The following is a 536,745-nucleotide window of genomic DNA, read 5'->3' on the forward strand; positions in this document are numbered from 1 at the left end:
GCTTTCCAGTGGTTTTTAATGCAAAATTGCAGTTAATTAATTAAAAAAAAGGGATTTTTCAAAAATCGTACATGTGGCGCCATCTCTCCGGCGAACAGGGTGAACTACACGCATCTGAGACACCTCATTGGTTAGTTCTCCTTTTCGCCACCAGACGGCGCTGCAACCGCGACCGTGGCGCCAACTAGTGGCAGAAAATGGTACTAACGAAGGACGTGTTTCAAAAGCTTGTAGTTCACCCCGTTCGCCGGAGAGATGGCGCCACTAGTTCAATTTCCATAAAAAGGTTAATTTTATTGATTAATATGATATTTATTATAAAAACACTTATTACATGCTAATAAAAACAATGAAAGTGTAAGGAAAATTAATAAATCGGTTCGTCGAAAAATATTTTAATAGAAGTTCATAGAGGCTGGTAAAAAAACAATCGATAAAAAAACACGCAGACAGGGGAAATTGTTATTTTAGAAACAGTCTTGTTTTAATTGTACAAGTACGTAAAATCCATGAGATGCATGTAAAAGGTGTAGCACTTCTGTGATGCATAAACGTGTGATGCAGGTTTCAGTTTCTTCGATAGCGTTCGATACCCTGCGACGCGAGACGTATCGTTCCAATATTTGTACAGTCACTGACGCGTTTATCGACACGTATTTTTTTTCTGCTTCCGTTTCCTTCACGTTTATCGTGCATTGAACATGTTCAGAACGGATCGGAGATTTAGCCGTAACCATTCTGACGACGGTTCCTACTTCTGTAACGTTCCCGTACGTTTTCTATGGGCACCATCCATTCATCAGATCAGAGAACTTTGTTTCTCATACGACCTAAACCTTCTATCTCTGTTTCCAATACGTCACCGCGCTGAAACAACAAATGTGACCCCCTCTCGTTATATTGCCCTAGATCTGTTATATATAAAGGCTTATATCTACTGAATAATACCTGTAAAAATTCAGGAGGCTTGCGGGTAAATCCAACGCCTGCCGGTGTACCTGTTAGAATCACGTCTCCCGGCAACAGGGTCATAAATCTGCAAATCGCGATTTCACATAATCAGACCAACAGTTTACATCTTTACGACTTCGTAAAGGTACTTAACGTCCACGTACTGTGAGATGTAGGCCACGATTTCATGCGGTTTAAAAATCAGTTCCTTAGTGTTTCCATCTTGTTTGATGTTGCCATTTACCCAGGTCTTCACGGCCAGGTTATTAATGTCGGACACGGCTTCTTTGGTGACAACGGCAGGTCCTAATGGACAGAACGTGTCCATCGCCTTACCGATCAGAAACTGACCACCGTTTCTTTTCGACTTTTGCCAATCGCGCGCCGTGATGTCCTGTGCTATTGTGTAACCAAAGATATAAGCCTCTCCTTCGTCCTTGTTCAGGCCTTTGCACTTTTTACCGATTACTACCGCTAACTCGGCCTCCCAGTCGACTTTCTGAATAACACAAATGAAATGAAATTAGTGGTCAGATTGGTCAACGGTCAAGAACGTCTTGGTCGGTAAAACAGATTCGAACACGCTCATTCATCGGTCCAGCGACACGTTCGATTTCTTTCTTTTCTTAGATTACATACATTTCTATAATTAGTTCAAAAGTGCGTTAACGTTACATAATCAAGGAGACTAGAAATAAACGGTCACGGCTACGAAGAGCGGCTGCGCTTGTACCGACCAATGTACCCTACATCGTTCTTGAACTTACGTCGGAAATCGAGGGAAGCATGATGTTGTCACGCGGGCCAATAATGTTGCTCGGAAATTTACTGAACACTACAGGAGTCTCTGGTGGTGACACACCTTGCTCCTTGCAGTGGCCGATGTAATTTAAACCGATACAGGCTAGCTTATCCATCCGCGTCACTGGCGCCAAAAAGTTGACTTCCGCCTCGGGTATTACGCTTCGTCCTTCAGCCACTATTCTGCAAACGTTTATTCATATTAAAATTATTTCAACACTATACATAAAGCATCTGTGACAGAATTGAGCGATATTTGAACAATTTTCAGCACTTTTTAATCGAATACAAATTTGGGACCGTATCTTCAATTTTGTATTAGATCATTTTTTGTCAGAAGAATAAAAAGATTTGCTAGGTTTAATGTTTAGAAACTTATTCATCGTTTGAATGATATGTGAGATATCATTACCGTTTAGGTCAACTCGATCTTCCAAACAAAGAGATAGTGTACCTTAATGTTTAAATAACATGTCGCTCAACTCTATCTATGTTTTATCAATAAATTCCACTCTTTGATCGTTACGTTTCTACACGTGCGACAGTCACGTGGAAATGATCAAACATTGGTTAGTGAAGGAACAGGTAAAACTATAATCCACATACGACGACACAGTCACACAAATATGTCAATTATATCCGATTGAAAGGCCTCTGTTTGCCAAGAATCGATTGCGTGTTATAAAAGATGATGGACATGTAAGTCGGAACAGTTTGAACTTGGATAAATCGATGGCCTTCGCGGCTCACCATTTTTACAGTGGAATTATCAGTATCGTAATAGCGAATTTTATGGCAAACTATTTCCAAGGACAATCATGTCCTCGTGACGAACGCAATGTCCGTGATCGTGGAATTATGTAACTTCAACGCAAAGCACATTCTCATCGTGTGCACGTAGCTCGCATATTTTCGGGCAAATTAAAATAACAAATGTAAAATACTTCATCGAAAAAAACATCTTGATAATGCTCTAGTAAACAGATACTATTCTAGCGATAAATAATAATCTAGTAAATAGTTTTCTCTTGGAAATTTAACACAGGGGAGTTAATTAGCTCTCAGAACATATTCACACATCTTTGGCACGAACCTCTCTACAAGGGTCTGCAGGTCGACATCATCATCTTCCCTGAGGAAAGAAAACGATGTAAGATGAAGTCGGGAATGATTTAATTTCTTACGTGCCTATCTAAGCGATTAGTCTTATTTATCGTTTATCTATTCTACTGCACTCTACTTATCATGCGTTTGCAATTTTCCCAGTCATCAATCACTCCCTCTCCGAACGTCACACAACAACAATTCTCGCCAATAAGTTGTATCTTTTTATCTATTTCGCAACATTTAATTTTTTCTGCTTTCACCGTCATATTTACAAGATTCGGTCAATAAATGACCATAATGCGATAACTCGTGATAACAGAGGCTTCTGGTATCCGCTCGTAATCCGTGTCCGTGAGATCTGTTCTTTACCTTTTAGCTTTTTTCAGCATATCGTCACCACCCTCGAGGAACTTTTTCAGAGTGTTAGGAATCCGTGAGTCCACCGCGGATACCGCGATCACGTCGCCACCCTGCACCAGCTGTACCCCAAGATGTTGCGGACCGCCATTTTTACCGGTGAATTGTACGAACCTGTAAATAAAAAATAAATTAAGTTAGTTATTCAATAAAATATACTGACATTCTCTAAATAATTATTTCTGCAATATATGAAAATTTTCTGTTTCTGCAATATATGGAGAAAAATTTCAACGTTACATTCAAGTCCCAGCGTTATACGATTTGTATGTCTGAGTCAGGATTAACCCAGTTCGTAAGGTAATGATTCATTGAATTCAACAATTACCTAACAATCGTTCTTTTTTTTATAAGCGATAAGTCGAAATGCCAGCGACTTGACCCCGTTCTCTAAAAATAGAACACTTTTATCGAATATCAATTTTCGTCATTGCAATTACTGATGATTGCGGAGGGGAGTTTTGATTTCTAACGAAAATATATTTTCTATGTTACATATTGTCAGGCAGATATTTTATAATATTAACAGAAATTGTACTAGTATTTGTAATATAATAAATAAATTTACATATTTATTTTATTAACAAACGCCTAATTTCGTTAAACATCTCAAAATAAATTTTGAATTCCCGCGGGTCTGATTAACAACCGATAAATATTTCGAGGTTCATAATCGACTCATTAACGACACGATGATTCGCATATAACGAGCCTCGTTAATTCCACATAAAGACAATGTATGACTGCATTAAGGTGCATACTCTAAAAGTAGCACGTATGCATAAAACATGTGAAAGTTCGAAGACAAAAAACATTGAAATCCTGTCTTTCCTTTAGATTCAATCAGGAAACTATTGCCTCGAGTAAATCGATCTCCGAGAAACTATTAATGGAAAATCTTAAACTTGTAAATTGCTCGTACGATTGCCAACGTTTAATTTTATTTCTCATAAGTACTTGAAGCTTATGTTAGAGAAAGTACTTTTATTATTGTTTTTACGATCATTGATATTGTTGTCTGTACGGCCAGGTTTTCGTGGAAGCAATGATTAATTCACCTTGCCTTCGACAAGAAAAAGAAAATAAATCTCAAGGTTCGAGCCTGCTTGTTCAACAGTGTAGTTTATCCTTTTTCATGAATCGAATTGGAAATGGAAAAGATTGTTGCAAAAGTCGAATAAATCTGCTGTTTATTTGTATACATCGTGAAGTACATTTTATTTGACACTAGTTCATGCACAAAAAACCTAAACAAAGTCCTTTTATATTCTCTCTTGATATTTCGATCGCAGTACACCTGTCTGTCCTAATTTTAATTAGTGCAGTATCGCCTGGCGCTTATCGGCTTCAATCAACAATATTAATTCTACGGCTTACAAGCTTGATAAAGTAAAAAAACAGTAAAGATATGTTGTTAAACGAGGGAACATAAAATGTATTAATTTCTTTATTCATATGTTTATTATATAATAAATAAATTTGACAACGTTTGTTATACGAAAAAACATCTTTACGTTAATTAACGTCCCTTCGAGCGATATGTTAGAAGGCAGCTATGTTCAGCTCGAACAGTTTCGTTAGCGTGTAAATTCAGACCTGTCCAGTGTCGATGATATAACTACGTTTCATCAAATCTCTCGAATTCGATTAATCGTTAATCAATTATAATCTTGTTCATTCAGAGTTACAAATCGATTTATTCAATTTACCGGTGAATGACAATCTAACCGCGAATACTGATTGCCAATCAATATCAATGTGTTCATCGACACATGAAAACGCATCCGCACTTAATTTCGCATATGCAATGTCGATTCGTACTTCAATCGATATAAACTATCAAATACGATTTAATTCCAGCATAAATTCTCGAATATTTGCATCTGCTTAATACGTCTTTCATTTAAATCGGTGCATACCTTATTTGTGTCATTAAAAGGAAAGAACATATACAATCATGTATATTAACACTGTAAGATATGTTTTGATCAAACACGACAAATCCTAAATAAAAAAGAAAGAATTGAACACAAAAGGCCAATCAAATTATTCGCGCGAAATTTGACTATTCCAAAATACATTCAAAAAAGTGACTTGCTAATTGTTCTTGAAGTGTTATTAACTTTGGCTAGAAAGTTCCACTCACCTCATGTCGAGTGCACTGCTCACTGAAAAATTTCTGCCGCGTATACCGGTTGCAAAATGCGTGTGATTCTTTTCTGCACACGAGTTTCTTAGTGCAAAGCAGGTTCTGCTAAGCAGTCGCACTCTACCGCGGTAAGGCATTTTTTCGTCGATAAAACGTCTGTCGTCGAGATAAGGACGTGGATAATGTTATTAACCGCTTCTCAAGTGGGGACAAAGGTGGAGGGTGTTCCCGGCAAATGATCAAAATGCACTGTTCGCTACGAAGGACGAACTACGACTGAACACGTTACGCCACTTTAACGTTGTCGAACGGTAGTGGGGGAAACCACGTGATCTCGATAAAAAATAATTCTGCTTTGAAAACAGTCGGTAACAAAGTTTGGAAACTTTAAATAAAATGTATATGTGATCGCCATGAGTAAAATTTTCGAATTTGAAAACGTGTGCAATAAGTTTTATTTTCAAGGGAAGTATTTAATTTATTGAAGTATTGACAGAAAACTGGTCATACACATATTCTATTCTGACAGTAAGTTCACGGTAGTGGGCGTTTTCTGGTGAAGGGGAATTCCTCGCGTGTATGATAAGGCGTATAGGGATCATCTACATAAAAATGTGGCCTTTTCCAAAATTTCGTTACCATCTTATCTAACATGTAAGATTGAGTTGCATTACAGAATACATGTGAGAGTCTCCTCCTTAATTGTTTGTCACTTTTCCTCCAATTTCCACTGTTACGGCCAGCTATAGTTCTTATCCATATACCCCTGATAGAAGATAAAATATATTATAGAATGTAGTACACATCACTGCCATATTAAATGCTTACCAATTTAATCTGTAGAATCTGTCGGTTACAGTGGATACAGTTTTCCTTTTACCTTTGTTTCTAGAAAACTTTATGACTGTTCTTACCGAAGTTTTAACAGGTGTCAACGTCGGAGGAACAACACATCCTACATGTGTTTGACTACAAATTTTAATTGGATTATAAACGATGTTTTATGCTGGTATAGCATTATATAATACATTGCACAATGTATTTAAAATAGTATGTATACCCAAGTATTGCTTTCTGTTTAATGTCCGCGACATTGTTCCACTTATTTATAGAGGATAAAGCACCGAAGTATCTTTGTTGCGCATTTTCGGCAGCAGGAAGTTGTTTAAAAAGTGTGGGATTTTTCAAACTGGCATTGGTACATGCAGCGATGCCTGTAAACAAAAAATATTAAATACATCGATGTTGAATAAAATACAGATCTAAATAAATGTCTAAATATGTAATGAGATGTAAAACTGATTTATTAAATTCGATCTTTTTTATACAGTTTCGATTAGCGCGCTTTCAGTCACAGTTCCATATCGTTCCTTCTGTCACAGAAAATAGTTCAAATCGTTGCGCGAACATAACCTATAATTTTTTAACTTGTGGCTACTGCCGCGTAACGATTTAGTGAAACAGAACGATTGATAGTTCAAAATGAAGCCAATAAAGTGTTATTCAATTTAACGAAGTCAAACGTTAGTGCAACAACGAAGAAATTTATGATACATACCCCGAATCGCGGTACTAACAATACGCAACATTCTTCTTTTCCCGTAGTTCCGTCGGTAACCAGCTGTTTTGTGCCGTCGTTCCCTTTTTCCTTTGGCTGCCTGACCGGCCACCCGAAAGATGTTCCGAATTGGATTAAAATTTCCGTGCAACGGTCTAACTAGGGTACGTAAAGTAAGTAAAAAACAAACGGTTATATTTGTGAGGACCGAGTGTTTTGTCGCTAAATGAATTTGACGAGAAATAACAAAGAGATTTTTGGACGTAACCGTGTCACTATGTGCCACTAGACGTTGTCGTCGAGACGTCTCTCCCTTAATAATATTTAACGTTTCGTTGCTATTTTATTATTCTGGCGAGATATGAGCCACGACTTATGTGAGAAATTGTGGTTATGTCATAACGACGATGTTTTCGCAAGTTGTCAGTGAATATTCCTGTGAGCAAGACCAAGGTTGCCCGCCTCGTGTGACAAGATGGCTTAAATTTAGGAGCTTACATAATTCCAGACGGTTTCACTGCCACCGTTGTCGTTACAGGTCAAAAAACATGGATCCTCCAGACTCTATTTGACAACTAGGTGTTATGAGACACGTGCACGAGTTAAATGTGAGCCCGAATGGAGGTGAGCGGGCGAATTTTGTTTTGTTTTCAGGATTGTCAAACTTGTCATTATTTAAGTTGTTTCTAAAGAAAAAGAAACTTTTACCCATTACTTTTATTTATACCTGATGATATTTGTTTCAACAAGTAATAATTGTGTTATAATTTCGAGAGTTAAGTTTTGGTCAGGTTATGTTTGTCATAAGTACATTATTTGGTTCAGACTTAAACTTGTTCACATATTTCGCCTTTGTTAACATTGTTTTATTTTAAAATATTGTTATAATCGGTATTTTAAATAGTTTAATAAATTCTATAAAAATAGACTATGATATATGTTCAATTGTGTAATTTTGATTACTATTTTGAGTACTCTATTGATTGATAGGATTTAGAATATCTTATATAAGCCTAACTACATGTTTTAGGTTGTTCAAGGATGTGAAACTTACATCCAGATATTCTGGACATAGATACTCAACTGATTCCACAAAAAGGTATTAAACATTTAAATCCTAGTACAATGTTCTGCCATGTTACATAACAAAATTATATACATGCTGTATCACTATATGTACAAAGATATCTCAACAAGTGAAGCAAATATTTAGAAATATTTATGTTAATCACTTGTTACTAATTTTTGTTCTCAAAGTGAAAAGGGTCAAGGCTCAAAGACACTCTTAGCCTTGACTGCTGTGGCAATAGGTGCATCAGGAATATTGCTGTATGCAAAACACAATCCAGTATTTCGTGCCAATCTTGAAGGATATATACCAGGTGTAGATAAAACGATTCAGATCATCTTTCAGGAGGAATCATCCTATTTTGAGTTTATACAAACATTCTTTGAAACGCTTAAACAAACGTAAGTTCAAACCTATTAAGCCAGCATTTAAATACATAATTGTTACACGAATTGATCACTTTTATTTCTAGAATACTAAGTGCAGTTCTTGGAGATAAAGCAGATAAAGTATCAGGTCAGAAAAAATTAGATTGCACTAAACCTGAAGATTATATACGTGAGCTCCCTTACTAATCTGTAAACATTCCTTACTGTTCATTTTTCCCTTTAGCTAGTAGGAAAAAATAATTTTCATTGTATAAATAGACAATGTAATTAAAACCATGTTTATTTTGCTTACTAACATTTAACAATCACGTGTGTACCGTAGCACCAAAGCCAGCTTTTGTTCCTCTGGTTGACAAGCAGGAACCACCTAATAATGAACCTTATGCCGAAATAAGGTTAAGTAAAGAGAAGGGAGAAGCAATTGAAGTTGGTATGCTTTTTTTTTTGTAGCATAGTCTATAATTTTGTATAATATATTCTTTGTTTAATAACTACATAGCTGAACATATGTGATTTTTTTTAGTGGCTGAGAAACCTTCACCTCCTGTTAAGGATGTACCTGAAGAGTTAATGCCAGCAAATCTGGTGGAACTAGAAACATCGTCCGGTGTAACTGCATCTAAAGCCATAGCAGCTTATCAGAAAGCATCATGCGCTATTCAAGATTATAATCAAGATGTAATTAAGGTTGTAGAAAGTGCTAGTACCACTGCTAATACCGCTCTCTGGAACAGGTACTTGTACATAACGTATATTTTTTGCTATCCGTTTACAATTTCACGTATCTAATAAAACGCTTATTAATTACAGACTGAAGGAAGCAACAGAAAAGAGAGCAGCAGCCGTTAAAGAAGCAGAAGAGCATGCTACCCAAGCTTTAAATTCGCTCAAGAAAATGTACAATTTAATCGACGATCCTAAATTCGACGCGCCGTCACATATGAAAACAGCTGCCAGAAGAAACATCAAAAAGATCCTAGACGACGTTGACGAAGCGAAAAAGAAGTACGAGGCGGAGGTCGAAAGCGGTAACATCACCGAACGTTACTGGAAACAGGTTAAAACAGCTCGTGAAAACCTGAACGAGGAATTACAAATCCTGTTCCCCGAAATCAACATTCATAATAAAAAACTGGCCATTGACGAGAACTCCTTTGATCTGTTCGTCCTACACATGTACAATAAAGTAAACAACCTCCAAAAGGAACTAGAGAAACTACGGGTAAATATTGTTATGCGTTTCCGTATAATGTAAACAAGGCCACGTAATGAGGTGTACGTATTTATATTTGTTTGTTTATTTGATCGTAGACCGTGCACGAGAACAGACTGAGAGCAGCGCTCAGGTCGTCCGGTGATGTGGCGAGTCAGGAACAGTTGGACAAGCTGGTGTGTCTGGAGCTGGAGAAGGAGAAGCTGATCCTTCAAGACGAATTCAACAAAAAGGTAGGAGACTTCGCTATATCCGTCATACGGTCTCTGGTCAGCAATATCGCGGTCGCGCTAATTCGTTTAACACATGCATATGTATGTAAATGAAACAAAGCGAAACCTTGCGAGCAAGGGAAAAAGATTGGAATCACGAGCGTAATCCGTTTCAGAATTGTGTGACGAACTTTTTCGAGAAAGATAAATGTAATATCCTAATAACACTTTTAGAAAGGTTCACCTTCGGAACTCGTAAAGTTCAAATTAATATCAAGGATTAAATCGATATCTTGTCTGATAAAAGCAAACATTGGAGCCGGGGATGGTGTGTGCACAAGTGCAGGTTACACTTTCATGGTACGAATAGAATTTGAAATTGGAAAAGCCTCGTGTACACCGTCACAAAGGCATTATGTGTGTCTACACATGGGGTGTGGCGTATCCCATATGTATGTACGTGTACATACCTATATCCATTTGGCACAACCAAGAGAGAGAGAAAGAGGGAGGAATGTAGAAAAGGTAGGGAGACGATCCTGCCACCCTTCGGGCTTTTTATCTATTTCCATTTGGCTCGTTGCCAATATTTCGCCGGTGCAAGGCAATATTATCTCTTTAGACTAGCCTTGCGGTATATCCGGCGTGTACGCGTCTAGTCACACCGAGAGATATCCTCGCTCAGGAATCACTATGACTTACTGTCGTCATAGTTGTCTGATTCCACTCGTCTTTTGCCCTCAATTCCATTGGAGTCGCGGCCATATCTACAGTCACTCCGAAACAAATTCGGAACTGTCCTGATTTCTGCCCTCTCAAGTATTTTGTCCAAGTCTGGACATTTTCTGATTTACGATACCTTTTTCTTTTCATACCAAATCAAATATACATATATCGAAATTTATTGCAAACGACTTTATGAATCCCGAAAATGAAGAATTTTGGAAATAACAGGTGGAGCACGTTTCGCATTTACATCGACCAATTAAAGACGCGATTGCCACGAAGTAATGGAATAATTTCCAACGTGAGATACGAGAATTTAATTTATCGATAGAAATTACGGGATGAAAATATTTGAGAATGATAATTCGGGGGTGTACGTGTTCGGAATCGCGTTTAATTGTACAATATGTTCCACGTGGATCGATGAAAATTTCATCGAATCGTTGAACTATGCCTGACAAACTCGCGAACGATCCAAGAACTTTCAACCCCATCGTTTTCGAGTTTTATGTCCCGATGATGGCTTTAACGGTGAACCGATGCAAAAGTCGTAAAAAAGCTTGTGAAATCGTAAAACAGGTGCGGTAGTATAGAAATCATCGCTGAATAGCTCGGTGTCACTGCGTATAGCTTTACGAGATTTCGGAATTCCGACTTTTATTTGTCGTAATGTCGCGTTCTGGAAAATCTTTTGAATCAGAAAAATGAGAGGGTTGGTTTTAACGGCGAATTTTTTTCGGAAAATTGCATTCAGTGAAAAGTGGGCGTTAAATCGTTACTTAATTCAAGGATCAGCGAAGATGAGTTGCCTCATTAATATTTAAGAATGTCTCTCCATAAAGTTTATTAATTATCCTATTATAAGAGCATTTTATCTTGCGACGTTTCTTCGCTCCTTTTTGCGGTGAACCTGAATTGGACACTTCCTATTTAAATAACGAATAAGAGAAATTAAATCTGAAGTTCTAATTTAACTTCGAGATTTAGAAACTGACTTCTAGGAAATTGTTGCATTTCGTGACTTCGCAGAATCTCGTAGTGTCACGCAACAAATCACCGTTTGCAAAATGGCATCCCCGTTCACAGGAGTTGCACCTTTGAGAATTTTGATAAGATTCTGGTTGAGGATGAAATTGCCATTGTCCAGTTTCTCTCTCGACGATAAATCACGAGTGCATCCTTGAGAAAGGAGGATTCAGAATTTCGAATCACAGCTCGGAAGAGTGTTTTGCATTCTTTCACGCGACCTGGGTCAAAAACATCCCTCTCTATGAATTAAACATTCGCCAGCTTCGGATTTCGACGTTGTTCTCGTTTTCAAACGGAATCCTTGCATGTTGCATTGACAATAGTCTCTCATTTTTTAAATTTCCGCTGACGCGTGATATATCGCATCATGCATACGTATATCGCGCTTTCGTGTACATTCGCTTATATATACATTCTTTACAAAATGATTCTTCGAACAATCAGTCAATTAAGTTCATCCATTGTTTGGATCCATCAATTTCTATTAATATTCTGATGGAATCTGTTTTTCCTCGAATTTAATTCGACGGCCATTTTGTAAGAGTTTATACAATTATTTTCGTATGCTTTTAAGCTTCAGTTGGACAAAGTGTTTAGGTAAACATTTTCGTAAAGTTTTAAGCTTCGATTCGATACATGACAAATGCCATTTTGAGATACTTTTATGTCATGAAACTGTGTCAGAGTCTATACGTGCCAAAACTGAACTGCAATTTACGAGCAGCGATTTTTTACTAAAAATATCGATGAAACCTTTAGATAGACTTTTTCATAAAGCTTCGATTCGATGTGTGACATTTTGAGATACTTTTATGTCACAAAACTGTCATACGTTTCGAAATCGATTGTTTGTCGTGATTTGCAAGCAGCCATCTTGCACTAAGAATATCGATGAAACGCGGACATTTTCATGAAACTCGAGTAAGTGGCATTTTATGTCACAAAACTAGATTTTTCCAAAAACATACAACCTCGAGAGTGTACTCGAAAGCAAAGTTATTTTAGTTTAAATATAAATTTATTACGAGTCTTAATGAACGCCAAAAAACAGCGCGTCGTAAATCCAAATTAAAATGGAAATTGTGGGAATACGCGGAGCACACGCGTGAAAAATTGCTTTTCTGGAAGGGCAAAAAAATCTTGAACGTCGGTCGGAGGGTTGAAGCCCGTATATCCGGTTCGCAGGACGGAAACGTCGGACCTCGGTGAAAATATTGGCCGACGCAGCGTCGTCTGATCGGCGAAAACGTTGGTGTCCGTAAATCGAGGAATTCCCACGTTGCCGGCAGATGTAATCGAACGTTTTCGATCTTCTCCCCCGCGAGGGAAGCGTACGAACGAGAGATATCGATTCCCTGTGCCTTCTGGTCCCATTACGGGCCATCCGGACTTTATGGCCGACGCGTGGAATAATTTAAGAGTCGCATCGTGTTACCGCTGTCTCCGATAAAAATTTTTACCGCTAAACGCGATTTCAATTCGAACTTTGTCTTCTGCTTTCTTTTAATCTACGAACCCTTACGATCGTTTTAGCTGTCCGAGGTAAGCTTCACTTTGTTGCGCCCTCTTGAATTATGCCGCCCTTGCTGCCCATTGTTTCTTTGGGATACTTGGTTTATCCTTTGTTCTTCTTGTTTTAACAGGACTTGGTATTACTTTTTTTCGGGAGACAAACTTTATTGATCTTTCATTTTTTTAGTTAGATACAATAGTTAGGTACGATATTATATTTGGTAAAGTATTATTAGACGGTATTTGGTATTTTTTAAATGAATTTTATTAGGAGTTGAATTCATTTTTGATAAAGTATGTTGAAGATTCAGGTCTGTTATAAGCTCTACGGAATGAACGCGATTATCGCAGAGATTAGATCTAAATCGGAGCACTCGAGAAAGCGCGGAAACTGCGAGTAACTCGGAACTATCCAGCTTTCTAATTAGAGTTTATAGTTTTTCGCGCTGGGACTACGAAGATGAGCTAAATTAAAAGCGATAGCTGAGAACTTTCGGTCGAATTCCTCTGTTTCGTATAGTTGTGAAATTAACCCATTTACGGATACAGCGAAAATGGCTGCGTATCGGTACATCGTTTAATTGCTATTATTTCACGCGACTTGGGAACTTTGGCTGGAGTTTGGGAAATTGGGGAATTGGACAATTGGCAGTTTAGGGTGTTGCGAATTTGGGGAATTGGCGTTTGCGAATTTAGGGATATGGAAATTTAGGGGTTTGGGTATTTAGGGGTTTGGAAATTTAGGGATTTGGGAGTTTGGGTGTTTGGAAATTTAGGGATTTGGAAGTTTGGGTGTTTGGGAATTTAGGGATTTGGAAATTTAGAGATTTGAAAGTTAGGGTGTTTGGAAATTTAGGGGTTTGGGAATTTAGGGATTTGGAAATTTAGAGATTTGAAAGTTAGGGTGTTTGGAAATTTAGGGATTGGGGAATTTAGGGATTTGGGAATTTAGGGGTTTGGGTATTTAGGGGTTTGGGTATTTAGGGATTTGGGAATTTAGGGATTTGGGAATTTAGGAATTTGAGAATTTAGGGATTTGGAAGTTTGGGATTTGGGACTTTAAGAATTTGAGGATTTAGGTATTTGGGGATGTAGGGATTTGGGGATGTAGAAATTGGGGGATGTAGGGATTTGGAACTGTAAGGATTGGAGAAATGTGGGGATTTGGAAATTTAGAATTTAGAAAACTAGTAAGTTTGGGAAATCGGACCTTGAGAAATTTGATTATCTGCACATTTGATAACTCTCAAATTCCAAAATTCAATCTACAACCCCAACAATTAAAAAATTCCAAAATCCTGCAATTATAATGACCACACCATACGATCACCTGCGTCAATTTCTAAATCAGTAAAAAAACAGTAATCCCTGTTGATCCCAGAACAACACTTATCAACAACGTACCGTAAAAAAGACAAACAAGCGAAAAAGGGTGCAAAAAAAAGAGTGAAAAGCGTCGTTCGAACAATCGAGCTCTATCCAGCGTAACGGAGAAGCTCTCTCGATTCCGGCTGGAATTTCATCGAGGAATTCTACTAATCCGGCGCGTCGAGTTATCGCGACAGATGGTCACGGACACCAGGCTTCGACGGTTTTTGATTTTTCAAAACGGATTAGAGAACGATGCGCCGGATTATCATCGTTCGTCCGCGTTCGTCTGGTGGATTGTTTTCGGTGCGCGTTCGAAAACGAGCTTTGTTCGCGCCGTTCTATTATTTCTTTTTTACCCTATGTCGCATCGCACGCGACCACTCGTTCGTTTAATCTAACTTCACGTGGCACACTGTCAAAAATTATCTTCTCATTTTCTTTTTAGTATTATTTCATTTTTTGTGTGGAATTTGGTCGGGGAATTTTTATTAGGAATTAGGATTTTTATTTTATTAGGAATTTTTGATAGGGAGACTTGTGGCAATCTTAGATATCTACGTTTCTGAATTTACAGATTTGCAAATCTTGAAATTTCTGTTTCTGCAGACCTGTAGATCTTTACATTCCTAGATTCTTAAACCTCCAGACCCTTGGAGTCTTAGATCCCTACATTTCCATATCTTCTATTCTATTCCAAAACCAAAGTCTTAGATTCTTAGACCTCCAGATCCTCAGACTCTAACAGTCCCACATTTCTACATCCTCCATTCTATTCTACATCCAAAGGTCTTAGATTCTCAGACCTCCAGATCCTCAGACTCCAACAGTCCCTATTTCTACACCTTCCATTCTATTCTACATCCCAAGATGCTAGCAAAATACCAAAAATTCTTCCCCAATTACCCACTTAAAAGAATAAATCTCAGTTTCGCAATATAGTAAATTTGGAAGTGTATCGCAGATCTAAATAGCATCGATCGCGCGTTAATTGACGGCAAACCACTTGTTCGATCGGTGGAAAGCGTCGGATATCCTCTTAACGATAGCTTATCGCCGCCTTAATGGAAAATCCAGGATAACCTGGTCCACGGGCGTACGAGATCCCGTTGGATTTGCCGGTGCTACTCCATTCGCGATGTTCGCGAACGTGTTCTCTCTTGCACCTACGACCGTAGCTTGTCAAGTTAGCCAGCTGTTAATTATTGACACGACGGTTCACAGGCGACACAGAGACGATTTAACACGCCACGACGAGCTCGTCAGCCCGACGGAACACCATTCGCAGCCGTACACAACCTACAGACGTATGCAAAGCACTTTGCTCGAGGAAGGAGAAAGCTTCGGATTAGAGGTTCTACCTGGGTCACTTGCCAATAAGGCCGTCTTGAGAGGGGATAATTAATCAAAGTCTCGTTAAGCTAATGTTCCGGACAGGTGACCCGAGTCTTTCGGTTTTATTCGAAACAAGTACTTGTGATCTTCCGGTTGTACACTCAGAGGCAGTTCTGACGACTAAGACCTTTCTGAAGAAAAGTTTGATGAATTCTTTTCAAGTTATTTCTTTATTATTTCAAGTACTGGGTGAGGCACTTAACTACCTGTACTTGTCGCCTCTTAAAAAGCTAGTAACATCAAGTGAACAACTCTTTGATATCAATCAATTTTACCTGACATATTCTCTTATCAGCAATAGCTAAGTCATTCTGGTGCTGTACACGACACTACAGATTCAGCTAAAAAATACTGACTAATTATGGCTAACTCATGATAGCTTCTTGATCACACGATCTTTTTGTTACTGAAAACAGTCTACGACAATAAATTAAGAAGAACCTCATCGATTCTACAAGTCACTGCTGACAGTCGAATTCCCTTTACCTAAAGTAACCTACAGAAATCAATGTCCATTTAAAGCTAAATCGTTAAAGTCGTCGCAAGAACCCATTTCTCTTTTTGCGACGACATGGACGAGATTCTGGATGATTGATTTCTGGCGACACGGAAAGTCTTCTTACGGTCTCTCTTTTTTCGATCATTTGTTCATTCCATTAGGAAAGAATTACGTCCCTAATAGCGCAATCTTGAATCACCTTATCGAAAGTCGTGAATTTAAGAATAAGTTTAATCTGGCATCATCAGGGTATTTCGTAGCAGAGTGTTTCTCGTATTCCCCTGACTGAGTTTAATAATTCTGATCCTGTTGAAAGCGTCCTCTTCTCGTGTCTTATAAACTCGACGCGGGGAAATAAGGTGTAGCCCAATCTTCAGCGACGGTGGAACAAAGGGGGCGACCGACAGAATTTCTCTTTACACGTAGATATTTTTCCCCGTTGTTTGTTTCGTCGAAAAACTTGAAGCAGTTGTTTTGTGCTTGTTTACGCTCTCGTTGCCGAAAAGCGTGTCTTGAAATGTAAAGGGTGGTTTCCTCCACTGTCACCCTTTGTCCCACATCTCTACACTTCTTGAAGCTTGTTGAATTTTTACGCCGATTTTTTTCTACTTCCAAGTTTTTCATCTCTTCTACCTTCAGAACCCTATGCGTTCGTATCTAAAAAATTATGACTTGTTAGATGTGTAAACGATTTTCTAGATATGTAGACTGTAATCCTTGATTTTATGATCTATAGGTTATAGGTTAGGTTTATGAACACAGGCATAGGTTTATGAACTTTTGTATTCCAGTCTTAATTAACCCCTTCCCATACTTTGACGAGTTTCACATGTGACGCACTTACAGCTCAAATGTGATAAACCATACTCAAACTTTGAAGATTCTTCAACTTGAAATTTAGGTCCAACTACAAGTTGCATTAAGGATCCTTGAATATAAAATACAACATTTTAATTTTCCTTGTTCGTTTTAATGTTGTAGCCCTGAATAGTGAGTCTTGACTGACGCATCTGTTAAATAAATCGCACGGGAAGGGGTTAAAAATAGAACTTACAAATATCTTCGATGAGGTGTTACTGATTGTTCTGATGCTTTTTGTTGCAGTTGCTGGAAGAGCAGAAGAAGTTCGACGACGAAATGCGACGACAACTGAAGCTGCAAGAACAGGTGCACACGGACCACGTGCAAGAGATACTGACATTGAAGGAACAAGAAGCCGAGAGGCAGCTGAAGCAAGCCCTTAGCGAGCAGTCCGAACAGGACGCGATGCTGCACAAAGCGCAGCTGGCTGCGGTCGTAGGCAGGTTACAGGGCCTGGAAACTGCGCTGAACGGTAAGTACAATAGAAGATTCCAAACATTTACTTTTGCCACTGCGGATGTACAAAAATATGATTACCTCGTAATTCATATTTTTGGTAGGGGTTGTAATTTCTAAGGTAGATCTTAAATCTACGTAATTTGCGATACTCGCCGTCCCTGGCAATTAAAGTACTTCGTCGTTTCAACTCAAAGAGTAATTTCCCGTTTGCCCGGTGCCCGGCTATTTTCTCCTCGCCACAAATCTCCGAGCACACCGCGCGATGGCGCCGCTAGTAAATGTCCGGGAAAGGGGTCTCTTTGTCCTGAAACGCACGAACGAACACGCGAGACACTGGGCCAGCTCTTCTTCCTTTGTCGCCATACTCCATTATTTCCAACGTTGTCTCTTAATTACACGGCAAAAACCTCGCGCCCTAAGTATCCCGTTCTCTGCTCTGTCTTCTGGGACCAGTTGTTCCCGACTCCGCGTTTTCAGCCGTACAATCTCTTCTATGATCCTCTCTCTCAACGAGAAGTTTAGATCGGATCGGATTAAACGGAGTTTGTTACCTCTTTCGAGAAGATGGGTCTCAAGACGCCGAGAAATTAACGGACGTACGATCATTAAATTTAATCTCGATTAAATTTTCAGCCATCAGTTTCATCCCTTAGCAATTGCCCCACGTTCTCTCTAATGCATTCTTTCCACTCTAATTAATGTGTAAAAGGAGTCTCTGACAAACTGGATAAACGGTTTCGTAGGTAAAGCACGCAACGTTAACGAAGTTCGGAGTGGCAGTTTCGGAAAGATTTCGCTTATTGCCGTTATAACTTTCCGAGGAAAGAAACAGAGCATGGAAATGTTGCCGTGGTCGTACGTGACCGAACTAAAGCACGCTCGGTTAATATTCTCGTATCGTGGCCTTCTTCGAGACTTCCTATCGGAAATCGTGTAATATTTTTTCCTGTTCAGGATATCCGAACTTCCAGATCTACGAAGTTACGTTGGATGGAATTAAGTTAACCATCGTTTACCTTCATTTATCTTACTCTACCACAGAATAATTTAATATAACTTTTTAAAAATCTTGTGAAAGTTTGACCTTCAGGAGGTGACGGTCAAATTACCATCAGTGTACCTCCATTTTGTCTTAAAAACATATCTACACTTATCTGAAAGCTATTTTAATGTACTCACGTGTATTCATAATTGATTAACCATATTATAAGTGTGGTAATTTTTAAAAACAATACTAGTGATAGATAAAGAGAGCTTACGTTTAAAAATACATCCAATAAATTGTCTTGTGCATCAAAAGGGAAGAAAAAATGGTGGAAGCAGTGCGACGAACGAAATTTTCTAAATGAGTCGGTGTAGCAGGCGTGCACAACGACAAAAACACCGGCAATAAATCCGTGGCCGGTATAATGGCGCTGTTCCGGGGTAGTTTCGTCCGAGAGTGAGGGGTTGATAGTTCCCTGGACAGTTCGAGAGTGATAAAGAGACGGAGACAGGTGGAATGAGAAATTGCAAAGGGTACGGGGTGGCTCGTGTCGTGGTTTTACAAGCTCAGCAACGAACTAACATATGCAGCATGGGCCGCAATTATAACTTCCACCATTCGTCTCTTTGGTGGGGTGTTATTAGGGGTTGCTACACTCTCCGGGCGTTTAGGAATCGTTGAACAACTGAGTCTGTTTTAATTTTTTATTTTTATCGAGATGGACCTTCTTGAAATTAGTTTACTTTATTTCTTTAGAATTTTCAATTATATTCTACGTGTTCTAAGCACGAATATTTAAATAGTAATAAATTCTACATTTCTCTCGATAGAAGTTCGGAATCGTTGAACAACGCAGTCTACTTTAATTTTTTATTTTTATCCAAATCGAGATGGGACCTTCTTGAAATTAGTTTATTTTATTTCTTTAGAATTTTCAATTATGTTCTACGTGTTCTAAGCACTAATATTCAAATAGTAATAAATTTTACATTTCTTTCGATAGAAGTTCGGAGTCGTATAACAACGCAGTCTACTTTAATTTTTTATTTTTATCCAAATCGAGATGGGACCTTCGCTCGCTAGTGAAGGTTTATTTTATTTCTTCAGAATTTCAAATGATGTTCCACATGTTCTAAGCACGATTCAAATCGTAGTAAATTTCCCGATAGAAGTTTTTGCGATATTGATACATCTGTATTCGGTGTCTGTTCAAATTTATGGCCATGTCGAACGCGTAGTTTAAATTTAACATCTTCGATCCCAGGGTATCAGCTGTGGCTTCATCCTCCCTGTGATATGTGTCAAATTACACAACTGGGTAAAGTATTAACATCCCATATAAATTGTGTTTTCTCGATCGTGGGAGATGCAATACGACGTGTCACAAAATTAGAATATTTGCACAGTCATCAAGCTGTCGTCGTTTTTATCCGAGGATGTTTTTCTTCTATTTTTCTCATGGTCCCTCGATTCTGTATTCTTTTATTCGTTTCATTTTTCGAAAGGGGATCATGGAAATCGCGTGACGGAATTTTTACGGCCGTTTGGCTAAATCCGTAGCGAGGAGGATAATGGCCCCCCGTCCGGGAACGATGGAAAATCAAAAAGTACCAGGCAGGCCGCAGGCAAAATTGATTGGCCCGTATCGACGTAGATTGTCGTACTCCGCCTTTATGACGTTCCCGCGAGAACCGGAGTGACGTTTATTGCTTGCAAAAATGTTTTCACCACCCTCCTTTTTGCACGCGTCTCTCAACGTTCACCCTGTGAAAGATCCGCTATCAATACTCATCGTGCCTTCCTTCGTGATCTTCACAAAATTATAAAATTTATGTTAATACATGTATAAAATATCCGACAATAGGTTTACTATCCTAAATTTGGAATATTCTCCTTAATAAAATATGTCCGTGATCATGAAAGGTCGAGAGGAACGATCTCTGCAAATTTTCCTCGCACGTTTGTATGACAAAGTGTGTTTTAAACGTCAGCACCGTTTCTCTAGGTTGTCGCCTTAATTTGTCAGGGAAAATTGTAATCACTATCAAGAACGGTACAAATACCTGAAGCTTCATGCACTCGGAACACGGGTTCTACATGCTAACGTATACTAATTAATTACATTCATTATAGCTATTAGCGACGCTCTCGCGCAGCGACGCTTCAAACGATCTAACGGACGACGTGTTCGGGATCCTTGATTCGAGGCTTTCCAGGATGTAATGGGACAGGAAATTAAACGGATCTTGTCTTCCTCACGGCACACTTTATTTCGATTTATCACGTTCCAAATGAAATATTAAGTGTTGCATATTAAACGCCTGGTTTCGCCACCGAGACAGTCCGACACAGTTTCGGAGCGTAAAAGTGTCACTAAATTATACATCAATTTAATGTCCGAGGAAAAATACCGCATAAACGTTTTATGGATGTTCTTAAAATGGCTGACTGCCAGTAAACAATGACCAGTCCATTGTGATTTGATGACATAAAAGTAGCTGAAAATGGCTGTTAGTATATCAATTTAAAGCTTAGAGTTCAGAGTATAAAACTGCATGATCGTTTTATCGGTACTGTTAAAAATCGATATTTATCGTATTTGTTCAAGAGACAGGTTCATCTTATTTGTTCATCTTGTTGGTTCAACGAAGAAGCAGTACCTTAAGAATATCGACGAAACGATTATGTCATTTTATTCAAACCTTAAGCTTGATATCGATGTATCATAACTGTGCGACACTTTTATGTCATCACACGATTACAAGTGTTTCGAATCTAGTATGACTTTATCTAGCTTAAAGAAAAAGTTTATGAAATAATTCCCTATAAAATTATCACGAACCCAAAAATTTCTGATCCCAACAGTCGCAATTCCTTGCTCTCTCGCGCCGATTAATTACGCGAGTAATTAAGCGGCTCGTGTCCAGAAATTACGGCCATTATTCGGTTTGTCAATTAGCGTTCGACGGTGCACCACCCTCTCCAGACTCGATGACACCTGGGAAAACCGCACGCAGTTTTTCGATCCTTGCAAAAAAGCGCTCCGCGTATTTGCGGTTCGCGCCATTGTGGCGAACAAAAATCGACCATAACGCATCGGATCGCTCGGCTATCGATAATGGCTTTTAAAATTGCGCGATGGTAATCGCGTTGAGTAGATTCAGGTGTAAAATTCACCTTTTGTTACCGGTCCATGATACAGAGATTAATTTTGATAAATTGTCTGAATTGGCTGCTGCCGAATTGAATAGGTACATAGCTGTATGCACTCTATAAATTTCTGACGCGTATTTGTTGCAGCATATTAGGTTATTTGAGGGTCATGTGTGAGCCAGCATTTCATATCATTGCATAAACGCATAGATTCATTTGAGACGTTCTAACCATACTTCTTATAGTCTTATTCATTTAACAAGCTTTATACTATAAATTTCTGACGTGTATTTGTTGCAGTATGTTAGGTTATTTGAGGGTCATGTGTGACTCATAGCCAGTAATTCATATCACTGCATAAACGCATAGAATCATCTGGGACGTCCTAACCATACTTCCTACAGTCTTACTCATTTAACTAGCTCTCTACTATAAATTTCTGACGTGTATTTGTTGCAGCATATTAGGTTATTTGAGGGTCATATGTGACCAGCTCATAACCAGCATTTCATATCACTGCATAAACGCATAGAATCATCTCAGACATCCTAACCATACTTCCTACAGTATTATTCATCTGCTTATTTATCCCGCCTGCACTCTGGTCCTGCACTGACCATCTCCGTTACTTCAAAATCTCTTTATACATATCCCTTGACTTCAGCTCCCTCTGAAGTTCATACGAGCTACGATTAAAAATCTCTTTCCTGTTAAAGGACGTTGTCTATTGCTTCAACCTGAATGTAGGTGAAGGTGAAAGCATCAGGCTAAGCATCCATCCGAAAACATTCTGCGTAATCCGAAAAACTTTCTTCTAGATTAAACCCGAAATGCGCATACGTGAATATATGCGACGTATCTCGTCCCATGTCATTCTACGTACGAGCAATTGCATACACGAATGATCGCGAGACAATGAGCCAGCAAGTATTGTAGCGCAACGTGGAAAACGGTGACACAGAAACGAATTTCACCGGGCGAATATAATAGAATTTCTATTTCGCGAAACGGTTCACGGAGCGAGTCGTATAAAACGGTGATTGTTAACGGTACAACAGAAACGATGCTGGTGGTGAAGTTCACGTACGCACCGGGTTGATAATTAATTACCAGGGCAAATACGAGATTCATCGCATCGCTTTATTGTTAGGGGCGTTAATTAATCGTAACGAGGTACGATGGTAGGGGCAAGTTGAACAGAAGGGACGAAAACGATACGGTGAAAATGGTACATCGTAATAAATCTCCGTGACACGTCGACACGTTTTTGTTACTCCGTCCGCGTAATTGTTCGACGCGGACCAAGAAAAAATAAAGAAAGAACCGAGGAGTTGGTCCAGTTAACACCATAAGGCTCGGATCGTTAATGGGTTTTCAGTCGTGGCCTTCTTCTTTGCTGGTCACTTTAATTACTCCTTTAATCGTTCGCCGGTCGTTTATGTGCGGATCACTGTATCCTCGTTTCCGCTTGAACGAACCTTTTGACTTCGATCAGCTCCTCTTTCGAAAATTTCAACACCGCTCTTTAAGGATTCCTCCAAATCTTTTCTTATTCTACGTTTGATAAAACTCAGACGCTTCGTCACTCCATATTTCAATTTTCCTCAATCTATAAATCACACTTGCAGATCATCAATCCCTCAATTTGAAAATTGATAGTTTAAAAAGTCTTAAGATGTCTGCAAGATGTAAACGACCGACGTAAATCACTGTAGCGAAAAATATGCACGAACTTAGAAATATTCTTTCTAATATAACCAATCGCAACCGTATTTTTTCAGTATACAAGCAGGAGTCTTCTCGCGGTGAGTAACAGTACAGCATCAATCGTTTCACTCTTTCTCGTGCTCTTTCTTCTGTCCGATTCTTCTTTTTTTAATGTTTATCCAGCTGTTCTGTAAACCGTACACGAATAGCAAGCACTGTTTATCGTTGTCCCTGTTTACCAGTCGTTTTTCGCCCGTTCTCGCGGCTGCGTGACCCTGTTCCGTGAACGTTCGCATTGACGAGCGTAACGATGCGGTCTCGACGCATGACAAAAACGGGGGGATCGCGAGCGGGCCGAAACGCAAATCGATTTCACCTCTCGATACACGACTCGCGACTCTTTTTCGAGTCAACGAAACGGCAAATCCCCAATGGGACAGCACCACGGCCGCGTAAACCGAACCGAAAACAGCATTTTATTCGACCAGGCTACCCCGACTGCCGGATATAATTGTTTTACCGTACCTACGTGCTGGGAACCAATAAAACGTTCCTGATACTCGTCCACCGTTTGCACAACCATTTACAAGCATTTTGCAAACTTTTTACTCGCTTCCGACTCTTCACCCTTTGATGGTGCTTATGTGGATTTACTTGCTTTTTGTTGTTCTTTCGACACTCAAGATTTGGGAATTTGGAAAGTGGGGTGGGGAGATTTGAGAGTTGGAATTTTAGGGTTGGGGAGTTGGGAGTTGGGAATTTAGGAGCTTGGAAATTTTAGGGTTGGGGGTTTAGGAATTTTGGGATTTGAGAATTGGAGATTTAGGGATTTGGAAACTTGAGAATTTAGGGGTGTGGGAGTTGGGGAATGTAGGGATTTGGAAATTTGAGAATTTGGGAACGTGGGAGTTAGGGAATGTGGGGATTTGGAGACTTGAGAATTTGGGGGTGTGGGAGTTAGGGAATGTGGGGATTTGGAAATTTGAGAATTTGGGGGTGTGGGAATTGGGGAATGTTGGGATTCGGAAACTTGAGAATTTGGGGACGTGGGAATTGGGGAATGTAGAGATTTGGAAATTTGAGAATTTGGGGGTGTGGGAGTTGGGGAATGTAGGGATTTGGAGACTTGAGAAATCGGGGGTGTGGGAGTTGGGGAATGTAGGGATTCGGAAACTTGAGAATTTGGGGGCGTGGGAATTGGGGAATGTTGGGATTTGGAAATTTAGAAATTTGGGGGCGTGGGAATTGGGGGACGTAGGGATTTGGAAATTTAGAAATTTGGGGCGTGAGAATTAGGGGATGTGGGAATTTGGAAATTTAGAAATTTGGGGGCGTGGGAATTGGGGAATGTAGAGATTTGGAAATTTGAGAATTTGGGGGTGTGGGAGTTGGGGAATGTAGGGATTCGGAAACTTGAGAATTTGGGGGCGTGGGAATTGGGGAATGTTGGGATTTGGAAATTTGAGAATTTGGGGGTGTGAGAATTAGGAAATATGAGGAATTTGGAAATATAGGAATTGTACGTAGGAACATCTCTATTTGAGAACTAAGGGCATACGAATTTGAGAGTTTCAAAACTGTGGCTTTTAATATTTCAAAATATTAGTATTTGAATATACTAATTCAGAAATTTGAGAATTGAAAATTTATCAACCTAAAAATATACCAATTTGTACATTCACAACTTCACACCTAATACAAGAAAATACGTCATACTCTTCCCAAAATCCTCGCCTCCCAAATCCACCTCTGTAATCTACAACTTCGCACCCAGATATGAAGTACCATAAAGAAGTATGTCAGCTTCCAAAATCTTCCCTCATCCCTAAATCCACCTTTGTACACCCCTACACTCAGGCATGTAGTAGCCCCAAAAATATGTCAGCCTCCAAAATCTTCCCCCATCTCCTAAATCCACCTTGTTCATATTAAGCCAATTTAATCCGTAATCGATGTTTAATTAGAGACCCGACAAACACGCTAGTAGTGCAATTTGTAATTGATGAACTGCAAATCGACTATCCTCGGCAAGGTGTTTCCCCGGTCAAGCCCTGTCGTTAATGTCGGCCACAAGAAAAACGAGATCCATCTGGATCAAGTGCTCTCGCCCCGGTGATTTATTATACGCGTCAATCCGGATAACTTCCTCTCCCCGGTTCAAGTAACCCCGTTCGCAAAGTGCCACCCACTGGGCGGCCCAGCGGGCATCCTCCTCTGGATGTCGACGGTTTCCCGCGTGGTTCGACGATCGAATCTCGAACCGATAGAAAACGCTTCATCGATCTCTGCAACGTTTGATCGCCGGCTACTTCAACGCTGAGCTCCTTTCGTACGGTTCTATTTCACTTCTCCCGAATTTTCTCTGCAATGGGGGTTAATGGTATCGGAGCGAATCAGTTTTACTGGTCAAGGGATTTTTATTTATGACCCCTGTGCATTTTGTATGAGGATGTTTGATAAAGGGTGTTTCGTAAAGGAGGTGTTGGATATTGACTTTGTAAAGGAAGGGAGATTTGGAGAGGTGGGGGATTGATAGGGGGATGGAACTTTTATTTTTTAATTAAGCTTGAAATTTTCGGTGGTGAGTTTGGGGATTTTAGAATTTGAGAATTGGGGGGTTGGAATTTGGGGGCGTGGGAATTGGGGAATGTAGGGATTTGGAAATTTGGGAATTTGGGAGCGTGGGAATTGGGGGATGTAGGGATTTGGAAATTTAGAAATTTGGGGGCGTGGGAATTGGGGGATGTAGGGATTTGGAAATTTAGAAATTTGGGGGCGTGGGAATTGGGGAATGTAGGGATCTGGAACTTTAGAAATTTGGGGGCGTGGGGATTGGGGAATGTAGGGATTTTGAAACTTGAGAATTTGGGGGTGTGGAAATTGGAGAATGTAGAGATTTGGAAATTTGAGAATTAGGGGGTGTGAGAATTGGGGAATGTAGAGATTTGGAAATTTAGAAATTTGAGGGCGTGGGAGTTGGGGAATGTAGGGATTTGGAAATTTGAGAATTTGGGGGTGTGGGAATTAGGGAACGTAGGGATTTGGAAATTTAGAAATTTGGGGGCGTGGGAATTGGGGAATGTAGGGATTTGGAAACTTGAGAATTAGGGGGTGTGGGAATTGGGGAATGTAGAGATTTGGAAACTTGAGAATTTGGGGGCGTGGGAATTGGGGAACATAGGGATTTGGAAACTTGAGAATTTGGGGGTGTGGGAATTAAGGAACGTAGGGATTTGGAAACTTGAGAATTTGGGGGTGTGGAAATTGGGGAATGTAGACATTTAAAAATTTGAGAATTAGGGGGTTGTAATTTCAGGAGATTTAGGAATTTGGAAATTTGAGAATTAGGGGTTGTCTGATTTGTAAACTTGATAACCAAATAAAATTTCTCTGTCCACTTCCACAATTTTGAAACCTTCCATGATACCTTAAAATTTAGAAACCTATGAATTCACAAATTTTCACTACATTTTCATGACCCAGCTTCGAGTATATGCTAGTATCTTTTTCAACATAATTTCAAAATCAGCTGTTCGATTTGTAAGAGTGTTGTCCAGAAACTGGGACGAGATGTAACTGCCTTTTTTCTTTCCGTTCGAAGGTAGTATAAGAAATTGGTCGAAGAAGTTAAACGTGCTTCAAGTCGACGCTTAAGGCGGGTGTCCAACTTTTTCTCGACTCGCAGCTGTTCCTCTTTTTTCTTCCTCTATCCTTTACACGATAAATCCGATATTCTCATTATTCGCAGTCGGGCTTACAGCATTCGAGCATTTCTTCGTTACCTCTTTTATGTACTTTTTCCTACAAAGAAAAACTCTGTAATCTTTATTCAGGTATCGCGGCCAATGTTTATTCACAGCAATACTCCTCTAACTTCGTTAAACACGTTTCAGTGGAAAAACTTTGATGGCACTTTGCAATTTACGGGAACAAAACCATTTAATGATTTCTTTTTCTATTACACTCTTTGAGAGAAGTTCAAATGAATTTAGACACTGCAATTTAAATCGATGCACAAAATAATGCTCATCTTCGTTGAAGTTAATGTACATCTCAAATTAATGATTTTAATTATTGTTCCAAATTAAAACAATCTTATAGATGATTTTTTTAAATGTACATCTTTAATTAACAATTTTAAAAATGTTTATGTGAGATGAGATTTCATATGAGAAAAGAACATGAAGCTTTTTTAACACTTTGCAATTTATGTCGATGCACAAAACAATATCGTAGATGATTTTTTTTTAATGTACATCTTAAATTAACAATTTTAAAAATGTTTACATGAGACAAGTTTTCATATGAGAAAAGAATATGAAAATATTTTGACATTTTGCAATTTAAGTTGATACATAAAATCATCTCCTGATTGATTTTTATTGAACATCCATCTGAAATGAATAATTTAAACAATTTTCACATACGTGTAAGATGTGACTGTTTTAAAGATATGCCTCAACACACCTTCATAAAGCACCAGTATTTTATTTTGTACATCTCAAATGAATAATTTTAACAATTTTTTTATAGGACAAGATTTCATATGAGAAAAGAACATGAAGATTGTTTAACACTTTGCAATTTAAGTTGATAAACAAAATCATCTCCTGACTGATTTTTATTGAATGTCCCTTTCAAATGAATAACTTTATCAATTTCTATATACGTCTAAAAATGTCATTATTTTTAAGATTTTTTTTTAAGACCTGACTCAAGTTTCATGAATAAGTATTTTATCTAGCACACATACAAATGATTTAACTCAATCACGTATGCCCAAATCACTTTATCTGACAGTTCAAACAGTACCCGAAGCGACTGATTATGCCGAATCAGACTCCGCAAGATGAATCGCGAAAGTATCCTCGATAACGAAATCTCCCCGCGAAATAAAAGCGAAAAGAGAGAGATCGGGTGTTTCTTCAGGGCGTTTGTCAAAGTGGTATTCGAGGCACTCGACGTGCCGCAGCTATTGTGTGTCGAGAGACGAACGGCCTCTAAGTTCGCGAACTTACCCTGTTACTCGGGTTATTTATTTCTCTTCGATTCTTGCCTACCCTTTCTCTGATTTATTCGTTCAACTATTTTTCTAGACGGTTCGTACAGAAATTATTAGCACCGGTTACCAATAATCGTGAAACCGTTTTGTATCACCGCTTTTTCATGGACGAAATGTTTACTTGAATGTTTTTTTCATTTACTTGAATGTTTTTTACTTGTTAATTCATTATGGACGTTCTTTTGTGTTACAGCGCGTTTGGAAGAAGAGAAGGCGGCGTCGAACGCACAGATTCTTTGGTCGGCTTGTCAGGCGCTGGCACGAGCTATTAAAAATGCGCCGGTTGGAGCGAACGTGGAGGAAGTTATCAGACCACTGGAGCCGGAAATCAAAGCCGTCACTAAAGCTGCACGTAAGCCATTTAATATCGGAAAAATTAATAGCGGATATTATCTTGTTCTCAGATCTGTTATTAGCTGTTTACCATTTGGAAATGTGAGAAGTGGGGTTTGGATTTGGACATTTTCGGATGCGGGATTTAGGAATTTGGGATTTTTAGTATTGGGGGTTTAGAAATTTGGGAATTCTAGAATTGGGGGGTTAGGCACTTTAGGATTTGAGAATTGGGGACGTAGATATTTGGAAATTTGAAAATTGGGGTTTTGGGATTTGGAAATTTGGGATTTAGGGATTTAGGGATTTGGGAATTTGGGAATTTGGGGATTTGGGAATTTGGGGATTTAGGGGTGTGGAAATTGGGGAATGTAGAGGTTTGGAAATTTGGGAATTTGGGAGTGTGAGAATTGGGGAACGTAGGGATTTGGAAATTTGAGAATTAGGGGGTGTGGGAATTGGGGAACGTAGGGATTCGGAAATTTGGGAATTTGGGGGTGTGGGAATTAGGGAACGTAGGGATTTGGAAATTTGGGAATTAGGGGGTGTGGGAATTGGGGAACGTAGGGATTTGGAAATTTGGGAATTTGGGGGTGTGGGAATTGGGGAACGTAGGGATTTGGAAATTTGGGAATTTGGGGGTGTGGGAATTGGGGAACGTAGGGATTTGGAAATTTGGGAATTTGGGGGTGTGGGAATTGGGGAACGTAGGGATTTGGAAATTTAGGGGTTTGGGAATTTGGGGGATTTGAGAATTTAGGGGTTTGGGAATTTAGGGATTTGGTAATTTGACTGATTGGGAAATTTAGAGATTGGTGAATTTAGGAATTTGGAAACTTCAGTTCTAATATAAAGCATGGTACCATAAATCATCGAATATCCTTCATCCCTAATATTATCCACGTTCATCTTAATTCCTCAAATTTCCGTGGGCTTTAAATCCCATCTTTCTTGATCCCTCGAAATTGTCCGCAGAATTTCTTCCGTTCGAATCTGAATCGAACATCCTCCCGAATAATCCCGCATATCTCGATTAATTCCTGTTCCCCGTGAGCGGCGAGTCTCATAATTTTTGCCGACGATTTATGCACGGAAGGACGCGCTATTATGAGAATACGCATTGCACATAAATGAATAAATTTCGGGGCTCGGGAGAGAGTTGAAAGCGGTTCGAAGTTTTCGTGGCCATTTATCAACGTTTCGTAGCCAAACGTTTTGCAAAATTGCAAAGTAATGTATTCCCGGCCGAAGTAACGGCATCTGGTGTAATGCAGTTTGTTACGGGTGGTGGGGGTCGAGAGGTGTTGCTGGATGTTAATCAATTTTCAGGCCGGAAATTTCGGTTCGTAAAATTCACCGATAATTCCACGCTCTTTCAACAGCTGTACCTGTTAATTGAGGGAATAAACTTGATTTGTTAAGCTGTTTAATTTCTACCCTTTTCCGTGAGCGACTGGGTTATTAATTTCTTGTCAGATTTTAAAAGATGTACTTCAAATGTGACAAACCTTACTAGAATTTTTAATTTGAGGTTTGAGTTCAATATTTACATAGTCAATAGTTAGTGCTGACATTTGACAAATAAATTAAGGGTTTAATATTTGTTAAGTACATATTTTTAGAGTAACATACACTGTAAGCTTGAAATATATTTCTTGAAGTGTAAATGCAAGTTCGCTGGATTTGAATATTACAAGCTGTAATACGATCATTGTCTAAATATTAACGATGCTGTTTCAGCCAAGGAGGACCCACTGGTGCTGGCAGCCATCGGAGGCATTCCCGAGGAGGCTGCAAAGAGGGGTGTGTTCCCCGAGGACATCCTCCGTGCCAGGTTCCTCAAGGTAACCTTACTACTTTCTGGACGAACTCAATTACTTCAACTACTACAAATTACCCCATTCATTAACAGCATCCAGTATAATTTTCTCTTTTTATTCAAACCCCATAAAGTTGTCTATATTTTACAATGTTGAAAGACGGGAAGTTTTTATACCCCTGTTTGTCCGATAAAATTGAATTCGAGCTCCGGTAGTAAATTTCTTTTCATTACAAGAAATCTTGGGGATGAAAGATAAAGCTAGACGGTTTTTTGAACGACGGCGATGAAATTTACGAGGTGGAAATGTTTTCAGGTGGAAGAGGTGGCGAGACGATTGGCCCTGGTGCCCGAGGAGGGTGCAGCGTTGCCTATCTATTTCCTTAGCTATCTTCAGAGCTTCTTGATGATCAAGAACGCCAGCCCCATTCCTCAGAGCGAGATCGAGGACAACCCCATCGACGTCGACTCCCTCAACACCTACGACATTCTTCACCGAGCCAGGTAACTCTTTTCGATCACTTTCAAGGTTACTTCAAGGCTACCTTAATAGTCTGCAGTTTTAAAAACTATTTAAAGACAATTTTTTATTTTGAATAAATCTTTGTCGAGTACGTAAGAAGAGTCTGAACATAGTGTTTTTATGTACATCAGGATTTTTGCTTTAGTGTTACAAATGAGCAACTGACTTTTCCTTAAATGGTTTCTAAAAGGTACCTCCTTACTTGAGGACATACCTGAGGAACAACGACTGACTTTTCCTTAAATGGTTTCTAAAAGATACCTCCTTACTTGAAGACATACCTGAGGAACAACAACTGACTTTTCTTTAATTGATTTTCAAAAGAAACTTCCTTACTTGAGGACATACTTGAGGAACAACAACTGACTTTTCTTTAATTGATTTTCAAAAGAAACTTCCTTACTTGAAGACATACTTGAAGAACAACAACTGACTTTTCTTTAATTGATTTTCAAAAGAAACTTCCTTACTTGAGTGCATATCTGAGGAACAGCAACTGACTTTGCCTAAACTTTATATCCAAAAGAAACCTCCTCACTTGAGGACATTCTTGAGGAATAACAACTGACTTTTCCTTAACTTGATGTCCAAAAGAAACCTCCTCTTTTGAAGACATATCTGAGGCACAGCAACTGACTTTTCCTTAACTTGATGTCCAAAAGAAACCTCCTCACTTGAGGAAATATCTGAGAAACAACAACTGACTTCCAAAAGAAACCCCCTTACTTAAAGACATACGTGACCCAAGTCAGAGTGGTTCCACCTAAACCTATGCCCTAAGAAGTTTCTTCCCTAAGAAGTCAAAAAACCTACCTCTTAGGCACTAAAAAAATAGTAGATCTCTTGTAGAACCTTATAGACCTCTTACATTAAAAGGAACAAATTTTTGATCTTAATTAAAAAATCACAAAGGTCGTATCTTGTAAGACAGTCAGAAGAAACCGAGATATCTTGTCGCTCGTTTCTGCCGCGTTTATCTGGGCGTCATAACATTTACAAAGTTTCCCGGGCATTGGCAAGTTAAACATTATCTCGAGAAGAGAAACGTTGCGCCACCATACTGCGTATCGTTGCTGTGGCCTCCCTAATTTAACCCCCGTGTACGTGCGGTTAATGTTGCGACACGGTGTGACGCTGCAGCAAACGAGCCTTAATGCTGATACCGCAACGAAACCGTGCCTGTGAAAAAGATAACGTTATTCCGACGGTTCAACGAACAATATTTTACTCGTGCCGCGTACAAAAGCATACTCGAACGGAAATTACATACACGTTGCACAGGCATATTTATTTCTCGTTAATTTTACACCGTAAACAGGATGTCTTTTGCGAAACGCGAGGGTGAATGTAAAGGTCGAAGCCTTTTGTTACAGAGTTGTAAACTTGTTGAACTTGTATTAAATATCACGATGTCGTAATGTCACCGAGGTTATCTATAGGTCAAACATTACTAAAGGGTAGTTTTCTCTGTACGAATATTTTTCTGAAAATTAACAAATCTCGTAAAAAGGTGTGGTTGATTTGGGAGTCATCGAGTCTCCGGCACTTTTCTTCAGAAAGGTGCAAAGGGCCGAACAAAGGGTGGAACGTGTCGCCAAACAAAGAACCCAACGACAATATCGTGATCGAACGGTAAGACGAACAACGAGCGATGCAAAATCGCAGGGACGACCGGAAAATTAATTTCCTTGTTCGCAGGGCTGCGTCTCTTTCTCGGCGTGGAAAACACCGTTTCGCCAGCTAATTAGCAACCACGCGTTTCCATCAACATTTTCCGATTCGCGACCCGGTTTTACGAGCAGCGGTGCCCGTAAACGGCCTGAAACGACGCTCGTATAATCGTGTCCTAACGTTCTGCAGTCATTAATAAGAGAAAACTACCCCTATAATCCGTTTTCGCGACGAACATCCTCCAACTTATCGAACGCTTAACTCTCGTCGGGCTGCGATTTCGTGGCTGTGAAAATGGACCCATTTTTATGGCGGTCAACCGGGGCTGGATGATTAAGCTCTTTAGAAATGCTGTTCTATTCGGATTTTATTTCTTTTCTCCAAGTTTTATGTTAACTTTGATTTATTTTTTAATTTGCTATTGTTTTAAAGTATTATTTGTCTCAAACGTGGACGTTTTATTTCTTTCGCATTTGAATTTTCAGTGCCACTATTATTTTATTAAACTTAATTTTAATTTTCTTTAGTGGTAAAGTTTGATGAAGCCATTGTTAAGCGTTCACAATTTTCTGTTTACTCGAAGATGTGATACTGTCAGATCTTTACTGCAAGTATAACCTTGCGCATTGTCAGACCTCTGCTGTAAGTAGTATAACCAAGCGCATTGTCAGACAGGCCCTACTGCAAGTAGTACAACCAAGCGCATCGTCAGACTTTCTACTGCAAGTAGTACAACCATGCGTATGACCACCCACTTTAATTACACTCTCATACAGAGTGTCCCCAAGAAATAAATTAGACAAAAAAGCGGATAATAATCGCGAGAAATTTATTAGCAACCTCTATTTATAAATCTTTCTTTCTCCGCAATGAACTCACGCGTTCCCGGAATAATTTCGCTGAAATTAATCGTTTGCGCGTTCTCGTATTTTTCAGACGATTGTCGAGCGTGAAAAATTCTCTTAAACGGGTTAACATGAACAAGGATTATCCTCAGAGAATATAAAAATATCAGTGGAAATCAGTTTAGCGAGAGAATTCAGTCGTCCTCGAGTAATCGCAGTAATTTTAACAAAAGCTTTCGCCTCTGCAAAATTTATTCGTGTTCTCACATATTTTCCGAAATTGATCACTTCGATCCTTTCATTGTCTCTCAATCGGTTATTCGAAGCAAATTTTTTAATCTTGAAAAATTGACTTTCAATCGAAGCGACAAAAATTATTTGTATTTAACATTTTTAATCATAAATTTCTTTAAACCTTATTCGCTCAGTTCATTGCTGAATCGTGACGGTAAAATGTTGCTAATATTACAGTTGTTCGAAGAATAATTTCAAACTACAAAATAATTTAAACCCCGTAAGCTCATAATTTAAAAGGAATTTAATTTAAAAATGTCACTCCACGCGTTCTGAACAAACTCGTAACAATAATCTAAATTAATCTGCAACAATAATGTGCACTTAAAAAAAGGAAATAGAAAGAGACTGCAAGTACATGGTTTAATTAGTTTCTCACCTTGGTACCTAGAATTCCTGCCACTGCAGTGTGCCCCATGCAAATTTGTATCCTCAAACGACGAGAACCGTGTTTGCCCGGCCATTTCTCTCTCTCTGTACTTATTTTTCGTTTTTTTTTTCATTCAGCCTCATACGTACTTGTTAAGTTAGTAAGTCCAACGCGAATTCGCGCAGTTCTTTTTGTCCTTTTTTTTCCGCCGTTTTTTTTTTCGTTTATTCCCCGGTGCACGATACCCGCAACCCCCGTATCCATGATATGCATATTTGCGGCCGCGTTTTATCCGTCCACTTCTTTATGCATGCCGTATTTTTTCGGTGCAATACGCGCCCCGTAAATCCGGTGCTCTGTTAAATCGCCGTATTTCAGGAACCGGATGTACCCGCATTTTTAATATTTCCCCATACGCGATTTTACCCGAGCGAATTTAATTCACCCCCCGACGATATATTTTGTTCGCATAAAAATATTTTACTAATTTCTGCTGAATTCAATAAGCAGAGTATAAGGATAGAATGAAATTATCAGGAATGTTTTGGTAAATGGCACCGTAAATCAAGCTTGCTGGTAATGTCTTGTATTTAGGGTCATAATGGAGATGTCGATGAAGCCAATTAAGAAGAATCGCGGAGCAGTTTAATGGGCTTCTACCCGACATAACGCCCCCTTAATAATTATAATGGCCGTTTAACGATCTCGAAACTTGCCGATAATGCCGGGCGCTTTCTCGAGCGAAAGAAAATATCGCTGCCTCGATCGATCGACGGAAATTGTACTTTCATCTCGGTGTCTCGTTAAAAATCAAAATACCGTGGTTCGACGAAAAATTGGTGATGGTGACTTTGTGCGGAATGAAAGGCGAGATTTGGAGAGGGGAGACTTGATAGGGGATGAAATTTTTATTTTTTAATTTTGTACTCTTGAAAATTTTGGTGATGGGTTTGGGGGTTTGGGAATTTTAGAATTTGAGAAGTGGGGGTTTTGGGATTTGGGAGTTTGAGAATTGGGGGGTTGGCATTTGGGAATATTGGAATTGGAGGGTTGGGGATTTGGGAAAATTAGAATTGGGGGGGTTTGGGATTTGGAAATTTGGGAATTGGAGGGTTGGGATTTGGGAAAATTGAGAATTGGGGGTTTTGGGACTTGGGAATATTGGAATTGGGGGTTAAGGAATTTTGGAATTTTGGAATTGGGGATTTTGGGATTTGGGAATATTGGAATTGGGGGTTTAGGAATTTGGGAATTTTGGAATTGGGGGTTTAGGAATTTGGGAATATGGAAATTGGGGATTTTGGGATTTGGGAATTTTGGAATTGGGGATTTTGGGATTTGGGAATATTGGAATTGGGGGTTTAGGAATTTGGGAATTTTGGAATTGGGGGTTTAGGAATTTGGGAATATGGAAATTGGGGATTTTGGGATTTGGGAATTTTGGAATTGGGGGTTTGGGAATTTGGGAATATTGGAATTGGGGATTTTGGGATTTGGAAATTTGGGAATTGGAGGGTTGGGATTTGGGAATATTGGAATTGGGGGTTTGGAAATTTGGAAACTTGAGAATTAAGGGTTGTGGGATTTGGAAAATTGAGAATTGGGGGTTTTGGGATTTGGGAAGATTGGAATTGGGGGTTTGGAAATTTGGAAACTTGAGAATTAGGGGTTGTGGGATTTGGAAAATTGAGAATTGGGGGTTTTGGAATTTGGGAACATTAGAATTGGGGGTTCAGGAATTTGGAAACATGAGAATTAGGGGTTTCTGAAATTTAGGAATATTAGAATTGGAGGTCTAGGAATTCAGAAATTCAAGAATTGGGGTTCTTGAGATTTGGAAATATCAGAATGTTGATTTACTAATTCGGAAATTTAGGAATTGAAAATGTTCGAATTTAGAAATGTCACTATTGCGTTTACGAATTTTAGGATTTGAAAAGTGGTGAGTTTGAAATTTCAGTATTTGCGAATTGCGCACCTTAGAAATTTGTAAATCTTAAAAATCAAGCTACCGTGAATCGATAAAAAATCACTCAGAAATTCGATTAGCCCGATATTTCATGGCGTACGTCTTCAGCAGCAGTTTTCTTGTCACGACTCACTCTTCGGCCCTCGTTGACCCTATAAATTATCCTCATGGGTCTCCCTCGCAACGGCTACAGCAATATCTTAGTTCCAACGGCAGAAACGAAAACACCTGCCGTAATATCCGTCGCGTGCACTCTGACAAAGAACAAAGTCGTTTACCTCCACGGTTCTTCTTATCCCTCGGCGACGAAAAAAATCACCCTGTCGAGAGCATCCCCCGTCGAGTATCTTCCGTAAGCGATTTCGTTTTAAAGCCCTTGTTTATCGCCACCTCGTTCTATTCAAACTCCGCTGGATTAGCGTTAAATTGGTTCGTTCATTATGTAGCAGGTTGATCATATTCGACCCCAATGTGTTTGCTTTAGCTCGTTTGCTTTTCACTCTTGCGTCACCGTCGTCATTCCGGATAGTTTCGCTTGAAAATCCATTTTACTTTTTGCATTTTGCATTTTGGTTCCCTTACGGGCTATTTAGATGACGTATTGTTTCATTTATGCGCTTCTCCCTTCATCGCTCGAACGTTTTTGCATTTTTTAGGTCTAATAATTTTTACAGATTGCAATTTTTTATCTAGAATTATTTATTTGTGTCTGATTAGTTATGCAGGCTTTATGCATGTATCAAGTTTCGAACGGTTTCGTTCCGTTTGAGAGGTTTTTGTAGGCAGTGGTCTGCGTAAGTAGTGCAAGCCAGTGTGTGGTCAGACGTCCGTGCAGTTACTGGTTATACTACTTAAACTCGAGCGGAAACGTGCACAGTATTTGCACGCAAAAAATTAAACACAAGTGTCCCATTTTTGAGTCTTTTTATATTCAAATATTTTGTTAATCCTCCAGTTATGAAAGTTTAAAATCAACCTCGTAAATGTGAAACATGTTCCAGTTATAAAAATGTTATTACACTTGATGTATTCAAATAATGATACACTATCTTTAAATCTTCAACGTAACGATGCTTTAAATAACAATTAGAAGAGAGTGGAAATTAATTTGAACCTAAAAAACGTTAATTCGTAAAAGAAAGGGTGTAGTTTGCGCCGGTTAATTTCACCGGGGTTATTAGAAAATAATTGATACGCTATAAGTAAAGGTAAATCGCGTGCATTTAGAAGGAATGAACCGTCCAAGTTTCATCAAACACAGCCGAGGCGAGAGGATGGTTACCGTGGAATCCCAATTGAATTTCGTGTGCAATTTTACCACGGGAACTTCTTCGATCCCATTATACTTTCAAGGGAATATTTGAACTATCGTCAGGGCGATTTTAATTTCGCTTCCAGGATCGTTTCGTGCGCTACCAGTCGAGAATCTACTCCGGGCTAATTAGCTGGTCAAGTTCGAGCTTTCGCTGCTTCGATCGAAGATAGTCATTTTGAGACTTTCAATTACCGTCTTTCGTTTTAACGAGAATTTCTAATTTACAGGTTATCTATTTTCTTGACAACCGAACGCGTCGATCTTTACCATCAACTTCATGTTTTTAAACTGCAATAATTATCTACATTTTTTAATTGCAATTATTATTTATATTTTTAGACTGCAAGGATTATTTAAATTTTTAGAATGTTACAATTTTATAAATTTTTACATTGCAACACTTTTGTATATTTTTAAATTGTGGCAATTTTATAAATTTTTAAATTGCAACATTTTTATAAATTTTTAAATTGCGACAATTTTATAAATTTTTAAATTACAACAATTTTATAAATATTTTTAAATTGTAGCAATTTTATAAATTTTTAAATTGCAGCAATTTTATATATATTTTTAAATTGTAGCAATTTTATAAATTTTTAAATTGCAACAAATTTGTATATATTTTTAAATTGTAACATTTTTATACATTTTTAATCTGCAACAATTTTATATATATTTTTAAATTGCAACATTTTTATAAATTTTTAAATTGCAACAAATTTGTATATATTTTTAAATTGTAACATTTTTATAAATTTTTAAATTGCAACAATTTTATATATATTTTTAAATTGTAACATTTTTATAAAATTTTAAATTACAACAATTTTATATATATTTTTAAATTGTAACATTTTTATAAATTTTTAAATTGCAACAATTTTATATATATTTTTAAATTGTAGCAATTTTATAAATTTTTAAATTGCAACAATTTTATATATATTTTTAAATTGCAGCAATTTTAGAAATGTTTAAATTGCAACAATTTTATAAATTTCAAAACAGCAACAATTATTAGAGTGTTTAAAAAAGAAACATAAAAAACCTCACAGCCCCCAACATTTTTCCAAGCGTAATAAAAATGAGAAAACGATAATGTTGCAATATAACCAAGTATCAAATTGAATTTCTCGATTCGTTTTAATCTAAATAAAAAGAGCGTCCGAACGTTTATATAACGAATCGAACGAGTTGGAAAAACGTTTTATGAAGAGGAACCCTTGGTGAAATAGTAGGGTTTGAACGGAAGTAGTCGTCGATAAAAAGGGATCTCGTAAGCGATGTTCTTCGTCAAATATTAAACCTTAATATCGAAGGAGAGCTTCCGGTCGTCACGTAGTCGACTCGCACTTGCCGGTGCCTGCAAACCGCACTGCGCTTCCGGTTAAAAAATTCACGTTTCTTCTTGGCTTATGCATCCCCTATCTTCCGTGTGTTGCCGGAAAAACTTCCCTTGCCCGGAAATGAATGTTTTACGCGATGACTGGCTTGCCGGATACGTGTGTATATGTTTTATCAGCCGTTTTGGATTATCTCTGCAATCTCTGTGTTTCTTCCTAATTTTCTTATTATTTTTTATTAGACTATTCTGGTTATATTAGGTACATTTTTAATTTTATGATAGTTGACATTTTTATGCATTTAAAATTTTAATTTGTTGAATTTGTAGAAGGTAAATTTTAGGTTTTTAAAAATTAGGCTTTTTTCTAATTTTCTTATTATTTTTTATTAGACTGTTCTGGTTATATTAGGTGCATTTTTTATTTTAAGACAGTTGACATTTTTACTTGTTTAAAATTTTAATTTGTCAAATTTGTAAAAGGTAAATTTCAGGTTTTTAAAAATTAGGCTTTTTTCTAATTTTCTTATTATTTTTTATTAGGCTATTCTGGTTATATTAGGTACATTTTGTGGTTCAAGACAGTCGACATTTTTACTTATTTAAAATTTTAATTTGTCAAATTTGTAAAAGGTAAATTTTAGGTTTTTAAGAATTAGGTTTTTTCCTAATTTTCTTATTATTTTTTATTAGGCAATTTTGGTTATATTAGGTACATTTTCTGTTTCAAGACAGTCGACATTTTTACTTATTTAAAATTTTAATTTGTTAAATTTGTAAAATGTAAATAAACATGTTTAAATATTTTTAAGTATGCAAAGGTTTATTTTAATTTTTGTACGAATACATAAATGTAGAACAACCGTAAAGTTCACCCATTTCTTCATCGTATTTAATTATAATTTTACTACAATTAGTTTCAATTTCAAAATGTACCACATATTAGTAATATTTCTGTATAGACATGTTTTCCATCTTTGACTACAAGGGTCATTTTGTTCAATGTAAGATCAGATTCTTACCAAAAACTTTTGTTTACCTCACATACAATATAATTCCCCGAGAAGAATCTCTGGCTTAATTAAGTCGTTAATTCGTGGAATCTAATTACGAGATTGCACGTTCCTACCTCCGGGATTTTGATTCGTTCTCGTTTATTTTCCCGGAGTCCCGGTACACTGGCATATTCAATATAAAAAGAGAAAAGAAGGAACCTCTCTTTTGTATCCCTCGTAGAATTGAAACTTCTCGAAACGAACGCTGCTTCCTTTGATCCGTGCCAACTTTCGGAGAATTTGCAAATTTTTGCTGATGCTATGCGTTTTCCAAATGTTCCGTATATATATAGTAGAACCAATAAAATGTTTATCTGCTCGTGAACAACCCGTTCTCTAATTGCCCGTTCATTCGTGGTTTCAATTAATAACTCATTCGTTAACGGTTCGTTATCGGTCTGTTTACTATTGGTTTATTCACTAATGTTCAATAATGGCCTGTTCAGTAACTCATTCGTTAATGGTTCGTTATCGACCTGTTCAGTATTAGCTTATTAATATCCCACTCGCTAATGGCCTGTTCAATAACCTATTCTTTAATATATCTCTCTTTACTGTCTATTAATAACTTATTGCTCTTAAAGATACTTATTAACGACTTGCTATTGACCCTTTGTTTAATGTCCCACTCTATAACGGCCTGTTCAGTATTGGCCTATTAATGTCCCACTAGCTAATGACCTGTTCAATAGCCTGTTCTTTAATGTATCTCTCTTTACTGTCTATTAATGACTTATTGCTCTTAAAGATACTTATTAACGACTTGCTATTGATCCATTGTTTAATGTCCCGCTCGATATCAGCCTGTTTAGTATTAGCTTATTAATGTCTCACTAGCTAATGTCCTGTTCAATAACCTGTTCTTTAATGTTTTGCTCTCTACTGTCTCTTAATAACTTATTGCTCTTAAAGATACTTATTAACGACTTGCTATTGACCCATTGTTTAATGTCCCACTCTATAACAGCCTGTTCAGTATTGGCCTATTAATGTCCCACTCGCTAATGACCTGTTCAATAACCTATTCTTTAATGTGTCTCTCTCTACTGTCTATTAATAACTTATTGCTATTGAAGATACTTATTAACGACTTGCTATTGACCCATTGTTTAATGTCCCACTCTATAACAGCCTGTTCAGTATTGGCCTATTAATGTCCCACTCGCTAATGACCTGTTCAATAACCTGTTCTTTAATGTATCTCTCTTTACTGTCTATTAATGACTTACTGCTATTAAAGATACATATTAAGAACTTGCTATCGGCCCATTCTTTAATGTCCCGTTCAATAACCGCCTGTCAGAGAAAATTAATCTTCCCTACAGTTATCACTCATGTTTCCGCATCTCGACGTATTTATTAATCAAAAAAGAGATAATCCATCACGAATTTCAGACACCTCGATTGAAATAACCACGATCATTAATTCCCAAGGTAGAAAAAAGGGATTCATTTTTATTTAACGATGCTCACCAACAAGACAGTCGACTTTCGGAGATATCCAACCCCATCTTCGCCACCCTTCGAACCAATTAATCGATACCGTCGAGAACTTCGTCGAGAGCGATCGACGACACGGCCGTTACATTAACCCTCGACCTGGAAATCGGCCGGAGGTTCGATGAAAAAGTTTCCACCTCGCTCAGGAACCGCTCCGAGCGGACCACCCCTTCTAAAGGGGTGCGTTTTCAGGCGAATCGTGCGCCGGATGTCGCTAACCGTTCTTGAAACCGGTACGAACACGGAGTTACCGTGCTTGTGTTGGAAAATGGAACGGGACCACCCTCTGTCCAGAAACTACCGAACAAAAGTGGCCGAATACGTGCAGACTCTCTGTTTCCGCTTCCTTTGAATTGCCTCTCGATTATCGCCTGGATATCCCTGTTGTTGACTTCGCTCTTTTGCGTCCACTCGAAATTAGTTACAAGCTTGCTATTCTTTCTTTATTGCATTTTTTTTTTATTCATTAGGAATTTGTTAGTAGAACCTATGCTTATTTCTCAGATTATGAAATGTTTTTATTCATTATTCACTTTTATTCTAATTTATTTTCATTATTCAAATTAAATTTATTTGAGCATATGTATACATTGACAATGTACGAGGCATACAAATATTGTGTTCTAGAATTTGGTGAATGAAGAACTTAAACTATATGCAAATTCATAATTGTTGAACCAACAAGTCTTTAACTTAGAAATTTAGCAAGTTAGAGATTCAATAATCAGGAAAATTGTAAATGTGGAAATGAAGAGAGGTTTGAAATTTTTCAAAATTAATGTTCCAGGTATTGGCTGGATAGGGGCAACTTCAAGATGACCCTCCGCTACATGAACCTCTTAAAGGGCGCGCCAAAATCGGTGGCCAAGGATTGGATGAACGAGACGAGGATTCTTCTGGAGACCCAACAAGCCGTCGACACCTTATTGGCTTACGCAGGTGCAATAGGTTTGGTGTTCCTCGGTGCCGGAGACTCGAAGGTCAGTCGAAACAATTAGAAGAAATTTTTACCATAGACTTCGACCTCGTCTCTGACCAAAAACGAAAAGACAGACGTTATTTAGGGGGACTTTGTTTAAGTGATTCCGTGAAACTTCGTTCGACGCGCTCATACTTGCGGCCCGATAATTTATAGTACAAATTGTGAATTACACGCCTAGGATTTTAGTTATATCCCTCTTGAATGGAGTAGGTACCGTGCGAACACATGCGTGTTTCCTCCAATTTTTCAATCTGTTTTATTTTTCGAAAGTTCGAACGATGTAACCGGAACCTAATTGCAAATAAAAAGAGGAAAACAATGTTTATTTCTCGGTTCATTTACCATTGATCCTGGAATTCGATAATTTATCCTGTTTGGTTTGGGTTGAAAGGAGGCAGGGTACACTCTCGTTATATGGACACGTATGGCCTTTTATAGAGATGGTTCTTTATAAATTTCTGTGTATCGTGATTGAGGAGAAAGTATGCTCCATATTCTTAAATTTTAGCGTTTGTAAATTAGTTTGAATATGAAGTTTTTTAATTTTCAACTTTTTAGATTTCTCCTTTCTAGAAATTAAATTTGTTCATTTTCAAGTTTGTACAATTCTAGGTCCTCATTTTTCTAAATTACAAAATATATTTATGTAATATGTCTACGTACTTGAATGCGTTAATAAAAAATTGTATGTCAAGTCTAAGTTTCAAAATTGTTAACCGAGCGACTAAAGGCGGTCACTTATCTGTCCTCCACCGTACCAGGCGTCCATATACCCGCAGTCTACCTTGTCGCGTTCAAATTTAATTTTTCCAGCGTTAACAGCCGGCTCTCCGTTTGCTTGCAGTAAAACGAATAAACACAAAAAAAAGTCAAACGCGAAACACGGTTGTTAGCCGAGAAAAAAACGAGAAACCGACAATCGCCACCAGCCTCGTCTCAGAATCCTCTCCCTTCTGAGAATCCTCGACGAGCGGAGAAAAAGAAAGACATATTAAACAAACAATTGAAAAGATAGCCACTTTTGGGAACGTTGCATTCGTTGTTCGAAGTGTTCCAGCCCGTCTGGTCTCGCGAAAGCGAAGCGTCCGCGGCGTCGCGTGAGACTAACGCGAGCGCAGCGAAGAGCCATCGCGCGGATTCGCGCGATCGTAAGACAACGAAGACGGACGGGAACGTTCTCTTACGAGAGCATTCGACGAACAACGCGCGGAATTTTCAACTGGTGGATAGACGGGGAAGAGACGAAGAACCACGCGGACAGATTCGAGATTTATTTGCGGCTGAACGGGGGTTGCGGAGAGAACATTTTTTTGGTTTGTAACATACCGCAGGTATCGACTTAACCCTGATCACGTTATTGTATAATAATTACTGTATAATTTGTCGAGGAAGCTACTCGATATTACGGTTTATTTAAGGTGAACCCTTAGCATCTAGGGTGAGCGCTTTAGCATCTATGTTCTTAGAAATCTCTGCGTGACTCTTTGATACATTATTTTTAGACTCTTCGAAAATACAGATAGAGATTTTTATTTGGATTTTTAGAATATGGTGTATACGATTTTTAGTAGTTAAATAAATTTGCTTGAAAAGTACGGTGGAATATTTTGCGAAGTGCGAATGAATGTGTAGAAATGAGAAAATTTATTTGTGTTATGTAAATCACACCCTCGTGTGATTTGATTTGTTGACCTCTTGCGATGATTTAAAATAATCGGAAATTCTTTGATAAAACGTGTTTAACGTTTTTATAGAATTAGAATATTTGTTAGAATTTGTGTATAACGGAGATAATTTGTAGCGATAAAACGATGAGTCAGAAGGGTTAAGAGAATTGATATCGCATAGTTTGCAATTCAAATCGAAAAGGTGCGCCAAGGGAAATCGAAAGAGCCATCAGCGTTAAAATTAATTGAAAAATAACACAAGAGCCGCGAATTTCGAACGAACGCAGCGAAAACGAGACTTTCCGCAAACTTTTCCCGGTGAAAAATAAAAAGAAAAGCCTGGATTCGCGAGCCAGCATATCATCCGTTTTATTTTGCGTTCGTGCCAGTTAATCCTGGATTTGCCGCACGAAGGCGTCGCCATCTGGGCCCGTGTGTGACCCCGTTTCTAACGAAAAAACCAAGAGCTTTTAAAAAGGTCTCCACTAAATCCCACCTGAACTATTCCCAACATTGTCGCAATCTTTTGCTTCGTTCCTGAAGGCTGTACGATTATTTGTGTCTTGATGATTATTCCAAATTTTAGGTGTGTTCACTTTTGCAATTGAGAATGATTTTTGTCGCAGCGACTGTTATGGTGAGGATTGGTTTAGTTTTTGAAGATTGGAAATTGGGAATTGGGAATTTTAGAGGTGGGGTGATTTTGAGATTTTGGGGTGACTTTTGGGTTTTCAAGGTTTGAAATTAATTAATAAGTGGGTTCCTGTGTTACGAATTCTTTGATTTTTAGATTTATGTGCATAAATTCCATGCCCCCAAATTTCTCAATTTCCAAATCCCTACATTCCCCAATTCCCACGCCTCCAAATTTCTAAATTTCCAAATCCCCACATCCCCCAATTCCCACGCTTCCAAAATTCTAAATTTCCAAATCCCCACATTCCCCAATTCCCACGCTCCCAAATTTCTAAATTTCCAAATCCCCACATCCCCCAATTCCCACGCTTCCAAATTTCTAAATTTCCAGATCCCTACATCCTCCAATTCCCACGCTCCCAAATTTCTAAATTTCCAAATCCCCACATCCCCCAATTCCCACGCTCCCAAATTTCTAAATTTCCAAATCCTTACATTCCCCAATTCCCACGCCCCCAAATTTCTAAATTTCCAAATCCCTACATTCCCCAATTTCCACGCCCCCAAATTTCTATATTTCCAAATCCCTACATTCCCCAATTCCCACGCCCCCAAATTTCTAAATTTCCAAATCCCCACATCCTCCAATTCCCACGCTCCCAAATTTCTAAATTTCCAGATTCCTACATTCCCCAATTCCCACGCCCCCAAATTTCTAAATTTCCAAATCCCCACATCCCCCAATTCCCACGCCCCCAAATTTCTAAATTTCCAAATCCCTACATTCCCCAATTCCCACGCCCCCAATTTTCTAAATTTCCAAATCCCTACGTCCCCCAATTCCCACTCCCCCAAATTCTCAAATTTCCAAATCCCCACATCCCCCAATTTCCACGCCCCCAAATTCTCAAATTTCCAAATCCCTACATCCCCCAATTCTCAAACCCCCAAATTCCCAAATTTCCAAATCCCTACATTCCCTATGTCTCACACCCCCAAATTTGTCAACCCTCAAATTTACCAACCCCCAAATTTCCCCACCCCCGACTCTCCACCTCCCAACTTCAAAAATTCCAAACACCCCAATTTTCAAATTTCCAACCTTCAAGACTTCCAGTCGCTCAACTATAAATTATATCTAGTCGTCCCTTTGAGCAACCCCTCGAATATCAATACCTGCGATCAACAAGAAACAGATTAAAACGTTCCGATAAAAAAGCGTTTCATCGATGCCGTCTGAACAAAACTGTTGTTATTTCTCGACTGAATTACACTGTGTACGTTGATAAATATTAACGGACCCTTAACACGGAACATCGATAACATTTCTATTCTACAAAGCTACCCAGTGGCACATAAACGATAAAACAGAAAATGAAAAAAAAAAATTTACGCTGGTATTTATTCCTCGAAAGGTTTCGTGTTAAGGGTTGCATGAAAATGGCGCTGATATTAGGTGCTGTAAATAGTATGTTCATCTTTGTAGTACTGTTTCGAATTAAATCGAAGCCTCGATCGAAGAATGACGATATTCTTGGTACGAGTAATAAATGAATTTCTTTGTTGCTTACCGACTAAGAGCCATTTTTTATTTCTACCCTTTCAAAATCTTTTCATACTCCAATCCCTTTTTTATTCTTTTTTATTTATTTGTTTTTTGGAGACACGATGGAGAAGATGGGGAAGGTTCATAGCGGAGATGGAGGCAAGTATTTTTTATAATTCATTATTTTATTGTTATTGGCATTTGTGATTTTACAGAATTGTGAATTGTAGTTTTATAAAATTAGGAATTGTGGTATTTCAATATTATGAAGTTGCAAAGTAGCAAAGTTATTAAATTACAAAGTTGCAAAGTGACAAGGTTGCACACTTGCAAAATTACAAAGTTACAGAGTGTCAAAGTTATCAAGTTGCAAAGTTACAAAGTTGCAAAGTTACACAATTACAAAGTTGCACACTTGCAAAATTACAAAGTTACAGAGTGTCAAAGTTATCAAGTTGCAAAGTTGCAAAGTTACAAAATTACAAAGTTGCACTCTTGCAAGATTACAAAGTTACAGAGTTGCAAAGGTACAAACTTGCAAAGTTATTAAGATGCAAAGTTATCAAGTTGCAAAGTTACAAAATTATAAGGTTGCAAAGTTACAAAATTGCAAAGTTGTAAAGTTACAAAGTTAAAAAATTACAAAATTAGAAAATTACAAAATTAAAAATTGCAAAATTACGAAACCACAAAATTAAAAATTGCAAACAAGATATCATAGTAAAATTCGAGTCACCTGACAAAAAACTAAACTTTGAACTATTCCACTAGCAATTTTACAAAACTACATTTTACCCTCTACCAGTAAAAACTTCCCCAACTAAAAATAGTAGAAACACCTCTCAAAAATGCTTCCAAAAAACATCTCTCCAAGCTAAATATCTCTCCAACAATATAAGAATCCTTTTATATACCGTAAGTAAAAATCCTCTTCTCTCCCCGATCGATAAACTTGTTAAATTATCGGTGGACGTAAAAAGGAAGAATTATCTCGTATTCCAGCAAAAAGGGTAAGATAGCGTTTAAACAAGCGAAGAGCTCGTACGGAATCTCGTTTGAGGGTAAAAACGAGCGATCGAACGAGCCAATCCAACGTCATATTCGGCGAACGAGGGGGTTGGAAACCGGCCGTGACCACGGTGATTTAAAATCAATTTGCTAGCCACGTGTTTACGGTAATGGCCGTGCTTGTAACGACCGTGGTTCAATGCGGATTTCAACGGTGCACCGTTACGATCTCAGCCGTTTCAATCTCGCGGGAAAGCCTCTTTTCCATTCGAAACAATTTCCACCTCGTCTTTTTACGCCTATTTACTCTGGGTTGTTTTACTGGGTTACGGGGTTGGAAATTTAACAATTTGGGGGTGGTTATTTAGGATTTGGGTAATTTGGGATTTGGGAAATTTGGAGATTTGGGAGATTTAGGGAATTATGGAGATTTGAGGATTTGGGAGATTTGGATATTTGGGAAATTTGGAGATTTGAGAGATTTAGGGAATTATGGAGATTTGAGGATTTGGGAGATTTGGGGATTTGAGAAATTTGGAGATTTGGGGGATTTGGGAAATTTGGGGATTTGAGAAATTTGGAGATTTAGGAGATTTAGGGAATTATGGAGATTTGAGGATTTGGGAAATTTGGGGATTTAAGAAATTTAGAGATTTGGGAGATTTAGGGAATTATGGAGATTTGAGGATTTGGGTAATTTGGGAAATTTGGGGATTTGGGAGATTTGGGAGATTTAGGGAATTATGGAGATTTGAGGATTTGGGTAATTTGGGGATTTGGGAAATTTGGAGATTTGGGAGATTTAAGGATTTGGGAGATTTGGGGATTTGGGAGATTTAAGGGTTTGGGTGATTTGAGAGATTTGAGAATTTGGGTAATTTGGGGATTTTGAAGTATTGGAGCTTGAAAATTGGGAAGTTAGAGATTTAGGAAATTTAAGAAGTTAGGGATTTAGAAATTTGGGGCTTGGGAATTTGGGAAGTTAGGGATTTCAAGAATTTGAGAAGTTGGTAATTTAAAAATTTGGGGGCTTGGGAATTTGGGGATTTAACAAATTTGAGACTTTGAGAATTTGGAAATTTTGGAATTTCAGTAACGTGAGAACTTAGGAATTTATAGAGTTTGACGATTTCAGAGTTTAGCATAAAAACACCCCTTGAAGCATTCAATTTCCCCAGCCTCCTTCCAGCACAGGAGGATGAACGCTCCAGAATTGATCGATCGACCTACCTAACATTCCACAAGACATAACTACAGTCCCCAACTATAATTATCCTTCACTGCATCAATAGAAATTCACATCTACTCAAAATTATCCTTAGCCTTTGATTCGTTCGACCCCGACGCCTCGTGTCAAGGAAACAGTACGAAAAACATAGGAGCAGAGTTTTGTAGAGGCTGATATTAATGGGGTGCGTTCGTTTGATGGATACACCAATCTGGATGTCCGAATAGCGAGGATTTTATTTCGTTCTCGAACTGAAACTCCACGGGGATTCGAGACTCGTGAATTTGAGAGATGATTATTTCTCCCTTGCGTGATTTACGAATTTGTTTAACGCGATCGATGCTTCGAGTCTGGAGGTTCTAGGATGCTTCTGGGAAAACTTACCGTTTGCAACTTTGCAGATATCTCATAGCGATGCTGAAATTTATTTGAATATTTATTGCTGTGATATGTGAAATGATGTTTAAGATTGGTGATCTTGTTTGCTGTTGTAGATGTCTGTATCGATTCAATAAATTTTTGTGAATATTTACTGTGAAGTTACTTTAACATTTTGAGGGACATTTATTATAGCAATGTATTAAATGATGTTTATATTCAATAATCTTATTTGCTGTTGTAGATGTTTATATCAATGCAATAAATTTTTATGAACATTTACTTTCAAGTTACTTTAACATTTTGAGGAACATTCATTACTGCAATATATCAAATGATGTTTATATTCAATAATCTTATTTGCTGTTGTAGATGTATGTATCGATTCAATAAATTTTTGTGAACATTTACTTTCAAGTTACTTTAACATTTTGAGGAACATTCATTACTGCAATATATCAAATGATGTTTATATGCAATAATCGTATTTGCTGTTGTAGATGTCTGTATCGATTCAATAAATTTGTATGAACATTTACTTTCAAGTTACTTTAACATTTTGAGGAACATTTATTACTGCAATATAACAAATGATGTTTATATTCAATAATCTTATTTGCTGTTGTAGATGTTTATATCAATGCAATAAATTTTTATGAACATTTACTTTCAAGTTACTTTAACATTTTGAGTAACATTCATTACTGCAATATATCAAATGATGTTTATATTCAATAATCTTATCTGCTGTTGTAAATGTCTATATCAATGCAATAAATTTTTATAAACATTTACTTTCAAGTTACTTTAACATTTTGAGTAACATTTATTATAGCAATGTATCAAATCACGATGTATAAGATGAATAATTTTATTTGCTATTAAACACGTTCATATCAGTGCTAAAAATATTTATGAACATTTACTTTGAGTAACATTTATCATAGTAAAATAATAAATATTTAAGATGATGTTTAAGATCAAATTACTAAAATGCATCACTCAATTACTACACCTGTACACAGCAATTTTATGAAGTTATTAAATTAGGGGGATAAGGGTAGTTTTAACAATCGCATCTATCTTCAAGAATTACATAGTGCAGCTAATATAACAAGTCAAGGTAACAGCTTCAAGGTACCAATTACTAAAAACGTACTTCACAATCCATCTTAACATTGCTGCTGATTAACCCTCTTGTCCCATCGATCCACCGCTACATTGTACCCTCAACAGCTCTATTGTCAAATGTAATGAAATTCTTACGACAAATGTGAATTGTTTCCTTCAAAATTACCCTTATAACATTACCCTTACAAAAAGATATTTATAAACGTCCTTAAATATAATTTAAACCAAGAGTGCACATAGAGTAGTCAGATATCAACCCCCTTTAAAAACTCTCGAAATAAAATAACTGCGAAATAACTAAATAACTAAAATAACTTGCGAAATAAAATATATTAGAAAGTCTAATAAAAAAAATGTAAAAAGTCGTAATAAATACAGCAGTAGAAAGAGTTTTCACGTCACGAAGAAGTGGTCCGTTCGTCGATCACAGCCCTTAAGTCCAACCGAGCGGCGCGAACGGGCACGCAGTTCTCATCGCGTTATTAGCATATTTATTGCACGTCAGTTCGCGGCTGGATCCGTCGCGAAATCGTCGTTGACCCGTGACGAAAGTGGCCGTTCAAGGAAGACAATGACGTAATTATTGGCCGACCCATCGGACCCGTCGCCACCGATCGAACGGACCAGCTTTTCCGCTCCAATTTCGAACCCGGAGATAATGAAATTATTCTTGGCACTGCTGGACATTGCCAAACGGACCTATATCTCCCTGGATGATCTACAGAAATATTCAAAATTTTCTTCTTTCGAAATCTGGCAATTTGGTGAAGAAGGTAAAGGGGTGCAAGGGGTGAAGAGAAAGGAAAGGACTGAAGAGGGTGAAATTGGTGAAGAGGGTAGGTTTGAAAACGTAGGGTGGATGGGGGTTGTGTTATCTTTTTTTACGTCTTCAAAATTTCATTAATTTTGATGTATATTAATTTTATTAGTTGTCACTGAGGTCTATATTTATTTTTTAAATTTTGATGCTTTGTGACTTGTTAATTTTTATTATTGTCGAGGAGTGATTCAACATTTTATGTCGAAGGGTGATTTTTTTATAGATATTATACGTTGTATAATTTTTACGATATTATACATTGTATTATTTATTAAACAGTATTGTATTGATTTTTTGTTTTAACATATTCTATGACTAGTCAATTTTTATTTCTATCGAGGAGTGGTGAACATTTTATGTCGAAGGGTGATTTTTTTATAGATATTTTTTACGATATACGTTCATTGTATTATTTATTAAACAGTATTGTATTCATTTTTTGTTTTAACATATTCTATGACTAGCCAATTTCTATTTCTATCGAGTGATTGAACATTTATGTCGAACGGTGTTTTTTATATTCACGAAGTTGTGCATAAACTGTTATTTTATTTATTAACTAATATTGTATTGGCTCTTCTTGTTTTAACATACTCTGTGACACGTAAATTTTTATTTTTATTAAGGGATGGATTGAACATTTCATGTCAAAGGGGTTTTTACAGTCACAATGTTATACGTTCATTGTATCATTTATTAACGAACAGTGTATCGAGTTTTTTAACAAACTCCGATTTGCAAATTGAAATTTTTGTTACCAATAAATTCTATCGAACATTGAAGGGTGAGGTATACACAGAGGTTATTTATTCACGAGTTTCGATTTTATTATACTCGGTTTAAATTTATGGAGAAGCAGATTTCACCACCGATAAAATATAATTGATATTAGTGGGAGATTGTTTTAAATTGTTACGAATGTACTTTCGAAATAACTTTTTATTTGTGATATATAAGGATTAGAGAGGAAGGTAATTAATCGACAATATGTTTGATTAAATAATTTATTTATTACTTTTCGTTTGAACATATTTGCTGTTGATCCATGTTGAAGGGTTGTTCATTGTTGACGACACTTATTAAAGAATCGGTACGCTCTGTGAGATCGTATATGACAACAGAGCGTACAAATTCTAAAATAAATAACGTAACACTGCTAAATTCCTGTGGGCCTTCTTCTTCGGATGCATTTCCTTTCACTTATAATTTAATGTTCCAATAAAATTGTGTACTGAACAGGAATATAGAAACATGTCCCTACATATAAATATAAAAAATTGACAACCGTGTTAAATGAAGCTCTACATGTTCCTATAATTTGTGTTAAATTAACCTTCACTTATAATCTAATATTTTCAATAAAATTGTGTACTGAACAGCAACAGTGAAACATAGAAACATGTCCCTACATGAGAATATAAAAAATTGACAACTGTGTTAAATTAACCGACACATGTTCCACTTATGATCTAACATTTCAATCAAATTGTGTACTGAACCGAAACAGTGGAACATAGAAACATGTCCCTGCGTATAAATATAAAAATATTGACAGCTGTGTTAAATAAACCTCTACATGTTTCACTTACAGTCTACCTTTTGAACAAAATTGTGTACTGAACCGTAGAACACTGAAGCATAGAAACACCACAATGTCCCTATCTATAAATATAAAAATTGGCAACTGTGTTAAATTAACTTTCACATGTTCCACTTATGATGTACCCTTTCACTAAAATCCCATACAGAGGTAAAACACCGAAACATAGAAACATCACAAGCTTCCTACATGAGAATATAAAAATATTGACAACAGTGTTAAATTAACTTCCACATGTCAAACTTACAATATACCCTTTCACTAAAATTCCATACTGAAAATTCTATACAGAGGTAAAACACCGAAACATAGAAACATCACAGTGTCCCTATCTATAAATATAAAAAATTGACAACTGTGTTAAATTAACCTTCACATGTTCCACTTACAGTCCACCCTTTCACTAAAATCCCATACTGAAAATCCCATACAGAGGTAAAACACCGAAACATAGAAACCTCAGAACCTCCCTACACGAGAATATAAAAATATTGACAACAGTATTAAATTAACCTCCACACGTTCCACTTAAAATCTACCCTTTCACTAAAATCCCATACTGAAAATCCCATACAGAGGTAAAACACCGAAACATAGAAACACCACAACCTCCCTACACGAGAATATAAAAATATTGACAACAGTGTTAAATTAACTTCCACACGTTCCACTTAAAATCTACCCTTTCACTAAAATCCCATACTGAAAATCCCATACAGAGGTAAAACACCGAAACATAGAAACACCACAACCTCCCTACACGAGAATATAAAAATATCAACAACAGTATTAAATTAACCTCCACACGTTCCACTTACAATTTACCCTTTCACTAAAATCCCATACTGAAAATCCCATACAGAGGTAAAACACCGAAACATAGAAACACCACAACCTCCCTACACGAGAATATAAAAATATCAACAACAGTATTAAATTAACCTCCACTCCTCTCATAATCCATCTGAACAAAATCGTGTAACCAGAAATGTGGTCTCGTGGGACTCGCAACTGGAAATTTCAACCACCGGATAATGGTCCGGTGGAAACTCGAGAAGACATGTGGTCTGTTGATCTTCTGGTATGTTTCTTGCAGAGAAAGAGGAATCATGCGAAACGTACAGCTGTTCGCGTGGGCAACGATTTAGCTCGTTCGTGTCAGGTTACGGCTCAACCGATGACCACTGGCTCGCCATGGGCTGCCTGATAATTGCCACTCGAACACCGCTACGTGATTAATCGAGAACACTCCAGAGATTGATGGTTCTCGATTGTTTCATCGGATACTATTTATGAATTCTTCATTCCGCGAATATGGACGTTTATGCGCGATAAATTATTCTGAACGAATATTAATGATGAGGTTACTCAACAATTTATTAATAATATAATTCATTGAATTTTACTGAGCTGCTTCTAAAATTATTTTTGTTAAATGTTTATTCAAGAGACTACCTGCTGTATTTGCATAAATCTTGTCGTTATTCAAATGTGACTTTTAGTCAAATTTTTAATATTCTTCAATGTGAAGTTTATGTTCAATGATCGCTGAATATGAAATACTCATAATGTTTATATATAAATATTTTTTTTTAATAATGTCACTATGAACAGTTCTGTCTTAACTGACAAATTTTAGGACAAGTCTAATAAATTTTTATAAATGAATTTTTTATTCTCCAACAATTTCTGCAAATTGATGAAAAGAAGTATACAGGAGAGTCTGATCTCCAGGTTACTCTTCTATGAAATATTAATGATGAGGTTACTCAAAAATTTATTAATAATATAATTCATTGAATTTGACGGCTGCTTCTAAAATTATTTTTACTAAATGCTTATTCAAGTGACTACCTGCTGTATTTTAATAAATCTTGTCGTTATTCAAATGTGACTTTTAGTCAAATTTTTAATATTCTTCAATGTGAAGTTTATGTTCAATGATCACTGAATATAAAATATTCACAATGTTTATATATAAATATTGTAGCTGTGAATTTTTTTAATATTGTAGCTATGTATTGTAGCTTCTGTCGCAACTGACAAATTTTAGAACAAATCTAATAAATTTTTATAAATAAATTTCTTTTCCCCAACAATTTCTGCAAATTGATGAAAAGAAGTATACAGAAGAGTCTGATCTCCAGATTACTCTTCTATGAAATATTTATAAATTCATCGAATAAACTCTCGTATGAAGGAGTTACTTGTAAAACAAAATGGTTGTTCGACTATCCATGAGTCTGCCTGTCTAACTCTATGAAATATTTATAAATTATTTGTAAACATTTTTTGTAGAAGAGTATGCAAGCTGTCACTCGCAAGAAAAATGCGAAATAATTTGTATCGAAACCCGTTATGGCGAAATGATGCGTTCCGGTCACGTCGCGCGATTATTTAGGATCGTCGTAAATTGCATTTTTCAAGAAATGAAACAGGCACGCTGATTGATCGCGCCTACACGATATTCCACCTCGATTTATATCAAGCTTCTGTCGCTCGTATTTCTGCACTTTCGCGAATTAATATTTGCCGATGTATCATTATTACCCTCGCTTTCTCGCGGAAGAAATATGTGCGAACGCGCGGAGCCGCTTTTTATTTGCCGTTAATGGTTCTTTATGTTTTTTACTCGCGACGAAAGCGCGATTTCATGAAGCGACGATGTAGAGAGAATTGAATCGGGGGTCGAAGTGTTGCTTTGAAAGGGAGTAAGAAGATAAATGGACGTTCGGAGAAAAACTGAAGAATGGAGGACAAAAATGCCACCTTTTTCCTCGCAAAGTGGCTTACAGTCAACTGTAATATTCTTGCGTGACCACTAAGTGATGAATCTACTTTCTGCTTCTGCGATATCAATCTAATGAAACCGGTTTCTTGTTCTTGCTGTTAAAGATTTAACACGGAGACTGTCAGAAGTCGGAACAATTTAAGTTCCAGGTTTTAACAAAATTTTATCTCCGTACTTTTGCAGAAAGTCGTATATGACTCAAAAAGATATTTTCTTAAGATAAATAATAGTTGAACATACACGTTAGTTACTGCTTCAATATTTACTTTAGATTGAATTTTAAAAAAGTGCATTTATATTGCAATAAAATTATATAAGCGCAATAAAATTTACTGCCAGTAATTCTAATTTAAACACCGAATATTTATGTAATTTCACTTTTCATCGATTTCAATTTCCACTAAATTTGCACAGATTTTAAGAGTAACAGTAAGATTTATTTATCGCGTGTATCATTTTGTTGCGGAGAGCGGATAATAAATATTAATGAAAGGGCAGCGTTGTGAAAGAGAAAACATCTCTGAAAAGCAGTCTCTGGAGTGTCTGCCCACTGAAAGCCGCATCTCTCCTTTTTCGTTTCAAATTTTTCATACGATTCCTACACGCATGAGAGTACACCACTTTCGGCCCTTATAAGTTTAATAATTACACTGAATTATAAATATTCCATTTTTGAGTGTCTGACCGTACTTTCCGTTTCGTTCGTGTTAAAATGTAACGCAGATAAAATTAAAATGTATCGAATCTGCTATTTTAAAGTGCCTCTGTAAAAATATTTATGTGACTATTCATAGACAGTTTTTTTCTCGTTAAAATTTGTCACAAAATTTTCGTTAAATGTATAAAATTGAAGAACATACAACTGAAGCTTCTTCTAATTATAACACCTTACAGTAGAACACTGCAGAAAATACGACTATAAATAAATGAAAAAAAAAATTGACAATAAGTGTTATTGCACAGTCAAATTTGCTCAGCAGCCTCCAATTAATTTTCACCCCTCGTTTTAACGCGAGTAGTAAATATTCTCCGCGGACCGCTGAATCTACTTTCTAAAGTTTCACACAAAATTGCAGCACAACTGCGATTATTTCAATGACGAAGTTGAGCAGTATTCCGGCCATTAAAACCTACCGCGTTCTTTAATTTCGCGGCCGTTAAAATTCATGGTACGAATTGGCCCGTAAAAATACAAGGCTGCAAGATAAACAGTTTTTAAGGCTTATTTGATATCCGGTGAATAAATATTCATGAGCCGTGAAAGGTGTAAAGAAAGCACCTCGCAAGATTTACTGTTTCGTTCGTTGAGAAGAATATTTCGTGAAAATAGAAAATAGAGAATTAGTGGTTGCGCTAATAAAAAAGAAAAATTTGGAACTATTCGAGCCACGTTCCTGTCAAAATTTCGAACACGTCCGCCAGAAATCTCGCCCCGAGAGATTCTTCATCGATTTGAGATTAAATTAATTACAAACGTGTTTGAACGATGATATTCTGTTGTACAGTGTTTCGTAAATTCTGTTGACATGAATACACATTTTCTAACTTGTCACGATATGAAGAGTTCGTATTACGGTCTTTATTATTGCGTCTGTGTGTGTTCTAATATAAATGTACAACTCGTCATACATATATGATTCTGCTTATGACTAAATAATACAATATAGTATAATATAATATATCGTAATATAATATATGTATATATAATATATAATCGTTAATATATATATTTTTGTCGCTCGGTCCTCTTGGCTTAATAAATTTATTGAACCTGGATTCTTGATCGGTGTCTCAATTTTGCTCGTTTTTCTTTTCAGAACCTGCTAACAATTTATGTATAATTATATTTATATCTCTCTTGTAATTCTATGCATTCACCCCCTTTCGACCCTTAGCTCGCTCGAAGATTCGACAAATCACCGTCGCTCTTGCATCGAACTCACTCGAACATAACCTCACATTTCGTATAGCAATTGCATTACATTTTTAGGAGAATTATAAAGTGGGAAGAAATCGATTTACATGAAGATTGGGAGTATTGCTTTAGGGAAGAATCTGGAGATCTAAAATTTCTAAGGATGTTACAATTCTTTTATTTAGAAAATCAAGCAGACAATTTTCATCTCTCCTCGCTAATTTCCTTCTCTTAATTTCATTTTCGTTTACCTCTTCGTTAACCTTTCAAATAGTTCATCTCGATACTTCCAAAAATTGAAAGAAAAAAGGAATTTAAAAAACGAAGGACTCTGTTCCACTCGACGACAGCTCGACGGTGTCGAAGTTCACCTTTTATTCCTCCCTTTTCCTCTTGGAAGTATGCCTGCTCGATCGTTTCATCCGATTTTCCTCTTTTCATCGGCATTCTCGCTACGTGCTTTCGTTCATTCATCGGAATTCTCTCGCACTCGATCGCTCTAACGAGTTCGTAAGAAGAGGAGAACTAAGTCTAGAAAAACACGGCTGAACGATTTTGCCCCTCGATTTCGGATTTTTAGCGTGGACGAATTCACCCTCTCGTTGGAAGTGTGGAGAATTGTTAACCTGTGGTTATTTTCCTGAATTTTTCAATACAGAATAAAATAATTAACGTTCGTGGAATTTTCAAAGAGAAATGAATATCGACAGCGGTATTGTCCGCAATACCGATAAACAGCTTAATCGAATTGCTCGCTAATTGACAACAGCTAACGAAAATAAATCGCGAAATAGAGGGAATTTGTTCGAAATCATTCATCATTTAACGCGGACAAAAATTTTATTCGCAACGAAAGGGTGAATAATGAAATTTTTTGCGTCCTCGAAACGAATCATTCGAGGGATTAAACCAGTGATTCAAGGATTCTCTACGTTTTCAGATTGTCAGATTTTCAAATCATTCGGAAATTTTCGAAGTGACGTCACTGGGTTACCCTGCAGTTCTCGAAGTAACTTGCAAAACTTCGCGAGGTCTTCCGAATTTGTAAATTGAAGCTTTATGCACGTTAGAGGTATAAAACAGGGACAACATGGCGGAGGGTAAAATGGAGGTTTTACGACACGCCTCGTAAAGGCTTGAATTATCATATAAAACGATAAATGTTTCGCTTTTTATCTGCTGCTTGAACCAATTTTACCGTAAACTGTTTCTAATACTTTCAAGCTAAATTTTTTATAGACGAACGTGCATTCCAACCGCCGCCATTTTGTTTTCGTACGCACGTCGAAGACAGTTCTTTCTATAAATTCGTGTAAACCGTTCAATACAATTCGTGTATCTCTATCCTGTTTCAAAGATTATTGAACTGTTTGTAATACTTTCAAGCTGCATTGTTTATAGACGAACGTGCATTCTAACCCAACCGCCGCCATTTTGTTTTCGTACGCACGTCGAAGACAGTTCGTTCTATAAATTCGTGTAAACCGTTCAACACAATTCGTGTATCTCTATCCTGTTTCAAAGATTATTGAACTATTTGTAATACTTTCAAGCTGAATTGTTTATATACGAACGTGCATTCTAACCCAACCGCCGCCATTTTGTTTTCGTACGCACGTTAGACAGTTCGTTCTATAAATGTAAACGTATTTCTATCCCGTTTCAAAGATTATTGAAGTTACGTCCGAAGACCTGCAGGGTGGTTTCATCCCTCGAGTATGTTAACAAAAGGTTAGGTCGCAGAAAGCGAAGCAGGCACATGCAATAGAAAGCTCACTCGCTCGCACACACGGACACAATTGTCGAGATCAGTGCAGGAAGAAAAAATAGGCGTTATCGTTTAGACTTGTTTTCGAACTTCTTTAATGTACCTATATATATATATTTATATATCGAAATTAGTGCTCGAAGCGAATGTAAAATGTTACGCTGTTCTACTATCCAAATCTCTTCCTCATATTTTTGTTCGTGTTAACGAGTCGAACACGAAGCTGGAAGCTTTATATTTCGTTTCGGAGCTTTCGAACGATGTCGGATTTTATTATCGAGTGATGTCCCTCGTTGAACATAGTAATAACCCTTACGTGCTAAGGAAGTCGCCTAGAATTATCGGTGGTATATTATATTTATATATATATATATGTAGTTAAGGTGTCGTCCAAAAAGTGTTTCTTCTTTTCTTCAACGTGTGCGTCCTCTGTTAGAACGTCAATATCGCTTTGGTTTCATTTGTTCTTTAAGTACATAGTATCGACAGAAAATGTTTCGAGACAGAGTCGGTTTCGAAATTTCCCGATTTGCAATTAGAGGCAGGATTATCGAGAACCCGGGGACGATTCGACCCGTCCCTATTTTCTCACTTTCAGTTATAAAAATACATGGATAAAGTGTAAACGAAGACAGTTCTCGATAATTCTGACCCGTTTCTTCCGATAACTTCGTTGAATTCGATTTATATAGCTCTCGTTCTTCAATTTTGAGGTTATGACTCGACGAGGTTATGCTTCGAATTTCTACATGCAAGATGTTTAAAGATTTGCAATTATTGATATGTCAACGAAGATTTAATTATCGTAGGAACATGCGAGAAGATGCTAGATGATCTTTCAGAGTGAAGTCTAAACGATTTTTCCAAACGTCGTTTCACCTTGTTTAAATTTCATTTTAGGTACTTTGCTGCGTCACATTTTAACGAGTTCTTCATTTTTCTTTTAGATACCATCAGTGACAAATTTTATATGTAGATTTTCTGACCTGAATTTAAAAAAACATTACTGTGGGTCCCACTACACATTCTTTATGCAGATATCACCTAGTGACCTAATTTTTTCTTTCGAGTATCATCCGACGCAAAATTTTTATACGGGTTTTATAGATTTTTATGTGTAAACACTTTGAAAATAGTTTCGGACTATTGTGACAAGTATCGTTGATGTCAGTTTCTTGTGCAGGCTTCATAAAACATTTCAAAGTGAATTTTTGTTTGAGGTACCGTAATGAACACTTCAAATTGAATTTTTTATTCCAGGTACCATAATGAACATCTCAAATTGAATTTTTTATTCCAGGTACCATAATGAACACTTCAAATTGAATTCTTTATTCCAGGTACCATAATGAACATCTCAATTTGAATTTTCATTTCAGGTACCATAATGAATAATTCAACTTGAATTTTCATTTCAGGTACCATAGTGAACACTTCAACTTGAATTTTCATTTCAATTACCACAATGAATAGTTCAACTTGAATTTTCATTTGAGATACCACAATGAATAGTTCAACTTGAATTTTCATTTGAGATACCACAATGAATAGTTCAACTTGAATTTTCATTTCAATTACCACAATGAATAGTTCAACTTGAATTTTCGTTTCAGGTACCATAGTGAACACTTCAACTTGAATTTTCATTTCAATTACCACAATGAATAGTTCAACTTGAATTTTCATTTCAGGTACCATAGTGAACACTTCAACTTGAATTTTCATTTCAATTACCACAATGAATAGTTCAACTTGAATTTTCATTTGAGATACCACAATGAATAGTTCAACTTGAATTTTCATTTCAATTACCACAATGAACACTTCAACTTGAATATTCATTTCAAGTACCACAATGAATAGTTCAACTTGAATTTTTCATTTCATGCATCATAATGAACACTTCAACTTGAATTTTCATTTCAATTACCATAATGAAAAGTTCAACTTAAATTTTCATTTCAGATACCACAATGAATAGTTCAACTTGAATTTTCATTTCAGATACCACAATGAATAGTTCAATTTGAATTTTCATTTCAATTACCACAATGAATAGTTCAACTTGAATTTTCATTTCAGGTACCATAATGAACACTTCAACTTGAATTTTCATTTCAGGTACCATAATGAACACTTCAACTTGAATTTTTCATTTCATGCATCATAATGAACACTTCAATTCGAATTTTCATTTCAGGTACCATAATGAACACTCCAACTTGATTTTTTCATTTCAGGTACCACAATGAACACTTCAACTTGAATTTTCATTTCAGGTACCATAGTAAAAATCGCAACTTGAACTTGAAAATTCAGGTCACTTAAAATGAATTTCATTTGCAGTAACATCAAAAAGTTTTGAACTCTCCATTCAATTTTCTACCCTTGTACCTAAAATGTCCATCAGCCATAAAGTTTTTTGAAGAAACCGAAAGGATTCGTTGATTACAGGAAACGACTCGGCGAGCATTTTCCAAATCGTTCTTTTCCTCGTTCGTCGAAAAATCGTCGCGAATTAATTGCACCGTCGGATTAATCATGCGTCCTGCAATTAGAGAGCACCCCTCGAATCAACGAATCGAACTGTAATTTTTTTCGTCGAACCTCCGTGATTCACCGTGAATCTGTCTCGAAGCATTCGTTCAACAATAACAACGAGACGTTGATCGATTAGTCGACGTCCAGAGACGGGAAACAGATTAAGGTTATCTTTTTCTTTCTTTTTTCTTTTTTATTAATAGTACGCTAGAATCTCGAGCTAACTTTTAGATAAAATCATCTGTTGCCTAATCTCAGAAGAACAGGTATGTATATAATTCGCTAGAATTCTCTCTCGCTACCGTTCGTTTTATTTATTTCTTTTCTGCTCTCGTGAATAGATTTTAAGATTATCTCGTCCTACGTTGTGATTCGCATTGTTGGCTTAACGGCTAGGATGAATTTTCATTTCTCGCTACTGTTTAGGAATTTCAGACGCTGGTTAGCCTGAGAGGATAACGATGCCACGAATCGTTCGGTTTTTCGTATTCGGAACGGTCTGAGTTTAGGATCCTTGTATGATTTCACTGCATTCTTATTTAAATACTGTTAATTAGAACTCGGGAACTTCAGAAAGAAAAATTTCAATTTTCCATATTTTATGGTGGCTAGATTTTTCAACCCTCTGTGATTGCAGTGAAGTATTCATATTCCAATTTTATATTTCGCATCAATATTGCACATAATATTCCAGCTTTAATACACACAAAGTTATTTTATATGAACATTGCAATCGTAAATAAATAATTTTCTCTCTGCATATATTGAAGAAAGGCAAGACTGAAGAATTATAAACATAGATTTAAACAATTTACATAAATTATTTTCAATATCATTATTTTAATATCAGACCAAAGATTGAAGTATTAATACTTCATAAATAATCCATATGATGAATAGAATACACCCTTTAAATATTTCACTAAATATCTGGCTTCACAAGAAGAAGTAGAAAATAAATTTGAAAGAAGACTAATAAAAGGAAGACCGCAACAATTGACACGAATCTCCATATAATTGACTGACAATGTATAATTGACTACGTTGAAAAAAGAGGGCAATTTGTGTAAAATTCCTCGGTGATGAGAAGAATATCCTTCTTATGGAAATATCCTTGCGAGCGCGTCGGTCGATTTTTCGTGAGAAGACAAAATGGCGGTGTAAGCGGTGCGCAACTCGCAGTCCCCTCAAGCCAACCAATAAGACGCATATTCTCACGCGTGCGTTCGTTAATTACAATTATTAAGGCTACTTCAAGCGGTTACAATACGTTAATAATTATCGACAAACTTCATTTTTTTTCGCTCGATTCGCTCTATCATCGTTACTCTACTATAATTTTTAGTATGTATATCGATGATGCTTCCAGTGTAGTGTCGTAATTAGTAGTGGTAATAATAGTAATTAGTAGCAATATAGTAATAATAATAATAATAATAATAGTAATAGTAATAATAATAATAGTAATAATAATAATAACGTTTATCATTATTATCCTCACTGTTCCTTGTTAAACTGTTGTCTGTATGTAGTAGGTTACATAATAGATCTGCGCGGGTTCCATCGATCTTTTTCTCCTTTCATACCTCCTTTCTTTTCTCGATATTCTATCTCTCTCTCCGGCTGCATTTTTGCGAACAAACAGTGTAAGATTCAGAGAGATGTTGCACACGAACCACGAACGATCCAAGCAACGAGGGGAACTTTGTATCGTTTTCTCCTTTGCTCTTTCGGGATTGAAATTTTTCTGGTCCGATTTTGTTTTATCGTGGTTTCCTCGTCGTTCTGACCGATGTTGCTTCCTGGCCGATGTTGGTTAATACCGCTTTTTTTGTTTGATATGATTGTTCGATTCGAATGGACGGCGAGCTTTACGGACAGAATTTAAATAACAGATTCTTTACCTTTGCGATGTAGGTTAATGGAGAAGTTCAAAGTGTGCAGAAAATTTGAATGAAAATTGAATTGAATTAATGAAATCTGACAAAGGAAAATGAAAAATTCAGATGTCAAATTATTAAAGGCAATTTTTAAAGTAAATGTTTAAAGGCAAATTTTAAAAATGTTTCCTCGAAAAAATGTGAAATCATCGCACCCTTACGTGCAAACGACAAGTATGGGGTCAAAGAGTGAAAGTTCTCGAATAAATTGTATTCGAGGACGCTGAAGTGGCGAGTGTCACCGACGGACAGAAAGCTGACTGGAAGAAATTGGTGAAAAGAAATCGATCCGCGGTGTAAGCTCCCCATGAAAAATTATTCCTTCGTTGAGTAATGGAGCGTATCGACAACCCTAAAAACGGTGGTCACAGAGAGAAATGACTTTTATACATCTTCCAATATTGGAATTGGGTTTCCAATCTATTGTTATTAATTTCAGTACTTTATTGTATCGAACAAACTCTGATTTCAAATTTCGAGCAAAAAGGAAATTAGAAATTTGTATGACACTCGTTCAAAAATTTGCAAGTTGAAAATTCTAGACAATACAGTAGTTACATGTCAATTGAATTATTAAAAATTAAAAGCTCATGAGAAAGTTCTTCATGTTCGATTCAAGGATTTCACGAAGTCCCCATAAAATTCAAAGCCCTGGAGATTAAAATTCAAGACTGCCATGAGGTTAAAATTCAAGAACTCATAGAATATCAAAGATAATTTCACGGAACAGAAAATGAAACACAAAACTGCCGTCCATCGAGAAACGTGAGAGAAGGAAAGACGAGATGTAGAAAAGGTGAATGGAAATCGGTTCTGTCGATACATGAGCGACAACTATCGACCAGTCAGCATCCAGTCAGCAACAAGGTGGCCAGATTGAATGGTATAGCGCGCGATGCAACGTTCCTCCGACCTTGTTCGCGTTAGATGGATCCCGGTGCTTCCGTTTGCGGTTCCTCGTCGCTTCTAGCGACGTATTAGCCACGAAGTGTTCGTCCGACCACCAGCAGGACCATCGACGCAGCTACGATCACGATGGAGCTGCTGGACGCGAACGACGGGGCCGAATTGCAGCCATCTTGCTGACAACAGTACGTCCTCGTGCTCCAGGCCTCTGCAACAAACAGTCAGCCATTTTCCATTTTCTAAACTGGACATTTAGATGAGGGTAAGATAGCGAGATAGTAAGATAATCGTGATTGCTGCTGTGCATTTATGAGGATGCATGTATGGATCTGTTTTGAAGGATTTGTTGGAGGAAGCTTAATAGGAGAGAACAGTTAAATGTCTATACTATTGCAATTTTTAATGTGTAGAATGTTTGAGGTATTGTGGAGACATTTATATTGTAAATAGTTTGTAGTGTGTGGCTGACCAATGACATTTTACTACTTGTCTGACTAGCAACCTTATTCTACTGGTTTGACTAGGGAACATATTCTACTTGTCTGACTAGCAGTCTTATTTTACTTGTCTGACTAGTGGTCCTATTCTACTTGTCTGACTAGCTGTAATATTCTACTTGTCTGAGTGGCAGTCCTCTTCTACTTGTCTGACTAGTTGTCCTATTCTACTTGTCTTACTAACTGTCCTCTTCTACTTGTCTGACTAGTGGTCCTATTCTACTTGTCTGACTGGCAGTCCTCTTCTACTTGTCTTACTAGCTGTCCTATTCTACTTGTCTGACTGGTAGTCCTCTTCTACTTGTCTGACTAGCTGTTCTATTCTACTTGCCTGACTAGCTGTCCTCTTCTACTTGTCTTACTAGTAACCATATTCTACTTGTCTGGTCAGGTACTAAATTTTAATTGCTCAACCATTAGCGACGTACTACTTGTCTGATTATTAGTCATTTACAACTTGTCTGACCAACAGTGATGTACTACTTGTCTGTCTAATAATGATACATTATTTGTTTGATCAACAATGTCATACAGTTTGTCTGACCAAAAGCGTCATACTACTTGTCTGACTAAAAACGTCATACTACTTGTCTGATCAAAAACGTCATACTACTTGTCCGATCAAAAGCGTCATACTACTTGTCTGACCAAAAGCGTCATACTACTTGTCTGACTAAAAACGTCATACTACTTGTCTGATCAAAAACGTCATACTACTTGTCTGACCAAAAGCGTCATACTACTTGTCTGACTAAAAACGTCATACTACTTGTCTGATCAAAAACGTCATACTACCTGTCTTACCAAGAGCATCATACTACTTGTCTGACCAAAAATGATGCACTACTTGTCTGTCTAAAAACGACATACTACCTGTCTGACCAGTGGCATATACTACTTGTCTGACCAGAAGCGACATACTATCCCTTGAAATACCTGCTGCAAATTAAAATGAAATGTAAACGGTGAAGCGTGCAGACTAAAGAGATTAATCCGTGGTGTATCCAGGATAACAGAGAGTAAACGAAGAGAATGCGTTGCGGGGTGGAATGAAAAATTTCAGCGAAGAGTCTCACCCTTACGAGCTGGCATTTCCCAGAAACTCAGCCCAGTTTCCGGCTCGTTTTAAGGGAAATATTGCTTCCTAAACCGAGTTCTCCGAGCAGAACGCATCGGTGGCGCAATAACCATGGCGAAAGATCGATCCTCGGCTCGTTAAAGATGAAAAATCCAGCCTCGTTTATATCTGGTCGAAACACGAGGAAGCGGCGCAGGAAATTCGGTTGCAACGAAGAGAAGTAACCAGGCTTAAGGAACGCGACCGGGGGTGGAAAATGAACTGGGATGAGATGGTTGAGAAACGAGTTTCACGGTGAAGAATTTCTTATTGTAAACCGAAACGAGTATGAGACGTTGCGGAAAGTTATTCGATTCTTGTCTTACTCGAGTTTCGTGTAATGAACTTTACCTTTAACTTCCTCGACGTTTACATTTCATTTCCGGTTCGAAGAAAATTGCGTTTAATTTATCGACGCTTTTACGCTCGACCTCGTAAAACAAAGGTATTACCAAGAATTCGTAGAAATTGCCCCGTAAAAGATATGGAATTCGAAGTTATCGGTGGTGGCCGAGAAAACACTGAAACTCGTGGAAAATGAATTTTTCGAACGGGCAAATAAATGTTGCGGAAATAGAAGTCCGAGGAGGAAATTTGACACGTCGACTGGCAACATGTACGCTCCATTACGGGTTCAGAGGATTACAAAAGTTCCCCAGGATTTTCAGTTCGACAGCACAAGTAGAAAGTTTCACTCCCTTAATCGCATTACGCGAGTCAGCTGACGTTTTTCCGGCTGGTTTTCCGCGGAGCCTCCTCATTTACGGGAAATCTTCGAGTCAACAGGCTCTTCAACTACATCTTGTCGATCTCGAAAGAACAGTTCTGCCCGAGGCTCGATTTTAATGGGGAAATTCAGGGTAATGGCCGAATCGTTTAATACTTCACGACTGACTTTTTATATTGATTACTACTTTATGTGGTGGAGTAATTCTTGATGCACTTCAGAAGATTCGAGGAGAGGAAGGATCTTTTAATTGTCTGCTAAATGGTATATTATGGCTGACTAATTATTGGGTTTATACTACTGACTTGGGGGAGGTGATATGAGTGGGCGATTATTAAGGATATGTTGCGTTATTGACGATTAGATGCATGCGAAAATTTGGCTGCAATTTGGTTGAGCATGTACTACTGGTCTGATCAGCAGGAATATTCTACTTGTCTGACTATGAACCACATATTACTTGTCTGAGTATGAACCACATACTACTTGTCTGACTATGAACTACATTCTACTTGTCTGACTATGAGCCACATACTACTTGTCTTATTATGAACCACATACTACTTGTCTGATTATGAACCACATACTACTTGTCTGACTATGAACCACATATTACTTGTCTGACTATGAACCACATACTACTTGTCTTATTATGAACCACATACTACTTGTCTTACTATGAACCACATACTACTTGTCTTATTATGAACCACATACTACTTGTCTGACTATGAACCACATACTACTTGTCTGACTATGAAACACATACTACTTGTCTGACTATGAAACACATACTACTTGTCTGACTATGAACCACATACTACTTGTCTGACTATGAACCACATACTACTTGTCTGACTATGAAACACATACTACTTGTCTTACTATGAACAACATACTACTTGTCTGACTATGAACCACATACTACTTGTCTGACTATGAGCCACATACTACTTGTCTGACTATGAACCACATACTACTTGTCTGACTATGAACCACATACTACTTGTCTGACTATGAACCACATACTACTTGTCTGACTATGAACCACATACTACTTGTCCGAGCATTATCCACATATTTACATGTGTGCTCAACAGCCACATATTAGTTGTCTATTCATCAGCCACATACTAGTTGCTTGATCATTAGCCACATATTTACATGTCTTAATATCTAGCATATATTTAAATGTTTGCTTAACAGCCACATATTAGTTGTCAGTTCATCAGCTACATACTACATGTTTGATTTTGAGCCACATATTTATATGTCTGATTATCAGCCACATATTTACATGTCTTAATATCAAGCATATATTTAAATGTTCGCTTAACAGCCACATATTAATTGTCTGTTCATCAGCTACATACTACATGTTTGATTATGAGCCACATATTTATATGTCTGAATATTATCCACATATTTACTTGTTTGCCTAACAGCCACATATTACTTGAGTCTCCTTCAGCTACATACTACATCTCTGATTATCAGCCACATATTCACATGTCTTAATATCAAGCATATATTTAAATGTTCGCTTAACAGCCACATATTAATTGTCTGTTCATCAGCTACATACTACATGTTTGATTTTGAGCCACATATTTACTTGTTTGTCCAACAGCCACATAGTACTTGAGTCTCTTTTAGCTACATACTGCATGTCTGATTATCAGCCACATACTACTTGTTTGATCATTAGCCTCATACTACTTGTCTGACTACCAGATCCATGTCTTACTTGTTCCTATTTTGCTCGAACTTAATACTTGAAGTATTTAAAACGAGAGTCATAAGAGACTAAGTACCCGAAGATTAAACTTCCGATGAAATTTCCTATGAAATCCGTGGGGGTCTAGGTTTGATCGGAAAGCTGTCACCAACAAATTGAGTCATAACTTCTGAAGAATATACCGTGGGCAAATGTCTGTAAGGCGGGAGTAAGAAGTTTCCTATAAAAGTTCGTCAGGAGAATGGAGGCCGACTGACAGGTCAGACATCCGCGGGGTAAAAATCACGGGTCGTTTCGTTGTTGGATGCTCCAATTTCAGGGCGATGCAGCTGCACACGAAGAGGAGCAATTCCAGCGCGGTTCGTGCGGTAAACCACGCGTACGCGAATCGACGTGCTCGCGCGTGCAACTCGGATTTCAAAGCGGGTAGAAGCGGATCGACATCTTTGAAGCGGCTACCGACCAACCATCCGCGGACCTACTTTACGATTTTCCAAAGGACTTTTCAACTGCTTTCGATTCTTTTCTCTTCGACACTGGGATGCTCGAAATAGTTGGTGAACTCGCAGGAGGTACTTCTCTTCGACGGAGTTTTATAAGCCATTGAAACGTGCTCCGCGTTACGTTTTCTGACTCGATCTTTGATGGAAGAAGATCCTAATTCTTATATCCTTCTTCATTTTTCGCTTTCAGTAGCTTCGCGATTGAACTGGTTATCGGGAATTAAGACCGTCGAAAGTTTTCCTGAACAGAATTTCTATGTCCATTGTAATATCCCGCGCTTTCAAACAGACTATAAGAGCGTTCCGTAGAATGGAACAATATTTTTATTCGATGTAAAAGCTTCACCGCAGCGGCGAAGTCTCTTATATAACGGGAAGAAACTGTTCGTTGTCAGTTCGGCTCCATTTGTAGCATTGACGCGCGAAAATATCTGACACCGAGAGCTTGTTGAAACAAATAACAAGCCGTATACCCGTTTAAAGGAAAATGGATGAGCAAGTTTAAAGCGGCTCTCTGGCACGGAACACGGACACGTTGTCATATTAGGAAGATAAATTCCGGCCGCAATTACATACGGAACGATAATGCAGAATGAAATTGTTCTGTCGCGTTCAACAGCCCTGAGGGAGTTATTTTCGTTCGCGAAAAGCCGTTTCAAAGAACAACTTTTAACGAGAGATTAATTGCTACCGTGAGAGACGAGTGCCTTTCACCGACAATTTATTCCAACTCGCGAGCATTAGCCCATTGTAATCCGATTAAAATCGTTCCTGCGACACTGATGCTCTTCAATATTACCTGTCGTTCATTAACTTCGTACTGAACGCGATAGTCCTGCATTCGAAATGCCTTTTCCGGCGATATATTATGTATGATTCGATCGAACGTATCCCGTGGCGGTACGGCACATTGCAAATAATGGTTGGGAATGTGCATATGTGATGCGGAGGGTGTGGTATGAGTGGCGATACAGGGTGTGGAATGTGTTATGAGTGGCGATATAACGAGAGGGAAAGAGTACGCGTAGGTATGGTGGAGGACTGTGGATGTCCACTGTGCGTGGAGATGCAACGCGTGGAGAGTACTACTCATGGCAATATAACGCGACGAAACTACGCGTGGTGATATAACGCGTGGGAAGTACTACGCGTGGCGATATGACGCGTGGTGAGATGGTGCGTGAGAATTACTACGCGTGAGTAACACTATGCGTGGCAATATAACGCATGGAAAATACTACGCCTGCGAATTACCACGCGTGGCAATATAACGCGTGGGATTTACCGCGCGTGGCAATATAACGCGTGGGATTTACCGCGCGTGGCAATATAACGCGTGGAGAATACCACGCGTAGGAATTACCACGCGTGGCAATATAACGCGTGGGATTTACCGCGCGTGGCAATATAACGCGTGGAGAATACCACGCGTAGGAATTACCACGCGTGGCAATATAACGCGAGGACAGTACTACGCGTGGTGATATGACGCGTGGGAATTACTACGCGTAGAAATATAACGCGTGGGAATTACTACGCGTAGAAATATAATGCGTCGGAATTACAACGCGTGGTAAGATGGCGCGTGAGAATTACAACGCGTGGTAAGATGGCGCGTGAGAATTACTACGCGTGGAAAATACTACGCGTGGCAATATAACGCGAGGAAAGTACTACGCGTAGTGATATGACGCGTGGGAATTACTACGCGTAGCAATATAACGCGTGGGAATTACTACGCGTAGTAAGATGGCGCGTGAGAATTACTATGCGTGGAAAATACTACGCGTGGCAATATAACGCGAGGAAAGTACTACGCATGGTGTTATGACGCGTGGAAATTACTACGCGTGGCGATATAACGCGTGGGAATTACTACGCATAGCGAGATGGCGCGTGAGAATTACTACGCGTGGAAAATACTACGCGCGGCAATATAACGCGAGGAAAGTACTATGCGCGCAGAATACTATATGTGGCGATACAACACATGCAAAATACTACACATACCGCTACAAAACGTAACAAATACTACAAGTGGTGATACAATACGCAACTATAATTATATGGCAATATAACGCGAGGCCATATAAGTGAGACAAATAGTGAGATTACAAAGTAAATTTTCAATGACTATTTTGAAAGAATTATATTGATTTTCCTGCATTAAGCTTGCAAATAGCGTAAAATAAAACTCACCCTTTTCGACGCACGTCGGGACACAGTCTCGCACCGTCGAGCCCTCGCTGACGTATTTCTGCGAAACAAGAAGAGCAAAAACTGTTAGCGCCACGCAGCAAACAGAGAATTTTATTACGCGGAACACAATCACCGTAGGTATCATTCGCATGGAGGAAAATTTACATAAAACAACGAAGTCCCGTTTGATGGCGAGCGTCCAACCCCAAGAGAAACGCAAAAACGGGTAATAAAATTCGCAATAACGCTAAACACCGTGCAGAATAAATAAACGTGTGCAAATGAGGGTCGATAAATCGTTGTGGTATCGTCATTTAAACCGGGATCGAACAATTAACCCGCATTCCTGGAACAATAGTTGTTCTCGCAGTCGAAAGTAATCCAATAGTTTTCATTTTTTGGCGAAGTTGTTTTTTTTCTCGAGGAAAGGCGCGATTGAAAATTATCGGACGCGAAAGTCGCTTGATTCACCGGCGGATCTAAACGACCGATCGTCACGCGAAATTCGCGTTAACACCGATAAAAATGGTCGAGTCAAATAAAGATCTACGTTTCGTGGGGAAAGCAATAACAAAACTTGCTGATCGCCGAGTATCGTGACAGCTGTGTTGCAACTGGAAGACTTTTTCAAGGTTCAGAAAACTTCTTGTTTTTGAAGCGTGAATCTTATGCAATTTTTACTGGATACGTTTTCTTTGCAATTAAATTGTTCCCTAAATTTGATACGTGAGAATTACTACGCGTGAATAACACTACGCGTGGCAATATAACGCGTGGGAATTACTACGCGTGGGAATTGCCACAATTGGCAATATAACGCGTAGGAATTATTACGCATAGCGAGATGGCGCGTGCGAATTACTACGCGTGGCAAAATAACGCGTGGAAAGTACTACGCGTGAGAATTACCACGCGTGGCAATATAACGCGTGGGAATTACCACGCGTGGTAATATAACGCGTGGGAATTACTACGCATGGCGATATAACGCGTGGAAAATACTACGCGTGGGAATTACCACGTGTGGCGATATAACGCGTGGAAAATCCTACGCGTGGGAATTACTACGCATGGCGATATAACGCGTGGAAAATACTATGCGTGGGAATTACCACGCGTGGAAAATACCACGCGTGGCGATATAACGCGTGGAGAATACTACGCGTGGGAATTACCACGCGTGGCGATATAACGCATGGAAAATCCTACGCGTGGGAATTACTACGCGTGGCGATATAACGCGTGGAAAATACTATGCGTGGGAATTACCACGCGTGGCAATATAATGCGTGGTAAATACCACGCGTGGCGATATAACGCGTGGAAAATACTATGCGTGGGAATTACCACGCGTGGCAATATAATGCGTGGAAAATACCACGCGTGGCGATATAACGCGTGGAAAATACTACGCGTGGGAATTACCACGCGTGGCGATGTAACGCGTGGGAATTATTACGCGTGGCAATATAACGCGTGGGAATTACTACGCACATAGATAATAGAGATTTTTAGATAAAAGAGAGTACGAGAAGTTTTACTTGTTTGCTGTGTCGAGAAATATTGAGATGTTAGGTATAAATTAGTTTGTTTAGTCGCAGGTTTGGTTAACTCTTTTTACTAATTATTCGTTCAGAGAATTTTGGAGGCCGTAGCAATTTCGCCCACCGAATTACGAGTGAATCGAAGCGAAATAAGATTCGCAAGCACTTGACGAGGTATTTGCTTTGCATTATCGGGAGCTGTTGGCGTCGTCTGTTTGCGTAAACTCGATTGATTTTCAACCGCGTCGCGACGCTAAACAATATTTGACGACAAACATTGTTCTTCCCTGGTGTGCACGGTAAACCAGTCATTTCTCGAAAATCTTTATCTGGACCATCTTACGACTATCCAATTTAAAAACATTATAAAATATACGACTTACATATTCCATTTTACGTTCACTAACCGTAAGAAGAACCAGGAGTACCAAAATACTTTCCGAGAAATTCAGAAGTACCCACCAAAATTTGAAAGACCCTAACAAGGTTTAAAAACCGTGATCTCCCAAAGTCCTGAAGTTTACAGGTCCGCAAGAAGGAAAAATTGCGAGATTCCAGGCGGAAAGGGTATCAAGAGAAAACAGAGAGATGCACGAAGGGCGGAAGCGGGGACAGGAAGAGTTTAATATGTACGGGAGCATCGGAGGAGTTGGAGGGTTTAATATGTACGACGTCCTCGGGGCGTTATAATCGTTGGGTATCGATCACTGGCCGCCTATGACGCAGTCTGCTCCGAGGGACTTCGAATTCGTCCAATCAGAGAACACAGGACGACCGAATGATGACCTCGTCCTTCCTAATCACCCTTTGACTTCGGCTCTGCCTTCTAACGTGGCGACGCGATCGATTCGCGATTATCGGCAGAAACGTCGAACCTCGATGAAGGAGAACAAAATTGGAAAAAATTCCAGCTGCTTTTTTTTTACTCCTGTCTCTTCTTATTCAATGGGATACTCGATACTCTTTATTCGCCAAAGATATTTATTAATAATTATAGCTGGGTGGACTTAGGGTCTACCAGTAGATAGAATAATTCAAATTATATGGAATGTTTAATATATTTAATATTGTAGAGCACTTTGGGAATTTAATAGAATTTAATTTTTGTGTAGGTGACTTGGAAATATTCTTTTATATAGAATAATGTGGTTGGTGGTCAGACAAGTAGTATGGGCTTACTGGTAAGACAAGTAGTATGTGCTTACTGGCCAGACAAGTAGTATGTACTTATTGGTAAGACAAGTAGTATGTGCTTATTGGTCAAACAAGTAGTATGGGCTTACTGGTAAGACAAGTAGTATATGTTTACTAATAAGACAAGTAGTGTGTACATAGTGATAAGACAAGTAGTATGTACTTACTGGTAAGACAAGTAGTATGTGCTTACTAGTCAAACAAGTAGTACGTTCTTACTGATCAGACAAGTAGTATATGCCTACTGGTAAGACAAGTAGTACATACTTAGTGATCATACAAGTAGTACATACTTAGTGATAAGACAAGTAGTACATACCTAGTGATCAGACAAGTAGTATGTGCTTACTGGTAAGACAAGTAGTATGTGCTTACTGGTAAGACAAGTAGTATGTGCTTACTAGTCAGACAAGTAGTACATGCTTAGTGATCAGACAAGTAGTATGTGCTTACTGGTCAGACAAGTAGTGATTGCCTTTTATTTTTGTACCTGGTCCTCCATGTTCAATAAATAATATCAGCAACATCATATTTTTAATTAAATGAAACAAGTAGCATAAAAGTGTTTCAAGTATAACCTTGCACGTGACATGAAATTGTTAAAAGGTACATGAAAATGGAAACCGAGAATACTTCTTTTTGGGCTCCATGTTCCACGCTTGATACCTTGACTGATTCCGAGATAGTTGAAATTTAAAATACAGAGATGGGTTTCATGCGAGATAGAAGTGGTAGCTAGTTTTCTAGCTGATACGAATTCACCTGGTGCAGGTGGAAAATGATATTTATGATATCTACTTTAAACGTGGTGTTTTGGATCTCTTGTTCAGTATTATACTGTGATTCTACGTCTAGAATGGTAGATAAAATGTGGAATAAAATTGAGAAAACTTGTAGTGGTGAAAAGAGTGTATTGTAATATTAGTGGAAGTAAAGTTATTAAAGTAAAGTAATAACAAAATTATTCGAAGAAATTAGAAATTTTATAACGTCACACATTTTCGTAGAATTTTCTAATTAGAACTGTATGTCGCAAAAATTTCGAAAGAAGCCCTCAAGAGAAACAGTCAGATATTTCACAAATTATTCGCAAAAGAATTAACTCCAGCGTTATTCATTTCATGGTAAAAACGTTGTAATTACGTAAACCGAGTTATTTAAAATAATTATGGTGTGTGTCTTCTCGGTTTATCCCACTGAAATTTGCTCGTTTTTCAGGCGTGTTTGAAAGAAACGCCGCTACGTTCACGAGTAATCACAGGAAAGTAGGATATACTCGCGCTTTGCAGCAATTTATGACACCTTTAATCCTATTCACGCACGTAAGCCAGCCTTTTTTACTCTCTTCAGGAATCCCCATTGAGTTTAAGCCGGATATTCCGAACGAAACGGGACGCGATACTCGTTTATATCCTTCCTGAACGTGACATGAATCAAACATGGCCATTTTGTTCCACTAACCTATCCATCCATCAATTATAACCTTTTACATCAACTAACAAAGATCCCCGTTTTTCAGTTTACGCCCCAAAGGTGCAACAGTTTGATTTCAAAAATTTCGCCCAAAAATAGAATCTACATTTAAGAATATATATTATTTATTCTGCAGTTATAAATAATTAATCACAGATACATTTCATGTATATGTTTTTTTGAGGCAGACTGATGTACAAGGTTTGTCACACAAGTAAGTGACTGGTAGTAAGACAAGCTTTACGTGCTCAGTGGTCAGACAAGTAGTAAGGGACCAATAGTCAGACAAGTAGTACGAACTTACTAGTCAGACAAGTAGTACGAGCTTACTAGTCAGAAAAGTAGTACGTACTTATTGATAAGACAAGTAGTTTGTGCTTACTGGTCAGACAAGTAGTATGTACTTAGTGAGCAGACAAGTAGTATGTGCTTACTGGTCAGACAAGTAGTACAAGCTTACTAGTCAGACAAGTAGTACGAACTTACTATTCAGACAAGTAGTACGTACTTATTGATCAGACAAGTAGTATGTACTTACTGGTCAGACAAGTAGTATGTACTCACTAGTAAGACAAGTAGTATGTGCTTACTAGTCGGACAAGTAGTACAAACTTACTAGTCAGACAAGTAGTACGTACTTATTGATCAGACAAGTAGTATGTACTTACTGGTCAGACAAGTAGTATGTACTTACTGGTCAGACAAGTAGTATGTGCTTACTAGTCAGACAAGTAGTACGTACTTATGGATAAGACAAGTAGTATGTGCTCACTAGTCAGACAAGTAGTATATGTTTATTAGTCAGACAAGTAGTATATGTTTATTAGTCAGACAAGTAGTATGTGCTTAGTGGTCAGACAAGTAGTATGACAATTAATAAAAGACAATTATTAAAAGCTTTGTGACCAGACAAATAACTAATGCAACAGTTCATTCCAAAGTATATTATCGCCAAATCACATCATTTATCACATTTCAACTGTAACGTGCGTCACGAAGGAGTGTCACGAGTGGCTATTCTGCGACAAAGTTTCAATTTCTCCAACAAAATATAAAGAGTGCGAATTACCTCAGGACCTGCGAAGAACAAAAGGAAGAAGGAAATAGAAGTTTCCGAGATTGCCCAGTTCGGCCGAAAATTCGCTAATTTCGAAGCAGAGAGGCGAGGGCAGAGAGGAAACGGAATCTCGGTTCGCTCGACTGGCGAGATAGCGCCGAGTTAGTTTCACTGGCCCGACAAACACGGCCAATATCAATTTCCGTGTTTCCACAGAAAATATTGAGACTTCTAGTTTCCATGTTATCCACTCTCGACGACTTCTAATCCGTTTCTTCTATTCGTTCTCCGTGAAATCACGCGTTAACCCTTCTCGATCAATTTCTTAATCTGATTGCATCGGACTTAGAAGTTTGGATTAAATTTCAATCAAAAGGAGATGCACTTCTTAATCGTCCATCACTGGATATATATGAATGAAGAGGTTCTTGAGGTATTTTGTCTTTTAGCTTGTGAAGAAAATTTAAAACAGCTTGTGTTGTAGTGACGAATGTAGGCAATCTTCATGCTCCAAAAATTCGTTCTCATTTTACTGCTTCACGAAGGCTTAACAGAAATGATGGGACACTTGTCAAAGTCATTGCTACAATCGTCCTGTCAGACATTCGGCAGATAAAAATTCCAAAATAAATCTTGTCGTGCCATGAACGATACAGATAGCCAAGTATCAAAAATACACCCCATATTTTCTCCTACTCCATTATGAATTTATTTGCAGTTCAAAAAAGCAGCAACAAACATTAACATTGAAATACAAAGAAATTTGCTAAAAGAGTGCTCGCGTTAAGTCGACTCCGGATCTTGAGCGGTGAAACAATAGAGGCAGCGACGAATTTACATGGAAATCGACTCTGGGCGCTGCTTAATTCCTCGCGAAGCCTTTCGAAGCTTGCCTCCGCCACGTTCATTTGTCTTCATTATTCTCTCATTATCACGTTCCGCTTTCGACCACTTTTCACACGCGCGCGATTTTGAATCTCTCCAAGTACCGACCGCGATTTGGAAAAGCAACCGGGATATTAATTCGAACGGATTACCTTCGGTTCAGAATTACAATATAAAACAGAGAGAAATTGGCTAAAACGGCTGGGTTGTTACGGCTGGCCCGTGCCAAGAGATTCTTTCGGACGATTCTGTCTCGAACTTTACCAAATGGAAACCGTTTTTTAAGTGATTAAGAAGAGGAATTGAAACGGACGTGATCTTTTAGTGCCCTGAGTTATTGTAATTACTTAGAAATTGCTTTACGAGATGGGACTCCAAACTTGGAGAATGATTTGTGCAAATGTGGGAGGTAACTGTTGCTGATGTGGGATTTTGAAGATGTGGATGGATATCCATGTGGATGTCTGAGTGGAGATGTTGGATTTTGAAGATGTGGAAAGACTTAACTATAATGGTTTAACGTCGAATATACCGACATATAATATAATACAAATTTGGGAATAAAGAAGACAGTAATTTTGGAACTAAATAATCTAGAACATGGCAGCATATAAATTTCGAAATTTCAGCAAAGTCTGAAATATGGAATGGCACGGACCTAATCCTCGGCCCTGACCACGATTTAAAATCGATGCAAATCGATCGTATGCTCTCGGCCAGCGAGATTGAATCACTGTTTGCGCATTCGACGAGATTGAATATTTAGATTTCACGGATTTTCAGGTGGATCCGCGTTCGAGTGGACGGGAATTCGATTCCTCTACGGAGAGTATCTACTAAAAAGAAACAAGGATAAAATGATAATCGAATCTATTTTTTACGATCTTGGAAAATCACCTTTACAACTTTACTGAGACTTTCAATTTAACCCAGAAATGATATACATCATAAAGTTATTCGTTTGGCGAATTTGATCCTAGGGCGCGTGAGAATTACTACGCGTGGCAATATAACGCGTGGAAAATACTACGTATAGAAATTACCGAGCGTGGCAATATAACGCGTGGAGAATACCACGCGTGGCGATATAACGCGTGGAAAATATTACGCGTGGAAATTATCGCGCGTGACAATATAACGCGTGGAGAATACCACGCGTAGCGATATAACGCGTGGAAAATACTGCGCGTAGAAATTACCACGCGTGGCGATATAACGCGTGGAAAATACTACGCGTGGAAATTATCGCGCGTGGCAATATAACGCGTGGAGAATACCACGCGTGGGAATTACCACGCGTGGCGATATAACGCGTGGAAAATCCTACGCGTGGGAATTACCACGCGTGGCGATATAACGCGTGGAAAATACTACGCGTGGAAATTATCGCGCGTGGCAATATAACGCGTGGAGAATACCACGCGTGGGAATTACCACGCGTGGCGATATAACGCGTGGAAAATCCTACGCGTGGGAATTACCACGCGTGGCGATATAACGCGTGGAAATTACCGCGCGTGGCAATATAACGCGTGGAGAATACCACGCGTGGCGATATAACGCGTGGAAAATCCTACGCGTGGGAATTACCACGCGTGGGAATTACCACGCGTGGCGATATAACGCGTGTAAAATACTACGCATGGGATTCACCACGTATGGCAATATAACGCGTGTAAACTACTACGCGTGGAAATTACTACGCGTGGCAATATAACGCGTGGAAAGTACTACGAAATGATAGAAATGATATACATCATAAAGTTATTCGTTTGGCGAGTTTGATCCTAGGGAATCGAAAGCATTTGTCAACGAATCGAGATATCGGGCAAAAACTCCAGCAACGTTTCTCCGGGCTGTTATTTCCAATTCGAACGAAATTACTCCAATTTCCTGTAATAAAGCGTAGAAAATACAAGATCGAGAAGGGCGAAAAAGAGGAAAAAGGATAGCCGTTCTCGAGTTTCGATGTGCTTTCAGGCCCGAGCGGAATTCGAGATGCGAGTATCGATACCTGAGAACGGCACCTCGATAGGTGCTCTCTATCGTCGCCGTTGGCGATGTTCGCAGTTTCTTAAGTGCTTTACGAGCGTTCAAAGGACGGCCTGACTCGGAACCGGAAATTGCCAGCTGCCTGTCAATCGAAACTCCGAACCCCAAAAAACAACCGGCAAAGAAACGTTATTGCATAGCTCGATTTACCGCCATTTTAAGCATCTCAGAAACAGACTACTAATTTTCCAAAAGTCTTCAGGAAAGAAACCATCGCAAACGAGATAAAAAATGAAGTCCTAAATCGCGGCACCAATCAAGAAATACGAAACCACTTTGGAAAAGGGAAAAGGAATCTGTGGAAAATGGACGATTATGTATTTGCCGAAACAAACAGAAGAGTCGCACGCTTCGCCAGCAAATTTCAGCAGCGTTCCGCTTCTTAGGACTTAATCTGCTTAACTCGAGTCTGGCTGAACGAGGATGCGACTAACAATGAGGACACTGGAGGAAAGAAAGAGGACGAGAATAAAGGTACTAGAAAACCGGCCGTGGTAAAAAATACGCTCAGGAAGGATTCGCCGAATATGCCCGTTGTCAACTTGCTAATTGGATTAATTCGATCGCTTAATAAAATTAAAAGTCCGAACTTCGATCAAAAGTTTATTTAAACAGATCTCTCTTACACGGAACGCGAAGTAGAAAACAAATTCCGTACGACGCGAATTCAATTACAGTTTCGAAATAAATACGTAGCCGGTTTTTAAATGTGGGCCGTCCGGACGACGAATTAACTCGTTCCGTCGATTAAACGAGTTAATCGCTGACTATTCTGCACGGAACTACGGCTCCGAGTCGACTTTCACCGATCAACGTACGCGCGCGGAACGAGGTCGATCGAACAGGTTGATCTCGATGGTTGCTCTTTTGAAAACGAAACGATCGAATTTTTTGGAGTGGAATCGAAACACCGGGCAAATCCGCGCGACGTAATCGCTCGCCTCGGCGAAAAGAAGCGTACAATGGAAACGGGCAAATTTGAATTTATATTGGACCCGTGACGGTTCGTGGTTCTCGCGGTACTTCATTCCGCGATATTCCCGTATACATTACATGCATATTCATGTCGGCGTGGTTTGTTGGAAAAACATGATAGCCGAAACGCGAGCTTTAAGGTCCTTCAAAGAAACTTTCCTCGGGAAACAATTTTTCGAAATCGTTTGTATAATTCTGCTCTTAACTACCGAGGACTTTGGGCTGTTGGGAATTCAGCAGTGTGCAAATTTTGGGGCTTGGGTTTATCAGGGTTTGAGATCTTGAAATGTTGCGACGTTAATATCGTGTATAATCAGACAAGTAATAGAATGATTAAATAAGTTGTGGAATAATATATGGTTAGATAAGTAGAGAGGAGATGTTGTAGTCAGACAAGTGAATACAGTACCATTATGGTCAGACAAGTAGATATAATGTCGTACATGATCAGAGAAATAATGAAATGATCAAGCAAGTTGTAGAACAATACATGGTCAGGCGAGTAGAGGGGAGATGTTGTGGTCAGACAAGTGAATACAGTACTATTATGGTCAGACAAGTAGATATAATGTCGTACATGATCAGACAAGTAATGAAATGATCAAGCAAGTTGTATAACAATACATGGTCAGGCGAGTAGAGAGGAGATGTTGTGGTCAGACAAGTGAATACAGTACTATTATGGTCAGACAAGTAGATATAATTTCGTACATGATCAGACAAGTAATAAAATGATCAAGCAAGTTGTATAACAATACATGGTCAGGCGAGTAGAGAGGAGATGTTGTGGTCAGACAAGTGAATACAGTACTATTATGGTCAGACAAGTAGATATAATGACGTACATGATCAGACAAGTAATGAAATGATCAAGCAAGTTGTATAACAATACATGGTCAGGCGAGTAGAGAGGAGATGTTGTGGTTAGACAAGTAGATATAGCACCATTATTGTCAGACAAGTAGATATAACGTCGTTCGTGGTCAGACAAGTAGATGCAGTTATCATATGTGGTCAGACAAGTAGATACAGTGACGTGTCTAGTCAGACAAGTAGATGTAGCACCATTATGGTCAGACAAGTAGATATAACGTCGTTCGTGGTCAGACAAGTAGATGCAGTTATCATATGTGGTCAGACAAGTAGATACAGTGACGTGTCTAGTCAGACAAGTAGATGTAGCACCATTATGGTCAGACAAGTAGATATAACGTCGTTCGTGGTCAGACAAGTAGATACAGTTACCATATGTGGTCAGACAAGTAGATGCAGTATCATATGTAGTCAGACAAGTAGATACAGTAACGTGTCTAGTCAGACAAGTAGATGCAGTATCATATGTAGTCAGACAAGTAGATACAGTTACCACATGTAGTCAGACAAGTAGATACAGCATCCTATCTAGTCAGACAAGTAGAACTATTTGACTTGGGATTAAAGGAAATTGCAGAGATGGAAATTTGAGGACATAGGAAGTCGCAGACATACAAACTAGGTCCTATAGAAATTTAGGGATATGAGAATTTGAATACACGAAAATTTGGGGACGTAGAAGCTTACGACCTCAACACAGAAATCTCTAAGTGGAAATTTCGGTATCAAGTTAATTGGTAATTAGTAGGCTTAGAAATGCAGAACACAGCAATTTCGTAACTCAGCACATCTGTGTAGTAAACTAACAATAAGAGGCCGATGTATTAAACATGAAAGCAAGCGATGAATAAATTCTGTTGAAGAGGCCACACACGCCCTCGACACCGCCTTATCGAGGCAAGAAACAGTATACGAACAAGAACGCGTATCTCACCCACGTCTGCAAGCCATTATGCCGTAAACGCGGATGATAAGCGCCGGCTAAGTTACCTTCTAAAGCGGTTTAATGGACTCCTCGATATTTTCTAGCGGCTGTCTTGGCGACGTTTAAACGCGTCGCAGGAAAGCAGCCAACCCACGGGACTAAACAATTAGCGGAATGGCAACAGCTGCTTGGAGGAATTTATTTTCGCGAGAGAACTGCGTGTTGGATTGCGGAATAAATTCCCTGAAGAAAAGCTTCTTCGTTGCATTCTGCAGGAGATACGTTGCTGAAATGTGTCTCTTTAAAAGAAAAATTTATTGTCGAGGAGCGTAATGGGTATACGACGCTGTTGTACACATGACGTTAACGAACGAGTAGGCATATGTGGATAAATAAGCAACAGATAATATCGTATATGATCAGACAAGCAATAGAATGATTTTGTACACACGATGTTAACTAACGAGTAGGCATATGTGGATAAATAAGCAACATATAATGTCATACATGATCAGACAAGTAATAGAATGATTTTATACACACGATATTAACGAACGAGTAGGCATATGTGGATAAATAAGCAACAGATAATGTCGTACATGATCAGACAAGTAATTAAATGATCAAGTAAGTTGCAGAACAATATATGATCAAGCGAGTAGAGAGGAGATATTGTGGTCAGACAAGTAGATATAGTACCATTATGGTCAGACAAGTAGATATAATGTTATTCGTGGTCAGACAAGTAGATACAGTTACCATGTGTGGTCAGACAAGTAGATACAGTAACGTGTCTAGTCAGACAAGTAGATATAACGTTGTTCGTGGTCAGACAAGTAGATACAGTTGTCATATGTGGTCAGACAAGTAGATATAGTAACGTGTGTTTAGTCAGACAAGTAGATATAACGTTGTTCGTGGTAAGACAAGTAGATACAGTTGTCATATATGGTCAGACAAGTAGATATAGTAACGTGTGTTTAGTCAGACAAGTAGATATAACGTTGTTCGTGGTAAGACAAGTAGATACAGTTGTCATGTGTGGTCAGACAAGTAGATACAGTAACGTGTGTTTAGTCAGACAAGTAGATATAACGTTTTTCGTGGTCAGACAAGTAGATTCAGTTGTCATATGTGGTCAGACAAGTAGATACAGTAACGTGTGTTTAGTCAGACAAGTAGATATAACGTTGTACGTGGTCAGACAAGTAGATACAGTTGTCATATGTGGTCAGACGAGTAGATATAGTAACATGTGTTTAGTCAGACAAGTAGATATAACGTTGTTCGTGGTCAGACAAGTAGATACAGTTGTCATATGTGGTCAGACAAGTAGATACAGTAACGTGTCTAGTCAGACAAGTAGATATAGTACCATTGTGGTTAGACGAGTAGATATGACGTTGTGCGTGGTCAGACGAGTAGATACAGTTGTCATATGTGGTCAGACAAGTAGATACAGCTACCATGTGTGGTCAGACAAGTAAACACAGTAACGTGTCTAGTCAGACAAGTAGATACAGTACCATGTGTAGTCAGACAAGTAGATATAGCATCCCATCTAGTCAGACAAGTAGAAACAGTGTCATGTCTTGTCAAAGAAGTGAATACAGTAACCAATGTCATCAAACAAATAGAGTAACCACACATGATCAGACGAATAAAATGAAGGTAGCATATGCGGTCAGACAAGTAGCGTATGACATGAAATGCTCAGAACTAGATTTGAATAAAATATTCCGTATGATCAGACAAGTAGAACGATCCACAAACGAGAAAATCTTGCATCTATATTTTGGTTGGGTAAAACAGATCAGGTCGCGGTTCAAAGGAACCGTTCATATATCCCGAGCAGCGAGTCGCTACTTTATTTTCATCCCGAAACTGAGGCTCGCAGTAGAATCGGAATGTTACCTCGTTGTTTCCCAAAGCTGGATGATATAAAGAGGAGAAGCGGTGGGCGTGAAGCGGAAACGCGATCACAAAAGACGTCGATCATCGAGCCGAAGGAACATGAACGAGTATTCGCGATCAAAAAGAGGAACGACGCTTGGCAAAGGGAAGCGAGGGGCACAGTTTTATCTGGCACGTAAAGGAGCCGACTCGGGAAGGGCGGATTTTTATCGATGTCTGACGAATTCCGATCCGGATGCACCCTCAAATACAAGATCATGAGATTGAAGCGTTTACGATCGCGAACATCGTGGTAACGGAATATGAGGATTCATCAGATTCTTGGTAGCTCGGATTTTTCCAAGAATTTGCATTTTATTAAATCCGACCGACAGTTTGGCTACGACGCGTGTTACACGCGGCGACATCGAATGCCCTTCGCGAGTCTGAAATTTCTGAATGGACCGTGATAAATTGATTATACGATAATTATCACGAGGGTCGGTAATCGCAGGGAGATCCAAATGCGAGGCTCTAATAAATTGCGGTGGAAGCATTTGTCGGGCGAGCAAAGGAACGCAAGGAATGCGCGATTGGCTAATTACTTCTCCATGAAACGTGACCTCAAAACCCCGCAAATGGCCGCGGTTTGTTACCAGATAAATTTCGTCCAGGAACTTTAAATAAGACCCGCGAGCCGATGCGGTTCCGATATAATTTGTAGTTTAAAGGCTGGTCATTCGATTTCGCGGTGAACCGAAGTTAATGAGGAAATTCGTCGGTGAATATAATTAATATGTTCAAAGGCCAAATATCCAGAGGGTGCACGCGACTGATTTCGCCCTAATAACTCGGTAAATATTGATTCTATTGCTAAGTGATTCGTTCGATATTGCCATGTTCAAGTTCCTGTATGTTCAAGGAACTTACATTTCTTGTTGCAATTACTATCTTCTATCTTTACATTTGATAAACAATTTTCAGCTGCAAAAATAATTCATAGGTAGTTGTAGATTTTTTAAGATGTGGCTAATGGTCGGAGTAGGTTCAGGTTGGTGGTCAGACAAGTAGATAATGCTTATTGCAAGACAAGTAGTAAGTGAACAGTAGTCAGACAAGTAGATAGTGCCGTTTGTAAGACAAGTAGTAAAAGACTAGTAGTCAGACAAGTGCTATATGTTTAGTGGTCAGACAAGTAGATAATGCTTATTGCAAGACAAGTAGTAAGTGAACAGTAGTCAGACAAGTAGATAGTGCCGTTTGTAAGACAAGTAGTAAAAGACTAGTAGTCAGACAAGTAGATAATGCTTATTGCAAAACAAGTGGTAAGTAAACAGTAGTCAGACAAGCAGATAGTGCCGTTTGTAAGACAAGTAGTAAAAGACTAGTAGTCAGACAAGTGCTATATGTTTAGTGGTCAGGCAAGTAGATTATGCTTATTGCAAGACAAATAGTAAAAGACTAATAGTCAGACAAGTAGTACAAGCTTAATGGTCAGACAAGTAAATAGTGTCGTTTGTCAGACAAGTAGTAAATAACTAGTGCTAAGACAAATGCTATATGTTTACTGGTAAGACAAGTAGTAGTAAATGACTAATAGTCAGACAAGTAGTATGTGCTTACAGGTCAGACAAGTAATATGAACTTTGTCCTGAAACAAGTAGTGAATGTAAAAAATCAGACGAGTATTAAATGACTAGTAGTTCATTCTCATGATCTTGAAAGTCTTATAAGAGTCTTGTTTAATAAATTTCTTAAGTTACTAGTAACTGACAATGCATTGTAATTTTTCACGTAAACGTATAGTTTAGATAAGTGATAAATTGCCACCTTTTGAATGTGGAAACTATCAAGATGCGAAGGGTTTCGATCGACGTATAACAGATATACATTGACAGTAGTAAAGGTAGTCACTAGTCAGACATCTGAACAGTAGCTAATGACTGACAGTGGCAGACAGCAGCAACAGCTTGTCGATAGTTCTAACACCCGTTGATCAATCGACTATCGCATGCAAGCTCGTGTCTGATCACTTAAGGGAAATGGACAAATTTCAGCGAAGTCAGACAACCAATAGCTGTCGACGATACGTCGATTGACGTTAATGTACCTGTTATAGTGGAACGATAGGAAAAATGAACGGTGCTATCAAATTTAAGGGTTGTGTCTAGTATGTACATGGATAGAATCAACGTATTTATTGTACATTAATACGAGAATATTGACAGTATTAAAATATTGAAATGGTTCAATTTATCAGAAAAACAAATTGCAGATGTCCAGACTCGCTTTTATTACATTGGATAAAATTTTTATCCAATATATTAGATGTGATACGATTAAAATACGAAAACTCCAGTCACGTAGTTCGATATCTAAAAAGCACCGCTTCAACCCTGAAAGCGACTCAGGAGACCCGGTAACCGCCGTAATCTGGAAAAAAAATCCGGCCGAGAAATCCCCGCCTCGAAACCCTGAAGGAATCCCCGAGCAAACAGAGATGAAACGAACAACCCTTGTCATTCCGAACGATATTTCCCGTTCACAGAGGCCCCGTCAAACCCCATCCACGTATCCTGGAATCACGTGCGTTTCGTCATTCGATCCTCGGCTTCGGTGTTTGCGTTTCCTCCACCCTCGTGTTTCCACGAGACGATGTTCGAATGCGTATCCCGACGAGGTCGGGATTTCCTCTCGAGCTTGCACGCGCTTTAACTAGCAAACAGGAATCCTGGCTACCGCACAATGCAGCCACTTCATCGTGTACGTCCAAGTATTTGAAGGAACAGGGGTTGCGCGAGGGATGAGCAGCCCCGTTTGACGAGACACCCTCGCCACGGAAACTTTGATTTCGATTAAACTTCCTCAAGAGGCTCCGACGCGTAGCTAATAGTTGTGAACTCTTCTTCGATACTTGCTTTTGGAGGTGGAGTGTGGAGGGTTGCTGAAGTAGTATGTTGCAATATAGCGTGGGGAGTGTAACGCGTGGGGGATGAGGTGGATAGAAATTATGGGATGATGACAAGATGCGTGGAGTGTACTATGCGTTGGGTGTGTGGTGTTCTGGGAAACCGAAGCGTTGAGGACTCAACGTGTCAAGAACTCAACGCGTCGAAAATTCAACGCGTCGAGAGTCAATGCACCGAGAGTTCAACGCATCGACACCATAACGCACTGAGAACTCAACGCACCGAGAACTCGACGCACTGAGAGCTCAACGCATCGACACCATAACGCACTGAGAACTCAACGCACCGAGAACTCGACGCATCGACACCATAACGCACTGAGAACTCAACGCGTCGAGAACTCAACGCATCGACACCATAACGCGCTGAGATCTCAAAGCGCCAAGAACTCAACGCGCTAAGAATTCAACGCCTCGAGATCTCAAAGCGCCGAGAACTCAACGCGTCGAGAATGCAATGCTTTGAGAGCTCAACGCGCCGGGAACTCAACGCGTGGAGACATCAACGCTTTGAGAATTCGGTGCGTCGGGAACTCAACGCTTTGAGAACTCAACACGTCGGGAACTCAACGCTTTGACAATTCGACGCTCCAAGAACTCAACGCTTCGAGATCTCAAAGCGCCGAGAACTCAACGCTTTGAGAACTCGACACGTCGGGAACTCAGCGCTTTAAGAATTCCACGCGCCAGGAACTCAACGCTTCGAAAATTCACCGCGCCATGAACTCAGCGCTTCGAGAACTCAACGCGCCAAGGACTCAACGCTTCGAGAACTCAACGCTCCGAGAACTCAACGCGTCGGTAACTCAGCGCTACGAGAACTTAACGCGTCAAAGTCCCACCGCACCGCGAATTCAACGCATCAGGAACTCCGCGTGTCGAAATCATGCCACGTACAAAATGCAATGGTCCGAGACAACGCGTAAAAGTGGCAGCACATATAAAATGCAACGCATGAAAGATACAACATGCCGAGAGCATAACCCATCGAGAGCGCCACGCATAGCAATTTAACGAGTGGTCATATAGCGAGTTAGCGATGGCAACCTTGACCCAACGAAGCGTAACGAAGTGCAATTTGATCGCGTTGAAAATAACTATCGATTAATGACGGCCTCCTTAAGCAGTTCACAAACGAAGAGCTTTCGACATTTCACGAAAATCGCGAGGTCGTCATACGAGGCGATAATGTTTTCGCGTTTATTCTCGGAAGTCTTCGGATGTAAGTTTTACGAAAGCAAGGATATTTCCTAGTCGATTTCTTGAGGGAGCTTGGCGTGATTCAAGGAAATTTCAATTTGTCCGGAATTTTCTTGCACACGGGAAAAGTGCTATTTAACTTGCGAAACTGTTTGCGAACAGTTTGGCGCCTTCGCGAGGCTGCATTCGTAGAAACAACCGAACGAAATCGCGCTCTCTCTGGGACGCGTCGAATTTGCGAAACGGGTTCACGAAATTCTGGGTGTCCAGATATTTCTTTCTCCCCCGTCAATTACGATGCGCGAAATTGTCTTTTTGCGGTGGGCGAAAAAAATCGAAACGTATAAATAACGAGAGGCTGGCCACGTTTTGCGACATCAAAGCAGAACGGGAACGGTCGCGGTGGAAAAATTACACGGTCCCTTGGATTTTCGAAACGACCCGATCAAAGTGGCGTGAATTGTTGCAATAATAAAACGAAAGGGTGACTGGGAACGGTATTATTCATGGCGCATCGTCGAATGCGTTCCGAATAAAAGACGCACGGTCAAAGTAATATTTAGAAAATCGATAGAAAATTCGACAAACGAGGAATTAATTCTATTTCTAATTAAATTCTCGCTGTAAATCATACGCCGGCTATCCGTCATTGCGAATTAATACAAATTCGATAATTACAGTTCCGATATGCGGTTCGTTTAATTTCCAATTTACCTAACCTAGTTGACAGCCATCGAACAGGAGGTAAAAGGAGAAGCCATCCAAGAGAGTTCCAAAAGCGGCGAGAAGCGTTAAAGGGTGGCGGAATTTTCGTCGCTGGAAAAAGGGAACGTCGGCCAAGCCGGAGACGAGGGACAAAGGCATTTAAAATTTCAAGCACCGATAAAATTCCGCTCCGACATGAAAGTAATTTCTGCTTTCTGTCGTCCGCCGGCAAAAGACGCAAAGAAGACGCGTAAACGACTGACGGCCAACTCGGGGATGATTTACACGTCATGCAGTCACTCGAATCAGCCTGAGTGCCTTCATCAGAAACTGAAATCCCGTGTGACACGCTCTAAAACGGTTTTGCCAGCAGAGACGAGATAATGCTACCTATGAAATTGTCGTGGGTAAACGTTGATGACGTCTGAAATATTAGATTTTATGGGACAGTTACTTTTTTAATTTCCTGCTTTTAATGGGTCTCTTGTTGACGCTGAATTGCTTCTCGGAGTCAAAATGTAGGCAAGTAGGACATCAGTGATTTAAGTGGTTCAAGGGGAATGTTGACTTCTCAGACAAGTAGTATGAACAGTGTGTGGTCAGACGTGTAGAACGAGCACTGTATGTAGTTATAAGTGGTGCAAACTCTTAGACTCGTAGATGAGATTGGATTGGTAGATGCAGAATTGTATGTTCAATAAGTAGGATGAATGAAGTTTGTGGTCAGACAAGTGGAATAAGTAACTCATATGGTCAGACAAGTAGAATAAGAGGCTCATGTAGTCAGACAAGTAGTATGAGTTCTTATGTATGGTCAGACAAGTAGAATGAGTTTTTCTATAGTGTAAGACAAGTAGAATAAGTCCTTCTAAATGGTCAGACAAGTAGAATGAGATCTTCTGTATGGTCAGACAAGTAGAATAAGTTCTTGAATATGGTCAGACAAGTAGAATGAGATCTTCTGTATGGTCAGACAAGTAGAATGAGTTCTTCTATATGGTCAGACAAGTAGAATAAGTTTCTCTATATGGTTAGACAAGTAGAATGAGTTCTTCAATATGGTCAGACAAGTAGAATGAGTATCCTATGTGGTAAGACAAGTAGAATGAATATCCTATGTGGTCAGACAAGTAGAACAAGTTCCTCTGTATGGTCAGACAGGTAGAATGAGTTCTTCAATATGGTCAGACAAGTAGAATGACTACCCTATGTGGTCAGACAAGTAGAATAACTGGCACATGTAGTCAGACAAGTAGAATAAGTGGCTCGTATGATCAACCCATTAAAATGAGTGCACACTAAGTAATGAAAAGTGCAAAATAAATTAAATATTTCTTTCAAAATTGATATCGAAGCACCCTAAAATGTCACAGACAATCTAATTTACAAAAAAAATACGCAAATTAAAATGTCGAACAGTGTGATGCTTTAAATCATCTGAAAAACACTAAATTATCCAAATCCGCGGTTTTCTCTAAGCAGAATAACTTCTCGGCATCAGAATACAAGTAGGTATATCGACTACCCGAAGTAGCTTAGTCTGGATAAATCGGATTATATCGGCGATGATACACCGTGTTTCCGACTATCCTCGCAAAACCTTCCAACGAGATTGCTGTATCTCTTCGATACAAGAATTTTCGCACGGGTGTCCGGGTAATCGATCACCAGGGTGCCGGATAATCGACTGTACAACGTGAACGATAACGAAACCTTTAGTAATTCATCTTGAAATTTATTAAAAAATTTTGAACAGTCTCTAAGGAGGTATCTACACTTTGGTATAAAAATGTTTCACGGTTTTTGTTAGTGGCAGAACAAAATGGAAACAACATGCGAACGATCTATATGTGAACGATGTTTCCGCAGAAAGTAAACAGGTTTTCCTGTAAAAAATACTGGTGACGAAAGATGGAAAATGTAGGAAGCAGCTATGAAACCCTTTGTATAGCTGCGGATTCCCAGGCGTATCTGTATCAACCCCTCCAAGAACCAACCTCCGCGTTCTTGCGACGCGAAAACAACCGAAACACGACACCCAAGAAGGTTCTGCGGTTGCTACGTCGTTCGATGAGAACTTAAGGAAATTCGAGTAGAAGAAACTTCCTCGCACTCCCGCATCTTATGCGGGTTCCCGACAACACCCACAATCGATGTCTTTTCGCGTGCATATCTGCGGTAGCAATTTGCTGCAACTGGAAATTTGAGAATTTAGAAATTTAGGAACGGGGGTGCGATAAATGCAAATCGGACAATTTTGAAAATTTGGAGAATTGGAAATTTGAGAGGTGGGGGATGTAGAAATATGGGGGTTTGGGGATTAGGAAATGTGGGAATTGGGGAATGTAGGGATTTGGAAATTTAGAAATTTGGGGGCGTGGGAATTGGGAAATGTAGGGATTTGGAAATTTGGGAATTTTGGGGCGTGGGAATTGAGGGATATGGGGATTTGGAAATTTAGGAATTTGGGGGCGTGGGAATTTGGGAACATAGGGATTTGGAAATTTGGGAATTTGGGGGCGTGGGAATTGGGGGATGTAGGGATTTGGAAATTTGGGAATTTGGGGGCGTGGAAATTGGGGGGAGTAGGGATTTGGAAATTTGGGAATTTGGGGGCGTGGAAATTGGAGAATGTAGGGATTTGGAAATTTGGAAATTTGGAGGCGTGAGAATTGGAGGATGTGGGGATTTGGAAATTTGAGAATTTGGGAGCGTGGGAATTGGAGAATGTAGGGATTTGGAAATTTGAGAATTTGGGAGCGTGGGAATTGGAGAATGTAGGGATTTGGAAATTTGAGAATTTGGGCGCGTGGGAATTGGGGGATGTAGGGATTTGGAAATTTGGGAACTTGGGGGCGTGGAAATTGGGGGGAGTAGGGATTTGGAAATTTGGGAATTTGGGGGCGTGGAAATTGGGGGGAGTAGGGATTTGGAAATTTGGGAATTTGGGGTCGTGGGAATTGGGGGATGTGGGAATTTGGAAATTTAGAAATTTGGGGGCGTGGGAATTTGGGGGATGTAGGGATTTGGAAATTTGAGAATTTGGAAGCGTGGGAATTGGGGAATATAGAAATTTGCAAGCGTTCGAATTTGGAAATATAGAACCTTGAAAATCTCAAAATCTGTAAAACTGAAAATTCCAATAATTCAGAAATTTTGAAGCTTAAAAAATTCAGACACTTGTAACATCCAAAACTTGCAACTTTAAGAACCCTAAAATGTGAAGACTAAAAGTTAGCAAGAATGTAGTTCGTCAGAGACGAACGCATTAACACGGACCGTGACCATCTCGTCCAGATATTCAGCATTCACAAAGGCATTCCTGAACATCTTCTAAAATCCGTTTGAAAACGTCAAAAACGGTTCACAGTGGAACAAAGCTGTCGGTAATCTCGAACACGCGAGGATTTCGACAAAGGAAGAAACGAAGAAACAATACGTTCCAGAGAAACGCGATAAGGATCAAGGAGAAGCGACACGGAGACGGTTATTTCCTTTCCTTTCGCCTTTTTGTGTGTTCGCAAGTGGGAGCAGGCGGTGGGTATCGCACGACCGAAATGTTTTATGCATTAAAACACGGGAAATGGAACGTGGAAAAAATCTGCAGCCGGAAAATCGTGAGAGGCTGCCTGTCGCTTTGATATCGTTTTTCCTCCCCGCTTCTCCGTTCTTTTCCTCTTTTCCTTTCAGTCGACTGTCAACGACCAACTTTTCCATCGATTTTCTCTATTTTCTTCCTTGTTTATCTTCCTGTGTGTATCGTTGATCAACGTAAATCGTATTTTATAGCAAACTTTATACGATTCGTATTTCTGTAATTTTATATTTTCGTGATTTTAGTGAAGTCTCTGTAATTAGATACTAGTTTCAGATGCAAATATCTATTGACCTGAATATGTTGCTCCAGTTGTCTCAGATTCCATCGTGAAATTCCTACATTCTCAAATTTCGATGTTCCCAAATTTCCACGTCCCCAAATTCCTACACCCCCGAATTCCCACGTCCCCAAAATCCAACGTTCCCAAATCCCCACGTCCCCAAATTCCCACGTTCCCAAATTCCCACGTCCCCGAATTCCCACGTCCCCAAATTCCCACGTCCCCGAATTCCCACGTTCCCGAATTCCCACGTCCCCGAATTCCCACGTTCTCGAATTCCCACGTCCCCAAATTCCCACGTCTCCAAATTCCCATGTCCCCAAATTCCAACGTCCCCAAATTCCCACGTCCCCAAATTCCCACGTCCCTAAAATTCCACGTCCCCAAATACCTACATCCCCAAATCACAGTATCCCAAAATTCCCACATCCCCAAATTCTCACTCCCCCATTTCGCAAATCTCCAAATTTCGATATCCACAAATTCCCACATCCCCAATTCTATATCTTGAAATTCCTCCCCACCTCCCTCCACCCTCCAATCATTTCCAAATATCTCCCATGTACCCCCGAAATTCCTACCCCTCCCAGCTCTCGAAATTACGATCGTTTCTATAAAAAAAGTGTTCAATCAAGGTTCCAATAAAATTGCGCCTGTAATACGGTATTGTCCTGTCAGGTCGAATATTGGAAGAGAGGTAATCGATTGTCAACGTGTCAATTTATAGGATGATCTTTTATCTATTTCCACGTGTCCTTGTGTGTATATCAGAAAACACGTGTACCACTTTTAATCAACGCGTTCGATTGCTTTCTTCGGCGATGCAGCTGTTGTGGTGGCACCGCAATCTCCGCCCCTATCGAACCCTAAATCAAACTAGCTCGTTTCGCTGTTATTTGCAACGGGGTTGTCGGTGAGGGAATTTCTCTGGATAGAAATTCGGATGATTTATAGGTCGTTCGATATCGAGGTAATCGCGAAAGAAAACACGAGCTTCCGAGACGTTGGACGCTTTCCGAAGACCCAGTTAAATAAACAAAAAAAATCTCGATGCAAGAATATGTGTTGCTTCGAGTACGAGCCACGTTGCATTCTCTTGATCCTTCCTCTTTCTTCTGCATCGAAACTTGGCTGACTTTGCTCGATGGTGACAGTCGAATCTATTGCTGTCGCGTGCCAAATGATCGATTTCGCCCGATAAAAGTATCGAGAAATGCCACTCGCGACTTTTATGAATATTGCAGTCGATATTCGATACGAAACTGATGGGAGTTGAAGCTAATGTTGGTCCTTTTTTGAAATCATCGAACGTGTGAAAAGTACTATGAAATATCTTGTGGAATATGGATTTTAAGCTTAGAGTGTCGCTGTTTAAACATTTCGTTGATGTTTCTAATACTAGAAGTCTACAAAATGCCTGACTGTCAGCTCCAGTAAATGATTTCGGAACGTAAACTAATTTCATCGCATAAAGTATTACAAAGTGACAATCATAGCACGTTAATATAAAGATTAAAATATACAGAAAAACTATTCGTTCACATTCCATGTATTTTCTTAACACACACTATTACATAAAGAAATAAATTTTAGAAACATTATAAGTTTAATATTCGTGAAGGTTTCATAGCTACCTAAACACAAAATGTCTGCGTAAACATAAAATGGCCGATCTTATTTCTCCCAGATCAGTCTCTAATTTTTTATATAGACGATTTTAATTGTCCGCCGATAAATCGAGGCGAAGAAAAGCGATCGAGCAAGGAGATAATGAAATAGCTGTCCGTGCAAGGTTCCCGTTCTCTGCGATACTTTTATGCGGAATAAAACGCGACCCGTGAACTCACGAAGCATCGTAGGAGCATTCTGAAAGCCCGGTACAATGCTTCTTTATCGTCCCTTTGCTCCGCGATACGTTTCATGCGACTTTGTGAAATCGTCGATACACGATTCAACCCTCCGTCTCTTCCTTTTTTCATTCGCGACAGACGCGATCTCTTTGCTACGCTCCATGAATCGCGACCGACAAAAATATCGCGATATTGCTCTGAGGAGTGTTAAGTATCTAAATTCCCTTCTTTAACGTCTACGATGGTTCTTCTTTTATTCCACAATTTTTTGTCGTAATTCGTTAATTTTTGGTGGTGTGGAAAATGGGAGAGTGGGAATTTTGGGATATTGTGATCTGGGGATGTAGGAAGTTGGGGACGTGGGAATTCGGGGACGTGGGAACTCGGGGACGTGGGAATTCGGGGACGTGGGAATTCGGGGACGTGGGAATTCGGGGACGTGGGAATTCGGGGATGTGGGAATTCGGGGATGTGAGAATTCGGAAACGTGGGAATTCGGGGACGTGGGAATTCGGGAACGTGGGAATTAGGGGACGTGGGAATTCGGGGACGTGGGAATTCGGGGATGTGGGAATTCGGGGATGTGAGAATTCGGAAACGTGGGAATTCGGGGACGTGGGAATTCGGGAACGTGGGAATTAGGGGACGTGGGAATTCGGGGACGTGGGAATTCGGGGATGTGGGAATTCGGAGATGTGGGAATTCGGAAACGTGGGAATTTGGGAACGTGGGAATTCGGGGACGTGGGAATTCGGGGACGTGGGAATTCGGGGATGTGGGAATTCGGGAACGTGGGAATTCGGGGACGTGGGAATTCGGGAACGTGGGAATTTGGGGACGTGGGAATTTGGGGACGTGGGAATTTGGGGACGTGGGAATTCGGGGACGTGGGAATTCGGGAACGTGGGATTTTGGGGACGTAGGAATTCGGGGACGTGGGAATTCGGAGACGTGGGAATTCGGGGATGTGGGTTCTTGGGAACGTAGAAATTTGAGAATGTAAAAACTTCGAAATGTAGAAATTTGAAAATGTAAAAATTTGGAAACGCAGAAATTTAGAGTTATAATTAAACCCACCAGAAATACCAGTAGTAAAATATGACTAGCATCCACGTCACTCAATTCGTAATTTGATCAGAATTTCGGAGAATCTTCTGGCAAGCCGATTGGCCGTTGAATTCCTACCTCCGTCATCCGTCTAATCCTAATTACCGACAGAAATTAATTACACTGTTCGGTAGCAACGTTTCGCGTGCCAACACTTGCTTTCATCCAATTATATTCGACTCCGAAAGGAGAGGAGAACGGGAAGATCGTAACTATGGAATAGCGGTTTTGATCCACGGCGAAGAAACTCCAGCTACTCGATGGTGTAATTCCACGCGTTGTCGATTCGATTACTGATCCGATTTACTGCGATCTTTTCTCGAGAAACGTTGCCTCTTCGCTTAAGTGGATTAAACTTGAAATGCATCTGACGATAAAATTCGAACTTCGTTTCCGTTAAACATAAACGTGTCGATTCTTTAGAGAAGTTTAAAATAGAAGAATTTAGGGTTGTGAATTCTCCATTCACTCATTACACTTATCATGTAATTTATAGTAGTCTGACAATAACTATCTTACAAAAAAAATTATAGTACAAGTAATAGCAAGAGTATAAATAAATATTTTACACAATATTTAATTGAATATTATTCTTCAACTACATTTTTCTTTAATTTATTATCACATTTTCTACACACCTTCATTTTTCATTTATAAAATATTTCTCTTTTATTGTAAAATTGCAGATACTGTAGGGTGCTCTAAGTTACCGTTCCCATTTGATATTCCCCTCCTAAATTTTGAGGAAATCCTCGAAACTAACTGGTCCATTTGCCGTTCCTTTCATCGTGAAAGCGTAAAAAATGTACGGTCGCATCAAACATGTAAACACATAACGTCTCATAACTGCAGCCATCTGTTTCCGCAGGGTATTGTCACTGTATATTTATGGGATACGAGTATGCACCATATGTCCCGGAAGACGGAGAAACGTTTATGCTACCTCATCTTTTACTCCAACGAAATCCTACCTTTTTACTTCGCCATTATACGTTTTCAAACATTTATCTTATTCATTTGCATATATCGCTTAACCCACTTGCTATCGATTTAAAATGTGTGAAGAATTAAAACTTTCTTTTACCATAAAAAGATTTCTCCATTGAACAATTATAGCAGCTATAATAACGAATTTTATTAAAACTATTATATAAGTTATCCTATTAATCCTATTAAAACTGCAAGAACTTCAGGCATAGAATTTAACGAGAAACCCGTAATTAATATACTATAAGATATTCTATAACGCAGTCTAAAAGGCCACATATCACGAGATCCTCCGCGAATCAGCGCAAGAACAGAGGCTGAAGCGAAGCGGAAGCCGTTATTTTCATCGTATTATTGCTATTATCGCAGCCGTACGGAATCGTTTCCATAAAAGGGGCGGTTCGTTTTTGTACCCCGGTTGAATCGGGTTTAACGAACCGTGGAGAAAGCGGCCCGCTGAAAAGAGGTAATTATTTGAGCGGCAAAACATTCGAGTTACGATCGAATCCGTATTAAAATACATTCAGAGCCACGGCGGAACGAAGTCGAAACGATTTCCTCGCGAGTGGCCCTTGTTTACCAGCTGGACGTCGATTAAAGCTCGATTCAAGCCCGAACGGTCGTTTATCGACTCGTCGCCGACCGGAAACGACGAAAATTGCGAGGCTCGTTAACGAATCGACATTAATTCGCGGTGTGCGCTTGAAACGCTTGTTTGAAAAATGAGAAAAGGGCGGTTGTGTGGATTGGGATTGAGGTATGTGGAGTTAAATTGAGCGCGGTCGAAGAAAAGTTGAGGTATATTTGGTTTATTGAGGGTAGGACGTGTTAGATATAATTAGGTGCTGTTAGATCAAAGTTTGGGGCAGTTAAGTGGAGTTAAAATGAAGTTAGACGGACATTAAGTTGAGTTAAAGGGAAATTGGGTATAGTACAGTTGAGTCTAGTCGAAACTAGAATGATTTAAGTTGAATTACACTCAGTCAAGTCGAGTCAAGTTGAGTCAAGTTCAGTCAAGTAAAGAGTTGAGATGATACAAATTGACCAAAATAGAAATAAACCCTATCAAGTTGATTTAAGTTGAGTCAAGTCGAGTCAAATCAAAATTGAGATGATTCAAATTGACCAAAGTAGAAATAAACCCTGTCAAGTCGAGTCAAGTTGAGTCAAATTGAGTCAAGTCAAAATTGAGATGATTCAAATTGACCAAAGTAGAAATAAACCCTATAAAGTTGATTCAAGTTGAGTCAAGTTAAGTCAAGTCAAAATTGAGATGATTCAAATTGACCAAAGTAGAATTAAACCCTGTCAAGTTGATTCAAGTTGAGTCAAGTTAAGTCAAGTCAAAATTGAGATGATTCGAATTGACCAAAGTAGAACTAAACCCTGTCAAGTCGAGTCAAGTTGAGTCAAATTGAGTCAAGTCAAAATTGAGATGATTCAAATTGACCAAAGTAGAAATAAACCCTATAAAGTTGATTCAAGTTGAGTCAAATTAAGTCAAGTCGAGTCAAGTCAAAATTCAGATGATTCAAATTGACCAAAGTAGAATTAAACCCTGTCAAGTCGAGTCAAATGAAAATTGAGATGATTCAAGTTGACCAAAGTGAGATTAAACCCAGTCCAATCTAAACAGCAACCAAAATCAAATTCCACAAAATAAAACAAAGAAAAATTGAATTAAATCAAACTAAAAATAAAGTACACTCAAGTGAAATTATTTAAAATGAAAGACTCACTAGAGAAAAGAAATTTAATCCCTCTCCTAGAATATGAATCATTCTATAAATGAATTAAATTTGATAGCGAAGGAGAACTGAGTAGAAACAAAAGGGTGATATAAATTTAAATGACAGAAAGGCTATCACAGTCGTTATAATAAATTTGTAAGGCCGATAAATCGCAAGCTGGGAGCTGCAGAGGCTTCTGTGACCCATGAAGGAATCGACAGCGACTTGAGAACGAGATTCCATCTTCCATAGACCTGCACAATTCATTCCAGAGATTCCTATCCCCTGTGAATACTCGAATACCGGTACAACGTGGCAGCCAGATTTCGAGATAGTCGATTGATACCAATAAAGAGCAGATTCGATCGCTGGAAATCGGCTTGGTTATCGACGATCTCTCCATTCCGTTCGTCAGATTCCAGTCAGAAAGAATATTCTCTCCTACTGACCTAATCGACATACCGTGCGTTTCTGCATTCACAACGAGTCCTCGATCAAAAATTGAAGCATGCATTTACAAATAAAGAGGTCCAACTTGATTCAAGAAGTAATGAATGTAAAATGCTAGAAGTAAAAAATTATCAATGTCTGAACCACTGTGATAATTATGTATCTTTGCAATTGTGTATCTTTGTAATGAGAACAAGCATAAAGGATAAGAAACTTTAAAAATGGAAAGGAGAAGATTAAACGCGAAAACAGTTGATTATCTCCGAGTCCCTGTTCACTTGGTCCAGATAGGATGACCACAATATTGTTAATGCACCGTCCTCTACGTAGCCTTCAAATTAGTGCCAAGAGGTTGAATCTGGCGGGTATTAATTAACATTTTGCTACTCCAATATCGAGCTGTCGAGCGTGTACATTTGAGGATTCCCGCGGGATCGGTGCGACGGTGTCGTTGCACGAATGCGAGCAACTGCTCAGGAATGTAATTGTAGGCATGCCTCTTTGATGCGTCTTTGAATTATGCCGAACTGGTTCACCTTTAATTCAAGAATATCAAAATATGAGACTGATACTCAAATAAGTACAATGTAACTGTTAATCAGACAAGTAGTATGAGACTGCCAGTCAGACAAGTAGAATGTAGCTGTTAATCAGACAAGTAGTATGGGACTGCTAGTCAGACAAGTAGAATGTGACTGTTAGTCAAACAAGTAGAATGTAACTGTTAATAGGACAAGTAGTATGGGACTGCTAGTCAGACAAGTAGTATGTGACTCTAAATCAGACAAGTAGTATGTGACTCTAAATCAGACAAGTAGTATGAGACTGCCAGTCAGACAAGTAGAATGTAGCTGTTAATCAGACAAGTAGTATGGGACTGCTAGTTAGACAAGTAGAATGTGACTGTTAGTCAAACAAGTAGAATGTAACTGTTAATAAGACAAGTAATATGAGGCTGGTAGTCAGACAAGTAGTATGTGACTGTTACTAAGACAAGTAGAATGTAACTGTTAATCAGACAAGTAGTATGTAACTGTTAATAAGACAAGTAGTATGTGACTCTAAATCAGACAAGTAGTATGAGGCTGGTAGTCAGACAAGTAATCTGTGGCTGTTAGTAAGACAAGTAGTGTGGGACTGCTAGTAAGACAAGTAGTATGTAACTGTTAATCAGACAAGTAGTATATGACTGTTAGTCAGACAAGTAGTATGTGACTCTTAATAAGACAGGTAGAATGTGACTGTTAGCCAGACAAGTAGTATGTGACTCTTAATCAGATAAGTAGAATGTAACTGTTAGTCAGACAAGTAGTATATGACTGCTAGTAGAATGAGTACAAACAATTGAATCATAAATAAATAGCACATGACTGGGAATAAAATAAGTGACACATTCTCAAACCAGTAGTATATAGCTGATGGTCAGACTAGTGATATGTAATTGTCAGACAAGTAGTGTGTGGTGAATTACTAGACAAGTAGTATATAGTGAATGGTCAGACAAGTAGTATTTGAATAGTCACACAAGTGATGAATGACAAGTGTCTGCTGAGTGATTAGACAAATAGCATGCGGTGCAAGGTCAAATAAGTAGAATATGGTTAATGGTCAGACTAGAGTGAATGGTTAGATAAGTAGATTACGATGAATAGCCAGACAAGTAGATTATGATGAATGGTCAGACAAGTAGAATACAGTGAATAGTCAGACAAGTGCTTGGTAAGGGATTGGTCACGTAAGTAGTATATATCGTCAATGGTCAGACAAGTAGATACAGTCAATCATAGAAAAAGAAACTGATAGAACAGTAGTTAAATAGATAAACTACGAAATTTGCAAGTGACGAGTTTAATTAAGTGAACAGTTTATAAAGTATACCATATGAAATTTTCATACGAATAACGAGAATAATTCGATCGAATGAAAATGAAAGAAGCTTTATGGAAGTTTCATTGGACAATTATTGGAGCAGAACGAAGCAGGCGTATGCCAGAACGAAGCTACCCCACCGATCGACAATGCCACCGAATCGATCTCAATTTTCGCATTGATGTCTATTCTCCCGTAACCAATGGTGTCCCATAAATATTCCAGATGGTCAGACTCAATTGAATCACGGCCGGAGTCGATGAAACCGGAATCCACCGGGCTCGAAATATTTCAAGAAGCATCTCGATACCATCGATCCCTCGCTTCTCCGCAAACTGATCACGCTTCATCGAATTATTCATGGGCAGAAAAAGATACGGCGAAGAGACCAACTAGAAATTCCGAGAAATCCTACAACTCCCGTTGTCCTTTGTTCGATGCATTTATCTTTCTTTTTCTTGTTTCACGAACATTGTACTTCTCCACGTTTCTTTCTTCGCTAAATTAATTTCGAAATTTATTGAAAAAATACAAGATAAATCTGCAAGCGTATTTATTTAATTTTAGAGGGTTTTTAGTTTGGCGAAACTCTTTTATGATTTTGTTATAAATGGAGGCTAGAATAAATGGGCGAATTGAAATTGAAATGATGTGGAGGGATGGGTGGGGAGACAACGACTGGAGATTACAATGCCTGTAAATAAGATGCGTGGTAAAATCAGATCGGTGGGAAATACAGAGTGGCAAAAGTATAACACGTGGAAAGTGCAAAGCGTAAAGAGTATAACCGGAATTACAGTGCGTGGAAATTACCTATCCTAGCGATACAACGTATGGGATGCAACATGTTGAAATTACCACGCGTAGAAAATAGAATGCGTAGGAAATAGAATGCGTAGGAAATAAAATGCGTGGAAATAACGCGTGTTACATAAAAATATCCTCCCCTCCAAACTAAAGAAACAAGAAGGGACAATTCTGCTGATCAACAGAATCCAGAATGCAGAATAACATAATCAAATATTTTGGCAACGAAAAGGAATAATTGAGTCGATCTTCGCTACAAGAGCTTTTAGCCTGATGAAAATTAAGACGCATGACTCTGTTTTCGTAGCTGGTCAACAGAGATACTTGACGAAATTCTTGAACAGTTAATAATAGAAAAGTAGAAAATTGGACGTTGCAAAAGGTATATATGACTCAGCTTCCTGCGGCGAAAGGAAAATTTAATAAAAGGTAGAAACGATACATTGATAACATAAAAAGCCCGATGATCGCGTGGGATAGCTTTCAGACTAATGAAAATGAACCTTAAATATGATTCCGATGTTTGTCCGTTCTCTGGACTCTATTTTTAGCCAAGATATATTTTTGGCTGTTCTTGGAATTTCTTTTACCAAGTGATGTTAATTTTTGTTAATGAAAGGAGGGTTTTAGGGACTTTGTTTTCAATTCACCGAGTTTCCAAGGTTTTCTTGCGAGATTTGCTTTTAGAGGAATCTTTGGAGATACTTTTTTGGAAGGCTTTTTGGTATCGACACTGATTCTATCGTTAATTTATTGCACTTGGAATTTGGGGAGATTTATAGGACTTGAGTGAAGGAGTGTCATCGTTCATGGAATTGGTAATTATTCAGCGACCTTTGTTACGATCTTGGAATTTTTTAATTTCTATATTTCAAGGATTGCGAATTTCAAGATTTCCAATTCAAGGTTTTCCAAATTTCAAGGTTTGCAATTCAAGGTTTTCCAAATTTCAAGATTTCCAATTCAAGGTTTTCCAAAGTCTTCCAATTTGCAAATTTCCAAGCTCATAAGTTTCAAAATTTTTACGTCTCAAAAATTCCAATCTCACAAATTTTCAAATTTCTAAAATTCCAAGTAAGCAAGCTCCTATATTTGCAAGTTCAGTTTCCTACCCTCCAAAGTTTCAAAACTTCCATATTTTCAAATTCTTGAAATTTCAATTTTCCAAATGTCCTCCTTTCCAAAACTAACAATCTCCATCTCTTTAACACTAAAACTACCAAACCGGTCAAAAGGCTCCACAAGTTTCTTATTATAAAGTATACATTTTGTTAAAGAACATGCCTTGAAATCAATATTAATTTTCAACGAGATAAAGAATAAATGTGTGTACAATTTTATGTTTTGTCGTTTGTTTATTCATTTTTCAAATTCATTTTTAACTTCTAAGTTAGATACACACATTATATTACATATATTATATGTCGATAAATATGTCGATAAATGCGTGTACTATTTTATGTTTTGTCGTTTGTTTATTCATTTTTCAAATTCATTTTTAACTTCTAAGTTAGATACACACATTATATTACATGTATTATATGTCGATAAAGATGTCGATAAATGCGTGTACTATTTTATGTTTTGTCGTTTGTTTATTCATTTTTCAAATTCATTTTTAACTTCTAAGTTAGATACACACATTATATTACATGTATTATATGTCGATAAAGATGTCGACAAATGCGTGTACTATTTTATGTTTTGTCGTTTGTTTATTCATTTTTCAAATTCATTTTTAACTTCTAAGTTAGATACACACATTATATTGCATGTATTATATGTCGATAAAGATGTCGATAAATGCGTGTACAATTTTATGTTTTGTCGTTTGTGTATTTATTTTTCAAATTCATTTTTAACTTCTAAGTATACATGTCGGTAGGTTCAGTGTTAAATATTAAACTCGAAATACGAGAAACAGGGAAGCTATTAAATTTAAATATTGAAATCCGCATCGCAGCAAATTCCGCGAGCGTATATTCGATTTGCAAGGTCCATTATAGCAGCGTTCCGTAAGAAACAGGCGAATGAAAAATCTGCAGGCAGCTTAGGAAGAAATCCAGGGTCGTAACTGTTTGAAATATTCATGGGGTCGGGTGACCGGAAGTACCGGAAGGATTCAACGATTCCGACGTCTCGAAATTCCAGCCACGACGGGAATTCGTTATTTCGCGAATGTTCTATGTCTACGGGAACATACGAGATCCACTTACGATGCACCACTCGGCCGACGATGGACATTCCTTCAGATGCATGTGAGCGGTGTAATTGATGCATGGCGTAATACTGCCTACTCCCTCGTTGTACTGTCCGCATTTGTAACATCTGATACCGTGTGCCAGCCCTGCAACAAACCGCAAACGAACGTAAACAACGGTAGGCTGAATGTTTCATCGAGTGACCGCCATTTTGTTCCGCGTCTTCCCGCCATTTTATTGGACTACGCCATGACGGTACATTGCGTTAACTAATTCAGCGTTACATTATATTATTATATTTTATCTTGTACTAGGTTGTATTACATTGTTTATTAAACAGGTGAATTTTATGGGAAGTCTTTATATAGCTACTTGTGTAAATAATTATTTTTGTTATACATGGTGTGTGTGCATGAGAATGTGTGTATTGTTACTTCAAGTTTAATACATCAATACTTGTGATCTTGTGTACAGGTGTTCTATTTAATATTTTTATTATATTCAATAACAAGTGTGAATATATAAAAATGTTCATTTTGCAATATTTTTATGACATTCTATAATAAGTGTGTTTATATAAAAATGTTCATGTTTCAATATTTTTATGACATGCAATAATAAGTGTGTTTATATAAAAATGTTTATTTTTCAATATTTTCATGAAATTCAATAATAAGTGTGTTTATATAAAAATGTTCATATTTCAATATTTTTATTATATTCAATAACAAGTGTGTTTATATAAAAATGTTCATTTTTCAATATTTTCATAAAATTCAATAATAAGTGTGTTTATATAAAAATGTTCATATTTCAATATTTTTATTATATTCAATAACAAGTGTGTTTATATAAAAATGTTCATTCTTCAATATTTTCATGACATTCAATAATAAGTGTGTTTATATAAAAATGTTCATTTTTCAATATTTTCATGACATTCAACAATATGTGTGCATATATAAAAATGTTCATTTTTCAATATTTTAATTATATTCAACAATATGTGTGCATACATAAAAATGTTCATATCACAACTCCAGCTCAAATTCAAGCATTTTATTTCAATACTTAAGACATATTTTCTAAGTGACGTGTTTCTATGTCTAGACTATGATATCTGTCTTTCATAAACATATCAAGCTTCCCAGGTAAATAAGAAGGTTCTTCCGAAAGCATCTGGAAGGTTTCGTAGTAGTGTGAAAGGAGGCCGATGGTTGCTTCGATTCGAAAGTGTCTTTGCGACTATACCGCGAGGTTCAAAGCTCGTTGAAAAGTTCGCGGCTCTCCAACCTCAAAGCTGCACGCGTCTCTAATTTCTACTTTCGCAAGCAATTTTCCACGAAGTCGAACGCGTGGCACGTTTCGAGCCGTCGAGCTGAAAAAGGTATAATACACTCGATTTATCGAAGTGTAACGCGTTCGCCGCTTCTTTTATTACCGCGGTGGCCTCCTTCCGCTCTTATGGTAATTAGGAGAGAACACCGTTCGTTCATTAATTCACGTGGAAACGCGCGCGTGAAATTCTTCGCAAAGCCGCTGCTCCGAGTACTTCGCTGACGAACCTCCGGCAAACTTTCTGCTTGCGAAACGTTATTTCAATCAAGAAGTTAATTATATCAGGGCCGGTGCATGTGAAATGTCGGATTACTAAAATAAGAAGTCATGATTGAGAAACTGTTGCGAACTACCGTTTATCTTGCATCAATTACTAGTTTTAATTTTGGTAAATATTATAGGAGTACAAGTAGTGTCTTGGAAGAAAAGTAGATCGACCTGACAAGTATTAGAGAGGCAGGTGGACGAATAGTGCTTGGACAAGTTGATCAGACACGTTAATGGTCAGACAAGTAGATTGAGACATTAATTGGAGAAGTAGTATGAGACTGATGATCAGACAAGTAAATATGAGACATTATTTGGAGAAGTAGAATGAGACTGATAGTCAGACAAGTAGATTGAGACATTAATTGGAGAAGCAGAATGAGGCTCATGGTCAGACAAGTAGATTGAGACATTAGTTGGAGAAGCATAACGAGACTCATGGTCAGACAAGTAGATTGAGACATTAGTTGGAGAAGTAGTATGAGATTGATAGTCAGACAAGTAGATTGAGACATTAGTTGGAGAAGCAGAATGAGACTCATGGTCAGACAAGTAGATTGAGACACTAGTTGGAGAAGCATAACGAGACTCATGGTCAGACAAGTAGATTGAGACATTAATTGGAGAAGCAGAACGAGACTCATGATCAGACAAGTAGATCGAGACATTAGTTGGAAAAGCATAACGAGACTCATGGTCAGACAAGTAGATTGAGACATTAGTTAGAGAAGCATAACGAGACTCATGGTCAGACAAGTAGATAGAGACATTAGTTGGAGAAGCCTAACGAGACTCATGGTCAGACAAGTAGATTGAGACACTAGTTAGAGAAGCATAACGAGACTCATGGTCAGACAAGTAGATAGAGACGCTAGACAGCCAAGTAGTATAAGATCAGATGAGGTCAGACGAGTAGTATGAGGTCAGACAAGTGGAGTACAGTTACTTGTAAGAAAAGTACATACTGTCAAAGACTAAACCATACAGCTGACAGTGAAATGAGTAGCAATATCAAATGCAAAAGACAGTTAAAGTAAATTTTTGAACAAGTAGTATGAGACTACTGGTCAGACAAGTAAATAACCTCGACAGAAATAACAGAAACCATTACTACAGCCCTGGTATATTATTTTCCAGGAAGATTTAAGTTGGCAATCGGTAACAAGAAATTATTAGATCACTCGTAGAACCAGCTCCTAAATAACAGTTAAAACCAAGCAGAACGATGCATTACTGGGATAAAGAACAATACGAATGTCCTTCCAGCAAATATACATTCTTAAATTGTGCAGCGCATTTCCTGTGACAGGAAAACGGGGAATAAAGAATAACATCGAGAATAAATGGGGGAGAATCCAGCGCAATTTCTGTGCCATTACATCGAACAAAGAAACAAACCGCGCTTTCTTCGAAGAAACAACAAACTTTAAACTAATCCCGCAAACGCTCGCCAGTCCAGACACACGTTCGACAAGTGAAACTTCTCCGTTGTGGATGCGTCTTACTTCATCGAAAGAAAACGATACACTAACACACGCCAGCTGTGGAACAACAGAAGCGAACCCGATTTCCTGACAACGGTTCCGGGGAAACAAAGTTTCTCCCTATCGCGGTGCTCGATATTCGAGGATTTTAGGAAACGGAAACTGGAGCTTTGTCGAGATACGACAGATATATCAGTATGCGATCCCGCTTTTACAACTTTGGGAAAATATTTTGGGATTCGGGACAGAAGGTTCATACGTCGTGTGCTTCCTATCTACTGGAAGTCTCTTGGTAATTAACGCGTTAATTTTCACTGCGGAGCTCGCTGTGAGATAACAATTATAGTTAACCGAATTTGCGAATTTCGACGATGGAGTTTCGGACGCGAGTTTGGGTCCAAACTTGTTGTTAGAGGTTCAATGTTGCGGGCGTAAGTGTTTGGTAATTTGATGATTTGCAGTACAGAAATTTGGGCTTGCAAATATCTGTAAACACAGGTATTTAAAGACAGACACTTACGAGTATAAAAATTGGAAGACGCAAAAATTTGACAAAATACAAATTCAAGAATGAACCTTCACTAAATTAAATTTGAAGAATAAATTGCATAGACCAGTTAATAAAATTTCTATAACAAATACTGAATGAAGCTATCGAGATTCGCAATTGTTTCCATAGTCATAGGCAAAGGAAGGTTATTATTGAAATTTGTTGTAAAAGGGGCCGAAGGATATCGCGAGTCACTTAATAGAAATTACATACTATAATAGCAGACAGTGTCAAACTGTTAATGAACGATAGTTCCGCTTGGAAATCCACGGGCGTAATTGCGGTGTTTCGAGGGAGCCCCGACTAGTCATTGTCTCCAACTACTTGCTCCCAAGTTCAAATGAAGTATTGATTACCCTGCCGGAGTTATGCGTCTGACTAGTTGAATACTTTGATGGAGTTACCTTAGTAATTAGTCACTCTGCTATTTGCCATTGATTTCCATCGAAATAATATCGCTTTTAAACGACTCGTTGTTCGCCTTTAAGCGTCCGATTATGCGCTGACATGTACTACTTTTTCGGTGCGTTGAGTTCTCTACGCGTAATATTTTCGGCGCGTTGAGCTTTCGATCCGTTAAGTTCACTACGCGTGGTATCTTTGACGCGTTAAGTTCCCCACGCGTGGTATTTTCGGCGCGTTGAGTTCTCCACGCGTGGTGTCCCCGACGCGTTGAGTTCTCCACGCGTGGTATTTTCGATGCGTTGAGTTCTCCACGCGTGGGATCTTCGACGCGTTAAGTTCTCCACGCGTGGTATTTTCGGCGCGTTGAGTTCTCTACGCGTGGGATCTTCGACGCGTTGAGTCCTCCACGCGTAGTATCCTCGACGCGTTGAGTTCTCTACGCGTAGTATTTTCGATGCGTTGAGTTCTCCACGCGTGGGATCTTCGACGCGTTAAGTTCTCCACGCGTGGTATTTTCGGCGCGTTGAGTTCTCCGCGCGTGGGATCTTCGACGCGCTGAGTTCTCCACGCGTAGTATCCTCGACGCGTTGAGTTCTCTACGCGTAGTATTTTCGATGCGTTGAGTTCTCCACGCGTGGGATCTTCGACGCGTTGAGTTCTCCACGCGTAGTATCCTCGACGCGTTGAGTTCTCTACGCGTAGTATTTTCGATGCGTTGAGTTCTCTACGCGTGGTGTTTTCAACGCGTTGAGTTCTCCACGCGTGGTATTTTCGGTGCGTTGAGTTCTCCACCAATTGTTCGACGTCAAGGAAATCAATTCATTAATCCATGATGCTTCTAATTTAGTTACTGAACGTTGCAATAACTCTTCAAGTTAAAGTTTGTTTCAATATTTATCAGTTCGGTGTTCAAACTAACACGAACTTTCGAGTAGCTTTTCCACGATTATTTCGAATGTATCTTGACTAGTTCTAATCACACTTCAGAAAAATTTGAGAAACATTCGTCTCGTGTCAGGAATGAAAAGTACAATTTAAGAAACACTTTGCAGAGAACTTAGCAGCGAAGGAAATAAAAATTCGCGACACACAAAGAGTGCGTTTTCGAAGCAACGTATAATCACAAGTTCCATCGGGGCGACAAAAATTTACGACGACAGAGAATGAACGAGAGAGCCGCTTCATCGGAGTTATAGTCGAAAATACGCGGAAAGGAGAGAGCGGAAAAAACGAGAGGAAAAAATGAACGAGGAGTAAATCAAACGGCGAAGGGTGAGAGAGAAAGGCGACAAGATATACTGGTCCGTCCTCTGGAAATTTACAAGCAATATTTTCCTGACTGGCGAGAACTAGTAGCTGGGAAATTTTTGCCCTTGTATTTTACCAACACCGTAAAAAGCTTGTTCAACTTTCTGCTTTTTTAACGTTTTTGTGGGATGTACCTGTCTGGTCAGCGTGAAATATTCTACCCGTTTATCTTGGCCAGGGATCACCTGCCAATTATTAAAGTGCTCTTGAAACCGATGTTTCTTGATCAAATCAGATTTATGGGGTTACTGGCTGAAATTGAACCTTGGTCCGCACATTAGGGATCGTGATTTGCAGCTTTCATTTTTGTGTCAAGTGCTGTGGGGTGAGGGTGGAGGGTGCGGAGAATATAGTGCGTCGAAAACATCTCACGTAGAATATACGAGTCAAGAATATTATGTAGGGTGAATATCATGTGTGAGAGATACGGCGTTGATAACGGTGCTTTGAGAGTACGGGGCGTGGAGAATTTGATGTGTCGAAAATAGCATACGTGGAGAATTCAAGGCGTCGGGAACTCAGCGCACTGAAATCTCACAGCGACGAAAATACCACGCGTGGAGAACGCAATGCGTCGAAAATTTAATGCGTCGAGAACTCAACGCGATGAAGGTACCATGCGTAGGGAACTCAACGCGTCGAGAATTCAACGCGCCGAAAATACCACGCATAGAGAACTCAACGCGTCGGATATACCACGCGTGGAGAACTCAACGCTCCGAAAATACCACGCGTAGAAAATTCTACACTCCGGAGATACCACGCATAGAGAACTCAACGCGTGGAGAACTCAATGCTCCGAAGATACCACGCATAGAGAACTCAGCGCGTCGGATATACCACGCGTGGAGAACTCAACGCTCTGAAAATACCACGCGTGGAGAATTCTACACTCCGAAAATACCACGCGTAGAGAACTCAACGCGTGGAAAACTCAATGCTCCGAAGATACCACGCATAGAGAACTCAATGCGTGGAGAACTCAACGCGTGGAGAACTCAACGCGCCGAGAATACCATGCGTAGAGAACTCACCGCGTGGAGAACTCAACGCGTGGAGAACTCAACGTGCCGAGAATACCACGCGTAGAGAACTCACCGCGTGGAGAACTCAACGCGCCCAAAATACCACGCGTAAAGAACTCAATGCACCGAATATACCACGTGTAGAGAACTCAATGCACCGAATATACCACGCGTAGAAAACTCAACGCATCGAGAACACAACGCACCAAAAATTGCAATCGTGGAGAACTGAACGCGTTAAGAACTCAGCTCTCCAAGACTACCACGCATATAAAACATGTATACTCATAATTCCTCATTATAGTTCATCTCAAAACCTAAAATTATATTCCCCAATCAAACAGCCAGCATCACAATCAGAATCCGACAAAAGAATGGCGAATGAGTTCCTGTTCCCTCGCCAACCATTGGCAGCTTCGCAATTCCAATTCTCCTCAACAAACAAACCTTATCGGTCGTTGAATGAAGTTTTCCAGACGGCCAAATAATCGCGCGAGTTCTTTCAACCAGCCTATTTATGCTTCTCCCAAAAACGTACAATAGACCGACGGAAGGATCTGATCCGAGAAGTTCGGCAATCGCGAACTCTTCGAAAATACTTGATCACGGAGATGGAACTGTATAATTTGACCGGTTGCGAAATTCACGATCCTCTTAACTCGTCATCAAAGTCCTCTTAGCCTCTCTGGTGTATCTCTGATAATGCTGGAATAATATTGCCAGATCCGTTCCAGTAGCATGGAAATTACGGAGCTTGATAAACGAAGATAATCACGTTTTGATTCGTTCGAGCTATCTGTGTCACCGGGTGCTCCGATTATTTCGCTTGTCCGTTCCATTTTCGTGGAACATTATTTCTACGAACAGACGATCCATTTTCAAACCTTCGTGATACAATATTTCTGGACATGTTCTAATAAAACGAGTACTTTTTCATTAACCTTCCTTGATTATTCTATAATTGCAATGGGGAGTTTAAAGGAATTTTCAAACGACCTCGCTCGTAAAATATACATCTGCTGTTAATACTAAAACTATAATTTTTTGGGTTATCTATTATACTGCGCATGTTTAATGCGTTTACTCTGATGTTCAAGGTCAAAATCATTACTCAATTATTACATACTCAATACATACTCAATTTTTTAATTTGTAGAAATTAAAGAAGACTAGTGGACATAATATAGTATATTATTATATATTCATATTACGTTAACAATTGTATAATTAATAAAAATATTCCTTTGTCAAAGTAATGTGTTTGATTCACTTGTTTTTGAGACATGATCCACCATTTTTATACAGACGGGTGTAACTTCCGAAACATTTAATAGTCACAGTGTTTCGCTGTTGAGATTTAAATAGAATGCATAATTTTCGTCCCTCCCAGACAGCAAACAGATACGATGTCATAAATTCAACAGTCTCCGAAGGGCAGTGCGGAAACTAGTTTCTAACAGTTCTTGGAAACCGATGCGTCTGTTACAGGATTCTAGGCTTCCAAGAAACTTTGTATCGAGGCCAAAGTTTCCTTTGCCGCACATTCGACAGGGGACCATTGCATCCTTGTACCTGGACGAAAGGGTTGAATCAAAGTGATAAAGCGAAACACCCTTCCAATATAGTCCCTCAATTCCGTCTAACTGATGACATGCAAATAACTGTAAACTCTTTTATGAACATATTTTAGACAAAATATTTACTACGGATATTTTCTTTAATTTTAATTATTGCCACATGTGTGATATACATATGTGTATATATGTATAGCAATGTACACATGTGTAGGTATTGATTTATAATATTCATAGTGAATATATTATTTGATGTAGGATAATGAAAATTAAATATGAGATGTGTACTATACATGTGTGAATACATGTGTGACAATGTACACATGTGCATGTATTGTTTCATATAGAATATTCACAGTGAATATATTATTTGATGTAGGATAATGAAAATTAAATATGAGATGTGTACTATACATATGTGTATACATGTGTGACAATGTACACATATGAATATATTGTTTCATATAGAATATTCACAGTGAATATGTGATCTGATATGGAATAATGAAAATTAAATACTAGATGTGTACTATACATATGTGTATACATGTGTGACAATGTACACATATGTATGTATTGTTTCATATAGAATATTCACAGTGAATATATTATTTGATGTAGGATAATGAAATTTAAATATGTGATGTGTATTATACATATGTGTATACATGCATGACAATGTACACATATGTATGTATTGTTTCATATAGAATATTTACAGTGAATATATTATTTGATGTAGGATAATGAAAATTAAATATGAGATATGTACTATACATGTGTGTATACATGTGTGACAATGTACACATATGTATGTATTGTTTCATATAGAATATTCACAGTGAATATGTGATCTGATATGGAATAATGAAAATTAAATACTAGATGTGTACTATACATATGTGTATACATGTATGACAATGTACACATATGAATGTATTATTTCATATAGAATTTTCAAAGTGAATATATTATCTGATATGGAATAATGAAAATTAAATACTAGATGTGTACTATACATATGTGTATACATGTATGACAATGTACACATATGTATGCATTGTTTCATATAGAATTTTCACAATACATCATCTCATATGGAATAACGAAAATTAAATACAAAATGTCTCAAAAAAGTGTACTCATTTTTTACCAACTTAAACATTTTTTAAAAAATGGCTAACTTACAGGATTAACCCATAACTCATCCTATTCTAACTATGACAATAATTCTAAATGTCAATACATATGTCACTAAATATGTTGTACTAAGTTAAAATATAATTGGTCTCAATGTGTTTGTCGCCAAGAACACATGTGATCCTACGCCCTTAAATCGAACAACATCGGATCGAGTTTCGAGTTGCATTCGATACTTGACTGCGCAGACAAGATCGATCCTGATATCATACGCGGTCGTGAGAGGCACGCAACGTTTGCTCGGAAACTTTGTTCACACAACGAACAGTTTGCGAGTAATTTGAGGTTAGCAAGTTAGACGACAACGGGCTTACGCGAGAGAAATAGGTGGTGGATGGTAAACGTGACAACGAGACCTCCGGCGAACATAGTAGCGTTCTTGTTTCGCGCGAACTCGTCCAGGGTTCGAATCTCCGGGGGTTTCATCCTAATTCTCGACCTAGTTTTCTTCAATTTCTTCCGAGAATCTCGGGGAAACTAAACATAAGTACTGGCGAGAGAATCGCTATTCTGTAACGGAGTTCCCTATTCACTCGATCTTGTAACTGTCTACGATTTGTCAACGAAATGAAAGATTACTTCGTGTGTTCTGCTCGTTGTTTGGAAAGTGGATTGTTTAGATATTTTATGAGCTGAGGACTCATAGGTCTGAGGATATAGGAATTTTGAAATATAAGGACTTGGGAAACAAGTAGATTTTTGTGTGTGGATATATGTAGATTTTTGTATGTAGACATATGTGGATGTAGGTGTCTGTACATATAAAGACACCTACATCCACATATGATCTACAGATGTAGCTGAGGATATTCTAGGAATATAGTACTCTAAAGATACACCACTTAATACACAAATATAAAGATCTAAAGAGATCTAATATCATAAGAGTCCCTACAAATTTCCCTACCTACCTTTGTACCAAAAATTAATTAATGAAAGGTCACTGTGATCACCGAATCATCGACCCGTTCACAAGTAAACTTCCCGCCAACAAAGCAGGTATGAAACATGGTTTACAGCGACGTTCCCGAGGGTTCAGATTCTAATGAAGCCAAACCGACGATGCTTCTTCATTAGAGGAAAGTTTGACACGTCGCGGCTGGAATTCCCTGTATGGCAAGTCCGAAGAGTTTCGACAGCCACACGAATTCCGGAATGCGTACACTCCGAAGAATTTCTGTTGCATCGCCAAAAAGGAAGCTTCCCAACCATCTTCGGTTCACAAGATTCTGCAGTTCTCGGCTTGTGGTGAATTATGGCGTTGGAATAAACTGGTTTTCTGTAACTTGTAATGGCTGATGTTTTTATGTGGAGTATGTGGAATATGTTGGACTGTTGTTATTGGAGTATTCATAGTAGATCAAGGATGATATTTGGGGATTGTTAATAGAGAACTAATATTAGGACGTCGATCTCGATGTCGAGCAATATTGATATATTGGTAGAGAGTTTACTATTTGGATATTGATAAGACATTGATAGCCAGATGCTGTTGGGTCATAGGAGCTACTCATGTTTAAACATCAGTACAGTTTAATCAATATCAGAATTAATCTTGATCTAAACATTTTCTTCCTCAACGTCCGAATAAAATATGGACATAATTATCAGTAAGAAAAAAGAGCACGAACTATCGGATAATAAAAGAGTTTTTAATCTCGTGTCCAGGGATGTTTACTGTTTCTTGTAAGTTTTCCCGTAGTAACCATAAGTAAATCTCCCCGATGCCGACGCGACAAATTTCTTCTCAATTCCAGCGGAGAAAAGAAGCTCGCAGATGCCGGCTTGATTCGCCGCAATTCGCAAAGTTCCCGGTGTCGAAAGACTTCGCTAACTTCCAAATAACTTGCGGGAAATAACGGACCGAGTTGCGGCGCAACTTTGCCGGCTGACTCGACGAAAAAATAAAGGAACGTCAGGCGAGCTCGTAAATGCAAGAAACCCATTACTCTTCAGACACTCGAACCTCTTCGAAGAAACTGTTTTTCGGCTCGAATCTATTCTAAACGAGATTCCGCATGAATTTCGATAGCACCGAAATTTCTCTTCGCTTTTATTTCAATTTTATGGTTTTCGTTCTGGTAGTTTGTTGCACACCGAAAGTCTCACACGATTTCATGACAGAAAAGTTTCGTGAAATACAGTTTACGATGTATCAATTTAAAGCTGGAAGTTGGACGAAAACAACCGCGTATGAGCCCCGCTGGTATTCTCAAAACAAAATGGCTGACGATCTGTTACAGCACACTGCGACTAATTCTTCATTTATAAAAGTAGAATGAAATTTCATGACAGAAAAGTGTCGCCAAATGGCACTTATGATACATGGATTTAAAGGTTGAAGTCCAAGGAAAATAACCACATATGAGCCCCATTAATGTTCTCAAAACAAAATGGCTGCCGATCAGTAGTAACAAACACTGACTAATTCTTCATCTGTAAAGTTCTAACAAAATTTCATGACAGAAAAGTGTCGCCAAATAGCACTTATGATACATAGATTTAAAGGTTGAAGTCCAAGGAAAATAACCACATATGAGCCCCATTAATGTTCTCAAAACAAAATGGCTGCCGATCAGTAGTAACAAACACTGACTAATTCTTCATCTGTAAAGTTCTAACAAAATTTCATGACAGAAAAGTGTCGCCAAATAGCACTTATGATACATGGATTTAAAGGTTGAAGTCCAAGGAAAATAACCACATATGAGCCCCATTAATATTTGTAAAACAAAATGGCTGACGATCAGTTATAACAAACAGTCACTAATTCTTCATCTATAAAAGTCTAACAAAATTTCATGACAGAAAAGTATCATCAAACAGCACTTATGATACATCAATTTAAAGCTTGAAGTCCCACAAAAATAACCATATATGTCCCCCATTAATATTCTCAACACAAAATGGCGGACGATCATTTATAGTAAACAGCGACTAGTACTCGATCGAAGAAAGTCTAACAAAATTTCATGACAGAAAAGTATCACCAAACAGCGCTTATGATACATCAATTTAAAGCTTAGAACCTAGGAAAAATAACCACGTACAAGCTCTATTAGTATCATTAACGCAAACTAATTAATTGCCAATAGAAACCGATTTCAAAAAGCAGACAGTGTAACAAGACAGAAAGGCATCGTATGGTACGCAACATGAATTTGTAGCTGAAAGTTTGTTGCAAATGGCTGAATGCATTCCCATTGATACACTCGATACAAAATGGTCGATCGTTGAATCGCTTCGGCGCTTTCAATCGAGCGCTTTACGAGAGCTTGCTTTGTAAATTGCTTTCGATTACCGAATATTAATTTCGGCGGTTCGCAGTTTGTCCAAACGTTGAATCGTGAAATGTAGTATTTAGAGTTGCCAGGCGTAGCAACTTTACGAGACGAGGCAGTTTATAATTCGAGAAGGGTATCGCTCGTCGAACTACTTAAAGCTTCGCGTCGCGTTCCAATGTCGGAAGTTTTAATTGTAATCGGCGCGCGATCGATCGACACTTACCTAACAAGTTAGCAGATTGCTAGAACCGTTGTGCTCGAATTAAAACTTTGTGTATCGAATTCAAAGATTTCATTTTTAATTAAACGCATTCCTTTAAGAGACAACAAAGTGGAAAGGTCTCATGAAATTTCTTTTAAGACACTTTGATCTGATTAAACTACCAGATTAATAGAAAAATAGTTAACAACTGTACAGGAAATTTATTGAATAACGAAATGTATCGAATAAGTTTGACAAGAAGAATTAACCGGTATCTGACAGACGCATCCTCAGGGTGGACACCTAACCGAGCAATGTGTTTCACCGAACAAGCAGATAAATCGAGCTAACTGACCGTGAAATCAAGCCCTAAAGCAACCAAGCTTCATTTCGCGACGTGCTCGCAGCGGTTCCGCGATCGAGCCACACTCGTGCATCAGCGGCTCGGATCCGCGACTAAACTGATCGACCCGTCGCTGTAGCAACCCTCGAAATTGCCTGACTCGTCGGGATTAATTCGTTGTTGACTTTGGAACCGAGCGTAGCCCGTTGCATAAGCCTGCTCTTCACTTTTCCATGAATTTCCACCGAGATTCAGCCAAGAAGATTGTCAACATCGATTCACAACATTTCCTGTATCTCTCTCTATTTTCGACGTATCTTGGGACGTGGATATTGTGGTGTTATCATCGGTATTAGGCTATTGGTGCTGTGGTATTGATACGGAGGTATTAGCTTTCAATGTTACCTGTGTTAGACATTCATGTCGCTAATAAGCTTATACCCGGAGTTCCAGTAGCAACCATTTAACAACTCTGTCAGTGAGAATTTTATTAAATTACAATTTTTATTCATCAAACTCTTTGAAGCTCTCGAAGATTGCTCTTGACGAGTGGATGTTCAGTCTTGAAGATTTTCGAGGACAGCTTGAAATTATAGTCGAGACTTAGCAGTGTATCTCTTCATGTTGCAAGAATACCTATAGTTTATTAGTTATGTCAAAAATCCATCGATAAAAAATTACGGTAACCTGGTTCGAGTGACGGAAACAAAGGAGATTCTTTCTAAAACTCCAGAGTCCAAATCGACCTCGATTTCCAGGCAGGTTAAATAGAAAGGAGTCGTTGCAGCATTCCTGATCGGTGCAACAACAGCGGCAACAATAACGAGCAAGAACAATAACGAAAAGTCAGGGGAGCCGAAAAGGAGCACCTTTTTTCCGCTTTGACGAAGTTCAACGCGTTACTCTCCCCTCTTTGTCCCAGGTAGCGAAAAGCGCGATATTAATAACCGACTATTGAAACGTGCCCGGCAACCGGCATCGCGAATGGCGGATGAAAGCGCCCGGGGGGTGAGAGGAGGGCACTTTAGGGTGGCAGCAACCCCCGAGGAACGATACCGAAGTGGCAACCGGCCGTGTTCCCGTGTCCAGAGATTCAGATTAGTCACGAAGCTGCCGTGGGCAGACTTCTTGTTCTTCTTCTGACCCCTTCAGCCGCTCTTCACCTACGAGGCCCGCATTCTGCCTCGAGGATCCTCGAGAACCGAGTGCCTCGATGCTTAGCCAGCTAATTACCTATCTGCCTGGAAGACGTCGCCATTCGAACGTTCGCGCCTACCGACCCGCCCGTTTCGTACATCTGGATGATCAGAGGAAATGGAAAAGAGGAAAAACGAACGGGATGAAAGTGGACGATACTTGACACCGTTCCGCGCGACAACTTGACTTTGCTCGACTCGATTGCGTCACGGATCGACTATCGACGCTGCCGACCTCCAGTCTTATCCCCTTCGTCACATTTCTTGCTCATTCAAGGTTCCGAGGCTCGTTTGTAATTGAATCTCTTCGAGGGGATACTTTTTTCTCCTCCACTTTCAAAAGTTTAGCTCGAAAAACTTACTAGGGCTAACTAAATTGTATCTTCAAGGTGAAAAACTTACTAGAGCTAACTAAATTGTGTCTTCAAGGTGAAAAGCTTACTAGAGGTAACTAAATTGTATTTTCAAGGAGAAAAACTTACTAGAGCTAACTAAATTGTATTTTCAAGGTGAAAAGCTTACTAGAGCTAACTAAATTGTGTCTTCAAGGTGAAAAACTTACTAGAGCTAACTAAATTGTGTCTTCAAGGAGAAAAACTTACTAGAGCTAACTAAATTGTATTTTCAAGGTGAAAAGCTTACTAGAGCTAACTAAATTGTGTCTTCAAGGAGAAAAACTTACTAGAGCTAACTAAATTGTGTCTTCAAGGTGAAAAGCTTACTAGAGCTAACTAAATTGTGTCTTCAAGGTGAAAAACTTATTAGAGCTAACTAAATTGTATCTTCAAGGTGAAAAACTTACTAGAGCTAACTAAATTGTGTCTTCAAGGTGAAAAACTTATTAGAGCTAACTAAATTGTATCTTCAAGGTGAAAAACTTACTAGAGCTAACTAAATTGTGTCTTCAAGGTGAAAAACTTACTAGAGCTAACTAAATTGTGTCTTCAAGGTGAAAAGCTTACTAGAGCTAACTAAATTGTGTCTTCAAGGTGAAAAACTTACTAGAGCTAACTAAATTGTGTCTTCAAGGTGAAAAGCTTACTAGAGCTAACTAAATTGTATCTTCAAGGTGAAAAACTTACTAGAGCTAACTAAATTGTGTCTTCAAGGTGAAACTGTTATATCCAAGATCATGCGTCATGATTTGCTATCGACAGATTATCTCCTTCAAATTAGAAGATAATATTCACGATGACAGTGATAATCTAGATACCAGATGATTATCTCTAACGATAGAAGATGCTATTCGCGAATATTGCGCCGGCAATTTAACGCGCATTATTCTCCCTTATCTAATCTACGACCCTCTACTTATCAACCTAACTGCCTGCAAGATGCCGGCTGACCATACACGGACCGTATCTACTGCCACCCTTGGCGCTATCCCATCTGCAGGCCGTGTTCTTCCCTGCATGCTGTCTGACCACATTCATCCCTTACCTACTGCCATGACAAGCTGCTTCCAGATTATCCCCTTCGATTTTCAATAACCATCAAACAGAATCTTGGAACGGAACTTTATTGCTGCGTGCCAATCCACTCTCGAGGGAGCTCCTCGTGATCATATAATTTCTGGCATATTCATTTATGGCTGCGACTGTCGAATATCCATACGTTTTCCTACATGCATGCATTTAAATATGTACATGTGTATGTACGTATGTATATGTCTGTGTGTATGAACTTACTGATATGTATATGTGTATGTATGTATGTGTGTACATATATATGGACGTACTTGTATGTACATATGTATGTATGTATGTATGTATGTATATATGTGTGTGCATATGTATGGACGGACTTGTACGTACATATGTATGTATGTATGTATGTATATATGTGTGTACATATGTATGTATGTATGTATGTATATATGTGTGTACATATGTATGTATGTATGTATGTATATATGTGTGTACATATGTATGGACGTACTTGTATGTACATATGTGTGAACGTACTTATATGTATGTATGTATGTGTGTACATATGTATGGACGTACTTGAATGTATGTACATATGTGTGAACGTACATATATGTATGTATGTGTGTACATATGTATGGACGTACTTGAATGTATGTATGTATGTGTGTACGTACTTGTATGTATGTATGTGCATGAATATGTACATATGAATGAACATACGTATACCAGATGTCAGAATTCCTAAGTCAAAATTGTTGAAGATTGATCTGAATCGAACCGATTGAAACGACAAGATATTTAATTGATTCAAACTGAGAATCGAGTCGAATTGCCTCGAGTCCCGCGGAGTTAAATCGAATCGAATCGCATCGACTCGAATCGGATTGAAATTGCACAGAAGCGTACGGAGGTAAATCGCACTAATCGAAGAAATATGAAATAAGAAAAAAAGTTTGACCCACCCGGCTCGATGAAAGCTATCGTACAAAAACGCGACCGCTGCGAAGATCGTCCGAAAAGTGAAAAAAAAGGAGCGAAGGAACAAGCAGCGTCAGAGAGAAAAATAAAAAATGTCAGTACTTGGGCAGTCCCCGTTTTCCCGGGCCGATTAAGCCGATGGAAATTCCGCTGGAAGCGTGTTCATCCGGAACGAACAACTTTTTCGAGTCCCCCGGCCGGGTCTGGCAAACAAAAACATCGTTAGGACGCCGTGGAAGGAGGGTCGAGCATAGAACGAGGGGTGTAGAGGGTGGCGACTCGAAAGAGGGTGGAGGCTTTGGCCGAGCCGAAGTGCAGGATTTCGAAGCGGAGGGTCGAGGCCTCGGCTGGGGTTGGGCAAACTGACCCAGATAGGTGAATAGTGAATGCACCCTCTGCGCACCGGGGACGCTCGGTGGCTCTGGTTTGCAGAAAATACCGTGCCATCCCCTTCTCTCTGTGTCCTTCCCTTGCTCGACGCTTCCTACCCCTCCGCGCGACCGGACAATGCGATTTCGAAATATGAATCGGCTTGCTGAGCCGAGCGTAAGCACGCCGACCGTGTTTACGACCCTTCCTCGCTGAAATGTCCGAGCGCCGGAATTAGACGTCGGGGGTGCTCGAGGATCATCGGCGAAAACACGCGAAAATTGCACAGGGGTCGATCGTTAACCCCTATTCAATTCCGACGCGATTCTTCGTGTTTTTACGAATACGGAAAATAATCGTTTGCCGATAATATCGATTGCCAGACGAATTACTTCCATTCGACTCGATTCGGCACGATTCAATTAACCGTCCCTTGACTCTATGGGTACCATAAGTTTTTTATAGGATGCATGTTTCTTCGAAGATGAGAACGAGGGTATTCGATTATCCTAACGACTCTCTTTCTCGATGGAATTTCCAGCTTAGCGGCTGAAAGAAGAGTACACCGCGTAAAAGTTCTACAGCGACGCGCCGGTGTTTTACGCGACAAGATTTTCTCTCCGCGATTTTATGGAGACTTTTGTTCCTAGTCGAGGGTTTTACGATCGAGACGTAAAAAAAAGAGAACCAGCTGTTCTTCGCACGGGAACACGAGGAAATGAATTTCCGCGATGCCGTGGCGAAGCTTAATTGTACCAGGGCGCCTTTAATTTCTTGCCAGCGAGATGCATTTAATTTCGACGATTGAGAAATGGGGAACGCGAAAAATACTCCAAAGCCCTCGTTATTTTCTTCGTTATACACTGTTTCAGATATGCTGGTCAGATTATGTTACAGTCCATTGTGGATTTTTCTTTGTCGAAGGTCTATTTCACGATGATTACACGTGAAAGCGTGCTGTGTCTTCTTCAAATTGACGTTCAACTGACGATAAAATATGAAGCATAATGAAACAAAATTATATGGAATGAAATTATTAAATCAAGTGTACAATAAAATTATTTTAATCCCTTAACGTACAAGTTTGTTGCAATTGGGTCATTTGTAGCTGGCCAATTATTGTTGTTGTCAGCGATCCTTTGTTATAACAGATTAAAATTGAACCCAAAAATTGTAGTGAAAATACGAGTCTTTATTGCACGACTGTAATGTGATATTGTAGGACAAGGGGTTAAATAAACGTTGAATAAAATATTAAATACCTCATGCAATTATAAGTGAATTTATTTAACGTTGCTACTCACCCTCTTGCAAATATAACTGCATCCTTCAAATAATTAAAAAGGTAACTAATAATTACAAGATAAATATTGGAAGAAGAAAAGAAAGAAACAATTTGCCCAACGAGGCAAAATAATCGTTGACCCCATCGATCGACCACCCCTTGACCATTAAACAACCCTTCGATTGCAACCCCGAAAGGATCGAATGGCATCTCGCGCTGCGAACAGCATCCCCTAAAGCGAATACGAACGCGAATCAAAGAGTGAAGGAACGCTCTCGGGGGTGTAAGAGGGGGTGTAAAATTGAGCGGTTGATTCGCAGCCAACGAAAAATCCAACGGCAGCCAGCCGATCTAGCAATTCCTGTCGTACACCCCGTTCTTTTTTCGCTCTTTTGTAACGCCTCGATGTTTCTCAGTGCGTGAAAGAAGGGTTGCTCGGGCAGAGAAGGGCGGTTTCCATTTCCATCGTCGAAGAGATTCGTGGAAAATAGCGGAGAGGCGGATAAAGAAGACAGGTTAGAGGGGCGAAGAGAAAGGGTAGAGACGGACAGATTAGCTCTTTACCATGGTACGATTTAATCTCTGCTCGCCGCAGGCCTCTCGAAACCACCCTCTGCGACCCCTTGCCTCGGCCATCTTCTTCGGCGACCCTCGAATTTACGACCTCGATTATTTTTATTTGCGGAACGTGTGCGATCGAAATCTATCAAACTTGGAGGCAAGGGAACTTTATTCGATTATACTTTGTAATTTGATGTGTCGTTACAAATAGAATGTTTGACACTTTTACAAATTATGCAGTGTACGCGTGGTGGATTCGATGCGTGGTGTATTCGACACATGGTGGATTCGACGCGTGGTGTATTCGACGCGTAGTGGATTCGACGCGTGGTGGCTTCGACGCATGGTAAATTCGACGCGTGATAAAATCGACGCGTGGTGGATTCGACGCGTGGTGGATTCGACGCATGGTAAATTCGACGCGTGGTGGATTTAACGCGTGGTGGATTCGACGCGTGGTGGATTCGACGCGTGGTGGATTTGACGCGTGGTAAATTCGACGCGTCGTAAGTTCGACGCGTGGTAAATTCGACGCGTGGTGGATTCGACGCGTGGTAAATTCGACGCGTGGTAAATTCGACGCGTGATAAATTCGACGCGTGGTAAATTCGACGTGTGGTGAATTCGGCGCGTGGTAAATTCGACGTGTGGTGGATTCGGCGCGTGGTAAATTCGACGCGTAGTAAATTCGACACATGGTGGATTCGACGCGTGGTAAATTCGACGCGTGGTAAATTCCACGCATGTCAAATTCAACCTATAACACACGATATAACACACAAGTTTCAGTAAAGTGCTAAGCCAGTTAAGAAATCGAATTCATTTCTTGCTCGACTGCGAAACACAATTACATACGTTTACTTTCCACAATGCATTTTTCATTGTCGAAAATTAGTAGGTGGCGAACTCGGAACAGAGTAGACCGAAGAAAATAAGGTACCTTAATTTCCCTCGAGTGTACCAACTTACAAGGTTCTCCTTTTTTCTTTGCCAGCATTCATAGCTGACCAACGGCTTTTACTTTGTGCAAACAACACTTTCGGTAATTAGTTTATACCCTTGACTCGGTTTGGTAGTTTATTAACTGCGAACTGCTTTCAGCTTTGCACTCTGAGAACTTGGTTATCGTAATTCGTTGATAAATTCTCCTTTCACGTCTCTTGTTATATGACTGTCTTAACGATTGCAATCTTAATATAATTTCCATTTCATAATCGTTAACAATATTTCTGTTTTACAGTGTGATTGTTGTCTTGATTTTGTAGCGTGAGTAATTAACTAATGATTCGAAGAAAGGAGCAAATCTTTTCTTGAAATCGTCCATCTTCGAAAGCCTTTCTAACTCATCTTCCTTCAGAAAAAGAATGACTTTTGACCCTTAAACGAGTCGTCGTTACACAAAAGCTCACGCTTCGAAACTTTTCATCAAACCGAGACGAAGAACCGTTCGATAACGACCTTTCTCTCCTTAATTAATTAACCTCTCTAATTTAACCGCGAACTGCTCTCAACTTTCCTTCTACGCGTGTCAGGTTTTATTGTTCCTCTATGATTCATCCTTTCTTATTCACAATCATATTTATATTAATCCATTACAATTTTATTTGTACACATTTTCATTCCATTACGTTCATATATTTTTTATTCCATCACAATTACGTTTACGGTTTATTCAATCGCAAGTATATTTATCTGCCTTACAATCTTGAAAATGGAAGACCAATATTCCAACGCCTTCGACGACACGTAAAAATGTGTAGTACCAAAACCTACAACCCAAAGAACATTAAATTCTTTGGAGGGTGTGCCACTGCAGCTGGCAATATCCTGAGTTTCGATCCTTTCTGGCAATAAAAGAAAATAGATTCCCTGGGGATGATAACCTGCTGTAACACCTGCTACTGAGCACGATCACCCAAGTACCGTTACAAATATAACCAAACTTTTTCCTTCTACTATTATACATTTAGCTCCCGAGAAAATTGTTATTGACTTTCATTTCTCCAATGAAATTTCTTTTCGAGGGCTCAGATGATTTTATTTTGAGAGCTTTTTTGTGCTACGTGCTGAATTATTATTCTGGAAATTTAGGGGGTTGAGTTGGGGATTTGGGGATGGGGAGACTTAGCAATTTGGGGATTTGGGAATTTGGGGATATAGGGATTTGGACGTGTGGGAGTTTCGGGGTGAAGGAATTTTGGAATTTAGGAATTTGACAATGTGGGGATTTGGGGGTTTAGAAATTTAGGGATGTGGTAATTTAGCAATTTGGGGATTTGGGAGTTTTGGAATTTGGGGATATAGGGATTTGGACGTGTAAGAGTTTCGGAGTGTAGGAATTTTGGAATTTGACAATGTGGAAATTTGGGGGTTTAGAAATTTGGGAATGTGGGAACTTGGGAATATAAGGATTTAGGGATGCAGGGACTCGAAGATGTAGAAATTAGGTGATGCAAGGAGTTAGGAATCCAAAGATTTGTAGCATCAGTGTTACAAATCTACAGATCTACAAATATACGAGCTACAAATCTGTATATCTACAAATATATAAATTTGTATACTAGCACATCAAAAATTTCTTTCAGTAGTTCACGTATCAACACAAACAAGCAAACTTGAAGCCTTTAATCATTTGCAAATTCATCAAAATTAAATTGCACCTTGCAACAAGAACCTCCAACACCAAAATTCAACAGCTAACGAAAAACTCCAAAGAGCAGTTAAACCGGAGAATTTCTGAATTCCCGCAAGTATATCCAGGATTTCGGCAAAGTCGCACGCCAGGCTTGGTTCCCTGGCTCGTTTATCTTTGCACTTTACGGATTGCCAGTCGACTGCAATCCAGGAAGATCAGCCGGGCAAAAAGAAAGGGTAGCAGACGGTCTGTCAACTTCTCCAGTCATTTTTCATTAACCCTCCTCCGTTGGCGAGTAGTCGCTTTCGCCGCGCATGCAACCCTCGGATTTCCGCTCGACGGACCACGGTACAGCTCTCGTGGAAACTTCGCGAGGAAACCTGGAATGCGAGTCGATTCGAACGATTCTCCGTGACTGTCGCCATTTTTTCGCCGGACTATATCCCCGGAAATTTCTGCGTTCCAGTTCGAATCTAAGACGCTGCCGGTTTAATGAGGAAAACGTGTCGCTGTGTTGGAGAAATCGACACGTAAACGTTTCTTCTTCGTCCTGCGACTTTGTCCCATATTTCTTCTTGCAAATGCGTCTTTTAATCTTCACGTTTTGTATATCCTGCTCCAAATGTAATGGTACACTTTTAAAAATTCATAAACATGGTACGAGGAAGCATAAGTTACAGAATTTAGGATAACTTGTTTGGAATTTTTTTGGATTGATGGGTACATTATTTATGATTTATTACTTCATTTTCAATCACACGCGTCGAATCCATCACACATTGAATCTGTCACGTGTCGAATACACCACGCGTCGAATCCACCACGCGTCGAATACACCACGCGTCGAATCTACCACGCACCGAATTTACTACGCGTTGAATTTACCACGCGTCAAGTCCACCACGCGCCGAATTTACCACGCGTCGAATACACCACGCATCGAATTTAGCACGCGTCGAATCCACCACGCGGCGAATTTACCACGCGTTGAATCCACCACGCATCGAATCCACTACGCGTCGAGTCTACCACGCACCGAATTTTCCACGCGTCGAATACACCACGCATCGAATTTACCACGCGTCGAATCCACCACGCGTCGAATCCACCACGCGTCGAATCCACCACGCGTCGAATTTACCACGCATCGAATCCACCACGCGTCGAATCTACCACGCACCGAATTTTCCACGCGTCGAATCTACCACGCACCGAATTTTCCACGCGTCGAATACACCACGCATCGAATTTACCACGCGTCGAATCCACCACGCGTCGAATTTACCACGCGTTGAATCCTCCACGCGTCGAATCCACCACGCGTCGAATATACCACGCACCGAATTTACCACGCGTCGAATACACCACGCGTCGAATCCACCACGCGTCGAATATACCACGCACCGAATTTACCACGCGTCGAATACACCACGCGTCGAATCCACCACGCGTCGAATATACCACGCACCGAATTTATCACTCATCGAATCCACCACGCGTCGAATCCACCACGCACCGAATTTACCACGCATCGAATCCACCACGCACCGAATTTACCACGCATCGAATTCACCACGCGTCGAATCCACCACGCGTCGAATTTACCACGCGTCGAATTTACTACGCATTGAATTTACCACATGTCGAATTCACCACGCGTTATACTCATAACACATTACATTCGCCACTCACCACATGTTTCGTACGCTGTTCCGCACGTATTACGGTTATCGGTACATTTCCCATGTGTATTCAGCACGCACCGCACCGCGTTACATAACCGCGCGTTATATCGCCCGTTTTCCTTTCAGCGGCATAGAAGTTTGAATAAACGAGAAATCGAACTCTCGCAATAAAGTTAGTTCCCGTACATGAACTTCGAATGTCCCTATGGAAAGAAGATAGCTTTCGAGTATCGGATGCGAAGGAACTGCTTGGCAAAAAACGTCAAAAACACTCTTCGGCATCGTCTCACCCTTGTACCGTCAATGTAGGGGTTGGGAGAAATTGCCCATCTCTTTTATGAGATCTCCTGTTCCCCATCGAGCTCGTAACATGAATAAATATTACTTTCAGCCGGAGTTTCTGTTTTAAAAAAGTCCGCTTTTTTGAATAGTCGAGATACGTACGGAATTCTGCATAGCTTGATAGCTGTTATCATTGCCGGCAAGAAAATGGAAACACGTACACGCGCGAGATAATATCGTTGTTATGTTTTGCTCCTGGAAATTCCATTACATTGTTTTTCTGCTGACATAGTATTTTTAAATATTACATTCTCTGGTACACGTCGGTTCTGCCAACTACCGTACTCTCCGGAGTTAATTATTAAATAGGCAAATAGAAATAAAAGCTTTACCGAGGTTTGACGAGGGGATTCAAATATTAGTGTGCTCTTTTTTGGTTGAACCAAAACTGTATTATCACAGACATCATATAATTTATCGTACAATTTTAATGGAAAACATTTTACATATAAATAATTTTGTTAATAAAAATTTGTCAAATGAAGAGAAGGTAAATATTATGACAACTCTCTATAACATTTATTTATAACAAAATTACTACCTGAAAGAGTATTAAGTCTTTATGTCATCACTCAAGGTATTTAATAATGCATAGCTATAAACAGCGACATCGAACCGAGCATATAATGTGTAAAATACAATGCATAATACATTATATATGAAATGTTATCGGTCCATAAAGTTAGAAAAGAATTAAAATGAGAATTTTAATAGAAAATCGAAAAATGATTCAATTTCAATCCCAATCTCGGCAACAACGCGAACCCCGAATCTCGAAGATTCCATTCTTCGATGCCGTTGATGTGTGCCGGTACACGTGTGTGCAACCGCATAGCATCGTGCTACCGCAATGACCACTATGCAGGGGTGCTATGTGACCCCATGCTACCGAAAGCCGGGGATACACTCGCGTCGCGACGCTCACCCTCCTATCCGTTCGCATGGTCAGGTGGAATTCGTCGGGGCACATGTGACCTCGTGCTAAATATTTTATATCTACTTATGCCTTCACTCTGTGCTTCCTACATTCTCACGCAATTTTACGGTAAAAGCTGTATAAAATATTGAGGTCATTCGTTGCAAGAAAGGACGTATACTTTTATCTTCGGGGTCATTTGGCTTCTTGAGGATGGCTTGGAAGATGAAAATATTGAGTTGGAGATTTTTATAGTTTTTTGAGTACAAAATTACTTGGGCTTCAAATTCGTTCATTTGTAAATTTTTTGGAGTTTGAAATGGTTGAGTATGAAAATTGGGAAATTTGCAAGTTTAAAGATTTGATAGCTTAGAGATTGAAGTCAACAAATTTCTAAATGTTCAAATTTCTACATCCTCAAAATACCTACATTTTCAAATTGAAATATTCTCAAGTTCCTATATTCGCAAATTACTACATTCTCAAATTTCAACATTCTCAAATCCTTGCATCCCTCAATTAGCATTCTCAAATTGGAACGTTCTCAAGACCCAACATTCCCAAATCCCTATAACTCCACATCCATACATCCCTAAATCCTCACATCTCCAAATTCCTCACATCCCCAAATCTCTACGTCCCCAAATTCCCACGTCCCCAAATTCCCACGTTTCCAAATCCCCACGTCCCCAAATTCCCACGCCCCCAAATTCCCACGTCCCCAAATTCCCACGCCCCCAAATTCCCACGTCCCCAAATTCCCACGTCCCCAAATTCCCACGTCCCCAAATTCCCACGTCCCCAAATTCCCACGTTTCCAAATTCCCACGCCCCCAATTTCCCACGTCCCCAAATTCCCACGTCCCCAAATTCCCACGTTTCCAAATTCCCACGCCCCCAAATTCCCACGTCCCCAAATTCCCACGCCCCCAAATTCCCATGTCCCCAAATTCCCACGCCCCCAAATTCCCACGTCCCCAAAATCCCACGTCCCCGAAATCCTCACGCCCCCAAATCCTCACATCCCCAAATCTCTACGTTCCCAAATTCCCACGTCCCCAAATTCCCACGTCCCCAAATTCCCACGTCCCCAAATTCCCACGTTCCCAAAATCCCACGCCCCCAAATTCCCACATTCCCAAAATACCACGTCCCCGAAATCCTCACATCCCCAAATCCTCACATCCCCAAATTCTCACATCCCCTACTCCTCACACCCCCAAATCCTCACGTCCCCAAATCCCCACATTCCCAACCTCATTCCAAAGTCCCCCAAATCGCACAAACCTTGAAACCCCAAATCCAAAACCCCAAAACCTCCAAACAAGAAATTTTCCCTTAACCCTATTAAATCCCGCAACACAAAAGACGCGATTAGTAGATCGTCGCGTTCGATGATGAAACGTTATCGCCGCACAATGAGGATCGAATGTAGCAAAGAGAAGAGGCGTAATGGGTCGTTTACAAGGGTCTTCCTCGCACGGGGGTTCGCTTACAAACGATAGCCGCTTGGAGTCTCGTCATTAAACAGAAAATGTATCCACGCTAGTGTAGGTGTCATTCGTGACAGGCATTCAGCATTGTTCGTCGTCTAGCGTCAACAATACGACGTCTCCGACGAGGGACGTCGTTGGTCGTCCGTGAACGTAGTCCCGTTTGCGCGTCTACAACCGCCTATTCTACCTACCAAGTAACTTCTGCCGAGACAGCCTGATACATGGCCACTTGTTCGCCGCTGGAACAATGAGGCCAAGAATGTCAATGGCTTCTTCCATTGTCAGAACTCGGATATTGTACCGAGCACTGTCACTCCGACACTTTTGTTATCGTTTCGACTGTCGTGCCTCAGATTAAATTCTTCGCTGTTACCGGCGACTTTCTGACAGCGTAAACTCATTGTTGCGATGGGGCTTATGGACGGGGCTGGGGTCGGTGCTCCTTTCGTTCGCTGGGGATGCCATTTTTAAAGTTCTGGTATTTCTATTTATAGGGACGATGCGAGTTATTTTATCGTCGTGTTCGTTGTTACTAATTTTCACTGTTAGTATGTTAGTATGTTCACTGTTAGTATGTTAGTATATTCACTGTTTTGGTGAATTCAGTAGGTCGAACTGTCTATTTGGTAAAATTTCACTTAGTCAAATTAATGATACCTTAAGTTAAATTGATGATGTGGTTCGTAATAAAACACGGTAATTTTTTATAGGTTCGATCTAGGTTAAAATTCATATGCGTCTGACACGGTAGAGATATTGTTAATAATCCTTGAAAGCGTGTAAGTTTCTTTCGCATTCGGTTGCTGTTCGCCAATCATGGATTCATTAATCTCCCATCTTCTTTCAGTACCGCTGAAAGTACCATGCCCATCGATCATTTCTTCGACAATGGGGAACCGGCTAATCATAAATCTTTTGTTCAACGTTTTGCTGATTCTAAACTCGTTAATCTTCACTTCGTCGATCGACGTTTCAGTAGCATGCACTTTGTATCTTTTCTTTCGGAGCGTACGTTCGTGGGAATTTACGGGGCCGAGGCACGATACGTTCAGGTCGAATGCCTCGAACGATTATTTCGGAATTTGGGAATTGGATTTGGCTGTTTGGGAATTTGGGGATTTAGGGATTTAGGGGTTTAGGAATTTAGGGAATTGGGAGTTTAGGGATTTGGGGATGTAGGGTTTGGGGGATGTGGGGTTTGGGGGAAGTGGGGTTTGGGGGAAGTGGGGTTTGGGGGATGTGGGATTTGGGGGGAGTGGGGTTTGGGGGATGTGAGGATTTGGGGGTGTGAGAATTTGGGGATGTGAGAATTTGGGGATGTGAGAATTTGGGGATGTGAGGATTTGGGGACGTGGGAATTTGGGAACGTGGGAATTTGGAGACGTGGGAATTTGGGGACGTGGGAATTTGGGGACGTGGGAATTTGGAGATGTGGGAATTTGGGGACGTGGAATTTGGGGACGTGGGATTTTGGGGACGTGGGAATTTGGGGACGTGGGATTTTGGGGACGTGGGAATTTGGGGACGTGGGGATTTGGGGACGTGGGAATTTGGGAACGTGGAATTTTGGGGACGTAGGAATTTGGGGACGTGGGAATTGGAGACGTGGGAATTTGGGGACGTGGAATTCTAGGGACGTGGGAATTTGGGGATGTGGAATTTTAGGGACGTGGGAATTTGGGGACCTGGGATTTAGGGGACGTGAGATTTTGGGAACGTGGGATATTGGGGATGTGGAGATCTGGAGATGTAGAGATTTGGGGGTGTAAAAATTTCAGAATTTGCCCAACTTCAAAATTTCTGCAATTTCAAAATACATCGAATTTGAGAATCTACGAATTTATGACTCTAACCCTTGTGTCCTCGACATAGTTCTCTAAATTTAATACCTTCTAACTATTAAGTAAAAACTGTCCCAATAACAAATTAACCATATAGCACCTTACATAGTACCTCCATCAATATCCCCTCTATCAGCCCCAATATAGTAACAAATCCTTACTTATCAATATCAGTATCCTACAGAGTATCAATATCCTACTACAGCATCAAATCCTACATACTACTCCTTGCTCTATCAATATCATAAGCCCTGTTACGAACGCTAAGGCCAGGAAGATTAATAACACGAGACTTGATAGATTCGGAAGCGTCAAAATCATAGTAAATCGATTATCCACGCAAGCATTCGCAAGGATGAGAACGGAATCGAGGAATTCTGCTCGGTTGCACGATTCCTTAACTTGAATCGACGTACTGCAATTGACATCCTCGCTTCCTCGGCCCTGAAGCAGACACCTTCGTAGGAATGTCAAGAGCCTATGAACCTTCTGAAACTTCGGCACGAACTTGCTGGACACCAAACATCTCTCGGATCGATAAACGACCCGTGGAATCATTGTTCAAACTTTCTCTTACTTGCTAAATAACTTTCGTTTACTTCGAGAACAAATATCTTACTAAATAGATATCCCACGTCCCCAAAATCTCACGTTCCCAACTTCCCACGTCCCCGAATTCCCGCGTCCCCAAATTCCCATGTCCCCAAAATTCCACGTCCCCAAATTCCCACGTCCCCAAAATCTCACGTCCCCAAATTCCCACGTCCCCGAAATCTCACGTCCCCAAATTCCCACGTCCCCAAAATTCCACGTTCCCAAAATTCCACGTCCCCAAATTCCCATGTCCCCAAATTCCCACGTCCCCAAAATCCCACGTCCCCGAAATCTCACGTCCCCAAATTCCCACGTCCCCAAAATTCCACGTTCCCAAAATTCCACGTCCCCAAATTCCCATGTCCCCAAATTCCCACGTCCCCAAAATCCCACGTCCCCAAATTCCCACGTCCCCGAATTCCCACGTCCCCAAATTCCCACGTCCCCGAAATCTCACGTCCCCAAATTCCCACGTCCCCAAAATTCCACGTCCCCAAAATTCCACATCCCCAAATTCCCATGTCCCCAAATTCCCACGTCCCCAAAATCTCACGTCCCCAAATTCCCACGTCCCCGAATTCCCACGTCCCCAAATTCCCACGTCCCCGAAATCTCACGTCCCCAAATTCCCACATTCCCAAAATCCCACGTCCCTGAAATCCTCACATCCCCAAATCCTCACATCCCCAAATCCTCACATCTCCAAATCCTCACATCCCCAAATCCTCGCATCCCCAAATCCTCACATCTCCAAATTTCTACATCCCCAAATTCCCACGTCCCCAAATTCCCACGTCCCCGAATTCCCACGTCCCCAAATTCCCACGTCCCCGAAATCTCACGTCCCCAAATTCCCACGTCCCCAAATTCCCACGTCCCCGAATTCCCACGTCCCCAAATTCCCACGTCCCCAAAATTCCACGTCCCCAAAATTCCACGTCCCCAAATTCCCATGTCCCCAAATTCCCACGTCCCCAAAATCTCACGTCCCCAAATTCCCACGTCCCCGAAATCTCTCGTCCCCAAATTCCTTCAGCTGCAAATTCTTCCTGTTAGGTACATAGATAAACTTTTAATTTATTAATCGCTTCTTGACGTGAAAATGTCATTCTTGAATGAAATATCTTTTATATAATAATCTGTCTTAATAATAATGAATATCTAACACAAGAATTACACTAATATCTTTCGTATAATAATCTGATATAATATTTATGTAAAAAGACCAAGTTCTACTGTAACTACTTCTATTTATTTACGTATTGTATAAATGTACCTAGAAATTTGATAAATTGCAGAAGTTGAAGCTGATCGAAAATAGTGCAATGCCGAGTAAAACGTGAACACGAAACTGTACGCAGAAAGAAGACGTTATCTCGCTTTGTGTAGGGTGAAGAAGAGGCAGTGTTGTAGAGATTTACGCGTCACTCTCAGAGCGCAGGAAGACCCTTAAATTCGAGAAACAAGAGAGCCAAGAGAATTGTTCTAATCTTCGTTGGACCTATTCGCGCGTTAACGTCTGCGCCAGGTGTGCACTCGAAACAAATTTCGCGAGAACGTCAGCTTGCGTACAGCGAATAAAAATTGGAATTCAATGTAGAAAGTTTAGTTAGTGAACTGCGTACATAACGTCGTAGAAAATTGCAGGGAAAATGATAGGGGAAAAGCCCGAATAAAATAACAAGGTAAAGGAGACTTTTTCTGTTGGGAAACTACTAATTTCAGAATTTTATTCGAGAAACAAGGGAACGTAGAGGTCGTGCGAGAAGTTTGCAACTTTTCCACCCGTGGCAAAATAACGGTTCCAGAAGGAAATCAAAGGGTTCAACGATTAATGAAACGGCTGGGGAGAAAATTGATTATCGGAATACGATGTTTGCAGCGATCTAAATTCACGAGACGGTAGAAGATAGTCTCGTGTTAATTTGAATGGGGATCCACTCGAGCCAGTATTTTATCGGGTGTCAAGACCAAGAACATCGGCTACAGTGAATCGTACTACGACAAATGTCTAACTATAATTATCCTCGGTCGCTTGTATTTGTAGCCGGCTAATTCAGACTCGTTCCCGTATTCAAAGAGGGTAGCTCGCACAAAAGGAGGAAACGAGATAAGAAAAGAAGTCACGTTGCTTTCTTCTACAGGGACCATTCTTCATTTTTCTACCTGCACTCCATTGTTTTCCATACCAAAGGAATCAACTTTAAATAACCGTGCTTGGAAAATGTTTTTCCTCTTACGTTTCTTTCACACATTTTCAATGAGTCATCGACTCCTAAGTAATACTTGACTCATGTTTTATACAACTATGTTTAACTCGATCTACTTGTCTGACCACCAGAATTTCATACCGCGACCTTCCGATAAAGCAAACTTATCTGACCACTTAACGATCGCACAGCTTCTGTTTCACGACCTGGCAACTTCACGGTACTAATCTGACTACCTAACAACCTAAACTACTTGTCTGATCGCCTAACGACTGCGACGTTCTACCCACCTGAGACTACGTCTGACCACGACGAGAATCTAGCACTGTTGGTTTAACTATTCAATAGTCAGTTATCAGCAGCGGAGGGATTTAAATAAACACCACGATTCCACATTTAGCTTTACACGACCGCATTCGACCTAGTCATCCGTTCGCTATTTTCCAGCATTTTACGACGCGTACTCGAAACGTTCGGGGGCAAACGTTACGAGCTCGGGGTCGAATCCTCACGGGCCATCATATTTTTACGCAGTTGTCGACGCGATGCTCCATTTGGTGGGCTTCTCGTAAAACGGTAGATCACGAAACAGAGTCGTATCAGGGTTGATGGCTGGAGACGTCAAAAGAGCCGACCCTGTACAACCTTTCGAATTATTAACTGTGGCATCGTTTCTACAGCCTCGTAATTATCAGGCCAGAATGCTCAGGGTCGTTTGGTGGTCTGGTAACACGCCGGAACCCCGCTCCGGTTCCATCGAAATCCCGTCGGGATCGTTTCTGGGCTGTTGATGTTTTTGTTTCGTGGCCACTATCAACAACAGCCAGTGGTGGGTGGCAGAAATAGTTGGGGCGGAGACAGAAGAGCCGCAGGGGGTTGGTTGGCACACGGGTGGAAAAGCGAAATGCCGGATTAGCTGGCCGAAAAGGAAAAGGACGGAGAAGGGTTGAAAACTCGACGAGGGTGGTCGGTCGGACGGACCGGGGGTTGGGGGCAGGCGGAATTGGCCTTTTGAAGAGTCTTGCGAGCAGCTAGTTTTGCTCTTGACACTCGCTGAAATATTAGAGTGCGAGCACGTCCGATTCAGATTAGCAGGCCTGTCTGACTTCTGCGTTTCTGGAATTTAAAGCCGCGAACCCGTGATGCCGCTACCTCGGGGACAGATACCCTTTGACGTCTTTTTCGGCACGGTCTTCTCTCGTTTCGGCTTCTTCCGTCTCTTCTTGTTCCGTTTTCGAGTATACCGCGCTCAGGGACTACGAGTGCGCCACTTCTCTAGAGTACTTGCATGTTTCTAATTGACGTATCCACGACTTTACGTCTTATGTATTCAAAATAATTTACTGAACAAAGAGGAAGGGTTGAATTATTTGTTTGTTCCTTATTCGTATTTTATTCGTCTGACTACCTGAGAGTCGTGTTCTACTTGTCTGACTAGCTGAGAGGCATATTTTACTTGTCTGATTAGTTGAGAGTCATATTCTACCTGTCTGACAAACTGAGCGTCGTGTTCTACTTGTCTAGTTAGTTGACATTCATATTCTACTTGTCTGACTAGCTGAGAGTTATGTCCTATTTGTCTGGCTAGCTGTGATATAAAATTCTACTTATCTGACTAGTTCAGATTCATATTCTACTCGTTTAACAACCTGAGAGTCATATTCTACTTGTCTGACTAGCTGAGAGTCATTCCCTACTTGTCTGACTAGTTGAGATTCATATTCTACTCGTTTAACAACCTGAGAGTCATTATGTACTTGTCTGACTAGCTGAGAGTCATATTCTACTTGTCTGACTAGCTGACAGTCATATTCTACTTGTCTGACTGGTTGAGATTCATAATCTACTTGTCTGACTAGTTCATATTCATAATCTACTTGTCTGACTAGTTGGGATTCATATTCTACTCGTCTGACAACCTGAGAGTCATTATCTACTTGTCTGACTAGTTCAGATCCATATCTACAAGTCTGACAACCTAAGAGTCATTATCTACTTGTCTGACTACCTGAAATCCATAATCTACTTGTACTATATAAGATACACATTCCCCTTGTCTGACCACGAGCTATACATTACATCTCTGATCACCAGAATATCATAACCTTGTATAATTACTTGAGATCCTATTCCACTTGTCTGACACCCCGAAAATCGTGTTCTACCTATCTAACTAGCTGAGATCCATAACCTGCTTGTACGACTAGATGATATGCATATTCCCCTTGTCTGGTCAGTTGTACATTATCTACTTGTCTGATCTGCAGTAAACTTGCACGATAACTAGAAATATTCTACTTGTCTGACTACCAGACATTTCAATAATTAATATAAAATTAACGATAAGGTTTTTCCAGTCGCGTAATTTTTATCAGAGTTTTCATTAAATTCCAAGTCGCGAGTTGTCGTAGATAAAAGAGATTTTTAACTGCAATTCAGGATGGATTGAAGCGAACGAGCAAACGGTCATAAAAAGAAGCCTCAAAGAAAAGACTGGGAAAGCAATTAATTACCATGATTACACTGCATACAGTTGTAAAACCGGGAAGGGTAAGAAATGTCGCTTTCTTTTCTCCTCAAACAACCCTTAAACGTCCGGTATTTCCGTGGAATTTCTTTTCTTTCTGTTCCAGAACAAACTCGGCGAAATCTTGAAACTACGAAAACGGCAAACCAATTATAAAATAATTGCACGAAAACGTGGTCACGTTTTGAATATCGCAACGAGGAGAATCATAGCACGCACGGTGACGAGAAATGTCGAGTTTCTTTCGAGTCGATCGATCAGATTTGCTGTCGTTTGTGTCTCGCCGAGGCGATCGCGCGTACAAACTCGTAAATATTGAAGATTTTCAGGAGCCGCGAGAAGCGAAAGAGGAATTTCACAGCCGAAAAGGGTAGCATTCCTGGAGATCTCGTCTCGAGGCTTTTCCAGCGTTGTGAAAAGGGCTGTGGGCGGCCGGGGGTGGTTGCATTGTTAAGCAAACTACCGGCACTCGAGCACCGTGTATTACGTGCTCAAACGCTCGAGAAAAAAGTGTGTAAACCCTTTTGAGAAATGGAGCAACGAGCCTGAGACAGAGGTTAGAGGGCGTTAAGATCCGTGTCGCTACCTCTTACCCTCGGTGCCACCCTTTCTCCACCTCGTTCTACTTAACCTTCCAACTGACGTTCACCCCCCTTTAACGAATCTTTCAAATGCGTTTCTTGATCAACTTCTATGGTTTCCTCTTTCGCTAGGGTTGCCAGCGAAAATCAAAGGCTTTGAAGCTTAAACGTCGTCTTGAGGTATCTCTTTGTCCCATAGTTTCAATTACCGTGCCTTAAAGACCGAAGATTTGTTACATGGAAACTTCGAAGGGACTCTGAAGAGAATTTCAATAGCGGACGATGGCATTAAAGAATTAATAACGTGGAAATTTTCTGTTATACCTATCTGCGACCGCACCGTAAACTGAAATACAGTCTGACCCACCTAGAAATAAAACATCCGCTTTACACACGAAGAACTCGAAATCTCTGTACGGAAATAATATCCGCTTTATACTCTCGAAACGCAGGTATGAAAATGTCGTGAATATACAATGAATCCATAAATATATCGTAAAGCGCGGAGAACATGGCCATAATACCCCGTAAGTTTTACGTTATATCCACTTCATCCTTAATGTCAGCTTGAATTTCAATGCTTAAACGCTCGTAAGGATGCATTTGCTGTATAAAAACTTGTAAATCACGGCGAATGTACGGAGAAACTACAAATATGTCATAATACCGAATGACGTCGTTACACTGTTGTATAAAATTACAAACCGTGTGATAATACAAAGTTTGATGATATAACGTATGCAGGAAGAGTCCACTACCCCTAGGTCCAACAATATTATTCAGTGGTAGCATAACTTTAGATTAAACAGAAATAACATGCAGAGATAATAGAACGTTAGAGCGTAAGAAAAGCGTAAAAAATACGACGAATACACCATAAAAAAGAAGGGAACATTAGCGACAAGGGAAAGCCTGTGATTCATCGAACAACAATGTCATCCAGTAGGGTAATGCAATGAGAGTCCACTACCCCTCGGTCCAACAATATTATTCAGTGATAGCATAACTTTAGATTAGACAGAAATAACATGTAGAGATAATAGAGAACTTTAGAGGGTATGCATAAAAAATACGACGAATACACCATAAAAAAGGAGGGAACATTAGCGACAAGGGAAACCCTGTGATTCGTCGAACAACAACAATGCCTTCGTTCCATTCTTGAAATAAGTGAGGAGACACCAGAACCCGGTAGCCCGGGGCTGATTATTTTTTCACGGGGTCGGTCGCGACAGTAGCCACGTGGACGTGGACGTTCGCAACAATACCGGGATCAAGGGGCAGGTTAATTAACGGGTCGTCTGGTTGGCGGGAAAGGGGCGGAAGAGGGGCTGCAGGACGACACAAAGGGAGAGAGGCGTAACCCTCGCGCGGAGTTTCAAGCTCGACGAAAGAAGCCAAGATGAGGAAAAAGGGAGACGTCATCGGGCGAGCTGAAATGCCCCTCGGGCATTTTTCGTTGCTGTCACGTTCTAAGGAATGGAATACGTGATAGCCGACCCCTTTCTGAAAAAGAAACCTGAACCCTTGATATTCTTGCAGTCAAGGGTGGCGGAGGACTCTGGTGGCTAACGATTGTCTCGAATAACTTTAACGGCCCAGAAACTGTACGGTTTGACAATAACTAAGATTAAACATTTCCTTTTTGTATGTTACACGTTTATAACAATAGAAAAAGCAGAATTTATTTATTTTATAACTTGCAACTCGTACTGTTCATTTAACGTACTACTTGTCTGACCAGACGGTCCTATACTACTTGTCTGATCAGACAGTCTCATACTACTTGTCTGCCCAAACGGTCTCATACTACTTGTCTGACCAGTCGGTCTTATACTACTTGTCTGACCAGACGTTCTCATACTACTTGTCTGATCAGACAGTCTCATACTACTTGTCTGATCAGGCAGTCTTATACTACTTGTCTGACCAGAAGGTCTCATACTACTTGTCTGACCAGACGTTCTTATACTACTTGCCTGATCAGGCAGTCTCATACTACTTGTCTGATCAGACAGTCTTATACTACTTGTCTTACCAGAAGGTCTCATACTACTTGTCTGACCAGACGTTCTTATACTACTTGCCTGATCAGGCAGTTTCATACTACTTGTCTGATCAGACAGTCTCATACTACTTGTCTTACCAGAAGGTCTCATACTACTTGTCTGACCAGAAGGTCTCATACTACTTGTCTTACCAGACGGTTTCATACTACTTGTCTGACCAGACAGTCTCATACTACTTGTCTGGCCAGACGTTCTTATACTACTTACTTGAACAGTGAACCTTAACCACTTATACAGTGACCTCATTCCTGTCTTACCAATTAGTCTTTCACTTGATCAGACAATGAACCCTACTTGTCTGACTGGCAGACTTATCCACGTAATCTTAAAATCTAACCACTTGTCTGATGCCACTACAGCAGTCTTATACTACTTATCTGATCACTTGAAACAGCGAATACTATTACGAATACAGCCCCTATAAATTTAAGAGTTAATAGTGACTGCAGTAATTAAACGAGCTTCAAATTGTCCGATCATGGATTGGAAAGATGAGACGCATCTTTCCCCACCTTTTCCATCCCCGTTTTCTTCGAGTTCGCGCGAAGTAATCGTCAAAGAGATTCACGACGCGGCCGCGAACTTTCTCGACCGTAGTCCATTAAGTTACGCTCGTTTCACGGCTGAAAAACTTCGAATCTGGTGCAAGGAAAGTGCCAGTTTTTCACCCCGGCTCACCCCTCCGTGCTCCCTCTAACAGAGGTGAAACCTTATCCGGGAGCGACGAGTTTTATTAGTTATCGAAGTTCCCATTGTCTCCGATTTCCTGGCAACTGCCAGGCACCGATTAATCAGCTTGGTTCGATGCTCTCGAACTTTCGGAAGCTACTTTTCAACTAAAATCAACAACCGGAGCATCGGTAAGATGCTTACTCTATCCGATTAAAGATAACGTTTGATATTGTTGGTATTCTCGTAGCATACCGAGTGGGCGAAAAGGGCAAAAGATCGTTGAAATGGTAGGCGAAACGAGAAGGAGTGTGGATCGGTTTCGAGAAAAGTTTCCTCGTGAAACCGAAGACAGGATTTACGGTAGCTGGTGGCTTCGATACGGATCACGGAAGGAAATCCAAATTGTCGAGAGGGAGGAAAGGTGGCGAGGGGGATAGATGGAAAGGATTAAAGGCCAGCTCGGCCGTTTAATTTCCGTCCTGACAAAACACCCGGGTCTGGGATCTGAAGAGGAGACCGCGGAATCGTTAATGAAGCCTTCCATTCGCGTATAACTAAAGTCCGGCCTTTTGAATTGCAGATTCCTTTGCCCGGGACCCGGGATAAATCGTAGTTATCCGGAAACGGAAGGGAAAAGTGTGTTGTATAGATGCGATCGGATAAGAGGAGGAAAGACGATTTAACTGGTTGTTCGAAAACTCCGGTGTACATACGTCAAACGGGACCCTTCCGAACCTTTGCCGCATATCGTGCTTGGAAGTGCGGTAAACGTATCTTTATACGGATGCTCGGCCACTTATTCTGCCTTCGGTGATCATTTAGAGTGATCACATTTCATTTATTTTATTGTCTATGTTACGCTACTTGTCTGATTATTTGACTTCTTCTACTAGTCTTGTACAACCTGGCTTGTTCTACTTGTCTGACTACCTGACTGCCTCATACTACTAGTCAGACAATCTTACTGTCTTATTCTACTTGTCTGACTACCTGATCCACTCATTGTACTTGTCTGGCCACCTGAGTGTCTTGTTCTACTTGTCTGACCAACTGACTGCCTCATAATACTAGTCAGACAATTTGACTGTCTTATTCTACTTGGCTGACTACCTGATTCACTCATTGTACTTGTCTGACCACCTGAGTGTCTTGTTCTACTTGTCTGACCACCTGACTGCCTCATACTACTAGTCAGATAATCTTACTGTCTTATTCTACTTGTCTTACTACCTGATCCACTTATTGTACTTGTCTGACCACCTGAGTGTCTCTTACTATTAGTCAGACAAGCTGACTGTCTTATTCTACTTGTCTGTCAACCTGAGTGTCTTGCTCTACTTGTCTGACCACCTGACTGTCTCTTACTATTAGTCAGACAAGCTGACTGTCTTATTCTACTTGTCTGACAACCTGAGTGTCTTGCTCTACTTGTCTGACCACCTGACTGTCTCTTATTATTAGTCAGACAGGCTGACTGCCTTATTCTACTTGTCTGACTACCTGATCCACTCATTGTACTTGTCTGGCCACCTGAGTGTCCTGCTCTACTTGTCTGACCACCTGACTGTCTCTTATTATTAGTCAGACAAGCTGACTGTCTTATTCTACTTGTCTGACAACCTGAGTGTCTTGCTCTACTTGTCTGACCACCTGACTGTCTCTTACTATTAGTCAGACAAGCTGACTGTCTTATTCTACTTGTCTGACTACCTGATCCACTCATTGTACTTGTCTGGCCACCTGAGTGTCTTTCTCTACTTGTCTGACCATCTGACTGTCTCTTACTATTAGTCAGACAAGCTGACTGTCTTATTCTACTTGTCTTATTCTACACCACCTGAATGTCTCATTCTACTTGTCTGACCACCTGTCTTGATCTACTAGTCTGACCACCTGATCAAATACAAAATCTAGAGAGGTGTACGCGGCTATCTCGAAAGTTGAAGGTTGATCGTGGGTTCCCACGGTTTCCTGTAATTTCGCAGATGGAAAAGAAGGGAGTTACTTGTCGGAAAATGGAAGTGTGCCGTGCAGTAATGATTTTCTCTGTCTCGCGATACGATATCAATGGCGAGGCGTAGCAACGGCGAAAGGAGAGTGAAAAAATTATGCCGCTGGTTTGAGAGGCTGTGAAACGAACTGAAAGCGTCCCTCTCTGGGTGGCCGCGGTACAAAGACTCTAATGATGTGAGCTTGTAAGCGCACCCACGCAAACCAACTGGAAATCACCCTTCGTTCTGCCTCGCGCGGTATGCTGGGCTCGTTAGAACTGGACGGCCACGGTGACCGCTTTCTACTCGAAAAAGGAACGATGAGAAAAAAGTGCACGACAAAATCGTTGCTGAGGATGAAATTGCGAGACACGGCTTCGCTAGATGAACAATATCGTGGAGAAATACCGAAACTGGAGTTCGTCAGCTGCCGTTGTTTACCCGGCAAATGTGGGTAATTAACCCAGGAGTGGACAGACGGGATTTCATGAAGTCCTCTTTAATCTTGCGATGAGAAATCGCTCTACAGGATAAGTAAATTCTGTCGTATAGTTATTAAAGTATAAATTATTTAAAATATAATAAACCGAAATGGTGTAGCCGTCAAGGCGCGCTCCGAAAATGACGAGTAATTTGTTGGATTTGACACCGCGGTTCAGCTTGAAAAATCGCGATATAATGGTCGGACGCGGTGCTCAAGATCCCTCCGTAAATCTTTCATCTTCCAGGACACGTAATTTAAAAAAACTGTTAGCTAAGTTATTATTAAGTGTTCGTATGCAATCTCGAATTAATAGCCTGTCTGCGTTATCCTTGGGGTCGCAATAACCCAGTGCAAAATTAATGACGACGACGACGACGGAACCGCTCTGAATATTTCTAGAACCGGTCTGACGGTAAATCAACGAAGTTATTTATAAAGGAAACGCGTCTTCCATTCCGGCTGGCTGAACTTGACGCGTGTTTTAATGACAAGCCCCTGTACGGGACCCAAATAATTCATTCCCCTTATCGCCGTATTAGAAAGCACGGAACCTCGGCGTCCTTTTTCGGCCACCTCCGATAAAAACGACACGTTAATATAATATACATCGATAACAGATAGTAATGACGTCAACCGACCGACCTACATTCCGAGTTTCGTAAGAATATTACAGGAGGGGTGAAACTTCAACCCCCGCCGTATACGGGTGTGTCTTAACCATAGTTAAATTGTTCAAAACTAGGAAATGTTTTGGGCGTTTTGGGAATTTAGCTTTCTGGATTTTTGGATTTCATTTGTATAAATTTTTCAATACTTGTGTACTCAAGTTTCTTGGATCCCTAAACACTGAAATTATTTTCTAGAGTTTCTGTGTCGGAAACTTCTAAATTTTTCAGTGCTTATGGCTCCAAAATTCCAAAGTCTCAAAGTCGTAAGTATTTAGATAGCTACCTTTGCAAGTACGAAAGTTTCCAAATTTCCAGAGCTTCAAATTCCTACATCCCCAAATCTCTAATCTTCCTAATTCCGAACCCTGAATTTCTACGTCCCCGAATTTCCAAAGATTTTAACTCCTAGGCTCCTAAATTTCCACGCCCCCAAATTTCCAAGGATCCCAACTCCTAGACCCCCAAATTTCCACGCTCCCAAATCTCCCAGGATCCTAACTCCCAACCCTCAAATTCCCACGCTCCCAAATCTCCAAGGATCCCAACTCCCAACCCCCAAATTTCCACGTCTCTAAATCTCCAAGCATCCTAACTCCCAACCCCCAAATTCCCACGCTCCGAAATCTCGAAGGATCCCAACTCCCAACCGCCAAATTTCCACGTCCCCAAATTTCCAAGGATCCCAACTCCTAGACCCCCAAATTTCCACGCCCCCAAATTTCCAAGGATCCCAACTCCGAAACCCCCAAATTTCCACGTCCCCAGATCTCCAAGGATCCTAACTCCTACACCCCCAAATTTCCACGTCCCCAAATCTCCAAGGATCCCGACTCCTACACCCCCAAATTTCCACGTCTCCCAAATTTCCAAGGATCCCAACTCCCAACCCCCGAATTTCCACGTCTCCAAATCCCCAAGTATCCCAACTTCCAACCCCCAAATTTCCACGCCCCCCAATTTCCAAGGATCCCAACTCCCAACCCCCGAATTTCCACGTCCCCAGATCTCCAAGGATCCCAACTCCTACACCCCCAAATTCCCACGCTCCCAAATTTCCAAGGATCCCAACTCCCAACCCCCGAATTTCCACGTCTCCAAATCCCCAAGTATCCCAACTTCCAACCCCCAAATTTCCACGTTTCTAAATCTCCAAGCATCCTAACTCCCAACCCCCAAATTCCCACGCTCCGAAATCTCGAAAGATCCCAACTCTCAACCCCCAAATTTCCACGTCCCCAAATCTCCAAGGATCCTACCTCCCAACCCCCAAATTTCCAAGTCCCCAAATCTCCAAACGTCCAAACACCCAATCCCCCAAATTCCCCCGTCCCGAAGTTCCATATTCCGCGAGCAAGAAATGCGGAAACGCGCGACATTGAGAATCGAGATCTTCGGCAGAGCAATCTTTGTTGGAAACTGGGTGATCGAAAGGGGTTCGGAAGGTGAAGAAATTTTCCGTCTCCGGTGTTGGACGTCCATTATTTCGCGTTTCAACCCCCGGAGGACGTCGGCTTCCGACAGGACGACGAGGAGGCGCCGCGCCGTCGGTCTCGTGACGGAAAATAGGACAACGACTGACAAGAAAAAGATTATGCCGCGAGTATCTGAAAATTTCGCCCGGAAGTTTTATCAAGTTTTCGACGCGAACGAACGGCCGTCGAGAGGCACGCGACAGCCCATGGATGAAGGTTTTTTTCTTCCTTGGACCCTAGTTTCCCATCCTTCCCGGTGATCAATTATCGTCGACGGGCATCGAGCAGCCTCCCGGAACTTTCAAACTTTCGAACTTGAAAAAAGAAACCTCGTTTCTGGGTTAATAACGTTATTCCATCGTGCGTGTTGATCGTTCTTCATGCTTGTTTAACGACGCTCTTGATCCTGAGAAATCGTGTCTGCCGGATCAACGTCTTTTTCGTTTCTTGCTCTACTCTTTACTTTATACTTCAATTTTTTTATTTATCTTCGGTGTGGTACAAAGATGCTTCATTTCAGTACTGACAATACCCGTGAGAATGTTATTATACATACACAATTATTAAACAATCGATGGCATGGATTTTTTAAGAGTACGTCTGATCAATTATTGACCTGTACTACTTAAACTATATATATCTTAGGATATCTTTTGATTTTCTTTCAACTCTGGACACTCAGAAATTATAGGATACATTAAATGCTTAGTGTAAGTACTCTGAAATGGTCAGAATTTAAATGAAGCTCATTAGTAAGGACATGTCTGATCATAGACTGAGATATACTACTTAAGTATCCAGTCTAGAGTACCCAGCCTATTGTACAGTATATTTTGAATTAGTATTCCATTGCAGTCTATTTATAAGCTATTTTAAAACAATCAGAATACCAATTCAATTGTTTTGTGAACCTGACTGATGAATGATTGACCCGTTCTACTTAGAACGTCATCAACGTGTTCTCCGCTCGAGTTTACATACTAAAAGGAATTGTTCACTGAACTCAGATACTATTTCAGAGGAATTAGAGATGTCTAACAGCACATTGTCACGTTCTACTTGCTTCAAACGTTCGAGATTCTTAACCAAACAGATTAATTGCAAAACAAGTGTCTGCACACGGAAGAGTCATACGCATTCGTCCCTTCCCGAATTCTTAAAGTTCAACCAATTAAAACAAGAACGTAGTGTAATTTTAACCAACAAATTGCTCTCGATTCTGTTAACGATGCGGCAAGTAGTAATTAATGGAAATAACGAAACCACTTTTCGGTTTCGGTCAGGTTGACATGTTCGTTTTATGCACATTTCTTCGACTGCAAATTTATTTTCAAGTATTTAACCATCCATGAAGAGCCACTGAACACGTCGGCCATTTGTTTCAATGTTTGCACGCTGTTATGTGGCCCCGTTTTCGACAATCGCTAATATTTCAATATTTTCGCTATACAAATACTGTTCAGATTCAAACGTTCGTTATTCGCTGCGTTGTTAGTTCTCGTTATTAGTCGCTAATTATTCGATGACACGAAATTCGGTACAAACTTGACTTTAATTATACGCTTCAAAATTTAGCGGATATCACAAAATTCGTCGATGAAACAAAGTGCGCTAATTGTCAAGAGAAATTTAATCGAAGACTTTGGCAGAAAATCTTGAAGACCATTGTTTTGAACTCCCGTAAAATCTTCGAAGGGTGAAAACAAATTTGTCACCGGCTTTGAAAACTTTCCAAATTTAATTTACGTGTTTTCTTCGGTCAAGAGAACGACGTTGAATCATAGGTCTTTGATCGCCTAATTTAACATAAATCTGTATTCGGATCAGCTCACCCTTCGCTGTAATAAAGCGACCATAACGGACGTCGTTTGCAAGCTCTGCTACAATAAAGCTCTGATTACTCGAAGGGTTCCTCGCTGAATAACTGCCGTATCAGTGGGACGTTTGACCATAATTTCGTGTTATTTATCACTGCACCCTTCATGTTTATCGATCATTGGTAATATCAAATATAATTCAAAAGCTTCTTCATTGTTATTGCATATTTCTGTGCTATAATTGTGTCTAATAAATTTTTATTTCGTCTATGTCATTCGTATATTTATATAATTTTTATTACGTCTATTCCATGTATATTAATCTTATATTTATATAATTCTTGTTACGTCTATTTTATGTATATTAATTTTATATCCACATAATTCTTGTCACGTCTATATAATTTTTATCTACATATTCCTGTTATACCAGCGACTTTAATTATGCACTTTCTAATAAAACAGAACTGATTAAAACAGAGGGCAGGTTCTCACATTCTCACGTATTGATATAATGATTGACTAGAACTACTTAAAATTGCGAACTATCGAATATGTTATATCTATATAATTCTTGTTACGTCTATTTCATGTATATTAATCTTATATGCACACAATTCTTGTCTCGTCTATATAATTTTTATCTACGTATTCCTGTTACACCAGCGTCTTTAATTATGTACTTTCTAATAAAACAGAACTGATTAAAACAGAGGGCAGGTTCTCAAAATAGGTTAACAAGGGAGATTCTGTAACATTAAATTGATGGACGAGCTTACAAATGAGGCTTCAAGCGAATCTCGAAGGATACTCGAGTCTTTTCTCTTCATTATATCAATCTCTTCCAACATCGTCCGTCTTATCGTGATCTGGGTATCCGGGATCTATCTCCGGGAGGATTAGAATCTTCTAATCGTTTAATCCAGCGAATCTGACGGCTGTTCAAGAATCTCAGTTTACGATGGATTACCTCGATTCGCAATAAAACGTGTCGCTATTAATTTCCGCCTGTTGCGATCCCCGAACAACCGTAAAACGTTTATTACCGCGACAAGATGGTGAGTGTAATATAACCTATATTGCGATTTAATCGCTCTTGGTTAACTGAAACTCTATGTCGTTACGTTGCAAATAATTGCGAGGGAAATGATTGACTCGAACTACTTAAAATTGCAAGGCGCTGAATAAACTTCCTGACAGTTTTGGAAGAAATTTTATTCTGAGGTGTTGGAATGAACCTTGAGAAATGTAGGTATATTTTCAGGTATTCATATAATAATTGACTAGAACTACTTAAAATTGCAAGGCATCGAATAAACTCCCTGACAGGAATTTTGGAAGAAATTTTATTCTGAGGTGTTGGAATAAGTCTTGAGAAATGTAGGTATATTTTCAGGTATTCATATAATGATTGACTAGAACTACTTAAAATTGCAAGGCATCGAATAAACTCCCTGACAGGAATTTTGGAAGAAATTTTATTCTGAGGTATTGGAATGAACCTTGAGAAATGTAGGTATATTTTGAGGTATTCATATAATGATTGACTAGAACTACTTAAAATTGCAAGGCATCGAATAAACTCCCTGACAGGAATTTTGGAAGAAATTTTATTCTGAAGTGTTGGAATAAACCTTGAGAAATGTAGATACATTCTTACGTGTTCATATAATGATTGACTAAAACTACTTAAAATTGCAAACTATCAAATAAACTATCTAAGAAATTTTGAAAGAAATTATTATCCTGAAGTGCTGGAATAAACCTTGAAAAATGTAGATACATTCTCACGTATTCATATAATGATTGACTAGAACTACTTAGAATTGCAAACTATCAAATAAACTCTCTGAGAAATTTCAAAAGAAATTATTATCCTGTGGTGTTGGAATAAATCTTGAAAAATATAGATACATTCTCACGTATTCATACTGCATTCTCAACGTATCACACGTTATACTCCACACTATATTCCTAAATCCGACAAAGAACCTAACTCTTAGCTCCAAAAAAATGTCTCCTCCCAGAAATGTTCATTTAAAAAAAAACATTAAATAGAGCAAATCTGTGACTAAAAACAAATCCAAGAAGCACATACGGGCAGTAAATCCGAGATGCTAAAGAACCTGATCCAGAAAAATTAGACGGATTAGCCGCGACACCGTGAAATGCAACGTAAAGCCTGACGAATCGAAGCCGAAGCGAAACGTATCGCCATCGTTCTCGATGTGCTTCAGGTACAGCCTAAACGTGGTACGAAGTGGGTCGTTTTTGAAAGATTGAACTTTTCCGTTCGTTCTTTCCACACTTTTCCTTGTAAAGCTTTTAAGCCTGCCACGAGCTGTCGATACGTTTTCGCTGCAAGATCGAAAGAACCTGATCGCGACAGGGAACAGTTTTTCGACTACGACACTGTCCAGATTTCCGTGATTTTACCGGTGTAAAATTTGCATTTTACTCGGTTACAGAGTAGAAAATTTCAGGGAATATTCAGCACATTGTTTCGGGATAAAATTCTCAAAAGTGGGTCGATAATTTGATTTACCAGTGTAAATTCCTTGCTGAAAATTCCTGGATACAGAAATAATCTCCCGGGGAAATTCCGCTAAAATTCTATGGTATTTCTCTGTACCATCCTTCCTAAAATGATCAAATCCACGATTTCGCGACTTTTCGAAATTCGTATCCGACTTTTTACCAGGCAGAAAGCTGGAGAGCTGAAAAGTTCCAGGTCTGGTAATTTCGACGAACCGTGCGCGATATCCTCATCCAATTACCGCAAATCTACCGTTTCCTTGATGCCGCTGAATGAGATCCAAGGATACTCGACGTTTCCCGGAGAGCTCGCGATAGAAAAATTTCACCTAAGCATCGAAATTCTTGCAAGCGCACGAAACTATACGGTTTCGACTTGTAAAGGACCGCTGAAACTCTTTCGAAGCAATTGTGCATGCGAGTTGCTTTGTAACGCGAAGAAAAGTACTGTCATTTCGTGTCGAACCTTTGGACGAAGACGCTTAATGCTGCTACCGCTTCCGGTGCATTCTGCTTGCGGTATTTAGAGAAGATCATTCGAGCTTTTATCCTTTCTGCGTTTTAGAGTCTTACGAGGAAGTAGGTGCAATTTGATGGGGAAGACTTAGGGCTCCTCAAGAATAGAAGATACTTCGCAGATTCCTGAAGAATTTTTAGAGAAGGTACTTCTGGGGTTTTTTATGAACTTAGAGGGCTATGTTTAACTTCTTAGGTTCTCTGTGAACTTAGAGGGCTATGTTTAACTTCTTAGGTTCTGTATGAACTCAGAGGGCTATGTTTAACTTCTTAGGTTCTGTATGAACTTACAGGGCTATGTTTAATTTCTTAGATTCTGTATGAACTTAGAGGGCTATGTTTAACTTCTTAGGTTGTCTATGAACTTAGAAGGCTATGTTTAACTTCTTAGGTTCTGTATGAACTTACAGGGCTATGTTTAATTTCTTAGGTTCTGTATGAACTTACAGGGCTATGTTTAATTTCTTAGGTTCTGTATGAACTTAGAGGGCTATGTTTAACTTCTTAGGTTCTGTATGAACTTAGAGGGCTATGTTTAACTTCTTAGGTTGTCTATGAACTTAGAGGGCTATGTTTAACTTCTTAGGTTCTGTATGAACTTACAGGGCTATGTTTAATTTCTTAGGTTCTGTATGAACTTACAGGGCTATGTTTAACTTCTTAGGTTCTGTATGAACTCAGAGGGCTATGTTTAACTTCTTAGGTTCTGTATGAACTCAGAGGGCTATGTTTAACTTTTTAGGTTTTCTATAAACTTAAAGGGCTATGTTTAACTTCTTAGGTTTTCTATAAACTTACAGGGCTATGTTTAACTTGAGAAGTAAGTAGAAAGACACTAGGTAAATCTTGTAAGGAACCAGTGAAGATGTTCAGACAATTCTGAGGAGACTTTGAGAAAACCATAAAGGAGTTATATGTGGTATCAAGAGAATTTTTAGAAAGATCATACAAAATGTATTGAAGCAACGAAGGAACCAATGAAGATCTTCAGGCAATTCTGAGGAGACTCTGAGAAAATCATGCTAGAGTCATGTAGAATCAACAGAAAATTTAGAAAGATCATAGAAAATCTATTGAAGAAATGAAGAAACCAATGAAGATCTTCAAGCAACTCTGAGGAGACTCTGAGAAAATCATACAGGAGTCATATATAGAATCAATTAAAAATTTAAAAAGATCATAGAAAATCCATTGCACAAATGAAGGAACTAATTCAGACCCTCAAGCAACTCAGCAAACTCTAAAAAAATCATACATTCGTATATAAAATCAGAAGAAAGCCTAGAAAAATCCTAAGAACAGTCCACAAAGATGAACCAAGTAAACAATGCATATCTTAACTACCACTTCATACATTATAGAATGAATCAATGTTTTGTTCGCGATAAACGAAACAATAGTAAAATCCTTTTGACCATAACCGCTCGGACACACCCCGAATTAACCGTGTTCTAATCAAAGACTAATTGGAAACGAGGTTTGTAGCCGTAACGATCGACGCCGATAAGTTTGGCAGCGCTCAGCAGCCAGTCGCTAATCATCAAAGTCATGAAATTATAATTCACGGTGAAATCCGTATCTATCGGTGTGTATATCACCGGCTCGTCGATGGAAGGTCCAAACAGCCGCATAATCGAGCTGGACATCGAATTGGCGGCGTGTGTGCGCTGCATGCATTCGTCTATACAACGTCCGCGTGTTTCGTGCGTTCCGTGCTCTCCCGTTTGCTGGCCATTGTTCGCTTCCAGTTGTTCGCGATGATAACGCGCGCCCGCGCCAACGCCCGCCGATAATCTTCACGAATGTGCCTATTATTTCGTTCGAATTCCCCCATCGTGTTATCGGACGTCCCGCTAAAAACCGACTGAAATATGCAGGAAAATCCGCGTTCCTGACACTAAATTTTTAGGACCGTATGGACTGTGTTTAGCGACCGTGTGATATATTTATTTTTTAATTGTTAACTTTGTAATATTAACTTTGTAATGTAGTGACTGTAGGTTTTTAAGGAGTCTAAGGGTTCTAACTGTAGTTAGTGAAACATGTCAGGAAGTCTTTGGAACTGACTTTTTACGGTGGCTTTAACATGTCGAGGTATGGCGCCATCTTGATGAGTATTATTTAGACCACCGACTCTACGCTGTACTATTTAACTAATGTTGATTTCCTTTCGCTTTGCAACACCACAAATAATTTGCAACACAACAATATTCAGAGCCTCATACATTAATTTGAAATTATCGAAAGCTCGAATAAAAAGAATCGCGTAGATAAAGAATTGAATTACTTCGAAGAATTGAATAACTCTAAATCGATGATAAACAGCGAACGTTGGTAATACGATAAATATTTCGAAAAAAAGTTTGAAGAGGAATCGATGGAAGAGTGACAAGAAGCATCCTGCGCGATTTACTCGAGCCCTCTCATCACGAAGAGTCCACAGTCGACGAACGCACACACGTGTTCCCATTAAACTGAACACACGCTATTAAAAATGAAGACTGCGGACGGTGGACCGCATGTTTCAAGTTCCTTTTCTTGGAACAGCAGGCTTGAGAGCGCTCGAGAAAGCTCGCGATCCGCACCTCTCTTGCTCCCATTATATTTTTATGACACCACCAACACCAACATTGCGTTGCTTTAATGAAACGATTTCGCGTGTCACGAAATCTGTAACCCTAAACCTACTTCTGCTTGATCGATTTACAATGAAGTTACACTTCAAATGCAACAAATGAAAATTACATTCGTAGATAAATAAAAAAGATGCTCTTAGAACAGTTACCAGTGTAACCACAGTCTGTAATTAATTCAATTTTAATCCAATTTTCTGATACATTAACCTGTGTGCTCAAGTTATTCAAATATTCAGCTCCAGATTTTCCAGCCATTTTCCCTCAGCATAAAATGGTGAAATAATTCGGAGAAAGCTCGCGTTACTTAAGGTTGGAATTCCGGGATAGTTCCATCGTGCTTCCTTTGCGAACTCAACGGAAGTTTAACGCCGGTCACTATTTTCAGCGCGAGCTATCTCTCTTTTCTGCTAATAAGGATTCTTTCTTAACCGCGGAAATTCGCCAAAGCACTTTGTAACATCAACCCCTTGACTGAGATTTATTTAGGTGATAATCACAGCGATATTAAAACAGAGTGTTATATCAATTAATCCATGCAAATAATTAGACTTCAAACTGAAAATTCTAGTAAAATTAATCACATGCGACGTACTCGTACTTCGAAATAATAAAATTTTCCACGATTATCACAGATAAAAATTTCCTTCTTTCTTAAACAAATTACGCTCTCAAATTCTAATTACAGTATCGCTATAATTAAACAAAAAAACTGCTAAAAATAATTAAAGAATAAAAGCGTGCCAAAGTCCTGAAACAGTGCACGAAGAGTAAAAGCTGACTCCTGGCGTAAAAATGATTGACGACGCATCGGTTTCCAAAAATCTCGACCGCTGTTTCCGGAAAAAACAATCTGCAGCTCGGCAAACAACGGCGGTGGAGACAGGACGCACGAATAACAGAAGGATCGACTTTAACACTTTGAACGCGGGGATCTGGGTCAACGAAGATCGACGATCTTTCACGGCTACCTCGAGAACGATTCTCGTGGATTTTTTCCCTTTTTCAGAAGCATGCTGCCACCCCGGCTCGACCTTTCATCGAAATTAACCACGTCGAAAGCTCGCCAGGAAAGGGATGTATCGAACCGCCTGCTCGACTCTATGCATATCTTCGTGCCGTTCTATTGACGTCGCGACACGGCCTTAAAAATATTATATCTTCGAGATCTATACATATTTTCTGACTGGCTATGGGTCAGGGATGACCTCTCGTGTCAGGATGTCGATGATGTGGAGATTGATGGGTGGAGGTTTGATATGGAGGGAGGATGAAGGTGTGTTGTGGATTTGGAGTTATTGGGGTTCTTTGGGGATTTGAGAATTTTGAGGGAAATTAGAATTTGGGGGTGCGGGGATTTGGGGGTGTGAGGATTTGGGGGTGTGAAGATTTGGGGGTGTGGAGATTTGGGGATGTGAGGATTTGGGGACGTGGAATTTTGGGGACGTGGAATTTTGGGGACGTGGAATTTTGGGGACGTAGGAATTTGGGGACGTGGAAATTTGGGGACGTGGGATTCTGGAGACGAGGGATTTTGGGGCGTAAAAATTTGGGGACGTGGAATTTTGGGGACGTGGGATTTTGGGGACGTGGGAATGTGGGGACGTGGGATTTTGGGGACGTGGGAATTTGGGGACGTGGGATTTTGGGGACGTGGGAATTTGGGGACGTGGAAATTTGGGGACGTGGGATTTTGGGGACGTGGGAATTTGGGGACGTGGGATTTTGGGGACGTGGGAATTTGGGGACGTGGAAATTTGGGGACGTGGGATTTTGGGGACGTGGGAATTTGGGGACGTGGGATTTTGGGGACGTGGGAATTTGGGAACGTGGAAATTTGGGGACGTGGAATTTTGGGGACGTGGGAATTTGGGGGTGTGGGAATTTGGAAATGTGAGGATTTGGAGATGTGGGATTTTGGGGGTGTGGGAATTTGGGGGTGCAGAAATTTAGAAGTTTAGGGATTCGGTTACATAGGGATTCGGAAGAGTAGAAATTTGGGAGGGTAAGAATTCGGTGACATAGGGATTCGTAAAATACCGACTTGGAAAAAATAATAATTCGGTAATATACAATTCCTCAACACACAAATCCAAAAATATAAAAATCCAGAACTTCCGAAAATATAGTAACACATACACCTAGCGATTCAAGTCTATACAGCTTTACGGATAAAAGGAATTAGGTTGCAGCACAATTCTTTCTCAAGAATACTTGCCAATCCCCTTCGATACATTTCATAAAATATGCGATCAAAGTGTTAATATAAATTTATGAGACATATATAAGAGCTCCACGACGTATCCATAATAGGATTACAAAAATAGACCGAGAACTATGTTCAAAGGAACGAAAAGTTCATCGTCAACCTGAAGATCTGAAATCCACCTTCGGTGGAAGCTATCGATAACCATTCAGCTCGGAAACTCCATAAAACTGCGGACTGTATTCAATGGAACCAATAGTTCATAGTTGAAATGAAAATTTCAAAAGAATTCCTTCGAAAAGTTATCGATCGCTGGTGAATTTATTGCGGTATGTATTTGGACGCAATAAATTATGTCGGCGAGGTTAATCGTAGGCGGTGTGCTAACTTACTTATCGATTTGTAAGATTCGTGAAGAATTCTTCTTGGATAGGATTATTTTTCTTATATTTTTATGTTTCTAGTCTTGAATTTTCTACACCCCCAAATCCCTATTTCCCCGAATTCCAATAGTCCCAAATTTCTACTCCCCCGCATCTCCACATCACCGAATCCCAAAACGCTCAAATTTCTGCACCCCCAAATCCATACCTCACCGAATCCCAAAAGTCCCAAATTTCTACGCCCCCAAATCCCCACATCCCCAAATTCCAAAAGTCCCAAATTTCCACACCCCCAACTCCCACCTCACCGAATCCAGAAACTCCCAAATTTCTACGCCCCCAAATCCCTATTTCCCCGAATCCTAAAACTTCCAAATTTCTACGCCCCCAAATCCCCACATCCCCAAATTCCAAAACTCCCAAATTTCCAAACCCCCAATTCCCACCTCACCGAATCCCAAAACTCCCAAATTTCTACGCTCCCAAATCCCTATTTCCCCGAATCCCAAAACTCCCAAATTTCCACACCCCCAAATCCCTACCTCCCCGAATCCCCAAACTCCCAAATTTCCACACCCCCAAATCCCTATCTCTCCGAATTCCAAAACTCCCAAATTTCCACACCCCCAAATCCCACACCACCGAATCCCCAAACTCCCCAATTTCCACACCCCCAAATCCCTACCTCCCCGAATCCCCAAACTCCCAAATTTCCACTCTCCCAAATCCCCACATCACCGTACCCAAAATTCTCAATTTCCTACCTCTCCAAATCCCCAAATCCCCGCATCAGAAATTCAAAATAAAGCAAAGAAGAGAATGACAAATCGCGGCAAAAGCTATCGACAACGAGCGAACCGTGTATAAGAACGATGGTATCAGCGCGTCTAATGGTAGCGATTTCCATGAACGTGTCCGACGAAGCCAAAGACGATGATGGTAATAAAGTGATAAAGGTCTACGACGATGCAGCTGGTATATTTATGACGTCGTATCCGCTTTATTACCTCTTTGAATAGAGAAGTTCCTGGCCTGAAGTGTTGGCCTGTGCCCGGGGGGAGATCATAGTTCACGTCGTGGGGGGTGCAGCGACTTCATATTCATCCTCTTATTAGATGCACACCGGGATGTGCAGGATAAAGGGTGTGTGCGTGCGCGCGAGGGAGAGAGAAAAAAAACTCGATGCCTTTCAAGAGTCTCCATTACCTGATTGCCTGGCTACGTGGAAAGGGAAACGTCAGCGTTAAAGCGTCGCATTGTGCGGGGTCAGTTCACAAAGATCTTGAACAAGGAGACCACTTTCGAAGTACCGCGGGTTTCACGGGAAAATGACGACCGTTCTCTGCTGAGGAAGCGGGAATCTGGACATCTCGAGAGATGAGAGACATGCTGGTTAATGGCTGAACACTGCCTGCGAGATTATTGATAACTACTTCTCCGGAGACTGCTATGTTACACTGATAAGGAGTTGGAGATCTTGTTTATTAATAAGTCTTGTTATGCTGGGATGAGGTTGATAAGGATTCATCTTCTCTAAATGAATGTATTCATCTGGATTATTAAAAGTACACAGGGTATAAGATTATTTATAACGAATTTGTGAAGTAATTTATATAAGCTCTTTGGGATGTACAATGTTAATATTCGTTAAGTCAAGCAGAGTGTAAGATCATTTTGTAAATCAATGAGTCTGGACACTTTCCTAGATGAATATTACTGAAGGTACAGGGTGTAAGATTATTTACAACGAATCTATAAATTAATTAACCTGAACACTTATTGGAAATGTAATATTATTATTGATGGTAAACAAGACAATAAAATTATTGATTATTTCTAAAGTAATAAATCTGAACATTTTCCTAGATGAATATTACTGAAGATACAGGGTGTAAGATTATTTACAACGAATCTATAAATTAATTAACCTGAACACTTATTGGAAATGTAATATTATTATTGATGGTAAACAAGACAATAAAATTATTGATTATTTCTAAAGTAATAAATCTGAACATTTTCCTAGATGAATATTACTGAAGATACAGGGTGTAAGATTATTTACAACGAATCTATAAATTAATTAACCTGAACACTTATTGGAAATGTAATATTATTATTGATGGTAAACAAGACAATAAAATTATTGATTATTTCTAAAGTAATAAATCTGAACATTTTCCTAGATGAATATTACTGAAGATACAGGGTGTAAGATTATTTACAACGAATCTGTAAATTAATTAACCTAAATACTTATTGCGACTGAAACATTATTATTGATGGTTAAACAACACAATAAAATTATTGATCATTTTTAAACTATTGAATTTGAACACTTTCCTAGATGAATGTCACTGAAGGTACAGAGTGTAAGATTAATTATAATGAATTTGTGAATTAATTAACCTAAATACTTATTGCGACTGAAACATTATTATTGATGATTAAACAACACAATAAAATTATTGATCATTTTTAAACTATTGAATTTGAACACTTTCCTAAATGAAAATTCCTGAAGATGCAGGGTGTAAGATTAATTATAATGAATCTGTGAATTAATTAACCTAAATACTTATTGCGACTGAAACATTATTATTGATGATTAAACAACACAATAAAATTATTGATCATTTTTAAACTATTGAATTTGAACACTTTCCTAAATGAAAATTCCTGAAGATGCAGGGTGTAAGATTAATTATAATGAATTTGTGAGTTAATTAACCTGAGCACATTGCTATATGTACAGTTATTATTAATGATTAAATAAGGCAGATGTTATTGATCATAATGAAGCTAGAAGTTTGAGACGCATGACATAATGAAGGGGTTAATGAAAGAGAATGCGGAAGAACATAAGGGTGAAGGGTGTAAGATTATCGATAGGTTAGAAAATCATTAATCTAGAGAATCGACGTGGTTAATGAAAGCCTGTAAGATTATTAATAATCATATTGCAAATCAATAACATTGTAATGACAATGTAAAAGGGTGTCGCCGATGAAATCAATAAATCTGAAAAGGTAGATGTAGGCTGAACGAAAAGATGTATAAAATTATCGATAATCTATTTGTAAAATATTATAGAAGAAAATTTGTAAAATTTATTAATGTCATTTGAAGCAATTGTGGATCACGTAAATATGATCGACGTAGATGTTTAGCGATGTTGTAGCGATTTTTCGCGTCTGCCATCAAGAATTTCGCAATTTCGCAGAAACGTAGCCTCGTTGGTGTCTCCCAGTTTCGCCCACCCACCTCCCGATTTCGCAATGTGGGACAGCCGAAAATTCAGTTAGACCCGCCCCTATCCGCTCGCTACGCGACTAATTCGATTAGGCCGTAAACTTCAACTTGGAAATAATGCTATTCATTAGGGGAGCGAACTCGACTCGTAGCGTTTCTCGGACCGTCGTGGTCGACTTTCCGGACATTATCGCCCCTGTCGATTACGAAAATCCCAGTCCATGAAACAAGTTTAACACCATTAAAAAAAAAGGAGAGAAAATTAACTGCACCAAAGTGTGAACACCGTAATTATTATTAAAATAACGTAAGGTTTTTAACTCGATTTATCGAGGTGTGGGTAGAGGTGTTTTAGAGGCGAATCTAATTGAGGATAATTCTCGGTTGAAAATCAAATTATCCAGTCGACAAGGAATCAATCGATGCACGGTATTTAACAATAATGATAGCCTGATCGAAACGGTTAATGGACCGTAATGGATTATGGAGGATTTAATCGAATATCACGGTTGAAAGTGTTAGGTACCTGATGCGTATTGTCAGTCAGTGTAACAAGTAGCTTTGAATACTGATAATTCTGCTAATTAGCGGAAGATGATCGACGATATTCTATCTGTTAGTGATCCTCAACCTGAGAATCTCAACACTTAGAGTTCTATCGGCTGCAGTAAATACACCACGGAATAAAAATCTCATATCCCTTTGAAACCCCACCCTCAACCTAATAATCAACTCCTTCAAATTCTATAACATCCTTACCCTAACCTAACCTAGCCCTTATAGGTGACAGACTAAAATTTCGAATCCTCCTTTTCGAGAAGATTAAAATCATAAAACCCTCTTAGACTACAGCCAAAAATTTTGGACCAAACCTTGCAATTTTGCAAACCAACACCCTCAACCTAATAACCCTTTCAAATTCTATAACATCCTTAACCTAACCTAACCCTTATAGGTGACAGACTAAAATTTCAAATCCTCCTTTTCGAGAAGATTAAAATCATAAAACCCTCTTAGACTACAGCCAAAAATTTTGGACCAAACCTTGCAATTTTGCAAACCAACACCCTCAACCTAGTAACCCTTTCAAATTCTATAACATCCTTAACCTAACCTAACCCTTATAGGTGACAGACTAAAATTTCAAATCCTCCTTTTCGAGAAGATTAAAATCATAAAACCCTCTTAGACTACAGCCAAAAATTTTGGACCAAACCTTGCAATTTTGCAAACCAACACCCTCAACCTAGTAACCCTTTCAAATTCTATAACATCCTTAACCTAACCTAACCCTTATGGTGACACACTAAAATTTCAAAACGTCCTTCTCGAGAAAATTAAAACCATAAAACCCTTTTAAACTACAGCCTAAAATTTTGGACCAAACCTTGCAATTTCGCAAACCAAAGAGAAACGTAGTGTAATTAAAATGAAGTGGTATAAAAATTGGAAAGAATTTTCTTGGATAAATTTGAAGTTCTTGAATTCGAGTAACCAAGATACCGTGTTTAACGACGATGCTTCACCGTCGAGAATAATTCACGGACTTCGATGGATTTTGCAGAGTTATCAAACACGGAAGGAACGGTGCATATTTAACCGGTTCGATTTCCGTTCAATATTTACTCTGCATGTCACTAGCGGCTATCAAAATATTGGTCGTCACGTTTTGGCAAACGATCCTTCGATTGTTTTAAACAGCACGTCGAACAATGACCATTCGTGTTCGACTAACAGTTAAGAATACATAAGGTTTCGTGTCCCTTTTGAACATCGGATATCATCTAATCTGAATCTCGTAAAAAGAAACATTCTAATGGGAGAAAATTGCACGTTTGATGCTGCATTATTAAAATGGCTTCTGATGCTCGGTATCAAACTCGTTGCATCATTCATCTCGGTTCAATTTTTAATATAAAAAAGTTAGACTGGAATTTTTTAAATAAGGTAGTTAAACCTTTTATCGATCAAGGAATATTTGAAAGTTGGACAAGTGCAGAGATGAGAAGATGGCTCGCGGAAATATCATGACCCCCCTTTTAATATATGACTATTAATATTGCGGGGACGTTTTAATTGCAAATATCCCATTGCGAGCCAAACGAAGTGGAAATTTGGAAAATGGGGCACTGCGAATTTCTAACTTGGGAATTGAATAGTTGGAAATTTTAGCATTTGCGTGTTTGGAAATTAGGGGAATTGAAAGCATGGAAATTTGGAAATTAGGAGTTGGAAATTAAGTATTTAGAAAATTGGGAATTTAGGAATTTTAGGGTGTGGGAATTTGGGTGTGTAGGAACTTGCAAATTTAGGAATTTGGAAATGTAGGAACTTACAAATTTAGGAATTTGGGTGTGTAGGAACTTGCAAATTTAGGAATTTTAGAGTGTGGGAATTTGGGTGTGTAGGAACTTGCAAATTTAGGAATTTGGAAATGTAGGAACTTACAAATTTAGGAATTTGGGTGTGCAGGAACTTGCAAATTTAGGAATTTGTGAATGTAGGAATTTAGAATTTGAGGAATTGAGGACTTGAAGAATTTAGGGCTTTGAAAATTTAGAAATTCAGGAATTTGGGAAATTAGATATTTAGGAGTGTGGGAATTTAAGAATTAGAAAATAAGAAAACTTCGAAACTTACAAAATTAAAGATGTAGTAACTCAAAAATTGAGAAATTAAATTTACAAAAAAAAAAAATGAGAACCCTAAAAGCTTGCAAATTCGCAAATCTGAAAATCTGTGAGTTTCACAAGATACATGAGATCCCCACACCTGGCACTATAAGGGCAAGTCCATATTTCGTGGGGTACCATCCCGGTCCCCAGTTATGGCACCGTTTATCACACGGTACCAGCCCGAATATAAAAAACCCTTAACGGGGTCACCTTTAAAACTCTGCACCGTTAAAAGCCGTCTTGCACAACTTGCCATCTCTGCACACTAAACACACTCAAGCTCGTAAGAAACATTTTGCAAACTGCCACTCACCGATGCAGAGGAAGAGTGCCGCGAAGAAAATCGGCGGGAAAAGCCTCGAGGAGGAAAACATTCTGTCGACCGGTACCTGGCTGGTACTGCGAGAAGAAGTCCGTCAAGACGAGATACTTCCGGTAGCCAGGAGCCGCCCAGAGGGGCGGGACAAAACGGAGCCCCTCCGAAACGAAAAAACAGAAAGAAAAAAGGCACTTGGTGCACCGACTTTCGAAATTCTCCTCGATCTTCGTTGCGATCACGCAGATTCTCGGTTTAACGATCACGATTCGACCGAGAGATCCAGGAACAATCTTCGTGTTTCTTCTAGTTTTTTATTTGCGAATTGTTTGTAGTGTTCGCACGAGTTTACGTAGTTTGTCGGTGAAAATTTCGACGATTTAGTGCGAGGGTGCACGAGTTCGATCGCGAGCGACGTTTGATTGCGGGGCTACGAAAAGGCGCGTCCTCACGCGTACGTCTGGTGCGGCGACGCCGTCGGACTGACTTTCTACGTTACCTGCAGCAGTGGCGACGCGGCGTCGCGCGGCGTCGAGCGGCACAGCGCGTCGTCGCGCGCGCTTATCGCCCGCACCTGTGTTAACCCCGTGATTTTCGACCATGTGTGCGTGCACTCCCGCGACCAAATTCCCTCTGATACCCTTTCGCTACTATCCTTCCGCCGATCGTCGCATCTCCGGCTTTCCTCTAATCAGAAAACCGACTGCAACGAAGAGTGTTCCAATTCTTCGCGTTTAGTGCTTATAGTATCGCTTTCTCATTTACGTAAAAATTTCACGTCAGAAATAGTGTTCTTCGCAAAGTTCAAATAGTGCTGTTAACGCGTAAGCAAGACTGTGATAATTTGTATAATATCGTGATATGCAAGGTATTGTGATATGCAAGGTATCGTGATGTATATGTAAGGTATAGTTTACTGTGATACATTCTACACACCGTTTCCATAAGCTATTTAGAGCTAAAATGTGCACTGTATTTTTTGTTAAACTTGTTAATCGGAGAGTTAAATTTGGTAATGTCGATAATCCAATAAGCGCTCTAATTTTAACGCTGTGACCGCCCACGGTCTCTTACAACAGAGCAGCGCAAATACGCAATATTTAGCACCGATTTTGTAACGCATTATCGAATGAAGTTTTTTAATTATCATTTTATCGGTTTCCAGCAGAGATTTCCCCGTGTATCGGCTTTGCGCAGCCGCGGATAGAGCGTCCTTTGTTCCCGTATCAGCACAGGAATTCCAATGGAATTATTGTGAAGCTTGTAAAAACAACGAACCGTTCTAGAAGTTGTTGATTAAAAAAATCAGCGACATCGACCGTGTTATCACGTGACCTTTCGGCCTCTTTGAGATATTTATTAAATTTTATAACGTCCGTTAACTCGGTATTAATAATAATTCTGTTGAGAAATTAACCCTTTGCAGTCGAAGATATTTGACTGTTTACAAACAGCAACTTTAAAATTTAGTTAAAAAGTTAAATGAATTTTCTTGAGGTTATTAATAATTTCCACTGTTGTTTGTTTCACTATGTTTATACATCACATGTGTCATATAGAATCAGATAAAAAATGCTTATTTAAAATTATCGTATTAAATATAATTTTTACTGTGAGTCACCTCTCGAGCGCAAAGGGTTGAATGAATTTTCTTGAGGTTATTATTTCTTTACTAATAATTTCCACTGTTGTTTGTTTCACTATGTTTATACATCACATGTGTCATATAGAATCAGTTAAAAAATGCTTATTCAAAATTGTCGTATTAAATATAATTTTTACTGTGAGACCTCTCGAGCGCAAAGGGTTGAATGAATTTTCTTGAGGTTATTATTTCTTTACTAATAATTTCCACTGTTGTTTGTTTCACTATGTTCATACATCACACATGTCATGTTATAGAATCAGATAAAAAATGCTTATTTAAAATTATCGTATTAAATATAATAGTAACTGTGAGTCACCTCTCGAGCGCAAAGGATTAACAGCTCCAAATAAATAAACTAGTAAAAAAGCAATGACTTGTAACAAAAAAATGAAGTTTAAAACAATGGATTTTCGGTGAAAGAGCAAAATTCGATAATTTATCCTCTTCAATGCACAACAGTTAGAAATGGATTTAATTTTCCTGTTCGCGTTTACATATCGAGTTGCATCGCCGTTATTGCAGTGCGCATTCACGGTGCAGTTATCGGTATGCATGGTGTGCATACACTATGCGCGACTATGCATTATACGCAGACAACATTGTGTCGTCCGGTATCAATCATGGGATTTCCTGCATGTGAACGTGGTCACAGATTTCTGTGTTCGATGCATATCGAATTTCGATCGATTTCTGTAACACCCCTTTTTTATGAGAAGCATAACTAATCGTCAATTGCAATTAACGCTTGACAACGATTGATTTATACGCTTTACGACTATTTAACATTCCGTTACGTTTTAAACCTGACACGTTATTGCTCGTACATGAAATTGATGGAACAACTCTTGTTAAATTAAATTTATAATCATTTAACTGTGAATAACAATCTGAATCGTGACTTTTTTCATTTTCTTCCTACATTTGTTTAATACTGCCTACAATAAGGTTCTGTTCCAATGTTAGAAATTTCTGGACACGTAATAACGATAATTTTACTTTATTATCTAACAGGAAAGTATTTATCATGTTATCGTTGAATAAATTCAAGTCCAACAGGAAAACATTTGCAGTCGAGATTATTTACATATCAGTTAATTATAAAATAATTTAGATATCTTCCTTATGTATCAAGTATCCATAGAACATAAACAAATTCTATATATAATAACATCAACGTGATAAACTCTCAACACATATAACACAATGTTCAATTTCTTACTAACAACACTTATAGCTATCTACATTGACCTCCATCAAGATGAAGAATTAACGTGTGTACAAATTTATGTTTAGTCATTTGCTTATTTATTTTTTGACCTCATTTTATACGCTGGTAGGTTTAGTGTTAAAAAATAGTTAAATAAAAATGACGAGGTTGAACCCATCATGAACTTCTCTGGTTTTATTGTATCGCTCGTAAATGATTCACGTAGGGGTAAGTATCGAGCCAGTCAATCAGAAATCGAGGAGCTCGTTAACGATGAACGATCGAACGTATTTAATGAAAGTTCACTTTTCTCGCAGCGGGCTAATTAACGGATCAGTTCGGCCGCCATGAATATTCCAGCGAACGAGAAATATTTTTGCACCGCGCCGGTGACGAAACCTCGGTCAATGTTTGCGAACGGACTATTTGATCAAGCAAATTCGTCGAATTCGGCCCGCCAATGTAATTAATTCGCGGCAAGACGAAGGACCCGTCTGTGTTTCGGCCGCAAAAATTCGTCGGTTTCTCGCTTGCTCGAGCAAACGTATGTGCGAGCAGAAATTCAATTGGCACAAAGCCCTTTGTGGAACGACAGCGTCTTTGTTTCGCCATTTTTCGTGACACTTCCTTGCGCGATAATTTGACAACTAACCCTTTGTCTGTCTGCTCTCAGAGCGAAGGACATTATTAATCTTACGTTGTATTCATTCGTGTATCAATTTATATATTCATTCATGTATCAATACGGTTCTTCTGTCAATTGGAAACAAAAATATCTCTTACTCGCCATGCAAGAAACTGCTCGTTCAACGCAACTTAATTCCGACCAGTACACTCATGTCTAAATTTAATACAACCGCAAGAAGCTAATAATAACTGTATGACCTACAATCTCTATTGCGTTCTACAGCCAGCAACAGAAATTATAAATTAAGTCCCAAATATTATTGTATCAACTCGCTATTATAACTGCGCTGTTACATGTATTATTACTGCTCGCAACACTGTTACATCAATAACCTTATCGTCGTTTCACTATAAATACTGTACGCGATAATTCATGCAATAAATATTTTTTCGAGAGAACATATAAGTTGAAACGTAAGTTAACAGGGCAATTTCGCGTGGAAAGGATGTATGTATTTTGCAAGGGGAGTTCGTGTTCTCCTGAAATAAACAACGGTACGCATTATTAAAGAATCGCAGCTGTGCATTACGGGATGCAGTCACGAGATCCCTGGCAAAAAGAAGCAGTATTCGAGCGATATCTTTTTCCGATCGAAGGTTTCGAACGTTAACGACACGGTGAAACGCGAACGATGGCGCACAGATGTCGCAGACTTTTGTTAAAAATTAATACCGTTACCTATGACTTGTTGGAAACGTTTTAATTGTCGTTTACAATTGAAACATTATATTAATCTATGCACTGATATCGTGGCTAGTCAAAATATAGTATCCTTCCTGAAGGAATACATTATCGACTATTATACCTATCTACATTCACACAGAATCATTAATGGATTACGCTCATTAGCATTAAATCATTCTGCTTGGCGCTTTGACTGTGGACCATCTGGACGCCAGAGGCGTAATGTATATGGTTTGCGTTACAATAGTAATTGCTAGCTTCAAACATTCTACACTTTCAAAGCATCGCCTTCACGATTCATACATTTATTGATTCAACGATCATACAATGATCGTAATTTTGAACTACTGCGATAAAAATGCGTGTAAGACAATTAGCAGGCCATTCGGCGCGATTCAAAGGAATTTAACGAGTACAGAATCGTCCAGGCGAGAAATCAGGGGTAAGTTGGTCGTGAAGGAAGGGGGTGTTGCCAGAGGTTCGGTCAGCTCTGAAAGAACCTTCCCTCTCCTGTTTGCCAGGGATTTTTCTCTCGATCCAACGATAGAGGGAGGAGGGGTCAGCGCCGCTTCCTTTCGGCTTTTTTTAACGCGATCCAATTCCGTTCTTTTAATTGGAAGCAGATATAAGTCGGCGGCCATGTGGGTCAGAACGGAGGGGTTAAATAAAGGAGAGAATAGGAGCTCGCGATAAGTTCACCGACAGAAAGGGACGAGGGCTGTTGCTGTTTGTTGGAATGCTGCGAGGCATTTCGCCGTAGAATTCTATAGGAGCCTCTCAAAGTAGCATCGAGTGTGCCGTTGCATTCACGATCCCCTTCTTTTCTCGCTTCCTTCCCTCCAATCGATCATCCCCCTCGACTATGTCTCGTTTCTTCTATTACCTTTCTTTCCATCCCTCGTGTAGACACCGGCTTCTACCGTGAAACAAGTATGTTCGAAACATTCGAGACGATCAGATTCAAGACCGTCGAGCTTCTTTATTTAAGAACTTCGGATTAAGTAAACTGAAAGTTACCAGACTTTCTTTTTACCTTTCTATGAAAACCTTTGTACATTAATCATGCCGAGAAGTTTGGACAGCAGAAGCACACGAATGAACTTCTACGGAAATTGACTAACAAGCCCAGGTATATTGCAACGTTGACACCAAGATGCAATTACCGAACGCACACCGACAATCGTAATGTTTAGATTGCTACGGAAAGGCTAATGTGTCTACGCGCAAACAGACACTGGACCCTGTTTGCTAGACAATTTAGGACATGGACTCAAGGAAGAGAGCCTCGAGTGTGCTTTCTGTTCGGATGCGCTCTGTTTAGAGTGCTTTGTCTCGCTTTCGAGGTGCACTATTTCAAAACAAATGAAAATAGTGCGAGTAATTACTAATTGTACATAACGTTTATCCTCCTTCTTACCCAAAAAGTTCTTTAAGATTTTCCTAGTCTTTACAGTACTCTTCAGTTTTAGTAACTTTCTAGAATTTTTATGAGATCAGAATTTCTGTGATTTTCTGACGATCATACTAGGGACGGTGATCGAAGCACTTGCGAGAAACGATCACAGAAGAAATTGAATTTATCGACGCGATGTGCATAGTTTGCGAGAGGAGGCGCTTCAGTATGACCCAAGCCGGTAAATTACCGATTGTACCATCTACTCAGTTCCATATTTAACCGTAAGATATCGCTGGCACTCTCTTCTGAAAGCGCGAAATTATACGAAATTGTAGAAATATAAAAATAACTCCAGCACAATACTTTCGTGTAATTAATTATTTAACGATACAATTGTCAGTATTATTGATGTACTAATTAAAATATAACTTCGCAAATACGATATGAATTGTTGAGGTGGTAACACTGCCTGGAGAATTATCCAGAAACGCCACCCGGAGGAAGGAGAAGTTTCGCGTTGCAATATCGACACAAAGGTGTATTGTGTATCACAATTATTGACGGTATTATCAGGTATTATAGTGTACGTTCACTGTACAATGTGATTGTACACGCTCGTGTATTTCGTATTGTCTATCGTTTGGTGTCGCGTCATTGTATTTTCGAAAATAAAAATGGAGCATGTAGGAAAGATTACCATAGTATGGGGTCGACAGAAGATCGAAATCCCAGACGTAGATCTTGGTGATACTGTGCGAGGTCTGAAAGAACGAATACACAAGGAAACTGGGATACTTCCGGAACGTCAGAAGCTTCTGAACGTCAAAACCAAAGGTTATGTTTTGAACTGTTCTCACGGTCCTTCACCCTTTATTGTCTTTTTTAGTATAATGTAGATACTTAACTTGTTACCAATGTACATTAAAATTATCTTTGAACAACTATCTCGTTTTTAATTTACTACCAATGATATTTTGAAATCTGTTTATTTAGGAGACTAGTCAGACTTACTGTTAGATTTAATTAAAGTTCCTAAAGTGTCTATAGTATCTTTCTTTCCACCAGACAAAGCATCTCAAGATGAGGAGATCTTACGAAACTTGGGTATGAAACCCGGCTTTAAGCTCATGTTGATGGGTTCTCGCGAGGAGGATATTGCCGAAGCTCGTCATGCACCGAAGAATATGCCTGATGTGATTAATGATTTCAAGGTCGAAGAGGAAGAGATAGAAATTGAGAATGTGAAAATCTGTATGTTTCAAATTCAATGTAGAATCAATTTTTACAAGTTTGTAGAGTTGAATCCGTTCAGAGAAGGAAAGAAATTATTGGTACTCGACATAGACTATACAATCTTTGATAACAAGTCAACAGCAGAAACTGGTGCAGAATTAATGCGGCCTTTCCTTCACCAGTTTCTGACATGGGCTTATCTTTACTATGACATAGTGATTTGGTCTGCAACCAGTATGAAATGGATCAATGAAAAGATGAAGGTACTCGGGGTTTCTAATAACCAACATTATAAAATAGCTTGTCACCTTGATTCAAATGCTATGATCAATGTTCACACGTCAAAATATGGTACAATCATGGCAAAACCTCTTGCCGTCATATGGGGAAAATATAAGCAGTTCTCTGCTAAGAACACTATAATGTTTGATGACATTAGGAGAAACTTCATTATGAATCCACAATCAGGACTGAAAATAAAGCCATTCCGGCATGCACACATTACTAGAAGAAAAGACAGGGAGCTAGTGAGATTGTCTCATTATTTGACACTGATAGCTAAAGTTGATGACTTTGAAACTTTAAATCACAGAAAATGGCAAGAATATATCATTGAGAAGACTAAAGAGGAGAAGAGAAATTTTGAAGAAAATGAAGGAAGGAGCAAGTAAATCTTTTTCCACTGTGTTAAATATTTGTTAAATTTTATCACTTCTTTCCACTTCGTATAAGGATAAGTCTAAACTTCATCATCAATTATCATAAATATAATGCAAGGATCTAAATTCTATATAAAGAAGAACTTGTAAAAAGAGGATACATCTCTCAAATATTCTTCCATGAATGATAACTATAATATTAATAATAATGTTAACTAATCATTATTCGCATATTTTCACACGCTTCTTTGTATTTATGATGTACTTATCAGTTATATTGTGAAACATATATAAAGTATGTAATCACAAATTATCGAAATAAAACCTTATGTATTTCAAGTAATGAAATGTTTGTTTTTCATTCACTTTTCATTTCGTTAATTTTGTAAAAATTTGTAAATTTCCGAATCCTGATTTTATCTCCCACCCGATACCGAATGAATTCTTTTCGTATTCGAGCCACAGCTCGAGTACTCGACATATGAAATTATCCGTAAATCCTAAGATAAAGATATGAAAATGATTAGTTATGTAAATATAATTCATTTTGTATTTATCCGATCGCCATCTATACTTTGATCGAAAGTAGGTATAGTCAGCGAAATTCAGTTCATTGTTAGCCTCACGTACGAGCAAAATGGCGAGGTGTCCGTCATAGGTGGACGAACGTCGGAAGAGTTGACGTTACTCATGCTGCGTAGAAATCATTGTTTCTCGGAAAAATTAAAAGCATGGAATTGTTCCGTACTGACACTCATTTCATTTTCGTGAAAGAAAGGCATAGCCTGTGGTGTGACAAGTTTACAGGAGAATTTTCTGCTAAATCGGGTGGGTATACACAGGAACGTTTAACAAAAGTGCATACAAAGTTCTGTCAAACATAACACTGTGCAATTCTTTGTTTCTTATTCTGATATCTAAACTTGTTAACTTGCTGTGGATCACAATTTAGGAAACGTCATGTTACTTTATTTCATAAATCCGTTTTTTTTTTGGTAACATTTAATATGTCAGAATTATTATATTAACTCGTAATTAAATTAATGTTGTTAAAATAATGACAAGCCGAGGGAATACCTTTAATGGTAGTCGCCCGTATATAGTTTCACAATAGATATAGTTCATGAATTATGTAAATATGTGAAAGTTATTTTTCAGCTGATAGAATCAAAGAAAACATAATATGGTTTAAGATTTTATAAAAGATTTACATGATGGAAATTGTTTCATAGATTGGGAATGGGCTTCACCAAAAGATTTAGAATGTCTTGGAATATTTTATGGAATAGTTGGAAAAATAGAACAGCCTTCTGTTCTGGAACCACGCTTAATGTTGATCAAAGAGATTTCACCAGCTGGAGAACTATATGGAGGTCACATTGTATATAAGATCAAATCTATAGCATTTTTGCATTTTGGCACAGAAAATAATGATATTGGACTTCTGCCATGTAAGAAACATCAAAATTTGCCAAAGAAAAAAAGTCAAGGTGGTTTGTTCGATGTACCACAGAAAGCAGCCTTTGCTAAAACATGGGGAACCATTAAAAGTGCAACAAACACTATAAAGAACACGACTCAACAAGCAGCTGCCCTTGCAACATCTCAGGTATATCACTTTAATTTAACACAAATGACAAAGGATACAATCAAACTATTAATCAAAATATTTATAGGTAAAATCTACGGTATCTAAAAGAAACATTGTTAAAGACAAGGAGAGATTTGAAAGGAGAATTTTGGAAGAATTGAACAAAATTTTTACAGAAACTGATTCCTTTTATTTCTGTCAAACCGGTGACATTACTAATAGTTTACAGAGACTTTGCATTGCAGAGTCACAACAGAATGAAGAAGAATTGAATAGACCACTTTGGCAAAGAGTGGATGACAGGTTTTTTTGGAACAAGCACATGTTACAAGATATAATAAATCTAAAAGTTAGGATCTTCCTCAATTATATTTATTTATATTGTAACATACGTGTTGTTTAGAAAGCATTTTATTTCTGTAGACAGACAAAGCAACTTGTTGGATATTGCCAGTAATTCAGGGATATGTGCAAATAGAAAAATGCAAGGTAGAAGTAGGTATTGATGAACAACCTCAACATGAAACCTTTAACTTAGCAATTATATCTAGAAGAAGTAGGTTTCGTGCAGGCACGAGGTAACTACTTATTTATATTTACTTTTCTATTCTATTTACGTGGAAACAAAACACTTTCTTTTATTGTTATAAAGATATAAACGTCGTGGTGTCGATGACGAAGGAAAATGCGCAAACTATGTCGAAACAGAACAACTAGTTTGGTATCATGATCACCAAGTATCTTTCGTACAAGTAAGAGGTAGTGTACCTGTGTATTGGTCTCAACCTGGCTATAAATATAAGCCGCCACCACGTATCGATAAAGGTAATTAAACAAAGATATTTTCATTAAAATTCGTTGTATCGATAATATTTTGTAATATTTTAGACGAAGCAGAAACGCAGGTAGCGTTTGAAAAGCACTTTCACGAAGAACTCGATTTATATGGCCCAATCTGTATTGTGAATCTCGTAGAGCAAACAGGCAAAGAGAAGATCATTTGGGAAGCTTATAGTAATCATGTTCTTAATTACGATCATCCTGACATAACGTATACGAGTTTTGATTTCCACGAGTATTGGTAAGCATCTGGGGAAGGTTTGAAATACTTTGAATGTTGAATTGTTGCTAAATGTTCTTTTCTATCTAACACAGTCGAGGAATGCATTTTGAAAATGTGTCTATTCTGGTCAATGCATTAGCTACAGTATTGACAGAGATGAAGTATTGTTGGCGCGATAAGCAAGGCACAATTTGCATGCAGAAGGGAGTGTTTCGGGTGAATTGCATAGATTGTTTAGATAGAACGAACGTGGTGCAAACCGCTTTGGGTAAAGCCGTGATGGAAATGCAGTTTTCGAAGCTAGGTCTAATACCACCAGACGGAACGTTACCGACGAACATCAGACAAACGTTTCAATTGCTTTGGGCCAATAATGGCGACATTATCAGTAAACAGTATGCTGGTACAAACGCTCTGAAGGTTCGTACTTTGTACCAACTCGATAATTTTACGAATAACCTTGCGAGCAATTTTAATTGAAACCCTAGGAACTTCTGTCATACTGGTTTCTTATTGATTATAGGGAGATTATACAAGAACGGGGGAAAGAAAATTTACTGGGTTAATGAAAGATGGCATGAATTCTGCGAACAGGTACAATTGGACAGCAATTAAAATACTGTGTCCTACGTTGTCATAGAACACTATTCTCATTCACTTATCCCACACGATACGTCATTTTAGATTTATTAATCATTATTCGGACCACTTCACGAATACACGTTCTGTGGACATTGTAATTATTTATTTTAAAAACAATTCACAATCACTACTTGAATAATTATATGTCTGTACGTGCATAAATCCTTGACACTATCCTTTCATTTTCCCATAGATATTTTCAACAACACTTTCTGGATGACATACGTCAAGCGGCAATAGATGCCATGCTAGGGAAACCTATCGATGTTAATCAACTGAATACCGATTGGTCACAATATTTGCGCATCCTAGATTATTGCTGCCTTGAGTTGATTCCCGCGAAACCACCAAATATAGAGCTTCAACTTGCTACTTATCCTGACTTTCTTTGTGCCAGTGCTATGTATAATTTAGCAAGGTTCGTTCTTGGTTGCGTCCTTAAAAGATTCAACTCGACGAAATACGAATAAAGTTATTGTTTATTTATGTATTAAATAAACAGCAGGATAACAGAACTACGACTTCACTTATTATAACGAATCCGATTTTGCTTTGCACGAACAAATTTCGGTTGCATGATAGGCGCTTGACTTACAGTTTGATTTTAATCCTGAAAACCCCAATTTCTCTTACCCTTCTATCTTTGTTACCACTACTACTTCGTTTTCTCTTTTTATTACATCGTTTATAATTTTCACGCAGATATTCAGAAGTTTTTTATTTCTTTTTACAGATATTATTTAAATCGTTTCAAGGATGTTTATAGACAAGCCACGATCGATATGATGTTAGGAAATTCTGTAAGCGAGGAAGTGTTTCAAGAGCGTACCGAGGAGGAAGACAATGCTGCCACTGCGATTCATGTGAAACTGCTAATAGAAGATTGCAAGAAACTACTTATACCAGATCCAGAAATCATTCTAGGCAGTTGGGGTCTTATCGATGCTGATCCTGTGTACGTCACATGTTCTAATTTTTAATAATGAAAATAGTTTCTTTTTCTGATTAAATATTTTTCAACAGAACTGGCGATCCAACGGAAACAGAAATGGATACTATTTTAATATTGACACGAGACAGTTACTATGTTGCCGACTATGATGATCAGATTGATAAAGTGACAAACTACCAAAGAGTTCCACTGGAAGATATTATATTAATCGAATTTGGCCAGCCTGAAAGTTCAATCTCTCTCTTTAAGAATAAGCATTTCTATTGCATTAGAATAAATTATAAGATGGCCAATGAGTATGGCTACTTCCACATGTTCCGCAGTACAAATCTTCGGTTTTTTAATAACATGGCCGTTGTCGTGAAAACCGAAGAAGAAAGTATAGGTATGATTATAAGTTTTGTGCAACCTTGACTTTTGGAATCTGACGTATCATTATATGTTGCAGAATCGTTAAAAGCAATCTGTGAAGCTATTTCAGTAGCAACGGAAATAGCGGGTTTACCAAAGATTACTGTAGCAATGAACGTCACGTTGGACAGACGAAAGAGTAAGTTAGTCAACAGTAGAGGATCTACTGGTCTTCTGGATATATCATCATTTCCAGAATTGACCAGAAACGTTTCAGAAACACAGTTATTAGCCCTTAAAAGTGCAGGTAAAAAACTTTTATCAGCATCAAGTTTCATTTTCAAATCCAAACGAGTAATCTACAAAATGCCATGATTGCAGGAACGAAAGCTTTAAGCAACATGTCAGAGCAATTTAGCAAATTAAATAAGTTAAGTCATAGCTTTAGTGCCAGGAAGCCGATAGATTTAGCTAGAAGCATCGGGAGGAAGACTGACGCTCCGTCGAAACCTACATTTACCGTTGGCAATAGGGATATATCTGGCAATGTACAAGGGAAACATCACAGTAGCAGTAGCAGTAGCGACGATGAAGATACAAAGATTCCACCTGTTCCTTTAGAAAAGCCAGACAACTTCAGACATGATAAGAATCTAATGGAAGCGTACACTCCATCTATTGGTATCATAATGGGTGTAAAAAATGCAGACGTAGTAGAAAACGACAAGAACAACGAATCTCATAATTTATCGATAAGACCGAATAAATTGTCTGAGCAGAGCTCCATCGGAGAAGCATTGGCAGTTCCACAGTCTGGCTCTGGAACAAGCACTCTAAGTGCTTCTCCGCAAAGGACCGTAGCAACTACGCCGGAAATAAATGTAACTGAGCCCTTAATGGAAGACAATGAGAGGTTGGTTCCACCAACGTCGTTGAATCTCTCCAAAAATATTAGTCACTCAACGGGAGAAGTCGATAGCAAATTAATACTCAGCAACATAAATAGCAACATGCTGCAGACAGATAGCAGGATTCAAGATAAGAAGAGATCAACATCTGAACAAGATCTAACTCTGAATATTACATCCTCTCAGAGCGAATCTGCTTTGAAGTCGATAAAAACAAACATTACTAATGTTACAAGTCCAGTGGCAGCTACTGCCAAAGATATTCTATCGCCTTTCTCGAAATTCGCTAAAGGAATGCAAAATTTAGGAGCAAACTTGGATCCTAGAAAGTTGAAGTCAGGGCAGGTGGGACTGCTGAAGAATCTTTCAGATCATCACATGGAACAACGTCAAAAGTTACAAGAGAGATGGGGTTCGTGTCAATCTAAGCTAATTGCTTTATAAAGTTTTTGAGAATAGTTTACAATCTATGTGTCTGATAGAGTGAACGTAATACACAGCAGAAGCCAAACGATTACAACACGAGTGCATTAGATAGCATAATAGAAATGAGGATACATTTTTCTGAGTGAACTTTACATTTAGCATTTCCTGAGCATAGTGTCGTAAGAGAATCATGTTTTTATTGTAATCTCAGTGCACACGTCTAACACATTTTATTCTTTTGAACTTGAATTACTGCCAACTTGCTAAAATATTGTGCAAAGAGAGAGTTGTTAACTTTACGAGATCCTTTCGATACGTTCATATTGAAAATTACTTCTCAAAAGTACAATGTGGTCAATATTCAATCTACAGAAATCTATTGGTGTATCTATTTACAAATTTTCTATTATTCTATATTGATGGGAAACGATTTGCTCTTGACGCCTAAACGAACTGTCTATTCGTAAAATGCTTTTGGCGTATTTATACAAAAGTTTTCATCGCGACAGCCTTTGTATGGACTTTACGAAACCAGAATCCTAGAAATGCATTTAGATGCTAGAAATCGGAATTGTGACTTTACCAAAATGCGTATGCTTGTACGATGAAATTTAAATCCAGCATTCTTTGAAAGCTCCAGTACTTGCTGCATAATGATATTTTCCTGCTCTTACACATAATTTTATTTACATGTAATATAAGTTATACTTTTCATTTTGTATAAATATTTAGACCCATGTGTATTTGTATATTTATAAATATGACCCATTAGCTGAAAATCTATTTATGCAGCAAGTTCAATCGAAGAAGCTTCGTAGTCAATTATGTATATATGAGAAATGATTTTAAATGTAGTTTAACGAATAATATGAACTGACGCGAAAGTATAGGCAAGATGAGTTACGACAAAAAGGAGCGTTGGTTTTTAGATAGGTGTACGACACAGAGACTAGTACTGATAATTATGTATTAGTAAATTGGGGAGTGAAGAAATAGCAACCGAATCATTAGAACTACTATAACATGGAAACTGATATAAGTTTGAGAGTTATTTTGGATATATGTACAACACAAACGTGCTTCGTTCAAAATGTTATATTCCTTTTCATATAGAATTCCAATTGAAACATACAAGTGATTCCAAAAAAAGAAACAAAAAAATCACAGTATTCGTACATATACATAGTTGCAGTATTATGTATATTATAGTTAACTGAATATTTAAAAAGAAATGCATCATAAAAGGTACACATTGTTATTTAATATGCTATATAACGATTTAGACCAAACGATATGAGTTATGACATTATATAGATAGTTAAACTCTTGTATATATTGGTGATTTAAATTTAATTATAGTACTTTAAATATTTCATAGTTGCACAGACATGTGGTAGAATTATTACAAATAAGGTTTCTAGTGAATGTTTTTTCCCAATTGCAAATGGATAGTCTGTGATATAATCTAGCAGAATAAACACAGCCTGAAGTAACAGAAAAAAAGTAAAAATAAAATTAAATGGTGTGTTGGTTCTGTAGATCATTTAGGAATGCTTTAAAGTATACAGAAGACAGCATTGTTTTTACTGCTTTAGTAAAATTTATTGTAAGAGATTTATGTTTGTTCGTTCATCTTAGGTAAATCAGCTTATTTTTTTAATGTAACTCTAACTACTTATGAAATATTTATTTATTGATACAGTATTATAACTATTATTAAAAAAAAATGGAATCTATATTTTTGTTCCTTTTTTCATATTTAAGACATTGTATGGTCCAATTAAAGTTGAACACTCGAATATTATGACGTATATATATTGTCTGTATTTTTACAATAGCACATTATAAACAATCATGACAAACAACGCACGAAGATGTTTAATAGCCTGTAGAGGCTTAAATTGCCTTATATATTAGCAGTTACATTTTTGAAAACATATGTATACATGTGATAAAGCAAGCAACATAGCAATTGTAGTAAAAGAAAGTTATAATAAAATGCAATGAATTAAAATTAATGCATTCCTTTCTTGCCTGAATGAAATTCAACAAAACGAGGGAAAATGAGAAAGCTAGTAACATCTTAGTATGTTATTTGCTATTATGAATAAAAACATGTTTATTACTCACATAAACGCAGCGATACGTGAAACAGCAGTGGCTCTGCAGTTCTTCTATTAATTTAGACACAAGAACGAATCAATTATAACAATTAATTAGCACTACGGACACATTCGACGCGCACCGGTAACTCTCGAATACTATTCAAATTCGTTTCGATAATGCCACGCTTAGAGCAGTATCGATTGTTGCAAATGGCGGTTGATTTGAAAATTAAATTCTATCGACATTCAAACGAATTTATATTGATAGCTGAATTATACGGAATATTTGTCTAAATTTGAATCAACCTGAATAAATCTGGGAATTCTCAAATTTCTAAATTGCTAAATTTTTCAATCGCAAAATTTTAAAACGACGCATGCGCATTACCAATGTAGAATTCATATGCGCAAGATGTACAATAATTTGGCGCTTCATGAGCACCATCTAACACGTGAAGCGACATATAAACATTTCACACGTGATGTGTGAGGTGTTTAGTTTCGCAAATTAATAGATAATCAAATGGAAAATAGTAAACCTTAATAAAGTTTATAAATAACAAATGATAACGTAGCTAATTAGAGTATATTTTATTTGCTATTTAACATGGAGTGTTTTTGGTCTGATCCTAGCACACATCCTCAGTGTCCACATGGTAATTTCTTATATTGTTGTTTAACAATACAAGAAATATGTTTAATATCCAATTTTTTTAGGGCCGACTTTATTATTTGGTAAATATGAAAATGGTGAATTGAAAAAGTTTTATGTGTGCTCAGCATGCCGTGAAAGAAAAGATTGCACATTTTATTTAAAAGAAGGGGACCAATTGCAAAACCAGGAAAAAATTAAATGGGAGCAAAAAAGAAAACAGTATGCTTCTCAATATCATCACAGGTCATTATATATACGCTTTAATGAAGTAATAGCTGCACCGTCAGAAAGAAGGTGTTATTGTTATACCTGTGAATTGTTAATATGTAAGAGTGAAGAAGACAAACATAAAGATCATGAAATAAAGGAAGGTCTTACAGACTATGAAATGAAGCATCCTACAGAAATTTTAAAACCTTTAACAAACTCTAGACAAGAAGCTCAATATTTTTTCACAAAGAAATCGACAGAGGATATTGTAAATATACTTGTAAAGCTTGATGCAAAGCAAGTTCTATGTATTTGTTCACCAAAAATCCATGAATATATTTTAGAAAAATATGAGGATAGAATATCTTCTCTTTTATTAGATTTTGATGGAAGATTTGTAAGTTTATCCTCTTAACACATGTTTTAAATTCTGACAAGCTGTTAAATCTTATGTTTTAATTTACAGCACAACTTTTTTGGACCATTAAGTTACTGTTGGTATAATTTATTGAACAACCATTTTTTTGATAAAAATGCTAATTATGTTTTCAAAGATTTTATTATGCAAAATGGAGGAAAGGACACATATGTAGTATGTGATCCACCATTTGGTAGTAGGGTAGAACCAATATCATGGACTCTGAAAAGGATATCTGACCTCCACAAAAAATGGAATAACATAGAAAATGAAACTGATTGCTTAAAAATTATGTTCATATTTCCATACTACATGGAATCCATTATGAAACAAAAGAGTAATCCAGTGGATCTATCTGGTGGTTTAAAAGATTTGCAAATGTCAGATTACAAAGTATCTTATGAGAATCATCCTTTATTTGTAACAAGTTCTAAAGCCTCAAAGAAATCATCACCTATCAGACTTTTTACAAATGTGCCATTGCATTTAATAGAACTTCCTGAATCAGATGGATACAAATATTGTAAGAAATGTAAAAAGTGGGTTGCCCAAGAAAACAAACATTGTAAGAAATGTAAAGAATGTACTTCCAAAAACGGTTTGACATACGAACATTGTAATAAATGCAAACGGTGCGTAAAACCGTCTTGGAAACATTGTGAAACTTGTGAAAGATGTGCTGCAGTGAAGCACGCATGTGGTCAGAAACCAAAAGTTACAGGGAAATGTTTTAAATGTGGCCAATTGGGTATATAGTTTTTATAATGTGGTAATAATTACAATGTAATAACGGGTATAATACATTTTAATATTTTCAGGGCATGTTGCAAACGACTGTGATACCAACCAAGATGATTCAGTAGATGAAAAGAAAACTAAAAAAATTCGAAAACGTAAAGCCAATAGTGAAAAAGATGTAGTGGGTAACAAAAAGAAGAGAAAACTAAATTCAAATAAACATGATGCAAAAGGAAAGAAACTACTTGACAAAACATTGGAAAGTCAAGGAAAAAATAACGAAAGAAAAAAGAAAAAGACCACCCCAGAACTTAAAGTAAAAACTGTACAGAAATCTAAGCTGTCAAAAATACATAAAAAGAAGAAATTAAACGCTCAATCAAACGGGATTATGAATGTAAAGAAAAAAATAAAGAAATGACCTAATTTTATTAATTGAAAATAAACATTGCCATCAAATATTTTCATAGCGTAACTTTTTTATCGATGTAAGATATACGTTTACGAGTATTTGAAGTTGTCAGTCGTGTTCTAACCATACCTGACAGTTCCACATTGGGTTACGCCAAAAGATGGCTGCTCCCATTACGCGTTTTTCTTGGAACGTTTTGAAAAAAAGTCAGTTACAGTATAAACAATTATTAACACTTTCGTACGCGACTCAATCTGGGAAATACAAGCACTCGTCTTCACAGGAGAAGAGATTTCAAATTTTGGATAATACTGTTAGAAATGTTTTACTCTGTACCGTATTCTTTACCGGTTGTGGTTATATTTTGTACAAATGGCAAACGGATTATCCAAACCGATTTAGCAATTGGATGAGATCCATATTTACGATACACGCAAAATCGCTTAACTTTGATGGTAACAATAATCGTATGAAGTATAATTTCATAGCTGATGTAGTAGAGACTACAGCTCCTTCAGTAGTACACATTGAAATTCAGAATAATAAAACGTAAGTGCAAATATCATTAGAATAAACATTAATGACAACATACATTCAAGCAATCAATAATGAGGAAATAGGTATGATTTTATCACAGGGTTACCATCGAGAATAGCATCTGGATCTGGTTTTATTGTTAGATCCGATGGCTTAATATTAACAAATGCTCATGTTGTAACTAATAAACCTAATACAACAGTTAAGGTAATTCTGAACTTAATATTTTACATATTTATCTTGAAAATATTCTTTCAATAATTCTTATATGATTTTTTATAGGTTCGGCTTCATGATGGAACTACATATGTTGGCACAGTGGAGGATATGGATATGCACTGTGACCTTGCAAGTGTACGAATTAAACAGGTTTGCAATATATTGCATTTAATTATTTTTTCTATTTGTATGTTTCTATTAATCATGACTTGTTTCCACAGACTAATCTACCAGTAATGAAACTTGGTAGTTCACAAGATCTTAGACCAGGGGAATTTGTAGTTGCTATTGGATCTCCATTAACTTTAACCAATACAATAACTAGTGGAGTAATAAGTAGCGTGAACAGAGATAGTAAAGAACTAGGTCTTTATCACAAACAGTTAGGTTATATTCAAACAGATGCTACAGTAACTGTTAGTATTTTATGGTTCTATTAAATTAATTACCTTGAACATATTTTTGTTAATTATTGTTACTTTTTAGGATGGTAGTTCAGGTGGTCCATTAGTTAATTTGAATGGTGAGGCAATTGGTGTCAATGTAATGAAAGTGACATCTGGTATCTCTTTTGCAATACCTATAGATTATGCTAAAGATTTCTTAAAGAGAGCGGAAGCGCGTAGAAGCAAGTCAGGTAATATAATAAAAAATTAAACCTTGCACAATATAAAAACCGTAAAATAACATAAATATTATATTAGGTACAAAGAACATTGTAGAAGAACATAAGACAAAATACATAGGAGTGACATTGCTCACTCTAACGCCCGATCTCATTTACGCATTACAAAAGAAATCGCGAGGAATGCCAGACATCAATCACGGAGTTCTTATTTATAAAGTAATCGCAGGATCACCGGCGCACTTGTACGTTTTATAAATCTAATACTATCGTTATTATCAATCAAATAACCAAATATATATATATTTCAGAGGTGGTTTACAACCCGGTGACGTCGTAACGTATGTGAATGATGAACCAGTGATGACTTCCGCCAGCATCTACAAGGCAATAGAAACGACTAAAATCCTAAGAATGACAGTTATTAGAGGATTCCAAGTGTTGTATTTGAAAATCGAGCCAGAAGAAACATAAATCATGACACTACATAATGTTTCTAACTATTGACATTGAAAATTAAATTAAAGTGTACACACAATATTTGGTATCACGTTAATGTATCAAATGTCCTCGCGTTCGAACAACTTATCAACAAAAATCCTACGTTATCTGACAAGATTTATTTGGATCGCGGGACTTATCGAAGGGCTGATTATTCTGTTAGCTTTTACTCTCGCTCCTTCTCTGGCGCGAAAACTAATGTCAGACAGGGTTCTTGTTACGATAGGGAGCGAAGTTCTCGTGACGCGGTGCATACGTGTGCGTGCGTGTGTACGTCGGGTGTGGTCCATCGGCTCGACTCACGACTGCATTATGTTTATGTTGTTTACGACACGAGGCGACCTCCGCAAATATGTGGCCGGATCTCAGGGAGCGTGGGTGTGGTTCACGAGGCTTCCAGTATTCCATCTTTTTTTCAAAAACGTTTTACTGTCCGTAAACCCGTGCATCTTGCTCGAGTCCTGGTCCACGTTTACACCGGCTCGGCGAGCTGTATGTTGCACGAATACAAGCGCTTTGACATTAACAACCGCAACAATGAGAATAAAAAGTTCATCTGCGCGTCCCGTTAAGTAGGAGTTAACTCTACCCGAAACGTTCATTGTAAAAATTTGTCGGCATAAATGCATGGTGTAAAGATTACGGCGGTATGAACGTACCTTTAGAAATCTTTTCGAGAGGACGTGCCTCGTCGTTCCACCTTGAGATCCATGAAATAAGTCGATTTGACGATCCTCTTTGTAGGCACTTCGGACAAAAAGCTTTGGAGATAACATGCACCAATGATAAATTGTAATTAATTTAACAAGGAGAGATTTATTAGGTTGAGAGATTAACTTAAATGTTCGAACATTATTTGACGACATAAAAGTATAAAATAGCGCATATAACATATCAGTTTGAAGATTAAAGTACAAATTGATTTTGTTGTTCCAATAAAGGAGGAACTATTTTCTGTTTATACTATCAAATCGTATAAAACGTATGACAAGTATAAAAATTCAATTTCTATGCGATAAATTGAAAATTCTTCTTACGATAAATGTAGTTTGACAAGCGACTCAAATCATTGCAAAAAGGGAGAAGTGGATAGCGAAACGAGCAATGTTCAGGGTGCAATTAATTTAGAAGATGCATGGAATATACGCATTCGTTACGCGTCGTTCCACGGCTCTTCCAACGATTATTGCCCATACATTGTCCCAGCTTTTGCCTCCTTGTTGTTCCTTTATCGCGGAGGAACGTCTATTGCCTCTGATTATCCACGCTTTTGGCGTGTACGCTCGCCTACGAGGGAACGTTGTCACTTCCTACGTGCGTGGTTAGCCACGCTCGGTAGCCGGAGAACAAACGGGCATCAAGGTGATCGGCCACAGCGATATCTACGAACGAGAAAGACCCAGGATCGCCTACGCGGAGTTACACGTTAACTTCTCACCGGTCACAAGCGAGGAATCCCCTTAAGGAATAGGAACGTGCTTCTTATAATGGATTTACCGAGAACCCCGTGCTCCGATTATTAGAAAATGTACAATATTTATAAATAAAAAAATTTATCAACGTCAAAACAATTCGCACGTTGTCCACATTTTTGCAAACCTTCTTTCTGATAAATTGAAATTCTTCTAGGTATACGACACTCTCAATCTAAAATTCCACAAGGTTGTCGGTCGAAGGAGCACAGAAACCGCGCCGGGATCCTCCGTGTCCAGAAGACAGTGACAAATTATAATTCCTGCGGAAAGTGAGCAGGATTAAGTTCAGCATGCGACACGCGGCAGTACAATCACTTTTGTTCGATGATTTTTACCAGAAACATGTTCGCGCCCTGGCGACCGCGTCCGGGTCAGTCGCGTCAAGGTCGAGGAGAATCGGAGTTGATTTTGTCGCGGGAAAAGGGCGGATTCCACGGCTGTTCGCGGTCGAGAGGTAAAAAAGCTGCGGCAGGCGAATAATTTCGCTTATACCGGCGATGCGTTCGATCAAGGTCGGTCGAATTGTTGGCGCGTAAGGCTACGACGAAACGCAATCACGTCGTTCATTGTATCAAGGGATCTTGCGGTGAGCAGCAAAAAAAGAAGCCTGCGGTCTTGCCGTTAATAAACGAGAACCTTGATGAACTAATGACGTTAATTACGATTGTGCATAGTCAGATTATATTTCAATTCTTCGACTGTTATTTGCGTTCCATGATAATTAATGCGGTACAAGGCCACGTTGTAAGCGTCTTATATTAATCAATGTAGTACAAGGACGCTTCGTGTGCGTGTGACGTTAATTGATGCAACATGAAGACGCACCCTATGCGTCCGCCTGCATAATAGTAGCGTAATTAAATGTTATTAAAAAACAAAGGTCCATTAAGTACGAATATCGTTAATCATCGGTAACCGCAACATTATTTCAGCGACTTCCATACAACGTAGTCATTAAAGTGCCGAGGCGCAAAGTACCAAGTGTGTATATCTTGCGGCTACCTCGAACCCCATCCTCGAAAGGTATTCGTGGTCCATTACAGAAAACGCGTATCTAGTTCCAGCGTTCACGTGACGCGGTGAAAAACGAGAAAACGGAGAAACCGGCAAATAAAACGATCCCGGCGAAGAAACCAGCCACGCGAAGGGCGTGGCAACGACGATTCTTCGCGGATCCCGGATCCAGGATCGAGGGATCCCGTCTACGAGTATTCGGTCAACGTATCAGCTTGTCCTTCGACGATTCTGCTGGTTCCTGGTTCGAAGACACCGGTCGCTGGCTCGCTCGTCCCCTCCGCCATGTATATAAGTCAAAACGGGATCGGAAGCAAGGTGCACAGGCCGAACAGTCCTTCGACGAGCAAGGAGGTTCGAGCGGGAACACACACTTATCGTACGATGCAGTCTATGGTAAGTTCGATTCTCTTCGAGTAATACCCTTTATTCACCGCCAGGGAAAAATCTACGAGGGTAAAGGGTCGATCGTTTCGAGATTCTCGGTGCCGTTTCATCATTTCTAGCTGGAGGGCGAGCTTTCCCTTTTACGACGCGTTGTTTATTCGGAATTCTTCCGTCTTTTTCGTGCAGGGAATATTTCTTTATCCATGAGCTGATATTGCATTGTACGTTAGGATGATAAGTTCACACGCGGAGGGTTGATAGAACGTGTGACAATCTAATACGTAGGAATTCGGGTTGCAATTTTGTGTTCGATGTCAACAAATGGAGATCTAACGCACAGCAATTTAAGCACGATAAATTCGTAAGAGCCTCAGTTTCCAAAACCACGTTCGTGTACCGAAATTCGCTGAAAGCCTGTTCGGAACGAAATCAATTCAGAGCACTTGGACAACGATCACCTCCGTGAGAAGTGCATTGGAAAAACTGTCCATGCAGAGATTCGATCGGATTCGAATCGCGTCTTGAAAGTCAAACGAACGCCGGCTGAATACCGGCTCGAAATCAATGCCGAGGAGAACAGAGGGAGTCTTTTCAGTCTCTTCTCGATCGCTTCTGTGTATCTCTTGTGGCCGTTGTAGCTGCCCGTTCGTCTCTTATTGGCTCGTAAAGAGTGCTGGATCCCGGAGCCTCATGCAAGTATAAAACGTCGGGTCCTCCTTAAGCGACGGGAATACCCGCTGCCATAAAATTCGACGATTCGTGGCTGTACTTGGCATCCTTGAAGTTCCAACTGTCAATCCTGAAAGGATTCTCAATTTCTTGACGCCTCTTCGAGGATTATTCTGCGGACGAGCACCCCACACGATTTATCCCGACTTCGGGTTTCATGAAAATTCCTCGACGTCTCACGGGAATGATCGTCCCTTTTTTTCAGATTCCATTCTTCATGGCTTTGAGCCTGGTTTCGGCCACCCGGCTGAGTCTGCTACCCTACGCCTACTTGTCGGCGCCTTTCCCGGTGACCCACCACTTCCAGGACACGAGGACAGGCGTGCACGCGTACAGTTACGCTGGAGGTCCCTCGGCCAAGGAGGAAATCAAGGACGCCGATGGGGTTCTTCGAGGATCCTACAGCTACGTGGACGCGAACGGTATCCTGCAATCTGTCTTCTACATCGCGGACGAGAACGGTTTCCGAGTGGCGGCCACGAACTTGCCCACGGACGACAACCTGGAACCCGCAGAGAGTCACATCCTGCTGGCCAGAAGCGCGGATTCGGAAAAGTCGAGCCGCAAGAAGCGTAGCGCCGAGGAGTCTCCTCAGAATCCAGATCAGAAAGATGTCAAGGACAACAGCGATCAGGGATCAAGCTCGGAGCCCCAGCAGCTGTCGATCCCTTCGAATCAGCAGAACGAATCGCAGGACAAAATCGAAAAGGAATACGGGGTCGTTATCATCAATCCGGGTGATCAACCCAGCGATACCCCTCTGGAGACCAAACCAGCCAAGCCTCAGTTCGTTTCAGTTCCCAACCTATTTGAAAGTCTGCTTTCCGACCACGAGAACCGCAACGAGCTGTACAAGCAGTTGGGCATAGAGGGCTCGAAGCCGAAGAACGCGGTCAAAATCGACCCTGAACCGATCACCGTCGTTCCGTCGTCTGTGGCGGTTCCGCTGACCTCTCCAGTTATCGCCAAGACAGGTGTCCCGCTTTTGTCCGTAATCGCGAACGAGCCTCTTCCGGTCATCGCGACTCAACTAGGACCCTCGGTTGCTACGTCCTTCTCCAACCAAGCTGTTACTCAAATTCATGGACCGTCCAGGGCAGCCATAGCAGCCAACTTCGTCGCTAAACCTGTCGCTACAAGCAAAGACGCACCAGCCGAGTCTACAATCGCCAGAGAGGTCCTTCCAGTGGTACCACTTACCAAGGCTGCCACGTCGACGGTCACCACGACCATTTCGAGTCACGGTGTCAGTCAGATTCATGGGAACTCCAGGATCGAGCCAGCTCTACTAGTCAAAGCCACACCGATCGCGCAGCTGCACACTCTGGTTAATCTGCCGATTTATCTGCGTTAAATTCATGCTTTCTGGACAGGCTATTACGGGAAACGGACTGATGGGACGGGCGGAGAAGAGGAAGTGGCTATGATTGGGGACGATGGTCTATCCGGTTCTTTTGGATCATCCGTCACCTGGACAAGCGAGAGTGTCGACGGCTCAGGATGGATTCGTCGATAGCTTGCTGATTCATTGATTTCATGTTTCAATCGCTTAATGACCTTTTGTTAAATTATTGCGCTCGATAATAAAACCATTTCGTGTTTATAGGACTTGTGTTTGCTATCCTTTACTTAGTTATATTAATGATAGAAATATTGTACGAAAGGTAGATTCGTTAATGCAAAGTTTAACCTTGGAAAAATGATCAAAGCGTTGTAATAGGACCATGTAATCAACGTCTAACGCCGCCCGTTTATTAGTCCAATATTGTCCACCCACGCATCCCAGTTCTTAGGAAGAAATTTAACGCCTCAATTAATAAGAAACGGAATAAGCTATATCCTGGATGTAACGACTCGAATAAAAAGCGTATAATCTCGCAGCTTCCCGAACGCACTTTTGCCTATAAACTCTGAAAGAGATTCCGCTCGTTTGCATAGTTCGCTAGCGAGTTCTCTTCGCTATTATTATCGAGCCGTGCGCCAAGAAAGCTCGTAGCAGAGGAACAGCTATTTTCTTGCCTCGTCCGAGGTCGTCGACTCGCTAGAAAATGAAGGGAATTTGAAAAAACCCTGCAAAATTATTGCCCGTTCTTAGAGTATCTTATTCGTCGGACGAGACGTTTCGTTTCGCTCGTTTTCGGCGTATCGAAGCAGGAAGAGAGTAGGTTCGATCGAAACGAACGTTTGTCGCGACTCCAACTGTGGGAAAGGGCGCTGAAACCCTTGACCTTGAACGCTATTCAGAACCCCATTATGCGGAATATATTGCGGCATTAAAACGGCCCATGCGTCCTATCGGTACGGCGGATTAGTCTTCGGCCATCTTCCGGCGTTCGGGCTGATCCGCGATGAACTCTCAGGGTTACTGCTCGTGAATTCTTCCTTGACCTCTGATTGATCACTGATAAATCTCGCTTCTTTTTACTGGGAAAGAATGAATAATTTATGGCAAAGTTTTGAATTACGAGACAGATCGATGGCTGACGGATTATCATGTGTTAGATCACCGTGCGATGTATTAGATTGACAGATGACGTATTAATACGCGTTCAATTGCTACACGAATTACTGGTCGATCAATTACTAGGTGTTGCATTATCACACATTAAACACATTGAATTACTACGAGTTCAGATTCAATACAGTCTGATTGCATATATTCATAATGATGATACAAATTTTTTTAAAATAATAGAAAATTAGCAAGAAGTTAAATTTACTGGGTAATCGAAAAATAATAATTGCCTGAGTGAAGATTTATTCTCTCCGATTTCTTTTTCTCGCAATTTCTTGGCCGTGGTAAATCACGATTACCCTTCCCGTTATCGAGTCATGGCTCCGTCTGGCCTCGTAACATATGCAACCGTTTTATCAGACGAATCGTCGTTCCTTTCCGCCTCGCTGTATCGTTCACGGCCCCGTAAACTAACAGTAACCGAAGGCGGAGAAAAATCCGCTCGGGACACGCGAGCCAACCTTCTCAATGCCGCTTTCTCCTCGAATCCATTATGCCTCTGCGTATCATAGAATTATGAGTTTTCTGTAAAATCGAGCGACGTCGCGATCGTATCAGAGGGACAGCGAGCGGCCTTCTGCCGAAGCGGGAACCCGCGTGAAAGAAAAAGGTCGAAGAATCCGGATCACCTTCTAGCGCGATCAAGTGCACGGCCAGGGTGAAGGAACTCGTGCCAGATGAGCGGCAAGATTAAAAGCGATCCAACGTATATCGAGAACGTATCTCTTAATACGTGTCCAAGATTCTACGAGCGCCGGTAAAGATCTCCCTGCATTTGGAATCTCGTGGGTGTAGATGACGAAGCGGTAGATGCGAATCGTTGAAAATTCCGTTTGCAAAATTTTACGTGATGTCTTCATGTTGGAGCCTTTACCGTCTTCTGATCCGACGTCTCGAGATATGCAATTAAAAATTTGGTTCATGACTTCCGGGGTGGGTGATGAGTCTGCGCAGGCGCTTCGGAAGTTCAATACGGAATTTTTTACCACGTGTCGGATCACCACGCGTTTAATTACCACGCGTGGAATTACGATGCGTCGAATTACCACGTGTCGGATCACTACGCGTTTAATTACCACGCGTGGAATTACGATGCGTCGAATTACCACGCGTGGAATTACGATGCGTTGAATTACCACGTGTCGGAGCACCACGCATGGAATTACGATGCGTCGAATTACCACGCGTGGAATTACGATGCGTTGAATTACCACGTGTCGGACCACCACGCGTTTAATTACCACGCGTGGAATTACGATGCGTTAAATTACCACGCGTGGAATTACGATGCGTTAAATTACCACGTGTCGGATCACCACGCGTTTAATTACCACGCGTGGAATTACGATGCGTGGAATTACGATGCGTGGAATTACCATGTGTCGGACCACCACGCGTGGAATTACGATGCGTTGAATTAGCACGTGTCGGACCACCACGCGTTTAATTACCACGCGTGGAATTACGATGCGTTGAATTACCATGCGTGGAATTACGATGCGTTGAATTATCATGCGTGGAATTACGATGCGTTGAATTACCACGCGTGGAATTACGATGCGTTGAATTACCATGCGTGGAATTACGATGCGTTGAATTACCACGCGTGGAATTACGATGCGTTGAATTACCACGCGTGGAATTACGATGCGTTGAATTACCACGTGTCGGATAACCACGCGTTGAATTACCATGCGTGGAATTACGATGCGTTGAATTACCACGCGTGGAATTAACCATTGCTCGGAAACGAGACGTCAGATCGCGAAACGACGAAGAAACTTTCGATTCATTTTGGAGTAAAGAATATTTTTTGTGGTACGACATGTTAATCATGATATGATAGCTCTAATAATTTTCTGGTATAGTTATATGATAGAGTATATTCGCAGATTACCATATCAAACTTCGATACGTAATAAGTTATGAATTGCTCCAAGTTCCATAAATATCACGTATTAGCACTATCGTTTGGATAAGAGATTTTATAATAGCCAGGTGAAAGATAAACCAGCTTCTATTTTCGTAACGGGATAGCCTGAAGTAGGAAGCTGAACCTGGCCCTCCGTTCTTCCAATTAATCCATTATCGTGAATGAAAATTAGTTTTAGAGTTGTGTTCGGGGCTGATAACGCCCACGCAATCTGTGGCTAGCGCTGCGTGAACCGTTTCGTCGATCACTCTTCGTCCAAGTACTTTATTATCGTTTGAAAGTGATCCGAAACAGGCTAACGATCACTTTTATCATACTACTTCAAAATTAATTAATTTTCGATCAACTTTGAAGATTCACCTTAATAATAGATTTTTAGAATCACAAACTTCGCCTGTGATAGACAAACTTTCTTCAAATTTTTCTCCCAACTAAAAGTTTGACGCTCTCGATAATTGAACTCTGAAGTTTCTGATGAAATATGTTAATCATACGGTGGATATAAAAATGTGGGGTAAAAACAAAGTAGCCAGACAATCGGCGAATGGAATACTTAACACTGTAATCACAGATCGAACATAGGTTCTTCCTTGTAGTACACGGCTCGAACAATCGTGATCCACGATCGTGTACGAGCGCAGAGTCGTGGATTCGCGCTGTTTATCGTACTTCAAGTTAGATGGCATGAAAGCCAATTAGAGTGGTACTTCGTCGAACTGATCATCCGATGAACGATGAGGTCATCGGGTCCCATCTCAATTGTTCAACATTGATTGCTAATTATTTAACAGTAAATTTTTTTTATGGTTCTACTTTGCTATTTGCAAGGAAGTGCATCCCGATACACAGTAGCTCACGTAGTTAATTACGACACGATCGTTGAACGCAAGTTTAATTATCACAAGTTTGATTATGTAGAAAATTAGTCAAGGAATTACAACGCGTGGAGTTACCGAGTTCTACCGGTAGAATTCCAACGCGTTGAATTATTATACCTGGAATTGCGCGGAATTACGGAAGGTTCAGCTGTCACGCGTAGAATTACGACGCATTGAATTTCTACGAGTAGAATTACGACGCGTGGAATTACGACGCGTGGGATTATGGCGCGTTGAGTTACCGCATGGAATTTCTACGAGCAGAATTACGACGTATCGAGTTACACGAGTAGAATTATGACGCGTGGTATTGCGGCGCGTTGAGTCACGCGTAAAATTACGAGTAAAATTACAAGACGTTAAGCGTGGAATTACGGTGCGTTAAATTACCACACGTGGAATTACTGATTGGTCAATTACTATAACACTGAATTACGTACATTGGATCACCACGCGTTGAAACATTGTGCGTGGAATTACGATGCGTTGAATTACCACGTGTCGGACCTCCACGCGTTTAATTACCACGCGTGGAATTACGATGCGTTGAATTACCACGTGTCGGACCACCACGCGTTTAATTACCACGCGTGGAATTACGATGCGTTGAATTACCACGTGTCGGATAACCACGCGTTGAATTACCATGCGTGGAATTACGATGCGTTGAATTACCACGCGTGGAATTACGATGCGTTGAATTACCACGCGTGGAATTTCCATGCGTCGAATTACCACGCGTGGAATTACTACGCGTCGAGTTACCACGCGTTTAATTACCACGCGTGGAATTACGATGCGTTGAATTACCACGCGTGGAATTACTACGCGTCGAGTTACCACGCGTTTAATTACCACGCGTGGAATTACGATGCGTTGAATTACCATGCGTGGAATTCCAATGCGTTGAATTACCACGCGTGGAATTCCGATGCGTTGAATTACCACATTTCGGACCACCACGCGTTTAGTTACCACGCGTGGAATTACGATGCGTTGAATTACCACGTGTCAGACCACCACGCGTTTAATTACCACGCGTGGAATTACGATGCGTTGAATTACTACGTGTCGGACCACCACTCGTTTAATTACCACGTGTCGGACCACCACGCGTTTAATTACCACGCGTGAAATTACTGCTCGTTCAATTACTATGACGTTGAATTACGTGCATTGAATTACCACACGTTGAAACATAGTGCGTGGAATTACGATGCGTTGAATTACCACGTGTCGGACCACCACGCGTTTAATTACCACCCGTTGATTTACTTCTCATTGGAATCCCATTCATTAAATTTCCACTCGTTACACACTGAATCACATCCATTCATAATACTATCAATAGCCACTTATATTAATATATCAGACTAACAACCTTATCTATCAATCTCCCACCTCACACACAAGTGAATTACCATAAATAAAAGTAAACTGTCCCTCCATTCCGACAATTTACCAGATCCTCGAAAAAATTGGACTGTTCGCAATTCCTCGGGGAGCAACGAACAGGAATAGTATTATTCGTCTGAAAGGATCCACGAAACAGGGTAGCTCCTTTTACGGAGTCACGAACATTTCTTGCCTCTCATCCCTTAACAGCATCGATCGCGATTCAGTAGGGTGGACCCATTGAATACAAATCGATCAGAGGCTCGTTTCGTGTACTACATACGTGATATATATGTATATATACATCGGTGTCGCATATTCGCGTCACAAAAGCTGGGACGCGAGATGAAAAAGCGGGTGATTTACGGACGAGCTCGGAACACTCGTCGAGGAGATGTTTTTCGTTCCGCTTCCTCGTCGATGATTTACGATTATTTCGAATAATACTCCATAAATTCGGACGTTCATGCTGGATAAGCGCGGGAAAATCTGTTCCATCGAGAATTTACGCGGAATCGATATCGCCGTCGATCGTCACAAGCGGTTCCATATTGGTCTGTCGATAACTTCTTTTTTTCAGGACAGCTGAGTGAAGTCCCTGACAAACACTCACTTTTATTAATTACTATGGATTCAATATCCTCTGCTATGAACTGGGGATTCAAGACTGCTATTCGATCAGTATTTCTTCAAATATTTCCTTGATATTTTAATTAAATGTGATGACCATTTTTATTAATCGATGATGAATATTTTTTGTAAATAATTAGTGTAAATCTTTTTATAAATTCTTATTTAATTTATTGTTGCACGACTTTTTTTATCATGAGGGTAAACCTCATTGTTGGATATAAAATACAATGATAAATAAAAAAGTTATTGCAATTTTAATATACCTCGAACTGATTTTCTAATCCGGTGTCTCTTTTTATTTATTTGACTGCTCGTTATGTACGTAGCTTTTTACGAGGCTGCCCATAATTTTCGCGAATTTTTCTTCGAGAATTGATTGCCATCGATGCTGCATACAGTTCCGAACAAAAGTTCGAGACATTCTTATGCTCGATATTTATTACCTCGTGACAATTACATAATAAAACGACTCACATAATAATTTATTTTAACATAATAATAAAGGAGTAAAATACATACTTAATGAATGCGATATAAAACTGATGAGTTGCATAAAACTCAAACATTTCTGTTAGTTCAAAAAAAATATTCAAATGGTTCTCTGAATTTTAGCTCCGCTTTTAAATTGCTCATCTATCGAGAATGGAAGAGCTCCAAAGGTTTTTGCTCCGCAATGTATCGACGTTTGCTCGAGTAATCAGGCGCAAAACATTCGTATTCCCATCAAGAACAAGAGGAAGAAAGGGAACGAGCGAAAGAACGAGAGGCAAGAAGAAAAAATATCGCTAGAACGCATGCAGCCCTGTCCAGGATCATTTCCAAAGGAAAGTTTTACGAGCGGAACGCGCACCGCCATGCAATAAAGACGTCCTGGCGACCCTTGCAAGCTCGTAATTTCGAAAGCCGCTTAGAATGGCAAGGAACACGATTACTTTGGAACCCTTTCCCTAATTGAGATCTCGCTACCAAAAGTATTGCTAACCAGAATCGATCATCGCTCTCTCAGTACTCGACAATCATTACAAAAATATTCAGTGCAAGTTTTGGTGATCGCAAAATTTTTATCGAAACTCTCTCCGTTACTTGCACAATTTTTATGTTTGTAATGAATTAAAATGTGCATGCCCTAAAGATAATTTGAAAATTTCAGATTAACTAGTAATTTCAGTATATGAATTTAAATTAATTTTTATTTAAATTAAAGTTCTGTAATAATGCACACCGAGGCACCCTCAGCAATTAGTTGCTTCACGTGTGATGTATACACATACATTGTATATGTGTGGCGGCGAAAGGGTTAACTGAACGACGTAACAAGTTCATCAATTCCATCAGTATTACTCACTGAGCTGCGGCGACGAAGCGACGCAACAAGTCGCTGACAAGGATTTTTCGCCAAGTTAAACACAGCCACGTGGGCGGCCATGTTGCGTTGGTTTTGACATTGTCATTAAACGCGATTCTTTAATGTCAAAACGCAGTCGTTCTCGGCATACTCACATCTGCATACGAACGTCGTTTATTCATTTTCTTCGATAGACTGAATTTTGTATTCATTGAGAAATAGAAATTTCGTTTGGAATATCTGTCTACAATATTTATTATTTGAAAATACTTGTAGTAAGAAATATTTAGTAATAAAAGGGAGAGAATCTAAAAACAGAAAGGTCCAAGGCTTCTTCAAATTAACGACACGATTCCCCACGGTCTCGTAGAAGACAAGCGGAGTTCAAAAGGTGACACCCTTCGAGATGGCATCGAGTCGAAAACGAAGAGTCGACAGCATCCCCCAGTGACTGTGGAATGTGTGAGAGATCGACGCCTCGTACCGTGGCCAATAAACGTTGATTTATCGGCTTGGAAATCGAACTGGAGGTGATTTGTGATCCTGGACCGCGCACCATGAGCACCATGAGCCTGGTCGCGGTGCACCATAGGGCTCCGTAGGGCCCCTGATACCGGCCACCTTGGTGGGGGCGCATCGTGAGCGTATATAACGTATCCACGGGGTCCTATATAAGAGGATGCCTACCAGAGCTCACACTCTCATAACCGTTAGCTCAGTCTCAGTGGAATTATCCGGTAAACGACCAAAGTTACAAGTTCTACGGGGTTTGTGTCGCAGCTAACATGATACACGTGAGTGCCATTTTATTTTTCTTTCAGAATTATCGCGTCTTTTTCCGTGTTAATTATTTTAATATTACACTACAATATAAAACACCGTACTTTAATATTTTACACTTAATTCTGATCGCAAAACATGCACAGGGTAATTCTAATCACTTTAGAATCTTGCACAGAATTTCCTGCTCGCCGTCGAAGGCGTGAAATCGACTGTAAACAATTTTCAAGGCTCGTTTCGTAGACTAAACTTCGAAAATGAGTTTACAAGGGGATGAGAATTTGTAATTTTAAAGTAGTTTATGAGACGCGTACGAACCGATGCATCCGACGTTAGGGGTGCAGCAGCGAGGCGCAAATAAGGGAAGTTTAATCCGACCTCGTCACGGTTGTCATCTAATTTCCAAGTTTTACGAAGCATCTAGTAGGATGCATTCCCAATTAGTACACGGGAATCGGTCCCTCGATTCGCTCAACTTTTAAACACCTCGCTCTTCTGTCTATTCTGTCTCCTGACATTAATCGTTTCTCCTGTTTCTATGCTATCACGTTGCTCTTCTGCTATTTTGAGAATTGCAGCAAGTAATTTTAGATGTTCATTATTAACAAGCTGTTCCATTTAAGTTATATTTAATGACAGGTATTTTCTTCAAATATTTGACTTCGGAATACACATATTTGCTATATGTAGTCATTTTATAATTTCTATAATTTTAAATTCTATTCGCTGGTATTGATCCGAGGATTAGACTCCCAATTTCTTAATCATCGATGTTCGCGCAAATTTGCAAGGAACGAGGGTGAATTTTCGAGGCACTGAGAAAACAGGGGTCGTAAAAGGTAGCGATAAATTTGGAGGAGGCTTTCAAGCGTGTTCCATGAGCTTCCCGTCGTTTTCGCAGAGAATAATCCGCGAAATAATCATCCAAAACCCGCAAGTTCGGGATGGGGTTGAAAGTTGGTCGTCGGCCGGAAGTTTCTCACGAGAGACGCTTTATTAATGCTTCCTGGGAACGCTTAGCTTCCCAGAAATACTTGGCCGTAAGTTTTCTTCTGTAACACGCTGTAGCGTCGTACCAACTACCTAACTGTCGATAATTGAATCGCTAGCGGATAATCATTCGGTGTTTATCCAACATGTTATCGTTATATTGAACGATGCGTTGTAAACTCTTTACTGTACTATTTCTTGAGAGCTAATTTTTATTTATATTTTTGTTAACTTTGCTATCGATGTACTGTGAGTTAAGAACTGATTATTTCAGGTGATATTGATCGGCATCTTTCTCGAGCAAAGCCTCGCAGCACCCATAGCGAACGTTTGGCTGAGTCCCATAGGATCCTTGACGCCATTGAGGCAATTTCATATACAGGATGGCGCCGGGGGATACCATTATTCATTCACGGGGCCCCATCACGCCAAATCGGAATCCAGCTTGAACGGAATTACACAGGGTGGTGAGTGATCGTAATTGACCTCTGAATGTTCCTCGATTCTTCAACGTCGTCCCGATGATTAATCACCGTTCCCTTTCAACCCTTCCAAGGCAAATTTTTTATCTTTCTACGTCTTAAAATCGATCGTGCAATTCTTAAATCCAAATCGCGCAGACCGGTTTATTATTAGCTCGGTCCAAACGCGTCGACGTTTCATTTCATTCGCGGATAAACGAAATATCGGAATAACGATAGACAGGTTCATTCGCAAGCGACGTTTCTATCCGATGACTCGTGAATGGCACACATACCTTTCTTGAATGTTTCGAGACACTCGCCCACATCCGCGAACGACCATTTTAGAAACGATGATCGATGTGATGCAACCTGACGCCCCTGCAGCGGATCCATCTTCGCCGTCCGCTTAAATAATACATTTTTATCTTGTCCTTTACACCTCCGTCGAAATAACCCCATCATCCATTTTACCACGCGATTCATCGTTTTTAACTCCGTTCTTTCGCAGGCTATTCTTACATCGACGCGAACGGGGTCTTGCAAACGGTTACCTACACGGCGGACGATGAAAATGGCTTCAGAGTGAGCGCCAGTAATCTTCCTCAACCGCCGAAAAACGATCTTCAAGCGGTTCAAGACACGCCGGAAGTCGCTGCGGCTAAGAAGAACGAGTTAGAGGAGCTTCAGAAGTCGCAGCTCAGAGATCACTCGAATTATCAATCGAACATTCTGTCTTACAAGATACTGCCCTCGTATTTTAGCGTTTCTCAGCTGGGGAATGAGAACGAGAAGAATTTGGCTGTTCGAGAAATCGCGGTAAGATTTGCAATTTTAGTATTTCGAAATCTTCGGAAAGCTTGAACGTAGGAATTTTGAAACTTTGACGTTTGTTTACTTCATAATTACAGCTAGATATTTTCGAAGTAACGCAACTATTTGTTCATTAACGAGTTTAAAGAGCAAAGTTAACAAAATGCATTTTTGTCTATCTTCGATAAATCCTCCAGAGTATAAAGTTCCAACATGTTCCTTCGAGCGTTGTCCGCAAATGAAATTCAACTTTATTAACGCGCGACCATTTGCAGGAAACAACATTCGCGTTAATATATGCGGAATCGGTTCGACGAGCGGTTTCCGGCGGTGTCCGCAGATTCGTATTTACCGTTGCGCGCATACACATTTTATTAACGTTGAATGCGAGTTTCGGAAACTTGTTCAATACGGAGTTTCGGAGCGGAAAGCTTGATATGTCGAATTTTCATTGCATGAAAATGTTCTAACAAATAATTATAATTAAAATCCGACAGACAACGAAGAACCCGTTCCTCCTGCCAGCGTCCGAGGCCGACAGGATCAAAGTACCGAAACCCGACAACAATCTCTTAAAAGCATCGGCAAAAAATCCATCGCCTCCGCAAAGGAAAAACGAGATTATCCAAGAAGGGACTTTACAATCAGGGAAACTGGTGACGTTGAACGGCCTTCAGAGTCCTGTAGCTGTCCCTAGTTCTTACGTGCTTCCGGTTCTACCGTACAGACTGCTTCACAGCGCCCTTCACCACACTCAAGACTCCCTGGGCCAATACGATTACACGTATGCAGGTGATTCCAGCGCGAAAACTGAATCCAGGTCTTTGGACGGGACCACGAGAGGAGCTTACAGTTACATCGACCCCAACGGCATTTTGCAGCAGGTCCATTACGTGGCGGACCACAACGGCTTCAGGGTTTTGGCCACCAATTTGCCGGAAGCTAAATAAAGACACCGTCGGTGTCGCTCGACGAGCTTCTTTCGAGAACCGCAATTCGACGGGAATTTGTACTCGATTCAGAGGATTTGTCCGAATTGAAATTTTACTTTTAGAGAAAGTTCACTCGATGATTACGTAAATTCTTTTTTACTGGATACGGGGAATATTTCGTTTGGATATTTAAGTGATTAGTTTTAATGATACTCGTGTATGATTTAGTGGAAATAGGTTATCTTGTCAAGATGTGAGAAGTAACTATGAAGGTAACATTTTAATGCTTGTTTTATACCGAATTTTAAATCAAACAACTGTAAGTCTAAACACTGTACTTCTGTACCGATTTCTCTGTATCGAATTTATTAAAATTTCCTCGATCGACGTTACAAATTATTACAAAATGTAGGATTGTAATATAGAGACAAAAGAATAATACGAGAAGAAAGAAATCTCTAAAAATATCTTTGAAACCGATTAAAGTAGCTAAATTCGAAAACGTGCTATTAGAGGAGCATTTAACACTGAGAGCTATCAATTTGTATCCAAGATGAAATTGCGGAAACGAAGATTTTCATCGTGGCAGCCCGCTGCAGAATCGAAGATGAATGCAAAGGTACACGAGGCAAAGGTAAACTTTCCTCGTTCGTTTCCTGATGATTGGAAGTCGACTTTCTTTCTTTTTTTTTCTCTCAACTTCTCCCATAGAACGTACGTGATCAAAGAATCCTAATAATTTCCGATCTATCGCGAACCCGTTTCTTACCGTTGGGTGCTCTAAGGGGTGCAGGGTAATCAAACTTTCCGAATGCTTTTCGAGTTCGTTCCATCGCGGTTTTATGCATATTCGTGGACGCAGAACGAACTTAATTCGTATTCGTATCTCGTTACTGGCTAATTGTAAGATTTACGTCTGAATAAATTATTCTTTGCGTGTCACTTGCATTTTTATTTCTTATATTTCAGGTAATTTAATTGTCCTGTTATAAGGAGCAATTAATTATAAAGAACAGTTAATTCGTATATAACAATAATTCATATTATTGTTAATTTTAGTTGCGAAGATATCGAGTGTTAATTTTGTGTCGAAGTTTCATGAGGGAATAAAAATATTTTATTAAAAATTGAAGCTTCAATCGATTAGCAATATTCTGCAACTAAGAAACTGCAGATAAATGATTCATATATAACAATAATTCATATTATTGTTACTTTTAGTTGCTAAGATATCGAGTGTTAATTTTATGTCGAAGTTTCATGAGGGAATAAAAATATTTTATTAAAAATTAAAGCTTCAATGGATTAGCAATATTCTGCAACTAAAAAACTGCAGATAAATAAATACATTAAAATCTCTCCCAAATTTGCGAATAAATACGCGAGTATTAAATCGAAAACGATCGATAATGAAGCTGCAAATGAATACATCAAAGTACCAAATTGCAGGAGCTTCGATTGACTAAAAAAAAGCGAGCTTTAATTAACGACGGTTGTGAAACGCATCAAAAGCTTACGAACGAAAGAGAGTATTTTAAATTGTTCATAAATTAAAATAAAAAAAAATTGAACGAATGCAGGCAATTATAGAAGTAATATTCTTAGCAGGGCTTCGCGAAATCCTCTTCACGAGATTTCCTTTTCAAGTTCGTTAATTTACTTAACAGTCGAATTGACTGGCCTTTTCGGAGTATCATCCACGTGATTTCGAGCTCTCGAAAGGTAGCTTTGAGGTCGAGTCTGAAAAATTTAATGGAACGAAAGGGGACTCGAAACGTTTGCACCGAATTAAACGAACAATTTCCTTTGATTTGGGACTGTGGGTGCAACAACCGTTAATTAATTAAATTGTTATATCGAGTTTGAAACCTTCGATGCGCTTGAAAAAGGACGAAGTATGAGGAATATTTAAAAAATTCATGGGAGCATTGTTAGGGGCTTTTTTTATTTAGTTATGAAGTTTATGATATTCAATGTTGTGGAGTTTACACTACAATGCACAGTGAAGTAGAAAGTTAGAGAAATTTTGGAAAATGAAGAGAAGTTACAGTGTATCAAATAAACTCGTGACCATACGTATGGCAGTTATGTAATTGTACCTAGTTTTAGAGGGGATCAATAAATTACGATGTTCAATCTAATACTGCGCACTCGTAACTCTTTCCCACCTGTTATTCAACTACCTATGTTTCGAGGTTTGTATTGAATTACAGAAACATTGTGTAATGAACAAGTAAACACTCTGATATTAAATGTTGCAGTCAGATTTTACTCCTCTTTCTACTCTTTTTGTATTGAATTACAGAAGCATCGTGTAATGAACAAGTCTCATATCAAATATCTTGCATTTCATACAAATTCCTGAAATCTCAAGATCGTTCGTTGCTGAAGTTTGAGAAAAATGTACTCGAACCACAGAGGCAAAACCGGCTGGGTAACAGAGAGTCAGATTTTACTCTTCTTTCTACTCTTTTTGTATTGAATCACAGAAGCATCGTGTAATGAACAAGTCTCATATCAAATATCTTGTATTTCGTACAAATTCATGAAATCTCAAGATCGTTCGTTGCTGAAGTTTGAGAAAAATTTCCTCGAGCCACAGAGGCAAAACCGGCTGCGTAACAGAGACTCAGATTTTACTCTTCTTTCTACTCTTTTTGTATTGAATAACAGAAGCATCGTGTAATGAACAAGTCTCATATCAAATATCTTGCATTTCATACAAATTCTTGAAATCTCAAGATCGTTCGTTGCTGAAGTTTGAGAAAAATTTCCTCGAGCCACAGAGGCAAAACCGGCTGGGTAACAGAGAGTCAGATTTTACTCTTCTTTCTACTCTTTTTGTATTGAATCACAGAAGCATCGTGTAATGAACAAGTCTCATATCAAATATCTTGCATTTCGTACAAATTCATGAAATCTCAAGATCGTTCGTTGCTGAAATTTGAGAAAAATTGACTCGAGTCAAAACCGTCTGAGACCTTGACACCTGCAGCTAAAAATTAGTATCAGTCCATAATTATTAACAACGATACTGTAGACAGCTGGCTGTGGTATTCTGTTCTAACAACGGTTCCTCAACATTGTATGATAAACAAGTAAATACTAGTCGATATTAAATATTGCAGTCAGATTTTACTCCTCTTTCCACTCTTTTTGTATTGAATTACAGAAGCATCGTGTAATGAACAAGTCTCATATCAAATATCTTGCATTTCGTACAAATTCCTGAAATCTCAAGATCGTTCGTCGCTGAGATTTAAGAAAAGTTCACTCGAGTCAAAACCGTCTGAGACCTTGACCTGCAGCTAAAAATTAGTATCAGTCCATAATTAGCAACAATGATACTGTAGACAACTGGTGGTACTATGTTCTAACAACGGTTCCTCAACTTGTAGGTAACCGCATTACACGGTTAATTAATATACGTTGAATATTAATCAGCCCCGCCACAAATCAAACGGTAGCTACAAGCGATTACCCGAGCTGCATAAAACGATGCGTTGAAATCGGATCACCGACTCGTGTTAGTCATACGAAGTCGTATTGAACCGCGGGGTCATCGTGTAGGTAGCGACGTCGAAGAGATAAGAGAGTAATCGCGATAAGAAGGTCACGTGGCGGAAGAGAGACGTCGCTTCGCGTGTCCAAGGATTTCATCTCTGACGAAGTTCATCGATAGACGCAGTTTAGACCGCGATCTCCGTGCAACCTGGTGCTGCTGATTTTTCGAGGACCAATCTGGCGAGCGAAGGTGTCGATAATTGAGCCCGCGGTTTACGACGTCAACAGGAAATGGCGGTGTCGTCGCCGGATGACGAGCCGGCGCGTGATCAACATGCCAATAAACTTCCGCAATACGCTTTCGTTCTTCTGGGTAAGGTTTTCTTAACCCCTTCGTCATTTTCTCGTTTGTTTTTTCGTTCGGGGCTGACCGTGTTCGTAATTGAAAGTAAACAGCCAATCTTCGCGCGGCTATTATTGTTGCCTATTAAATTTCGCGTAAACACGGCCGCAACATTAACGATACTGCGATAACAGTCGGATGCTGAACGATGTAATATCGATTCGTAAGATATTGTTTATTTAAAGGCTGTGGGAGAAGGAGGAATATTTGCAATTATTAACTGCACGAATTTTCAATTTTTTAAACTTAGCAGTAATTTTTAAATTTTTGACTTTGTAATTTCGGGAGATCCTAATTTTCCCAAGTCCTTAATTTCAAGTTTTTAAATTTCCTGCGAACTTACTACGGGTCGTAGAAATAGGCCTTTAGGAATTTGGAAGTGTCACAGTAAAATTTGAAAATTTGTAAATTTAGGAATTCGGAGAGTTGGAAATTGGGGGTTCCTGAAATGGAACAGTTAGAAACTAAAAAAGTACCGAACTCGTAAATTTAGGAATATTTCGAGAATTCCTATATGTAAAAATCTGAACGTTCAGAAACTTGTGAATTTAGAATCACCGTCAGATTTTTAATTAATTAGTTAATCGCCCGATAACCCACATCCAGCGCAATCAAAATATGTTTGTACGAATAAAAAACATACCACGATTTATGGAACGCTATCGTTCGTGACGTAAATAGCTACATATAAATACAAAATTAAATTCGTCGATATCAAGAGACTAATGACATTTGATAATATAATTACATAAGAGGCGTCCAAAATATAATCTTAAATGTCAGACTTCGGAACAGCCTGATATTTTGTACTAACGTAATTTAATTAATTTTGTCTTCGCAATTTAACCGGGAAGAAATTTTTGTACATACGAAAAAAGTTCCTTCAGCCCCGTAAAACCTTGAGAATTTCAGTATGTCATTCCATCGCATCCATGAAGATATTTCCGTGTTGCATACGATGAACCTCAGCCACGTTGGCCAACTTCTCGACGGGTACCTGTTTCGCCTGGATCTCGCCAGCGATCTTCATGTACGGCATCTATGACACTACGATCATCAGTGGTCAAGATATTTCCTGGCTGTGTAGCTTGGTATCTCTTGGAGCGGCGTTGAGTTGCTTTCCGGCGGGAATAATGGCGGATAAGATCGGTCGGAAGACAAGCATCAAAATTGTCAGTCTACTTTTACTGGCGTGTTGGTTGATTATCGGTTTGGTATACAGCAAAGTATGGTAAGCATATTCTACCAGATAGTTATGCTCTTGTCTGCTCTTTAGGACTCAGAGTTTGGAACTTTGGGATTTGGAGATTTTAGGGATCTTAGCTGAGTTTGTGAAGTTGGGATTTTTGGAGGGTTGAGAATTTGAAAGATTGGGAAGGTTTTGTGAGTTTGGGAGCTTAGGGTCTGAAATCTTGTGAGTTGGGAATTTTAAGAGTTTGCAAGCTTGTGAGTTTGGAATACTAAGAATTTGCAAGCTTGTGAGTTTGGAATTCTAAGAGTTTTCAAGCTTGTGAGTTTGGAATTCTAAGAGTTTTCAAGCTTGTGAGTTTGGAATTCTAAGAGTTTGCAAGCTTGTGAGTTTGGAATACTAAGAGTTTGCAACCTTGAGAGTTTGGAATTCTAAGAGTTTTCAAGCTTGTGAGTTTGGAATTCTAAGAGTTTTCAAGCTTGTGAGTTTGGAATTCTAAGAGTTTGCAACCTTGAGAGTTTGGAATCCTAAGAGTTTGCAACCTTGCAACCTTTGCAACCTTGTGAGTTTGGAATCCTAAGAGTTTGTAACCTTGTGAGTTTGGAATCCTAAGAGCTTGCAACCTTGAGAGTTTGGAATTCTAAGAGTTTCCAACCTTGTGAGTTTGGAATCCTAAGAGTTTGCAACCTTGAGAGTTTGGAATCCTAAGAGTTTGCAACCTTGAGAGTTTGGAATTCTAAGAGTTTTCAAGTTTGTGAGTTTGGAATTCTAAGAGTTTGCAACCTTGAGAGTTTGGAATCCTAAGAGTTTGCAACCTTGCAACCTTTGCAACCTTGTGAGTTTGGAATCCTAAGAGTTTGCAACCTTGTGAGTTTGGAATCCTAAGAGCTTGCAACCTTGAGAGTTTGGAATTCTAAGAGTTTCCAACCTTGTGAGTTTGGAATCCTAAGAGTTTACAACCTTGTGAGTTTGGAATCCTAAGAGTTTCCAACCTTGAGAGTTTGGAATCCTAAGAGTTTACAACCTTGTGAGTTTGGAATCCTAAGAGTTTGCAACCTTGTGAGTTTAGAATCCTAAGAGTTTGCAACCTTATGAGTTTGGAAACCTAACAGTTTGGAATCCTAAGAGTTTTCAACCTTGACAGTTTAGACTCTCGTGAGTTTAAGACCCTATGAATTAACAACCTAGAGAGTTTTGTAACTCTAAGACTTTGAGTCTGAAGTCACAAAAATTTAAGACCTATTCAAACTTAGTTTACAACCTTACCCTTTTTCAAAGATACCAAAAGAGAATCGCAGTCTTTGAACCTTGAGAATCACAGTCTTACCTCTTCAACATCCTCTAACATCCCCTCCCCATATAAATCCTCACGAAACCAAACAAGTCCAAAGTCCCAAACAAAAAGCCCCAGAATAATTAATCAAACTTAATCAAGCAGTTAATCAAATTAACGTTGCGGCTCTTTCAAGGATATACCTAGCCCGTATCACGATCGGCATCGTCTGCGGCGCGTACTCGATCATAATTCCAATTTACTTGACCGAAATCGTGGACAAGGAATTGAAAGAATCGCTGAGCATGATTTGTCAGCTGCAGTTCTATCTTGGAATCTTGTACGCCTACTTCACGGGTAAAGGCTGTCTCCGTCTAGAAATAGGAATCTTTAAAGAGGATCTAACAAGCTTCGCATTCACAGGATTCAGCTACGATCTGCTCACGATGGCTCTATTGTGCGCGGTGCCAACCACGGTGCTCTCGGTCGCTTCTTTCGTCATGCCGGAATCACCTGTCTGGTTGACGACGCAAAATCGTCAGGAAGAAGCTGACGAAGTGATGAGGAGTCTGAAGAGGAATCAAACGGAGGATACTGACAGGACGAACCAACAGACAGGTTATCTCTCGGTGTTCAAGGCGCACACCAAGGCGACCATCATTGCGTTCAGTGAGTTCATTTTTTGTTATAGGGGTGTTCGAGGAATTTTGTATTTAAGATCGAGACATCTTCAGACATAAGAGATTGCTTCTGTTAACCCTTTGTACTATAGTTACTTGATTTGTCAGGTTAGATACCAGTAAACACAGATATAATATTAAAACAGCCTTACATTAATTACATTAGAAGTGTATCAATTTAATATTTGTTGACCATGCAAATTATTCAAATTCAAAATTTAATCCCTTGTAATATATCTGCTTAATTTGTCAGGTCAGTTAGCAGTAAACACTGCTACAATATTAAAACAGCCTTACATTAATTACACTAGAAGTGTATCAGTTTAATATTTGTTGACCATGCAAATTATTCAAATTCAAAATTTAATCCCTTGTAATATATCTGCTTAATTTGTTAGGTCAGTTAGCAATAAACACTGCTACAAGATTAAAACAACCTCACATCAATTGCACTAGAAGTGTATCAATTTAATATTGTTTGTTGACCATGCAAATTATTCAAATTCAAAATTTAATCCCTTGTAGAATATCTGCTTAATTTGTCAGGTCAGTTAGCAGTAAACACTGCTACAAGATTAAAACAACCTCACATCAATTGCACTAGAAGTGTATCAATTTAATATTGTTTGTTGACCATGCAAATTATTCAAATTCAAAATTTAATCCCTTGTAATATATCTGCTTAATTAGTCAGGTCAGTTAGCAATAAACACTGCTACAAGATTAAAACAACCTCACATCAATTGCACTAGAAGTGTATCAATTTAATATTATGTGTTGATCATGCAAATTATAATTAGACTCCAAATTCAAACCCCAAGTAAAATTGATCACAAAGTACAAGTACGTCAAAATAGTGCAAGGGGTTACTGATCAAGTATGTCTGACGATCATGTATGAATTGTCTGCGAAAACTCACTGTCTTGCAGCGTTGGTGTCTATTCAGCAAATGTCAGGAATGCCCATCTTCATAATCTATGCATCCGTGATATTGGATCGTCTAGGTTTTCCCATGAATCCGATGATTTCTTCTGTTATCATGGGATTCGTACTAGTGATGGCCACATATTGTTATCCCCCCGTTCTCAAAACTATGAACATGAAATTGCTGTTGTTTCTCAGTCTGACGGTCATGTCTATCTGCCTATTTACTTTGTCCGGTTACTTCCGTCTCGCGGTAAGTTATACATTGTCTTTATTTATCTCGAACGAAAAGTCTTGTGAATTGATCGGTTAAACATGTCACTGTATATCAAACAACATAGCTTGATTGAAAGCTAATCTTTGTATTCTACCTAGCTGATCATACTTCAGCATAAGTACGTACATAAGTACGAAATTCGTTATCAGGCGATACAGGTAAAAAGAGTCCTTTTACAAAATAAATTAGGTTAATTTTTTTTCCAGAATTCGTTCGACGTATCCGTCTACAGCTGCGTACCCTTCTTATGCATAATCTTCTTCATGATCGCCTTCGTGATCGGCTGTGAACCGGTATCGTGGATTCTGATCGACAAAATTTTTACCAGCGACGTGAAGAGAGTGGCGATCACCGGAAGCGTGATTTGCAATTGGATATCTTCGTTCATGACGACGAAATCATTCCAGGATGTAGTGGTATTGATGGGATTTTCAACGGTGTTCGCTATTTACGGTGTATCTACCTTGATGGGCACCGCGTTCATCGCTCGAATGATACCGGAAACGGAAGGGAAGACCGAGGAGGAGGTGCAGATGGATCTACGAGGGAGGAACCCGGAGGGTTCTGAAATTCCAACGTGCTGTTAAACTGAAAACAAGGAAACTAAAGTGACGAGTGACGATAGAAACATTGCTGTGTTACCTATTTTGTTAATAAAATTCGAAAACGATACTTCGTTTAACTAAAATCGGGAGAATCAAGGAAACGACCGAGAGTTTTAACGATCATGAATTTATTCGCATATTTATTTCCATTCGTTCCGTTACGTACGTAGACGATATATCACATAATACAATGAAATCGATTTCCATTCAGTCCCTCTGTCCTCCATTTTCGACGATGCACGCGGAGTCGTTCGCGTTCGTAGAAAAATCCCGGCAAAATTTTGTTCGTTAATTAGCATCGATATAACAACGCTTACATACGACGTTGTTCCCGTAGGATGTCCTCGAAACAGCCTATGGGAACGCCACGTCGTCGATGTAATTATCACAAATAACCAACGAGGAACAATTGTAAAAAATCTACGGAAACAATGATCAGGCGAACGCCAGAAGAGGCCAGAGGGATCATCGTTATAGAACGGCGTCAACAGTGTAATACTTATTGTAGATGATAACCAGCTGCTTAACATAGCCTTGTGTACACATATATATCGATACGTACACGTATAATATTGCAGTGGCTGGCGTTAACGTTTCGACACTGTTATATTTAAGTAGTTGCAGCATATCCACTTACAATCGGGTTACCTTCGCTCTTGACCCAAGTTTCGCGTAAACTTTCTCAAAGAAGGCTTATTTTGGCTAGGAGCGTAATTCTGGGAAAAATTGGGGAGACTAGAGAGGACTAGTGTGAGCTTAGAACTGACGCTTATAATCTAACGGGAGTTTAAGGATAGGGAGTGTAGGACCTAGGAAAGGCATAAGGGTATGGGAGTCCATGGAGAATTTAGGACTTAAGAAAATTTTAGAGCTAGAGAAGACAAAGGTAATTAGAGTACAAAGGGTGCTTACTGCCTACTAGGGAAGTCTAGCACTTAAAGAAAATTGGACCTAAGGGAACTTAAAGAGAGGGAGTTCTATAGGAACCTAAAACCTATAGACAAAATGTTTAGCACATAGGAAACCTTAAACTTTAAGACCCCAAGGAGAACTTAGACAATATAGAACCTCTACAATTAAATCCTCCTGAGAACTAAACATACACAAGACCACATGAGGATGAATTAACAATTGAGCAACAACCCAACCCGATCATAAACGAACACGAAAAAATGAGTATCGTCACGTTACCACCAGCCCCAGTACTTAATGGATCTTCATTACGATTTTGTGCTCGACATTGTGCGCTCGCCCAGCATCATGACTCGCTATAATTCGTTCTCTAAAAGTCTGTACTCAGTCGATTATGTCCATGGCATAGCATGGTGGACGTTCATAAAACAAAACACAGGTAAATTCACGTTCGAACCGTCCTCGCAGTTCGTGGCTGTAGGAAGTACAGTTCTCGCGAAAGCGATACACTGGTAACGAAGGTAAGACACCGAAGAAGCTCGAATAAACACGTGCGAAGCGGTTCGGCTCCTCTGACGGGGCACGTGGACGATGTTGGCCAAGGTGGGAACGTGCTCGATTTCGCGGCACGAGTCCCAGGATCCGGCAGCAGCGTTCAGAAGGACTGAATCCTCACTTTCGAGGTGGCCGAATCGAAGGTGACGCGCTGTGCGCCACACCTGGCACGCTACAGTCATCTCGATTCGCTTTGCGAGTGCACCGTCGGCTCCGAGTTCGGGTCGGGGTCGGAGTCGTCTATCGATACACCCTGTTGCGGCACGCGGATCGAGTAGCTGGGGCTCCGGTCGTTTCTGTAATGGACAAAGCCACATTTGCGACGGGTGGTATTGGATCGGTTAACATTCACGTATTCGTTATTTGAACTCGGTATCTGGATTCGGTCTGTGGATAGCTGGACGTGTGGATTTATAGTTCGCTTCGAATTTAAGTCAGATAGCAAGGGGACAATTTTGATTTGAAAGTATTTAGAAGGGTGAGTTAGAATGCGAGTTACTTGCCATGTGCCAATACTGATTTCATACAGTTGTAGATTGGTAATTTTGACTTCGAGTCACTTGAGAAGTATCAAATTCCGATTTGACACATTAAGTCACATAAGAATTGTTGTATTTCAGTCATTTAGAGTTAGGTCAGAGTATTATCAGCGATTTGACGAAGAGTATCAGCGTCGATATCAAGAACCTCAATTAAATTCCAGTGCAACTCACCTCGTGGTTAATTGGCTGCCATCGCTCCCGCGCCTCAAAGTGTTAGCCCGTCGTTTGCAGAAGCATTTGCAAATGATCCTCTTGAACGCGAACCGGAAATCCTTGCTAAACAACGCGTAGATACACGGGTTGATCGCGGAGTTACAGTAACCTAACCAGAAGAGTACGCTGAAGACGGTGGAGTTGATGCAGTTAGGGCAAAACGCGCGCACTAGGTACATCGTGAAGAACGGCAGCCAACAGAGAATGAAGCCTCCCACGATGATACCTAACGTTTTGGCTGCCTTTGTTTCCATGCGAAATCTTTTCACCTGCAATATTCAATTCCTATGATCACTTAGCTATTATAACATCTCAAACATTATTCAGAATTATTAAACATTATTTATTTGCTAAATGTATAGGGATCTGTACATGCTGCGCTGAATGTTCAAATTCAGGCGTAAAGAATTCGACGCGTAGAGAATTCCACGCGTAGAGAATTCGATGCGTAGAGAATTCAACGTGTGAGGAATACAACGCGTGGAGAATTCGACGCGTAGGGAATTCCACGCGTAGAGAATTCGACGCATAGAGAATTCCATGCGTGGAGAGTTCGACGCGTAGGGAATTCCACGCGTAGAGAATTCGACGCATAGAGAATTCCATGCGTGGAGAGTTCGACGCGTAGGGAATTCCACGCGTAGAGAATTCGACGCATAGAGAATTCCACGCGTGGAGAATTCGACGCGTAGGGAATTTGACATGTAGGGAATTCCACGCGTAGAGAATTCGACGCGTAGAAAATTCAACGTGTGAGGAATATAACGCGTGGAGAATTCGACGCGTAGGGAATTCCACGCGTAGAGAATTCGACGCGTAGAGAATTCCACGCGTGGAGAATTCGATGCATAGAGAATTCCACGCGTGGAGAGTTCGACGCGTAGGGAATTCCATGCGTAGAGAATTCGACGCATAGAGAATTCCACGCGTGGAGAGTACGACGCGTAGGGAATTCGATACGTGAGAAATTCGACGCGTAGGTAATTCGATACGTAGGGAATACAACGCGTGGTGAATTCGACGCGTAGGAAATTCGATACGTAGGAAATTCGACGCGTAGATAATTCGATACGTAGGGAATACAACGCGTATAAAATTCGACGCGTAGGGAATTCCACGCGTAGAACGTAAGTAAATTATGAATCTGTACAGACATTTGGGAATATTTGATGTTATTTGCGAAGTATCTGAGCCGTAATCAAAGTAAGAAAATAAAGCGGAGAATGACTGCTTAGGGAGATGTTAAAAATTGCATCGACATTACCTGAGCCTTAATGTTCCGTTTGCCCATTTTCATGACCCTGGGTTTCTCCTCGGGGCCGGGGGCGAGTTCGCGCAGAGACACATCGTCCCCAGTCATTTGACTCTCGCAACTGCTCCGTCTGCTCGGTCTCCTGGTGCTGCCGACCCTATTGATATCGCTCACCTGTCACGAAGGTCGACTTTAACGACACCGTTCACCGCGTTTCCTCGCCGACGTGTTCACCCGCTCGCCTTGTCGTCGCTTTACGACCCTCGTAAACCCGTTGCTCCTCCTCGCCGTCGTAAACTCCAATCCGTGGATAACGTTTACTCGTCTCGATCGCGACCTCTCGACACTGCTCGGAATTATCGGGAGAATTCCAAAAAATGCCTCGATAAACCATCTTTACTTGTTTCTATTTCGTTCGAGGTTCTTACAAACATTCTAATTTTATTGTAAAGGAAAACCAACTCGAACCGATCTTTTAATTTCAACCTCTTAATTTTGTCCTCCAGATTTTTCTCGGATTGTATTTTATACCGAGTCTGGTTTCAGATTTGTTTGCGTTCAGAAGAGGTTTATTCACGGCGAGAAGGAAATTTATTTACGGTTCTCAATTTTATTATAAATTCGACGACACGTGAGCGCCGGTTCGCCACGAGGGAATCAAAGAGTCCAACGGTTATTCGAGCAAACACTGGCACAAGTTCCGAGGCATCCGTGCCTCTGATGCATATTTATGGAGCCCTATAAACGTTTCGAGTTCCTCACCGGTCATTTACATTTCAGAAAACTTCGCGAAAAAGGCGAGCGAGCTTCGGCTATCGTTTTAATACGAACAAACATTTCACCCCTATAAAATTAAACAGAAAAGAATCACGAAAGAAAATATACCTTGAGATGAGTGCTCCTCGGTGTCGGACACAATTGACTATGCGTCTGTCCGTTGCTGTAATGCACCGAAGTCTGCGAACATCTGGAGGGTGTTCTCTCGAGGGTGTTGCACTTGGTATTCAATGTCTCCGTGCTGGGATACGAGACCGAGATTTTTACTTTCTCTCTTTTCATCGAACTACGGCTATTCGACTCGGGGCTCCTCGGACTGCCGTTGTTGCTGCCGTTGTGAACGCTTCCTCGACCTCGATGGATCCTCAGAGTCAATCTTTGTTCGTCGAATCTGAAAATTCGACGACTTTCTCGAGCACCGTAGCTGCGTTTTACGAATCATTTGGGAAGAAAATTTCTGTACATGCATTCTAACTTAATCGCATCGGTAAGTATGAGAAGGATTCAAAATGGAGGAAACCTTTGGTTTCGGGTATGTAGGTTAATTACCATGTGATAACATAGGGCTAATTACTATACGCGAATATATAGGCCATGTAATTGTTATGTATGGCTGTTATTGCATTGGCTAATTAGTTGCGAAAATGTACGTTTATGTACACTGCAGGGTAAATAATTAATTAGGGCCCGAGGGCTTGGAGATGGAGAGATATCAGTAGAGATATTGAAATTTATTAAAATATATGGAGATGTATTTGCAAATGTATTTGCAAATGTATCTGAAAATATATCTGAAAATGTATTTGAAAATGTATTTGAAAATGTATTTGAAAATGTATATGAAAATGTATCTGAAAATGTACTTGAAAATGTATCTGAAAATGTATCTGAAAATGTATCTGAAAATGTACTTGAAAATGTATTTGAAAATGTATTTGAAAATGTACTTGAAAATGTATCTGAAAATGTATATGAAAATGTATTTGAAAATGTATCTGAAAATATATTTGGAAATGTATCTGAAAATGTACTTGAAAATGTATCTGAAAATGTATTTGAAAATGTATTTGAAAATGTACTTGAAAATGTATCTGAAAATGTATATGAAAATGTATTTGAAAATGTATATGAAAATGTATTTGAAAATGTATCTGAAAGTGTATCTCAAAATGTATTTGAAAATGTATTTGAAAATGTACTTGAAAATGTATTTGAAAATGTATTTAGAAAGGTAACTCACAGTCATTATATTTAATACAACAATTTTAAACAAGCATAAAGATAGTGAAGCAAACAATAGTGGCAATTATTAGTAAAGAAATAATAACCTCAAGAAAATTCATTTAACTTTTTTACTAAGCTTTAAAGTTGCTGCTTGTAAACAGTCAAATTATCTTCGAGTGCAAAGGGTTAAAAATATGAGGATGTAGCAATTTGTGCTTTTCGAAACTTGCAGTACCATGAACCTCAAGTAGCAACATTAAGTATCTTACAATACTATAAACTTTTAAAATCTGAAACCAATAATATTACAAAATTTTCAAATTCCAAACTGTAAATCCCACAACATGAAACCCCAAAAATTTGAAAATCCCAATAACCCTAATTCTCCGAAACCCGAAAAGCCAAAGTGCTAAATTTGGAAGCGTTCATGCAAAGAGAAAGGAAGGCAGCGATGAAGGCAGATAATCGTGAAGAAGAGTGATCGCTTAGCGAAGAACAAATGTAAGACTCGTAAGGGAGGTGCGATGAGCGTTGTTTCCAGATCGAGCAGAATTGAAAAGCTGCAGGAGAATAATGGTAACTCGCGGAGTGGTTTTCTTTCAGCTTCGATCGTGCAAGAGGTCTGCCTTTACCTGGAGCCGAGCACTTTCGAGCCCTTTGTCGTGCGGAAACCCTGATTAATGGCCTTCGTAGTGGAGACGGCCGCGTTGTAGATCCTCCAGTAGAAAAACAGCATGACCAGCATCGGTACATAGAAAGACCCCAGGGCACTGGAACCGAGAGACAACGGTAACCAGTTTTTCGTTTCAATCGCCTCGATCATAACCAACGTTCTTTTTCTTGCTGGCTCTCTTTAATAGGGACAACCTGTTCACGCCTTTTCCTTCGCTTTGCTAAGCGGTTTAAACGAGGTACCTTCGAATTGCTTCATTGTATGCAATTCTAAAATTTCTATGATACATCTTTCTTGAGAACACGTTCAAAAATTGCCAGTATTATAATATACGTTTCTAAAGAACCTGAAGACTTTCAAGATCTTTTAGCAATTTTAAAATCAAGACAGTCTAAAAACTGTAGAATGTAAAGTACATTAAATATCTCGCAGCACAGTGATTGTTCGACAGCAAAATAAAAAGGAAAATGAGTATAATTGAATAATATAGAAGTATCACGAGCAAAGAGAAACTGATAACCGTCAGCGTTGAGCGATCGTAAATTTGTCGGACACAGACGATGGAATACATTAACCAGTCTACTTGTCGGTTTGATTTAGGTGCAGCGCGTCGTGCATAGACCGTCGGTGGATTGATGCATGCACCGATCGCGATAACACGGTAAGAATAGACGGGATGCTTGGCAGAAATTCAGATCCCGCTCTTGACATCCTAATAATTCCCGTTTCCGCTCTGGATGCGCCCAATTCGGCTATGCGAGCAATCTCGTTCTCTCGCTCCGTTTCGACCACGCACACCGCCCTCCTACCCCCCATCGAAAAACTTCCTTTTCATTCTGATCATTCTCGAAACCGGCCACGCAGAAAATGGAGAATATTCCAATTTTTTCTGCCCGATACGGGTCTCGTTAGATTCGCGAGGGTTTTGGATATTTCTAATACGATAGTTTTACTGTAGTGAATTTTTCATTTTGCGGAGTTTAATTGGGAGAGCTATTTGTTCAGTTCAGCTGGGTAAGCTTGATAATTACAATTTCGAGGAGGTAGACTTCCTATCACTGAGTTATATTTACTGTTTGAAGAATTCAAACTTGTCAATAACTATCAGAAATTTTTTTAAATTTCTGACAAACTTCTCTGTTTGAACTTGTATTTTCTAATCTGACTATTTTCTCCTCAGTAAAAATAACATTCTAAAATATTAAAAATATTGCAACTTCAAAAGTGAAGTGTCTCTCCAAAATTTGTTTCTCCAAAACAATTCCAGCCACAAAATCTTCCAAATAAAATTTCATAAAACATGAATAGCACACAGGTTTGATTAACAACTTAATGTCTTACCTGTAAACGACGTAACCAGCGTCATTGGTCAGTTCGCAGATCCAAGGACACGGTTTGACAGGAACAAGAATGGTGGTAGTGTTGAACGGGCCATTCTGAGCGAACGTCGCGTTGTAGGTGGCCTGGGACTGCATAATAAACGCGTAAAAAAGTAGCAACACCCAGTATAACGAGGGCGAAAATGGTCGAGCTGCTAGTTACCCGTTTGTCTTTCCAGCCGACCAGGGGTGGGAAGCAGATGACGAAGCTGAGGATCCACACTGTGGCGACCAGCAGCCTGGCTCTTCTCGGTGACATGATCTAAATTTCAAACGGAATTCTTATGCGAAACTTACAACCTACAGCTAGGAATCAATATTTATAGCATTTACAATTCTAACGAAACGGTGCGGAATCGTTGACTATGATACTTCAGGAAACCTTGAGTGTACTTTGGAATGCTTGGGTTGAAAGATTTTACTTGTGGTTAGATACTTGTGTAGATACTTGTGTTAAAGATTAGGTGATCGATTTTAATAAACTTTAGGATATAATTTAATTTTATGATCAAATTGCAACAGACATTTTGAGCTTAATATTTATATTATTCATTGAAATACCAGAAGTCTATTTGATCGATTTAGTGAAACAAACTATGAAAGTGTTAAAATACCGAGTCTAACAATAAGTATCGTATGTCACTCATTATTCGAAAGAGCCCTATCTACATTAGCTAACGAAAACAAGAACTTCCAAAGAGTTATTAAATTATACAAGTATCGAGACTAAAATAGAATCCAATAAAAAAACTAAAACGTGAACCGAATTTTCAATCGATCGATAAAATTGTTTGATTAAAGAGTCCGTGGGTATTCGACGAGAAGAAAGAGAGAAGCCGTTAAGAGACAAATGGCTCGATCGACCATTTCGAAGCGTACAGCTGTTCCTCGAAATCGAATAATCGGTAAATGGTACTTGCCTGAGGATAACTGACTGGTCTGGTCACCGCCAAGTATCTATCCAGGCTGATGGCGCATAAATTCAATATCGATGCTGTGCACATCCACACGTCCACGGCCAGCCATATGGAGCACCATAGATCACCGAATATCCAGACCTTGCAAGAGTAAATATCATATGGTTCCATTAGTCGTTCGAAGTCGATTGCACGATCTGAACAGTAACGAACAAGTTTCGGTTTTGTAATTGGGGTGGAAGGTTGGGTGTATAGAGAATGAAATGCGTGGGGAATTCGACGTGTAGGGAATGGGACGCGTGGGGAATTCGATGTGTGAGGAATACAACGCGTGGAGAATTCGACGCGTAGAGAATTCGACGCGTAGAGAATTCGACGCGTGGAGAATTGGACGCGTAGGGAATTTGACGCGTAGGGAATTTCACGCGTAGAGAATTCGACGTGTGAGGAATACAACGCGTGGAGAATTCGACGCGTAGAGAATTCCACGCGTAGAGAATTCGACGCGTAGAGAATTCCTCGCGTGGAGAGTTCGACGCGTAGGGAATTCCACGCGTAGAAAATTCGACGCATAGAGAATTCCACGCGTGGCGAGTTTGACGCGTAGGGAATTCCACGCGTAGAGAATTCGACGCGTAGAGAAATCCACGCGTGGAGAGTTCGACGCGTAGGGAATTCCACGCGTAGAAAATTCGACGTATAGAGAATTCCACGCGTAGAGAATTCCACGCGTGGAGAGTTCGACGCGTAGGTAATTCCACGCGTAGAGAATTCGACGCGTAGAGAATTCCACGCGTGGAGAGTTCGACGCGTAGGGAATTCCACGCGTAGAGAATTCGACGCGTAGAGAATTCCACGCGTGGAGAGTTCGACGCGTAGGGAATTCCACGCGTAGAAAATTCGACGCGTAGAGAATTCCACGCGTGGAGAGTTCGACGCGTAGGGAATTCCACGCGTAGAGAATTCGACGCGTAGAGAATTCCACGCGTAGAGAATTCCACGCGTAGAGAAATCCACGCGTAGAGAATTCCACGCGTAGGAAATTTGACGCGTAGGTAATTCGATACGTAGGGAATGCAACGCGTGGTGAATTCGACGCGTAGGAAATTCGATACATAGGGAATACAACGCATGGTGAATTCGACGCGTAGGTAATTCGATACGTAGGGAATGCAACGCGTGGTGAATTCGACGCGTAGGAAATTCGATACGTAGAGAATAAAGCGCGTGGTGAATTCGACGCGTAGGAAATTCGATACATAGGAAATACAACGCCTGGAGAATTCCACACGGCGACCCAACACACACAGATCACTCCTAACAAAATTGTTACAAATACCTCTTAATTATTGATCATAGAAATGTCTGTACCTCTCCTACAAAATTAATAATACAGTAATAGTGCAAGATTACTTGAAATGTCAGTCTATCTCGCTGAAGATAAATTGTACCAAATGATTCTATGGTTTTCCCATTATCCTCTCGACGAACGTGTTATACTGTTACGTCGGAATCCCCAGTTTCAACGGTATACATGTATCTTTTACACGATACAATACCTTCATTCATCCCCATTCAACGTTCCAATCTCCTCGTCTTCCCGGCGTCGAAGCCAATATTGTACCGAGATCCGTTTGCCTCGTGTTCGTAAAGCGTGTTTTTGAAATTCATACGTTTTCGTCGTCGAACGACTTATTTCAGATTTGCTCGCACGAGACTAACATTTCGATTCGGTTCGACGGTGAACGAAACACAAAGGTAAATTGAAAACGTTTTATAAACTACATTTTCTTCGTTTTATAAACCACAATTCTTTCAGATATAAACTATCAATTATTCCTAAGTTTAAGAAAGTCAATCATATTTTATTTACAGAGTTTCAAATCTTCGAGAACTGAAATACTGAAATATTTAACAAAATTTCTGACTATTAAAATATTCGTGTACTGAATTTTTAATGATGTAGGGAAATGCTCGAGTTGAAAATCCGATAAATTAAAAATCGAAACTTTTACAACGTCACGGGACACGTTATAACGCAAAGTCGATTACGGAATAATGAAATTGCGAAGGGTAAGTTACCGGACGCATTACTCTAAGGGGAGAATGCATCGCGAGACGGAGTCGCAGGGTTGCAATTCCTGGGCAGGGTGTTGTGCACGTAATGGAATGCAGCCTGATCGCGAGTGGGCGCAGCAGGTGCAACAGAGATTGCAACTAACTGCACGCGCTCCGAATCGCGTGTACACGGTGGTCGGTGCAACCACCTGTTTCGAATTACCCTCGACTCCTGTGGCTTCGTCGTTGTTCGATTCGATTAATCAACCACTGTTGCAGACCCTGACGGCGTTGCCCACCTAATAATGCTACCTCTCTCGATTGTTATTAATACTGTACCTCTTCACTCGCTAACTGCCATATCTCAATTTTTAGTTCTTCAAGAAAAAATTTGAAGAATTTGAAATATAAAGAATTTGAAGATTTTAATGTTTGCAAGCTTAGAAATTTGGAGTCTTAAAATATACTGGAGGAACTGTAGTTTGAAAATTAAATGAATTGAAAAATTAAAAATTAAAAATTAAATGAATTGCAAAATTAAAAATTTGAACGTCTGAAAATATTTCATTGCTGTAAAAATTAATTGCTCTTAAATTTCAAATGTGTATCTTAAGCAAGAGAAGTTTTAATCAAAAATTGTTACCTTAGAGTAACTTTAGGAGACTTGAGAGTGGTTTCTTACTACATTTATTTAATCAGAAAATAGGAAGAAAGATATTATTGTTTCAATATTCCACTACGTGCTCTTTTTCTATTTTTCCTCATCCTTGAGCTGCTTTGCAGCTTTAAGAGAGTATTCAGGATATCATTGCTAATCCTCTTCCCTTTTCTGCGATGCAACTTTTCCCATTCTTTCGTTTTATCGCAATTTAAACCTCCACGCGTAGAGAGTTCGACGCGTAGAGAATTCGACGCGTAAGGAATTCGACGCGTAGAGAATTCCACGCATAGGGAATACAACGCGTAGAGAATGCGACGCGTAGGGAATTTGACGCGCAGGGAATTCCACGCGTAGAGAATTCGACGGGAAGAGAATTTGACGTGTGAGGAATACAACGCGTGAAGTATTCGACGCGTAGAGAATTCCACGCGTAGAGAATTCGACGCATAGAGAATTCTACGCGTGGAGAGTTCGACACGTAGGAAATTCCACGCGTAGAGAATTCGACGCGTAGAGAAATCCACGCGTAGAGAGTTCGACGCGTAGAGAATTCCACGCGTAGAGAATTCGACGCGTAGAGAATTCCACTAGTGGAGAGTTGGACGCGTAGAGAATTTGACGCGTAGGGAATTCCACGCGTAGAGAATTCGACGCATAGAGAATTCGACGTGTGAGGAATACAACGTGTGGAGAATTCGACACGTAGGGAAATCCATGCGTAGAGAATTCGACGCGTAGAGAAATCCACGCGTGGAGAGTTCGACGCGTAGAGAATTTCACGCGTAGGAAATTCGACGCGTAGGTAATTCGATACGTAAGAAATACAACGCGTGGTGAATTCGACGCGTAGGAAATTCGATCTGTAGGAAATTCGACGCGTAGGTAATTCGATACGTAGGGAATACAACGCGTGGTGAATTCGACGCGTAGGTAATTCGATACGTAGGAAATACAACGCGTGGTGAATTCGACGCGTAAGAAATTCGATACATAAGGAATACAACGCGTGGAGAATTCAACGTGTCATCCTTAACCATCTTCCATCCTCTTCCTTGCGAAGAATAAATAAAATCCTCCGCAAAAAATTAACGATTCAGCAGGTGTGATAATCTGCACCCTTTCCCGGTTCGATTCTCACCCCTTTTCTCGCGAGAACGTTCATCTTTCGAGGCGTGCAGCCGGAAAGGAAGAAACGAAGGGCGAAGCCGGCAAACTGTTGCGCTCGACCCACCCCCTTTTCGTCGACGAACCGTATTCCCGCAGTTATTTCGTGTGCACCCTTTTTGCCGCGAATTCTTCGGTGCACGATGGGTGAGCCTGGTTAAATATATCCGACCGAGTTCAAATAATTGTCCCGAGATATTTTTTGCCCCATCACCCTTTGGAACAATACTGGGACTCTTTTCAGCCGAATAAAAATCGAAAATAAACTGAGATTTCATCGAAAACGCATGTTCTCCATTTTTAATTCGTGTAACCCTTGTTCAAGAACTTCGCGATGAATTTTTCATTCGTGTTGTATGTACGCTGCGAAAGTCAACCTCTGGCGGTGAATTTTTAATGGAATCTCCTACGGAAAATTGCCTCCACTACGAACTTAACAATGACGTTTCTATAATAAATATTCCAAATGTCCGCAATTTTATACTCATTACATTAACATCTTTAATTATATTAAATATGATCAACATTTAATTTCATACTCATGAATGTCCAGAGAGTATTGTGTGTCTTTTCGGAACATTTTCTGTATGAAGATATTAATTTCTCTGTATCAGCAGCGAATCTGTATTACAAAGGACCTATCAAGAAGAAGATACCTCATTCTATTTAGAAAGTAAAGCAACCCCTAAAAATAACCTGCACAGCAAATAGTCCTTCCGTAGTAAACAACTGAAATCGATATTCCAGTAGCACATTATTTGGCCAGACTTGAATCTGATCCAACTATCAATCGAAATAGAGAAAAGGACTTACCTTGAAGACTTCCCACATGGCACTGAACGGCAGCACCGCAACTCCGACCATCAAATCGGCCAGCGCCAGACTAACTATGAACATATTCGTGACGTTCTTCAGTTTGCTGGTGTAATGGACGGCCAGTATCACCAGTACGTTGCCCAACACCACCATCACGTTCACGATCGCCAGGATGATCAAGGTAACCAGTATACCCGGTCCGGACCACTCGACGCGCTCGTACAAAGCAGCGCATGCGGTGGCGTTCAGTTCTCGCATTTTAGTTGGCAAGATCCTGCCGCGTGTCCTTGCGATCCTCACCTAGCTCGATGCACTTCCGGTTCAACGACGGCCTGAAAGGCGATCGAACGATTGAACAGGGAATCATCTCCGTCGCCATCTTCGATCGAGCCACCTGTGATCATCGGATACTTTTCAACCGTGTCATCCTTCGCTCACCGAATGCGCTTATTTCACCCTCTGCACTTTCGATGACTAATTTATTCGGGGATTTAACTGTTCATCTTTACAGAATTCTTCAGGTTAATCTTGCTGGTAATTCTTGGCAGATCTGAGCCTTTCAGGGTTCAATTATTCACTGTCTTTAAGTTCGTTTTTGTATTAGTTCTAATTTTATTCTAATTTTCAGTGGTCAGGCTGTTTTTAATTTGAAAACTCGGTTCATCTTCGATCGTGTGCTTTCTTTGTCCAAGTATCTTGCTATTAACTTTGAGTGGATTTAGTTGATTTTTATTTTAGCTGGTCTACAAATTTTTTTCAAGTCGAGAATGTCAAATGGTCCTCACTAAAATTTCACTTTGACTCACAGGTAACCAAGTCGTTTTTATCTAAGTTCAGTTACAATCTCATAGTGTTTCATTTATAATTATCTTGATCCTGAATCGTTGAATCTGTCATTCGATTACATAGGACAATTTCATTTTAACTCCCAACAGGTGAACTTTCCTTGAGATCTACGTTATATCGCTTTGTAACAAGAAACGTTACAGTTGTCTTTTCTTCGTAGTTTCATTTATTGTACCACTCGATCATGTACCAATACGATCGAAGTCTTTGAGTCTGCTTTGTCCACTTTTTAGGATGCACCGTCCGTCCGCTTTTGTGCACCGATTTTCTTGCGAGTCTCCCGAGAAGTTCCTTGTGAAACTCGTTAAACGGATAAAGCTGCTGCCACCCTCATGATCGATCAATTTAATTAGCGAGCTTTTTACTAGAATTCTGGAACTGGAAAGATCCTAGGATAAACCTGTCTCAAACACGGAACGCACATTTCGCAACCGCAGAGTTCAGACTTTACACTTCTTTCTTCACCGAATCGATCAGCACAAGCTTTGATCGAGGCTAATTATTCACGACTCCGTATTACGCGAGAAAGAGTATCAACTTCACCCTCGAATTGAAATTCTATTTAAACCGCGTCCCAACTTTTCGAGCACACCCCAATTATTTCACCGGCTCTTCCGGTCGACCCTTTCTTCTAATTCGAGTTCCCGTCCCAAATCGACTTGTCCTCGCGTCGACAGGATTCCGCCCGGTCTATTTCCAACCGTCAGCCCCTCGATTCTTCCTCTTTTATCCCTTTAGACGTCCGTTTCCGGTTCATCCCCTGTCCAGCCTCGTTCATCTCGTATCGTCCACCAACGTTCCCATTTCCGTATCACGATTTCACTGCATCGAGGAAATCGTCCTGACACGCTGACGCGGCGAGTTCGAGACCCATCTCACCCCCTTTCGACCCCCATCGACCTCTCAGATCTTCGATATCCCTCAGTCTTTCCCTCGATAGTCTATTTCTTAAATCGTTATAATTGATTCTATCCTCCGAGTCGTTTAATTTATGAGAGTAGAGGAAAAATCTCTCAAGTCTTATGACTCGATCTCTCGAAGAATGTCAACCGTTCTAAATTTATATCGGTAAATCTTCCCTTGGTTACTAGACTTAATACGAAGAAAGCTTCTGATAAGCTCGAAATATGATTGTTCCTAACGTTCAACTTCAATTTCCAGCATTCTTAAAGGATTCTTCGAGTTTCCTTTGTCTTAACCTTGAAGTAACCAGTGAACTTCAACAGACAACAAAGTTTCACCCTCTTTACTTCAATCTTCGATTGTTCGAGTTGTCGCGCAACTTTGCAGGGGACTTTATTCTTGGAACGCTGACTGAAGAGCTCTCGACAATCTTCTTTCCCCGACACCCCCTGAATCTCGAATTCCTTTCTATTTTGTTTACAAATCAAATTGTCGGCGAAATTGTAAAGCGGCGAGAGAGTTTGTTCGAGTCAAAATGTTTGTATCGAGGTCTCTCGATGCCAACTTCCCGACGACTCCCATTGGACGCTCCCTGGGGATCGATACCGAACTTTACAATCACCTTCCACGTTTTCGGCGCTCGATTACGACGTTTCACAGCCACGGTTTATCCTGGCACGACTAAATGATCTTTCGACACTTGGCGCGATGCGTGTACCTCAACAGTCTGAAGCGGGTCTCCTCGATCCGCTTCGCTCGCATTATTTCCACGACACTCGAGAGTCTTCTGGGACTATTTCCACCGGCTGCCACGTTTCAACCAAATTGCTGCCTGTAACGAAAAATTGTTACAATCAAATGTTGCTTTTGTATTCTGTACAAGTTGCAAGAGAACCAATTCAAGATCCAATTTGAACTACAAACACTCGGTGTTATTCAAGAAACTTTTCACGTTGAGAATGCTAAAACTTTTACATCGATCTTTTCAATTGAAATTTAACTCTTTGTTGTTGGAGAAGTTTTTAGTGATGGTAGATGACTAGCTGGTACATGGTAGATCATGGAAGATGATGGTAGATGGTGGTAGATAATTCTGGATGATGATAGATGATGGCCCACTATGTTCACATATTCCCCATTTAACTATTATATCAACAAGACTAATTGTTATATTGCACAGAGACAGTGAGTCTTCATGTACAAAGGATTAAATCATTAGTACACTTATGCTATCTACCTACAGCAACGCACATGAAGTTACAAAAAGTCATATAGCTATTAAACTATAATGTCAAGCTACGTGAAATGATAAGATATTGAAGCTAACTCTAGAAATTCCTATATGTTAGCTATTAAACTATAACGTCAAGCTACGTGAAATAATAAGATATTGAAGCTAACTCCAGAAATTACTACACGAAAAGCGAGTTTCATCGCAGAATTTATCGTGAACGAACCGCGTTCGAAAAATCACGTGGGCGATCCCCGTCGTTTCCTAGCGGTCGATTAATAAAAAAGGAGAAAGAGAAACTAGCGACGGAAAAGACAAAAGACGAAACATCTGGTTGGCTTAATTCGGAAAAGGCAGCCTCGCGTGAATTCGCATTTCAGCAATCCTTGCTATCCTGTGGCTCAACCCATTCTCCATCCCCCCCGTTTTCGCTGGCTGCGTGAACGAAATCATCTTTCGGCCGTGATACACGGCGGACTGGTCTTCAAACATTTCGTTCGAATTGCACCGCGTTTCTATGCGCTTTTCGCTACGACGAAATCACCGGGGAACGTGGTTCACGCTGGAATAGAAACGCTGTCGCTTTGGAGTTCGCTCAGGCTTTTATTAAGCGCGATTCAAAGTACTCGGGCTATGACGAATTTTATTTTTATCCCCTTTTCTATACTTCATCGAGGGCTCGGTAACTGTCCGAAACTACCTATTCGATGTTTCCTATTTTGACAAACATTTTTATAACACGTAATTTTTCTCGTTTCACATGTTCTGCAGTGTGTACTGTAATAAATTCATTTTTAGAAAATTCATTCTGGTCTTTTTCCTTTGAAATGCATTTTTCGATTGGTGCATTGTAAACAACAAACATCTACAATTTATTACTTCTTCATATGTTTCAATATTTATGGAATTAATCATGTGTAATGTTAAGGAGACATGTTCCATGTAAACTTCTTGCACTATGATTTATCAGGACAGAACTAATTACAGCAATATTAAAACTGACAAAGAAAGTTGAAATATTATGTCAGTTTAGTACATGTTATACAATTATTGATCATGGAAATTATAATTGAACTTGATCTCCAAATTGAAGCATATTAAAAATTCAAGTAAAATTGATCACAGCTGAAGTACGAGTACGTCACGAGTCAGACTTGAAGAAGTCTGACTGCAAAGAGTTAAATCAACATGTGCTTTGATCATAAATTTTGCCTACATTAAATACATTTTATATATATGCATTATAATGTACCATTTCAAACATCCTTCCATTTTTATTCAAAGTAACCTTAAATCTTCCATAATCATATATTATATTGCTTACAGATCATGTTTAATACCACGTTGAATAGCCTTATATTTAATCTGGCTCCTAAAGTAAAATTATTCGTACGTTTAAATTAGTCAAAGCACGTCAGAATTAACAAGCAATTTCCTAATAAAAAGGGATGAAAATGAAGGTTCCGCATGGTCGAAGGTATTTGTTCCCGTCCGCGCGAAACAAAAGCTGCAAATCCGTGGTCAGGCCAAAGGACAGTGCACGTCGAGAATATTTCGTCGAAGCATTTTCATTCGTCGAGAACAATGGATGGGAAAAGCCGTTTCGTCGGCTCGTCTCTGTCGAAATATGTAAACGGTTGCAGAGGCTCGCGAACGGGTTGGATGGTTCTCCACGACGCACACCGACACAACGACAAAAGGCTTTTGCCGAGTTCGCGGCACCGTGAAACCGTTCCTCCTCTATTAATTAGCTTTTCCTCGCGCGTAAACGTGTGTGGAAGAGCTTTCAACGAATTGTTTCCGCGCATCCCTCAACAGAGACCTTATTAACAGAGACGGGCAAGTTTCGGTTAAATTAAATGTCGACATAATACCGCTGACATTTCGTTAAGCCGCGGAGCGCAAGGAGTATTGCGTTTTCCCCGGGATTTCTAACAGAAATAGGAAGCTTCGTTTTTCCCGTATACGTTTCCTTTCATCTCCCGCGATTTCGTATTCAACCACTCGAAGCTTATTTTATTTTTACAGCTTCTGTGCAAAAGTGTATGTTCAAAATTTTATGTTTGTGAATCACAGTCGATGAAACTCTGAGTATCAACCCCTTCTTTCGAGCTGTGTTATACGACGTCGCTAGAGATATAAGACAGTAACCACTCGAAGAAGCTTGAATTTATTTTATTTTTACCGAGCTTTTTACAGTTTTTATACAAAAGTGTATGTTCAAAGTTTCATGTTTGTGAATCACAGTCGATGAAACTCTGAGTACCAACCCCTTCTTTCGAGCTGTGTTATACAACGTCCTTAGAGATATAAGACAGTACAACCACTCGGAGAAGCTTAAACTTATTTTATTTTTACCAAGCATTTTACAGTTTTTATACAAAAGTGTATGTTCAAAACTTCATGTGTGTGAATCACACGTAACAGTCCATGAAATTCCGAATATCGAACCTTTCTTTCGAGCAGTGTTATATAACATCGCTAGAGATCTAAGACAGTATCCAACCACTCGAAGAAGCTTAAGCTTATTTTATTTTCTTCCAAGCTACAGCTTCTGTACAAAAGTATGTTCAATATTTCTTGTTTGTAAATTACACGTAATAGTCGATGAAACTCGGAGTATCGACCCCTTCGAGCTGTGTTACACGACGTCGCTAGAGACAGGTTCGATTCAAAACCGAGGTGCCGGAGGAAAAAGATGGAGAGGCTTTCAGAGCGTCTCGATGAAAGCGCATTTTCGTGTAGCAAAGATTTACTGTGCCGAAGAAACTTTCAGCCCAGCGAATAAACGTCTGCGTCATTTTAAGAAACACGATGTTTCAGCGGTAATTGCCGTCTCGTGAAATATCGAAACTTCTAATAAACATTTTCTGCATACATCAAATGGCTGAACGAAGAATTATATTTATTAGCGAGGTCATGTTTTAAAGATTGTAATTTATGAAAGAGATCTGTAATAATTTTGCTGCTATTTCGCACGTCGTGCAATTTGACATTCTGGTAAAAAGATCGATGATCGTAAAACGCGTAGTTTATTCTCGGAGAAGCATGAAAGCATCGAACGGCCTCGTATCTCCGCGATGAAAAGGCATCCTGACCAACGATTTCGATGCTGTCGACACGCGACAGGAAGCAAGGGGATGAAAATGCCGGTGGCAGGGTTTATAATACAACCGCGACGACTCGCTCATCTCGTATGCATGTGGAGAAGCCTTGCAAGAGGCTCCGTCTTTTGTGCAAAATATAGCCTGGTACACGTGTACAGCGACGAACAGGAATTGCAACCCCTCTTCGCGATGTTCACCACGCTGCGCTGCCTCTGTTTGATATTCTAAGATATCATGAATCTTAAAGCGTCTTCTTTCACTGTTTACACTCGGATCTTTACGCTTTTCCTCGTTGATTTAACGTCACCGAATCGACGATTTACTTCTACCGACACGAACCGTTCATCTTAAGACTTTATAAATCAATAATACGTCATCGAACGAAAATCCCTTTCTTTAAAATTTATATTCTTCTGCCCAGGTAATTTTGTTCTGAAAGAAAGTTTATGTTCTATTATTTCGGTTGATTTATCTTTCTAGCTGAACTCGATTCTGATGAGATATGTTCACTGGGTTATTTAAGCTTTGAAGTTAGGGGGTCGTAAGGACCCTATTTTACGTAGATTAATTCTGTGTGGAAATTTTGAGCAAAAAAGAGTACCATGTTGAAAAAATATTTTGTTATAACTTTGAAAGTAAGATAAAAATGCTTTCGAGCAGTATTTTCTAATTTATTACATTAGTCTTGGAAGAAATAAATTTGTTTCTTTACTAAGTTTTAGTAGAACATCCACTTGATGAACTGACAAAATTAACCCCAAGTATTTCGAATAAATATATCCTTTCTCTTTCCATAAAGACATGTACGTCTGACCATACGTAGACCACTCCACTAGTAAAGTACTGCTACTAATGTAAAGTATAACAGCTAACTTCACGTTCCAAAATTGACCTTTCCAGAAATTAAAAGCCCTCAGAAAACTCAGTAAAAGCTGCATAACTTTCGCAAGCTGTGAACTTTCGCCATATTTCCACGTCTGACCACGCAAGACCTATTCCACTTAATCTCCCTCGTTATCTGTCTAATATCGGGCTGATTCAGATTTGTAAGCAGATAATTCACAGGGTCTTGTAGTTATAGCACTTATTTATGCGATACAGTGATATCGACTTTCTCGTAAATTGAACTACATCTCGCTTATTAGAATACAAATTACTTGTTTTGTAACGTCGAGTTACACCGCCGACGTAAATTACAAACAGAATATTCTGCTCCCCGGTGTTTTATAAAGCTAAAAAAACGCAATATTCCTTGGGACGAAGGAACAATTTCGCTGTCTGTATATTTCTTTCGAAATTATTCGAGAGTTTTAATTAAACACGAAATAGTTGTCAAAAGGGAAAGATCGATGGATTACGTCGTTCAAGATTTATACCGTGATCCTCGGTAATTCGCGGTCGATCGAATCTCGATCGCACCACGAGCAAGGCTTCGGTTTTGTTGAAATTTCGAACAAATGCCTTTCGATCGCTACAAATTGGACGCAAGAGGATTAAGCTGGTAAAACCGATCATACAAAATAACGTCCTTTGTAAACGCGTTTCCACAGAGCCTCGGTATTCCTCTCTTTCAAACAGGGCGTAGTCATAAATTTTATTTCCATCCCCCTAAACGATGCTATCAAACGTTGGAAATTTTCGTGTATTCCCAAATCTCGAAATTTCATGATCGAATCAGAATTGTGAATAATTTCTGTTACCAGAAATGTAATTAGTATTTTCAACAAAAGAATCTCCAAGAAGAAAGGACAGTAAGGATTTAGATATTTATAGCGAACGACATCTTTACAAGGTCCTTATTATAGCACGGCGGATAATTGAAAGATATTATTCATTTCTCCGATTTCATTCCTTTCTTTCGTGATTAATTCACGGGCTGACGAGTTCGGTCTGACGTAAAATACTAAGCGAGGGAAAAAATGTGATGAAGTCCGTATATAATACATTAATTAATATCGCTCCTTTTTAATCCACGAAAGACTGAATTATCACCGTAAGTACCTAATCACTCATCGCTACGAAGTAACTAATTAACTCTTCCGCTAATACGAATCAATTCGTGAAGGCAAATACTTCGAGCAATTATACTCGCATATTTTTGCTATTACGAGGTCACGGTTAAAAGGAAGAACCACCGAAAATTCCGTTCGAAGCCCACGATTCATCGATTCGGTAAACACCGGCTGTTTGTTCTGACACGTCATTAGCGGAGCTTCTTCGTTTTGAGCGGACGGATCGGGTAATCGTTATCTCGATCAAATCGTGGAAAATAACTCTCCGATATAACATCTCGTGTCGGCAGCTTCCTTAACTCTACATTCGATCAATTCGGGGTCATAATTTTCGACCTTGAGACCTCATCACCGATTTATGAACACCTTTGCACTATTTTGACGAGTCTGACGTACGTGGTCAGCTTTGCTCCAATGAATGTGCTTTAATTTTAAGATTATTTGCGTAGTTAACGATTGGGTAATTCAACACAGATGTTATATATTAACTTTCTTTTTGTGTTGTAAATGAGCTGTGATTAGTTACTTGTGAATGACCTGACAAATCATAGTGCACTTTACTTGAATTTTTAATATGCTTCAATTTAGAGCTCAAGTCTAATTATAATTTGCACAGCCAAGGATTACATAGTAACAAATTGACATGACAATTTAACATTCTTTCCTTGTTTTAATATTGAAATGATTAGTTCTTAGTGCAAGGATTAAATTCAATATCTAATCCTCAAACTATTAAATGCACATCGAGTTCCTAAATCATCAAAATTTAAAATTTGTGTGTCCACAAAAAACCAACAACTAACTACAAGTACTAATTTCAAATAATTTTAAGTTCTTGATAATACAAATTCCCTAAACGTTCTGTGAACGTCCGCTTACCGGACGCAAAATATCTCGCCTGCTGAAAACAAGTGAGTATCGAATTCGATATCAAAGGAACGACTCGTTGAAACGGAAGAACAATTTCACCGCAGCGTAGCCGGAGTTTATCGTCGATAATTGACACGTTCGATAGGTGCGTGCACTTTCGATTCGAGTAAATATTCCCCGATCGAAGCCGCCAAAGTCTCGGTGATCGATCAGCCGCTATAATACGCGCGACTAGCGAATATGGAAAAAAACGTTCGCTCCGAGATTTATGGCCAGTTGATTCGTACTCGGTCTTACGTTTTGTTTACCCGCACCGCAAAACCGACCCTCTCCGTGTTACGCGGTAAACATTTTATCGAGTATGGAAAATTCTACGATTCACGTCCATTGCAAACAGAACAGTTATGTGACCAGACTGGTCACACAAGTACTCTGATTCTGGACTCAAACGTAAAACTGAAGTAGGACGAGGTTATCAATTTTGAAGACGTTTTGGAGACATTTTGGATAATATTGTAATATTTGTTAGATAATTTTTAGGCGACTTTTAGTTCATTCTAGGAAGGTTTAGAATATCTTGAACTTTTTGTCCTGAAATTTTGTGACGCACTCGTGACGCACATGTGACACGCATAATGGACACATGACGTATATGTGACGCACACATGACACACATATGATGAACGCATGATGGATACATGTCGCAGACATGACGCACATATGACGCACACATGACTGATACATGTCGCATACGTGACATACACATGATGCACATGTGACGCACACAGGACGGACACATGTCCCATAAGTGACGCACATATGACGCACATATAATGCACACATGAGGGACACAACGTATACGTGACGCACACATGACGCACATGTGATACACACATGACAGACACATGACGCATATGTGACGCACTTGTGACGCACACATGACGGACACATGATGGATACATGTTGCACATATGACGTATATATGACGCACACATGACGGACACATGTCACATTCGTGACGCACACATGACGCACACATGACGCACATGTGATGCACATGTTATGCAGACATGACAGACATATGACGTACACATGACACACACATGACGCACATGTGATGCACATATTATGCACACATGACAGACATATGACATACACATGACGCACATGTGACGCACACTATAGTTCATACATAGTGCGTCAGGATGAACCAGGCTTGAATTTTTATCACAATTAAATTTTGCGTAAAGTTCTGATTATAATCAAGGTTCATTGAAAGCAACACGTGTTTAGTTTTTAAACTTTATTAATTTTCACATGGCAGCAATAATTATGTATTCGAGCATGACTGCGTAGGAGATTGCAGGTTAAAGTTAAATAATAACGAGGCAATTTTGCGACAATAATTACGAGACAACCGAGAGACAATTTTGAACAACAAGAAATTTCGAGACAGCAACTTAATCATCGGTTTCCGAATGTCGAAAGTTCCGGAGCGTTTCGATGAAACTTCGACAAGGTTGTCGAGCAATCGTTTACGATGCCGTTGAAAACGAGAACAGAAGGGAAGAGATCGCGCGAAAACTTGAACACTTTTCCAGTGTTTTAAAAGGGGAAAGGTAAGTTTTATCTTCGGGAGTGGATTAAGAGCCATCGAGGCCTGGTCTTTCGCACGGGATTACGCACGATAGAGCTTGTTTGCTCAAAATTTCTCTCCGTTTATCATTCCCGACGAAAATTTCCTCTGTTCGGCGTTATTTAATTGAAACTCCGCGAACAATTTGCGGAGGTTGGCGATTCGAACAGCTGGGGATAAAGTAGTACACCCGGGGGAAAAGTTGCGTAATTTTTTAAGTGCATTCTCCGGTGCTGAATTTTTCACAGTCGCGACTGATGTTATCGTTAAACTTGTATCTCGCCTTTCGGAGGATATAATCTCCGGTATAAGAAATCAATGTACTAGTTGTTAATAAAACAAGAATTCTTAGTTTGATGCTTTTGAACATCACATTATAACAATATATGAGGACGACATTACATATCATTTAAAAATATGAAGACGACATTGTAGATTAAAAAATGACCAACGTAAACTAACCTAACCTAACGTTTGAACTCCTCAACGTCAGAATTGTTAATAAAACAAGAATTCTTAATTTGATATTTCTGAACAGCACATTATAACAATATATGAGGACGACATCACATATCATTTTTTACATATCATTTAAAAGTATGAAGACGACATTGTAGATTAAAAAATGACTGGCGTAAATTAACCTAACATAACGTTTGAACTCCGCAACGTCAGAATTGTTAATAAAACAAGAATTCTTAATTTGATATTTCTGAACATCACATTATAACAATATATGAGGACGACATTACATATCATTTAAAAATATGAAAACGACATTAAGGATTAAAAAATAATTAACGTAAATTAAACTAACATAACGTTTGAACTCCTCAACATCAGAATTGTTAATAAAACAAGAATTCTTAATTTGATATTTCTGAACATCACATTATAACAATATATGAGGACGACATCACATATCATTTTTTACATACATTTAAAAGTATGAAGACGACATTGTGGATTAAAAAATGACCAACGTAAACTAACCTAACCTAACGTGTGAACTCCTCAAAATCAGAATTGTTAATAAACCAAAAATTCCTAATTTGATATTTTTAAACATCGCCAGAATATAACAAACCCACATATCACTTACAAGTATGAAAACGGCTTTGTAAATCTAAAAATGACTAACGTATATTAACCTAACCTAACGTTTGAACCTAACCTGCCCTGTCAGCGTCACAAAACGTATTGTATAAATCTTTGTAACAACGATGACGTTGAGGATGTTCGACGCGTTAAAAAAGCAAGTCCACGCGATTATATTTCGCAACGCAAAAATGTTCGTAAAAGATGACACGTTGTTTCGCGATTAATCGTCGCGATTCAGCGAGATGGTGGACGGAAGTGTCGACGATGGCTCGTTTCCAGGAAAATCAGTGCGCACGGTCGTTCACTTATTTACAGAACGATCGTAAAATACCGAGGGAACTGCTGGCCGAAGCTGCTGCGAACGGAACCAGGAGACGTTCGCGATAAATGTTGCAATTTCTTCAACGCCGGATGATGTTCCTCTATTATTACCAACTTCCTCTGCATCTGGATTCCCGATCGATTTTAATAGAAATAAGATAAGTGCACGAGCTATTAAACCTGCATTTTTAACTGCCATTTTCTTCTATACAAATTTTATGTTTACAAAAATTCAACACTGATGACGCTTTCATTTTTGCCGACATTTTGCGAGAATGTATATTATTATATTATATGAATAGTTAAATAGTTTCTTCACAAATATCACTCATACTCTCATAACTCATTTATCAATCAACCTAACCTGCAAGTTAAATAGTTAAATAGTTTTTTCACAAATATCACCCATACTCTCATAACTAATTTATCAATTAACCTAACCCACAAGTTAAATAGTTAAATAGTTTTTTCACAAATATCACCCATACTCTCATAACTAATTTATCAATTAACCTAACCTACAAGTTAAATAGTTAAATAGTTTCTTCACAAATATCACCCATACTCTCATAACTCTTTTATCAATTAACCCAACCTACAAGTTAAATAGTTAAATAGTTTCTTCACAAATATCACCCATACTCTCATAACTCATTTATCAATTAACCCAACCTACAAGTTAAATAGTTCCTTCACAAATATCACTCATACTCTCATAACTCATTTATCAATCAACCTAACCTACAAATTGCGTGTTCTATGCAGTTGCGTCCTGTACAAATATTTCTACAAAATGAAAACAACTGAAGAAAGTTTTAATGTTACGTGCATTACGCATTCAGCGATGATTAATTAATAATTAACCCAATATGAATATTAATAACTTTCGAACAATTCTAACTAAAATTGCAGTGAAAATACGAGTGCAGTTTATTCGAAGTGCGTCACGAGTGTGTTATAGCAGCACAAAGGGTAGAACCTCGTACTGGTAATGAAAGAATGAAAAGAAAGAGGATCGAACACATAAAATCGTTCCAACGTGTTAATTGTTGGTCATTTCTAAATACTCGAGAACAGGTGTTCCGCGTTCTCAACTGGATGAAACTTTTTCGACTGGAAGTCGAAGTCGAGTTGAACGGGTTCGCGAAGCAGTTTTTCCTCTCGAAGCTGCTTAATTTAACTTCGAGCGAGCGAAGAGGCGGAGATGGAGAGGGCGGAGAGGCTGTTTCTTAGCTACGAATCAAGCTGCAATTAAACGAGGACACGGAAGGAAGCTTATCAATTTTCAAAGGTGATTCGAAATTACCCTTTTGCTTCTGCTAAACATTTTTCAGCTACGTCTTAACTTAATATTTGCTACGGCTCTTCTTCTTGAGAGCTCTTCGGAACCTCCGTTTTCGTCCGAGGAAATTGTGGAATTAAAACTACAAATCATAATTTCGTGCTGGGGGGGGATATTGGGGTTTGCGGAAGTGGGGCAATTTGGGAATTTTGGGATTCGGGAGATGGGAAGTGGGGAAATGGGGAGTTTGAGGAATTGGGGGTTGGAGAGTTTGGGGATTTTGGAATTTGGGAATTTGAGAAGGTGGGAATTTGAGAAATTGGGGATTGGAGAGTTTGGGGATTTTGGAATTTGGCAATTTGAGAAATTGGGAATTTGAGAAATTGGGGACTTGGGAGTTTGGGGACTTGAGAATTTGGGAATTTGAGAGTTTGGGAACTCGAGAATTTGGGAATTTGAGAAGTTGGAAATTTGAGAATTTGGGAACTCGAGAATTTGGTAATTTGAGAAATTGGGAACTTGAGAGTTTGGGGACTTGAGAATTTGGGAATTTGAGAATTTGGGAATTCGAGAAGGTGGGAATTTGAGAAGTTGGAAATTTGAGAATTTGGGAACTCGAGAATTTGGTAATTTGAGAAATTGGGAACTTGAGAGTTTGGGGACTTGAGAATTTGGGAATTTGAGAATTTGGGAATTTGAGAAGGTGGGAATTTGAGAGTTTGGGAACTCGAGAATTTGGGAATTTGAGAAGTTGGAAATTTGAGAATTTGGGAACTCGAGAATTTGGTAATTTGAGAATTTGGGAACTTGAGAATTTGGAAATTTGAGAATTTGGGAACTCGAGAATTTGGGAACTTGAGAATTTGGAAATTTGAGAAACTGCGAATTTGAGAATTTAGGACTTTGAGAATTTGGAAATTTGAGAATTCAGAAACTCGAGAATTAACCAACCAAAAAATTTGAAGCTCCAAGAATTACAAAAATAAAAATTTGATCACCGTCAGAATTCCACCTACTTCCACCCCATCTCTCCAAACAATACCATCAAAATAAAATAAATTGCAAATTACCATCTCAAAAAGGTCCTCAACTGCACTCTTCATCTACTCGCAAAGTGCACGGTAATTATTTTTGCTGTCACAAGTATTCTACAGCATACATAAATGATTTTATTCAGTTGGTTTGAATCTCTGTCTGACCACGCACGTACCTATTCTACTTGAACCTCGAGGTGACCTTATTTCACTTATTCAACCGTGTTCATTCTACCTGTCTCATTATTGTTTCACCAGTACGAGCCACGTTCCATTTCTCTGACTACAATCTGGTCAAGAACGATCTTGTTCCACTTGTCTGGTCACTGTTTAACGGAAAACAGACCCGGACTAATTGTCTGACAGTTAACTGGCTAAGAACGTACTGCAATCGTCTGATCACCTTTAAACGAGCACTGTCTGACCAACTACAGACTTCTTATCTAACGTTTAATGTGGAATTTAATAACGTTTAGTGTATTATTTCTTTAGGCTATTTTTGAGTGCATTGCAATTTTCAAGAATTATTTTACTGAATTATAATTTGGTAATTATAATTTGAGAAATTGGGAACTTGAGAGTTTGGGGACTTGAGAATTTGGGAATTTGAGAAATTAGGGACTTGGGAGTTTGGGGACTTGGGAGTTTGGGGACTTGGGAGTTTGGGGACTTGGGAGTTTGGGGACTTGGGAGTTTGGGGACTTGGGAGTTTGGGGACTTGAGAATTTGGGAATTTGAGAATTTGGGAACTCGAGAATTTGGTAATTTGAGAAATTGGGGACTTCGGAGTTTGGGGACTTGAGAAGTTGGGAATTTGAGAATTTGGGAATTTGAGAATTTGGGAACTCGAGAATTTGGTAATTTGAGAAATTGGGGACTTCGGAGTTTGGGGACTTGAGAAGTTGGTAATTTGAGAAGGTGGGAATTTGAGAATTTGGGAACTCGAGAATTTGGTAATTTGAGAAGTTGGAAATTTGAGAATTTGGGAACTCGAGAATTTGGTAATTTGAGAAATTGGGAACTTGAGAGTGTGGGGATTTGAGAATTTAGGAATTTGAGAAGGTGAAAATTTGAGAATTTGGGAACTCCAAAATTTTTATACAGAATTATAATTTGATTTTCATTATGGTTTCATTCTGGTGTATTGTCTCTGGTTTCAATTTTAAGTTACGAAGGAATAATTGTTTCAACAATATATTTCATTAAGAAATTATTTTGTTGTGCACTCAGTTTCTTGATTTTATGAACAGGTTTGTAGGGAAGCTATCGCAGAGAAAAGAAGCTAAATTACAGATCAATAGGAAATGGTCAAACAGCATCGATTATGACGCACGATTTCACGTCGATAGCCATCGAATTTGTAATCAGTACGCTACACAACGAACATTAATTATCGCGAGTGGTAATTACAGACGGTGTAATTATTATTCCCGATGAACGATGTCATCAACGTATGAGGTCGTGCTACGCGTTGATCACCCTATCCTTGAGATTTTCGAACTTCAGAAATTATTTTTTCCAATTTAAAAATTCACTCAAACATTTCAACTATCTTTTTTAGGATTTTCACAAATTAAAAATTTTTTCCACTGACATTTTTAGGATTTTTACAAATTAAAAATTTCTTCGACTGACATTTTTACAAATTAAAAATTCCTTCGACTGACATTTTTAGGATTTTTACAAATTAAAAATTCCTTCGACTGACATTTTTAGGATTTTTACAAATTAAAAATTTCTTCGACCGACATTTTTAGGATTTTTACAAATTAAAAATTTTTTCCACTGACATTTGTAAGATTTCTACAAATTAAAAATTCCTTCGACCGACATTTTTAGGATTTTTACAAATTAACAATTTCTTCGATTGTCTTTTTCAGGATTTTTACAAATTAAAAATTGTATACACAGTAAGAAACGAGTAAATAGAATTGTAAATGGTTTACAGTGATCCATAATACAAGCAATATAAAAAGCGACAAGAAGTAAAAAGCATCGAACATCCCGAAGCACCCTTTCTTTATAAATTTTTCCCCGCTATTATTCCTCACCCACGCGCAAAGGGATTTTCATCCCCCTTGTCCTTTCCCGTCGACACCAGGAATAACATCCCCTAATTACCCAGCATTCGCCCACACAAACCTAGACTCGTTTATTATCCTAAAACTGTTCGCTACTTCATCGATGAAAGGAAAAGCAAATGAGAGATACAGGGGTATCAGAGGGGTGGAAATCATTGAATTATTCAACGAGCAAAGTATACCATGTAAACACTGCTACAGATTGTACTATAATCTCTTTCATATTAATTTGTACTATGTTACATAATATCTAAACTTTAAATATCTTTGTCGATATCAATTCTTCAAGGGTAAAATTTTTCTGAATAATTTTTTTATATCAGCTGCTAATAACAGAATTTTATTTTTGTTTTTCAACTTGTCTTTATCAAAGCAATTTTATACAGAAATACATTTAATGTTCTAAATATCTTTGTAGATATTAATTGTTCAAGGGTAAGATTTTTCTGAATAATTTTTTTATATCAGCTGCTAATAACAGAATTTTATTTTTGTTTTTCAACTTGTCTTTATTAAAGCAATTTTATACAGAAATACATTTAATGTTCTAAATATCTTTGACAATATTAATTGTTCAAGGGTAAGATTTTTCTGAATAATTTTTTTATATTAGTTGTTAGTAACAGAATTTTATTTTTGTTTTTCAACTTGTCTTTATTAAAACAATTTTATACAGAAATACATTTAATGTTCTAAATATCTTTGTACTATTAATTGTTTAAGGGTAAGATTTTTCTGAATAATTTTTTTATATTAGTTGTTAGTAACAGAATTTTATTTTTGTTTTTCAACTTGTCTTTATCAAAGCAATTTTATGCAGAAATACATTTAATGTTCTAAATATCTTTGTATATATTAATTGTTCAAGAGTAAGATTTTTCTGAATAATTTTTTTATATTAGTTGTTAGTAACAGAATTTTATTTTTGCATTTCAACTTGTCTTTATCAAAGCAATTTTATACAGAAATGCATTCAATGTTCTAAATATCTTTGTACTATTAATTGTTCAAGGGTAAGATTTTTTTGAATAATTTTTTTATATCAGCTGTTAGTAACAGAATTTTATTTTTTCATTCGAACCTGTCTCTATGAAGGCAGTTTTATACCGAAATACATTTACCGTTCAATTACTATAATCAACGTATGACACGTGGCTAATAAAGCTTCTGATTCACAGTATTTAACTTCCCAACTCAAGTATATTAATTAATACATAAAGAATATGATATTTAACTTATCTTTCGCGTGTGTATAATTACAAAACTTTCCACGTTACCTATAAATAATATCAACGATCGCAGCGCGATCAAACAAAATATCATCGCGAAAAGGGGGTTAATTCTTTTCTATTTTTCCGGCAAAGAGTTAAAGATCGAGCAGCAGTCGTAATTATAGATTCGCAGTCTCGAAATGGCGGCTGATATCGCACTCTCGTGGAGCAACACGCGCGATCAAACTCCCCCGATAAAGTCAGAGGAAATAATAATAATAACACTAATAATAACAAGAACGAGAGGCAGATCGAGCGAACGTTAACGGCCGTGAATCACGCGGCAATGGCGAATCGTCTTCGAGCACGATGCAATTAAGCCGTAATTAGGTACAACACCTAACATCGATTGCTTTTTATCTCTGACAAATTCGAGGGCGCGCTTTCTTTCATTATGCACGCGGTTTAGATGCTTTAGGTACTCCAACATTAGATGAACAAATATTCGAGCATTAAAATTAAACTTAGGGTTAATTTTTTCCAAGTGCAAAGTTTGTATATTTCTGAACTTCAAACTTTCGATCGTTTTCTGCAGAGGTTCTGTAATTTTTGGAATTCGAAAATCGGACCCTGGGATTTTTAGAAATTTTCTAGTTTTATCATTTGGAGCTTCAAACTTTCGATTATTTTCTGCAAAGGTCTTCTGTAATTTTAGGAATTCGAAAATCGGACCCTGGGATTTTTAGAAATTTTCTAGTTTGATCATTTGGAACTTCAAACCTTCGATCATTTTCTGTAGAGACCCTCTGCAATTTTAGGAATTTGAAAATTAGACCCTTGGGAGTTCTAGAAATTTTCTAGTTTGATCATTTGGAACTTCAAAATTATTTTTGACTGCTTTTGGTATCTTCAGCACTGCACATTCAAGAACTGCTCCTCCATGTTCCTTGACATGTTGCACTCTAACCTTTCTTTTTACCGAATTCTAACCTCCCTTTTTACCGAATTCCAACCTCTCTTTCCACCGTACCCTAACCTCTCTTTCCACCACATTCTAACCTCTCTTTCTATTCAAACAAGTGGCGAATTTATCAACGCGAAGACAATTGAAATACACTGCCCGAATTAACGTTCTATAAACGCATTCGTTTGACAGATGATAATGGAAAAGCGAGAACTGCTTTTTAAAATGGCGCGACAGGTAAACAGCGAACGTTAATTAAGATATATAGATGTTGCGGTATTAGTTCGTTGTAGAAATATACTTTTCACGATAACAATTAATCTTGCTTAAGGTGTTGATACAGGCTCGACACTTTTGTCCTTTTTGTTTTAATAAGCAAAGGAGGACGAGTAAACGATTCTACGTCGTTTCGCATTAATTTTCTCGCGAGAAAGGGAGCTTAATAACTAATTAAAAGTTAGGCTAAAACTTGTGTTCCCAGTCAGAAAGTTACACCTGTTTGCTCGATGAAAAAGGATGCTCGAAAGTGAATTAACTGGAATTAATGATCATGGCGTCGAAAGATGAAGGGTTCCGAGAACGGACTTCAAATTACAATTGCTGATTTACAAATTTACGAATATTCAAGCTTCTTCCAGATAATTCAATTGTCAAGTTGCACTTTTTCCGTAAGTTGAAGATCTTGGGATTTCACCATTTTTTGTGACGTTCTTTATTTTCATGATGAAAACAAACGTGTCAGATTTTCTGCGCTGCAGGTCTTTCAAACTCATTTGCCTAATCTCGGAGTAGGCGTCAATGCTGAAATTCACACTTATTTTGATTGTCAGATTATTTGACGTGTGTCACGTGTTGATACGTCGGTCTTTTTGACCGTCACGCCTACTAAGGACATTTCTTTTGGCGAACGTGTATGGTCAAGTAAAAACTGCGGTCAATATGTTTCGATGGAAGTCTGGAGAAAATAACCTTCTAAGGTATAATACTTGAGACAATAGTCTGAGGTATTTATGCAAATGAGTACCAATCTGTTCTTAGACCAATCGGACCTTAGAAATAATTTCATACTTGTACACTAAGTCATCTGACTCACCACCTTTTGACTCATAAAAATACTAGCTAACCCCAGATAGGTATATCTGGTAACTGATATAAGTGGTAACTTATACCTCAAGTTTAATGTTCACCTACACAAACCAAAACCGAACTATAAAAATAAATACCGAATACGTAAGCCAGCTTATGCAACGATGCTTTACCCCAACGAAGACTGAACATCCATTTTACCAGAATTTCGAAGCGTTTCATAATTTTCAAGCTTCTTCCATAATTTCAAATAACTGTTCCATAAATCCAGCGTTCAATCGACGTAATTAAAGCGGAATAAACGTCAAACCTGCATCGCACATTTGCAAGAAACCGATACACATCCCGTAAGGATCCCGGTGAAAGGGAGCAGAAAATCCGCAGCACGGTTCGCGCGGGAAAATCTCGAGCACCTTCACTATCGATCTCGATTCTTACTCGATCTCCGGCGTGAGCGGAACATCCTTTCGTTCATCCTTCTCCCGGGGGGTAGAATGCGCGGACTCAGCGAGGGTCGAAAGGCATTTCTCGGTTAGGTTTCGCGGTTAGCACCTGTTCGCACAGAGACACGATCGCGACGATTCCCGGAGCGTTTCGGGAGGTGCGGATCGCTCCTGGACGCTTGGCGTTTGAGAGCGCACTGAGGATCCGGGCGCACCGTGGCATTGCAGCCGCATGCGCGTCTCCGCCACCGGAATTCGCATCTCCCTCTCCTTCCGGCTTCCTTCGAGCCGCTCAAAACGCTTCTTTCTTCCTACTGTCTCTTCCCCTCGCTTTTTCATCCCCCACTTTTATTTTACACCGCTTCTTACTCTTTATTTGAATATGCTCGGGGGTGCACCGTCGTGTTTGGATTAGGTTTACGAGGGTGGGCATCTGCTTTTTCAAATAACACGCCATTCCTATTATCTCCTGCATAAATTTTTAGAGTTTACGTTCTTTCTTCGATTGTACCTGTGTTTCGCAATGTTTCAAAATATGTCAATGTGGAGGATTCAATACCAAACTGTGAGGGTGGTTCATATCAAACTGTGCACTTTCTTGTCTAGCTGATGTGATACTTGACTCCTTAAATTTTCTAGTTATTCGTTCACAAAATTGAAGGACAGGTCTGGTCAAATATAGGGAGCGTCACGAGTGCGTCACGACATTGTAAGGGGTTAATTATGGCTGGAGGGTGCTTCAATACAGGTCATATCAAATTTCTGTACACTTTCTTGTCTAGCTGATGTGGTACTGGGTTTAACTCCTCAAATTTTCTAGTTATTCGTTCACAAAATTGAAGGACAGGTCTGGTCAAATGTAGGAAGCCTCACGAGTGCGTCAGCAGTGCGTCACGACATTGTAAGGGGTTAATTGTGAGTAGAAGGGTGCTTCAATACAGTTCATATAAAATTTCTGTACACTTTCTTGTCTAGCTGATGTGATACTTAACTCCTTAAATTTTCTAGTTATTCATTCACAAAATTGAAGGACAGGTTGGGTCAAATGTAGGAAGCCTCACGAGTGCGTCAGCAGTGCGTCATGATATTGTAAGGGGTTAATAAAATTTCTTTCACAGTTACTCCAAGAATATGTATCTCTAAAGGCGTGGTAGAACTGTACACACATTTTCAACGCATTTCAGCAACCCTTCACAAGACTTCTTTTGCAGTAAATCCAAGAACATGTATGTCTGAAGGTGTGGTGGAATCGTGCACATGTTTTCAGTGCTTTTTAGGAAGCTTCACAAGAAGACTACATAAATTATTGACATAAGAATTGTAAATATATTTTCAACCTATTTTAGCATGCTTTCATATGATTCCTTTTGCAGTTAGTTCAAGAACATATATGTTTAAAAGTGTGTAGAATTGTGCATATATTTTCAATGCTTTTTAAAAAGCTTCAAAAGAGTCCTACATAAATTTTTGACATAACAACTGTACACATATTCTCAGTCTGTTTTAGCTGACTCTTACAAGACTTCTTTTGCAATTAATTTAAGAACACATATGTTTAAAAATGTCGTAGAATTATGAACATATTTTTAATGTATTTTAGAAAGCTTCACAAGAAGACTACATAAATTATTGACATAAGAATTGTACATATATTTTCAACCTATTTTAGCAAGCTTTTATATAATTCCTTTTGCAGTTAGTTCAAGAACATGTATGTTTAAAAGTGTTGTAGAGTTATGTACGTATTTTGAATTTGTTTTAGCAGACTCTTACAAGACTTCTTTTGCAGTAAATTCAAAAACACGTATGTTTAAAGGTGTTGTAGAATTATGTACGTATTTTGAATTTGTTTTAGCAGACTCTTACAAGACTTCTTTTGCAGTAAATTCAAGAACATGTACGTTTAAAAATGTTGTAGAATGATGTACGTATTTTGAAATTGTTTTAGCAGACTCGTACAAAACTTCTTTTGCAGTAAATTCAATAACATGTACGTTTAAAAATGTTGTAGAATAATGTACGTATTTTGAATTTGTTTTAAGGAGCCTCACAAGCAATTTTTAATTTGTCAAACCATTACGAAGGAGTCTACCGTCTCTGAACTTGACAGATCTTCAAATCCAGTTAGCACTTTCATAACTCGGCAAGCCATAACGAGCAATTGAAATCATAGCGAAAGGTTTCATCGCGATCAAGGTTCACCTTTCGTTATTTATTTTCCCGAGTGCATCGATTTTCCGACCTTTCCCTCTCTACCAATCATTGTCATCGTTTCCCTCCAGCGTTTCGCCTCGTATCTTCGTCTCGCTCCTTTCAATCCCCTAATTCAACTGTTCCCTCCGGTTCTCTGTTTCTCTCAGTCTTCCACCCCCGTTTAGAATTTCCCGCAAAGTCCCGTGTTGCAACTCCCCCGCGTTCGCGTCCCACGCGCTCTTACACGCTCGCCGGAGCTCGACGGTTCTTGCTAGTTCTATATGTCGCTATACTACGCGAAATATCAGTACGGTTACACCCCCTGCCCCGAAATTCGTAAACAAACGCCCCAGCTTCGAAAATACGGTGATTTATTAGCTATCAAACGGATCATTCTCGTATGGCTAAATCCTGCTATTTCTGGTAAATATCACAGCGTTATGGATTGGATTAATTGTTTGAATATGTGGATAAAGGGTGGTTCTATGGTTGTCATTTTAAAAAAGCTTATTATATCTACATATTATATATCCTGCATTGTACGCTATTATTATACCTTACAGTGAGATGTCACTCGTGATGCACGTAAGGATCATGTAACCTAAGAATACATAACCTAACTTCTTAACTTTCAGTGGTCTTTTTAACTTTCTTCAGTGGTCTTCAAGTTTCAGGAATAAGGATGTAGCTGTTCAGAAAATTGTAGGTTAAGAGTTAATTTTCTGTAGATACATTTAAATAATTCATACTTGTACTCGAACGATGAAACCCTTAATTCTATGAGTACCTATCGTGATACAGTAAACACACAATGCTCTGTAGTATTCTAGACATAGATTAGAATACTGAGTGTTTCAGGTGCTTCGCTTTAAGTGGCGAATACCGAGCGTTGAATACTCGTCATATTAAATTCTCGACATAATGATATTTGATTGAATACTCGGCACGTCAGGTGCCTAACATGTTGAATACCCAACGCATCAAATATATAACACGTTGAGTACTCGACGCGTTGAATGCCTGGCACGTGGAGTACTCGATGCGTGAAGTACCGATGCATCGTATTCTTGACATTTTGAATTCTCGATGCAATGGAAATTTGATGCGTTGAATACTCGACACGTGAGATACCTAATGCGTTGACTACTCGACGCATTAGATACCTAAGGCGTTGACTACTCTACGCGTCAGATATCTGATACTTTCAATTCTCGACGCAACGGAAATTTGATGCGTTGAATACTCGGCGCGTCGAGTACCTAACGCGTTGAATACTCGACGCGTCAGATACCTAACGCGTTGAATACTCGACGCATTAGATACCTAAGGCGTTGACTACTCGGCGCGTCAGATATCTGATACTTTCAATTCTCGACGCAATGGAAATTTGATGCGTTGAATACTCGATGCGTCAGATATCTAACGCGTTGACTACTCGACGCGTCGGATACCTAACGCGTTGAATACTCGACGCGTCAGATACCTAACGCGTTGAATACTCGACGCGTCAGATACCTAACGCGTTGACTACTCGACGCGTGAGACACCTAACGCGTTGAGAACTCGACGCGCCAGATATCTGATACTTCGAATTCTCGACGCAATGGAAATTTGATGCGTGGAATACTCGACGCGTCAGATACCTAACGCGTTGACTACTCGACGCGTGAGATACCTAACGCGTTGACTACTCGACGCGTGAGACACCTAACGCGTTGACTACTCGACGCGTGAGATACCTAACGCGTTGACTACTCGACGCGTGAGATATCTAATGCTTCGAATTCTCGACGCAATGGAAATTTGATGCGTTGAATACTCGACGCGTCAGATACCTAACGCGTTGACTACTCGACGCGTGAGATACCTAACGCGTTGACTACTCGACGCGTGAGACACCTAACGCGTTGAGAACTCGACGCGCCAGATATCTGATACTTCGAATTCTCGACGCAATGGAAATTTGATGCGTGGAATACTCGACGCGTCAGATACCTAACGCGTTGACTACTCGACGCGTGAGATACCTAACGCGTTGACTACTCGACGCGTGAGATATCTAATGCTTCGAATTCTCGACGCAATGGAAATTTGATGCGTTGAATACTCAACTCGTCAGATACCTAACGCGTTGACTACTCAACGCGTCAAGTACTCAACGCCTTGAATTCTCAACACATTGAATTCTCGACGCGATAGATACACATTGAAACCTCCACTTCTTCAATACTCCACGCCTCGAGTATCAACTGCCCTAACACCTAAAATTCCGAATAACACCCAAAATACAACTACTACAACATTAAAAATTAGCAAAACCAAAGTACTCTGAATACCAGTCCATGTAATACTATTTGAAACAATCTCGATCCAGAATTCCTATACCGAACAGAAAATTCTTTAACAAAGAAGCATTCGATACAGTCGAAAGTTTAATACGGGACGTCCGATAAAGGAAAATATGAAAGGAAATTGCAAGCCAGGATCTCAAAGAAGAAATTGATAAAAATGGAATTCCAAGATTTGGACGAACGATTTGCTCTCCTAATTACAAGCCTCGGAATCCGATCGTGGGGTCTTTTCGGTCTCGAATCGAGCTTGATCTTCCTCCCTAATGGAGCCACGAGCACAATGGACGTGGAACGAGCTGCACAATGAAGTTGCAAAGCTAGCCTCTCCATTAATCGGCTACAATGTTACGTTATTAAGCTAGCCAGTTATTACTCTCTTCTGGAACAGATTGCAAACATTTTATTCCTCTGTGCTATTCGAGTGTTTAAGAAGGAAAGATTCCTCGAGATTTTCTTAACAGGGACAGGCTTAATTAACGCTAATTGGCCGATTACTTTTCACGAGCAACCACCGAGGAAGATAAAAAGCTTCAAAGACACGGAAACTGTTTCCATTGCCATATCTTTTTGACGAAAATAGATTTATGAAGGAATATTGATCTGTTATATTTATTGGTTTTGAGGGTTTGGGGATTTGTTAATTAAATTGATTAGAAAATGGAGGATACGTGTTTGATATGATTTGGTAATTGGAAGAATTCGAAAATTTCATATTTACGGTTTAAGGTTTTTAAAGTTAAAAAATTTCGTATTTAAGGTTTTTTTAATTTAGGTAGCACACGTACTTGAAGCATCGATTACTCAAAATATTAGGTAATTAGAATATTGAGTACTCTACGAAGTTTCAGGTACTCGAGCTTCTACTGAAAATATCGAGTGGGAAAAAGTTTAAGTACTCAGCGCCTAATATTTGTCCAACTGATATCATTTGGGACGCCCACATTTTGAATATTAATAATATTAATACTGCAGCCTTAAATAGTATTTCAATTCTAAAAAATAATCCTAAATAGAACTATTTTAATACTGACACTATTTTAATTCTGAAACTATTTTAATACTATTTCGATCCTAACCACAATATTTTAATTCAGAACAAAATTATTTTATCTCCGAGCAGCACAGTCTAAAAAATAAAGTGAAATTGGCAAAGCAGAAGCGATAATAAGATTAATAATCGTTTAACAGAACAATCGGCACGTTAATAATCCATATAGTTGCACGGCGTATTAAACAACGATATTTCTCGAGCGCTAATTGACGCGTTAACGCCCGTACGTCCATAGAAACTTGCATCTAAATTACAACGAATCGTGGACTACGTGTAACCTAAATTGTTATACGCGGAGATTTTGAGGTTTGCAAGCTAGAGTTACAGCAAACTATTCGGGAATAACGAGACCATAAACGCGTTCAAGCTTAAGGGATGAAACCTTTCTGCAACAAAGTACCTTCTCGCCTTCAGTTAATTTTCGAATGAAATCTCCCTAGGTTTCGCACTTGAGCTCGATGCTGAACAAGCTAATAAGCCTTTGCTTAACGATGCAACTATAATAGAAACACATTCGACAACCCTAATTATTTACACCCCTTATTTCTTCCACTTATTTTTAAAAATAACTCTGATTATTATTTGTTTCAGTTATTTTTTAAAATAACTTGGATCATCATTTTTTCCAGTTATTTTTTAAAATAACTGAGATCATCATTTCTTCCACTTATTTTTAAAAATAACTCAGATCATCATTTCTTCCATTTATTTTTAAAAATAACTCACATCATCATTTCTTCCACTTATTTTTAAAAATAACTCAGATCAAGCTATGAAACAGGAAAACTTATGCAAAAGATTCGATGCAATTGTCTTTGATGTCCATCGGATACTGTTTCAAGCATCGATCAGCAACTTTCGAAGAAACTTGGAGGTACAGTTTCCCGAAGTTCCGGTGAATCGCAATTTCGATTTCATTAGCCTGTTAATCTGCGTTTAGGCGAACAAGCCGCTTCCAAGTTACATCGGATATGTTCAATTATAAGCTTCGAGTTTACTGCCTGCTGTTGCACAATTACTCGAAACTGATACGAGTTTATAATCTATCAAAAACAAAACTCAATTCGATATTTTGTAGAATGTCACACTATAGAACAATTCTATAAATAACAATCTTGTTGATTATAAAATACTCTGAACATCAAAATGGCGGTCAATCACTGTCATGGTGGTTAAACATTTATTATCATGGTGGTCATTTTATTAAATTAATTATTTACAGCAACATTAATTATTTACATTGAAGCAACTTTTAGAGGCTGTTAACATCGAGACACTAACAGAAGACAAAAGATACTTCGATTTTAATAAACATACTTAGTTTTCATAATTTATGTTACAGTCTGACAACACACATCAGTCCTCACTGTGGCAATCAATATTAACACTAAAACTACCAAACCAGTCAAATGACCGCTCCACAAGTTTCTTATTATAATATTTATCAAGATAAAGAATAAATGTGTGTACTAATTTATGTCTTGTCGTTTGTTTATATATTTTTTAACTTCACTGTTAAAAAATGATATGCCGGCAGGTTTAGTGTTAAAACATAATACTCTTTCTTTAAAAAACGAAGTTGTATTTTTCCAAAAAGTTGAAAAGTCAAAATAGGTCGATTAAAAACCGAAAGACCGTCAATTCGAGCCAGGCGAGAAAATGTTTCCGAAGCTTCTTCCACTCGATGCGGTCCTCGAATGCTTTCGAGGGCGTCCACAATTTTTGAGAGGCACCGCGTCTTCCAGCGATCCAGCCACGGAACAATGGACTCCTCTCGACAAGTGTCTTCTCCGTCAACCTGCTGGCCCCTTTTATAACAGAAACAATGGATTTCTACCCTGAAAGAACCTCTTCCTTCTTCTTTCACTACTTTCTTCAACCCGTTCGTCGCTCCTTTCGCATTCACCCTGTCTCGGCTCGCGAAAATTCCTCCGCAGACTTTCCCGCTGTAATTCGATTTCCGCCGGACAATCGACGACTGTCGAGCTCCTTTGCAACTATTTTGACGAACAAATAAAGCATTTCCCCGCTATTATACATCCATGTTACAAGCAATTAAAACCTCCTTTCGCTATTCGATAAAATTAGCAATTTACATTTTTATTTAGAAAATTTCTTTCAGTTCAAAGTTTGGTAGATATGAGGATCATAGGACGCAGGATTATTTTTAAACAATAGATGAGTACATATTACATATCATTATACTCTATTATTATATTCTACACTGAGATGTCACTCGTGATGCACGTGAAGATAATCTAAGAATACATAACCTAACTTTTTAACTTTCTTTAGTGGTCTTCAAGTTTCAGGAATAACTAAGGATGTAGCTGTTCAGAAAATTGCAGGTTAAGTGTTAGTTTTCTGTAGATACATTATTAGGTAGATACAGACATTTCTGTAGATACATTTAAATAATTCATACTTGTATTTGAACGATGAAACTCTTAATTCTGCGAGTACCTATCTTGATACAGTGAACACACAATGCTCTGTAGTATTCTAGACATAGATTAGAATACTGAGTGTTTCAGGTGCTTCTTTGCTTTGAATACTTTAAGTGGTGAATACCACTTTAAGCGTTGAATACTTGTCATATTAAATTCTCGACCTAATGATACTTGATTGAATATTCGGCACGTCAGGTACCTAACACGTTAAATACCCAACGCATCAAATATATAACACGTTGAGCACTCGACGCGTTGAATGCCTGACACATGGAGTACTTGATGCGTGAAGTACCCGACGCATCGTATTCTTGACATATTGAATTCTCGACGCAATGGAAATTTGATGCTTTGAATACTCGACATGTGAGATACCTAACGCGTTGACTACTCGACGCGTCGGATACCTAACGCGTTGACTACTCGACGCGTCAGATATCTGATACTTTGAATTCTCGACGCAATGGAAATTTGATGCGTTGAATACTCGACGCGTCAGATACCTAACGCGTTGACTACTCGACGCGCCAGATATCTGATACTTCGAATTCTCGACGCAATGGAAATTTGATACGTTGAATACTCGATGCGTCAGATACCTAACGCGTTGAGTACTCGACGCGTCGGATACCTAACGCGTTGACTACTCGACGCGTCAGATATCTGATACTTTGAATTCTCGACGCAATGGAAATTTGATGCGTTGAATACTCGACGCGTCAGATATCTGATACTTTGAATTCTCGACGCAATGGAAATTTGATGCGTTGAATACTCGACACGTCAGATATCTAACGCGTTGACTACTCGACGCGTCGGATACCTAACGCGTTGACTACTCGACGCGTCAGATATCTGATACTTTGAATTCTCGACGCAATGGAAATTTGATGCGTTGAATACTCGACACGTCGGATACCTAACGCGTTGACTACTCGACGCATCAAGTACTCAACGCCTTGAATTCTTGAATTTAACTTTCAGACATTATTTCTGTAGATACATTTAAATAATTCATACTTGTATTTGAACGAGGATTATTTTTAAACAATAGGTGAGTCTGAATCAAATTTCCTTATCGCATTTTCACAAAAAATGAATGAGTAAACTTGTCATTATTCTGTTTGTTATTTAACTGAGTGCTGCAGATATGTAACAGATCTGCTAGATAATTTAACTGCTAACCTACAATCTTCCACACAGCTGGTCCTTTTTAAATTACTGAAATGTGACCTCAAATAAAATTTGTTAAAAGAGTTTTCAACGATCCTCAATTACGAAGATTATAATTAAATCTTGCTCTTTCTGTTTCCACTATTAATATTAAATGTCGGTACTCATTCGAGACTACTTGCAATTCTCCGTCTACACAAATTCGAGAAGCAAACGAGCAGATTGGTCGTTCCCAGTAGAATGAATAATTAGCCTAATGGCAAAACCGAACGCGGTACTCGTCGAACGGTAAACAGACAAATTTGGCCTGTTACGCGCGTTATTTCCGACGAATTACGGCATTTGATCGTAGCCTGGAAATGTTTACGAAAGGTACGTCTGGTTTGGTTGTTTTACTCGGCTTTCCCCGTCGTGATTGCAGGCTGGTGGTTGTAAGATCAACTAACCGTGTCCAGATCTTCCGATTACCAATCTCTCGATTCATAAATGTTCATAATTCGTTACGAGTTTCGTTTAATCAAAACCGAGTTTGGAAATTGTAATCCTCTCAACGTTATCACTTTTCAATGTAATCTCTCTACGTTTTCCTACGTATCACGTTCCCCATTTTGCAATATTAAATTGTATATTCCAAGAACTTACCGAATATCCCGATTATTCATCTCTGTTTCCATAACGTGCACTCGAAATTAATAATCCCTGAAATAAAGCCTCCAGCTTCCTAGAAACGTTAATTCACCGTCTCATTTTCAGTTTTTTGCCTCGTCCTTTCAACATTCCCGGCCGCAAAGTAAAAAATTTCGGTGGTCAGGTTTCGAGGCGCCTAATCCCGGCCAATATTTCGTCGCGAGCGTGTCTATTCCATTATAACCCTCTGGTTACGAGGCATCGCAGATTTTCATCGAGCTGTGACGCGCGAACAAATTTCCCGGATCCGTTGCTAAAGCTGCTGGTCGCGCGTTTAATCAGATACCCAGGCGCCATTACGCTTCGTTATCGTTCGCCGGCCGTAATACACGGCCGGAGAAAAATCGCCGTTGACTTCGTTGACGATGTTAAACGTCGACCGATAAACCGTAACGAAGCGATCGTCCACGATAATCAACCCCCTACCATTATTTTATACTCTCGATAACGGACCGTTGTCCCTCTTCTTTGGAACTGAGAACGACCAGCACAAGCAAGGAATACGGTTCGATGGTCAAACGCTTTCCGAATTCCAATCAAAACCGTAGGGTCCGAATATTCGTTCCGTTCGGTGGGTACCGGTATTTCCGATTTGGAAATTCGTGCTAAAATTTCTTTTTATATCTATCTTCCATATGGGAGGTAGGGGAGTAAAAGCTACGGGAGTAACAAAAATTATTTGGCACTAAAAGGCTGATTGTTAGTAGTTTTTCTTTAAGTGGATGTTAGTAGGTGGAAGCGTCGAGGAGATACAAAGGTCATCTTTGTTAGCCAAGTTATTTAGGTAGCCGGTCTTAAGTACCTCTATAAGGTATTCGATATTGAATGTTGTCTTATTATAAGTCAGCCAGAATTGGTAAATGTCTGAATTCGAGAAAAGAAATTTCCATGTTCACAGCGCACGGGAAGCATCTTGCGCAGTTCGATTTACTCTCCATCTCCCGGGAGTTCCATTAAATTTAATTAATGTAATCGACAGCGGAGGAGGAATTAATTACATTAACGGTTGATTAAATTGAATTCACGATCCGTGCGACGCGTCGATCTTTTTGCTTCTGGGAATCGTTCCGCGTCGATTCGCAAGTGGAACAGTTTTATTTTTTCGACGAGTTAAATAGAAGAAACGATTTCTTAAAACTCCGAACGTCTCGCGCGACAATTTGCGGATTGTCTCGATCGCGTTTTCAGCTCTGTTCGCGCCCTGTCGCAATTCAATTAACCCAATTGACTCGAGATAGCCGGTCCTAACGCGGGACGTTGCACGAATGTCAATATTTGTCAATGGGCAAACGGCAATAGGCGGACCGTGATTGCGTGCATGCCGTTACTCCTACGTGCGTTTCCGTAATTGCGCGCGAACGCGCTCCCCTACCGGAAGTAATGTTCTCCAGTCGCCTCTGTTCGATCCTTTTCGCTTTCCATTCACGCGTTCTCAAAGAAATTTTCTATTAATCGGATATAAACATTTTTATTTATTGTTACTTTGTCTTCAAGCTACTTTTGTTAACGAAATTCATATGATTTTCTATATGGGTGGTTCACAAAGAAATTTTCTATTAATCGGATATAAACATTTTTATTTATTGGTACTTTGTTTTCAAGCTACTTTTGTTAACGAAATTCATATGATTTTCTATATGGGTGGTTCACAAAGAAATTTTCTATTAATCGAATATAAACATTTTTATTTATTGTTACTTTGTTTTCAAGCTACTTTTGTTAACGAAATTCATATGATTTTCTATATGGGTGGTTCACAAAGAAATTTTCTATTAATCGGGTACAAATATTTTTATTTATTGTTACTTTGTTTTCAAGTTACTTTTGTTAACAAAATTCATATGATTTTCTATATGGGTGGTTCATAAAGGTAATTCGATTTAAAAATTCAAACTTCTATTTCCTATCTGGTATTGATCTTCAACCTCTTGTATTATGATTGACTTATCAGGTGCGTCAGAACGTACTAATCACAGCTGTAGCTGTTTAAAACAGACAAGGAAGGTTGAAATGTTATGTACATTCTATCAACCATTGAGTGTGGCAATAATTGAACTGGAACTTCAAATTTAAACATATTTGAAACATGAGTAAAATTGATTATAGCTGAAGAACAAGTACATCTTGAGTGAACCTCATTAAAATTAAGACATGAGTAAAATTGATTGTAGCTGAAGTATGAAGTACATCATGAGTCAATCCCATTGAAATTAAAACATGAGTAAAATTGATTGTAGCTGAAGTATGAAGTATATCATGAGTCAACCACATTAAAATTAAAACATGAGTAAAATTGATTGTAGCTGAAGTATGAAGTATATCATGAGTCAACCTCATTAAAATTGAAACATGACTAAAATTGATTATAACTGAAGTACAAGTACATCATGAGTCAATCTCATTAAAATTAAAACATAAGTAAAATTGATTACAGCTGAAGTATGAAGTATAATCATGAGTCAACCACATTAAAATTAAAACATGAGTAAAATTGATTGTAGCTGAAGTATGAAGTATAATCATGAATCAACCACATTAAAATTAAAACATGAATAAAATTGATTGTAGCTGAAGTATGAAGTATATCTTGAGTCAACCACATTAAAATTAAAACATGAGTAAAATTGATTGTAGCTGAAGTATGAAGTACATCATGAGTCAACCACATTAAAATTAAAACATGAGTAAAATTGATTGTAGCTGAAGTATGAAGTATAATCATGAGTCAACCACATTGAAATTAAAACATGAGTAAAATTGATTGTAGCTGAAGTATGAAGTACATCATGAATCAACCTCATTAAAATTAAAACATGAGTAAAATTGATTATAACTAAAGTACAAATACATCATGAGTCAACTTCATTAAAACTAAAACATGAACAAAATTGATTATAGCTGAAGAATAAGTACATCATGAGTCAACCTCATTAAAATTAAAACATGAGTAAAATTGATTATAACTAAAGTACAAATACATCATGAGTCAACTTCATTAAAACTAAAACATGAACAAAATTGATTATAGCCGAAAAACAAGTACATCATGAGTCAACCTCATTAAAATTAAAGCACAAGTAAAATAGATCATACCTGCAGTACGAGAAGAAGTGTAAAAACCGTAGCAAGAACTTTTAACATAAAAGCTATCATTTAAGGGCATCTCGATTCCTCTAAGAAAGTCCGTGGTGTTACTAGCGAAGCAAAGGACTTCCGGTCTCAATGAAAACCAAGTCCCGTGAAAAATTTGCCGGAAACGTGGGTGGGTTAACCCCCGTGAAAGGCCACGAAAAGACCGTGTCGCGAATCGCTTTATCTCGGCGAAATCCTGTCAAAAAGTTTCGCATGGCGGGAAGCCGAACAGGAATGGCGACGGCGCGACGCGGAACTTCCCCTGTAAGCGGGATCAAGACATTTAGGCTGCGGCCAACAAAGTTTTCATTCGTTTCACCCTTGAGCCCCGGATTATCCGCGGATCCAGAAACTGGGCCGATCATTTCGACTACCGTGTTCAAACTTTCATATTTATTCAGATACTTCGCCTTTTAAATTTTGTTTATGACGGAGGACACAAACGGAGAAACATTAACTCATTGTAGAATTAATTTGTCAGGTGCGTTAGTCAGAAGTAACTAGTCTATCTAGTTAGTCAGAAGATAGTATTAAAATCATTAAAAAAATTTTGTAACGATTTTGTAAATGGTCCTTGACTAAAAATTATAATTGGACGTCAAATTGAAATGTATTAAATATTCAACCAAGAAGCAATATCAATGAGTTAAATATTAAACCAGAGCACAATTTAAAATAAAAATGAAGAGATTATTCAGATAGTTTGTGATAAAAACCACAGTTAAATATAAAATGTATGTCAAAAGAAAAATGAATAATGAATTAGAAAAAAAGGTCGCGCTTAGCGTCTCAATTATTCATATCCACTAAACGTATGAATAAATGATCTATGCAGATTATCCGGGAAAAATGAGATACGAAAATCAGTTTTTGTAATAGCGAGAGAAGTTTGATTGGATGAGCATTGAATCTGGAAACGGTGACACGTTACCGTGTTAGAATAACAACGAGCGTTACGAATCGAGGAGCGAAAACAATGGCTGAACGAGCCAGTAGAAACGGTTCGTACGTGTTCAGACGAATCCAGGCCAGGTACTGATAATCCGAAAAGGGATCTCCGAGCGATTTGTCCTAGTCGCTCGCGATCCTCTACCTTTCCTCGTCCGATCCGCGCGGATTTCTCGCTCCTTCCTGTTTCTCTATTTCCTTGGCCGGATCCTTCGTTTCGCTCTTTCGTCGCTCCGTGTGTTTCCCCGGCGCACGGTATTATCGTGACGGTAACGAATCGCTTGTCATTGCTGTCGACGCGTACGTAACGCTTCGCATAATTTATGCTACCTGGCTACCGTATCAATTAATTCGATCAACAAAATCAACCCTCGACGGGATTCAAGCGTTTTAAGTTTTATTTCGCGGGTGTTTATCAAGGGTTTAAATTCACTCGTGTTATTTGTAATTACATAGTGTAATAATTACATAGTGTAATAAGTACATAGTGTACAATATTTGTATATTAGTTTAAGTAATAATATCTATATGATTGTTTAGAAAATATAATATAAGTCATTCTAGTAATTACAATTACATTCTAGTAAATACAATTGTTCATAGTTATTAGCAGAATTTTTTGATTTGCACTAGAATTAATCTAATCCTCTGTACGAGCGAGATGATAAAGCATGCAAGCTCGAGCCGATCAACCCGACAACGTACTCGCAAATTAGCCACCGTTGGTTATTTTACATAATGCGAGTTCGCGGAACATTCCGCTCTATGGCCATTATACCAGGATTAAGTGATACGAGTCGGCCATTGATCAGACGCCGACGAATCGCGGAGGTACACTCGAATGCAAAGTTAAATTTCTTTGCAAATTCCTACATTTCTAAATACTCAAATTCCTGAATTCTGTAGAGTCTAATACACGTAAATTTTAAAATGTTGAAATTCTCGAATGAGTGAAATTTTTATATCATCAAATCCTTGAATCACATGTGCTTGCATCCACATATGTCTCCCTATGTCCCTAATTTCTAGATTGCCAAATCTCCAAATCTCTAAAGTCTGATACTCGTAGACCTCCAAAGAAGTCTCCAAATAATATTCACGTGAAATTTCTATATAATCAAATCCTTGAGCCACATATGTCTCCCATATGTGCATCCACATATGTCTCCCTATGTCCCTAATTTCTAAATTCCCAAATCTCCTCATCTCCAAATCTCTAGTCTGGTACTTGTAGACCTCCAAAGAAGTCTCCAAATAATATTCACGTGGAATTTCTATATAAACAAATCCTTGAACCACATATGTCACCCATATGTGTATCCACATATGTCTCCCTATGTCCCTAATTTCTAAATTCTCAACTCTCCTCATCTCCAAATCTCTAGTCTAATGCTTGTAGACCTCCAAAGAAGTCTCCAAATAATATTCACGTGAAATTTCTATATAAACAAATCCTTGAACCACATATGTCTCCTATATGTGCATCCACATATGTCTCCCTATGTCCCTAATTTCTAAATTCCCAAATCTCCTCATCTCCAAATCTCTAGTCTGGTACTTGCAGACCTCCAAAGAAGTGTCCAAATAATATTCACGTGAAATTTCTATATAATCAAATCCTTGAACCACATATGTCTCCCGTATGTTCATCCACATATGTCTCCTTACGTCCCTAATTTCTAGATTCCCAAATCTCCTCATCTCCAAATCTCTAGTCTGATGCTTGTAGACCTCCAAAGAAGTCTTCAAATAATACTCACGTGAAATTTCTATATAAACAAATCCTTGAACCACATATGTCTCCCATATGTGCTTCCACATATGCCTCCTCATATCCCTAATTTCGATTCCAAACTCTCCTACCACAAATTCTACTCCTCGCAGATCCCATAATATAAAATTCCCGAAATCCCAAAATCTCCACACCTTCCCAAATTACAAACCCATCTCAAAAGCGAACTTTCGAAGAAAGATTTGTCACTGATTGTACTTCCAATAAAACCGTAATCGCATTAACGCTCGCAACCAAAGGAGAGGCCTCGTTAAATCAGCGTTTCTTTAGCAAATAAAACTCTCTTCACCCCGTATTCTACGTCCACCTACGCGATGGATAGAATTCCCGTTCGTGTACCTCGGTTTTCTTCGAGTACTCTGCCGTTCGCAACGGAACGTCGATTTCATCTCGTGTTCTCGTTCGGATGATCGCAACGGTAAAAGCTCGAAACGTAATACATTCCGTGCGTGTTTCCGCAGCTCGCAAACTCCGCTATGGGTTATAACAGAGACGAGATATTTTCATGACCACCGCAATGCCAAGATATGGACTTAGGGATTGCATTCCGTGGCGGACGAATGCGTTATAAGGAAAATTAAGGGGTGCTTTTAAACGTTTCTACTGCCTCTCTCGACCCTGTTTGATTATATCTATAATTTACGATTTTTACGTTTGCTATATTAGCTGACTTTATGGCTATGGAGAACGATATAATTATGGATGGGTGATATAATTATATCCGAGGGATGCCAAGGTTGTTAGCGACAGAATTACTGAGAGGAATGTTTTCGATACAAAAGTTAATTTGTGTTAAAGTCACTGATACTCGTTGACGGAATACTTGTCAACGTTCTTAATATTTTTTATAAGAACTAGGAATTCTTATAGTAATCTATGTGTTCATATTTTTTAATCCTTGACTACATTATTGTCATTGACACTATTCGTTGTTCTTAATTTGAACGACCACCTCGAATGTACTTCATCGAATGCACCTTAATTTTTTAGAAAGACTTCTGTACCGATAGTTGTCTATTTTCGATTCCTTTTCGATAACGATCGGCAAGAAAATCGCATAGTAAAAGGACTTACCGAGAAAAGCTTTCATTAAAAGCGGATCCGTGGGACGACAGGGGCGGATAATCCAACGGCGATCGAGCAAAGTTCTCGGCATTTGATTTTTTCGTGCGACCAGGAACCTGAAAGAAGGTTAAGAGATCTGATTAAATTCAACAATTCGATTGACCTTAAGGGATGATTTGCTTTAACGAGCGTCCCTGTCCTCCCTTCCCATCAATTCATTTTCTCGTTAATTACTTTCATGTTGATAATTCAATTATTGTTAAGGAGCAGTTAGACAAATTTTCAACGTTGAAGATTGCTAATGTTATTAAGACTTGGGCCGCTCATAGGACACGTGTGATAGCAACACATACATGTGTGATAGCAACACATAGGACATGTGTGATAGCAACACATACATGTGTGATAGCAACATATAGGACATGTGTGATAGCAACACATACGACACGTGTGATAGCAACACATACGACACGTGTGATAGCAACACATACGACATGTGTGATAGCAACACATACGACATGTGTTATAACAACACATACGACATGTGTGATAGCAACACATACGACATGTGTGATAGCAACACATATGACATGTATGATAGCAACACATACGACATGTGTGATAGCAACATATAGGACATGTATGATAGCAACACGTACGACATGTGTGATAGCAACACGTACGACATGTGTTATAGCAACACATACGACATGTGTGATAGCAACACATACGACATGTGTGATAGCAACACATACGACATGTGTGATAGCAACACATACGACATGTGTTATAACAACACATACGACATGTGTGATAGCAACACATACGACATGTGTGATAGCAACACATATGACATGTATGATAGCAACACATACGACATGTGTGATAGCAACATATAGGACATGTATGATAGCAACACGTACGACATGTGTGATAGCAACACGTACGACATGTGTTATAGCAACACATACGACATGTGTGATAGCAACACATACGACATGTGTGATAGCAACACATACGACATGTGTGATAGCAACACATACGACATGTGTGATAGCAACACATACGACATGTGTGATAGCAACATATAGGACATGTGTGACACTGTCTCTTCACACATGTGTGCGATGTTTGATGAACATAAGTGGTTGCTTCATTAATTGTCTCTCGAAGGAAAATATTAAATGCCTCATAACTGTTTTTGTTTTATTTCCTGAATTTACATAAAGTTCTTTAAAATTAATTCTCAAAAAATATAGCCAACCCTAGGTGACATTTGACAGCGTCATTAAGGAGTTTTTCAATTACAGCAAAATTTATAGTGGTCATTTAACTTTAAATACGCCTTGACTCGCTATCGCATGTAACCTACTAGCGATCGCTAACCAGCGGATCATGCGAAACAAACCTTTAGAACATTATTATCAAAATGCAAGCAGTCACCCTCGTATCCAGTCGACATAAAGTAAACGCGTGTATAATCTGCGCACGAGTACACGATTTCAAGATAATCACCGTACTCAATTTCCATAATCCAATCCCGTTCTAAATCTGACAATCACGCGAGCGAGTCTAAAAGCATCGTCGGGACAGAACATAATAACATTCAAGGTTCTGAAATCTTTTTAACCCCGGCTAAGATCTTCATCCCTCATGGGGGACAGAGGAGAAATTCTTAATCCGCGAAACAGCGAAGAAATCGCGTTCCGTATCGTAAAGCTGTCCTTAGCACGCCGCGTCGAGAAAGAGGGTGAAAGAAGATGGTGGTTCGAGTCTGTCGTGCGGATTCGCGAGAAACCAAGGGGTTGGAAATCGAGGGTGCTTAGCACGCGACTTTGCAAGGCCAAGCTGTGGGAGGCCATTTTATAACCAATTAGTTTCCCTCTTCAAGAAACTGCCTACGGAAGTAGCACTCGAGGCGTCCTTCGGCTCGCTCCAAGTGCCCGATGCTTCTTCCACCGACGAAAATAGAAAATCATTGTCCGATGACTTCGCTTTTCGACTGACAGTCACGAACTACCGGGAACAATGCCATGTTTATCGACCCTTAATCGCGGATAAGATACTTCTTCGGCCGATAATTTTGATAAACATCCCTTATTTCTCTTTTGGATGCATTCTCATATTTGCAACAGACTCTTTTAAAATCTGGGACACTTGTTTCAGAGTGAAATTCCCAAATTTTTATAATCTTCTAAAATCCGGAACACTTGTCGATACTTTCCAGAATGAAATTTCTAAATTTTCATAATCAACCCTTCGTATTTTCTTTGCAAATCCTCAAATCTCAAATTTCAAATAGTGAAATCTCCAAATCCATTACCTTCCCAAATGATTTCATATCATATAATATCCAGAAGGATCAGAAATTCCGCGATGACGCGTCAACACCGTGTCATACGTGTAAACGTGGTCGCAGACCGATCGAAAATTCTGCAAGGGTAAACTGCACGTTCGGTCTCTAATTTACGAGACCGTCGACCGGCATCCGAGGGAAAAAGTTTACAGAACGTGTCTTTTGATCCATCCTCCGTTCGTCTCGTACCGACTACCGTCATTTCCTCTTCAATTTCCGTTTCCTTGTTTGTCGTCCCTCGATGACATTCGATAAATATTTTACATGCCGTAGATACGAGCGGGCACGTCTTGTCGATTGTCGCGCGAACAAACGACTCGAAAGATACTGCTTCTTTCTCTCAAGGATATTCTTTATTATACTTTCTATTTAGAAAATGCTGTTTGTTTGGAAGCTTAAAGGAAAGACTGTAATTATTGCAGCGCTGTTATCTCAACGCTTTGGCATCGATACGTTGTTATTTCACTGCGCTGTAATTTCAACGCTGTTATTCGGCGCAAAGTTGTTATAACGCGGTGTAAATTTGACGCGTGGTTTCCTCGATGCGCTGTAATTAAAACGCGCTGTTGTCTCGATGCGCTGTAATTTCAACGCGCTGATGTTTCGATGCGCTGTAATTTCAACGCGCTGATGCTTCGATGCGCTGTAATTTCAACGCGCTGATGTTTCGATGCGCTGTAATTTCAACGCGCTGATGCTTCGATGCGCTGTAATTTCAACGCGCTGATGTTTCGATGCGCTGTAATTTCAACGCGCTGATGCTTCGATGCGCTGTAATTTCAACGCTCTGATGTTTCGATGCGCTGTAATTTCAACGCGCTGATGCTTCGATGCGCTGTAATTTCAACGTTCTGCTGTCTCGATGCGCTGTAATTCCAACGCGTTGCTATCTCGATGCGCTGTAATTTCAACGCTCTGCTGTCTCGATGCGCTGTAATTTCAACGCGCTGCTATCTCGATGCGTTGTAATTTCAACGCTCTGCTGCCTCGATGCGTTGGAATTTCGACGCGCTGATGTCTCCATGCGCTGTAATTTCGACGCGCTGCTATCTCGATGCGCTGTAATTTCAACGCGTTGCTATCTCGATGCGCTCTAATTTCAACGCGCTTTTGTCTCGATGCGCTGTAATTTTAACGCTCTGTTGTCTCAACGCGTTGATATCTCGATACGCTGTTATCTCAACGCACCATAATTTCAGCGCCGTCGCCTCGACGCGCTGTAATTTCAACGCTCTACTCTCTCAACGCGTTGATACCTCCATACACTGTTATCTCAACGCACCAGAATTGCAGCGCTGTTACCTCAACGCAGCGTAATTAAAACGCGCTGCAAATTTGACGCGCTGTTGCCTCGACGCGCTATAATTTCAACGCTCTATTGTCTCAACGCGTTGATACCCCATACACTATTATCTCAACGCACCATAATTTCTGCGTTACGCTGACAGTTATCGCAACGCGTTGTAATTTCGAGCCACTGTTATCTCAACGCCGTCATCGAAGGGTTGTAATATCAACGCTCTATTAACCACCTGCTCTAATTACAATGTACACGCATCGCCGAGAGACTAAATTCAAGTAATTTGTATCGAAAGTATCTGTTCAACCATACAACAAACAGACAAACCAGAGGGCCGAGTCTGAATTAATTCCCTTTGTAACGGGTTCACCCTTGGAACTAGTAATTAATCAACGCTAATAAATGTTCCCGTACCGCTTCAATAGTCAATCAACGACGATAATACAACATCGAATTACACGACAGAGGAAAAGTTTCGCTGAAATTTTAGTTGCTGTTCACTGTTTCGAATTTTCATTATCCAGTACCGCGCTCGACAGAGTTAACAAAGAGGCTCGTTTTCAATCTCGTTTCAGTCCAACAATAGGTTGACTCGCTGAGCTAATAGTAATACAATAATCTTGTCCTTTGTTCCCTATTTCGCAGTCCTTTCTACTCCCGCGCAATTTTCTCTACCTCCTAGTAATCACGAGTAATCGATAGCGAAAATGCTCCCTGATTTAACGACCGCGATAACGCGTGCATCTTGCGATTCCGAGAATCGTTACGCTCCCAGAAATATTTCACTATTCGGTAATCTGACATTACATAAACTAAATGTTACTGCAGATGTTACTTTACGTGTTACTCTAGATGTTATGTCGAGTCTACATTATAAGAGATACAAAGAAAATTAAAACATATGTGAGAGAGTCACCTTCTTCGACAAAAATGTGAGCAGTAGAGTATAAAAATTGTAAAAGGCTTGCAAAGAAGGCTAACGAAAGGGTTGATTCCTCCTTTGATCCTGATTATAACATTTCCAGCGTGGAACTTATATTCGGAAAAGAAAGACGAGAAAAAGAGGAGCTACAAACCACTCCACGGTAAAAACTCGGTTTCATAGGATATCCTCCCCTGTCGGACAGGATACGTTTTTTCGAGGTACTCGCGAGTCACAAAGGCGGCCGCGCTCGATTTTATGTTTAATTTCGCCCACCGACGTCCACGGATCTGCGGGTTATTGCGACCATGTCGCGAACCATAGAAAAATATGTGTGCGCCCGAGCGACAAACGTAGGCGAAAAGTTAATGACGCGTCGGTAAATGAAAAACAAGCCGTGTTCTCTTTTTCGTTTTATTCGCCGGACCGTAATTTATTAAATTCGCCCCCTCCCGGCTTTACCGTGCGTGCGCGCCCGTGGGAGATGTGTAAATTCGTTCGTTCGCCCTTGTCCAAAGGGTGAAGCATCGGGAGGGAGATATTGTAAAAAATGGCCATTTCTGCTGTGCGTGGGTATGAGAATATTCTGGGGAACGCTTTAGGGTTCCAAACCATAAATAATAATTAGATGAGGGTAATAATTATATTATTATTATATTCGCTCTTGACTTCTCTAGACAGAATGCTTAAAAATTTAATAGCTCTAACTTAATTTATTAAATCACTGAATTTTTATAGGGTGTCACAACTAGTATAGGTTTCTGGAGGATGGCTGACGTGATTCTGAATAAGATTTCCCTTTGCGAAAATGAGGTGCGAAGCTCCGTTTTTGAGTTATTAAGAAAAAACGCGGATCAATCAGAGCGCGAGGAGTACGCATGCGCAGACGCGAGGCTCGAAGCTGTCGCTCTGATTGGTCCGAGGATTACGCATGCGCAGACGCGAGAGCGACGGCTTCAAATCTAGCGTCTGCACCTGCGCAATCCTCGGACCAATCAGAGCGACAGCTTCGAGCCTAGCGGCTGCGCATGCGTACTCCTCGCGTTGTGATTGATCCATGTTTTTCTTAATAATTCAAAAACGAAGCTTCAAATCCAATTTTCGTAAAGGAAAATCTTGTTCAGAATGACATCCCTAACATTTCAGTAACCTACACTAGTTATAAGACACCCTGTTTATCTACAAATACCTTCAAAACCCTCCACATCACTAAACCTCGTCCTCAACGTGATCTCCAAAATCGCCCCCCAATTTTTTCGCACATAACAAAATATTTCCGAAAGAATGAGAAACGATAAAATAAATGAGGAGTCAGTGAAAGGTAGATTCGAAGGACGAGAAAATATAAGAAACGCGCAAGGTTAGATGAAACGACAAACAAAACTACGAGTTATTATCTTTTCCGCGGAAAGCTAAAGGAAAAATAAAAGCGAGTCTGGTAGAAATGGCGTCGGGTCGACGTGAACCATGACATTTCTCGACGAAACACGGGCTTATTTGTAGAACACGCGGTAGAAACACATCCGCGGGTAATTTCATATCGAGGAAACTGTTCCCTCTGTATGCAAATAAATTGTAATGTCTCTATCTTCGCGCGGTATTATAACTACAGAGACGGAAAATGCTTCCGAAACTCGGTAATGTTCGCGAAATAACGTCGGCTGCAGCCGTCTGCTTTCAATTTTCACAAAATTCTGAAAACTGTTGCCCATTTTCTGCTGCGTAAAATTCTCGCAACTGCCTTTCGACTTTTATGAAATCTGGAAACTGGCTATCCGGGATTTTGGGAACTAATTTTAGATGTGGTAATTTGCTATTGAGGTACTCGCGAATGTAGACATGCAGGAATTTGTGGATGAATATGCATACAGATTTATGAATATAGACATGTAGAAATTTATGAATATAAGAATGTAGCAACTTATGAATATAAAAATGTAGAAATTTAAGATTATAAAAATGTAGCAACTTGTGAATATAAGAATGTAGTAATTTAAGAATATAAAAATGTAGAAATTTATGAATATAAAAATGTAGCAATTTATGAATATAAGAATGTAACAACTTATGAATATAAAAATGTAGAAATTTATGAATATAAAAATGCAGCAATTTGTGAATATAAGAATGTAACAACTTATGAATATAAAAATGTAGAAATTTATGAATATAAGAATGTAGCAACTTATGAATATAAAAATGTAGAAATTTATGAATATAAAAATGTAGCAATTTATGAATATAAATATGTCGAAATTTATGAATATAAAAATGTAGAAATTTATGAATATAAAAATGTAGAAATTTATGAATATAAGAATGTAACAACTTATGAATATAAAAATGTATAAATTTATGAATATAAAAATGTAGAAATTTATGAATATAAGAATGTAGCAACTTATGAATATAAAAATGTAGCAACTTATGAATATAAAAATGTAGCAATTTGTAAATATAAGAACGTAGTAATTTAATATAGAAATGCAGAAATTGATGAACATAAAAATGTAGCAATTTAATAATGCAAAACTATAAAAATTTATAAATGTAGTAATTTATGAAAGCACTTCATCGGAGAACAATAGAAAGACAATGCGAGACTGACTGCCCATCCCAAGTTCTCGAAGTTGTCCATCCGTGTTCGAAGACAGTGAGCGTCTCGATTACGCTAGACGCTGCAATTACGCTCGCGACACAGGCCGTTAGATGCTCCTCCTGAATGGCCGATCTCTAATTCCCAGTGCCGTCGATTCACGGCTGGCTGGCTCTAATCAAACCCGACACGACTGGTACCCCTCTTGCTTACCCCCCTTTTACCGACAAATCGTCGATTCGATTACACTGCGCCGTATACCGAGCGGAAACGCTGGTTCCGCTTCCTTACGATGTCACGAGCTTTCGACGGGTAATTGATTGTTTTGCTGGCCGATTTTCAGCAAATATAGGACAGCTTAAACCATCGGTTATCAAAATTGGACACCAGGTTCGATTGGCGGATATATCTTTTCTTTTTATTTATTGACACTGAAATTAAATTGGTCGGATGGCCACAAGTTATTTGAGTTCTACAAGTTTTGCAAGTTCTTGTTATAAATTACAAGGTTTGTTAAAGTTATTCTCTTGAAAGATCTTCATCAACGTAAAGAAATAGATGTGTGAGAAATGTTTGTTCTAATTTATGTTTCATTTATTTACTTCTTCATTGTTTATTGCTTCATCATGCTTCATTTTTAATTTCAAAATAAATACACATGGTATGGTAGATTTAACATATACTACGTCACACCCTAACCTAACCTAACCTAATCTCTTAACCTATGACTTCAGAAGTTGCAGCAGCTAAGTTAATTATTGTACTCCTCCTTAAATGTTCTCCTTTTCTCAAACGATCTTATTTACTCAATCAAACATTGTTCGATAAAGGCGAGAAAAGACGTAATACAGAAACCTTGACTAAATTTACATGGTTGTCAAGCCGAAACTCTTCGTAAAGCGACGGACCAACAAAATTCCTTTGTGCCCCCGCTTTTCGAAGCAATTTCCTACAAGTTTCGTTTCGTGGCAAGTTCTCTAGCGACAGCAAATTGCAGAGGGATAAAATACGAGGAAGGACGACGCGACGGTAAATTAAAGATCGAAAAGAGAGAAACGCGAGACAAGACACTTTAATTGCGAGTTATGTCGGTTATTAAAGAGAACGATAGGCGCCTGGCGAAGAAAACGAACAACGCCTCGTCGAATTAAAGCGTCGTCGGTGGAGACGACGATTAGAAGTAGGGGTGGAAACAAACAACTCTGACACTGCCGTACACTGAATTCCACAAGTATCTTTTCTTTTTGTTATCTACGATTGATACGGACATGGCAGTCACAATATTTTATAAATACTAAAATTTTAGGTTAGGTTAAGTTTGGCATTTTTTAATATTTGTAATTTCTAGGAGGGTGCTTCAGAAATTTGTTATTTTATAAATACTAAAATTTCAGGTTAGGTTAAGTTTGCCATTTTTAAATTTTTGTAATTTCTAGGAGGGTGCTTTAGAAATTTGTTATTTTATAAATACTAAAATTTTGAGGTTAGGTTACGTTAAGTTTACCATTTTTAAATTTTTGTTATTTCTAGGAAGGTGCTTCAGAAATTTGTTATTTTATAAATACTAAAATTTCAGGTTAGGTTACGTTAAGTTTGCCATTTTTTAATATTTGTAATTTCTAGGAGGGTGCTTCAGAAATTTGTTATTTCATAAATACTAAAATTTTGAGGTTAGGTTACGTTATGTTCGCCATTTTTTAATTTTTGTAATTTCTAGGAGGGTGCTTCAGAAATTTGTTATTTTATAAATACTAAATTTCAGGTTAGGTTACGTTAAGTTTACCATTTTTAAATTTTTGTAATTTCTAGGAGGGTGCTTCAGAAATTTGATATTTTATAAATACTAAAATTTCAGGTTAGGTTACGTTAAGTTTACCATTTTTAAATTTTTGTCATTTCTAGGAGGGTGCTTCAGAAATTTGTTATTTCATAAATACTAAAATTTCAGGTTAGGTTACGTTAAGTTTACCATTTTTAAATTTTTGTCATTTCTAAGAGGGTGCTTCAGAAATTTATTATTTCTACATCAGTAACAGTCACATCAGTGATTAAAAAATTTTTAGGGTCTGATAAAGTAGCTACTTTAGAAGTTTCTCAATTCTACACCAGTAATTGTTAATTTAATAATTAAATAATCTTTTAGATCTGATGTAATAGCTACTTAAGAAGTCTGTCAATTCTACATCATCAACAGTCTCATAAATAATTAAACAATTTTTAGAGTCTGACAAAGAAGCTACTTAAGAAACTTGTCATTTCTACACCAGTAATTGTTAATTCAATAATTAAATAATTTTTAGGATCTGATGTAGTAGCTACTTAAGAAGTCTGTCAATTCTGCATCATCAACAGTCACATAAATAATTAAACAATTTTCAGAGTCTGACAAAGAAGCTACTTAAGAAACTTGTCATTTCTACACCAGTAATTGTTAATTCAATAATGAAAAAATTTTTAAGATCTGATATAGTAGCTACTTAAGAAGTCTGTCAATTCTACATCATTAACAGTCTCATAAATAATTAAACAATTTTTAGAGTCTGACAAAGAAGCTACTTAAGAAACTTGTCATTTCTACCCCAGTAATTGTTAATTCAATAATGAAAAAATTTTTAAGATCTGATGTAGTAGCTACTTAAGAAGTCTGTCAATTCTACATCATCAACAGTTTCATAAATAATTAAACAATTTGTATAGTCTAACAAAGAAGCTACTTAAGAAACTTGTCATTTCTACCCCAGTAATTGTTAATTCAATAATGAAAAAATTTTTAAGATCTGATATAGTAGCTACTTAAGAAGTCTGTCAATTCTGCATCATCAACAGTCACATAAATAATTAAACAATTTTTAGAGTCTGACAAAGAAACTTATCATCTCTACATCAACAATTATTACTTCAATAATTAAAAAATTTGTAATATCTGACAAAGCAACAACATCAAAATAAAAAGAATAATCTACAAAAGCTCTGCTCCATGTTACAAAAGCTACATCTCAAATAAAGCTTAACAAAACAGAAAAGTTTGTAAATTTTTATAAAAGCATGATCACCGTTTAATTGAGAGGATGAAAATACTTTTGTGATTCGCTGTATCCTTCATCCCCTCGCGTTTTCCTTTGACCTCTATTACGTCGTTCTGTCGACAACGCAAGCTTTAAAACCACCTCATCGTACGACTTTTCGCCCGCGTTTTCATTCTGGGAAAAGAAAACCCTCGTTTGATAAACTTCAAGCCTGAAGCTTGCTTTGGCTTCAAGTGAACCGGTCACTGTGGCGTGGATTCCAAGGTAAATAGATGAATTGAGAGGTTTGTTTTGCGGTGCCAAGGATGCTTTTGTTCGGGCTTCGAGGGGCTTTAGTCTTGAACGATAGACGAAATCGATCTTGGATATTTTGGTAAAATTTTATAGTAGATTTTTATAGTAAAGATATTAAACTTTTGAGAGGGTGAATTAGAAAATATTTCAATTTGCAAGTGCTTGTATTTGCACAAGTTTGATGATAATTTGGAAATTTGCAAACAATTTGAGGTGATAACTCTTGTAACAGCAAAATGCTTACGTAAGAAAGAAATAGTAACGCGTAGTGTCGGTTTCCATGGGTTCCATGGCCCACGTGACGGGATTATTCAACAACGCCGTAATTGCTTCGCTCTGTAGCAGCAGAAACGTGATCGCGAACGATCCTGCCACTGTTTCTCGCGGTAACGGGAACGTGATTCGGAGTAAAAATGTTTATTTGCTCGTCTTTCCTTAACCGTTCCATAATTTGCATCTCCGGTGTCCTGCCAACTTCACCTCTGACCTCCTTAACTTTCCCGATTTAAAGAATTCGCCAGTCAACTTTTATTCCATTCGGCAATAACTCAGAAATTATCAAATAAATCTACCGGTGTGACTCGATACGATATCGAGAAAGATTCGAGCACTCCATCACTTACGAGTCATTACATCCAACCTCGAGAAAAATCCGATGGCGGTTAACGGAAACGGGGCTGAAAATAAAGAGAGATATCGCGTCTCGTTTATCCGTTTACGATCACTGGACAGGGTTCTTGTCTTACTCTTGTCTTAATGTAATGTGAACGTTTGCGTTACGTATGTTGATATGTGTTTTACATTATTGGTTGCAAGTTTAAGTATTGCAAGTTTGAGTATTACAAACAGAAACCGTATTTTTAGTTACAAGTGTGTCGTCTTTAGCCATCTTTTATTTAATAATATTATCAAACATTATTATTTCATTGGCAGGCGTCTGTGGAGTAGATATTACATGTACATGTAAAAAGAGAATTTCATATAGCAAGTTTGTTGAATATTTAACCTAACCTAACCTAACCAAAGAATTTTGAGGCACAAGTGAATAATATTATCAAACATTATTACTTCATTGGCAGACCTCTGTGATGTACATGTAAAAAGAGAATTTCATATAGCAAGTTTGTTGAATATTTAACCTAACCTAACCTAACCGAACAATTTTGAGGCACAAGTGAATAATATTATCAAACATTATTATTTCATTAGAAGACTTCTGTGGAGTACATGTTACATGTACATACAAAAAGAGAATTTCACATAGCAAGTTTGTTAAACATTTTACCTAAATGTTTAAGCTAACCTAACCTAACCAAACAATTTTGAGGCACAAGTGAATAATATTATCAAACATTATTACTTCATTGGCAGACTTCTGTGGAGTACATATTACATGTACATACAAAAAGAGAATTTCACATAGCAAGTTTGTTAAACATTTTACCTAAATGTTTAAGCTAACCTAACTTAACCGAACAATTTTGAGGTACAAGTGAATAATATTATCAAACATTATTATTTCATTGGCAGACTTCTGTGGAGTACATATTACATGTACATACAAAAAGAGAATTTCACATAGCAAGACTATTAAATATTTTACCTAAACATCAAAACAGACACATAAAAATAACCATTGTTCAAAATGTTTCTTTTCACCCCCATATTTATCAAATCTCCGTTTAGAAGATAACCTCTACAATGCTCGAGGAGAAATTACATTCCATTCGACTTTTCACGATGATTTAAGGTCCATTCTCTAGAAGAAGCCTCTCCGTACCGATCGTGGCTCGTTATCGCCGTTCTGCCGCGGTTATCGGCGTTATCGTCGCCATTGTGATCGGTACGGGGTAGTTTTCCCGATCGGTTTCTCCCTGTGGCCCTTTCAGTCGCTCGTTGATACCCGTTTTCACGCTCGAATGACGCAGTGACGATGAAAAGGGGCCGAAGAAAACCCGTTACGAACGAAAGAACAGAGGGGTGCTCCTTGTGGAAGACCGAGACACCGGAGGGACAGTATCGCTTGCAGAGATCTGGCTACTGGAAATGTTTCAGAGGATTTTTAACTGTGGCGACTTTTTTGTGCGCTATATAAAGAGATTTAATTTTGTACTGCTCCCAGAAGAAGTTTCGAGATGTCTGTCTTTGTTCTTTTTTGAAAATACGAACCACTCGTTGCATGATTTGAAAATGGGACTCGTTCAGTTTCGAAAAAGATATGTGATGAGAAGATTGTAATAAATGTATACTTTGTATAAAATATTCCTTATAAGTATAATTTAAGACAGCTTGAGTAGGTACGACAGAAAATTGCAATTATGAAAAAGATGTATTTTTAATAATTTTCTGTTCGTTTGTGCTCCTCAATTTTTTTTTTACCTTCCAGCTCTTTCATTTACAAAATAGTTCAAGAGGTTCTCAATAAAATGCAACAGTACATACTATATGATAGTTAAATTATTATAAAGAGTACATAAATGAAAATGTATATATTCTATCTATTTATATGAATTATTTACATTTATGTACTTACAGTAGTTACTTACAGTACAGTTCAATTATGAATTATTTATTAACATGAAATATTATACTTAATTATTTACAAGAGAAACATGTACGTATTGTATTAACTTTTTATTTCAAGACAAACTTCCTATACGGTTTCGCAGCAAATTTTATTATAAAAATTTACGGTAGAGGAAGTTGCCGAGAAAGTTAACAATTGGAAAATGTACAACAGCATCCTCCCACTCGAGCGGTTCGTTATTTACTCGTAGAGTCACCGAAGTGACTCTCATAATTCTTGCGAATTTGCTCCATAAATATCCCGGAACGTCTTATTTCGCGACCGCTCGGAAAACGTAAATCGCAAGGGCGAATTCCACGATTCGATCGTAATCGTTTCGCGATCGATCTTCGGAGCTGCCGAGAAAATCGGGCCGCTCCTAAAAGAGTAGGCGAGATTTAAAGTTCGACTGGACAGCGATAAAGATTGCGAGGCGGGAAAGAGGGTGCAATAAATTCCGTTTCGTTGGCCACAGTTTTTCCTTCGTCTCGTCCCGGTGATTTACGCGACGATGTACACGGACAACTAACAGGGACATTAGATCTTCGAATTGATGCTTTTGCTTACGAAATCGATCGTTGCCTGTCAGACGAAATATTAATAAAGAGAAATAACGATTTCGCTTAAGTTACTTTACGATGACTTTTACGCTCAGACGTTTCGAAATCAAACCCGATAACTGGCTTTTAGAACAAATTGCACAGTCATTTCATTTACATTTAAGCTTCAAATGGCACGAGTGCTCTTTCGAGATACTTTTACGTCATCAATTTCGGTTCGAAATAGGTTACTCGATCGGTGATCAATTAGGCTATGAGAATATTAACAGTGATTTATGAAGTCTTTTTACTCGTTCTTTTAGCTTTAGATTGGCATTCCTTAAATGCTACTTTATGGTACTTTTATGTAATTAAATACAATTTGTATTTTTGAAATACACATTGAAAACCGTTGTCTGATCAAAGACAAGAAGGAGAATTGATTGTCTGACCATACGCGAGGTTGTACTACTTACGCATTCATGTACTACATGTACACATGTGTATTTCACATATGTATATATACAAAGTGTTCTACATACAATTTACACGTTGTGACTACGTCTGTTTATCAAGAACCATAAACGACCACAAAACAAAAGACAATAAACATAATTATTGTACAGTCCTTGCAACCAAAAGAAATCAAAAGCTATTAAAGCTAATTAAAAATGATTTAAAAATCGAGTAAGAGAACTTTGGTATGCAAAACTCTTTTTAGTAGAACGTCTGGATTATCAGTGTTCATCAACCGAGAGAAAATTGTAAGATCCCGAAGTTTCTAATCAAAGCAAAGTTGCCGGTTCATAATAAAACTCCCCGTCCGCTGGGTAACAAGGTAGACGAAGAGGAGGTTACTCGATACCCGGTGATACGTATCCCCGAAGGAACAAGAACACGATAAAAAATTTCATCGCGGTTTACCTCGAGGTTCAACGACGATGCGTTACAAGCGAAGAAAGTTAACCGTTAATTCGAGTGAATTATGATCGTTTCACGGTGGATGGTATGATGAAAAATTGCTGGGTACACTCGTGAGACCCTGTAGAAAAAGTGGGCGCGGGGTCTTGCAGTTTACTGATCATTAATTAGCGAATATTTTATTTTAGGAAGGGGAGGGATTCGGGAAGGTTTCGGTGTTGGAGAGGTTCGATATTTCTGTGTTATTAATTTTGTAGATTTTTATATTTTTGATGCATGGGTGACATATGGGGAATAGGTGTGTTAGTCTCATGTGTGGAGAACACAATGTGTTCTTTTCAATATGTTGAAAATACAGTATGTGAAGAATACAATGGGTTGAAAGCACGTGGTGATTTAATGTGTGAAGAATTCCATATGTGGAATGTACGGTATGTTGAGAGCACATGTGGCGATCTAACATGTGGAAAATTTAACATGTGAGAAGTTCAACACGTTGAGAGTATACATATATGACAATCTGACATGTGGAGAATTCAACATGTAGGAAGTATAATACATTGAGAGCACATGTGGCGATCTCACATGTGGAGAATTCAACATGTGGGAAGTACAGTACGTTGCGATCACATGTGGCGATCTGACATGTGGAGAATTCAACATGTGAGAAGTTCAGCACGTTGAGAGTATACATATATGACAATCTGACATGTGGAGAATTCAACATGTGGGAAGTATAATACATTGAGAGCACATGTGGCGAACTGACATGTGGAGAATTCAACATGTGGGAAGTATAATACATTGAGAGCACATGTGGCGATCTGACATGTGGAGAATTCAACACGTGAGAAGTTCAACACGTTGAGAGTACAGATACATGACAATTTGACATATGCAAAATTCCACATATGTCAAATACAACATATAGAAAATACAATTCCTTAAATACAAAGTGCACAATAATTTAACACATATGTTACATAACACAACACATAGCACTCCACCTGCAAAATAAAATCCTACAAAAGCAACTAGAAATAAAACATACAAAGCTGGCAATATGTATTCGTACAGAACAAAAGAAATCCCCGAAAAGAGAACATAACCGACCGGAATTCTCGAAACATATTGAACTTGATCCTATCACGAGATATCTCCTACCGTATCGTTGTGATAACATTTCTAATGCATCCTTTCAGCCATCGAGTGCTTGCACAGCGATCGAATGGTGCTCGAAGCGTCGAGATTTTTCAACTTTTGTACAGATCCGAACGAGCACGAGGTTTAACCGTGCAAACGTTCGCAGAGGCAGCTGCTATTGTTTCGAGCATTTATAACATCTTTTTTTCTTTGTAAACTCGTACAAAAACGTATAGAGCAGTCATTGATTAAAGCAAATTGACAAAGTTCAATGAACTTTAGTAACGCGAAACAATGGAAGACGGTTCCCTTTGGCTGGCTTTTCGAGAGGAACGTTTAGTGGAATGGCTGGCACCACTGCTTGATTACTCGCGCAAAAAGCTGGCGTGCACACGCTGACACGGTTCAGTAAGCTCACGGATTTGCAGCTGCAGCATTTTGTCAACTCTATCCCTATCCGAATTGAAAAGTGGCTTTTTTCGGGTGCCATTGGCTTTTCTCTTGTTTTTGGTACTCTGCCATCGTAGAGTTTCTCTCCTTTTACTTCAGATACTTCGATCATCTCAAAATTCCAATAGAAACTTATATTTTTAAAGTTAAGTGGACATTTAATTATTCAGCAATTTAATATTATAGAAGGGTCAAATTTTCAAACGCATTCTCCACAAGTTGGGTTTCACAAATTAGTACTACAAGCTTCCACTAGTTAAATCTTCGCAAGTTTCTTTGCACATTAGATCTCCACGCGTTACACTTCCGCGCAGTAAATCTCTACGTGTTAGACTTCTACGTTAGAGAACACGCATTACTCCTTACATCTTAGCCTCAGTCCATCCATAAAATCGCAACGCATTTATCCAGAATAAATATTCCAGCAAAGCTTCCCAAGCTTAATTGCCGGTAGAACACGTACGAATCATGAACGAATGCGGGAAACTTTTTAATGCCTTGGCATCTCTTTTCGGCCGAAATGCGGGCCAAATCCCGTGCACCTTCCGCAGAAATTACGAGCACCCAGGTTTGCGCAATATGTACCGAAAGATAGAAAAAAAAGAGAAAGAATGATCTTTCGCTAGCTCGTTCCCAGTTAAAGAGGCTACTTTGTATTGCACTCGTTTCTACGAGACAAATGTGTTTCCCCTTGTTTCTTCTTCGTTTATCTCCTTTTCCCAGCCTGTCTTCGCGCAGTGGGTCACGTCTCGAAAGCGGGAAATGAGACTCGCGAAAAGCGAACGCTCTTGCCGTTATTTTCCCATTTGTTCTGCTAGAGAATTAGTTTAAGTGCCTGTTGTAACGCTCTCGAGCTGCCGTATATTTACCTAATCGCTGAGTAACTGAGATTTTTAGGAGACTTTGTGCTTCCTTATACGGAATCTACGGTACTTTACTTTTTGGTACAGAAGGAGAAGTTGTTTGAATGCTATTTTGTTGTCTGTGTATCTACTTTGGATGTATGAGTGTCTACTGTCGCTTTTGGGGCGAAGATCTACTGTTTCGGCATTTCTTGTCTAATGTTCTTATTCTACTTGTCTGACTACTTGGTGGTACGTGCTGCACTTGTCTGACTACTTGCTGTTGCCTACTGTACTTGTCTGACTCCTTCATGTTACCTACTCTACTTGTCTGACTACTTCACGTTACCTATTCTACTTGTCTGACTACTTCACGTTACCTATTCTACTTGTCTGACTACTTCACATTACCTATTGCACTTGTCTGACTACTTCATGTTACCCATTCTACTTGTCTGATTACTTCATGCCACCTATTCTACTTATCTGACTACTTCACGTTACCTATTCTACTTGTCTGACTACTTCACGTTACCTATTCTACTTGTCTGACTACTTCACGTTACCTGTTCTACTCGTCTGACTACTTCACGTTACCTATTCCACTTGTCTGACTCCTTCATGTTACCTATTCTACTTGTCTGACTACTTCATGTTACCTATTCTACTTGTCTGACTACTTCACGTTACCTATTCCATTTGTCTGACTCCTTCATGTTACCTATTCCACTTGTCTGACTCCTTCATGTTACCTATTCTACTCGTCTGACTACTTTATGCTACCTATTCCACTTGTCTGACTACTTCATGATACCTATTCTACTTGTCTGACACCTTCATGTTATCTATTCCACTTGTCTGACTCCTACATATTACCTATTCTACTTGTCTGACTCCTTGCTATTACTTATTGCAGTCTGACCACCTACTGGCTATGATCTACTTGTCTGACCACCTACTGTTTCACTGCTACTTGTTTGACTATGTAGTCCTCATTCTACTTGTCTGCCTATCTACTGTATATACTTGTCTGACTTCTTCATGCTGCCTACTCTACTTGTCTGACTACCTGTTGTCTATACTCTACTTGTCTGACTACCTGCTGTCTATACTCTACTTGTCTGACTACCTACTGTCCCTGCTCTACTTGTCTGACTCCTTGCAGTTACCTACTGTAGTCTGACTACTACTACCCACATTCTACTTGTCTGTCCCCTATCTAGCTAATACTTGTTCAACTACCTACTCTTCAATCTACCTGTCTGACTACTTGCTATCAGTATACCATCTATCTGAACATGACATCCTCATGAATTTACCATTTCATCACATTATACATATACCTTGCACCCCTCAGAACATACTGAGAATCATAACTTTGTTGATGATCTCATTACGACATAGATAATAACTACAACTTTGACAACCTTCATGACAGTACATTACGAATATGCCACTATAAGTTTATCGAACCTCTCTGAAAGTCGAGTGCAACGACTCAGGACATTGGAACCACGATAATCGATAGAACCAGTGTTTCCTTCGTAATCTGATAATTGCATGCAACGTCTTCAAATCCTAAACTCGAAGTTCGGATTTTATCAGGCTTATCACCGTGGTCAAAGCGATTCCCAGTTTTCTAGGGGCTTACCTGAACGATACTCCGTTCACCTTGCTTCGACTTAATCTCCGCCTTATCCCGAAGATAAACAGATTTGGTAGATGGTGGATCTACCGACCGCGTAATGGTTACCCCGCAATCCTAATGCGTGCACCGTTTGATCGATCGACCTACGTGTTCTACCCACTCGATGTTCTCTGCTTATGTAATTTCAATTGTTCCTGTACTGTATCTTTCCCGTGTTTGGCCTGGTCGGAAGATCGATTCGCAGACGGCTCGCTTTTGCCGATAGGTCAACCGTGTTCCGACTACTGATTCGGTCCTTTCAAATCGTAAAAACTTGACAGGGAATTGGAACCGAAATTTAACGCGATGTTATTCACCTGTATCGTGTTATTCTTAAATGGCGATGTCTTTTTGTTCAACAGAACAACGGGACGTTTTGGGCAACGGGAACTTTTGTTCTTCAAGAAATTCAGTATGTTCGATTTTTCATCGGAGACAGCTCGAGGCCGAATAAAAGAAAAATTACCGCCTACCTCGAATCATCTATTAATGGAGCACCATAGCCTGGATAGATTTGATTCCGATAATGGAGCAGCCGCGTAGGCGTGCGGCCTGCGTGCAATACTCCTGATTTTGCTAATGGAGGATAATTTAGGCGGCAATTAAGAGGTCGATCGAACGCGCCTCGTTCGATGCGTACATGGTCACGTTCTTCCTTCTACTCTTCCGCACCTTTGTTGACTCACAGATACAAGATGAGAAATTTCAAAGGCAAACTTCGCTGTCAAGCGCACAAGTCGTCTCAACGACTTACTTCACGTTTTAATGATTTAATACATTCTTCACGGCGATCACTGCGTTGTCAAACTCACAGAGAAAATCATTTCCATAGGATTTTCACGTTTTAGTGATTCGATACATTCTTCAAGGCGATCACTGCGTTGTCAAACTCACAGAGAAAATCATTTCCACAGGATTTTCACGTTATAGTAATTCAATACATTCTTCACGACGATCACTGCGTTGTCAAACTCACAGAGAAAATCATTTCCACAGGATTTTCACGTTTTAGTGATTCGATACATTCTTCACGGCGATCACTGCGTTGTCAAACTCACAGAGAAAATCATTTCCACAGGATTTCACGTTTTAGTGATTCGATACATTCTTCACGGCGATCACTGCGTTGTCAAACTCACAGAGAAAATCATTTCCACAGGATTTTCACGTTTTAGTGATTCGATACATTCTTCACGGCGATCACTGCGTTGTCAAACTCACAGAGAAAATCATTTTCACAGAATTTCACGTTTTAGTGATTCGATACATTCTTCACGGCGATCACTGCGTTGTCAAACTCACAGAGAAAATCATTTCCACAGGATTTTCACGTTTTAGTGATTCGATGCATTCTTCACGGCGATCACTGCGTTGTCAAATTCATAGAGAAAATCATTTCCACAAGATTTTCACGTTATAGTAATTCAATACATTCTTCACGAAGATCACAGAATCATGGAACATTTGATTTTCGTACACTTTACAACTTACAACTACAAGAATTACAAAATTTTTACATTATGAAACTTTTTAATTTCCAAACACTACAATGCCTAAATCTTCAAATCCCAAGTTTTTCAAATTGTTTAATTGTCAAGTTTCCACATTTTATTAACGATAATAATAACGAAGGAACGTTAAAAACGACACAACCAGCACTGTAAATATTTGAACGTAATTTCAGAATTGAACAGAATATATTTGCGCAGCGAAGTTAGTAGGCTCCAAACATCGCTGCAGCAAGTAACTCCATAACGAACTACGGATCAACCCGTGCAATTTGCTGGTACAGCAGTTGCGATTGTTTCGTTCGAGTTCATAGGCCAAGTCAGATCATCTGGAACTTGACCAATATCCTCGAAACTCGATGGTCGGTTCGGAAATCGACGTTACGAGGTTTCGAAGGTTGCCACGTTTCGATTATTCTATAAACTCCCTTGCTAATATAATAGCTATAAACGCTCAACGACGACATGAACTTTACAATTTCTTTCGAACATTGCACCTGACTTTTGTTGGGTAATAATTCAAGTAGTATATCAATTATTTAGAAGTAATTCAATTCATTGGCATTTTATGATGACTCGTTTTAAATCATGTTGAATTTACAATTTTTTGTTTACAATTTTTACGTTCAAAAATTTACAATTCTTTTGGGTTACAATTTTTTAGAAATAATTAAATTCATTGATATTTTATGATGTCCTGTTTTAAACCATGTTAAATTCACAATTTTTTGTTTGCAATTTTAACATTAAAAAATTTACAATTCTTTTGGGTTAAAATTTGTTAGAAATAATTAAATTCATTGATATTTTATGATGTCCCATTTTAAACCATATTAAATTCACAATTTTTTGTTTACAATTTTTACATTCAAAAATTTACAATTCTTTCGGGGTTAAAATTTTTTGACATTGTATTATAAAGTTTGAAGTATTTTTTAACATTTTTAAAAAAAAAACTAAATGCATTGATATCTTATGATGTCCCCTTTTAAACCATATTAAATTTACAATTTTTAGTTTGCAAAAAAATTTACATTTTTAAAAATTTCTTTGGATTAAAATTTTTTGACATTATATTATAAAGTTTGAAGTATTTTTTAACATTTTTTAAAAAAGAACTAAATTCATTGATATCTTATGATGTCCCCTTTTAAACCATATTAAATTTACAATTTTTAGTTTGCAAAAAAATTTACATTTCTAAAAATTTCTTTGGATTAAAATTTTTTTGGCATTGTATTATAAAGTTTGAAGTATTTTTAACAATTTTTTTAAAAAATTAAATGCATTGATATCTTATGATGTCCCCTTTTAAACCACATTAAATTTACAATTTTTTGTTCACAAAAAAAATTTACATTTTTAAAAATTCTTTTTGGGTTAAAATATTTTTGGCATTCTATTATAAGGTTTGAAGTATTTTTTAACATTTTTTTAAAAAAAATTAAATGCATTGATATCTTATGATGTCCCCTTTTAAACCACATTAAATTTACAATTTTTTGTTCACAAAAAAAATATACATTTTAAAAAATTTCTTTTTGGGTTAAAATATTTTTGGCATTCTATTATAAGGTTTGAAGTATTTTTTCTTTTTAGGAAATGTTGTTTTATGAACGTTTCGAAATTAATTTCTGTATGAGGGAATATGTGATGGAATTATTTTCGTAATCGTCAAAATTGTGAAATTTTCGAAAGAGGGAAATGATCGATGCTTTTTTCCGGTTGTCGAGACACGAGGAACGGTGCATTCGGTCTAGCGATATTTGCGAGGAATCGATTCGACGAATAATCCGATAGAATACTTTGCAGCGTTGTGCAACTGTACCCTCGACACACGCTCGAACGGATCTGGAACGTCCGATATGATCGATTCGAGGGTTCGTCGAGATAGGAAACACTCTGGGGAAACTATCGGGGAGACGGATAAATGTGTTTCCATTCACGAATCTATCGGAGCGCGTACGTCGACTTCTGTCTCGTATCGAAAACCGTTTCTTTCCAGAAATTTTAATTCGATCTCGATTACTGCTCTATTCTTCGACGAATAGAGTCGAAATACAGAGATCTCGTTGAAATTAATAGTATCTTAAGAGATATTTCGTTAAAAAATGCAACGTTCAAATCCATTTTTCTGGTAAAAATAATTTACGTTAAAATAATTTCACTGCTGGTAAAAACAATTTTAAATCCGTTTCGAGATCATTTACAACGAACATCAGGAAACGTTCCGAGTTTCCGTAAGCACGGTCAATGCATGAATACGCGAGCTCGAAAATATTTTCCTTCATTATTCCGCAAAATATTATTATTAATACCCAGCCTGGATGCAAATACAAGATCGCGCAAAAACTACCTTTTTGATCCGCGCAGTCATGTAAAAACTCTGACGGTTCGTTTGCATTGAAATATTCGGTGACAAATGAACAATTGATTCCCGACGTTGCTACGTGACCAATCGAACGTTAAAACGTAATCCGAAAACGTTTTATTTTTTCAATAGCAAACACTCCGACTACGTTTCATATAAAAAATGTAGAACGTTCAGATTATAAAGGGTCAATTAAGCGTAAAAAAACACGAGGATCCACCAGAGATAAATTTAGCGAGAGAGATAATAAGAGAGAGAGTAGCTTGTCTCGTTGTCGTATCTTTCAGGGCCGATAAACCGGCAGAAACGGCTCGCGTTATTCCAAAAGGAATCGTTTAAGCTCCTCGAATCATGCAAATGCTGAGCACAAATTCCTGGCCTCGTTCGTTGCTGACGTTTCAATTCTGGAAAACCGCTTCATGGATACGGATCATGTTCACAGAATTGAACGCATCAGCCCTCGAGACAAGTATCCATAAAATAGAGTAATGCTTACCGTACAGAGGAATACAGGAATGGATTCGTATGCAGTTCCCAAAAACGACATATGCAATTTTAAACGGAAATAGGAACGTTTTCAATCTTCTTATAGGGCTTTGCACGCGTGTGTAATCTACAGGGGGTCTCAGAATTCGTGTGAGTCCCTGAAATGGGGGGACGTGATTCTAGATAAGATTTTAACTCTTGGAGTATTGGAATCTTGGGGTGTTGGGACCTGGAGGTGTTGGAAGCTTGGAATGTTGAGCCCTTGGGTGTTTTGGAATTTGGGGTATTGGGACCTTGGAGTGTTGGGACCCTGAAGTGTTGGGTCCCTGAAGTGTTGGGACCCTGGAGTGTTGGGACCTTGCAGAGTTGGAACTCTGGAGTGTTGGGACCTTGCAGAGCTGGGACCCTGGAGTGTTGGGACCTTGCAGAGCTGGGACCCTGGAGTGTTGGAACTCTGTGGAGTTGGGACCCTAGAGTGTTGGGACCTTGCAAAGTTGGGACCCTGGAGTGTTGGGACCTTGCAGAGTTAGGACCCTGGAGTATTGGGACCCTGGAGTGTTGGAACTCTGTAGAGTTGGGACCCTAGAGTGTTGGGACCTTGCAGAGTTGGGACCCTGGAGAGTTGGGACTCTGGAGTGTTGGGACCCTGGAGTGTTGGGACCTTGCAGAGTTGGGACCCTGGAGTGTTGGGACCTTGCAGAGTTGGGACCCTGGAGTATTGGGACCCTGGAGTGTTGGAACTCTGTAGAGTTGGGACCCTAGAGTGTTGGGACCTTGCAGAGTTGGGACCCTGAAGAGTTGGGACCCTGGAGTGTTGGGACCTTGGAGTGTTGGGACTCTGGAGTGTTGGGACCCTGGAGTGTTGGGACCTTGCAGAGTTGGAACCCTGGAGTGTTGGAACCCTGGAGTGTTGGGACCTTGAAGTGTTGGGACTCTGGAGTGTTGGGACCCTGGAGAGTTGGGACCTTGCAAAGTTGGGACTTGCAGAGTTGGAACCCTGGAGTGTTGAGACCTTGAAGTGTTGGGACTCTGGAGTGTTGGGACCCTGGAGAGTTGGGACCTTGCAAAGTTGGGACTTGCAGAGTTGGAACCCTGGAGTGTTGAGACCCTGGAGAGTTGGGACCCTGGAGTGTTGGGACCTTGCAGAGTTGGGACCCTGGAGTGTTGGGACCTTGGAGTATTGGAACCTTGGAATGTTGGGACCTTGCAGTGTTGGAATTTTGGAGTACTGGAATCTTGAAGTATCCAAACCCTGAAGTGTTGGGTCTCGAAGCTGTTGCTCTCGCGTCTACGCATGCGCAATTCTCCCGCCCTCATTAATCTTTTGTTTTCTTAATAATTCAAAAACGAAGCTTCAAACCGCATTTTTACAAAGGGAAACCCTACTCAGAATCTCGTCAGCTACCATTTCAGGAACCTACTAATTATAAGAAACCCTCCACGTATTAAATCAAAGGACATACCTCCACACATTAAATAAAAGAGAATTTATATTGCACATATTTTCCTTTGTCCCCGCCGAATACGGATTGCCGTGTAAAAATAAAGATGATACGTCAAAAGGCAAAAATTCCCCGTTAACAATAAATGAACAAGAAAATAGCAAAGAGAAATTTCAATACAAAATGCCGTCTTATTCCCGGCATTCCTACAGTGTCTGTGTGGATGCGTCTATCTCGACTCACAAAAGGAATCAGAAAAACGAGATGAAATTCCAGGTATCGGGAACCGGAAGGCGGAAAACGAGGCGTGCGTTTCAGAGTGAAGCAAGGCGGAATCAGCCGAGGTAAAAGGAGAATCCGGCAAGCTGGTGGAAAGATCGCCGGGACGAGACACGTAGAAGATGCTCGGCCCATATAAAGACATCGACCGCAGACAACCGAACGAGGATGTCAACAGGATGCCGTACGTGGGCGTGGATGCTGATGGAGAACGAGAGGATGCAAGAACTCGGTGCCAAGGTGACGGCAGAAAACAAGATTTCGCCGGCCAAAAAATCGAAACGTTCCAAGAAAATCTTCCTCGACGTTTCGCGGGACGCCACGCTTTCTCTCTTGATTTTTCACTCGAAACGAAATATTCCGTGGCGGAAGCTGCTTAGCGACGCTTGAAACGGTGACATTCTTCGGCGGTGAACGCCAAAAGAATTCTACGATGAAAAATTCTTTGCATCGTCGCTCACTTTTTCACGGCTACCAATCGAATAAAGTTACTTCTTGTGCTTGGCAATTTTTACTCTAAGCGAATACATCGCTTTCTTAAGCAAAGGGCTGTTGTATTAACCCTTCATGTGCCTCCACATTCTCTCTTGCATTTTATAATTCGGATAAATTACTTGTTATATATTCTACTTTATTAGTTATATTAAAGATATATTCATCTTCGGCATCTACTTATAGTAGATATAGTATAATACAGACAAATAAATTTGTTATTCATTTTTATTTATTACTTATAGTAAAGATGCTGTCATATTGTCTTCAGCTACTTTATACTTATAATACAGACAAATAGATTCATTGTTATATATTTTCCTTTGCTAGGTTATAATAAAGATATTGTCACATGTTCTTCATCTACTTCATACTTATAATACAGACAGATAAATTAGTTGTTATATATTTTCATTTATTACTTACAGTAAAGATACTGTCATATGTTCTTCATCTACCTTATACTTGTAGTACGGACAAATAAATTATTTATTATATATTTTCATCTATTAGTTACAGTAAACATATTGTCATATGTTCTTCATCTACTTTGTACTTATAATACAGACAAATAAATTAATTGTTATATATTTTCATTTAGTACTTATAAATAGTAAAGATATTGTCATGTGTTGTTCATCTAGCTTTTACTTATAATACAGACAAATAAATTAGTTGTTATATATTTTTATTTATTACTTACAGTAAAGATACTGTCATATGTTCTTCATTGTCCTTATACTTGTAATACAGACAAATAAATTAGTTCTTATATATTTTCATTTATTACTTACAGTGAAGATACTGTCATATGTTCTTCATCTACCTCATACTTAAAATACAGACAAATAAATTAATTGTTATATATTTTCATTTAGTACTTATAAATAGTAAAGATATTGTCATGTGTTGTTCATCTACCTTATACTTGTAATACAGACAAATAAATTATTTATTATATATTTTCATTTATTATTTACAGTAAGGATACTGTCATATGTTCTTCATCTACTTCATACTTAAAACACAGACAAATAAATTAGTTGTTATATATTTTCATTTATGACTTACAATAAACTTGATCTACTTTGCTAAATAATTAAAGGAAGTTTAAATTAAGGAGTTGATAGAAGAACTACAAAGTTATCATCGATTCTAAAAAATGATATAACAACGAGAAATAAAGGAACTCGACATAATTTCTTGAGGTCCGACGAAACAACCAGTAGAGTGTTAAGCTGCGGCACATCAGAAACGCGCGTAATTACGCTGTCTAACGTGTTTAGAGTGGTAATCTACAATCAATGAAACTGGAGTAATTATCGTTTGATAGGGTATCGCGAAACGGATCGGTATTTTCGTGGAGAAAGCGTTGTCAGTTTGGCTGGTGTAAACTGCCACAGGCGTATCGAGTAAATATTACAGCTCGACGCATCGAGTTCGAATGGAGAACTAAGACGATATGGAAACCCTTTGAACTCTCGCTGTATCGATCGGCATAGGAATAGTTTCATCTATGCAACGATGGAAAGAGCGAAAGGTAGCGAGACCGGAAGAAAAATCGGAGAAGAAATCGTTTTACGAGAGTGGAAAGAATAAAGACGAAAGGGAGTGCAGGGTTCTCTGATAGCGTCAAGATCGAAACAAAGAAACGGAGAGGAGAATGAAAGGAGGAAACGTTTAAAAAGCTGAGTAAGGAGTAACCCGCGCGAAAAGATCAAAAACAAACCGGTACGAGGGGAAGAAGCGGAGCAGACCGGAAACGGGTAAAGAGTGGAAGGAATTAAAAAGCAGAAATAAGCGGGGGTCCAAAGAGACGAACAATTACGGGAGGAATTTAAAGAGCGGTCGACGATTTTAATCCGTCGCGTCGGGAAAAATTGCGTGCAAAAAAGTAGACGACGGTGTTGCGGTAATAGTTAACTACTCGGGAGAACGAATAGAAAAATGGGCGTGAAACGTCGGGAAAAAGAAGAAAAGAGGAATGGAAGGAAAAAGGGGAACGCGTGCATAGCCGACAGCTTTCGTTGAATGGAGATCGCGGATGAAACCGGAAGAAAGCTCTCGACATGATAAGTCGGTATATACATTATGGCCCATTACGAGACCGTACCACGCACACCGAACGACTACGGGAACAAAGTGACTCGTTGGTAGCTTTAAATACCGCGCTTTCTTTCTTCGTCTTTTTCCTCTGTTTCGAACGGCGAACGCGGAACGACGTTTGGCATGCGTCACCTGGAAATAAAGTAACGAACGAGCGACATGTTCGTGTTCCGACTCCCGTCGTGCACCTCGCGAAAATTGCACAATTTATCGTGCCGTAAATTTCCGTGGCACGCGCGATTCGTTTCACGCCGGCAACTCGCTAGAAAACATCGAGTAGAGAATAAAATCGGTACACTCGATATTTCTAACGCCGTTCGTTTGATTCGAGTGGCCCGCTACGAAATTACATCCAATCTTTTCTAGTTACATGCACCAATGTGATGCCGAATAGAATGCATTAACCCTTTGCGCTTGAGGATAATTTTATTGTTTGCACACGGCAACTTTAAAATATTAATTAAAATGTTAAATTGAGTTCTTTTGAGGTTATGTCTCTACTAATAATTTACGTTATTGTCTACTTCAGTATGTTTATACATCACATGAGTAATATTATAGAATTAATTAAATTATTGTATTAAATCGAATGGCGTCTGAGAGGCAGCTCTCGAAAGGGTTAATAGTCGATATCAAGTGGTTTTGAGTAATATTCACTTGCTGTGAGTAACCGGTATCTAGCAATAAAGAATAGACACCATTAATTCTCAAATAATAGTGAATGATAAGTAACACGTAGTCTTCAGTGTCGTCACGAAGTACAGCAGTGAGTAACGAAGTACAAAACCATAAATGGTACAGAAATATCTACCGCAACCCCGGATAAGTTATTGAAAAATGATTTATTCAACCCATCGTACCGATTAAATTTTTCAGAGAAACAATAAAATGCATGCATTAAACATTCATCACTCTGCGATAAGGACTCGAAGCGCTTAATGACGATGAAAAAATAAATTAAAAATTTCACGATCGCGACGCGTTTTATATTTCGCATACAATACATAACTCACGTTAAACACGCGCTATCTTTCGCACCGCATACACCGTAACGGTAAATAAATCCGACGATTTATAGCTTCTACAAAATCGAGAAAAAATATTCCATCTTCTAGAACCTATAGACAATCTATTCTTTCCCGCAATTAAATCGCGTACTCCGATGGAATTTAAAATGTTAATCGAATGAGCAAATCGGCGGGCGAATAATTAGAGTAACAGGATTCCGCCATTGTGAAATATCGTAGCCACGGAGAAGAACATCCGAAAATCCCGAGTTAGAATCCCCGGCAGAATCGATCGCGGTAAAGGAAACAAAGAACACTTAATCAAGCCACGTTTCGCGGACTAATTGTTTCAGACGTGTTCAATTTTCCAATTAGCGAGTCAATGGTTGTTCGTGCAGCCGGATTCCACAATGCCGCGTATCTCGCGTGTTCAACGTGTCAGCAACCGCCACGCGAACGGATATGTTTTGTTATGGATTCGTTTTGTTTGCCGAACTTTCTCCCCGCAGCGGCTCGTGTTTGCTCCGACTCTCGATATTTCGAAGCCTTCCTTTGCAAAATCTAGCTGAGAACGCTTCCGTAAATAGGAGCTCTTCTATACACATTTTTAAAGACCCTATAAACCATGTGTTGGAAATATGTCTATACACCTAACTGAATGTCTATACACATTCAGTCGTACGGCTGGAGACACGTGCGTTTTGTCAGGATGTTTAAGGGAAAGTTTGTCCAGGTCCAAAGGACCATGGTGTACTGGCGGCCATGTTGGGGACGCATACTGACTGTGGATGTAGAACAGTCAGTATGAGTTTATTAAATACTGTTGAAATAAATTATTCAAAGTTCATGTCCAAAAATCGTAGGTCCTACTACCGGGGTCATAAACATAACCATAAAAACCCAGGGTCAAACGTGCAGTTACGTTTACTCTTCTAAAAAGTTTGACCGTTTTTAGGCAGTTCGACAGAAGAGTAAAGACGTACCTGGTCATAGACATTTTTCCTCATATCCTTATATTAAAGTTCGTTTTGTAACCTGTTTTTAATTTAATAATTACACATCAATCTCAGCCTCATAGCCTTATAACCAACCTGAACCTCAACTTCATAACCATAGCCTCATAACCAACCTCAACAAATTCAAACATAACCTCAACAAATTCATACCTGATTTTCTTTCTCGCTGTACTGAATGTATATGAAATAATACAGATGGCTATCCGGGTTCTAAAATATTCATCTCGTGAAGAAGTGGGCTATCAAAGGACATTTATCGAGTTGCTCTTTCGAATCGATCCGTCCGCCATTGTTCGAATATCTAGAGCGACCTGTCCGCGGCTAAAAAGTGGTCAACTAACGCCTGACCGTGGAACAAAGGGGTTTTTCTTTCGGAGAAGCAAAGTCCTGCGAATCGACGCGTAATCCCGTGCTCAGCCTGCGAAATTCGCGTTTCCAGAACAGAATTTCTGGAACAGAGGGAAATAATCTCGCCGACGACGGGATTACAGACTAATTCGAATAATCCGCCCCTTAGCGCGTTTCCGTTTAATACAATTCCCAAGGCTTTCTTCGAAACGGGAAGCGGACTAAATTGTTAATCGTCCTCGTGTTCGATCGAAAAGATTCAGACTGGAGCCTGGTCGAATGATGAACGACGAATCGGAGGAGTAATTTATCATTCTAAAACGCGACGAATAACTTCTCGAACGGGAAGAAATTTGACGGGGTGTCTGATCGATGTCGGCTTCTTTCGATGTAATTAAATTGGGGAGACAAGCGGGACGCAAATGTCGCTTAACAGAAATAACGCTATCGATTGATAACTCGATATTACGCAACCATTAGTTAGCGCCCTGAATAGTCAGCGTTGAGTAATCACGAGCAATAAATACAACCGATGCAAACGTAACGCTTGGTAAATACGTGATATAGAATTAAATTAGCAACGTGCGAAAATTTAAACGAAAGAGGATTTCACCTGTGAAAGAACTGTCGTTTCAAACGAGACAGACACGAAATCGTAATTGTAAAAAATTTATGTCTGCTTGTATCGCTGCTGCTTAAGATTAAATTATGCTACCAATATTTTGCAAGGACATCGAAATTATTTGATTACATAATTCGACCGAAGATAAATTAGACGTTTCTCGTTCTGCGGTGCCAGATACACTCGCAAATCCCTGTATACGTTACCCTCGCTATTTCACCGCAAACAGTCAACTCGGCAATCCGAGTTCAAATAGTCTCTGCAGTTTGGAGCAAACTCTCTGGACCGCGTCGAGACTGAAAAACTCTCGAGACTAGCTCGGAATCGAGCATCTCTCTAAATTCTCTCTTCATATTATAACGCTGGATTATTTGTTTTATAGAAACGAATGTTTATACGTACCCTTTAATTTTACTTTATCTCGACACGATAGAATCTTCCGAAGTCTGGTGTTTTTATATTAAGCGAATAGAGGGAGAATTTCTTGCGAAAGCAGCTCTTAGGAACACAAGTTCGAAACTGGAGAGGAACTTGAATAATCACGTGCAATAAATTAAATGAAACTATTATTATTACCAGGGTATATAACTTTAGGAAGGAGATTCGAATAATTGTCGATGCAGTAGGAATTAATTTATTATTTAGCAATTTGTTTAGAAATTTGTTCAGCAATTTATTTAGAAATTTGTTCAGCAATTTATTTAGAAATTTGTACAGCAATTTATTTAAAAATTTGTTTAGGAATTTGTTTAGCACTTTCTTCCTCTAAATGTCCGACTATATTAAATTTGCGGCGGCGAACGCGTTAAACGATTTTAACCCGTATCGCGCGATCGAGTTCCGGAATTCGTAGCGAACAAAAACGTCCGTAGGGGTAGCAAAAGGGTAAATTAGCTGCTTAACTGGAACTCGTTAATTCCTGCTAACGTTCATTAATTAAATCGTCCACTAATAGTTGGAATACCAGAACGGTGTTCCGGAATACTGAACCACTTGGTCGACGTCGTGTGTTTTACCCCTTCGAAAGGTTATCCCAGAGGGTAAGGGTCAAGTTTCATACAGGGTGCTCCATTTCTCTTGTTCGTGTGAGACATATTAGTCTTACTAACATCTTCGATATCTCTCTATTAAACTCCTCGAAGATTGAAGTTATAAAACGTTCATGAATTATTTTTATTATTAATTGTCGAAATAGATTAAGTCATTCATAATCTCTTAATACAAATTGCAGAAAGATTGATGTGGTTGAAAAACATTCATGAATTATTTTTATTATAAATTGTCGAAATAGATTAAGTCATTCATAATCTCTTAATACAAATTGCAGAAAAATCGAAGTGGTTATAAAATATTCATGAGTTATTTTTATTATAAATTGTAAAAATAGATTAAGTCAAACATAACCTCTTAACCCACAATTTTCTGAGCAGTTACGTCAATCAAACGAAGCTAATGTTATACAAAGAAGCTTGAAAGAAAGATTAAGGAAAGAGTGAGGAAGAAAGCAGAGGGAAATTTAATGATACAGCTGACATAAATGAAAGGGGCTGTAGAAGGCAACCTACCCTCAGAACCTACCCTCACCCGACACCGAAGGGCTCGAAGATATTCGGAGACGAGGGTGTCGGTTAGAAAGTCCTTGGTATGCCACGGAAACAGCCGGAATACTGGTTGACTACGTGCCTGACCCACCGCAACCGTACGGATACGTCACTTCCGGTTCGCCGTCGATCTACCCTCTATCGCTCCGTGAAATTCGAGAAACTACCGCTCCGCAAGCTTCGCAACTCAACTTTACTTTTGCCAGTGACGTTCAACTTTGTCGAGTGATTAATTGGAAAAGGACGCTGTATCTTCGTGGCACTTCCGGTTAGCTTAATCGTTTCTCTAATCATGTTCACACGATTTACATTCAACTGCAATTACGATACATTTCCACTGCCATTACGATTTATGCTGACCTTTCGAAACTGATCAATTTAATTCGATTCCATTGATCTTGATATCGTTACAAACGTCTCAAGACAGTTTACTAAAGATAAACAGATTTACTGGACTTAGAGACAAATTAACTAGATTTTAGTGGAGACAACGGTAATATCACTTTGTTGGAACGTGTGGGAGTAGACGCGTAGGAGATGCTAGAGCTACGCTTGCGTTGAAATACAATATGTGGAAGTGCGTCTCGTGATTATATAATGAGTAAGAATACAAACCGTAGAAATGCTGCACGTGGAAATATAACATGTGAAAATACAAAGCGTGGAGCACGTGGAAATACAACGCGTGGGAGTGCGACGCGTGGGACTCGCACGCGTGAGAGTACCATTCGTAGAAGTGTGACATTTGGAAATGTAACGCGTGGAATTATAGTATGTGAAAGTACAACGCGTGGAAGTATAACGTGTGAAAATATAATGTATAGGAGTACAACGCGTAGGACTTGCATTCGTGAGAGTACTACTCGTAGAAGTATGACGTTTGGAGATGTAACGCGTGGAAATATTACGCGTGGAATTATAGCGCGTGGAAGTACAAAGAGTGGAAGTATAGTAAGTGAAATTACAGCGCGTGGAATTATAACACGTCAAAATGCAATGCGTGGAAATACAACGCGTGGAAGTACACCAAGTGAAAATATCAAGCATGGAAATAAAGCACGTGAAATTACAGAGCGTGAAATTATAACGCGTGAAAATAAAGCGCGTGGAATTATAACACGTGAAAATAAAGCGCGTGGAATTATAACACGTGAAAATATAGTGCGTGGAATTATAGCTCGGGAAAATATCCCCATAAATAATCCACACATTTCGAATTTGTTTAAGTTCATTAAAACTTTATGTACTGTACTCATGAAATCAGATGTAGATCGCTTTTCAGTCCTCCATTAAAATAAGTTGAAAAATTTTTGGACGACTTTGGTCAGTCGAAAGCGTGAAAAGTAGGAAGAAGTTTATCGATTAAAAGTTTGGATGGGAATCACTCGATAGGTACTTTTGATCGCAGTCGTGCAACGACGAATCGAAGAACGCCCACGGTTCCGCTCGCACGCGCGCCCAGAACTTCCGGTTCGTGCTTTTAAGCTCGTCGTTCAGCTCGGGGCATACAAATGGAAGGTGGCTACCTACGCGTGACATTTTCAAGAGTACACGACCAGACACGTCGAGAGTGGCGAAGAAAACGGCAGAGACACGGCTGAAAACAGTAGAAGCTGCTTAGAAATCGGACGCGATCGTGCCGGGAATGAAAGGAAATTCAGCTGAGCGATGGAAAATGGAAAGGGCTTCGTTGTAACCTCTGTAATAAAACGTGATTCGAAAACAACTCGCCGGCAATCGATTTCTGATCGCTGCGGAGATTCGTGATATCGGAATTGCTCGGCTAATAATCCTTTCAAATTGAATCTTCGGGGTCTATTCTTCATTCTTAGCACCACGTGCTCTATTTTAATGCGTTGCACCTCTCCACGTTGCATTTTTACTTACACGTTTGGTATTTTCACGTGCTATATCTCCACGCGCCGTATTTTCACGTGTTGTAATTCCACGCGCTATATTTCCACGCGTTATAATTCCACACGCTGTACTTCCACTTGGTGTACTTCAACGCGTTGAATTTTCACGTGCTATAATTCCCCGCGCTGTATTTTCATGCGTTACACTTCCACTCTTCACGCGCTATAAATCCACGCGAAAGTTACACGTGTCGATTGACGCGAGAAAAAAAATTATGACCACCGGTTAGTTGCTTCCGTGTAAAACATTTTTATCGGACCATTCGATCGTCGAGTCGGGTCAACCACGATTTCTTTTTTTAATAACTATGAAATATTCGAGTTATGGGGTATCGAGGTTAGCGGAGAGGTTGATAGAGAGCGGCGGTTCACGCGATATCGCGATTTCTGTGGCAATCGATGTGGAACTTGGAATTATGTAATGCTACGTGTCAGGAGCATCGAGAAATCTAATAAATTTCACAAATGATCCCGTGCTTTCGCTACCTGGGTATTTTAAATCTAAAAAAGCCAGCTTTGCATGCGAATAAAAAACGCAGTGTCAGCAAAAAAGCGACTTTTTATAACCAGTATTAATATAACAAAATGAAACGCGAAACAAATTACGTTAAAGATGACAGATGTCCGTAAACGAAACAGATAAACGCGAGTTGATTATTCCGACCGATGAAAACGTCGAATGGTTTTTGACACCGCCGTCGCAGATTCGATTTCGCGTAGATTTTAATTGAAAACGCGGTCGCGACAATACACGTGGAAACAATACATAATCAACGCGAAACAGCGCGATAACTGCGCGTTAATCGCACGAGATTCCGCGTTTATTCAAACAGATTGGTTAATATCGAGCAACGATTTTGGTGGCAAGAAAATAACCTACACTGAAATCGATCAAGATCGATCGATTAACTTTGCTAATTGCGTTTAAATCGCCAGGCTGATTGCGCTTCAATTCGAATGCTCGTCCTCTGTTTAATTAGTTCAAACTCAGCTGCGATTATGAACAGTCCGAGGTGGTAATTAAGTAATAATTCAATGTGCTACATTAACAAGACGGTGGTAAATAAGCTTACATTTTAAATTGATTCCATAACTCGTGGCGAATGTGCGAATTCGGAGAATACGCGGTATTGTGTGATGGAGGAGGGTCGCGATATAACGTGCGGAGAATATAATGGGCTGCAATACAGCGCGGGAATATTACGTGCTATAATGTCATGCGTGGTGGTCTAATGCGTGGAACATTTAGCGCTTGAAAATGCAAGGTTTAGATATGTAATGCGTGGGGAATTCGACGCGTGGAAAATTCGGTGCGTAGAAAATTCCACGTGTGGGGAATTCGACGCGTAGAGAATTCCACGCGTGGGAAATTCAACGCGTAGAGAATTTCACGCGTAGAAAATTCGGTGCGTAGAAAATTCCACGCGTGGGAGATTCGACGCGTAGAGAATTCTACGCGTAGAAAATTCCACGCGTGAGAGATTCGACGCGTAGAGAATTCCACGCGTAGAAAATTCCACGCGTGGAAAATTCGGTGCGTAGAAAATTCCACACGTGGGAGATTCGACGCGTAGAGAATTCCACGCGTAGAAAATTCGACGCGTGGGAAATTCGGTGCGTGGAAAATTCGACGCGTGGGAAATTCGACGCGTAGAAAATTCGGTGCGTAGAAAATTTCACGCGTGGAAAATTCGGCGCGTAGAGAATTCCACGCGTGGGAAATTCGACGCATAGAGAATTCCACGCGTAGAAAATCCGACACATGGGAAATTCGGTGCGTGGAAAATTCGACGCGTGGGAAATTCGACGCGTAGAGAATTCGGTGCGTAGAAAATTCGACGCGTGGAAAATTCGGCGCGTAGAGAATTCCACGCGTGGGAAATTCGACGCATAGAGAATTCCACGCGTAGAAAATTCGACACATGGGAAATTCGGTGCGTGGAAAATTCGACGCGTGGGAAATTCGACGCGTAGAGAATTCGGTGCGTAGAAAATTCGACGCGTGGAAAATTCGGCGCGTAGAGAATTCCACGCGTAGAGAATTCCACGCGTGGGAAATTCGACGCATAGAGAATTCCACGCGTAGAAAATTCGACGCGTGGGAAATTCGGCGAGTAGAGAATTCCACGCGTAGAGAATTCCACGCGTGGGAAATTCGACGCATAGAGAATTCCACGCGTAGAAAATTCGGCGCGTGGGAAATTCGGTGCGTGGAAAATTCCACGCGTGGAAAATTCGGTGCGTAGAAAATTCCACGCGTGGGAAATTTGACGCGTCGAATTTTCTACGCGTGGAATTCTCTTTGCGTTGAATTTCCCACGCGTGGAATTCTCTACGCGTGGAATTCTCTACGCGCCGAATTTTCCACGCATGGAATTTTCTACGCACCGAATTTCCCACGCATCGAATTTCTCACACCTTAAAATCGTATGTTATAATCAACTGCAATGAAATACTTACTTTGCAACAAATCAATCGTTAAGAAACAACATTTTCTTAAAAATTTCTAAACAAGCAAGCATTCAAATCAGTAATTAATTCAAAAATGAACATTCTGCAGTGAGTAAATATTCCCTTATGTAGAGATAAACGAATCAATCGTTGAGGAACAATATTTCGCGTCCACCGTAATCCGTTTGTTACATCAGCGTCCGTAGAAGAGAAACGCGTTCTGCAGCTGAAAGCTGGCCACGCCATTTTTAATTCGTTTTCGCCGTGGAAAATCTCGAGGGCCGATGGTAAGAACGTTTCCTCCAGTTTATAAAGCACGAGGGAAGTTCGTTGGCTGGTCATGAATTACAGTCGCTGCGAGTCTCTTGAAGAATATCAAGTAAATCGAGCAAACCCAACGAAGGAGGTTCGCTAAGCAAGCGGAAAAGCACTCTGGCAAAATACAAATAAACGAACGGCAGATACGGCTAAGAGGAGAGTAAAGACCGAAGAAAATTGATTATCGTGACACTTTTTCTATCCAACTTTATTGCGTTTACGATGAAAACACTTTCGTAATTCATTTATCTTATATTCATTCATCAATTTTGATCTCAAAATTTATTCAATCCCTTTCTTATACTTTTCGAGCGGAAATTAGCGAAGTTAGCCGAGCGGCACCGAAATGTCGAATCCCTCGAATCTACCGGGAGATCTGACAGAATTCGAAAAGCGAAAAATAGCGAAGAAAGAGTAAAAAGGGAAGACTCGTTTTCAATCCGTTGAATCCAACTTCTTTTTCTCTGTCTCGACGAATTCAATGGATCGTTATAAGGCAACGTTTTCCAGGCTGTATATTTTTTCCCCTTACTTTCCGGCGTATATTTCTTTTTTAGTTACCGCCCTATCAACGCGAAGTTTCTTGCGTAAAAAGGTTCGTTTGTGTGTTGAAAAATGAGATTCGAAGCCGGGAACGAGGAAAAGCTTACGCTGTTTGATAGTTCATTTTTTAAATAAATTTCTCCTTTATCTCTCGCCTCCTTCGCGCGACTTTTCGACTGTTGATTCGTCGGGCGTTTCCACGAACGCTCGCGAGAAAATCACGGGAAAATATTCTTCGAACGATTTTTCATTTCGTTCAGCGAAGTCGTTTATCATCCCTAAAGTAGATAAACGAAAAAATCCGCTCCGCTGGCAAATCCGGGGTCTGTGCGAATCTACCACTTTAACTTTGCTTCTTTCAAAAAGGTATTCTAAAAATGGGGAATTCTATGGGGCCCTACAATGCAAGAATAATAAAGAATAAACTGTAATAATAATAATTAATAATATTAGTTTATTTTCTCTGAAATATTCACTCTACCAAAGATGACAAACTTGAGTTAAAATTTATGAAATATAAAAGAAAATTTGTTCAAAGATGATGAAAAATTTGTACCCTAATCAGTAATTGAGTTAATTGGATAACTTATGAAAACTTCGACATTCTCCCGTTCATTATATCAGTCAGAAGTACAATTCACCATAGAGTTTCTTCAAAAGAAGATGGAATCGAGATTGGTAGGAATTTAAAAGAAACTAATTTTCCTGTTCGCGACAAAGGAACTTTCAATTCGAAGAACGTCGAAAGGAGCTTCGAGTATCGACTCTGTTCGAGAGCAGACCACGAGACGATACGGAAACTCGAGCGTACTTATCACAGAGAGATAGAGTACGGAAATACTTCATTTTTTTTTTCATTTCCAAACGGCCTCGAATGCTCTTCGTGAGTCACGATCTCCACTATCTCGACAGCGTTTGTCTCTGATCATGCGGCAATATCACGCGACGTTTGAATTAAACGCTACATCGTTGCTTAAAGCTCTTACCTTTTAAGTTTCAGCTTTATCTTATCTGGGATTTCGGTTACAATTTTTAGTAATTTCGATTTCGGGTGGGTTTAATTCCTACGCGGGGAGTTTCTACGCGTTGAATTCCTACGCTTCGAATTTCTACGCGTTGAGTTGTTGCGCACTGAATTTCCACATGTAGAATTTCCACGCGTAGAATTTTCAGGCGCCGAGTTTCTACGCATCGAATTCCCACGCGTCGAATTCCTACGTGTCTAATTTCCACGCGTGGAATTCCTACGCGTCGAATTTCCATGCGTCGAATTTCCACGCGTAGAATTTCCACGCGCCGAGTTTCTACGCACTGAATTCCCACGCGGCGAATTTCCACGCGTGGAATTCCTACGCGCCGAATTCCCACGCCCCGAATTCCCACGCGCCGAATTCCCACGCCACGAATTCCCACGCGCCGAATTTCCACGCGTGGAATTCCTACGCTCCGAATTCTTATGTATCGAATTCCCACGCGTCGAATATCCATGCGTGGAATTCCTACGCGCCGAATTCCCACGCGCCGAATTTCCACGCGTGGAATTCCTACGCTCCGAATTCTTATGTATCGAATTCCCACGCGTCGAATATCCATGCGTGGAATTCCTACGCGCCGAATTCCCACGCGCCGAATTTCCACGCGTGGAATTCCTACGCTCCGAATTCTTATGTATCGAATTCCCACGCGTCGAATATCCATGCGTGGAATTCCTACGCGCCGAATTCCCACGCGCCGAATTCCCACGCGCCGAATTTCCACGCGTGGAATTCCTACGCTCCGAATTCTTATGTATCGAATTCCCACGCGTCGAATATCCATGCGTGGAATTTCTACGCGCCGAATTCCCACGCGCCGAATTTCCACGCGTGGAATTCCTACGCGCCGATTTCCTACGCTCCGAAGTCTTTCGCGTCGAATTCCCACGTCCCGAATTTCCACGCGTGGAATTCCTACGCTCCGAACTCTTATGCGCCGAATTCCCACGCCTCGAATTTCCACTCAAAAACGAAGCTTCAATTTTTGCAAAGGGCAATTTCATTCAGAATCACGTCATCTACCCCCTAGGAACCTACACTAATTATGAGACGCCCTGTATTATCTTCAATTACTCTCCCACTTATTCGACTGTAATTATTTAGAATTAAAACATATAAAAATATCTCTACAAAAACGTTCATCTATTACACGATAAGTACATCCATCGTGTAATCAAAGAATTATAAAAATCCCCAAAAATGACCGTATAAACTTTTGAACGTAAATCGCTAGAAAATTGAATCGCTAAAAATATGAGTATGTAATTTGGAAAATACAGGTTGTAACATTAGTCGCGCGTCAAACTGTTCCATCGCGACCAGGAACTTTGTTCCACTTCATCCACGGGGATGATCGATTTAATGAAATTCTGAAAAGTCCACCGGCCCGGCGAATTATACGCTGGATATCGGCCGGATATTTCACGGTTCTATGAATAATTCATTTGCAATTTGTCACGCGATTCAATTTAACTTGGACCTAAGGTCCTTTTGATTTCACAACGACCACGGCCTCGCTCGACCTTATTAAGGGCCGTCGACTTTTTTCCGCCCTTCTGCAAGAAAAAACCCTCGAAATCGTTGGCCGGCTTTCGCTGATTATATCTTGTTATTCGCTTAATTAGAAGCTATTCGTTAACACGAACCGTTTTAGGCGGAACGTTTTATTAAACGAACGATTATTATTCATCGCCCTGATTGCTCGAATTACGAGCATTATGCAGAATGATATAACGTTCTCATTGAAATGGAAATTATCTTCTTGACCTGTCCACGCTATGCAATTGCTTAAATCAACAGAATGTTGCATAGGTATACAAACAGTGTAATTTAGTACGTCCTACAGATTAATTATTATACTTGATCTTTTCATTTCGGACGTTCTTTCGTGTTTATATTTGCAGGTAAAGAGTTCAAATTAGCAATGTAATGGACTAGATTTGTCTGGCGATAATCTGGATGGCGGGGCTCGAAAGGAATTTCAGCAATTTCCCGAGTAAGAAATCTCCGGGGATTTCTACAAAGGCCGGGGTAAGCCGTGAGACTGAATCTCTACTTTGTTATAGTTTGATTTAAGTATTTCCAACGAAAATTCTGTTAAAGCGAACTGGACAAATATACTTTTAAAGAACTTGAGTAGTTTCCATTCAAATTATCTTGTTTTAATTTCAAGCATCATCTTAATTATTCGTATACTTTGTGCATTCGAATAAAATTTTTGTTAAATGTGATTTATGTTTTTTAATTCTCAACATGCTTAAATACTTGGAGCTCGAGCTTTCCTTAAAATTAAAATGATTAAGCGTTCTGTGAATGAAAATTTTCAAAGGAACAGTAGGAAAGAAAAGGAGAATGTTTTGCGATCATTTTGGAACCGGGAACATTTCACGCGTTCGCAGGATTGAAAAAGTGCATTTACGCAATTAAACTGCAGAACCGAGGAAAAGTGCAACAGTCGGAGGGACGTTAAGGAACAAAGGGAAGTAAGGTAACACGGAAGTAGAGGTATATTTAATTCCATGCTTTTTTAAACAATTTCTCGCATAATTCACGTTCTACGACGTCCCTTATGAGTTCTCGTTAACAAGAAAACGCAAACGAGAGAAGAATATCAAATTACTTTTCGCCCGGAGGCCGACCCTGGCAAACATTGCAGATTGTGTAAACGATAAAACGGGGGACAAACTTTGCCCTTTCGCATTGTCGTAAAAAGTACGCAAAATTACGTAGAAAGAGACGTTTGTAGAGGAAGTTGGAAACTCTTTTCCTCCCGCTGCGTTTTCCAAAGCACAAGTTTATTCGTTAAACCGACCGTTGCAATTTTCGATTCGAACAATGGCGGGATTCACGCAGAATAATTCTAGTTACGTCTCCACGCATCGAATTTCCACGCATAGAATTACCACGCATCGAATTTCCACGCATAGAATTACCACGCGTAGAATTACCACGCGTAGAATTACCACGCATCGAATTTCCATGCATTGAGTTTCCACGCGTTGAATTTCTACGCGTCGAATGTCCACGCATCGAACTTCCACGCATCGAATTACCACGCGTAGAATTACCACGCATCGAATTTCCATGCATTGAGTTTCCACGCGTTGAATTTCTACGCGTCGAATTTCCACGCGTAGAATTACCACGCGTAGAGTTACCACGCGTCAAATTTCCACGCATAGAATTTCCATGCATTGAGTTTCCTAATTCTAGTTACGTCTCGAACATTGTTCGCTTGATATTCGATCCGCTATACGGAACAGGATTAATCCGCTGTTTGGTACACAATCCCAATTATTTTAATGAAAACACACGATTACGGTAATAATTGAAATTCATACGAAACACGAATTTACGGTGAATATAATTAAAGGATCATTAACTACATCGTACTAATCATTCCATAGAAATTTCTATAATTATTAAGCGATCAGTAGTTACAAACATTAGACTTAATTAAACGGGACAGTTTTTAATGAGATCGTAATTATAATCGATCCGAATGTTCCAATTTCTACATTAATATTTACCTTCGTTACACGCGTAATCTGCGCTCATGTTTTTACCCTTTTTTTACTTCGACAAACAGTAATTAGCGCTCAACATTTTTGCAGTGGATATCGGAGTTTTCTGCATGCACGGATTTCACTTGCTTGGTATAATTCGAGTTGCGTGCGCGAATTATCTACATGAGTGATTAGTTCGATTTCAGTTACCTGTGTAAGCGATCAGTATTTCAGTTATTGAATAGAACGATTTGAATTAACCGGAAGATTAGTACCCATGCGAGTAATTATACTCTGAACCTGTCTGCCTGATACGCTTTCAATTACTTATATTTGAATTACCTTTACGGAAAATGCGTATATTGCTTGCACAAGTAATGAAACATTAAATGTAACAAATATTGTCATGTCTGACTATAGACGTCTCATAGCAACAACAAATATAATCATATTTAACTATGCACATCAAGCTTCAATGTAGTAATAAATATTGTCAGCATGTCTGACTATAGACGTCTCATAGTAACAATAAATATAGTCATGTCTGATTATGGACATCTCACAGTAACAACAAATATAGTCATGTCTGACTATGCACATCAAGCTTCATTGTAATAATAAATATTGTCAGCATGTCTGACTATAGACGTCTCATAGTAATAATAAATATAGTCATGTCTGACTATAGACATTGCACAGTAACAACAAATATAATCATGTCTGAGTATGCACATCAAGCTTCATTGTAATAATAAATATTGTCAGCATGTCTGACTATAGACGTCTCACAGTAACAATAAATATAGTCATGTCTGACTATAGACATCTCACAGTAACAACAAATATAATCATGTCTGAGTATGCACATGAAGGTTCACTGTAGCAACAAGTATTGTCAGCCTGTCTGACTATAGACATCGCACAGTAACATTAAATATAATCATGTTTAACTATGCACATGAAGGTTCATTTAAAAGTGCCTTATTAAGAATACCACATATAAAAGTGACACATTATTAAAAAAGAGTATCTCCAGACTCATACAAGGTATTAAATTCTACCTCCAAATACTAAGCCAGCCCTAATAAATAACAAAATTTAATACCCTTCCACGAGAAAGTTGTCGCCCCGCGATATATCAAACGGCAGAATATTTTTGGCGAAATCAATTTACGGCATCGCGTCGAGTTTCATCCCCCATAAATGGGTCGTAAACGAATCGTCGGGGTTGGTTCGTGAACGCGCGTGCAAGCTTATCTTTTAACACGACTGACCAGGTGAATCAATACTCGGCAGAGCTTAAAAAAAAAAAAAGGAAACACAGAACCGCTGTATCTGAGTCTTCTACTTGGCTGATTCGCGTCGCGTCGGTTACGTTCGCTCCAGAGGGGTGGTTTACGTGCCATTGAGATATCCTAAATGACGGCAACCACCAATTTCCTGGACAGTTCTATAGGATTTTCTATTGATCTTTCTCTAACTGTTACTGGCCACGTAATTCGAATAAAAACTGATGCTATCGTTTTATTGCGGAGAAACATGCCGCATTGCATCATGTTGCGATATGGTTTATAAATATGGGGTGTAGGATGTTATGGGTGTTGCGGGGGATGGGGATTTAGGGGAGAGGGATTTAGGGAGATGTAGAAGTATGGGTATAGAGGTGTGGGTATAAAGATCTGGGGGTATAGGTATTTAGTGGTGGTAGGAATTCCCACACTCCCCAATTCCCTCATTCCCCAATACTTACATTTCCGAATTCCCACATTTCCGAATTCCCAAATTCCCGAATTCCCACATTTCCGAATTCCCACATTCCCCAATTCCCACATTCCCCAATTTCCACATTCCCCAATTCCCACATTCCCCAATTCCCACATTCCCCCATTCCCACATTCCCCAATTCCCACATTCTCCAATTCCCACATTCCCCCATTCCCACATTCCCCAATTCCCACATCCCCCAAATCCCACATTCCCCAATTCCCACATTCCCCAATTCCCACATCCCCCAATTCCCACATCCCCCAAATCCCACATTCCCCAATTCCCACATTTCCGAATTCCCACATCCCCCAATTCCCACATTCCCCGATTCCCACATTCCCCAATTTCCACATTCCCCGATTCCCACAATTCCCAATTCCCACATCCCCCAAATCCCACATTCCCCAATTCCCACAATTCCCAATTCCCACATCCCCCAAATCCCACATTCCCCAATTCCGACACTCCCCAATTCCAAAATTCCCGAATTCCCACATTCCCCGATTCCCACATTCCCCAATTCCCACATTCCCCAATTCCCACATTGCCCAATTCCCAAATTCCCAAATTCTCAATTCCACAATTCCAAAATTGCCACAACGTACCCATACCCCGCAGCGCAATTTTTTCCACATCCAAAACTGCACCTCAAATAAAAGAGAATATCGAATCGAATTTACACTTTCTATTTAGATATCGATATGTTTGATCAACCCTACAGGTAATCGCCGAGAAAACTCAATATCCTGTCGAAATATTTAAACGAGAACACCGCGAGATTGTTAAAAAGCGCAGAGAAATCGATAGGAAATTCCCTGTTCGTAATATTGGAAACGTAAACAGAGCAAACATTTCCCAGGACGAAATATATTTTTTCGTGTTTATTAAAAGTGTTTTATTAGATATAATTAAACAGAGTTCATAGACAGGCAATATACGTAGATACGTAATTAACGGGATAATGTGCTCGGTTGATCAAAAGACCCGACCGAAAATCGATGCATCAAATATATATGTTTAAAATTATAATTTCTCCTCGTTTCATCGGACAAAAGCTATTACAGGATAAGTTAATTGGCGCGCCCAATTTTAATAAGGATTTGTCGGATTAATTAAAGCGTTTGGGTAATCTCTTTAGATTAGCAAAATCGACAAAAATGTTTCTCCTACAGCTTCATATTTCATCATAAAAGATATATTAAACATTTTATATATATAATACATATAATTTACCATTTTATTTTACCTCTATACATCAATGTCCACATTCTTAATTAATACACAAAGTCATTAGAACTCCACGTACCAATTTATCCTAACAATTTTCCCTAATTACCACGTAATTATCTAAAAATACCTGCTAAAACGGTAAGAGAAAATTTCAGAGACATTTCCGGAAGAAAAGCCTGTACAAAATCACTAAGAGACGTCGGTAAAAAGATGTTTAACGCGATTCGTACATGTTAGCGCGCCTCAAAGCCACGAAGGAAAAGAAAGTGTTAGAAACTTTCTCCGAGGGAAACAGACGTCTAAATCCGAGAATGCAGAGTAACGCGACGCCGCGATAATTGCGCGGAGCGTCGTTTTGCCTCGAAAAGACCGCTCCATCAGAAGATTAAAAGTCGCGGTAAAAAGAGAGACATTGCACGAGCAACGAGACTGCGTCCTACATTGTGGCCAGCCGATAGTTTGGTCTCCTTGATTTTTCGAAATCTTGGAAACTGGGTTACCAGGATTTTCCCTCTGAAGCGTCTTGTCTGACAATCGCGAGACACTTCCACGACAAGGGAAATAGACAGCTCTGACTATTATTCTTGTAAAATGTAATTCACTTTACAAGATGGTCTTTCTTTATTCTTGCGAAATCTTGGAAACTGGGTTGCCACGTTTTGATCATTTCATGCAAAATTACTAGAAGAATACAATGGGAGCGCTGTTAGCAGATTTTCTGATAGCGGGAAATCTTCTGCGGCAGCTTGATAAAAGCGGGCATTAATTTTCTAATGTGGCTGATGGTTGCATGGTCACGCGTTGCTTGCTAAATGCGGTCAATAGCGCGTTCTTTAGCGATATGGGGTTTCGGTCGCGTAGGAATATGGAGCGTAGAAACTTGATACATGAGAATTCGATGAGTAGAAATTCGATACGTGGGAATTCGATGCGGAGAAATTCGATCCGTGGGAATTCGGGGCGTGGGAACTCGACGCGTGGGAATTCGGCGCTTAGGAATTCTACTCGTGGGAATTTGGCGCGTAGAAATTCGACGCATTGGTATTCCACGCGTGGGAATTCGGCGCGTTGGAATTCCACGCATGGGAATTCGACGCGTTGGAATTCCACGCGTGGGAATTCGGCGCGTGGGAATTCGACGCATTGGTATTCCACGCGTGGGAATTTGGCGCGTTGGAATTCTACGCATGGCAATTCGACGCGTTGGAATTCCACGCGTTGGAATTCCACGCGTGGGAATTCGGCGCGTGGGAATTCGACGCATTGGTATTCCACGCGTGGGAATTCGGCGCGTTGGAATTCCACGCATGGGAATTCGACGCGTTGGAATTCCACGCGTGGGAATTCGGCGCGTGGGAATTCGACGCATTGGTATTCCACGCGTTGGAATTCCACGCATGGGAATTCGACGCGTTGGAATTCCACGCGTGGGAATTCGACGCGTGGGAATTCGACGCATTGGTATTCCACGCGTTGGAATTCCACGCATGGGAATTCGACGCGTTGGAATTCCACGCGTGGGAGTTCGGCGCGTTGCAATTCCACGCGTGGGAATTCGGCGCGTTGGAATTCCACGCGTGAGAATTCGGCGCGTAGGAATTCGGCGCGTGGGAATTCGGCGCGTGGGAATTCGATGCGTGGGAACTCGACGCGTAGGAATTCCATGCGTTGGAATTCGATGCGTAGGAATTCCACGCGTGGGAATTCAGTGCGTAGGAGTTCCACGCGTGGAAATTCGGGGCGTGGGAATTCGACGCGTGGAAATTCGGCGCGTGGGTATTCGACGCGTGGGAATTCGACGCGTAAGAACTCAATGCATAGAAATTCGTCGCGTGGAAACTCCACGCGTAGGAATTCAAAGCGTAGAAATTCCCTATAAGCCCAGTCTCCCACAATAGCAAAATTTCACTGTCCCTTCGACAGTACTGCACAATCGATCCGAATCCTTTTTCTTGAAGAAAAGGAGGAAGATTTTCGGAAAATTGGAAGTAGACTGATGCAAACGACACAGGTGCTTCGAAGGATGTTTCATTGTTCCTGAAAGAGGCGAATACGGTATAAGGAGGAGAGAGAAGGAGAAGAGGTACTTAAAGGTTCATTGTCTCCTGATTTCTACGGCGTACAATGCCATCCAATTTAATGATCGGAATCTGAAAGCGCAACGGAAGTTTCCTTCTGCCCGTTTCGCATTCTATTGTAACTGAAAACAATAGACGATAGTGCGTTTCTCCCTCTGGTTCTTGTCGCTGCACTCTTTATCGCTCGAATCGAAACTCGAATTCGATCGAGATAGGTTTTGTATTAACCGTCCGTCGAAATATTCGATTAACCTCTTGGTCTACAGTCTTTGTATCGGTAACGTTTCTACAGAACAAATGTTCATTGCTGAAATGATTTTTTATCGCTGGAAAATTAGTCGGCAATCGAATACACAGTGTTTCAGAGGATTCTATCGAAGTCGGAAAACTTCCGGTTGGAGGATTTCCTTTATAGCCGATCTCGTTATCGCGTTAGGTGTTCGATACAGGAAAGCGATAAAGGTTCGTAGAAACGATTGGTCGATCGAACAAGGACACGATTGAAAATCAAATGGAACTCTCTCTTTGATCCACGAAGCCCGTTACTACGCTTAAGGACTAAGGTCCTTTTTTTTCGTTGTCAAATTAATTTCCGCGTAAAGTCCCCAGAACGATGTCGTATGCTAGAAGCGTCTTTTTCTATGACTTCTTGAAAGGTTCATTAAAACGTAAGAGAATTATTCATGGAATAAATTCAACCAGAATCTGTGACTTCGTTTAGAAGTCGATTGATAAATTATTCTTTGTGAACGGTAGTTTGTGTTGCGGTAGTTTTACGGTGGTATTAAATTTGCGACTTATTAGTCCGTTTAGCATAATTTTTTAATTCGTAGAATACATGAATTGTATTCCAATAATACATGAATTGGAACTCTTCTTCGTACGACGAATTCGAATATTCAGAGATAAATTTGAATAATTATTTAAATAATTCAAATAATAAATTATTGAATAATAATATATTCAAATAATGAATTATTCAAATAATTCACATATTCGAATTTATAGCGCAGAAAAAATTTGAATGCAACTTTTGGGGATTCGAACCTGGGTCCCCCGCATTGGTAGTCAGACGCATAATCTACTGCGCTAACTTCACCTACTGACACTTATATCTTCACGAATTATGTAAATGCCAATATCGGTAACTGTACATCCACCTTCTATCTCCACCTTCATACACTATTATTTTCCACAGTTCTGTAATATGAACTTTGTAATAAACTTAGTTGTTTTTACATAACCGATCGTGAACTTGCGATTACGAGTAAAGAAAGACTTTTCCCTACCACACATCTTATATTGATCTTCTAAGGTCGAGTCTATCGAACAAATCTGAATCGTTTCTTGATAAAGACTGGATTAACCTATTTTTTGTGATCGTCCAAGACTGAATTACCGTTACGATAATCTACTCGAACCGGTCGTTCATTTTTTCTCCTCTTATCGGACTTCGGTTATTTGCACCGAAAGAATCGATTTACCGTAAATAAAAATTGGAGTGCTGAGGTGTATAAAATCGTCTGCATCTTTCCCGCGGTAAGAGTAACATGGAATTTTTGTATGGATGTATGTACAACAGTAAATTAATGGCTACCTTCTCTATCTGAACCATCGAGGGATTTAATAGTTCAATTTTCTGACTTCACCCCGAGGGTGACTATTACCCCCCGTGTGACACGATAAATTTGTATCTCGAGGCGGCAACGTAGCGGTTTACTTGCGGCTTACACGAACGGAATTCAAGCACGAACAGTGTTTAAAAGCTCCCTGGTTACTTGAAATCGTGACATTTAATCAAGTATACGTCGCACAGAGAAAAAATATGAAAACAATCTTGCGATCTCGTGTGCATTCACGGACTAATATGTCTGAGTAATATAAAAATGTTCCCCTTTTTAATCAAGCAAGTTTCGTAACCTACTTCTCAAGAATGTCCTCAAGATTTCGAAAAACCAAGAGACAGTCTGACCAGAGCGAACATCTCTCGAGATCGCCACAAAGACCATTGAAGCAAGAATAATACCTACCTAAAGCTTCTTACTTTTATTCCTTCGAGTAAGATCTTGTAATTTTCTGGCAAACGAATGAAATACTTGCAACCCAGTTTCCGACATTCCTAATGGATCAAGAGAGCAGGGGAAGCAATCGGACGTATAATGACGACGCGACGAAATATAGTTCGCAAAAATATGATGAGTAAAAATTTCTACGCGTGGGAACGCAACGAGTGAAAATTCTACAAGTTTAGGATTTCATACGTAGAGTTTCCACGCGTAGAATTACCACGCATCGAATTTCCATGCGTAGAGTTTCCACGCGTCGAATTTCCATGCGTAGAATTACCACGCATCGAATTTCCACGCGTAGAGTTACCACGCATCGAATTACCACGCGTAGAATTATCACGCGTCGAATTTCCATGCGTAGAATTACCACGCGTAGAATTACCACGCGTCGAATTTCCATGCTTAGAGTTTCCACGCGTCGAATTTCCACGCGTAGAATTACCACGCGTAGAATTACCACGCGTGGAATTACCACGCGTCGAATTTCCATGCGTGGAGTTTCCACGCGTCGAACTTCCACGCGTCAAATTACCATATATCGAATTACCACGCGCAGAATTACCATGCGTAGAAGTACCACGCGTAGAATTACCACGCGTAGAATTACCATGCGTAGAATTACCATGCGTAGAATTACCATGCGTAGAATTACCATGCGTAGAATTACCATGCGTAGAAGTACCATGCGTGGAATTACCACGCGTCGAATTTCCATGCGTGGAGTTTCCACGCGTCGAACTTCCACGCATCAAATTACCATATATCGAATTACCACGCGTAGAATTACCATGCGTAGAAGTACCACGCGTAGAATTACCACGCGTAGAATTACCATGCGTAGAATTACCATGCGTAGAATTACCACGCGTAGAAGTACCATGCGTGGAATTACCACGCGTCGAATTTCCATGCGTGGAGTTTCCACGCGTCGAACTTCCACGCGTCAAATTACCATATATCGAATTTCCACGCGTAGAATTACCACGCGTCAAATTACCATATATCGAATTTCCACGTGTAGAATTACCACGCGTAGAATAACCACGCATCAAATTTCCACGCGTAGAGTTACCACTCACCGAGTTTCCACGCGTCGAATATCCACAAGTTGACAATTTCCGCGTATCGACTTCCCATGAATCGAACTCCTACGCATCGAATTTCTATACACTGAATTTCAACGCGTCGAATTCCTACAAGTTAACAATTTCCCCGTATCGAATTTCCATGAATCGAACACCTACGTATTGAATTGTCACGCATCGAATTACTATACATTGAACTTCTACGTATTGAATTTTCACATACCAATTACGCGTTAAATAACTACGCATCGAACCATCGCACTGTGACTACCACTCAGTACCGAACAATTCTTGAAAGGTTCTGTAAAGCTATTTCGTAGCACACAACGCGAAGCAGCAGAAACGAATCGATTTTGGAATTTACTTCATTTTCAATGTCCGTTGAAAGCTGTTGGGTAAACTTCCGTTGTGATTCAATTCGAATTTTCTTGAACGTAAGATAGGAAGAAGGCGGAGATAGAGTGAGGTCTTTTCAACGTCCAACCTTCAGGAAGTCAAGAAGATGGAGGGAAAAAGAGGTCGTCTAACGAGATCACGAGGAAAATAAAGGACAAGAAGGAAAAAGCAAGCAAGAAACTGTTCGTCATCCTGTCATCGATGATTTTCTATTTAACTACAAAGTCGATTTAATTGAAAGGCAAAATTACTTGGTTCACGAGTTGAGAAAATTCTTGGAAAATATTCTCCAACGTTTTCTACTATATTCAGGAGATTATTACTCTCTGGATGCATATTTAACGGGAGAGAAACGATATCTAGTGACTGGAGATTTGCTCGAACCGCTTCACGATCGCGTCCTAAATTCCGCTTCATGATTTTCAACAGCCATTCCAGCTTTCGAGACACTGGGATCGCATTCAATGGCTGTGTCTGCATTCATGCCACTCTACAGGGTCGCATGAAGCCACAAGCTGTGCTTCAACAGCTACATTTTTTTATTTTCTGATGCACTTTGCGTGGCAAGTGAACCGTGCTTGAGAATTTAAGGGGACTTTCATTTTGGTAATTCGTTTCATGGTCACGCGGTGTTTCGTTGCGTGCTGATCGTACTCGAAATAAATTTTTGCGTATCGTATATAACTACAAATATCTCAAATTGTCTGCTCTTAATCCTTGCACTATGATTTATTTATCAGGTGTGTCAGTCAAAATTAATCACAGCTACAATATTCAAAGTGATAGAGAAAGTTGAAGTATTATATCAATTTTATGCAATTTATAATTGGACTTGAACTCCAAATTCAAGTATTAAAAATTCGAATAAAATTCAAAGGAGAGCAGTAGTACAAGTACGTCACGAGACTCAAAATAGAACAAGAGCAATACTGAACTTGCAAAGGATTCGTCGAAACTGATTGGAGAATCGAAGATCAAGAACGTCCCCGAATAATGTCGGTATCATCGAAGCGTGATCAGCGCTGTTCAAAGAACGTTTGTCGAGATTGTTTCGGTGCTGGTCGTTTGTTGAACTGAGCGATCGAAAGCGAGGCTCAACAAGGTAATTGACTCTGAAAGCGAATGACAGAGCCGGGCGAAGCCGGCCAAAGCAAATGGACAGTGATTCTTGACTGGTTCGATGACGATGTCGCTTTGTAAACGTTAAAACCAGTATTAACCAAAACATCATTACGAAATTGAACATTCTGAAAGCTTATCTCCGTAAAAATGTAATAAATTGAGTATTTAATTAAATGAAAAATATAGCAAGTAGTCATATGAAACATTTTCACAATGAGACTAGGATGTCAAAGCCTGTGAATGAAATCGATATTTCAGAATGCACCAATGAGTTCCAGTCAATTAAAGGCCGACAAACACTGAACGGTATTTTCAGTCAACAAAGCTATCCTAATATTAGCCTCTCTGCGTCGAACTCAAACCTGTCGACCAATCATTTTAATCTCCTCATTTAAACACTTTTACCAAAGTAATTTATAATAGGGAACTAAAGTCAATTTTTTATTATCAAATTATCTTTGGAAAATCAATTTGTTAAAAGGAGCCTCATCGACTAACAATTTTCCATGTTATAGTCTGTATTTCAAGAGAATTTATTTTGTCGTATGTGGCCTGTCGTTCTATTGAACTGCTCCGATCATTTTGAGAACGAATCCCTATGAACCTGCGAATCCTTACGAATTCTTACGAGTCTTACCGAATCTCTACGAACCCCTGCAAATTCCTACGATTTCTTTCGAACGAATTATTTCAAATTCGACGTGTGGGACTTCGTCGCGTAGAAATTTGATATGTGGGAATTCGAAACGGAGAAATTCGATCCATGAGAATTCAGGGCGTGGGAACACGACGCGTAGAAATTCAACGCGTAGGAATTCGGCGCTTAGGAATTCTACGCGTGGGAATTTAGCGCGTAGAAATTCGACGCGTTGGAATTCCACGCGTGGGAATTCGGCGCGTTGGAATTCCACGCGTGGGAATTCGGAGCGTTGGAATTCCACGCGTGGGAGTTCCACGCGTGAGAATTCGGCGCGTTGGAATTCCACGCATGGGAATTCGGAGCGTTGGAATTCCACGCGTGGGAGTTCCACGCGTGAGAATTCGGCGCGTAGGAACTCCACGCGTGGAAATTCGGCGCGTAGGAACTCCACGCGTGGGAATTTGACGCGTAGGAGTTCCACGCGTGGAAATTCGGCGCGTAGAAATTCCACGCGTGGAAATTCGGAGCGTAGAAATTCGACGCGTTGGAATTCGGCGCGTGGGAACTCCACGCGTAGGAATTCGACGCGTAGGAAATCCACGCGTGGAAATTCGGCGCGTAGAAATTCCATGCGTAGGAATTCCACGCGTGGAAACTCGGCGCGTAGGAACTCCACGCGTGGAAATTCGGTGCGTAGGAATTCCACGCGTGGAAGATCGGTGCGTAGAGATTCGACGCGTTGGAATTCGGCGCGTGGGATATCGACGCGTGGGAATTCCACGCGTGGAAATTCGGCGCGTAGAAATTCCATGCGTAGGAATTCCACGCGTGGAAACTCGGCGCGTAGAAACTCCACGCGTGGAAATTCAGTGCGTAGGAATTCCACGCGTGGAAATTCGGCGCGTAGGAATTCGATGCGTGGGAACTCGACACGTACGAATTCCACGCGTGGAAATTCGGTGCGTAGAAATTCGACGCGTGGGAATGAATTTCATATCTCTATCATCAGGAACCCCCCCCAAAGAAAAATTTAAATCCCTCAGATAATCGAACGCTAGAAAAGCAAGATATGAATCAAATAAAATTGTAGTAGATCACCAAATGCCCCATACGAAAGCATATAAGTAATCCATCGGTAGACACGAGGCTATTTGCACAACACGGTGCTGAATCATCATGAAAATCGGTCAGCCGGGTTATTCGATCTCGTAAGACAACGTGTTTATTAAAGTGAAGCCGGGAAAACGAGATCTGGCAGACGGATCCGATGCAACGGCCGTATAATAACGGCCGCGTTCCTGGCTGTCGCTTGGAAGCAGGGATATATACGGTGGCAGGCAAGCCAAGAGGAAGCTGTTCTAACAAGCGCATTTCCCGTCTGGCGACGCATTCGCCGGCTTTATCGTAGCGCGAAAATAACCGACGCTGTTCGACGCTTTGCGGTGTGTCAGCCTGACGTTCCTCGTACGCGTTCACGAGTAGGCTGTTGGCTGACCTCACCGCCGATGGCATCACAGGTGCTCCTGTGCCGTCTGTGGGAGTGACAGATATGCCAATTACCATCGTAATTTATACGCGTTTCGCTTCTACTTTAACTTGCGCTTCTTAGTTCTTTGCTAATGGAATTAGTTCAGCTTCGAAGTATTCTGAGAGGAACGGTGACAATATGGCGCGAGGATGCTTATGGACTAAGAAAAGAGAGAGCAGTTGCTTAAACTCGAGTTGTATCGAACTTATAAAGTTTACTTATAACAAGTTGTATCTAAGTGAGTTGTCTCTAAGCAATATGGAGTATTAGCACCAGAATGATTTTCTATTCTAAAAATGTTATGATTTTATATCCAATATAAAATATTGTACAATTTGCACAGCCCCTGAAGTTCGAAATAAAAAATTTTCAGATTTATATCCCCAAATTTATAAATTGTCAAATTTTATGTTTAAATTCCCAACAGTCCCGATTCCTATATTTCCAGAAATATGTGGAAATATTTGAAATACCCATAAACAGTACGCAATTAATAATATAATTAATAACGCGTTGGTAGGTTTGAAAAGCGATGTATCGGTGTTATCGGGAACGGTAACTCATCGTAGCGTGATTATTACTCGTTCATGAAATAATTAATGGTAATAAAAAAAGTGACGTCAGGATGCATGTCCTGCTTTACGAGACAGTTACAGCAGTAATTGGTAATAAATTATAATGGAATTAATTGGAATTAAAAATTCGTGTACGTCGAACGAGACGCGTTATTGAAATTCCAACACAGTTTCGTCGCAATTTGTACGCGGCTCGAATCGACGATTAAATTCACGATCCACCTAATACAACGACAGTTTCATATTTTATCGTTAAACATTTCGCGAACTTCTCTGGCGAGCTCTCGTTGTAAACAACGGAACAAAAACGTTCGACGAGCAAGTATGCACTCTGTTGCACAGAATGATTCTGTCGATCATTAACGTTCGTACTTGCAAATTCGTGGAAATAAAAGCAACAGAGAGGAAATTGGAAAACGCGTCCTCTGTAAATTATAATAATACCGTGTTTCGTTAACGCATCGATTCGTTGCGTTTACGTTACACAACGTTGTTTATTTAATTATAAAAATCGCGCGATCATAACGGAAGCAGTATTCGAATTTCGCATACGGGAAAATCGAATTCAGTCGGAAAAAGCAATCTCGCGAATATCACCAACGGCGTATAAAACTCTCGTTATCACGCGGGACAGAGAGATTGTCATCCAATCGAAACTAACAGTGTTAAATTCCTCTCCTTTTTTTACTACGTGCTTTTATTTCGATTAAAACTCTTGCAAATTAATTGATCAACTTTCGTTAATTCGCTGAAATACCACGGGTCAAACTTTATAATCGGTGTTTGATCGATTGGAAGTTATTACATTATTCCTTTTGTGTTGTTATTAAACTTCCTATTTTAATTGTTGTACTTATGTTGTCTCTGTACTCGTATTATATTACCACTAGTTATATTGTCATTAAATGTCATGGTTTAAATTGTCACGCTTTCATAAGTCTTATATGTACGTGTTATCATATGTGGTACGTCGCATATATCGCCACTTACTGTATATCGCTGGCGCCATATCGATGTACATTCTATGAGCAAATTTTTGCAGGAAACAATCCCTTTCTACAATGCTAAACATTTCTTTCATGTCAATGTAACAAGAGTCTGTATTTTCATAGACTTCAAAATATTCAACAACGTAACAACAATAATTAAATTTCGCAATTTAAATAGCACGTAATAAGAAAGTAAAATAATTTCGAACTGCAGTTAAAAGTTATATTGTCATTAGATGTCATGGATCATATTGTCACGTTTTCATGAGTCTTATATCTATTTATTATCATATGTGGTACGTCGCATATATCGCCACTTACTGTACATCGTTAACGCCATATCGATGTACATTCTATAAGCAAATTTTTGCAGGAAACAATCCCTTTCTACAATGCTAAACATTTCTTTCATGTCAATGTAACAAGAGTCTGTATTTTCATAAACTTCCAAATATTCAACAACGTAACAACAATAATTAAATTTCGCAATTTAAATAGCACGTAATAAGAAAGTAAAATAATTTCGAACTGCAGTTAAAAGTTATATTGTCATTAGATGTCATGGATCATATTGTCACGTTTTCATGAGTGCTATATCTAAGTATTATCATATATGGTACATCACATATATTGCCGCTTACAGGAAACAATCCCTTTCTACAATTTTAAACATTCCTTTCATACCAATGTAACGAGAGTCTGTATTTTCGTGGACTTCCAAATATTCAACGTAAGAACAATAATTAAATTTTGCAACTTAAATAGCACGCGAAAGTAAAATAATTTCGAACTGCAGTTAAAAGAACGAAGGGTGTTACGATTTGCAGATAAAGCGCGAGGAACGAAAGCTAAAGTTAACTCAGTTGGGTGTTGCCATTGTGGCGAGCGCCGCTTAAAAACTCATTAGGGAAACTCGATAAAAAATTTGTGAACTTACCGCAAACTGCAACACAACCGAAGTCCCTCGTAATTCTTGTCAACTCCGCGAAAAGTCGAAATTGCACCTCTAATTAGCCCCGTTCCGTGGATCCACCGGGAGACACTCGACCGACACTTCTCGCCATCAAGGGGTCATTTAAGTACACGACACCGATTTCCACTCTTCCTTATTCGGGAACAGTTAGTGATAAGATGACTGACGATTCTCTGTTCGATTAATAAAAGTTCCTCTGGTAGTTAATTTCTGGTCCTTGGGTAATTTTTAAACAGGTATGTTTTTAAGTTTTAGGGTTGAGTATCTTTAGGGTTCTCGAAGACAACGTCTGGAGGCAATGTGGCCAATCAAAATTACTCCTGATACAACTTTCAATTTGTAACATTAATGATAATTGAGAAAAATTAGTTAAAATTTAAATATTAATGTTATTTAGACTATAAATTACGTAGACGATAAATTATGAAAAAAGTAAATTCCTAAAAAAATCCATTTGCGCCCCCAACTTTCCCCGTTCGAATTTTCTCGCTCGATTCATTCCAATCTCCCCGTACAAATCGAATCAGTCACTCAACTTTCCACCATACACTTTCAACAAAATAGCTTCCAAGCGTCAAAAGAAAATCGCGAGTTCCCTAGAGTCCTCTTTCGTGAACAACCAGCGTTTCCTCGCGAGTCGCGACAGACCCTCTCTCTATGATCCTCCCTTTGATCCGTTCTGCACTTTCATGCACGTTTCGTCCATCTTTTTTTTGTCTTTTTGTTTCTTTGCCATCGAGCTTTTCAACGCTTCCCGCTCCCGATTGCTTTATTGTCGTTGACGCGCATTATTACGCTTAATGGGACCACGTCCATTAATAGTCTGCTCGAAAACGCTCGCCTTATCTTGCGAGGGAGAGTTATCCTGTAACTAATACAGGGTGTCGCGTTTCAACGCCACTGGGTCAGTCGTGACCCACATAGTCTTACATTTCTTACGAATTTTTTGGTGGGAAAAATATGAAAGTTGCAATTAAAAATTTCTTATGGACAAATATATTTTTGCAAGCTATTTTATTTGGAGTGAGAGCATGTACGACAGAGATTATAATGTAGGGTTAAACTACCCTCCGATATTTTAACAGTTTCCTAAGATTGAAATTATAATTTATTTCTTTTTATTGCCACTCTCCAACGTCAACTTCGAGTAACCCTCTCAACAAAATCGCGCATCATCACTAAACATTTCACCTGAACACACTTCGATACTCCACTTCCGGTTCCAACGCGGTTCGATCGTACATCGATAAATAAAATGAACGAGCACCAATAATTTGAATCGAGTGTAAGAGATTAAAATTGTTCGAACAGAGTTTAGAGAGAAACACGTGGTAGTAGATCACGAATCGATTCGCGCGGAGATCCTCGAGGTAGCTCGGATCGCGTTCCCGATAAGCGGAAGTGGGACTCGCCACGACATATCCGCTCGCAACGACGGCCCGCGTCGGACTGCCTCGTCCGCTACAGCCAAGGGGTTTTATCGACGGCGGGACACATCGGCTGCCTTGGATAAACATTCGCCACCGTTCGTTCGACTACCGAGGTAAATAAAACCGTCCTACCCCTGTTCTCCGACACCGATCAAACCATATTTTGCTACCTGAATATTCTACTACCGAATGTTCGTTCTCTTCGGTAACTTCTCTAATGAAAACTGGAATTGTAAACTTTTTTTAACAATACGTCCATTACGAATTTCAAATATTTTCAATGAATTTATTTTTATTTTTACTGTGGCTTTTATCGATGTGGGAGCTGTTTTATTGGTTTTTTACAATATTTAAAAATATTTCTTTAACAAAATTTCCTGTGAATAAAATAGCAAATCCTTTGAATAGAATTGAAGTTCGGAGTAACAGGAAATTTTGTGTCAGGTGCAGTGAATATTACGTTTGTCAGAATTTATTAAATTTAGAGGGTGGATAAGTTTGTTGTTAATGTAAAATTGTTTCTTTGACAAGATGGACCTATTAATATTCGAGACATTTTAGCGCCTAAGATATCGAAGTAATTTCCTCGGGCGAAAAAGAGAAATAAATCGAATTCTACCGTTTTAATCTTCGAAACATTTCGAAACGCAATTTATCCAGAGTAAACAGACTCGATAAATATTTGTGAAGACAATGGGACGTTGGAGAAGAGCGGAGAACCGACTATGAGCAGGAAACCAATTGCTTCGTAAACTTTTAATATACAAAGAGGAAATCGTTTGAAACGAAAACGAATTAGCGACGCTATTCTTCTATTCTCTCGTTCTCTCTTTTATTTGTCGCTCTTTCTTCGTGTTCACGCGACAATCTTCTAATTTGAATGGACTTCAATTCAGAGATGTTTGTTGTGGTTTTGATATAAGAACGCAATTAATACTTCAAATTTTACTGTGTAATCATAGATGATCTTTTGAGTAATTCTATTTTATTTAGACGTAATAAATTTAAATCATTTTTGTTTGGAAAACCTGTACTGTTAATAAATAAAAATTGTTAATAATTTATGATATATTGTTTCGGATAAAATAAATGACAAATCTGTGTAAGAGACATTGAACATGTTGCTCTCAATTTTGTATCATTTTATCATAAGACTAAGAGGAAATAAATATATCGATAACTTTGCCGAATTCCACGCGTAGAAGTTTGGCACGTCGGAATTCCACGCGTGGAAATTCGGCGCGTAGGAACTCGGCGCTTAGAAATTCGACACGTTGGAATTCGGCGCGTGCGACATCGACGCGTGGGGATTCCACGCGTAGAAATTCGGTGCATAGGAATTCCACGCGTAGAAGTTTGGCGTATAGGAACTCCACGCGTGGAAATTCGGCGCGTAAGAACTCGGCGCTTAGGAATTCGGTGCGTAGAAATTCGACGCGTTGGAATTCGGCGCGTGGGAATTCCACGCGTAGAAGTTTGGCGCATAGGAATTTCACGCGTGGAAATTCGACGCGTAGGAACTCCACGCGTAGAAATTCGGCGCGCAGAAATTCAACGCATTAGAATTCGGCGCGTGCGACATCGACGCGTGGGAATTCCACGCGTGGAAATTCGGTGCGTAGGAATTCCACGCGTAGAAGTTTGGCGCATAGGAACTCCACGCGCAGAAATTCAGCGCGTAGGAACTCGGCGCTTAGAAATTCGGTGCGTAGAAATTCGACGCGTTGGAATTCGGCGCGTGGGAATTCCACGCGTAGAAGTTTGGCGCGTAAGAATTTCACGCGTGGAAATTCGACGCGTAGGAACTCCACGCGTAGAAATTCGGCGCGCAGAAATTCAACGCATTGGAATTCGGCGCGTGCGACATCGACGCGTGGGAATTCCACGCGTGGAAATTCGGTGCGTGGGAATTCCACGCGTAGAAGTTTGGCGCGTAGGAATTTCACGCGTGGAAGTTCGACGCGTAGGAACTCCACGCGTAGAAATTCGGCGCGCAGAAATTCAACACATTGGAATTCGGCGCGTGCGACATCGACGCGTGGGAATTCCACGCGTGGAAATTCGGTACGTAGGAAATCCACGCGTAGAAGTTTGGCGCATAGGAACTCCACGCGTAGAAATTCGGCGCGTAGGAACTCGGCGCTTAGAAATTCGGTGCGTAGAAATTCGACGCGTTGGAATTCGGCGCGTGGGAACTCCACGGGTGGAAATTCGGCGCGTAGGAATTCCACGCGTAGAAATATAAAAAAGGTAAGAGTGTATAAATAAAGTGTTCTAAAGTGCTCTTAAAGTGCAGCCCCGTAACTTCTGGCCTGTCTACTTGCCAAAGTTCCCGAGCAAAGATTCCATCGCGTAACTAGGACCAGGTATCGCGCATCAATTAAGGGCACGTATAGTTTGCGATACACGAAATTGCCGTTAGAAACAAAGTAGAGTCTCAAGTTACGAGCAACGTAATTAGGAAAATTGTAAGGGCGTTCGATGTAAACGTTTCCCCCGACAAACGGCGTTATCATTTCATGCAAACGAATCGACACGATCCATTTTCCCAGATAAAACGTTGTGCTTCTTCCGACAACAACGCAAAAACCCCGAGTCGAAAACGAGACGATCGATCAACGAGCAGATGCGCGGCAAAAACAACTTCGCTTTCGGTACAAGAACCACTCCTTGCTTCCTCTGGAAATTTGCATAGAAAAGGTCGCGTACCGGCCAAATGTGGCTCCCCTTTTTTCTTTTTCTCCGATCGTTACGCCACACAGAATCTTTACATTCTTCGATTTTTTCCCATCGATTCAAGTTTCAGTTTCGAAATCGCAAAAATATAAATGTCAAAGTCGCTCCGTTTCACAAAATTCGTGTATTTATGCTTCATAACATTTCTGCAATAAAGTAGAAGACAAATCTGTTTAGAAGTATCAAACAAGAATAAACTTTTCCCTGTTTTCTTGCATTCGCTTTTCCCCGAAACTTTAGAATACGTATTTATAATGCCAGAGGCTGCGTCAGAACTGCGTTCAATTACGACGAACGGTTAATTAAAACTCTTAATTAATTAGACCTGCTAGCGTCGTCCCCTCGAAAGTTGCCCGCATTTTCGTGCGTTCCAACGTGTCTGCACGCCGAGATTCTTCGCGGTAATTGGTCAAAGTCCCTCTCTTCGGGTTCTCCTTCTTTTCACCCCTCGGACCGGTCGAGAAGCGATAAAATTGTTAACGGGCTCGTTAGACGCGTATCGAGCTAATAGAACCGGCAATCCGACCGTTTCTCGACGCTCATAATTTTCGGACGGGTGAATGACCCACTCCTGTTTATTTTATTCTCGAACCGGGATTCACGCAAACTTAGCGTGCCATTTTTTACGTTTAGCAATTTTTTACAGGTTTGTAGAGACACAAATTACACCTCGACAGTTGCTTTACTCATTGACTTACTTTGATAAGACTCACTCGTGAGGGACTCACAGCTCAAATGCGACAAACCTTCTTTAAATTTTTATTATTTTTCAACCTGAAGTTTAGGTCCAACTATAATTTGTACAGTCAATATACTCAGTATAAAATACTCACAACCTTTTAATTTTCTTTGTTTGTCTTAATATTATAGCTATGAATTGTTGGTTTTAATATTATAGCTATGAATTGTTTGTTTTAATATTATAGCTATGAATTGTTTGTTTTAATATCAAAGCTATGAATTGTTGGTTTTAATATTATAGCTATGAATTGTTTCTTTTAATATTATAGCTATGAATTGTTTGTTTTAATATTATAGCTATGAATTGTTGGTTTTAATATTATAGCTATGAATTGTTTGTTTTAATATCAAAGCTATAAATTGTTGGTTTTAATATTATAGCTATGAATTGTTTGTTTTAATATTATAGCTATGAATTGTTTGTTTTAATATTATAGCTATGAATTGTTTGTTTTAATATTATAGCTATGAATTGTTGGTTTTAATATTATAGCTATGAATTGTTTGTTTTAATATCAAAGCTATAAATTGTTGGTTTTAATATTATAGCTATGAATTGTTTGTTTTAATATTATAGCTATGAATTGTTTGTTTTAATATCAAAGCTATGAATTGTTGGTTTTAATATTATAGCTATGAATTGTTTCTTTTAATATTATAGCTATGAATTGTTTGTTTTAATATTATAGCTATGAATTGTTGGTTTTAATATTATAGCTATGAATTGTTTGTTTTAATATCAAAGCTATAAATTGTTGGTTTTAATATTATAGCTATGAATTGTTTGTTTTAATATTATAGCTATGAATTGTTTGTTTTAATATTATAGCTATGAATTGTTTGTTTTAATATTATAGCTATGAATTGTTGGTTTTAATATTATAGCTATGAATTGTTTGTTTTAATATCAAAGCTATAAATTGTTGGTTTTAATATTATAGCTATGAATTGTTTGTTTTAATATTATAGCTATGAATTGTTTGTTTTAATATCAAAGCTATGAATTGTTGGTTTTAATATTATAGCTATGAATTGTTTCTTTTAATATTATAGCTATGAATTGTTTGTTTTAATATTATAGCTATGAATTGTTGGTTTTAATATTATAGCTATGAATTGTTTGTTTTAATATCAAAGCTATAAATTGTTGGTTTTAATATTATAGCTATGAATTGTTTGTTTTAATATTATAGCTATGAATTGTTTGTTTTAATATTATAGCTATGAATTGTTTGTTTTAATATTATAGCTATGAATTGTTGGTTTTAATATTATAGCTATGAATTGTTTGTTTTAATATCAAAGCTATAAATTGTTGGTTTTAATATTATAGCTATGAATTGTTTGTTTTAATATTATAGCTATGAATTGTTTGTTTTAATATCAAAGCTATGAATTGTTGGTTTTAATATTATAGCTATGAATTGTTTCTTTTAATATTATAGCTATGAATTGTTTGTTTTAATATTATAGCTATGAATTGTTGGTTTTAATATTATAGCTATGAATTGTTTGTTTTAATATCAAAGCTATAAATTGTTGGTTTTAATATTATAGCTATGAATTGTTTGTTTTAATATTATAGCTATGAATTGTTTGTTTTAATATTATAGCTATGAATTGTTTGTTTTAATATTATAGCTATAAATTGTTTGTTTTAATATCAAAGCTATGAATTGTTTGTTTTAATATTATAGCTATGAATTGTTGGTTTTAATATTACAGTTTTGACTGACACATGTGACGAATAAATTATACAGGTACTTAAAAAGACTTGTAGTGACTCGAGGTGATTTGTGGAGGTTTAAAGCTCCTAATTATTTGTACCGAGTCGCAACGATTACGACAGGAATTGCTCTTCGAAATAAAAATATTAATCGTGACGAAAATTATTCTAAAAATCGAGATGCAGAGGATAAAAACGCGAAGATTAAATATAAGTTGCCCGAGCGTCTGCTTATTTAAAACATAGTTTGACCCCGATCCAATCTTGAAATCGAACACGGTCAGACGAGACTCGAAACGGTTTATCGATTCGAGGAACACCATTCGGCACGATGATGCTAGTGCAGCCTCGGTGTTTCGGATTTAAGTTGTCAGCGCGACAAGAATGCACCTCGGATGCAACATCGGTCAAAGAAACATTGCCAAAGAAAATACCAGGAGGCGTGAGCGGTCGTTCACCTGATATATTTAGGCTTTGGCAAACAAGGTCTACTTTTTTACCAGAATAATACTACTTTTACTGTAACTATATATACTTGTGATTCAACGTCTTTGAAATAATAACTCTTAAAAACAAATCATGTTATAATCTAAAATCAGCTATAAATAATTCTTTGAAATATTAAAAAATGTTGCTAAATATTTTTAGAATAAAACCTTAGAAATAAAGGTTTAGAGTAAAGAAACTAAAGCCTTCTTTAGAAACTAAATCCTTCTTCTAAAGAAACTTGGAAACAAATCATGTTATAATCTAAAATGAACGATAAATAATTCTTTGAAATATTAAAAAATGTTGCTAAATATTTTTAGAATAAAACCTTAGAAATAAAGGTTTAGAATAAAGAAACTAAAGCCTTCTTTAGAAACTAAATCCTTCTTCTAAAGAAACTTGAAAACAAATCATGTTATAATCTAAAATGAACGATAAATAATTCTTTGAAATATTAAAAAATGTTACTAAATATTTTTAGAATAAAACCTTAGAAATAAAGGTTTAGAATAAAGAAACTAAATCCTTCTTTAGAAAATCCTTCTTCTAAAGAAACTGTGTATAAAAATTTGGTGTGCAATGAAAAATTGAACAGAAAGTTTACAGAAAACAAAATAGAACAGCTTTTCCAAAGTTAACGGACAATTTAAACCACGTGGGAAAAAGAAAACGTCTTAAACGCTTAATAAAATGATAAAAGCTTGCCATAAACTAATTTCCATCGTAACAGAGGACTCACGAGTTTTCGCGAACGAACGCGTCGCGGAATATTAAAAGCACGGTGCGGTGTCCTGGAAGATACGGGAGCGTGCTCGAATAACTTTACCAATTAAAATCACGGTCGTTAAACGCTTTCCAGCGTCGCGACCACGCATGACCCGAACACACACACATCTCCCGTAACCTTCTTTCTGTCCCAGTTCCAGATTTTTCGAAGCTGACTGCTCCTCTCCGAGGAACGGGCTCCGCGCTGATAACAACTCGTTCCTCTCAAACTTGATTCCCTACCAGAAAATAACTCCTGATCTTACCTTCTCGAACAGTTTGTATCTGTTGGAAGAGTTCGACGTCTTTAAACGGAACGAGTGCACATATTTTATCCGATTATGGAAATCAAATGTGCACGGAGGATTTAAATGTACTTCGTTACGGTATAATATTTGCGGATAAGGATTGCTTTTTATGTTTGCGGTGAAAGCAGAGGAAAATGAATTTGAAAATATTAAATATTAAGATATTAAAAATATTAATATTAAATTGAATATTCAATTGAATTCTTTCGAACGAATTATTTCAAATTCGACGCGTGAGACTTCGTCGCGTAGAAATTTGATATGTGGGAATTCGACGCGGAGAAATTCGATGCATAAGAATTCGGGGTGTGGTAACTCGACGCGTAGAAATTCGATCCTTGAGAATTCAGGGCGTAGGAATTCTACATGTGGGAGTTTAGCGCGTAGGAATTCCACGCCTAGAAGCTTGGCGCGTAGGAATTTCACGCGTGGAAATTCGGGGCGTAGGAACTCGACGCTTAGGAATTCGGTGCGTAGAAATTCGACGCGTTGGAATTCGGCGCGTGGGAATTCCACGCGTGGGAATTTAACGCGTAGTAATTCCACGCGTGGAAATTCGGCGCGTAGGAATTTCACGCGTGGAAACTCGGGACGTAGGAACTCGGCGCTTAGGAATTCGATGCGTAGAAATTCCACGCGTTGGAATTCGGCGCGTGGTAACTCCACGCGTGGAAATTTGACGCGTAGTAATTCCACGCGTGGAAATTCGACGCGTAGGAATTTCGCGCGTGGAAATTCGGGGCGTAGGAACTCGACGCTTAGGAATTCGATGCGTACAAATTCGACGCGTTGGAATTCGGCGCGTGGGATATCGGCGCGTGGGAATTCCACGCGTGGCAATTCTGCGCGTAAGAATTCGGTGCGTAGGAATTCTACGCGTGGGAATTTCACGCGTAGGAACTCCACGCGTGGAAATTCGGGGCGTAGGAACTCCACGCGTGGAAATTCGGTGCGTATAAATACGCCGCGTTGGAATTCGGCGCGTGGAATATCATAATAAATAATTTTCAGATAACGCAATATAATTTCAGTGTGAATGATTCACCATTTTATTCTACCGACTACGTATTAAAGAAGAGAAGTGAATTCAGTGACATATTTTCTTAAAATACGACAAGAAATAAGGTTACTTACGAGACGTTAGCCGCTGTTCCACCGACATCTTAACGAAAGCTTTGGGGTAGCCTCGGTGGTGAACCGTGATGGAATTATCCACTTCATTTCCCAGCTTGCCATGGTGACGAAGGTAATTTTGCTTGTATTAAGTATCCACGGATGAAAGGAACGTTCGTGTTCCACGAACTCTTTGAGCCTCTAAGATATGAAAGATCTGAAACACTCAGTCACTCGCTTATAGAGCTGTTTATCGTTTGTGCGGCGCAGAAAAGCTGTCGACGTCTTTGCGAAACAGCGTTACATGAACTCTTGAATGTTCGAGATTGAATTGTACGTGGACGGATTAAATTATATAATTCTTTTGAAGAACTTAAAGCTCCAGTGAAATTCAAACATATTTCATATGCTGATAAAATTGTATACTAGTTTTGAATATTAATTAAATTTTGTACACTAAAATTTTATACAGGGTGTCTCGTAGCTTGTGTTACTCCCTGAAAGGGATGGTAGAGGATTCTGAACAACATGGACTTAAGAGTTGTCATTAACAAATTCTTACTACGTCATTCTCATCACTTTTCTCATCAAACAGCCAATCTTTTTGCTATTGAAATGCAGTCACATTTTGTAGAAAGTATAACAATTCCTGTTATTGCATTGATCGCGTTGAAATTATTATACAACCGATGACGGTTATTGCGTGAAAATATGGCATCGACAATATCGAGAGATATTGCACCAAAAGTTTAGCGAACAAAGCATTCCGACAGCGGGCGAATTGTTTTAATACTAAATCACCAACGGGTAGCATCTGTTTGGTTCACAGGATCAGACAAACGGATTCGTATAATTACTACGCGGAATGCTTTCCTCTTTAATATCTTCCTTGGAAACGCCGTTCTACGTAACCCCGGTTGAATTGTTGTAATAAATATTTCACGAGCTGCGCTTTTGATAGCAGCCGTAATTGTTTATACGAGTCTCGATTACTCGGAACCTTGGAGGGTGGTAGCTCTATATCGTTCATTCAACAGATTCGTGTTTATCTTTATGTTTAGTATTTCTTTAGCTTATTACTTTCTTCGTTACTCTTGTACGAAGTAATTACTCAAAATGCTTATTCAAAATTTTATGACAGACAGGGTTTGAGAAATTTTATTAAGGTTTGTTATTATCTGTAATTATCGTGGGTGAAATTTCTTCGCACGCCTTTATACAATATATTGATCTGCTAATTTAACCTAACACATAATATACTCATTCTATTTTTATTTTCCCAGAATCGTTTTATTTTAAAAACAAATTTATACTTGTTTATCACATGTTATTTATTTATCGCAGTTGATACGAGGAAAAATTCTTTGACTCGCCGCCAGTAACAAATAAAAACTTGTACAACAAACTCGAACCTTTTCAATAAATTACAAAATTCACCTTGCGACTTTTTGGCCGCGTTAATGCACGAAAATGGGCGCGTTCCCAATGGCGTCGTTCGTTAATTGCATATTCCACGAATCTTTTGTCCCTGTTCCATGCACAAATCCCTGGATATCCTTGTTCCACGGCAGGACCACTTCCGTTTCCCGTGAACCAGCTGTTACGACCGGGCGTAACTTTTATAACCGTGTAAGCGAGCAAGAAACGAGAAGAACACTGTCGGACGAAGAAAGTTTGACGAAAGTATTCGAGCGTGTGAGGGCACTGAACGTTCCTTTAATTTCGAGGTGTCGTTTTATCTCCTTTTAAATTGCACGGGTTACGCCCATGGAGAACGCTGACGGGGAATTTCTTGGAGAATGGACCGACCAGAAATCTTGCTGAAGGACTGAATCTGTTGCTACAAGATCCAAATACTCCAAGGTCCTAATACTCTAAGGTTCCAACACTTTAAGGTCCCAACACTGCAAGGTTCCAACACTGCAAGGTTCCAACACTCGAGGATCCCAACACTCCAAGGTCCCAACATTGCAAGGTTCCAACACTCCAGGGTCCCAACACTCCAAGGTCCCAACACTGCAAGGTCCCAACACTCCAGAGTCCCAACACTCCAGGGTCCTAACATTCCAAGGTCCCAACGCTGCAAGGTCCCAACACTCCAGAGTCCCAACACTGCAAGGTCCCAACACTCCAGGGTTCTAACATTCCAAGGTCCCAACGCTGCAAGGTCCCAACACTCCAGAGTCCCAACACTTCAAAGTCCCAACACTCCAAGGTCCCAACGCTCCAAAGTTCCAACGCTGCAAGGTCCCAACACTCCAAGGTCCCAACGCTCCAAAGTTCCAACGCTGCAAGGTCCCAACACTCCAGAGTCCCAACACTTCAAAGTCCCAACACTCCAAGGTCCCAACGCTCCAAAGTTCCAACGCTGCAAGGTCCCAACACTCCAAGGTCCCAACGCTCCAAAGTTCCAACGCTGCAAGGTTCCAACACTCCAGGGTCCCAACACTTCAAGGTCCCAACACTCCAGAGTCCTAACACTTCAAAGTCCCAACACTCCAAGGTCCCAATGCTCCAAAGTTCCAACGCTGCAAGGTTCCAACACTCCAGGGTCCCAACACTTCAAGGTCCCAACACTCCACCGCCCCAACATTCCAGGGTCCCAACACTCCAAGGTCCCAATACCCCAAGTTCCAAAGCACCCAAGGTTGCAACAGTCTAGAGCCCCTAGATTCCAATATTTCAAGAGTTAAAATTCTCATCGCACCCTCCCCAATTTCAAAATTCCCAAATTCCCAAATTGCAAATATCCAACCCCGAATAACCACGTCCAAATCCCAAAGTCCCAAAATCAGAAGTTTGGTAGAGAAGTGATTCATGGATCCCAGAGGGCCCAGTAGTAAGGTAGAAGCGTTAATTCGATTGCAGTTAATTCGGTGTACAGAGCCCGGCAGGTGCACGGTTTTATTTGAAGAGCCATGTTGTTGGATAACTCGATTTCGCCTCTGTCCGCTTCTTTCCGGGCTCCATTTGCAGAATGAAAACTGTCACTCGGTCAGGTCGGATGAAAGGGAGAGATTCGTCGAGAGGGCCGAAAAGGATAAGCCATCTCGGCTGGCGATTACACCCTTTCCAAAACTTCCCTTTTCATCCACGACCCTCTCTTTCTACGGTTCTGCCACGGATAGCTTAATATCCTGTTTGCTGAAACGCTGTGACGCGCGTTCCAGGCCTTTGCCTCGCTTTCGTTTGAAGCAGATATTTTATTAAACCGCCGTATCAACCCTTTGTTTCGCTACCGCGATATACGATCGCTCACGAATATATTCCAACAATCGCAGTTTAAATTGTTAACGAGTCAAACACACTCGAATATTATATTAAACAGGAATATTACCATGCGGCTTTTCGGAATAAACATTCACCAACGTTCCATATTTTTAGAGTTAAACATTCGATTGCCCCAATTTTAGGACACTTCCGAATTTGCGGATTTTCGAGATTCTAAATTTGTACATTTTTTAATACACTTCTCTGATTTATATCATTTTAAGGTTGAAGCCTTGAAGGTTTTGCAAATGACTCGTTGAGTCAATGCCTCGTTCAATTGAAGACATATAAATTGATTGATTGATTGATTTTTAATAAGGGCCTTGATATATAAATTGACAAAAATATAAACTAAGAAACTTGTGGATTTAAGAACTTATGCAACCCCAAACAAGTAGCGATACTTCTTCATCTTTCACTGCAATTATTCTTAAAGACGGCATCCATGTTATCAAACGTTTAAGTTCTAAATAAAAATCTGATTGATCCACGTAGCATCTTACGAGTCAATCATTTAACAGATTGAAGTAGAAAGTGATTAGCGAGTTACAGAGAGCCAAAGGCAACCGATCAACATCGGTGGCAAACTCGAAGATTCCTCGGCAAACTATGTTCGCAAGGTATCCGTGGCAATCGTTTACCCGGTGCAAACAGTCGGTTGCAGTTTCTAGTTATCGAGCCGTTCGCGAACTTCTGGATGATTTACGTCGGCACCAGTGGCCCTGCTACGAAATTTCCGTAATTAGAATTTGCGAATCTTCGGACTCGCCCTCTTGTAATTGGGGTAAACAGGGGACTCGCTGAAAATTTCCAGATCGCTTGGAAGGATGGAAATTTAACTCCGCGGTACAACTCCGAATTTACTAAACGTGCAAACATGCTTAATCAAATTCCAAATTAATTTACTTCGAAACTTGACGTTTGAACTGACATAGTGTGGCTGACATTTTAATGTCAGTAGTGTGGCTGATATTTTAATGTTGGTAGTGTGGCTAACATTTTAATATCAATAATGTACACCAGACATTTTAATGTCAGTAGTGAGGCAGACATTTTAATATCAATAATGTACAGCAGACATTTTAATGACACTAGTGTGGCAGACATTTTAATGACACTAGTGTGGCAGACATTTTAATATCAATAATGTACACCAGACATTTTAATGCCAGCAGTGTAGCAGACATTTTAATATCAGTAATGTACAGCAGACATTTTAATGTCAGTAGTGTAGCAGACATTTTAATATCAACAATGTACACCAGACATTTTAATGTCAGTAGTGTAGCAGACATTTTAATATCAATAATGTACAGCAGACATTTTAATGTCAGTAGTGTAGCAGACATTTTAATATCAATAATGTACAGCAGACATTTTAATGTCAGTAGTGTAGCAGACATTTTAATATCAAACATGTACACCAGACATTTTAATGTCAGTAGTGTGGCAGACATTTTAATATCAACAATGTACAGCAGACATTTTAATGACACTAGTGTGGCAGACATTTTAATATCAACAATGTACAGCAGACATTTTAATGTCAGTAGTGTGGCAGATATTTTAATATCAACAATGTACAGCAGACATTTTAATGTCAGTAGTGTGGCAGACATTTTAATATCAACAATGTACAGCAGACATTTTAATGACACTAGTGTGGCAGACATTTTAATATCAACAATGTACAGCAGACATTTTAATGACACTAGTGTGGCAGACATTTTAATATCAACAATGTACAGCAGACATTTTAATGACACTAGTGTGGCAGACATTTTAATATCAACAATGTACAGCAGACATTTTAATGTCAGTAGTGTGGCAGACATTTTAATGTCAGTACAGTAGCAGACACTTTAATTACGACTCCTCTTTCATTTTTCATCACATTGTTAATTGTTGCGGATTTATTGCAATGCTGCGCAGAGGGAATGCAAGATAGGAATGCAGGATTATGATAACGCACGGTATCCACAATGGGACGGATTTATCCATGGAACTTGTTCCAGTCCATGAATAGACTTTCTTGTGAGAACCATCCGATTAATTCGGTAATATCGAACTCGGTCACCGTGCTATTTCCCGATGTCCATTGTGCGTTAACGAGAGAGACGGCTCGTTCAATGGGTATAATATACAAGCACGTGTGTACGTGTGCGCCAACACAATCCTCTATTCACTACGGGTACCATTATATTTTACAACAATTCATGATCCACTGATCGGATCGTCAAAAAAGTTCCTCCTCCGAATCTTTCCACATAAAAATTCTACCTGAAAATTTACGAAGAACGATGGTGAAAGGTTTTTTCGTAGGAAATATTCACAGAACGATTCAACACCTTTACATCGTGAAAATTCAATTGAAATATTATTTATATCACGAAATTCAATGCATGGAGTTACACAAAGAGCGTCCGTAAAAAGAATGGAAAATAATTGTTACAAACGATTCGTTACGTTTCTGCATGGAAGAATAATAAAAGTGGTTTATTCACTTTTCTGATAAGCCACCGCAACAAAAACGAGACTCGCAAATATTTTTGTTCTGGGAACACAATATCGATAATGAAAATCAAGCACCGGGGAAAAACGAACTTAGATATGGATGTATCGAGTGTTTTCACTTTTTCTATCTTCTTTTGTTTTTTTAATGCTGTACGATTCAATTCTTCCAGGATTGGAAAGCCGCACGAAAGTCGTTCAATCTAAAAAGGGGGAAACGTGGCGAAACGCGATATTTAAATGAACTTGCACTCCAGAGAGAAATAAACGATAACGTTCGTACAAGTTGAACGATATGCTCGAATATTCTTGTTATATCTTGAACAACGTTGATTCGCCTTTCATTGGCCATTGAATGTTCGGGTTAATGAAACTCTGCTTTAATGATCTACGGAAGGTTTACAAAATGGTGGAAATTACAAGTTTCGAAGTTCAGCTTTAATTAAAACGTCGAAGTAAAAGTCGGTGCAGACTAAGCCTTTTGTTCGAATTATCATATCAAACGATAGTTTAATAGATAGGAGACCTCTTAATAGAAAGGAGAGTTCGATATTGACCCTACAGTTTATTTCATATAATAGTACGAAAGGTTTCTTACGAAAATTAATTTTCATATTAGTTTGAATCACCTGGAGTTTTTCGAAAATGAGGGAATCTGTCTACGAACGTTTCATGAATTTTGTTGCTCTCTATTTAAAAATTTAATCTGAATCAATTCTGCTGTTAAATGCAACGTGACTCCGCATAATCATCGAACGTTATTTAAACTTGAAATTATTTATCGATATCCACAGGAATAATCTGTTAATTTAAAATCTATGAATCTATAATATTAATGTATATTAATGTTGAATATACAAGAAGGAAACTGAGAAGCATTGTAAAAGAAGTTTTATTATATTGAGTCTATTGTAACCACGTTCGCAGCGATTTTCCCTGCGATTCTTTTCTCAATTTTCCGTCGTTAAATGCATCGAAACACGCATTCATAGTCCATTGCTCGTTCATGATATATCGCTGGTTGAACGTTCAACTGGTTTCCGGCCGATTCATCGACGATGTATACTACTATGGTTTCACTTGGCATACTCGAAACGCGGAAACCGAATAACACACGGGAAACACGATATTTTCCAATCAAAATTGATCGCAGGTAAACTTTATCGTTGTTCATAATATCTAATATTACCAAAGGCGAATTAAAATGAACTGGTGGCTTACGAAAGCACTATTATCGAATTACGATTAAACTGTTGTACAATGGATACATTTATACAAATTGAAATATTCGGGTTTAAATATTGATCGAAGTTTGTCAAAATAGAAGAAAGACATCTCTATGGCACACGAGTCAAGTGTACAAACAAGCAAGCTATTTTCTCTCTTGCTAATTCTATTATAACTTGATGTTACTCAGCTTCTTCGCTAACGAGCACTCGTCCCTCGGACGAAATTGTCGTCAAAATACTCAAGTACTCATTTTCTCAGCATAAGGAATGCTTCACTCAACTTACAAATTCCTTATAATTCTCCTAAAAATTATTCCCTTTCTTTACAATTTTTATTTGCAAATCGGTAGTCTTGTTATATGGCCGTCTGCAGACATGTTGTACAGTGATAGTATACTATATTCAACGTTTACATATACATATACATATGCAACATATGTGTATACATATACATATACATATTCAATATACACATATGCAACCGATATGCATACATATACATATACATATTTAACATACACATATGCAACATGTATGCGTACATATGCATATACATATTCAACATACACATATGCAACATGTATACATACATATGTATATACATATTCAACACACACATATGCAACATATATGCGTACATATGCATATAAATATTCAACATACACATATGCAACATGTATGCATACATATACATATACATATACATATTCAACAAGCACATATGTAACATGTATGTTACATATACATATACATATTCAACAAGCACATATGCAACATATATGTATACATATGCATACACATATACATATAGTGTACACTATACATATATACTATACGTTGAACACAGTATACTATTACTGTACAATATGTCTACAGATAGCAACATAAATTGCACACGTTATAAATGTATAAATTGAATACACACATGTTATACAAGAACGCAGAGGATGATAACATAGTGTCGTGTTATTTCTCACATTAAAATTCAATGGTAAAATTTATACGAAAGCAAGCTTTATGTATATCAATTTTATTTAAACAATATCTGTCTCATTTAATATAATACAATACATTTTGTTCCGCTCTGCTATTCACGCTCGCCACGCTCATGCTAATAATCTACAACTCCCATGTTTTCGTCACTCTTCGGTTGTTTATCGTCGTCGTTAAACTTCTAGCACAAAAATACGAGCGTAATTTGAAATCATCTCTCCCTCTCTTTCATACCCGGTTCACGCATGCGTACGCATTCATTCGTTACTATCTAAATTAATTTACCGTCATCCATCTCTGTCGTTTCTTTCGAATTCCCCTGGAAAAATGCCATTTGCCAGTCTTTCAAGAATATAAATCAGACATGGGCGAAATTGCTCGACGAACTGCCCCGAATTATTTCGAACCTATTTTGCTAAAACAGTTCTAGAAATCGTTCTTAGAACATTTCGAGCGTTCTTGGAACACTCGGGGTCGAACTTGAAGCTCGAAAGTTTGAAGGATTCCGACATTTCGAATTTGGACTGTTCCAAGTTGCACTCGGAAGCGTACTTCGAGTTTGACGAATTTCAAATTTCGAATTTAAATGACTTTGAACTTTCAGACTCTAGTTTAGAATGTTCGAGGTCTGAAGCTAGTTTGAGGCAGTTAAAAGTGCCCATGCCTGTATAGAAGATTGAGCCCAATTCTTGCATTGCGATCTTCACAGAATTTTCACAAAATTCTTCGCAAAACTTCTATGTTCAACTAAGGGACCAAGGAACGATAATTTTCGAAGAAATTGCTCGAGGAAATAATATGGTCCGAACTTAAACGTACATTTTGGAATGAGAAACAGAAGAAACATCCAAATGCAACATTTTTCAAATCGAATGCATTCGATACACGAAAGTCTTAGATTCCTCAGTTTTTTATCGTTCACGTCGAACGTCGAAGAGTTCTCTTACCTTAGCTCGAATAAAAATAAATATTTTCGTGTCCTAGAAAAATTGCAAGCTATACCTACCTACTTACAGATTACGTTAAGTATTTTCTAAACATTCCTTGCTCGTGAAATCGTATTTTCCTCGAGCTGTAAAACAACTGAATTTTGTACAATTACGCAGTTGAACAATCGTTTAACACTTTCGAGATCAGACAAATTTTGGAACTAAAAGTATGGGAAGAAAATTCGATTGTTCGTAAACGAATGGTCCCATCGTAAACGAAGAAAATTATTACCGGACTCTCATGATCTAACGAAGAAAACTTTCTACGATTTCTATAAAAAAATCTGAACGTCAGAAGTTATAAAATTATAGAAACCTCAAGCAGTCGCGAATGCGTTAACGTTCAACGTGCTCATCTAAACTTTCGATTCAACAATGGACATATCAGAGCAGAATTTCTCGCTGAATTGAATTTTTTCACGACGGATATCAGCTTCGACCTGTTTTACTAAAAACTCTCTGTTTCACTAGCAAACTTTGGCCAAGGATCGATACGAGTCGTATATCGTGTCCTATTTTTCCACGGATACAGTGTCTCCTTGCTCAAACACGGTACGTCAAATTGATCGATCATGCTTACGATAAGAATCTAAAGATCTGGATCTAAAAACTATGACTCGAATCGTTGGACAGTGAATAATCTGTTTTCCTTCGCGTTTTTTTCTTTGGACGAGTCGAAGGAAATCGTCAAACGGGTCAATCGCAACCCAAACGAAATGTAGGGGTGGTTCGAATAAAATACAACTTTTTAACAGAAGACGGAACAGTTTAAATTTAACTTCCCTGACCCAATATTTTCTGCGACCGATAGTATTGTGGATATTTATAGACTTGGGTTTTATTTGGAATGAAATAATTTGGAAATTGCGATGGAAGAGACAACTTCTAAAGATTGGGGGACATTTAATTCCCAACTTTCTAAATCCCCGAGTTCCTAACTCATTACCTAATTATAGAAAAAAACACCGCTCTTCCTCTCCGCCATTTTCCTTGAAGAAGGCTGTAGTTAAATTTATGTAGCGTATCTAAATTATCATAACCTGAATGACCCGCTGTCGATTCTATAAAATTCAGTCATTGAAGGAATTAAATGAGTGGTTTCGTTTGGATTCGAAGACAGATCAGAAACCAGAGATGGGGAAAGATAAAAGTTGGCAGTGTCAAGACGTTCGACAAACAAGAGACAGGGAAAAAATAAGGAGCTGGGACGAATATGCCGGTTCAACGATTACAAAGTTCCTTTACTCGCTAAATGCATTCCCTTTTGATCGAACGAGTCCAACTAACAAAAATTGATAAAAAAATCTACTCAGAGTTGAGCAATACCCAATATTCCTATTGTTTTAAATAACATAACATTTACTCTATTTACAACGAAATTTTCGCACGAAGAACAATATCGCGTCTCGAAACGGGCAGGAGAGATGCTCATGTTGTTCCGATAAAAAAGAAAACAAACGAACAAACAAACAAATAAACAGTTGTATAAAAAATTAAATTATCTTTACGGTAATAAAATGTACACCATGGTCTACGTAAATGCAACCACGGCACAGCCACTTGGTAAGAATAAATATTTCTTCCATTTTCAAGGTGATGTAGCGAAAGGTAACTTTAACGCCTGTGCCTGGTTGCATTCTCACAATGGAGTCTTCATATACAAGTAGAGAGAATGAAAGAAACTCGATGAGTATTACATGGTAAAACAAAATGCATTGCACTTGATCCGTGCTGTACAAATGATTCGAATAAAAGAGAAAATAGCTGTCTTTGTCTTTACATTCCGTGAACAAAACCTTAATAAACTAGAACGCACTTTCATTATACTAGAGTCTTTTACATGAATCAAAGTAATTAGAGAAAATTGCCCGATTGAACAAAGTAACCTACACGTTGGAAGCTAAATCAGGCTAAACGAGTTAAATATAAAAAAATCTTAAAACAATTGATTAGTGTATGCTACTTTTTTCATCACCGGTTATTTTCTAAACAAGAGATTCTCTAATTACGTTTGAACAGTGTAACAAACAGTTTCTTGCACGCTAAAAATCACTTAAAATATAAAATAGACGATGCCTCTACATGAAATTCTGTTTATATTCTCCTGCAAGTGCTGGTGGTTATCGTAGAAACCTTTTTTTAGAATGTAAAAAGTCCCCCGCTTTATGGAACACACTATTCAACAAAGGCATGAGTTTAAAATAGCAAGTAAAAATGTGAGATCAGGTTGAATTTTACAGGGGAAGCAATTAATGTTTGTTAAACTATCACACAGGCGAATAAAAATCCGTGTATCGAAAATAAATTAGCGATAACGCAGTCATAACACACGTGTCATGCTTTTGTTTGGTTTAAAAACCTAACCCCAAAGTTTTGGTACATGCAACAACCAGCACCGCCATCTTGTAACGAAAACGGAAAACGTACCATTGATCGAAGAATTATCACGATTATTACAACAGCTTTATTGCAACGTCCACATCCTTCTTCATTTTTTTTTCGAAGTTTATTATATGTATATTAAAATTACGCCAATCGCTGCACGATCGAAAACGCGCGGACTTTATTCTAGAAAAACGATGATACACAATCGATAACTTGTCTCTCGAAATAGTTTTACCGATCGTGCAGCGAATTTTTCACTTCTCTTGGACATGAATAGAGACAAAAATGATATTTGCATGTTCGGTATTTTTCTGTGAACTCTTCGAAATGAAATATTTTGTTCTAATAGAAATTTATATTCGTCGGTGATGTTCTGATTATTTTTTTCTCTTCTTATAATAATACCAATATGAAAAATGCTTTGGCACAATGTAAACATGGAATTCGAAGTTCACGCGATCGATATATCAACGAAAATTGTTGCCTCTATTCATTTCCCTTAGTTTAGAATTGAATTTTTTTTACATCTTACTAGAGACGAATACACAAAAATCGATATATTCCTTGTCACTCGCTCTTCGACTATTTTCTCTTTTCAAATAGCTTAAATCTGTACAATTTTTTTTCTTTTTTCTTGTTTGCGTCATGATACCCCGTTCACTTTGGAAATACGGCACACAATTATTTACACGACTTTACAAAACAGAGAGAGAACGAAAAGCATCCTCGAACTGCAACTGGCAAATCGAATTTTTCAACGTTTCGTTCACCGATTTCCCGCGTTTTGTTCTACCGCGATCTCTCGCATAAAACAAAAGAGAAACGCAACTATAGATTACATTACGTCAGTAAAAAACGAAACATTTTTTTCCCAGAGACGTTTCAGTGATTGCGAAACCATGACAAAAAAAGAAAGAAAAAGAACTGCCTAATAAATCTATATACAAAACACTGTACACCTGGGTGCGATGTAAGCTTTCTTGGGATAAAGGTTTAATGCAGAGAAGAAAACTTGATCAAATACGTAAAATTCGAAAATTTATCAACCAAAAATTAACGAGTAATGTTCCTTTTCTCCTACATCGTCATTTTCCCTAAGAAAGCCTACCATGTTCACTCACTGTACATCGTCACGTAGAAACGGAAGGAATCGACAGATAAAACTTTCAAGTCAGCCAAACAAGGTAACGTTACTTACCATACACCAACGGCTGAACGAATGGGTCCGGTGGTATTTCCTTTTTAGCTGACGCTTTTGAATGTGACGGATGCGATTCTCCTCGGGATACGGACCGGACGTCGGAACGGTTTTACCGACCGATCATCGTGTTACGACGGAAACGAAACGAAACGCAAAATTCGCCGCGAAAAAACATCACCGCACTTCACTCGATCCGAGTTCGAAGATTTTTTCCGTTTTAACCGTAACAGTCCTGCCCGTTTGCGTAGGCAAGATCACAGAAACGTGTCTAAGGCTCATAGTCACCCACGGCGTAGTTTACATTTACATGTCTCTACTTTCGAGGTCCTTATCGCTAAATGCAAGTGGAGTCTGGATGCTGACTGGCAGATTTTCGTGATTTCTTCGGCTCTTTCGTCGTCAATTCCTGAGAAGGCCTTCGCGGACTACCCAGTGTAACTAACGCAGACGCTACTGCTAAACCGGCACTTTGACCAGCCGGTGTGTACGGTTCACCGCCAGTAGGCAGTCTGACTAGTAACGACAGGACCGCTGCTCTGTTACCGCAACAGGGCTCCAATGCGATCGGACTAGGGGCATCCTGCAAATATCCGTGAAAATCTTATACAAAAATGACACACGGTTTATCTCCCGTCCGCGTACATGTCCGTAATCCGCGACGCGTCAGCGGCAACTGACTGCGCTGCGTTTGAAACAAGTGTTCGAGTATTGAAATTGAATGGTATACTCCAGGGATACCAACATAATGATATCTTGTACTTATCATGTTTGAGTTAAATCAATTTCAAATAAGAATTAGTAAACTGTTCGTCAATTATTTTAATTAAAATACTGTCATTGTAATTTTGAGTGGTGGTTAATAAATTAAGTATCTGGAAAATATGAAATTTGATACTGACCTTTTTCTTTTTGCGGCAATTGGTTAATTCGGTTTCACTTCGCTCCGAGTCCGAATTATCAACGTCCCGCCTTTCAATTTCCACCAAAACTTGGCTAAACGCTCTGTTTGCCATTTGCTCCATTTCTACAAAGAGTCTCTGTCTTCTTCTGTACATGTCATATTTTTGCTTAATCTTCCAGAGGACAGCAGCCACCAATAATAGAGCGAGGAAGCACCTGGGTGGTGGCATGTAATCTCTAGTTTACAAGTAAGTACTGCCTGAGGCTTAGGACAACACAAAAGCGCAGAAAATTTTGGAGAAAAATCAACAAACTAATGCTATCGGTCACTGGATTATTAATCTGCTTATAAATGATCTACTACACGCGACGAAAACAAAAGAATTAACCTCATATTTCTAAGTGTTGAATTAATAAAATCGTCATGAAGTTTCAAATACTCACGTGCAAAATGTTATGAAGAACTGCTGGAGGTTAAGTTTGGAGTATTGAGAGAAGGAGATTTGAATCCATACAGGTGGCTGAAAGTCGTACACATATACATAGAATGTGGTCAGGGTAGTGTTGTCCTCGCTACCCAAACCATAACCATCCTTGTCAAAACGATGCTTGTACATGGTCGTCGTACAGTTCACGCCGCGAAGAAGCGGTATTTCCGGTGTATTCCCCTTCTTCACGGTAATATTCATTTTTGCAAGAACGGAACAAGTAATGGAAAACTCTGCGTCGATATCTGGTTTCGGCGGAGAATTCTTAAAATTAATCGCCCTATACTGACGATCCTCTTTCTTACTTAAATTGAATGTGAATTGGAAATCGATCGCCAAATCATCTGCGAAATAATTTCCAATTTAATGTAAATACTCAATAGGAAACCAAATTCTTTTGTTAGAAAGTACTTACAAAAACATGAACCCTTGTTTGTAGGATCTCCATGGTAGAGGCTAGTCACATCGCATCGTTCGCAATGGTCTCCTATAATCCCTTTCGTTGTACAGAAACATTTTCCCGTTTCGCTTGTGCAATGCGTACCTTGGTTATTACAGAAGCAAGCTGAAATCATCAAAATACAATTTACGCTACAAAAGTGGAACACATTATCTTTAGATTTATATGCCTCTAGTTCCTTAAATTGTCATATTTATATATTTTATTAATTTCTACTTTAATCAATAACTCAATAGGTATATAATTTACGTTGGCAAGTTGCTCCGTTTAAGGGACTCCCATAATAGCCAGGAATGCATTTATCGCAGTGAGGTCCATAAGTCAAATTCCCACATGGTTGAATACACACGCTACTGTTTGGAAGACACTTACTATGGCCATTGCATTGGCAAGCTGAAATTATAACACAAGCATCATTAGCATTTATACACATTAAATAATATAACGAATAAATTCTACGCTTCATCTCGGTTCACTTACTAGGACATTTGGTAAAGTACCATCGTTCGAATGGGCAAGTATCCAAGCTTCTGCTACTCGGACCACGAGCTCCACCAGGCAAGCACAACCCTTTTCCGGTTCCTGAACCGTCGTCACACCATCCACATCCAGGATCCGAACGGCAAGCGGAGCAAGACGAGTAAAAGGTACACCACTCCTTCCCAGTCTCCGTAGCTCGACATTTGGTGTCCATCGTCGTCCATTCCCGACACTGGCCATAAGGGAAGCTCGCAGGATATGCGTTCTTATCCACGCATTTCTTTTCATTCTGACACCAAATGCAATCCGATTCTGTACAATTTTTGCAAGAGGTGTACTCCACGCACGGACTACGACAAGAATCTATGGACAGTCTTTGCGCCTGAATAGTTCCATTTAGAATGGTCACCTGCTATAAGGATTCGTGGTTAAATGGATATCTGGTTCGCGATTCTCGATTTTCGTTTGCGTACTTACTTCACGAGCTTTCGAATATGGCTTACACCGGTCAGGTCCATTGGACCACGACCAGATGCAACGGGGATTGCTAGAACATGCGTGACACGTGTGCAACTGCAAGCATTCGATGCCTGTATGCGCGTCGCACTGTTCCAAACGACTGATCGCCTTGGTCGAAGGTGCGTTTGCATTATCTCGGCAGATCTCGTGCGAGCAACTTTTGCCACACCACACGCAGTTGTACGAGGTTTGCACGCACGCCACGCAGTCCGTGAGCAGCTTGCATAATTCCTTGTGAGACGTCATTCCTCGCGGAGGCGTGTCGTCCAAGCATCTCATATAAACTCCGTCGTGCATGTCGTCGTTAAGGAGCACGTGTCTGGATATCTTAGTAATTTGTATACATCTATTCTCACGCTTATCCCATACGCACTTCACGCCTATTCTTGCATTCAAGCACTGGTTCTGATTTGTTAAATGCTCGCAGTTGCCTGGGGTATATCTAAAAAGTCAAGGGAATATAACACGACATTCAACGAGTTATAAAAGTGCGTGTCGTAGCTACAAGGCTACAATCTACACGTGATATCAAACAAGAAAAAGATATACCTCAACATGTCAGACAACATCTGACCATCGAATCCCCCGTAGATGTACATCGATTTCTCGAACACAGTCGCGCTGTGGCCGTACCTGGGCAAGTCAGTCATCTCTTTGGGCATAGGAAACTGGTGCCACGAGTCGCACGTAACATCATACGCAATCGTGTCCGCGGAATAACACCTAGTTCCATCCGAATGCTGCGTGTCGTTGTGCATGTTACCACCAAAAACGATCATCAAACCCCCAGAGACGAAGACAGCCGTATGAAAGAACCGTGCAGACGGAGCAGACGTGAGCAAAGTCCATTCATGATGATTCGGGTGATAAGAGTACAATCTGTTGGTCAACACTTGCGTGCTCTGCGACTCGGACACGTAACCGCCGTACACGTAGATCAGATTGGTTAAGGGATCGTAAGCGGAAGTGTGACCGTAACCACCTTTCACGGGGAAACCAATCGTTTCAACGATTTGCCATTCACGGGTACCTAAGTAGTATTCTTGGACTACGTTTAAATAACCGTACTGAGGCGAGTAGCCAAATATCACCACCATTTTCTCCTTCCTTCCATGGCCCTGCACTAAAGTTGCAGTATGTCCGGCTACCTGTGTAAATGAATACATTAAGTAAGAACGGTTGAATATTAAATGTACAGTGAACTGCAAAATTAGCTACCTTTAAAGGACCGTGCATAGTTTTGTTGTTATGATAGTTGTCGTGTACAGTAACGTTCTCCCAGACTTTGGCCGACACGTCGAACGCCCAGATCTCGTTGGTCACCGTAGAATTTTGCAAGACACCACCGTACATGAATATCTTATCGCCGAAGAGCACGCACGAGTGAGCGTAACGCGGAAGAGGAACCTTTCCTTCGACGTGCGGTGTCTCCCAAACGTTACCGTTGTAATCGTAAACGTATATCATCTTGGCGCGATGGAAGCTCTCGCCACCGACCACGTACAGGGAATCCTTCCAAACGATGGAACAATGACTAGCCGACCCTTCTGGCGAGAAGTCTGTGTACGACACGCTCTCCCAAAATCCGCGGTCGCTCTTCTGGCTGCAATCTGAACCTAAAACGGTATAGGTATGAGTAACGTCTGCAAATACATAAGGTCTCAATGGCGTTTAATCACTTGGGAAAATAAGATTGACAACATTTATCATTGAGACTAGAACAACAGTGAGTAACTAAGACGTTTTAGATGGTAACCTTGATAATATATGTCAAGTTCAATATGATCGAGGCTCTTTTGTCAACAATTACCTGGGAACTTCGATGCTCACCTTTGAAGCCATGAGCGCAGTCACAGTGATGGCTCTCGCGGTTACACTCGCCTTGCCCATAACTGTGTGAGCAATTATTAGGGCAAACTTGAATCTCGCAGGCCTCGCCGGTCCACGTGGCGTCACACGTGCACACACCATCGATACACACACCATGGCCGGAACAGTCGATATGCGAATACCTGCGGATGACAAAGCGTGTACACATGGAAGCCAGATAGGTTGAGCAAATCTTTAAAGAGCACACCGCATGTTTGATCATAGAATACATAATATACACGCTTATCGTGTTTGCATTGGAGGTTGAATAAATATTTAATCATTCGGCAAATATCGTCGCAGGAAGAAATTCGACATAGAGTAGCACGAATTGAATCCGCAAAAACGCAACCGGCTGATCTTGAGCGTGCTCTCCTGACCAGGGACAACAGGTTATCGGAGATAAGATAGAGCACATTCGTTCCTCGTTCCTAACACATGATGTCAACTCAATAAAATGGACGCTTAATCGCGAGATACCACGGCGCGAATGGGATCAACAGATACACGTTCTGATCGACTGAAAAGCCGATTATTCCTTGGCCTATTCGCGATCGAATATGTCAGAGTTCATACAAAACAAGTCTAAAGATGTATATTAATGTAAGTCTAAATGTATAACGCGGAATACCGCCGTTAATCGCTTTAGCTCCAAATATTTATTCAGCTTTGTTTAACGCATCAAACGTTAATAACTTTATGAATCATTAGTGATACAGGAATTTAAAGGCGTACAAATTTATTCATCGCGCCAAGATAGGTATTGTAGATATGGCATCGTATTCGCAGGATCGAAAAGAGAGAGCCGGCAGATCATTTACCTGCTGGGGCAGGCGTTGATTTTATAAGTGATATTGAAACCGCTCATGTTATACGCGACATCCGAGAAGAAGTGTAACAGAGCGCTTCCGGAGCGGGCGATCACTTCCGGCACTCTGCGTATGTGATAACCATCTTTGTGCATCAAGCCCGAGAAGACGGCAAGCAAAGGAGCCTCCACGCTGTCACCGTCGTAGATGTACAGATGATCCCAACCGCATTCCGTCGCGAACTGCTCCACGTGCATCCGTATCGTGGAATTCGGGTTGTTCTCGATCAGCCAGGAACACCGCACGTCCGCCGTGTAGTTGCCGATACCGTCGTGGATGTAGCCTGTTGGACCCGTCAGTCTGCAAGACAAAGAAACTTTATCAATCTCGAACACCTGAACCAGCACATAATGATTGATCGACCACGAAACTGATTGGCAGGGTATTTAAACGTTCCATGAGTCGATTGTCCAATGAAGATTAAAAATGTCATAAAATTAAAAAAAGTCATTTTGAAAATTGTAATATTTGTAAAACGATAAGTGTACGTAAGAAACATGACTAACGTGGCACTAAAAATGTTAAAGGGGACTTCAAATCGCAATCGAGCCTGTTATGGTGATAGCTTTCAAAACCCAAGGTCTCTTAATGCCTTTTAACTGTTCTTTATCTATTTTATTTTAACGGAGATTGCGACTTAGCAGCCTAATTGCATCGAAAACCACAAATTACAGACGATTGCACAATGTTCAAGGCTTGCGGTGCAGTATCGACGTCCCTCGGCTCTTATCAGCGGGGACAATGCAAGATCACGCACGATAAACGCAGAGAAAAGAACGCGAGAACTGCCTTCTTTATCTTCCGTCTGCGTCGAATATGCCATAGCTTTTCATTTATTTGAATCGCAATGGCGTCATTTAAATTGGAAATTGCAAGTTTCTTTACAAGTGAAAACAACCGGGCTTTCCCCTCTTTGTAACGGTATGCAAGAAAATGAAACCGTTACAAAGATAACACAAATTGAAATTTATAATACTGTTCTGCATAAAATTTAGCTATCGCTGCTATCGTATCGCTTGTTTTTCCTTTGGTATATTTATATATATCGCTTCATTTATGTTTTAAAAGCCTATTATCGATTACTAGATCCCTGTATATCCAGATCTTTAGATATCCGTGGCTGGATCAGCAGATAAGCAAATCCCACTGTTGTTAATAAAGCGAAAAGAGAATCAAAAAGTCTCGACGCTCAGTTTCGTCGTTCTCGAGGCGCCTAAGCCAAGGACGATGTCCGTGTGGATAACACGAGAGGAAAGCGTTTCGTGGTCGTGATAACGATAAAGCTTGGACACAGACAAAAGAGCAAAGTGATCGAACAGAGTCGAGCGCTAGATAAGCGTCAATCTAAATCACAAAAGCCTGGAGTTTCAGCGATACATCAAGATGCGTCTACAAAGTGAGCTGACCCTTTTGCGAACACGGAGCACGCTGTGCAGTAGAGGATATTGTTCGTTTAATTTAAGCGGCTGTTTCTCTTTCCAATGAATTATGAATTTAGAATGTCTACGTAAGAAACCATGTGGTCGGACAATTTCGAAACCCGACACGAATTCATGACATAAAGGTACCACGGAATATCGCTCCTAGCATATCAATTTGAAGCTGAAGGTCTGAAACGTTCGGTATTCTTAATTTATATTGCCTCTTTGTTGGAACGCGTCAACCGATTTACATTTTGGTATTGTTAAGCAGAATCTTGTGTTGAGAACGAAACGTTTATACAGTTGTTTTCATGGAACTGATGTGTTTCTCATATTTTTATGTCATGAAATCTTGTACGTTTCAGTTAATCGTTTAACCAGCTAATCATTTTAGAAGAGAAAATTTATGTAGTCATTTGTCACGCTTTAGAATGTGCCATTTTGCAATACCTTTACATAACGCACGCTTATGTACATACATGTTTATAAATTGCAGTGATAATTTCCTTGACACACGATTACCAAAGGGTTAACGTTTGAACTACAAAAAACTCGCAACTGGAACATCGATGTTGCAAAAGAAAAATACATCCGAATGAGAGACACCTGTGCCATTATCGGGCAAACGCATTTATAGGAACGATTGCGTGTAGAAAACGGATGCGCATTGTCGAACAGCAACGTTCGAGGAATAACAATACGTTGGCACCGATAATGCAATGCAAAAACAAGAAAAAATGATGGAAAAAGCTGAGGGGAGGAGAGAACAGGGGTACGATGTAACGAGCGAAGTTTCGTTCCACGTAAATTCTCATCGGTGATTTACGACACTAACACGTGTCGCGGACAGAATGGCTGACATTAATATTTCAGCACAAAACATTTTTGCGCCTGGATTACAGCGTGGTCGAAAAACGGACCTTGTGAGCTCAAATAATCATGAGACAACCGGGGGACAATCTTAGGAAATATTGCAGTTATAACGGGTAACACGTGGCAACCCAAAAAACTTGCATTAACACTATAAGCGTGAAAAATATAACAAGTTTCCAAATTGTGGCAATACATGTGGCCATACAATAATTTTCTAACAAATGTTATCGACGTTAATCCATGACCGATAGTTTGATTAAATTTCTTTGAGTCACAGTATAGATATCATACTGATTCACGAATTTATCACTGAGCAAACATGTTTATACGCGGAATCCTTTGTCCCCATATCAATTTAACCCACTATTATCAACTAATTAACCGATCCGTTTAATTAGAAGATCTACTTGAACAGGTTAACCGATATTCTGAAAATTATACGCGTTTACGGGAGAGCGGGTTCCATAAAATGCATCGGGGCAATAAACGCACGGTATTTCTGTCATTTCGAATATTGGTCGGTGCTTCGGACACGCGATCCATTAATTATTGCGAGCGACGTGTTTCCACTGGTGCCAGAAATAGAGAAAATATTAGAAACATTGTGTGCCTGCGTAAGGCAATCAATCTCTGAAATTGGAATACTATTGGTACCCGACAAATCATTTAATAATTCTTCCGTGTATGACTAAAATTTAAAATCGTATACTAAATTATTCTACCAATTTAATTTCAATTTCCTAGCAAGGATTAAAAAATTCCGTCGTAGGAAGTGCGAGTCGTTCACCGCTCGAGCACAAGATCTAATTACTCCAGACAGTACAACGAACCTAGACGAGACGGCGCAACCCTGAACAATTTACACCGTGCAGCTAAACCGGCGATGGGCAACTGCCCGCGGCGCACGTGTAAACAGTTTCCAACAATAAGTTTTCTCGTTGACTTAAACCAACGGATTGGTACAAAAAAGAAATCTCGGATCCATTAACCTTCCCCAATGATAATCGATTCGATGCTTCTGCTCTCCGATGTTCCTCCGTTCATCGACGAGTATTATATAAACTTTCAGTCCGTTCATAATTCAATGATAGGATAGGACGCGGATAAAAGTAACCGGACAGAGAAACCGGCACGGTGCCACTGATTGCGCTCTAGCAAGAGTCGACGGGAAGACGTAAAAGTTCGCCAATTTTCGCGTGAAAATTCGCGCATCGACTTCCGAGAGAATCGGGCCGCTTGTCGGCTTCGCGAAACGATCCTGAATTCTACCGGTTCCGAAGCCGGTTTTTGTTTGCGCTGCCCGGTAGCTTTTCGTTAAACACCGACAAGCTTTGCTTTTCACATTTTTCATTATCTACAAAAGTTAATTCTTTCCTTTCTTACTGATAATATCACTTCGACATTAGAATTACAAAAAGAAGCAGTTCGATCTGTGAATGACTAATACCATTCTGTTTGACATGTTCTGAAGTCGATAAAAATAAAACTGTATATCTTATCTTGTTAATTGTTCGACTATCTTGTTACTCGAGGAGATTAAATAAAGTCACGTGTCTCATACGACTATTGTATATTACTATCCATTCTGTTATACAACCGCTTACTGTTGTTACTATTTCACTATTCTATTAAGACAAATAGTCTCCTATTTAAAAGGATGGTTACCGCACCGATCTCCATTAATCGGATTATTAATTATTAGTGATTATCATTCAGCGACGCTTGTCCTTGTTTCCTCGCAGTTTGATACCGTTTGAATAACTGAATCGATACCCAATAAATACATAAACCCATACCTTCGCAAGTTACCCCGGGATTAATTATCACGATTCAGAGTTAATCACTGTTCCCGTTGTACTGAATCATTTTAATCTCGGATTAACGGACATTCGCAAGTGACTCCATAATCATCAATAAGGATTGTAATGAACGTTATCAAATGTATGAAATGCCTTGCGAGATATAGCGAGGTCGTAAATTAATGACGTCCAGCGAGATCAAAAGCCCGAGATACGCTGCGTTCTGCTTTATTTTCTTTCAATGCGTATAACGATGAGTGAATTGACTGCCGATCGTTGCAATACAACTGGAACGGTAACCGATAAAGTACTTTCAGAAATTCCCCCACTTGGATCTTGCAATTGACGCTCTGACAGTTCAATAAACCGCTTAATAATACACCTGAGCCAGATATACAGGTATTTCTAGTCGTATAATTAGCACAGCTCAAACTAGAACAAGGTGTCTGAACAGGTATAGACTAATGAACCAACATTGTCGTGTCACTGTTCCTGACCATCACAGGAATTGTGTTTACATTGCAGATGAGTTACGCAGGAATAATTTATCCGTGTGACGTTCAAAGAAATCGCGTTTTGCGTACAATCAGCGTAAGCTGAACCCCTCTCAGGTTATTAGCTCATTGTCAGTATTTTAATCTACAGAGTGATTTACGACCTTACTATATCGCTGTGAGTCATGTACACCATACTTTGACACTCCTAATCATTGTTTAGAATCGCCAGAACTTTTATACCAAATTAGACACGCCTTAATTTCTCCTTGTTATGTAAATGGTCTGATTAAAGTTGCATATAAATTCGAATCTATGAATTATGTATTTACGAAATGAAAATTAAAATATCGGTGACTCGCTTTTGTTCGACACATCAAGGACATGTTGAAATCCTTCCTCCTCGTTAGTCAACGACGGACATAAAATTAAATAAATGGACACGATTCGTTTCAACGTCTACGGATATGTTCTCGTGACGAAGAACGCCCCCTTTCTTCCCGCTGTTTTGTTTCGTGCTGGTAACCTCGCGCATTAACACGGCCCCGGAGGCGCGGTTTATTTTCAGCGCCAATTATTCATGAGTACACGATGAAATTTTGAAACGCCATCTCCCCTCGTTGAATCCAGGTTAAGTCGGCGATTGTAAGATTCTTCAGTCGATTGATCGACGTCGTAGAACTACTGCTAATCGAACGTATCTAAATTTTAAACTTTCCTCTGACACTTAGGTAGAACGTGGGCTTCCTGCGGATAAGGACGAACGTGGAGTCGCCAATCACTTGGGATTTTCTTTGCAGGTATAGGATTTCTCTGCCAATAAAATCATTTCTAAAAAGTGTATAAACGTGTTAATTCAGTAAATATGTACACTCATAATTTAATAAGTATATGCCATATATTTATAAATAATAAGATTTTCACACCTGACTTTGTAGGAGTTTTGTTAACAAACATGTATACCAATTACATAACCTGCAAAGCATAAAACGGAAGTGTACATACATTAAAATACAAGAGCTGGTTAATAAGTGCATATAATAAACATCGATATAACCGAGGAAAATTGGCAAGAAAAATTTCAGAAACGATACACACGCCATTGTTCTCTTATCCGATACAATAGAAATATCAATTGTCACTAATACGAGATATGATATCGTAAAAACTTCGCGCGGAAAAAGTATAATAAAATGAAAAAACAAATGTGTAAATGAGAATGAGAAACGTATACTTATGTACAAAACTGCATGGCAATCATTTCAGTGGAATCGTTGTCAATGACCTCAGCCCCGCAGACTTTACTTCGAGTTGCTATTATCGATAATGTTATCGTTAAATATCGATAAAACCTACTTTTAACCAATGCAACTTGACCTATCGATATCTAACAGATTTAAATGGTAAAACCAAATCTAACCCATCTGGCACAAAATCTTATTATTCAAATTTAATTAGTCCTGCTTGAAATCAGGTTAGGTTATATTTAAGCATTAAATAGGAATATATAGATTACAATGGCCGAAGTGTACATTGTTTTACTTTGGTCATATGGTCAACGATACGTTAGCGATATATCGATGTAAATCGATAATCGATAGCGACACCTCTGAATTCTAATATAGAGACTGTGAAAGTCAAGTTTCGATCTACCGAAAGATGCGTAACCGGTATATTATTAGTAGGAAAATAACAAGCAAGAGTAACTGCCATTCTTTAAAAAAAGGAGTATAAAAACAAAACGAAATGGAAACGTTGTGCATGGTCGCGACGCAAAACGTTTCTTGGTTGCGTCTCGTGCGCAGGGTCGAATTTCAAAACGACGGAGACAAATGCAACATTTCGCGTCAAATTTCAGTGCAATTGCTCAACGCGCACCAAGATGCCGACCATGCCTACGCGGCTTCTAGAATAAACATTGTACGAGCATAATTGGATATCTTCAAAGAGAATAGAAGAACCCTTTCGCGGCGCGTTAGCGCGACGGTGATTCGAAGCGCGAGTGAAAAGCAAAGAGAGAGAAGCAGCAAAGCACCCTTGACAGTGGCGGAAACCGTAGTTTCCCTGTCAAGTTTAAAGCCGTCGATCGATCGACGACGTAAAATCTAATCCCCTGTACTCGAGGCACGAAACGAAGAGCCAGACAACCCCGACCAATTTCCGCGGTCACTGTCCCGTTAGATTCGTCAGTGTCCCGATTACTCTTCACCGTCAACCGGGGCCGCATCAGACAATGACCGAACTGTGTTCCCCTTCCAGAGGTCTATCGGACGCGCACGGGAGAGCAATTAGATCCGAGAAATCCGCGCGTACGCACGTTTGCGCTTTCCCGCTTTATTTACGCGATTCCGGAAACGAATAAGACCGAGACCGATTCTCTTCCGTCGAACTCCTACACCGATTCCTGGTCGACCTAGAAAACCATCGATATACCGTTGCACACGCTAGACAAAATGTACAGTTAATTGTGTCAAACGGTCTCCACACACATTCGCAAGAACAGGTTCCAAAATTTGAGGACACCAAAACATACATATTTATAGATGTTTCAGGTCTGGAACGCTACGCAGAATGCTGCAACTTAGAATATACTAAACCCGAAATGTTTGAAGTTCGAAATTTCAAACTCGGAACACGAGTTCGAAATGCTTCAAACTTGAAACAACTCAAACTTGAAATGCCTGAAACAGTAAGTTCGAAATGCTGCTGAGAACGATTTAAGTTCAGTGTCCCGAACTGGGAATGCTTTAAACTTGAAACGCTTCAAATTTAGGACGTTTATAAATCTCACGAGTACTCCAATAATACTATGCAAACGGCTCCATAAAAATTGCGATAAACTTTTCATAGATCGCGGAGCCACGTTCCAGAGAACACTGTGAACTCGTGTCTTATGCCAGCCCTGCAAACCGTAGCGGCACGTACGATTTTGTCGAGCTTTCTCTCCACCGACCGTCTGTATACACGGAAGATCAGATTCCCGGCAAGAAGCGGAAGAGAATGAAACTGGCATCAGCTTGCGCGTTCTCGCTCACCTGACTTTTCCGGCGCAGAATTGACACGCCGAGCCCTGCCAACCCTCGTGGCACACGCAGGTGCCATTGACACAGTCCCCGTTGACGCAACTGTCCGTGTCGCAGCTCGTATCCGTCGTCAGCGACGACGAAGAGGTGGAGGCTGCCGCGGTTACGTGCACCACCCAACAGATCAGCGCCGCCCACAGTATCGGCCACGGCACTGCAATTACACCGCACTGATCGCGTACCACCTCACGGCACTGCCCTTTCCGACGGTACTTCGATTTATATAGGAACAAAAACATCTGCACGACCTCTGCCATTTTGATGGGCTTCCATGTCAGAGACAATGGCCGACGGCGATGCACCCAACGAAATACATATGGGCACTTCTGTCTCGCGTTTCGATGCAACTCGTTAACTCACTGCGCGATCCCGTAGTCGAGAGTGTGCGGTCGCCACCGCGCGGCTCCCACGGTGTCGCAACCACGAATTACACCATCTAGCAGAGAGAAACATAGACTGTTAGTTGGCTACTTGTTTCTGACATTCATTGTTATCTAGAGAAATCGTTGCGTGGCGCCACTAACGACACTTGCGATTGGCGCAGTGCACCCGCGTAATTCAAAATCTTTTCCAAATATATTATTCCGTGATGGGAGAAGATAGTTCGCTTGCGCTATGTCGCTAACTTCAGTAGATTTTTCGTAAGGCAATATTATCTCGCATCCGTATACTCTCTGCTTCGTCAGATATATACACGGTGAACAAAAATTATGTACATAGCAAGTACAGAACAAGATAATGTAACTGCATAAAATAAGAACACCAGATATATATGCGCAGCATCGTAAATGTTGTTAATACGCACGCGTATTACTATTGGTAACATATCATTAGATCCAATCAGAGCAGACCTGCGCAGCAAGAACGAAAACTCGTCATTCGATAAGAACCATTATGCATGAAATGTACAATGTAATTGTATATCAAATGTTTAATAAAAGCTGCAAGTACAATAAGAATATACATTTCTCTGTAGATAGCTTGACTGTATTTTTGACAAATATCGTTCGTAACTAAATGCGATGCTACCCATCTAGTTTCCCACTTGTTCTGTCGATTGCCAACAGTTCACTGAGTTTCGAAGAATTGAATGGTTATCTATCGAGAAAGTAGTAATGCGTAAATTCGAGCTACGACAGTAACCGAAGCAACTTCACCCGATAAGGTTGCTCTTTTGTTAAGATTACAAACTTTTCAAACTTGCGCACCTATTAGTATGTAATTTATCAAGAATTTTTGCACTAGGACATGTGGATTTGCTTTCTACGAACACATCATAGTCCATTACTTATCAGTTAACATATGCTTACTAAATCAGATCTGGAGAATCATCGAAACTTTAAAATAAGCTGATATACAAGTAAGTTGATGAACGATTACATTTCAATTTAAAATACAGTATTTTTATATGCAATTGGTAACAGATTATTACATATTATTTATGGTATCACAAAATCAAATTATAATTTTTGTCTCACCTCAATTAAAAAATGTTAAAAGATGTTTAAATCATATGTTTCACATTAATATATTACTAGATACCTGTACCTGTTTGAATCCCATCCTTAAATCCCTGCACCCTATAGTCGATAAAGTACATTTCAAGAACAGAAACATATTTACACCCTGTTAAAAAATGTCAGGGAGAAAAGGAGGGAAAAAAGGGAAGAGAAAGCGCGTGAACGAATTAGAACTTCGTAGGCAGTTGAGGAAACGGGGACGAGAAATTTCTGATTGGGACGAAGACGAAATGATACGACAGGAAATGGTGGATCTTTCAAAATATGCCGATCAAATTAGAATTGGCGGGATTGAAGGGTGAGGAATTGAAAGTTAATTTGCATTTTTTATTTAATCATTTCGTACTAAATTTTGCATAAATTTAAATAGTTATAATTTTTTTAATTTTATTATAAGAAATACCAAGAATCATAGCTATGTTGAAATATTTTAAATGCTTCCTTGAAACACTTCGAGGAAAAGATAAACCGCGATGTAAAAAATTATAACACGTAATGTTTCTTATCAGATTACCAAGTTCTTATCATGAACCGAAAATAATTAGAGGATGCGCATTTATTATCGGTGTTTTATGCAAACAGAGATTTCTATGTAGGATGTAGTGTTATCAGAAATATAAAGTTAAACAGTTTTTTTGATTTTACACGCATGCGCATGAGTATTTGCTTTAGAACACTTTACAGCAGAATTCGAATATATACGAAACAAAGATATTTTATGATGTACTTTAATTGTAACTAACTTAATTTTAACAAGCCATTCATGCGATTTGCTTTTAATATTTATATATGTGTAATTTCTTCTTTATATTCCAAATAAGAATTTAACAAAATGTCAAATAACAAATTCGTGTTATAATTTCTACAACCTTCAGCGGCTCAACAAGTTCTACGCTTATCATTATCGATGCTCAAGGAACACCGTTAACGGAAGTTAAAGGGCCATGTACCAACCACTGGGTAATGTCTTAATGAAATACTTCGCTCTGATGCCTCGATAGACCAACAATGTAATTTGACAATTTTTTTTATTTTTATCTGAACAAATAATATTTTTAATCAGTCCATTGGTATGGAGGAGACTGCTGCCAGGATCAATGCAATGGTGGAGAAAGGAAAGCAAAATCTGGAAATACCCGAATCAGTCCCTTTAAACTGCTTGGTAAATGTTATATACTAATTGTTGTAATTTTAACAAAATTGTAGTAATTAATTTTTTTTATTAGGGCCTTAGTCTAACTGGATGTGAAGAGGAAAACACGAATCGTTTGCTGATAGAAACCATAAAAAATACGTATCCAAACATTGCTAAATATTTTGTAGTAAGCTCGGATACATTGGGTAGTCTTAGGACCGGTTTACCAAACGGCGGCATTGTTCTCATCGCTGGAACAGGTAGCAATGGGTTGCTGATTAATCCTGATGGAAAAACTATTGGATGTGGTGGATGGGGACATATGTTAGGAGATGAAGGCAGTGGTGAGTGTTATGATCGCGATGATCATCCGTGGCAAAAATGGTATATTATAATTTGAATATTCTACTACCAGCTTATAAAATCGCTCATCAAGCGTGTAAATACGTATTTGATGAGGTGGATGGTTTAGCACCGGCCCCAAAACCTATAAGTTACGTATGGCCTGCAATGAGATCGTACTTCAACGCACCAGAATTAAAAGACATGTTACCGCACCTATATACGAATTTCAATAAAAGCGTGTTTTCAAACTTCGCCAAAGAAATTGTGATTGGCTGTGAAAAAGGAGATCCTCTTTGTTTATATATTTTCCGACAAAATGGTGAACTTCTTGCGAAGCACATTCTGGCGCTTTCGAAAAAAGCCCATGCTGTAAGCAACTACATATTTACCTGAGAATTACCCGTATATTGTATAAGAAAATGATTGATTTCTGGAATTTTCTAGGACCTGAAATTAGAGCATGGAGGGCTGAAAGTTATTTGCGTAGGATCTGTTTGGAAGTCGTGGCATTTTATGAAAAATGGTTTCCTGGACACGATTCACGATTCGCGTACATTGGACGAATTGAGTTTATACCGATTAACGACATCGGCAGCAATAGGAGCTTGTTATCTTGCCGCAGAGAAAATCAATTGGATATTTACGAAACCCTATGAAAAAAATATGGAAAAATTCTTTCATTATAAACGAGTGAACTACGTGAAGTCAGTGGAAGCGCTACCAGAACCCGAAACAAAATTCGTTACTTGCGGTGGCAAAGGAAATTAATATGAATTTATAAAAAAAAAATTACAATAGAAAGGTATTAGACAGTGTATGTGATACCAAAATATAAAAACTGTACAATTGTTATGGACGTTATATTGATTCTGTTTTATATATCATTGTTAAATAGTTATGAAAACGTTTTTTATACGTCACTTTTAGAGACTACTTTCTTGTAAACGAAATGAACTGAAATATTTTTATATACATAAAGTATACAGATGTACCAAAACAGTCTTTCTGTATAGCTGTCTTTTACATGACCTGTTGAGCAATTTCCTATTCACATTATAGCACTTCCCTATCATAAGAAAATATATTGCTTCATAGGTAAAACATACTAATCCCATGCATTGCAGTATTTTTCCACTGATGTGATCTGTGTTATATTGCTACGCGTTAGATTACTGCTGAATTCTCATTCGATACATTTTATCTCTTCAATTGTTCGTTCAATTCATTGATAAAAACATACCGATCCGAAATACGTACATCGAATACGAAATGTTATTTGTCAAACCTTTCTTCCAACTATTCCTGTACCGAAAAAAGAAAAATGATACTAAAGAAAATTTGGGATTGCTTATCGTACACGTTTTGTTTTGTTTTTAAAACAGCGGTATATTTTTTCCTTATTTCCGTCGGTTTAATATTTTTTATCGTATTTTCAAGTCTCACAGCAGTCGTGGTTCTGAGTCTGCTGGGTTACGAATTTGTGTCAGATGATCGTGACTGATTTAAAGAGAAGGTACTTATCCATCAATTTGTTATCGTTTATAAATTAAGGTGTACTGAAATGATAACAGCAGGAATGAAATGATATATTTAAAGTCAAATGTAACAAGTATTTGAAAAATATATTTTAACATTATATCACAATTTATTGTGTACATTTTAATCTTCGTAATGTGAACGCACATTGCTCGGATTATACCGCACAATTTTTCTAGTATTTTATATAAAGAACTGATTTCATGTTTATTTTAATCACTCAATATCTTTACTTCCTTTTTGAAATAAAGAAATATTTTCCTTTCATTGAACATGAATATAGAACTTGGCATAAGTATGTACAACAAGTACTCTTTCTTTAGTTATAACAGTTTAAGGTACATTCGTCAAAATATACATAATGTTTTCAACAATCATTATTATGTTAATACACTATTTGTATGCATTTATCCCCGACACATAGACAAATTGACACAACACGACGAAATACTTTTTTGTATAATCTCTGGCTGTCATGAAGTGCAATGCGTCAATGTTCTCAACGCTTATGTCCATATTTTACAAGCAAAGACTCTTCTAATTACAATAAACTTTTTCGTATTCTATGTAGGAATTAACTCACTAATTTTTACAGATATTTCAACATGATTTCATTTAAACATAAAATCTGGTACAATTAAATTTCTTTCTATAGATTCATTTATACAACTCGATCCTTTATATACATAAACTGCGTATAGGTACTCCCAATCATAAACTCTGATTTCATACAATTTGTACAAGTTCTTTAAAATGTTATTACGACACGTTATACACACATGCAATAAAGCTATAACAGCATGTTTTTAACTTTGCTATTTAAAGAAGTGTTAATCAGGAAAGTTCCGAGATTAACCTTTTTGTATTATGTACATCGAACGAACTTCAATGTTTCAAATCAAATATTTCTATAAGCAATGGCTCTACTCTTGATGGATTCAAGTTAAGGTAAACTCCAACAACTTCGTTGTTCAGTCTATGAAGATCAGAGATCTTCTGGATTAATTTTAGAAACATGGATTTGGCCTCGCACCCAGGGTATATACTTTCCAAGTAACGTCTGAGCAAATAATAATAAGAATTCTGCAACAAGGATACATTAATAAAATTTCTTCGCAAAAGTTAACGTTTAAAATAAAATTGCAATGCTTACTTGTTCTAATTTGATAACATCATTATGCACCACTTTTGGTCTATCAGGTGTAAATAAAGCAATTGCACTTAAAATTAAGATAATATTCTCATCCCTCCACCTTGAATCAAAATTTCTGAGAAACCTCGTATGCTCAGCATAGAGGTTTCCTTTCGCTTCTTTTAAAATATCTACTTTTATATTTGACATGCTTTCTTGACTGTGCGGAATGCACCACATATCTTTTTCAGCGTCGTAACTGAGCGCCGATCTAAGAATCATCATTTCTGTGCAACCGCCTTTTAACAAAGCTATCTGATCTTCTTGACACATGTTTTTAAAGGCATTTATTTTCTTCGCCATCTTTATTAAGCGTCTAATAGCGATGGCTGTTAGATTTATAACGTCCAATAACGCTGGGTCCGATCGACCGAAATTATTCTGTAAATCAACAAATTTAAGTAATTTTATAATTCTTAAATGCTTGAAATTATTTTTAAGTTACAATAAATATTACCTTAAATTTACAATCTTCCCCAATTAAATTTGTTATATCGTCATCTAAAGGAGCTAATAATGCTTTATTAGCCACTATTAATTCATTTAATTTTGCTCTTTCAGCATCATTTAATTCTCTTCTGGTCTCCATGCCACCAAGAGCAGAATACGCTGAAAATTCTAGTTTAATTGCTTCACAAAGAATTGATTCAATGGAGTTTGCAACAATTGGTACTCTAGAAAAGAACAAGCGACGTAAATGATGTACAATCTTATTTTTGTCGATTTTAAATAAATTTGTATTGCATTTCTTACCTCTGTACATCTTGAAGCACGTCTCTCGTAACATCTGTTACGTTTTTATTCCAATCGCTACTACTACTAGGTTCGTCACGTTGCTTTAAACATTCTTCTTGATTACAACTTGTAATTAAATCTGTCAAAATTGGATTTTCTATATGTCTCTGTTTCATTTTGAATGCCGGCTTAAATTTATGATTTGGAATACTAGATTTTAAATCATTTTTATAATAAAGGTTTATCTTGTTCTCGGGTAAAGACTCTTTTTCCACAATAGCTTTATCTTCCTTGAAAAACTGTGAAATTTCAGGATCTGCCTCTAATTTACTAATAACAGCAGGGTCTGACATAATCTTTAGAAGCAATTCTTCATTTTGAAATATTTTTGTAATGAAGTTGGAGTTATTAACAAGCTTTACAATTATAGTAGGATCTTGGCTAGATTTAGTAACTGAATTTTCTCGTGGACATGTTTCTTTACTTGATTTCTGACATGTTTCTGAGTCTTCTGTACAAGTTTGCATACCTGTATGCAATTCTGAAGTTATGTCCAGATTCATTCTTCTAGAATGTAACATATGGTTACTGTATGGGGAATTCTGTATGGGACTATGATCAAATTTATTGTAACACGATGCACTATCAAATTCAGGAGAATATTTTAATGATTCACTATTGGTAGAATCAAAATCTGAATTTAAATCTAAAGTGTTTTGTTCAAACCTTCTTGAGCTTATTACAGACTTATTATCCTTTTCTAAATGATAAGGGACAGATTTGAGCTTATCAAATCTTTGTTGACTTTCTATGGGAGAATCTGAATCGACTCTTAATCTTTCCACATCTGTTTCATTTTCTTCGTGTTGCGAAGAGGAATGATCATAATTCTCTACATTAGAATTGCAATTATGGGAAGAGTTCTTCATCATGTCAAGAGTTTTCGATCCACTTATAGTTCCGTTTTCTGGAGGACTAGAAGGACTTGGAACACTTGCAGCTGTTACTGGGCTTAAACTTTTTGTTGCAGTTTGTCTGTTTGCATCTAAGTCTGTATATTTTCTATCAGATTCCCAGAAATATGTATCCGATACAGTCGATGCAACTGAGTTAATTGACATAGAAGTGTCATCAAAGGTACATTCATCTATACAACCCTTTTTTGTTTTTGATGGTTTAGAATTATCCAAAGTAGGTCGTTTTTTTGCACGATTTTGTTCTATCTTTTGTCTCTTCAATACCTTATCTTCTTCTGACATAATATACTCTTTTCTCATACCTATACTAAAACATTTGTCTAAGCGACATTTCTGACAGAAACGTCTGGTTACTGGAGTAATATTACAGTTTTGTGTAAAGGGACATCTGAAATCCTGTAAACAGAATAATCTTAATTAGTTATAAAGATCTTTGATGATACGTAAAAATGTATTCATCACTTAACAAATAACTTAACAAACTATGGATACTAATTTCTTTCGGTTGTCCTGTTGATTCATGATCATGATTTAAGTTAAGAAAATAATGACTGCTGTAAACAATAACAAAAATACAAGTGATGCATAATATGTAGACACCTTATTTTTCAAAGCATTTCTTCTGAAGAAAGCCTTACAGCTTTCGCATGACACCGCGTTAAAATTGTAACCAAGCGCACGATCACCACACACTCCACAAATTTTGTTAGCTTCTCTAGCCGGCTGTTCATCTTCCATTGCTCTTTGGAACAATTTCTCAAGTAATTAATACTTCTTGTCTAACGCAACATTATTCCTAATTTGTACTGCACTTCTTCAACAACTGACTCATGTCAGCGTTGTTTACCGCACTGTCCATGGAACAACGGAACCAAATTCAATTATTTTGTCGTGACTGTTTATCATACGACTATCATTTTTGGTCCAACGCCCCGAATCTGAAAGATGCTACCTCAAAAGCTTTAAGTGACAAGCTAAATGGGCCGCCCAATTGACGTTTAGTTGCAAGCAGTTAACGGGGCGGTGCGCACAAAACTGTCGTGTGTTTCGTTATTAATCTCCCCACCACGTTGCTTGATAGCTTGATGACCAATGTTAACGTGATAAAAATATATCTAGAGAGCTTTTGAAGTGCACTATTTTTCGCCATAGAAATATAAGAATAAAGTATGTGAACCTCGTAAAGAAAAGTAGAATACATTCGCGAACATGGTAGGTTTCCGTAGGAAAAATGGCGACGTAGAAGCCCCACTTCACGTTAACTTTTCTTTGGTAAATTTTAAAATTTATACACCTTCAATTTTTATAAATTTCGAAATTTGAACATTTTTGATTTTACATGTTAAATCCCACAGAATCGAAAATAAATGCCGGTAGCCTCCTTTTACTCCTACACTCAGCAAATGTAATTAACACGAGCTCGATAATATGAAAGTATATACACGAGGCACATTTTACAGTAAAATATTACTTTCCTCTAGAAAATTGTTATCAATACGGTGCGAAACGATAACACGTTCCATGTTTCGCGATAAATTTTGTTACTTAAAGAAATTATCAGATTACATAGTAAAATATATAAAACGAAACAATCTTTTCAAAAGATTGCTAAAAAGTTGCTAATTATTTTAATGTTGTTAAATAATCCGTTCAAAATTCAGACGCAACAAAATTAATCAGTCAAACAAGAACAATTAAAAAATAATTGATTTGAGAAATAAATACGAACATGAACTTTGAACTACACGCGGTGTCAGATTATTATCGCTATGATCGGAAAAATAATCAAATTATTCTTTTTTACATGTTTTTATTGATTGTATTATCGTGGTCTAATACAATCACTTATTAATGTACAACTAACTGTGTACAGATATCGAATTAAAAGAGTATTTACTTAATTCGTAATATCGTTATCAACTGTTGAACACAGTTTATAAGATAAGTTCAAATGGTCGAATCTTAAACTTAGATTCGTATTTATTATTATCTATCATATTGTAATTAATGAACGAGAAAGAAAGAGCGTAAATTACATATGAATTTCTTCCAAGCATATGTTATTGCTTATCTGAAATACTCAACTCTTACAATTAAAACATTCAACACATGTAGAACTGTTCAGAGAACACTAATAGATATTTTGTACTATTTATTATGTTATACACTTAAAATCATAATAAATCAAACAACATAGTACAAAAATTTCGTGTAAAGAATAAACTTAAGGACTCTTATTTACAAATTGGCAGTATACAACTAATTTCTAATTTCACTTATTCAAATTTTAAACAACTAATACAAAAAGGGTATATGTATAAAACTAGTAAATCATTTGTTGATATATGTATAAATTGACTGTTATTACAAAAGTAAAATATTCATTGTATATCGAGATTTAACACTGCAGTATATAAATGTTTATATTAAAAATATACACGTATTTGAAAAATCCGTCTTCCGATAAACATTTCTTCTATGCTCGAATAAATGCATTTATAAATCTTATAAAAAAGAAATGTACAAAACTAAGTTCGTGTTGATTCACTATCGTTATAAAGGCACTCGTGCAAAACTAACTCCTCTAATATTTTTGATCAGGCAGTGTTTGCATTGAGCAAGCTGGTTGATTGGAAAATTTTTATTTGGCCGGTGTATCGGTTAATTTCGTACTGCCCATTTGCACACCACCACTGTGAAGTACCAACTCCTCTCTTGAATAGAACATTACGATCTCCTCTACGCTGGAGAACGACTGCTCGTTTACTTTTGCCGAGCCTAACGCGTACCTGTTAACAAATTAAACGTTTCTTAATTTTTTTACACTTCTGTTAAATTCCTTAGCCTACTTTAGTCAAATTTTCTTTGTAATACATTCATTATGAATTGAGATATTGTTGATTGAATGTGACACACATCTATATCACACATCAAAATTGCAGTCCAGTTGATAAAAGTGTACTGAATAGTTTTCTTACATCTCTTAAATTTTACAACAGTCATACTTATATTGTAAAGAAGATACCGTGCTCAATGAAAATGCATACGGTCAAATATTGTACTTAATAGATTAAAAAGAAACTTTCATCTCTATTACCTATTGTCTGGCCTCTTTCTTACAGGAACATTGTAAACCTTATCCTTGTACCAGAGCACCAAAGCCAATGGATTGTTCACATTGGTCACAGACGGTCTTATTAGGAAATATCCATCTTGTGGGTTACCATAAATACTTTCTACATGGAATATAATTATAATTAGTATATTAGGTGGTTCAAATTCGACTTCAAAATCATCTTCTAATATAATTATTTGAAAACTCACGTTCTTTAATAAGAGCAGTTGCCTGTTCTCTGCTGATATTGTGGAACCAAGGCTTCTCAAGGTAGGATTGCCTCTCAGGCGGCGGTGGAAGCGGTCTGGTCGCTCTTTCCGATGACAATGAGGTATTGCTGTTAGAATGAGGTAGCGTCGCTGATTTCTTCTCCGGAGACCGTTCTGTAACAACACAACAAATATTAGAATTATTTAAAATAACATCTATGACTCAAGAGACCCGATTTGGTTCAAAGATATATTTACAAGGATACAGTTTAATGCCGCATTTTACTAACTTGCTAAGTTGAGCCGTGCTTGAGTTAAGGTTGCTTGAGTCAAACATTCTGAAAGGCTTGCTTGCCGACGAATCGCAGTGTTTAAAGACACGTTTCTTTTCGGATCGCCGATTATCATAGCCATTTTCACACGATCTTCACGTTGAGACAAAATTTGAACTATTCACGCGTTTAACAGAAGCAAGTGCACCAGTATATCATCATCGGATCTGTTCTTGTTCATCTTTATGATCGCAACTTTTAAAAAATTGTATGATACGAGTGTTATCGACGTCGACAATGAGTAAGAATCTTGGCAACTAATTTATACGAACTGCACGTAAACTGCACGAATTGCAAGTAAAATTCGAGAGCCCCTTCGGTTTAATCCGATCGCCACGAAATCACTGTACAGACTGGCATTTAACTTGAGACGCAGCGGTATCACGTATAAAGCTCGACCATCCGTTGGTCCCTCGGCATGGGGTACCTAAATTTCCCAAGGCTTAAAAATATACATAAACGTACGCGTACATATTTAGGGCTTTTGTTGCAATCTCGTTTACATTCTCAGTTTAACGCTGTGACAATTTTATCTGAGAAGACTCGGAGATAAATGTATATAAATACAAACTGTTAATTATTTTTTTTTAACATCAATTTTTTACTGTACGAACAGTTGTTGATAGCCTCTTTATACTGTATAAAAATCAAATTTCTATCTGCTTTGTAAAATATTTTTTCTATTACTCTAATTGCACAAACTTTGTAGGTGTGTTAAATGATAGACTGGCTACTTATGAATGCCCATAAAGCTGAACATTTTTTCAGTCCTTCTTATACCATTTAAAACGCAACAGTGCTAAATTCCGATGTTGAAACATTTCCGGTTTGTAAGGCCGCAAGAATGTGGAAGGATTGTAAAGAATCTGCTTCGTAAGAGGTTTTCGTACCTGGCGGCTCAGGTGGCTGGGAATAACAACATCGGGAAAGGCCTCTCTTGATCCTGACTATCATGTCGGACACCTCATCAGCCAAACGAGCGCCTAGACCTCCCAAGAGCTGTTTGCTCAGTCTTAGATAAAAGCAGGAACACATTCCATCACAGTTTCCTCTTCGGTTTTTCGACGATAATATCACTCGATATCTTATTTCGTTCGTTCTCGAGACATGACGCTTTCAAAGAATTTTTCTTTCTTATTCGTTCGTATTAAAACATGACTCCGGGTTTCACAATCACGTATGTCACCAGGGGTTTCGACAGGAAATTTTCTTTAACACATTGTGCATTTCCATTAATTGATAGAGAATAAACAAAAATTGCCCGGAACATTATTTCTGAAGAATTTCGTTATAACGAACGAGTTGAAACAAAGAGAACGATCGTCCGATCATGACTGGCTGTAATTGCAACGAGCATCAGGTTGTTGCACGAGTAACGCGACCAACCATTTGCCACGCAGATGTTTATGGGAAGCTGCAACCACCGAGAGCTTTTTTATTCTCCAAAAAATTTGATGTAACCCGCACTTTTTACAGAACTCTGTAACACGTTGCGTCTCTTACAAATCTCCTTTTTATCGTGCTATTTTCGTAGTAGCGTTAACGGAAACAGTCTTATCGTATTCCAGGAACCGTTTCCTTCTACGTTTATTGTTATCATCTCGCATACGCTCTCATACATGATAAAAGAATAGCGAAGTTTCAGAAATAATAGTAATTAATATACCAACCCTTTGATTTCTCAGAGTTCGTCCGATTTAAAGTCGGGGAAGGACTAGCTGATGACTGAGGCGGTTTCGCTGGTAGAGGCGGTGGTGTTCTTATGTCTGTCGTCCTTTGAACAGGATTTGAATTGTAGCCACTATCGTCCGGCTGTGAATATTAAAATTCAATTTTAGTTTTGAACTTTGAACTACAGGAGTGAAAAACTGTAACAATAACGATCGACCGATTTATACATCTACACACTTACTGTTTCCGTAATCGACTCATAAATTTCATATTGCTCCTCTTCCTCTTCGTAGCTGGTAATGCTAGCCGGTTGATAAACGCTTTCCACAGAACTTCGATGTCCACTGGTTAGCGATTGTTTGCTATCTACCCTCAACATGTTCTTCCTTTGATGCTGCTCTATAATTTGCTCATCGAATGCCTCGTACTCATCCTCGCTCTCTTCCGTTCGAGTTGGCAAATTGGCAACCAGATCAAGATTTCTAAGTACAGCTGGAGGTTTCGTTTGTTCTTTATTCGGTTTTTCTATGATCATCGTTTGATCGTTGTTCTTTTTTGGCTCGGGTGGCGGCGGAACAGACATTCTCTCTGAAACCCACCAGTCAAACCAGTTATATATCTTGAATAAATTATGGTATACAATATTACTAATTTATCTATTTACTAACTTTGACTAGGAGTATTTGGTTTCAACATCGAAGCATTATGTAAAAATGATTTTTGCGGCTGAGTATGTCCTGGAGACGCCATTTCGATTCTCCTCGATTGCAACAATTCAGGTTTCGGCCCTGCCATAGGCTTTTTCGTATTCCGTAGTTTCAACTGCTCTTTAAGCTGTTCAGCCAAAGATTTCTCAGTCTGCATTGAATGGAGTCTAGATGTATTTTTTGGTGGAACTTTCGCCTCCTCGAAATTCGCGTACGTGCTTTCGTCATTTTGCAAAGAACCACAATTTGCATAGGTTCCTTCTTCCTCCTGCCTTAAGATTTCTTCCGTTCGCGTATCTTGTTTAGAGTTTGCATTGTTTCGAGGTAATTTCGGCTTGTTTCTTAGATCCAGGTTTGACTGAATGACCTTAGGAGACTCTTGCAAGGCACTTTCTTCGTTGGTTTCATCCTCGAAGTCGGTTCCCCAGGAACCGGTGTCACTCAGGTGATCCTCGTTCGCCTGTGATTCGAGGATCTTCTCTTCCACAAATTTCTCAGGCATTTTCTTCACTTCCTCCACGAATGTCCACAAACTCCTAAAATATCAATGAACTTTTAAAACATGCAGATTCAAGTTGATTAAAAAATTTCTTTATAAACATTTACAATTACCTCATGGGACCTTATAATAAATTTAAGAAATACATTAAAAAATTAGATAAATATAATAGCGAATTTTACTAATGTGTTTGATGAAAAAATTTTGTAGTGTCAGTATAGTATTGAATGATCACATAGAATAGTTTTACGTGCTTATAGTTCTAACACGCAAGTTTAAATAGCTGAGTCAAGTTTGGTTTAACTTGGCCTTCGGAATCGTTAGCTACACCGTACATATTTCGATTTTACTCGAGCCATTGAACCTTCTTCTCGGTATGCATGCTGCGTATCGCGACGCTTTCTATAGCGTTGACGTTCGCCAAATTTCCCAACGATTCAACGCATTATAATCATTGCCGTAACTACATGGAAAGCAAGGCGAATTTGCCTTCTAAAATTCGATCTCCTTCAAGATATAGGAAGCAGAATACTTCATATACCTCATACTAGAAATTTACAAAATTCCAACTTTATAAGCTTCAATGGAAATTTACATATAAAAAACTGACATTCCATGGGGTTCCATAAACATTTGAATATAACATTATTCATCATTCAAGCGGTAACGATAACGATCCGAAGGCGTGTCTTAAGATGTTTCAGTAACTTGAAGAGAAACCGTTAGGCTGCAACACGGACTTGGTAACTGGTTGAGAATAAACGTTATTCCATCTTGAAACGTTCTAGCATGAAATGTAGCGCGCTTTATATTTCCTTTTCTTACCATATCAATGGACGCGTGAGGTCACTCTTCCACAGCGCCAGCTTCCCTTCCGTCAAGTGCTGGAATAATTACAATTAATTAAGAGAAGCATAAAAGAGAGCACGCGCCGGCTGAATCGAAATATATAACGGCTTTACACGAATTATGAATGAAACACGCTGCGTTTTCTCTGCAGCATTTACGACTTCTTTCTCTTTGTTATATTAATATATTTTAAAGAATATAAAGGCAATGTACAAGCTACTTATCATCTTTTTATTATAATATTATTCATTCACATAATTTACGTGGAGTATGGTGAGATTATACTTTCTTCTTTTGATTTTCTTCTCTTGATTTTCTTTTTTTACACCGCGGTTTGAGGAATCACCGGTTAAATTCATGCGTCTTACGTCGATCGATTATTCTTCTGTACCATTTCGTCGCTAAATAATGCAGTAAGACGTTATAGGTATCCAACTGTGGTGAGCATGCATATTATTACGTGACGCTAATAAACCCATAGGCATCAGATGTTAATCAGTGAAGCGTGAATAAAGACGAGACAGTGCTGTGTTCCACACGAGTTACTCACCAATAACTCGTCTCCATTGATCTTTCGTTTTGCGATCGTTTTGCAACATTCCTCCAGGCCGTTCTGAAAGAAGAGGATACCAGTTTGATAAAAAAAGGATGCTTGAAATGATAACGCGCGCGTTTATATTGCGTCGTTATATTTAATACTGTAGAAAGTACTTGTCATAGAAGTGAATATATTTAATTAGTACATGTACTTTCATTTTTTTTTCAAACATTTTCACATGCGTTTGAATGATGTATTCTAGTCTCACAATTGTACGGTACAGAAAAGAAAGTATAGCGATACGTGAACTTCATATATTCGCTTCGAAATCGATCGCTAAAAATATCGACGTTACCGCCGTTTGTACACATGTGACAAATGCAATTCTCGACATTCCCAATTTGTCATCTGCTGATAATCTGTTTGCGAACCATACTAATCCGTTAAAAGCAACCAAAATATAGCAAAGTACATATATAATTTCATATACATTACTTCATAAATATTTGAATGTTATCAATGTCTTTATTTTGAAAGCTTTGGTTATAGTAATTGTTGGGATAGGTTACATTAAATGTAGGGTAGGGTTAGGTCAGGTTAAGTTAGAATCGTGTAAGGTTACATTAGGATAGATTAGAATTGTGTAAAATTAGATTAGATTATGCTAGATTAAGGTCAAGCTAGATAATCATTTTTTAAGTTTCACAACAGTGCTCACTGTAATGACGCTGGCAACGGACTAAAAAATTATCGGCGAACCCAACCCAATCTGACCTACTCTATACTCAGGATCATAACATTGAATGTCGTATCTTTGACAACACATTAAAAAACATCGTCAAAATAATAGTTACCTTCTTCTGAATATTTACTATTGTTTTTTACTGACACACAGTTAAAATATTTGTATACAATTTATCTATGTCAATCTTTATTAACTAACAGTAACATCGACGAACTTTTATCTCTTGTAAATAGACATTCAGTAGGTCATCTTGAACAAACAAGTGTTAGCTTTTAAAAAAATTAAGTTTTATAACTGGTTACATTTTTATTGAGGATTTTAGTGAAGAGTTCATTGTACCAGTGCTGTTGACAGTATGATGCATGAAGGGGTTTACTCACCTTTCGAAGCAGACACAACACATCATCGATACTCCAGTTGGAAATATCTTCGAGAGCATCGGTCCGCGACAATTTTTTAAACATTGCACCGCGTGTTCACGCGCCCGTTACTCAAAAAAAGAACGTCGCACGTGTTCACCGCTCGATCGCATCTGCATCTGCTTTTTGTGGGCGAGGTGTCTTGACAGTCCTCGCCGCTTCGTATTTTCCTCCTTGCCCCTCAGTATTCTGACGTCTGTCGCCACTAGAATGCTTCTGCATGACAAACTGTCCATCGTCGACGACGATTGGTCAGTTTCTTATAGTGCACCTGTTTCATTAGATATGATACTGCGACAGTGACGCTCAGCTCGTGGCTATTTTTCCAATTACTATGCACAGTTTAAAATTACTCTTAGAACATGGTCTTCAATTTTGGCAATTGCTTTTTATACTTTCATTGGAAGTTATAATCAAAATACTATTTGATTCTTACTCACCTTTGATTAACTCTTTCGCTGATTATGTGTCTGACTAACTACTGTGTTCCACTTTTATATCAAGGCTTTTTTATTGAGCACCGTCGATTTAAAGACGAGTTTGCATTAAGGTACTTTATGCTAAATGCTAATATCTTTTATTTTGTATAAAAGATATTCTGTGTATTTGAATGCATGAAAATTTATTGTGTTCGATGCGATATACCACTTCCTGATATTCCTTCCCATTTTTCTTTTTCTCACCGTGTATATAACCCATGATGTGGGGAATGTAAGATCGTGAGGCAGCACGAACAGTGAGGAATCCACTGAAGTTAGCTGTAATACGCGAATATGATCTTTCATTGTGTATGAACAATAAAACGTTCCACTGTAGCGCAAAATATACATCAGTGGAACCTCCATGAATGTAAAGTGGAAAGTCGCGTAGACGCCGTCGGTGAGGAACGATATTTGTGTGAAATTGTTTTTGATTAATAGCGAGTGTTTGGCGAATATAAAAAAAAAATTGATAGAATGACTGTCACCGAACTTAGTTCTCAGCAAGAATACGCGAATCATATTAAGTGAGTAATTTTAAATAAAGCAAGTTATATACAGTTAATATGTAACCTCACTGACAAACATTTTGTTTCAATAAACACTATTGTACAAGAAATTCAGCTTGTACGTACTACATTTTATGTATGTTACAAATTTTATTATCAGAAAACAATTTTTGATTTTATGACATTTTTATACTTTTTAAATTTTTGCATATAAATGTCACCAATGTTTCTTTATTTGAAATGTAATCTCCTTAAAGTTCAGAAGTCATAAATTTTTATTGATACATATAGTGTTATGATAAAATAAGATCTCTATATTAAGCCATTTATTTATCAATTCATAGTAATTAACTTCATGAAATAAAATTGTTATTTATTATCCTTCCTTTAACATTTCATTTGTGATTAAATGATATGGCACTAAAATTAAGATATTGGAGTTAATTAGTTTAGTTTCTGAATAAGTCATATTAGACTTCAACAACATGTTTGTTTATTATATAGGTCAGAGGATCTCTCTGTCATTCATTTCTATGCACCATGGGCTGATCAGTGTTCACAAATAAACGATGTAATCGAAGAAATGAGCAAATTGACTGAATACAAAGGAGTCAAATTTGCCAAGATCAAAGCTGAAGAAGTGTCTGATGTGTCTTTAAAAGTTGGCATTACTATGGTACCAACAGTTGTGTTAGCAAGAAATGATGCTATAATTGATAAGGTTGATGGAGCTAATCCTTCTGCCATAGCAGAGAAAGTTAAATATCATTTAATTAATAAAACTTCTACTCCAATTGAAACTAGTAAACCTAAAGAAAACCTTGAAGATAGATTAAAAAAATTAGTAAATCAAGCACCTTGTATGCTATTTATGAAAGGAAATCCAGCAAATCCACGTTGCGGATTTTCTAAAACAATAGTCTCAATTTTAGATTCTTATAAAGCAAATTATCAATCATTTGATATTTTACAAGACAATGATGTTAGAGAAGGACTTAAGAAATTCAGTAATTGGCCAACGTATCCTCAATTGTATATTGATGGAAACCTTATTGGAGGTTTGGATATTGTAAGGGAAATGAGTGAATCAGGAGAATTGGAAAGTATGTTACCTAAGAAAAGTTAATCTAAAATAAAAGTAAATTTATAATTAGTCCGTTGCTATTTATATAATAAATGTATGGTTAAATTGAGCTATGTAATAAATTCAACTACTATTGTAAAAAATATGCTTTTTTATAAACCTTTTAGCATAAAGATTATACAAACAAATAATAATATAGGTATACTATAATTTATAAAAATATTATATTTACCTAAATATATATTTATTATAATAACGTGTTAACATTATTAATTGTTAAAATTGAGTTCATTCTTAATTTGATAATTTATTTCATATATGTACATGTACTTATTTCTCATAAAGAAAGGCGACAATTATAAATTGCATAATTATTATTTAATTCCTAAGCAAGAAATTAATATTTAACAAACAGATTCTATTTTTGTTTCCTATCTTTTACTTTCGCTTGTGCGCCTTTTTTTGCGCCCTTAATGATATTATTAAACTTAGTTGCGTTCTTTTTCTTCTTTCTGAAAATAATACATTTCAAATTATTACAATAAATACAATTTGAACAGAAGTTGTAGATATTATTACCCACCTCTTATTCAGAACTGATCTTGATAAAGGAACATATGCGTATGGATCTGGTTTACCCTTCTTCTTAACATCTCCTCCAGCTTTAGGTGCTTTGTATTCTAATCCGGGTACTTTTTCAGTCTTTCCTTTCTTCAAAGTTCGATGAATTCCTGATCCTCCAGCTGTAAGTAACAAGTTTTAATTAACGGAATACGAATAAAAGGAAATAGATCGTGGCAGGTACCTTTATATTTTGATGTGGCTGAACTATATACACTAATATTATCAGAATTTTCACTGAGTTTACGTTTCCTGTTTGATGCATGTAATGCAATTGTAGACTTAATATCATCGTCGTCCTCTGTAAAACATGTATTTATTACAATCTATTTCCAAATCCTTATTTTTATGTTTCCTTACCATAATCATCTTCTGTATCACTATGCAAGAATGGTGTTTTCTTTTTTCTCTTAACTTCAGCTTCATCATCTTTTTCGTTATCTTCTGTAATGATAAGACGGCCATCTGGCGCAGTCTTGAAACCACGATCCTTTGATGTAACAACAGATTTATTGGAATTGAAGACTCTAGGTTGTGTTGCTAAAAATAATTATTTTGTAAATTTAATTTATTCTTAAATTTAATTATTATATCAATTAGGTAATTTTGCAAAATATGCTTACTTGATATATTTCGAGCAGCTGCTGGATCAACGAGATCAACAATTTCCTCATTTTCTTGAATCCAAGCTTCCTTCCTTGATGTTCTTTTATTTTTCTTTGGTTCTTCATTTTCTGTGCCTTCAAATTCATCCTCGCTATCCGCCAATATTTCTTCGATGCTAAATTAAAAAAAAATGATAACATGCTTCATTAAACGATCTCATTTATAAACAAATGTGTAGTTACCTCTTGGGTCTTCTCTTAGCATTGAATTCCTCATCATCATCATCTTTTTCCTGTTGCATTTTTTTAATTTGCTTGTTCTTCTTTTTCGCTTCTTCTAGTTTATTTATATTTTTCAGTCTCTTGTGTAACATTGTATTAGAAAGAGATATCATGCTGGAGAGAGTTTCCATTCCATATTTTCTTAACAATTTAACCAGAATAATACGAACTGTTTGTCTAAAATGTCTATGGCAATCGTCGCTCATTCCACATAAAGCCTCTGTCTGTAATTTGATTTAAAGATACGGTAAAAAATTGTTTATTAATCTAATTTTAAATAATTTATTCCACTTACTAATCTCATTAAGGTCGATGCAACGATAGGAGATGGCATCACAGTAATGTAAACTTTAATGTAGGATAATGCTGCTTCAGTAACTTCTCTCGTAGGACTTGTAACAAGTCTGCATGCGTGTTCGAAAATTTCTTTAACCGTATCCACGCCTAGAGAACCTATTTAAATATTCATAAGTATATTTGACACTGTAATATTCAATGTACAGCTTAATAATTTTTATGTTGAAATAAATGTTTACCATTAAAATGATAAGTAACAGATGCAAGTGCCAATAAAGATGCAGCACAGTATTTAAATACACCACCTAAACCAACCATTAACATACTAATGTAATTCTTAAGGTGCTTCTCATTGCTCAAGAACTTTTCAGCTATACTATTTAGAAGTTGATAAGCAGATGTGCGACATTTTGAATTTATATCTTTTAAATACACCACTGCTTCAGGCACGATAGCTTCCAAGAATTTAGTTTCCTCGAGTTGTGGATGAATTTTAACCAAATGCATTAAACATCTTAATCGAGCTCCCCTACTTGGTTTTCCAACTTCAGTTACAGAAGATATTAACAGAGTCTGTATTTCTCGTCTATGTTGTGATACAAACGCTTTACACAATTCCCTTTCACTACCACACATTTCTTCAAAGAATCTGTATGCTTTTTTCTGTTCTTTAGTATTACTACTTTTTTTGATAGTTTGTGTACATATATCGTATAACGTCTTCAATCTGCGAGTGTCGGTATATTCAACTAATAATCTTATTACATCATGTACACTTTCTTTGAAAAAGTCATTTGCATTAGGTTCTTGTAACCTAGATAATGCGCGATCAAATAATTCATTTATTAATTCATTGTTTGTAATGGTAAGATACACCTTTATTGTATCAAACGCAGCACGGCGCTGTCCCTCTTCGTCAGAACCATTCGGTTTAGTGGTATACAAATTCAAAAATAGTGGTAAATAGTTCTTTGCGAATCTAGCCAATTCAGCTATATCTTCTTTCTTATCATCTTCAACTGCTTTTGTTATTAGTTTTCGTAGAGCAGACATTATTGATAATCTTAAATCTTTTTGCTCGTTGAACGTCTTACCCAACAGCTTGGCAATGTTCTGAAATACATTTATTTAGTATACATTTATTTAAGTACTAAAATACAAATTTTGTATCCATTATAATTACCGCAAAATGATCTTTTACGTCAACAGCATTCTGGCATATACTTGGTAAAATAGCCCATATTTGCGAAACAAGAAGTTCATGAGTTTTTCCACCTATAGGATCATTCGCTCTTTTCCTGAAATTAATAATTTGCGAATAGTCCCTAATTAAAAACGTTCATATAATTAAAATACTTACTCGCACACTGCGTTTAAAGGTAATAATGTTTCTGTAAAGAATTTGAGTGATGCTGTTGTTATACAGTCCTTTAATAATGGCAATAACCAACTCCGTCTCAAATTAATTGTATTATCCTTTTCATTCAATGGAATTATAGTTAACACTGTTTCTGGACCCATAGTTTTTATTGCAGCGCCAATAGCATATTCAGCGTCGGCTTTTGAAGTGAAATCAAAAGAATCACGTAAATCTGCTAATGATTTCAATAAATCTACAAAGTTTGAACATCTTGACTTTCCAGCTATCTGTAGTAGAAGAAATAATTTATTTAATAAACAGAAATGAGTGGAAAAATGCATGATAAAGATTAAAGATTACCTGGAAAAGTAAAGCTATTAAATGAAGAATATAATACCATGCTTCCAAATATTTATAATTTAATGCTGTTTGCATCATGAAAGTTATTTGATTAAGCGTTGTATTATACCTAAAATTAAAAAAAAAAATAGAATACAAGTAATATATTGAGAATAATATTTAAATTTGTCCTTACTTTGCCATTTGTTCTTCATTCTCACACATTTTGCTAACACAGTCTTGGAATAATATTTTCATTGTGTGTGATGCACCAGATATAACTTCTGATCGATCTGAGAGCCATAATTCCATACATTTTTCTAATAATTTTGGTAAAATAGCTGCACACAAATTCAGTGAGTTGCTACAAATAAACAAAGACTATATTAATAATCATCACCTTTAATGTGGTCACCTAGTATGCAATATACACCTACTGAGCTAGATTTAAATGTGCCTCTTGCATAACTATCAACCAGGCAAGTGTTGGTTGTGTATCAGTTGCTGGAGGTTGAAAATCATAAAGAGCAGTAATAATCTGTCCATTTCTTTTTACCGGTAAAGTAGTCTCTAATGGTCGAGAGACGAATAAACCATGGAAAGTTTGTAAGCAACATGATGTTACCAAAACATTTTTCAGTGTCATAAGATTCAGCAATGATTCACAAATGGCCTAAATGAACAGGATGATTTTATTGTATACTGTAAATAACGAATATAACTATGTTTCCAACATTTACCTTTACTTGAGCTCTTGGTAATTGATGAAGAATATCTTTCAGTAATGTAAGCACGTGAAGGACATTTGTAATTCCACCAGAATCAGAACTAAGTTCTAATTGACCAATACAACATTTTGCAATTAGTGGAGCAGCTGGATGATATGGTGGTGCATTACTATTTTTCATAATATCACTCCCTATAAATCATTAAAAGCATCTCATAACAGAAGTATCAATACATTCTCTGTGTACATATACAATTTTATTCACAATCTACCTTTCAATATAGCACATACTCCATGTTGTGCTGCTTTTCGTACTTTTGGTTTACTATGTGTAATGAATGTTAAAAGAGCAGCTAGCACTTGCAGTGTAGATGTACTGGACCATGCTAATGATTCTTGTGCTCGAAGCAACAAAGACACACAGTGTATACACTAAGACAAATTAAATTTGGTGATCACATATGCCATTATACAATTGAATACTAAATTACTATATAGCAAACATACATGTCGTAGTATTAAGAAATCTTCAGATGTTGCATGTTCAGTAAGAATATTAAGAAAAATTTTACTTGCTGCTCCAAATTGTAAATTTAAAACATTTCTTGGCACAGTTTTTAAACCCATTCCCAACAATGAAAGTGTTGCTGCAACTGATGTATCATCTTCAACTGCCTCTAAGGTGCTCATCTATTAACAGATGACATATTTGAATTATCAGATACTTTCCTTAATAGTATAAAGCCAAACACTTAATACATACCAATGCTGCAAAGTATTCTGTTGAAGATTCATTCCCACCATTCTGTTTTATAATTTCGGTAACTGCAGACAACACAGCTAGCATTTCCTTATGTAATAAGGAATTTGACTGAAAGTGACTTAAAAACCTAAACATATTGAAATGTAATTAATATCTCTTGGTTCCCCTTTGAAATTTATTTCAAATAATTACCTGTTAAAGGATATATTTGAACAGTTACTGTAATTAGAAGCAAATGTGTCAAAAGTATTAGCAGTATTTTCTGTGCCAGTTTCTGATTGAGTTTCATCAAGACCAAGTTTTTCCAACTGAGGTTGAAGACCCTGAATAGCGTCATGTTTCTGTAAAGCCTCTTCTGTTATACCAGGCTTTCCTACAGTCAAGATAAGTAGCTGTGAAGTGATGATACTAACCAAAAAAAAAAAGACCGTATGTAATATTAAGAAAATTATACCTGTTGACTCCTTTAAAAACATCCATGCTGCTTGCTCTCGATGTTTTTTCGTTTCTGGGTTAGAGCTAGAGCTCTGACCCTTCGGCCAACGTTTTGCATTTTTCTTACTATCCAAGCGAGGCCTCAATTTACCCATTTTATACTATTTTAACAACAACTTATGCACTACAATTTTCTTATTCCTTCTCACAAATATTAGTTCTTATAGTATTTCTATCCGGATTAACGATTAAAGGAGGTTAAATTCATTTTGCACGTGTACGGCAAAAGGATCATGGAGAATTGATCGGTAATGTCAATGTAATAATAACAAGATCTTTACGACATTGGATAGATGGCAGCACAAGATAAAATTGCCGATTAAGTAGAGATCTGCAAACTTTTATTAACTTAACATATCATACATATCTTATACCGCAAATACAAATTCAATAACTATACTATTTAGGCAAGGAAGCTACAACTTCTTTAAGTTTATGCGAAAGATCAAAAATATTTTTTATTGCTAAGTTTATGTTTATCTCTGCACTTGGAGTTTGAATGGCAGACTTCTTTGGTGTTGTCTGTATTCGTGAGAGTTTTGGAGTAGATGCTGCATTATTATCTGAAAAATATGTAGAATTTAATTATTATACTTTATTATTAACCCAATTACTTTTTAATGTAGACATATCTTAATAAACCTTTGAAGTAAGTTGTTTTTAAATTACTACTAGAAAACAATCTAGAATATCTTGGTGAAACTTTTATTCTGTTGAATGAGTTGCTCCTGTTACTTAATGATAGTCCTCGAGGAGATTTCCAATTTAATGCAATATTGTCTATACTGTCATCAAACTGACTTTTAAATGAATTAAAAAAACGTTTATATCTTGAGAACAAGTTTTTATATTTTCCTAAAAAATAATATATATTAAATTATTTAATATATCTTTATTTTTCATTTACAAGAAGAAGTTAAATTACCTTGTATTGGAGAGCACCATAGCTGTTTAAATTGTTTTTCATCGTCTATGTATTCACTGTTAAAAAAGTTGAATTTTGGAGAAGTTAAAATTTGTTCTGAATCTATAGGGAAAAGAACACCTGTTTCAAATGTACAGTTGAAGGTTTTCTCTTGCAAATTACATTGTACATTACATAGTATATCAGAAATTTGTATTAATAATTTTTGAAATTTCGTTTCCTGAAACTTCATTGTTTTACAATGTTCAGTTATTTTTGGTTCATGACTAGAGAAGTCTATCAGGTAAGTCATTTTTAAACAGAAATATAGTTGGTTGAATATTTGATTAAGTATCAGTAATAAATTATGAAATACTAAATTTCCATTCATGTACAGTCCATAATTAAGATGCTTTAAATAAAATGAATTATAAGATATTAATATGACTTTTTAACAATACATATTTTAATTTTTGTATATCTTACCTGTATGCCATCAGCTGAATATAATGGTATTATATCATTGCTAACTTTTGGAAGACTACCACAATCAAAAGATTTGGAATGTGAGGACATACTCAGAACACATAACATATTACTCAGATCTTTTACTCTCTTCAGTTCCAAATTCTTTTTAGACAAATACTTTATCTTTTCATTAATATTTTCTTTCCACACTGAAAGTTTGAAGTTACATAAAGTATAATTTGGTACAAAAATTAAATTATTATGGAACAAAATAATAAGATATCAGGTACTAACATTTTATGACTTCTGTGTTCTCAATATCAATTAGTTGCATTGCAACTAGTGAATTAACTGGCAGAACTGGTACAAAATTAACTAAGCTTTCTTTAATTTCAAAAATATTAGTTCGCATTTTTGTTAAATCATTAGATTTGCATCTAAAAAATTAAATTATCAGGCAATGTGTACCTTTTAACATGATAATAGTTATTGAAAGAAAATAAATTTTACTTCATATAATATTTAAAGCGCTCTGAAATTACTTTTGTTTTTTCATAAAACTTAGAAATAATAATATTTTGTTTTAAATTTATAGTGCTCAAGTATAGCTCAACAACATCTATGTTATTACCAATACTAGGTGCTTGCAAAACCTCTTTCTGACCTAAAAAGGAATTAATCTGTATATATGAAGAAATGTAAATTAGATTTTAAGTTTTGTGTTATACTTTACAATGTTTTGTAATATAACTTCTGAGACTAATTTGTGATAATTTCCACATAGTAATTAAAAACTTTGTTCCTCCTGCTTGCAATAAATGAGTCATAAGTACTGTTGGAAAATTTATATCTTGATTTTCATTTGCCACAATTTCTAAATACTCTTTTACTTCCACACGATATTTCTTTTCATCCATTTTATTCATAATAGGCCATGCAACCATTTTTTTGAACTGTTTTGCGTTGTATATAGATAATAAATAATGAGAAATATGAATAAAACCAGAAGTATTTGGTTTATCAAACATTCCCTGTAAGTTTTATTACATTAAATATACAAGTAACAATTATTACAAATTTTGCTTTACTACGATACCTTTTTAAAGACTATTGTACATTCATAGGATGCTGGTACAAGTTGCATAAGCAAAAACACATTTTTATAAAATGAAGCATCTATTGCCATATTATATTATTTACAAAAATAACTTAAAACGTTATATGTATAATCTGCTTTTCTTGTTATAAAACAGGTAAATATTTCCAACGGACATTAGAAAAAATGTTGATATACAATACAACTTCGGACATACATAATTCATGATAAATATAAAATATATAATGTATAGTAAATATAAACGGAAAATGAATAACGCAATCACAATAAATTTACGCTATTTATATTAGATGTTTTGTAAGGTAATTTATAAAAATGAAAGTTCTTTGAAAACCTTATTTGAACATGTATTTTAAAATTCAGATTACGCGAGAATAGTATCACTAGCGCCATTTAAGATACATGAAAAAAGATACATGTAGCGACATTTAGCAGCCGGAGGTGGAACTGGCTAAGTAGAATTAGTTTCTACTTTCTACCGCTCGATGGCCAAGTATTTTTTAATAACAAACCAGTTAGTAAATGGTTAGTTTTCTGGTTGTAATTCGTGTTTGATGCAACACGTATTAATATTTAGTATTTAATAATGAAAATCAAAATACAGAATAATTATTCCTGACTGCAAATCATATAGTTTTTATAAATTAATTATTTGTAAAATTGAAAAGTATTGCTACTTTTCTTGAACCCTCATAACCTTCGTAAAAATGACAAAAATGAAAACAAGTTATTTTAAAATAACATTATCGTAATAGTGAATATTATTTTCTAGTATTTAGGAGTAGTGTTCACTGATTTACTAAAGAACCTGTTATATGCAATGGAAGTACCAAATAATGCTAAAAATGATCATTCTTTGTTGTTAAATAAGGATTGTTTGCACATCTCGTGTAACTGGCAAATCAATAACAATAAACAATTTTGTGATGTCTTCAGCTTGGCCCCCTCCTGTGAGGAATCAATAAAGTAATAAATGTTTACACATTAAAAATATAGCTATGTAATATTAAAATTTTAAACATAAGTTTCTGTAAATGAATGCAAAACTTTGAATTCTTTTATAGGGTTAACTGTGATGATATAGTTTCTGTGAATACATGTATATCATTACAACCGATTGAATCTAATAATGAACCATGTATGTTAGATATAAAAGTAAATAATAATCAAAGAATATCTTCCATTGCTGTAGTCTCAGAGGCCTATGTGTTAGAATTTTTTAAACAATTTGGGGAATATGACAGAACAATATTTGCAGAACTTATAGATGACTTTGAGGATAATTTTATTTATTTTGCACAATCAACAATTATTCCTTACTCTACTGAAGCTGGTATTAAGGTATGCTAACTATGTGTAATGTATTTTGGAGACCATAAGAATGTTACCTATTAAAAAGTCTTTATTTTAGTTTACAAAAACCAAAAGTAAAAATTCAGTTCTGTGGATATATGGAATAAGACTATATTTAACAGAGCCTGTTAATGAACCTGTCAGTTTTCCCAGTGATATGTTTAATCCTGAAATAATTAAAAATTTTCTTACTAAGCTTACTTTGAATAACGAAGGGAACAATGCCACCAATGATGTTCAACCATGTAACAAAAGTATATCCAATTCGTCAACAAACAATAACATTAAACAAAATAATGATCAAGAAACAATACAATCTACTACTGAGAATACCACAAGTATTACAGATATTGCAACTTATATTGACAACAAACTTTGTGATATGGAAACCAGAATAATGAAAAGAATAGAACAAATGGAGCAAAGAACGAATGAAAAACTTGATACAATTTTAAAACGATTAGAACCTCATTCTCTGCCAAATGACCTCCATTCTTCATAATTCAAGATGCTAATGAATCTTTGTAAATAACTAACCACTTACTTAATGTATGTAATTAAATATGTAAAGTACAAAAAAAGGCAAAAAGTTATGAAAATAATACTGATTCATACTTTTCATTTCTGATTATGCAGTACTCAAGTTGTACATATTTATATCTAATAGTACACAATAATACACATATACTCATGGTTGAATGCATTTGTATATTGCTTAAATTTGCTTCAGTTTTATTCAATTATATTGCTATTTAATTTTTGTTTTTTTTTTTAATACATATGTATAACAATGTACCAAAATTTGTTATGATAGTTCATCTAATTATATTATGCTAATGAAATTTTATACAAATATAAAAAAACATAAAACCACAATGTGCATTGTAAGATAACATTCATGTAATACAGTTTAAATATAACTTCAATTTAAGTGGAATTATTACTATCTTGTGGAGGATCCCACTGATGAAGTTGTTTCCTCCACAACTTTATCATACCATCCCATCCTCTTCTACTATATTTAATATACTTTGGTGGTGTTCTTGGATGCTCTCTTGTACGTTTTTCTCTAAAATAAAATATAACCAATATAATAATTTTCTGTATTAAGCTTTTAGCAATATTTTAATACACTAAATTCTTACTTCGGCACAGCCTGAATGTATCTATCATATCCAATAGTATTTTTTCCATAATCTATTTCTTTTTGTCTACGAGCTAACACCTTAGGATCTGTTTCATATTCTACACGTCTTTTGCCATTATCTGAAGAATTAGTGGTAGAACTTGAATCACTATAATGTCTGCTACGAAAAATTTTTACATCTTCATAATTTGTATTACTTTCTCTAGGTCTTTTACGAGCATTATTTATATCTTCTATTTTATTTTTTACATTATCTTCATACTGTATGCATTTTATATTATGTGTTTCGCTTTCTTTACAGTAAGATCTGTTATTAACACATACATTGGAACTAATAGCCTCCTCAATCTTTTGATCATTACTGACTTGTGTTTTAGGCTCAGATATTTTTATATCTAAAGAATTTCCAGTTTTTTCGGTCTCCTTATTAGAGTTTACTATTTTGCTGAGTTCGTTTGAACTCATACAAATGGCTTCATTAAGAAGAGCATCATCTTCATCTGTCAAGTCTATCCATGAAGTTTTCGTATCTAATTCCATTGTACTTTAATTATATAAAACAGTAATTGAACACAACCTAAAGGCAAAGATTAATACTGATGTAAACTATACTTCAAATGAAAGAAAAACAATAAATAAATAATGCTTTACCTAAATGTAACCTAAATGAACGAAAGACCTTCTGTACAAAAGTTTATAATATAAAATTATTAAATACACATTTTTACAATAAATACAACAATTTAATAATTTACTTTTATTTTTTATAATCACGAAATGCAAAAGCTTTAAGTACGCGAAAAGATACCACTTAATTTTAGGACTTCATCCTTACAAGTGTTATAAATTCTGCGTTGCGCGCCTTCCTTATCGCCTGTTATACGCGCATTCTGAAGAATGAAATAAGATCGAAGTTAGGTTAATAGCTTCAAAATCTTTTTCTTCTTTGACGATCTTCATAGAACATGTATATTATAAATATAATATCTATAGAAAAATTCAAAAATTCATTGCTTATGTTTCACTAATTATATCGCTGTAAAAATTGCTTTAGCATTTATTATTTAATCTTATTTTGACTTTTTTTGAAATTGAATATTACGAAGTGTCCGCAATAATTGAGCGCCTTTTCCTCGACTGGTTACTATTCTAGTAATTTTAGATTATCAATTTTCAAATCGATTGGTATTATTAATACACCATGGTATGAAAATGATAATGACAGATAATAATAGTTATGTAGAATAACAATTATATTTATGAGTTTGTAAAGTACATAGCATAAATTCTCACTTTATTTGTTTATGCAATGTTCAAATTTTGTACCTTATAAAATATTTACGTCATACTGATCGATTGAAGATATGTTAGAAAACTTATTCACATACGTGATACTTATACTGTTATAATTTGAGTTATTGCAGTCATAAAAGTAACGCTAAATTCTTACTTGACAATCAGTATTATTATTGACTTTTTCAGTATTTGTTTTTAAGTCTACGTATTACAAAAATTTGTGCTGACTATAGTGATGCAAAATGCCTCCAAAACAGGAAAAGGTTATATTCATTTTTAGATTGTTTTTATATATGTTACAAACTTTGTATCTTTTAATAATGAAATATTCATGTAATTTTCAGGAATCATTAATGTTAATAATAAATATTGGAGTAACAAGTCCTGGTAAATCAAATGACTCTTCTTTATTGGAAAAAGCAAAAGATATTGCTAAAAGAAAAATTGAGAAAATGGTATGAAATCAATTATGGCTTGAATACAATCCTTATTGTTCTGAACATTTTATTACATAGTTTAGATTCTTATTGGATATTGTTTCTTAGATATTTTTACGACCTAAAGATGAGGTTGCAATAATAGTGATGGGTTCTTCCAATACAAAAAACAGTTTAAATGCAGAACATATAGAAGAATTCGCAGACTTCCAAGTACCAAATTGGGATTTGATAAGAAAACTTGTAAACTTGAAAGGTACAAATTATTGCTCCAATTGGGTTGAAGCACTTCAAGCTGCAGTGGAATTCATGAAAGAAAATATGTATGTGTAAAAATTTGATGGCCACATTCTTCATGGATACTAATTTTGTAATAAAATAGTATAACAGGACATTAATTTTAACTACTTTTGTGTTCTAGTTGTGATGCTTCTATGAAGAGAATTATTTTAATATCTGACTTTAATGAAGAAGAAGATATTATTTCACAATTTGAAGCAGATGAAATTGGAGAACAATTTCTTTCAGAAAGGATTGAGTTGATTACAATGTAATAGAAATGAATTTTATATATACTTTTTTCATAAAATTTATTTATACATTCAGGTCTTTACTGTAATTACATAACTTTTCCTTTTTAGAGGAGAGGAGTCACTGGATGAGAGGTCTGAAAGTTCTCTTAAAATTAGTGAACAGCTTCTTAAGGATCTTCATAAAAAGGTTACATAAATATTAATATGCAAATATTTATAATATATTTAACTAAATATCATTAAATTTCATGTATTTCAGATAAGTGGTCAACATATAACATTCGATGATGCTATATCAAGCTTGAGATTTTATACAGAAATGCCAAAAAAACCCTCTCCTACTTATTTTACTCTGGAATTAGTTGATAAGAAAATACCAGTTGTTAGTTATGTTAAAGTAAGGCATCATTTTTGACAGATTTGTGTATACACACAATTATTTTTATTAAGTATTATAACTTTCATTTAGGTAGACACTGGTAAATTGCCGTCATGGCGGAGGGCCAAAGATGATCAGAAAGTTGAAACAAAAACACAATATGTGGATAGACAGAGAACTACTTATACAAAGGATGAGATTGTACCAGGATATAAATATGGAGGAACTTTTTTTCCAGTTGAAAGTATATTATATTTTGCCATTTGTTTACTTTCTTTATAAATGAACAAATATATAAATATATTTATAAATACAGAGGAACAAGAAGAGAAGATGAGTTACAAAAGTGGACCGAAAAGTTATAAGATCCATTGCTTTACAAATAGAGATAATATTAATTTGGAGTATTTGTATGGCAATAATACACATATTATTTTGCCTTCTAACAAAGTCAAAGTATGCTTTATTATTTTATTTTTCATTAAAAATTTGTAACTATTTACTTGTGTTAAATTTATTTTTATTTTTAGGAGACAACGAAAACGTTTTACAGCTTGGTACAAGCGATGCATAAAACAAATTCGGTTGCTATTGTAAGAAAAGTTTATAGAGAGAATTTGGCACCTAAAATGGTAGTATTATTTCCTTGCATCGACATTCCTGATGAACCATGGGTATTTTAATATGTTCATTTAAATGAAATTATCTGTATAAATCCATACTATTACTTAAAATTTATTATTTATGTTTACACAGTGTTTGGTAGAAATTATTTTAACGTTTGCGGAGGATCGAAGAGTTATGGAAACGAGACCCATTAAATCTGTGGTTAAACAATTGTCTAGTGAACAAAATGAAGCTATAGATAATTTAATAGATTCTCTGATGTTATCTGACACAGGGTATGTACACTGGCGTCTTGTTCGATTTATAATTATTTATATTGTATATATTTTTGAACAGAGATAGTTGTGAACTGGATGAAAGACAATACTTTCTACCGGGATGCGTACCAGATCCTGCTGTACAGCATAGATGGCACATGTTATCATATCGTGCTGTGAATCCAAATAAACCATTACCGTCAATGGAGAATTATTTAAAAGAAATTTTAGAAGCTCCATTGGTGAAAGAAAAAAGTAAAGTTCATTTAAAAAAAATTGCTGAATTATTCCAGTTACAGAACACAGATTCCAAAACAAAGTAAGAATTCTTAGTATAGTTTAAACATGACTAATATTTTCATTACATCAAGTAACAAAAATATTTTCTACAAAAGCGATAAGAAAGAAAAGGAAGATGGTCAGGAAAGTGATAATATCAATACTAAAATAGAACCTAAAATGGAAGACAAGATTGCTGCCGAAAACGATTCGTATAAGAAATTATTTTCGCCTATGGATACCTCAGATGTTGATTTCGATGAACTGGTATGCTAATACATAAATAAATTTGCATACATATTTATAGCAGCTATTTAATGTATTTCATATTTTTTGTTTTAGGCTGCAAACATATAGTTGCTATAAGATGTTTGAAATTCTTTTTTTAATAAAAGAAAATAACTATATTTTATATAATAATATAATTTACTTATTTTGTATTATTTATACAAGGGAATTGTACAAACATTAAAATAAAGTATTACAACCTTCTTTTGTACCTTAATCAGAAGAAAGTCCTCGGAATAAAGCCCACTATTAACCGATGACACTATCCAATCTGAATATGGGAAGGACGAGGTCGCCTGCCCACATAACACCTACTCCATTCATCTTCAGACTATCCAAAATTCTAACTATACAAGAACAAATTAACATCACTAATTAAGTTGAATAAAATCACAGGATTTAGAAGATAAAGGTTTTTAACATTTGCTTTTTTCTACTATTTATTCCCAAGTATTGCAACTTGAATTAACTTTGCAAAAGGAGAAAGTTAAATGTATTTATTTTCTCCAACAAAATTTTCTTCTTTTTATAAAACGTTCAACCGTATGGTCGCGTACTGTTATGTCCGACGTTTCTGATACATCCTGTACAACATAACGGCACTCACTCTTTCAGGGTCTGCGGGGAAGACGAGAATTCGCCTGCAATCTCAGTCAACCAAGAGACGCCGTCTCGCGTGGATCAACAGGTGTTGTCGTTACCTGTGGAAAACGCGTTCACCAGCATGGGTAAGTTCAAGTTTGTTTTGCGCTAATTTACCTAACAAACTTAATTAAATCTGATCGGTCTATTTAACATTGGACCAGGCATCGTCTCGTAATAAGGCTTCTTTTAGCCACGAAAAACGGAGAAACCCACACAATTTCTTGCGTCTTCGTTTAGGTATGCAGGATGAAACTCGCGAGTACATTAGGCGTTTGTGTTACGTTGACGCTATTTTGGTGACACAACATAGCAATAAATTGCAATTAACAAATTTAACATCAAATAATTCTACGGTATGATACTAACAAGGAACGTAATTTAGTTATTATCAGACAATGAGTATAACAGTAATAGAAGTTACAAATGCATGTTATTATCCAAATTGCACTGTAAATAATTAGAGGACTGTTCATATGTTTTCCATACGTAAAAACCTGTATAATGTTATGTAAATTATCATGAGATGAAAGTGTTATTATGTTATATCACTATAAGTATACGGTATCGCTTTAATGTTCAAAGATATAGGGATATTCGATATAGTACACACACATTACAACTTCATAACTCATAAAACATTATTTCTTCAATAGTGTGACATATGTTTTTGCAATTACACGAATCGAATTTAACTTTCCCTTTCTTGATTTTAAAAAACTCAAACCAGATTCTATCTCTGACCGACAATTATTTAGCAACAAATTTATGTTTGCTACAGTGAATCGTCGGACGTCTTAAATGTCACAGACAAATGTCGAGACGGAAATGTCAGGTCAAAATGTATCTTGCACTGTACGCGATCATAAGTTACCCTTTTAATTCGGTGTTTTAGGTAAATCAGCAATCACTTTCGTAACGTTTGCGCTTTTACACCTCGTTAAACATTGACCTAGAAAAAATAGGAACATCTTGATGAGAGAAGCTGATTTTCGAAGTTGACTCTACTTTCGATTAGCATAACAATGCCTCTTTTATTGCTGTGATATAAATTTTAAAGAGGAAATAATGTTTCGAGCATAATTATATGCCATGGTCGCTAGCATATAATTATCAGTACTTATGTGCAGTGTATGTACTAGTAATTACAGTTAAGTTACAACTTTGTTACCTCACATCTGAACGTGATCATTTTCTATTTATGTCCAACTGAATGTTAAATCATCGATTGTTAGCAGTGTTTTAAATTAACCAGATTTCAAGTCAACTATTAATGCATGCATGCTAGGATAATTTATATCGGAAAATACTAGATACAATGGTATTGTAACATGTGAGTCGTGAGTATCGTATTCTGTCAACGAAATGTCAGAAGGGTATCAGCTTAATCAAACGCACCACGCGGAACCGCAGCGATCTTGTCGTCCTTGCAAAAGACGCGCTTGAGCGGTGTTAAAGATCAATGAATGGTGTTTCTCTCTTTTTTAATTAACACATTATAGAAACTGATCTATTTCATTTAGCACACTCAGTTTAAATTTTAAAATGAGCTGGCAAATTTTCAACTTGTACTTGATTTGATAGCAACACATTTTTCAATATATAATAATATATCATTCCTTCTATTTAGTCAATAGAATAAGCTATACAAGGTGTTAGTAATTATTAAGTGACGACAAAAACACCACCGTCTCTCACACGGCATTGACTCCCTTTCCTGGCGGCCCACTTTTCACAGAGTTACGTTTACTTAATAATGGAGTATGTCCACGAGCGATCTTGCACAAGGTTGCACGATCGGAATATGTTTTTTTGCGCCCTTCCGTTTTTCACGCAAAGCTAATCCCATTTTCTGATTCCAGGAGCCGTGTACGTTTGCTGTCTGTTGGCCATGCTATCCGTAAGTCTCTCGATCACACTTTCCTCGGTGTACTTCCTGCTTTTCATGATCCCGGAAGAGATTCACTCGCGAGCATTGAAACGCTCACTGCCATAATAAATTACGGATTTCATCTTCAAGTGGAACTTTCATTGTCCAAATTAATTGGGAGACGAGAGAAATTTTTGTGTTTATATTCTCACTTTTGCATTCATTATTTCAGGTTCTAGAACAATGTCATTAACATAAGAATAGTAAGAGTAGCATTAATTAAGCATATTGTAATTCGACGTGGAGGAACAATTTTTATAAAAATGTATAGATTTATTATTTATATTCTCCAGGTTCTGTAATATATTAGAAATGTTAGGAAGCAAAAATGTACACCATAGAAACATAATGTTTCAATATTAAACGTTTTTCTGTATTTACGCCAGGAAAGAAATCGCACGCAAACCGCGTACAATTTCTTGCGTAAAACTGGCGAACCCGCAGTCAAAGAATATCGATCCTTTCACAAGTGGAAAGTTAACGACGAATGAATTACGTTAAATAAGAGCGATTGACATGAATTACCTCCATCTACAATGTTTCATTTCTGGTAGAATTCAGGGAAACTACATTCTTGAATCGGATTTCCTTGTTAAAGAACCATTCTTAATTTTTTATTAGAAAAGAAAAGAAATGTCATATATATTTTTATCTAGGTAAAATTCAAAATATTTTCTTCCAATCATCGAATTCCTTCCATCAGGTATTTCTCACGGTGGAAGCTGGTGACATGATGCGAAAGAGCATCGTTTTCGACAAGAACACGCCAGACGTGTTCTACTGTCCGCAGCAGAAACCGACTGGTTTCGAGAAAATGATCGTCAATGCGAAACCGTTGTCCAGACTTTGCCAATTCGAGGGCAAACCGATACCGCCCGATTACAAAAGTGATTGCTACAACGACGTGGACGAGACCGAATACGCCTGCAAAGAGAAATATAGAATTATGGTGAGTCATCGGTGAGCTCACGGGCCCTGAATAAACAAAATTTCTCGGCGAAAAACGATCCACGTTTGGAAAACTTTATTATGTGAAACGCGATCAGGTACCTAAGTGTAACGATTAAGATGATATTTTAATCAAGCGTTCAACAGGGAGCTTATGCGCTTAAGCTGCATTTCATGCATTACACGGTTAACGCGATTAAACTATCACATATTGCGAGGTTTAATTGGAACACGTTCATGTATAGATATTATACAAACAACACATTAGCAGGATAAACTATTGTATGGTTTATGTTACCAAGAACTAGTATGAGTTTATAAATTGCGGATTTATATTGTAATTTAGTGACAGGCAATGAAAGTATATTTCTTAATATAAATTGATCTTTCATTACGTCCAATGAACATATGTCTTGAGTATTATTTTTATATTAATTTTGTGCAATCATATTAGACATTTTATGTATCAATATTAGTTTTGTAACACAACCATATAATAAAGAAGTCAAATGCATTGTAATATTATTGCTGAAGAAAAAAGAATGTGTCCAATTGAGCCTCTAGAGCACCCGACCAAAAATAAAGCCAAGCCAAAGTTTTATCAGTGATTATGCACGCCTCATCCTATCATCGTAACACAGCATTGTTCATCACGTGTAACGGACTGGTGTCGGTTTTGTTTTCTTACAGAAACGATTCAGAAATATGGAAGGGGATGCGAAAACTACGGATGACTTCACCAGCAAATAGATGAGAAAATTATTGCTGCACGGCCGAGCCAATTTTGCAAATACCGGCTCCTTCCACTAATGCTCAAACTTGCAACCACCAGTTCTATTACGAGTCAAATATTTTTTATGACGTTTATTAGATAGATTTAACAGTGAAACTCCATTTATCACGATGTCCACTTGTCCCGCAAACGTATTTAAATGGAGTTCTGCTGTAGTTTTAAAAACTAAGTGACTCTACGATTGTTAGATCGTTGCATTTACATTTATAGATGGAAATTAGTACAAATCTTTGCAATGATTCAATCGTATTAACGAAACATGTATCGCATGTAATAGTCTTTATGGAGTTCACGCTTTTTTAACTCGAAATTGTCAAGTTTTATATTTTTTTAATTGTAAGATCAGACCGGTGCTATGTAGTTTTCGAGCTTGGTGCCGGAATATTTATAGATTTTTTTTTGTAACAATATTAATAAAACTAACAGTCGACGGATTGTGGGCAAGATCATTAATTACAGTGGCTTCGAAAGCTGATATTTTGATAACTGTTTGCACACTAACTTGCATTTATTTTTGTTCAGGTTTAATATCAAACAAAATTGTAGTTACAAAATTTTAGTTTTGTATTTCTTTATGAAAATAAATTAATCTTAGAAGAAAGTATCTGGGAATCTTCACTTTTAAGTACTGCTCTTGAGACAATCTAAGTATAGCATTTGTGGATTAACTTCTTTTTCAATTTTTATTTTATAAAGTGAACCTGAAGAACATGAAACATGTGCGGTAGGTAATATTTTCTTCAAGTTTGACATGAAAAATGAAGTATATTCAGCACGTTGACTGCTACTTGTATGTTTTTAAATTTCTATAAAAATCACATCTTTAACTTACCTAATTTTAAATACTTATGAAATTTGTAACTCTGTGGCAGTCAATGCACTACTTCTTCAATTTTTATTTGGTTCTTGCATTTGAATTGTGTACGTTTCTGTTTTAGATGCGACTACACCCTCCTGGAAGCGAAGTACCATACAATGGTTCCCGTTTATCAAAGTTTTTAGCTTTCGATAAAGAGATGTACAAGAATAGGAATCAGATTGAAGATACTGAATGATGAGAATTTTTGATACATGCCTTTCTTTCAGATTTACTGGCAAATGTTTAGCTTCTTCTAAATTATATTTTAAAATTCTTGGATCAAATGCTTTTATCGTAACATTCACGTAATTTATTGTCAATTGTAAATAATAAGTTCCTGTATCTTTTTAATATTCTGAAGACTTGCCGCATCTCATGTTTTTGATAAGTTATAAAGATTCATTGTTATTAAAATATTTAACGTTCCTATTCACTGTGAAGTGTACAAAGCTTTTCTTTTTAGGGTTTGTAATATACTTGTAACATACGCGTAACATACTGTAAAAAGAAAATAATATATGAAAGTGAATATCTTTTGAGCATGTAAATTATTGATTACATAGAAAATAAAAGACACTTTTACCTGAAAATTGTATTATCCTTCTGTCTTGATTTATTAAATATATTGTTTACAGAGGCTTGTTAAAAACTTCTGAAAATGTGATTTCTAGAATAAAATACTGTCATGTAAGTTGTATAATTTATGCAATATATTAATGTATTATAAAGGTTCATTAACATAAACCCTTAGTAAAATTAATAGTAATGAACTCGTTTAAATGATTAATAAGTTTCTTCATGGATGTTTGATAAAAATGTATTTTTACATATTATGCTTTGACGTCGAGTACTCTCCATAATGAATTTTTCTTACTATGTAACAAATATATAATAAAACTATGTTTTACAGACCTCATCGTAACAAAATCATTGCAATTTTTCGTACAGTACAAATTAATCGTATATTTATTTTTACAGTGTTTGCAAAACTGCTGATTTCATTTATTTTACACGATTTAAACTATCGGTTTTCGAAAAGCTGATTTACAAAAATTTGCAGAATATCTGAATTGTTCATGAATCATGATCATTCGTTTTATAAATGATCTTATTTATAAAGATTATTTACATACCTTATTATACTGATCTTAGAAATATTTGTTATTAATGTGCATTTGTGATTTCAAAGCTAAACGCTATACAAAAAGAAAATGCTGCCTTCGATTCTACAAATAATACATATAAAGTAATTTTACTTATTCGAATGTTATATACCTTTTTGCTATAATTGCACTTAATGCTTAAATTATAAATACACTATGACACACGCAATATGTTGTATAATCAACCGTCTTACTTTGTCAAAGAAACTTCTATTATACTTGTAAAAATACTTCAGAAAATGCTGTTCAAAACCAAAATACATTTTTGAATTTACCTTAATGATGAATAAAACGAACATCTCGTTACAATATTCGATTTATTCACACGGTTAAAAGACCAATATTGTTTTTTTATAACAAAATATATAAAAATGGATATAGACATCACAGGTCACAAGTATCACTAATTATGTTCTAACACTGCAACTGGGAAAAAACAAAGTTTAATTATAGATTATATATGTATTATTAACTTGACTCAATATCAAGTAAAAAAATCTAATGAATGATGAATATGAAATAAAATAACTGATAAAACTAATGAAAAGAAAACTTACTGATTAGGTCATTAATATAATAATTAAAATAATGGTATCTTCGTGTTACAGTAATATCTTGCCTTCAAAATGTTTTTATAAATTCACTGAACGGTCGCAAGAAAAAAATCGTACTTCTGCTGCACATTGTAGGAACATCAGAATACATTGTCTATAAGAATATACCATAGACCAGTGACGGATAGACAATTTCTCAATTTCTAAATCTAAGTTTCAAATCTTTATGGATCTTTAATTTCGCATTCCGTGCACCTCAGGTGCTACTAAATTTTCTTGGGCGTCCTTTCTATCCGCATCACTGTTCTAGATCGTAGACAAATAAGAGATCAAAGTTCATTCCCACAAATTCCGAAAATAATTTACATATTACAAGATTAATTTTCCCCCGTTTGAAGCTCTTATCTGCGCCACCTGTTCAGGAGTAAGGATCAACTTGCTTCCATTAGGTAATGCTAAGGCATAATGGCTTCCAGTTTCATTCACGACTACTACTAACTGTGTGTTCGAGTTCTGAACGGGTGGTGCAGACTTAATGGGCGTTATCGAGATGCCTCCTTGTGTCATACGTTGAATTATCTGAGGAGAGATGGCACTTTTTGTTGCCGGGCTGTTCGATTGCGTAACATTCTGTCTAGACTGTGCGTAATTCTTCCGATGAGTAGTCTTTGTTTTCTCCGTTTCAGCTCCGGGACTGGTTTCAGTAATGATCATCTCAATTTCATCATCACTGTCACTAAGGACAATTAAAGAAGTAGTCTTTTGACCAGTGGTTTCCGCGGGTGCAATCTGTTTCCTTGGCTTCTGGGGTCTCACAGTGGAACCACGTGGTTGCTGAAAGGTTTTGGCTCCCCTGGCGGTATTAGCTCGTGGGAAACTTCCTCTGATAGGCATGCTGCTTCTTATAACAGCTCCGTGAGAATGAAGATTTTGTCGCGGTACGATGTACCTGTTTTGAACTGGTCTAGGTGGGGGAGCTGCAGGGGGCTGAATGTACATAGGATTCTGAGGCATCTCCTGAGCAGCAACAGTTTGAGAACCTGCAGGCACGTATTCAGGATGCGATTGCGTCGGCGTCATCATGTAAGGCAGGTAACCAGGCTGGCTGATGAACTGTTGAGGAGCAATCATTTGTGGGCCTTGTGGTTGAAACGGTTGGGAAGGTATGAAGTTAGGTTGTGGATTTTGAATAATGTAATTCTGCCCTCCCTGCATGTAGTAGCCTTGTTGAACGGGTGATATAATGTTCGAAACCACTGGACTCGGTTGCCCGTATGTGTTTTGTGTAGCAACGTTCACAGGATTTGGTTGCATCACGTAATAGTTTATTGGATTGTGATCATCTCTGACCATCACATAATTTTGATTAAAATTAGTAGCATAGGTATTATCGCACTGACTCATACAATCATAAATTGGACCTTCGTCTTTGATGTCCAACTCTGAGTGTACGCTTTCGACATTTTCGATCTTGCAGGTGATTTCCGTGGAAGGCACTGGTTCTTTAGGGTTATTTTGTACCACGGTGTCAGGATCCTTTGCAGCATCTTGCACCACTGCTTCACCGTTCTCTGTAGTATTTTGTACCATGGTGTCGTGGTTATCTGCAGTACTTTGTACCTCGGTATCATGATTTTGTACAGCATTTTGTATCGCAGGATCAGGATTCTCTGAACTAAGTGGGTCTTCTGGTTTACATATTTGAATTTCTTTGATTTTAGGTTTCGGCTTTTGGTTTTTTATATTTATAGGGGTAGTTACTATTGGCTCTGCCATGTTTTGGAGGGTGTCAACCTTAATGCTTTGTAACTTATGTTGAAAGGATTTTAATCTTCGGCTGGCAGCTGTAAAATAATAATGAATACATTTATCTTGAATAAATATATTTGTATATTTATACGTATTTTATTTACTTACACGGACGTTTATTTTTCCTTTTGCGAGAGCTCGGTAGAATCCAATCCTGGTCTGAGTCCTCCTCGTTCGTTCGACTGTCAAGGTTTCTGATTTTCGTAGTAAGGTAAGGAGTGGATGAATCGGCCTGTGTAGTGGGAGCCGCGTAGATGGCCTCAAGGTCGGGCCATTCTTCCAACTCGTTCTCTTCAGTCTCGTCGTCCGAATAAAATGTGTACGAGGAGACACCGCGTGCTCGCAACACTCTTCCCGATTGCAGTTCTGTTTGCGTAACCAAAATAAATTTTTAAGTTCTAATTTCTAGTTTCGACAATTTTGAACTTCCTCCTCAAACCCTCATCCATGTGCCCGTTTCTGGTATATAGAGATTATTTTTACCTTCTTGGTTCGAGTCTTCTTTCGATTCTTTTTTGTCTTCGGCGCCGTCCTGGATGCTTCCTTCGCCTCCGTTGGATTGACTTCTTTGCGTTTCATCTTGCGTGCTTTCACCCTGATGTTCCTTACATTGTTGGTTGCTATTTTTATCGAATTCGACGGAGTTCGTACGTTGGTCTGCTTGACGGTCTTCAGTTTGGTTGGAAACGTTTTGGGAGCCAGTTGGGGATATGGTAAAATGCGGTAACGTTTGTAACGTTGAATCTCCGGAAGTTGGCGGTGGACAGCTCTGTGATCCAAGAACCCACCAATTAGAGTCGAGACCCTCCCCAGATGAGTCCTGATCCTCCACACTGCTACAACATATAACAGTTTGTCTGCAATGTACGCTCGACAAGAAAAGAACAACATTATTGAAGTAATGTGGTTGAATTCCACTTTATAGATTACATATTAATTGTAGCAATTCCAAGAGGTGTCAGGTAAATGTGATCTTTAATCTGGGAACATCGAGTCGCATGGTCTTTCTTATCATTTACAAATTATGACAAGTACTTCAAATATTCAATTACTCAAAAAAATTTCGTACTATTCCCAGATTAAATTTGAGGTGATAGAATGATGTGCTTTTAGAAAATTTAGTGTGATTTAATGTAAACAAAAATATACCCTTCTTTAAAATTGGTCCATTCCTTTTGAAGTTTCCCTCTGGCCCTTCTTGTCGACTCACGTAAAGCTGATTCTATTTTTTCTACAGTGGCTAGTAAATCCATCATTTCTTTAATCAAACTTACTTCACAAGGAGGGATAGATTCGTCCTAAAAAATACAAAAAGGATTAGATAATAATACTTTAAAATTAAATAGAAATAACAAGATAGTACGTACTTCACCATCAGCATCAGTAGTTGTATCATCATCCTTTTGAGAGAAAGAAGCAATGAGATCTCTCAATGAACTGACGCTGTCAGCTACAAGTTGAAATTCCGAAGAGCTAAGTTCTGAAAGCATCTCATTAAAATTCTCCACTTCTTGGTGCCACATATCTGCTATGTTGTTCTTTAATTTTCGGTCATTATAATTCTTTTTGCGCTCTTCGTCAAGATAGTGCTCATCATCCATCGCTTCTTTTTGCAACATGCATCTTAACTCACTCAAAGAAAGATCTTTATCGTCATTAGACTCTATCTCATTGTTACTTTTACTTGTTGCTTTAGAATGTGGCGTTTCCTTGTCACTAATGTTCAAATTATCTGATTGCTGGCTGTCGGCATATTGTCCATTTGGTCTCTCGATTATCTCATTTCCCTCTTTTCCTTCAGACTGATCAGTCGCGTCACAATTAATTCTCGTTTCGCTTAACTTCTCATCATCAGATTTTGATGTCGTCATCTGATGTGCTTCACTGCCAACCTTTAAACTTTCAGCGCTGATAATTTCGTTCAACTTTTCATCGTCTGTCTTCGAGACACTACACAAACTATCAATTGTTCTATCGACAGGTTCACTCTTAGTTGCGTGCAAATTTAATGCATCTAAATACTGCTCTTTCGCTGATGTAATTTCCAATTTGTTTGGGGAAGTATGCGTTAAACTTACACCAGAATCTTCTGTACTTTCAATTTCACTGAATTCTGATTGTAAATTAGTCAATAGTCCATTAATTACATTTATGTCACATTTTTTATTTGTAATATCACTGCTATTCGAGAAACCTTTGAACATTCTTTCCGGTGATTTGCTTTCAGAAAGATTGTCGATAGAACGATTCGTATCGTAACCACTCGATTTTGTACAACAAGTTTTATCTGATTCCATACTTACTTCCGAACATTTCGATGAACTTCTCGGTCTTTTAACATTGATAGTGGTCGGATTGATATCGTTATTGTTATTGCTATTACTATCACTACATGTACTTAGGTTACTCAAACTTGTATCTTCGTTTATCAAGGAACTTGTTGCGCTATCGCTGTTACTCTTAATATCGTTTAATTGTTTTTCATCACATTTATTTCCTTTCCTCTTTAATTTCGGAGGCAAACCGTTGCACCATCTTCTTCTTCTGCGCCTAACTTGTTTTTTTATTAACTCATTTTCATCCAGCTCTTCATTTTCCGCGTGTAATTTTGGCTTGATAGGCTAAAACCATAACGATGGCAGTAAGAAACGAAATAATATAAACATAATAGGAGAAGGATAAGCAATTTACTTGTGATAATGGTACCTTCACCGTCGAGAAAATCTTATTATCAAGACAGTGTCTATACACTCGTAGATCACTTTTCAAAAATTGTGGAAAATAAACGTATCTTGCGCCATAACGATCAGTTCCTAGGACAGTTTCAAATTGGTTTTCCCATGGTTGCTTGGCTATTTCTTCTTGCACAGATTTCCTAGAGTGCTAAAAAGTGTTCAAGTAAAACATGTGTCCATACTTATATACATATCTATGAATGTATTAATTCTATCATACCATAACTGTATCACAGACTGTTTTCAAAAGCCACACCTTCTGTTTAAAGGTCAGCTCTTCAAAATCTTTGCCATTCAGCAGAGGAGCATCAGGAAAAACATTCCAAAATTCTGGTTCAACACCAATGGTCTCTAGAATCTAAAAATCTTTGATCACATTTTTTATCATTACAACGTACAGTGTACTTAATTTGTGTATAAACATATTTTCTTTGATGAATGAAATTGTTGCATAGACTGAACCCGAAGATTAATAAAATGATTATGTTAGATACTTACTTTTACTGGGTCTTGATGCTTTGCTTCATACACTTTAAACCAGCTCTTCATTTTGTAGGCCAAGATATTTGTCCAAAACTCATATGGCATAGGCGGTACCTTTCTCAATTTTGATTTTGTCATTGGAGAACTAGAATGAACAATTTTGGTAAATTGTAAAGGATTCTTAGCCAAAAAAATTATTATTTAGCTAGCTTTGGGTTGAACAACCAACCCTTAAAAATTGTATACCTTAGTAAACAAGTCATAATGTTTGCCAGTTGTTTTGAAGCTCTTGGAATTAAAAGCATGCGTTCCATTTCATACATGGATAAATGAGGTATATTTAGAGCTTCCTTAGCCAAATGAAGGAACTGAAATATCTGTGGAATCTGAAACATTGTATAAATAGTTAAAAAAATACTTTGGGAAGGTGGAGATTAGTAATTATAACAATAAAGAGATGTACCTCCCACATAGATTCCATTTCATTTTTTATTTCTTCAGAGAAAATATTTTCTTCCTCCCAGTCAACTGGTGACTGGCTCCCATCCTCGGACTTTCTTTTTCTACTTTTCTTTGACATGGCTATAATAAAAACAGAACAACTTTATGACCTAAAAAATTGTATCATTATAATTTATTAGCATATTCAATTCATGCTGAATGTTTGAAGTTTAAAAGAAATTATTTCTGATCGCAAAAGATAATCTGTCATCTCTACAACATTATTAGTATAAGATAAACATTAGTGACCTACTATCAACCATCAAGTGTTGATGCAATTTTATGTTTATTTTATCAGAATAAGCTCAGCCTTTAATACACCTTATGAAACTTTCATTAATTTCATTTCCACAAATTTATAATGTCAAAGGTAATGTTTGCCTGATAACATGAATAAATGGTTTAACTATGACTTTGTTTATAATGCAAACATTTATGTGTTACTCAACAGTAAGATCTTTATTGGAAGTAAACACTTTTAAACTATTATATAGTATAATTGCAATGGTCCTTCCGCTACCAGTTTGTCTACTTATGGTCCTTATTTTTCTTGTCTGATAATCTGCAGTCACCACTCTATTTTTCTGATCAGATTACTATATTGACTACTATAGATAAGATGGTAGCAAGATACATTCTGCACATGTTATTACAAATATAGACATTTAATTCTTCAATTTCATTGAAGTGTATAATTTTGCTTTAATATCACTAATGCTCAAAAGTATGACTCTCATGACAATTGATTAATTTTTATGAATTGCACAAACACCTATAATAAAATGAATGAAAGGCTGTTTGGTAAGTGGGTGTACTTTGGTATGCAAAAGATCTCCTTCGAAAAGAAACGATAAAACAGTAATTTATAATTATCTGCGTCATCGCACGCGTACTCGACGAGGACAACAAAAGTGTTACTATGTAAGAAATTTCCCCACCAAGTTAAAAGGGTGCAAACGCCATCGTTGACCCCAAGTCGATTGACATCCTTCGCCGATGGCTTACAATTATTAAACGAATAAGTTGACACACCTTTCAGTGACCCTAATTGTACGAAAATATTTTCTGACCAAACGTTGCCTTCAAGAAGTTCTTCAGGGTGTAACAATTTAGCGCTACTTGTGGATAAAAACGGAAGATCTCAAGGATTACGAAAAGTAATTTTTCTTTAGGAAGCAAGTGATCGCACGCTGAGATATCGATGCAACTTTTCAAACGAAGGTAATATTTCAAAATTAATAACAGAGTAGGATAATAAATACATCAACCGTGTAGCAATCAGCCGATTCAGGACGTGGATGCGATGCCAATTAAACTTTATTACCGAGAGAACCAAAAAACAGAGGACGAAAACGAGATCGAAAACTCTTACAAGACCGTCGACAGGACGACGCTGAATTATCTCAGAAATCACGATCCCAATTTACCGTATTCTATCAATACGTTGCATCTACAAAACCCGTACAGATCGCCGCAAATTTTAGAAGGATACTCGTCTCAGGAAAATTTCAAAGTACGACCATCTTTCAAGGTGATTTTTTCTAGTGTTATACATTGAATCTTCATTTAACACATTATATTAATATAATACTGAATATTTGTAAGATTATGTATCGATCAAAAGATACAACGTTAAGGTCCAGATACAAGAATTCGTCGCTCAAGAAAGACACCTCCATCGCTCAAACATTTGATCACGACGACAATAAAAATTTGAGGTAAAATACTGTGTTAATCTTTTCAGCGTAGTAAATAATCAAATTTTAATTTAATTCAGTAAGAGTGACGGTCAACTATGCCTCAAGAATTTGGACATTAAAACCGCCCTCAAGCAATATTGTTCAAATACTAGTCTACACGGATTACGCTATGTTGGCGATTCAAGCTTGACAATCGGAGAAAGGTAATTTTTTAATCGCACACGTTGCTTCATTTTACACAAAATTTTGTCTGCAGAGTCTTCTGGATAATCTCCTTCACTCTTGCGGTGCTAACCGCCGCTTATTACATATGGTCGCTATACAGAAAATGGGTTTCGACACCCATCATTATTTCTTTGAGTCCTGAATCGGTTGCTTTGGACGAATTTCCGTTTCCTTCGATCACTCTGTGTAACATGAACAACGCAAAGAAGAGCGAAGCTGATCGTATAAACGCTGGGTAAACAATTGCGTATAAATGAAATATTTTCGTTAATAAATTATTGATGTATATCATTTTTACAGTAACGACGCACGCATGAAACTTTTACTGGAAGATAGATGCAATTTTGATAATACGTCAAGTAGCTACAATCTTGACGAAAGTTCAATCGATTGGAACAGTATGATGCATTTTATGATTAACGTACGTATTTTAAAACAAATAATACAAACAAATAAGTGTTCGTTGTGTAAAATTAATAAAGTTATAGAATAAGTTCACACACGTGTACATTGAAAAATGAGCGCACAGTTTATCGCGATGATCATATTCGATCTCCTCTTGTGTACTTTGTACATGTTTTCCAAGGATGTTTGCTATTGTGACACAAGCTAGATACATATTGATGATTCGAAGAAAAAGTTGTACGTCTAATCTTGAAGCATACATCAAGCGTCACGAAATGCACTTAAATATCTTCATTAAATTTATAAATTTTGTCGTCGTACTTCGAATTTTGTACTCGGACAACGTTATTGATCGATCTGGAATCCGATACTTCGGTAGTTTAGGTACTATATAGGGGTTGCGGTTTTGAGAGATCAAGTTAGGGAACTCCTTAAAAATTCCAACTCAGGAAAGTTTAAATGAACGTACATTTCAAAGTTCGTGGACTTTGAAGAATTCTCTATTAAAAATTTAAATATATAAAAAGTGAAAAACATTTATAAATTCATGAAGTGTTTTTCAACAGGTATCTCAATCCTGCAACGAGATGCTACACCTCTGTAAATGGCATGGAAATATAACTGATTGTGAAAAGCTTTTTAATCCAACCATGACTGACGAAGGAATCTGTTGTAATTTCAACTCGGTTCACAAAAAATATTTGTTTTACAACCCGTGAGTATGAAGTTAAAATTTGTAGTTTATAGCTTCACAATAGGAGCATTGATTTGAAGAATTGTTTAATAAATTTCAATATTCTTTCTAGCCGAGATTGGTCCGATTTGAACATCACGTTTCCATACACCAGCATCGATTGGACTCCGGAAACTGGTTACGACAGTAACGTGGCTGTAGACTCCATACCATGGAGACCTTACGGCGCTGGACAATTCTATGGTCTCACTTTAGTCCTCGATGCAGACGTTGCTGAATACTATTGCTCATCTACGGCCAGCGTCGGTTTCAAGGTATAGCTTTCAAACTTAATTTCCAAATAAGATCATCTATATGATATTCAAAATAAATATTAGTAGAAAGTCTAAGATGCAAAAATATATATAAGAAATGCTTGGGTTCATAATAAAAGAATGAAAGTGTTTTTACAGATGCTGTTGCATAATCCGGTCGAGACACCGAAAATTGCAGAATTTGCATTCTCAGTGACCCCGGGAGAAGAGACCAGGGTAATCATCGCGCCTCGGATATCGACCGCTAGCAAGTCGATAACTTCCGTTCCCCAGAGGAAGAGGAAATGCTTCTTCACGTTCGAGAGAAAGTTGCGCTATTATAGAACCTACACGCAGAGGAACTGTGTTCTCGAGTGCGAGGCGAACTTCACGCAGAAAATTTGCCACTGCGTTCAATATTACATGCCTAGTAATATTCTCATCTCAATATGAGCCATTTCCTTAATTATTTGTATATAATTTTAAAAATCTGTCTCGTCTAATCTCTTCGTTATAAAACAATTACATAATTGTATATGTACATCTCCATAGTTATTTATTCATTTTCTTCGTCAGAATCCTCAAACACCCCAATTTGCGAAAAGAAAGACGATAACTGTGCAACGAACGCCCGCAGGGCCATGGAAGTGAAGCTTTACGACGACGATACCGGTATAACTACTCTGAACGTGTCTGAAACGTGAGTCGTTTATTGTATCTTTATCAAGGAATTCAAAGCTCGTGATAGCATACAGTTATTAATGCAACTGCAGACAGTGAATTTTTGTAGTGTTCAGCTCTCTGAATTTTATTTAATAGTTAATCCAGCTTTGATCGTTTTGTAGACCTAGCTGCAACTGCTATCCAGGATGCTTCGAGATTAATTACAATGTCGAAATTTCCCAGAGTAAATTAGAGCCCTCCTTCGCCATCGCGGAAAACTATGTGAAGAAGGATAAGAAATATTTTACGTGAGTATAACGAACAAAAAAATCGAAATTGATAAATACATTTTTTATCCTTTAACAGCGAGAACATGGCTGTGGTCCATTTGTTCTTCGTCGAATCTCAGTTCACGAAGTACGTGAAAAACGAGCTCATTGGATTCACGGAGTTTCTCTGTACGTAACTTTGTTATTTTTACCTCTAATCTGTTTGCTCTTAGTGCCAATAGCAATTAATTATCACGGTAATTCTTGTATTTAGTCGGTAAAGAGCTTCCCGTCGTTTCCAATTTTCCTAAGCTTCTAATCCTTCCTTCATACATACATGTACACATATGGTCATACATATGTAGGGATCCTATGCCCTAATATTGATTATGTTGCATATAGAGTATCCACACTATTCCTGGAATTAAACCGAGGACTAACGGTTAACTAAAATACGAAATTTATATAAATTAACAAATCAGAGAGAATAAGAATATAACAAACTCTTAAGTATTTATAGTCAACGAAATTTTGACTTTAAAAATCAAAGGTTTCAATATGTAATTCATTATGTATAGCCAGCACGGGTGGTTTATTGGGACTCTTCATGGGCTTTAGTTTTCTATCACTGGTGGAGGTCATCTACTTTGCAACGCTACGTTTATGGTGTCGTGCACAAAAGAACAAGCATACTCGCAATGTCCGTCAGGTACATCCTCTGGATTCAGATCGAAATACTGTCTACCCATTTGTACAGTAATTTGTCACTATTCTCTTGTATTTTAAGACTTGCATCGTTATAAATATTAAAACCACATTGTAAATAAATTGAAATGAGTGTAAAGTTTATAAAATAATACACTGAAAACATTTATCATTCAAAATCTGTTTGATAAATACCCAGCATGCAACTTCAATTTACCGGTACACGAGTTCGAGGTTTCTCGATTATCCATTATTTTCGATTATTCGATACATCGAACGCGTATAGCCCGAGACAATAGTTAATCGCGAATATCCGAATTCCATAGCATTTTATTTTAATATGATTGCGAAATTGTCTTTAATTGTTTTAACAATCATTTTGTTCTATTATATGAGGGCCATATAAAATAAAAGTTATCAGAGCGCACTCTATTGTAGTTATAGCCAACGTGGCTTTTGTTGGACACTATATGTACAAAGATGACAGTGTATAGTATATGACCTGTGTTATATGATACTTTATATGCGAATACAATACGCAATACTGGGGATTATTTCTCTTATCGAGAGATACTTTCTTATATTATAAATTAATACAATAAAAGAATGATACATATGAATATGTATGTGCAATGATTTCATTTTAATAATTTATTCTGACGTCGTGATTATTTAATTGGCTGACCGCAATTTAATGTGTTAATAGAGGTCTTGATATACATGTTAAAATTAATCATTTGTCTTAGTGGACTCATTAAACAAACGATTCAAAATAATTCATGTCCGTAAAAATGCAATTCGTAGGCGTACCTGAACCAAATAAAAATAGACATATATAGGCACCTATCCATATTTGTGTTTACCTATTGCAAGAAGATATTAAATAATTCTAATTTACATTCTCGTTTTATACTTATAGTATAAGTTTTATAATTTCTTAAATTTTAATAAAATAGCAGTATCAAATTACATGGTCGTATGTAAAAATACAGACACTTGCTATAAACAATTATAACCTGTCATCACAGTATAATAATTAGTAGCTTGATAAAATTATGGCATAGAATTTTATTAAACTATTATATTAATTCGATTGTCATTTTGATCAAAATATGACCAATGCTATTACGAAAGAAACATGCATCTTTTTCAATGACTTACCTTTGGTGTAAGATTCTCGATGGAACTTCAAGTATAACACAGTATCATTCTCAAGAATATTATGACGTGATTGCAATTAAAAGATCATTGTACCACAAGAATTATAACCATTCAGCACTAAACACACCTCAATATTTTCCACAACGCCATGTTGATTCCTTGACAGTACGTGTATGACTAAATTCACTGTGCAACCCGAGACTATAGACTACAGTCACGTCGTTCATCGAACCACTTGCGCATGCGCATCACGTCCCGCCATCATTTCAAATATCTCCCATCCAATGACTATACATGGAGATACCAAACTTTAATTTTTATATAAATCTAGAACTACTGCTTCCATCGAAAAGTTGAGGTTATCGAACCAAAAGTTAATGCAAATAATAAGAAATTTGTTGGAGGTAAAAGATAAAATATATAAAACGGAGAATAAGAAAGACTAAGCGGATCAAAGTTCGGGCGTATAGTAATCGATCCCCGCTAAATAAATATTCACGTGAGTCTTCAAAAATGAAAATGTCCCACGGACATCATTTATTATTATACCTAATGTCTGATATAATCGTGCGCTAACTTTTAATCGGTACGATTTCCTTATCTAGGCAATAATTAATATGATACATGTTACATTCAAAATTATAATTCTAGTTATATTGACAGCAGACTAATCTAAAGTGACAATCTTTTTTCCCTTCATACAAAACGGTGTCTTGTGTACACGCATCGCCTAAGTTCTTTTACAGTGGTTTCACTCATCGCCATTTTACATCGTTCTTCTTTCGCAAACATGATTTGTTCTTTGTTTCAGAGATTATTCTCCTAAACTGAAAGAAAGAACATCGAATTTATGAATAAACAACACGCGGAAGTCGAAGCTAAAGAACAACGGAAGATTGAAACTTAATTTTAAAAAAGAGTGCATCGCGCAATACAATTCGCTTTTGCTATATAACACGCGTTACATGAAAGTAATTTTTCTTCTTTTTTTTTTTAATTACATTTTCCGTGAAACGATCTTCGACATTTTTATACAGCACACGATAAAAATGTGAAGATCGTTTAAAATTTACAACATTCGTGGAACAACGATTCCGGTATTCTCACCGGACAATGGGAATACCGGAACGAAATCGTGAACATCCCATGAAAGAATGAAAATAACGATTATCTTCTTCCTCTTCATCGTACATAGTTTTATGTATAACTTTACATTCGTACTAGTAGCATATAGAAAGTGCGTAGATTTCCAAAAACATTTTCCCTCCTTCTTCTTCTTCATTTTTTTACAATGGCAAATGAAAAAATATTTCAATAGATACCCTGAAAATAAATTATTAGATTAAATATACAGTCTCACATCGTTATACGTGTTTACCAATGTTCCTTTCCTTTTTTCTTCCCTTGCGATAGAAAATTACGAGACTTCTTTATTCTTCTATCTTCTTGGCTCCTACACTTTTTGTAATTCTTCTCAAAGTAGAATGTTTCTTATATCTTACAAAGAGGCCATTCTCTTTTCGTACATCTCGTTCTTCTTCTTTTTTTTTCTAATCGCTCGCTCCACTTCAAAGACTTAACAATACGACAATGAACAGATAATTTAATAGGAACGTGTTTCTTTTATTATCAAAAATTCGTATGATCAGCATTTATTGCCCATACAACTTGGTGTTATGTAAAAATTAATCTATATCGCGATAGGACTGCATATTTCTGTTCTATTCATCTTTCCCCGCCTTTTTTTTTAATTAAGAAATTCCATACAAAAGTTGCATTCTACGCCTAACGATCTATCCACGACCTTTATTATCCGTTTTCATGTGTTTCGCACACCGTATAATCGTATGTGTCCTCCTGCTTTCTTCGTTTCCTTCCTTTCTGTTGGCTAGATTAGACGACGAACATCATTTGTCAAATAAACATAAAATTAAGACAAAGGGCAAACAACGAAGAGACGAAACACGAAAATTCGTTTTCTCTTGTGTCTAACGAGGAAAGTTTGTACAAAAAACCTCTTCATCCTTCATCTGTACACGTTACGACTTATACAGTACACTTATACAAAGTTTTACGTATATTGATGTACACGTTGACTGCCATTTGGGTCACCTATGGCCGATACTTAAAAGTTAATCTGTTAACTGAAAGCATTAGCGTAACTAGGATTTTATAGGGCGAACCAGAACTCGTTCTATTACACACACCAAGTATGACCAAGTGTGTACATTTGGAAACTAAAAAATTTTGAAATTCTAGGCCCACCCTTTCTACCTAGTCATACTTATGGCTAAGAGATTTAACTCGTTTCTGCGATAGGCACGAAACTAAAATTTACTGCAATTTTAACACGTTAACTATTGATATTAACTCCAAGGACTACAGAGTTTCGTCGAAGAATTGGGAAAAGAAAATGGAGAAAATTGAACTATTATAAATATTGTTATCGATCAGAGTTTCTTATAGCATTTTTCACAACAGTCAACGTGTTAATCATCTTAATGATTCCTGTAGTATGACAATCAACGTGTTAATCCTTATCTGAACGTCGGTCGATATTGCAATTTAACGTTACAAAATACTGCTGCGAGGATAATCGTTCGAAATAACAGGGATTTGATCGACGTATCCGGATAAGGATCAATCATCCGTTGAATGGCGTGCGCAAATTCATTAAGCCGTCAGTTATTTGAAAATCGAGGAAATTTAAAAGAAAAAGAAAGGGTCGAACGTTTTAAGGGCACTGATCGTTTTTATCGACCGATACAAGAATGTCGAGCTAATGACCCTGAAACCTCGACCCTTAGCGGATGAAGTCATCCTCGATAGCGGTTCCGCAGATTAAAATTAAAATTTTACGCTCTTTTCGTGTAGAAATCAATTGGCGAAATCATCGGAGTTTTATATATATTTATATATATACAATCTTGAAGAGATTCTTCTCAGGAAGAAGACGCTTCCGAGCGTTTTGATTAAAATGGAAGCTCCGAATTTTTGTTTCTTGTTCGCTGATATTATCTAAGGACGCGGCAAAACTGCAAGGAGTCACGTAACCGTGTAACATATTTTATAAATTCGCTAATTAACACTTCTCTGGCAATTTCGTGTTTTTGGGATTATTTAGATGGCGCGGAAATTACCAATTTTTGAACTACTTTATAATTAAAGATAAAGGGAGAGGATCTTTTATTTGGAAAGAGCATTTGAAGTTAACAAAAATGGCACTCTACGTTTTTGAAACTACGTCAAAATTATTAAAGTTGTATTGCAAACGGCCCCGTATCTCCTTCGACAATTTCAACGACACGAAATTCCTAAAATTACTTATTTACCTAGGACTTCGTACTTACAATCCCCGTCGACCTCGGTAGGTCTCTTAACGTAGGTACAATTATATAAAATCGAGTTACATTCTCGAAAAAAAGGGCTCGAAGAGTTCTTTTTTACGTGAGAAGTCTTATCGGAAATTTGGTAATTTCGCTCAAAACAACTAATGGGGATCTATAAGAAGGTCTGAAAAATTCCATTCCGGTAAATGAATTGAAATTCAGATATCGAACGAATATCGTACGTACAAAGGTTTATCAAAATATTCGAACGGTGTTACCATTGTGATAAAACCGAAAATACACGATATAGCATGCCTTGATAGTGTGCTTAATTAAATTATATAATTGTTTCAAAATTTATACAGTTCTGTTATATAAAATACATAAAATATCGGATAAAATACTTACAAGTTTGTCATATTTTACATATAGTGCAAAATACTCTTTACATAAATTCTGTACGTAAACTGAAAACGTAACATCGTTCGAAAATTTTTATGAGCCACTTGTATACTTAATAATATTTTTCCTGAGTATTTTAATTGTACAGCATATTTTATCGAAGTCCTTTAAACTTAATGGATACCATCATTGTTTCGAGCAGCGTACACGTGTATCAAATAAATTAGAACAATTTATAAAAATCGTATCGCATGATTACATTCGGATTGATCGAACAATCGAGTCATTTCGTAAAAACTTTACAATTAGAGCCCTCCTCTTCGATCCGGGGATGTATATTATTTACAAAATTCTCCTCTACTTTAAAAAAAAAGGTACGATTAAAGTGGTTGCTGATGAGAACGTAACGTTCAAGTGTTTCGAATACTATGGTAAATTAATTTACCATTATTGAAATCATTGCACTGCAAGCAGAAACGAGAGAACGCTCTAAAAAAAATCTACGTCACCTCAGTCTTGGAGAAAGAATTTTCGTTACAAAACTCGTGTGAATTTGATTTCGGAAGGGTGTGAATGCAACAATAATCAGGGAGAAAAACAGCGAAGAAAAAGTCTCTAATCTAATCGAAAATACTGTAGCAGGTATTATGACCATATTAAAAGTAAATTAAACGTAACAGTATTATCTTTATTTTACAAGTTATAGCAGTAAAAACAAAGTAATCCCCAACCCCAGATTTCTTGCAAAAGACTTTAGAAACTGATCAATGATAATCTGCAGAGGGTCGATCACTTTGTGATCACGCATTTTCGATGGCATTATTCTTTTTCGTAATACTTCAAGATCGATTAGAAATTATACACTGTATAAAAGAATGATCCGGGACATCATCGAGCCATTCTGTCTGTCTCCCGTGGTTTAGGGTCGTTTATTTTTCTTCCTTGTTCTCTCTTTCTCTCGTACACAAACATCTTTTACATAATTATCTGTACAAAATAATCCTATAGATCCGCGACTTTAAACGTTCAGGTGGTTGTATCAGCAAATTTTGATCCAAAAGATGAAATTTCCAAATCTTCAAATTTCTGGATTTAAAAGTGGGGTTGATCTGATAAAATGTATTATACCGCAGCTAATGTATTCATGGTAAACATGTGGCAATTTGCCAACTGATTCGTAAGGGTTCACAGTGACCCATGATGGTGGGAACAGACCGTCTATCTGGTCATTTGATTTATATATGTTAAATGCAATTATCTCCGCTTTCGTATCATTTCTGAAATTTGATCAATATTATTTACTGCAACTTTACAATCATACAACCACCTTAAATTCTTCTCAAGTTTTGATCAGAGAAATAAAACAGAGAGGAAAGTATAACTTCGTTCAGAAGCAATCAAAAAGTTGCTGCATAATTTTAGATTAAAAAAAAGTTTAATCGCGGAAACCGATACAGTCGACGAAGATGTCCGAGGAACAACGCTTGTCTTCTTTAAATGGCGCGAATGCATCCTTGATCATCGTCAATACCACGAGTTTACCGACCAGTCGGTACCGTGGCACCGTCGATATTTTTTACTTGTTTTTTAATTACAAATCGAATCGTTTCTTGATTTATCATTATATTCAAGAGTTCCATAGTGACACGGATGTTGGTGCCATCGCTTTTAACAAGTGGGGATATAAAAATTAATATGTATATATCGTATAAGATAATCTAGCCAGCTATTTGCCGTTTATAAACTAGCAACTATTTTTTTTTTTAGTAACTGATATCCATTATAGTTCACGGCCTTAAAATTATAAAACAGATTAGTCTGCCGGTCGATATTCACTACTATTATTGCAGCTCCATAGTGAGATAGAAATTCTTCCTCGCGTGGCGATATACTCCTGCCGTCATTTTAATCGTGGTCGTTGTCATTGCAATAAACGCAATTTTTTTATTGTGATCCCGAATGACTGGACGGAAGAGGGCTCGCTCAAATCTGCGATATCCGCACCACGACTTCCGTTTTAACGTAGAGATGCGCGTGTAAAGATGATAGTATGTTCACTTTTTATTTTATTTATAACGATCTATATTTCTTTATTCTTTTCCTGTGCTTTTCTTCTCTCCCGTTTTGCTAAATTCGATGATCAATTTCAATGAATATAAAAAAGACAGGAGACGATCAAAATAATATTTGCTACATTCGTTTTCTTCCTCTACTTAAATTAATTATAAAAGGGTCGAGGTTCAGGCGTTTTTCATCGAACGTACTTCCTTCAGGCACATCGTATTTGCCGTTCGCGTTTCGATTTTGCTCGAAAACATTTGCCACGTAGCTGGTAAATATGCACAGCACGCACGATTTGCCAGTATATCAAAGCGATCAAGTTACCGCGTTTCCTGCCTAGCCAAGATTTAGTCGAAGCTATCACATATTATCGTTCAATGAGTCATGAAACCTCGATATAATACGTCTACTACAATTTCTTTTTTTTTTGTTTGATTCCGCGTGGAACGAACGGGTAGGCGACCCACATAAAATACGAGATAAAATCAAAAACTGATCCGCGATTCGATTTTGTAAACGAATTGGAAGTAATTTACAATACATTGGAACGATTGTTATTCAATCTGATGTCAAACTTGTTTCTAGGTAATGCGCTTATCTCGAGTGAGAAAATATAAAGTAGATTTGTTATCATTAGTTCCATTTCATCCCGATGTCGTTCCCGTACTCATTCACGAAATATTTCCTTGACTACTACTGGTGGTCGGGAGAGCGTTTCGATTTTTTACGAGCCGTACCCTTCCGAGTCACGTTTTACGAAAATTACTCACTCGCGTAAAATATCGCCGAGTCTTTGCCTTTTTCCCTTTTCCCTATTTTTGACATCCTCCTTTTTGTTTCCAATGTGTTTTATCGGAGATATATCCGATTGCCATCGAAAATTCTTCCACAGAATCCGAATCTCTGCACGGAGAAGCATACTGTCAATCACTCTGGAATCTTGCATCTTGCTGAATGTTGTTGTCCACGTTTCTTTTTACAGCATTACAAATGTTCGCACGCACGTGTATCGCCTTCTCAATGTTAATTAGTATCTTTTTCTTTTCCTCTTAAAAAGGTTAAAAAATTAACCCCTTTACCAGCTCCTGAAAGGTATTCTCTAGCTGAATCATTTAGGCTCTGGGAAGGTCACCTGACACTTGTAGACTTCTTCGAGCATTACCGCTTGCCCTTGACCTTGGCTCACGGTAACAGGAGTCGTGGCATTTACCACGACAACCTGTTGACCTTGTTGCGCCTGTTGGGGCTGCTGCTGCTGTTGCTGTTGCTGCTGTTGTTGATTACTCGCGTTCGCTTGCTGTGCGTTACTCGGATTATTCGCATTTTGATTCCGAGCCGTTTGCCCGTACTTTTCGTGAATTGCACGATGACGTTTTAATGCAAAACGATCGGAAAATCCGATCTCGCATATATCACATCTGAAAATGATAAGTTAATGATTTTAAAGCAAACTTTTCAGCACTGGCTTACTCGAACATTGTACGACAAGAGTGGACATATGTGAGGGTTACATTAAAATTAAGGTAGGTTTGCATAAACCTAAGAGGATCTAGGATTAAATTAGGATATAAGTACGTTGGGGTAAGGTCAGATAAAAAATAATAATACAGTGGAACAATAAAGTAATGAACGCCCGTCCTTTAAAAAGAAACAATTAAATATTTGCTTTTTTGTATAAATTGCGTTACCTGTGTGGCTTTTCACCGGTATGAACTTTCGCGTGATTTTTCAGATGTGTAGCTTGATTAAAGGCCGAACCACATATATTACATCTGTAAGGTTTTTCACCGGTGTGAATTCTTCTGTGATTCCAAAGTGTTGAATGTCTAGCAAATGTTTTTTCACACACTTCACACTGATACGGACGTTCACCAGAATGAATTCTCTCGTGATTTTTTAAATGAGGACTTTGCGAGAATTGCATGCCACAAACGCCGCATTTAAACGGTTTCTCACCAGTATGCACTCGTCCATGATTTTTTAAATAAGCAGCTACAAAAATGGAAAGTAAACCATTGTAAATACATACAGTATTGTATATTCTTAATTTATGATGTGTTCCTTTCATTTACCTTTTGCAAAAGCTAAGCCGCAAACTTCACACTTGAAAGGTTTGTCTCCAGAATGAAGTCTTTTGTGGGACCAAAGCGACGAATATCTGGAGAATGTTCCATCACAGACGTTGCAATGAAACGGTTTTTCTGCTTGGTTTTGACTGTTTTGTTTACCGCCTGCAATTAAAGAAATTTCCGAATTCTTAGTATTCCTCGAAGGGCCAGTTCTACAATAAGATATGTTCTGAGATGATTTACCAAATGCTTAGAAAAATATGAGACAATGGATTATGTATGGTTGTTTTAGAAAGTATTTCCTTTCCTGATATAACCAAAAGAGGAGTTCTATGTCGTTCATAAAAAATCATGGTATGATTCAAGATTTGTGTTCCCAATTAAATATGATATTACGCAGAAATTTGAACATGCGGGTTATGGAAGTTAGTGTAGAAAGTAAAAAATGAGATACAATGGCAGATACTTTGAATTTGATGATTTGTGTTCTTGTATGGACAATATAGTTATGTTAAAATTACCACACTAGCTTATAACCTGTATCATGAAATAAGAAGGAGCTTAAGTATATAAACTAAAATCTAAAATAACCTTTGAGTACCAAAAGTGGTAAAAGTTAGTGAAATTTATAAAACTGTCCCTTAGGGGAGATCTTATTCCGTGCAATGACTCTTAAATGTAGATATTAACAATTGCTACCAAAAAGAAAACAGGATTGATGCAACAAATTAAAAATGTAACAAAAGTGAAATAAGTACTTAAAATGTTCTTTTTTGTCTGCCTACAACAAATGCATGCAAATAAAAATACCACAAATAATAAAAGAAATTCATCAAACTTGTAATAAACATTTATTCTCCTAACACTAACTGATAAAATAAATGTATAAAGATATTCTTCCTCGTGAAATGGTGATAGTATAGCGATGTTTTATTTATTTTAAGATTCATCAAAATAATAAAGTGACTTTATCCAATTATTAATGGATAATTATGAAATATAAATCCCTTATTCTCTCTTGGCTGTAATTTTTCCGACTTACTTCCTATGATGATGCGGCCTGTTGCCTTGCAGCCGCCACACTTTGCGAGGGAACTGATTCCAGAATCTAGTTTTTCGTCGTGTTTACCTACCATATACCACCCGATGTACGATCATGACAGTAATGATATGATAGAAGCAGAGGAGAGATGATCATGGTTTGGGAAGAAAAATGTTTTTTCTTTCTTACAAGTTCTAAACTATCTCAAAATAAAATTTTAAATGCTGTAACTTTTTAATAAACATTTTTCTTCAATCTGCATGAAGCAAGACATTGACAACTTCTACTTACCAATAAAAATTATTCCTGTGCCATTACACTTGTGACATTTAGTGACACTGGTAACACCCCTCCGTTTTACAGGATGATGACCAGGTTTGATAGCTTTAAAAATAGAATTATGTATAAATATCATAATAAAGTATCAATTAATTTGTTACAATTATTATAAATAATGGAAATTATAATTATTTAGATTGAAACATTTTATTTTGTATATAATAAATAAATTCATGAAACATACTCTTCTTAATTTTAGTAGGATGATGTTCACAGGGGTCTTCGCTACCACAATCCTCACAAATTTGCACCTTTGGTTTTTGATGCATATTTGTCTTGTGGCTCTTCAATTCTCCTGGTAATGCAAAGCATGCTCCACACACGTCACACGTATATGGTCTTTCTGGGGTTGTTGCAACGGTAACTGTTGTAGGTGCTTGGACAACAACTTGCTGTGGTTGTTGCTGTAGATTACTAGGTGTTGTATTATGAATCCGTTTATGATGATTCAGCAAACTCATGTGCCCAAAGACCAAACCACAAATGTCACATTTGAAGGTTGCATTGGTGGCAGCCGCAATACTCATCTGATTCAATAATGTGTTATAACCGACAGGTTGCACATCAAAGCGATAACAACCCTTGTCGTCGGTTGTGATCGCACCAATCGTGCTCACCGCGTTTGTTTGAACCTTCTGGAGCATGTTGACATTGTAATAGAAAGGAAACTCTGCAGTTGCCGACTGTTGCTGCTGAGATTTGTCCTCTTTCTTGTCTGTCGTGACATACATTTGTTGAGACTGCTGCTGCTGCGATTGTTGACCCTGTGCAGCTTGTTGCTGCTGTATTTGTTGTGGGTCAAACATGGCTGCTTGCTGCTACAAATCATTATACAACAGTTCATTATATTGTTATATTTAAACTATTTTATACAGAGACAAGTAGATACATTAGTACTAAAGAAAAGAAGGCACATGATATTTTAAATATAACTTAATGTAGCAGAGCAATATAAAATATGTAAAATGTAGAAAGCTATTTAATGAAAACTTTGTAAACATTTTTTCACAATATATTTCGAATTTATATCAAGATTTTATTTACACTTGTCCCCATACAAAAAAACCTATCTTTGTCAGGATTTTATAGTTAACAACCTGTCTCTGATCGCCGTAGCTCGAATTGCTCTGCTCCGTCTGAGTAAAACTATTGGTTTGCTCGGTTTGAGTAAACATGGAACACTTCACTGGCTGCTCGATTGGTTGGCTCTGTTAAATAATAGTTTCCGTTAGATATTATAAAACTCGTATTTAATGCTCTCGAAAACAAAATTCCGCGATACTCCGTTTCAAACAATGTGCTATGCGTGCTAGAAGTCTTAAACGTAAAGATAAAAAAGCCAGCGAATACCAACAGAAAATAAACTTGTTCCTTCTTTACGTTGCCGTGCTGCACAAGTTGCATACCTGTTGTATTTGATCAGGACGGGTTGTGTTCAACCACACCACGTTGTTGCCATTTGATTCTAGGGCCATTGATGTGTTGCCTTTGACCCTGCACAATCAGTAGGCATTCATTACATAGAAATATGATTGACTCCGATACGTCTAGATAAGCAAGAAGCATCTTCCTCTGATTGAAAGCGCACCAAAGTAGAAAAGCATAATATCAATGTACATTATATGATGGTCAAGCTTAACAAGGAACAAGAAAGTTAAATAATCACAAGGTATAATACTCACATGTGATAGTCTACACGGGCGCCGCGGGTTACATGTCTGGGTGCCAAATGGATGATCTTTTAGTTGCCATGATTTCGGCGCGGAACACCGCGCGACCAATCACACTATTCCTGACAATCGTGAAACCTTAATAACTGACTTAAATATTTCGTCCTATACAACATCCGAGAACAAGTTCCTCGTGTCGGTTGGGCCGTGGTCGCGGTAGAAAATCAATGGCGATCGATTTAGCGCTTTGTTGCACCTTCTTGATACGTTAGATCTCGTTAAAACGAACACTAATCACAACGCAGCTGTAATCTCGCTCCTCGTGGATGCCGCGAAATCAGTTTCGAGTTACACGCTTGTCAACGAGCAGCGTTGACCCGCGCAGATCATGTCGTCCAAGCGCGGTGGCGGCTGCGGCGACTGGTATACGAAGCGCGGTTTCTCGGTTGCATAAAATTGGCGGTAGCTCGGCCCGATCACTTCTCGATTCTCTTCACCTCGTGTTACGCCACGTCGTCGTGCACCGCAGTTCAGCATAGGCCGATACGCGAACAATCAGACCGAGCACCGTCAACAAACTCTACGGTAGCCATTACACGCGACGAGGATAACAATGGGCGACACGAACGCGCGCTGCCCCCGATGCCTTTTTCCGAAGCGTTTTCGGGCGCCTTCCGTGAATACAGCCAAGTGCCGCTGAGTGCCGCCAAGGTCAGCTCCCGGTAGTGCCCCACAGACGCTAATGCCCGTTACACTGCACGTTTTCATTGGTCTACGGCCTACTGTCGCCATTCCTTATTGGTATGTGCATTCCTCTTCGTCGAAACTTGGAAACGATTACTAATCTTTTTTCAGAAAAAGCATCCTTTTATACGAACCCCATGTAAATATTTATTCAGAATTCTCACAGCTATGTTTTTTTATTAAAAATGATTTTTAATTATTGGATTCTTTAAAAAGAATATATAAAATATTTCACAATAATGACTAAGTTTCCACCGAGGGTTCAAATCGGGTTAGAGTCGGGTTAGAGTTCAGTTGCCTTGCCTATTTCCATCAGATCAAAGTTACGTTGGAGTTGCGGCAGGGTTGAACATTACCAACTGCACAAAGTCAACTACCATATTCTGACATGTAAAGGAGAGCAATATTAATTTTACAATATCAAAATAACATACAAAAATAATTTTAATTATTATAACCTTGTCCTACAATTTTATAGGGTAGAGTTCAACTTCAACTTTGGTGTTTCCGCCATAAGAGCGCTCACCTCAACCCGACTCTAACCCGATTGAACCCTCGGTGGAAACTTAGTCAATGGTTGAAAAAGGTATCTTTTGATTGGCTGTTGCATTTTCAAACGAAATGTACAATATAATCGTGAACCCCTTGTGCGAGCATTGCTCATGATCCAAGCTTCGGGCGTAGACCGGTTGGTTCAGCTATCGTTAATTTTTCAACTCTGGCGGAAATTATGACGTCATAAATGAAGAGTAGATGACATGAGTAATACCTCAAAGTGATATGGAATTTAGTGTTCAATGTGATTGCTTTTGTAAAAACGAAGAATAAGTTTTGTGTAAATTTTATTAGTGATTTCATAGATTTTAAACTGTAGTCTTTTCATGAAGGTAGGAAAATATTAACTGGTACAGTATTTATTGTATTTATATACGTGAGCATGTACATTTTTTCAAATAATCAGAGTAATCCATTTCATTTTTTTAACATTTATAAGTTATCAAAACTGTATCTTTTTAATATAATTTTAGAGAAGTAATTCTGCATAAATTTGGTCAAATGTATTCTTAATAAAAAAAAATGTAATAAAAATAACAAAATCGTAGGACAAAATTCAATACAAGAGTAATATAGTGTCTATGTAAAAGTTTGTATGTACTTGTTATATATACACTAGTGTACATATATATTACACACACACGCGCAAATATATTTCTGCGTATGTTTAAATTATCTGTAATGTATTAAAAAGGCACAGGTAATTTTATATTATATACAACATTATCGAAGAGCATGCTCTAATGAATATATAATATCTTAACTTTTAGGATTGATTTGCTTGAAACAAACAAAAATGTCAGATCACTTTGGTCCAATAACATTAAAATGGGATCCCAAAAATTTAGAAATTCGTACCGTGTCTGTAGAGAAAACATTGGAGCCCTTAGTTTTACAAGTAACTACGCTTGTAAATACAAAGGGTCCAAGCAAAAAAAAGAAAGGAAAGTCAAAAAGGGCTAGTGCTCTGGTTGGGACTGTAGAAAAAGCAACTAATAACTTTATCGAAAAAGGCGAACAAATTGCTTATGAAAATCCTGATATTACTGCTGAAATGTTAAGTGCTGTTGAAGAAGTAAGAAAAGCAGGTGCTGCAATGAGTATTGCTGCCAGGTATTAATTGTGTTTTATATTTCTATAACATATAATTTATTTTAAATATATCCTAATACTATTATTTTTTTATAGAGAATTTTCAGAAGATCCTTGCTCCTCTTTAAAAAGGGGCAACATGGTCAGAGCTGCAAGAAACTTATTATCAGCTGTTACACGTTTACTTATTTTAGCAGATATGGTTGATGTACATTTATTGCTAAAATCATTACATGTAGTAGAAGACGATTTGAAGAAACTAAAAAATGCATCTTCACAAGGAGAATTATTAGAAAATATAAAACAGTTTGGAAGAAATGCGTCAGAGCTTATGAATCAAGCTGCAAAACGTCAACAAGAATTAAAAGATCCACAGTTAAGAGATGACCTAGCAGCAGCAAGAGCTGTTCTAAAGAAACACTCTACTATGCTTCTTACTGCTTCTAAAGTTTATGTTAGACATCCTGAACTGGCTGCAGCTAAAGCGAATCGTGATTATGTTTTGAAACAAGTTTGCGAGGCTGTAAATACTATCAATGATGTAGCACAAGGAAAGACTCCAGTTGATAGTCAACATCCTTATGAAGGACCTGGAGAATTAGCTGCAGCATTAGATGATTTTGATGAAAGAATGGTAATGTCTCCGCTTGCATATAACGAAGTTCGTACAAGACCTAGCCTCGAGGAAAGATTAGAAAGCATTATTAGTGGTGCAGCGCTAATGGCAGATTCTTCGTGTACTCGAGATGATCGTAGGGAACGAATTGTTGCAGAATGTAACGCAGTTCGGCAAGCGCTACAAGATTTGCTGAGCGAATATATGAATAATGTAAGTGTTTTTCAAGTCTTTTGTTACAGATGATTGCAGTAACATAGAAAACTTTTAGAAAAGGTGTAGATGTTAACAATTTCGTTGACGTGTTTTAATAGATGGGCGTCAAAGAACAGTCAGAAGGTTTGGAAAGAGCAATTGATCACATGTGCAGAAAGACACGCGATCTTCGTAGACAATTGCGGAAAGCAGTTGTAGATCACGTATCTGATAGCTTTTTGGAAACAAGCGTACCTTTATTAGTTCTTATTGAAGCTGCAAGAAATGGACGTGACAAAGAAGTAGAAGAATATGCTCTTGTTTTCACAGAACATGCTAATAAGCTAGTTGAGGTACACTTTGAGACTATTACTATGATATGAATTGAATAAATTTAATATTAATTTTATACATCAATTAGGTTGCCAATCTAGTCTGTAGTATGTCGGGAAATGAAGATGGAGTAAAAATGGTTCGTTACGCAGCAGCTCAAATTGGCAATTTATGTCCACAAGTAATTAATGCAGCGCGTGTGCTGGCAGCCCGTAATCGATCTAAAGTGGCTCTAGATAATATGGAAGTATTTCGGCAAGCATGGGAGAATCAAGTGAGAGTATTAACGGAAGCTGTTGATGATATTACTACGATCGACGATTTCTTAGCTGTGTCTGAGAATCACATTTTAGAAGACGTAAATAAATGTGTATTAGCATTACAAGAAGGTGATGCTGATACTCTAGATAGAACGGCGGGTGCGATTCGTGGACGATCAGCCAGAGTGTGTAATGTTGTTCAAGCAGAAATGGATAATTATGAGCCGTGTATCTACACGAAACGAGTTTTAGAAGCAGTAAAAGTTCTAAGGGAACAAGTGATGCCGAAATTTGCGCAGAGAGTAGAAGTCGCGGTAGATGCTTTAGGCAGTAGTCCTGCTAAAGACGTGGATGAGAATGATTTCATAGATGCTTCGAGATTAGTTTACGATGGAGTTCGTGAAATTAGACGTGCTGTATTAATGAACAGAGTAAGATTTCAAATTATAGATTTTGTATCATTATTTCCTTTTTGCGTATTACTCTCTTTTATCATAAGTTCTATATTTCAGGCGGATGAAGATTTAGATCCAGAAGATGTTGAACTGGACGAACATTATACGTTAGAAACTCGTAGCAAATCAAGTGCTCAAACTGGTGAACATGGTGTTGACGAATATCCAGAAATTAGTGGTATCACAACAGCTCGTGAGGCTATGCGTAAAATGCCAGAAAAAGATAAACAAAAAATTTTACAACAAGTAGAATACTTTAAGAGTGAGAAATTGAAGTTTGATAAAGAAGTTGCCAAATGGGATGATGCAGGAAACGACATTATTGTTCTTGCAAAACACATGTGTATGATAATGATGGAAATGACTGATTTTACCAGAGGTCGTGGACCTTTGAAGACAACGATGGATGTTATTAACGCAGCGAAAAAAATTTCCGAAGCTGGAACCAAGTTAGATAAATTAACTAGACAAATAGCTGATCAGTGCCCAGAAAGTTCTACAAAAAAGGACCTTTTAGCGTATTTACAACGTATAGCACTGTATTGTCATCAAATGAATATTACAAGTAAAGTCAAAGCAGACGTACAAAACATTAGCGGAGAGTTAATTGTTTCTGGACTGGACAGTGCAACTTCCCTTATTCAGGCAGCTAAGAATTTAATGAACGCCGTTGTTCTTACTGTTAAAGCTTCGTATGTTGCATCGACAAAATATCCTCGACAATCGACAGTAACTGTAAGTATTGTTAATTTTATAATATTATTCATTTGAATTCCATATTTATTTGTAAATATATACCGTTTACAAAACAATATTTTTAACTGTATATCACTTATACATATAATTTATATTAACGTTAAAACTTTGTTACTAACTAACCATTGGATTTTGCAGTATGTAAGTATGTATATAATGCGACTAGATTTGTAGTTCTATTAAAGATTTAGAAATATTTTAAATGGTACATATAACTGATATCATTTGATTCTCATTTTATAAATGATTCCTTTTTCCATCTGTTTAATTAGTCTCCTATTGTGGTATGGAAAATGAAAGCACCGGAAAAGAAGCCATTAGTACGCCCTGAAAGACCTGAAGAAGTTAGAGCAAAAGTACGTAAGGGTTCGCAGAAAAAAGTGCAAAATCCAATACATGCACTTTCCGAATTTCAGAGTCCTACAGAAAGTGTTTAAAATTTTAGCTGTAGTAATTTAATGAAGATGAAACTTAGTATATGGCATCACCTTTGAAACCGTTGTATTAGCAAGATGTTTCATTTTCTATTGTGTGAAAAATTCAAATTTGTAAGCCATTAATTTATTGTGTATCATGAAGTATAAAAAGTTATGGTCACCCTTTCTGCAAAACTACATTTTAGACTATCAGATAAACGGAATTAAATGTTTTGTAATAAAAACTGATGTATATCATAAATATCATCAATGGTTATCAATATAGCAAAGAGAAAGAAAATTTTAAATAGCGAAGGAAAAAAATGAATTTCATACTTGTAATTGTGATAAGAGAAAAAAATATTTCTAATGAAACTATTTAAGAACAAACTATGTCGAATAAAAAAAGGATTAACGTTTTATTGAATTATAAATGTCTGAACGTTGTAACATACAGTATATGAACATCTTAATTTTCAGATATCGTTTAATTATACATATATTAAGAATTGACTTTCTTTTCTAAACTGCATATAAACATTTGGTTTCAATTATATGTAATTTGATAAAAACTTAACTTTTTTCTTTTTAGAATATAAGGGTAATCATACAATAATTTAAACAATTACATATGTATACTTTATTTAGTAATTTACAATGACCATAATATTTTAATTATTATGAGGTATATATAAAAATTAAGTAAATTATACTTTACTTAAATCGTATATACAACCTGGTATTAATCATAAATATCAATAATTAAATATATTTTTTGCAAATGAAATTTACAGCTCAGAAAGTAAGATCATAATAATTAATTGTATAATAGAGTTTATAATATTGACTAAGTATCTTTTAGAGGAATGTCAACGTGTTATTATTACTTCTATAACTGATATAGAAATATACATCTTAATTATGTAGTAACTTCTAACAAACGAGATTTTACTGAGTAGTATTGAACAATACGATGTATACATATATATTTGAATGTACACATGTGGTGTAAGCATTATTTGGGTATACATATACATACATGACAGTTTATTGAGGGCCTCGTATTGTTTTGTTACGATACTATGTAAAATAATACCCAAATTGAAACTGAGGAAAATATATACTTCTAATTATTCCTATTTTTACATTCGTATACAAAGAATTATTATTTAAAAGTTTTACAAATAATATACTTTCTTATACATATCCAATAGAAAAGGTTTCTTACTGTCAGTATAAAATTGTACACTTTTGAAGTATTACAAAACTGAATAATCTTAATAACCGTTACTGCAAATAATTTTATTAACGATAAAGGCCTCAAAATTTTGCTAATCTATTATGTGAGCGTGAATTTTTAAGTACCATGAATTTGTTGACAATAATATTGCTATGTACTTTATTATGCTTTTACATAATATCAACTAAAATACATATAATAATGTTGATATTCTTTTAAATCAATCATTATATTAACAGTTCCAAATAATTAGTATATAAGCAAATAAATTCATTTATACAAACATTTTTAAAATAATAAAATATAGTATTTGTTTAGATATGAACTTGCTTGTACACTTCAGCTATATATCTTTATTTTACACGTATCTTTGGTATCTTGAGTTTCCTAATGCATTTGTTAAATAATTGAAAATTACACATTTTGTCATTCAGCAATATGCATATATTCCAGTAGAAACAATTCATTGTTCTTTATCGAGAAGGCTTATAGGAAAGCAATAAAAGATAATACAGTATTGAATTGGAATAAAGAGACTGCAGAACAAGTATTTAATGAATGTATATAAGTAAATATGATTACGTGTTTTAAACAAAATTTCTTGGTGGTGAATTTGTATTATGTGTAGTATGTAAGGAATAAGTGTAAAAAAACTGATACCAATTTCATACTTTATGCGAGTATAATAGTACATTAAAGACATTTTTATAAATTGTTCATTGCAAATAATTTTTTTTCCAAGTATAATATTAAGACACAAGTATTTGCTATAATACATATTAGAGTTTAAGTTAAATATTGATAGTGGAACTTCATCCTATATAACCGAATGTTTTAGAAAACTTGTGTAGACGTACTGACCAATTCAAATTTATTACAGTGATAAATTTCACAGCAAACATTGCATGACTATCTGATTGATAATAAAAATGGTGTTATAAATGTAACAAACATCTAGTAATATCTATGAACTTGCATTTTACAATGTGTATTATTTCAATTATGCCAAATGTTAAATTACATGTAAGTGTTTGCAGAAAGTGTGTATTAGAAAGATTTCATATTTAGTGGACTTTAAAACATGATATGTATTGGTATCAATTTTTTACTGCTACAGAACAAATACTAATTTATACAAAAGTAGATGTAAGATTACATTGTAGTTACTAATATACTGCCAAATATAAGGTGATGCTTTTAACAAATATCTCGTTTATTATTTTTTAAGCGTTATTTTATGAATGTGTTTAATTTGTATACGTATTCTAAACAAATTTCCAAACAGAAGAATAGGGCAGATTAACAAGTTCAAATACATTACATAGGTTTGTATATTATATATTTCTTTCATATATTAAATGTTACAGAAATAATACAATACAAGGAAATTGCAAATGCAAATATTTAATGGCAATAGTATAATAATTATAATTTCACAATTGTTTAAAAAATATAATTATTTTTATCCTAATTTATTACACATTGCTTTTCGCAATGGTAAATTACAAAAAAAAAGAATTCACCACTGATTACAAATAGTTATTATATACTCTACCATGTAAATTTTACTTTTTTTTCTGAATTTTATATATTGTACTTTTTATTTCAACATAAAGTTGAAAGAATATGTGCATATGTGTGCATATATACATACATATATCATATATGCATACACACACATATACATATATACACTACACAATAAAGTAGAGCACACTGTTTGTGCTTGCTAATCTAAATATTACAAGTTGTTTTTAATGCTACATGAACAGATTCATTTTTTTCTTTTCTTTGTTATTAATTCTTATAGTACTGCTTTTGTATTATACATAATATATGTATGTGAAACAAGTGCAGTTGCTTAGCTTTTAAAACTTAAAAGTATTTTCTTATTATTAATATTATAATTTTTTTTATATATACCAAATAAACACAGGTACTATTAAAATAACTCATAAAAATTTCATGTTTATTTTAGAATAATATGAGACATTCTGGGTATAGGAGAAAGTATTATGCAATAGCATATTACATAGTAACAACATCATTACTGCATAAATTTTTCTGTAACTTTCTACTGCCATAAAACAGTTTTTATTATAATACATGACATGCTAATAAAAATATCATAATATTGATTTAAATATCGCATGTCATTTGAATTGACACAGATTCAGTGATTACAATTTTCATACTTATATAGTTATAAATATATGTGTTGTATTTAAACATTTTTTTTTTGGTGACTGTATTGCAAAAAGTAAAAACATACTAATTAAATAGCTGTTTTTAATTGGTATATTATGTAATTTGATCAGTATTAGTTAATGATTATTAATCAATAACTAAATATATGTATATCAGATCCTGTTAAACAAATAGCCCTAAATCTATAAAGCAGTCTCTTTTTTATACTAGGTTATATTTGAATATTGAAAGAAGTTACTAAAATTCATTGCTATCTGTAAATTTTATTCTGTTTAACAAATCTATAAATACCTGTAAAATATTCAGTTACAATCTAAAGATACATTTATTTTTTTTTATTTTTTTTACGAGGAGCCACAAGAAATATGAATATGAAAAAATTCAGAAATCAAAATAGAAAGCAAACATTATGAAATTAACAAAATGTCTTAACTGTGAGTAATGTCCGATAAATCTATTTAATCTGCTTCATAATCACAGTTCCTGCATTCATATTAAAGCATATTGTGACTAAAGTAATACAAATTTACAACAAGCAATCTTATAAAATCCTGAAGTGCATGCCTATCACAATGCAAAAAATGTTAGTAAAATTTGTACATAATGGAGTTCCAAATAATATCCATAAGTGGTGAAATATAAGTTGATTATGAAGAAAGAGTATAAATCCTTTATTAGAACTGAGTAAAGAAACATAATCCAATAAAAAGAATGTACAGTGTTATACTTCTGCTATTTGAATTTAAATTATTATGTTTGAAATAAATTCACCACCCATAGTACTTTTTTCATAATATTACATTTCATGTACATATTCTACTTAATTTCAAAATATTAGCTTACAGAAAATTTATACTTAATTAAAATACGTAAGCAATATATCGACTCTCAATATTACTAAAGAGAGTCACAGAAAAGAGTCCCTCACAGCCTGTGCAAGACTTTCATTTGAGATCTTCAAGTCTTTCAAGACGTATGCTGATAAAGGACCAGAATTACAACATAAGTTTTCTTAAAATAAAAAAAAGATTGATAATAAAAACATATTTTTTTCTATATAATTAAATGTGTTAAGTATGTTCTGCAACAAAATATGTATTGGATACAATACATTGTTCGATGCAACATTTTAATTACATCAGTCTTACGACCTTAGTACAAGTTCATGATTTATGTCAATGATATTGCAAAAGATATATACCAGTATAAAATAAGTGTTATAAAAGGAACTCTTAGAAAAGTATTTCGTCTAGAAACTCTTACTACATTATAAAAACTTTCAGATCTTAATAAAACAAGTATTCTGAAAGAATTAAAAAAATTATACGCTCGCTTGGATACAGCAATTCATCTTTAAATATTATGTACAACATAATTCACGAAAATCAGCGTATTATTTCTTTGTATGCTGCCTCAGTTTATAATAATTTGTACAAAATAAAACTAACGAAAACATTTACTTCTGAAAGTACTTTTCCCCCAATTAAATAAAAGTATAAATTGCAAATATTTACCAGTGATTTTTATGTATATCATTGTTCAAAACTATATATGTAAAATTAAATGTTTATAATATTATGCAATATTTTACGACTATAAAAATTTGAATAGCATTGTTTTTTAATTTAGATTTATGCAACTGACTTCATTAATCTTGAATAGTATATAACAGCATTTATGTATTATCCGCTTTGATGTTCAGTATACCTTTGCACGCGCAGTCACAGTCATTTAACTCTTAATATAATTCCATTGATATAACTGTGTTATTAAAGATTGTGGATGTTAGCCATACACATAGCTCATTTTTTATAAGATTAAAGAAGAGAATGCATGGTGAATATTTCTATGATGATTCCGCTGTAACTTCTGGTGGTGTACTTACTGCTGTTACCGCTGATTTAAAAGCTGGGATGAATTCAGCAGCATTTGGATTTAGTGTACTCTGAAAATTTTCATTTAAATAAATCCAGTAACGCGTATCCTATAAAAGAGTTTCAATGCACTTAAATAGATTCATACCTGCTTAGCAAGATCATCGTGCATTTTTAAATGACTGAGTTGTTGACAAAGTTCAGCACTACTGTTCTCAAATGTGTTTGTAGCAGTCGATAAAGTGATAGAATTTGTATTTCTTTCATGTCTTTCATCTTCCCACATTGCTTTTAGACATTCTTCCGTCAATTCCTCTTCCATCAATTGTTGAATTACCTAAAATTTTGGAATTCCCCATAATGAAACATTTACAAACTATCCCACTTTAACTAATATTTCGACAACAAAAGTACTACTCAACCTCTTTATCAAATTCTTCCTCGTTTTCCATCCATAGATATTCCGAGAAATCACTTTCGTCTGATCCTTGAACATCAATCTCAGATTCAAAATTATTTTCCATGTAAGAAATAATCCCTGTTTCGTGTCCATAGTCATTCCCAGAATGATTACTTGGAATCTTCATTTTCATTCCAAATGTATATTTAGCAAAGTAACGAATAAATATCTATAAACATATGTAACTTCATATAATTTTAAATTATATTTGGATAATTATATAAAGAAACTGACTCCTTTTTTTGTACAGGTGTATTTACTATTACAGTATAAATTATTTATATTTGGATTAATAACAAGTATTTTTTAATGAAATAATTATATGCAGATCATTAAATGAAATATGTAATCATACGAATGTATTAAGTATCGAATTAAAAAGAAAAGAAGGGAACCTTGAATCCTCTTTACGCGTACGAAGCTTACGAGTCAAATGTTTAAATATGCGATTGCTTAGTTTACACATATGGTAGCATAAACATTAAAATTACATTTTTTTTTTGTAGAAACTAGCCTATTCTTGAATTTACTTTAAATTGATTATTAAACGCATCGGCAACTAAAAATTTCGAACAGTTTTGCTTATCGCATTGTGGCAATTCGATGAAATAAAATATCGCTTGACAGATCTGTTACAAGGCAACCATTTTTAATCGTCTACTTTTAGCATCGACAAAGTAATAATTATTAATCTGTATCCATAATTACAAAATGCGATCACCGTTGTAATAGGACATGATTTCTCATTGAACGTAAAGTGTAAACATACCTTTTAACAGTGTAGTTTCTGACAATTTGTGATAGAAAACACGATTTACGCAGTTCATGGGTAATATACGTGTCGTGCAACACAAATTAACCCTTGAAGTAGTGCTGCGATTGTGCTGCCGCCACATACAAAAGGAGCAATGCACTTTATGCTCTAGAAGCAGATAAATATTGATTTCTCATCTTAATTGATTTTGATCGGAATATTGCAATCATTGTACGTGATTAAACGTCGCATATTTTATTTCTTTCCGATTTTACATATTGTATATTATTCTATATAGTTTTCAAGTATTCAATGGATTTACAAATTAAAGATTAAGTAACAGAATTTTCGTTATTTTATCAAAAAAACAGTAAAAAAATATAATTCTAAAGTTTTATAAACGTCATTTTACACAAAGAAATAAATTATACAAAGTAATTAACTGTACAATTTCTATGTATAATACATATAAGTGGTAATACATACTAATTTGCTACATATATTTTAAATCCATTTAAATACAAAAAAAAATAATTCCAAGGCATTTACAAATAAATGAAGAAAGTATGGAGGAATGTTTTTCATAAATGTTTATTTTTAATTAATAACATGTACATATTTCTGCTGTGTCATTTCTCAATATGCAAAATGTGAAGTGATACACATGAATGTAACTTAGCTTCTTTCGACTGTAGAAGGGGAAGATTTCTATTGTTTTCAATTTTGGAAGAATCCATGGACAGCGAAAGAAGCGCCAACCATGAACTCTATTATTTAAAATTTAATTAAAAAATAGGTACATAATGTAAATGATCGGACATTTCACCTTTATTATATTTCCCCTTATACATATACGAAAAGTCCAGATTGCACGTGAGCATTTAATATACATAGTTAATTTAGCAAAAGAACAGAATAGTTTTGCGCAACTCAATTGAATCTTTTTATCACTTAAATGACCCCACCATGATTCGTTTCCTACTTCATTAATCATGTACATGGTAGATAAAAATGTACGAATGTAGAAGGAATGAAGTCATGAGGTCTAGTGTGCGTGGTGCCTGTAATAATGAAGTACTTTTTAAGTTCCAAAATTTTCCGAATCTTCAGATTTTTGAAATCTTAAATTAAAAAATTTTTGAATTTCTAAGTTTTCTAAATTTTTGAATTTCCAAATTCCCAAATTTTATACAGGAAACATACAAAATAAAGAATCACCGAGTATATACTCAGTAGATTTGAAACATTGTAAAGGCGCACGCGCGTAACCCTTAGTTACTAGAAGTATTTTAGAACCAATCAGAGTCAACCTGCGCAGAACAAATGAAAACCGGTCGTTCGACAACCCTATTTTCTCGTCGAATTGACTGTGCATAACGTGCACTGGATCACGTAGTGAGAAGAATCTATCATGGTCATTGGCACTATCCACTAATTTGACTTGTGTAGTTATTTACACTGAAGCGAGTATCGTGTGATTGGGTAGGCTGTCTGACGTGCGTGTGTTGACGTTTCATCAAAACAAAGCAGAGTCTGGCGTCTCGCCGAGCATTTTACTACAGTAATTCGTTGCGAATGCGTCGTTTCTGGGCTTACGTTAACAAAAGTGTTAACTGTTTTGTACGTGCGTTACCAGTGGACAAGTGTTGTGGGCCGTAATGTCGTCCACCGTAAAATTCACTTCGGATGAGATTCTAGGCGGTAAGCGAAGCTCTTGTTTTCTCGAACGATGCAAGCAGCTGTCAGTTTAATGTCGCGGCCATTTCGCGTGATATGGTTGACGCATAAACAAATGCAATCTGTATTTCTTTCTGTGTCGTAGGCGTATTAAAATTTATAAAACACAATTGTTTTACAAAGTAATTAATTTCTCGTAAATGATTGTAACATCATTGTGACAATAATTCCGACATAATATTAAGCATGTTTAACTTCGAAGGTTTTGGCGCGATATCATATACCGGTGTCATTTTACGAAACAAATTGTTCAATTTTTCGTTTAGAAATGTGTCGCAAATCAATTTTTCAGTTTTCCACTATTTTGTATAAATTGACTGCTGTTTCACGCATATAATATGTATAAATATTGAATGTTCATAAGTTGTGCGATATTTCATTTTCTTTTATTGAAAGTATTTTTCTTTTTTTTTTTAGTAGACTACTACGATTATAGTTATTAATAGTTGTAGTTTCAATTAATTTCATTTGTTAACTATAATATTTGGAGATTAATTTCAAATATCAGGCTGATATTTTCAGCTAAAATAGCTTTGATGACAATTGACAATTGTTTATAACATTTTTAAATTTATTTCTCGGATAATATTGCGAAATTGTAAGAGAAATGAAATGTTTTTTCGAAAACTTCTTTCTTTCGAATGTACAATATTTAGTCTTTTCTAAATATTTAGTAACGGTTGGTTGGTTGCTTATATTAAAGCATGCTTTCCACGAAGGGTAAAAATGAAAGAAAGAAAACAGCTTTATTTATGTTTCTCTGACGGTCGTAAAATATGTTCATGAACGGTACGAATCGAAATATAATTTTAATGCACATTTAGAATATTCAAATAAGAAAGTTTTATGAGAAATTTACTGTTATAAATTAGCAATCACCTCATGTTTGTGTAACTTTTATGGCTCGAATTGTTCGTATCATGGAGAGTCACGAACAAATTCGTGAAAAGTAAAGATTTTTTTATAAAAATAGATCATTTCGTTATTTGTAGTTACAGAATTACACGTTACATCGAGCAATTGGGTCAGTACTCCAAAATATCACGAATCGTTTTGATCGTTTCGTTGAAAAGGGTTCTAATAAACGTGTGTGGCAGTTGGCCAAGTTCAGGGACATGCCGGATATCCGCTTTGTTTCTTGCTTACCATCGGTGATTCTGTACATTTAAGTACATATACTCTGAGAAAATCGTAGGAAAACGTATGGACGTGTCCAGTGTGACGAAGACGAGACGAATAATTATTCCAACGCAGTTACTTCTTTTTTATATTACCGCGAATTGCAGGTATTTCTTTACCGTGATTCGGTACAAATATATATAACGAGTGTTGGTTAAATTTAGCTCGGTAGAGAAGTAATTGCAATCGGACCGGATATCCGACGATACGCTTACATTAGTTATCACTTCCTGAAAAATATTGGTCCCTTCCGGCGAACACCGTTTCTTCTATTGCATAGCTTACGTGTCGTCCTCAGGAGCATCATGTACCAAGGACAACAATAGGGAGCGTCGTTACGTAGAAAAAGTTACTCGTCGAAGCTAGCTTACTATTTAACAGGTAACTTTGAACGTGACTCACTTCACGAACCCTTACCCCACACTGCGTCGTCTTTTTCTTGGTGAACGTGCCTGAAAGCATGCACCTGCGTTGACCATTAAGCGGAGCAATTGGTTCCAATAAGTAGCAGAGGAACGTTTACGAGATGTTTCGACCTGAACAATATCTACTCTCGGACGTCGGTTGGCTGGGTCAATAATGAAGCAGACCTACGGAATGCATGACCTATGATGCATCGACTAAAATTGGATACTCGAATATCCGATTAATATCAAGTTAAATATAAGACAGAGAAGACTTTGATTGTTTGGTGGATATTTGATCTGGTCTTCGGTAATTATTCTGCTTTTCTGGGAATATAAAAAATATAATTCAAGAAGATATTTGTAATTGTTCGGACAAACGCGCGTTACACATGGTGAAGTATTCAAATACGAGGTTAAGAGACGTCGTCGTGTACGCCCCCAGAATGTTTGATTGAAATGACGGGACACGTTTACGTTTATTTTTAACCGTAAACGTCCGTTGGCGGATTTTAATTCAATTTATTAAATCTAACTCGTGATTTCATGGCACGTGACGTTTCCTGGTCATTTTCGTGCGCTTGTCTGTCTGTATCAATGAATACCACTTGAAATAGTTGGTAGTACAAATGCGAAGATTTATAGAACTCGATTCGAGAATTTGGTAATTATCGAGTTGACATATTTGATCCTTCACGGTCTTTGGTAAGTTTCCTTTTCGGTCGTTCTTGATCAAAGAATTAACAATGGATAATTCGTTCGAATTGAACAAAATATGAGCCCGCGCGTTGTTACATCTTGCGAGACTTTATCGTGTTTAGCCATTACAAGGAAGCTTTTATGCCGTTGCGAAAATAGGCCGTTCGAAGCCACGGTTGTCGATCCTTAATTAAGCCTTGTCTCGCTTCATAGAACCAGAAGAATGTCTTATTTATGCGAAATGCGACGTTAGTCTTCTAAATGAATAATCTTTTCTGTAGTCAGAGCAAACTACTTTACCTGCTCGAATATTATCGCTATGAACGTGTCGGTATTCTGACCTGCGTTAAAATGCCCACGCACCTTTTAGTAACTTAAGAAGCTTAACTCCTTAGTCCAATATCGCCCTCTTGTTTCAAGACAATCTTTGGAATTCACGATAGATCATAGTTGAATCGTCGTTGTTATTAAATATTCGATGTTCAATATTTCATATCATTATTTTTCATCGTATTTTTATCTACTTCTTTTCGTAGCCCGTACACATTGACAGTTAATCAACGTTATCTCGTTTACGATGCATGCGATTATCGACGGTATACGTTGTAATTCAGTATGTTTGGTCAGATGTGATTGTAAAAAAAAGGAACAGATAAATATAGGAAGAAAGAAAAAGTGAGTCAGGTCGAAGAGTTTTTGTTAAGCGGTGAACATGTTGCATCGTAATATACTTGCAAAGTCAACACGTGTGTCCTTGTTGCGCACGTGTTCGTTTATTTCGATTGAACGGACGAAGCTCCTCTTTAGACAGCTACATAGAGGAACGAATTCAAGTCATCCGGCTGTTCTTAAAATTCTTGTCATTGAAATACTTGGCATTCTCATTCTTTTCGGTAAAACTCCCTAGTTCAGGTAAATATCGATGTCTTACTACAAAATTTCTTCACTTTTTCTTTAACAGAAAGCTGGAAGTTTCATACATAATATGAACAGAAGAGTTAATCGATAATTATAATAGGCAGTTCCTATGAAAATGAACCTTTTTGTATGGCGGTTCCAAGTCGAACGACGCTTCTGTTTCTTCGATTTTGAGCATATGCTTCTAACGTGTCTTGCTAGAAAGTAATGTCTGATGATGTTTGATAACATTACTAGTTGACGCATTTTCATCATGTTTATTTTAACCATATCACGAGATATTAGGTAGTGACAATTCCCTATTTTCTCTAAAGATATGTTTTTGAAGCACGATTTACCCTCCATTTTTAGCACTCAGAATTTTAAACGTTGACACTTTAATTTCGCGATGTTGTATAAACTGTTGAAAAAAACAAACAAGAATTTATTAGTTACCATAGCGATAGGAAAACGATATTCACATAATCATTATGTATGAAAATGGTAAAATAATGTCAGAAGAGTGTGTTGCGCATTTGTCAGGTAAATGGAAATAGTATTAATATTAACGACGATACAAATATCATTAATTAAAATTGAATTGAGTCACCGATTGATAAACCACAATGCGAGTGTAGGTCTTCCTTTCCGTTGTGCACGTGACACTGTGTACTAACCACGTGGAAGTGATTCGCGAAACTAGAAGAATTTACACATAGCATCTTAATGATATTGCGTGTTAATAAATGGAGCCTGGATTCCCCAACGAATGTGTTCTTTAATCGTCTAATCTTCAGTTTAAAAGTTCAGTCACACTTTTCGCTATCTGTTTCTGCGTTTCAAAATTTTTTAATAAAATATATAATACTATATTTCAGCATGTTCGTTTAATTTACGATTCGGTAGAATGAAAAAACGATAAAACACTTTTATTCTTCGCTAACGACGCAATGTGCTATACGTATAAGTGCTACGTCAGCTGGTGAACCTTGGCCATGAACTTTCTTCACAATCGAGTCGATGATTGCTCGATTTCTACGAACGCGTATCTCGTGTATCGATTTCTCACGTTCACGATATTCGCAGAAGGATGTTTCTAACATTTCTTTCGATAATAGTTGAAAGAAGAATTTAATCAAAGTTTCATTTTGCTTAATAATAATAATTTTATTTTGTTTGATGTGCACAGAATCATGGGTGGAATTGAATCCTATACCAGACAGGATAACACCGTTACCATTTAGTGCTGGCGGAGAGGAGTATCTACGACTTCTTCGAGAAGCGCAAAGGGATTCCTTACCTTCGTCCGCGAAGCATTCTCTAGCCTCTTCTCGTCGAGGCACACCAAGAGATAGGTAACTAACTTACTTCTTGTGTATGTGTATAAGGTATTGTTTCATGTATATTCACATGTACGTATATATGTATAGTGTTTTTTAGCAAAATTTGTGTGTGTCGGGCAGTGCTGCGATGCGTAAAAAGTCTTGGAAAAGAACTCGGAGGGAACTTTTGGAGCAGTGACAAGCGAATTTGACGGAGAAAATTTGTAGAATTTCCAAAAATCTCTTGGTTATGATTTTGACACTGCTAGTAAAATTAGATGCTATTAATTTCAAAAAATTGTAATTGTCTGCGGTTGAATTCTTAGAAGCGCTATTAGGATCTGTTTTTGTCTTTCGTATGCATACGAGTATCAAGGAACTTGAAGAAAAAAAATATATAACAAGTGGAGTATCTCATGAGTCAGATGCCAGTTCGAAATAGCCGAGAGAGGATCTTTTTCTGTACGGTCCCTTTGTACTCGTAGGCGTTGGAACATTTCAAGGACCGACTGGATAGAGGAGAGTAAAAGCAAGCGTACTGTCATTTTTGTGCGTGTCGGTGATCCTTCTGTACAAGTGGCTTTCTTTTTATACCCTTTTTACTCGCATTCTTCAGTAGCATTTCGGCCTCGTAGCTTCTACGGTGCCATAGACAATAAATCCTTTGATGTTTTAAATTCACCTGTCTAGGAAAATACGATGTTTATAATGAAAATTTGTTTATTCCAAACCGTTATGTCTAGTTGACACTCGAGATTACGACTTGCGACGCAATTCTTTCGTTTCCATCGTTTGTCGAGATAACGCTTTTTCAAAGGCTACAGGTTCTAACAAAATATTGACGTCATGCACCGTGTCTTTCTATGATCAACTTTGTCGATACGCAGCAGCGAACTGTACCGACACGGCGTTTATCTGTTTGCTTTTCTTTTCTTTTTTTTTTAAACTATTTAATCTTTAACTTTGCGATTATACTTTCATGTAGTATCGGTCGATTAGTTAGAGACTCGATGCTGCTGCTTGCATATGCATAAAAAGTAATTAGGACAAATTTCACCTCCGAAGATTAACATGTTCCCGAGACTTTACTTGCTAATTACTTAATTAATTAAGTCCGCTCCGAAACATATGCTAGTTTCTGTCCAGTCGGTTCAGTCTGTTTATTAGGTTCGCGTATGATTCGAAGACTCGTATTTTCAGAACGCAATAATCTTCGTAACACCCAGCAAGTTTTAACTCTCTCGGCTACCGGTGCTATTTAAAAAAATATATCTCGATCGATGTTGCAGCTCATTATTTGCGACGTTCGATCGTGTGCCGCAGATGTTCGATGAGGTCATTTATTATCTTCGTAGTTCGGTGTGAAAGATAGAAAAAAAGTCATCGTACGATAGGGGGGTCATTCGATAGAATGTTGCAAATGCATATCCGCGGAAAGCACTGATGACACGATTCTTATAATATTTTTTTTAATTCTCAATGATAATTGTTCATTATGCTCCATGAACTAATTCAGCGATCGAATAACGAGATAATTAAATAGAAAACAATAGCCAATTTTAAAGTATTATTAATTGCTCCTTTTTTACAGCAACGATCACAATGAGTATTTATTTGAGAAAAATATGTTTGTAGTCCGAAGAGCCCACCAAACAGTCCCAACACGGAACTCTCGACCGAAGATGAACTCAAAGGAGTCTACATAAATTACTGTTGCAACAAGGTCAGTTTTGTAATTGATTTTTAATCTTGTGTGCTCGTTTAAGCTGCGATTACATATAGAGAGCACGTCCAACCTTCATAGTTTATCTATACATAACCATTATCATGGAAGAATGTATGTACTCGTATGTAATCATTGTGAAATATGCTTCTTTACGATCGTGTCACAGCAGCCGTCGATATTTCATAAGGTAACGAAAGATTGTTATACTTTCGAATAGCGTCAATGACCAATTGATTTGAAATCTGGTAAAATTGCTTATGTGGACGTGAGGAGTAATTAATTAAATTCGGACTTAAATAGAATTTCTATTATCAGACATTGTTTTATAAACGTTTAACGATTGGTGTATGTTTTTAGTTTTGCTTGAAAAACATTGGTGTTTTCGGAAGTTACAGGGATATCGGTAAACGGATCGTTGTAAAAAAGCACGATGAAAATAACAGCCAAGACGATTGCACCGGGGCATTATGAGTAACGTTGATAACGAACCACGAAGAGAGACGTACAGCGATGAGGATTTTCCATGAGTCAGTTGCTCAACCGTGTTTGCAACCGTGTGCAACTTCTCTTTGTGTGTAGCTTTGTGAAAGCAAGGTCTCTTGGAAAGCATGCAGTTGGCTGGAGTCTCTCTTTGAGAATCTTCGAATTCCTTCTCCTTCTAACCGCTTAGATAACGGATTAAAAATAGAATGGCTTATAAGTTTTCTGTTCCCCTGTTTCGGTATATTCGTTTGCAACAGTAATGCTATCTATGATACTACGCTTATTTGTCTCTTACTTCGGCCGGCGTTTTAATTCGAACATTTACACCGCGTGCGATAGATAAATATTTATCGAGCTACTGCGAACGAACGTTCTTGGTATTCGTGTGCAACGAGAAAAAGGTGTTTTCCTAAAACCGCAACAATCTACGTCGAAGAAGTCGCGAGTCTATCGTGACCCGCTTATCGGCGAATTATACGTATATATAAATTCACCAGGAACTCGTTAGTCACGATATCTTTTTACGCGCATACAAATCGCTGTTCGCGAAACCTTGACAAACATCGCAACGATATCGATCAGTTTCGGTGAAAATATTTCCGGTTTTAATATAATTTTCGAGTATCGAGAAGCGGAGTCACGAACGTATGCGTATATTATTGTCGATGTATATGTCTAGCATAGATCGTTCACCTGCGTTTGTGTTGCGCGCTTGAACGCGCGTGTTGGTCCGTTAACGGAGGGACAGATCACGCGATCGCGAACGAACGAATCGGCGCTCTCCACTATGTTTGCGTTCTTCTCATCTCTGTGCAAAAACCGGTCCTCCCGCGATGTGTTGTATCGCGTTCGAGAAAACGAGTTCGACTTCTCGCTGTGAGGTGAGTCGGACTTCAGAAAAAGGGACACTCGTTACCCTTTCATATCATGTATTAGGTCTCATCCACGCTGTTTCTCGGTTCGATCGAGCATTACACCATTCTGTAGATCGTGCAGAGTAAATGTACGGATACTCTATCGTGAAACTTCTCGCAAGTTCTCTCGAAAGAATTGTAGTTAATCGAACGCAGAACCGACTGTGAACGGATCGCTAACTTGAATGAAGCTTTATACGGGATTAAATCACCCGTTTGTTATTGTCTATTCCACACGAACGCGTTCTCGTTGTTCCGTCAGAAGCGATAAACGTTGTAGAAACTTTGGATAATAGATATCTGCTATTATATAATATTAATTGCGTCGATGATACCTTGCGATTCTTCGCTACCGCCCAAAGTCTATTTCCTAAAGATTACAGATACCGTACAGAGACTAATTCATCGTGTGATAGTTTTTCGCGGGTAATCTGTTCATTTTTCGTAGAAAGTCGAATTCATAAGAAACGCAATACGGAAATGCACCGTGAGAAAGAAGCTATGCGAAAAAAAATTTCTCTCTAGTCTGTTACGTGAGCAATGCGCGCTTAGCACGCGTTCCATTTGTGGAATCATGTTTCTCGGAGCTGGTCGTGTAATTCCATGAAATCGTAGACTCTTTTCGAGATTAACTTTATTTTACTGGCGTTCAATCGGTAGACGCATTTAATACGCATTTGACACGGAAAAGTTGTGCGAATGTCACTTTCAGCATACTACTTCGGTTGTTGAACTGTACAGGTTCCGCATACTCTAGTAGGTTGTTACATTGGCTGCGTTCATTTATCGCGTCTGTAGATCGGAATCGTACTGTTCCGCGAAAAATTCGCATCGATTAGTTTTTTGCTGCAGATTGCTTTTTGTAGTTTTCCGGTGTAGAATTCAACCGTTCACTTTCGATTTCTGTTGTTTCCGCGAAAGAATTGTTTTGAACGACGAATCTTAATTTACATTAAGATTGCGATTGAAAAAGTATTGAAAACTGTAAACAAATTTTGAGGGATTAATTTAGCAATTAAGAACCCACCTGGCGATGAGTACATAACAGACAGTATGATAAATAAGAAAACGTGTCAATAGACACGTATACCCGTATTATATCATGCGAGCTTCGCTTGAATGTGTTCGCGTTTATTTTTATCTTGTTGATTTGATCGATCGATTTGTTCTTTTTTTCGAAACTTGATGTTTACGAATCTGAAACTGTATATGAATCAGCGAGCACGGGCTAAGGTAATTACAAAAGCTGCAAATGAAGTTGAGGAATCAAATTGGAGTACGGAACTTTCCTATCTAATGACGAGCATACAATAGACGGCATTATAAACGTGGAAACGCGATAATCGACACGTACATCCGGATTATACCTTGCAAATTTCATAATTTTCAATACGCCTGTTTCAGTAAAGTACTTTATTCTTTCTAACAAAAGAAGCGCACTCTTCTTTATTGTTCGAGAAACGACGTTAGAGGAACAATTTCAGGATTTTTTTCAAATTCCTAAATTCTCTAATTGCTATTTTTCCGAACGTTAACGATGCCAAATGTTCTTAAAAAGTTGGCGAATCCCTAGATTGTCACGTTCTTAAATTTGGAAGTGTATCGATGACCGACGAGTGACTGGGCTTCATTTCCGTTCATTATCATTTTCCCTAGGGAAATGAACCGTGTTCGATACCGTAGAAGAAACGGGGCTTGTTATTGACCCTCTCTCGAGGCTTCACGCGGAGGACGTAACGTGGTACGCGGTGAAACGTTGCCAAGGGGTTTCCACCGAACGAGTCCGAAAGCACGTCGGCCAGTGAACGCGTGTAATTCTTCGGTTATTGCGCTCACGAAACGGAGTAAGAGACGTCTCGAAGAAAGGAACTCGCGACGATAATGGCAGCGAAAGAGCGAGAGGAGAGGTACCAGTTTGCTTTTCAACGGCGTCACAGTAGTTGCTAACCAATCCGAAACCGTTCTGAGATCACACCATGCGCAATATCGAATGAATTCGTCAGGTCTTGCAAAGTGTGTTATACGTAGTGGCCGTTTTACCAAGGGCAAAATATGCGTGACCTGGTTTCCTTCGATTGTATATACTTAATATCGATCATTTTTTATGCCTCGAACTATCTCGCGCAATTGGTATCGAAGGCGTTAATATATATAAGCTCGTATGAATGTTTTAGCAGGAAATCGACTCGTTTGTACTTGGGTATCGACGCTCGGCACACTGGACAGTCTTAAAAAATCGTTTCCGTTTGATTCACGCCTTCAATTTTCAACGTTAAAGTATTTACATATGCGAGAATGCGAGCGAAGATGCTCAAGGATATCCTCCGTTGTTTCTTCGCGAATACCCTGAATACCAAATGCCGGTGGGTCGTCTGGATGCCCCGAAACACGTAGGATGGCGATAATTCACGGATGTAAATAAATTACAAGTTTCCTTCATGCCTGTTTTGTTTCGAACTATAGAGAGAGAACGTTTTCCAACGGAAATCGTGGTTTTGTCGTTTCGCATGATCTCATTGAACGTAATCATCGTTTTATAGCTTGTAGAATGACCGAGTTGTAGCTCGATGGGCGATCCTTTTAAGGTTATCTCGTGTGTCGTAGCCTAGATTGATCCAGTCCTTGGACTGGACGTTGTTACGCTGTTTATTTAAGGCCGTTCACCTCGTCGATTTACTTCATAATGTTTTCATAATTCAGGTTTTTGCGTAATAGCCACTTTCTTAGAATCAGCTTATGATTCAAATGCGTCCATGTTCTTAATACAGAGGAATTACACGCGAACACGGTTTCCGTTAAATGCTTGTGGATTGAGTTTCACGCATTTCAGAGGGTTCTTTCTATCTTCTATTTCTGCGGCCATAAAAAAGCCAACGCGTAGATTTAATTTCTCTGGGTGAATAGGATTTTTCTAACTAAAAAAATAACTGCTGTAAATCAATCGTCGACCAACGCGGATCGGGAGATCCAATAAAACCGATTTAGAATCGTAACGTTTCCGTCAGATTCCCACTCTTTCCCACTCTCCGTATTTACGGACCGAAATGTTTTCGAACTATCTACGTGCTTGATAAATCTACATTAATTTAGGCGCAGTTTAGTAGCTTTTGTTTATTATGCGTTTCTTAAAACGCTATTTCGGGAAATAGTACAAGCGCCGTGTTTAGCGAACTTGCCAAAACATTGAAATAAATTGGATCACGGATGACGAGCGTGAAATGTCGCTAAAAATATTATGGAAGGTGTTCGTCGCAGTTGATGCGCTGGCAATGGGGGTCGTCAATCACCGACGCTATGTAAAGCATACTTTCCACTTTGCCAGTTATCGCTTTAAATATATGTATTTTATCGATTTCTGTAATCGCAGTTTCAATGTGTTATGCGTTGTGTTATAACGCAATATGCTTAGGAAAAACGATTCCTTTGTTTTAAAAGGCAAGAAAATTTTTATTTCGATTTGTTACATTTGTGGGAAATTATTTATACATAGATTATATGAACATTTATTATGCGAAAGAAAATTATGTAGCACAACTGTCTTTGTGCTCTACCGTTTTAGACTGGTCGATAAATTCTGGTTTATCGGTGATAAAATGATAAGCTTGTAACACAACGTATACGATCGGAGAATAAATGTTTCAACGAGTTCGTTTTTTTTTTGGTAGGAAATTTTTATTCGTGTCTTGAAACAAATTGATTTGTCATCAAGTTTTTATTCAAAGTAATATTATTATATTTTAATCGTTTCATTCGTAAAAACGATCTATATATAACTAATTTATATCGTATAGATTGAAATAGCAGTATTACGTTGTTTACAAACAACCGTACGCCTCATTTAATATTTCTCAGATATGTCGATTAATCGCGTTAGTGTCACGACTGGTCGATTGCCAGTAAGACAGTTATCCTTGGATACTCTCCTCTACTAGTCATAGATAAGAATTTTTCGTCTCTCATATCGCTATGTAATTACATTTTTGTATGCACCATAATATAAACAGTATTGTTAATTGCATAGATACTTCTGACAAAAATGATCGATAATTACTTTTTATTTAAACAATTTTATAGAAATGTCAGATTAATTGGTCAGTAAAGTCGTTTAAAATCATAGTCCACAATATAACATAGCATGACGCTCTGATATGTAAGTCTTTCATGAATTAAGCGTGTAAAAGCAGCTTTGTATTGTCCTGTATAGAATGAACAAGGTAAACTGATAGGCAGTTGTGCATTTAATGTTACATACTACGTGAATCTTCAGTTTCACTGGATGATATGAGATCCACCTGTACGACTTAAAAACTATTAAATCGGTTCGTCAGAGATTATAGAATGAGTTGTGGTCGACAACTGAAGCTTTTATAATAGTATTTAGTTTCCATTTCCAAGGACACCGTGATACAACAATTCTAACACTTACGTCTTTCTTTCCTGCAGGAAAATGAACTTTTGGAGAAAAATACCGATTGGATCTATGAATGGAGTTCGCGACCAGACCAGGCACCGCCAAAGTATGAACCTACTACACTTAAATTTCTTTTTTTTAAGAGTATATATTGCTATGCAAACATTGAATTTTTTTTTATTCGTGCAGAGACTGGAAATTCAAACATCCTCAGGGAATGAACAAGAAGAAATCTTATAGCATTCGTACTACGAAAGTGGGCAAGATCGGTTTGTTTTCCAAAGAGGTTCTTTATACGCTGTTCATTACGAATATTTTGTCCGTGTTGGTTGGAGCGGGCTTAGGGTGAGAAAACTTATTTAGCTGCACGTATAGGTCTTAAATCTTTCTCGATTAAGATCACTGTACTCGTGAAAGAACATAGTTCAACAAAGAGGCAATTGAACCCTTTCTTAACTAGAAGTATCTTTAATCGTGTATGTTTTTCAGAGTCTGGTTGACCAGGCGAGGATCGATAACGTCCAGCATAACTATCGAGTGAAGAAAAGAAAAACGAAATAACCACGTACACGAAAGTCAGGATTGTCGCGCTAGAATTTGCAAGAAAATGGAATAAAAGGGTCGGTTTAATCGAACTGCAAGAAAGACTGAAGAGAGCCAAGAGGGTTGATCGAGCCTAACAGACACGCAACACCATATTTCGATTACCCCGATTTAATTATTAGCACTTTATATCTTAATCTTCTTCCCTGCCTGAAAACTTAGCGGTGTACTTATTGAACGCCGTATTAATAATGTAAGTCGTATTTGCAGTTATATGCTTAGGCAAAAAAAAATGCTTTAAAAAAAAGGCAAGAAAAATAATGGAAAAAATAATATGATATATATATTATATATATCTAGCGTTATTGTGGAAACAAAAATATGTCCATTTTATACCATTTCTAATGCGTTTCTATCTGCGGTAATCCGTAGGGTATAGCTTGGATAGTATTTATCTATAATTATTACTCGTTACTTGAGAAAGCAAAACGATTTGAGAGAGGTTAAAGAATGTTCATTATGTAAGAAAGTATATGCGTTCGCGTTTGATAAATAAAGAGGAAGAAGGATTGCATTTACTTGAAAAAGAAAGGATTATATATATACATACATATATATATATATATATAAACATACACAACATACATATGAATATCGCGATTTAAATCGTGATAATTCCTATTACATTGAAATCAAAGATCAATGTTGGTACAAGTCTGAAAGCGCGTTTTTTGCGAGAGAAAGTTTGATATCGCGTAGGAAACGGGAACGATGTTATGTATTTAGTTAACGCAATGTCTGATTACGTTCTTTAATCGAATTTTAATGAAATACATGAAACGTTTCGATAACGTACGTATAATGAGAGTTTGATTATTTTCTTTTCGTTCTTACATTTATGGGTTTTTTATTCTGACAGTGAAAACGGTATAAATTATTTAAAACATCACATTTTAATTTCGAGTTTGCTATTAATTAAATACAGAACTGTCAATTTTAGCATAGTCATATTCGTTGTATTTCTAGCTTTATATATTTATTACGAATAACAAGAATCGATAATATTCTTCGACGATTTTATATTCTATAATTTTCCGTAAAAATATAATCAATAAATTACAAAAAAAATACATATATACATATATGATACTGAGAAAGAAAGATAAGTAAAATGTGACACTACAATCTTGATCGAACATCTTATATATATTCGAAAAAAATCTGTATCCCTTATGTATCGTGATTCCAATTTGTTTTTGTTTCAAAAATATATAATTAATTTATGTCCGTTTTTTATATCGAAATAATTACAGTTCTGTAAATTTATGAAACGCTTTTCTCGACAGCACAATGTGTGATTTGTATGAAACTATTACAAAAAAAAAATAATAAAAAACTCGATAATGATTGCATCGTGTAGACAATTTTCTAAAATTTATTAAGATTATTTTTTACAGAATACAAATATATAACACGTATACTATGTATTAACTGTAAGATGCTGTATATTATGAGGTAATGCGCATTTGATGTAAGTAGAGTTTAGAGACGCAAGTTTTTTTGTATTTTCAATATAATTCTGTATATTATACACGAAAATCTCTTACTATCAACCTTTATAGCTGAAGTTATACGCGTCTGAAAATATCTGTGTTGCTACGTATCCTCAGTTACCTTCCGCTCATCGCAATTTTATTAAAAAAATCCTGCAAAATGTACATATAAAAGTAGTAGAAACTAATTCACCAAAAACATGAACATCCAAGCAAACTCTGTTCATCTTTCATAACTTCGTACAATTAACTTAACAAACAACCTATAGACACATATTCGATTAATTTTTTGAACATGACGAATAACGACAATCCGAATATCAATGAAAAAAATATAAAAATATTCGTTAGAGTTTTCCCAGTCGAAAAGAGCTGCGAATCTTGCGCGAAGATCGATACAGAACGAAAAGTAATTAAATGTATCTCTGTATTAAATATTTCACGAATATTCTCATTATTATATTGGATGTCTGTTCACGTTCAGAAAATATACATAAGATGCTTGCAAGAGATGCAACCGAACAGGATAGCCACAGTGAAAAAACCATCTTATTGGTGTTTTCAAATTGACGATATATTCCACGATTCCTCCCAAGAAGAAGTGTATCGTGTTTCCACGGAAGAGCTTGTGCCAAAGTAAAGTATATCTGAAGACTTTCGTCCTCAGGCACTTTGTTTCGTAAGAAATATCAAATAGTACTAATCGTAACCAAAAACTGAAGGAATCAAATTTAAGAATTTTAGACGGAGTAAGTTGTATTTTAATGGGCTTCGGGCAAACGGGATCGGGGAAGAGCTTCACGATTAGTGGTGTAAGGAACAATTGGGAGGTTCGTTTTTACCGAGCACTTCATAATTTTATAGTACCGTTTCGTTTCGACAGACCTTGAATATAATAATTAGGTTTCTTTTCTTAGCACAGGGGTTTGGTTGTACGGCTAATATCCGATATGTTTGCTGAGAAAATGCACAGGAAGAAAAGTAACAAGATACAATATTGTGTCAGTTACGTCGAACTGCATGGAAAAGAAGCAAAAGACTTGTTGATTTACGATACTGAGAACAGGGTCAGAATAAATGAGCGAGATCCTTTCAAGGTATTATGATATCAAAACAATGATGGGAGTATTTTGCATAAATTTTAAACGTAAACACTGTAGAATATTTCTATGGTACTCGTGGAGAACGAGGAGGAGGCTCTTAGAAAAATATTTGAAGGAGAAGTTAGAAGATCAACCGTAAAAGGTTCGAGGTATTCCGTATCTCATTTAGCTACCGCTGTGATCACTTTTCATGTGTCTAACATCAGCTTAATTACATCTTGGGGTACTGTGACTATGGCCAAGGTACAAATCAACTGCCTCGAAGGTTTCCAAGGTCCCAAAATTCAATCATCTGCTTTTTTTGTAGATGCATATCGTTGAAGTGGCTGGAATAGGAACAGTAGGGAAAAATAATTGTTGGAAAGCGGCCATGGATGTCGGTATCGCTAACTTGACGAAGACTCAACTCGAGCAATTCTTCTCGTACTTATCGGAAGAAAGAATATCTGCTAGTACCTTGATACGTTCTAGTAATTTATTGAAAATCTTAGGCAGCGCGTTTTCTGTCTCGTCCATAATCAGGTGATTAAAAGAAAATTCATGACAATCGATCAAATTAAAAACTTAACGATTTCATATTTAATGCTTTGATAGGTTCATATCGCACATTCGCATCAAGGAGGAGGATCTGAATATCACATTGTCCACTCTAAGATTTACCGCGAAAATCGCAAAACTAAAACCAGTCAGAGTTAAAGAAAATGTTCAATGTCAGCCCGATTTGTTGCTGTACAGACTTCAGGATGAGGTGAACGCTTTGAAGAAGGAATTGATGATGAACGATTTGTTTCTTCATCAAGAGTCTCCAATGAATGTCTCGAAATCACGAATGGAGCAAATTAATCGTAGCGTTTTTAAATTTTTGGATGGCAAGATTTCGGATTTCACGTTGTTTAATGTGTCTCAGGCTCAAACACTGTTGAAGATTATCAAGGATTTATATAACAGGTTCCATCATCTTTGTTATATACAATGTGAATTAAGATTTAAGGTACAAATAATCGAATCGGCAGATTGACTTCCTCGGAGCTCGAAGTTGCTAAGTTGAAGGAGACGTACGAAAATGTTCTGAAAAGTACAGCGCAAATGAATACCCAGTCAGCCGAGGTACTTTTATCGAATGTTTTATTGTTAATAACTTTACCTACTATTTTATTAATACATAAAGTATAAAACGAACGTAGGAAGATATTTTGCCTACTGATAGTCGGAGGAATATACAAGAAATTGAGAAATCTACCGAAGAAACGAGTAAAGAAGTTGGAAGTTTAAATGAATTTGGTAAAATTAATTTTAACATTAATGATATTCAGTTATGTAAAATGATTATGAATATTGACGCAAAATATTAATAGGTATGACTCTGGGACCTTACAAGAGAGAAGAAAAAGAAGAAAAGCTTAGCGCGGAAGGAATGCTTCTAAATAAAAAATATTCATTAATAAGTGGACAAATTCATAAAATTGATATCACAGAGGTTAGAATTTGCTGTATCATCGTTAACTATCATTGGTTATTACTTATTCATATGTATTGGAAAAGGTTCGTCAAATGTTCGAGAACTTTTTGAAGGAAAAGAGAGAATACGCAAGAATCAAAGCGATGCTGGATAAAATTGGAAAAATGCTAAACGTCATGCGACCTAGATTCTCAAACACGATGGAAAAATATTTTCAGGTACAATTGATAACGAAGTACTCGGTATTAATTTGCCCTGAATTTCCGTCAATATTTTTTTAGGCAAAGAGGAATCTGGATAACGTGCGTGATGCATTAAGTAAACATCAGCAAATTCGATACATTATGGAACCAGAAGTTTCTAACAACGTTAAACAGGAAATTCCGGAAATTGAGAAGATGATCCATCGCGATATATTATGTCACGAAAAAATATTAATAAATTTGGAGGAAGAGGTGAAACAGGAACAGGACGAGATTGACAAATTATTCGAGCAGTATGCTGAAATGTGTTCGAAGTTAGAATCAGGGTTTCGAGAATACTGTAAAACCATGGATCTGTTATTGTATCATAACGATAAGCCAATGAAAATGTTGTTGGAACCTGTTGAACAGAAGTCATTAGAAACAATGCGACAAAAGTTCAACAAGTTTCAGCGCGCGATGTTTCGCAAGATCGAGGTAAATTAAAATATATCGAAGTATCGTTACATGGCTCTTTTTTATTTGACTTAAGAAAATTTTCCCTTGTATGGATTTTCATGTATATTAATGATTTTGCTCCATCATCGTAATGCACGGAAATCGCGGCATAGTATCATTAGGTATAGCAAGTAATGTATTAGATCTCTATGGGTATTCATTTATATGCTTGCTTCGCAATTTGTATTAATCCTATAGCCTCGTTCAGAGTCATATAGCGAGACTCCAGTTTACTAAGATATCTAACATATTGATTCTATTACAACATTTTACTTGTATCAGGACACAGCTAGAACGAAGAAGCGCATTTCAATTGTAGCCGCATGTGAATGCGTATTAATTTAGAAACAATAAAATATACATAATTCGTAGCAATAGATGTAGAAGTGTAATGTATGTATAACAAAATAAAAGTATTCTATTGTAATTTAGATCTTTAAAATGGTAAATAATCCCTGAAGCAATCTGTCAGCGTAATTCGCGTTAAAATCATCTTATTTGAAAATTAATTTTATCATTAAGAGAAAGAAAATTGGTTGTATTTACTAATTAGAACGATTCGAACTTCCGATGTCTACGAACGTTGGTTAAATCGGCTTATCCGACGCTTGGTGTCACGTTACTGAATTGTGTACAGAAATTCAGTCAACGATCCGGCAGTCAACATGATTGTGCGCGAAATCTATGTACCAAATAATTCGTGAGCATCATACGATCGACAATTACATTTCGTCATTCATTTTGCAAAGTACAGAATTGCTTCTGAATCGCGGGTAATTTAAAATTCGTCAAAGTTTAATGATAGCATTTTCTTCTCTTCGGAATTCTGATAAAAGTGTAATGTCAAAATTACGGATTTGAATACGTTCTTAATTCTGTGTTGAATCTGTCTTTCACCGAAGAAGTGTCCTCGAACAATCATAATAAATAAAAGAGAATGGCTAATAAAGAGAATATGTTAGTAAGTACGGAAGAATTGTTGTACATTTCTTATAAGAAAGATTAATATTTGTATGCTTTTGCTAGTTGAAGAAAGAAAAGTATTTCGATATGTTGTTGAAGGAAGGGAAAAGATACGTAGTCGTAATGCAGGAATTGTATGATCATTATAAAACAAGTTCGGTCGAATATAAGGACCTGCTATATATGATGGATCGTTATACAAGAGTAAGTTGGAAGCACGAAAGATGTTAATTATTTACTGTCTCTTCAATAAATTGTCTGGTATAGTATAAAACACAGTTAAGGGAAGACATGGAAGAATTCAAGGAGTTGGTCGAGGAATTAAATGACATTGTAGAGGAGGAGATAATAGACGAAGATGAAGACGAGGATCAGTTTGTACCTATAGATCTGGAATTTGAAGAAACAGACGAAGAAAATGAGGATGAGTTTGTTCCCATGGAAGTGGAAGAGATCGAAGAATCAGATGAAGATGATATTTTTTTTCAGGAAGAAATTCGATATTTTCATAACATAATAAATCAAAGGAATATCTTGGCAAATATAGAAATAATACTTCTGCAGATACTTAATGGATCACAGATGAATCTACAATTAACAGTATATTCGAACTTGAAGATTTTTTTAAAAAATTATTGTGAAGAAGTGAGAGCAGTCCTCAAACACAATGTAAAATTTATAGAATCTCTAAATGATTATAAGAAGAAAGAATTAGCCAAGAGAATTCAAAATAAATATAAAAAACTGCAGGAACTTTTAAATGATATTATCGAGGTAAGGTTTATAAAAATGTTTGTAGGCAATATATATATATATATTCATTTTTAATTTCTCTTTTCCTAATGCAGAAACAGAAGTTTTTCACGGAGATTGGGGATATAATTAAATGTAAGCGAAAATAATACAAAGAATTTCTGTTGTAAAAAGAAAATTAATTTATTTTTGTAATTAATTTCTTATAATATTTCTATTTTGTAATAAAACACATATTTGTTAAGTTATATAAAAATGTAACGTTCTAGAATATGTAAAAATGCATTTTTAAACATTACCCCTGATTCAATTTAACACGTGACTCTTTTAAATTTCGATTAGTTGGCGCGCTTTCGAGCCGCCTATGTCAATTCTACTGCACATGCAAAGTGCAATATTTCGGCACTTTGACGACGTAGTGTGGTTCCTGAGGCATTTAGAAACAAATTTCTATTAGGGTTTGATGCGTTTTGATGCCTAGTAAAGGCAGAAAATCAATTTTTGTCGAATTCGGTTCAAAACGGTACAGGTGGCGCCATCTAGCGGCGAGCGGCGGAACTACGAAAAACTAAAATTTCGATTTTCTCGAAAACTAGGGACTTTTCCGAAATTCTGAGATATACAAATTGTTCCTTGTGGCCTAAGGAATCGAACGAATCTAATTATAGCTGCCTAGGACCATTATTAAAGAAAATAGAAAAATAGCCCATTTCATGGACTAAAAAATTGCCGTCCATCTAGCGGCGAAAGTTGGAACTACAAAAATAGAAAATCTCGATTTTCTCGAAAACTACGGACTTTTCCGAAATTCTGAGATATACAAATTGCTCCTTGTGGCCTAAGGAATCGAACGAATATAGTTACAGCCTGCTAGGACCATTATTAAAGAAAATAGAAAAATAGCCCATTTCATGGACTAAAAAATTGGCGTCCATCTAGCGGTGAAAGTTGGAACTACAAAAATATAAAAATGCGATTTTCTCGAAAATTAGCGAACTTTCAGTACTTCCGAGGTGGAGAAAGTGTTATGTGATCGCATTAGAAGCAAAATAAAGCAATAAAAGTTTCCTGAAAGCTTTAATAAAGAAAATAAAAAAAAAGGCATTTTATGGAGAAAATTTGTTGCGCCATCTAGCGGCAAAACTGCGAACTAAACTGAAAAAACGTATGTCCGAACACGCGTTAAAGAAAAATATAAGAAGTAATATTTTGCAACTTTGACGACTTAGTATGCTTCTTTAGACATTTCAAAGCAATTTTTGTTGAATAAGTTATTCATTTTTTTGCCTATTAAGCCCAGGAAAGCAATTTTTATTTGACCCTTTAACGCGTGTACGGACATACGTTTTTTCAGTTTAGTTCGTAGTTTCGCCGCTAGATGGCGCCACAATTTTTCTCCATAAAATGACATTTTTTTTATTTTCTTTATTAAAGCCGTTAGGAAGCTTTTGTTGCATTATATTGCTTCTAATGTGACCACATAACACTTTCTGAGCCTGAGAAGTACTCAAAGTTCGCTAATTTTCGAGAAAATCGCATTTTTATATTTTTGTAGTTCCAACTTTCGCCGCTAGATGGACGGCAATTTTTTAGTCCATGAAATGGGCTATTTTTCTATTTTCTTTAATAATGGTCCTAGGCAGCTATAATTAGATTCGCTCGATTCCTTAGGCCACAAGGAGCAATTTGCATATCTCAGAATTTCGGAAAAGTCCCTAGTTTTCGAGAAAATCGAAATTTTAGTTTTTCGTAGTTCCACCGCTCGCCGCTAGATGGCGCCACCTGTACCGTTTTCGACCGAATTCGACAAAAATTGATTTCCTGCCTTTATTAGGCATCAAAACGCATCAAACCCTAATAGAAATTTGTTTCTAAATGCCTCAGGAACCGTACTACGTCGTCAAAGTGCCGAAATATTCATTTTTTTATTTTCCTAATATGCGTGTTCGGACCCTCACTTTTTAGGATCATTTTTTTCGGTGATTATTCGTTCGTGGCAAGTCCGATTAAAATTTTTTTTTTCTATGGCCATCTGGTTGTACATACGCATGTGCATGCAAAATTTGACGAGAATTGGTTGAGTGGTGCAAAAGAAAAACGCGGACAAAGAAGTTGCAAAGTTAAGTATAAGAGCTTCGCTCGCCTTCGGCTCTCTCGATGGCTCCCGAAATCGAAGAGAAATAAATTCGTACAGTTTGCTAAGTACGAGGATTAAGTTTGTTTTTTCTCAACAAATAATCAGTACTTGGGAAAATTTGAAATTTAAGGGAAACGAATCGTAGCAGGAATGCCATAGAAGAAGAGCTCCATTCTTTGCGGAAAGGTCTCTAATACGCGATTAGCGATATTAACGAAACCCAGTATCGTCTGTTCTAAATGGCTTACGCGTCGCGACACAGTCGCCCTTTCGCGAAGAGGTTGAAGCTTTCGGACAAATAATAAACACGATCCCGAAGAGATTATAATAGCAAGACGAAGCCCGCGAAAATCATCGATCAGCTAGCATTCCATAATATATCGTGTTGGTTGTTGCGTTTAAGAAAACAAGCTATAGGGTGCACGCTAAAAGGTTAGCGACGACACGAAGCGAAAGAGGTTCATTTATCCGCGACGCTGAATGGATTCGGAAACCCTTGAAAGATCCTGACGTCATGGCAGCAGTATTCGCATATATAACGGAGTTGTTCTCCCTTAGGTTCCAGTCGTCGAGAACGGTAGCACGATCGGAGGACGCTGATCGACGTACTCGAAATGGTGGTGAACTTCAAGGTGTTCAAGAAATGCTCCCCGAACGGCAAGATCGCCCTCTATCTGGGCAAGAGAGACTACATCGATTACTTGTCAGGAATCGAGCCGGTGGACGGTGTAATTTTGCTGGACCAAGATTACGTGGACACCGGTAGAAAAGTCTGGGGACAACTGGTCTGCAGTTTCCGCTATGGCCGGGAAGAGGACGAAGTGATGGGTCTAAATTTCCAAAAGGACCTCTACTTGATCTCCGAGCAATTGTTTCCGGCAACCAAGAAGATGGAGGACAATCTGACCAAACTGCAAGATAGACTCCTGAAGAAACTGGGACCGAACGCCATACCGTTTACCTTCAAGTTCCCTCAGAGTGCACCGTCCAGCGTGACCCTCCAACCCGGCGAGGACGAGACGGGCGAACCTTGCGGAGTCAGCTACTACGTGAAAATCTATTCTGGCGAGGTGGAGACAGACATCACCCACAAAAGGAGCACCGTATCGATGGGCATCAGGAAGATCCAATACGCGCCAACGAAACAGGGACGCCAGCCGTGCACCGTCGTTCGCAAGGACTTCCTCTTGAGTCCAGGAGATCTCGAGCTGGAGGTGACCCTGGACAAACAATTGTATCATCACGGGGAAAGGATAGCCGTAAACGTGTGCGTGAGGAACAATAGCAACAAGGTCGTGAAGAAGATGAAGGCGCTGGTGCAGCAAGGTATCGACGTGGTGATCTTCCAGAACGGCCAGTTCAGGACGGTGATCGACGCGGTGGAGACGCAAGATGGTTGCCCGATTAATCCGGGCTCGAACTTGACCAAAGTACTGTACCTGAAACCACAGCTGGAGAACAACAAGCATCGCAGGGGAATCGCTTTGGACGGGAGATTGAAGAGAGAAGAGAGCGAGCTAGCATCGAGCACTCTGCTCACCTCGCCGGATGTTCGCGATTCCTTTGGCATCGTGGTTTCTTACGCCGTCAAGGTGAAGCTGTATCTTGGAGCACTGGGCGGGGAATTGTCAGCGGAGTTGCCGTTTATCCTGATGAGACCGAAGCCTACGAATCGGATCAAGGTGGTGAACGCGGACAACATAGAGGTCGAGGATACTACGGAGGAGAAGAAGCCTAAAAGCTAGAGAGTATCGTTCCTTCGAGCAAACGAGCGTAATTTTGATGCTTTAGGTTCAATGCCAGCAATTGGTTATCGATTGATCGACGAGTTTCGGATTGTACTAAATAATTTGTTACGTAATATTTTCTGAAAAGATGGCAACGACTTTAGCTTTCCATCACCTTCTGTTACTATTAGACGTTTTCCCGAGAACCTTACTTCCGATCGTCAGGTTATATTTATTAGAGTCGTTAGTGCCGGTCATCGATTAGCTCCGCGATAGTGTTAATACGATCAGACTTGGGAAACGAAAATAGTACTTCCGATATTTTCTTACGTAACTGTATAGATTGGACCAACTATGGCGTTGTGAGTAAAGATGGAATCAAATATATCTGTAGCGTGCAAGTTAGAATCCGATTAATAGTTCCGAGTGACTAGTATAACTACTACTAGTAATGATTACGATTAATTTCTAACTGTGCTCGTTGAAAGCAATAAAATGTCCTACTACACGATCTACGAAAACGAAGAGGTAGATCGACAGTTTTAGAAAATTTTTGCGCGAGGAAAGTTCGAGTTATGCGAGTTAGAGATCCGCGTAATCCTAAAAGTACACGCAAATATAGTTTGTTTATACGATAGTTGTGTTGCAATTATGAAATTCTCACGAATAAAATATCCGTATGTATACCGTTACAAGATTATACGTTCCTCCTTTTCCTTCGTTCTATGTAACAATAAAGATACTTAAATGGTTGATCATGTACGAACTTGTAGCAGATCGTTCGAAGAGGGCAGAGAGGTTTTCATCGAAACTCTTCCGCGTTTCCTTTCGCCTCGCCTCGAGGAACGAGTTACGCTAGTCCTCGTTAAGATATTACCGAACAAAGGCGCACGGTATCGTAATCGGGACGACTGTTCCTCCTTAATATCTCGCGATTAATCAACTTCGTTAAGTAGATAGCGGGACGATTTTTCCACGGGTCAACGAAATTTATCTCGCCGCGTTTCCTGAAAACCTTTCGAAGCCAGTTTTACGCCCTTCAGAGAAGAGAGGTCAGAACGCGACGAAAGGACGGTAAAAGACGAGTAACTGTCGGTATTCGAGGCAATCGATCCAACTAAGAAAACGAAGTCGCAATGTAAAAGGGGTGCAGGGATCGATAAAATTGAGACGATTACGCAATCTGTCCGGCAATTTCGCGAAAAAGCGTCTGTTCCAAAGAGAAAGGTCGCTCGTCGATGAAACGAGTCTGCTCTCTATCCTGGCATAGTAAGAACGCGTCTTTAACGTCTGGAAAGGCGGCGCGGTCGATCGATCTCGCCCGCACCGCGATGAATTATCCGCAATTTCGATGAAAGTGGAGAGGGCAAACGGCTCGAACAAAAGGTGGTGCGTAAAAAAAAAATCGGCGCAGTTCGACCGAGAAACGAACGGAGGACGAAGGTCTATTTTCGTTGGAAGGCCGCACAGGTATATCTTGGCTGCGACAAATCGAAGGACACGAGGACGCGCGCGGATCCTCGCGTGGAAGGTCCTGAGAAGGGCAGCCGACGATACCACCCTGTGGGTGTTGGAGGAGAGAAAACGAGAAGGAGAACCGTAAGAGGAGCGACGAGGACGTACGCAGCGGCAGACGGAATGGTAGGGGATAGAGGGTCGAGATGGAGGGAGACGAGGAGATAAAATTAGAGAAAGAGAGGTCAGAAAAATGTAGGGACAGAGAAAAGGGAAGGGCGAAAATCGAAGAGGGACGAGACAGAGACAGGTATAGATACAGATAAATAGATGGATAGATACAGAAGGAAAGAGGGAGCATGCAGAAACGGAGTAGTCGGCGATAGCGATGGATTCGCGTATTTCGTAAGGGCTGAAAACGGGGCGAATCGAGTACGAGTTGAATTCGGTGCAAATGTTGTAGAGAACAATAACCGGCGCGGTACGATTTTAGGATAGAATCGAGCGAGAGAAAAAACTATTGGACACGGAGACGGAAAGAGAGGATCGATCGTAAGGTTGGCGTTGTTCGAAAGTCGGTCGATCCCATCGCTCGAGTGGTCGAGATCGAAGGAAGAGCGAGAGGTCGAAGAAACACGTAGAGACGTACGGCGTACACGTAGAGCGTAGAGACAGGAGCATCGAGGAGAGCAGCAGAGCGAGATAAGGGGAAAGAGAGGAGGGCGAGAGAGAGCGAGAATCGAGTCGGCGGTTGGCGGGCTTGGCCGGTGCGTCAGTCAGGCTCGAGACACCCGCGTGAACGGAGCGGTGGTTGCCTCCCTTATTCGGTACGTACGTTCGATGCGCCCCCTCCATCACCCCTTTGCTCGCCCAGCAAGAGTCTCGTTTCTCGAGGCAGTGTCGCGCCGAGTGTCGTACCAGGCGTATTGCTCTCTTCTCCTTTAACTCGACCGGTGTTCTCTCGTACGTTCGGCTATCGGTAACACCCTTCGTGCATTCGATTTTGTGCCGCGTTTCGAGCATCCCCCGCGACAGGAGCTACGCACACGACCGAGAGGGAAGCTTCTCTTTCCGTCCGTAATATCCAGCCGATTTCGACGCGAGAAGGACGAACACACTCAGGACTATTCCACGCTAACAACCGAGTGAGTACATTTTATAGGAATCCTGTTCGCTTCGGGATTATTCTCGTCCTGTTCGGGCTCGAATTTGCCAGCGGTGTTGTACGTACGCGCAACAGACACCGGCGAAACACGGCGACGAGTTTCTCTTCTGTAGCCACGGCAGTGGCAGACGGTGGCATTGATTTCCTCCTCCTGTCCTCTCTCGCCGCCCGCTCGCCCTACCCTGCGTATGCACGCATGCACGCACGTATCGTGATCTCGTAATTTCGCGCGGAACCACTCTTCGTCCTTTCTTTCGCGACGAGTTTATTCGTCGAAAAGATTCTTCTCTGTTCGGTACACGCGAACGAGTGGAAGGGAAAGAATCGCGGAGGGCAAAGAAGGAGGAGTAGGAGGAGGACACGGAGAACCGGAGAGAAAGGATCGTTTGGGAAGATGGTGGGCGGAGGTTCGTTGTTCGCTCGCTTAAATATTTGCTCGGAAACGTCCCGATATAATACGCGTCGCGTATCGTTTAGTTCTGTTACGAGAAACGAGCCAGGGGGTTGCTAAGCTTGTTTGTTTCTTCTCTCGACGGATTCTTTCGATGTGTCTGCCTGTTTTCGTTTCGAAGCGAACGAACGAAAAGCGTACACGCGAGCGGAGGAACGAGTTTGTTCGCCGATGCTTGGAACGTAATTTCACGCGAAACTCTCGCAACCTTGAACGCCCCGTGGTCTGGAGGAACTCGGTTCGAGTTGGTCCCGGCTGGTTCAGGGGCGTCGCGAAACCCGGACACGAACGTTTAACCCCTTGCCTCCTCATTTTATCCGTAATCGTCTCCGTTATTCGTTGTTGCAATTTTTATTTCTCGAATATTACATAACGTAACTTTTACGTTATCGACGTATAAATTGTATTGTTGAAACGAAGAACGTTTCGAACAACGAACGATCGCAATATGTGATTGGATACTCGACCTTACGATACCTTACGATTAGTCGAATTTAATTAGCTCACGGTGGGCCATGGCGAATTTCTCGAGCCTCTGTGGACGTCGATAGCGGTGAAAGGGTTTAAATTCAATTGTACTATAAATATGATCCCGGCATTTAAATTGTAAATCGCGTTACGAACGTGGCACGATATAAGGGAACGGGTTGGCGATAGGGATTATAGTCATAACTCGAATAACGACACTCTGTGCACTTAGTATTCGCAGGGGAAATTCGTTGTTCAAATACTGCGGCACCATCTTTCGATTCGTCGCTGTACCGCTGCTCTTCGTAATCCGTAGTCCAGCCACTATGGTTCCTACAGTTTCGCGTATCGCCATCACGATTAACCGGGTTAGGAATTTGACAGTACGATCACGAACCTCGAACCTGGTTGATCGCGCCGGTTTCTCCTCGATAACGACGAATTTCATCGTGCCGGAAGAAATTGTGTCTCCGATAGCACGTATCACGATTAACATATCACTCTCGTCGCTTATAAACAAGCTACCGTGTATGTTTATCCGTTGGAAGGTACATGTATATAAGTACGTGGGTTGTTCCGTCTTCTCGCACGCGCGTCTGTTTACCGGTGCTCCAAAAGCGAGAGTGTTTGCTTTCAAGCAGCGTTTCAACGGACAAGAGAAAGACCGCGAGATTCAACGGGATCAAGGTCTTGAAAATCTTGAAATTCGACCGATTCGAGAATCTATTTTCGCCAACGCGTTCGATACTTCGTTTACTGGTATAGCAGACCATTCGGCGTTTCACTTCCACTGGATTCTGTCAGTTATTGTTAACAGTTTTGATACGCACACTTAATAATAAAATTAGCGAAACCTAGCGAGCACGGTTCTGCAAGACAATCTATTATCCAGCGAAGTTAATTTGCGCGTTAGCGAGGTGATTCGTTATCATCGAGGTCGAAAATCGAGGGACACGAATCGTCGACCTCGAATGGCTTCATACTTTCATACGGCATTATTAACGCGTAGTCGACCGAATGAATATTTCAACGTTACAGTGCGCGCATCGTTTTTCCACGTGTGCGAAACGGCTCAATTTAGAGATACTCCTGCGGCTAAATGATACCATCCGCGATGGTTCGTGGCAAAACATCGACCCGCATCGATTTCACTCGCTCGTACCCGCGTTGGCTTCGCGCGAACAACCATTTCTGCTTCGATCTCGTTGAGAACCTTAGTCACCTTTAAACCATTGTCCCAGTTGCCGTTCTATGGCTGCTGTTGCCACTTTATCGACAACATTGTCGCTGCTGGAGACGTCGTCGACCAACCGATGCCTGCTTCGGATATTTCGGTAGACGTTTCGCTGTAAAATAAAGCGTTCCGCTATAAAATATTCAACGTTCGTTTAGCAATCGATTACGATAACGTTATAAATAGATATCCACTTGCGCGAAACGAGAAACGAAAGCGTTCGCATAAGAGAAAACTGGTGGCAGAACGGTAGAGCGCGAAACACCCTTGCCCGTTTTGCAAAAGGGGCTTTAAAAAGTCGAAGGGGCGAAGTAATTCCCTGTAAAAGGATGCTGCACGTACGGCGTTCGTCAACGATGAACTGCTTCGGATATAAATACATAGAGAAAGCTTCGAACTTTGCTCGAATCTAAGATAATCGCGGATGTTTAGTAAACTGGAATTTGCGTCTTCTACGCAACGTATAGTTTACGTATTTCTTTGCAAGATATCCTCTAATAGTTTTAAACATCCGAAGGATTCGAATAAAATTAAAAGCGATTCGAGGTTCGCGAATCGATTAAAAGCTCGTAAGAGAGAAGAATTTTGAATATTCGTGAACTTGGCGCATTCGTAGCCTTTGATTCCTCCGGAGTTGGAAACGTTGCTCCACTAGATGGCTCACAGGGTATATTCGAGCGTTGGTCCGACATATTCGCGATCCTTCCCGTTTCTACTTTTGCACGTCGTTCGCAACAGTTCCGTCTGTCTGGACTGGGCCAGTTATCGTAGGACGATCGCAAATTTTCCAGAGGGTGGTCGAGACAGATGAAAGTGCGCGCTAGAGAGAAGATAGAGGTTGAATTATTGGATCTCCACGGGGAGAGGGAAGCTGCTGTCGATAGATTGAATATGAATTACTGAACGCTCGCGGTTGGAACGCGATCAAGAAAGCTCTTTTACGATCCGACTGCTTTAGAGAATAATCGAGTTGCTGTCCTCGGAGGACATTCGAGATCATCGATTTGCGAAGCAATTTTCCTTTTTTTCCTCCTCTGTCAGGTGTCTTGGTTGCACTCTGTGAACGAACCTTTATTTTCGTACAGCCACGAGATAAAGTTCGCAAGGAACTTTGGTTCCCATCGGAATCATGAAAGTATAATGCGAACACTTTGATCCAGTATGTTATCTCGAATTAGTTCGACGTTAATTGTAAACAGACTCGGCGGACGTGGATGTGGGAGGAACATCGTTGCTGGATCACAAAGAAACGATCCGAGCAATCGTGGCAATCTTTCTCAGGAATCCGGTAGCTTGTCTCTGCAGAGATTTCCTTCGAAAAAAAGACGCTCTTCGAGGCAAGTGGAACGGATCGAGCTCTTAACTTCGTGCGAAAAGAATTATATTTGCATGTGGGACCGGCATTCTGATCGTATCGTCGATTACGGTACAATCGCTGTTATTTCTGAGCTTCTGCAATAAAATTGTCTATTTTTTAATCGTGCGAAACCGTTAACGCGTTGTTAAAATAATCCTACGTAGTATATTATTAATATTTAATTACTGTAACTGTAACGTTATTCAACGTTGTTCTACCATTTTATTGACCCTCTGATGGACATGATCGTATTCGTCTATTTTTACATTAGTATTTGTCGCTTTAGTCGTGAAAGTTGTAAAAATCTGTTGAAAATTCGAAATTATAATAACGTAGAAAAATAAATATACTATAAAGATCTAGCGGTACAAATGCTCTGTAAACATCGACGTTCTTATATCTTCGCGAATCGCGTTCCGATGCCAATAATCCAGCCTATTGTGGAGTTCCAGCATTTTATCAAATGCGTCGCTCTATTTTCAAGACGATGATTCACGCATCGCGTCGTCACAACCGATAGTGCATATTTCCTTTTTCGACGTAACATCTGCGTGCATTCGATTATTTGTGGATCGAGATCGAGGACTTCGTAGCTAACAGGTAGTAACTCTTTATAGTAAATTCGCAAGTCTCGTAGTTCTTGCGAATCTTCCAGAAATCATTGGCAAAACAGAACGGTCGTAACCGCTTGTTATCCCAACTGTTTTGTTGCGTGATATAATAAAATAAACGTACTTGTACGTTATCGTTACGATCGGAGCACTTTGAAAAAATAGTTTGATAAGCTTGACTTGATCGTTGCTTCAAATAAAAAGATTTAATTTCCAGTCTTTGTATGCAAAGGTCGCGTAACATCCGGAAGTTACGAAATATATATTCTTGGAGATCGATGACGAATCGTGTTATCAGAGTTTAGCGGTATCCTGACGAGATATAGTTGCATCCGTGCTAGATCCGTGCTGGGTCGTCGACGGAAATAAGTCGAAGCTTTCGAAGGAAAACGGTGACTGAAGCGTGCGTCGTATTATGCTAACAGCTATGCATACCTCTCTAACCGAAAGATTTCAACGAGCAATAAGACAGGAATGGTATCGAGGAAAAATACGAGTTCTGTGACAAATCGTCGGCGGCAACTGTCACAAATACCGACAGAAATCTAAGGATTTGGGAACTGTGGAATGTGAAAATGAACTCGTTCTTTTTTACGTTTGAAATTCTTGCGATAATTTGAAAAGAACGAGTCGATTTGGTATGGCCACTCGACTCGGCCCTATCAACAGCGTCTCGACGTTGCGTCGCCGTAAAATCAACACGCTAACACAACGTGTTAGGGGGACGAATTTTAAGGGTTTACTTATTCTCTTCTTGTTAACGCGTTAACAAAGAAAATACTTGATCAATTCCGTAAAGTCGGAGTAAGTTCCCACATCGAAACACGTGAGATACAAGCCACACGACACGATAAACCAAATAAAAACGTTAAATTGATGCAAGAACGTACACGAATGATCGGAGAACCGACACAGCGAGAGGTCAATCAGATGATTATCTTCCAACGAGAAATTCAAATCGTTTATTCTTCTTGTTTGGTGCAGAACATTCTCAGAAAAGGTCAGATACGAAGGTGTAACAACAACTTTGGAGAGGTAAAATCTGCATCGAATCACGCGATATCGCGCTCGTGTATCCAATTACTACCGTCTAACAAATTTTTTTCGCGTGCACGGAAAAAATGAACGTTTCAATTCGAAACGATAGACGAAGAGTTTTTACGAAGGAAGATTATGTTGATGTTTAATAAATTACGTTCATCTCGCCGTTTCCTCTCGCTTTCTTTTCTCTCTCAGCGCAATTTGCCACGGAAGCATTAATGTAACGCCTACACGCGCGCGAGACCATTTAAATTACGCTCGAACCGCGTCGCGTCGCGCCACAGACCCGCGATTATTCCTCGACTTGTCGACGGAATTCATCCCTCTTCTTTCTGAACTTAGCCCGGAGAATTAGATCCTTTGTTTCCATCGCAAATTCGAGTCATAAAGCGCAATTTTCTGTAAACGCGTTTATTATCATTAGCCGCCGACGACGGTCTCGGAATCGTTGTCGCTGTGTCTCCTAAAAAAGGTAGAATCAGTAACCATTTACGTGAAAGAAAAAAGAATTAGGGCTTTATTAGATTTCGTTTCTTTTCCTCTAGTTTAAAATGTTCGCGCGACACATGTTCGACGTCGCAGTGAATACAGACACTAGTCAGACACGCTGTAATCGCGATTATCGAAATTACTAAGCTAGAATCTTGGATAGAGCGGTGTCGGTTAAATGCTAAAATCTGTGAATATATTGCATAACATACCACCTGTCAAAGCGCTAATTATTACCGAGATTGTCATTTCTTGCATCTTCTCGTTCCGGTACTACCAAAAATGTCAGTGTACACTGGATTTTGACACTCGGCCAACTACGAACGAGTCATGTCGTAAATCTAAAAGGTTGTTTGACGTCAGGTCTTTTGCGTATACATGTAATACGTGAAATGTTCAGGCTGAAATAGCATCTAGATTATTCACGCAGCTGGCACGATCTTTTTTTCGAAAGATTATTATCGAAGCACATGCTGCACCCACAGCCACGCCATGTGCCTCGCTATTCTCGTCCTCTGGAAAGATCGTATCGAGCTTTTTTGAAATTTCACCGGTAGTAAACAGCAGAGAAAATTTCAATTTGCTGCCTTACGGAATTAATGTATTTACATATGTACGTTACGAGGAACTAGATAAAAAGTTATTGTAAGTGTCCAGTAGATGCACGAAGTAGTTCGATAAGATAGAAACGACAGATCTAACAACGTGACAATGTTGCATGGATATCTGACAATTGACGGAACGACGTTTACAATCTTGACTTCCTGTTCTTAAAGTTACACAGAGCTTACGAGTCATCGTCAACAGAGTTGGATTGAAGCGAGTGATTCAATCGGTCGCAACTGCCGACTGATGAATTGTATTGGACGCGTTTACCACTGCTACCAATATGAACGATGATTGTCGTTTATCTTATCCGTGCGTAGCATCGAGTGCACCGGAGATTTGAAATCTTCAGGCTGGGAAAGTTTCCGCGATCGGACTTTCTTACGATGTTATCAGTTAAGGTTAGAGGCAGAGATTGGCTTAGTTCAACATTTCCAATAGTTTGATAACAAGTACATTATCGCTTTAAAATGACAGTTACTTTGAGCAACGTTCTTTATTTCATCTTCCGATTGAAAAAATATTGAGGTCTCCGTGTAACATAGTTGTCATTGCGCGGACACGTCGCGTCGAAACGAATGAATCCAATATTGTTAGGTGGTGAAACGAGGATATCAGAGTTCCCTTAATATCATTAGGGCTTCGCTATGGCTTCTGAGCCGTCTAGATACCGCCTGGATACCATCAATTACCTGAAACTGCTGAACCCGTTCTCCACTTTTCGACGCAGTTTTATCTAGGTCAATCGTAATGAAAAAAGGAAGAAACACTTCCAGTGTCGTAATAAAACAGTACTGCTTAACCCTTACAGCTAGCATAGCAGTGATTAATGCTTCGATTGCTGTAGAAACTGACGCGTACAGTAAGATACGCTACAATTACGATTATCTGGAATGCGATCGTTTTCATTCTTTTCTGGTATATCGAATTCGTGGTAACTATTCGTTGACTATTCATTTATGCGTTACTAGACGCATTAGTAATTTATGACAAGCATATGATAATAGTTGCATACTTTAAAAAATGCAGAGAGCCCATCGAGTTTGTTGCTTTCGAGCAATCTGCAAATGAAACGAACTAAACCGACGCGTAACCTCGATTCGGCGATATACTTCGATCTCGATTTAAACCGATGAATAACACGTTCGTAAGCGAAACCAGCAGTCTCTTCCGCCTCGAGTCATAGGTTTGTTCTATTTTCCTTGTTTGAATCGCGCTTACCGAACTCGAAGAGCCAAAGCAGAACAGAGGAGAGGGTACCTGTGCAGGGTGAGTCAGCCCGTATATATTTCGGCGGGTCGAGTGGTTCTCGTCAAAAGGAAGTGTTTCGCGCTGAGTCAACTACGAAAATCCCGAACTGCACGCACCGGGTGTCTCGTTCTACTCCGAGGACTTCGTTATATCGTTAGATCAAAATTGTTCTTTGAATTTTTACTGGATGCGTTCGTTCGTGTGTGCAGTCAGATACATGTATACGATACATAAGTAGATACGGAAAATTCGACGAGTAGAGAGCAGATTGTTTGGATATCCTTGAAACGATGTTCGATTAGTCGAAGACATCTGTTCGAGATAAACGAAGAAAAGGGCAGTATTCGTTGGTTAACCAGTGGTAGCCGAACAAACTGCTCCGGGGACGATCTATTCTCGGCGCGAAGCGTTCCAAAACAGGGACAGGTCCGATTTCTGTCATCGCTTGAAGCCACCGTGCATCTCGAGGCTACTTTATAGACTGCTCGTAAAGCTTTTCGTGAACCGCTGCATTCCTAGAGAAAATAAACACGCACACATCGTGATTTTTTATTTTTTCGAAAACGATATCTTGCTTTTACGAGCCGAATTTCGGACAGTTTGAATTATTTCTTTTTCGAAAACTGAGATGTTCTAAATTCGTCGTCTAGGAAACGACTTAGAAACCAGAAAGAGTTTAAAAATATACGTTAACGATACATATATCGGGTATCTGACATATTGGCCAGAATTCGCGGAGTTCAGAGAGCAATAAGTCACAACCGGCACTCGTCAGGAACAAGTACTCATCTATTCCCGTGATCTCCCCTCGAATTTCACCGACGAAGCGCAGCCTACTTGCGAAGATGCCTCTCGTCTTGACGTTGGTAAACACGCGAACGAAGAAGCGTCGAACGAGGTTCGATCTGCTCGCGAAAGCGACTACGATGCGAGTCCACGTCGCTTTCTCGATTTTGCACGAGCAACTTGCGCTTCGAGAATTATTATCCACGGGGAAATCTTGATAGGATTTTCTTTCGACCTTTTTCGCGATTACGAATGGTTCGATAACGATGAAAATTAACGGTCACCGAGCGAGCTTCCTCGCGAGTCGCAAGAATGATTGTACGGCTTTCTATCACGACACAGACCTAGAATGTCGTCTCAGTTTCTATTCGATTTGCAAGCAAATCTTCTCGGGGGATATAATTTCAGATGCTCGGAACGACGATAGCCAGTGAAAGCCGGATGAGAAAGGATCCTGCATCCCAAATGTAGGACTTTTTACGCACGGATCGATGAGACGAGTCCTGGATAGAGACATTAATCGACGAACTTGACCGACTGGACGAGAAAAGAGGAAAGGTCGTTGACCTTCGTTAAAAGTCTGATTCGAATTTAAAGTTGGATTTCGATCGCGCAACGATGCATTTTCGTTCGACCGGTTGGAGGATATGTAGCGAAAATTTATGGGTGCCGGTGCAAATTCGTTTGCAAGCTGGGGAAACTTAGGGACGTTCCTCCACGATGTTCAGTCGCACCTTGCTGCATTCGAAGAATCGCCGAGAGGTAACTGGCATCGGTTCAAAGCGACATAACCAGCCGGAGTCGGTTGCTTCGCTGCTTATTCGGAATCCCGGATAGAGGATACCGTAAAACGGCGAGCACACGCGTTTTATTGCATCCACCGTGCGTAAATTTAGGCACGTAATCGTCGAACTCGCACCGTGGCTAAACGAACGAGCCACGCTTTAATCCATTAACCACTTATCCCATTCGAGACGAGATCTTATCGTAACACGATATTTCGCGTATTAAAATGTATTTCGGTCGCTTTAACTCTTGACGAAGAATCACGCGTGGACCTCGTGAAATCTGTTTCTCGTCGATCTCGAGCTATTCGATGAAGAAGTAAAAGAAAAAAATACAAGTGCCGCGACAAAGCCGCTTTTCAGCCGGTCAATCGCGTTCCACGGGGCAGATAATTTTTTTTCCAACGACACTCTCGAATCGAGCAGCTCCCTCGCATTCCACGGTTCGATTCACCAGCTCCTGAGATCGTTGGCTCGTTCACGACCGCTTGATTCCTCGGGGCTCGTTCGATTAAGTGTACGTGGTTGCCAGAGAATCCGTTGTGCATACGTATGCACGCGCTCACGCGTGCTCCGCCGCTCCATGCCGCTCCATGCCGCGTCGAGCGATTACGAGACCGCGGAAGCAACCTCGAAGAATGCTGGTCCAAGCGAATAATTAGCCTCCGTTAATGGAATTCTTTATAGATACGATACATCCTTTTTTTGCAAATTTTGTACACCGAATCTTCGTCTGCGATCTCGTACGATTGAAATCTATATCGTTCTTCCTCGCTTATTAACGCGTTTAAGACTTACACCTTTTGACTCTACCTTATTTGGGACTGAGTCTTTACCTGCAGATTAGGATCTTAATTCTTCGCTTCGCGTAGATCTCAGATTTTAATCTCCATACATTATGCAGAACTTAGGCTCTCTATTTTCTGCCATTCCTAAGATTTCGGTTTACAATTCTCTTCTCAGTTAACGATTTCTGCTTTCCCTAAGATTTAGGTAGTTAACTGACTACCTTACGCGAGGCACGAGCTCTCAATTTCCAATCTTACGACTTTACACCGTGCACTTTTCTTAAAACAGTGGCATTTAACTTTCTACCTAACGCAGAATCTTTGCTGTTCTCCGCTTCGTTTAGGACTTAACTTGGATTCTCGATGTTGTGTCCCCTATAGGATTTACGTTTTCGATTCTCATTCAACTTACACTTTCAACCCTCCATCTTCCGAGTAACTCGTGAACCGTCGTGCCATCGTCCGTGCACCGGTACCATTCATGAGAACCATCACAATAATACAAGCTTGGTATTCGCTGTTTCAAGCATTCGTTACAAAGAACCACTGAATTACTTCATCGTTTTAAATTGCGCTTCGGACAGATAACAAAGTTTGAAGAAACTTGGTTAACAATCGTATTTCCACGTTTCACTCCTCCGTTAACGCAACAGAAGGCTTGCTCAAGTCAACTCGTTGCCTCGTCTCATTACCCGGAGTATCATTTTCCGCGGTTCTGCCTCCATTCAGGCAATCAGGATATTCATCCCAGCGATTGTTCCCCGGGTCTCAATTAATCCAACGAGCAGAGATGCTTCGTTTGACTCGTCTTTCCCATGAATCCGCGTCGCTTCGATTCCCTCGAGCTCTCGTCCGATTATCAGTACTTTTTAACAAGCTTTCGGACGGCCATAGAAACGGGAACGAAGGAGCGTTGAACATCGGAAACCGACGCACTTTATCGATCAGATTCGTACTCGACATTGGCATAGTTACGATCTCTCTTTCCGTGGGAATCGTGGAAAGAGTCAAAGTGTTAGACTAACTGCTCGCTTAAATACCGTTTACATCGACGCGTTTAGTATTCGTCGACGACGCGAGAGGTGGATGATGCATTTACGAGCATGTTCGAATGTTACGGACACGCCCAATCGGTTGTTTTACAAGGAAAACGAGACGGTCGACGAAAACAGGAAACCTCTGTCGGCTTAATAGCGCGCAAAGTTTGTTCCTGTCAGGCAATGGTCGATATTTCGCGGACGATAGGCAATTAGTCTCCTGCTTCTTTCGGACGTATTGCACGCGCTTCGTGGCTGGAGTTGCGCGACCGTTTAAAATCAACCATCCGGATGTTCAAATTTTCAAATACGAGCGCTGTTCGCGAAATCGAAAGCGACTCGACCCGGATTTCACCGAGTGAACAAAGGGAAATAAATCAATTTTCTAAGCGCGCGCGATTAAGATTTCACGGAAATTAATACGCTCCGTCGCGAATTATCGACGCTGTTAGGTCAGCGCGAGCGATATCGTCCGGTGAACGATAACCCGCGAACGGGTGAATGGAAGTCACTGTACATACAAGTTTTCTGCTTCCTGCGGAGGTTCTTTGGGCAATCTGTAAAGGTATGCACGCGTGCAAAATCGCTTTTGTTGGCGCAGCCGCATGACGCATGCGAAAGATTCGTCGTTCTACGCCGTGTTCGCAACTCGGGCACGTTTATCTTTCTGCTAATTATCCAGGTTAATTTCAACTGGGATCGTAACGTCGTTCTGCCATTGCGAGACAAAGTTGAAACTTTGTGGTTCACCTAATTGCGTGTACGAAGATTTCGTTGCACAAGGAAGGCCTCGAGCACTGTCGAGTCTTTATTTTTACGCGAGTGCCAGTGGACGTATCTAATTCGCGATAGTTGAGACACCGATAATCAAAGATTAACACGTTTTACTGGTCACAGACGTCAAAGATGAAATGTGTGTCAAGAGATTTCATTGAAATTGTTCTGTTATTATCTTGTTAAAGTGATTATTCGTTTAATTGGAGCGTTGATTTTTTGCAGAATTTAACAAGGTTTACCCGTCGCATAAATATAAATGCAATTTTTGTTCGAGCGGAAAGCAAGGAACGTTTCAAAGGAACGGTAAATATCATCTTTCGAAACGGAACTAAGTTATTAGGTAACGGTGTGCGATTGAACAACACAGACGAAGGAAAACTCGTTTTAATTGGTTTTCTCGATTACGAATTTCATTCACACGGTTCGTATGTACGCTTACGCGAATGTCTGTGCATACTGTTGTACGATCGTTCGGGATTCATCGTTATAATCGCGAACGTCAGTTGCAATTGATTCATAAAGAACACGTGGTCGCGTTTCAATCGTTCCTCTCCGCTCTATACTCGATCGTGAGTAGAAAAGAGTCTGCCCGTTCAATTACCATACGCGTATCGTTTTTATTCGTTTGACACCTACGGTGCAAAAATGGTCTGTGCATTGTCGTAATGAGAATTTTTATCTGGAATGTCCTCCTAGTAATTAGAGGTTAGTTCGTAATTTGTGGCCACCATATTCTCCTATTTATTCCGCTAGCTGCTACAAATGAAATATTCAACGAATGAAAATGAAGTACTAGAAATTACAAATTTGAATTCGCATGGAAACTCGAGCCACTTATTAAATAATTAGCGTAAACTATGACCATCACTTTTTGTACAATTTATATTTGATAATTTTGTTTTGAGGCGTTACCAGTACGTAGTGCATATACATCCGTTATTAATAATTAGTTAATGAGGAGCACGATAAGGGGATAGCTGTTAAAAAGTATTCTTTTCTTCGTTATTGCTGGAAATGTTGAATTTCAAGTAGCATCCGGTTCGTTTGCTCATCGAGAAATCGAGGACAGCCGGTTATTTGCGTTTATATGGACAAGCATTTAACCAAACGTTCAAATGAACTCTGTTGTGCAGCCTCGGTACGCTCTGAGAAACCCGCGGGAAAATTCTCAGCGCCCTTTGCTTTCCATACAAAGCTTTCGTAGGACTTTTTTGTCCGGATTTCACACACGGATGTTTCTTTTCGAGAACGATTAGAAAATGCTTCCGCCAACGCTTCATTCGTCGAATAGGGTCTTTGATTATTTTTTTTATTTACATATTCCAAGAACATGTTAATGATAAAACGAACGGAGGACTTCTAAAAGCGATATTACCCCGAATACGCTTCATTAAATACCCTAGCAAAGTACCGATTACTTCTTGCTTCGATGGACGTTGTTACGATTGATCGAGCGCATTCTTCGACGGTGTTCCGGGGGAAACGAGTTCCGGCCTGACGTTTCCAAACCTATAAATTCCATACAGTGATCTTTTTACACTGTTGGCTCGTTCGATAAAAAAATTTCGGTGTATACAAAGAAAATAAATGAAATTTCGTATTTTTTTTTATGTTAACACTTAAACTAACGCGATGAATTTTCCTGCACGATTGTTCTTTCGATTTCACCCTGCATCGCTCAATTGCATGATAAGTATAGCGTTTTAGCATCGAAAAAATTACTCAACAGTATTACAACATGAATTTGCATAATTCGAATTCCAAGTTACGCTTCGCGAACTTGACTCGTAGAACTCAGGATTTGAATGCGAGAATTCTTGGCTGCCGATTTCCTTGCATGGATATTTAGAAAATCCACAGTACAGAGATATAAAAGTAACTTGAGAAAGCTATCGAGAAAATATTCTTAAACGTTCTTCGGGACTGGCAATAATTAGATTAATATATAGGCGATTAAAAAAGGTGTTCTATTATTCTGGCCCAAGACTCCGCTAATTAGATCGGCTCGTTTATTTTCGAGCGGTGCCGTTAACGTTGCGGCTCCAGAAGAGTGTGAAGATCGCGATAAAGAAATTTGGCATAAAAATTCATCGAATTCGGAGGAAGAAGGAAAGTCACGCGAAGCGCGGTGTCTGCGAGTTTCGAAACGAAACGCAACGCTGACTTTCTCGTCGACCATGTGAACCGCAGCTGCAAAACGGAACACGTGGTCACCCGTTTGCGTTCCCCATGCGGATCTTGCCGCTCGATGAAAATAAATATTCTTTCTAATCCAGGCTTCGTTACGACACTAGGATAACAACGGGAACGATCTTTTGCATACTAACAATCCAGCAAATGCAGACGAGTTGCAACGGAGGCGAGTTTGGAACAATACCAGTTGTTATTCGAAGAAACGTAGCCGAGTGTACGGATCCACATTTAAAAACTGTACGCGAATCTTCGATGTTTTTATCATATGTAAATTTTGACTCGAACATAATATGTATCTTTAAAATGGAACAGCCGGATAGAACGTACGATATTTTGCGAGAGCCTTGAAATTTTGTGACTTTTCTTCAACCGTGCGTTTCAACCAGAAAATATCATATTTCAACGTCGTCGGTGTTTGTCTTTCTTGACATATGAAACATACAGGTATGTAAAATAAGAGTTTGTACAGCAAGGTGGACCGATACAACGATATTCTTAAGCGGTTTCAGGTGGAAAATGTGTGGGGGGGTCTATTTTCGAATATCCGCTGAAATTGTTCGCAAACAACGTGCGAATTTATTTTGGTATTCTTTTAAAAGGTGGATAGCGCAAGAATGCGGTGTAATAGCTATGATAATAGATTTGCATAAAAGCAGCGTAACCCACATTTCATCGAAATCGAAATTACTTGGTTTGCTAAGCGGAACGAGGCTGAGACGAACGAAGGGAAAAAGAGAACGGCGCGGCGTTAGAAAGAAACAAAGAAGGAATCCCTGAATCGCGTGTTCTGCCGGGCTCGGCTCGAAGCGGGTTAATTTTCCTGCGGCTTCCGGTGACCTTGGACACCGGTGCATCAGCCGCAGGAAGAAACGAACTATCTCATTCATTGTGTCTCGCGGGGATGGATAGCGCGAGGATAATTGGGGGAGCGAGCACTCGGTCATCCTCTCGTCGTTCTCGCTGGAATGCCGCGAATACCGATTCCCCATAGGTCGTTCACCCGATCTCCACGACTCGTTTGCGCTCGTTTGCGCTCGTCTCCGCTCGTGCACGCTCGACTTTGGTTCCTCTTCGTCCCGTGGAAAACCGAGAACGAGTTCTCGCCGTCGAGCCTTTCCAAAAAAGCTCTTGTCCTCGCCGAACCGGAGAGTGAAACGCGATTACTATGTGCTTTCTTTCCTTCGTTCTTCTATTTATTAAATTACCAACTTTTTTATAGAACTGCGGAGCATCATTAGAGTAATCGCGTGTAAGATGATAAATTACACGGGATGCAATATATTTTCATTACGAAAGGACCTACGGTTATTTTTCTACTTTACATCGACGTAATAATTGCGCGAATATATGTCTTTATTTACGCGTGGATTAAATCGATGACGCGTTAATTATTTGTGAAAAGAGGAAGGCAAGTACGTTCTCCAATTTGTATGTCGTGCGCTTGGAAATTCTGCATTTTTAATTGCCGAAAATAGTATTAGGAACGTCGAAATCGCGAGACTAGTATTATCCCGGTTAATGAAGACGAAACGGCGTTTCGTAGAAGCGCGACAAATTTATCCCAGCGTTCAGGCTGTTCGCTCGTTATCGTGATTAATAATCGCGAAACGACCACACCGTCAAACTGACAATCACCAGTTACCAAGAAAGATTCTGCTTACAAGCAGAATGGCGTGCATGTTCAACAATTGGCTCGACAGACGAACGATGTCTCAGCGTGCGTTCACCGATTTCATTCGTGTCGGGTCAGCAAACCGCGCTTTAACGAGAACGGAATGGAAAAGATGTTGGCCGATTCTCTCTTGGCCCCTTCACGTTTCTCGATTCCAGCGCAGTTCTTTGTTTTCGAACAAACGTTGACGAGAGCGAAAGGATTTACGATTTTTAAGCCACGGATAAACCGCTGGAATCCTGAGTGCTATTTTCAGTCTGTTGGAGATACTTTTCTCGCGAGAAACCTTTCTCTTGCCGTTATTCATCGCCTTCTTTTACTTTCATCCAGAAATCGATAGATTTGTTTCTTTGCTGTGAAGGTTAACTAACCTTCGTGCTATCGTAGGCGTGATAATGTTTTCGATTAAATTGTACATGGAATCCTGATCGTCTCAACGATGCTGCATAAATCGGTGATGTAACGTTGGCTGGAACTTTGAAATTGAATCGTAAACGCTTGCAATCGGAATTTGGCACCGTTTTTGCGTTCGTGGGTAGAGATTTATGTACTTCGTGAAAAATGACTAAGAAACTTTGATATATGTGCATTTCTCACTGTTTTCTTGTTTCGAACTCGTTACCGTCTAGGTTGCGTATTTTCATCGTTGTGTCAGCGTTTCGCGTTTGATACGCAAATTTCGTGGGCCACACCAGCCGTTTCTATTGCTTCATTTGCATTTAATGGACTCGGATATTTTACGTCGATCCAACAGATTGTCGGTGAAACAGTTTCAGCGACGCTGTTAGATTGGATTCGCGGTCCTTTTGCTTCTCTTCTAGCTGCCGACGAATCGAACGACGATAAAGACGCAGAAAGAAGTCGACGCTTTAATTTCATTCTTAGACCCTCTTAATTTCCATAATATCGACATTAATATCGCCTTTATGAATCGCTTGGCCGGACTTCTGCCTAGCAATTTGGTGCCAAATACATTGGCCACAAGTTGCGAGAACAGACTAAGCAATTAACGAAGAAATCGATTATTTGGTTGCATTCATAATTCATAAAATTCATCATTTAAAACTGTCGTGGACAGAGATGGAAACATCCGTAACACCGTAGTACGATCACACTGAATTATGTAACAAATTGATTAACGGAGACAGAGACGAAGCCTTAACACTATTCCGACTATTTCGGGGCTGACGTATATTAATCGCGGAAACTTAGTTTATTAAGTCGTTCGTAATGTTACTTAGCGTCGCGGGAGACACGCGGGAGAATGGAGGGAGCAAAGAGGAAGGGTTTAGGTAACGCGAGTAACCGAGCGTAGACTATAAAAGTGCTTCGAGCGCGGTTTAATTTCGGCTTTCCTCGCGCCGAAAATATTCGCACCACTTTCCGCGCCGGCATAGCTTCGCGGCTAACAGAGATTCCTGCAGGGACCGGTGTACACTTACCTAATTATAGTTGCATAGAAATCTGTAAGGGGACACCGTGCCCGCGCCTTATGCACGCTCGGTCGCAGTGAAAACGCGGCGCGAGTTTACGCACGCACGCGGAAGATTCTTTGCGTGCGTGCGTCTCGTGCACCGCCACAGCTTCCGGATAAGCTTTGCTTCTCTTTTCCGGTCGCTTTCCGCGCCGCTTTTTGCTCGTCTTGTCAACGCGTGGACTAGAAGCACGTAATAAGAAAAATTCACGAACAGTGTAACGATAGCTCTTCGAACAAAAGGAGGATGATTTTTTCTTTAAGAGCGTAACTTGAGAATGTGGGGTGAAATTTTGTGTCGCTATTTTTAGAAATATAAATTTATCGCATTGTGGCAACACCGTTATAATTAAAGTATTCCAATTTTAACTCGTACCAGAAATATTAGCTCGTCTAAGAGGCTAAAGAAATGTAGCAAGACTTTAAGGCTGTAACAGATATCTTAAAATACGCGATGACGTTATTGCAACATTATTTTTCACATAGGAAGAGATTCTTATGTAATAAATATAAGAGTAACAAGAGCGAGCAGGCTTGTTCTTAGATAGTTATCAATTGAATGCATTTGATTAACGCGGCGTTTCCTGTAGTATCTGGCAATAATTTCGATATGATCTCTTCTATCGATTCGATCTCCGTCATTCACCAGATAACGCGATCCGTATAATCCTTTCTCCGGGTTATAACTCGGGAAAGAGAGAGAGACGTTGTCGTAAGGAAATGAGCATCTTTCGATGCTCCGTAAAAGCGCGATCGAATAAAAAACGTGTAGGTATGCGAGACACGAAGCTAGTGGACCAAGATCTGGACATTCGATCGGATCTTTTAACCACGCGAACGTAAGGACGATCCAAGCATAGTTACGCCAGTACTGGTTCTCGGGTAATCGAGACTCGTTATACTTTTTTGCCAGCTGGTTACTTCCAGACCAGACCGTGCTTGGATACTTGTCTTTTTGAGATATTAGTTGTTCAGGAATCTAGGCTCTCTTCTTTCTCGCCGAAATCTCTTGTCCAGCTACGAATTAGAAATAACAGAAAATTTCATCGGCCATTCGTCTATCGGAATTATTTGATCGATAAGAGCTGCATAGAGTGGCGAATCGGTCAAGAATTTGGCGTATTCGTGTCCCTGGCGGAATTGGAACGGTTCAATTTCATCGTTTAATCCCCGGAAACGGATTTATGTGGTTCTCGACCCGAAGCCATCGGCCACATAGCGACTCTATTTTCAGTCGGAGTTTGTTCGCGATCGGGCCAGAAACTGCAGGACCTATATCGCGACAAGGCGTGTACTCGAATCAAGGAAGTGAAGTTTCCATTATCGATTACGTGTCTTCGTCAGGTGTGGTCGCGTGCGGTTATAAATCCACAGTAGAATGGACGGTGACTCGACGACATCGGTAATCGATCCCTTTCACTCGCCGCATTGATATTCTCATTACATAAATTCGTCGATTAAAGTGCGTTAATTGCTTCGCGTTATCTTAACGAGCGCTTCCGATACGAAAAGGAGCACGACTCTAAAGATTAATGCGTTGATCGCTCGTTACATTACGAGCAATCGATCAAGAGTAATAATAACGAACTACCTGCATCGAAGGCTGGAATACAGGGCATTTTATATTTTTGCGGAAACGAGATTAAGCGGTACAAAGATCAATGGATGGTGGTCGCGTACAATGTCGTGGCAAATGAAATTGAATCAATATAAGGCGTCGCATGTCACGGAAATTAGTGTACTCGTCGGCTAGTGTAATTCTAATGCGGTTGCGAGACTCGAAGTGGGCGTAGAAACGGGACAAAAGCGCAGACACCCTCGCTGTACGTTCACCCACCGCTGCTTCCAGCACGTACTCCATGTCCGCGATGATTGTGCAAATACTACGCGATACCGCAATTTACTGAACCTTACACGCTTTCGTTTGGACGCCTTCTTCGCTCCTTTGCCCCCTCGGAGTCCTCGTCGTAAAGTCGCGGTTTAATTACGAGGAGCTGCCGTCTCGTGACCTGTGCGTTCGAGGACCTCTGGCCAAGAGGTTGGGTAAACACGTACGCTGTTGCTTCAAAGTGAGATTAATCGTTATTTTTCAAGACCTCCTAAATTCTACCTCTAACTCTCGAGACCCTAAATTCCGTGCTCCCAGATTTAGATCTTGCGCTAAAAAATTTGATGCTTTCAAGATGCACCCCTAGACTTCTAAATCTCTAAACTGTCTAATTTCAACGTCGTTTCGGCGTCGCTCTAGATTGACACGTTAGTCTCTATGGAAAACAGTCGATCCGGTGAAAGAAGTAAGCTGAGCGGATTACGAGGAGGGATCGATAGATCGTGGCGAGGATCGAAACGAAAAGTGTCGCTGTCGCTTTCGTTCGCGGCCACTTTTGGCCAGAGGATTTCCCGGCTGCTGTGGCGCTCGCGCGCCTCGTTGAATCGCGGTAGTGTGTCATTCTAAAAATAGAGAGAGGTTGAAACGAGAGAGTAGCCACGAACTCGGAGAAAGAGAGAAGGGATCGGACTCGTATAGTCCCGGTCGTGAACCCGAAGAACGACCTCGGAGAAACGCTGGTCAAAGCGAGAGAGAAAGAAGAGCGAAGCCGCATAGGAGAGCGAGGGAAAGAGATCGAGTAAAGGGGGAGAAAAAGATCGACGGTCAGAGATAGAGTAGAAGGAAGGGAATAAAGAGAAAGAAAGGGAAAGAGAGGAAGATTAAATTAAACAGACAGCATTGCAAAAGACTTTAAAAGCACGACGACACGACAGGCGGGCTTGAAAGCCTCCTGCGCGATTTTAAATATCACGGCTGTGCTGTCGGGCATGGAAAAAGTCGGTAGTGCGCGTATGCGCGCGCGAGAACGCCGTAGCGCGCGCGCATGCGCACCTCCTTCTGTTTCGAGCACTTTCTAACTTTATGGCGGCGCGTTACTTTATGGCGGAATCGCGCTGATCATTCGTTTCTCTTTCTTCGTTTATAAATCCATGACGGCCAGCTCATAAAACGATACTAGATACCATTAAATTGTTTTTATCTTTCTTCGTTTGTTTTAAAAGGCGTAGCAGGGAAATTCTAGAGGCAACAGAATAGATTCACTTTGTGCTCTGAACGTGTCTTCTAATTCAAATACCGCTACATGTACTCGAATCAAATATACATATAGAAATGTCGAAATTCCCGAATTCCTAAACCTTCCTAAATTTGAAAACTTATCAACCAAGAGCTAAGGAGTAATTTGTGACACGTTATCGCGCATAGTTCGACGACGTATATCTGCATTCGTCATTCGCGGTAGAATTCCAAGTTGTTGCTTGTTCGATGACTATGAGGTAAGAGAGATGACGTGGTTGTAATGCATGTTTCCGATAACTCGTCTGTTATCGAACCAGACGAGACAGTTAGGTATTTCTTAACGATCACTTCGGACGAGTTCCGCGTCGTTTCGCCGTATGATTCACTAAAAACGTTAGCGAAACAGAGCTACATAACGGAATTATAAACGATGGCCAATAAACAGATGTTTAAGAAGCCATGCCTCTTGTCCGCTCCTTACCCGCGTCGACTTTCGCTAATTTGCCGTGTTTTGAAAACCGTATTATTTCCGGTCGAAGAAAAGAAGCAACTTACGGTAATCCGGTGAGAGGAAATCAATTAACGGTCCAGAACGACCGTGCTCATCAATTCTTGCGCCGTATCGCAGACTGTTCGCTGCTTCGAAGTGTAAATGAGAGAACGAGAAGCAAAAGATACTGTTATACGAATGTAAGTTGTTTACATTTCATTTAGGATATCGTTTGCTTTATTAGTCAGGTTAATCTTCTCTCCGAGACGCTTCGTGTTCGATGGAGAAGTACGGGATACGATATTCCTCAAAATCGATATCAATTTGATAATAAAAATATCGATGAAAAATCGATGCAGTCATTCTCGTTAAACCTTTAGCTTTAAATCGATGTGTCAGAAGTGCTAATCTACGATACTTTTATGTCGTCGAATTATACGATACTTTGAACGCTAATAGTACAGTTCAGTGAACCATTAGTTATAGGATAATGGCACAAAGGACGTATCTCTGGTAATAAATACAAGAAATATAACCGCGGTATAAATTTCTGAAAGATAAAAACCGATATTATATAATCGTCGATGTAAAGTCGAGTTACGATCACGATCGTGAAACTCCGCAAGATCGCAAATAGCATCCTTCGGCTTCTCCTTCGGCTCCAGGAAGAGGTGTATCCTTGAGGAGTTTCAGATTTCATTTTCGAAATACGTTCGGTCGTGGTACGGCATAAATACACGGCGCACGGAATGGCTAATAATAGGAGGTTTTGGCTTGGCAGCCAACGACGCTGGCCTGCAACGCTTCCCTTACGGTTCCATACGCTCGTATCTTCCGTTAATTTCGAACAGAAAACGATGGAAACTGCCGTCGGGGGAAATTAACGAACGAACGAGTGACCGGTGTGCTCGCGTTGTTGTCGCGGGTCCCACGTTGTGTCGCGAATCACGCGACAGCCCGCGAGAGAAGGAAAGCGGGATTCTCTCGTTGTTCGACGAATCCAGAGCAATCTAAGAATAGACGCGGCCGCTGCTTCGAGATAGAATCCTCCTGTTCCTTTGCTTGCATACTTTCGTAATCGTTGGATCGCGGATGTTTACGCGAGAGGAACGCATCCAACCTGCATGAGGTCGCGCTCACCCCTGCAACCACCAAGATAACAGTAACAACGCTGTTATTCCTTTCCATTTCTCTCCAGCGCTTATTAGAAATATATTCACGGGTGTCTGGAAACTCTGTATTTTAGGATCAAGTTTAGTTAGAGGGTGTACTTAAATACCTAAATAGTTTTTTGGAAAAGTTAGTTAGGATTAGTCGAAAAAGTATATACATGACAATCGATAAAATATCGTAAATGATCTCTGATGTCATAATTACGATGTTTCGTTAATCGTTAATAATGCCGAACGAAAAATTGCGTAATTCGCGCAACGCGGCCAGATCGACGATCTAAAGTGGAAACGATCTACGCGGTGTCTAATTTTGTCGTCGAATTAAGTTTCGCTTTCTACGAGACCGTTCTTCGGGCAAGAGAGCAAAGAAAATTGTTCGTCCAGAAATATCCGGTGACCTTCTTCCGAGCGCCGCGAGGAAGCTCGGGACCGAGCGGTCAACGTTGATTTTGCGCGAAACGCCCAGAAAATCTTGTTTCCCGATTGATTTCCTAAAACGAGGTTATTTTATCGTTGCAGGTGTCCACGGTGCGAGTGTCCGAGGATCCGGGCGCGCCATAATGGCGGAGGTGGCGACGAAAAAGTCGATCAGCGTAGTAAGTAGCAAGAAAAGCGAGGTGTGCAGTGTTCAATCTAACAATGGTTTGATCGAGTTGGATAACCTAACCGCGAGTAACAAACAACTAATCTCGCTGTGCGATACCAACGACGACGAGGACGATCTAATCCTGACTAATAACACGCGTAACGAGTTGGACAGCGACGACAAGAGTCTTCAGGAGCTGATCGAGAGCGAGTTGGCTCTGAGAATCTGTTCGAACAACGAGCCCGAAGCGGGCCTGGACGACGTGGACGCGGAACAAGAAACGAACAACGAACCGGAAACGGTGAAGAGGATCGTCTTGGACAGACAACCGGATATCGTCGACGTAAATTCAGAGTTCATCGCCGCGGAAACCGAGCATTCTGCTCTCATCGAGAAATCTTATAATTATCAAAACGGTCACATGTCACCGGACACAAAAATCGGTTACGAGGAGAACGTGAAGCCGGAACCGATTCAGGTTGGCTTGAGAGACGAGCAACAAGAGGAGAAAGAACAGGAGCAGGTATTCGACGAACAGCCAGAAGTTGGCAGCGCGATAGTCGTTCAAGAAACAACGACGCTCGAGATCGATACATCGGCACGTGACACGTTGGACGATGACAAACCGTATCAGCAAAACGAGGACAACGAAGATCCTTGTCCCAATTATCCTGTTTCCCGGTCGACGGAGACTGCGGATAGGCCAGCCGATGTGTCCAGCATGATCCAGGAGTCGTTCGAGCCGAGCTACGAGACGGATAAGGAGCGAGTAATCACGACGCCTGTTATGTACGTTGACAAGTACCAGGAGGAAAAAGAGGTTCAGGACACTGTGCTGGAGACCGTCGACGAAAACGTTGACCAAACGGAAGCTGCAACGATGGCGGAGTGTGATCCCTCGAAAATCGAGCAGCTGGACACCTGGACGGAACAGACAGAAGGTCAACAAACCGGCCAATTTTCCGATAACTTTGATCAAACCCTGTGCCAAGAGGCCGTCGAAGAATTCGTCAAAGAGTCTTCGCCGCGAGAAAACAGCAAACTGGGGGACTCTTTCGAGCCGGAATATAACGATTCCAAAGATCTCTCTCCGGAGGAGGACGCGAAAATGCCCGGGGTAGAGGATCGAAATCCCAAGGAGGAGACTTTGACTCGTTCGGAACCGGAAGAGGAGGTTGCAGGCTCTCCCGCGCAGTCCAGGAGCTTCGACGATGGCATGAGTCGATCCGAGAGTTCCACCGATGCCATCAGCACTCAAGAGTTCATAGACACCGAACGTCGAGTGTTGAGCGAGGAAAATGCCGATCAGCAGATCCAGGAAGAGGTGCAGCCTTCGATGGAGAAGATCGATGCTCCTGCGGACAATTTGTCGGAGTTTGACGAGGAAGCGCATGGGAAAGAGGAAACGAACGATAACGCGGACGAACAGAACGTGATCGTGGAATCGTCCAGCGAACTGTCTGTCTCGGAGCCTACGTTCATCGAGAAGACCGAAGTGGTAATATCGGAGAGTAACGTGACGATTTTTTCGGAAACGAGGTGCCTCGAAAACGAGACGGAACCGCAGCTCGAGGAACAGATTCAAAGTGAACAACTCGATTCTTCTCTGCGTGCACCGCTTGCCACACCCGATGACGAGATCAGCGACGTTTCTAACGCGTGTGACGTAAGTTTTGTTGTTGCTTTCTTTAATCTACCGATACGAGAAACAGAGGCAAGTTTCAGGTCGAGCAAGGTAGGCCGTTTTCGAGCAATTGCATTTAACACCGAAACGGTTTTCGGACTTTGTTTGGATGCTTGCGTTTGCTGATTGCTGTTGTTCCGACGGGAATGTTCGGTGTTGTTAACGTTCTACCGTGTGTATTGTTCCGCAATTTGTATCGATCGTGTAACGTTTCGTTTCGTCCATTGTTTGGAGCAAAATATATATTATGGAACAGAAGATTTTAAAACAGCATGCGACGAGGTTGTTCGCGTTCCTCCGCAGTGTATCGAGTAATTTTTGCAAACGAGTCATTCCGGCCCCGCTTTTCCTGCCTTGTTACACCGCAACAGTAATTACGGCGCTGCTCCCACGCGTATTTCGTGCCGGTAACAATTAATCTCATTAATTCTCTGCAACGTCGAAATCACAGATAAGCTCGCGTTCTTTGGCCGTACAGCAACGACGATTCCTTTTTGTACGCAACGTCTGTTCAATTGTATGAAATACGGAGCGATACTTTCCAAGAGGCGCGAATGACGTTACGCGAACCGTGGCGGTTTTAATTAAAGAATAGAAGTGTAATTGGCTCGTTGACACCGCGCAACCACGCGTAACCACTTTCCTTCTACGTTATTTCTCTTCATTGACACTCGTAAGAGTACGACACGCGAGCATGCACGCGTTACTGCACGATGGAAACAACGAACGAATGTAGTTCATGGCTACGAACGGAATTACGTGGAGTCGGTAACGCCGGTCGAAACACAACGCGCCTGGTAATTAACGAGTCGTTCGATTAAGCGCGTCGTGTCGATCGGTATCGACGTGTCGGAACTAGGCAAACTTTCGTAGAAATAAATTTGGATGTTCTAGCATTCGAGTTCCGCGTCGCATAATAGATTTGTTTAAAATTTTGCAATTTTGATATCGTCATCGGCAAATGACGATAAAATATCAAAAGTCGTGATTTTCTTTTAATTCCCGTTTCGTGGCAGGAAGCGCGATAAAAATACGATATCAGAGTTTTTACTTTCGAAGAAAGATAACGACCAAGCGAGTTGACAACTTGTTTCCGATGCAAACACTCGTTACAGCCTGTCCAAATATGGCGAGGTTGCTGTTTAACGTCCTCGACTGACCAATTGATTTCCAACATAACTCGCAGCGGTTACCGTCATTAATACATACTTTGACCGTCGCGTCATTCGTGTCTGAATACATTTACGATCGTTTCCCAAAGACTCCCAAGGAGTTTAACCGTTTTCGGTGCTTAAGAATCGATTGCGTAATCGCGAGGTATAGACATAATGTATAATAAGTTACGTTAACGAGAAATATTTCCGCGATGCACAATATCGTCGGTTCAAGTAAGCGAAACAAGTTCAGCGTAGCTCGACGACACGAATAGAAACGAGCACGATAATTCACAGGGCCCCACGTGAGCGGATCGCCACGTACCGGAAGCAATCCGCTCGTTTATCAAGGCGTCGCTACGAAACCGAGTTATCAGACAAGTCGGTTCAACGACCACCGCCCATGTCGTCCACGCATCTAGTAACCTATTCTTCTGGGAACTAGCTTAACCGAGATCGATCGAATCTTCAATAGGTATTTCCCGTAAATCGCTGTTCGACTGACTCGACAGAAGGTTCCTCGGACAGTTTGTGCTTTCCTTCGTGTTCAACTACACGATGGTGCATCTTCGAAGATTAATATTCAAAAACCCCCTACTCGGTCATGGCGAGTTCAATGGACTCCTTCCAATTATTTCTACATAGACACGCGTTCGTACAATTCACCTAGCTATCGATCAAACTTCGTATCGTACAAAAAAAGCAGAAATTCGACATTCTCGTTAATTACATATTGAATGTGTCCGATTATACGTGTATGATTCCACTTGATCATTGAACGTGTCAATAAAATTTACACGACACACCGATCGCTATCACGCATCGAACGAGCGAACCGTGTCCAGTTTTCCACTTGGAAGTACCAAAGTGTCACACAGCTTTTCCACCAATTCACGTTTTCACCGATAAAAAGTGTAGACGCTCCAGTTCTCTCATACATGTCACTAACAGGAGAAGGCGGTTCGAGAAACAAACGTACATAACGCGTTTGAAGCACGCTTTAACCGAAGATATCGAGGTCGAACGTTTCACGGTGAATCGTCGACCAATCCTACGGTTCCGTCTGCTGGATCAGCCGGCTTACGTATCGTTCTGCTACCTGAACACCGTCTAGTTCCTCTTCGTGTTTCACCTGGCCACGCGTAAGCGACCAACCGTCGCTTCGTGTCCGCTGGAAACGACCAATCGCGGAAATCCACCGTATCCCCACGATTTCCTCTCGCTGTACACGCTTTGGAGAGCACCGAGTTTCCTGAACCCCTTAACTCTTCTTCTTCGACGTTCAGACATCTCTGGACTCCTCGATCCAACGGTTATCCATACAACTTCTTCGTCCTTCGTGGTGGCTCTTCGAGGATGATTTTTGCTCAGGTAGGATTTTTATTCTTCGCGTTTCGTACTTCGCGCTTTACTTTCGATCGAAACGTGCTTCAATCGGATATCGTGGAATAGGTATTAACGCAATCTAACGCGTTAGGTAAACCGTAGCGATAGAATGTGAGGGATTACAAGAAATTATTTCTAGAAAATATTTAGAATTTCATTTCCAATGTATTATAATTGAATGCACAAGGTACGGTTACCGCCTACGCGTTGAATATTTATACGAACTTTACGCACTGTTTATGCTCGAAATCTTTAGCAGATTTACTGTTATAAGGGTAATTCAGTTCCTAGTGTAACCGTTCTTCAAAATATCCTGCAGTTTTCGATCATCTTCTACTCCAGCTAGTCGCGAAACGCGATCCCTTTCTCCTTCTATCTTTCCTTTACTCGCCTTCCCTCTCGTCTACTCTTCGAAGTTCTTCAGTCAGCTTTCGTCGACCTCTTTGCGAAGGCAGACGCGCGTCGTCCTCCCGAGTGAATAACCGGTGCTCGTACAGGATTTTCGTGGATTCGAAACGTTAATCCGTGTCTGTGCTGAATAGATCAATCGTGTAAAGAATTTCGGGGAACGTTCAAGTGAACGCGAAGCTCGAGAAAGTGTGCTGCGAAGCGAATTGTCAGAATCTTTCGTTTAAACATTTTAGTATCCTGTGTCGGAGGTGTGATCGATCTATCCAGCTCGTTTTTTAAATGTTAAAAAAGTAAAAAGAAGAAACGCGCGTGTCAATGAATCGAACGGAAGAAGGTGCGTGCAATATTAGATACATAAGTTGCCCGAAACTTGTGAAAGTGAATCGAGGAAGCATCGTATGTGAATTAGAAAGTCTAGAAGCAACGTTACGAAAGTTCCTGGCTGATCTCGTTCACCGTGACCATCCTATTTATCACGGGGAATCGCCACGCGACGATTCTCGTCGATCGAAACGAGGAATCCGCGCGAAACCGCAAGGGATGTTAATTAAGAAACACGTCTGCGTGACTCGTCGGTCGGCTTTCGCGAAGAATGCAGTCGTAATCGCGATTCGGATCGAGTTCTTCGAGAGTTTACGCGACGCTAGTAACGAGCTATCGCGTTGATCATTAATAATAAGATCGTGATTAAGTTATCCCAACTATTCGTGAACGCATCACGCGAGTGTTTGCAATTAATTCCAGGATCTGCAAGATTTTCGTTTCGTGCATAGAATTATTCGATCATTAGATTATTAAAATCATGCTCGTTCCTTCTTTCAGAGTAGTTATCAAAATTACAGAAATTATCATTTTCGAGAGTAGCAATCTTCAATTACAGTACATCGAACAATAGGATGATTTAGAAAGGAAATTGCAAGTTGCAAATATCGCGCTAGTCATCGTTTGTTTACCAATGCTTGATGCAATTTGCTGTTGGAACGATGCCCTCGTTGCTTATGAATATTTAACAAACGTCTCAAGTACAATAGGTCGAAAACTTTATCAGGTTTATTCGATGAAAAGCGTGAATGTTTTTCTAAAAAAGATTCCTGACTACAAATTGCCATGTATCTGAAATGTTTGGTAGCTTGACGGTGAACGCGGATTCGCACGTTGAATCGGCACGATCGGTGGACGCCACGATTCATATCTATCCGGTCATTAATACCTTGTTAACTCGTGGAAAAGGAATGCACGACACTCGCTCTCTTCCTCAACGAGTTGCTCATTGATCGCGATACAACGCATTCCTCTCTCTATTGTATGCGCGGAGGAAAGTTACTGTAACATCTAGCAAGAAAATGTTGGAATTACGATATTGTTACGCGTAATATCTTCGTCATCTTGTCGTGAGCGAGCATATTAATATTCAAAACTTCAGGTTATCTTTGGATCGAAAAAAGTTTTTCATCTATTATGAAATTAAGCCAGTTTCGTTTTGAAGATTATAAGTGACCAAAGATTGGGTCCTACCGACATATAATGTGTACTTAATTCGAAATTAAAAATGAAGTTAAAAAATAAATAAACAAACGACAAAACATAAATTAGTACACACATTTATTCTTAATCTTGATGAAAATCAGTTCTGATTTCAAGGAATGTACTTTAACGAAATGAGTACCTTGTAATAAGAAACTTGTCGAGCGGTCATTTGACCGGTTTGGTAGTTTTGGTGTTAAGCTATGCCACACGCGTGATCAGCTGATGGCAGATCATAGAACGAAATTACGTTCACGATGCGATCGATCTACTTTCGAAAGGAAGAAGAAACATTTCTCGATAGAAACTCGTGTCGCAATTACACGGTGTCACATTCCCAATATGTAAAATAGTAGGCCGCTCGTCAGACTCGACTTAGCAAACGATTGCGAAAAGGAATCGTCTCGTTCACGAACCTCGTGCAAGTATAAAACGTTTGAAAGTGTCATTTTTTTGAACGATTACCGTTATCGACGTTTTTGTTTCCGATCTTTCATAATCGTCCGAGCTAAAGTTCCTTCCTCCGGATGTTTAATGACAGTCCAAGGAACTCCAGAGATCTATTATTAGGAAAATTGTTATAGCAATATCCTTTCATTATACGGCAACATCCTTGCGCATCAGAATTTCTTCGAAATTGAAAATTACAATGATCGAAGACTCGGCGAATCAAATACGAGAAACTCTTTAATTTGCATTCTGTTAATCGAGTAGAGGACCATTATGGTTTCAATATCTAAGAGCGTATCTAGAGATGCTTCTAATTCCCGCAAATAATCTGAGCACGTGTATTTTTTCCGCAGAGCGAAAGCCGCGAGGAGACGTTAACAACGAGCACAACGGTGACCTCTCCAGGCACAAAGGTCGGAACGAAGACGAAGAAAAAGAAGATCGAGGGGGTAGCCGGAAACGATGCCTCGCCTAACCTCACTCCTCGCACAAAGAAGACCAAGAAGAGCAAGAAGAGCGAGCTCGAGAAGGAGAACATCTCCGTGGTAAGTGGACGTCGCGAGCGTGTTCGTTGATTTTCCGACAGGCTTTCGCGTAGCACGCGAGGGAAACTTCTTTCTCGCTGGCGGAAAACGGCTTCGCGCGTCGCGAGTCCAACCGGATGTTGGAAAAGACGATCGTATCACGATCGAGGCGACAGAAGACGCGACGTTGGTACAAGTACTCGTGTTGTGCATGGATCGTTAACGTCGTGTTAATTAGGGGCGTTGGAACATTTACGTCGATGGATGATGATCGTCTTAGCGAGAAAACCGGAAGACAATGTTTAATCCTTATTTGCATGCGGTCGATTCGGAGTAAATCGTTTCCAGACAATTTTCACTTTAATCGCCGTCGATAGAAAGGAGCATTTCTATGGACTTTTCCGTTTTCTCTACAACCTTTTGTTCTACCATTTAAAGAAAATTAATGGACGAGATCGTAGCGGAGAAAGAGAGGGGTCTTTGCCCATTAAATACGTGGGAATATTTATTTTTTATCTTCTTAACAACAGAGTTTCCGAGCAATTCGATTCTGGATATTCAATGAGAAGTAAAAAGATACGTCTTCTGATCAGCCAGAGATCATCGGTGTAACTAGAAACTTTGTTCGTGGCGAGTACCTAATGGAAAAATGGACAAACATTAACCGGAATCGATTGCGAACGAAAAGCTTTCTAAAATATGTGTGTTTATCTCTAACAAATGGACGTGTTTATCTGTTGCATCGAAGAATTTTTGTACATTTCATAGTTCTACTCCTTACTAAAAACGAAACATCCTATCGTGAGATTAAATTAAATGATCTTATCGTAAAGTTAACTTGGATAGCCTGCATGTACGCGTGTTTGTTTTTGTGTTTGTTAGAATTGTAACATGCAAGAACCGAGCATGCACCCTGGTTCCCGACAGATACATCCGGAAGCGCTTGATTTCTCGGACGAAGATGATTTGTCGAACGTGAACGTCAAGTCTCTGGTAAGTTCGGGGACTCGAAGCACAATCATTTACGAGGCAAGTCATTTACGTCTTCGGTCGTTTCAGAATTAGCGTAGCGAAATTATAATCGAGAATCGCGAGTCTTGTTCGCAACTATCGGTCGCGATTTTTGGATGTAGCGAGATCGGCAAAGCTTCGAGGAAGCGATCTTGTAACGAGCTCCGTTTCTTTAGCAACATTCACAAATTTTGTATATATTGTACGAGTAAACCTTGTGTACAAGTCCGTTCGAAAAGTTTCAAGTTCCTTAGTTCTAAACATCACTTACAATTAGCTTTAAAAATGACCCCTCCAAATGGGACTAGCCCTATAATCGAAGATCCTAGTAGAGAAGTCCTAGGTCGCATGTGATTAGCTTTTGTACCCTGTGCATTTTGTGCATGCAGACACAGACTTACGTGTCGGAGACGAGTCGCAACGAACAGGATCGATGTTCCAAGGAAAAGATCGCGACCGGTGTATCGATCAAACAGTTGGTAAGTGAAACGATCCTGATTCAGCCGAACGAATAATTTAAGCTTCTATGTGGACTTTAACGAATTACGTGATAATTTAACTTGGCGATAACGCTTCTTTATTATCGTGCGCGGCTGCGATTTTTCTTGTTAACGGATGTCGAACACACATTTTGTCAGTTGTATTTTGTCCACTAACAGTGCCGTAGCTTTGGCGACATCTCGAACATGAGCGACGGCGATCAAACGGCGTACAGGAAAACGAATCACGCGATGGAGAACGAGGAGGTTTGTATGTCATTGTCACCCGATTCGATAGCGTTCGTCGTTTTTCGATCTTGAGCCGAGAATCGCGGATGTTTGAGTTCACCAGGTGTTTATCTGGCACCAAGTCGTTTCGATAGATTAATTACTTGCTCTGGAATGTTACTCGGTATTCGACGCGATCCTGTTACGATCACAGCATGGCTGAGAAATGCCAGTCCTATTAACAGTCGTTATTGCATGAACTACTTCGCGAACATCCCCTATTATTTGCTTCGAGATGCGTAGCGATACGATTAACCAGACGGCGAACAAACGATTTATCCTGATTATCGTAACGGCATACTAATCGCGTTACAAGTACGAGCTTTGCGAAGACGATATCTCAGAAATTCGATGAATCGGTAATCTTTGGTCGGAACGATATACGCGATTTTTAATATGTAGGTTATTTTGTGAACTTGAACGTACTTTGAATTTGACGATTCAGGAATTTCGCTACTTGCCAATAGAGGGGAAAGCGAACGATCTAAATGCGTAAAGAATAAGTTCGCAAAGCTCGTCACTGCGCGAAACTATCCTCTTCTAATCTGACTTGCCATTGACGCTCCGGACGGTCGTAGAAAGCAAGGTCGCTGGGTGATCTACGATTATGCGAGAAGGGTTACTCGAAGTTCACCAAAGACGCACTGGTCTTCGTCGGGGTGTCGGTCAAGGCCCTTGTAAGTACCTTTCGTGAACTTGTCGGGCAACATCGGAGACAGATTACAGGATAAAATATTTCGATCCAGCATAGTCGCGTTACGAAAGTCAAGACGGAATGCGGAGAATGAAAAGAACGAACGACTCGGAGGATGATTGTTCGCGCGTACACGCGAGTGATCCGCTCGAGTACGGGCCGTGTTCTCCGCGTACTCGCTGGTCGTCACGCTCGCGAATGCTGTCTCTCCATTTAAGGGAGGGCCGGCTTTGATAATAACCTACTACTCATTTGCCCCACTTTACGGCGATGGTGGCCGAGAATCGAGGTCTTGCTTGCCAGTTTTTCACGATGTATCCGCCGTTCGTTTATATCGGTTATCCGGTTACGGATTTCGAGTCGAGTGACATAATTCCCGGCACCGTCGCCGAGATACACCCGAGTGAAATCGTCCTCGACACCACCACTACCACCAATCTTCGTATTCCAAGTTCGCTCGAACGCGTCGTTGGACAATCGGAATTTCGATTTGCGCGTCGATTCGACACCCGAACAGTGTCAGAGAAAGCATACAAAAGGGAGAACGTGCCAAGAAGAAAGGCGATTGCTAGCGAAGCTCGAAAAAAAAGACCCGAGTCTGTCTTCGATGTTGACCCCTCTCTCGTTCTTTGTCCTCTTTTTCTTCGCTCCGACGATGCAGCGGTTGCCGAGATTCGTATCAATTGGTGGGTGCCAACGTTTCACGGTGTCCTTGCCAATTCGGTCGTATTCGCGAGTTCTTGTTTGCTTATCAATTAACTCGGCGAACGGCTCTTTCTTTGGCTCAAAAACGGTTCGAGTCACGTCGACGTAGTTTACTCTTGGTCAAGGCTTCTTTTTTAACGCGTTCATTGGTTGATACGAGGATGCGTTCGAAAGTACGCTTCCAAGATTCTAGGTCGAATATAAGCGTCCGTCGTATTTCGAACATTAATTAACTGTCGCAGACAAAATTTACTTTTTATAGATATCGAGGACGTTCGGGATTCATTCTTTTATTTGCTGCTTTTACTAGACGATTTTAATAGAGCTAGTCGTTTTAGTTAGGTACGAGTATACGTTGACTGTCGCGGTAGAATTGCGTCTAGTATCGATTTCCGCGTTATCGGTAAAACTGTTAAATCATTTGGAACATTCTATTTTCTTCGAATCGATCAAATTAATCCGTCGAGTTCGGTGAGTCAGTTGAATCAGCCGTGCACGCGACGGTATCGATTGTAACTAATATTAAAAACTAATCTTCTAATCAAAAGCCTGCTATTAACATTTAGAACCTCCTTCCTCTTTTTATAACTCTTTTTAAGAGCATTAAATATAACCTAATATCGCCTATGTGCTAGCGAAATTGTATATCGTCTCCGTACTTTTTCGATTCAATTTGTAAAATGATCGACCAATAACCAAAGTAAAAGCAATCGCAGTGTGGCAACCGCTGTATCCGAGAAACACGAGAATGAAGGTAGCGCTTCGAATATTTACAACACTAACCCACAGCCCGTGCTGTTTCTTTCTTTTTGTTGTTCGATGCCCAATACCCGGCCGTGCATGAAACCTTAACCGACAAAAAAATATTATGAAACCAACCTCGGGACAGAGGGCTTCCTACTGTAGTTTGGCAAACTTAACGAGCGAGGGTAAGGACACGGATCGACCGAGGCTCGAGGTAAGCCCCTGAAGAGATAACCGTGATAACGTCGGTTCGTCTCTTCGTCGCTTTTGCCGTTCGAGCAGCAGCTTTCTCAGCATCCGCTTTTTTCTTTATCAAAATGCTTGTTTTTTTGTTCGTTTGGCATATGGGTATTTAATCGTAAAACAATATTCCCATGATCTGGTAAATTTAGTTAAAACGGAAGTTCTGTCTGACCAATCCTCTCTGTATTCGAAAGAAAATGAAACTTTTAGCATAGGCGGGAATACCGTTTCAGAGTATTCGATAAATTCATTCAAAAATTAATCCTTGAACGGTGAAATTGGATCTTTTGCGACACAATTTCAAATATAATTTTACATTCGATTTTGCATTGATTGTTACTTACCGATATTCAAGCATTGCCTACGCAATCTCGACCGTGGCAATATAACGAGAATAAGAATATCTTTCCTTTAGTAACTCGAGTAAGTTTAGATCACGATTGCCCCGTTCACCGCTGTTCAACGATTAATATTTGTAGCCATAACAGATAAAAAATATTCGTCTCTCTAGCCAGATTTGTCATAAAATGAAAATTAATAAGGCGCGCAGTAAAGCATAAAGACTCTGATATAGCGAAGTCGCGTTTGAAGATGAAAAACAAGCAGAACTCTAGTTTACAAGTTTTATGAACGATTGGACAGCTTCCAGACCGTATTTTCTTTCTCTTAATCTGTTTCTTGGCCACCTTTGAACAGCGCACCCGATACTCTCACGCACGAAATATCCTCGTTACTAGTAAACGTATGTTCACCGTGGGCACCCTTTCAAGTCTGTATAATTAGCAGAAAGAGAAGAAGAAGTACAAGTAGTAGCACGTATATCCTTTGAAAGATGCGCGAGACACGCTTTTTTAAATGCTCACGCTGAACAAGCTTGAGAGGCTAGAAACACCATGATCCATCCATCGAGGTTTCTTCCTCGACAACGAAACTGTTGGTGTATTTCGAAACGCTTCTCGCTTGACGGCTGCAACGTTTGTGTTTACAGAAGTCGAGCTTCAATAAATTCGACGCTCTCAGTAAGAAGACTGTGCTGCATGTGCGCTCGATCGACGCGGGCAAAGTGCAACAACAGCTGAACGCCGTAAGCACACTTCGAGATACTTTAACACGTTGCGGATCAGACACTTCACACTTTTCATACAATCATTTCTTATACTATATCTTTCGATAACGTATACACGAAGGTCCGTAACTTTTTCTATAATAAGTTATTTCAAGTTTTCAGATATTTATTCGTCCTTTTATCGTGTGTTGGTTATACTATTGTGTCCTAATATGTTGTTCCGTAGGATCTTTGTAGTAACAGTATTCGTAGCGATATGTATTTATAGATAGAACAGAGGGGTTGGTTTGCGATTAATCGACTAACCGATTGGTTTGGAATGTACACTCCTTTTCAAATTTCACCAATAATAAAAATATATTAAATCGAAGAAGAGCGAAGGATGTTTTCCAAACTAATCGGTTAAATTGCAGCATTAAAAAGAAAGCGGTGGTAAGAATAATGAATTATTGACGACAGGTGGGTCAAAACGGGGACACGAATCCAAATTGCCGTAGCTGCGGCAAGGTCGTCTTCCAAATGGAACAGACAAAGGCCGAGGGTCTGGTCTGGCACAAGAATTGCTTCCGGTGCGTCCAGTGTAGCAAGCAGCTTAACGTCGACAATTACGAGAGCCACGAGAGCACGCTTTACTGTAAGCCACACTTCAAGGAACTCTTCCAACCGAAACCGGTTGAAGAGTCGGAACAGCCTGGTAAGTCGATCATCGTGTAAGTATGTAGTTCGTGACACCCTCATGGTATAGTCGCGTGCAACGATGTCTTTTCTCGAAAGAGTAACCGTAGGTCCTATACAACGTAGGACGTTAAAGTAGAGCTAGGGGAAAGCCATCTTTCAGTATAGGTGGGTGTGGAGATAGGCCACGAACGGATAATCTTTTATCTAACTTATGTAGAGGAACGATTTCTTTTCTATCTTTTCCTATATCGATAGAAGTCTCGTTGCACGCGACTGTACGATTTGTTACGCGTTGTATCAAAGATTCGAAATCGAAGAGAAACAGAATCTGTCTATCGGCAAAGGCACGTCGATAAAATCATTTGGGCCGCTTTGAAATTGAAGGAAATCCGATTGTCCGAACGGTTTAAACGAGCGATCGTATATGCGTATTTCAGGCGGGACTCGTCGCACGGTCCCCCTTTATTGTAGTCACTGAAATTACTGCTCTCCCTTTTTGTCTACCCTTCTCCTTGTTTCTCCCCACTATAATTACACGTAAATGCAGAGAGATCGTTAATGCGACAAAGAGATGTCTTGTGAACTTCGTAGTGCGACCTCGAAAGCCGGAGCTGATCATACGGGAGAACGAGCCGAAAGAGTTGCCGCCCGATGTGGTCAGAGGTAAAGACACAGTTCGAGTGGAATTGTGCAAGACGTTTTGCTGGAATACTCGTTTCACAGAATGAATTCTAACTTATGAGTTCTTTAACCCGTTTGCAGAGTGCCGATCTCTTTAATAATATTATCGATATTAACAAATTTATTGTATTCTAGGTGTTTCTTCGAACTTGTGTTTTCTCGTTTTTTACTTCGAGTTTACCTTGTCTTTTTTTCACTTTTAATCGTTGTAATATGTTGCATGGAAATATACGATAACCTCGCGTCCTCGAATAATTTGATTAATCGATCTACGTCCGAAACCTTGACAGTGACAATCTTAGATATACAGTATTTGTAGTCGACTATTCTTATCGATAGTCAAAGTGTCACGGAACCGTTGCGATCGCAAGGGACGCGAGATTATCAAGATTCGAGTGTCTCTTTTTTAAGCGATTAACGGTGTTCTAGAATTAAAAGCGTTAGCAAAGCTTGCTCGAAAGTTTAAAGCAAACTGGACTAGATTCGTAGAAGTTGGATACGATCAGGGTCGGAAGCATTAGAAAAAGCATAATCTCTGCATCGAGATGAACGCTTGACTTAAGATGTTCTATCGAAAACGATGTCCAACGAAAGCGTTTATCGACGCGTTGCTTACAGCCTCCGACAAACCGGACCTGGGTCTCGAGGAGTTGTCGAGCCTGAACGTCAAGTCCCGGTTCCAAGTGTTCGAGAAGGCTGGTACAGAGACGAACGAGATCGAAAGGTCGCCGTCGCAGATCGCGGTGAAGAGATCTCCTAGTATCCTTAGCAAACTCGCCAAGTGAGTAATTTATACGATATTTATAGTTAATAGATATTACAGTAGGCTCCTGTTATATTGCCACGAATGCGTCGCGAGGCAACGCGATGCAATATCGCGAGCGCCTACTGTAATTCGAATAAAATATGCAAGGCGCAGCTCGTACGATGGATTTGCTAGCACGACGCATCGGTTATCTGCTGATCAGCAATTTTTTTTTCTTTGCTGGCTGTCGAGTATAGTGGCATGAAAAAGCGAACGAGTTGTCCGTCGATGCTGTCCGCGTGCCAAGCTATCAGAATTCATCGGAATGTTTGTGACTACTTTGCGCGTCTTTTTGTCCAGATTCCAGGCCAAAGGCATGGATATCGGAGTGGCGGATGAGTCTCTGAATGGAATCCCTTACGAAGAGTCGAGCGAGAGCGAGGAGGAAGAAGAGACGGAGGAAACGGACGGTGAGCACAGAGAAATGTTTAATTCGAATCGCAGTCGATGTTTCCGAGTGTTCTTACCTATCTTCAGCTTACTTTTTTCCCTCGTTTTTTACCATTTGCTAGATTAAGTGCCGAGGGAGATTGGGCAACGGTGTCGCGAATCTTTTGCATCCATTATACTAGATTATCTTTGTAAACGGTTTATTTTCATTTTTATAAGCGGTACAGTTTGTTAAGGAACCGTTTATAGTTGACCTTTATACATTTTCTTTACTTTTATTTATGGAATAAACCCGTGCACTTTATCGAAGAAAACCTGGAACATCCTGCACGCGTATCGATAATTAACCGGCTTTAGAAAGTGTTCAAAATTTCAAATGTAAAATATTAATGGGTTTCAGAGGTGGAAAGCGAGATCGTAAAAGCGAAACGCACGACTCGCGAGCGTCCGATCAGTTTCACGAAAATGGACGACATAAAGAATCGTTGGGAGTCGACCAGCCAACAGGGAAGGAAAGAGGTTCAACGAGAGGCGAGAAAAGAGGAGATCGCTGGCATTCGTTCGAGACTGTTCATGGTAAAATTTGAAGAATCGCTCGCGACTCGATTAAGCCTGATCGTTTCGAGGAAGCGACGATCACGCACCGTTCGAGTTAATTTAGAGAGCATCTAAATCGCCGCGAAGTAGTCCGGGGTAATGGCACCAGACGCAGAAAAACTTCCGAGAGCCGACTGTAATGTAGCGCACGCATTCTCTTTGGAACACGCTCGACGTTGTGCAATAAACACGTGCATGTTCGCGATTATGAACCGGAGTCGAGGAAGACGCCTTGCACCGATCAACCATTTATACAGAAACGATATTTCTCAAACAAATTCGCTGTTGTTGGAGTTGTAAACTTGGGACAGTAGGATAATCTAGATATTAACTTGATTTTACGCACAATTATTACGATTATAAAAGATGGATACGAAGAGACCGAAATAGAACGATGCGCGAGCGGTAAATTTTAGTTAAAAGATTAATCCTCGAACCATTTTGCTCGAACGTCATCTAAACATCCGAGAAGATCAAAGCGTTTCCGCGTATCTGACCGGAGATCGATTTCTGTTCCAGGGCAAACAGGGTAAAATGAAGGAGATGTACCAGCAGGCGGTAGCCGGAAGCGAGCGCGTGACGAAGATCAATCCAGCGGAGGAGCTACAACACTCGTCGACTCACGCTCGTTCCATCAAAGAACGATTCGAACGAGGCGAACCCATCGCAGCGTCCGACGATGAGACGGACAGTAAACCGAAACCGGAGAAGGCCGACGAGGAAGTGATCGCAGCAGGTGCGTTTCGCCTCGCGAACGGACGTATATTTAGAACCCGTTAAATGTAATTAGCCGTGTGGTGCATCAACGCGTCCAGATCTGCTCGCAGAATTTCCTAACTGAAAGGATCGTGTGGCATCCTAGAGAATCTATGCCAGTAGAAATTCGACATTTTAACACATGGATACAATTAAAATTACTCGTTGAGACTTCTCGGCTTCCTATCGTGTCGGTGATTTCGTTCTAAGTTCATCGCCACGATGGACACTCGAAACCATTAGAATTTGAAGTAATGGATCCACGATTACTGAACTCGACGAATAAAATTTGTATGCGATTAGATTTTACTTTATCGTGATAAAGTAAAGAAAAATTTCATAATTGTACAAAATATGAGTACTCGAATTCCTCTCGAATATGCGAAAAGACTTTGCTCATTCGTAGTCAACCCATTACCGTCCATAATTCTGAACACGAACGCGAATGCACCTATAACGATTTCATAATGGAAGCTTCTAAGAATCCGATCGTCGATCATCGGAAGTGTCCAGCTTTGCGTGTAGTATCCAAGATAAATCGATCGATTGGATGTTGCGCAGGAATCAGCAGGAAGTCTCGGTCGATGTTCCTGGAACTGGACGCTTCGGCGGCGAAAACGGGCCGACCAGTGACTCCAGTGAACCCGAAGACACCGGCAGAGGCACCTAGACGCGCTAGAGACGTAAGTTTCATCTTTCGAGTACTTAATCTATACCAAGCCCGTTCGAATTTTCCAAACTACGAAATCGCGTTTGATAAAGTTTAATCGTTAATCGTACGCAACTCGTGCAAACAAGGCATTCATGGGTCGTCAAGTGTCGGACGACGTGGTTCGCAGTTCGGACACCACCGAGGAGGTCCACGTCGAGACTTCGGACATTTCGAACAAATTCAAATTTTTCGAATCCTACAAGGAACCGGAAAAGCAACGGAAACAGTTTCGAATCACTCCTCCGCGCGATGGTCAAGTGAAGGTTCGAAACTCTGGAAGTTGTGTGAAGCGTTTTCGAGTTGAAACCTCGTGTCTGTGTTCTAATAATACCAAGGATTATTTCTGAGTCGAATTAACAACAATGCGCAAGCCGATGAAAATTAATTCGTAATGCAACTGCGTAATGTATCGTTTTAACCCGATTTCACAGCCGGCTTGTCTGTAACACTTTTTACAATTCTTTCTGCATGAATTGCTTCGAGTTTTCGTCAAGAATTTGATTGCATGGTGTGAGTACGAGCTTTCTTAAACGTGAAATTAGACGATTCCTCGAAATTGGCAAATCATCAAAATGGATGAATAACGTTATCAAAGAAGCGATAAGATAAATATTCTTTTGACGACTGTTTTTTTTCGAAATAACTTCATCGACAGACTGAGTAATCTTCTTTCAACAAATGTTTTCGCAAGACAAAGTAAACCTGTTTGTCGTTAAAAATGACGCGCATACGCGTCGTAAAAAATGTACTGTAAAATCCAAACGAGAGTACAGCTCTTTTTTTATGAAATGAAAATTTGAAAATATGGAAATGCATTTGACACGGGATTTGGGTTAAGGATCGACTCGAACAACTTTACGGATTAATCGTTTAGGTAAGAAAAGCGATCATCGATGGGTCCTCGAAGCTCGCAAAAGCTCGTCGGTGCGAGCTGTGAAGCGCGCAACAGTGCCACTTGATTTCCAGGCTTGTCCTTGAACCCCCTCGAGTGGTCAGCAGCCATACTTTTACCGTTAGTATTCCTACATCCTTCCATTCGTGAAGAGAGCAGGCCGTGCAGAGGCGAGCAACACCACCATGTCTCTCCCAGTAACTCACGAGGGGGAACAGTAAGAGTCGTGGCGTCCTCCTGTTCGTGTGAACGGCATAGCAACCGCCGACACGCTCCCAGTTCGAAGTTTACCGGGACCCACGAAACAAAAGCCTCCTTTCGTCACGGTTTCTCCTCGGTTCTTGTGTCTTCTTTCTTCGATTTTCCTTAACCTCGTGTCTTTTCATGCTGTACGAATCGAACGTTGCCCAGGATAACAAAGTGAGTAAGGATACGCTTATCGGTTATTCCTACGTAAAATAAACGATTTAACGTGAATTAGTTCATTCTCTCTTCTTTGTGGCCTTCTTTCGACAATTTCTCATTCGATTCAATTTTTACCGCGTTCGAATCGAACGTCGACGAGGATAATCAAGGGAGCACGATTATTCCTACATAATCGATCGAGCGTTTCTTCCTATTTCACGAAACACGGTATTTTTCGTGGGACGAATTCTTATAGTGAACGATATAATGCAGTGATCAGTGATTTTTGTTAATTCTTCGTTACTTCGAGAACATTAAAAGCAAAATATTTTCCTTGCGAGTGAGTGACCTTTACTAGAAGATTCTTGAGAATGGTGTTTCAAATTTGTGTAATTAAGTAATCCGGATTTCATATATTATTTGATATATTTCCTGTAGTGTTTGGTATCACCGATCATAAATTAAAATATATATCGTCGATGACAGGAAAACATTGATCAAACCTGAAACATTGATAGCGTACCTTCGTATTCATCTCTTTGAAGAATCAGAATGTTCAGAGGCAGCTCTATAATTGAGAATCATTAAATTGGCGGTGTTCAATGGTCGCGGTATCATGGAACATTGGAAAAACGTATAATTTCGTTCAGAAAATTGCCGGCTTTCTAGAATTCGCTTCTTCGACATAACGGTATGGCATTTGTCGATTTACATGTCGTACAAATGCATATATGCGCTTTCCTTTTGACAAAAGTTATCGATCGACTTTTGCGCGAAAAACTTTCCTTCTTTTAAAGAAGAGGGAGACTAAAATCTGATGTTCGAAATATGAAATTTGAAGTAAAATAAAATGAAAATCTTTTGATACTTGTATCAGTGTGTTACACCCACGAGCGGAACGAAAGGTAGATGATAATCTTTTCAATAAGACTGGGTCGCTCTTTTTCTAAATAAAACGTGGCGAAAGATCATTAATAAAGATCTGTACAAGCAACTCGAACTAATTACGTAGCTTTCTCTCACGGTAAATCTATAAATCTGTGATCGTTGTCGAGCGAAACCAACGAGAAACTTTGTTCGCGTTAATCTCGACACAGGTAATAGAATATTTTACATCATACACGATCGACGACCTGTCGCAGGTAACGTCGTAAGGTTTGCAAAATGCTTTCGCATTGTCATCACTGTTCCTTGGTTTACCTGCTGCTCAGGTAGAAATCCAAGCACAGACGGTACATGTGCTAAAGCACGTTCGAGCTGACTCAGAGGAGCCGTGATTCGTGGAAACGACCGCATTTTAGTCTGTCCATTTCTCCGGTGTCTTTACGATTTAACTCTTTTACGCACAAAGTAGGTGTGGCATCGCTACAATACCTTCTACCAACGTACTTTATTAAATAAACGAAACAGTCGATTACTCGGAGTATTTTCTTACAAAAATAATATTACTCTAATACCGTTCTAGTGAATTTTGAAATTGTTTGCAAACAAAATAATTAACCATCGAGACGATCGATCGTTAGCGATGTTCATTCGAAACTCTATCCGACAGATGGACTCCCCTGAACGCGAGATCTATCGCGATCCAGACGTGGTCAGAGCCGAGGACAGGGTCGACGAAGTGGTGCACACGGACACCGCCAGGAAGATGCTGTCGATCTTCCGGCAGATGGAAGAGAACGCATGCAAACAGGAGGTACCGAACGGTCCTAAACCTTTGAAACGTTTCACGCCACCGCCAGAAGACAAGTACGCGAAACCATCAGCGTCCGACTCCGAGGAGGAGGAAGAAGTGGAAGGCGAAGAGTCCGAAGGCGAAGACAGTGCCGAGGAAAGGGACCCCAACTACGTACGAGCTTCGGATAAGGTTCGTTTACGTACACATACAAGTCTTCTCGTTCTTATACCTCCAGCCTGTTATTGTTGCCTCTAGCTTTGTGCGAACGCTCGTCGTTATTATCGATATTTCTATTGTTCTCGCGCGAAAAATGGTAGCGTTTATTAACATCGGGACAAGGTGAGCAGACCTCGAGATTCCTGCGATATGAATATGTAGGAGGAGCGTACGGATGTTAATCAAAGAATCGATGTGCTCGAAAGTAAAGGAAAACTGTGTTGCAGGTAGAGGACGAGTTCCTGAAGCAAGCGCAAAACGCGGCACGCGCAAAGACTTTGTGCGCGAAATTCGAACACTGGGAAGAAACGGATGCAAAGACGACGACGTCGAGCAGTCAGAATATCGCAGAAATGGAAATCGCGCAGAATACCGGCGATCAATCGAGCATAGAATCTGCGAGTAGTCTCAGAGCACGTTTCGAATCTCTCGGTTCGCAAACGAGCGAATCACCGCGCACCCCAAAAGTCAAAGTTAATCGATTCGTGGTGAGTACTCTTTCGTAGATACTTATCTTCACCTTCATTCATCCTTTTCCAAGCAACTCATTGATCATTCACCGAATGAGATTTCTTTTTTGTTTTTCTTTTTTCGTATGGAATAACGTTGAGTTTAATTTCCATTCGCACTGCATACGATAGAAACGTTTTATTGCGTGTTGTTACTTCGTCGTTGTTTTTTTTTTTTCGATGTACAGTGTGGCTCGTTTCTCGCATGGTGTGTTTTTGAAACGATCGTTGTTTGTCGAAAGTCTCTGTACACTTCGATAGAGCTTGTTTGACGTAGGAGATAATGAACTTGCTTGAAAAGTGTCGTATTTATTTTTGGAACGAAACGGAGACAAGTTACGTGTAAATTTGTTCGGTACGAAAGTAATTTATAGCGAATTTAATTTTAAGAAGACTGTACGATATCTCTCGAACGAAGTGTATACAGAAACTTCTTTGTTCGACTATAATTACACCTTTCGCTTTTCGATTGTGTAATACAGGCTGGTGCAAAAAATTAACAACAATTTTCGATTAGTTAACAAATTGCTAAAGTCGAAGCTTCGAGTCCGTTTGTTTCTTACAATAAATACGTTCTGCAAGTATATTCTGACAACGAGTGAACCATCCTGTATCAGAACGCGATGTACCCGAGTGAAGTTTGCACTGTCTTTGCAACTTATAATTACACTGAACATTATTTGATCTTTCCACGGTAACGAGTAACGTTTCAACGAATCGTATTCTTTTGTGCACGCTAAGTTAATATGATTTTCGGAATGCGTATTCGAATGCACGTTCAAAGAATAACAAAATTTCAAAGACGATTCCTAAAGACGGCTCCGATACATGGGAGTCGTAATTCGAGTAGAAAAATTGTTTGAACGTGCACGACGATCTTGTGGATTTTAGTTTCGTATTTCGATAGCTATGCGAACTAACGCGAATCGCTCGACAAAAGCATTCGAAAAAGGGGAAAAAAAACAAATTGGACCGCAACGAAAGAGTAAAAATCCTGGGCAGCCGAGAACGGTAAAACAAACTCGGTCCAGTTACTCAGCATGACTAGTTAGCGTGATTCCTGTGGCGTGTTCTGATTGTGTCTGGCATTTTTGGTCTTGAGATTGACGCCTGCAAAAGTGTTGACCGGCTTTCGTTATCGACCACGATCAAGTGATATGTTCTCTGTTGAACGCGAACAGTAAAAGGACACCGGAAGTGGAGGATCTACGAGGCCCAAGCACACGGATTAACGGGGCTTGATGAAGGGACGTACAGATATACAGGCAAACAAAAGATAAACAGACACACAAACGAGAAAATGAACGAATTCGTTGGAATCTTGTGCTTCGAGGGAGCCGACAACACTTCCGCTTCGTTGTCTGGATAATTGTGCGATTTTTACGTTTTTCTCTTTTCTTTTTAGAAGTCATTTGTGACTAGCGTTCTGTTAGCGAATCTAGCGTAGATTTTATGATGTATTTGTATCGTGTATAGCGAGATTCAACGAGAACTCGATCGGAGACGTCGAGCAATCTCTGTTTTATTAACTGTACGAGTCGTGTCGAAAGAGACGTATATCGTGAATATTATGAATTTAACCCTTAAATGCATGATTTTCGAATTTTACCAAAAGTTATCAGCTAACAAAATACCTTGAAAGCGGTTCATTCAAATTAAAACGAACAGATGACGCTATTGTGTATTTGATTGGTCCGTGGCATATCTGCAACGCTACTCATTGCAGGTTTCCTACATTTTGTATATAATTTACAAGATTAAAACTGGTATGTTGCATTTATACAACTATATGCATTTAAGGGTTAAGTTTTGCGTTGTAACCCAATGTTTCCGTAACGAGTTCTGGAGAGTCCCACTAATTGGAAGCTTCAACTTCAGCGACTACATAAACGCTTCTTTTCTTTCGCGTACAAGATGGTAGAAAAGTTGTTTCTGAGACGACTAGTACAGATCTAGACGAGTGCATCGAGCAAATCAATCGATAGAATTGAAACTCGTTAGAGTAGTTAAATCTTTCCGTGAGCGGGTATCGCGAGCAGACGCTCCCGCGAATCAATTGAAACCGAGTGCTCGACGTATTCGTATCGCAGAACAAAGTCATTTAACCCCTGCACGACGGAGCGACGATTTAATTTCGATTCAAAGCTTCATTTCATTTTAACACGAAAAACCTCCGTTTTTAATGAAACGTACACACGTAGACCTGGGTCACGATCGATACCGCTCCGTCGTTACGAAGGGTTTAACGGCGTTCTCGCTGAACGCGTTCTTCGCCGTTCGAAGAGTGTTCTTTTCGCGCGTCAGTCGGCTACAGTGTGTATTTCGAACTGCTCTTTTCACCAGGCAAAATTTGTAATAACTTTCCACGAATACACGACAAAGAGGAATTGTACAACAGAAACGTCGCGGACGAATCGACCAACGACGCGAATCGGGAGTTGATTTGCTTTGCATCGAGTGCCAAACTTTCAATTTCCTATACATTACATCTTGGTACACAAAAGTGGAGATATCGATTTACGAAAAGGTGCCAAATCTGTTCGATCTGTGGCAATTTCATTGGTTTTCTATTGGCGTCGTTGGGTGCTTCGTTTTTTTAAGTAAAATCTTTTTCTGTCTCACGAGTGCCAAGCAAAGAAGCGAGAGGAAAACTTCCAATACGTGTACTGTATCAGTGCAAGGTAAAATTAACGATGCGGTTTAAGAAGGACGTTCACGTCGTGAAATCAGAATGTCGGAGGTCCGAATTCTCACGCACTTAGGATGTACATGCTTTTCGAGTACTTTTACAGCTTTTCGCGTGGTACACGTCGGAATTTTAACACACGATTAAGGAACGAAAAGGAGCGAAAGGAGCTGAAACGTTTATTTTATACCTCTGTATCTCGAAGCATTTCACTTTTCTGTCTGAGAAATTGCAATATTTTCATGAAAGATAAATCCACTTCGAATGTACATTTATATAAATTGTTGCCGAAATATAAATTTGTATGAGCTGTCAGAATTCATCGAAGAAATAAAAAAGAAAGGAAAGGAAAGTGTCTGAAAATGGACTATTTTTAAAGTATTCGATTTTTTATCCTGTAATGAAAGTTTTATACTTTTTTAAGTATTTTTAGACAGCTTTTTATACTTGTTAATCATAACATTTAAGAAAGAGAAATAAAATAAGCAGAACAGAATAAATGAACTACACAAACTAATTGCAAGTTGTATTAATATAAAATTGAATATTTAAAAAAATGTGTCATTTTCAGTGCAGCAACGAAATTACACAGTAAATGAAAGCATTGGTTGCTTCCTAATAATTATTTCGACTTGTCGATGAATTTTCTCGGTTTATACAAAAACACTGATACAATAATTGCATTCAAAGTGTTCACATAGCAGCGATTACAAGTTCCAAAAACAGAGTAGACGAGAAAGTTTATTCGAGCTCCTTGTACGATCCAGCCAGTGAATTGAATGTTCGAAAATTCTCGTTCCTCTAGGAGATATGAACCGAGACTACGGATTAAAGTCAAACTAGAACGCTATCGAATATAGACTTTTTTATAATTTTTATAATGTTCGATGGACAAACGACGCGAGGACAGATAGTCCTTAGGTTTAGAAGAGGTCTTTGTAACTGGCGTTATTCGATATCTGTACATTCGGATGCGACGTAGGCTCCCTTGGGTTGTCTTTGGCTTCTCTCTGGATTCTTTCCGAGTTCTTGCTAGGTTTTCCCTGTGTTCTTCCAAACGAAAGGAGACTCCTTTCGCTTAACCCAGAGGAGCCCACGTGACATCCGCGTGCACGTTAACCCATTGCGTTCGAGTTGGTATTACGAATTATAAGATGGAATTGATCGAAAATTAGTCCTGAAGGTACTAATATGCCGTGCGAATAGATACCGGTATCGTAATCGTTTAAAACGCGTTATTTACTAACGTAATGGGTTAATTCCCTCACAATTACCATCATGGACGCACAGTACCCATTCATATACGCATACACATATAAATCTCTCTATATAAATACATATATATTTATCATTGGTATAGAAGAACAACGTGTATATCGACTCCTTGATCTATTTAGAGCGCACCTTCGGAGAGAGAAAGAGAGAGCTCCTGAAATTGATTTCGATCGTATTTGTTTCGATATCTCTCTCGAAAATCTCTCTTTCTTATAGAGGTTTTGAGAGTTTCTATACTCTGCGAGGACAAATCTTTAAACAGAGTTTCAAATTTCAATTCCAGCAGCGCGAATAAATAAACATTCAACAATGTCGATCAACTTATGAAAAATGATTCGAAGCTCAATTTCAGGGTTCGCGATCTTTTCCTTTTCTGGAATCGATTACTTTTTGCGTGGTGCAAAATTTAATGGCATTAACGATTTTTGTTTAATCAAAAGGGTGAAGTATTTGGTAGGTAGAGAAAGAGAGAAAGGGAGAGAGAGAGAGAGAGGGAGAGAGTGAGAGAAAAAGATTGAAAGGTATGTGTGTATATTCTCTACACGACTTCGTCTATCTTTTATCATCCGTGAAAATCATGATAAAGAGCTTGAACTCGATCGATGGAATTCAGTGCAATAATTTTAAGGGAACATTGTTATCGACACGATTCGTGAACGCGATACGCGCGTTTGTTGTTAATCGAGAGGGATATTTATTAATCTTCGATGAGAAATTAGTTTGTCGACCGATTGCTTCATTCACGGCCTATTTTACACACACGTGCGATTTTAGGTAGGATTTTTTTCGTTAAGTCTTGGATTGTATAATTTTTAGAAAGCGTATATGATATTCATGTTCTTTACCTTATACCTTTTCACATGTAACAATTTATTACGATCATATTTGCAAACGTTCAATAAAAAGGCACATCCTAACGAAAAAAGAAGGAAAACGCAACAAGATTTATGTGACTTTTATGGTGAGATTATATGAAAAATCCGAGTGAGACACTCGTTTCCTTTAAAATTCGTATTTACTGTTTGGTACTTTCAATCGGGGGAAGAAAAATTCCTTTCGAAATCACCTACGAACATTCGTCATCTTATTCCTTCATGAACCCATCACTTTTCGTCCGACGATATTTTTCTTCATTATTTATTTTTTTCTTCCAAAACACCCGTTTATCCAATGCAGGAGATTCAAGCGAGCTGCACGGACGTGTGCGAGAGCTGCGAGAAAAAAGTTTACCCCCTCGAGAAGGTGGAGACAAATAACAAAATATTTCACAAACAGTGCTTTCGGTGTCAGCAATGCAATTGCGTGCTCAGGTAATATTCTCAAACCCTTTTCTGAACAATATTGATACACGTGTATTGATCGTCCGATATCTTCATAATAATTTAAAGATCTAGATTTCGAGAAATGTTAACCTAACTATAATATTTTACAGGATGGACACGTTCACCTTAAACAATGGTAAACTCTACTGCATCCCGCATTTCAAGCAATTGTTCATCACGCGAGGAAATTACGACGAGGGTTTCGGGGTGGATCCACACAAGAATAAGTGGTCGAGCAGCTCGAGCAATCCGACGAGTCCGTCGCCGATCGCGGTTTCGAACGGCGACCTCTGATTTCTCGCCAATTCCCCTATGTAATTAGACAAAAATTGGAACCCGACAATACGCCTGGTTGTAGTAGAATCCTCGACGAGCGACTACGGTCGGGGTACAGCGAACAAAAAGAAAAGAATAAAAAAAGAACCCGTGGAAATGATGTTCTAGTTCTCCAAAGACGACCGCCAGGCTTAACTTTACGAATCGATCGATTAAGATTGCGAATCGTTCAGCTCCTTTCTCGATTTTTAAACGACTGACCGCTCGTGCGGATCAATACATGCGACGAGAATCGCGTTTTACGATTTTCTTCTTCTTTCAATCCTCTCTTTTCGCTACCCTGTCATTTTATGTATTTTATTTTTACCTCTAGGTCTTATCGACAACGCCCCCTATTATAAATTTCGCTTAAATATTTGTTACAATTATTATTATTAATATTATTATTTTTTACTTGTATAACTCTTGGTATTATTTTATTATATGTGTTGTATAATACAGAATTTCATTGCGCTTTATAAATTTCGTGTACGTTCATTACATTTCCTCGTTACGTTTTAAAAGATGACATCAGTCGAAGAGTTTATCCGCCGAGGATCTCATAAGCGATTCGTCGAGTTTCTGCAGATGGCGAAACGTTCGTGTCGTAGCTATCGCGAGTCGATTTATTACGCGTCCTTTCATCGTTTAGTTTCGTTCGTTTTAATCGGTTACGTGTCAATTATCGTACAACGTAGTTAAAAGGTCTGAACGGATTATGGAACCTATCTTAACGCGGTAGCTAACAGAAATTATTTCAGATATCGAGTGGTTCGTAGCGTTCGATGACATGTGTGTCTAGTGATAAACCGCTGGGGATTTTGTGCGCTCTCTGTGGCGGGAAATTGCCAACTCTTTTGAACTTCCTTATTCAAGCATTCCGCTAATAAACTTCTTGGGTAGCTAATTCACAGTGAGTATTCGATGTATATTAAATTATTGCATTTATCGAATACAACCATTGGAAAATTATCAATATTCGAAATATTCGGTGTATCCAAAAATCAATGTCGATCTGTCAACGTTGTGTTAATATTAGCTACTTTCCTACGGTTGTATTCAATTTCTGTGAAAGTAAAATATTTCTACGTATATATTCCAGATGGAGATCTGCATCGATTCTCTAGAATCAGCGCGAAACGCGATCGAAGGCGGTGCAGTTAGACTGGAAGTTTGTTCCGCCCTTTCCGAGGGTGGCTTAACTCCCACACCTGGTTTCCTACATAAAATTAAAAGCTTTTCTCCTGTACCCGTTTACGCTATGCTCCGAGTACGAGCTGGTGACTTTGTATATTCGAAAGAAGAAATGGACGTGATGTTGCAAGACTTAACAATTTTGAAAGATCAAGGAGCCGATGGCTTCGTGTTCGGGGCATTGAAGCCAAATGACGAAATCGATGTAGAATCTTGCAAAATCATTCTTTCTGCTGCTGAACCGTTACCTGTAACATTCCATCGTGCCTTCGACGAAGTCGCTGATCCTTTCGAATCTTTGGACACGTTAATTGCACTTGGTTTCGAGAGAATTCTGACGTCCGGCCAGAAAGATACCGCGGTAGAAGGATTGGAGTTGATAGAAAAACTGGTGAAAAAAGCTGGAGACAAAATTATCGTGATGCCGGGTTCTGGTATAACCACGGATAATATTTTGAAGATAAAAAAGGATTCTGGGGCTAAGGAATTTCACGCGTCAGCCAAGAGCAAGATGTTGACTTTCGCTGGAGGGAACAAAATTAAAATCGGTGCTAGCAAAGAAACTCGTATGCTGGTGACAGACAGGAAATTAGTGCAAGAAATGGTTGAAATTATAACGAACGCGACATAAGTTGATCTCGATGATAAGACACGGGCATTTAAAGCGAGGAATAATTGCCTTCAATTCAGGAACCTGTTTCTTTTCTAACGTTCTAAGCGGATTGTAATAACCGATTATCAAATAACGTTTTAAAACTGTAATATTCTGGTTTTACTATATTTGTTTGCGTTTGTCGAATATATTATTATCCACCAGACATATATTTTAATAGCGACACAATATTTTATTATTTCTTTATTCCGCTTGAAGAGGGAATTGTTATAAAAATAAGTAATTGATTGTAATGTATTAACAGAGGATCGTAAAACCTAGGATCTCCGCAGACCGTAAGGTTTTTAACTTTGCTTAGTTAAAAAATAAAGACAATCATCGTTACAAGATAAATCGCTAAATGTTATTCAATATTCCACGCGCTATGTGTCTATGAAGTCGTTAAATAATTTATCTCGAAAGAAACGCAGAAAAAAATCTGCAATATTCATTAATTTTTATGACCTTTTTTTAACGGGTATTGTTGGAAAATTGAGTTGTGTCGTCATTGTAGGATGAAAATAGTTATTTATTATTACGAGCGTAATCAGTTGCATAATCAATGAAATTTGAACGACCATATGTTTCATTTATGATGTTATAAAATTGCGTTTCGCGTTAAAATCGAAGGAAAAAATTAATTAAAACTACCACGCAGAAAGTTCGTCTTTAAATACCGTGATTTGCATATAAAGTACAACTCGATCGTTTATCGGTGTAAAAAGATCTTTATTTGCAATATTTTCCTCGATGATTCTCCCGGGATTCTTCTCGTATTTATTTACCCACAATTTCATGAATCTGGGACAATTTTTCTCAAGATCGAAACCCGAGATACATAATGTTATCGATAATAAGTAATCATGCTAGGATTAGCGCAATTATAATATATTTATGCTCCCTATTGTTACAAGCGATGACCATGAATAAAATTCTTCAAATCGAGTTCGTGCCGTAACCATCGAGGAGCACATCGCATTCTCCTGCATACTGGGTTCACAACAAAATACCATTATCATTCGCGTTCAAATTGTAATGGTTTCACGGTACGTGCAGCGTAAATGGAATCTGCATTACGTGCTAGAAATTATGTATGAGAGAAGATTGCCTATTCTGTGCCACAGAGAATAGAGAACAATCATCCGATGATTCAGAGTCGATGAAACAACCTGGAAGCCCTTCGTTACGTATACAGGCTGTTTTGAAAGTTGCACTCGTCGAGATACGTTTCTTGGAAGCTGTGTTTCACCATTCAAATAATCACGTTCTTTCTTATAATTTTAAGCATAGTTACCTTTAATAGTTACCTTTTAAACATAAGAATTACCTTAATTTACTCTTACCAATCGTACAGTATTTGCAATACCAGGTCAATAATAAAAAAAATTCTAGATTTCGATCATGTTTCCTAAACCGAATTTATCGAATTTCATCTCGTCGTCTCAGAGGCTACAACTTTGAACCGATCGGATGGAGGTAGTCATGAATCAACGATGGCAACATTGCAGCAATGGGAGTATGTTTGCAACCAACTCGAATTTGCAAACGCTTGCGTAACCTCGAGTCGCTGCAACACGAGTCGATTCGTAAGGGGTCCTTGCATACGGAAGATGACGGCGCTGTAGACCGCGCACTTTCGATTTGCGACACAGCCATACCGCAAGGAAAAGTGCGTACGCGCTCGCACATGATCTATCGATTCGAAAACCACTTGTACTGTCGTGCAAGTAAATCATAGATACGCTAACTCGTTGAGTCGCTGTGCGAGTTTGACGACAGGAGGGGTATCGTTAAAAGTCGCGGGTTATAGCTCGAACCAACTCACTCGAAATCGTAGAATTTTACATAGTACTGCGTTATATTGTACTGATGTACAATGGCTATTTCTACTGCGTCAACGCGTTATCGGAGTATATGTCTTACCAGTGCCTATATCTACTGTGGCAACGCCACGAAGCGACAAAACGCATTGTGCCATTCTAATTTATTAAATTTACAATGCATATATCCTTCTTTCTTCTTCCTAAATCGTAGTTTTATAACCTCTCGATTAAAATCCATCATACCACTTTCGACTCGTAGTTTTCATCGTTAAATGTTTATGCTGAACGCGCCTGCGCAATGGCATCCTCGATATTTGAAAATGAAATGAAACTAAACTTCAAATGTCAAACGAGTGTTTTAAAATCACATGTACGAAATTTCAACGCTATGGAGAAAGAACGATCGACTTGTAATATGAAAATATTACGTTGCCACGAGCACAATCAATCATAATCGTTCGAAATCACTTCGAGAACTATTCAATTTACATATGGTGGTACAAGTTGAAAGATTTGCGCGAATTAATCGTACAAACAACATGCAATCGAAGTCGGTCAACGAGTTACTTATCTGCGTAAATAAAAAAGGAAAAGGATAAAGAAAAACACGCTGGAATCTGGCACGAAGGATCAAGGGGTCGCTTTTCCTAACCAAGGCTGCTTACGGCGCGTGCGCGTATGGTGTACACTCGAGTGAAACATACGTGCCTTTAGCTAAGAATTAAGCTAAGACCACATGTGCGAGCGACCGAACACTCGCTCAAGTAGATGTACCTCAACACGCGAATGCATAATTCAATTGAACCCGACAGCGCTGGCACACTCGCAAAGATTTTGGTCGAGTGCCATTCCATACGCTAAAGCGATACCAAGAATATATGAGGGCACTGAGCTTTTTTATTCGTTTTTGGCTTTTGAAGAGTGTGAGGATAATTCAGGGGCAAAATCTACGCCCAGAGGAGGTTGGCGAAAGATCAGGGAGAATTTTGCAAGGGTCTTGAGATGAGTTTGAGGAGAGTCCCAGTTCGTAGAGGGTGCTCGAGTGATCCTAGGACTCGAGAATCGAAGAACCAAAGAGTGACTAACCTAGACACTAGCGAGACTACGTTGCAGCCAGGTGTACAGTTGACCGGTGGAGAGTGTGTTCACTATAGAGTCGCGCGCATACCCCTGTAAGGTGCGTCGACCTATAGTGTGTTGGTATGTACGTGGACATTCGGCTGCCGGTAGTCTGCGTATTATTGCCCAACCGAACTCGTCTTTCAGTGCGAGAAAGACGTTCAGACGGTTCGGGCGGTTCTCATCCGTGCACTCCGGTGGTCGTCCTTTCTTCCCCCGCGAACGACAACGTGTCCACGGTAATTAATCACTCAGCTTCTTCTTGTTTCTTTATGCTCGTGGTCTGTGCCGTTCTTTTCCATGATCTTTGACGTCACGGAGGAACATCCGAATTCGGTCCAAACGTCAGTCGCGTCGACTGAATAGCCTCCGTCGATGAAATCACGTATAATTGCATTCGCGGGAAAATGTAAAGATTATTATGTATCGTTAACGGTGTAACAGTGTACGCGACATTTTATCGAAAAGCGTTTCTTCCGGGTTTACGCGCGAGATCTTTCGTCGTGCGCAGACATGTTGAAAGGTACGATCGACGTTCCGTGCGTGTGATATCGAGAATTCGAGAGGATCTTTGTTTGAAAAATACGCACGATCGTTGTACATCAGTGTCTCGCATTTCTTTGTGTTCTTTTCCTCTACACAAGCGGCTGCGAGGACTTGTCGATCTGTCATTCGTGCGTCGTCGTCGAGGTAACTTTGTCAATGTTTTAAAATAAGCGCATCGCGCGCCATTACGCGGTACGCGAGAAAACATAGCGAAGGAACAATATCTTTCGACTTGTATTTTATTCGTCTACAGTTCCGATCGTGTTCGGATTTTTTCTGAAGAAATATCGAAATAATACGACGATATCGGTGGGTGTTGTATCACGGATTTTATGCACGTTACACTCGCGCCTGTCGACTCTTATGAAATCGAGGAAGTGTAACGAGGAAGTAATAGGGAAATTGTTACGAGTATCAAATTCGCAAGTAGACACTTGTTGCATAGCGTAGAAGTCACGGGGCAACATTTTTTCTAATTATCTCGAGCCTTAAAAGTTTCCTCGAACTCGAGAAAAATCGGCAAATCGTTAAAACGTATAAAACAAACTTTGTCGTTCGATAATTTTACATAACGGTGAAAACATATGGTGAAAAGGTATCGATAATTTGGCAAATATGTGCAGCGTTTCGTTGAAATTCGTGTGGACCCGTTTTCTCGGTCAAAGTAACAGTCGTCGTTTGTTAAAAATCGTGAAAGTCAAGCAGATGGTCGAGAGATTTACGAGTGTTCTCGTGTGATCATCGAGTGACCCACAAACATATTTACCGGTGGATCGTACAGGGTTTTTCAACCCGATCGTCGACGATGCACTTTCGATTTTTCGAATCGATACTGGCAACGTCGAGTCGAGTTGAACGATCGGGATATTACGTGTTCAGCACGAGGATGCGTGTTTCGTGTAATCGAATTCACGCGTCCACGTGACTCGACGCAAAACGGAAAAGGCAAGCACAATGATCCTCTTGCGCACGGATTGCATCGTTGCGTCTAACGGTACCTACATCCACTTCTTTTTCTCCCAGCATTTCTCTCGGTCGCTGATCTTCCAGATTAGTCGAATCTCGTCGGAACGTTGCTGACTTTTACCGGTTTTATGTAAGACGAACGATCGGAAGGGAGAATCGGTGGTACGGTAGGAATAGTAATTAAAGTTCGTGCGGTGTGACGCATGCGTAGCACTTTCACGCAACGTAGCCGCGTAAACCGCGCGAATTGCTTGCACCGACCGCGATCGCTCCACGTACACACATATTAATCCTTCATACTTAACGAGTCCCATAAATGGACACAAGTACTCGTTTTACGACAATTAACCACGGTATCAGATAATCTAGATAGAAATAAAACGGAAAAGTCATCGAGCCACGCTAAATTAAGCAACAACAAATGCTCGAAAGCATTCTGCATAAAAGTGCGAATTCTTCGCTTTACGATCAAGTTAAATGTTGCAGTTATGAAAGTTCTAATTGCCACACCGTAAACGCGTATATTTTTCTTGCATTTTACTCGATTGTCAACGCGTCTGTGTTCTGGGCTCCGAGCAACGTTGTCGTCGTTTACGACGGATCAAAGTGCAACGCATCAAAATGTTTGAAAGCTATTAAGTTGTACCGCTGCAAAAGATTAGAGCGTCAGCTGCAAAGGTTTGTTGACTTGTTCCGAGTCCTTTCGCACAAATGTCCTAGGTTATTCTTTGTCTCGTACGTTATCTCGCAGAGCGGCCATCGTTCTGAGCGCACTTTGTATTACGAGCACGTGTGATGGAGCAGAAAAGGCTGGGTGGTTGTCGCGATTTCAACAGATTGAAAAGAATTTATTAAACAGGAAGTCGAACGTGAATTTTGTTCACTCGACCTCGTCTTCCCTTTCGTCGACTTTCTTACCTCTTCGTCCTTTTTCTTCGTTCGTTATCTAGTAAGTCGAACCGTTCGTAATTATTTCCACAACTCTCGCCACTGTAATTCTCGAGCGTTGCAAATTGGAAATTAGCATTGCTCGGAGAGAAAGATGGAGAAGGATCCTCGTTACGTTAGATGCGAATGGTAGAGTGATTCGTTGGAATTTGTAAATCGTTTAACTCGACGTTAGAACTTTGATAATCTGGTGAGATGATAATAAGCGTAAAGACGCATTATTAACTACGAAGATATTTTACTCGTAACGCTAATTACGTTGGCGAATTAAGTCGCGCAGTACTGTTGCAGAATATTAAACGTACGAGCGTCGACCTTTTACCGCGAGCATTTTCAAGACACTTCCGGTCAGAGCATCGGAAGTTCTACTTTCTTGGGCGGCCGGTAACGAACGTTTTAATACGTACCGTAACGATTATCCAGAACAATTAGTCAATGCGACGAGTTTATCATCTTTTGATAACTCGTAATTGTACGAAATTTCTTTCTAATTGTAATGCATTACGAGACAGGCGTTTTCAATAAATAAACTCCCGAGATTTTCCAAATAATGTTGTAGTAACAATTTATACTCGTCACCTATTTACATATTATTATGCAAGTCATGTCATAACAAGAAATCATTAATCAGAAAAAAACTAAATGGCTAGTTATTATTCAGATTTATCGATTAATCAAGTCTTGTCCTATATTAGAATTAACTATTGTACGTCAATAACGTCCATCGAATTTTAAATTCAAGGAAGTTAGGCGCGTTTGCGTTACCCGGAATGGATGAAATTTTATTGGAATTACTTGTCTGCCAGAAAATATCCAGATTTTTATTTCTAGTCCGAGAATCCGTGTTGTATCCGACGAACTCGATGATTGAACACCGTGACGAGATTTTTTCTCGAATGGTATCTTTTTAGTTTTCGGAGACTTTATAGGAAGATGTATAAAAAGGATCAATACATAATTATTTATTACACGCGAAGCAATTGTTATTTTTACCGTGTTCGAAACTCTATTTTTTCTTTCTAAAAAATATATTTACCACGTAACTTCCGATAATTGTGTATTCTTGTTAGTCGTTTGCCTTCATTTATTCATGTTTTTTCCTTTATGCCCGTCTACGAGATCAATGCTAACTACTTCTCGCGAAACTCGATTCATCCTCGCCTTGACATTAATTAGTTTGAGCTCGATATTCATCTATCAGGTCGTTTGAAATGTTTGTACCTACCCAGGCATTCGGTAAGAATTACACAGTCTAATTTGTTCACGCACTGATTACGAATCTGTAAACCATATTCCTCCGTTGCCCTCGATTTTTCGAGAAATTTAACTTCGAAAACGAATGATATTTTTCACGATTAAACAAATGACGTTCGACTCGCGTACATTTCCCTGAAGGCATCGATTTGAAAAGTAGCACGAATCATTGTGAGCAAGTACCACGCGCAATAGGCCTGATTACTCATCCGGAACAGTCGGTTCCCTTTTCCCGAGTTTTTCTTTCGTGGGAATAAACTGTTACACGCACTTCCGGCGTGCAGCGAAACAAAGGCAAACTCGCGTTACTCTTTAAAACATTTTCTATTCCACTGACCTGGACGCGTTAGATCGTTACGTGCAGTACGCTTTCTTCGTAATGACCCGAAGCGCGCGTCGTTGCTCTGCTTGTAAAATGGTTTCACTTTTCGCCATTGTCGCGAACTGACAAATTACTTTCCCACGAAAACGAAGTGAAACGGTATCGATCAACAAGGACAAAGGTTCTCGGTCAAGACCAGCGATGGCTAGATTAAGTGACATTTTTTTCCGACTCCACTATTCGAACTTTTGTGCAATTAGAAAAATGTACAGTATCGAAGAAAAACGCTGTGCTATTTCAGTTGCTGACACTTAAAGGCGGAATTGATTTGTTACAGCTCGACGGGGTGTCATATTCTAAGCGGAACAGTAAAGGAAAAGATGCATCCGTAGTCGAGGACGAACAAGATCTCGACGAGAAATCTTTCCACGTGGCTGTTCAGTGTGTTCGCACGGTTCGCAGGTCGCAGAGTACGGAGAACGATCGAGATGGACAAAAACGACTCGAAACAACGCGAAAAGATCAAGAAGATGTTCAGCTGGAGCGACGGACTCACCGCGTAAGTAACACGCTTGAAATTTGTCCACTTTTACTTCGCTTTCGGCGAGCAAGGAGAAACTGGCCGCGAAACGCGAATCTTTACGCCGATATTTCTGTGATTCTGCTTCGACACTTTCTCACTCTGCTATTTTTCCATAGTTGGAAGCCGGATGCAATGAACGACTTAGGAAAAGATAAGACATTAGAAAAGGACCGTGAGTCTCGAAAATTTTCATAATTTCACAAAAGCCAAGTAAACATTTCGAAGAACCGTGATCTACGAAAGCGACAACCGCAAGCGTTAATTCCTTGTAAAAATATCTTACGATTGGCTACGAAGAAGTATTTTTAACAGGATTAGAGTCGGTTACCAAAGATTGTAATTTGAACGTCATAAAGAGTCCGCGTGCTTTTGCTATGTGGCCGCCGTGCCGTCGAGTTTTGTAACCTGTTGCAAGAACGTGAGCGATGCATGAAATCCACGAATTCCCCCTGAATACATATGGCTGTTTTATGGTAAACTGCATTCCGGTTTTAGAGGCAATTTTTCGCGAAACATGGTTATTCTCGTCCGAGAATCACGAACATTTCTAAAATGTTTCTACCGATGCTACGTTAGCGTTACTAATTAACAGCGACTAAGAGGCAAATTATCGAATGTAAGCGACGAAACTTTTGAAGAGGATACTGCGTCAACGACCTCGAGTTAACGATCTTCGACATTAGTCGATGAATTACGAGCGAAAGAATTTAAAGGAAAAGCACGAGGCAGACAGGAAACGGATCGTCTGTCGGAAGTTTCCGACGAGAGTGAAAAGTGAAGGAACGCTTCGAAAAGTCGGCCAACAACGAACGGTAGAGGTAAAGAAGGGGCAAAAGCAAATTTTGCAAGAGCGTAACGCGCCGGTAAGAGTTCGCCTCGTCGAAGCAGGAGTTTGCAATCGCGCGTGAAAGTAGCCAACGAAGACGAAACGCGTCGAATAGACTCGTCCGAAGATTGTGCACGTTTTATCGTTGCGCGGTGAAAAGGCAAAATGTAGGCGAAACGCGATCCTCGCGAACTCAATTCGCGAACGCTTCGGCAGCCTCTCGGAAGAAGAATATTGGAAAAATTCGGGAATCGAGATATCGGTGATCAGGGAAGTTAGGATCGTGAAAGAATTGGAAAACGAAGTTCACGTACTATTTTGTAGGTCTGGGTCAAAGTGGTTAACATTGACGGATATGCGAATGTGTGAGCAATTTTTTCTCCGAGGTATCAATGAAACGTAAGGTGAGCTTTTTTGTAGTCTCCGTTAGACGAAGCGCGTTTTATTTTTTCCTATAATCGTTGACTATAAGCTGAAGTTATTAGTATCGTTCATCCGCACTTTTCTTATACCTGAATATCTTTTTTTTCAACGATTATGAATTACATAAGGCAAGGTTCTTCTATAGCTTTTTTTAGCTGCAATTTATTTTTTGTCGGATTTAACGCAAATTTACTGCGCGAATAGTTGTTTTCTTGCATATCGATTCGTTGTAGCATTATGTAGTAGAAAAGGAAGTCTACGGGTGTCTCGAGAGATGGCACCACGTTTGCCATTTCTGAACAACGCAACAAGCCTCGAGAAACAAACAGCTCGTTAATATAAAAGCTGGCATAGGCTGATAAAAAGAGAGGTAGTTGCGTGACGCGCGAATACCTTAGAGTTATATAAATAGAATTTCGTATAGAAAATATCTAATACTGAATTTGCGTGTATACCAAATTCTGCAAATGTAATACGTGTTCGGTCGAAGTGATTCTCGGCGTTGCGGAACAACAGAAATTATGAGAATATACAGGGTGTCCGGCTACGGGTGGGCATAAGGGGTGGTAGCTGAGGTCAACTTTTTCATTTACCAAAATGTTGATAGAAACTTAGTTCTTAAATTATTAACGAAAAATTGAAGTGCAGCGATTAACTTTTTCCCCGTTAATCAGCGTGACCCCCTCGATTCGCTTTTCTCTCTCTTCCTAGCATGAAACATTGTTTTTCAAGGAATTATTGCGTCACGGCTAGTATCTTGCAATTCAACGAATTTGTCCGATACTCGGGGAAAGGAAAATTGAAAATCGTTCAAGTTATTTTTGTATAATTGCTCATGTGATAGTAAAATCAGTCCCTATAAAAACAATGTTTCATACTGAGAAGGGAGAGAAAGATAAATTGGGTGACGTTAGAATAAAACGTTCGAAGCGCAACGTTAACGGGAAAAAAACAATAGGTGAGTCTAATTATTTCTACATGTTTCCATTTAAAGTAGACAGGTGTTAATCAATTTGTTAATTATTAGATCTACGCACACCCTGTATGTACATTCGTAAGATGCTACGTAATATCGTTACTTAAAGTTGCAGTCGAGTTAATTGAATTTTAAGGGAAAAGTAAGAAATGCGCGCGCAATGCACGTGTAACCTAAAATGCAAATGTTAACGCAATAAATGTATCGTTTCGATGTATTTCATGGAAAAGAAAAAAACGAGACGAATATCATAAGAATTGTAAATGCGACAAACACTTTGAGCATCGTCATTTTTGCCACGTTACAAAGTAAACGAGCATGTTAGATCAGCTTGCGGTACGTGATCTTCGCTTTTTCTTACGCTTAAACGTCTCTTTTTGCTCGCGTCTATTTTCATGCAAATTGTACAGAGTTTACGCGCGAATCGCCTGCGATAAAGTTTCATCCTAAAGATGCTGACGATATTTCTTTTTAGCAGTGGCCATTGTCTCGACAGCGATTGCTAGTTATTGGAAATCTGGAAGTCAAATTATGGGAGCAAAAAAGTTGAATCTAGCGACTAATGCCGGACGATTAATGTTACGGGCAAAAAAATAAAACGTCCTATTAATATTAATATTTGAATATTTGTTAAAAGTTTGAAAGTCGGATGTTAAAACGACCGATCGTTACGCTGTTTATGCACGAAATATGATAAGCCAGATATCTGACAGAGGTATATTAAAGATAATTTAATTTATTCGGTTTCTGTGAAAGTCTTTCGACTCGTCTCTGCTTCGTTTCGATCAACAGCTGTTAACCGATTGTTGATGGAGTCTGCATAATTTACCTACTTTCTCTAACGTTCCCAAAAATTCACAATATCTGTCTCTATTTCGGAATCTCGGGTATGGATAATTGAATAAATAATTAAGCGATGTTTGAATAATTAATTGTAACCTGATTACGCGATTATGGTAATGTAGCACGCGACTGGCGATCGAACGCGTGGCCGTATATGGTCTTTTTTTTCTTCCACACCCTCGCCTTTTGGATCGTTCGAATCTTCTGGAGGTTGTTAATGGCTGTGAAATATTCATTTGATCTATGAATGGAATCGCGACGAGGGCGAAGTAGTACAAGGCTACGAACCGAAGAACCTCGACTAAGGGAAAACCCCCTGTCTCGTTGGCTCGCGCGATTATCGATGTATCGACGAAACAGCGTTCGAACAGTCTTCCTGGGATTTACGTAACAGCAGCAGCCGGACTGACCGCTTTCACGTTTCCGTCGTGCCTTCGGCCGCATTTAGCGACCCGGTTCGATAAGTCCCGTGGTGGTTTCTCAAGTCTGGGTCCGTCCTTCTTTCCCGGGACGGCCGTTTCAGGGTTAAATCGTTCGATCTGCTTGCTCAATCTTCACCCGAACACGATTCGTCCATCGAACGATCGTCGTCTTAACTATTTTATTCGTATTCATGTCAAATTCCGATAGTTTTCGACACTTAGACACTTAGAAAGGTCTATTTTTGTTCTTCTTTTTTGCCAACGAAAGTCTCGTAATTAGCGCGCATCGAAAATGGGATTTTAAAACGCTTTGAAAATAGTTATCGCTGAGAACTCGATATTCGACGCGTTAATTTTCCTGCGCCGGTGCGATCGCATCGAAAAAGTGAAAGCGATTCGCCGTTTTTCGATCTTGAGGCCATTCAGCTCGAGAGTACACCTGTTTCCACTCTCGTCGTCGGGTGAATTGACCGCATTGACAAAAAATTATTTTCGACCACTATAGTTGATTCGAAGCAATATTTTCCGTAGACTGAAAATTTTGCATCGTCACGACGAACGAGCAGAATGTGCTCCGCGATTAAAAACAGCTTTTAAAAATGTCGTTTAGTCTGACTTTTTTATTTCTGAAAGGATATTTGTCAGGGATCAATAGTCTTGTCAAGACCATTGAAGTTAACCGCATTTTTTGACACGATCACAAAAGCTATTTGTAACAACTTCGGACATATCAGCGAGTAACGAACTCTACAGAACTTTTGTCGCGCGAAATAATTAATAAAATTGGTTACGGAGAAGCGACGTTCAATCCGCGACCGATATCGGTATCATCGCTCGACATCTATTTGATATGCAGTACTCGTTTAACGCGAACGAATCTTGTTCTTATTGTCGTTGGGTCAATCGAGGATGGAGGGGAAGGTCTCTGCAAGGTCTCAGTAGCTAGTGTCAGCCACCTTCGTGGGCTTCTTCGGCTAAAAGCGAAAGTCTCCTTCGGTGCACGTGCACTCTCCAGTCTGTTGCCCCGAATTTCATATTTTCAAGGAGACCGAATTTCCACGCCAACCGAATTTTCCTGCACGATTTCTACCTTTGAGTATTCATCAAATTTTAGTACGAAAAGAAAATTGGCAGCCGGATTTCGGTCAAATAGACGTCGTCTTAAACTTCATTTTCTCCGATAGTTAAAATAATGATAATTCATGGACATTTTTGAAAAAGATGCATGATTTCTTGTTATTTAATCGGGTTTACATTACGTCAGGTAATGTAGTCGGATGTTACGCAATGTCGGGGAAAGTGCAGACCGTCTTGACCACTGTTATGCTCGTTATTTCTTCGGCTGAAATGAAATTGTTCGTCGATCATCGGTAAAGATCGATAAAGGATAATTAAATCGTTGTTTAACGCTGTTAGCCTTTTATTTCGAAAACAGGTTCTTGATCGTATAATAGATCCGATAAATACTAGATAAATAATTTATCGTTCTTATTAGGGTGCCGTTAAGAATAATTTGCGTCTCCCTATTGCAATTGCAATTGCAATTACTTATTTATGAAAATGAAGCGAGAAGTAGGCGGAAGGTTTGAATTTTTATACAGATTTTCCTTTGACATTTATGTAACGCATCGACGCAGATTTCCGTACAACTGATCGCAAAGCAACGAATCAATTGGAACGGTTTCGTTCTCCTTTCTTTTACTCGTTTTTCATTAAATTCCTTGTCGGGTTAATACACGTGACATAAGTTTCGTTTTCACGAGACATTCGTTGAAGAAAATTCGAATTTCTGTGGCATTGAAGCATTGTCGGAGCGAAAACGAGGAAGAAATCTAAATGTCGGAGCAAATATTGTGTTAGCTCGTGACGATGTTGTGGCAAAGTGCTTAGAATATGTTCAATTAATTAGCAAGTCTGTTGGTAAAGCTCGAGTCATCATAAAAATATTTCGATCGATTAATTGAACATCGACAATGAAAGCTCGATAAGAAGCCTACGGTTATCATCGATACTTGAATCAACCGCTTTCGATACGAGATTTAAACGTTGTACGGAGATTAAGAAACTTGTACCCCAAGCGTGAAGTCGCTAATTGTATGTTCAAGTATCGATAACCGAAGTTTCATAAAAACACAAATTTGTGAAAAGATTTTCGGGCCGAGATTACCATTGCCTTTTCTGTCCATTTCTTCTCGAAACGCACGGTGATTTTTCATCAATGGTTTAACATAAAATAGACATAAAATTATTTAAATGCGAAACATGATAAAACGATCACGAAGATTTTGCAAGTATAATAACTGCCGGACTCGTGTCTGATTATATGTGTGTCTTCGTTCGTTACGTGGCTCGGACGTTTCCGTATCTTTAACGGCCTTCTTATTTTGCATGAAAAATTGTTCCTGATCCACTCGCATCCGTGGTATTTCGTTTCAGTAATTGCTCCGGAAGCTTGCTAGCTTCTCAAATGTTTAATGACGAGCCTCCTTCCTGAACAAAACACATCTTTTTATTTCTCATCGAAAGGAATGTCTCGTCCACGATGAATTATTATAATTTTCAATTATAATATTCTGTATAAGTCGTCTTTAATGTACGTCTATCACGGTTAGACGATCGGTCGCGTTTTATTAGCAGCGACGACGCTGGAATAGCGATTGTTAATTAACGCGGCGAACACCGTGGGTGTCACCTATACTACACAAATTTCATACGATTGAAAATCCCAGCTTCTCTATGCCCTCGACTGAACTTTCTCTGGACCATTCATAGACCTTCAACTAAGCTGCAATTATTATCGAATGAATTTTCTCGAAAATAGAATTCGTAACTTCGCGACGGTCTGAGACTCGCGAAGAGAAGATCCGGGGGAACGATGTAAAGGTAAAAATCGAGCAAGCGAACGAAGAAAGGGTCGAACGTTGAAAAGAGGTGGATAGTTGAGCTCGGAACGAAAACCCGTGTTGGAAGGACAACAGGTGGAGGGAAGGTGTTCTCGTTGGATCGAAGAAAGAAAGAAAGGTAGTCGATCGAACGAGGACGAAATGACTGGTTGACTGGAAGAGTGGAGGCACAGAGCGAGAAGGAACACCGTCGGACCAGCTCGACTCTGCACGCTTCCGACCGCTTCAGTCTCGCGTCAGGACTCGAAAGTCGCGGAGGACCGGACGACGATCTTGCCAGGAAAGCGGCCTCCTCTTCAGCCGATCGTGTCCTCGCGAGGGTCGAAATTCTCCACGATCGATCGACAACCACGAGTCTGTGTCAGAAATTGTGCGCTCTTCGCGTTTACTCGGCTTTTCTCTCTATTGTGTTTGTGTGCTGGTGACCATTTATCTTCGTGATCGCACGGGTCCGTACTCGCTTTCGATTAAATCGGTACATCGATGATACCGGTCGATCCTGGCACCTCGATGACATCAATGTCCAGCCAGGATTACACTTAGAGGATTAAAGTGGAAATACGAAGAGGAACAATCGAAGGTACCTGGACGACAAAGTGTTTTATTGGCCAATTTCGAATGTGGTGTCTATTGGTATATTCGTATCAATATTTTTTATCTTCCCGTGAAAATATTAGGACACCGATTACCCGTACTTTGTCATAAAATTAACAAAAATCGTGCTGATCGGTGTCGCTCATATTACCAAGAAAGATTCGTAAAATTGCACAGGTTCTATGAAAGTGATCGAAAATGCAAGTTATTGATTTTCCAAGATTGGATCGAACTTATTCGTTACTGTTTGAAGTCGAAAGATCCCACGGAGAAAAAATTATTGTAAAAAACAATGAAACTTGCTCCGTTTTTCCGCGACTTCTCTGATCCGCAGTCACAGCAAGCTGTCTAGATCGTTCGGCGAAAAAAGAACGAGTCCGATCGCGTAAGGTGACCATTAGTCGAACGTCCGGTGCCCATTCGCTTCCGTTGAGAAAAGTGAGAAACCGTGGACGTTACCAAAGCCGGATTCGCCGCAGGAAATTCGAAAGTGACGATGGCAAAATCGCGATCTTAATCGGTCTATTTCTGTTTCCGAATAGAATCATGGAATCGATCGATTTTTCAAATGTATCGAATCGACGGAGTCAGTCGTAGAAGAAATCAGTCATCGATCCTGAGACGCACGCGTGAAAAATCGCGTCGGATATCTTCGAAAAGTTTCTGCGTATTAAGGTAGTAGAGTCGACCGAGTGTTTACGCATTCGCGTAATACCTTTAATCGAAAGATCGAGCGTAGCCCGCGAGAAATTATGCAATTGACTGTTGTTTTTACCATCGAGAATATGCTTATAACATTATCTGCATTTCCACAACTAACAGAATCCTTTATAATTATCAACTAAAACACAGAACTAGTATTTACTGGCCGATCTGCATCGCTAATATGAAATTATATGTAGATCAAGAATCACGACGATCGCTGGGTCACGTCAGTTAATTGCTCTCGCGCAATCAGATTAACACAGATGTATGGTCAATGGATCCAAAGGCGTTTTGGTGCGGTTCACGATGATTCAGCTGTTTCTTACGAACGGCAAAATAGAAAGCGACATATGTTCGTGTTTATACGCGTATGTATTAGAGGAGTTTCAGCATTTTGACAATCCTGGAATGTGAAATCGAACGCGTTCTCGGACTGCTCCGCGTATTTTTACGGTCTTGTTTCCTGCGAACGGCAACCCTGCACGAAAGTTTACCAGGGTGAATGAAAGACCGGATTAATTATTTCATCCGTGATCTCCGATTAATATTTATAAGCGTAAAAGCGCAGTTAAGCGCTTCTTTTCTACGATTACAAATACCGATTTTTAAATAGTCATTTATCGAAAACGTTAATCGATATCACAAACGCGGTTCTGCTTCTCGCTGATGCTTGTAAAATCTCGTGTAATTCAAACGGGTGCAACAACGCGAATCTAGCTGTTGGTCAGATAAAATCTCGAAAAGGTTAATTATCGTTTCCTCGGTGTATGAAGGTGCGTGTCAGCGAAACAGTTTCGCTCAGAAATCATGGTAAACTTTCTCGACGATACAAAGGAAAACGCGAGCCACGATGAGCCGACCGTGGATTAACAATCGCCGCTAATCTCGTGCGATTCTCTCTCGGACGAAAGTGAAAACTCGCTTCCATTGTCGTCCATCGTTCATGATTATCCTCCTGAATATTCAGTTTTTGGATCACGAGTTATTACGTTCATGATCGTATGCTTCACTATCAATTTCACTACTGTAAACGCATGGATATTGTATACCGTAATTATGTTTTCAGGCTTGAGAGTCTTTATTCGTCAGATAAGATGTCAGGATTAAGATCGGAAGCTCGAAGTTTGAAAAAGTTAGAAACGTATTTTGGCACTGATTTTGTAAGCAGCAGCGAATCGTACTCGAAACGAGTTAGGATCGTAGACTTCGATTTGGAGGAAACGGAAAAGCGCGAAGCTCGTTCGCGTCGAGATTCCTCGAAGAAGGAATTTCGCGCAACGATCGATGCAACGATTAGATTCGCGATCCGTAACGATTCTAGAAAGTAAAACTCTTCGTGACCAAGCGAACCAAACCGAAGTAACCGGTGCGGCACGGCGTGGCGCGGTCAACTCGCGAGTAAAAGTCAATGATAGTCCGTTCGAAAATCCCGGAGCGAGAAACGGCTATCGGAGAAGGCCGACCTCGTTGCTTTTCGGCCCACGTTCACCGTCCTGAGTCCACTCGGTCGTCCGAGCGCGTGTTTCTTCGTTGTGTAATTTCGTGTTATCGTAAAACGTAATCCGTGCCCGATGAAAAACCAAACCTGTTACGTAATCGCGTAATTTTACGAGGAATCGGTAAATTGTGTAACGAGAAACGAAAAGATCAGCGAGTCGAGACGGGACCATTTGTTTTTCCGACCGACTCTTTCGGCCATGGGGTATCGATGTCACGTACGATTCGACGTTAAGACGATTTACCGTTAAGGAAGCACGGCGAGCGACGTGACCATGAGAAAATATCTTTGGGATGTAGAGATGCAAATTAAGAGGAGTCGCAATATCTTGGTTAACACAAGAATTCGCAAATTTTTAAAAAAATTTCAAGGTGAACGAGAAATTGTTTAAAATAAAAAAGTAAAAAGTTATTCACACGAGCGAAGCTTATTTTTATCCGCGTAGAATTTGAAGAGCAGAGGGTTAATAGTTGAGTGGTTGTTTCGATATCACGATCAATGACGACAGTGCAATTGCATATCGAGCAAACAAAGAGTATCGCGTTAGGAGCGTATTATCTAAGACGATGAAAACACGCGCGTCGATGAGGCTCGCGTACGCGAATTGAATCGCGATTACCTCGATGATTTTCATATCGTGGCGAACGACGTACGCGCACGTACGTCCCATATATCGTCCAGCCTTGAAAAACTTGGATGGTCGGCTGATCGACCGTCATAATACAGCCAACCCGTTGGCGAACAGCAACCCCCGTTGCCAACGACACGGATACCTTGCTGATAAGCCACGGATGAAGCCTTCACCTTGACTTCATTTCCATTCGAAGTGTACGAATGGTCGACGTACATTTCGAGCGTGACATCCATCGCAATCTCGCGACGACGTTTCGTCGCGGAGCGTCGTTAAATCTGACCTTCGTAGCTTCTTTCGTCTTTTCGTAACCGTCTTTTCTTTCCACCGGGCTCGATTTTCGTCTTACGTAACGATTTCGTGCTGTTCGATCGGGAATGGAATCGCTATCGACCGAGGGAGAGAACAAAACTCACTTTCTGGACCGATCTTGCGGAGTCCGATTAAAAAATTGATTTTTTTTATCTTCATACGAATCTCGTTTATCTTCTGCCAACGCTGAGCTGCTTGACAACCAGTGCATAGGACAAACTAGTTTTTGTATCGGTTTTTTTAACTGGCGTGACACGCACAACGATGATTTTGCATTTGTCCCGTATCGATAAACGCGGTGGACGATGCCGTTGTTTGGATCACGGCAAGCTTTGAGACGTACTTTGACCCTGGCCATCCTTGACTACGGCCTTCGACCATTGCTCGTTCAATCGAGGAGAGACAAACGTTGTCTACGTCATTTGTTCCGAATGACGCGCGAAAACAACTTGACGCGTGAGTTCCATGGCGGTCACCGTTCACGTAACCAAGATCTTCCTTTAGGGTGGACCGATTTTACTAGCGATGTCAATGCCTCGCGTCGGGCGTAGCTAGTCTTTCAGAATTCAACTCTTTAAGAATTGGAAATTTTCTAAACGTTTGATCTCTAACTATGTAGTTACGCGAATGAAAGTTTAGTTACGTAAGTGAAGAATTAAAGGTAGCGAATCGAAAGTGCAGGGATAATAAAGGGGAGAAAGAATCGAGGGAGACGGTAGCGTTTGCTGATTCAACTGTCGATGAAAGGTAATCAATTAATAAATCATGTTTTATCGCGAAACAATCTACCAATCGGTAGGTACAATAGCGAGTCGGGTCTCGATTATGGGAACAGTTGAACTTTAGAACGTGACGACTTGTCGATCAGCCTGATTATGATTCATGTAGCTCGTAACAATTCGTAATAATCCTCGAGATGATCTTGTTCAGAGCTCCTGTCATTTTTAAGTATGCACTATCGAATCTGTCGACGGTGATAACAAACACGGCATAACGCGTGATTCCCTGAGGATTATTAATATTTTAATTTCTCGTTTAACCTTGTTAATGCATTATTAACAATATTACGAGATAGAGATACGCGAAAAGTTAAGGGAAATTGTTTTAGAAAAAATCGAGAGAGAAAGCACAACACAGATCTCGAACAAGCACAAGTAAGAGTGGAATTTTATTTCGATAATTAATCGCGAGAGAAAGAAATAAATGTAGAAATTACGATCGTTGCTGCATCGCGGGACACAACGACGGCATAACCGTTCCACGATGACGACTTTTAACTCGCTTCTCCAGCAACCGGCTGACACACTTGTTAAAACTGCTGGATTAAGCATTTCTTTTCAACGTTCGGTTGATTGTGAGTGGCATTCTCTTTAAGGAAAGTCGACCGGATCACTTTATTGTGCAAATTGTCCCACAAATGGAATTAAAATCCGTTCTCGACTAGCAATTTTTCACGAATAAGATGTAGTAGATTCTTGTGTAATTTGATCGGAACGTAATCGAAATTAAGAGTACTTCACCGAAGTCCGGATTTGTAATTTGTAAAACGCGAATTAAACGGTACGTTAAACACTCGCGAACCATCGACGAGTTCAGACAGTCCTTGTGTCTCTAAGGCTTTGTACTCGCAACGTCCGAAGCTAACACTGTTATTATTCGAATGCAGCCCACCAACGATGCCAGTCAATTATCGATACATCGTTAAAATTGCCAATATGCCTTTGCAAAGACAGCAAGACCCATAGTTACAGAGCCTGTAAACGTGTTTAGAGCGAACGTTGTGTGCTCGAGCGAAAAACAGATAACAAAAGAAGTCTTTAAATTTTAAATAAAGAGAGGGACATGAAAAGAAATGTAAGATTTCCAATTATTATCCGAAAAATTAGGAAAAGTTCGCAAACTCGTAATTAGAGATCTTTCGTATTTACATGAGCTAACGATGAGTAACCGAAATAGAATTTGTAGAAATCGCGGTACCATCAAAGCGGACGCGTTTCGAAACTAGGAAGAATTATTACATTTCGAAGAATTGTGTCTATTTTAGGGTCTTGCTTAATTTACCTGTCTCGTAATTGTTAGTGACTCATCGGACACTCGCCGTTTAGATGTATATTCATTCATTAGGTTCCGGCGCTTTCAAACTAATCGACGTTAATTTGATAGCTGAGATTTGGCGGTCTCTGGAGAATCCTTGTCGTAATTAAACATGTATCCTATAAAACCGGAATACGTATTTCTTATTCCTGTACTTACAGTAAATTGAAACGTAAGTAATAGAAAATATCTGCAAGTACGAACAATTTTATTACTCTGTTATATTTACGTTTCTTACATAACTGTCTAGAAAGCGGACGATTCTTAAGATTTGTTGGCCATCCAGTAAATCAATTGAATGCCAGTAAAATGAGGCGGTACAAAGCGTTAAGGGTGATAAACCAAGTCGTGAAAGCTTCGATATTACCGTTTGTTAGATTCGAAAGGAAATGAACACCTTTGGAAAGCGCACGGGACAGCGGAAAAACGAACAACGAAGAAACTCGCGCACGTAATCATTTTTTATTTATTAACACTGATTAGATAGCATCGTTGTAACATCGCGCGGTGCATGACGATGTACGATTTCCAATGCAATTATGAAATGACCGGTAATACCATCGCGAACGATGCTGTAACAGAACACCGTTGATTACCAAACACTTTGGACGTTATAATAAACAATAATTAATGAGCCATGTTCTAAGCAAATGGTGTCACGAGAATCTCGGTACGGGGCAAAGAACGCTTTCTTTACCGTCGCGATTTATCGAAATTTCTTTGTCAGTTTCACCGCGGATGGAACTTCTCTTTATCGAAGAAACTCGATATTCTGTTGCAACGTAACATACTTTTGCGATGTGGGATATTAGGTGGATAGAGAATCGAGAAAAGGTCTTCTTCTGTCGTTGATAGATGCCGAGTTTAACCTTCCACAGCTGCGCCTTATAACTGAACATTGCAAAGGTTTACGGTTAAAAATGAGAAGTTTTACTGTTTGGCAAGAACGATAAATTATTCTTCATTCTCCGCTAGCAGATACAGCAGTGACATTAAAGCTGGATGTTGCAAGGATATTCGATGGAAAATGAAAAAATGTTGTTACTCGAAAGGAAAGATAATTTTATTCGATAAAGTTGTAAAAAGGAAATAAAAAAAATCGATAAAGAGAACGAAGATGAAGAGAACGATTGTACTTTCTCGTTGAATTGAAGAGTGTATGGACGATCGAATGCAGAAACCGGGAGAAAAGTGAGACGTTTTCCGAGAAAGCGTCGAAGTGACGGGAGGAGCACAGAATCGGGAATTGGAGTGTCTCGACCATGGCCCAGAAAACGAAGACTCACGTGGCCGGGTCTTTCCACATGCGTCCTCGCGGTACGTCGTCCTCTGGAATGTTGACTTGCGTAATTGCCTCGGACTTGCCCGAGCCTGGAACATCTCTCACCTTCGATTTTCGAATACTAAGCTCGATTGCGTGCGATCATCGGACATTGACAAACCCTTCGTTACGATTACGAGTTTGAGAAGCTACATAACATGTCTGCTCACAAATGCTTTGCAAATCTTTTCGAATATTCCGAATGGACAACAAAATGTCTCGTAACATTGACGGGATGCAATTACAAGTTCAAGTTCTAGAAAGTTTTGGTCAAGATTCATGGCATTCGGAAGTTACTTTATTCGAAGGTAATTGAAATTCATCGGTCACGGTCATTAGAGACCACTATGTTTGCTGGAGGATGAGTAAAATACTCGTGTGACGCGACAGTAACATGTGTCGCTTGGAAACGACAGCGAATTAAGTAATTTTTACCGTAGATTAGTTCGAGCTCCTATGTCTGACCGACCAGGTCATTATCTACTTACGTGTCTGACTACGGAACGCCGTTTACCCTCGCTACTGTTCTTCGCGAGGGACTCACCAAAAATGAACGAAGATCTGCTTACGAAGCCGAAGGTCAGGAGCTCGATTTTTCACGGTATTCGAATATCTCGTGAATTCTTGCATACCTAAGACGGATAATCGATAAACTAAATTGAACAACGAAACGATTACACTGTAATAAAATTGCTGAGCACGAGTATAGCTAAAAATAAACGCAATAGTACTCGCGATATTTCAGATCCGTGGATATTTAAAGTTTGGTTAAAGTAAAGAATGTTGGAATATCGGGTGCAAGAAGTTGTAAACTTCTTTCCCCTTTCTATTTAAGAGGCACGTATCCCTGTTTGCATCGAATTCCTAATTCGTTAATTACCTCGTGGTAACTTTGATACTAGTATCGCACAACTTGAAATACTATCTTGATGGTCCGTTGCTTGTCGCGAAGGAAATTACGCGAAACGTAGAGACATCGAGGACTATAATCCGACGATTCACGATAATGGATATAATAGAGTCGTGACGACTCGTCGACGGAATGCACGATAATTTTGCGTAGAGTTGTGCGTATCGCGGCATATATTCCACAAACAAACAACCCGTGATCACATCGAGTTGTTGGCAAGGTAATTTATGGCGTACTAAAAATTATGCCGGGTCAACGATTGCAAGAACAAACAAATTCCCATTCGTCTTGACTATGCGAGCTTTTTATTATTATAGTTACCGATTCGAGTCGTACAAAGGTATACTTTGGAAGGAGATAGTCGATTAAGCGGCGGAGAGAGGCTCCTGGAAACCATAGAAACGTCTTCGCAATCGCTGCTTTCTTCTGCTATCTAGCTATTAGTAAAGAGCAAGTTACGAAACGGTTTGTTGGCTTTTCCTCGTTCGCCGTACGGTCCGCCGTAATTCAACCGCATGGCAGAATTCGCGGGAAAGCAGACGTTGTTTCCATAATCGATTCGATGAATCGACCTTTGCTACCCGCAGATCCTTATCGGTTTTTGACAAGCCGATTTTTTCTACGAATCCTTCCGAGATGAGCGCGTTACGTAACGCTTTGGCAGTCGTACAGCTGATCCGAGGATTTCGCTATTCTTAGCGGTAATAATACGAGATTATTTCGTTAACGCGTGATGCGGTGTATCGATCTACGTGAAAGCTTTTAAGCCCTCGATAGAAATGCTTCTCTTAACTCGGTTAAACTTGTACGGATTCATTTTCCTAAAGCTTCGTCGATCTCGTTTTGCGCATACGAACTTTCTAGAGAAACAGCATGAGCTATCCACGCACGATCTTTCGTACACTAAACGGAGTTGCTGAATCGACCAAAATTATTCGCGAGAATTCCGATCGTCGTAAAAGGTAAAAACGAAAGGAGCGGCCTCTTGACAAACATCCCTCGGCGAAAATGCCGAGAAAATCGAGAACTCGAGGAGAAATGTTTGCACGGCCTTGCGATGGTAACAACGGGTTACTTTTCGCCGGTAAACGACATTAATATCCCTGCGCGAGTACGTCGACGCGTTGCCCAATGAACCGACGAGCGCGAGCGAAAAGAAAGCCGCTATCTTACGTAAGTCTCGGCACACGTTCGCTCTTTCTAAACCATGTATACACGATTCGGAATGGTCGAAGTCCGAGACGTTCGCGAATCCATCGCAGGGTTGTTAAATATTTCTCCCGTGATGTTACTTTTAACGTCGAAAACGATAGATCACGTTCTAGCGTAATTTTTCAAGGTGAACAATTTTTCTGTGTTCGAGTTTTCGAACAAAATTTTTCGAGCGCCAGATGTTTGCTTATTTTACGACACCGAATGAATGAAACACGCATGGCGTGGGATTAAAGTGCACGAATGATTCCATGATTCAGCCGTGATTCAGTGACGAGAGAGCAGCGAGTTTCCTCCACCGTTTGCTCTCGACTGCAATTTACATTTAACCGAATAATTCTCGATTTAATCGCGTTGACGACTCCGCGATCTCGATTCAGATTTTCCGGCAATTTTTTTGTCCACCAATAAGAAAAGTACACAAACTGATCTGTGAACTTCGAGCATAAAATCGTTGAATACATCTTTGGACTTGACGCACTAGTAAGTCGAAATGTACAGAACGTGTCACGTAAAGGCTAATAGTACGACCTTTCATCTACTATGCTTGATTAGTGTGCTCTTACGTCACGACTGCTCCCAACGGAACAGTCGCGCCTTTAACATTCATATTTTTTGTTTCCATCGCATCCAACCGTTTTAATTATTCTCGCGAGCCTGCGGTTACTCGTTTGCCATTAGCTGCTTTGCAAATTTTCCAATTTGACGTGTCTGCGCTCGAACGAAGTTAATAATTTTATGAAACTCGTTTTTGCAGCGACGGGACAGCAGGAGGTGGTCTGTTGAACACGAACTCTCTAGGAAACATGCAGAACACCGGGGACAGTACTTTGGACATGACGATGACGACCAGCACGATGCTGGCGACCCCGGGGTTGAATAACCCTACGTGGAATCGTCAACAGGCGGTCAGCGTCAGACACGCGTTCAAAACCTATGGCAGTAGCAAAAATCCGAACCACGTTATACAGAACCTCAACATGACGGTGGCCAAAGGATCCATGTAAGTACTCGATTGCGATCGACGTTACCTTCTTCTCGAAGAAATAATCGCGTTCTGTTATCGGTTTCATTGTCCTCCGTTGATTCGCGAGAAAAGGAAACACGATCGAAGTGAATTATTTACTTGTTTCCGAATGGAACAAGCTTGCTCGAGGAGGCTGAAAACAAGTAATCCTTGATCGCACTAATAGCTGTATCTCTGACGTGTTATCGGTGATGAAATCGATTCGGCCTGCCTTCTTTTCAGCGAAATTAAAACCTTTATAAACCGTAAATCTATCGAAGGGATTAAGCTCGAAGCAACTTTCTTAGAAAGTAAATCGAGGGTTAATCGATCGTGACGATCTCTCGTAAATTTCGCTACAGAAACGTTTTCCTGTTATTCGCGAGATGCACCAACGAATTATGAGACCTTCAAATTCGTCGAGTTGTTCATCGATTTTTTTACGATCATTTCTGAAATTAGATACGGTCTTCTGGGAGCTAGCGGATGCGGTAAAACCACCTTGCTCTCTTGCATCGTCGGTCGAAGAAGATTAAATTCTGGCGAGATCTGGGTTCTCGGTGGTAAACCGGGTACCAAAGGGTCCGGAGTGCCTGGAAAGAGGGTCGGTTACATGCCGCAAGAAATAGCCTTGTACGGAGAATTTACGATTCGGGAAACTATGATGTACTTTGGCTGGATATTCGGCATGGACACCTCCGAAATCGCCGAAAGGCTACGATTTCTGTTGCAGTTCTTGGATTTACCTTCTCAGAATCGACTGGTGAAGAATCTCAGGTTGGTCAGGCTTCAAAATGCCTACTCATTTTTTAATCCGATGCTTAACGAATACGCTAAGATTTAATAAATAATTGTAAGAATTCCGGCAATTTCTTGTCGTTCGCTAACCGTAGAACCGTTTCTTCGACGATTACAGCGGTGGTCAGCAGCGACGAGTGTCCTTCGCGGTTGCCTTGATGCACGACCCTGAACTCTTGATCCTGGACGAACCCACCGTAGGTGTGGATCCTCTGCTTCGACAAAGGTAAGTCGACGATGTTGAAAGAAATACCACGCGTTTCGACACTGTAGCGTATCAAAACACGCTGTAGCTTTCGATCGTAGCTTGACCTTGCAAGGAACCGTGAAGAAGTTGAAAATTCTTATAAACCAGAACCTGTTCTTCTTAACGAAGAACTCGCATTCGCCCTTCATACCTTCTTTGTCGCAACGTTAAAAACGCTTTCATTGCTAAAGGGTGAAATTTAACGTCGCTCGTTTAATTAGCGAAAGAAGAAAATGAAAGATCAACTTGTTAAGAATTATAAAACTGTCGGTCTCGTTTAAACAAAGAAGTAAAGAGCTTGGCATTGTTATGAAAATTGAACGATAGAATGAAATAGCGCAGAACAGAATAAATATTGAGCGATGGATTATTTTAAGTGAAAGTGGCGTTTGCTCGAGCGAACCGAGTCCCGAGAGAAAAATTCGGAATAAAGGTGATTGAACGACTTGTTAGCTATTTTTGAATCTAAACGAGCTTTTGTTTTCAACGAGCCGTGTAAGAAGAATGTAATGGCTGATCCTCGAGGCGATGGAAGTAATTTGTGACCGTTAGTAATGCTTTGGAATTCTTCCTGAAAGTAGCGGACGGTAAGAAACGCGATACCAACTTGGTGTCTACGTACTTTTCCACTCAATTTTCGCGCACTCGCCACTTTAGCAAATAACTGTAAATTGATTGTACACAAATTGTATACTCTCACTGTTGTTTTTACAATCGTTTCATTTCAAACTATGTGTAGGCTTTGTACGCGGTAATCGTTTCCATATTCTGTCTATGTTCTTGCGAGAATTCTTGAGCGGAAGCAGGTTAATTGTAACGGAAGTTAATCGTTTCAACCGATATTATCGCCAATTCCAAATGTACGATACCGCAGTTTGACGCATTACAATCTAATTATACGTAACGAGGATGCTAAATGTTAGTAATGATCGCTTGCTCGAACGAGAAATCCGTTACGGTTGTCGGATTTAGATGAATTATATAAATCGATGATTTTCGCTTAATCGATCGAGGCTTGTCAGTTTTATGACACACGATCAATTTCCGTCGCGATTTGCCTACAGCAATCCTACAACGAAATAATTCCCGATGGTCTTCGCTTTCGAATATGGTCGTTTGGAGGGAGATCGATGGCTTATCATCCTCCAGCAAGGTGGAGCGTGGCAAACGTCGCGTTGTCTTAACCTACTTGAAGCATGCGGTGGCTCGAGGAATTTCGCAACGACGTTCACAGAACATAATGAGCTTCACCGATAATCGAAAATTTCTTTCGATTGTTCAAAGATTTTAAAACTACTTAACGATCTTACTTCGACTTCCTGTTTTATACGCGTACCAACGTTATTCGAAATCGCGTTTTTCCTCCGACAGACAAACGAATGACAATAAAGAGGAATTCTAATTAACCGTTAGAAAGTTTGCGGCTCGATTATGCTATAATATCCTTCAGCTTTATGATCAACTGTACTTACGAGTACTCGTGTTCCACGCTAGTTTCTGAAATTGAAGTTCCTGCGAATAACGAGAGCCCCGAAGTAAATTCATCGCTTCCGTAATTTGCTCCCCAACTTTCTCGCAAAGACGTTCCCGTCGAATATCGGATATAATACGCATGATTACTCATCTAGGGAAAAAATAGCTCGTCCATAAGCAATTTCTGGTTAAAGGAAAAATAGGAAGAGGTCTATGAATGCAGTGTCTGTCCTTTCGTTGACTTTTCCTACGAAAATGTAGAAATCCGACGACTGTCGTATTAATTGTTGCGTTCGCGCGTTTTTGTTGCAGTATTTGGAATCACTTGGTTCAAATCACGAAGGATGGTAACAAAACCGTGATCATAACTACTCATTACATCGAGGAAGCCAGACAGGCACACACGGTACGTCGAACTTGCGCAACGAAAACGGTGCGGAATAAAAATTATTCGGGACACCATGTCGATGCACACGTGGGAATACAAATCGCGATGCAACAGTGTCATTGGCAAACCAAATCGTCCGACGATTACGATAATATATCGCGTATTAAAATTGAGCAATCGGGGTGTTACCATTATAAAAAGTATTTCTAATATTGATTCGGTACAATGTGACGGCAAGGTTGCAGCGGAAGCACACGATGACTCTTTAATGCGGTATCATGATCCGTCTCGTCGTCGTCGTTTATAGCTGATTCACTAGTAGATTATGTCTCACGGAAATTACGAGCTTGTTTGTTTTGTTACAACCCTCGATTACAGCTTTTAGACTGTTGGTAACATGAAATGAGATGCTTTTCGTTCCAAACGAATACCTTTCCATCTGTTATTAAATTAATCACGTTTTTCTTGCGAAGGAATAACGATAATTCTTATAAGAACATTGCGTGTTTGCATTTTAAAATATGACTGATTAAATAAGCGAGAAATTATACAAACGCAAATCAGGTCTAGAGATATTCCGATAAATCGATAATGCTTTATGTCGATCTTAGAATGTCTGCTTTGTTCGTAGATTGGTTTGATGAGGAGCGGTCGATTGTTGGCCGAGGAATCACCCAGGGCTCTCCTGCAGATGTACAACTGCGCCTCCCTGGAAGAAGTCTTCTTGCAGCTCTCGCGAGTGCAAGGACAGTATGCTCAACCACCGATGGAATTAAATATCTCGAATAACATTAGCTTGGTAATAAACGGGGTCAATGAGCAATTATATCTAAGCAACTCATTGCATTCGGAATATTGACATATTGCGATTAAAATAGGCATCCTTGAATTGGGGCAAGAAGAACGAACCGGTGTACGTGACCGAGGAGTCAGGTGTCGTGGGGTTGAACTTCTATCAGAGCAAAGAAGTCCTCATCCATGATTCGACGAACGGGGTTGGAAACCACTACGATGTAAGACACCGAAAAGGTTTTCATACGTGAACAAGATTTTGTCTTTAGTCAAATTCTATGTTGCACGATTTTTGAAAGTAAAATGTTTGGAAATTGCGTCCGGAATCTTGATGAATCTTTCTTGTTCGATTAAAGCAGATGAACGGGAGACCACTGTCGAGCCTCAAGAAGTCCTCGAAGTTGGGTTGCGACGACTGCAGTAGTTTCGCGGATTGCTACAAGTTTACGAACAAAGGGAAAATGAGAGCGCTCTTACAGAAGAATTTCTTGCGTATGTGGAGAAACGTAGGGTAAGAAGATCTTTTGTTTAATTGTAACTATTATAATTTAGTGTTACTACTATTATAATTTAGTGTTAGTGTTATTTCTACGTATCTCCCATGTATAGGGTGATGCTGTTCATTTTCGCACTGCCAGTGATGCAAGTGATCCTCTTCTGTTTGGCAATCGGCAGAGATCCAACGGGATTGAAATTAGCGATAGTTAATCACGAAATGTTTTACGGAAACATGTCCTGTCCGGTAACGGACGATTGTAACTTCTCGCATCTCAGTTGTCGGTATTTGAAATTCTTGGATAACGAGACGATGACAAAGGTGAGTTATCTTCTTCGGAAAACACGATATTTCGGTAATGTTGAGAGTTACGGGAATCTCGCAGGAATATTACGAGGATCTTGACGCTGCTATGGGCGCGGTACGGGACGGAAACGCTTGGGGGACATTGTATTTCACCGAGAACTTCACGGATGCCCTTGTCGCCAGAATGGCGCTAGGAAGAGACGCCGACGAAGAGACGTTGGACCAGAGCGAGATCAGAGTGTGGTTAGACATGTCCAGTAAGTCTTCGCAGTAGCTTTCGGCTGCCCTTCACGGCGAAATAAGACTTTAACGAATACCTCTCGTTACAGATCAACAGATAGGTCTGATGTTAGCCAGGAATCTTCAGTATTCGTACAGAGATTTTGCCAAAGATCTTTTGAAATCCTGCGAGCAGAATACGAAACTAGCCGACGTACCGATACAGTTTAAGGACCCCATTTACGGCACCGACGAACCCAGTTTCACCGACTTCGTGGCGCCAGGTGTCATTTTGACGTGAGTGAATCATCGATTTTTCGATAACGATATGAACGAGACTGTTCGGCGTATCGAGTAAAAGATCGGTAAACTATGCGTCGCGTAATTAAGCGTTTTTCTTCCACAGTATCGTCTTCTTCTTGGCAGTGGCTCTCACTTCCTCGGTTCTAATCATCGAAAGAATGGAGGGTCTACTGGATAGGAGTTGGGTAGCTGGTGTCACACCGGGAGAGATTCTCTTCTCGCACGTGGTTACGCAGTTTGTGGTGATGTGCGGTCAGACAGCGTTGGTGCTTATTTTCATGATTCTGGTATTCAACGTCGAGTGCAAAGGAGACATCGGTTGGGTGATCGTACTTACGATACTCCAGGGTCTTTGTGGCATGTGCTTCGGTAAGATTATAACTGTTGCACGAACGGAGGAACTTATATTACCTCCATTTTTGCCGAGTAAAAGTAACTTTTATGCAATAATCCAGTTAAAACTGGATCGGTTACGTAACTCGCACTTCTTTTAACGCAGATCTTTTTGCAATATCAATACCGTGGATAGAATATTTACTTCCGAGATAAACCACCGGCATCGACAAAGAGATTTTCATTCATATTTATTTTCGTCTTTTCAGGGTTTGTAATTTCAGCGATTTGCGAACTTGAAAGGAATGCGATACAACTGGCTCTGGGCAGTTTCTATCCTACATTGCTGCTGAGCGGTAATATTATATAAATACGTCCGATCGCCAAAAAAGCAACACGAAGAACACGGGAATCGAGTTCTGTCGGGCTGAAAAACATTTTCATAATAAATTCTGTCATCCGTGAATCACGGACATACGATAATCGTCGCGATTAAACGTCAAACGGTAAAAGTGAAAGTTATCGGTATCCTTAATTATGTACGCGACCAACACGCCGAAGCAGCATTATTTAAATTCAGTCACATCGAGTCCCCCAAAAGAGAAGCATATAAAAAGGAAAGAAATGAGAAAAAAAAAACGCGCGTCAACTTTCAGCATACGTGGAACTTGAACCACCGTTACCTAATTCGTTGCGTATTCATTCGACTTTGAAGAAATATTTTTCCTCGACTTCTATTTCTTCTTGTTGCTTTCTAAACCCTCGTTGGACGAATTAGCGCGTTGTCTACCGTAACGAAAGTTACACTTTTCAACATTAACTTTTCAGGCGTGATTTGGCCGGTAGAAGGTATGCCAACGGTCCTGCGTTACATATCTCAGTGTCTACCCCTGACGATGGCCACGACGTCGCTGCGCTCAATGTTGACCCGCGGATGGAGCATCGAAGAACCGGACGTGTACAACGGCTTTATATCAACGATCGTTTGGATAATCGCGTTCCTCACGATAAGCATACTGGTGCTCAAGTTCAAGCGCGGATAAAAAGTTGAATCGTGCTTGTCGCGTTCATGCTTTGGCAATCGCCACATGCGGAATAGAAAGTCAAGTTAGACACCGTTGTTTCTGCTCGAACTGTATCGGTCGATCATCTGTGGAAACTCGAAGCGGAGGGATCATCGTTTCGATAGCTCCTCAGGACGATCTCGTTGTTGCGCCATCCGTGCGTGGACCTCCAGATACATGTGATGCTTATTGTGCGCTTAGTGTATTCTTTCGCGTGTGAAGAGTAATTTGAATGGTTGTGTGCGATGCGTGTCTGATTTTTAGGAATTCTTTTACTTTCTTCCTCTTCTTCTTTTTTTTGTCTTTCTACGTTAAGTTGACCGTCTGTAATATAACTTTTATCCACGGGGACGTACTTTGCCACGGATCATTTCTGCAGAAAGCATCGTTTCGTTCGTCGAACATCGTGTACGGAGTAAGTACAGATTCGACGAAACGAGACGATTGGTAATCGGTGTAATGTGTCCTGGTAAATTTACTCCCCGAATGTAAATGGGATCGTGTGTAGTAAGTTGTTAAGTTAACGAGTAGCGGATTAGATTTTAGGACAGTCTTACTTGCCCATGACTTAAATGTATGTTTTATTTAACTTTTAACGATCGCAAGCGCGACAGAGTAAGCAAGGATAATTCGTTTAAAGGAAACGAAGCGAGAGACTACCGTGAAAATACTGGTAAACTGTACATCTTGTAGGAAATTCTCGAAACTTTGTATAAAACATTACCGATTGTCGCAAGAATTTTAAAAATACGAATCCATGCCAGTGTGCAATATGATTTTTAGAACAGATCGAACATGTATCATATTGTAGTATACGAAGAATTATAATGATCACGTTTTACGTGTGGTCCATGTTCTGGATTATTCACGTTTTAAATATGTTCAGATACGTTTTTTTCACAGTCGAATTTCGATGTCTTAAACAAATTCTATCGAGGATACAGCAGAAAGTGTATAGAAGAGAAAAGGAAGATAAAAAACAATGTACATTTTCGTTTTCTCTAATTTTCCATATAAAAACATTTACAAAAGATACAAAACATCTTAATACCTGTCACGTCGTTCATTTTTAACCGCTGCAATCGCATATGCAATTCTCGTAATCACGAATTAGACTCAATTTGTGTTACTTAATCAACGTCAATTTATACTTTTCTTCCTCGGCAAACCATTCTCGATTGTCCTCAATGAGACGCTTCCAATACTCTGTAACGCGATTAAAACGATAGACTGCCTAGTTACTTTTGCCTACACCCACGTGCAACTCTCTTGGTTAAAAAACAAAGAAAGGAATAGCGCGTTAATAAATCTGTATAATTGTACGTACCGCTTAATTCTTTGACCGTGCTGCACGTGCCCCCGTACTCTGTTGGTAAAATGCTAATTGGCAGTGTTTCGTACAACTTGAGTTTGCCGCGGGAATGCACGTGTACCCTTTGTTTCAATTTCGAGTTCATGAAGCTTCTGAAAATGTTGAGTACCGTGTTCACGAATCTGTGAGCATTAATAAAGTTCAACGAGTGGATTCTAACAGGATAGCAACCCTGCCATGCGTGAACTAGATTCTTAATGACGCTCGGAGGTAATTGAAGAACGTGCTCGTACGTAACGCCACCTAGGTCCAAGATAGCTGTTATACCGTGGATTGTTACCGGTTCATGGTCTCGTAATGCTAGGTCCAGAGCCATCAGCGATGCCTAACGCGTAACAAATATAAATTAGTTCACTCTCGATATCGGTACAATCGATATTTTATACTTTTGAAGTTGAAGGATCGCGTACTGTATCTATTCAATGAAGAATCTAGTCTATTTCGTTTGTTCATGCATTTTAATCTACCGCTGTCGTTTAGGTTGACAATGTAATTTGATGTTTTCGAACCTTCAACATGTCTGACATTTTGTGTTTACTGGGCGTGTGCGCAGCCGCGCGTATTATTACGACCATTCTTCCCTCGTTATCCAATTTTCTTAAAGGTAAAAGTACCCTGAAAAAAATTACGGTATGTTATTTCAATGGACAGGACGTGTCACAAGATCAATTGTGCAACGGTAGTTATGCAAGTACCGCGTTAAGAAGAAAGCAGAACAAATTAAAGAATTCATAAATAGTTCTACTTCAAATCATTCGGAAGTCTCCGACTTTGTCGAAGATACGCTATGTAAACATTTTAATTGATTCATCGAAAATTCGAACGAAGCACGTTCTCGGTTGTTAAGTTTAAACGAGAACTTATCGAACGCTGATATCGTATCAACGTCACCGCGATCTTGGGCTTTGTTAGGACAGAAGCGATTTGAACGTGACCAAGAGAGTCATCGATAACGATAATAAAATTATCGCGAATGTTTACGATTCTACAGAAATTTAAATTTAATCGATATATGTACGTATGTAAATTACGATCATTACCCAAGGTCAAAAAGTTCCTGCAACACTGGTAAAAACGGATCCCTGTTGCTATACCACTCAGGCAAGTTTGTTCTTTGCTTGTAATAATTACGCAACTTGGCTTTTGTTTTGTCCACGTTGAACTTACATGCTCTCAAAAAGCGTAGAATCGAGAAATCATCTATGAAAGAACTTCGATATTATAAAAATGCTAATTATGTTTGAAACCGACGACTATAAAATGTATACCGGTAGGTGCACGCAAATCTTCGTTTTCGAGGATCCACTCTCTTATTTCGGCGATTTTTATTGGTCTGATCTCATCAGTTTCATTCAAATATTCCGCCATGAAAGCTTTCTCCTCCGCCGAAACTTGACATATATATTCTTTCGGCGTCGACATTGCACTACTAAATATTCACTTCGTATCACTTTCCATTTATCGACAAAAACAGTAACAACTTCGTTTCATTTTTGATGAAAGAAGACTCGACTAATACATTCGTAATCGATACGAAGAAGAAAGGATCGAAAAGTTATACTTCACGATCCACCGACACGAAACGACTGCAGGAACCTAAGAGATCTACAGCGCATGTACGAAATAAGTTGGAGACATCTGTCGCAACATTCGCAACAATTGTGGGAGCGATAAGCTTCGTTGCAGACATCGTTCACTTCAAATACCGACGTCGCTTCAATGGTTAATTTATACATAGATAAGATAGGATATCGTATTAATTAGAAAGACCGAATTTAACGAGTCGAAATTGTCGTACAAGTATTCTTTTTATTTCGCACGATCCCGCGTTTGGAAAACGGAACAGTTGGTGTCATCTAGCGATGAATCACGAAAGTACCACGTAAGATCGTGAGGCTTCGTATCGTGACACGCTATATCGGCACGCGCTGTACGTTTTATGGAAAGCAAATACCAGCACGATATGTAACGGATACGAGTTGGCAAATAGGCTTCTAAAGTATATATCCTGAAAGCGTCTTAACAGCATCGTGGCAGAGCGCCAAGTAATTAAAAGAAACAAAACAAGTGCCATTCTAGTCGAGCTTAATCTTCGGGCAAAGCTAACTGGGATTAAACTGATAACTCATTTATCCGCTCTATTAGAGAACGAAACGATTAACCGAAGCTGCACAATTCGAGCAAAGTTGGACAGCGAAAAAGTATTATGATCCGTCGTTGAACGTATAAACTCCGAGCCGTAAAATCGCGGCTTATAGTTACTTTCTTCATGGCTTCCCTCGATCCTCGAGCAATCGATGAAAAAGTTCGCGCTTAAATGCAATTTTCAGCCTACTGTATCTCTGTTCCTGGTTCACCGGCAGGGTCCTAGTTAGCGCACTGAAAGTTTACGCTGCCTGGCTCCGGAGTTTACGCTGAAATTGCATTTCGCTCGGTGAGAATCGAGCCAAATGAGATTTGATTGCAAACCAACCAGCCCAACTAGAAGAGGCACGGCTGACAACGCGCGTTGCTCGTGCTTTACGAGAAGGACAACACCGTGATTTAGTCTACCTTCACGAACTTCCTTCTTTCCCGTTGAACATTCGGATTTTCTTCAGCTTTCGAGCAGCAACGTTGCGGACAACCGCGAAAAGTTTAGCAACGTTCGGAGTAATATTAAAATGAAACGAGGTCGACTCGTTTTCGCTAGGAAGTTCGTAAAACGCGCGATGAAGCGTGTACCGCCGCGAGATGCGTATGAACGCATTAAATCGTATTAATTTAATTAGACAATCGATGGATGTATGGCTAAGACCTGCAATTCGTTGGTATAATCAGCAGCAATTTGCTAATGAAATTATAGCGACTAGTGACAAGAAGGGTACCTTGTATCTCTGCTCAGCCAGAGCTTTGGTTTACGCAGGGGATAACTCGAGGAATGGGGAAGGAGAAAGAGCCGGTGGTTGCTGGAAAGGATAGAAGGGGATCGAGGGTTGAGGAAGGGTATCTTGCGGAAATTCGATGCTAATGAAGGAAATTGCGTAGATGCCGAACCAGTATTTCCTCTATCTCTGTCTCCCTCTTTCTCTCTCGTCCTTCTCGTTCGCTAGCATTCACCTACGAAGCGGTAGTAACGAATTTCTCGTCGGTTCTCGCGTCTACGTAGCCGTGTCTCTGAGCTCGCTAATTTTCCATCTACTAACTCGCTATATACTAACTGTTACTTCCTTATACATATAATATCCTTAGTCGTTCGTATACTTTCATGGAACACCGTAATGTCTATATAACGGTGCTGCCAGGATATTCGACGCGAGGCAAATTATTAACGGTATAACGAAGTTTACGTGGTTCACATTCTGGATATTATATCGCGAAAATATACGGCTTCCTCTTCATCGAGAATTATACGCCACCGTTGTAAAATATTAAGATGTTTTTGGTTCCTCGTTAATTGGAACCGAAAGTATTATCGATCACTCGAAACGTTTTGTGAGATAATCGAAGAGCATAGAGAGAAATCCAGGGAAAGAGGATTATCACCCGATAGAATTTAGGGGTGAGCTTTGTAGCCGTCTTTCCACGTTATCTCTATCTCGTCAGAGATGTCTCCCTTATTTAAATGGGCTGCCAATGCGAGCAGGATCGGGGTGGAACGGTTTTCGGGGGTTGTGGCTTTGCCTTGCCCATTTTGAGGGTAGAATGGAAACAGGGCGAACGGAGTGGAGAACATCTTCGTGGAAACGTAATCGACGAATTATTTGCTTCTTTCAAGAATTTTCCTTTCTTCTCGGGCCGAGGAGATCCGCATTCTGTCTACGAGATATTCGAAGAAATACGCAACATATTCAATTTTCTCCCATTAAGGTCTTCTCTCGCGTTAGCCAGAAATTCTGTTGGAAGTTTACAAGTTTGGCAATTCCTAGAACTTAGTCGCGCGTTGGCTTATTCTTAACCGGTATTCCCGTGAACAATTTCCTGCGATGATATTTCTTCGGTCTCTGGTGCCGCTCGGAAATGAAAGTGTCCGCGCTGGGAATATTTAAAGACCGTCTGGGTGCGCGGTTGCCAGAAAATCAACGCTACCCATCGTTATGGAAGGGATCGGGGTAAATTCTTTTCCTGAGATTCGTTAAACTTTGACGTCCAACTTCCATAAATCTTAATTAATCGCTCGAGACTGCTTAATTTCCGTAACGGACACCCTACAAGTCCATAGAATTATGTGACTGTTCTGTATACAATTGTAACTTCTACGGTAACATATTGGATCTCCGCATGTACCGCGTGACTGGAATTAGTTATGTTATTGCTACGTCCAAGTTCGTGATAATAGAAAGAAAATTTCTTGATTCGCGTTAATAATCGACTTGGACGTTCCCTTTGTCGCGCGTCAACGCCATTATCTTCTCGACTTGACCCACCACTCGTTTCCAGGGCGTTCCCTTAACGATTTATTTCGTTCGCGTATTTGATTCGCGAGCGTCGACGTGTTTCGTTAAATTGCTCGCCAACCGGACGCACTCGCCCCATTCTTCTTCGTTATTTCGGGTCCGTCGATATTGTGCTAACAACGTGTACAGCTGGCGAAGGGGTGTGCCTGGTTCCGACTATGTATCCGCTACAATTACTGGAATGAAAGTTTGTTTACGTGACCCGGATACGTGTATCGGGACGGAGGCTGCAAAGAATGGCCCGTTCGTAATCGCTCGCAGGCTGGAATTCGGTTCATTCGAG

At 38.8% G+C, this 536,745-nt stretch overlaps 34 protein-coding genes and 2 long non-coding RNA genes across 123 annotated transcripts; 21 read left to right on the forward strand and 15 right to left on the reverse strand.

Annotated features, from left to right (window-relative positions):
• Positions 1 to 379: 379 nt before the first annotated feature.
• On the reverse strand, positions 380 to 5,724 carry LOC100882218 (oxaloacetate tautomerase FAHD2A, mitochondrial). Of its 2 annotated transcripts, XM_003701341.3 has the most exons (7): positions 5,423 to 5,724; positions 3,229 to 3,390; positions 2,846 to 2,884; positions 1,719 to 1,935; positions 1,116 to 1,450; positions 949 to 1,036; positions 380 to 867 (listed from the first exon to the last, which is right to left on the reverse strand). In XM_003701341.3, the coding sequence occupies exons 1-7, from the start codon at positions 5,560 to 5,562 to the stop codon at positions 805 to 807; spliced, it is 1,044 nt and encodes a 347-aa protein (XP_003701389.1). In that variant the 5' UTR covers positions 5,563 to 5,724; the 3' UTR covers positions 380 to 804. The 2 variants fall into 2 exon arrangements, with proteins under 2 accessions (XP_003701389.1, XP_003701388.1); XM_003701340.3 differs by lacking the exon at positions 2,846 to 2,884 and having other exon boundaries at positions 5,423 to 5,719.
• Positions 5,725 to 5,877: 153 nt separating this feature from the next.
• On the reverse strand, positions 5,878 to 7,118 carry mRpL35 (mitochondrial ribosomal protein L35). Its single transcript, XM_003701368.3, has 4 exons — positions 6,984 to 7,118; positions 6,486 to 6,639; positions 6,254 to 6,394; positions 5,878 to 6,191 (listed from the first exon to the last, which is right to left on the reverse strand). The coding sequence occupies exons 1-4, from the start codon at positions 7,012 to 7,014 to the stop codon at positions 5,960 to 5,962; spliced, it is 558 nt and encodes a 185-aa protein (XP_003701416.1). The 5' UTR covers positions 7,015 to 7,118; the 3' UTR covers positions 5,878 to 5,959.
• Positions 7,031 to 46,524, forward strand: Mitofilin (inner membrane mitochondrial protein mitofilin). 8 transcript variants are annotated; one of them, XM_076539276.1, is made up of 16 exons: positions 7,031 to 7,156; positions 7,522 to 7,607; positions 8,014 to 8,082; positions 8,241 to 8,453; positions 8,525 to 8,610; positions 8,764 to 8,871; positions 8,965 to 9,175; positions 9,252 to 9,663; positions 9,753 to 9,887; positions 17,500 to 17,728; positions 23,635 to 23,658; positions 28,816 to 28,974; positions 30,696 to 30,799; positions 31,091 to 31,278; positions 42,449 to 42,641; positions 43,457 to 46,524. In XM_076539276.1, the coding sequence occupies exons 1-16, from the start codon at positions 7,103 to 7,105 to the stop codon at positions 43,460 to 43,462; spliced, it is 2,277 nt and encodes a 758-aa protein (XP_076395391.1). In that variant the 5' UTR covers positions 7,031 to 7,102; the 3' UTR covers positions 43,463 to 46,524. The 8 variants fall into 8 exon arrangements, with proteins under 8 accessions (XP_076395391.1, XP_076395392.1, XP_076395389.1 ...); XM_076539277.1 differs by having other exon boundaries at positions 43,488 to 46,524; XM_076539274.1 differs by lacking the exon at positions 43,457 to 46,524 and having other exon boundaries at positions 42,449 to 42,962.
• Positions 46,525 to 57,005: 10,481 nt separating this feature from the next.
• On the reverse strand, positions 57,006 to 322,803 carry Oamb (Octopamine receptor in mushroom bodies). 15 transcript variants are annotated; one of them, XM_076538566.1, is made up of 13 exons: positions 312,458 to 313,542; positions 256,363 to 256,469; positions 219,381 to 221,964; positions 214,688 to 214,825; positions 213,931 to 214,029; positions 213,730 to 213,857; positions 212,348 to 212,485; positions 210,600 to 210,882; positions 209,727 to 209,888; positions 208,421 to 208,731; positions 103,938 to 104,068; positions 71,300 to 71,357; positions 57,006 to 64,726 (listed from the first exon to the last, which is right to left on the reverse strand). In XM_076538566.1, the coding sequence occupies exons 3-13, from the start codon at positions 219,639 to 219,641 to the stop codon at positions 64,579 to 64,581; spliced, it is 1,857 nt and encodes a 618-aa protein (XP_076394681.1). In that variant the 5' UTR covers positions 219,642 to 221,964; positions 256,363 to 256,469; positions 312,458 to 313,542; the 3' UTR covers positions 57,006 to 64,578. The 15 variants fall into 15 exon arrangements, with proteins under 15 accessions (XP_076394681.1, XP_076394679.1, XP_076394678.1 ...); XM_076538564.1 differs by lacking the exons at positions 57,006 to 64,726; positions 71,300 to 71,357; positions 103,938 to 104,068 and adding exons at positions 180,654 to 181,852; positions 313,695 to 313,933 and having other exon boundaries at positions 312,458 to 312,666; XM_076538563.1 differs by lacking the exons at positions 57,006 to 64,726; positions 71,300 to 71,357; positions 103,938 to 104,068 and adding exons at positions 180,654 to 181,852; positions 313,685 to 313,933 and having other exon boundaries at positions 312,458 to 312,666.
• On the forward strand, positions 167,343 to 169,100 carry Ublcp1 (Ubiquitin-like domain-containing C-terminal domain phosphatase 1). Its single transcript, XM_003701393.3, has 2 exons — positions 167,343 to 167,694; positions 167,926 to 169,100. The coding sequence occupies exons 1-2, from the start codon at positions 167,535 to 167,537 to the stop codon at positions 168,762 to 168,764; spliced, it is 999 nt and encodes a 332-aa protein (XP_003701441.1). The 5' UTR covers positions 167,343 to 167,534; the 3' UTR covers positions 168,765 to 169,100.
• On the forward strand, positions 169,355 to 176,699 carry sp3 (phosphatidylinositide phosphatase spermathreecae). Of its 3 annotated transcripts, XM_012280897.2 has the most exons (13): positions 169,355 to 169,580; positions 169,985 to 170,361; positions 170,429 to 170,692; positions 170,767 to 170,921; positions 170,996 to 171,168; positions 171,232 to 171,424; positions 171,499 to 171,826; positions 171,930 to 172,000; positions 172,242 to 172,466; positions 172,782 to 173,003; positions 173,072 to 173,385; positions 173,449 to 173,658; positions 173,733 to 176,699. In XM_012280897.2, the coding sequence occupies exons 1-13, from the start codon at positions 169,484 to 169,486 to the stop codon at positions 174,701 to 174,703; spliced, it is 3,600 nt and encodes a 1,199-aa protein (XP_012136287.1). In that variant the 5' UTR covers positions 169,355 to 169,483; the 3' UTR covers positions 174,704 to 176,699. The 3 variants fall into 3 exon arrangements, with proteins under 3 accessions (XP_012136287.1, XP_012136288.1, XP_076394669.1); XM_012280898.2 differs by lacking the exon at positions 172,242 to 172,466 and having other exon boundaries at positions 169,356 to 169,580; XM_076538554.1 differs by lacking the exon at positions 169,355 to 169,580 and having other exon boundaries at positions 170,246 to 170,361; positions 170,589 to 170,692.
• LOC105661956 (rRNA N(6)-adenosine-methyltransferase ZCCHC4) lies at positions 177,202 to 179,274 on the forward strand. The gene is made up of 4 exons (XM_012280899.2): positions 177,202 to 177,446; positions 177,508 to 178,052; positions 178,122 to 178,821; positions 178,892 to 179,274. Exons 1-4 carry the CDS (start codon positions 177,398 to 177,400, stop codon positions 179,230 to 179,232), a joined length of 1,635 nt encoding a protein of 544 aa, XP_012136289.2. The 5' UTR covers positions 177,202 to 177,397; the 3' UTR covers positions 179,233 to 179,274.
• Positions 179,312 to 181,144, forward strand: HtrA2 (HTRA2-related serine protease). Its single transcript, XM_003701366.3, has 7 exons — positions 179,312 to 179,772; positions 179,844 to 179,967; positions 180,043 to 180,129; positions 180,201 to 180,395; positions 180,466 to 180,616; positions 180,684 to 180,849; positions 180,916 to 181,144. Exons 1-7 carry the CDS (start codon positions 179,384 to 179,386, stop codon positions 181,076 to 181,078), a joined length of 1,275 nt encoding a protein of 424 aa, XP_003701414.1. The 5' UTR covers positions 179,312 to 179,383; the 3' UTR covers positions 181,079 to 181,144.
• LOC105661965 (uncharacterized) lies at positions 183,834 to 186,313 on the forward strand. Its single transcript, XM_012280959.2, has 2 exons — positions 183,834 to 183,990; positions 184,916 to 186,313. Exons 1-2 carry the CDS (start codon positions 183,880 to 183,882, stop codon positions 186,062 to 186,064), a joined length of 1,260 nt encoding a protein of 419 aa, XP_012136349.2. The 5' UTR covers positions 183,834 to 183,879; the 3' UTR covers positions 186,065 to 186,313.
• On the forward strand, positions 194,072 to 198,327 carry CPR16 (cuticular protein 16). Its single transcript, XM_012280901.2, has 4 exons — positions 194,072 to 194,203; positions 195,454 to 195,646; positions 196,152 to 196,459; positions 196,951 to 198,327. The coding sequence occupies exons 1-4, from the start codon at positions 194,195 to 194,197 to the stop codon at positions 197,401 to 197,403; spliced, it is 963 nt and encodes a 320-aa protein (XP_012136291.2). The 5' UTR covers positions 194,072 to 194,194; the 3' UTR covers positions 197,404 to 198,327.
• LOC100875447 (facilitated trehalose transporter Tret1-like) lies at positions 201,048 to 206,307 on the forward strand. 3 transcript variants are annotated; one of them, XM_003701364.3, is made up of 6 exons: positions 201,048 to 201,262; positions 202,262 to 202,523; positions 203,951 to 204,111; positions 204,178 to 204,423; positions 205,364 to 205,611; positions 205,842 to 206,307. In XM_003701364.3, exons 1-6 carry the CDS (start codon positions 201,181 to 201,183, stop codon positions 206,220 to 206,222), a joined length of 1,380 nt encoding a protein of 459 aa, XP_003701412.2. In that variant the 5' UTR covers positions 201,048 to 201,180; the 3' UTR covers positions 206,223 to 206,307. The 3 variants fall into 3 exon arrangements, with proteins under 3 accessions (XP_003701412.2, XP_076394704.1, XP_076394703.1); XM_076538589.1 differs by having other exon boundaries at positions 201,114 to 201,262; positions 202,231 to 202,523; XM_076538588.1 differs by having other exon boundaries at positions 201,121 to 201,262; positions 202,205 to 202,523.
• Positions 322,804 to 329,824: 7,021 nt separating the features above from the next.
• Positions 329,825 to 348,113, reverse strand: dsd (attractin-like protein dsd). Of its 5 annotated transcripts, none has more exons than XM_076538552.1 (12): positions 347,587 to 348,111; positions 339,917 to 340,264; positions 339,057 to 339,238; positions 338,445 to 338,842; positions 337,776 to 338,374; positions 337,185 to 337,668; positions 336,708 to 337,116; positions 336,477 to 336,620; positions 336,183 to 336,332; positions 335,724 to 336,111; positions 335,279 to 335,516; positions 329,825 to 334,959 (listed from the first exon to the last, which is right to left on the reverse strand). In XM_076538552.1, exons 1-12 carry the CDS (start codon positions 347,889 to 347,891, stop codon positions 334,714 to 334,716), a joined length of 3,891 nt encoding a protein of 1,296 aa, XP_076394667.1. In that variant the 5' UTR covers positions 347,892 to 348,111; the 3' UTR covers positions 329,825 to 334,713. The 5 variants fall into 5 exon arrangements, with proteins under 5 accessions (XP_076394667.1, XP_012136297.1, XP_076394668.1 ...); XM_012280907.2 differs by having other exon boundaries at positions 336,708 to 337,119; XM_076538553.1 differs by having other exon boundaries at positions 335,279 to 335,495; positions 336,708 to 337,119; positions 347,587 to 348,110.
• LOC143265581 (uncharacterized) lies at positions 343,543 to 347,580 on the reverse strand. The gene is made up of 3 exons (XR_013040195.1): positions 345,786 to 347,580; positions 345,478 to 345,526; positions 343,543 to 345,382 (listed from the first exon to the last, which is right to left on the reverse strand). It is a non-coding gene; the product is annotated as an uncharacterized LOC143265581 (long non-coding RNA).
• Positions 348,114 to 348,532: 419 nt separating the features above from the next.
• Nagk (N-acetylglucosamine kinase) lies at positions 348,533 to 351,633 on the forward strand. 5 transcript variants are annotated; one of them, XM_076538591.1, is made up of 8 exons: positions 348,533 to 348,848; positions 348,953 to 348,994; positions 349,173 to 349,452; positions 350,030 to 350,114; positions 350,218 to 350,316; positions 350,381 to 350,633; positions 350,705 to 351,003; positions 351,079 to 351,633. In XM_076538591.1, the coding sequence occupies exons 3-8, from the start codon at positions 349,271 to 349,273 to the stop codon at positions 351,400 to 351,402; spliced, it is 1,242 nt and encodes a 413-aa protein (XP_076394706.1). In that variant the 5' UTR covers positions 348,533 to 348,848; positions 348,953 to 348,994; positions 349,173 to 349,270; the 3' UTR covers positions 351,403 to 351,633. The 5 variants fall into 5 exon arrangements, with proteins under 5 accessions (XP_076394706.1, XP_076394705.1, XP_076394708.1 ...); XM_076538590.1 differs by having other exon boundaries at positions 348,534 to 348,799; positions 348,880 to 348,994; XM_076538593.1 differs by having other exon boundaries at positions 348,535 to 348,848; positions 349,278 to 349,452.
• Positions 351,634 to 352,237: 604 nt separating this feature from the next.
• On the reverse strand, positions 352,238 to 356,505 carry Hr96 (Nuclear hormone receptor HR96). The gene is made up of 5 exons (XM_003701392.3): positions 355,675 to 356,505; positions 354,116 to 355,470; positions 353,820 to 354,036; positions 353,324 to 353,743; positions 352,238 to 353,253 (listed from the first exon to the last, which is right to left on the reverse strand). Exons 1-5 carry the CDS (start codon positions 355,810 to 355,812, stop codon positions 353,056 to 353,058), a joined length of 2,328 nt encoding a protein of 775 aa, XP_003701440.1. The 5' UTR covers positions 355,813 to 356,505; the 3' UTR covers positions 352,238 to 353,055.
• Positions 356,506 to 357,194: 689 nt separating this feature from the next.
• LOC100874995 (uncharacterized) lies at positions 357,195 to 364,772 on the reverse strand. Of its 3 annotated transcripts, XM_012280890.2 has the most exons (10): positions 364,599 to 364,772; positions 364,120 to 364,490; positions 363,007 to 363,069; positions 362,433 to 362,491; positions 361,070 to 361,644; positions 360,643 to 360,989; positions 360,401 to 360,542; positions 358,399 to 358,572; positions 358,172 to 358,310; positions 357,195 to 357,863 (listed from the first exon to the last, which is right to left on the reverse strand). In XM_012280890.2, the coding sequence occupies exons 2-10, from the start codon at positions 364,201 to 364,203 to the stop codon at positions 357,716 to 357,718; spliced, it is 1,731 nt and encodes a 576-aa protein (XP_012136280.2). In that variant the 5' UTR covers positions 364,204 to 364,490; positions 364,599 to 364,772; the 3' UTR covers positions 357,195 to 357,715. The 3 variants fall into 3 exon arrangements, with proteins under 3 accessions (XP_012136280.2, XP_012136282.2, XP_076394701.1); XM_076538586.1 differs by lacking the exon at positions 358,172 to 358,310 and having other exon boundaries at positions 357,720 to 357,863; XM_012280892.2 differs by lacking the exons at positions 363,007 to 363,069; positions 364,120 to 364,490; positions 364,599 to 364,772 and adding an exon at positions 362,720 to 362,830.
• A 192-nt stretch (positions 364,773 to 364,964) lies between these two features.
• Positions 364,965 to 366,373, forward strand: Grx3 (Glutaredoxin 3). The gene is made up of 2 exons (XM_003701391.3): positions 364,965 to 365,164; positions 365,651 to 366,373. The coding sequence occupies exons 1-2, from the start codon at positions 365,115 to 365,117 to the stop codon at positions 366,270 to 366,272; spliced, it is 672 nt and encodes a 223-aa protein (XP_003701439.1). The 5' UTR covers positions 364,965 to 365,114; the 3' UTR covers positions 366,273 to 366,373.
• Positions 366,374 to 366,517: 144 nt separating this feature from the next.
• LOC100874884 (RRP12-like protein) lies at positions 366,518 to 371,964 on the reverse strand. The gene is made up of 19 exons (XM_003701359.3): positions 371,679 to 371,964; positions 371,417 to 371,597; positions 371,225 to 371,351; positions 370,969 to 371,151; positions 370,734 to 370,893; positions 370,475 to 370,653; positions 370,172 to 370,407; positions 369,931 to 370,098; positions 369,756 to 369,864; positions 369,396 to 369,682; positions 369,219 to 369,333; positions 368,275 to 369,148; positions 368,034 to 368,191; positions 367,700 to 367,962; positions 367,475 to 367,632; positions 367,212 to 367,391; positions 367,036 to 367,152; positions 366,814 to 366,973; positions 366,518 to 366,742 (listed from the first exon to the last, which is right to left on the reverse strand). Exons 1-19 carry the CDS (start codon positions 371,812 to 371,814, stop codon positions 366,649 to 366,651), a joined length of 3,885 nt encoding a protein of 1,294 aa, XP_003701407.2. The 5' UTR covers positions 371,815 to 371,964; the 3' UTR covers positions 366,518 to 366,648.
• A 74-nt stretch (positions 371,965 to 372,038) lies between these two features.
• LOC105661954 (dim gamma-tubulin 6) lies at positions 372,039 to 374,399 on the reverse strand. 2 transcript variants are annotated; one of them, XM_012280883.2, is made up of 8 exons: positions 374,188 to 374,399; positions 373,825 to 374,122; positions 373,602 to 373,755; positions 373,386 to 373,528; positions 373,110 to 373,300; positions 372,645 to 373,035; positions 372,362 to 372,574; positions 372,039 to 372,282 (listed from the first exon to the last, which is right to left on the reverse strand). In XM_012280883.2, exons 1-8 carry the CDS (start codon positions 374,275 to 374,277, stop codon positions 372,119 to 372,121), a joined length of 1,644 nt encoding a protein of 547 aa, XP_012136273.2. In that variant the 5' UTR covers positions 374,278 to 374,399; the 3' UTR covers positions 372,039 to 372,118. The 2 variants fall into 2 exon arrangements, with proteins under 2 accessions (XP_012136273.2, XP_076394702.1); XM_076538587.1 differs by having other exon boundaries at positions 373,602 to 373,750; positions 373,820 to 374,122.
• Positions 374,400 to 374,642: 243 nt separating this feature from the next.
• On the forward strand, positions 374,643 to 375,558 carry LOC100878365 (uncharacterized). The gene is made up of 3 exons (XM_012280886.2): positions 374,643 to 374,733; positions 374,981 to 375,174; positions 375,273 to 375,558. The coding sequence occupies exons 1-3, from the start codon at positions 374,731 to 374,733 to the stop codon at positions 375,556 to 375,558; spliced, it is 483 nt and encodes a 160-aa protein (XP_012136276.2). The 5' UTR covers positions 374,643 to 374,730.
• On the reverse strand, positions 375,470 to 377,771 carry Slbp (Stem-loop binding protein). 2 transcript variants are annotated; one of them, XM_076538594.1, is made up of 5 exons: positions 377,544 to 377,771; positions 377,360 to 377,390; positions 376,707 to 377,285; positions 376,506 to 376,630; positions 375,470 to 375,728 (listed from the first exon to the last, which is right to left on the reverse strand). In XM_076538594.1, the coding sequence occupies exons 3-5, from the start codon at positions 377,246 to 377,248 to the stop codon at positions 375,616 to 375,618; spliced, it is 780 nt and encodes a 259-aa protein (XP_076394709.1). In that variant the 5' UTR covers positions 377,249 to 377,285; positions 377,360 to 377,390; positions 377,544 to 377,771; the 3' UTR covers positions 375,470 to 375,615. The 2 variants fall into 2 exon arrangements, with proteins under 2 accessions (XP_076394709.1, XP_012136277.2); XM_012280887.2 differs by having other exon boundaries at positions 377,464 to 377,771.
• Positions 377,772 to 377,983: 212 nt separating this feature from the next.
• Positions 377,984 to 381,021, forward strand: LOC100874772 (X-ray repair cross-complementing protein 5). The gene is made up of 13 exons (XM_012280874.2): positions 377,984 to 378,267; positions 378,349 to 378,459; positions 378,550 to 378,764; positions 378,863 to 378,991; positions 379,083 to 379,161; positions 379,234 to 379,371; positions 379,444 to 379,597; positions 379,670 to 379,809; positions 379,884 to 380,027; positions 380,110 to 380,255; positions 380,317 to 380,556; positions 380,633 to 380,783; positions 380,859 to 381,021. The coding sequence occupies exons 1-13, from the start codon at positions 378,247 to 378,249 to the stop codon at positions 380,871 to 380,873; spliced, it is 1,683 nt and encodes a 560-aa protein (XP_012136264.1). The 5' UTR covers positions 377,984 to 378,246; the 3' UTR covers positions 380,874 to 381,021.
• A 405-nt stretch (positions 381,022 to 381,426) lies between these two features.
• On the forward strand, positions 381,427 to 386,566 carry LOC105661953 (uncharacterized). 2 transcript variants are annotated; one of them, XM_012280875.2, is made up of 4 exons: positions 381,427 to 381,532; positions 383,309 to 383,346; positions 384,080 to 384,325; positions 386,056 to 386,566. In XM_012280875.2, exons 1-4 carry the CDS (start codon positions 381,529 to 381,531, stop codon positions 386,170 to 386,172), a joined length of 405 nt encoding a protein of 134 aa, XP_012136265.1. In that variant the 5' UTR covers positions 381,427 to 381,528; the 3' UTR covers positions 386,173 to 386,566. The 2 variants fall into 2 exon arrangements, with proteins under 2 accessions (XP_012136265.1, XP_012136266.2); XM_012280876.2 differs by lacking the exon at positions 386,056 to 386,566 and adding an exon at positions 385,015 to 385,721.
• A 211-nt stretch (positions 386,567 to 386,777) lies between these two features.
• Positions 386,778 to 399,540, reverse strand: LOC100878137 (uncharacterized). Of its 6 annotated transcripts, none has more exons than XR_013040193.1 (12): positions 399,337 to 399,539; positions 393,184 to 393,302; positions 392,967 to 393,106; positions 392,736 to 392,865; positions 392,458 to 392,595; positions 392,194 to 392,385; positions 390,870 to 392,123; positions 390,652 to 390,800; positions 389,986 to 390,338; positions 389,611 to 389,868; positions 387,697 to 389,537; positions 386,778 to 387,565 (listed from the first exon to the last, which is right to left on the reverse strand). XR_013040193.1 is itself a non-coding variant. In XM_076538548.1 (12 exons), the coding sequence occupies exons 3-12, from the start codon at positions 393,298 to 393,300 to the stop codon at positions 388,063 to 388,065; spliced, it is 4,206 nt and encodes a 1,401-aa protein (XP_076394663.1). In that variant the 5' UTR covers positions 393,301 to 393,302; positions 397,683 to 397,888; positions 399,337 to 399,540; the 3' UTR covers positions 386,778 to 388,062. The 6 variants fall into 6 exon arrangements, 5 of the variants coding, with proteins under 5 accessions (XP_076394663.1, XP_076394664.1, XP_076394666.1 ...); XM_076538548.1 differs by adding an exon at positions 397,683 to 397,888 and having other exon boundaries at positions 386,778 to 389,537; positions 399,337 to 399,540; XM_076538549.1 differs by having other exon boundaries at positions 386,778 to 389,537; positions 393,184 to 393,331; positions 399,337 to 399,540.
• On the forward strand, positions 393,340 to 398,314 carry LOC100874656 (pickpocket protein 28). Of its 2 annotated transcripts, none has more exons than XM_012280879.2 (13): positions 393,340 to 394,442; positions 394,497 to 394,752; positions 394,827 to 394,939; positions 394,999 to 395,124; positions 395,178 to 395,381; positions 395,447 to 395,567; positions 396,118 to 396,266; positions 396,358 to 396,559; positions 396,698 to 396,968; positions 397,115 to 397,238; positions 397,384 to 397,509; positions 397,568 to 397,659; positions 398,089 to 398,314. In XM_012280879.2, the coding sequence occupies exons 1-13, from the start codon at positions 394,423 to 394,425 to the stop codon at positions 398,271 to 398,273; spliced, it is 1,989 nt and encodes a 662-aa protein (XP_012136269.1). In that variant the 5' UTR covers positions 393,340 to 394,422; the 3' UTR covers positions 398,274 to 398,314. The 2 variants fall into 2 exon arrangements, with proteins under 2 accessions (XP_012136269.1, XP_012136271.1); XM_012280881.2 differs by having other exon boundaries at positions 393,342 to 394,442; positions 398,049 to 398,314.
• A 300-nt stretch (positions 399,541 to 399,840) lies between the features above and the next one.
• LOC100884060 (uncharacterized) lies at positions 399,841 to 410,915 on the reverse strand. 12 transcript variants are annotated; one of them, XM_076538578.1, is made up of 10 exons: positions 410,261 to 410,913; positions 409,985 to 410,072; positions 409,676 to 409,786; positions 408,763 to 409,396; positions 408,531 to 408,623; positions 408,240 to 408,326; positions 407,201 to 407,359; positions 406,817 to 407,120; positions 406,291 to 406,546; positions 399,841 to 406,213 (listed from the first exon to the last, which is right to left on the reverse strand). In XM_076538578.1, coding segments are annotated over exons 1-10 (1,761 nt in total). In that variant the 5' UTR covers positions 410,263 to 410,913; the 3' UTR covers positions 399,841 to 406,186. The 12 variants fall into 12 exon arrangements, with proteins under 12 accessions (XP_076394693.1, XP_076394694.1, XP_076394691.1 ...); XM_076538579.1 differs by having other exon boundaries at positions 399,841 to 406,546; positions 408,763 to 409,105; positions 409,196 to 409,396; positions 410,261 to 410,912; XM_076538576.1 differs by having other exon boundaries at positions 399,841 to 406,546; positions 408,763 to 409,393.
• On the forward strand, positions 410,915 to 418,115 carry alpha-Cat (catenin alpha). 6 transcript variants are annotated; one of them, XM_076538556.1, is made up of 8 exons: positions 411,251 to 411,382; positions 411,471 to 411,578; positions 412,318 to 412,660; positions 412,736 to 413,468; positions 413,570 to 413,803; positions 413,872 to 414,474; positions 414,556 to 415,233; positions 415,527 to 418,115. In XM_076538556.1, the coding sequence occupies exons 2-8, from the start codon at positions 411,566 to 411,568 to the stop codon at positions 415,689 to 415,691; spliced, it is 2,769 nt and encodes a 922-aa protein (XP_076394671.1). In that variant the 5' UTR covers positions 411,251 to 411,382; positions 411,471 to 411,565; the 3' UTR covers positions 415,692 to 418,115. The 6 variants fall into 6 exon arrangements, with proteins under 6 accessions (XP_076394673.1, XP_076394671.1, XP_076394672.1 ...); XM_012280864.2 differs by lacking the exons at positions 411,251 to 411,382; positions 411,471 to 411,578 and adding exons at positions 411,606 to 411,879; positions 412,021 to 412,247; XM_076538558.1 differs by lacking the exons at positions 411,251 to 411,382; positions 411,471 to 411,578 and adding an exon at positions 410,915 to 411,049.
• A 743-nt stretch (positions 418,116 to 418,858) lies between these two features.
• On the reverse strand, positions 418,859 to 422,374 carry Paip2 (polyA-binding protein interacting protein 2). Of its 3 annotated transcripts, none has more exons than XM_003701386.3 (4): positions 422,222 to 422,374; positions 421,415 to 421,621; positions 421,141 to 421,329; positions 418,859 to 421,063 (listed from the first exon to the last, which is right to left on the reverse strand). In XM_003701386.3, exons 2-4 carry the CDS (start codon positions 421,583 to 421,585, stop codon positions 420,965 to 420,967), a joined length of 459 nt encoding a protein of 152 aa, XP_003701434.1. In that variant the 5' UTR covers positions 421,586 to 421,621; positions 422,222 to 422,374; the 3' UTR covers positions 418,859 to 420,964. The 3 variants fall into 3 exon arrangements, with proteins under 3 accessions (XP_003701434.1, XP_012136253.1, XP_012136252.1); XM_012280863.2 differs by lacking the exon at positions 422,222 to 422,374 and adding an exon at positions 421,944 to 422,098; XM_012280862.2 differs by lacking the exon at positions 422,222 to 422,374 and adding an exon at positions 421,848 to 421,869.
• A 1,220-nt stretch (positions 422,375 to 423,594) lies between these two features.
• Positions 423,595 to 438,112, forward strand: BNIP3 (BCL2 interacting protein 3). Its single transcript, XM_003701385.3, has 6 exons — positions 423,595 to 423,907; positions 428,312 to 428,477; positions 430,080 to 430,167; positions 436,011 to 436,084; positions 436,168 to 436,323; positions 436,468 to 438,112. The coding sequence occupies exons 1-6, from the start codon at positions 423,865 to 423,867 to the stop codon at positions 436,517 to 436,519; spliced, it is 579 nt and encodes a 192-aa protein (XP_003701433.1). The 5' UTR covers positions 423,595 to 423,864; the 3' UTR covers positions 436,520 to 438,112.
• LOC143265580 (uncharacterized) lies at positions 423,758 to 428,314 on the reverse strand. The gene is made up of 2 exons (XR_013040194.1): positions 427,733 to 428,314; positions 423,758 to 427,543 (listed from the first exon to the last, which is right to left on the reverse strand). It is a non-coding gene; the product is annotated as an uncharacterized LOC143265580 (long non-coding RNA).
• A 156-nt stretch (positions 438,113 to 438,268) lies between the features above and the next one.
• Positions 438,269 to 443,334, forward strand: LOC100883947 (kinesin-like protein KIF9). Of its 6 annotated transcripts, XM_012280854.2 has the most exons (15): positions 438,269 to 438,483; positions 438,559 to 438,710; positions 438,811 to 438,904; positions 438,992 to 439,171; positions 439,235 to 439,420; positions 439,485 to 439,699; positions 439,772 to 440,125; positions 440,191 to 440,284; positions 440,362 to 440,458; positions 440,533 to 440,654; positions 440,720 to 440,854; positions 440,918 to 441,316; positions 442,364 to 442,504; positions 442,568 to 443,074; positions 443,149 to 443,334. In XM_012280854.2, the coding sequence occupies exons 1-15, from the start codon at positions 438,370 to 438,372 to the stop codon at positions 443,200 to 443,202; spliced, it is 2,844 nt and encodes a 947-aa protein (XP_012136244.2). In that variant the 5' UTR covers positions 438,269 to 438,369; the 3' UTR covers positions 443,203 to 443,334. The 6 variants fall into 6 exon arrangements, with proteins under 6 accessions (XP_012136244.2, XP_012136243.2, XP_076394670.1 ...); XM_012280853.2 differs by having other exon boundaries at positions 438,269 to 438,710; XM_076538555.1 differs by having other exon boundaries at positions 438,269 to 438,710; positions 442,580 to 443,074.
• Positions 443,335 to 445,748: 2,414 nt separating this feature from the next.
• On the forward strand, positions 445,749 to 447,612 carry Arr1 (arrestin 1). Its single transcript, XM_012280851.2, has one exon. The coding sequence runs from the start codon at positions 445,805 to 445,807 to the stop codon at positions 446,933 to 446,935; it is 1,131 nt and encodes a 376-aa protein (XP_012136241.1). The 5' UTR covers positions 445,749 to 445,804; the 3' UTR covers positions 446,936 to 447,612.
• A 1,522-nt stretch (positions 447,613 to 449,134) lies between these two features.
• Positions 449,135 to 498,635, forward strand: LOC100877689 (uncharacterized). 16 transcript variants are annotated; one of them, XM_012280840.2, is made up of 21 exons: positions 449,135 to 449,517; positions 471,806 to 473,538; positions 478,835 to 479,026; positions 479,888 to 479,998; positions 480,406 to 480,495; positions 480,676 to 480,762; positions 481,362 to 481,460; positions 483,072 to 483,140; positions 484,158 to 484,253; positions 484,695 to 484,929; positions 485,505 to 485,576; positions 486,213 to 486,375; positions 486,700 to 486,809; positions 487,190 to 487,365; positions 487,906 to 488,122; positions 488,704 to 488,825; positions 488,941 to 489,117; positions 491,704 to 492,018; positions 492,273 to 492,533; positions 497,692 to 497,825; positions 497,948 to 498,635. In XM_012280840.2, the coding sequence occupies exons 2-21, from the start codon at positions 471,847 to 471,849 to the stop codon at positions 498,129 to 498,131; spliced, it is 4,602 nt and encodes a 1,533-aa protein (XP_012136230.2). In that variant the 5' UTR covers positions 449,135 to 449,517; positions 471,806 to 471,846; the 3' UTR covers positions 498,132 to 498,635. The 16 variants fall into 16 exon arrangements, with proteins under 16 accessions (XP_012136230.2, XP_012136231.2, XP_076394658.1 ...); XM_076538542.1 differs by having other exon boundaries at positions 449,181 to 449,199; XM_012280841.2 differs by lacking the exon at positions 485,505 to 485,576.
• Positions 498,636 to 498,733: 98 nt separating this feature from the next.
• Positions 498,734 to 500,352, forward strand: LOC100883726 (copper homeostasis protein cutC homolog). Its single transcript, XM_012280839.2, has 2 exons — positions 498,734 to 499,065; positions 499,255 to 500,352. The coding sequence occupies exon 2, from the start codon at positions 499,255 to 499,257 to the stop codon at positions 499,975 to 499,977; it is 723 nt and encodes a 240-aa protein (XP_012136229.2). The 5' UTR covers positions 498,734 to 499,065; the 3' UTR covers positions 499,978 to 500,352.
• A 2,675-nt stretch (positions 500,353 to 503,027) lies between these two features.
• On the forward strand, positions 503,028 to 531,685 carry snu (ABC-type transporter snustorr). 5 transcript variants are annotated; one of them, XM_012280835.2, is made up of 15 exons: positions 503,028 to 503,179; positions 507,314 to 507,535; positions 523,987 to 524,232; positions 524,698 to 525,012; positions 525,152 to 525,259; positions 527,066 to 527,159; positions 527,773 to 527,940; positions 528,020 to 528,154; positions 528,290 to 528,444; positions 528,543 to 528,750; positions 528,815 to 528,992; positions 529,065 to 529,251; positions 529,361 to 529,626; positions 529,860 to 529,946; positions 530,419 to 531,685. In XM_012280835.2, the coding sequence occupies exons 2-15, from the start codon at positions 507,465 to 507,467 to the stop codon at positions 530,631 to 530,633; spliced, it is 2,433 nt and encodes an 810-aa protein (XP_012136225.1). In that variant the 5' UTR covers positions 503,028 to 503,179; positions 507,314 to 507,464; the 3' UTR covers positions 530,634 to 531,685. The 5 variants fall into 5 exon arrangements, with proteins under 5 accessions (XP_012136225.1, XP_012136227.1, XP_012136226.1 ...); XM_012280837.2 differs by lacking the exons at positions 503,028 to 503,179; positions 507,314 to 507,535 and adding an exon at positions 509,658 to 509,766; XM_012280836.2 differs by lacking the exons at positions 503,028 to 503,179; positions 507,314 to 507,535 and adding an exon at positions 514,097 to 514,532.
• Positions 531,640 to 533,634, reverse strand: LOC100877468 (prolonged depolarization afterpotential (PDA) is not apparent). Its single transcript, XM_003701382.3, has 5 exons — positions 533,295 to 533,634; positions 533,067 to 533,226; positions 532,536 to 532,641; positions 531,982 to 532,351; positions 531,640 to 531,860 (listed from the first exon to the last, which is right to left on the reverse strand). Exons 1-5 carry the CDS (start codon positions 533,446 to 533,448, stop codon positions 531,781 to 531,783), a joined length of 870 nt encoding a protein of 289 aa, XP_003701430.1. The 5' UTR covers positions 533,449 to 533,634; the 3' UTR covers positions 531,640 to 531,780.
• Positions 533,635 to 536,745: the final 3,111 nt, after the last annotated feature.

The sequence above is a fragment of the Megachile rotundata genome, chromosome 13 (assembly GCF_050947335.1).
Source record: "Megachile rotundata isolate GNS110a chromosome 13, iyMegRotu1, whole genome shotgun sequence".
Lineage (NCBI taxonomy): Eukaryota > Metazoa > Arthropoda > Insecta > Hymenoptera > Megachilidae > Megachile > Megachile rotundata.

Coding starts and splice junctions, on each gene's coding strand:
- LOC100882218 (XM_003701341.3), bottom strand. CDS start 5,562: ATGCCTTACCGCGGTAGAGTGCGACTGCTTAGCAGAACCTGCTTTGCA. Junction 3,391..5,422: donor AGCAGTGCACTCGACATGAG/GTGAGTGGAACT, acceptor TTTTATTTACAG/GTTCGTACAATTCACCGGTA. Junction 2,885..3,228: donor ATGCTGAAAAAAGCTAAAAG/GTAAAGAACAGA, acceptor TTCTTTCCTCAG/GGAAGATGATGATGTCGACC.
- mRpL35 (XM_003701368.3), bottom strand. CDS start 7,014: ATGTTGCGTATTGTTAGTACCGCGATTCGGG. Junction 6,395..6,485: donor AAACAGAAAGCAATACTTGG/GTATACATACTA, acceptor TAAAATTTGTAG/TCAAACACATGTAGGATGTG. Junction 6,192..6,253: donor AGATTCTACAGATTAAATTG/GTAAGCATTTAA, acceptor ATCTTCTATCAG/GGGTATATGGATAAGAACTA.
- Mitofilin (XM_076539274.1), top strand. CDS start 7,103: ATGTTCCGAATTGGATTAAAATTTCCGTGCAACGGTCTAACTAGGGTA. Junction 8,872..8,964: donor GGGAGAAGCAATTGAAGTTG/GTATGCTTTTTT, acceptor GATTTTTTTTAG/TGGCTGAGAAACCTTCACCT. Junction 31,279..42,448: donor GACATTCTTCACCGAGCCAG/GTAACTCTTTTC, acceptor TTAATGTTCCAG/GTATTGGCTGGATAGGGGCA.
- Ublcp1 (XM_003701393.3), top strand. CDS start 167,535: ATGGAGCATGTAGGAAAGATTACCATAGTATGGGGTCGACAGAAGATC. Junction 167,695..167,925: donor TCTGAACGTCAAAACCAAAG/GTTATGTTTTGA, acceptor TCTTTCCACCAG/ACAAAGCATCTCAAGATGAG.
- sp3 (XM_012280897.2), top strand. CDS start 169,484: ATGGAATTGTTCCGTACTGACACTCATTTCATTTTCGTGAAAGAAAGG. Junction 169,581..169,984: donor AGAATTTTCTGCTAAATCGG/GTGGGTATACAC, acceptor ATTGTTTCATAG/ATTGGGAATGGGCTTCACCA. Junction 170,922..170,995: donor AGGTTTCGTGCAGGCACGAG/GTAACTACTTAT, acceptor ATTGTTATAAAG/ATATAAACGTCGTGGTGTCG.
- LOC105661956 (XM_012280899.2), top strand. CDS start 177,398: ATGGAGTGTTTTTGGTCTGATCCTAGCACACATCCTCAGTGTCCACAT. Junction 177,447..177,507: donor ACATCCTCAGTGTCCACATG/GTAATTTCTTAT, acceptor CAATTTTTTTAG/GGCCGACTTTATTATTTGGT. Junction 178,822..178,891: donor TTTTAAATGTGGCCAATTGG/GTATATAGTTTT, acceptor TAATATTTTCAG/GGCATGTTGCAAACGACTGT.
- HtrA2 (XM_003701366.3), top strand. CDS start 179,384: ATGGCTGCTCCCATTACGCGTTTTTCTTGGAACGTTTTGAAAAAAAGT. Junction 180,130..180,200: donor CAAGTGTACGAATTAAACAG/GTTTGCAATATA, acceptor TTGTTTCCACAG/ACTAATCTACCAGTAATGAA. Junction 180,396..180,465: donor AAACAGATGCTACAGTAACT/GTTAGTATTTTA, acceptor GTTACTTTTTAG/GATGGTAGTTCAGGTGGTCC.
- LOC105661965 (XM_012280959.2), top strand. CDS start 183,880: ATGTATATAAGTCAAAACGGGATCGGAAGCAAGGTGCACAGGCCGAAC. Junction 183,991..184,915: donor ATCGTACGATGCAGTCTATG/GTAAGTTCGATT, acceptor CCTTTTTTTCAG/ATTCCATTCTTCATGGCTTT.
- CPR16 (XM_012280901.2), top strand. Junction 195,647..196,151: donor GAACGGAATTACACAGGGTG/GTGAGTGATCGT, acceptor GTTCTTTCGCAG/GCTATTCTTACATCGACGCG. Junction 196,460..196,950: donor TGGCTGTTCGAGAAATCGCG/GTAAGATTTGCA, acceptor AAAATCCGACAG/ACAACGAAGAACCCGTTCCT.
- LOC100875447 (XM_003701364.3), top strand. CDS start 201,181: ATGGCGGTGTCGTCGCCGGATGACGAGCCGGCGCGTGATCAACATGCC. Junction 202,524..203,950: donor TTGGTATACAGCAAAGTATG/GTAAGCATATTC, acceptor GGCTCTTTCAAG/GATATACCTAGCCCGTATCA. Junction 204,424..205,363: donor GGCGACCATCATTGCGTTCA/GTGAGTTCATTT, acceptor ACTGTCTTGCAG/CGTTGGTGTCTATTCAGCAA.
- Oamb (XM_076538564.1), bottom strand. CDS start 219,641: ATGCGAGAACTGAACGCCACCGCATGCGCTGCTTTGTACGAGCGCGTC. Junction 208,732..209,726: donor AACGGAACATTAAGGCTCAG/GTAATGTCGATG, acceptor TGAATATTGCAG/GTGAAAAGATTTCGCATGGA. Junction 181,853..208,420: donor GGCAGCCAATTAACCACGAG/GTGAGTTGCACT, acceptor TTTTGTCCGAAG/TGCCTACAAAGAGGATCGTC.
- dsd (XM_012280907.2), bottom strand. CDS start 347,891: ATGGCAGAGGTCGTGCAGATGTTTTTGTTCCTATATAAATCGAAGTAC. Junction 336,621..336,707: donor GTACTTTACCAAATGTCCTA/GTAAGTGAACCG, acceptor TTATAATTTCAG/CTTGCCAATGCAATGGCCAT. Junction 336,333..336,476: donor AAACGGAGCAACTTGCCAAC/GTAAATTATATA, acceptor TGATGATTTCAG/CTTGCTTCTGTAATAACCAA.
- Nagk (XM_076538591.1), top strand. CDS start 349,271: ATGTCAGGGAGAAAAGGAGGGAAAAAAGGGAAGAGAAAGCGCGTGAAC. Junction 350,115..350,217: donor GGCCATGTACCAACCACTGG/GTAATGTCTTAA, acceptor ATTTTTAATCAG/TCCATTGGTATGGAGGAGAC. Junction 351,004..351,078: donor TTTCGAAAAAAGCCCATGCT/GTAAGCAACTAC, acceptor GGAATTTTCTAG/GACCTGAAATTAGAGCATGG.
- Hr96 (XM_003701392.3), bottom strand. CDS start 355,812: ATGGAAGATGAACAGCCGGCTAGAGAAGCTAACAAAATTTGTGGAGTG. Junction 355,471..355,674: donor GAAATGCTTTGAAAAATAAG/GTGTCTACATAT, acceptor TTCTGTTTACAG/GATTTCAGATGTCCCTTTAC. Junction 353,254..353,323: donor ATGTTATCAAATTAGAACAA/GTAAGCATTGCA, acceptor TCCTTGTTGCAG/AATTCTTATTATTATTTGCT.
- LOC100874995 (XM_012280890.2), bottom strand. CDS start 364,203: ATGTTTAAAAAATTGTCGCGGACCGATGCTCTCGAAGATATTTCCAAC. Junction 361,645..362,432: donor CTCACGCGTCCATTGATATG/GTAAGAAAAGGA, acceptor TTGATATTTTAG/GAGTTTGTGGACATTCGTGG. Junction 357,864..358,171: donor AGAAAGAGGCCAGACAATAG/GTAATAGAGATG, acceptor ATTTGTTAACAG/GTACGCGTTAGGCTCGGCAA.
- Grx3 (XM_003701391.3), top strand. CDS start 365,115: ATGACTGTCACCGAACTTAGTTCTCAGCAAGAATACGCGAATCATATT. Junction 365,165..365,650: donor GAATACGCGAATCATATTAA/GTGAGTAATTTT, acceptor TTTATTATATAG/GTCAGAGGATCTCTCTGTCA.
- LOC100874884 (XM_003701359.3), bottom strand. CDS start 371,814: ATGGGTAAATTGAGGCCTCGCTTGGATAGTAAGAAAAATGCAAAACGT. Junction 371,352..371,416: donor TCAAATATATCCTTTAACAG/GTAATTATTTGA, acceptor CAATATGTTTAG/GTTTTTAAGTCACTTTCAGT. Junction 369,334..369,395: donor CCTTTAAACGCAGTGTGCGA/GTAAGTATTTTA, acceptor TATTAATTTCAG/GAAAAGAGCGAATGATCCTA.
- LOC105661954 (XM_012280883.2), bottom strand. CDS start 374,277: ATGGCAATAGATGCTTCATTTTATAAAAATGTGTTTTTGCTTATGCAA. Junction 373,756..373,824: donor AAGTTATATTACAAAACATT/GTAAAGTATAAC, acceptor ATTCCTTTTTAG/GTCAGAAAGAGGTTTTGCAA. Junction 373,301..373,385: donor GAACACAGAAGTCATAAAAT/GTTAGTACCTGA, acceptor TCAAACTTTCAG/TGTGGAAAGAAAATATTAAT.
- LOC100878365 (XM_012280886.2), top strand. Junction 375,175..375,272: donor TCCTGTGAGGAATCAATAAA/GTAATAAATGTT, acceptor ATTCTTTTATAG/GGTTAACTGTGATGATATAG.
- Slbp (XM_076538594.1), bottom strand. CDS start 377,248: ATGGAATTAGATACGAAAACTTCATGGATAGACTTGACAGATGAAGAT. Junction 376,631..376,706: donor TACATTCAGGCTGTGCCGAA/GTAAGAATTTAG, acceptor ATTTTATTTTAG/AGAAAAACGTACAAGAGAGC. Junction 375,729..376,505: donor GTGGGATCCTCCACAAGATA/GTAATAATTCCA, acceptor TAATTATTTCAG/GATTAAACATATCACTGGGA.
- LOC100874772 (XM_012280874.2), top strand. CDS start 378,247: ATGCCTCCAAAACAGGAAAAG. Junction 378,460..378,549: donor AAAGAAAAATTGAGAAAATG/GTATGAAATCAA, acceptor ATTGTTTCTTAG/ATATTTTTACGACCTAAAGA. Junction 378,765..378,862: donor GAATTCATGAAAGAAAATAT/GTATGTGTAAAA, acceptor TTTGTGTTCTAG/TTGTGATGCTTCTATGAAGA.
- LOC105661953 (XM_012280875.2), top strand. Junction 383,347..384,079: donor GTCTGTTGGCCATGCTATCC/GTAAGTCTCTCG, acceptor TCCTTCCATCAG/GTATTTCTCACGGTGGAAGC. Junction 384,326..386,055: donor AAGAGAAATATAGAATTATG/GTGAGTCATCGG, acceptor TTTCTGTTTTAG/ATGCGACTACACCCTCCTGG.
- LOC100878137 (XM_076538549.1), bottom strand. CDS start 393,300: ATGTCAAAGAAAAGTAGAAAAAGAAAGTCCGAGGATGGGAGCCAGTCA. Junction 392,386..392,457: donor CAGTCTGTGATACAGTTATG/GTATGATAGAAT, acceptor AACACTTTTTAG/CACTCTAGGAAATCTGTGCA. Junction 392,124..392,193: donor TGAAGGTACCATTATCACAA/GTAAATTGCTTA, acceptor TTATGGTTTTAG/CCTATCAAGCCAAAATTACA.
- LOC100874656 (XM_012280879.2), top strand. CDS start 394,423: ATGCAACTTTTCAAACGAAG. Junction 394,940..394,998: donor GACGACAATAAAAATTTGAG/GTAAAATACTGT, acceptor AATTTAATTCAG/TAAGAGTGACGGTCAACTAT. Junction 397,510..397,567: donor AAGGATAAGAAATATTTTAC/GTGAGTATAACG, acceptor ATCCTTTAACAG/CGAGAACATGGCTGTGGTCC.
- LOC100884060 (XM_076538575.1), bottom strand. Junction 408,327..408,530: donor CACAGGAATAATTTTTATTG/GTAAGTAGAAGT, acceptor GGTATATGGTAG/GTAAACACGACGAAAAACTA. Junction 407,121..407,200: donor CGGCTTAGCTTTTGCAAAAG/GTAAATGAAAGG, acceptor CCATTTTTGTAG/CTGCTTATTTAAAAAATCAT.
- alpha-Cat (XM_076538556.1), top strand. Junction 413,469..413,569: donor TGAGCGAATATATGAATAAT/GTAAGTGTTTTT, acceptor GTGTTTTAATAG/ATGGGCGTCAAAGAACAGTC. Junction 413,804..413,871: donor ATGCTAATAAGCTAGTTGAG/GTACACTTTGAG, acceptor TACATCAATTAG/GTTGCCAATCTAGTCTGTAG.
- Paip2 (XM_003701386.3), bottom strand. CDS start 421,585: ATGAAAATGAAGATTCCAAGTAATCATTCTGGGAATGACTATGGACAC. Junction 421,330..421,414: donor AGGAAGAATTTGATAAAGAG/GTTGAGTAGTAC, acceptor CCAAAATTTTAG/GTAATTCAACAATTGATGGA. Junction 421,064..421,140: donor ACGATGATCTTGCTAAGCAG/GTATGAATCTAT, acceptor GAAAATTTTCAG/AGTACACTAAATCCAAATGC.
- BNIP3 (XM_003701385.3), top strand. CDS start 423,865: ATGTCGTCCACCGTAAAATTCACTTCGGATGAGATTCTAGGCG. Junction 430,168..436,010: donor TAAATTACTGTTGCAACAAG/GTCAGTTTTGTA, acceptor TCTTTCCTGCAG/GAAAATGAACTTTTGGAGAA. Junction 436,085..436,167: donor CCAGACCAGGCACCGCCAAA/GTATGAACCTAC, acceptor TTATTCGTGCAG/AGACTGGAAATTCAAACATC.
- LOC100883947 (XM_012280853.2), top strand. CDS start 438,370: ATGACGAATAACGACAATCCGAATATCAATGAAAAAAATATAAAAATA. Junction 438,905..438,991: donor GTGTAAGGAACAATTGGGAG/GTTCGTTTTTAC, acceptor TTCTTTTCTTAG/CACAGGGGTTTGGTTGTACG. Junction 441,317..442,363: donor CGATGTTTCGCAAGATCGAG/GTAAATTAAAAT, acceptor TGCTTTTGCTAG/TTGAAGAAAGAAAAGTATTT.
- Arr1 (XM_012280851.2), top strand. CDS start 445,805: ATGGTGGTGAACTTCAAGGTGTTCAAGAAATGCTCCCCGAACGGCAAG.
- LOC100877689 (XM_012280840.2), top strand. CDS start 471,847: ATGGCGGAGGTGGCGACGAAAAAGTCGATCAGCGTAGTAAGTAGCAAG. Junction 480,763..481,361: donor ACGCGATGGAGAACGAGGAG/GTTTGTATGTCA, acceptor GGACGGTCGTAG/AAAGCAAGGTCGCTGGGTGA. Junction 484,930..485,504: donor TGAAGAGTCGGAACAGCCTG/GTAAGTCGATCA, acceptor TGAACTTCGTAG/TGCGACCTCGAAAGCCGGAG.
- LOC100883726 (XM_012280839.2), top strand. CDS start 499,255: ATGGAGATCTGCATCGATTCTCTAGAATCAGCGCGAAACGCGATCGAA.
- snu (XM_012280834.2), top strand. CDS start 515,115: ATGTATCGAATCGACGGAGTCAGTCGTAGAAGAAATCAGTCATCGATC. Junction 525,013..525,151: donor CGACTGGTGAAGAATCTCAG/GTTGGTCAGGCT, acceptor CGACGATTACAG/CGGTGGTCAGCAGCGACGAG. Junction 529,252..529,360: donor GCGCCAGGTGTCATTTTGAC/GTGAGTGAATCA, acceptor TTTCTTCCACAG/TATCGTCTTCTTCTTGGCAG.
- LOC100877468 (XM_003701382.3), bottom strand. CDS start 533,448: ATGTCGACGCCGAAAGAATATATATGTCAAGTTTCGGCGGAGGAGAAA. Junction 533,227..533,294: donor AGATTTGCGTGCACCTACCG/GTATACATTTTA, acceptor GTTCTTTCATAG/ATGATTTCTCGATTCTACGC. Junction 532,352..532,535: donor AAATGTCAGACATGTTGAAG/GTTCGAAAACAT, acceptor GTTACGCGTTAG/GCATCGCTGATGGCTCTGGA.